Consider the following 576716-nt stretch of genomic DNA (forward strand, 5'->3'; position numbering starts at 1 on the left):
ATGTTCCAATTATTACATGGGACCTACTTACACTACAAAAAATATTTCATTGTTTATTTGAAATTCAATTTAACTGGCTTCCTGTATTTCTATTTGGTAAATCTAGCAACCTGAAAGGCATTATTAGAATTGAGTCCTTCTTGAGCTAAAAGAGAGTATGTAAGTGGTGAGTGAACATAGCTCTCTCTTATGAGGACCACAATTAAGGTAATGGGAGGGGGACATGTCTTCAGGTGGCCAGTAGAGGTAGGAAAGGCTAAGATGTGTTCTACCTTGGCCCAGCATAGACAGGAAGGTACTGGCAATCCCACAAAAGAAAGAAGGAGGAAATGGAGGCAAAGAAAGAAAATATGTCCAGTACTTGGGTCAGCAGAAGATGATGGTACACAAGGAAGTCAGAGGCAGGCCTGCTGGGAGAGTCCTTGTGTTCAGGGTGAGAAGCACACTTATCAAGGATGAGTAATGAGGGCACCTGCTAGGAATGTACACAGGCTGAGCAGCAGGTGGTGCTGACTCTCTGGAGCCTACTCCTCTCTACCCTGCTTTCTTCTCTTTCCATGAATTTTACAAAATATCTGTATATCCCATAAGAATATACATTTTGCAAGATGTTGATCTTAATGTGGCATCTGCTGCTTTCCAATTTGCTATGGATTTTCTTTAATTAAAAAAAGTCTTTTATTTTCATTTTATGTGCTAAGCGCTCTAAAAATAGGTGAGGAGAGAAACACTGAGTTTGTTCAATTTATTCCTTTGTATGCTACAAGTGAGAAGGGTGAAATATGCCCCCCCAAATTCCTAAAAATTCTAAAAGGGTAACCTGGTTAAAGCTAAGGGGCATAGGGATTACAAAACTTTGGGGGTGATGTGTTTTCGGTTGCTAGGTGTTGAGCACTTATAAGGCTCAGAGTTAAGATCCAGAGTGTCTGATACAGTAGATTGGGGCTGGGTCTCGAGAATTTGCACTGCTAACCATTTCCCGGGTGATGCTAACACTGCTGGTCCAGGGACCACACTTTAAGAACCATTGCCTTAGACAATGAGAGAGTCTCCACAGGGATCTAAATAATACCTGTTGAGACTTTTTGTTTTTTCATTATATTCATTTGGTTAGAAACCAAAAGAATATAAACTGCATCAGCAGTGGTCCTGCAGAGCGGTGGTCTCTGTTGCTGCTGTTGATGGTGCAGCTGAATTATATGGGTTTTCACATCATGAGTCAGATGGTTTATTTGAAGCTCTGGAGGTTGGAGGAGGAAGTGTCTAAAAGGTGATCCTTTGAGATCCAAACCAGATGCTTACCACTCCTGGTCACTTCTGCTCTTTCTGCCTTATGTCATTCATTGTGCTTCCTTCTAATCAGCCCTAAATTTCCCTAGTCTATCCCACTGCCTCAGCCTCCAGCCAGTCCTACACTGGGTCACAGGAAGGTTATCTTCCTTAGCCAATATTCAAGATGATTGGCACCCAAAAATTTGCTTCTGGGTGTACGAATCCTTCCACGCTCTTTTCCTGAGCATGGTGGTTAGAGGACGCACTTGGTAGTGACATCTTCCATTCCCTTGTTACATTTTTGTCTAGAAGGAGAGAGCCCATCAGTCCCAGACAAATGAGGAAGATGGAACTCTACATAAGGCCATTAACAATGAGAGTCAGTGAGATTTTCAGCACTTACAAAAAGCATTTCCATCTTCTAACCTCTCCTGAGCCTATCCACTTCCTTCCCAGTAGGCTTCTGGGAGGCAAGCCTATTCTGTATTTCTCTTTAGGAATTTCATCCTCTTAGAAATGTCTCCAAGACTTCCTGTCAAGCCAGGTCCCCCTTGCCCAGCCACTTTTAATTTAAGAACTTAATAACTAAGTTAAATGGAGTTATAAAGGATGTCCAAGATCAAACATAAAGAAACCACAGAGAAACAAGGTGACACGGCCTACACGAGGCCCCGCCAGCTTGGAAAAGGAAGTCACACTTGTCCACCAAGATTGGACTCAATGTAAGTTTCCTGATTCCTTGGACTGGAGACCCCAAGAAGAAAGAGAAGTCTTCAAAAAGAGACAAGACTGGTTTCCCCCCTTCCTGTTAGGGAAGGCTCTGTGACCCGTCCTGGCCACTGAGGTGTCTTCTGCTGAGACTTCTGATTTGTTTGCTGAGGCTTTCCATTTTTCATCTGTTTCAAGTGTGTTCATGGGCAGTTGCTAGTTGGAGCATTTTTTTCTTGCTTTAAAATCTTTGTCAGGGGAGACCTTCAAGATGGCTGAAGAGTAAGACGTGGAGATCACCTTCCTCCCCACAAATACATCTGAAATACATCTACATATGGAACAACTCCTACAGAAAACCTACTGAATGCTGGCAGAACACCTCAGACTTCCCAAAAGGCAAGAAACACCCCACAGACCTCGGTAGGCCAAAAGAAAAAGGAAAAATCAGAGACAAAAGAGTAGGGCTGGGACCTGCACCAGGGGGAGGGAGCTGTGAAGGAGGAAAAGTTTCCACACACTAGGAAGCCCCTTCACTGGTGAAGATGAGGAGTGGCAGGGGGAAAGCTTTGGAGCCATGGAGGAGAGCACAGCGACAGGGGTGCAGAGGGCAAAGCAGAGAGATTCCCTCACAGAGGATTGGTGCTGACCAGGACTCACCGGCCCAAGAGGCTTGTCTGCTCACCCACCAGGGTGGATGGGGGCTGGGAGCTGAGGCTCAAGCTTCGGAGGTCAGATCCCAGGGAGAGGACTGAGGTTGGCTGCATGAACACAGTCTGAAGTGGGTTAGTGGCCACAGTTAACTGGGAGGGAGATTGGGGAAAACTCTGGACCTGCCTAAGAAGCAAGAGATCATTGTTTCAGGGTGCATGAGGAAAGGGGATTCAGAGCACCACCTAAATGACCTCCAGAGATTGGCATGAGCCATGGCTATCAGAGCAGACACCAGAGACAGGTATGAAATGCTAAGGCTGCTGCTGCAGCCACCAAGAAACCTGTGTGCAAGCACAGGTCACTATCCACACCTCCCCTCCTGGGAGCCTGTGCAGCCCACCACTACCAGGGTCAGGCGATCTATGGACAATTTCTTCAGGAGACCACACGGTGTGCCTCAGGCTGTTGCAATGTCACACTAGCCTCTGCTACCACAGGCTCACTCTGCATTCTGTACCACTCCCTCCCCCTGGCCTGAGTGAGCCAGAGCCCCGTAATCAGCTGCCACTTTAACCCCGTCCTGTCTGAACAAAGAACAGAGGCCCTTAGGTGACCTACAAACAGAGGCGAGGCCAAATCAAAAGTTGAACTTCAGGAGCTCTGGGAACAAAGGAGAGAAAGGGAAATCTCTCCCAGCAGACTCAGGAGCAGGGGATTAAATTTCCAAAATCAACTTGATGTACCCTGAATCAGTGGAATACTTGAATAGACAACGAATCATCTCAAAATTGAGGCAGTGGACTTTGGGAGCAACAATATATATATATTTTTCGTTTTTCTCTTTCTGTGAGTGTATATGTGTATGCTTCTTTGGGTGATTTTGTCTGTATAGCTTTGCTTTTACCATTTGTCCTAGGGTGCTGTCTGTACTTTTTTTTTTTTTTTTTTTTTTAGTATAGTTACTAGCACTTCTTATCATCGGTGGATTTGTTTTTTGGTTTGGTTGCTCTCTTCTTTCTTTCCTTTTTTAAAAATTTTTTAAATTACTTTTTAATAATTATTTTTATTTTCGATTTTAATAACTTTATTATATATATATATATATATATATATTTAATTTCCCCCCTTTTATTCTGAGCCGTGTGGCTGACAGGGCCTTTGTGCTCTGGCCAGGTGTCAGGCCTGTGCCTCTGAGGTGGGATAGCCAAGTTCAGGACATCGGTCCACCAGAGACCTCCCAGCTCCATGTAATTATCAAATGACATAAATCTCCCAGAGATCTCCATCTGAAAACAAAGCCAGCTGCACTCAACGACCAGCAGGCTACAGTGCTGGACACCCTATGCCAAACAACTAGCAAGACAGGAACAGAACCCCACCCATTAGCAGAGAGGCTGCCTACAATCATGATAAGGTCACAGAAACCCTAAAAAACACCACCAGATGCAGACCTGCCCACCAGAAAGACAATATCCAGCCTCATCCATCAGAACACAGGCAGTAGTCCCCTCAACCAGGAAGCCTACACAATCCACTGAACCAACCTTAGCCATTGGAGGCAGACACCAAAACCAATGGGAAATATGAACCGGCAGCCTGCGAAAAGGAGACCCCAAACACAGTAAGTTAAGCAAAATGAGAAGACAGAGAAACACACAGCACATGAAAGGAGCAAGATAAAAACCCACCAGACCAAACAAATGAAGAGGAAATAGGCAGTCTACCTGAAAAAGAATTCAGAATAATGATAGTAAAGATGATCCAAAATCTTGGAAATAGAATGGAGGAAATACAAGAAACGTTAAACAAGGACCTAGAAGAACTAAAGAGCAAACAAACAATGATGAAAAACACAGCAAATGAAATTTAAAATTCTCTGGAAGGAAAAAAAAAAACAGCAAGAATAAAAATGGAAAAAAAAATTGTCTAGAAGGAATCAATAGCAGAATAACTGAGGCCGAAGAATGGATATGTGACCTGGAAGATAAAATAGTGGAAATAACTACCACAGAGCAGAATAAAGAAAAAAGATGAAAAGAATTGAGGACAGTCTCAGAGACCTCTGGGACAATATTAAATGCACCAACATTCAAATTATAGGGGTCCCAGAAGAAGAAGAGAAAAAGAAAGGGACTGAGAAAATATTTGAAGAGATTATAGTTGAAAACTTCCCTAATATGGGAAAGGAAGTAATTAATCAACTCCAGGAAAGGCAGAGAGTCCCATACAGGATAAATCTAAGGAGAAACATGCCACAACACATATTAATCAAACTATCAAAACATTAAAAACAGCAAGGGAAAAACAACAAATAATTTACAAGGGAATGCCTATAAGGTTAACAACTGATCTTTCAGCAGAAACTCTGAAAGCCAGAGGGGGTGGCAGGACATATGTAAAGTGATGAAAGGGAAAAGCGTACAACCAAGATTACCCTACCCAGCAAGGATCTCATTCAGATTCGATGGATAAATGAAAACCTTTACAGACAAGCAAAAGCTAAGAGAATTCAGCTCCACCAAAACTGCTTTACAACAAACGCTCAAGGAACTTCTCTAGGGAGGAAACACAAGAGAAGAAAAAGACTTACAATAATACATCGAAAACAATTAAGAAAATCATAATAGGAACATACATATTGATAATTACCTTAAAATTAAATGCTCCAACCAAAAGACATAGACTGGCTGAATGGATAAAAAAAACAAGGCCCGTATATATGCTGTGTACAAGAGACCCACTTCAGACCTAAGGACACATACAGACTGAAAGTGAGGGGATGGGAAAAGATATTCCATGCAAATGGAAATCAAAAGAAAGCTGGAGTAGCAATTCTCATATCAAACAAAATAAACTTTAAACAAAGACTATTACAAGAGACAAGGAAAGACAGTACATAACGACCAAGGGATCAACCCAAGAAGAAGATACAAGAGTTGTAAATATTTATGCAGTGAACATAGGAGCACCTCAATACATAAGGCAAATGCTAACAGCCACAAAAGGGAAAAACGACAATAACACAATCATAGTAGGGGACTTTAACACCCCACTTTCACCAATGGACAGATCATCCAAAATTAAAATAAATAAGGAAACACAAGCTTTAAATGATACATTAAACAAGATGGACTTAATTGATATTTATAGGACGTTCCACCCAAAAGCAGCAGAGTACACTTTTTTCTCAAGTGCCCATGGAACATGCTCCAGGATAGATCATATCATGGGTCACAAATCAAGCCTTGGTAAATTTAAGAAAATTGAAATCGTATCAACAATCTTTTCCAACCACAATGCTATGACACTAGATATCAATTACAGGAAAAATTTGTAACAAATACAAACACATGGAGGCTAAACAATACACAACTTAATAAACAAGAGATCACTGAAGAAATCAAAGACGAAATCAAAAACTACTTAAAAACAAATGACAATGAAAACACGATGACCCAAAACCCATGGGATGCAGCAAAAGCCATTCAAAGAGGAAGTTTATAGGAATACAATACTACCTCAAGAAAAAAGAAACAACTCAAATAAACAACCCAACCTAACAACTAAAGCAATTAGAGAAAGAAGAACAAACCCCCCCCCAAAATTAACAGAAGGAAAGAAATCGTAAAGATCAGATCAGAAATAAATGAAAAAGGAATAAAGGAAACAATAGCAAAGATCAATAAAACTAAAAGTGGGTTCTTTGAGAAGATAAAAAAATTGATAAACCATTAGCCAGACTCATCAAGAGAAAAAGGTAGAAGACTCAAATCTATAGAATTAAAAATTAAAAAAGAGATAGAGGACGGAGGAAGATGGCAGAAGAGTAAGACGAGGAGATCACCTTCCTCCCCACAGATACATCAGAAATTCATCTACACGTGGAACAACTCCTACAGAACACCTACTGAACGCTGACAGAAGACCTCAGACCCCCCAAAAGGCAAGAAACTCCCCACATACCTGGGTAGGGCAAAAGAAAAAAGAATAAACAGAGACAAAAGGATAGGGACGGGACCTGCACCAGTGGGAGGGAGCCGTGAATGAGGAAAGGTTTCCACACACTAGAAGCCCCTTTGCGGGCAGAGACTGCGGGTAGCGGAGGGGGAAAGCTTCGGAGTAGTGGAGGAGAGCGCAGCGACAGGAGTGCGGAGGGCAGAGTGGAGAGATTCCCGCACAGAGGATCGGTGTCCTCAGGCACACACCAGCCCGAGAGGCTTGTCTGCTCGGCCACCAGGGCGGGCGGGGCTGGGAGGTGAGGCTCGGGTATCGGATTTCGGTTGGAGCACAGGGAGAGGACTGGCGGCAGGAAGAGAGCCTGAAGGGGTTAGTGCACCACGGCTAGCCCGGAGGGAGTCTGGGGAAAAAGTCTGGAGCAGTAGAAGAGGCAAGAGACTTTTTCTTCCCTTTTGTTTCCTGGTGCGCGAGGAGAGGGCATTAGGAGCACTGCTTAAAGAAGCTCCAGAGACAGGCGTGAGCCGCGGCTAAAGGCGCGGACCCCGGAGACAGGCGTGGGATGCTGGGGCTGCTGCTACCACCGCCACAAGGCCTGTGTGTGAGCGCAGGTCACTGCCCACCCACCCTTCCGGGGAGCCTGTGCAGCCCGCCACTGTCGGGGTCCCGGGACCCAGGGACGGCTTCCCCGGGAAAGCGCACGGAGCGCCTCGGGCTGGAGCAATGACACACCGGCCTCTGCCGCCGCAGGCCCACCCTGTAGAGTGTGCCCCTCCCTCCCCTCGGCCTGAGTGAGCCAGAGCCCCCGAATCAGTGGCTCCTTTAAACCCGTCCTGTCTGAGCGAAGAACGGGCGCCCTCCGGCGACCTACGCACAGAGGCGGGGCCAGGTCCAAGGCTGAGACCCGGGAGCTGTGAGAGCAGAGAAGAGACAGGGAAATCTCTCTGTGCAGCCTCAGAGGCAGCGAATTAAAGCTCCACGGTCCGCTTGATGTGCCCTGCATCTGTGGAGTGCATGAATGGACAGCAAATCATCCCAAATTGAGGAGGTGGACTTTGAGGACAAGATTTAAGATTTTTTCCCCTTTTCCTCTTTTTACAACGAATTATCCCAAATTGAGGAGGTGGACTTGGAGAGCAAGATTTTCGATTTTCTCCCCCTGTTCTCTTTTAGTGAATGTGTATGTGTATGTTTCTGTGTGAGATTTTCTCTGTATAGCTTTGCTTCCACCATAGGTCCCAGGGTTCTATCAGTCCATTTTTTATTTCAATAACTAATTATTTATTTTTAATAACGCTACTATATTTTATACTTTATTCTATTTTACTTTATTTTCTCTCTTTCTTTTTTTCCTACCTTCCCTTCCTCCCTCCCTCCGCCCCATTCTTTCTTTCTTTCTTTCTTTCCTTCCTCCCTCCCTCCCTCCCTCCTGTCTTTCTTTCTTTCTTTTTTTCTTTCTTTCTTTCTTTCTTTCCTTGCTCCCTCCCTCCCTTCTTTCTTCCTTTCTCACTTTCTTTTTCTTACCTTCCTCCATCCCCCCTCCTTTCTTCTTTCTTTCTTTCTGTCCTTCCTCCCTCCCTCCCTCCTTTCTTTCTTTCTTTCTTTCTTTCTTTCTTTCTTTCTTTCTTCCTTTCTTCCTTCCTTCCTTTCTTTCCTTCTTCCTTTCTTTCTCTCTCTCTTTCTTTCTTCTACTAATTCTTTCTTTCTACTTTTTCTCCCTTTTATTCTGAGCCAAGTAGATGAAAGGCTCTTGGTGCTGCAACCAGGAGTCAGTGCTGTGCCTCTGAACGGGGAGAGCCAACTTCAGGACACGGGTCCAAAAGAGACCTCCCAGCACCACATAATATCAAACAGCGAAAATCTCCCAGAGATCTCCATCTCAACACCAGCCAGCACCCAGCTTCAGTCAATGACCAGCAAGCTACAGTGCTGGTCACCCTATGCCAAGCAACCAGCAAGACAGGAATACAACTCCACCCATTAGCAGAGAGGCTGCCTAAAAATATAATAAGGCCACAGGCACCCCAAAACACACCACCAGACGTGGACCTGTCCACCAGAAAGACAAGATTGAGCCTCAACCACCAGAACAAAGGCACTAGTCCCCCCCACCAGGAAGCCTACACAACCTACTGAAACAACCTTAGCCACTGGGGACAGACACCAAAAACAACGGGAACTACGAATCTGCAGCCTGCAAGAAGGAGACCCCAAACACAGTAAGATAAGCAAAATGAGAAGACAGAAAAACAAACAGCAGGTGAAGGAGCAAGATAAAAACCTACCAGACCTAACAAATAAAGAGGTAATAGGCAGTCTACCTGAAAAAGAATTCAGAATAATGATAATAAAGATGATCCAAGATTCTATTTCCAAGATCCAAAATCTTGGAAATAGAATAGACAAAATGCAAGAAACAGTTAACAAGGACCTAGAAGAAGTAAAGAAGAATCAAGCATCAATTAAAAACACAATAAATGAAATGAAAGATACTCTAGATGGGATCAATAGCAGAATAACTGAGGCAGAAGAACGGATAAGTGAGGTGGAAGATAAAATAGTGGAAAGAACTGATGCAGAGCAAAATAAAGAAAAAAGAATGAAAAGAACAAAACACAGTCTCAGAGACCTCTGGGACAACAGTAAATGCACCAACATTCGAATTATAGGGGTTCCAGAAGAAGAAGAGAAAAAGAAAGGGACTGAGAAAATATTTGAAGAGATTATAGTTGAAAACTTCCCTAATATAGGAAAGGAAATAGTTAATCAAGTCCAGGAGGCACAGAGAGTCCCATACAGAATAAATCCAAGGAGAAATACGGCAAGACACATATTAATCAAACTGTCAAAAATTAAACACAAAGAAATCATATTAAAAGCAGCAAGGGAAAAACAACAAATAACACACAAGGGAATCCCCATCAGGTTAATAGCTGATCTCTCAGCAGAAACTCTACAAGCCAGAAGGGAGTGGCAGGACATAATTAAAGTGATGAAGGAGAAAAACCTGCAACCAAGATTACTTTACCTAGCAAGGATCTCATTCACATTTGATGGAGAAATTAAAATGTTTACAGACAAGCAAAAGCTGAGAGAGTTCAGAACCACCAAACCAGCTTTACAACAAATGCTAAAGGAACTTCTCTAGGCAAGAAACACAACAGAAGGAAAAGACCTACAATAACGAACCCAAAACAATTAAGAAAATGGGAATAGGAACATACAAATCGATAATTACCTTAAATGTAAATGGACTAAATACTCCCACCAAAAGACACAGAGTGGCTGAATGGATACAAAAACAAAACCCATATATATGCTGTCTACAAGAGACCCACTTCAGACCTAGAGACACACAGAGATTGAAAGTAAGGGGACGGAAAAAGATATTCCATGCAAATGGAAATCAAAAGAAAGCTGGAGTAGCAATACTTATATCAGACAAAATAGACTTTAAAATAAAGACTATTAGAAGAGACAAAGAAGGACACTACATAATGATCAAGGGATCGATCCAAGAAGAAGATATAACAATTGTAAATATTTATGCACCCAACATAGGAGCACCTCAATACATAAGGCAAATACTAACAGCCATAAAACGGGAAATCGACAGTAACACACTCATAGTAGGGGACTTCAACACCCAACTTTCACCAATGGACAGATCATCCAAAATGAAAATAAATAAGGAAACACAAGCTTTAAATGATACATTAAATAAGATGGACTTAATTGATATTTATAGGGCATTCCATACAAAAACAACAGAATACACATCTTTCTGAAGTGCTCATGGAACATTCTCCAGGATAGATCATATCTTGGGTCACACATCAAGCCTTGGTAAATTTAAGAAAATTGAAATTGTATCAAGTATCTTTTCCGACCACACTGCTATGAGACTAGACATCAATTACAGGAAAAGATCTGTAAAAAACACAAACACATGGAGGCTAAACAATACACTACTCAATAACGAAGTGATCACTGAAGAAATCAAAGAGGAAGTTAAAAAATACCTAGAAACAAATGACAATGGAGACACGGTGACCCAAAACCTATGGGATGCAGCAAAAGCAGTTCTAAGGGGGAAGTTTATAGCAATACAATCCCACCTCAAGAAACAGGAAACATCTCGAGTGAACAACCTGACCATGCACCTAAAGCAATTAGAGAAAGAAGAACAAAAAAACCCCAAAGTTAGCAGAAGGAAAGAAATCATAAAGATCAGATCAGAAATAAATGAAAAAGAAATGAAGGAAATGATAGCAAAGATCAACCAAACTAAAAGCTGGTTCTTTGAGAAGATAAACAAAATTGACAAACCATTAGCCAGACTCATGAAGAAAAAAGGGGAGAAGACTCAAATCAATAGAATTAGAAATGAAAAAGGAGAGGTAACAACTGACACAGCAGAAATACAAAAGATCATGAGAGATTACTACAAGGAACACTATGCCAATAAAATGGACAACCTGGAAGAAATGGACAAAATCTTAGAAATGCACAACATTCCCTGACTGAACCAGGAAGAAATAGAAAATATGAACAGACCAATCACAAGCACTGAAATTGAAACTGTGATTAAAAATCTTCCAACAAACAAAAGCCCAGGACCAGATGGCTTCACAGGCGAATTCTATCAAACATTTAGAGAAGAACTAACACCTATCCTTCTCAAACTCTTCCAAAATATAGCAGAGGGAGGAGCACACCCAAACTCATTCTATGAGGCCACCATCACCTTGATACCAAAACCAGGCAAGGATGTCACAAAGAAAGAATACTACAGGCCAATATCACTGATGAACATAGATGCAAAAATCCTCAACAAAATACTAGCAAACAGAATCCAACAGCACATTAAAAGGATCACACAACATGATCAAGTGGGGTTTATTCCAGGAATGCAAGGATTCTTCAATATACACAAATCAATCAACGTGATACACCATATTAACAAATTGAAGGAGAAAAGCCATATGATCATCTCAATAGATGCAGAGAAAGCTTTCGACAAAATTCAACACCCATTTATGATAAAATCCCTGCAGAAAGTAGGCATAGAGGGAACTTTCCTCAACATAATAAAGGCCATATACGACAAAACCACAGCCAACATTGTCCTCAATGGTGAAAAACTGAAACCATTTCCACTAAGATCAGGAACAAGACAAGGTTGCCCACTCTCACCACTCTTATTCAACTTAGTTTTGGAAGTTTTAGCCACAGCAATCAGAGAAGAAAAGGAAATAAAAGGAATCCAAATTGGAAAAGAAGAAGTCAAGCTGTCACTGTTTGCAGATGACATGATAGTATACATAGAGAATCCTAAGGATGCTACCAGAAAACTACTAGAGCTAATCAATGAATTTGGTAAAGTAGCATGATACAAAATTAATGCACAGAAATCTCTGGCATTCCTGTACACTAATGATGAAAAATCTGAAAATGAAATCAAGAAAACACTCCCATTTACCATTGCAACAAAAAGAATAAAATATCTAGGAATAAACCTACCTAAGGAGACAAAAGACCTGTATGCAGAAAATTATAACACACTGATGAAAGAAATTAAAGATGATACAAATAGATGGAGAGATATACCATGCTCCTGGATTGGAAGAATCAATATTGTGAAAATGACTCTACTACCCAAAGCAATCTACAGATTCAATGCAATCCCTATCAAACTACCACTGGCATTCTTCACAGTACTAGAACAAAAAATTTCAAAATTTGTTTGGAAAAACAAAAGACCCCGAATAGCCAAAACAATCTTGAGAACGAAAAATGGAGCTGGAGGAATCAGGCTCCCTGAGTTCAGACTATACTACAAAGCTGCAGTAATCAAGACAGTATGGTACTGGCACAAAAACAGAAAGATAGATCAATGGAACAGGATAGAAAGCCCAGAGATAAACCCATGCACATATGGTCAACTTATCTTTGATAAAGGAGGCAGGAATGTACAGTGGAGAAAGGACAGCCTCTTCAATAAGTGGTGCTGGGAAAACTGGACAGGGACATGTAAAAGTATGAGATTAGATCATTCCCTAACACCATACACAAAAATAAGCTCAAAATGGAGTAAAGACCTAAATGTAAGGCCAGACACTATCAAACTCTTAGAGGAAAACATAGGCAGAACACTCTATGACATAAATCACAGCAAGATCCTTTTTGACCCACCTCCTAGAGAAATGGAAATAAAGACAAAAATAAACACATGGGACCTAATGAAACTTAAAAGCTTTTGCACAGCAAAGGAAATCATAAACAAGACCAAAAGACAACCCTCAGAATGGGAGAAAATATTTGCCAATGAAGCAACTGACAAAGGATTAATCTCCAAAATTTATAAGCAGCTCATGCACCTCAATAGCAAAAAAACAAACAACCCAATCCAAAAATGGGCAGAAGGCTTAAATAGACATTTCTCCAAAGAAGATATACAGACTGCCAACAAACACATGAAAGAATGCTCAACATCATTAATCATTAGAGAAATGCAAATCAAAACTACAATGAGATATCATCTCACACCTGTCAGAATGGCCATCATCAAGAAATCTAGAAACAATAAATGCTGGAGAGGGTGTGGAGAAAAGGGAACACTCTTGCACTGCTGGTGGGAATATGAATTGGTACAACCACTATGGAGAACAGTATGGAGGTTCCTTAAAAAACTACAAATAGAACTACCATATGACCCAGCAATCCCACTACTAGGCATATACCCTGAGAAAACCATAATTCAAAAAGAGACATGTACCAAAATGTTCATTGCAGCTCTATTCACAATAGCCTGGAGATGGAAACAACCTACGTGTCCATCATTGGATGAATGGATAAAGAAGATGTGGCACATATATACAATGGAATATTACTCAGCCATAAAAAGACACGAAACTGAGCTATTTGTAATGAGGTGGATAGACCTAGAGTCTGTCATACAGAGTGAAGTAAGTCAGAAAGAGAAAGACAAATACCGTATGCTTACACATATATATGGAATTTAAGGGAAAAAAAAGTCATGAAGAACCTAGGGGTAAAACAGGAATAAAGACACAGCCCTACTTGAGAATGGACTTGAGGATATGGGGAGGAGGAAGGGTAAGCTGTGACAAAGCGAAAGAGAGGCATGGACATATATATAGTACCAAACATAAGGTAGATAGATAGTGGGAAGCAGCCGCATAGCACAGGGAGATCAGCTCGGTGCTTTTTAACCGCCTGGAGGGGTGGGATATGGAGGGTGGGAGGGAGGGAGATGCAAGAAGGGAAGGGATGTGAGAACAGATGTATATGTATGACTGATTCACTTTGTTATAAAGCAGAAACTAATAAAAAAATTTAAAAAATGAAATTAAAAAGGAGAAGTATAAACAGACACTGCAGAAATACAAAAGATCATGAGAGGATCAACTATATGCCAATACAATTGACAACCTGGAAGAAATGGACAAATTCTTAGAAAAGAACAACCTTCCGAGACTGGACCAGGAAGAAATAGAAAATATAAACAGACCGATCACAGCACTGAAATTGAAATTGTGATTAAAAATCTTCCAAGAAAAAAATGCCTAGGACCAGATAGCTTCACAGGCAAATTCTATCATACATTTAAAGAAGATCTAACACCTATCCTTCTCAAACTCCTCCAAAATACAGCAGAAGGAGGAACACTCCCAAACTCATTCTACGAGGGCACCATCACTCTGAAACCAAAACCAAACAAGGATGTCACAAAAAAAGAAAACTACAGGTTAATATCACAGATGAACATAGATGCAAAAATCCTCAACGAAATACTAGCAAACAGAATCCAACATCACATTAAAAGGAACATACACCATGATCAAGTGGGGTTTATCCCAGGAATGAAAGGATTCTTCAATATATGCAAATCAATCAATGTGATACACCTTATTAACAAGTGGAAGGACAAAAACAATATGATCTTCTTAATAGATGTGGAAAAAGCTTTTGACAAAATTCAACACCCATTTATGTAAAAACCCTTCAGAAAGCAGGCAAGGAGGGAACTTACCTCAACATAATGAAGGTCATATATGACAAACCACAGCCAGCATACTGCTCAATGGTGAAAAATTGAAACCATTTCCACTAAGATCAGGAACAAGACAAGATTGCCCACTCTCACCACTGTTATTCAACATAGTTTAGGAAGTTTTAGTCACAGCTGTCAGAGAGGAAAAAAATAAAAGGAATCCGAATCAGAAAAAAAGTAGAACCATCAATGTTTGCTGATGACATGATACTATACATAGAAAATCCTAAAGATGCTACCAGAAAACTACTAGAGCTAATCAATAAGTTTGGTATAGTAGCAGGATACAAAATTAATGCACAGAAAGCTCTTGTATTTGTATTCACCAATGATGAAAAATCTGCAAGAGAAATTAAGGAAACACTCCCATTTACCACTGCAACAAAAAGAATAAAATACCTAGGAATAAACCTACCTAAGGAGTCAAAGACCTGTATGCAGAAAACTCTAAGACACTGATGAAAGAAATTAAAGATGATACAAATAGATAGAGAGATATACCATGTTCTTAGATTGGAAAAATCAACATTGTGAAAATGACCATACTACCCAAAGCAATCTACAGATTCAATGTAATCCCTATCAAACTACCAATGGCATTTTTCACAGAACTAGAACAAAAAATTTCACAAGTTTTATGGAAACACAAAAGACCCCGAATAGCCAAAGCAATCTTGAGAAAGAAAAATGGAGCTGGACGAATCAGGCTCCTAGATTGAGACTCCACTACAGAGCAATAGTAATCAACACAGTATGGTACTGGCACAAAAACTGAAACATAGATGAATGTAACAGGATAGAAAACCCAGAGAAAAACCCATGCACATATGGTCACCATATTTTTGATAAAGTAGGCAGAATATACAATGGAGAAAAGAGAGCCTCTTCAGTAAGTGGTGTTGGGAAAACTGGACATCTACATGTAAAAGAATGAAATTAGAACACTTCCTAACACCATACAGAAAAATAAACTCAAAATGGATTAAAGACCTAAATGTAAGGCCAGTCACTATAAAACTCTTAGAGGAAAACATAGGAAGAACACTCTTTGACATAAATCACAGCAAGATTCTTTTTGACCCACCACCAGAGAAATGGAAATAAAAATAAACACATGGGACCTAATGAAACTTAAAAGCTTTTGCACAGCAAAGGAAACCATAAACAAGACAACAAGACAACCCTCAGGATGGGAGAAAATATTTGAAAATGAAGCAATTGACAAAGGACTAATCTCCAAAATTTACAAGCAGCTCATGCAGCTCAATATAGAAAAACAAACGACCAAATCCAAAAATGGGCAGAAGATCTAAACACACATTTCTCCAAAGAAGATATACAGATTGCCAACAAACACATGAAAGCATGCTCAACATTAATAATCATTAGAGAAATGCAAATCAAAACTAGAAAGAGTTAGAATGGGCATCCTCAAAAAATCTACAAACAATAAATGCTGGAGTGGGTGTGGAGGAAAGGGAACTCTCTTGCACTGTTGGTGGGAATGTAAATTGATGCAGCCACTATAGAGAACCATATGGAGATTCCCTAAAAAAGTAAAAATAGAACTACCATGTGACCCAAGAATCCCACTACTGGGCATATACCTGAGAAACCATAATTCAAAAAGAGTCATGTACCACAACGTTCATTGCAGCTCTATTTACAATAGTCAGGACATGGAAGCAACCTAAGTGTCAACTGACAGATAAATGGATAAAGAAGATGTGGCACAGACAGAGCAGACAGCAGAAGGAAGAACCACAATCCTGTAGCCTGTGGAACAAAAACCACATTCACAGAAAGAATAACAAGATGAAAAGGCAGAGGGCTATGTACCAGATGAAGGAACAAGATAAAACCCCAGAAAAACAACTAAATGAAGTGAAGATACGCAACCTGCCAGGAAAAGAATTCAGAATATAGATAGTGAAGATGATCCAGGACCTTGGAAAAGAATAGAGGCAAAGATTGAGAAGATGCAAGAAATGTTTAACAAAGACCTAGAAGAAATAAACAACAAACAAACAGGGATGAACAATACAATAATTGAAATGAAAACTACACTAGAAGGAATCAATAGCAGAATAACTGAGGCAGAAGAACGGATAAGTGACCTGGAAGACAGAACGGTGGAATTCACTGCTGTGGAACAGAATAAAGAAAAAAGAATGAACAGAAATGAAGACAGCCTAAGAGACCTCTGGGACAACATTAAACACAACATTCACATTACAGGGGTCCCAGAAGGGGAAGAGAGAGAGAAAGGACCTGAGAAAATATTTGAAGAGATTACAGTCGAAAACTTCCTTAACGTGGGAAAGGAAATAGGCACCCAAGTCCAGGAAGCGCAGTGAGTCCCATACAGGATAAAACCAAGGAAAAACACACCAAGGCACACAGTAATCAAATTGGCAAAAATTAAAGACAAAGAAAAATTATTGAAAGCAGCAAGGGAAAAATGACAAATAACATACAATGGACCTCGCATAAGGTTAACAGCTGATTTCTCAGCAGAAACTCTAAAAGCCAGAAGGGAGTGGCATGATATATTTAAAGTGATGAAAGGGAAGAACCCACAACCAAGATTATTCTACCCGGCAAGGATCTCATTCAGATTCAGTGGAGAAATCAAAAGCTTTACAGACAAGCATAAGCTCAGAGAATTCAGCACCACCAAACCAGCTCTACAACAAATGCTAAAGGACCTTCTGTAAGTGGGAAACACAAGAGAAGAAAAGGACCTACAAACACAAATGAAAAACAATTAAGAATATGGTCATAGAAACATACATATCGATAATTATCTTAAACGTGAATGCATTAAATGCTCCAACCAAAAGCCACAGGCTTGCTGAATGGATACAAAAACAAGACCCATATATATGCTGTCTACAAGAGACCCACTTCAGACCTAGGGGCATATTCAAGCTGAAAGTGAGGGGATGGAAAAAGATATTCCATGAAAGTGGAAATCAAAAGAAAGTTGGAGTAGCAATACTCATATCAGATAAAATAGACTTTAAAATAATGAATGTTACAAGAGACAAGGAAGGACACTACACAATGATCAAGGGATCAATCCAAGAAGAAGATATAACAATTATAAATATATATGAGCCCAACTTAGGAGCATCTCAATACATAAGGCAACTGCTAACAGCTATAAAAGAGGATATAGACAGTAACACAATAATACTGGGGGACTTTAACACCTCACTTATACCAATGGACAGATCATCCAAAATGAAAATAAATAAGGAAACACAAGCTTAAATGACACAATAGACCAGATAGATTTAATTGGTATTTATAGGACATTCCATCCAAAAACAACAGATTACACTTTCTTCTCAAGTGCACATGGAATATTCTCCAGGATAGATCACATCTTGGGTCATAAATTAAGCCTCAGTAAATTTAGAAAAAATTGAAATCCTGTCAAGCATCTTTTCTGACCACAATGCTATGAGATTAGAAATGAATTACAGGGATATAAAGTAAAAAACACAAACATATGGAACTAAACAATACGTTACTAAATAACCAAGAGATCACTGAAGAAATAAGAGGAGATCAAAAAATACCTAGAGACAAATGACAATGAAAACACAATGATCCAAAACATATGGGATGCAGCAAAAGCAGTTGTAAGAGGGAAGTTTATAGCAATACAAGCCTACCTCAAGAAACAAGAAAAATCTCAAATAAACAATCTAACATTACACCTAAAGGAACTAGAGAAAGAAGAACAAACAAAACCCAAAGTTAGCTGAAGGAAAGAAATCAAAGATCAGAGGAGAAATAAATGAAATAGAAACAAAGAAAACAATAGCAAAGATCAATAAAACTAAAAGCTGGTTCCCTGAGAAGATAAACAAAATTGATAAACCATTAGCCAGACTCATCAAGAAAAAGAGGGAGAGGACTCAAATCAATAAAATTAGATATGAAAAAGGAGAAGTTACAAGAGACACTACAGGAGTACAAAGCATCATAAGAGACTACTACAAGCAACTCTATGCCAATAAAATGGACAACTTGGAAGAAATGGACAAATTCTTAGAAAGGTATAACCTTCCAAGACTCTACCAGGAAGAAATAGGAAATATGAACAGACCTTTCACAAGTAATGAAATTGAAACTGTGATTAATAATCTTCCAACACACAAAAGTCCAGGACCAGATGGCTTCACAGGTGAATTCTATCAAACATTTAGAGAAGAGCTAACACCCATCCTTCTCAAAGTCTTCCAAAAAATTGCAGAGGAAGGAACACTCCCAAACTCATTCTATGAGGCCACCATCATCCTGACACCAAAACCAAAGATACTACAAAAAAAGAAAATTACAGGCCAATATCACTGATGAATATAGATGCAAAAATCCTCAACAAAATACTAGCAAACAGAATCTGACAACACATTAAAAGGATCATACATCATGATCAAGTGGGATTTATCTCAGGGATGCAAGGATTCTTCAATATATGCCAATCAATCAATGTGATACACCATATTAACAAATTGAAGAATAAAAACCATATGATCATGTCAATCAATGCAGAAAAAGCTTTTGACAAAATTCAACACTCATTTATGATAAAAACTCTCCAGAAAGTGAGCATAGAGGGAACCTACCTCAATATAAAAAGGCCATATAAAACAAACCCACAACAAACATCATTCTCAGTGGTAAAAAACTGAAAGCATTTCCTCTAAGATCAGGAATAAGACAAGGATGTCCACTCTCCCCAGTATTTTTCAATATAGTTTTGGAAGTTCTAGCCACGGCAATTAGGGAAGAAAAAGAAATAACAGGAATACAAGCTGGAAAAGAAGTAAAAATATCACTGTTTGCAGATGACATAATACAATACATAGAGTATCCTAAAGATGCCACCAGAAAACTACTACAGCTAATCAATGAATTTGGTAAAGTTGCAGGATACAAAATTAATGCACAGAAATCGCTTGCATTCCTATACACTAATGATGAAAAATCTGAAAGAGAAATTAAGGAAACACTCCCATTTACCACTGCAACAAAAAGAATAAAATACCAAGCATAAACCTACCTAGGGAGACAAAAGATCTATACGCAGAAAACTGTAAGACACTGATGAAAGCAATTAAAGATGATACCAACAGATTGAGAGATATACCATGGTCCTGGATTGGAAGAATCAATATTGTGAAAATGACTCTACTACACAGAGAAAACCATAATTCAAAAAGACGCATGCACCCCAATGTTCATTGCAGCACTATTTACAATAGCCGGGTCATGGAAGCAACCTAAATGCCCATTGACATACGAATGGATAAAGAAGATGTGGTACATATATACAATGGAATATTACTCAGCCATAAAAAGGAACGAAATTGGGTCATTTGTAGAGACGTGGTTGGATCCAGAGACTGTCATACAGAGTGAAGTAGGTCAGAAATAGAAAAACAAATATCGTATATTAACGCATATATGTGGAACCTAGAAAAATGGTACAGATGAACCGGTTTGGAGGGCTGATATAGAGACACAGATGTAGAGAACAGACTTATGGACATCAAGGGTGGAAAGTGGCGTGGGGGGTGGTGGTGGTGGTTTGATGAATTGGGAGATTGAGATTGACATGTACACACCAACGTGTATGAAATGGATAACTAATAAGAATTTGCTGTATAATAAAATAAATAAGATAAAATTCAAAAATTCAAAATAAATAAATAAATAAAAATAAAAGTATGACAGAGCAAGGAAAAAAAATAATAGATGATCTGGAATCAAAGCATGAGTACTAATAGCATTGTTTTCCTACAGCCTCCATGCAGAGATGTCCTGTGAGGCCATGAACCCTTGGGGAAAGTGGCCGACTGTTCAAAGTGAGCAAACAGCCTATGACAGATGATTTTTACATTTCTCCAGGATTTATGTGGTTATTTTTTAGCCAGAGTCCTTTCCCTATGTCAGTGTTTTTTAAAGGGTGGTCCACAGATCATGTTCAGCAGCAGTGCTTGGAGTGCTTATTTGAAATTCCGATTTCTGCCCCCACCTGATCCTCCAAATCTAGAGATTCAGGATATCTGGGAGCAGAGTCCAGGATCCTGCATTTTTTACCAGCATCCCAGGTGATTCAGGAAAACTCTAGGGCCTAGCGGCTTTCTGTTCCCTAGCTCCCTGTGTTGTTCAAGCTGTAAGTTTGTATGTTTGATCGATTAGTTTCAAAAGGAATACATTATCCACATTCTACGTTATTATTTATGCTAAGAAAGGATCTAGAGACATTTGGAACTCTAAAAGTATAATTGAATCTATGGATCAAGATGTGGAAGTTATGAATTCATCTGTCTCTTTACTACGGGATGTAGGTTTTTTGGTGATAAACAGGCTCAAAATGGGAGGAAGTTTAGAATATATATTGTAATTTGAAGAAAAGGCCCAGCCATATAATAATTAGGGAAAGTTTGCCACTTTGGTAGAGAAAAAAAATACATAAAGATGGTTACTATATCAAAGCACATAATGGTACAGTCCACAGTGAAGTTCTAATTATCATAAGTTTTATATAGCAAATATCATAGCATATAATCCAAAGGGCAACAACTTCAAATAATGCAACAAGAAGTGGGCAGAAATACATTTACAGTAGAAGACTTTAGCTTGCCTTTGAAAATTAAAAACTAAAAACAAAGAATCCTGTCACCAAAAAATTTTGAAACCTTCTCTCTTTCTGCGGAGCAACTAAGCCTGTGTGCCACAACTACTGAGCCTGTGCTCTAGAGCCTGTGAGACACAACTACTCAGCCCTCATGCCACAGGTACTGAAGCTCACATGCCTGGAGCCTGTACTCTGCAACAGGAGAAGCCACAGCAATGAGAAGCCCGCTCACCTCAACGAAGAGTAACCCCCGCTCGCCGCAACTAGAGGAAGTCCACGCTCAGCAACGAAGACCCAACGCAGCCAAAAATAAATAATTTTTAAAAATTAAACACACTTTGTATTCCAGATATAAACCTAGCTTGGTCATAAAGTGTTATCATTTAGAATAAAATAAAATAAAAACAAGATCAACCTGTTTCTCAAGCTTTACCTCCTGCTCTTCCTCATGTTCACAAATCTGTATATGACATGTTTGTTTCTTACTCACAGCATCTATCCACATTTTTTTCTGGCTAAAAGAATGTAAATCTTGTTCAGGTACCAGACAATAATGTGCTTGCTGGGACTAGGCCCCTTCCCAGCTCCAAAGGATGACTCATGGTCAGTCTGTGTCAATCATAGTGGTCCTATCCCCTACCAGTGATTGGCTTAAGTGTGGTGTTGTGATGTTACACTAGTCAATAAAATGTGAAGGCAAGGTTTTCTTTACAGATTAAGTGAGCCATACAAGTGAAATACCCACCCTCTTTCTGCATCTGGCTGTTTCCACCTGCATGCCTTAATATTATAGCTATATTATAGGTAAAGCAGCTATACTTACAATAATGGCAGCCACATTGAGACCATGAATAGAGCTAATCTAAAGTAGAGAAAAGGTGAAAGACATAACCTAGGGTCTTGATGACATCCTTGAGCCCTAAATTAAACAACCCTGGAATGTTGTACCTCTGTACTACTTGTTATGAAAATTGAAATGGTTCTTCAGCAACTCATGGCCCAAATCATCCTGATATGTGGCCTCAATAATATCACAACCATTCACTCAGTTTCTCAAGCCCAATGCCTAGGAGTGTTCCTTGATTTTCCCTCCCCCTCACTTCTCATATCCAAGACTGATGAGCTCTTCCTTCTGAATATTGTTACCAAGTCTGAACTCATGTTGCTTGTTGCACAATAGGCCAATAAATTGAGGGATGAGTTGCTGGGGCAAGGAATGGTGACTTTATTTAGAAAACCAGCAAACTGAGAAGATGGAGGACTAGTGTCCCAAAGAACCATCTTACCCAAGTTAGAATTCCGGCTTCTTTTATACTAAAAGGAGAAAAGGTATAGTCCTGGTTCTGGCCAGGTTCTGAGGGGCTGTGTTAATTTCTCCCTTCCTACAGCCATTCACAGGTGGCTTAGTCAGGATGTTTCCTGTGAGCTAAGCAAAGGTATTTTAGCTTAACACTCATTACCTGGGAAGCAGTATTCCCAGATTTGGGCCTATGTATAGGCAACATCCCTTTAGTGATTACTAATTAGTAATAGAATACAAGTTACTTCCCTATTACAATACATATTTTCCATCTTTCTACCTCCCTATGTCTAACCTGATCCAGGCCATCTGTCTCCTGGGTCAGTGCCATACCTCCTGGCTCTTCTCTTTGCTCCTCTATTTCTTGACAAGTAGCCACGGTGATTTTTAATACATGTCAGTCCCATGATTAAAATTCCTAATTTATCTTCCCATTGAATTTAAAGTAAATCCAAACTCCACCACAGCAAACAAGACCCTATGGGATTTGGCCATTTCTCCCTTCTCTGACCTCATCTCTTCTCGCTCTTGCCCATGATTATTAATCTCCAGCCATGTTGGCCTTCTTTCCTTCTCTCTGATACAACAGCCTCATTCTGGTCTTAGGTTCACTCTGCCCAGTCAGCTGTGCTCCAGATGCTCACAGAAATCAGACTTTCACTTCAGTTGGTCTCACCTCAAATGTCACCTCAGAGATACCCTCCCTGATCACCCATCTAAAGTGGCCCCACCCACAGAGTCACTCCCTGTCTTATCAGTTTATTTTATTGTGCTTACAGTAGCTATTACTACATGAAATTATCCTGTTTGTTTATTCATTTACTTGTTTACCTGTTTCTCCCTGCAAAAATAAAGTTTCATGAAAGAAGAAACTTATCTGTTTTGTTCACTCCTGTATTCTAAGGAACTAGAACAGTGCCTAACACCAGCAGATAGTCAATTTGTTTGAATGAATGTGAGGTGATGGACTTATAACTAAAACCAGACCAACTAGATTTTCCCCCAGGATTTTTGAACTGGAGTTGGAGAAGAAGAGCTCTTTCTTCTTGGGTGAAACTATGAGCAGCCTTGGTTCTAGTTTCAATTGGGGTGGTGAGTGGAGGTGGAGGTGTGGAGAAATTAAAGCCACATGGAGCAAGAAGGAGAAAGAAAAATAAATTAGATGGATCCCAGTGGCATTTTTGTTCCAAGTCCCCACTGATCTTTACCCTTCCCTTTATTCAGTTACATGAGACCAAAAATTCTTTTCCTGCCTAAGATGAACTAAATTAGATTTCTGTCACTTGCCACCAAAAGAATCCTGAGTAATAAAGTGGATGAAGAATTCAGAAAGAGTACCAAGTGATTCAGTCCACACAAACTCAGTGTTCCAGGGCCTGTTCATAGTAGATCGTCAACACATTTTTAATCACAAACTTGCCTGTAGAAACAGTTCACAAGTATTTGGTCTCAGGACCCTTGTAGACTCTTAAAAATAATTAAAATCCTTAACAGCTTTTGTTTTTATGAGTTATATCTATTGATATTTACTGTATTCAAAATTAACACTGAGAATATTTTAAAACACAAGAATAGGGCTTCCCTGGTGGTGCAGTGGTTAAGAATCCACCTGCCAATGCAGAGGACATGTGTTCAAGCCTCAGCTTGGGAAGACCCCACATGCCACAGAGCGACTAAGCCCGTGCGCCACAACTACTGAGCCTGCGCTCTAGAGCTCACATGCGACAACTACTAAGCCTGCGTGCCACAACTACTGAAGCCCACGTGCCTAGAGCCCATACTCTGCAACAAGAGAAGCCACTGCACTGAGAAGCCCGCTCACAGAAACAAAGACCCAACTTAGCCAGAAATAGAAATAAAAAGCAAATTAGTTAATTTAAAAACAAAAAACAAAAAGCTAAGGCCTAGGCCATGAAACAAAGTTTAAAAAAAAAAAAACACAAGAATACACAGGCACACATTCAACTTGCCATAAGAGCAATGATGTCATCACATGTCATGTATCCTTTGGAAAACTCCAATGGATACTAACGAGAGAATGAGAGTGAAAAGGAAAATAATATCTTAGGATTGTTATAAAAATAGTTTTGACACCATGGACCCTCAGAATAGCTCTCAGAAATCTTCTGAAAGGATCTTAGGGACTCACTGAAAGAGTTCAGAGCCCCCATCCCGCACGTTGAGAACCACTGTTTTATAGTAATTCTTCATCTGAACAAAATGATACAGGCAAAAATACCCTGTCTTGGGTTGGGTTCAATAGATTTGACAAAAAGGCTTATGATTTAGGATTGAGCATAGAAACTATGTCCCAGCGGGATCTTTAAGAAGAGGTGGACTTGGCAATCATTTGTTGTGAATCGTTATTTTGTAATATGGTACCAAACACATTAATCAAATATATATTTTTTGATAGAACTTCTCTAAGTTAAGGTATTTTTTATTTTTGGTTTTAGAATACATCTTTTTTAAAAAACATTTTTTAATTGAAGTATAGTTGATGTAAAATATTATATGTTACAGATGTACAGTATAGTGATTCACAATTTTTAAATGTTATACTCCATGGATAGTTATTATAAAATATTGATATATTCTCTGCGTTGTACAATATATGCTTGCAACTTATTTTATACAGAATAGTTTGTGCTAAGGTATTTTTAATACAGATAAATGATATTTTTGAGCAAGTGACATTTTGGAATACACTTTATGACCCTTTACATTACTTTTCCATAATGCCAGTAGCAGCACTAAATTCATTTTTATTTATTTATTTATTTATTAACAACTTTATTGAAGTATAATTGCTTTACAATGATGTGTTAGTTTCTGCTGTATAACACAGTGAATCAGCTATACAAATACATGTCCCGGTATCCCCTCCCGCTTGTGCCTCCCTCCCACCCTCCCTATCCCACCCCTCTAGGCCATCACAAAGCATCGAGCTGATCTCCCTGGCTGCACTAAATTTAAAATCCTTCAGCTACAAGGACACTCGTCTTCTGTCAGCCTTTTTTATTTTTTTATTTTTTTTTGTGGTACGTGGGCCTCTCACTGGTGTGGCCTCTCCCATTGTGGAGCACAGGCTCCAGACGCACAGGCTCAGTGGCCATGGCTCACGGGCCCAGCCGCTCCGCGGCATGTGGGATCTTCCCAGACCAGGGCACAAACCCGTGTCCCCTGCATCGGCAGGCAGACTCTCAACCACTGCGCCACCAGGGAAGCCCCCTGTCAGCCTTTTTGACAATGAAAATACAAGGTCAATGAATGAGGATTTCTATAGTTTTTCTTTGAATCACAAGACTTTCCTGATTGAAACAACCTTATGCCTTTATAATCTGGTCCAATAGACTATTATCTGTACATTACTACAGTAATTTCCATGAAGAATTTACTTTGTCATCCAAAATTGAGACTATAAAAGTCTTTTTATTTCCTACATGTATATGATATCCAAAATTATGTCATGTTACCAAGGTGCTTGAATATTTTATGCAAAGAGTAATATTTCTGTGTTCAACATCATTTTTTATGAGCAATGTTAGGTAGAGTATGAACTTCACGTTACTCAAATTTATTTGAGTAAATTTAATACAATGATTGAGAAGTGAAGAAGGATGAAATAGGGCAAACTAGATATATTTAGAATGTTTTAGGAAGCCTACTCTCAACCTCACTATGATAGAACTCCCACCCTACTGCCTATGACAAAGCTTTCCCCATCAAGCATCAGAAAGTGTCCCATGTTTTCTTGTAGTACTACCCTTTGAGGATGATTAATGCCACACTTCCTGAGGAAGGGTATATTTATCCTGGGGCATGCATTCATGTGTGTGTGTGTGTGTGTGTGTGTGTGTGTGTGTGTGTGACAGGATGGAGGGGTGGTGGTAACATCATCATGGAGTGTGTGCCCCATAAGTAATTTAAAATATTATTTTTATTAAAATAAACACAGACAGGGGACAACAGTATGAACACTATTGAATGTACCTGATGACACAGTTACTTCGATTCTTTGAGGTTCCTTTGCCTTCCGTAGTTGTAAACATGAAATTTGTGTGTACATTTGTGAGTATATTACAAAGGGTAAGATGTTGATCTAAAATAAATAAATAAGTAAAATAAAACACAGACATTCTCACATAAAATGAAGAAGTTATATTAATTTTCAGATCAAGCATGGAATTCAAAAATGTCTCTCCTGGGTTTCCCTGGTGGCACAGTGGTTGAGAGTCCGCCTGCCAATGCAGGGGACATGGGTTCATGCCCTGGTCTGGGAAGATTCTACATGCTGCGGAGCGGCTGGTCCCATGAGCCATGACCGCTGAGCCTGTGTGTCCGGAGCCTGTGCTCCACAACGGGAGAGGCCACAACAGTGAGAGGCCCGTGTACCGCAGGAAAAGAAAAAAGTCTCTCTTTCAGCTGATTCCTCCCAAACACATTCCAATTGACAGAAATTAGCAGGGAGCCTAAGGTCAGTAGACAAATGCTGGAGAAGAGAACTTAGGAAATCACAAAGCTTTGAAAGCATCAGAATCATGATATAAAGAGTAACATAACTTTACTTATCCAAAGCAAGTCTTCCAAGATGTAAAAATGCCCATCCTTCTTGTAAAGGAATAAATGGAAAACAAGTTTATAGATATTATAAAAGAATTTCAAAATGTGTTAGGAATTTTTTTTTTTTTTAGGTAAAGGAGTTGACTAGTAAAGATTATTTCATTCACAACAAATACTTAATGACCCCAACCACATACCAGGTATTGTTCTGTCCAATGGGGCACAGCAGTAAACACCTCTGCTCTCATGGAAGTTAAAATTCTAATAGAAGAGATAGACAATAAACAAATAAATATACAACATAATGTCAGGTATAAAAAGTGATATAACAGAAATAAAACAGAGTGGTATGATACAGACTGTTAGGAAGCTGCTAGATTAATTGCAGCAGTCAAGGAAGGCCCATCTTAAAAAAGTAAAGTGAATATATGTCCATGCCTCTCTCTCACTTTGTCACAGCTTACCCTTCCCCCTCCCCATATGCTCAAGTCCACGCTCTAGTAGGTCTGTGTCTTTATTCCCATCTTACTTCTAGGTTCTTCATGACATTTTTTTTCTTAGATTCCATATATATGTATTAGAATATGGTATTTGTTTTTCTCCTTCTGACTTACTTCACTCTGTATGACAGACTCTAGCTAATGGGAAGCAGCCCCATAGCAAAGAGTGATCAGCTAGGTGGTTTGTGACCACCTAGAGCAGCGGGATAGAGAGGGTGGGAGGGAGGGAGATGCAAGAGGGAAGAGATATGGGAACATATGTATATGTATAACTGATTCACTTTATTATAAAGCAGAAACTAACACACCATTGTAAAGCAATTATACTCCAATAAGGATGTTTAAAAAAAAAAAGTGAGAGAATCAGCCCATCGGAGGGAAGATATTAGCACAGAGAGGGAGCTGTAAAATGCAAAGTGTGTGAAGTGGAAGCCTGTGTGGTTTTTCTGAGGAACAATGAGGTCAGTGTGACTAAAATGGAGTGAGCAAGGGGAGAGCAAGTGATAGGGATGAGTTGAAGAGGAAGCAGGAGCCAGATCAAGAGGAGCCTTTGTAGCCCGTGGAGGGATTTGGGATTTTATTATAAGTGTAGCAGGAAGCCAATAGAAGATTTTTCATAGGCCAGTGACCTGATTTGATTCAGAAAATTCTAAGGGCAAACTGAGGACTTTCTAAATGGGTATTGTGTTATTCTTGGATTTTCATGATACTACAAGAAGTTGTGGAATTTCTTTAATACAAGATATGAGAAGACAGACAAGGGAGACAGGGGCAGAAATTGAGGCAGGAAAAAGGAAATTTTCTGTCTTCAGTAGTTTGGGACTTGGGCATAGAATAGGAATAGGCGGGTGAACTATGCTATAAACTGAATTACTTTTCATGTCCACCTTTTATAAATCTGAGGGTACTCTCAAGTGAGAAATAGCACATAGTAAATATAAGACATTTAATATTTTCTTTTCTGATTTTAATAGAAATATCTGTTCATTGTAATAAATTTGGAAAGTAGGGAAGAGGAGAAAGAAGAAAACTAAACCACTTTAATCATATCACCCAGAAAAATAATCACCATCAAAATGTCATAGATGTTCATTCAGTTTTTCTTCAATATACATGCGTAAAAAATAGGATTTTATATATATATATATATATATATATATATATATATATATATATATATAATTTTTTTTTTTTTTTTTTTTTGCGGTACGCGGGCCTCTCACTGCTGTGGCCTCTCCCGTTATGGAGCACAGGCTCCGGACGTGCAGGCCCAGCAGCCATGGCTCACGGGCCCAGCCGCTCCGCGGCACGTGGGATCCCCCTGGACCGGGACACGAACCCACGTCCCCTGCATCAGCAGGTGAACTTCCAACCACTGTGCCACCAGGGAAGCCCAGGGTAATATTTTTGTAAGTTGTGAGTTATTTACCTTTGAAATATAATAGAACAAATATAGTGTTCAGTCTGTAAGGCTATATTAAAGGTGAGACAGCGATAGAACAATATTCGCCTGGTTATTCCAGTAATGAGAACTTTGAGGGGACAAGCTAACTAAAGTTCTTGACCCAGTTGCAACCTGTATGCATGTGGAGACTTCCCCACACCAACACGCAGTTTTTGGATGCCAGCAGGGTATCCTACAATTCAATTCAATTCTGATACTATCTACCCAGAGATAGAATCAGATTCTGCAGGTAAAGGGCTCAGTCCCACCAGACCACTCTGTACTTCAGATGCAGGTTCCAAGACCAGGTTGTTACCTGTACTTCTGACCAACCAGCTACAAATTGGAAGTTTTGAAAATTCCCTCCTCGAGTTTGATTAATTTGCTAGAATGGCTCACAGAACTCAGGAAAACCCTTTTACTCACTAGATTGCTGATTTATTATAAGCAGATATTAAAGGAATGCATATCTATTTCACTGCAGCATTATTTACAATATCCAAGATATGGAAGCAATCTAAATGTCCATCAATAGGTGAATGGATAAAGAAGATGTGGTATATATGTATATATACCTTTGGATAGGATCCAAAAGTCACCTTCCCTGAAACAGTTTCAGGAACTGAGAACAAGAGACCAAATATCCCACTGTTCTTATCCCTCAGGAAATTCCAAGGATTTGGGAAGCTGTAATCCAAGAACTGTGGATGAAGATCAAATATATACAGGAAATATAGATTTGGTCATTCAGATCACCAAATACATATTCTTCCTGTAAATTACAATATTGCACATGCAAGGTGAACTGTGACAAAACATGTGTGCCCTATCTTTCCTGCCGGAACCTGAACAATTGAGACTCCTTTCTGGGTGACAGTTTCAGAAAGACTGGACTCTATCCCTGTTCTTCTTTCTCTGGTGTGGGTCACTACCAGCCCTATTCTCTCAGGTTAGTTAGTCCTAAATGTGAGAAAAGACAGCTTTATTACAAGGGGGAAGGCTTATGAGGGAGGCTAGGTCATTACAGTCCAAAGAGCAGAAGCATTAGCTTTGTTCTGTCTAATGGTACTCGGTTCCTTTCAGTTCTCAGCACCTCAGTATAGTCCTCTAAACCTGGTCTCATCTCACCCAAAACTTCATTTCCTTGTAGAGAGAATAAGGGAAAGTCAGATCATTTAATTTTAAAAGAAAAAATTTTCTCTCATCTTCCAGTTCTTAAAGCCACATCAGGGAACCAGGGTGACAGTGAGGCACTCACGTTGGGCACATAATTTAAGGGGTGCAAAAATTTCTGTAATCAAGATAAGTAATATTTTAACACAATATTAAAAAAAATAAGTTAAAGTAAAACAATCTAAAGTGTAAAAAATATCAACTGTTTAAATAAAGACATGATCAGTATGACTGATTTTTTTCCTTTTGCCTAAGGCTCTAATAACATCTGGCAGGGTACAGTTGCTAACCTTGTCTGAACCTACTAAACCAGAATTTCTGGGAGTGAACCCCAGGAATTCATATTTTATTAAGGTGATTCATATGCAGGCTAGTTTGTGGAATACAGAAAATAAGTTCTGATGATCTTTAAAGTTACACCTCACTTTGATAACATTCCAATGACATAGTCATTGGTTATATGAGAGGACATTTTTCTAAATATTAAACAATAAAATAGTTATTTTATGACAAGGGCCAACAGACATATACACACACAAGACCACAAAATGATCAGTTGAGGGGTGGAGAACTTTTACTCTAAACAAATCTTATATAAAATTTTGCCTCAAATCAACTAACATTTTAACAAGGCTCGATTACAAAAATTTCCCTGTATATCAATATCATCAATCAATATTATTGCATGCCCAGCAGTCCATAAGGCACTGAGAGCCAACAATAGAACTGTAAGGATGTAGCAAGTCAGAGAGTTTAAACAGAGCAGTCCTACCTGGGAACAACTAATATACCTATTGATGGATCTCAACTCCAACCTAGACTCTTGCTATCAGAGGCTCACTTGGTGCTTTTATAGCCCTTTACCTACCAAGGATCGTGAATTTTTTTTCCTATAAATATTTGTTCATTGTCATGGATTCTATGCTACACCATCCAGATATCCCTTCATGACCTACAGAGTTAATTTCCCCCAGCTCTCGGGAATTTGTTGTCTGACAACACTCAGCTGTCAATTCCTTTGAGAACTGTCACTGGAGAAGAGAGGGGTTTTTTTTTGTTTTTTGTTTTTTGTTTTTTAGTCTCTGAAATTTGCACATTGATACCTTTTATTTCCTTAACATCTTTATTGGAGTATAATTGCTTTACAAGGGTGTGTTAGTTTGTGCTTTATAACAAAGTGAATCAGCTATACATATACATTATGTCCCCATATCTCTTCGCTCTTGCGCCTCCCTCTCACCATCCATATGCCACCCCTCTAGGTGGTCACAAAGCACAGAGCTGATCTCCCTGGGCTATGCGGCTGCTTCTCACTAGCTATCAGTTTTACATTTCATAGTGTATATATGTCCATGCCACTCTCTCACTTTGTCACAGCTTACCTTTCCCCCTACCCATGTCCTCAAGTCCATTCTTTAGTAGGTCTGCATCTTTATTCCTGTTCTGTCCCTAGGTTCTTCATGACTTTTTTTTCTTTTTTAGATTCCATATATATGTGTTAGCATGCAGTATTTGTTTTTGTCTTTCTGACTTACTTCACTCTGTATGACAGATTTTAAGTCCATCCACCTCAGTACCAATAACTCAATTTCGATTCTTTTTATGACTGAGTAATATTTCAGTGTATATAGGTTCCACATCTTCTTTATTCATTCATCTGTTGATGGACACTCAGGTTGTTTCCATGCCCTGGTTATTGTAAATAGAGCTGCAATGAACACTGTGGTACATGACTCTTTTTGGATTATGGTTTTCGCAGGGTATATGCCAAGTAGTGGGATTGTTGGGTCACATGGTAGTTCTGTTTGTAGTTTTCTAAGGAACCTCCATACTGTTCTCCATAGTGGCTGTATCAGTTTACATTCCCACCAACAGTACAAGAGGGTTCCCTTTTCTCCACACCCTCTCCAGCATTTATTGTTTTAGATTTTTTGATTCTGGCCATTCTGACTGGTGTGAGATGATATCTCATTGTAGTTTTGATTTGCATTTCTCTAATGATTAATGATGTTGAGCATTCTTTCATGGGTTAGTTGGCAATCTCTATATCTTTTTTGGAGAAATGTCTACTTAGGTCTTCTGTCCATTTTTGGATAGGCTTGTTTGTTTTTTTTGATATTGAGCTGCATGGGCTGCTTGTGAATTTTGGAGATTAATCTTTTGTCAGTTGCTTCATTTGCAAATATTTTCTCCCATTCTGAGGGTTGTCTTTCATCTTCTTTATGGTTTCCTTTGCTGCACAAAAGCTATTAAGTTTCATTAGGTCCCATTTGTTTATTTTTGTTAATATTTCCATTTCTTTAAGATGTGGGTCAAAAAGGATCTTGCTGTGATTTATGTCATAGAGTGTTCTGCTTATTTTTTCCTAAAAGAGTTTTATAGTTTCTGGCCTTACATTTAGGTCTTTAATCCATTTTGAGCTTATTTTTGTGTATGGTGTTAGGGAATGTTCTAATTTCATTCTTTTACATGTAGCCGTCCAATTGCCCAGAACCACTTAATGAAGAGGCTGTCTTTTCTCCATTGTATATCCTTGCCTCATTTATCAAAAATAATGTGACCATATGTGCGTGGGTTTATCTCTGGGCTGTCTATCCTGTTCCATTGATCTATATGTCTGTTTTTGTGCCTCTAGCATACTGTCTTGATTACTGTTGCTCTGTAGTATAGTCTGAAGTCACGGAGTCTGATTTCTCCAGTTCCATTTTTCTTTCTCAAGATTGCTTTGGCTATTCAGGGTCTTTTGTGTTTAAGTACAAATTTTGAAATTTTTTGTTCTAGTTCTGTGAAAAATGCCAGGGGTAGTTTGAAAGGGATTGAACTGAATCTGTAGATTGCTTTGGTTAGTAAAGTCATTTTCACAATGCTGATTCTTCCACTCGAAGAACATGGTTATCTCTCCATCTATTTGTATCATCTTTAATTACTTTCATCAGCATATTATAGCTTTCTGAATACAGATCTTTTGTCTCCTTAGGTAAGTTTATTCCTAGATATTTATTCTTTTTGTTGCAATGGTACATGTGAGTGTTTCCTTAATTTCACTTTCAGATTTTTCATCATTAGTGTACAGGAATGCAAGAGATTTCTGTGCATTAATTTTGTATCCTGCTACTTTACCAAGTTCATTGATTAGCTCTACTAATTTTCTGGTAACATCTTTAAGATTCTCTATGTATAGTATCATGTCATCTGCAAACAGTGGCAGCTTTACATCTTCTTTTCTGATTTGGATTCCTTTTATTTCCTTTTCTTCTCTGATTGCTGTGGCTAAAACTTCCAAAACAATGCTGAATAATAGTGGTGAGAGTAGACAACCTTACCTTGTTCCTGATCTTAGTGGAAATGGTTTCAGTGTTTCACCATTGAGGACGATGTTGGCTGTGGGTTTGTCATATATGGCCTTTATTATGTTGAGGAAAGTTCCCTCTGTGCCTACTTTCTGCAGGGTTTTTATCATAAATGGGTGTTGAATTTTGTCAAAAGCTTTCTCTGCATTTATTGAAATGATCGTATGGTTTTTCTCCTTCAATTTGTTAATATGGTGTATCACATTGATTGATTTGCATATATTGAAGAATCCTTGCATCCCTGGGATAAACCCCACTTCATCATAATGTATGATCCTTTTAATGTGCTGTTGGATTCTGTTTGCTAGTATTTTGTTGAGGATTTTTGCATCTATGTTCATCAGTGATATCGGCCTGTAGATTCCTTTCTTTGTGACATCTTTTTCTGGTTTTGGTATCAGGGTAATGGTGGCCTCACAGAATGAGATTAGGAGTGTTCCTCCCTCTGCTATATTTTGGAAGAATTTGAGAAGGATAGGTGTTAGCTCTTCTCTAAATGTTTGATGGAATTCGCCTGTGAAGCCATCTGGTCCTGGGCTTTTGTTTGTTGGAAGATTTTTAATCACAGTTTCAATTTCAGTGCTTGTGATTGGTCTGCTCATATTTTCTATTTCTTCCTGGTTCAGTCAGGGAACATTGTGCATTTCTAAGAATTTGTCCATTTCTTCCAGGTTGTCCATTTTATTGGCATAGAGTTGCTTGTAGTAATCTCTCATGATTCTTTGTGTTTCTGCAGGGTCAGTTGTTACTTCTCCTTTTTCATTTCTAATTCTATTGATTTGAGTCTTCTCCCTTTTTTTCTTGATGAGTCTGGCTAATGGTTTATCAATTTTGTTTATCTTCTCAAAGAACCAGCTTTTAGTTTTATTGATCTTTGCTATTGTTTCCTTCATTTCTTTTTCATTTATTTCTAATCTGATTTTTATGATTTCTTTCCTTCTAACTTTGGGGGTTTTTTTGTTCTTCTTTCTCTAATTGCTTTAGTTTAGTTTAGTTTGTTTATTTGAGATGTTTCTTTTTTCTTGAGGTAGGATAGTATTGCTATAAAGTTCCCTCTTAGAACTGCTTTTGCTACATCCCATAGGTTTTGGGTCATTGTGTTTCACTGTTATTTGATTCCAGGTATTGTTTGAGTTCCTCTTTGGTTTCTTCTGTGACCTCTTGGTTATTAAGTAGTGTGTTGTTTAGCCTCCATGTGTTTGTATTTTGTACATAATATTTCCTGTAATTGATATCTAGTGTCATAGCATTGTGGTTGGAAAAGATAATTGATATGATTTCAATTTTCATAAATTTACCGAGGATTGATTTGTGACCCACGATATGATCTATCCTGGAGAATGTTCCATGAGCAATTGAGAAGAATGTATATTCTTTTATTTTTGGATGGAATGTCCTATAAATATCTTAAATTAAGTCCATCTTGTTTAATGTATCATTTACAGCTTCTGTTTCCTTATTTATTTTCTTTTTGGATGATCTCTCCATTGGTGAAAGTGGGGTGTTAAAGTCCCCTACTATGATGATGTTACTGTCAATTTCCCCTTTTCTGGCTGTTAGTATTTGTCTTATATATTGAGGTGCTCCTCTGCTGGGTGCATAAATATTTACAATTGTTATATCTTCTTGTTGGATCGATCCCTTGATCATTATGTAGTGTCCTTCTTTGTCTCTTGTAATAGTCTTTGTTTTAAAGTTGATTTTTTCTGATATGAGAATTGCTACTCTGCCTTTCTTTTGATTTCCATTTGCATGTATTATCTTTTTTCATCCCCTCACTTTCAGTCTGTATGTGTCCCTAGGTCTGAAATGGGTATCTTGTAGACAGCATATATACAGGTCTTGTTTTTCTTATGCATTCAGCCAGTCTATGTCTTTTGGTTGGAGCATCTAATCCATTTATATTTAAGGTAATCAGCAATATGTATGTTCCTATTACCATTTTTTAAATTGTTTTGGGTTTATTATTGTAGGTCTTTTCCTTCTCTTGTGTTTCCTGCCTAGAGAAGTTCTTTTAGCATTTGTTGTAGAGCTCGTTTGGTGGTGCTGAATTCTCTTAGCTTTTGTTTGTCTGTAAAGTTTTTAATTTTTCCACCAAATCTGAATGAGATCCTTGCTGGGTAGAGTAATCTCACTTGTAGGTTTTTCCCTTTCATCACTTTAAATATGTCCTGCGACTCTCTTCTGGCTTATAGAGTCTCTGCTGAAAGATCAGCTGTTAACCTTATGGGCATCCCCTTATGTGTTACTTGTTGTTTTTCCCTTGCTGTTTTTAATATTTGTTCTTTATATTTACTTTTTTTTGGATTTATTTTTTTATTAGTTTCTGCTTTATAAGAAAGTGCATCAGTCATACATATACATCTGTTCCCATATCCCCTCCCTCTTACATCTCCCTCCCTCCCACCCTCCCTATCCCACTCCTCCAGGCGGTCACAAAGCACCGAGCTGATCTCCCTGTGCTACGGGGCTGCTTCCCACTATCTATCTACCTTACGTTTGGTAGTGCATATATGTCCATGCCTCTCTCTCGCTTTGTCACAGCTTACCCTTCCCCTCCCCATATCCGCAAGTCCATGCTCAAGTAGGTCTGTGTCTTTATTCCTGTTTTACCCCTACGTTCTTCATGACATTTTTGTTTTTTTCTTAAATTCCATATATATGTGTTAGCATACAGAATCTGTCTTTCTCTTTCTGACTTACTTCACTCTGTATGACAGACTCTAGGTCTATCCACCTCATTACAAATAGCTCAATTTCGTTTCTTTTTATGGCTGAAAAATATTCCATTGTATATATGTGTCATATCTTCTTTATCCATTCATCCAATGATGGACACTTAGGTTGTTTCCATCTCCAGGCTATTGTGAATAGAGCTGCAGTGAACATTTTGGTACATGTCTCTTTTTGAATTATGGTTTTCTCAGGGTATATGACTAGTAGTGGGATTGCTGGGTTATAAGGTAGTTCTATTTGTAGTTTTTTAAGGAACCTCCATACTGTTCTCCATAGTGGCTGTACCAATTCACATTCCCACCAGCACTGCAAGAGTGTTCCCTTTTCTCCACACCCTCTCCAGCATTTATTGTTTCTAGATTTCTTGATGATGGCCATTCTGACAGGTGTGAGATGATATCTCATTGTAGTTTTGATTTGCATTTCTCTAATGATTAATGATGTTGAGCATTCTTTCATGTGTTTGTTGGCAGTCTGTAAATCTTCTTTGGAGAAATGTCTATTTAGGTCTTCTGCCCACTTTTGGAATGGGTTGTTGTTTTGCTATTGAGCTGCATGAGCTGCTTATAAATTTTGGAGATTAATCCTTTGTCAGTGGCAAATATTTTCTCCCATTCTGAGGGTTGTCTTTTGCTCTTCTTTATGGTTTCCTTTGCTGTGCAAAAGCTTTGAAGTTTCATTAGGTCCCATTTGTTTATCTTTGTTTTTATTTCCATTTCTCTAGGAGGTGGGTCCAAAAGGATCTTGCTGTGATTTATGTCATAGAGTGTTCTGCCTATGTTTTCCTCTAAGAGTTTGATAGTTTCTGGCCTTACATTTAGGTCTTTGTTCCATTTTCAGCTTATTTTTGTGTATGGTGTTAGGGAGTGATCTAATCTCATACTTTTAAATGTCCCTGTCCAGTTTTCCCAGCACCACTTATTGAAGAGGCTGTCCTTTCTCCACTGTACATTCCTGCCTCCTTTATCAAAGATAAGGTGACCATATGTGCGTGGGTTTATCTCTGGGCTTTCTATCCTGTTCCATTGATCTATCTTTCTGTTTTTGGCCAGTACCACACTGCCTTGATTGCTGTAGCTTTGTAGTATAATCTGAAGTCAGGGAGCCTGATTCCTCCAGCTCCGTTTTTCGTTCTCAAGATTGCTTTGGCTATTTGGGGTCTTTTGTTATTCCAAACAAATTTTGAAATGTTTTGTTCTAGTTCTGTGAAAAATGCTGGGGGTAATTTGATAGGGATTGCATTGAATCTGTAGATTGCTTTGGGTAGTAGAGTCATTTTCACAATATTGATTCTTCCAATCCAGGATCATGGAATATCTCTCCATCTATTTGTATCATCTTTAATTTCTTTCATCAGTGTGTTATAATTTTCTGCATACAGGTCTTTTTTCTCCTTAGGTAGGTTTATTCCTAGATATTTTATTCTTTTTGTTGCAATGGTAAATGGGAGTGTTTTCTTGATTTCATTTTCAGATTTTTCATCATTAGTGTACAGGAATGCAAGAGATTTCTGTGCATTAATTTTGTATCCTGCTACTTTACCAAATTCATTGATTAGCTCTAGTAGCTTTCTGGTAGCATATTTAGGATTCTCTATGTATAGTATCATGTCATCTGCAAACAGTTACAGCTTTACTTCTTCTTTTCTGATTTGGATTCCTTTTATTTCCTTTTCTTCTCTGAGTGCTGTGGCTAAAACTTCCAAAACTAGGTTGAATAAGAGTGGTGAGAGTGGGCAACCTTGTCTTGTTCCTGATCTTAGTAGAAATGGTTTCAGTTTTTCACCATTGAGGATGATGTTGGCTGTGGGTTTGTCATATATGGCCTTTATTATGTTGAGGAAAGTTCCCTCTATGCCTACTTTCTGCAGGGTTTTTATCATAAATGGGTGTTGAATTTTGTCAAAAGCTTTCTCTGCATCTATTGAGATGATCATATGGTTTTTCTTCTTCAATTTGTTAATATGGTGTATCACATTGATTGATTTGCGTATATTGAAGAATCCTTGCATTCCTGGAATAAACCCCACTTGATCATGGTGTATGATCCTTTTAATGTGCTGTTGGATTCTGTTTGCTAGTATTTTGTTGAGGATTTTTGCATCTATGTTCATCAGTGATATTGGCCTGTAGTTTTCTTTCTTTGTGACATCCTTGCCTGGTTTTGGTGTCAAGGTGATGGTGGCTTCGTAGAATGAGGTTGGGAGTGTTCCTCCCTCTGCTATATTTTGGAGGAGTTTGAGAAGGATAGGTGTTAGCTCTTCTCTAAATGTTTGATAGAATTTGCCTGTGAAGCCATCTGGTCCTGGGCTTTTGTTTGTTGGAAGATTTTTAATCACAGTTTCACTTTCAGTGCTTGTGATTGGTCTATTCATATTTTCTATTTCTTCCTGATTCCATCTTTGCAGCTTGTGCATTTCTAAGAATTTGTCCATTTCTTCCAGGTTGTCTATTTTATTGGCATAGAGCTGCTTGTAGTAATCTCTCATGATCTTTTGTATTTCTGCTGTGTCAGTTGTTACTTCTCCTTTTTCATTTCTAATTCTATTGATTTCAGTCTTCTCCCTTTTTTTCTTGATGAGTCTGGCTAATGGTTTATCAATTTTGTTTATCTTCTCAAAGAACCAGCTTTTAATTTTATTGATTTTTGCTATTGTTTCCTTCATTTCTTTTTCATTTATTTCTGATTTGATCTTTATGATTTCTTTCCTTCTGCTAACTTTGGTGTTTTTTTGTTCTTCTTTCTCTAATTGCTTTAGGTTCAGGATCAGGTTGTTTACTCGAGATGTATCCTGTTTCTTAAGGTGGGATTGTATTGCTATAAACTTCCCCCTTAGAACTGCTTTTGCTGCGTCCCATAGGTTTTGGGTCATTGTGTCTCTATTGACATTTGTTTCTAGGTATATTTTTATTTCCTCCTTGATTTCTCCAGTGATCACTTTGTTATTAAGTATTGTATTGTTTAGCCTCCATGTGTTTATTTTTTCATATCTTTTTTTGTAATTGATGTCTAGTCTCATAGCACTGCGGTCAGAAAAGATACTTGATACAATTTCAATTTTCTTAAATTTACCAAGGCTTGATTTGTGACCCAAGATATGATCTATCCTGGAGAATGTTCCATGAGCACTTGAGAAAAATGTGTATTCTGTTGTTTTGGGATGGAATGTCCTATAAATATCAATTAAGTCCATCTTGTTTAATGTATCATTTAAAGCTTATGTTTCCTTATTTATTTTCATTTTGGATGATCTGTCCATTGGTGAAAGTGGGGTGTTGAAGTCCCCTACTATGAGTGTGTTACTGTCGATTTCCCCTTTTATGGCTGTTAGTATTTGCCTTATGTACTGAGGTGCTCCTATGTTGGGTGCATAAATATTTACAATTGTTATATCTTCTTCTTGGATCGATCCCTTGATCATTATGTAGTGTCCTTCTTTGTCTCTTCTAATAGTCTTTATTTTAAAGTCTATTTTGTCTGATATAAGAATTGCTACTCCAGCTTTCTTTTGATTTCCATTTGCATGGAATATCTTTTTCCATCCCCTTTATTTCAATCTGTATGTCTCTATGTCTGAAGTGGGTCTCTTGTAGACAGCATATATATGGGTCTTGTTTTTGTATCCATTCAGCCACTCTGTGTCTTTTGGTGGGAGTATTTAGTCCATTTACATTTAAGGTAATTATCGATTTGTATGTTCCTATTCCCATTTTCTTAATTGTTTTGTGTTTGTTATTGTAGGTCTTCTCCTTCTGTTGTGTTTCTTGCCTAGAGAAGTTCCTTTAGCATTTGTTGTAAAGCTGGTTTGGTGGTGCTGAACTCTCTCAGCTTTTGCTTGTCTGTAAACGTTTTAATTTCTCCATCAAATCTGAATGAGATCCTTGCTGGGTAGAGCAATCTTGGTTGCAGGTTTCTCTCCTTCATCACTTTAATTATGTCCTGCCACTCCCTTCTGGCTTGTAGAGTTTCTGCTGAGAGATCAGCTGTTAACCTGATGGGGATTCCCTTGTGTGTTATTTGTTGTTTTTCCCTCTCTGTTTTTAATATGTTTTCTTTGTATTTAATTTTTGACAGTTTGATTAATATGTGTCTTGGCGTATTTCTCCTTGGATTTATTCTTCATGGGACTCTCTGTGCCTCCAGTACTTGATTAACTATTTCCTTCTCATATTAGGGAAGTTTTCAACTATAATCTCTTCAAATATTTTCTCAGTCCCTTTCTTTTTCTCTTCTTCTTCTGGAACCCCTATAATTCGAATGTTGGTGCATTTACTGTTGTCCCAGAGGTCTCTGAGACTGTCCTCAGTTCTTTTCATTCTTTTTTCTTTATTCTGCTCTTCAGCAGTTATTTCCGCTATTTTATCTTCCACATCACTTATCCGTTCTTCTGCCTCAGTTATTCTGCTATTGATCCCATCTAGAGTATTTTTCATTTCGTTTATTGTGTTTTTAATCGTTGCTTGATTCATCTTCAGTTCTTCTAAGTCCTTGCTTCTTGCATTTTGTCTATTCTATTTCCAAGATTTTGGATCATCTTTACTATCATTATTCTGAATTCTTTTTCAGGTAGACTGCCTATTTCCTCTTCATTTGTTAGATCTGGTGGGTTTTTATCTTGCTCCTTCAGCTGCTGTGTGTTTTTCTGTCTTTTCATTTTGCTTATCTTACTGTGTTTGGGTTCTCCTTTTTGCAGGCTGCAGGTTCGTAGTTCCTGTTGTTTTTGGTGTCTGTCCCCAGTGGCTAAGGTTGTTTCAGTAGGTTGTGTAGGCTTCCTGGTGGAGGGGACTAGTGCCTGTGTTCTGGTGGATGAGGCTCGATCTTGTCTTTCTGGTGGACAGGTCCACATCTGGTGGTGTGCTTCGGGGTGTCTGTGGCCTTATTTTGTTTTTACGCAGCCTCTCTGCTAATGGGTGGGGTTGTGTACCTGTCTTGCTAGTTGCTTGGCATAGGGTGCCCAGCACTGTAGCCTGCTGGTCTTTGAGTGAAGCTGGGTGCTGGTGTTGAGATGGAGATCTCTGGGAGATTTTTGCCATTTGATATTATGTGGAGCTGGGAGGTCTCTTGTGGACCAGTGTCCTGAAGTTGGCTCTCCCACCTCAGAGGCACAGCACTGACTCCTGGTTGCAGCACCAAGAGCCTTTCATCCACCCGGCTCAAAATAAAAGGGAGAAAATGTAGAAAGAAAGAATTAGTAGAAGAAAGAAAGGAAGAGGGGCAGGAGGGAGGGAGGGAGGAAAGAAAGAAAGAAAGAAAGGATGGTGGAGGGAGGGAGGGAGTAAGGAGGGAAGGTAGGAAAAAGAGAAAGAGAGATGATAAAGTAAATCGAATAAAGTATGATAAAATATAATAGCATTATTAAAATAAAAAGTAATTATTTAAAAAAATTAAAAACAAAACAAAACAAAACAAAAAAATGGACAGATAGATCCCTGGGACAAATGGTGTAAGCAAAGCTATATAGACAAAATCTCACACAGAAGGATATACATACCCTTTCACAAAAAGAGATCAAGGGAAAAAAATCATACATCTTGCTCTCAAAGTCCACCTCCTGAATTTGGTATAATTCATTGTAAAAAGAGGAAAAGGGGGAAAAATCATAGACCTTGTTCTCAAAGTCCACCTCCTCCTTTTGTGATGATTCATTGTCTATTCATGTATTCCACAGATGCAGGGTACATCAAGATGATTGTGGAGCTTTAATCCCCTGCTTCAGAGGCTCCTGGGAGAGATTTCCCTTTCTCTTCTTTATTCTCACAGCTCCTGGGATTCAGCTTTGGATTTGGCCCCGCCTCTGCATGTAGATCGCTGGAGGGCGTCTGTTCTTTGCTCTGACAGGACGGGGTTAAAGGAGCAGCTGCTTCGGGGACTCTGGCTCACTCAGGCCGGGGGGTAGGGAGGGGCACATAGTGCGGGGCGAGCCTGCGGCGGCAGAGGCTGGCATCACATTGCACCAGCCTGAGGTGCGCCGTGCGCTCTCCCGGGGAAGCCATCTCTGGATCCCGGGACCCAGTCAGTGGTGGGCTGCACAGGCTCCCGGAAGCGGGGGCATGGACAGTGACCTGCGCTCACACACAGGCCTCTTGGCGGCGGCAGCAGCAGCCCCAGCGTCCCACGCCCATCTCTGGGTCCGCACTTTCAGCCACGGCTCGCGCCCATCTCTGGAGCTCCTTTAAGCAGCGCTCTTAATCCCCTCTCCTCATGCACCAGGAAACAAAGAGGGAAGAAAAAGTCTCTTGCCTCTTCGGCAGCTCCAGACTTTTTCCCAGACTCCCTCCCGGCCAGCCATCATGCACTAACCCCTTCAGGCTCTCTTCCTGCCACCAACCCCAGTCCTCTCCCCGTGCTCCGACTGAAACCTGAAACCCGAGCCTCAGCTCCCAGCCCCGCCCGCCCCGGTGGCCGAGCAGACAAGTCTCTCGGGCTGGTGAGTGCCGGTCGGCACCGAATCTCTGTTTGGGAATCTCTCCGCTTTGCCCTCCGCACCCCTGTTGCTGAGCTCTCCTCCACGGCCCGAAGCTTCTCCCCTCCGCCACCCGCAGTCTCCGCCCACGAAGGAGCTTCCTAGTGTGTGGAAACCTTTCCTCCTTCACGGCTCCCTCCCACTGGTGCAGGTCACCTCCCTATTCTTTTGTCTCTGTTTATTCTTGTTTCTTTTGCCCTACTCAGGTACGTGGGGAGTTTCTTGCCTTTTGGGAGGTCTGAGGTCTTCTGCCAGCATTCAGTAGGTGTCCTGTAGGGGTTGTTCCACATGTAGATGTATTTCTGATGTACTTGTGGGAGGAAATTGATCTCCATGTCTTACTCTTCCACCATCTTGAATCTCCTCCCGAAGAGAGCCATTTTAACCCACAGTCACACTCCCTGCCAGGAACAGCCTGCCTCCCATGACTGGCTAATGCAGGGATTAAAGGCTTGGTTGCTTTCCCCAATTCAGGATAACTCCAAAAGACCATCACAGCTTCAGAATTACTAGCAGCGTCAGCTGAGGCCTGCTCTCTCTTCCCAGCCCTGTTTATTTCTCCTCCACCTACTGTTTTTGATCCTGAGAGCAATCCCTAATAAATTTCCCCCATGCAAATCTCCACTTGGAAGTTTGCTTTCTGATGAGCCCAACCTGCTCCGCTTATGGAACTTCCTAACACTGGGCCAATTAGAGGTTGAACACTTTATATATGACAAAAGAAATACCACAAGGGACAAAAGTGATTTCACTAGTAAGTTCTGCTACGTATTGACACTAAAATGATTGCCATGTTCATTTGGATGTCAATAAAGACAACCCACTATTTTTTCAAGTGTCACTTTCAATAATATCATATTCATATATTCATTGCCAATGACATTTTAGGTCTTAACAAAGGCCTTATGAGTTCAAGGTTCAGGAGACCAAAGAAGACCTAAAATGAGATCCATCTGAATTTAGAGACTTTTCAGACTCAACATCATGGTATTCAGAACTACATTTATGATCTCTGTCTCCCTTTATAATTTGATGATCAAAGTAGAAGTTAGGATGATGACTGAAATAGAGTAGAAGTAAAAGCCATTCACTTATTCCAACTTGACTTAAGTTTGAGTTGAGATGTATTCAATTCAATTTTTCTGGCACTCTCTATAAAAAGCTGCTGCTGTTATTGTTGTTCTTACTTGGAAGGCTAAAAGAAGTCCAGAAGAGGTGACACAGAAAAAGTAGGGTCTGGGTCAGAAGTAAGGTTTATCCAACCTAGCACAAGATGGCACAGATAGGTTAGAGCCATTATCAGGAAGCACTAAAGCTATAGCCAGAATACTGCCAGGTATCAAACGAAGGGTGAGACAAGGAAGAAGATAGGAGAAAAAGGAGCTGGCTGATTCTTGAGAAAATAAGACATTGCACAGAATCAAGTATCTGACACAATTTAGAGCACATGGTTCAGAACTAAGCCTGTGTGGCTGATAAGTAGGTGTTGGAGCTTCCTTTCTCAGGTTGCCTGGTACATGTAACAGGAATCCAAGTTGTGACTTCATCTCTGCCCTGGACAACCTCTTAATTTTCATCCCCTTTTCCCTGCACTCATATCCTCAATATCTCACCCATTAAAAATGACAGTGGGGACTGGCAGGTGGAGAATGTGATGGTAAAGAGAGGGTCACAAGTCCCCTTAAATATCAAACCCCAACCATACATGCATTCCTTCTCCACACATATTTCCCTACACTGGAAAAAGCAACAGCTCTCCTATGTACCACATTCTAGGGCACCCTGTGATCACATAACAACAGAGGTCTCCCAAGTGCAATGTACCAGAGAATGGGTTGTTCCCTCCTCTGATGAGGTGGGAGCATCCCGACAGGCAGCTTTGCACAAAAAATCCTGTTTTAGCCTATATGGGGCTGACAGGTCGGGGAAAAAAATGGAAATCTAAATTCCCTCAGTCCGGATTATCCTCTTTTGTAACATCCTTGATTAGATCATGGCTGGAGAAGCAAGGGTGTGACTTTCCCAGATTGTAAGACTCCCGGCCAGAGTTGGTGACTAATAGTACAGAGCTGTAGGTTAGTGTGTGGTTGTTGTTTGTAAACTGTGTCAGGTTAGGTAAGGTAATTGTAATCCTAATTTTGAGATACCTCAGAGGAGCCCCAAATATCTTAAAGTGTGACTAAAAATTTTCAAAATAATGTTGCTCTTACTTTTCTTCTACTTAAAAAGAGGCTACATGAGAGTTTAGAAAAAGAAGCCATGTTTGGCCTGGAGAATACACCCAAAATATGTTGGTATCTGCAGTTCCTTTCATACTTCTCTCCCTATAATTCTGGATTGCCAAAAAAATTAGGAATCACTGGCCTGAGGTTTCCAAAGTTAGGGTCTATCCCTTTCCCAAGTGACAGCCACAAAACAAACATTGTATCACACCCCATCTAAACAAAGGATAAAGATAAACTAAGAAAGAAATATCTAGTAATGTGCTCTGTAACCTTGAGCAACAGCTCTCCCCTTTCTGGGCCTTAGTGTTCTAACTTAAATCCAGAAGACTATAAGCTCTAACACCCAGCCCAAAAATGATCTGACCAGACACAGGCCAAACCCCACCCCAAGCCACCTGGAGATTTTACTATTCACACGTCTTGGCTCCTCCCACTTCCCTTTCAATCCCTTGGTTAAATAGCTTCCCCTCTAATGGCTTTTGCCCTGGAAGCAGCATGTCCAAACTCCAGCAAGAAGCAGCTTACCCCAGCATGAGAGCTGCCACCCTCCTTGTGGCCAGGGCAGCAAGCCTTCACCTTAGCCTCCTGCTTTCCTTCTGGCTGGATCGAGGTGTGGGAGCCAAGGAGCTGAGGTTTGTGACATTGGTGAGTAGAATTTCCTCATTGCTTTTCCCTTAAAATTGTTACCAGCAGGGTCTGAAAATCAAGTGTCAGGTTTCATTTTACCCTAGTGTAGTCTCCTGAAGACCAAACTCAGATAGCTGAATATGCAAGTTTTGCAAGTTCCTCATAATGAAGAGCGAACATGTCCTGACAAAAGCCTGTTTGGTTTGGTTATTTTTTTACTTAGCCAGTGTTAGTTATCTATTCACTTACTTTACAATGCCTTGAATGTAGATTCCTTTTGATAGCTACTCGAGGCCAGGAGACACCTCCTCTAGGTCTGTTTAGCACCAGAAGCTAAACTGGCTTCATTCAATTTAATGATTATATGTTGGCAAGCCAAAAAAACGTCATTTTCTGAATTAAGTAGCCCCTTCCCGTTTTCCTGATGTATTTATAAGCAGCCTTTGAAGCATAAAAGTAAAACTAAACTCAAGTTGTAGGATGACTTCCTGAAACATAGATTTGGTTGACCATTAAAATCATGTTTTTCCCCACCCATGGTATGTGTGACAAGTTAGGAAAGGGGAGATGGGGCAGCTACTGTATGTTGTCAAGGAAAGAAAATATACTATTGGCATCGCCTTAAAAAATAGATAGGGAGAGAGTTTGCAAAGTAAAGGGGATTTACTACTTTACTGTCTTGGAATTAATTCCTTTGTATCTCTCACTTTCTGCATGGTCTTTGATTCTCTCTGTTTCTCTTTCTCTTTTTTCTGTTTTACTCACTGTCTGTCTCTGCCTCTGACCCTCTCCTTGCAATTTGCAGGCTTTCTTGATCTCTTTTTCTTCATCACATTTTTTCATTTGATAGAGTGAAAGTATGCTGATAAGTACATTTCCTTTCTGAAAGAATATCCAAAATTTATTTTTATAATTTCAAGGAAAGTCAACTTTTACTTAAAAATTAAACATGAAGTTCCTATTTTTCTCAGCTTGCTGTACTCAGGACTCCTTTCTTTACTTTCTAAAGAAAAATTTCATAACCATATGTTTATGAAAATCATGATTTTTAGTCCAATAAATCTTTACTAGGTCATGAGTCAATAATGAGAGAGAGAGAGACCAGAGAAATGTATCATCAATTTATTTATGAATGATTCACAAGCTGTCAGGCTTCTGTGTTAAAAAAAAAAAAGCTGCAGAACACTGTGTACTTTATATAGGGAAATCCATGTGAGTTAGACTTTTACTTATATCAGTGTGTTCCTTGCAAACATGTGCATTAAGCAAGTGTAGGGACTCTGCAGGAATTGTACTGTCAACACCATGACAAGCTGGTTGAGGGGTAATCCTCTTTGGGATATTACAGTGAACTCTCAGCTAATGGCATCTGGTCCATTCTCTCCTCCATGTTTTACAACAGCTCAGGCTGACTTCCCTTGGCTACCAAACTGTTGTGGGTTTCCTTTCTCCCTCTCTACTCTCAGTTAGCATGTGTTCAGGGACTACAAGTCAATACTAAGTTAATACCTAAGAAAAACCTTACAAAGGTAACTCTCTAGGAGCTAAAAAATTTAACAATTATCACACATGACTAATGTTAACAATTTTTCCTACCTCAACTTTCTTCCATTAGTGGTAGATTAAGGGCAACTTAATACATCTTTCTTTGCTGGAAGATACCACTGTCTTCTTTTTACTGATTACAGAGAATATCTGACTGTAAATGGTTCAATTATATACCCAGGAAATTCCCTAGAAAATTATTAGGAGAACAAGAATAAAAGAAATGTACCTCTGATTAAAGTGATAATATTAATGACAATAACCAATAGTTACTTAAATGCTTACTATGTGCCAGGCACTGTTCTGAAATTTCAATGGATTATGTTACATTATCCTCCCAACAGCCCTATAAAATAGGGTTACCAGATAACACAGGATGTCCTGTTAAATTTGAACTTCAGATAAACAGCAAATAATTTTTTAGTTATGTGTATGTTTCCATGCAATATTTGGGCATGCTGCATTTTTGTTTGCTAAATCTGGAAACTATTCTATAACATTTTTGTAAAAACCTTATTAACCCTATTAACCCTGTTTTATAGATGAAGGAATTGAGGCACAAAGAGATTAAGTAACTTGCTCATGATCACACAGCTAGGATTTGAACCCAGGCTGTATGATCCCAGAAGCCTGCCCTTAATCACTAGACACATTCTGTTCCTGCTGTGTGTCCCTAACCCAGCACATGAAGCTGAGGCTTCTCCATCCAGTGTATTGGCTTCACTCATAGTCAGCAAGTGGTTTCCTTGCTTTTCTACTGTGATACAAAAAAGAAAACAAATCTTCCCCGGTTCTGAAAAACTGTTCTTGGCAGAAAGAGCAGGAAACTGTCCGGTTCTTGTTCTCTCTCATGAACAGAGTCACCACATACTCTTTTGAAACAGGTTCACCAATGTGCATCCATTGGAATGCTAGTTTGACAAGTTGTTAACAGGTGTTGCAATAGTCAAATCAGATTGGAGAAGAAAACGTGGGTTAAAATGTTTTTAGAGGTCTCAAATGCAGAACTTTTCAGAGTCTTTAATATTCTAATATGTACTGTGGCTTTCAAGGAAAGGATCTAGTAAATCATATTTCCTAAATTTTGACTACAGAATACACCTGCTCTTTTTTTCCATAATGTCTCATAGAAAACCCTTAGAGAATTGCTGTTTTATAATTTATAGAGAGAATAATAAGTATGGTGAGTCTCAAGGTACCCATCAAACAGCTTCAGTAATTTTCACTCATGTCCATCCTTGTTTCATCTATATGCTGATGCACTCCTAATGGACTTTTTAAAAGTAATCCCATATATCATTATTCCATCCATAAATAGGGAAATGCCATTTTAAAACATTCTCTCTCCCCTAAGCCAGGAAAAACCACAAGTTCAGGTGATCTCAAAGAGACTAATTCCTTCTCATTCTACCTGGGTCTTACAAAGAAAGGGATGATAAGTCACAAAGTCTCATTCTTCGTGGTTAACCATGCAAAATTTCTGCTAAGTAATAGAATATCCTTGATGCAAATCGCCTCCAAATCTTCAGCACATCATCTCTATACCGGGATGGGTAACTTCCATACTGTGGTTAGGTAAACTCAAATGGTTCTGGCCACCACACACTTTCAGGGATGGCAGACCTTCTGGGTTTTTCCTCAATCCTCCTAGGAAAGCCACAGATTGACAATTTACTGGTCAGGCTGGCAGTCTAATACTGTTACCAGTTTTCTAATGCTATGTGCTAAAATAAAAGTTCAACGCCATACCTAGGAAAATATTGAACTTTCATTAATTCAAGTTCTAGCATCATTTACCAGGTATAGGACTGAGAACAGGTCACTTAATCCATCTGAGCCTCAAATTTCCTAAACTTATAGTTGGGGATAATGATCATAACTATAATTTCTATTTCACAAAGTTGTCTTTAGGTTCAAATGGCATGATATACATATGTAAGTGTGAACCATGATACAAATTTAAGGTGCTGCTGTTAGTCATCAGTCTAAAACAGAAACTTTCCAACTTTTTGGATAAAATCTAGGTGAGCCTTAATTATTCATTTTTTAAATTGTGGTAAAATACACAGGACATAAAATTTTCCATTTTAAGTGTATAGTTCAATTGCATTAGGTGTATTCACATTATTGTGCTACCATTAAAACTATCCATCTCCAGAATTCCCTTCATCTTGCAAAACTGAAACTTCGTATCTATTAAACAGCAATTCCCCAGACTCCTCCCCTTCAGCCCCTACAATCACCATTCTACTTCCTGACTCTATGAATTTGACTACTTCACGTATCTTGTGTAAGTGGAATCATACAGTACTTGTCTTTTTGTGACTGGCTTATTTTACTTAATGTCCTTAAGGTTCTAGATGATCCTTCATTATTTTTCAGCAAAGAAAACTTTAGGTATTAGATAGTTATCATGTCCTCTAGATCCACAGGCTAACAGCTTACCTTGTTTGTACTCAAGTCTCCCCCACCTGTGAATTCTAATGTATTTTGTCTTGGGGGAGACACACATCTGTACGTAAGTATGGCTTGAGGAGGGGAGAAGCTGGAGGGGAGAATAGAGAGGGGATACTATCACAGATCAGGAAAAACACAGTGAAGACCTGAGTTGGATCAGAAAGCAGTAGAACTGGAAAAGAAAAAAGTTTCTTTTAAAAATTGTGAGGATAGAAGAATCCCTGTGGGTTGACTGTGGATATTAAGGAAGAGAAAGAAGTCAAAATGACCTTGTTTTCTAATTTTGATTGTTGAAAAAATGATGAAGCCATGAAATAGGGTACATAAAAGGCATTAAATATTTGAACTTCTTAAAAAGAAATATGAGAGGGAATTCCCTGGCGGTCCAGTGGTTGGTACTCAGTACTTTCTCTGCTGGGGCCCTAGGGTTCAATCCCTGGTTGAGGAACTAAGATCCCGTAAGGCATGTGGCTCCACCAAAAGAAGAAGAAAAGAAGAAGAAGAAGAAGAAGAAGAAGAAGAAGAGGAAGAGGAAGAAGAAACGAAATAAGGGATATAAACACCAAAGAAATTTATAATATTATGTACTACACAATACCATACAGCACAGTGGTTAAAAGTACAGGCTCATGAATCAGACCACCAGGGTTTGAATGCCAGCTCAACCTCTTCCAAGCTATGTGACTTTGGATGAGTAACTTAACCTACCTGTGTCTCAGTTTCCTCATCGGTAAAATGGGGATAAGAGTGCTTCATGGAGTTATTGTGAGGCTTAACTGATTTAATACACAAAAGTACTTAGAAGCCTATCTGGTAAATGTCTAAAACATTGTAACCATTGTGTTGTGTTGACTATATACAGTCACACAATTATCTCATGTATCTTTTATAATGTTCACATAACCAGTTAATTAAAATGTCAATTTTTTTCTATTTATTCTTTTTATTCTCAAAGAGTGAAGTGTTTTCATGTCTTTTTTCATTTAAAATTGATCAGTTTTCTTCCCAGCTTTGGGCCCCTGGCACAATAAAAACTGGAAATATATATATATTTAAAATGTGACAAGAAGTTAAACAGATTTTACTCATTTCAACCATTGTTTGACTTACTAATCGGCTGATTTATAATGATTTATAAATGATTTATAAATCATTTTCCCAGGATCATCTGGCAAGGTGTTGAACTAAGGTCTAACCGACTCAAGCCCAGAGCTTTTCTGAGGCGTCATGAAGTTCCACTCAATATAACACATAGTTTCATCCCTCCCTTCTCCTGCAGGCCTCTGTATTCTCCTATGCCCTGGATACCTCTCATTAGCGTGCCAGGCCTTTCGGCCTTCCTCATGGTGAGTGCAGGGCATATTCCTAGCCTGAGTCCTTTCACAGCTAGTCGCCTTCCCTTCTTGCCTCTGAAGTGGCATTCATTTACTTGACTCATTCATTTCTACCCAAACTCTTTCACTTTTTAACTCTCTTTACTAACAGAGTTATTTCTCAGTTCCTCAAAGAAGAAAATAAAATAAACTTTAATTCATGGCAAGGTTTGTGCATCAAGAGATATTTCATGAGCATACCTAACAAAATAAGGAGTGGAGGTTAATGCCTAGAGCAAAGTTCCCTTTTAGAATTTCCAGAATCATCCCAAAGTTGTGTGATGTGTCTTGAATTCCAAACCTGGAAGGACGACATGATGGTTTATTGGACTCCCATCTAATCTAGAGGCAGACTCATTGTTCTAGAAGCAAAGTCACAAATGCAGGGCATAAGGAGAAAGATAAGAGAGTGAAATAAAGGAGGAAAAAAAGAGCACACACAGCACACCTTGATGATAAGTAGGGATGAAAACTCAAAGCCCTTGTGAGATGAGAAGATTGGAAAGAAAGTCATTGTGTACCTAGAGGTAGCTGGACCCAACCCAAGATTCATTCATTCATTAAAACAAAGCACATTGTGTGTTACTTACTGTGTGTCTGACACTGTTTTGGGGATAAAGTGGTGCCCATGACAGCAAAGATTCTGCTTTCAGGAAGTTTATGGGGAGATGAAGCCAGATACTTAAAAACACATGCACACACACAATTTTAAAAAAACAAGAAAATATTAAGGAAAAAAAATGAAACCATGTGATGAGAAAGAGATGGAGCAGGCATTACTTGATACTGGGTGGTCAAGAGAGACCTCTCTGTAGAGGTTGTCTTTTCAGGACAGACCTGAATTCAGTGACCAAGTGAAAGTGCCAGGAGATGCAGAAGCAGGACATCCCAGGCATATAGAACATGAAGGCCCTGAGGCTGGAGCACACTTAATGTATTGAATAGAAGAGCAGAGTGTCCTTTGGCTAAGCGTGCTTAGCAAGAATGTAAGGGGAGAACATGGTGGTGGGCAGGGCTATATTAGGTAGGGTCTAGTGAGCCATTGTAAAGACTTTGGATTTTATGCAAAGAGTAATGGGAAATGATATAATATCTGACAGTGAGAGGGAATAAATTAAACAAGACTGGCCACACATGAGTTGATCATTGTTGGAGCAAATGGTGAACTCATAGGGGCTCATTATAAAAATCTCTATTTTTTTATATCTTTCTAATTTTCTGCAAAAAAAAAATAAATGTAATAGAATGAGAGGACATTAGAGAGTTCTAAGCAATCAAGAGACTATTCTGATTAACATTTTAAAAAGAGCACTTGACTGCTGCCAGGGAAGGGGGACTGGACATCATGTCCTGCAGTCATCAGGGTCTCGACATCCTACACAGTGCACCAAAGCTGGTTAGCAGGCTCAAGGGAGCAGGATCAGTCACATGGGTACCAAACCGTGGTTCTTTCTAAAAAGTTACCTGTGATTTAAAAGGGTGAAGTGAAAGTGATGTGGTGGGGAAAACAATGGGCTAGCAATCATGGAAAGTAGGAGATCTGCACGGCTAACTCCATCTCTCTGAGCCTCCATTTCCTTACTTTTTCAGTGCAACAGTAGTGCTGACCTGTCCTCACAGAGTTGTAAGAACTAAAAGAGACGGCAGGTTGTACAAAATCATGGAGGGTAGCGCAATCATAATGGGTTGTTATTATCTTGGATGTCTTCCTTTTGCAATTACCACCAGTACTGCAAATAGTCCTACTGCTAATAATATAGTCTTAGATTTCTAAATGATTTGTTGGAGTGTGATTGCTGGACTGAGAGCAGAGGTTATAAATATGGCAGGAAAACAGTTAAGAAGATTGCCCTGCACAGACTTAAAAAAATGCCTGGGCATAGTCCAAAGGCTCCAGCTAAACTGGAGAAATTTCAGAAGCTCAAGAATACTACCTACGTGTGCTTGAAGGCACAGGTGTGTGAGCACACACACACATTTTGATTTCTAGCACTGGAGGTGGGAGATGGTTTATTAAGTGTTTCTGTGGAACACCCCTTCCATAGAGTTCATAGCATGTTTGAGCCACTACCTCAGAAACCCTGAAAACCTATGGAAATGTAAGCAAGTACAATTATTCCTGACCTGTAAAAACAGAGCAGGAAAGCTTGCCCATGTCCCATGGTTTTGTTCCAGTTCTGCTCTTTAAAACATTCCTCTAAGGGGACGGCACTTGTTTCTTCTCCCCAGGCCATGCTGTCATTTAGTTGCATAACCTCAGTTTTATCTTTTAAATAATATTTGGGGATGTTTCTTACATCAAGGTTTTGGTTTTCTCTGATGCAACATAACCCTCCCCCCGCCACACACACACACACACACACACACACACACAGCTTCCAATCTTAGTTAATAAAAATCCCCAGATTCCAGATCGTCCACTGGTGGGACACTGAGGGGTATGTTTGACCAGAGAGAAGCAAGCCTTTGCATGGGTTCAGAAGCTGGTGGTGGATTCACACAGCCTGTGTTTGCACCTCTTCTCTACCACTTACATACTGTGTGACCTTGGACAGGTCACTTAACTAAAGTCAGTGTCCTGGCTTGTGAAATGAAGATAATGATAGTAACTGCTTTGTATCATTGATAAGAGTATTAAATGTATGAGAAGCACTTAGCACAGCTTCTAGGACAAAGCAAGCCTTCAAAAAGTATTGAGGGGTTATTGTGGTTATAGGCTGGTAAGAAGTGTTGTAAATTATTTTACTACAATGTCTCTCATTCAACTTCTCTTTGGCTAAATCAGTGGCTCTCAACTAGGGGTGGTTTTGCCCCCTAGGGGACATTTGGCAATGTCTGGAGACTTTTCGACTGTCACAACTGGGGAATGCTACTGACATCTATGGGGCAAAGGCCTTGGACGCTGCTAAACATCCTACAATGCACAGGACGGCCCCCACAGCCAAAATGTCAACAGTGCTGAGGTTGAGAAGCCCTGGAAACTAAATGATGTGGGCTTTATAATTCAATGAAACCATATAATAACTTTAGTTACTCAGATCTGGGATCCAAAAAGTGTAAAAAGTGTTTTGATTGTAGAAACAGAAGCACTAATGATTAGCCTCGACAATTTCTGATCAAGTCACCCCTAGTGGCTAGTAACTGTAGGTGCTCATCAGAGAGTATGCAGCCTTTCTTCCAGCCATGAGGTGACCATTCATGACAATAATTCCTTACCTGACCAAAATAGTTTCTTAAGATTCACCACACCATTGTCCCTCTGTTTGCCATAGCCTGTTCTACTGAGATTTCAATTTCTCACCACTTCAGGGGGCCAAAAGATAAGTTTTATTCAGACACCAGAGACACCATCCAGGTTTTAGAAGCCTCCCTCATTTTCCTGGAATCCCATCTCGAAGATGACTAAAGTCTGAGATTGTTCTAAGGACACTTCTGTGTCTGATGAACTATTTTACAGGATTTTAAAAGAGCAGCCTCTTGGCTTTATTTCCAATGGAGCATCTTAGCCAGGTAATAAGAGTGAAAGGGCAGGAAATTTCAGAGAATTCAAGTTGTTATGCAGCTCTCCTCTGTATTAAACATATTTGCTGACACCAGTGCAGACTTCATCTTGTATTTATTGAGTTTTTCTTTCCTTATCTTTTGCTTATAAAATAGCTTTGTGTTTGGTTTGGTATTCTATTCAGAAAGCATAATAGAATCAAAGAACCAATGTTGCAGAAGTATAGACTACTCTCCCCAAAGATTAAATGTGCAATCAAAAAAGCACAATGTTTATTGTTGTGTATGGTGTTAAGGAGTGTTCTACTTTCATTCTTTTACATGTAGCTGTCCAGTTTTCCCAGCACCACTTATTGAAGAGATTGCCTTTCTCCATTGTACATCCTTGCCTCTTGTATCAAAAATAAGGTGACAATATGTATATGGGTTTATCTCTGGGCTTTCTATCCTGTTCCATTGATCTATATTTCTGTTTTTCTGCCAGTACCATACTGTCTTGATTACTGTAGCTTTGTAGTATAGTCTGAAGTCCAGGAGCCAGATTGCTCCAGCTCTGTTTTCCTTTCTCAAGATTGCTTTGGCTATTCGGGGTCTTTTGTGTTTCCATACAAATTGTGAAATATTTTGTTCCAGTTCTGTGAAAAATGCCATTCGTAGTTTGATAAGGATTGCACTGAATATGTAGATTGCTTTGGGTAGTATAGCCATTTTCACAATGTTGATTCTTCCAAAGCAAGAACATGGTATATCTCTCCATCTGTTTATAACATTTTTAATTTCTTTCATTACTGTCTTATAGTTTTCTGCATACAGGTCTTTTGTCTCCTTAGGTAGGTTTATTCCTAGGTATTTTATTCTTTTTGTTGCAGTGGTAAATGGGAGTGTCTCCTTAATTTCACTTTCAGATTTTTCATCATTAATGTATAGGAATGCAAGAGATTTCTGTGCATTAATTTTGTATCCTGCTACTTTACCAAATTCATTGATTAGCTCTAGTAGTTTTCTGGTAGCATCTTTAGGATTCTCTAGGTATAGTATCATGTCATCTGCAAACAGTGACAGCTTTACTTCTTCCTTTCTGATTTGGATTCCTTTTATTTCCTTTTCTTCTCTGATTGCTGTGGCTAAAACATCCAAAACTATGTTGAATAAGAGTGGTGAGAGTGGGCAACCTTGTCTTATTCCTGATCTTAGTGGAAATGCTTTCAATTTTTCACCATTGAGGACGATGTTGGCTGTGGGTTTGTCATATATGGCCTTTATTATGTTGAGGAAAGTTCCCTCTATGCCTACTTTCTGCAGGGTTTTTATCATAAATGAGTGTTGAAGTTTGTCAAAAGTTTTCTCTGCATCTATTGAGATGACCATATGGTTTTTCTCCATCAATTTGTTAATATGGAGTATCACGTTGATTGATTTGCATATATTGAAGAATCCTTGCATTCCTGGAATAAACCCCACTTGATCATGGTGTATGATCCTTTTAATGTGCTGTTGGATTCTGTTTGCTAGTATTTTGTTGAGGATTTTTGCATCTATATTCATCAGTGATATTGGCCTGTAGTATTCTTTCTTTGTGACATCCTTGTCTGGTTATGGTATCAGGGTGATGGTGACCTCGTAGAATGAGTTTGGGAGTGCTCCTCCCTCTGCTATATTTTGGAAGAGTTTGAGAAGGATAGGTATTAGCTCTTCTCTAAATGTTTGATAGAATTCGCCTGTGAAGCCATCTGGTCCTGGGCTTTTGTTTGTTGGAAGATTTTTAATCACAGTTTCCATTTCAGTGCTTGTGATTGGTCTGTTCATATTTTCTATTTCTTCCTGATTCAGTCTTGGCAGGTTGTGCATTTCTAAGAATTTGTCCATTTCTTCCAGGTTGTCCATTTTATTGGCATAGAGTTGCTTGTAGTAATCTCTCATGATCTTTTGTATTTCTGCTGTGTCAGTTGTTACTTCTCCTTTTTCATTTCTAATTCTATTGATTTGAGTCTTCTCCCTTTTTTTCTTGATGAGTCTGGCTAATGGTTTATCAATTTTGTTTATCTTCTCAAAGAAACAGCTTTTAGTGTGATTGATCTTTGCTATCATTTCCTTCATTTCTTTTTCATTTATTTCTGATCTGATATGTATGATTTCTTTCCTTCTGCTAACTTTCGGGGATTTTTGTTCTTCTTTCTCTAATGGCTTTAAGTGTAAGGTTAGGTTGTTTATTTGAGATGTTTCTTTTTTCTTGAGGTAGGATTGTATTGCTATAAAGTTCCCTCTTAGAACTGCTTTTGCTGCATCCCATAGGTTTTGGGTCGTTGTGTCTCCACTGTCATTTGTTTCTAGATATTTTTTAATTTCCTCTTTGATTTCTTCAGTGATCACTTCGTTATTAAGTAGTGTATTGTTTAGCCTCCATGTGTTTGTATTTTTTACAGCTCTTTTCCTGTAATTGATATCTAGTCTCATAGCATTGTGGTCAGAAAAGATACTTGATACACTTTCAATTTTCTTAAATTTACCAAGGCTTGATTTTTGACCCAAGATATGATCTATCCTAGAGAATGTTCCATGAGCACTTGAGAAAAATGTGTATTCATTGTTTTTGGATGGAATGTCCTATAAATATCAATTAAGTTTATCTTGTTTAATGTATCATTTAAAGCTTGTGTTTCCTTATTTATTTTCATTTTGGATGATCTGTCCATTGGTGAAAGTGGGGTGTTAAAGTCCCCTACTATGAATGTGTTACTGTCGATTTCTCCTTTTATGGCTGTTAGTATTTGCCTTATGTATTGGGGTGCTCCTATGTTGGGTGCATAAATATTTACAATTGTTATATCTTCTTCTTGGATCGATCCCTTGATCATTATGTAGTGTCCTTCTTTGTCTCTTCTAATAGTCTTTATTTTAAAGTCTATTTTGTCTGGTATGAGAATTGCTACTCCAGCTTTCTTTTGGTTTCCATTTGCATGGAATATCTTTTTCCATCCCCTAACTTTCAGTCTGTATGTGTCTCTAGGTCTGAAGTGGGTCTATTGTAGACACCATATATATGGGTCTTGTTTTGTGTCCATTCAGCCAGTCTGTGTCTTTTGGTGGGAGCATTTAATCCATTGATATTTAAGGTAATTGTTGATATGTATATTCCTATTCCCATTTTCTTAATTGTTTTGGGTTCGTTATTGTAGGTATTTTCCTTGTCTTGTGTTTCTTGCCTAGAGAAGTTCCTTTAGCATTTGTTGTAAAGCTGGTTTGGTGGTGCTGAACTGTCTCAGCTTGTGCTTGTCTGTAAAGGTTTTAATTTCTCCATCAAATCTGAATGAGATCCTTGCTGGTTAGAGTAATCTTGGTTGAAGGTTTTTCTCCTTCATTACTTTAAATATGTCCTGCCAGTCCCTTCTGGCTTGTAGAGTTTCTGCTGAAAGATCAACTGTTAACCTTATGGGGATTCCCTTGTGTGTTATTTGTTGTTTTTCCCTTGCTGCTTTTAATATGTTTTCTTTGTATTTAGTTTTTGACAGTTTGATTAATATGTGTCTTGACATGTTTCTCCTTGGATTTATCCTGTATGGGACTCTCTGTGCTTCCTGGACTTGATTAACTATTTCCTTTCCCATATTAGGGAAGTTTTCAACTATAATCTCTTCAAATATTTTCTCAGTCCCTTTCTTTTCCTCTTTTTCTTCTGGAACCCTTATAATTCAAATGTTGGTGCGTTTAATGTTGTCACAGAGGTCTCTGAGACTGTCCTCAATTCTTTTCATTCCTTTTTTCTTTATTGTGCTCTACAGTAGTTATTTACACTACTTTATCTTCCAGGTCACTTTTCTGTTCTTCTGCCTCAGTTTGTCTGCTATTGATGCCTTCTTGAGTATTTTTAATTTCATTTATTGTGGTGTTCATCATTGCTTGTTTCATGTTTAGTTCTTCTAGGTCCTTGTTAACTGTTTCTTGCATTTTCTCTATTCTATTTCCAAGATTTTGGATCATCTTTACTATCATTATTCTGAATTCTTTTTCAGGTAGACTGCCTATTTCCTGTTCATTTGTTAGGTCTGGTGGGTTTTTATCTTGCTTCTTCAACTGCTGTGTGTTTTTCTGTCTCTCATTTTGCTTATCTTACTGTGTTTGGGGTCTCCTTTTTGCAGGCTGCATGTTCGTCATTCCCGTTGTTTCTGGTGTCTGTCCCCAGTGGCTAAAGTTGGCTCAGTGGGCTGTGTAGGCTTCCTGGTAGGAGGGGACTAGTGCCTGTGTTCTGGTGGATGAGGCTGGATCTTGCCTTTCTGGTGGGCAGGTCCATGTCTGGTGGTGTGTTTTGGGGTGTCTGTGGACTTACTATGATTTTAGACAGCTTCTCTGCTAATGGGTGGGGTTGTGTTCCTGTCTTGCTAGTTGTTTGGCATAGGGTGTCCAGCACTGTAGCTTGCTGGTCATTGAGTGAAGCTGTGTGTTGATGTTGAGATGGAGATCTTTGGAAGATTTCTGCCTTTTGATATAACTTGGACCTGGGAGGTCTCTTGTGGACCAGTGTCCTGAGGTTGGCTTTCCCACCTCAGAGGCATAGCACTGACTCCTGGCTGCAGCACCAAGAGCCTTTCATCCACACAGCTCAGAATAAAAGGAAGGAAATGTAGAAACAAAGAAAGAGGATAAAAGAAAATAAAATATAGTGAGGTAAAATAAAATAATTAAAATAAAAAAAATAATTATTAAGAAAAAAAAATTTTAAGTAAAAAACAAAACAAAACAAATGGACTGATAGAACCCTCGGACAAATGGTGAAAGCAAAGGTATACAGACAAAATCTCACACAGAAGCATACACATACACACTCACAAAAAGTGGAAAAGGGGAAAAAATAATTAATCTTGCTCTCAAAGTCCACCTCCTCAATTTGGGATGATTCGTTGTCTATTCAGGTATTCCACAGATGCAGAGTACATCAAATTGATTGTGGGAGTTTAATCCGCTGCTTCTAAAGCTGCTGGGAGAAATTTCCCTTTCTCTTCTTTATTCTCACAGCTCCCGGGGTTCAGCTTTGGATTTGGTCCCGCCTCTGCGTGTAAGTCGCCAGAGGGCATCTGTTCGTAGCTCAGACAGGACAGGGTTAAAGGAGCCGCTGACTCGGGGGCTCTGGCTCACTCAGACCGGGGGTAGGGAGCGGCACTGAGTGCGGGGCGAGCCTGCGGCCGCAGAGACCAGCGTGACATTGCACCAGCCCTAAGCGTGACATGCGTTCTGCCAGGGAAGTTGTCTCTGGATCCCGGGACTCTGGCAGTGGCGGGCTGCACAGGCTTCCGGAAGGGAGGTGTGGAGAATGACCTCTGCTCACACACTGGCTTCTTGGTGGCGGCAGCCTTAGCATCTCATGCCCGTCTCTGGGGTCCGCGCTGTTAGCCACGGCTCGCACCCGCCTCTGGAGCTCCTTAAAGCAGCGCTCTTAATCCCCTCTCCTTGCGCACCAGGAAACAAAGAGGGAAGAAAAAGTCTCTTGCCTCTTCGGCAGGTCCAGACTTTTCCCCGGACTCCCTCCCGGCCAGCTGTGGCGCACTAACCCCCTGCAGGCTGTGCTCACGCCGCCAACCCCGGTCCTCTTCCAGCGCTCCGACCGAAGCCCGAGCCTCAGCTCCCAGCCCTGCCTGCCCCGGTGGGTGAGCAGACAAGCCTCTCGGGCTCTTGAGTGCCGGTCGGCACCGATCCTTTGTGCGGGAATCTCTCCGCTTTGCCCTCCGCACCCCTGTTGCTGAGCTCTCCTCCGTGGCTTCAAAGCTCCCCCCCACCCCGCCTTCCACAACCCGCAGTCTCCACCCGCAAAGGGGCTTCTAGTGTGTGGAAACCTTTCCTCCTTCACGGCTCCCTCCCACTGGTGCAGGTCCCGTCCCCATTCTTTTGTCTCTGTTTATTCTTTTTTCTTTGGCCCTACCCAGGTACGTGGGGAGTTTCTTGCCTTTTGGGAGGTCTGAGGTTTTCTGCCAGCGTTCAGTAGGTGTTCTGTAGGAGTTGTTCCACGTGTAGATGTATTTCTGATGTATATTGGTAGGCAATGGAGACTGAAGATGCTTGAGCAAGCTGTCATATGGTTTGAGCTGTAATTTGGGTGGTATTCATCTTTCCAACTTGTGTAAAGGAAACTGCTAGTGTTGGAGGGTCTCCTGCAGAGGTGGAGGGGCGGCTGAAGCTCACTGTGAGGACTAGCCAAAAGCTTTTTCTGCATCTACTGAGATGATCATATGGTTTTTCTCCTTCAGTTTGTCAATGTGGTCTATCATGTTGATTGATATGCGTATATTGAAGAATCCTTGCATTCCTGGGATCAACTCAAATTGATTAAAGACCTAAATGTAAGGCCAGACATGATAAAACTCTTAAGAGGAAAATATAGGCATAACACTCTATGACATAAATCACAGAAAGATCCTTTTGGACCCACCTCCTACAGAAATGGAAATAAAAACAAAAATAAACAAATGGGACCTAATGAAACTTAAAAGCTTTTGCACAACAAAGGAAACCATAAACAAGATGAAAAGACAACCCTCAGAATGGGAGAAAATTTTTGCAAATGAAGCAACTCACAAAAGATTAATTTCCAAAATTTACAAGCAGCTCATGCAGCTCCATATCCAAAGAACAAACGACCCAATCCAAAAATGGGCAGAAGACCTAAACAGACACTTCTCCAAAGAAGATATACAAATTACCAAAAAATCATGAAAGGATGCTCAACATCACTAATCATTAGAGCAATGTAAATCAAAACTACAATGAGGTATCACCTCACACCAGCCAGAAAAGACCATCATCAAAAAATCTACAAACAATAAATGCTGGAGAGGGTGTGGAGAAAAGGGAACCCTCCTGCACTGTTGGTGAGAATGTAACTTGATACAGCCACTATGGAGAAGAGTATGGAGGTTCCTTAAAAACTAAAAATAGAATTACCATGTGACCCGGCAATCCTACTACTGGGCATATACCCTGAGAAAACCATAATTCAAGAAGAGTCATGTACCACAATGTTCATTGCAGCTTTATTTACAATAGCCAGGACATGGAAGCAACCTAAGTGTCCATCGACAGATGAATGGATAAAGAAGATGTGGCACATATATACAATGGAATATTACTCAGTCATAAAAAGAAGTGAAGCTGAGTTATTTGTAGTGAGGTGGTTGGACCTAGAGTCTGTCATACAGAGTGAAGTAAGTCAGAAAGAGAAAAACAAATACCATATGCTAACACATATATATGGAATCTAAAGGGAAAAAAAGTTTCTGAAGAACCTATGGGCAAGACAGGAATAAAGATGCAGATGTAGAGAATGGACTTGAGGACATGGGGAGGGGGAAGGGTAAGCTGGGACCAAGTGAGAGAGTGGCATGGACATATATACAGTATGAAATGTAAAATAGATAGCTAGTGGGAAGCAGCTGCATAGCACAGGGAGATCAGCTCGGTTCTTTGTGACCACTTAGAGGGGTGGGATAAGGAGGGTGGGAGGGAGATGCAAGAGTGAGGAGATATGGGGATATATGTATATGTATAGCTGATACACTTTGTTATAAAGCAGAAACTAACACAGCATTGTAAAACAATTATACTCTAATAAAGGTGTTAAAAAGCACGATGACATGCATACAAATTCAGTAGGATGTTCTTAAATTGTTGAAAATTAGATTTTTTTAATCTTCCACTGGCAAGTTCTTTATCCCTAACCTCCTAAAAACTAATAAATCATTGACTCAAGATGGTCAAAAATTGTATGTAGCATTTAAAAGCCACTATTATTATATGTCAAAATGGTAACACTATTATTACTGTAATCATAATTAAGGAAGGAATACTTCTCATCAGAGTTTGTCTACAATAAAGTGATCTTGCTAAGCTTTGTGTTCCTTCTTGCCCTGTCTGATGTGTAAACCGGTCTCCATGTGTGGGTCGACTGACTCCTAATGGCTCATCATCTTATTATTCACATTACCTGAAACAATAACAGTTCACTAACAGTTTTCCTGTGTTTCACGTAATGTGAATAACAAGATGATGAGCCTTTAGAATGTGTTAGTGAACTTAGAACAGCAGTTCTTAACCTGAGATTTACTTGGGGAGGTCTTTAAAATCCTAATGCCCTGATGCATCCCAAACTAATTAAACTAGAATCACAAGGGGTGAGATCCAGTCCTCAGAATGTTTTTTAACTCTCCAGGTGATTCCAATGAATAGCCAAGGTGGAGAACCAGGGGTTTACAAGAAAAATCTATCATTATGAGCAGAGGCAAAGCACCTAAGTTAAGTTTGTAACATTACTACCTCAATCTATTTTCAGGTTTTTAGGCATGGAGACCGAAGTCCCATCAAAACCTTTCCTAACGACCCCATTAAGGAATCATCATGGCCACAAGGATTTGGCCAACTCACTCAGGTTGGTTGGATTTCACCAAGTTACTGATGAGTCTCAAGGGAAACTCTATGGGATTGTTACATATTGAAACCATATGACTACTTTACTCATATCTGGGAAAGTGTTTTGCACAGTTACCTGGGATCTAAAAAGTGTAAAGTGTGTTTTGATTGTGGAAAGAGAAGCACTAATGATTAGCCTCAACAATTTCTGATCATGATCATGTCACCCCTAGTGACTAGTAACTGTAGGAAAACTGTATGGAATTGCCTGTTTTGATCTTTTTTACCCTGTTGGCTTTATTAAAGCATAAGAGTCGTGCATGGACAACAGAATACATGAGCTTAAAGGTGCTGAAGAGAGCCAAGAATTGCTTACAAGCCAGTTTCTCAGGCTCCACCTGAGAAAGTAGAAAATAATCCTGAATCAGCAGAGTTGGGAAAACATGATTCCTTTGGAAGTGCTGTTCCTGAAATTGATTTTTGGTCAGATGGATGTATTGGGATTGAACCTTTCTGGGGAACAAAAGCATCTGTGGTCATGTTCCAGTGCCTGGCCCCCTTCACCTGTAAGAGTGGATTACCCTTCTGTTTGGAGTCACAGGGCCACGTGCGTTGCTTCTGTCCTGACCAAAATGTTGTTTAAATATATTAAGAAAATGTCATAGAATGTTTAGTGTTGGATACCTCCAAATTTAATGGGTCTTGATCTTTGCTAAACATTGGAACTACTCGGAGAGCTTTACAAAATATTGTTGTCTGCCTGGGAGGTTCTTATTTAATTGATCTAGGGTGCAGCCTGGACATTGGAATTTTTAAAAACTCCTTGGTTGATCAGTTGACTCTAATGTGTAGCCAAGGCTGAGAATTACTGCCCTAACTTAATAGTCTCAATGAGGAGAAAATTCAAAGAGGCTATTTGAGGCCAGTATCTTCCAGCTCCCAGGTCAGAGCTCTTCCCACCATAGACTACATTGCTTCTGGCTCCCTGAAAAAGAGAAGGGTTATAAAAACTCAGGGCTGCTTCATAATGCTTATGGCTCTGTCGAGACTCCTGTTCCCTTGCAAAGTTCCAGTAAAACCAAAAGATTCTTGCAGACTGTGGGATCTGGATTCTTCTTATGGTATTCTCTTGACTAGCCACCAGTTTCTCCTAAAGCAATATTGCTCAGCCTTCCAAGTGCAAATGAATCATTTGAGGATCTTGTCAAAATGCAGATTCTAATTCATTGGGTCTGACATGGTCTGAGATTCTGCATTTCTAACATGCTCTTAAATGATGCCCATGGTGCTGACACATGGCCATTTTGAAATAGCAAGGTTCTAGAGTTCAAATTCCTGCCCTTGATTAGGTACTTCCAATCTGTGTAGTGACAAAGCAATTGTTCTGAGTTCAATGATTCTCAAAGTGTGGTCCCTGGATGAGTAACATCACCATCACCTGGAGACTTCTCAGAAATATAAATTCTCTGGCCCTACCCACTGAACTAGAAATTGTGGGGTTGACTCCTGGGAATCTTTGTTTTTAATGAGCTCTCCAGGTGATTCTGTGCATGCTCTTGTTTGAAAACCACTGTTCTATAGAAGATGAGTACTTCCTTTAAAGTTAGCTTTAAGTTAGAACAACAAATTACACCCAAAGTACCTGCTTCTTCAGCTATCCAGGTCATTCAGGAAACTCACAAACCTCAAAGCACACATTATTCTTTTCCTACCTCTTTTCCCATCTAGAAGGGTAGCCAGGAGTGACAAGCAAATGAGGGAGTGCGACCAAGCAGAAGCCACAGTGATCACATCGTTTCTGACTCCTGAATCTCTGGTGAGGCTCTGGATTAGAGACAGAATAGAATGCAATGTTTCCCAAAGCATGGTGCTCTACTACATTGATCTGAATCACTCAGGGCAATTGTCAAAATGCAGGTTCCAGGGCTACACTCAGGATCCAATGAGCTGGAATCTCTGGGGGAAATGCTGAGGAATCTGCATTTCAACAAGCACCCTAGATAATTTTGCTTCTGATGCACAGTAATGCTTGAGGATCAATGAGCTAAGGCAATGCTTCTCAATGATTAATTGCCAGCAGAATCTTAATGAGCTTGTTAAAAACAGATCCCTGAGCTCCACCCCCAACAATTCTGATTTAGTAGGTCAAGGGTGGGGCCCAAGAATTTGGTTTCTAACATACTCCCAAGTGATGCTAATACTGCTGATCCACAGACCACACTTTGAGTAACAGGCTCTAGTTTTTCATGAACCAGACGTAAATGAACTGTGCAGATAATAAATCATTGCAGCCAGAGGTTGAAAGTGATCTTTAGATTCATCAAGTCCAACCTCTTATCAGATAGTTGAATTTCTTCCACATGGTAACCAGCCCTTGAAATTCTCTGGCACAAAAATGAACCATTGCATGCTCTACCACACCAGAGATGAACCACTTACTTAAATCAGATCAATCACCAGTTATTAACTGTACAAGGCTCTATGTTAAGTGCTAATGACAATGAATTGAGTTTTCTCAGGGAGTCATCGTGAAAGATTACATCTCTCTTTTCCTGTTTTCATTTAAAAATGTGTTGTTATTGTGGCGCTATTAAAGTACACTATTGTTCACTCTACATAATCAATGAGGAGAGATGAGACACATAGCTTCACAGAACTTACTTTCACTAATTTTTGCTTTTATTTGTTCCCATAGTTGGGCATGGAGCAGCATTATGAACTTGGACAATATATAAGGAAACGATATGAAAAATTCTTGAACAAGTCCTATAAACACGAACAGGTAAGTTGGGAAACTAATAGTGGGAAACTTGACCCTTGAAATAATTTAGCATAATGTATTTGTAAAAGTTCCCTGTTTCTCAAGGAACTTATTAAAGTCAGATGTCTTGTTTACAAATGTACTCCTTAAAAAAAAGTATGCATATAAGTAAGATCAACATGGACACCTACGGTGAATACTTAGGCTTGGCAAGTAGCCACCACTTGATTGGTCTCTTTTGTCAATTCAGCTGTTGCCATACCAGGTTGCTTTATGCCATGGCATGCTCATAATATTGTCTCTTCCATAATAGGTATTATGATCATGATGCTACCACAGTGTCTGCTAATATTTTGGTGTAGGTGTCCTGCCCTTTCTCAAATACACTATTAGCTCCATAGGAAAAAAAAAATACCCACAGTTCTTCTCTATTGGATTCTGCTTTGATTTTCCCACTCTAGGTTTATGTTCGAAGCACGGATATTGACCGGGCTTTGATGAGTGCTATGACAAACCTTGCAGCCCTATTTCCCCCAGAAGGTATCAGCGTCTGGAATCCCAGCCTACCCTGGCAGCCCATCCCGGTGCACACAGTCCCTGTTTCTGAAGATCGGGTCAGTATTATGGAAAAAAGGGGGATTTCATTGGTTCTGGAAGAAGGAAGGCAGGCTGCTCAGGACTTGTGGAGCTGGGAGTCTGGACACTTCATGGGCTGTGCAGTCTTAATTCTTTCCTAAATAAAGGTGCAAAGGACATAGAAAGTCCTAACAGGAGGGAGTAGGAACAGAATTTATCTTTAGAGCTTTATTATCCACTTTGTTTTGCTAGTCGTTCAACTTTTGGCAATCCCCATGCCTAGGCAGGGTGAAAAAGAAAGATCACATAATTAGTGCCCAACACGTTATATGTGTCATCATATTTACCTTTCATAACAACCTTGAATGAACAATATTATTGTCCTTCTTTTCAAGCCAGGGAAAAAAAGTGCTCCGAGAAGTCAAACAAAATAGGTCCAAAGTCACACAGCTGATAAACATCACTACTGAGACTAGAACCAGGCTGATCTCATTCCAGAGCATTTTCCTTTAGTGTAAACTAGTGGTTCTCAAAGTTAGCTAGCTGCCTGTTAGAATCATCTGGAAATTTTTAAAAATCCTGATGCCCAGGGCACATGCCATAATAAATCAGAATCTCTGAAGGTGGGACCCAGGCATTAGTACTTTTTAAAAATCTCCCTAGATGATTCTAGTGGACAGCCAAGTCTGAGAACAAGTACCATAAACCAAGTTGCCTAAATGAGGTTGTTTGAGAGAAACTCTCAAATTTATTTACACTAGGTGGGACTGACCAAGAACTCTTTTATCTTTCCAGAGGAATTGCTATTTTTTTAAATAGTAATAAATAAATCTAACTAATCTTCCAGATGTGGAATTTAGGACTGTGTGAAGGAAATAGTTTGGGACAAGGAACCCTTCCTAATTCCCCTGCAGTCACATTATAACATGACCATCTCCTCTCTTTATGACTGAGGCTTAGCATGACTACCAGATCTAGAATGTTGCTCACAGAGCTCTGGGGTGGGTTACCAAGAAATCTGACTTAATTGCTGAAACTGGTGACTTAAGAATTTTTCCCAAGTGCTTTGTAGAAAGAGCTTAACCCTGTCAACCTCACTCTAGTGAAGTTGAAAATAAAGGAAAATAAAGGATGATTTATTTATGCTTCTTTCCATCAACAATCAGAAGGGAATCATTATGATTATCAGTGTTCTTAGGAGCTTGTGAATATTTTCTTCGAAAAAGAAGAAACTTCACTTTTACCACAGCCTTTTCTACAAAGACTGGACGGAAGCACCAAATTTAGCCAATATAGACCAGGGTAGCTGTTTAACCTTTAATCTTGAAAGATAATGATTAAATTACATAGTAAAGAGAATGCAGGTGCTATTAGAAGAGGAAGAAAAACAGGGAGAGTGAGGAAGAGGGAGAAAGAAACAAGCAAGATTGTCTACCTGTGGCTTCCTGCTACCTACTCACTAAGATGAAAACAATTCTCTCTAACATCAACTAGGAAATTTAACAAAATCAATCAATCAATCAAAGTTATTCCTAGAACTTTGCTAACCACTATACAGAAATAGAAGGGAAATACGAGGCCAGTTTTCTTCCCTAATTTATAATCCATTTGATGAAAAAAGATTCACACTTCTGAAGTGTGTAGAATACAATGCAAGTGGAGGGCAATGATTTCAAGAACAAGCTGCACATGCTGGAGGAATTCAGAGAATAAGACATACTCAGAGCTACCAAAGGGCAGTCATTCAAGTCTTCATGGACAGAGTGAGAACTTGAAACAGATCTTGGAGGAGGGTAGGAAAGGAGAGCAACACAGCCCAAAAGCTTAGCTTTGAGTCAAGGTAGAGTGCTTGCCCTTCTGTGTTCAGAGTTCATATTTAGAAAGAATGAAAATAAGACTGAATAAGTGTGTCAGGCACAGATTAGAGAATCCAAATTTAATAGCCAGAAGGAATCTTGAGACAAAGGCAGTGTGATGTAGAAGGAGGGCTGAATTTAAAGCTGGGAAAACCTGAGTCTGAGAGCCACCTACCACTTCAGATACTTGACCTTGAATAACTTCCCTGCACCTCAGTTTCCTTTTCTGTAAAATGGGAACAACAGTATCCACCTAAATTCTTCCCAGGGATTTGTGAAAACCAACTCAGTTAAGAAAAGGAAATGACTTTGTAACTTTCCAAATTCTGGACAGACATTTAGTTGATTATTCCATTTTCAGCCTGATTCTTTCAATATGTGAGATGAGAAAACTAAAGTCTAGAAAGGTTAAGTAATTCATTAAAACCTAGACCTTTAGATGAACAGTCCTGTGCTTTTTCCCTCAACAGTGTCATTTCTCCTATGGAAAATTGTGAAAGCCAGGCAGGGAAATTTAGATGTAAAGCAGGGGGCATAGAAAAACTGTGTACCTCCCTCAGTACTGTGCACACACACAATAAGCAGTGCTTTGGGGCATTTGTCTGACAGTGGCTTGGAGGGAAGATACTGAGCCCTCTGAAAACAACTGTTGAAGTCATGCAGGAGTGAGGAAGTGAAGGCCTGAAATTAGATGTTAAAGACATTAGGAAGGAAGGTGAGGTAAGACAAGGTGACACAGAAGAACGTGACAAGGAAGCAACTTACAAAAATAAAATGGTTTTTGAGTAGGTACTAATATGCCAGGCCCTGTTCTAGGCTTTGACAACACAGCAGTGAACAAGAAAGACAAGACTCTGGATATCCTCGAGTTTATATTTTATAGGAATGATAAGATGATAAAGAAGAAAATAAATACAATAATTTCAAATGGCAGTGAGTTCTTTGAAGGCAATAAAACAAGGTAATGTGATAGTGGCTGGGCAGGATGTCTAGAAGAGCTGGAGTGGGGGAAGTGTCTCAGGCAGGGAACACAGAGACCCCCAGCCTGTGTGTTCAGGGGACAGCAAGAAGGCCCCCAGTGTTGCTGGAGAGGAGTGAGTGAGGGGGCAGCAGTAGGAAAGCAGGACAAAAAGGTCACTAGGGCTTGAGTTTGGATTTTATTCCAAGTAAAATGGAAAGCCAGTGAAAGTTATAAACTACAGAATGGCATGATCTGATTGATGTTTTAAAATATTGATATTAGCATTTACAAAAATAAAAGAAAAAGGATTAGTGTGGTTGCTGTGTGGAGGATGAATTGTGATGCAAACTGATCACATAGGAAGCTCTTACAGTAGTTGAAACACAGATTATGGTGGTCTGGACTGGGAGGGGACAATGAAAGTAAAGAAAAGGGGTCTCTTTTGGATATACAGTTGTCTCTTGATCAATGAGGGTTTCAACTACACGGGTCCACTTATATGCGAATTTTTTCAATGAATTCATACCACAGTACTACATGATCCCCAGTTGGTCTACTCCCCCAGATGCAGAACAGTGGATACAGACTGTGAAGCTACACTCAGATTTTCCACTGTGTGTGGGTTAACCACCCTAATCTCTGCATTGTTCAAGGCCAACTGTGTTTTAAAAGTAGACAGGCAAAAGTGATTAGTCTATGAAGCAGGATGATAAATTTCATCACTGGCAAAAGTAGAGAGATTACAAAAAGGAAATGGTTAAAAATGAAGTGGAGTTCAGGTTTGTACATGTCAAATTTGAAGATGAAGAGAACATCCAACTGGTGATATCCACCAAAGGCTGAAAATACAGAACTAGCTCAGATGGAAAGTAAGAGCAACAAAATGAACTTGGGAGTCACCAGCCTATAGATTATAATTAAAACTACAAAAGATTGTCAAATTTAAACTCATTTTTGGATGATCATTTTGTCCTCATAATAGGTTTTCAAATATATTTTTCTATGTGTTTATTATGTTCCCTTATTTTAACAGTCTGCAAATTTGCAAGAACGTATTTCAGTGAATGGTTAATCAATCTCTTAAGGTTATTTCTGGAACCTCTAGTTCATTTCTCTATACTTGTGTTTGTGTTTGTGTGTGTGTATGTGTGTGCACACATGCACATAGATGTGCATCTAGTGCTAGAAATGAAAGAGGTGTGGAAGGAAGCGAGATAATTGTTATCATTTCACAGGGAAAACCGGGAAGTGTGAATATTTACCAATAGCACAGTTCTATTTAGGCAAGTTCATGAAATGAAAAAGAAAGATTTTGAGTTTTGGGTATATATCCTACTATTTAAGACCTGCAGATCATTTATCTCTTTTTCCTCAATTTTAGAATTCCATTCAGCTCAAAACACATTTGAATCTTTTACTCAGGTCACTTTATACCTAATGGCTGCAGCTTCTTTAGTTCTTTCGACTAATACAAGATTTACGATTTCTCTTTTTCCTCAGTTGCTATACCTGCCTTTCAGGAACTGCTCTCGTTTTCAAGAACTTGAGAGGAAGACTTTGAAATCAGAGGAATTCCAAAAGAGTCTGCATCCTTATAAGGTTAAAAAAAAATGTGTTATTTAGTGGTATGTAGAAATAGTGGAAATTCTGGGATAATTTGAATATTATCAAATTACCCTTCAATGAGGTTATACCAATTTCTACTCCCATCAGAAATACATAAGAGTGCCTGTTTCTCCACAGCCTTCTGAACAGTGCGTAGACAACTATGAGGATATTTGCCAATCTGTAAGTGAAAGATGGTATCACTAGAAGCATTCCCTCCAAAATCAGGAATGAGACAAGAAAGACCAGTATCATCACTATTATAGAACACTGTGCTGTAGTACGTTTCTCTTACGATGAGTGAGCTTTGGGTATCTTCGTCTAGTTAAAAGCCATTTGTATTTTCTATTCTGTTCATATCCCTTCACCATTTTTCTTTTGGGTTATTGGTTTTCTTCTTTTTATAAAGTTTTAGGAGCTTTCTCTCTCTTAACTTTTTTTTTTCTGGGATACAAATAGCCCTCTTTTTATTGTTTTCCTATTGACTTGTTTACAGCGTTTTTGCCATATGGTTGTTAGTGTGCAGATATAGTCATCTATGGTTTGTATATTTGTAGTCGTATTTAGAAAAGCCTTCATGACTCCTGGGTTATAAAGGAAGTCTGCAATGCTTTCTTCTAATTCTACTATAGCTTCATTTTTACATTTACATATTGTACCCATTTACAGTTTATACTGGTGTTAGGTGTGAAGTATGTATCCTACTGAAGTTTTTTCCAGAATATTACCTAATTGCTCTGTCACTGTTTATTGAGTAGTTCTTCTTTTCCCCACTAATTTGAGCTGTTACATATTAAAATTCCCATATGTATAAGGTCTATTTCTAGAATTTTTATTCTTTTTAATTATTCTTTCATTTTATTAGCCAAAACCACACTGTTATAATTATTACGAATTTTATATGCTTTAATATTTAAAGCATATTACATATTCTCTCCCTCATTCTCTACTTTTTCTGAGTTTTCATGGGTATCTTTTCATTTAACTTTTCAGTGTTTCTGTTGGGGTTATATTAAATGTATAAATTAACTTAGGGAGAATTTGCAACTTTGTTGCAAATTTGTTGAGTCTTCCTTTCCAAGAACATGATACATTTTCCTATTTGTTCTTATCTTCAAGATTGTTTTAAGGTTTTCTTCATATAGGTCTTTATATTTTTTGTTAAGTTTGTTCCAGGCTTATAATATCTGCAAAAAAAATCATGGTTTACGTCTACTTTTCCAAAATTTATACCTCTGATTTATTTTGCCTATTTGTACTGGCCAGTACTTACAGTCCAGTATTACATAATAGTATTGGTAGTGGGTATCCTTGTCTTACTCCTGATTTTAGAAGTATTTCCCTATTAAGAATTCTGGCTTTTGGACCAAATAGATATATTTTTTATCAGTTTAAGAAATTAGCTATCTTTCCTATTTTCTTGAGTGTTTTTGTCAATATTGGTGTTCAATTCTTGAAAGGTCTTTTCAACCTTTTTAGTAAAATCAAGTTATTTTTTTCTTGGATCAATTACTAAGATTAATTATATTCATAGATTTACTATTATTGAACTATCTTTACATGTCTAGATTCAAGCCTCCCTTTTTTTTAGTATGATATTGAATTATCTGTTAATATTTTACCTAGACTTTTTGCACTGATATTCAAAGTAACTTTGGACAATAGTTTTCTTTTCTGGTCAGTCTTTGTCAGTATCAATGCTTATACAAATTTTTTGGAAGTTTTCTTTCTTTTTTTATGTTCCAGGTCAGTTAAAATAGCACAAAGCTTGGTAGAATTTCCCAATAAAGTTATCTGGCCCTGGAGCTTTTGTTTTGTTTTATTGGGGGAGGTTTTGGTCTCTTTAATAATTATTTCTGTTTATTTTATGGAAATCCATTTGGGTTAATATTAGCAAATTATATTTTCCTAGAAAATTTATTCATCAGACAAACAGTATCTTCCAAAGGCTTCCCAGAAATTGCTACCAATTCATCATGCAGACAGCTGACCAATGGGTCTCATTACCATGACAATCTAAAAATAATACAGAACTTATAGAAAGGTTTGCATCCCATCCAAATCCCACAGTTATAGCCAGATACCAGACCCAGTTTCTGTTGTGTTTTCCTGGGGTGCTTTGGTCTGAGACATGCTTTCCCTTCTCACCTTCCACTCATTTACATGTGAGTTATACTTCACCTACTTCCAAGATGAATTTGAGGCAGTGCACTTCAGTCTGATTCCAGGACAAACCAGGAACATGTGGCAGTAAGCCAGCAGGTGCCCACATTTTTAATGTAATAATAAGAAATGATCAATTAGCATTTGTAAAAATCTTTGGGTTGGCATTAACGTAACCACTATTACTGGTGCACTTTCATGTGAAGAACAGCAGTTCTCAACGGGGGCAAGTTTGCCTCACAGGGACCCTTTGTCAATGTCTGGAGACATTTTGGGTTGTTGCAACTGAGGGACTAGAGATGATGTGGCATCTAGTGGGTAGAGGCCAGGGATGCTGCTGAGCATCCTACAGTGCACACACAGGGCAGCCCCATAGCAAAGAATTATCCTGTCCAAATATCAATAATGCCCAAGTCGAGAAACCCTGGTGTAAAATTTTTTTCCCTCTGTGTGTGTTTCAGGATTTTATAGAAATCTTGCCAAAATTTACAGGATACCATGACCAGGACCTTTTTGGAATTTGGAGTAAAGTCTACGACCCTTTATTTTGTGAGGTAAAAGAAAAAATATCAAAGATTAACTTACCATCTGATTTTATGATTTATGCCTATTTTGAAACAGATGAATACATTTTCTTTTGCTTTTATATAGATGTATTATTTAGACTTCCTTTGACATTGAAACATAAGTCAAGACTTCTTTATATTAACTTGAAAATTCTGACTTCTTCTCTCTCTTATTTATGTATTCACCCTTTAGAAAGTTATAAGCAGTGACTTCCCTGGCGGTCCAGTGGTTAAGACTTTGCCTTCCAATACAGGAGGTGTGGGTTTGATCCCTGGTTGGAGAAGTAAGATCCCACATGACTCACGGCCAAAAAACCCAAACATAAAACAGAAGCAATATTGTAAGAAATTCAATAAAGACTTTAAAACTGGTTCACATCAAAAAAAATCTTTAAAAAAAAGAAAATTTAGGCAAAATTGCTTTTTCTGTGCCTTACCACTTACTTATTTTTCAGTCACTCAGGAACACTGGGCTCCATTCCATTAAATAGACTTTAATGAAAAAAGCAATACTGTTGTACAGAAAGAAGAAGAAAAAAATTACCTGATTTCTGGATATAGAAATAAGCAAGCCAACTTTAAGCCAGGCTATTAAAATTGGTTTATCAGGAAATAATTTCTCTTTTGCTATACAATGCATGTGAAATAACCTTTTTAGCTAGATAAATTACTATTGTTTCAGGGCTTCATGATGTTTTTCCCAATCACCATTCTCCACCTGCTGGCGAAAAGGAAAACTCTATAATCCTGTCTTCCCAGCCAGTTCACTGAATCTTGGGGCAAAATTCTGACCAGCCACATAACTCCTATACACCTCTGATTTTGAGGTCATTGTGAGTGTCTGGGGATGACAATTACTTTCATAGTTCCGTCTTGATAGCAAATGACACAGTTTGCACCCCTCTATGTTAGAGTTCATTGACCCAAGCACACACGACATTCGCAATATTTTCACTTTATCATCAGCATCTGTTTCAAGGAAGATTTGCTAGTCTTATAAAAGAGTCTTCAATAAAAACAAGAACCCACTTTTTGATTCAAGTCTTGAGGTTGTTTTTTCCTTACTACAGTTTGATCTGAGCTATTCCAAGTTGTGGCCACATTCCTTTTTTTTTTTTTTTTTTTTACTTCTCTCTCACTTAATTCTTCTGTAGGCTACTTCACTTTGGTCTCCTCTTTCATGAACTCTACCTCTCTCCCAAGAAAGGCTGGACCCAGTACTTTTTGTGGGGGAAAGGGGATTAAAAAGTCAATAAAGAGGACAGTCAGAAATAAAAATATACATTTTCTTCCTTTGTCTTTGCTACAGGGTGTTCACAATTTCACTTTACCCTCCTGGGCCACAGAGGACACCATGACTAAGTTGAAAGAAATATCAGAATTGTCCCTCCTGTCCCTCTATGGAATTCACAAGCAGAAAGAGAAATCTAGACTGCAGGGGGGTAAGTATTTTAAAAATGAGAGAAGCATTGTGGTTAAGTGATCTGGGTCTGAGTCCTGGTCCCACCGTTAATAAGTTATGTGACCTTGAATTAGACACGTAATCACCCCTGTACCAGTTTCCATTCGGCAAATTGGGGATAATAATAATACCCACTTCTTTCGTAGTAAGGATTAAAATGAATGTATGTATTCCAAAGGCTTACCACAAAGAGTACCTGATACATAATACACTATCAAACATTATGTGTTATTATGATCATTAATATTACCCACTCTGGGCCTTAGTTTTCCCATCTGGAAAACAGAAGCTTTGGGCTAAAGCTAAATGATACTTTTCATCCTTTCCAGATCAAAGAATCATGGATTTTATATCTGAGCCACATGAAAATCAATTGTGTCTGGTGGCCTATAGGGTGAATTTTTCAAGTGGGAGGTATAGCAAAAGTGGCCTGTTTTCCTAAAACCCTTGGCGGTAGCCACTGTTAAAGTTAATACAGTTTAATTTGCAGACTAATTATGCCCTGTAGATTAATACCTATTGCAATTGACAAGTTTATGACACAGGTTAAATTTTTCCATTGGTGTTGAAAGATGTTTGCTTCTCAGTGATGCCTCTTCTCAGATGGATTTGGCCCTTTGTAGGACAGGACATCTAATCATAATGAAGGAACCCAGCCCTTGTAATCAGGATAGATGGGTGGAAGAAAGAAGCCAAGATCAGGCAGGATGGGGATAAATGCGGAGGCTCTGAGGGCAGCTGAGTGGCAGGCCGAGACCCCTGAGGATATGACAGGTTCAGGTGTTGTTAATGTAGACATTAAAACTAAAGATGGAGAGAAAGAAGAAGTCTATTATGCCAGGCTGTCATAACAATGAAGAAATTTTAAGTCACAGGAGATGTTCTGAGTCATATACTCTAGAGACTTTGAAGAAAACAGTACAATCACATCAGGACTCCAACAATTGTAAGACGCTATTCACCATGAGGTTGGGCAAGTTCAGCAGACCCCCAGGAGAATACAGAGACAAAGCATCCTGGGGGTTGGACCAGACTGGGAGGATGTTCACTCAGGGCTGCAGAGCTAGAGAAAGAATTCAAGTCACCAACCAGGAGAGGAGTCAATTATAGCTACAAAAGCTCATATAAAGAGTGAAGTAAGCTGTAACAAGAACAGCTAATGAGGTATGAAGTCAGGATGGTGGGGAGTAATTTCATATGAGGTGAACAAAGTACCTTGGGACAAATAATTTAGGGCAGTGGTCATGAATGATGTGATAGTGTTGCAGAACTGCTGTTACAGAGCCCCGGCTGTGCAGTACAGAGAGAGACTTGATGAGAATGTACAAGTCCTCACTCCGTGCTGAGGGCATGAACCACAAGACCCAGACCCTGGGGATGGGAGAGCATCCAGAGGTGAGTCATAGATGGAATCTGGTGTCTTAGGAAAAATTAGCAGGCAGGACACAGACTGTGTGTAGGAACAGAGCCCAAGATGCAACTCAATCCTATGTACCAAACAACAAAGGATGCAGAGGGTGAAAGTTGGGCATCGTTGGCCACATAAGCACCAGATCTCATTCCTGAACCAGCAGGGACCAGCAGTATGGTGGCCAAATGCATCAGACGGTAGAGACAAGACTCTTCATTTCCCCAACATAGTCATGATGGGCTCGGGAATTCATCCCCTCACTACTAAGGATGCAGTCCATGGACCAGCAACGTCAGCATCGCCAAGCCCTTAGAAAGAAATGCAGTATCCCAGGCCCCACCCCAGACTAGCTGAATCTGAATCTGCATTTTAATGAAATCCCTAGATACCTCACATGTACAATAAAGTTTCAGAAGCACTTCTCTAGATGTAGGAGATGGTGAAGAAAAGGGCAGGGAAAGCCAGGTAGGGGTTGACTAGAATCTGTTAATAAATGCAGGGGTCTGTATCTGAATATAAGATGGAGGTTTTCCCAGCAGCTTGCTTCATATTTCCTTTACTTTTTTCCTTTGACTACTAGAGATTGCATTTTGAGGAAGTCACTTCCCCTCTCTGGGTCTCAGTTTCCCCATCTGATGAGTGCAATAAACTATATTTGTCTATCAGAGTCCTTCCCTAAGGTGGTCTATGGGTCTTGGACTCTATAAGGACTGGCACTCATATGCACACACCTGTCCTATTTTCTAGGGGAAGCCCAGTGCTATTGATAAACCAGGAAATTGTTTCCTTAGTGATTCCTGCCAAGACACAAGCTCAGCATATTGTTCAGATCTGGCAAGGCAAGAGAGATTTGTCAACTACACGCTTATTATGAAGCACCTGAACCCAACTCTGCAGAGAAAGCATGTACAGTCTGGGAGACAGAGTCACAAGGGAACATCAGGACTTTGACTGGCATCTTCTTTTTTTTTTTTTTTTTTTGCGGTGCGCAGGCCTCTCACTGTTGTGGTCTCTCCCGTTGCGGAGCACAGGCTCCGGAAGCGCAGGCTCAGCGGCCATTGCTCACGGGCCCAGCCGCTACGAAGCATGTGAGATCTTCCCGGACCAGGACACGAACCCGTGTCCCCTGCATCAGCAGGTGGACTCTCAACCACTACGCCACCAGGGAAGCCCTGGCATCTTCTTACCTTTGCCAAAACTTCTGTTCCGTCACTTGGTTTCAAGGGTGACACTGTTCAGTAATATCCTCCTCCCATTGTCTTCCCCCACAACACACCCCCATACACACAAGAAAATCTCTAGGCTAATTTAGGAATATATGGCTGGTCCTGTTTGTGTTAATGGAAACTGCTTCTTGCTGTAGATCAGATGTCAGCAGGCTACAGCCTGTAGGCCAAATCCAGCCTGCTGCCTATTTTTTGTAAATAAAATGCTATTGAAGCTCAGCCACACTCATGCATTTAGGTAGTATCTTTGGCTGCTCTTGTGCTTCCACTTGAGAATGAATGGTTGTGACAGACACCTGGCCCACGGAGCCTAAAGCATGTACTACTGGCCCTTTATAGAACAAGTTTGCCAACTCCTGATATAGCCCAATAGTGAGAGAAGTGAAGTTTATATCTTCAAATCAATAGTATTTTGTCTAGTATATACAGATTTAATAAATGATGCACCAGGGAACTTAGAAGCTAGCTACAGTGAGGCCTAATACTTAAGACCAAGGTTTTGAAGCTGAACATGCTGGGTGCAGTGAAACTCAGCCCCTCTACTTACAAGTTGTATGATCTTGGACAAGTTGCTGAACCTCTCTGAGCCTCAGTTTCCCCTCCTATAAAACATGACTATTGGCATGCCAGAGCCTGTGGATGATGATGATAGTTACCCCTATTTTCTCCTGGGACAAGTTGCACAAGCACTCCAGAACCAAGAGCTGATCTATTCCATCATCAACACTGAAAGCTGCTGCAAAGGCACCTGCTGACAAGGGACAAGCTGCTGATTGAAGGTGGCTGTCATGACTCCCAGAAACTTGGCCACAGAGTTTAGTTCCATCATGGCCCGAAGATCAAGCCTAAGCTTTGAAGGGCTCCTAGAGGGCAACCTTCCCTGAAGCAGAAAGGTGCAGACCTGTGGGAAGTGCAGCCTCTAGCTCCCTCTATTCCTAGTCAAGGAAACCCCAGCATCCGCGGAAAGAGCAGATCACCTCCCTCTTTTATTGTGCTTATTGGTACACAGACTAATAGACAGTCTCTCCTCACTGTTTTATGAGCTTTTTGAGGACAGGGGCCATGTCTGATTCACCCATCGTAGCTGCTCAGTGCATGTTTTGCTTAGTGGACCACAGAGTCTGGGATCATAATCTGTTAACATCAATGTCCTGCTCATTACAAAAGAAAACTGGTCATCCTTAAGTGAGGACACCACATGCACTGTAGAGAGATGACCAACAGAAACACAAGGAGTCCTCGGTGGATGGTGTGGAAGCCCCTGAGGCAGCACGTACTCAGGACAGCACCTGCACCATGAGGTACCCTCAGCCTCAGTGTCTGCTGATGGGATGGAGACTCTGTGCTGATTCTGTGTGCCTTTTACCACCTCAGGAGCAACAAATGCAAAGGGCAAAAGCTTTCCTCTACTGACGACAGATGGAGCCCTCAGATGAAAACTAAAAGTGCTGGCTGCCCCCCTAGTAGTGACACCCAGAGTAACCTGGAGCAATGTCCACAGAAGACAGTCTGCACCCTTGCAGACATCCAGAGAGCTGCTTTCTCCCCTGGCCTCTCACAGGTGTGGCTGCCAGAGTGATGAAGACAGAGAGGTGCATGCCACCCTGTCATTTCAGACCTTCCCTGGACAAGAGAAATGGCTAACAACTATCTGTAAAAAGCTGTCTGAAATTCCAAGTTCATCAACGTCCTAACTTGAGTTTTAACAAAATCTGGTATACTAGAGTCCTAACATGCCAATCCAGCTCTCCTTCTCCAGCTGAGCGAGTCTCACTTAATGGCTCTGAGCCTCAGCTTCCTCACTTATGAATGGGGATAGAAGTCAGGATTCAGTGAAATAATGTATACAAATCACACTATTAGCACACAGCAGATGCTCCACAAAAATGAGTTCTTGTCCTCTCTTCTTAAGTCTTAAGAATCCTGGCAGACAGAATCTCTGTATGACTGAGCAAAAATCTTATGAACTAAAATATAAGCCAATATTTGGTTCAGCTCAATTGTTGATCTATCTTCTTTAAGGTGTCCTGGTCAAAGAAATCCTCTATCACATGAAGAGTGCAACTCAGCCATTGAACCACAGAAAACTCATTATGTATTCTGCAGTAAGTATTTTGTTCCCATTCAGCATCTGTTTATTCAAGCGTGTGAGCTCTTTCAGGAGGAGTCTTCATCTTCTTCGTCATCATTTCCCTGGTCAAATTCTTTAAAATTAAATACATAATTCTGGCTCTCAAGGAATTTACAGTTCAATACTGACAAGAAGAAAAGTAAGCACATAAATACCATGCAAAGCAGAATCGCAGTGTCATACAGGCCAGTGCTTTGGTGCCTCAGAGAAGGGAAACATCACTTCTGTCCCAAACTAAAACCAGAACAGGAACAGGAGAGGGAAAATGATAGGAGAACTACAAGGAAAGCTGAGTGTACAGGACTTGGTGATGAGTTGGAATGTGGGCGGAGGACAATGATCTGGAAGGTAAGCCACAGATGAAGGTAATGTTTCAAGTCTCAATGACTGGAAGGAGAGTGGAACCATTAATAGAGGTGGTCATGGGTCAGGTGAATGTACCATTAGGCAGTTGGGTTTGAAATGCCAGCTGCATCCAAGAGGAAACTTCAGATAGTAAAGGGCATATAAGAAGGAAAGGGAAGGAAAGCTACAACTTGAAGTCAGAGCTACAGCTGGGTGCAGAAAGGAAAGAGAGAGAGATCTTGGAGAAAGCATCCATCTCGGAGCAGGAGCCAGGGAAAGAGACATTGTCAGGGGAGAATTCTAGAGATGCACTATGCAATGAAATGCATGTCCCTTGAGTCTGGGATGAGCAGGGAAACAGGACATGGAGGGTTAAGTCGGTCTCCCATCCACTTCTGCGGGACAGAGGATTTCTCAGATGTGGTCTGGCTGGAGAAAGCCATGGTTTCATTCTGCAAGAAGATGGAAGAGGTTATTAAAGATACAGGGAGTTTATCATCTGGGGTTCTAAATGGTATAGACTAGAGAACCAGCTCATGGGGGGAACAGAATGCAGTGCTTCTTTGATAAAAGTAGTCCTGAAATTAATTGATTCTTTCAGGTTTTCCAGTTTCTAATCTGGTTTCCAGTTCTAACTTGTGTGACTTTTGGCAAGTCATAAATCTGTCACTCCTTTTTTTTCTTTTTCTCTAGTAAATCAGTTCTAACCCTTTGAGTATGTATATGCTGCCATAGAGTTTAGGCAACCAAATGTTATGCCCATTTTGTAGATATGAAAATTGAGGATTTCTTTTTTTTTTTTTTTTTTTTTGCAGTATGTGGGCCTCTCACTGTTGTGGCCTGTCCCGTTGTGGAGCACAGGCTCCGGACGCGCAGGCTCAGCGGCCACGGCTCACGGGCCCAGCCGCTCCACGGCACGTGGGATCCTCCCAGACCGGGGCACGAACCCGTGTCCCCTGCATCGGCAGGCGGACTCCCAACCACTGCGCCACCAGGGAAGCCCGAGGATTTCTTAAGATTAGATAACTAATAGGTGGCAAAACTGGGGCTGAAAACCAGTCTCCTATGCCTTCCAGCTATTCTGAGATAAACCTTTAACAATTCTTTTTAAGCTACGCACTCTACTTCCTTACATTTTATTCTGTCTAAACATTTGTAACTTCATATATTCTTCCCCAGCTTTAAAATCACAGATGATGCTAATCTGTAAAAAAAATATAGAATCTAGCATTAATGTATGCCAAATTATTTTAAAATTTAATGAAAATCAATGAAACAGGCTAAAACAGAGAGATGTTCTACTGGGGAAGGCATAGGACAAAATCAGAAGACTTGGCTCAGATTTTACTTTCTTTCACTTTGGAGATATATGACATAAAGCAAGTTACTAAATTTCTTTTTTTTTTTTCTTTTTTTGTTTTTGGACACACCACAAGGCTTGTGGGATCTTAGTTCCCCTACCAGGGATTGAACCCGGGACCTCAGCAGTGAAAGTCCACAGTCCTAACCACTGGACAGCCAGGGAATTCCACCCAAGTAACTTAATTCCTTTGGGTTTCAGTTTCTTCATCTTTTGAAAGGAAATAATTATATGTATGTAAATCTCACTGCCTAGCACCCAAAAATTTGTCCTTTCCCTCTCTACTTCTTAAGTCATTGGAGGTATGGGAAATCTAATTGAATCAGAAACCATAATGGTGCTCTACAAATGCTTGATACACATCTGTTGACTGTAAATTTGAACCAGAGATAAAGATCAAAAATGTTTGTTTCAAATCTCTGTAGCATGACACTACTGTGAGTGCCCTGCAGATGGCGCTAGATGTTTACAACGGAATCCTTCCTCCCCATGCGTCCTGCCACTTGACGGAATTGTACTTTGAGAAGGGGTAAGTGTCTAAGAGGTGTTTTTCAAAATTAATATCACTGGACCCCAGGTTTTGTTATCATTATTGTTGTTATTGACTTAAGAGTTGTTTTGTCTATCTGGTTGGTTTTATATTCAGAGGGAAGAATGGTGGTGAGTAACACAATCTTTGCTTAGTCATGACTTCCTTTTTCTTTGTTTTCATGACGACTTTTATTGGGAAATAATGTACAGACACAGTAGACGAAAAATTTGAAAGAACCACCCTAAGTGTCAGAAATTACATTTTTAAAAAAAGATTAAGGTGTTCTAAGAAGGATGAGGACATTACACTGTTCTCTTGGAAAACACAGGCTGGTAGAAGATGCCAAGAGAAAAATTAAGTTTGTTGATGGTTATAAATAATGTTCTTTCAATTAAAGATGTCAATTGCCAACTTCTGGCAATTCATATCCATCAGGTAGGATTCTTAAAATACAACCTCTGCTCAGTGTTCACTACTTTGCAATCTGGTGTGGCCCTCCCCAGCTGACCAAGGCTTGGCTCAAGCCCACTAGAAAGGCCAAGTTTAGAGAGACCAAGTGTCCTAGTTTACCTGGAACTGGAGAGGTTCCCAGAACATGTAAGTTTCATTGTTAAAACCAGGAAAGCCCTGGGAAAACCAGTAAGAGTTGGTCACTATAGCCAAGGTCATACCAAAAATTGGTATCTGCTGTGACACTGGCATTCTCATTGGGAGGAAGATACCTCTTGAATATTATTGATGGAATAAGAAGAAGGCAGGGGCTAAGTTAGGGCAAAGACCCAAAATTTTTGTTTCAGGGTTAGCCGGGGAGGTGTATTTTGCTCTCCCCTTACAACATTCACAATAGCCGCAGTCAGGACGATCTTGACTGCAATTACACAGGGCCCTGTGCTCAGAAGAGCCCGTGCTTGGTTTAATGACCCAGTGTTGCCATTCTGAAATTCTTAATAATTTTTAAACAAGGCACCCTGCATTTCTTTTTGCAAATTGTAGTCCTGGCTATAGTTTTCTGGCCACCTGAAGTTGTAGAGTAGGAAAATAACAACACAGAGGCCTATTCTCTACCAACATCTTCACTGCTTACAAAGAAAGTGAGTTCTGCACAGTTAGGGAAAGGTAAGTTCATCCTTTGTTGAACCTCTAACTGGGTGCCAAGCACAATGAAATAGAACTGAAATGTGGTCTTAGCAAGTTTTGCTCTCAAATATCTAGAGTCAGATGGAGAGACAATACCCATAACATGGAGAAAATCCAAACAGAGCTGAAAATGGGAGTGAGAAGACTGTGGACAACAAGTGCTCTGTCAATACTGGCTTCAGGCACAGAGTTAATAAATCTAGTGAAAATTCCAGGATCAGCTCTAGGAGTAAGCTCTGTCTCTTCGGGATAAGACAAAAGAAACTACCCACTTTCCTCGAGCCTCCCTCCTCTCTGATTTCTGTACCCGTTAGTCCTGAGCCTGCTTTTATTTAGGTCACTGCAGCATTTTGTCTCACTGAATCGCTCTCTCACCACCTTGAATAAATCCATATTATGAATCAAGTGTGGGGTATTTTTCAACTAAGAGACACTGAACAACAGAAAAAAAAGTAACCAACTGTCACTCACAGGCAGAAGTCAAGTTTGTTGTTATATTAAGATTTTTTTAACACTCCAGAGGAGTATCAAAAGTTAAACTTGCTTGCTTATAGATTAAGAACAAGGAGAATCCAAGTTAACAAATATAGGCGTATGTATATACCAGCAAATTAGGGGATTCTCCATGTAAGGTGATCCCACTTTATCCCTATGAGAAAATAAAGAGAGAAAAAGAGAATTTTTAGATTTTTATCCACCTTAAACATATAAACTTTTAAGGTTGTAGATAAGATAGCTAAATATATTCTAAAACTATTCAATTTTTGGTTAGGTACATAAACTTAAAATCATATACTATATAAAATAATTCACTAAGTTAAATAGTGCTTCTTCTCACTTTCATATTTTATGAAACACTTTTATTCAAACTCTTTGTATGCACCTTTACTTGTGTCTTTACCACTGGAGCCAATTTTGAGTCCCCTAAAAATGTTTTCCAAATATATTAATTAATAAGGGTAATTTTGGCTGCTGTACAGATGAACCTCAAATCTCAGAAGCTTAACTCAATGGAGATTTCTTTCTCATTCATCTAACAGTCCAATGCAGATGTTCCTGGCCAATAGGAAGTGACTCATCCATGGTGTGATTCACACATGGTGATTTGGGGACCCAGGATTCCATCTTTTGGACCTACAGTCTTCAAGAGTGCTGTGCTCACCTGCAGAGAGCTTGTAGGAAAGAATGAGAGGGTCGAGAAGACAATCTGCTTAGCAAGCACCTCAGCCCCGAAGGGGCATATGTCACTTCTACTTACATTCTACTATACTAGCTAAAATTAGTCACTTGGTGCCTCCTGAGTGCAAGGGAGTCTGGGAAGTGTACTCACTTCTCAGCTGTAACTTTATTCTATGTAAAGAGAATCATGAATTTTGATGGACTGTTAGTCATCTTTGTCATATTAACATGAGATAAAAGATACTGTCACTCAAAAAGTTATTCCAAGATATAAGTGCTCATTCATATAATATTAGGGAAGTTTCTAGAAACATATAAATGAATATTTGTGGTTATTACTGTTTATATGGTTTCTTAAAGTGATTTATTTGAAAGGCTTGTTTATAACAACATCCAAAAGTTGCAGTTGTGAGGTTACTATACTTGAATTTCTCTCCTGTCTCTTTGGCAAATGACTTCCATAGGCAGCTTGTACTAGCTTTACAAGGTTGGTTTGGGCCAATGGTCCTTCCCTAAACAGTGTATTGTTTTTTTTTAATAAAGTGGTAAGAGAGCCCTCCTCAACATGAGCAAATGTAAGGACTTGAATACACGCCCACCCCCTCTTTCTGAGGTATCATTTTTATAAGTCTTGCTGTATGTTTAAGCACATATGTTATATATTATTCAGTTCCATGTTTCTGGCCTGGTTAAGGAGAGTGAAGATACATTCATTCAGAGGGAAGACTGAAAGAAATATTGAGAGAGGAAAAAGAAAAGGAAAGAGCAAATGTGAAGCATGAAAGAGAGAGAATAGGAGAAAGAAAACCCAACATCCCACCTACGCCCCACTTCTTACTTGAAGGTTCACCAAATCACCCCCAGCTCCCCCAACCATTGCCCCTCAGCTCCTTCTCTGACTAAGCATCCCAGTTCCTGCCTTACATGCCCCTGGTCATCTAACAAACCAGCCCTCCCATTTCCACCCTCCCAATCTGGCCCACCTGCCCCAGTCCCCCTCTTCCCACAGCTAAATTGGCTAATATCTACTCATTCCCATAAATTCTTCCACTAGTCCTTCAGCTGACATGGTACAGGCTAAGTAGAAAGAAATTCAATGGCAGTTCAACAACACAGAACTAACAGAGGTCTTTCCTCCTGTTCCTCTACCTTCCTCCACCAGGGAGTACTTCATAGAGATGTACTATAGGAATGAGACGCAGCATGAACCACATCCCCTCATGCTGCCTGGTTGCACCGTCAGCTGCCCTCTGACAAAGTTTGCTGAGCTGGTTGCCCCTGTGATCCCCCAAGACTGGTCCACAGAATGTGCCATGATCAACCATGAAGGTACTGAGGACGCTATGGATTAGGGTGCACACGGAGCTCTGCAGAGAGGACAGAACACCCTTTCTCCAGACGGATGGTTCTTTGAGAATATAAACTGGCTTCAACCCCATCTTTGGAAGAAATAGGTTTTGGGCAATAATTGTATGTTTCAGAAACCTAAACTTCAGGCAACTCCTACCTCTTCACCTGGCCCTGCCCCTACTTGCCATAAACCTTGTCAACCTACATAAACCCAGGAGGCAGTAATGAAGCAGAAAATATTTACTTGGGATCAAAGAATTGCAATTTGGGGAACACGTATCAAACTGGAACAAAATTAGAAATGTAAGAATGGGGGCTTCCCTGGTGGCACACTGGTTGGGAGTCCACCTGCCAATGCAAGGGACACGGGTTCAGGCCCTGGCCCGGGAAGATCCCACGTGCCGCTGAGCAACTAAGCCCGTGTTCCACAGCTACTGAGCCCACATGCCACAACTACTGAAGCCCACATGTTTAGAGCCCATGCTCCACAATAGGAGAAGCCACCGCAATGAGAAGCCTGCGCACCATAATGAAGAGTAGGCCCCGCTCTCCGCAACTAGAGGAAGCCCGCACACAGCAACAAAAACCCAAGGCAGACATAAATAAATAAATAAATAAATAAATAAATAAATAAATAAATAAACAAAATTAAAAAAAAAAAAAAGAAAGAAATGTAAGAATGTTCTGAATACCTCCCAGGAAAAAACTTATTGGATATTTAGGAATAAACCTACCTAAGGAGACAAAAGACCTGTATGCAGAAAAGTATAAGACACTGATGAAAGAAATTAAAGATGATACAAATAGATGGAGAGATATACCATGTTCTTGGATTGCAAGAATCAACATTGTGAAAATGACTCTACTACCCAAAGCAACCTACAGATTCAATGCAATCCCTATCAAACTACCACTGGCATTTTTCACAGAACTAGGACAAAAAATTTCACAATTTGTATGGAAACACAAAAGACCCCAAATAGCCAAAGCAATCTTGAAAACGAAAAATGGAGCTGGAGGAATCAGGCTCCCTGATTTCAGACTGTATTACAAAGGTACAGTAATCAAGACAGTATGGTACTGGCACAAAAACAGAAAGATAGATCAATGGAACAGGATAGAAAGCCCAGAGATAAACCCACGCACATATGGTCACCTTATCTTTGATAAAGGAGGCAAGAATATACAGTGGGAAAAGGACAGCCTCTTCAATAAGTGGTGCTGGGAAAACTGGACAGGTACATGTAAAAGTATGAAATTAGAACACTCCCTAACACCATACACAAAAATAAACTCAAAATGGATTAAAGACCTAAATGTAAGGCCAGACACTATCAAACTCTTAGAGGAAAACATAGGCAGAACACTCTGACATAAATCACAGCAAGATCCTTTTTGACTCACCTCCTAGAGAAATGGAAATAAAAACAAAAATAAACAAATTGGACCTAATGAAACTTAAAAGCCTTTGCACAGTGAAGGAAACCCTAAATAAGACCAAAAGACAACCCTCAGAATGAGAGAAAATATTTGCAAATGAAGAAACTGCCAAAGGATTAATCTCCAAAATTTATAAGCAGCTCATGCAGCTCAATAACAAAATAAACAAACAACCCAATCCAAAAATGGGCAGAAGACCTAAATAGACATTTCTCCAAAGAAGATATACAGACTGCCAACAAACACATGAAAGAATGCTCAACATCATTAATCATTAGAGAAATGCAAATCAAAACTACAATGAGATATCATCTCACACCTGTCAGAATGGCCATCATCAAGAAACCTAGAAACAATAAATGCTGGAGAGGGTGTGGAGAAAAGGGGAACACTCTTGCACTGTTGGTGGGAATGTAAATTGATACAGACACTATGGAGAACAGTATGGAGGTTCCTTAAAAAACTACAAATAGAACTACCATACGACCCAGCAATCCCACTACTGGGCATATACCCTGAGAAGACCATAATCAAAAAGAGACATGTACCAAAATGTTCATTGCAGCTCTATTTACAATAGCCAGGACATGGAAGCAACCTAAGTGTCCATCAACAGATGAATGGCTAAAGAAGATGTGGCACGTATATACAATGGAATATTACTCAGCCATAAAAAGAAACGAAATTGAGTTATTTGTGGTGAGGTGGATGGACCTATAGTCCGTCATACAGTGAGAAGTAAGTCAGAAAGAGAAAGACAAATACCGTATGCTAACACATACATATGGAATCTAAGAGAAAAAAGAAAAAAAGGTCATGAAGAACCTAGGGGTAAGACGGGAATGGAGACGCAGACCTACTAGAGAATGGACTTGAGGATGTGGGGAGGGGGAAGGGTAGGCTGTGAGAAAGTGAGAGAGAGGCATGGACATATATACACTACCAAACGTAGAATAGATAGCTAGTGGGAAGCAGCCGCATAGCACAGGGAGATCAGCTCGGTGCTTTGTGACCACCTAAAGGGGTGGGATAGGGAAGGTGGGAGGGAGGGAGATGCAAGAGGGAAGAGATATGGGAACATGTGTATATGTATAACTGACCCACTTTGTTATAAAGCAGAAACTAACACACCATTGTAAAGAATTATACTCCAATAAAGATGTTTAAAAAAAAAGAAATAAAATATTTTTTAAAAACTTATTGGAATGTTGAAAGTGTGAGTGTGATATCTGTTCTGAGGACAAAAGGAATGTATAAGGCTTCGATTCTGGTATCTTCAGAAAATCTAAGCAAACTCACAGGTCCTGCTGAAACCACTTATTATAAACAAAAAAATCATATTCAAATAACTCCCTTTAGAGTCCTGTAGATTTGCCAGGTGCAGATGCAACATGCCTAGAGAACACCATGCTACATTACCAGCAGGAATAAAGATGAAACAGTTTCTAGAGATGATTTCTACTGGATGCCAGAGTCTAGAGCAAAGCCATTCTCTCTCCTAGTTGGTCATGGGATGACTGACATACGATATCAATTGACATGTTTATTTGTGTTCTTTCTTTTCCAAGTAAATATTTGGCCTTGGGGCCATCATTTAATTATCATTTCTCCTCCATGCATGTAAGCCAAATGAAAAATAATGAACAAAGTCATTTTAGGAAGTTCAAAAGCACTACTTTTATAATGTTTTTAAAAAAAATGTGTGTGTGTGTTTACTTAGAATTAAATTCCTGAAGGACAGATTTTAAGGGCCCTATTTTTGTTTGGGGTTTTATTTTAATGTAACAAGAGGGAAAATATTAATGTAAAGTAAAGTGACTTTGGTTTAAATGAATATTCTAAACTAAAAATGTATTTAGTTTGGACTTTGCTACTTCAGATAAAGGCTAAGCTGATGGACGGCTCTGCTTCATCTATTTAAAATGGAACTGGCTAAGAAAACAACCTCTGGAAATTTACAATGTAGTGGGGAAGTAAAGAGATACATATTATAAGGTTATGTCTAATGACTCCAGGGGTTGCTATGGGAATAGAGTTACCTGGATTTGGAGGGAAGGAGGAAGTAAGAATCGTCAGGGAAGGCTTCCTACAAGGGTTGACAGCATATGGAATCAATTTGGATGGAGGTTTCTTCTAATGGTGTGGTACAAGGTGCTCAAAAGGCCTTTATCAAATGTACTAGTGGCTTGAAGCTGGCAAGGATGGGGGAGTTACTTGGCAGAAGATTCAGGGTCCAAAGAGATTTCCACAGGTTTTCTTCAAGGGGCCAATTTTAATGAGATAAAATGTCATCTCCACAGGAGCAAGGATTTTTATTTGTGGTATTCTCTCTTGTATTGGTTCTCAGCACCCAGAAGTGCCTGTGCCTGGCATGGATTAGTGCTCAATAAATATTTGCTCATGATGGTATAAATTAGTTACCTTTCCTCCCTGAACCTACTCTTTCTATCTTGATTAGCAGCAATACCCAGTAACCTGGGAGTTATCTGGTTATCACTCTCTCCTTCCTTCTCCACAGCCATCTGTCACCTCTTCTTATCAAATCTACCTGCAGTATGTTTGTAGAATTCTTTTCCTCAAAAGACCAACATCAACAATCCAATGTCCAAGTAGAGTGAAATATAATTAAGCAGCAGAATATGTTAATAAAAAGAAAACTTAGGGATTGGTGTGCTGGAGCTAGCTCATACAGATCTCGTGTAGAAAGTATGTATCACTTCCCAACTCTGAGATCAATGACTTCACTTTGGCAGTTTGAAATTGGTCATGGTGTTATATAGGAGTATTTTCACCACAGAAAACAGCATATGCCACAAATTAGAGTTTTGGTTTTTGTTTTGGGTTTTTTTTTTTAAATCCAGTTTACCAGCACACCGCTGGTTTTAGTTCATAGGAAGTTTGTAACACGAAGTGGTCGCCAACAAAGTGAATTCAATATTTGAACTTCTTTAGGGAAAAAAGGATTCGATTTTTTCTATATGGTCTCAAAGAGTGATGTGAGGGGCAGCAGGTAAACATTTCAGGAAGACAGATAATGTTCAATGTTGGGCAATCCCTGGGACCAGAAATGTCCATTGGGGTGGATGCCCACTTGCCTTGGCAGAGACTCTACAGAGCAGGCTGAGGAATGGAAGGTGGTAGGGGTTGAATGACTCTTTAGTAGGGCCACCAAATATAGCAAATAAAAGTACAGGATGCCCAGATAAATTTGATAAATAGCTCTAACTGCTGAATTTTTATAATTTATTGAAAAAAAGCTGAATTTGAGACCCTAACAGTGCCCTGAGAAAGCCAGTAGAGGAAGCAGTACAAAACCATTAACAGGACATATCCTGTATATACAGAATTCCTGACAACCCTACTCCTTAGGGTATTTCCATCCATGAAATTCTCCTTATACCTATGAGCAGTGTTTTCACCTAGTTCTGGTAGGCCCAATTAACTCCATTCTCATATCAATTAAATTAACCAGAGGCTTTGCTGGGAAAGTCTAAGTTTCATACTATGTTACTTGAAAATAATAAAATTCTTGTTTTAGAAAATGTTTCTTTAATTCCAAAATTTTACTAACATAGTCAGACTTTCTTCACTTGCATTCTCCCAACCCTACCTCAATCTCCAACTCCAGCTATTTGGTAGGAAAGAGATTTACTGTTAGGAAGTTCCAGTTTCCCCTCATAACCTTTGTAAAGCTGAGACTCTATAGCACATAAACACATGCCCAAGATTTAACCATGAGCTTCTTACAGGTAAGATCCATACTTTTTTCCTCCTTGAATCTTCAGCCAGTAGGCAATGCTGAGAACCTGGTGCCTTTAATCAATATTTGCTAATTGAACAAATGTTCCACCCTCCATACCTAGCCTGATTTCTTCATGGCTGGGCCCGGATGTCAGAAGGCTGGATGTCAGTTGTTCAATAAATGGGGGAGAGAAGCTATGAATGAGCCTTGACTGTAACTGCACTGTAAAGACCCACTCATTGACTATATATCTGTATATTTATACCACTGTGTCTGTGTATTTGGCCTCTGTTTCCAGCATAGTCACTTTGGCATTCTCCTGTTCCCCCATTTCTATTTAAAGCCCCTGTTCAATAATATCCCTTCCAGCACCCCTACTTCCACAGAGATGAGGCCATCTGATTACTATACCTTTTTCACATCCTTGTTATTATCATGAATTTCCCAGGAGATGTCTCATCATTCATTAGTGACATTGGTAACTTGCTTTGGTAAACCCCAACTCACTCATCACCCCCACTCCTGCCCTCAACCTAGGCAATTCTGACAGTCATAATAATGGCCTTCCCCATACCCTGACTGTTTCACCGATACCCACCCCTAGATCAAATCAACCACACAACTTCTGCATTCTGATCTGCTGAGTGGAGCTGAATGAAAACAACTATCACCATTTCAAGCTATGAATGTGGACATTTTAGTCCAACCTCAGCTGGATCTTTCAACACAGCATGACAAATATATTTACTCTTACTGGACTCTTTCCCTGTTTTCTACAGGAAGGTCTTGTTGATTTTCCCAAACTTCTAATTCCATCTTTTCTTTAATTCTCATGAGGTGTCCTGAGAAGATCAAAATTATCCACTGAAAACTCTTTCAGTTCTCCTGTCACTGCCTCAAAATATCTCAGTAGCTTTCACCTGCTGTCCCTCAGGAAAACATGCTCCTCCTTGAATAACTTAATTCCTCTCGTCAGGCATATGATCCCACCTCTACAGTCTCCTTGGACCTCAATGAATCTCCTAGTTAGCTTCATTTTCTTCCTCTGCTCTGGTTCTGTCCCCTCTGCTAAGAAAATATTCAAATCTCTTATCAAGAGCACCTTCAAGTGCCTGCTCCATCTCATTCTCGTCAATCCCAATTTTCTCAAACTAAAAATTTATATTCTCCAACACTATTTCCTCCTCTCCTTCTCACTCCTGAACTATTCTGTAAAATTATATTCGGCCTTCCTTCATCTCTTTTTTGAAACTTCCCTTTTGAAAGTCATCCATGCCTAATTCAGTGGCCTCTTTCCCTTTTCCTGTCAAAATCACACATCCCCATTTTATAGGGAAGAAAACTGAACCTCACAAAAGAACCATGAGTGGTAGGGTCGAGATTTAAGCCTATAACACTCTCCAACACCATATTTCCACTATCTCCTCTTCCCTTTCCATCCATGCTGTCTTGTGAACTATTCCCTTAGGACAAATACCCCAAAATAGGATTAGTGTGTCTAAGTATATGAACATTTAGTAAACAACAGATATTTATTCAGTACCTATTATGTACTTGATATGTGCCTAGGTAGCAGGCATTAAGTTTGATAAGAAAACAGCAGCAAGACCAGCAAATTCTCCCCATGTGACTTGTAGACTTTGTTATGGATGTGGGAGGCAGGCAAGGAGGACAGAGAGATAGAGAATTCGACAAGCTCAAACAATCCAGCATGGTGAAGAACACACAGGTAACTATAAAAACATATAGCAGAGGCAATTAGCCTAATTCTAAGGGGTCAGAAAAGTCTTTTCAAAGTGGGAGGTGTTTGGGGCTTCCCTGGTGGCACAGCAGTTGAGAGTCCGCCTGCTGATGCAGGGGACACGGGTTCATGCCCCGGTCCGGGAAGATCCCACATGCCACGGAGCGGCTGGGCCCGTGAGCCTTGGCCGCTGAGCCTGCGCGTCCGGAGCCTGTGCTCCGCAGCGGGAGAGGCCACAACAGTGAGAGGCCTGCATACCACAAAAGAAAAAAAAAAGAATGAAAAGAAATGAAGACAGCCTCAGAGAACTCTGGGACAACATTAAACACACCATTTGTATTATAGGGGTCCCAGGAGGAGAAGAGATAAAGAAAGGGCCTGATTAATAATAAAGGAAATTGTATAATTTCCTTATATTGGGAAAATATTTGAAGATATTATAGCCAAAAACTTCCCTAACATGAGAAAGGAAACGCTCACTCAAGCCCAGGAAATGTAGAGTCCCATACAGGCTGAATCCAATGAGGAACACACCAAAACACATATTAATCAAACTGACAAAAATTAAAGACAAAGAAAAAATATTAAAAGCCACAAGGGAAAAGCAACAAATAACATACAACAGAATCCCCATAACGTTATCAGATGATTTTTCAGCAGAAAGTCTGCAGGCCAAAAGGGAGTGATTGATATATTTCAAGTGATGAAAGGGAAAAGCCTACAACCAAGAATACTCTACCCAGTAAGGCTCTTATACAGATTTGACAGAGAACTCAAAAGTTTTAGACAAGCAAAAGCTAAAAGAATTCAGCAACACCAAATCAGCTTTACAACAAATGCTACATGGGAAACAGCTCAGCAACTTAAAATAACATTGTACATATATAGACTGCAATATCAAAACCTCATGGGAACAGCAAACCAAAAATCTACAATAGATACACACATACAAAAGAAAAAACAAGCCAAAAACAAAACTAAAGATGTTCATCAAAAAAAAAAAAAGAAAAAAAAGATGTTCATCAAACTGCAAGAGAAGAGAACAAAAGAGGAAGAGAAGAAGAAAGACCTACAAAAACAAACCCAAAGAAATTAATAAAATGGTAATAAGAACATACATATTGATATTACCTTCAATATGAATGGATTAAATGCTCCAACCAAAAGACTCAGAAAGGCAGAATGGATACAAAAACAAGACCCATATATACGCTGTCTACAAGAGACCCACTTTAGACGTAGGGACACATACAGACTGAAAGTGAGGGAATAGAAAAAGACATTTCATGCAAATGGAAATCAAAAGAAAACTGGAGTAGCAATACTCATATCAGAAAAAATAGATGTGAACATAAATACTGTTACAAGTGACAAGGAAAGGTTACTACATAATGATCAAGGGATCAATGCAGGAAGAAGATATAACAATTGTAAATATATATGCACCCAACATAGGAGCACCTGAATATAAAAGGCAAATGCTAACAGTCACAAAAGGGGAAATCGACAGTAACACAATAATAGTGGGGGGCTTTAACACCCAACTTACACCAATAGACAGATCATCCAGACAGAAAATTCATAAGGAAACAAAAGCCTTAAATGACACATTAGACCAGATAGACTTAATTGATATCTATAGGACATTCTAGCTGAAAGCAGCAGAATACACTTCCTTCTCAAGGGCACATGTAACATTCTGTAGGATAGATCACATCTTATGCCACAAATCAAGCCTTGGTAAAGTTAAGAAAATTGAAATCATATCAAGCATCTTTTCTGACCACAATGCTATGAGATTAGAAATCAATTAAAGGAAAAAACTGTAAAAAAAAAAATCATAAATACATGGAGGCTAAACAATATGTTACTAAACGACCAATGGATCACTGAATAAATCAAAGAAGAAATCAAAAAATACCTAAAGACAAATGACAATGAAAACAGAATGAGGTTTAAATCCCGAAGACTAAGACCCTTCGAAGAGTGAGAGCATTCCCAAAGAAAGAATGTGCTACTTCAAAAGATAGTGACCTCACCAATGCTGAAGGAAGTTTAGTCCAGTAAAAAATGAGTAAAGGAATAATAATAATTGCTAGGGGTCCTGAACCAAGATGGCAGAGTAGAAGGATGTGCTCTCATTCCCTCTTGTGAGAACACAAGAATCTCAGCAAGCTGCTGGACAATCATCAAGAGGAAGACACTGGAACTCACCAAAAAACATACTTCACATCCAAAGACAAAGAGAAGCCACAATGAGAAGGTAGGAGGGGCACAATAGCAGTAAAATCAAATCCCATAACTTCTGGGTGGGTGACTCACAGACTGGAGAACACTTATACCACAGAAGTCCACCCACTGGAGTGAAGGTTCTGAGCCCCACATCAGGCTTCCCAACCTGGGGGTCTGGCAACGGGAGGAGGAATTCTTAGAGAAGCAGACTTTGAAGGCTAGTGGGAATTGAGTGCAGGACTTAGACAGGATGGGGGGAAACAGAGACTCCACACTTGGAGGGCACACACAAAGTAGTGTGCGCATTGGGACCCAGGGGAAGGAGCAGTGACCCCAGGGGAGACTGAGCGAGACCTACTTGCTAGTGTTGGAGGGTCTCCTGCAGAGCCGGGGTTGGCTGTGGCTCACTGTGGGGACAAGGACACTGGCAGCAGAAGTTCTGGGAAGTACTCCTTGGCGTGAGCCCTCCCAGAGTCTGCCATTAGCCCCAACAAAGAGCCCAGGTAGTCTCAAGTGTTGGGTTGCCTCAGGCCAAACAACCAACGGGGAGGGAACCCAGCCCCACTCATCAGCAGTCAAGCAGATTAAAGTTTTACTGAGCTTTGCCCACCAGAGAAACAGTCAGCTCTACCCACTACCAGTCCCTCCCATCAGGAAACTTGCACAAGCCTCTTAGATAGCCTCATCCACCAGAGGGCAGACAGCAGAAGCGAGAAGACCTGCAATCCTGCAGCCTGTGGAACAAAAAGCACATTCACAGAAAGATAGACAAGATGAAAAGGCAGAAGGCTATGTACCAGATGAAGAAACAAGATAAAACCCCAGAAAAACAACTAAATGAAGTGGAGTTAGGCAACCTTCCAGAAAAAGAATTCAGAATAATGATAGTGAAGATGATCCAGGACCTCAGAAAAAGAATGGAGGCAAAGACCAAGAAGATGCAAGAAATGATTAACAAAGACCTAGAAGAATTAAAGAACAAACAAACAGAGATGAACAATACAATAATGGAAATGAAAACTACACTAGAAGGAATCAATAGCAGAATAACTGAGGCAGAAGAACGGATAAGTGACCTGGAAGACAGAATGGTGGAATTCACTGCTGCAGAACAGAATAAAGAAAAAAGAATGAAAAGAAATGGAGACAGCCTAAGAGACCTCTGGGACAACATTAAATGCAACAACACTCACATTATAGGGATCCCAAAAGGAGAAGAGAGAGAGAAAGGACCAGAGAAAATATTTGTAGAGATTATAGTCGAAAACTTCCCTAACATGGGAAAGGAAATAGCCACCCAAGACCAGGAAGCACAGAGAGTCCCATACAGGATAAACCCAAGGAGAAACACACTGAGACACATAGTAATCAAACTGGCAAAAATTAAAGACAAAGAAAAATTATTGAAAGCAGCAAGGGAAATACAACAAATAACATACAAGGGAACTTCCATAAGGTTAACAGCTGATTTTTCAGCAGAAACGCTACAAGCCAGAACGGAGTGACATGATATACTTAAAGTGATGAAAGGGAAGAACTTACAACCAAGATTACTCTACCCGGCAAAGATCTCATTCAGATTCTATGGAGAAATCAAAAGCTTTACAGACAAGCAAAAGCTAAGAGAATTCTGCACCACCAAACCAGCTCTACAACAAATGCTAAAAGAACTTCTCTAACTGGGAAACACAAGAAAAGAAAAGGACCTAGAGGCCTGGAGGAAGATGGCGGAAGAGTAAGACGCAGAGATCACCTTCCTCCCCACAGATACATCAGAAATTCATCTACACGTGGAACAACTCCTACAGAACACCTACTGAACGCTGACAGAAGACCTCAGACCCCCCAAAAGGCAAGAAACTCCCCACATACCTGGGTAGGGCAAAAGAAAAAAAGAATAAACAGAGACAATAGGATAGGGACGGGACCTGCACCCGTGGGAGGGAGCCGTGAAGGAGGGAAGGTTTCTACACACTACAAGCCCCTTCGCGGGCGGAGACTACAGGTGGCGGAGAGGGAAAGCTTCGGAGTAGTGGAGGAGAGCACAGCAACAGGGGTGCGGAGGGCAAAGCGGAGAGATTCTGGCACAGAGGACCGGTGCCCTCAGGCACACACCAGCCCGAGAGGCTTGTCTGCTCGGCCGCCGGGGCGGGCGGGGCTGGGAGCTGAGGCTCGGGTATCGGGTTTCAGTCGGAGCGCAGGGAGAGGACTGGGGCTGGCGGCAGGAAGAGAGCCTGAAGGGGTTAGTGCACCACGGCTAGCCCGGAGGGAGTCCGGGGAAAGGGTCTGGAGCTGCCGAAGAGGCAAGAGACTTTTTTCCCTTTTGTTTCCTGCTGCGCGAGGAGAGGGCATTAAGAGAGCTGCTTAAAGAAGCACCAGAGACGGGCGCGAGCCGCGGCTAAAGGCGCGGACCCCGGAGACGGGCGTGGGACGCTGGGGCTGCTGCTGCCGTCGCCGCCGCGGGGCCTGTGTGCGAGCGCGGATCACTGTCCTCCCCGCCTTCCGGGGGGTCTGTGCACCCTGCCACTGCCGGGGTCCCGAGACACGGGGACAGCTTTCTCGGGAAAGCGCACGGAGCGCCTCGGGCTGGTGCAACGTCACGCCGGCCTCTGCCGCCGCAGGCCCGCCCCACACTGCGCGCCCCTCCCTCCCCTCTGCCTGAGTGAGCCAGAGCCCCCGAATCAGCGGCTCCTTTAAACCCGTCCTGTCTGAGCAAAGAACGGACGCCCTCCGGCGACCTACGCGCAGAGGCGGGGCAGGTCCAAGGCTGAGACCCGGGAGCTGTGAGAGCAGAGACAGGGAAATCTCTCTGTGCAGCCTCGGAGGCAGCGGATTAAAGCTCCACGGTCCACTTGATGTGCCCTGCGTCTCTGGAGTGCATGAATGGACAGCGAATCATCCCAAATTGAGGAAGTGGACTTTGAAGACAAGATTTCAGACTTCTCGCCCTTTTCCTCTTTTTACAACGAATTATCCCAAATTGAGGAGGTGGACTTGGAGAGCAAGATTTTTGATTTTTCCCCCTGCTCTCTTTTTGTGAATGTGTATGTGTAATCTTCTGTGTAAGATTCTCTCTGTATAGCTTTGCTTCCACCATATGTCCCAGGGTTCTATCGGTCCGTTATTTTTTTCAATAATTACTTTTTAATTTTAATAACGCTACTATATTTCATACTTTATTCTATTTTACTTTACCTGCTCTTTCTTTTTTTCCTACCTTCCCTTCCTCCCTCCCTCCCTCCGCTCCTCCTTTCTTCTTTTTCTTTCCTCCCTCCCTCCCTCCCTTCTTCTTTCCACTTTCTTTTTCTTTCCTTCCTCCCTCCCTCCCTCCTGTCTTTCATCTTTCTTTCCTTCCTCCCTCCCTCCCTCCCTTCTTCCATTCACTCTTCCTTTTGCTTTCATTCCTCCCTCCCTCCCTCCTTTCTTTCCTTCTTTCTTTCCATCCTTCCTCCCTCCCTCCCTCCTTTCTTTCTTTCTTCTATCCTTCCTTCCATTCTTCCCTTCTTCCTTTCTTTCCCTCTCTCCTTCTTTCTTCTACTAATTCTTTCTTTCTACTTTTTCTCCCTGTTATTCTGAGCCGGGTGGATGAAAGGCTCTTGGTGCTGCAACCAGGAGTCACTGCTGTAACTCTGAAGTGGGAGAGCCAACTTCAGGACACGGGTCCACAAGAGACCTCCCAGCTCCACATAATATCAAGCAGCGAAAATCTCCCAGAGATCTCCATCTCAACACCAGCACCCAGCTTCACTCAACGACCAGCAAGCTACAGTGCTGGTCACCCTATGCCAAGCAACTAGCAAGGCAGGAACACAACCCCACCCATTAGCAGAGAGGCTGCCTAAAAACATAATAAGGCCACAGGCACCCCAAAACACACCACCAGATGTGGACCTGTCCACCAGAACGACAAGACTGAGCCTAAACCACCAGAACACAGGCACTAGTCCCCCCCACCAGGAAGCCTACAAAACCTACTGAAACAACATAGCCACTGGGGAAAGACACCAAAAACAACGGGAACTACGAATCTGCAGCCTGCAAAAAGGAGACCCCAAACACAGTAAGACAAGCAAAATGAGAAGACAGAAAAACACACAGCAGGTGAAGGAGCAAGATAAAAGCCTACCAGACCTAACAAATGAAGAGGTAATAGGCAGTCTACCTGAAAAACAATTCAGAATAATGATGGTAAAGATGATCCAAGATTCTATTTCCAAGATCCAAAATCTTGGAAATAGAATAGACAAAATGCAAGAAACACTTAACAAGGACCTAGGAGAACTAAAGATGAATCAAGCATCAATTAAAAACACAATAAATGAAATGAAAGATACTCTAGATGGGATCAATAGCAGAATAACTGAGGCAGAAGAACGGATAAGTGAGGTGGAAGATAAAATAGTGGAAAGAACTGATGCAGAGCAAAATAAAGAAAAAAGAATGAAAAGAACAGAGGACAGTCTCAGAGACCTCTGGGACAACATTAAACGCACCAACATTCGAATTATAGGGGTTCCAGAAGAAGAAGAGAAAAAGAAAGGGACTGAGAAAATATTTGAAGAGATTGTAGTTGAAAACTTCCCTAATATGGGAAAGGAAATAGTTAATCAAGTCCAGGAGGCACAGAGAGTCCCATACAGAATAAATCCAAGGAGAAATACACCAAGACACATATTAATCAAACTGTCAAAAATTAAACACAAAGAAATCATATTAAAAGCAGCAAGGGAAAAACAACAAATAACACACAAGGGAATCCCCATCAGGTTAACAGCTGATCTCTCAGCAGAAACTCTACAAGCCAGAAGGGAGTGGCAGGACATAATTAAAGTGATGAAGGAGAGAAACCTGCAACCAAGATTACTCTACCCAGCAAGGATCTCATTCAGATTTGATGGAGAAATTAAAACGTTTACAGACAAGCAAAAGCTGAGAGAGTTCAGCACCACCAAACCAGCTTTACAACAAATGCTAAAGGAACTTCTCTAGGCAAGAAACACAACAGAAGGAATATACCTACAATAACGAACCCAAAGCAATTAAGGAAATGGGAATAGGAACATACATATCAATAATTACCTTAAATGTAAATGGACTAAATGCTCCCACCAAAAGACACAGAGTGGCTGAATGGATACAAAAACAAGACCCATATGTATGCTGGCTACAAGAGACCCACTTCAGACCTAGAGACACATACAGACTGAAAGTAAGGGGATGGAAAAAGATATTCCATGCAAATGGAAATCAAAAGAAAGCTGGAGTAGCAATTCTTATATCAGACAAAATAGACTTTAAAATAAAGACTATTAGAAGAGACAAAGAAGGACACTACATAACGATAAAGGGATCGATCCAAGAAGAAGATATAACAATTGTAAATATATATGCACCCAACATAGGAGCACCTCAATACATAAGGCAAATACTAACAGCAATAAAAGGAGAAATCGACAGTAACACACTCATAGTAGGCGACTTTAACGCCCCACTTTCACCAATGGACAGATCATCCAAAATGAAAATAAATAAGGAAACACAAGCTTTAAATGATACATTAAACAAGATGAACTTAGTTGATATTTATAGGACATTCCATCCAAAAACAACAGAATACACATTTTTCTCAAGTGCTCATGGAACATTCTCCAGGATAGATCATATCTTGGGTCACAAATCAAGCCTTGGTAAAATTAAGAAAATTGAATTTGTATCAAGTATCTTTTCCGACCACAATGCTATGAGACTAGACATCAATTACAGGAAAAGATCTGTAAAAAATACAAACACATGGAGGCTAAACAATACACTACTCAATAACGAAGTGATCACTGAAGAAATCAAAGAGGAAATTAAAAAATACCTAGAAACAAATGACAATGGAGACACGACGACCCAAAACCTATGGGACGCAGCAAAAGCAGTTCTAAGGGGGAAGTTTATAGCAATACAATCCCACCTTAAGAAACAGGAAACATTTCGTGTAAACAACCTGACCCTGCACCTAAAGCAATTAGAGAAAGAAGAACAAAAAAACCCCAAAGTTAGCAGAAGGAAAGAAATCATAAAGATCAGATCAGAAATAAATGAAAAAGAAATGAAGGAAACGATAGCAAAGATCAACCAAACTAAAAGCTGGTTCTTTGAGAAGATAAACAAAATTGACAAACCATTAGCCAGACTCATCAAGAAAAGAAGGGAGAAAACTCAAATCAATAGAATTAGAAATGAAAAAGGAGAAGTAACAACTGACACTGCAGAAATACAAAAGATCATGAGAGATTACTATAAGCAACTCTATGCCAATAAAATGGACAACCTGGAAGAAATGGACAAATTCTTAGAAATGCACAACCTGCCAAGACTGAATCAGGAAGAAATAGAAAATATGAATAGACCAATCACAAGCACTGAAATTGAAACTGTGATTAAAAATCTTCCATCAAACAAAAGCCCAGGACCAGATGGCTTCACAGGCGAATTCTATCAAACATTTAGAGAAGAGCTAACACCCATCCTTCTCAAACTCTTCCAAACAATATCAGAGGAAGGAACACTCCCAAACTCATTCTACGAGGCCACCATCACCTTGATACCAAAACCAGGCAAGGATGTCACAAAGAAAGAAAACTACAGGCCCGTATCACTGATGAACATAGATGCAAAAATCCTCAACAAAATACTAGCAAACAGAATCCAACAGCACATTAAAAGGATCATACACCATGATCAAGTGGGGTTTATTCCAGGAATGCAAGGATTCTTCAATATACGCAAATCAATCAATGTGATACACCATATTAACAAGTTGAAGGAGAAAAACCATATGATCATCTCAATAGATGCAGAGAAAGCTTTCGACAAAATTCAACACCCATTTATGATAAAAACCCTGCAGAAAGTAGGCATAGAGGGAACTTTCCTCAACATAATAAAGGCCATATATGACAAACCCACAGCCAACATTGTCCTCAATGGTGAAAAACTGAAATCATTTCCACTAAGATCAGGAACAAGACAAGTCTGCCCACTCTCACCACTCTTATTCAACATAGTTTTGGAAGTTTTAGCCACAGCAATCAGAGAAGAAAAGGAAATAAAACAATCAAAATTGGAAAAGAAGAAGTAAAGCTGTAACTGTTTGCAGATGACATGATACTATACATAGAGAATCCTAAAGATGCAACGAAAAACTACTAGAGCTAATCAATGAATTTGGTAAAGTAGCAGGATACAAAATTAATGCACAGAAATCTCTGGCATTCCTGTACACTAATGATGAAAAATCTGAAAGTGAAATCAAGAAAACACTCCCATTTACCATTGCAACAAAAAGAATAAAATATCTAGGAATAAACCTACCTAAGGAGAAAAAAGACCTGTATGCAGAAAATTATAAGACACTGATGAAAGAAATTAAAGATGATACAAATAGATGGAGAGATATACCATGCTCCTGGATTGGAAGAATCAATATTGTGAAAATGACTCTACTACCCAAAGCAATCTACAGATTCAATGCAATCCCTATCAAACTACCACTGGCATTTTTCACAGAACTAGAACAAAAAATTTCAAAATTTGTTTGGAAAAACAAAAGACCCCGAATAGCCAAAGCAATCTTGAGAACGAAAAACAGAGCTGGAGGAATCAGGCTCCCTGACTTCAGACTATACTACAAAGCTACAGTAATTAAGACAGTGTGGTACTGGCATAAAAACAGAAAGATAGATCAGTGGATGAGGATAGAAAGCCCAGAGATAAACCCACGGACATATGGTCAACTTATCTTTGATAAAGGAGGCAGGAATGTACAGTGGAGAAAGGACAGCCTCCTCAATAAGTGGTGCTGGGAAAACTGGATAGGGACATGTAAAAGTTTGAGATTAGATCATTCCCTAACACCATACACAAAAATAAGCTCAAAATGGATTAAAGACTTAAATGTAAGGCCAGAAACTATCAAACTCTTAGAGGAAAACATAGGCAGAACACTCTATGACATAAATCACAGCAAGATCCTTTTGGACCCACCTCCTAGAGAAATGGAAATAAAAACAAAGATAAACAAATGGGATCTAATGAAACTTCAAAGCTTTTGCACAGCAAAGGAAACCATAAACAAGACCAAAAGACAACCCTCAGAATGGGAGAAAATATTTGCAAATGAAGCAACTGACAAAGGATTAATCTCTAAAATTTATAAACAGCACATGCAGCTCAATAGCAAAAAAACAAACAACCCAATCCAAAAATGGGCAGAAGACTTAAATAGGCATTTCTCCAAAGAAGATATACAGACTGCAAACAAACACATGAAAGAATGCTCAACATCATTAATCATTAGAGAAATGCAAATCAAAACTACAATGAGATATCATCTCACACCAGTCAGAATGGCCATCATCAAGAAATCTAGAAACAATAAATGCTGGCGTGGGTGTTGAGAAAAGGGAACACTCTTGCACTGCTGGTGGGAATGTGACTTGGTACAGCCACTATGGAGAACAGTATGGAGGTTCCTTAAAAAACTAAAAATAGAACTACCATATGACCCAGCAATCCCACTACTAGGCATATACCCTGAGAAAACCATAATTCAAAAAGAGACATGTACCAAAATGTTCATTGCAGCTCTATTCACAATAGCCCGGAGCTGGAAACAACCTAAGTGTCCATCATTGGATGAATGGATAAAGAAGATGTGGCACATATATACAATGGAATATTACTCAGCCATAAAAAGAAACGAAACTGAGCTATTTGTAATGAGGTGGATAGACCTAGAGTCTGTCATACAGAGTGAAGTAAGTCAGAAAGAGAAAGACAAATACCGTATGCTAACACATATATACGGAATTTAAAAAAAAAATGTCATGAAGAACCTAGGGGTAAAACGGGAATAAAGACACAGACCTACTTGAGAATGGACTTGAGGATATGGGGAGGGGGAAGGGTAAGCTGTGACAAAGCGAAAGAGAGGCGTGGACATATATACACTACGAAACGTGAGGTAGATAGATAGTGGGAAGCAGCCACAGAGCACAGGGAGATCAGCTCGGTGCTTTGTGACCGCCTGGAGGGGTGGGATGGGGAGGGTGGGAGGGAGGGAGATGCATGAGGGAAGGGATGTGGGAACAGATGTATATGTATGAGTGATTCACTTTGTTATAAAGCAGAAACTAATATAAATAAATAAATAAATAAAGTTAAGTCAAACTAAAAAAAAAAAAAAAAGAAATAAGACGTTTACAGAGGTAATTAAGGTTAAATGAGGTCATAAGAGTAGGACCCTAATGCTAGGGCTGGTGTCCTTTACAAGAAGAGGAGAAGACACCAGAGTTCACTCTCTCTCTGCGCATCTGTGCCAAGGAAAAGCCTTGTGAGGACACAGCAAGAAATCTGGAAGCCAGGAAGAGAGCATTCACCAGGAACTGAATCATCTGACACCATGATCTGGGACTTCGTAGCCTTTCAGAACTGTGAGAAAATATATTTCCATGGTTTAAAAAAAAAAAAAAGAAAAGGACCTACAAAAACAAACCAAAAACATTTAAGAAAATGGTCATAGGAACATACATATTGATAATAACCTTAAACGTGAATGCACTAAATGCTCCAACCAAAAGACACAGGCTCGCTGAATGGACACAAAAACAAGACCCATATATATGCTGTCTACAAGAGACCCACTTCAGACCTAGGGACACATACAGACTGAAAGTGAGGGGATGGAAAGAGATATTCCATGCAAATGGAAATCAAAAGAAATCTGGAGTAGCAATACTCATATCAGATACAATAGACTTTAAAATAAAGAATGTTACAAGAGAAAAGGAAGGACACTTCATAATGATCAAGGGATCAATTCAGGAAGAAGATATGGGCTTCCCTGTTGGTGCAGTGGTTGAGAGTCCTCCTGCCTATGCAGGGGACACGGGTTCCTGCCCCTGTCCAGGAAGATCCCACATGCCGCGGCGCGGCTGGGCCCATGAGCCATGGGCACTGAGCCTGCGCATCCAGAGCCTGTGCTCCACAACGGGAGAGGCCACAACAGTGAGAGGTCCACGTACCGCAAAAAAAAATAAATAAATAAGAAGATATAACAATTATAAATATATATGCACCCAATATAGGAGCACCTCAGTACATAAGGCAACTGCTGACAGCTATAAAAGAGGAAATCGACAGTAACACAGTAATATTGGGGGATGTTAACACTTCACTTACACCAATGGACAGATCATCCAAACCAAAAATTAATAAGGTAACACAATCTTTAAATGACACAATAGACCAGATAGATTTAATTGATATTTGTAGGACATTCCATCCAAAAACAGCAGATTACACTTTCTTCTCAAGTGTGAACGGAACATTCTCCAGGATAGATCATATCTTGGGTCACAAATCAAGCCTCAGTAATTTAAGAAAATTGAAATCCTATGAATCATCATTTCTGATGACAACACTATGAGATTAGAAATGAATTACAGGGGAAAAAACGTAAAAAACACAAACACTTGGAGGCTAAACAATATGTTACTAAATAACCAACAGATCACTGAAGATATTCAAAGATGAAATCAAAAAATACCTAGAGACAAATGACAATGAAAACACAATGATCCAAAGCCTATGGGATGCAGCAAAAGCAGTTCAAAGAGGGAAGTTTATAGCTATACAAGCCTACCTCAAGAAACAAGAAAAATCTCAAATAAACAATCTAACATTACACCTAAAGGAACTAGAGAAAGACGAACAAACAAAACCCAAAGTTAGCTGAAGGAAAGAAATCATAAAGATCAGAGCAGAAATAAATGAAATAGAAACAAAGAAAACAATAGCAAAGATCAATAAAACTAAAAGCTGGTTCTTTGAGAAGATAAACAAAACTGATAAACTGTTAGCCAGACTCATCAAGAAAAATAGGAAGAGGACTCAAATCAATAAAATTAGAAATGAAAAAGGGGAAGTTACAACAGACAAAGCATCCTAAGAGACTACTACTACAACTCTATGCCAATAAAATGGAAAACTTGGAAGAAATGGACAAACTTTTCAAAAGGTATAACCTTCCAAGACTGAACCAGGAAGAAATAGAAAAGATGAACAGACCAATCACAAGTAATGAAATTGAAACTGTGATTTAAAATCTTCCAACAAAAAAAAGTCCAGGACCAGATGGCTTCACAGGTGAATTCTATCAAATATTTAGAGAAGAGCTAACACCCATCCTTCTCAAACTCTTCCAAAAAATTGCGGAGGAAGGAACACTCCCAAACTCATTCTATGAGGTCACCATCACCCTAATATCAAAAAGAGACAAAGATACTACAAAAAAAGAAAACACAGACTAATATCACTGATGAATATAGATGCAAAAATCCTCAAAAAAGTACTAGCAAACAGAATCCAACAACACGTTAAAAGGACCATACACTATGATCAAGTTGGATTTATCCTAGGGATGCATGGATTCTTCAATATATGCAAATCAATCAATGTGATGCACCATATTAACAAATTGAAGAATAAAAACCATATGATCTCAATAGATGCAGAAAAAGATTTTGAGAGAATTCAACACCCATTTATGATAAAAACTCTCCAGAAAGTGAGCATAGAGGGAACGTACCTCAACATAATAAAGACCATATACCACAAACCCAGAGCAAACATCATTCTCAATGGTGAAAAACTGAAAGCATTTCCTCTAAGATCAGGAACAAGGCACAGATGTCCACCCTCACCACTATTATTCAACATAGTTTTGGAAGGCCTACCATGGCAATCAGAGAAGAAAAAGCAACAAAAGGAATACAAATTGGAAAAGAAGATAAACTGTCACTGTTTGCAGATGACATGACACTATACATAGAGAATCCTAAAGATGCCACCAGAAAACTACTAGAGCTAGTCAATGAATTTGGTAAAGTTGCAGAATACAAAATTAATGCACAGAAATCTCTTGCATTCCTATACACTAATGATGAAAAATCCGAAAGAGAAATTAAGGAAACACTCCCGTTTACCATTGCAACAAAAAGAATAAAATCCCTAGGAATAAACCTACCTAGGGAGACAAAAGTTTCTGTATGCAGAAAATTATAAGACACTGATGAAAGAAATTAAAGATGATACCAACAAATGGAGAGATATATCATGTTCTTGGATTAGAAGAATCAACATTGTGAAAATGACTATACTACCCAAAGCAATCTACAGATTCAGTGCAATCACTATCAAATTACCAATGCCATTTTTTACAGAACTAGAACAAAAAAATCTTAAAATTTGTATGGAGACACAAAAGACCCCGAATAGCCAAAGCAGACTCCAGGGGAAAAAACGGAGCTGGAGGAATCAGACTCCCTGACTTCAGACTATACTACAAAGCTATAGTAATCAAGACAATATGGTACTGGCACAAAAACAGAAACATAGATCAATGGAACAAAATAGAAAGTCCAGAGATAAACCCATGCACCTATGGTCAACAAATCTATGACCAAGGATATACAATGGAGAAAAACAGCCTCTTCAATAAGTGGTGCTGGGAAAACTGGACAGCTACATGTAAGAGAATGAAATTAGAACACTCCCTAACACCATACAGGAAAATAAACTAAAAATGGATTAGAGACCTCAATGTAAGACCAGACACTATAAAACTCTTAGAGGAAAACATAGACTCTTTGACATAAATCACAGCAAGATCTTTTTTGATCCACCTCCTAGAGTAATGGAAATAAAAAATAAATAAACAAATGTGACCTAATGAAACTTCAAAGATTTTGCACAGCAAAGGAAACCATAAAAAAGATGAAAAGACAACCTTCAGAATGGGAGAAAATATTTGCAAACAAGTCAATGGACAAAGGATTAATCTCCAAAATATATAAACAGCTCATGCAGCTCAATATTAAAAAAACAAACAACCCTATCCAAAAATGTGCAGAAGACCTAGACATTTCTCCAAAGAAGACACACAGATGGTCAAGAAGCACATGAAAAGCTGCTCAACATCACTAATTATTAGAGAAATACAAATCAAAACTACAATGAGGTATCACCTCACACCAGTTAGAATGGGCATCATCAGAAAATCTACAAACAACAAATGCTGGAGAGGGTGTGGTGAAAAGGGAACCCTCTGGTCCTGTTTGTGGGAATGCAAATTAATGCAGCCACTATGGAGAACAGTATGGAGGTTCCTTAAAAAACTAAAAATAGAATTACCATATGATCCAGCAATCCCACTACTGGGCATATACCCAGAGAAAACCATAATTCAAAACGACACATGCACCCTAATGTTCATTGCACCAGTATTTACAATAGCCGGGTCATGGAAGCAACCTAAAAGCCCATCGACAGAGCAATGGATAACGAAGATGTGGTACATATACACAATGGAATATTACTCAGCCATGAAAAATAACGAAATTGGGTCATTTGTTGAGACGTGGATGGATCTAGAGACTGTCATACAGAGTGAAGTAAGTCAGAAAGAGAAAAACAAATAATGTATATTAACACATACATGAGGGACCTAGAAAAATGGTACAGATGAACTGGTGTGCAGGGCAGAAATTGAGACACAGAGGTAGAGAACTTACGTATGGACACCAAAGGGGGAAAGCCATGGAGGGTGGGGGTGTGATGAATTGGGCAATTGGGATTGACATGTATACACTGATGTGTATAAAACTGATGACTAATAAGAACCTGCTGTATAAAAAAATAAATAAAATTAAATTTAAAAATTAAAAAAAAGAAAACACAATGATCCAAAACTTATGGGATGTAGCAAAAGTAGTTCTAAGAGGGAAGTTTATAGCTATACAATCTTACCTCAAGAAAGAAGAAAACTCTCAAATAAAAAAACCTGGCCTTACACCTAAAGCAACTAGAGAAAGAAGAACAAACAGAACCTAAAGTTAGTAGAAGGAAAGAAATCATAAAGAGGAGCAATAGATGAAATAGAGATGAAAAAAACAATAGCAAAGATCAATGAAACTAAAAACTTGTTGTTTGAGAAGGTAAACAAAATTGATAAACCTTTAGCCAGACTCATCAAGAAAAAAAGGGAGTGGACTCGAGTCAATAAAATTAGAAATGAAAAAAAGGAGAAATTACAATGGACACCACAGAAATACAAAGGATCATAAGAGACTACTACAAGCCATACTACTATATGCCAATAAAATGGACAACCTAGAAGATAAGGAAAAATTCTTAGAAAGCTACAACCTTCCAAGACTGAACCAGGAAGAAACAGAAAATATGAACAAGAAATCACAAGTAATGAAACTGAAACTGTGATTTAAAAACTTCCAACAAACGAAAGTCCAGGACCAGATGGCTTCACAGGCAAACTGTATCAAACATTTAGAGAAGAGTTAATGCCTATCCTTCTGAAACTCTTCCAAAAAGTTGCAGAGGAAGGAACACTCACAAGCTCATTCTATAAGGCCGCCATCACCCTGATACCAAAACCAGACAAAGATATCACAAAAAAAGGAAACTACAGGCCAATATCACTGATGAACATAGATGCAAGAATCCTCAACAAAATACTAGCAATTTGAATCCAACAATACATTAAAAGGATCATACACCATGATCAAGTGGGATTTATCACAGGGATGCAAGGATTTTTCAATATCTGTAAACAAATCAGTGTGATACACCACATCAAAAAATTGAAGAATAAAAACCATATGATCATCACAATAGATACAGAAAAAGCTTGTGACAAAATTCAACACCCATTTATGATAAAAACTCTCCAGAAAGTGGGCATAGAAGTAACATACCTGAACCTGATAAAGGGCATATATGACAAACCCACAGCAAACATCATTGTCAATGGTGAAAAACTGAAAGCATTTCCTCTAAGATCAGGAAAAAGACAAGGATGTCCACTCTCACCACTTTTATTCAACATAGTTTTGGAAATCCTAGCCATGGCAATCAGAGAAGAAAAAGAAATAAAAGGAATCCAAATTGGAAAATACTAAAACTGTCACTGTTTGCAGATGATATGATACTATACATGGAAAATCCTAAAGATGCTACCAGAAAACTATTAGAGCTCATCAATGAATTTGGTAAAGTTGAGGATACAAAATTAATGCACAGAAATCTCTTGCATTCCTATACACTAACAACGAAAGATCACAAAGAGGAGTTAAGGAAACAATCCCACTTATCATCACATCAAAAAGAATAAAACACCTAGGAATAAACCTACCTAAGGAGGCAAAAGACCTGTACTCAGAAAACTGTAAGATACTGATGAAAGAAATCAAAGATGGCACAAACAGATGGAGAGATATACCATGTTCTTGGATTGGAAGAATCAACATTGTAAAAGTGACTATACTACACAAGTAATCTACACATTCAATGCAATCTCTACCAAATTACCAATAGCATTTTTCACAGAATAAGAACAAAAAATTTTACAATTTGTATGGAAACACAAAAGACCCCAAATAGCCAAAGCAATCTTGAGAAAGAAACCCGGAGCTGGAGGAATCAGGCTCTCTGACCTCAGACTATACTACAAAGCCTACACTAATCAAAACTGTATGGTACTGGCACAAAAACAGAAATATAAATCAATGGAACAGGATAGAAAGTCCAGAGATAAACCCACACACCTATGGTCACCTAATCTATCACAAAGGAGGTCAGAATATAAAATGGAGCAAAGACAGTCTCTTCAATAATTGGTGCTGGGAAAAAACAAACAGACTTCCGGGTAAGATGGCAGAAGAGTAAGACGCGGAGATCACCTTCCTCCCCACGGATACACCAGAAATACAGCTACACGTGGAACAACTCCTACAGAACACCTACTGAACGCTGGCAGAAGACCCCAGACCTCCCAAAATGCAAGAAACTCCCCACATACCTGGGTAGGGCAAAGCAGAGAGATCCCCACACAGAGGATCGGTGCTGAGCGGCACTCACCAGCCTGAGAGGCTTGTCTGCTCTCCCGCCAGGGCGCGCAGCGCTGGAAGCTGAGGCTCGGGCTTCGGTCAGAGCGCAGGGAGAGGACTGGGGCTGGCGGCGAGAACTCAGCCTGAAGGGGGCTAATGTGCCACAGCTAGCCGGGAGGGAGTCCGGGAAAACTCTGGAGCTGCCGAAGAGGCAAGAGACTTTTTCTTCCCTCTTGGTTTCCTGGTGCGCGAGGAGAGGGGATTAAGAGCGCTGCTTAAAGGGGCTCCACAGACGGGCGCGAGTCGCGACTGAAAGCGCGGAGCCCAGTGACGGGCGTGGGACGCTGGGGCTGCTGCCGCCGCCGCCAAGAAGCCTGTGTGCGAGCGCAGGTCACTGCCCACACTGCCCTTCCGGGAGCCTGTGCAGCCCGCCACTGCCGGGGTCCCGGGATCCAGGGGCGGCTTCCCCGGGAGAACGCACAGCGCGCCTCGGGCTGGTGCAACGTCACGCCGACCTCTGCCGCTGCAGGCTCGCCCCGCACTCCGTGCCCCTCCCTCCCGCCCGACCTGAGTGAGCCAGAGTCCCCGAAGAGGCTGCTCCTTTAACCCTGTCCTGTCTGAGCGAAGAACAGACGCCCTCCGGCGACCTACACACAGAGGCGGGGCCAAATCCAAAGCTGAGACCCAGGAGCTGTGAGAACAAAGAAGAGAAAGGGAAACCTCTCCCAGCAGCCTCAGAAGCAGCGGATTAAAGCTCCACAATCAACTTGATGTACCCTGCATCTGTGGAATACATGAATAGACAACACATCATCCCAAATTGAGGAGCCCGGAGTCAGTGCTGTGCCTCTGAGGTGGGAGAGCCAACTTCAGGACACTGGTCCACAAGAGACCTCCCAGCTCCACATAATATCAAATGGCAAAAATCTTCCAGAGATCTCCATCTCAAAACCAGCACCCAGCTTCACTCAAAGACCAGCAAGCTACAGTGCTGGACACCCTAAGACAAACAACTAGCAAGACAGGAACACAATGCCACCCATTAGCAGAGAGGTGGCCTAAAATCATAAAAAGTCCGCAGACACCCCAAAACACGCCACCAGACGTTGACCTGCCCACCAGAAAGATAAGATCCAGCCTCATCCACCAGAACACAGGCACTAGTCCCCTCCACCAGGAAGCCTACACAACCCACTAAACCAACCTTAGCCACTGGGGACAGACACCAAAAACAATGGGAACTACGAACCAGCAGCCTGCAAAAAGGAGACCCCAAACACAGTAACATAAGCAAAATGAGAAGACAGAAAAACACACAGCAGGTGAAGGAGCAAGATAAAAACCCACCAGATCTAACAAATGAAGAGGTAATAGGCATTCTACCTGAAAAACAATTCAGAATAATGATGGTAAAGATGATCCAAGATTCTATTTCCAAGATCCAAAATCTTGGAAATAGAATAGACAAAATGCAAGAAACAGTTAACAAGGACCTAGAAGAACTAAAGATGAATCAAGCAATGATTAAAAACACAATACATGAAAAAAAAAATACTCTACTCAATAGCAGAATAACTGAGGCAGAAGAACGGATAAGTGAGGTGGAAGATAAAATAGTGGAAATAACTGCTGCAGAGCAAAATAAAGAAAAAAGAATGAAAAGAACAGAGGACAGTCTCAGAGACCTCTGGGACAACATTAAATGCACCAACATTCGAATTATAGGGGTTCCAGAAGAAGAAGAGAAAAAGAAAGGGACTGAGACAATATTTGAAGAGATTATAGTTGAAAACTTCCCTAATATGGGAAAGGAAATAGTTAATCAAGTCCAGGAGGCACAGAGAGTCCCATACAGAATAAATCCAAGGAGAAATACACCAAGACACATATTAATCAAACTGTCAAAAATTGAACACAAAGAAATCATATTAAAAGCAGCAAGGGAAAAAAAACAAATAACACACAAGAGAATCCCCATCAGGTTAACAGCTGATCTCTCAGCAGAAACTCTACAAGCCAGAAGGGAGTGGCAGGACATAATTAAAGTGATGAAGGAGAGAAACCTGCAACCAAGATTACTCTACCCAGCAAGGATCTCATTCAGATTTGATGGAGAAATTAAAACGTTTACAGACAAGCAAAAGCTGAGAGAGTTCAGCACCACCAAACCAGCTTTACAACAAATGCTAAAGGAACTTCTCTAGGCAAGAAACACAACAGAAGGAGAAGACCTACAATAACGAACCCAAAACAATTAAGAAAATGGGAACAGGAACATACATATCGATAATTACCTTAAATGTAAATGGACTAAATGCTCCCACCAAAAGATACAGATTGGCTGAATGGATACAAAAACAAGACCCATATATATGCTGTCTACAAGAGACCCACTTCAGACCTAGAGACACATACAGATTGAAAGTAAGGGGATGGAAAAAGATATTCCATGCAAATGGAAACCAAAAGAAAGCTGGAGTAGCAATTCTCATATCAGACAAAATAGACTTTAAAATAAAGACTACTAGAAGAGACAAAGAAGGACACTACATAATGATCAAGGGATCGATCCAACAAGAAGATATAACAATTGTAAATATTTATGCACCAAACATAGGAGCACCTCAATACATAAGGCAAATACTAACAGCAATAAAAGGAGAAATCGACAGTAACACACTCATAGTAGGCGACTTTAACACCCCACTTTCACCAATGGACAGATCATCCAAAATGAAAATAAATAAGGAAACACAAGCTTTAAAGGATACATTAAACAAGATGGACTTAATTGATATTTATAGGACATTCCATCCAAAAACAACAGAATACACATTTTTCTCAAGTGCTCATGAAACATTCTCCAGGATAGATCATATCTTGGGTCACAAATCAAGCCTTGGTAAAATTAAGAAAATTGAAATTGTATCAAGTATCTTTTCCGACCACAATGCTATGAGACTAGATATCAATTACAGGAAAAGAGCTCTAAAAAATACAAAGACATGGAGGCTAAACAATACACTACTCAATAACGAAGTGATCACTGAAGAAATCAAAGAGGAAATTAAAAAATACCTAGAAACAAATGACAATGGAGACACGACGACCCAAAACCTATGGGATGCAGCAAAAGCAGTTCTAAGAGGGAAGTTTATAGCAATACAATCCCACCTTAAGAAACAGGAAACATCTCGAATAAACAACCTAACCTTGCACCTAAAGCAATTAGAGAAAGAAGAACAAAAACATCCCAAAGTTAGCAGAAGGAAAGAAATCATAAAAATCAGATCAGAAATAAATGAAAAAGAAATGAAGGAAAAGATAGCAAAGATCAATAAAACTAAAAGCTGGTTCTTTGAGAAGATAAACAAAATTGATAAACCATTAGCCAGACTCATCAAGAAAAAAAGGGAGAAGACTCAAATCAATAGAATTAGAAATGAAAAAGGAAAAGTAACAACTGACACTGCAGAAATACAAAAGATCATGAGAGATTACTACAAGCAACTCTATGCCAATAAAATGGACAGCCTGGAAGAAATGGACAAATTCTTAGAAATGCACAACCTGCCAAGACTGAATCAGGAAGAAATAGAAAATATGAACAGACCAATCACAAGCACTGAAATTGAAACTGTGATAAAAAATCTTCCAACAAACAAAAGCCCAGTACCAGATGGCTTCACAGGCGAATTCTATCAAGCATTTAGAGAAGAGCTAACACCTATCCTTCTCAAACTCTTCCAAACAATATCAGAGGAAGGAACACTCCCAAACTCATTCTACGAGGCCACCATCACCTTGATATCAAAACCAGGCAAGGATGTCACAAAGAAAGAAAACTACAGGCCAATATCACTGATGAACATAGATGCAAAAATCCTCAACAAAATACTAGCAAACAGAATCCAACAGCACATTAAAAGGATCATACACCATGATCAAGTGGGGTTTATTCCAGGAATGCAAGGATTCTTCAATGTACACAAATCAATCAATGTGATACACCATATTAAGAAATTGAAGGAGAAAAACCATATGATCATCTCAATAGATGCAGAGAAAGCTTTCGACAAAATTCAACACCCATTTATGATAAAAACCCTGCAGAAAGTAGGCATAGAGGGAACTTTCCTCAACATAATAAAGGCCATATATGACAAACCCACAGCCAGCATCGTCCTCAATGGTGAAAATCTGAAACCATTTCCACTAATATCAGGAACAAGACAAGGTTGCCCACTCTCACCACTCTTATTCAACCTAGTTTTGGAAGTTTTAGCCACAGCAATCAGAGAAGAAAAGGAAATAAAAGGAATCCAAATTGGAAAAGAAGAAGTAAAGCTGTCACTGTTTGCAGATGACATGATACTATACATAGAGAATCCTAAAGATTCTACCAGAAAACTACGAGAGTTAATCAATGAATTTGGTAAAGTTGCAGGATACAAAATTAATGCACAGAAATCTCTGGCATTCCTATATACTAATGATGAGAAATCTGAAAGTGAAATCAAGGAAACACTCCCATTTACCATTGCAACAAAAAGAATAAAATATCTAGGAATAAACCTACCTAAGGAGACAAAAGACCTGTATGCAGAAAATTATAAGACATTGATGAAAGAAATTAAAGATGATACAAATAGATGGAGAGTTGTACCATGTTCTTGGATTGGAAGAATCAACATTGTGAAAATGACTCTACTACCCAAAGCAATCTACAGATTCAATGCAATCCCTATCAAACTACCACTGGCATTTTTCACAGAACTAGAACAAAAAATTTCACAATTTGTATGGAAACACAAAAGACCCCGAATAGCCAAAGCAATCTTGAGAACGAAAAATGGAGCTGGAGGAATCAGGCTCCCTGACTTCAGACTATACTACAAAGCTACAGTAATCAAGACAGTATGGTACTGGCACAAAAACAGAAAGATAGATCAATGGAACAGGATAGAAAGCCCAGAGATAAACCCACGGACATATGGTCACCTTATCTTTGATAAAGGAGGCAGGAATGTACAGTGGAGAAAGGACAGTCTCTTCAATACGTGGTGCTGGGAAAACTGGATAGGGACATGTAAAAGTATGAGATTAGATCACTCCCTAACACCATACACAAAAATAAGCTCAAAATGGATTAAAGACCTAAATGTAAGGCCAGACACTATCAAACTCTTAGAGGAAAACATAGGCAGAACACTCTATGACATAAATCACAGCAAGATCCTTTTTGACCCTCCTCCTAGAGAAATGGAAATAAAGACAAAAATAAACACATGGGACCTAATGAAACTTAAAAGCTTTTGCACAGCAAAGGAAACCATAAACAAGACCAAAAGACAACCCTCAGAATGGGAGAAAATATTTGCAAATGAAGCAACTGACAAAGGATTAATCACCAAAATTTATAAGCAGCTCATGCAGCTCAATAACAAAAAAACAAACAACCCAATCCAAAAATGGGCAGAAGACCTAAATAGACATTTCTCCAAAGAAGATATACAGACTGCCAACAAACACATGAAAGGATGCTCAACATCTTTACTCATTAGAGAAATGCAAATCAAAACTACAATGAGATATCATCTCACACCAGTCAGAATGGCCATCATCAAAAAATCTAGAAACAATAAATGCTGGAGAGGGCGTGGAAAAAAGGGAACACTCTTGCACTGTTGGTGGGAATGTGAATTGGTACAGCCGCTATGGAGAACGGTATGGAGGTTCCTTAAAAAACTACAAATAGAACTACCATATGACCCAGCAATCCCACTACTGGGCATATACCCCGAGAAAACCATAATTCAAAAAGAGACATTGGGCTTCCCTGGTGGCGCAGTGGTTGAGAGTCCGCCTGCCGATGCAGGGGACACGGGTTCGTGCCCCGATCCCGGAAGATCCCACATGCCGCGGAGCGGCTGGGCCCGCGAGCCATGGCCGCGGAGCCTGTGTGTCCGGAGCCTGTGCTCCGCAACGGGAGAGGCCACAGCAGTGAGAGGCCCGCGTACAGCAAAAAAAAAAAAAAGAGACATGTACCAAAATGTTCATAGCAGCCCTATTTACAATAGCCCGGAGATGGAAACAACCTAAGTGTCCATCATCGGATGAATGGATAAAGAAGATGTGGCACATATATACAATGGAATATTACTCAGCCATAAAAAGAAATGAAATTGAGCTATTTGTAATGAGGTGGATAGACCTAGAGTCTGTCATACAGAGTGAAGTAAGTCAGAAACAGAAAGACAAATACTGTATGCTGACACATATATATGGAATTTAAGAAAAAAAAATGTCATGAAGAACATAGGGGTAAGACAGGAATAAAGACACAGACCTACTAGAGAATGGACTTGAGGATATGGGGAGGGGGATGGGTAAGCTGTGAGAAAGTGAAAGAGCGGCATGGACATATATACACTACCAAACGTAAGGTAGATAGCTAGTGGGAAGCAGCCGCATAGCACAGGGAGATCAGCTCGGTGATTTGTGACCGCCTGGAGGGGTGGGATAGGGAGGGTGGGAGGGAGACGCAAAAGGGAGGGGATATGGAAACATATGTATATGTATAACTGATTAAATTTGTTATTAAAAAAAAACACTGACAATTTAATTAGATCTTGGAAGAGGACACTAGTTGAAAACTGGAAAATCCAAATCAAGCCTACAATTTCGCTAATAGTATTGTAACTAGGATAATTTCTTAGCTTTGATCATTGTACCATGGTTATTTATGTAAGATGTGAGCATATGCAGAAGCTGGGAGAAGGGTATATGGGAATTCTCTGTACTGTCTTTACAACGCATCTCTACGTCAAAAACAACTTCAAAATCATAAGTTAAAAATATAACCAAATAAACTGGACTTTTTAAAGCCATTCTTTCTGTCCTATGCTACAGCTTTCTTCATTAGTTTTCTTTGGTTAGAAATAAACTTGGAATACATCAGGATATATTTAGCAAGCTGGACATGCCATTTAGGTATTGGTTCACCAGTTCTACTTTAAAAGATCACCTCTTCGCCTAGAAAGGTTACTTCACCCCCACTTTAGCCTAACTTTGGGAACTCCCATCAACAACATTCGTCTCTCCATTGCAGGAAGCAACACTGCCAGAAGCTATGGCAAGCAAAGCCTCTTCTAAAATGCCTTTGATGATTGCAGCAACATGGATGCAACCAGAGATTATCATACTAAGTGAAGTAAGTCAGAAAGAGAAAGACAAATACCATGTGATACCACTTACATGTGGAATCTAAAGTATGGCACAAATGAACCTATCTATGAAACAGAAACAGACTCACAGACATAGAGTACAGACTTGTGGTTGCCAAGGAGGAGGGGGGGTGGGAGAGGGAAGGGCTGGGAGTGTGGCATTAGCAGACGTAAACCATTATATATAGGAGGGATAAACAACAAGGTCCTACTCTATAGCAGAGGGAACTAAAGGCACTATCCTGAGATAAACTGTAATGGAAAAGAATATTAAAAAAGAATGTCTGTATGTGTATAACTGACTCACTTTGCCATACAGCAGATTGGCACAAGATTGTAAATCAACTATACGTCAATAAAAATAATTTTTAAAATGTCAAAAAAAAAAATAAGTGGTGCTGGGAATACTGGACAGCTACATGTAGAGGAATGAAATTAGAACATTCTCTAACACCATACACAAAAGTAAACTTAAAATGGATTAGAGACCTAAATGTAAGACTGCATACTATAAAACTCTTAGAGGAAAACATAGGCAGAACACTCTCTGACATAAATCACAGCAAGATCTTTTTTGACCCACCTCCTAGAGTAATGAAAATGAAAACAAAAATAAAGAAATGGGACCTAATGAAACTTAAAAGCTTTTTCACAGCAAAGGAAACCATAAACAAAACAAAAAGACAACCCACAGATTAAGAGAAAATATTTGCAAATGAAGCAACCCACAAGGGATTAATCTCCAAAATATACAAACATTTTGTTAAGCATTTTTACCTCTATGTTCATCAGTGATATTACCTATAATTTTCTTTTTTTCCTGATACCTTTGTCTGGTTTTGGTATCAGGGTGATGGTGGCCTCATAGAATGAGCTTGGGAGTGTTCCTCCCTCTACAATTTTTTGGAAGAGTTTGAGATAACTAATGAGAACCTACTGTACAGCACAGGGAGCTCTACCTAATGCTCTATGGTGACCTAAATGGGAAGGAAATCCAAAAAAGAAGAGGCAAAATACATATAGCTGATTCACTTTGTTGTATGGCAGAAACTAACCCCACATTGTAAAGCAACTATACTCCAATAAAAATTAATTTAAAAAAACCAAAAGCAAAATATACAAACAGCTCACACAGTTCAATATCAAAAAAACAAACAACCCAATCAAAAAATGGAAAGAAGATATAAAATAGACATTTCTCCAAAGAAGACATTCAGATGGCCAAAAAGCACATGAAAAGATGATCAGCATCACTAATTATTAGAAAAATGCACATCAAAATTACAATGAGATATCACCTCACACCAGTCAGAATGGCCATCATAAAAAAATCTATAAACTATAAATGCTGAAGAGGGTCTGAAGAAAAGGTAGAATGTAAATTACTACAGCCACTATGGAAAACAGTATGGAGGTTCCTTAAAAAACTAGAAATAGAATTACCATATGACCCAGCAATCCCACTACTGGGCATATACCCAGAGAAAATCATATTTCCAAAAGATACATGCACCCCAATATTCATTGCAGCACTATTTACAATAGCCAGGTCATGGAAGCAGCCTAAGTGCCCATCGACAGACGAATGGATAAAGAAGATGTGGTACATATATACAATGGAATATTACTCAGTCATAAAAAAAGAACAAAATAATGCCATTTGCAGTGACATGGATGGACCTAGAGATTGTCATACTGCAGCCACATGGATGGACCTAGAGATTGTCATACTAAGTGAAGTAAGTCAAAGAAAGACATATTATGATATCACTTATATGTGGAATCTAAAGGAATGGTACAAATGAACTTATTTGCACAACAGAAATAGAGTCATAGATGTAGAGAACAAACTTGTGGTTACCAAGGGGAAAGGGGGAGGGGAGATAAATTGGGAGACTGGAATTGACATATACACACTACTATACATAAAAGAGATACCTAATAGGAACATAGTGTATAGCACAGGGAACTCTACTGATTACTCTGTAATGACCTATATGGGTAAATAATCTAAAAAGGAGTGGACATATGTATATGTATAACTGATTCACTTTTCTGTACAGCAGAAACTAACACAACATTGTAAATCAACTATACTTCAATAAAAAATAATTTAAAAAGAAAAAAGAAAAAAAGGAGGAAGAAAAAAAAGTAGATGGCTAGCTATTTACCACAAACTTTTCCTTTTGTTTTTTTTAAGGGCAATGAATTTTTGAATTTTTATTATTATTATTATTTTATTATTTTTGGCTGGATTGGGTCTTTGTTGCTGCACACAGGCTTTCTCTAGTTGCAGCGAGTGTGGGCTACTCTTCATGTGGTGCACAGGCTTCTCATTGTGGTGGCTTCTCTTGTTGTGGAGCACAGGCTCTAGGCGTGTGGGCTTCAGTAGTTGTGGCACACGGGCTCAGTAGTTGTGGTGCATGGGCTTAGTTTTTCCCTGGCATGTGGGATCTTCTTGGACCAGGGATTGAACCCATGTCCCCTGCATTGGCAGGTGGATTCTTAACCACTGTGCCACCAGGGCAGCCCAAACATTTCCTTTTACTGAAGTAGAGTTGATTTACAATGTTTTGTTAATTTCCAGTGCACACCAAAGTGATAGGTTTATATATATATATTGTTTTTCTTTTTTAGATTCCACATGTAAGTGATATCATGTGATATTTGCTTTTCTCTGTCAGACTTACTTCATTTAGTGTGATAATCTCTAGGTCCATCCATGTTGCTGCAAATGACATTATTTCATTCTTTTTTATGGTTTAGTAGTATTCCAGTGTGTGTGTGTGTGTGTGTGTGTGTGTGTGTGTGTGTATCTCACATCTTCTTTATCCATTCATCTTTCCATGGACATTTAGGTTGCTTCCGTGTCTTGGCTATTATAAACTGTCCTGTTATGAACATTGGGGTGCATTATTATTTTGAATTAGAGTCTTCTCCAGATGTATGCCCAGGAGTGTGGTTGCTGGATCATATGGTAATTCTATTTTTAGTTTTTTAAGGAACCTCCATACTGTTCTCCATGGTCTCTGCACCAACTTATATTCCCACCAACAGTGTAGAAGGGTTCCCTCTTCTACACACCCTCTCCAGCATTTATTGTTTGTGGACTTTTTAATGACGGCCATTTTGACTGGTGTGACGGTATACCTCATTGTATTGATTTGTATTTCTTTAATAATTAGTGATGTGGAGCATCTTTTCACATGCTTGTTGTCCATCTGCATGTCTTCTTTGGAAAGATGTCTATTTAGGTTTTCTGCCCATTTTTTGATTAGGTTTTTTGTTTTTTTTGTTATTGAGTTGTATGAGCTGTTTCTATATTTTAGAAATTAATCCCTTATCGGTCCCATAGTTGGTAAATACTTTCTCCCAGTTTGCATGTTGCCATTTTATTTTGTTTATGGTTTCCATTGCTGTGCAAAAGCTTATAAATTTGATTAGATTCCATTAGTTTATTTTTCCTTTTATTTCTTTTGCCTTGGGAGACTGACCTAAGAAAACATTGCTACAATTTATGTCAGAGATGTTTTGCCTAGGAGTTTTATGGTGTCCTGTCTTATATTTAGCTCTTTAAGCCATTTTGAAATTATTTTTGTGTATGGCATGACGGAGTATTCCAAACTCATTGATTTATATGCAGTTGTCCAGCTTTCCCAATATCACTTGCTGAAGAGACATTTTCTCCATTGTATATTCTTGCATCTTTTGTTGAAGATTAATTGACTGTAGGTATGTGGGTTTATTTCTGGGTTCTCTACTCTGTTCCATTGACCCTTATGTCTGTTTTTGTGCCAATACCAGGCTGTTTTGATTACTGTAGCTTTGTAGTATTGTCTGAAGTCTGGGAGAGTTATGCCTCCCTGTTTGTCTAGCTATTTAGAAAGAATATACCTGAATTTCAACCGAAAATAATTTTCAGATAAATAACATTTTATATTTCTAAATGAAATCATATAGAGTATACCAAGAAAACATGTAAGATTATACAGATAAATGTATGTATGTGTACATATGTATGTATAATTTTGGAATAGGAAAAGCTGAATTTCAAGCTTTTTAAAAGCTTTTTAAAATTAAAAATGATAATTTATGAGATTAATAAATAAAACTACATATGTATTAAAAATTAGAGCACAGAAAAAAATGGCATAAATGAAGTTAACAAATGACAAATCTGAAGGGAAAATGACAACATTTATGAGAGCGGGCTTTTTACCTTCCATTTACAGTTAAGTAGCTCTTAGAAATTAGAAGAAGGTGGCCAAGAATCCAATAGAAAAACTAGCAAAGCACAATGCACAAAAAAGAAAATACAAATCTCTTCTGAATGGAAACCTTTTGAATGATCTACAGTTTGAAATGCAGCAGAACTATTCAGGAAATTAAGAAATTTTGTGTGCATTAAATTTTGGACTTGAACCAACCTTAACAACCCCCCTGAAAACAATTTATTGACTTGGCAGGATAAAAAGAATCAGTGAGGGATGAATTAATGGGGCATAATGAAGTAAAAATGAAGAATGTAAAAAGGAAAAGGGAGGGGGACTGGACAGAACTGAAGGTCACTGGTCAAGGGAAGAAGAAGCCCACCCAAGAAACATTTTAAAATATGAAAGAAGAAAAAAGAGGGGCTGGTGTTTAAAAAAGTGAAATGATTAATCATGAACTTTAAGCTGGACAAGCAAAGAAGAGAAGTGGGAAGAGTACAGAGCCAACTCAAAAGGAAAATGGAGAGATCAAGGGTACCAGAGGTTTTTATGAGGCTAAATGGAGTTTGGGCAGGAAAGAGCTAGAAGTATCGATCTAGTCAGTAACTGAGATTTTACACTTTGATTTTTAAGCCAGATCAAATGCCCAAATACAAAATATGACCCAATAAATGGGTAATTAAATTGATGTGAAAGTACTCATCAGAGCTGAATTCAAGCAAGACCTCATTGTAGTTTCGAGGTCCCTTACTCTAATAATTAGCAATGTTTAGCATCTTTTCAGGTGCCTAGTGGCCACCTGTATGTCTTCTTTGGAGAGACGTCTATTTAGGTCTTCTGCACATTTTTTGATTGGGCCAACTTCCTCCTTTTATTTAAGGACTTTTTGAAGGGAAGGGACATTATTATTGAGAATAATATTATAATAACATAATATTATTTATGTTATTTTTAAAAAATGTTATTGCCCTTTTCCTTTTGGTATATAGTCATATAGGTTTTAACACATGTATAAATCCATGTATCCACCACCATAATCAGGATACAAAATTGTTCCAGACCCCCAAAAAAATCACTTCAGCTATCTCTTTTTTATTTTTAAACATCTTTATTGGAGTACAATTGCTTGACAATGTTGTGATAGTTTCTGCTGTATAACAAAGTGAATCAGCTATATGTATACATATATCCCCATACACCCTCCCCCTCTTGTATCTCCTTCCAACCCTCCCTATCCCACCCCTCTAGGTGGACACAAAGCACGGAGCTGATCTCCCTGTGCTATGCGGCTGCTTCCCACTATCTATTTTATATTTGGTAGTGTATATATGTCAATACCAATCTCTCACTTCGTCCCAGCTTACCCTTCCTCCTCCCTGTGTCCTCAAGTCTATTCTCTACATCTGTGTCTTTATTCCTGTCCTGCCCATAGGTTCTTCAGACCTTTTTTTTTTTTTTTAGATTCCATATATTTGCATTAGCATATGGTATTTGTTTTTCTCTTTCTGACTTACTTCACTCCGTATGACAGACCCTAGGTCCATCCGCCTCACCACAAATAACTCAATTTCATTTCTTTTTATGGCTGAGTAATATTCCATTGTATATATGTGCCACATCTTCTGTATCCATTCATCCGATGATGGACACTTAGGTTGCTTCCATCTCCTAGCTATTGCAAATAGAGCTGCAATGAACATTTTGGTACATGACTCTTTTTGAATTATGGTTTTCTCAGGGTGTATGCTCAGTAGTGAGATTGCTGGGTCATATGGCAGTTCTATTTGTAGTTTTTTAAGGAACTTCCATACTGTTCTCCATAGTGTCTGTATCAATTTACATTCCCACCAACAGTGCAAGAGGGTTCCCTTTTCTCCACACCCTCTCCAGCATTTATTGTTTGTACATTTTTTGATGATGGCCATTCTGACCGGTGGGAGGTGATACCTCATTGTAGTTTTGAATTGCATTTCTCTAATGATTAGTGATGTTGAGCATCCTTTCATGTGTTTGTTGGCCATCTGTGTATCTTCTTTGGAGAAATGTCTATTTAGGTCTTCTGTTCATTTTTGGACTGGGTTGTTTGTTTTTTTTTGATATAGAGCTGCATGAGCTGCTTGTATATTTTGGTGATTAATCCTTTGTCAGTTGCTTCATTTGAAAATATTTTGTCCCATTCTGAGGGTTGTCTTTTCATCTAGTTTATGGTTTCTTTTGCTGTACAAAAGCTTTTAAGTTTCATTAGGTCCCATTTGTTTATTTTTGTTTTCATTTTCATTACTCTAGGAGGTGGATCATAAAAGATCTTGCTGTGATTCATGTCAGAGAGTGTTCTGCCTATGTTTTCCTCTAAGAGTTTTATAGTATCCAGTCTTACATTTAGGTCTTTAATCCATTTTAAGTTTACTTTTGTGTATGGTGTTAGAGAATGTTCTAATTTCATTCTTTTACATGTAGCTGTTCAGTTTTCCAACACCATTTATTGAAGAGACTGTCTTTGCTCCATTGTACATTCTGGCCTCCTTTGTGATAGATTAGGTGACCATAGGTGTGTGGGTTTATCTCTGACTTCCTATCCTTTTCCATTAATCTATATTTCTGTTTTTGTGTCAGTACTATACTGTCTTGATTACTGTAGCCTTGTAGTATAGTCTGACATCAGTGAGTTTGATTGCTCCAGATCCGGTTTTCTTTCTCAAGATTGCTTTGGCTATTTGGGGTCTTTTGCGTTTCCATACAAATTGTGAAATTTTTTGTTCTAGTTCTGTGAAAAATCCCACTGGTAGTTTGATAAGGATTGCACTGAATCAGTAGATTGCTTTGGGTAGTATAGTCATTTTCACAATGTTGATTCTTCCAGTCCAAGAACATGGTATATCTCTCCATCTGCTTGTATCATCTTTAATTTCTTTCATCAGTGTCTTATAGTTTTCTGCATACAGGTCTTTTGTCTCCTTGGGTAGGTTTATTCCTAGGTATTTTATTCTTTTTGTTGCAATGATAAATGGGAGAGTTTCCTCAATTCCTATCTCAGATTTTTCATCATTAGCATGTAGGAATGCAAGAGATTTCTTTGCATTAATTTTGTATCCTTCTACTTTACCAAATTCATTGATTAGCTCTAGTAGTTTTCTGGTAGCATCTTTAGGATTCTCTATGTATAGTACCATATCATCAGCAAATGTGACAGTTTTACTTCTTTTCCGATTTGGATTCCTTTTATTTCCTTTTCCTCTCTGATTGCTCTGGCTAAAACTTTCAAAACTATGTGGAATAATAGTGGTGAGAGTGGGCAACCTTAGTGGAAATGCTTTCAGTTTTTCACCATTGAGATCAATGTTGATAGTGGGTTTGTCATATATGGACTTTATTATGTTGAGGTAAGTTCCCTCTGTGCCTACTTTCTGGAGGGTTTTTATCAGAAACGGGTGTTGAATTTTGTCAAAAGCTTTCTCTGCATCTATTGAGATGATCATATAGTTTTTTTGTTGTTTTGGTTTTTTTTTTTTTTTTTGCGATACGCGGGCCTCTCACTGCTGTGGCCTCTCCCGTTGTGGAGCACAGGCTCCGGAAGCGCAGGCTCAGCAGCCGTGGCTCCTGGGCCCAGCCGCTCCACGGCATGTGGGATCTTCCCGGACCAGGGCACGAACCCGTGTCCCCTGCATCGGCAGGCGGACTCTCAACCACTGCACCACCAGGGAAGCCCAATCATATGGCTTTTATCCTTCAATTTGTTAATATGGTGTATCACACTGACTAATTTGTGTATATTGAAGAATCCTTGCATTCCTGGGATAAACCCCACTTCATCATGGTGTATGATCCTTTTAAATGTGCTGTTGGATTCTCTTTGCTATTATTTTGTTGAGGATTTTTGCATCTATGTTCATCAGTGATATTGGCCTGTGGTTTTCTTTTTTGTGTGACATCTTTGTCTGGTTTGGGTATCAGGGTGATGGTGGCCTTTTAGAATGAGTATGTGAGTGTTCCTCCCTCTGCTATGTTTTGGAAGAGTTTGAGAAGGATAGGTGTTAACTCTTCTCTAAATGTTTGATAGAATTTGCCTGTGAAGCCATCTGGTCCTGGGCTTTTGTTTGTTGGAAGATTTTAAATCACAGCTTCAATTTCAGTGCTTGTGATTGGTCTGTTTATATCTCCTGTTCCTTCCTGGTTCAGTCTTGAAGGTTGTGCTTTTCTAAGAATTTGTCCATTTCCTCCAGGTTGTACATTTTATTGGCATATAGTTGCTTGTACTAATCTCTCTGGATCCTTTGTGTTTCTGCAGTGTCAGTTGTTACTTCTCCTTTTTAATTTCTAGTTCTATAGATTTGAGTCTTCTCCCTTTTTTCCTTGATGAGTCTGGCTAATGGTTTATCAATACTGTTTATCTTCTCAAAGAACAAGCTTTTTGTTTTATTGATGTTTACTATTGCATCCTTCATTCCATTTTCATTTATTTCTGATCTGATCTTTATGATTTCTTTCTTTCTGCTAACTTTGAGGATTTTTTCTACTTTCTCTAATTGCTTTAGGTGTAAGGTTTGGTTGTTTATTTGAGATGTTTCATGTTTCTTGAAGTAGGATTTTATTGCTATAAACTTCCCTCTTAGAACTGCTTTTGCTGCATCCCATAGGTTTTGCATCATCGTGTTTTCATTATCATTTGTTTCTAGGTATTTTTTGATTTCTTCAGTGATCTCTTGGTTATCAAGTAGTGTATTGTTTAGCCTCCATGTGTCTGTATTCTTTACAGTTTTTTCCCTGTAATTGGTATATAGTTTCATAGCATTGTGGTCAGAAAAAATACTTGATACGATTTCAATTTTCTTAAATTTACCATGGCTTGATTTGTGACTCAGATTATGATCTATTCTGGAGAATGTTCCATGAGCACTTAAGAAGAAAGTCTATTCTGTTGTTTTTGGATGGAATGTCCTATAAATATCAGTGAAGGCCATCTTGTTTATGTATCATTTAAAGATTCTGTTTCCTTCTTTTTTCATTTTGGATGATCTGTCCATTGGTGAAAGTGGGGTGTTAAAGCCCCTACTATTATTGTGTTACTGTTGATTTCCCCTTTTATGACTGTTAGCATCTGCCTTATGTATGGACCTGCTCTTATGTTGGGTTCATAAATATTTACAATTGTTATATCTTCTTCTTGGATTGATCCCTTGATCATTATGTAGTTTCCTTCTTTGTCTCTTGTAATAGTCTTTATTTTAAAGTCTATTTTTTCTGATATGAGAATTGCTACTCCAGCTTTCTTTTGGTTTCCATTTGCATGGAATAGCTTTTTTCCATCCCCTCATTTTCAGTTTGTATGTATCCCTAAGTCTGAAGTGGGTCTCTTGTAGACAGTATATATATGGGTCTTGTTTTTGTATCCATTCAGCCAATCTATGTCTTTTGGTTGGAGCATTTAATACATTTACATTTAAGGTAATTATTGATGTGTATGTTTCTGTTACCATTTTCTTAATTGTTTTGGTTTGTTATTGTAGGTCTTTGCCTTCTCTTGTGTTTCTTGCCTAGAGAAGTTCCTTTAGTATTTATTGTAAAGCTGTTTTGGTAGTGCTGAATTCTCTTAGCTTTTGCTTATCTGTAAAGGTTTTAATTTCTCCATCAAATCTGAATGAGATCTTTGCTGGGCAGAGTAATCTTGGTTTTGGGTTTTTCTCCTTCATCACTTTAAATATATCTTGCCAGTCCCTTCTGGCTTGCAGAGTTTCTGCTGAAATTTCAGCTGTTAACCTTATGGGGATTCCCTTGTATGTTATTTCTTGCTTTTCCCTTGCTGCTTTTAATATTTTTTCTCTGTATTTAATTTTTGATAGTTTGATTAATATGTGTCTTGGCGTGTTTCTCCTTGTATTTATCCTGTATGGGACTCTCTGCACTCCTTGGGCTTGATTAACTATTTCCTTTCCCACATTAAGGATATTTTCAACTATAATCTCTTCAAATATTTTCTCGGTCCCTTTCTTTTTCTCTTCATCTTCTGTGACCCCTATAATTCAAATGTTGATGCATTTAATATTTTCCCAGAGGTCTCTGAGAGTGTCCTCTATTCTTTTCATCCTTTTTTCTTTATTCTGCTCTGTGGTAGTTATTTCCACTATTTTATCTTCCAGGTCATTCTTCTGTTCCTCTGCCTCAGTTATTTTGCTATTGATTCCTTCTAGAGAATTTTTAATTTCATGTATTGTGTTGTTCACCATTGTCTGTTTGCTCTTTAGTTCTTCTAGGTCGTTGTTAAATGTTTCTTGTATTTTCTCCATTCTATTTCCAAGATTTGGATCATCTTTACTATCATTACTCTGAATTCTTTTTCAGGTAGACTGCCTATTCCCTCTTCATTTGTTTGGTCTGGTGGGTTTTTACTTTGCTCCTTTATCTGCTTCATATTTCTCTGTCTTCTCATTTTGCTTAACTTACTGTGTTTGGGATCTCCTTTTCACAGGCTGCAGGTTTGTAGTTCCCGTTGTTTTTGGTGTCTGCCCCCTGTGGGTAATTTTGGTTTAGCAGGTTGTGTAGGCTTCCTGGTGGAGGGAACTGGTGCCTTTGTTCTGGTGGATGAGGCTGGATCTTGTCTTTCTGGTGGGCAGGACCATGTTCGGTGGTGAGTTTTGGGGTGTCTGTGACCTTATTTTGATATTAGGCAGTCTCTCTGCTAATGGGTCTTGTTGTGTTTCTGCTTTGTTAGTTGTTTGGCATGGGGTATCCAACACTGGAGCTTGCTGGTTGTTGAGTGGAGCTGGGTCTTAGCATTTGATGGAGGTCTCTGGGAAAGCTCTCACCTATTGATAGTACGTGGGGCCAGGAAGTCTCTGTGGTCCAATGTCCTGAATTCAGCTCTCCCACCTCAGAGGCTCAGGCCTGACACCCGGCTGGAGCAGCAAGACCCTGTCAGCTGAATTTGCATTCCTTTGGTTGGTGAGTTTTTCGTCTCCTTCCCCTGGTCCTCTGTTTCTTGTCACCCCGAACTTCTGGGTTTCTCTTAGCACCGTTTGGACTATATATAGGATAAAGTCAGAGGTGCTTTCCCCCTGGGGTGCAAATATAGTTGTGGTAGGAGTTGGGGGTGAGGTTTCAGAACCGTTTCCCTTAACACAAAGACTTTTCTTTCACAGTTTTTGCTAGTCTCTTCCCAGCCACCCTGACTTAAAGGGGAAATGGATCATGGTCAAATTAGCCCTAATGCCTTCTAATGCATTTTCTAAGCTTCTGAGCTATCTTTTAATAGTCACTACCTCCCCCTAACCATAACCCCTGACATCTAAGCTGGTCTTCATCTTTGTAGCCTTGTCTTTTCAAGACAGTCATATAAATGAAACCACACAGTATGTAACCTTCTGAGACCAACTTCTTGCATTCAGCATGCTTCTGAGATTCATCCATGTTGTTATGTGTAACAAGAGTTTGTTATGTGTTACTATTAGGTAGTATACGTTAATATAGATTACCACACTTAGCTTACTCACCCACTGAAGGAAATTGTGTCATTTCCAATTGTGGACAATTATGAATAGAGCTATGATAAACATTTGTTTACAGGATTTTGTGTGGATATATGTTTTCAATTGTTAAAGCAGTTACCATGAGTGAAGTTTATGTTTAATTTTATAAGAAACAATCAAACAGTTTTCCAGAATGGCAGTACCATTTTGCATTACCACGGAGGTTTTCATTTTTTAAAAATATTTATTTATTTATTTGGCTGCACTGGGTTTTGTTGCGGCTCATGGGATCATTAGTTTTGGCATGTGGGATCATTAGTTGCGGCATGTGGGATCATCAGTTGCGACATGCAGAATCTAGCTCCCTGAGCAGGGATCGAACTTGGACCCCTTGCATTGGGTGCATGGATTCTTAACCACTGGACCAGCAGGGAAGTCCCAACCATGGAGTTCTGATTGCTTCACATCCTCACCAGCACTTGGTGGCCTTAGCAATTCTTAAAAAACTACTCAGAAATGCAGTGCTATCTCATTGATTATTTTCATTTCCCTAATAGCTAATGATGTTGAATGTTTTTTCATGTGCCTATTTGCAACCCATTTTATCTCTTTGGTGAAGTGTCCATTCATGTCTTTGGTGGATTTTTAATTAGGTGTTTGTTTTCTTATTGTTGAGTTTTGAGAGTTCTTCATATAATGTGAATAGAAGTCCTTTGTCAATATGTAATTTGTAAACATTTTCATTCTCCTAGCAGTGTATTTACAAAGAAAAAGATTTTTATTGTGATGAGGCGCAATTTATCATTTTTATTTCATTAAGAATCATACTTTTGATTCCATGTGTAAGAATTCATCACTAAATCCAAGATCTCTTATTTTTTTCCTAAAAATTTTATAGTTTAACATTTTACATTTAGTTCTATGATCTATTTTGAATTAATTTTTGTGTACTGCGTGAGGTTTAGGTCAAAAATTTTTTTTAATCTATGGATTAATAATTGAACTATGTGTCTATCCCTTCAACAATACCACACTGTCTTAATTACTGTAGCTTTATAGTGAGTATTTAAATCAGGTAGTATATGTTAAAACATTAAAAAATGTAAAAGTATGACTCTCATACAGATATAAAAATGAACACATGTGAAATTCACTTGCTAATAAGGGAACCAAACAGATGTTAAAATCAATCAAAGGGAAGGTCAAAAGAGCACACTGGAGTAAAGGAATATTGAAATGAGTCTCAAATGGAAACAAAACTGGTTTTTCCATAGGGTGTGAGAGAAGACATTTGAACCTCTACCAGATGAAAGAGAATGTGTATCTATCTTACAGAGTGAAATAGTTCCCCTAGGATCAAAATCTGATAAAGTGGTAAGATATATTATAGACAATGCATGGTTTTCCATTGGAGTACATGTTTTTTTCTATGGTTTGCTCCAAATTTATTCTTCCCTTTAAAAACTTGCTTTACTTCCTTTTTTTTTTTTTTTTGCTTTTTCATATAAATGTTAGAATCTGCTTTTCTAATATCTACAAAAAAATTTTCTTGTGTTTGTATTGGCATTGCATTAAATCTATAGTTCAATTTAGGAGGAATTTATATCTTTCCTTTGTTGAGTCTTGCAATTCAAGAATACAGTATATTTTTCCATTACTTAGTCCTTCTGTCATTTGTTTTATCAGCATTTTGTAGTTTTCAGCAGGCAGATCCTGTACATCTTTTGTTAGATTGAAACCAAAGCATTAGATCTTTTGAGCTACTGTAAGTTGTATTTTAAAAATATTTTGCCTTCTAGTTTACATTGTTAGTATATAGAAATATGATTGGTTTTTGAGTGGTTGTGACCTTGTCCCACACATTTATTAGTTCTGGGAGTTCTGTAGATTGCTTGATATTTTCTACATAGAAAATTATGTTATCTGAGAATAGGATAACTAACAGGATAATTGTTTCTTCCTTTCAACCTGTATGTGTTCTTCTATTCCTTGCCTCATCGCACTGGCTAAAATTTCCAATACAATGCTGAATAAGAGTGGTGAGAAGACAACTGTGACTTATTCTTGAGCTTAGGGAGAAAGCATTTTACCATTAAGTATGATACTAGCTGTAGATTTTTTTTTTAAATAGATACGCTTTAGCAAGTTGGGGAAATTCCCTCTATTCCTAGTTTGCTGGGAGTTTTTACACAGAATAGTTGCTGGATTCTGTCAAATAATTTTCTGCATTAATTGATATGCTCATAAAGTTTTTCTTCTTTAGATTAATTAGTAATTAATTAATTAGTTAATATGGTAGATTACATTGATTGATTTCTGAATAATGAGTTAGCCTTTCATCCTGGGATAAATTCCACCTAGTGTCTTGTATTATTCTTTTTATATATTCCTCAATTCAATTAGGTAATTTTTGTTGAACATTTTTCCATCCATGTTCATGAGAAATATTCATCTGTAGTTAACTTTTCTTATAGTGCCTTTGCCTGCTTTTGGCATCAAAGTAACTCTGGCCTCATAAAATGACTTGAAGGTGTTCCCTCTCCTATTTGACAGAAGTGTAGAATTGTGCTCTATTGCTCCTTTAAATATTCCTAGAATTCACCTGTGGAAGCATCTGGACTAGGAAATTTCCTTTTGGAAGATTTTAAACTACAAATTTAATTTCTTTAATATTTATAGAACAATTCAAGTTCCATATTTCATCATGGTTGAGTTTGCATAGTTTATGATTTTTAAGAAAATGGTCCATTTCATCTAAGGTATTGAATTTCTGTGTGTGGAATTGTCCATAGTATTTCCTTATATTATCCTTTTAACATCTACAGAGTCTATAGGGATCTCTCCTCTTTCAATCTAATATTGGTAACTTACGTCTTCTATCTGTTTTTCTGTCAGTCTTGCTAGAAGTTAATCAATTTTATTGACCTCAAAACCAGCTTTAAGTTTGGTTTTCTTTATTAATTTTCTGTTTTTCAATTTTAATTATTTCTATTCTTATTTTTCCTTCCTACCTTGCTTTTGGTTTAGTTTGCTCTTCTTTTTCTATTTTCTAAGGTAAAAGCAACCAATTGATTTGATTACATTCTTCTTTTCTAACATAGCATTTTAATGCTATAAAATTTCCTCTAAGCATTATGTTAGTTGCACCCCACAAAGTTTGATGTTATATTCATTCTCATTTTATTCAAAATATTTTATATAATTTATCCTGAGACTTCCTTTTTGACACATGGATTAATTAAAAGTATGTTGATTAACTTCAAGTGCTTGGATATTTTTCTGCTATATTTCTTTTACTGATTTCTAGTTTAATTCCATTATGTTCTGAAATACACACTTTGTATATTTTGAATTCTTTTAAATTTGTTAAGGTTTGCTTTATGACTTTGGGTATGGTCTATCTTGGTAGATGTTCCATATGAACTGAAAAGAATGTATTTCTGCTATTGTTAGGTGAAGTGTTTTTCAAATGTCAGGTTCAGTTGGTTGATAGTATTGTTCAGTTATTCTATATTCTTGATTTGTTATCTATTATCTCTACTACTGAGAAAGGAGTATTGATGTCTCCAATTCTAATTATGGATTTCCCCTACTTTCAGCTCCATCAGTTTTTGTTTACTGTATTTTGAAGCTCTGTTGTTGTATACACAGTTAGAATTGTTATGACTTCTTGGTGAATTAACAGTATTTATCCTCAATAATTTTATTTTCTCTCAAGTCATCTAGATCTGATATCAATATAGCCACTCAGCTCTCTTTTGACTAGTGTCTGCATGGTATATTGTTTCCATCCATTTACTTTTAATGTATGCATATCACTATATTTGAACTGAGTTTCTTATAGAGGGCATAAATTTAATCATGGTTTGTTTTTGTTTTTGTTTTTGTTTTTGATTGCAGTATGTGGGCCTCTCACTGCTGTGGCCTCTCCCGCCGTGGAGCACCGGATCCGGACATGCAGGCCCAGCGGCCATGGCTCACAGGCCCAGCCGCTCCGTGGCATGTGGGATCCTCCCGGACCGGGACACGAACCCGCGTCCCCTGCATCGGCAGGCGGACTCCCAACCACTGCACCACCAGGGAGGCCCTAGATCATGGTTTTTTTAATCCATTTTCACAATTCCTGTTTTTAAATTAGTATGTTCAGATCATTCACATTAATGTTATTGTTGATATGTTTAGATTTAGATTGATGGTCCTCCAAATCCTGGTGTTCTTCCCCAATCTGCCTGTTGCTATTTACTTTCCAGAGTCTTCAAGTAGTTGTTCCATGCATTTTGTCCAGGTTTAGTAGTTATATTCAGTGAGAGAGAAGATATGAAATGTGCTTATTCCATCCTACGTATGAGTGGAATTGTGGGAATAATTATTTTTAGAGCTTCTCTGAATCTGAGGATCAGATTCCAAGTTTCTGACTGTCATGCTAAAGTTCCTATCAATGCTCAACATCACTAATTATTAGAGAAATGAAAATCAAAACTACAATGAGGTATCACCTCACGCTAGTCAGACTGGCCATCGTCAAAATATCTACAAACAGTAAATGCTGGAGAGGTTATAGAGAAAAAGGAACCCTCTTGCACTGTTGGTGGGAATGTAAATTGGTACAGCCACTATGGAGAACAGTATGGAAGTTCCTTAAAAAACTAAAAGCCGAGCTACCATATGACCCAGCAATCCCACTTCTGGGCATATACCCAGAGAAAACCATAATTTGAAAAGATACATGCACCCCAATGTTCATTGCAGCACTATTTACAATAGCCAGGACGTGGAATCAACCTAAATGTCCATCGACAGATGAATGAATAAAGATGTGGTACATACATACATACAATGGAATATTACTCAGTCATAAGAAAGAACAAAATAATGCCATTTGCAGCAACATGGATGGACCTAGAGATTGTCATACTGAGTGAAGTAAGTCAGACAGAGAAAGACAAGTATCATATGATATCACTTACATGTGGAATCTAAAGGAATGGTAAAAAAATAAACATTTGCAAAACAGAAATAGAGTCACAGTAGAGAACAAACTTGTGGTTACCAAGGGGGAAAGGGGGAGGGAGGGATAAATTGGGAGATTGAGATTGACATATACACACTACTATATATAAAATAGATAGCACAGGGAACTCTATTCAATACTCTGTAATGACCTATGTGGGAAAAGAATCTAAAAAAGAGTGGATATATGTATATGTAGAACTGATTCACTTTGCTGTACACAGCAAAGTAACACAACATGGTAAATCAGCTATACTCCAATAAAATTTTGTTTAAAAATTTCCTATCAGATCACAAAATCTCAAAGTTGCTATTAAATCAACATATTTAAATAAATATTTTCCTTTAACAATTAAAAAAAAATTTTTCGAGTGCTTCCGGAATGGGCAGCTCATAAAGCTCTTCCCAGTTTGCTGCTGCAGCCTCAGAATATCCCCATAGTTCAGAGATGCTTAAGGTGAGCATCCACAGTGATGCAGACATTTCTAAGACAAAACCAAACAAAATCTCTAGATTAGCAGATGACTGATGTCACAAAATCATGCCATTTATGAAAGTACCATTTTTGACGGTTTTACTGCCTTTTCCCACTGTAGTGCTTGAGTATACTACCTATTGTCTTTCAACCTAGAGAGTGAAAACTATTATTTCTCAGGACCCAGAACCTCTATTTACTGTGAGGAAGTAATTTCAGTGGTATCAGACTACAGAAACTTCCAAATTCTTTCAAATTTTGTATATATCCTTGATATATACCATTTGAACAGTCTAATCATTGGATGCAAGAAGCTGGGGCCCATCTCCTTTTCCAAATATTTGTGAGGTTGCACAGAATCACCCACTAGTTTGTAGACACAGTCTGCCATCTACTGTCTATAAGTGGTCTTTGCACACTTACTTTCATAGTTTAAAAATATGACTCAAAATGCAAATTATATGTTTTGGTGTTTCTTATGAATGGATGAGACTGCAAATCTGGATTTTTTATCCACAATCCAATGGTCTGCCTCGTTCATCCTAAATATCATACCTAGCTAAAATTTACCATTCCTAATTCCTTAATATTGGGCCAGAACTTGGGCTTTCAAAAAATATTATTGAGGGAATGGGTTGTATCAATCAAATTCCAGGGTAGCTTTTACTACCTATGCATAGTTTGAGGTTCAATAAGGTCTCCAGCTGCTGCAGGAAAAAATAACACAACTTTTCCTCATCTATATTTAAATTCTGGGGTCAGAAATGAAGAAGAGAATGTAGAAAAGGGTAGACCAAGCCTAGGCAATTCATTTCTCTTTTCTTGGAAACTTCTGCCCCCCAGATCTACTCAGGTTCCCTCCTTATCAACATTCAGATCCCAAATGATCTCAAATGTCATTTCCTAGAGAGCCTTTCCCAACCACCTGGGTAAAGTAGTCACTCTGCCCCTCTCCCCAGCCCCATTACTATCTAGACCATTATCCTGTTTTTATTTCTTCAGAGAACTACCATTAACTGAAACCATTTGTCAATGTGTTTATTGACTTTCTTCCTCTCCCCCCCCCCACCTCCCACTAGAGGTAAAGGCCATTTTCTTGTTCACTACTACATCCCCAACACTTAGAACAGGACCTGACCCATAATATTTGTTGAAAAAATTAATAGATATAATTATTTTGTGACATTAGCCATCTCCTAGCTTAGAGATTGTTTGGTTTGGTCTTAGAAAAGTCTGCATCATTGTGGACGCTCACCCCAATGATCTCTGAACTGTGGGGAACTTCTGAGGCTACAGCAGCAAACTGGAAAGCGCTTTATGAGCAGCACATTCTGGGAGTGCTTAGGACTTTTTTTTTTAATTGCTAAAGGAAAATACTTATTTCAGTATATTGGATTAATGGCAACTTCAAGATTCTGTGATCTGATAGGAACTTTAACATGACAGTCAGAGACTTGGGATCTGATCCTCAGATTCAGAGAAGCTCAAAAAATAATTATTCCCAGAGTTCCACTTATAGGTAAGATGGAGTAAGCACATTTCATATCTTCTCTCTCACTGAATATAACTATTAAACCTGGACAGACAGACATTGAAGACTCTGGAAAGTAAATAGCAACAGGCAGATTGGGGAAGAACACCAGGATTTGGAGGACCATCAATCTAAATCCAAACGTATCAACAGTAACATTAATGTGAATGATCTGAACATACTAATTTAAAGACAGGAATTGTCAGAATGGATTAAAAAAACCAAACATGACCTAAATTTATGCCATCTATAAGAAACTCACTTCAAATATAATGATATACGTACATTAAAAGTAAAAGGACAGGGCTTCCCTGGTGGCGCAGTGGTTGAGAGTCCGCCTGCCGATGCAGGGGACACGGGTTCGTGCCCCGGTCCGGGAAGATCCCACATGCCGCGGAGCAGCTGGGCCCGTGAGCCATGGCCGCTGAGCCTGCACGTCCGGAGCCTGTGCTCTGCAAGGGGAGAGGCCACAACAGTGAGAGGCCCACGTACTGCAAAAAAAAAAAAAAAAAAAAAAGTAAAAGGACAGAAACAATGTACATAATCCCAATAGGAGAGTATCATATCATATCAAGCACATATATCATTCATTTGTACCTTCAGTCAGTCATCAAATATTTATTGGAAATGCACTAGACTTAAGACATTATGCTGCATACTTCTAGGTACTAACTCATCACCTTAGGAGCCTTGTTTAAGAATTAATTATGTTGAAGAGTAGCTCCCGCTCACCACAACTAGAGAAAGCCCGCACACTGCAACAAAGACCCAACACAGCCATAAATAAATAAATAAATTTGAAAGAAAAGACACATCCTTAAAAGAAAAGAAAAATATACCATATTCCTACCACGTGACATTTTATGTATATCTTTCCAGATATTTTCTGATGTGCATGTATGTGGGTTTGTGTGTGTCTGTGTGTGTGTGTTGTGTATATACCAGTGCCTATCTAAACTATTTTACTTGAAAATAGATGTATGACTACCTTATGTGAAATACTACACTCTGGTACTGTGTTTCTGGAGCTCTAACAAAGAATATTACATTAGATCAAATCAATTTTTTGCAATAGAGAAACGTATATAATAAATTGAGAAGCTAAAAAATAAAGAATTAATTATGTTGGTCAGGAAACTAGATGATGGTAGCTGGATCAGAGTGGGATAGGTAGAAATGGCAAAAAAATAAACAAAAAACCTACAACCCAATACTTGAGATAGCTTTTGATTCATAAAGGCAAAGTTTCCACCCATTAACCAAGATTACTAGGCAAAGTAAAGTGGAAATAAAATGGAAAGGGCAAAATCAGTTGAATAAAGGATACAAATATATCTTTATTGGCTTGTACACTTCCTTTTAAATAAGCATGGTAAACAAAACTGAACTAGAATACACATTAGTTAGTCCACCATTGTCGCCTAGAAAATAGTATTACAATTAGGAAGGAAGTTAAGACAAAGCTGGGAATCCTCACTGATGGGGGATATTATGTATATTTTCTATTTTGTTTAAACCAATACTCTTTCCTTTAATGTAGGATTTTTTTTAACCATTTCTATCCTTCCCATCCTGATCCAGTATCATTATCTGGTCTACTGACTAATATAATGTCTTAAGTGTGTCTTTTAAGATTATGAGTTAGTACCTTAAAAGTGCAGAACATGAAATCATATCTTAAACTTAGTAAATTTTCAATAATGTTTGATAAATGAATGCATAAATAAATATGATACTTGTTTGATGTGGGATAAATGTTTGCTCCCCTACTGGGATTTGTAGATTCCAGTAACATTAAGTAGGATATTCTGACAATCCTAGAAGAAGAGCAATAGGAAATACTTTCAGAGTATTTATTATGTGCCATACACTGTTTCAAGGGCTTTATAAATATTAACTGTTTTGTAGTCTCAACAAACATGAAAAGAATATCATTACCCCCATTTTTCAGATGAGAAAACTGAGGTACAGAGAGGTTTAATAACTTGCCTAAATTCAGCTTTCTTAATGAGCTAGTAGTAAATGATAGAAATGAGATTCACATCTATGTAGTCTGACTCCAAAGTTCATGCTCTAACTGCTACCATGTGGTGGGCCAGTAGTTCTCAAAGTTGAGTGTATATCAGAATCACCTGAAAGGCTTGTTACAATATATTGTTGGGCCCAACCTACAGAGACTCTAATTTAGTAGGTCTAGGGTAAGAGCCTAGAATGTGCTGCTGTAACACATACCCAGGTGATACTTGATTTTGTTGAGAAGGAAAAAAATTGCACCTGTGGACATTTCATCTCTTTAATCCACTCTGGCTGAGGAAGTTTCTGATTCTGACTGAACATCACTGAAACTCTTGATACCAACTGTGAAAGCCTAGTGGATTCGGGTAAACTAAAGTATAATTCAGTATTCCTTCTCCCTACTACTTGACCTTAAAAAATATTTTCTTCTTTGTGGTGATAACAATGTCAATCCTAGATTCTAGCAATTACCCAAATGAAATGATACCATTGGCTGATGACCGCTGGGACTTTGGGTTGATTTCTCCCTCATTACCCACCCCCTCCAATTTTACCTAAGGAATATAGCAACTAGAAAATGACAGTATTCTGAAAAAATATTTCTTGCTGTTTTTCTTTGTTCAAGATTAAAATGTTTGAAAATATAGAAAAACACAATGAAATTAAGAAACATTTCTTGTAGTACCACCAGCAAATGTTAACTGATTTTGATGTAGTTACTTTGTCATTTTCCCATTCATATCTGTTTTTTAAAAAATCAAGAATTGGGATCATCTTATTAAAGAATCTCAGCAAATAGTGTTTGAAAAGACTCCCTGATACAGATGAGCTAACCTGGAGCAGTCCCATGCTGGTCTATGATCTCCTTACAGATTGCTTCATTCAGGGTATACCTGAGAAAAGAGGTACATTACCAGAGACACTGATATAACCCTCATCAACAAAAGCCCAAGCTGCCTTAATGTGACTTTAGGTATTTGCTCATTGTTAAGAGGACAAGAATTAGGTGATTATATCTAGTTATGCTTTCGACCACAAAGAATTTCTCCCATTTTCATTGCTCATATTATGTCACTAAACTCTGATCAAAAAATGAAACAAGGAACATTTAATGGAGACATGAGTGTTCCTATTAATATGTGTCTAATACCTGGGTATTTTATTACTTAAGCATCCAAACTGTAGTCCTGTATTACCTAATTAAGCTACTTATAGTGCTTAACTTATTGGGCAAATTTCCATTTCATTTCATAGTGACAAGTAGAAAATATGAATTCTTCTGACATGCTGGTCAAGAGTCATGCTCTTCAAAGCTTTTTCACTGTTCTTGGTGTAGTTAATGAAAATTACTTGCTAGCTGGAGCTTCCCTGGTGGTGCAGCAGTTAAGAATCCACTTGCTAACGCAGGGGACACGGGTTCGATCCTTGGCCCAGGAAGATCCCACATGCCGTGGAGCAACTAAGCCCATATGCCACAACTACTGAGCCTGTGCTCTAGAGCCCACGAGCCACAACTATTGAAGCCCACGTGCCAGAGTAGCCCCTGCTTACTGCAACTAGAGTAAAGCCCCCGCACAGCAGCAAAGACCCAACACAGCCAAAATAAAAACAAATTAATTAATTAATTTTTAAAAATTACTTGCTAGCTAACGAAACTTGGACAATCTCTCTAATCTGTTTCCTCATCTGTAAAATGGGGATGATAGCATTATTTATTTCACAGAATTGGTTAAAGATTATTATGAGTTGACTCATGCAAAGCACCTAACAAAGTACCTGGCACTTGGTAAACACTCAGTAAATAGTAACTAATAGCTATTATTAACAATAAGGATTATATAATTCCTAACTTGTTTTCAGACAATCTCTGAGAAACAATGTTAGAGTTCATAATCATGTGATGGGTTCGGTAATGTGTAAAAATGGCTGTAACAGCTACTTCAGTGGGTAAGTGTAATAGGATACTTAAGCAGAAGTCCGTAATGAGCTGTGAGTTAAATGTACATGAAGAAATGTGCTTTGCTAAGAACGTGAGGACATGCAGAATCATAGGTCACTTCCTTTTTTAGAGTATTGTCTCTAAGCCTGGGTTCCACACCTTTAAAATGCCCAGAATAACAGAGAAGTTACAAAAATGAAATACAAAATAATTTATGTGTAGTATGTATAAATTATATCTGTTATATGTAATAATACATGAAATTATATGCAAATAACAAAGTTGACTTTAAAAATAATCTTTAGCACTTTACCATACAACTGAGCAATTCCACATTTAGGTATCTACCCCCCAAAAATGAAAAGATACCCAACCCAAATTTTGTACGTCAATGTTCATAGCAACATTATTCAAAATCACCAAAAACTGGAAACAAGAGACTTCACTGGTGGCGCAGTGGTTAAGAATCTGCCTGCCAATGCAAGGGATATGGATTTGATCCCTGGCCTGGGAAGATCCCACATGCCATGGAGCAACTAGGTCCGTGCACCACAACTACTGAGCCTGCACTCTAGAGCCTGTGAACCACAACTACTGAAGCCCATGTGCCTAGAGCCTGTGCTCTGCAACAAGAGAAGCCACTGCAAATAGAAGCCCTCTCACCACAATGAAGAGTAGCCACCGCTGGCCGCAACTAGAGAGAAATCCTGCGTGCAGAAACAAAGACTCAACACACACACAAAAAAAAACTGGAAACAATCCAAATGTCCATCAACTAGTAAAAGGACAAACAAATCGTAGTACATTCATACAACGGAATACTACTAGGAGATGATCAAGGGATATAGCCAATGAGTCCAACTCCAATATAGCCTGCAGATCTAGGACAAAACATGAGTGGAAGCTATAGTAATTAAAGGGATAAAACACCTGGATTACAGGGTTGACACTTAAAAGAATCAACATCAGAATTGGAAATCTTTTCATAGGAAATCTTTATAGACATCACCCATGTGTTTATGTACTTTATTTTTGCTACATGTTTGGCATATGTAATATATAATAAAATATTACATATATTTAACATACTGCATATACATATTACAAAATAAAATAACTGTAGGAATACTCTAAACAATGAGGAAGGCTACAATTTACTGCAAAATGAGGAAGAACTGTACCAAATTGAATAATAAAAAAGTCAAGAGATATTCTTGCACATTTATTTGAAATGACCTATGTCCAAGGATGTTTATTCCAGCCTTGTTTGCAAAAAAAGCAAAAAAATGGAAAGAACCTACATTTCCATCAATAGGAGAGAAAAATTATGATTCATCTATATAATGGAATAACTTTCAGCCTTTACAATGAATGAGACAAATTATATAGACCAACCTTGAAGATATATTGTTAATAAAAAACATAAGATATTGAACTGTAAGTGTGGTTTGCCCATTTGTGTAAAAATCAACTATACATATATACATGTGTATATGTGTATATGTGTATATATATATATATGTGTGTGTGTGTATATGTACATATGTGTATATACATATATATCCATTTTTCATGTATATATATTTATGTATGCATATAAGATACTGAGAATCATGGAATGGTTGATGATTTCTAGTTCTGATTCTTATAACATCCTAGAATGGCTGGGATTTAAAAAAAATAAAGAAAAATTTAAAGGCTATTAGTTTAAAAAAATTTTACTTATTTATTTGGCTGCACCGGGTCTTAGTTGTGGCACATGGGATCTTCATTGCCACGTGCAGGATCTTTTAGTTGCAGCATGCTGGCCCTTAGTTGAGGCATGCAGGATGTAGTTCCCTGACCAGGGATCGAACCCAGGCCCCCTGCATTGGGAGTGGGGAGTCTTAACCACTGGACCATCACGAAAGTCCCTATCAGTTTTTTAAGTGTCATATTTTTTAGGGATCTGAGTTTAGACTCAGACTCACTGGTGCCTCAATGAAACAAATTATAATTTCATTAGTAGTACTCGTAGTTGCAGCAGCATTCACTGAACTCCTGCTATGTTCTAGGTACTTTTCCATGCACTTTAGATGTGCATGGAAACCTTCACAATAACTCTATGAAATATGTATTCCTTTCTTTAAATTCATTTTAAGATGAGGAAACTGAGGCACAGAGAGATTGGGTAACTTGCCTAACCCTCTCTCTCTCTTCCCTCTCTTAAGTGTACACTATGCCTGTGTTCCTCACTCATCAAGGACAAGGGACAGCCAGTATCATTTTTATCATCAAAGTTCTGATCTGATTTCAGCAGGACCCCTGCCAGGATGAATTCCTTGATCACTCTGTGAACATAGTACTTGAAATGCTTGGCTCACCCTACCTCAGACAGATTTAATGAGCACTGGGAGGTGAACATATGTGAAATATGTTAACATTTTAAAGATATGTACAAAGAAAAAATACATTCTATGACTGTATGATTCTAAAATGCTTGAGACAGACAAGGTTTTACAACCTCAATACAGGTGATATTACTATTTACCTAGCTGGTAATTTCTTTAACAAGAAAAATCCTTTTTCTCTTTGGATCTCATGCATTTTAGGAAAACTATTATATTTCCCTTTTAAAATAAGTCTAAAGAAACTTGCAATTGAAGGGAAATCGCAGCAGAAATTCCTAAGAGAGGGCATGGGGACAACAGATGATAAGGAGACACTAAAGAAAAAGAAAAACACGGTAAAGGAAACAAAAAATAATAGCTCCCACCGACAAGCAATAAGGAAAAAAATCTGTCCAAACCAAACTGTTTAATAGCCCTCTACTCTTCGTAAGGGCAGAACTGGCTCAGAACAGGCATAATTCAGAAATTATAAAATATTATAATCTGATAGTGTCTTTCTTTTATGGGAATTATCGAAATATTTTACCCAAAGAGCAAATTGACAACCTCCTTATTATCTAGAGGAAATCTCTTGCCCAGAGTATTGGAGGTTTACCAGAGGCTGAGAGAGATTTCTGTCCTTTGATTTTACACTCAAACTCCCTCTCCTGTAGAAAACTGGGCTTGTGAAATATGCAGCATTGATACTTTAGCAAAACATAAGCAAGAAAACGGTAGACTGTATTGTGAGAGGGCATTGTGACTTATTCACGGAAAGCCTTTTCTCAGCACTGACAGCTCTGAACTGTAAGCCAGAACACTGCTTATGGCAGCAGGAAGGTTACAAAGCAGTAAACATCTTTCCTCCCTAAGTAGTCTGGCTTATAAAGAGAGTAATTGTATTGAGCAGATAACAACGTGGAACAGTGGGAAGAGAAGAGAGTCTGGAGCAGAACAGAGTTGGAACTGAAGAGCTGGAAGTAAGATGACTATTTATTTTATTTACTTACATTTTTTTACATCTTTATTGGAGTATAATTGCTTTACAATGGTGTGTTAGTTTCTGCTTTATAACAAAGTGAATCAGTTATACATATACATATGTTCCCATATCTCTTCCCTCCTGTGTATCCCTCCCTCCCACCCTCCCTATCCCACCCCTCTAGGTGGTCACAAAGCACGGAGCTGATCTCCCTGTGCTATGCGGCTGCTTCCCACTAGCTATCTATTTTACATTTGGTAGTGGATATATGTCCATGCCACTCTCTCACTTTGTCACAGCTTACCCTTCCCCCTCCCCATATCCTCAAGTCCATTCTCTAGTAGGTCGGTGTCTTTATTCCCGTCTTGACCCTAGGTTCTTCATGACATTTTTTTCCTTAGATTCCATATATATGTGTTAGCATATGGTATTTGTCTTCTCTTTCTGACTTACTTCACCCTGTATGACAGACTCTAGGTCCATCCACCTCACTGCAAATAACTCAATTTCGTTTCATTTTATGGCTGAGTAATATTCCATTGTATATATGTGCCACATCTTCTTTATCCATTCATCTGATGAGGAAATTTAGGTTGTTTCCATCTCTGGGCTATTGTAAATAGAGTTGCAATGAACATTTTGGTACATGACTCTTTCCATCTCTGGGCTATTGTAAATAGAGTTGCAATGAACATTTTGGTACATGTCTCTTTTTGAATTATGGTTTTCTCAGGGTGTATGCCCAGTGGTGGGATTGCTGGGTCATATGGTAGTTATATTTGAAGTTTTTAAGGAACCTCCATACTGTTCCCTATAGTGGCTGTACCAATTCACATTCCCACCAGCAGTGCAAGAGTGTTCCCTTTTCTCCACACCCTCTCCAGCATTTATAGTTTCTAGATTTTTTGATGATGGCCATTCTGACCAGAGTGAGATGATATTTCATTGTAGTTTTGATTTGCATTTCTCTAATGATTAATGATGTTGAGCATCCTTTCATGTGTTTGTTGGCAGTCTGTATATCTTCTTTGGAGAAATGTCTATTTAGGTCTTCTGCCCATTTTTGGGTTGGGTTGTTTGTTTTTTGTTATTGAGTTGCATGAGCTGCTTGTAAATTTTGGAGATTAATCCTCTGTCAGTTGCTTCATTTGCAAATATTTTATCCCATTCTGAGGGTTGTCTTTTGGTCTTGTTTATGGTTTCCTTTGCTGTGCAAAAGCTTTGAAGTTTCATTAGGTCCAATTTGTTTATTTTTGTTTTTATTTCCATTTCTCTAAGAGGTGGGTCAAAAAGGATCTTGCTGTGATTTATGTCATAGAGTGTTCTGCCTATGTTTTCCTCTAAGAGTTTGATAGTTTCTGGCCTTACATTTAGGTCTTTAATCCATTTTGGGCTTATTTTTGTGTATGGTGATAGGGAGTGTTCTAATCTCATACTTTTACATGTACCTGTCCAGTTTTCCCAGCACCACTTATTGAAGAGGCTGTCCTTTCTCCACTGTACATTCCTGCCTCCTTTATCAAAGATAAGTTGACCATATGTGCGTGGGTTTATCTCTGGGCTTTCTATCCTGTTCCATTGATCTTTCTCTTTTTGTGCCAGTACCATATTGTCTTGATTACTGTAGCTTTGTAGTATAGTCTGAAGTCAGGGAGCCTGATTCCTCCAGCTCCGTTTTTCATTCTCAAGATTGCTTTGGCTATTTGGGGTCTTTTGTTTTTCCAAACAAATTGTGAATTTTTTTTGTTCTAGTTCTTTGAAAAATGCCAGTGGTAGTTCGATAGGGATTGCACTGAATCTGTAGATTGCTTTAGGTAGTAGAGACATTTTCACACTGTTGATTCTTCCAATCCAAGAACATGGTATATCTCTCCATCTATTTGTATCATCTTTAATTTCCTGCATCAGTGTCTTATAATTTTCTGCATACAAGTCTTTTTCTCCTTACATAGGTTTATTCCTAGATATTTTATTCTTTCTGTTGCAGTGGTAAATGGGAGTGTTTTCTTGATTTCACTTTCAGATTTTTCATCATTAGTGTATAGGAATGCCAGAGATTTCTGTGGATTAATTTTGTATGCTGCTATGTTACCAAATTCATTCACTAGCTCTAGTAGTTTTCTCATAGCATCTTTAGGATTCTCTACATATAGTGTCATGTCCTCTGCAAACAGTGACATCTTTACTTCTTCTTTTCCAATTTGGATTGTTTTATTTCCTTTTCTTCTCTGATTGCTGTAGCTAAAACTTCTAAAACTAGGTTGAATAAGAGTGGTGAGAGTGGGCAACCTTGTCTTTCTCCTGATCTTAGTGGAAATGGTTTCAGTTTTTCACCATTGAGGACGATGTTGGCTGTGGGTTTGTCATATATGGCCTTTATTATGTTGAGGAAAAATCCCTCTATGCCTACTTTCTGGAGGGTTTTTATCATAAATGGGTTTTGAATTTTGTCGAAAGCTGTCTCCATCTATTGAGATGATCATATGGTTTTTCTCCTTCAATTTGTTAACATGGTGTATCACGTTGATTGATTTGTGTACACTGCAGAATCCTTGCATTCCTGGAATAAACCCCACTTGATCATGGTGTATGATCCTTTTAATGTGCTGTTGGATTCTGTCTGCTAGTAATTTGCTGAGGATTTTTCTTTCTTTGTGACATCCTTGTCTGGTTATGGTATCAGGGTGATGGTGGCCTCGTAGAATGAGTTTGGGAGTGTTCCTCCCTCAGCTATATTTTGGAAGAGTTTAAGAAGGATAGGTGTTAGCTCTTCTCTAAATGTTTGATAGAATTTGCCTGTGAAGCCACCTGGTCCTGGGCTTTTGTTTGTTGGAAGATTTTTAATCACAGTTTCAATTTCAGTGCTTGTGATTGGTCTATTCATATTTTCTATTTCTTCCTGATTCAGTCTTGGCAGGTTGTGCATTTCTAAGAATTTGTCCATTTCTTCCAGGTTGTCCATTTTATTGGCATAGAGTTGCTTGTAGTAATTCTCATGATCTTTTGTATTTCTGCAGTGTCAGTTGTTACTTCTCCCTTTTCATTTCTAATTCTATTGATTTGAGTCTCCTCCCTTTTTCTCTTGATGAGTCTGGCTAATGGCTTATCAATTTTGTTTATCTTCTCAAAGAGCCAGCTTTTAGTTTCATTGACCTTTGCTATCCTTTCCTTCATTTCTTTTTCATTTATTTCTCATCTGATCTTTATGATGTCTTTCATTCTGCTAACTCTGGGTTTTTTTCTTCTTCTTTCTCTAATTGCTTTAGGTGCAAGATGAGGTTGTTTACTAGAGATGTTTTCTGTTTCTTAAGGTAGGATTGTATTGCTATAAACTTCCCTCTTAGAACTGCTTTTGCTGCATCCCATAGGATTTGGGTTGTCGTGTCTCCATTGTCATTTGTTTCTAGGTATTTTTTGATTTCCTCTTTGATTTCTTCAGTGATCACTTCGTTATTAAGTAGTGTATTGTTTAGCCTCCATGTGTTTGTATTTTTTACAGCTCTTTTCCTGTAATTGTAATCTAGTCTCATAGCATTGTGGTTAGAAAAGGTACTTGATACAATTTCAATTTTCTTAAATTTACCAAGGCTTGATTTGTGACCGAAGATATAATCTATCCTGGAGAATGTTCCATGAGCACTTGAGAAAAATGTTTATTCTGCTGTTTTTGGAGGGAATGTCCTATAAATATCAATTAAGTCCATCTTGTTTAATGTATCATTTAAAGCTTGTGTTTCCTTATTTATTTTCATTTTGGATGATATGTCCATTGGTGAAAGTGGGGTGCTAAAGTCCCCTACTATGAATGTGTTACTGTTGATTTCCCCTTTTATGGCTGTTAGTATTTGCCTTATGTATTGAGGTGCCCCTATATTGGGTGCGTAAAGATATGCAATTGTTGTATCTTCTTCTTGGATAGATCCCTTGGTCATTATGTTGTGTCCTTCTTTGTCTCTTCTAATAGTCTTTATTTTATTTTATTTTATTTTATTCATTTGATTTATTTATTTATTTTTGTGGCCTTTCCCATTGTGGAGCACAGGCTCCGGATGTGCAGGCTCAGCGGCCATGGTTCATGGCCCCAGCCTCTCTGCGGCATGTAGGATCTTCCCGGACCGGGGCACGAACCCGCGTCCCCTGCATCAGCAGTCAGACTCTCAAACACTGTGCCAGTAGGGAAGCCCAAATAGTCTTTATTTTAAAGTCTATTTTGTCTGATATGAGACTTGCTACTCGAGCTTTCTTTTGGTTTCCATTTGCATGGAATATCTTTTTCCATCCCCTCACTTTCAGTCTGTATGTTTCCTTAGGTCTGAAATGGGTCTCTTGTAGACAGCATATATATGGGTCTTGTTTTTGTATCCATTCAGCCAGTCTGTGTCTTTTGGTGGGAGCATTTAATCCATTTACTTTTAAAGTAATTATCAATATGTATGTTCCTATTCCCATTTCCTTAATTGTTTTGGGTTCGTTATTGTAGGTATTTTCCTTCTCTTGTGTTTCTTGCCTAGAGAAGTTCCTTTAGCATTTGTTGTAAAGCTGGTTTGGTGGTGCTGAACTCTCTCAGCTTTTGCTTGTCTGTAAAGGTTTTAATTTCTCCATCAAATCCGAATGAGATCCTTGTTGGGTAGAGTAATCTTGGTTGTAGGTTTTTCTCCTTCATCACTTTAAATATGTCCTGCTGGTCCCTTCTGGCTTGTAGAGTTTCTGCTGAAAGATCAGCTGTTAATCTTATGGGGATTCCCTTGTGTGTTATTTGTTTTTTTTCCCTTGCTGCTTTAATATGTTTTCTTTGTATTTAATTTTTGACAGTTTGATTTACATGTGTCTTGGCATGTTTCTCCTTGGATTTTTCCTGTATGGGACTCTCTGTGCCTCCTTTACTTGATTAACTATTTCCTTTCCCATATTAGGGAAGTTTTCATCTTCAAATATTTTCTCCTTTCACCTTCAAATATTTTCTCAGTCTCTTTCTTTTTCTCTTCTTCTTCTGGGGCCCCTAAAATTCGAATGTTGGTGCATTTAATGTTGTCCCAGAGGTCTCTGAGACTGTCCACAGTTGTTTTCATTCTTTTCTCTTTATTCTGCTCTGCAGTAGTTATTTCCACTATTTTGTCTTCCAGGTCAGTTATCTTTTCTTCTGCCTCAGTTATTCTGCTATTGATCCCTTCTAGAGCATTTTTAATTTCATTTATTGTGTTGTTCATTGTTGCTTGTTTCATCTTTAGTTCTTTTAGGTCCTTGTTAAATGTTTCTTGCATTTTCTGTATTCTATTTCCAAGATTTTGGATCATCTTTACTATCATTATTCTGAATTTTTTTCAGGTACTGCCTATTTCCTCTTCATTTGTTAGGTCTGCTGGATTTTTACCTTGCTCCTTCATCTGCTGTGTGTTTTTGTGTCTTCTCATTTTGCTTATCTTACTGTGTTTGGGGTCTCCTCTTTGCAGGCTGCAGGTTCGTCTTTCCCGTTGTTTTTGGTGTCTGTCTCCAGTGGTTAAAGTTGGTTCAGTGGGTTGTGTAGGCTTCCTGTTGGAGGGGGCTAGTGCCTGTGTTCTGGTGGATGAGGCTGGATCTTGTCTTTCTGGTGGGCACATCCATGTCTGGTGGTGTGTTTTGGGGTGTCTGTGGCCTTATAATGATTTTAGGCAGCGTCTCTGCTAATGGGTCTGGTTGTGTTCCTGTCTTGCTAGTTGTTTGGCATAGGGTGTCCAGCACTGTAGCTTGCTGGTCTTTGAGTGAAGCTGGGTGTTGGTGTAGAGAAGGAGATCTTTGGGAGATTTTCGCCATTTGATATTACATGGAGCTGGGAGTTCTCTTGTGGACCAGTGTCCTGAAGTTGGCTCTTCCACCTCAGAGGCACAGCACTGACTCCTGGCTGCAGCACCAAGAGCCTTTCATCCATCCACATGGCTCAGAATAATAGGGAGAAAAAGTAGAAAGAAAGAAAGAAAGAAAGAAAGAAAGAAAGAAAGAAAGAAAGAAAGAAAGAAGGAAAGAAAGAAAGGAAGAAAGAAAGAGGATAAAAGAAAAATACAGGTAAAATAAAATAAAGTTATTAAAATAAAAAATAGTTATTAAGAAAAAAAATTTTTTAAGTAAGAAAAAGAAAAACAGACTGATAGAACCCTAGGACAAGTGGTGAAAGCAAAGCCATACAGACAGAATCTCACACAGAAGCATACACATACACACTCACAAAAAGAGGAAAGGGGGAAAAAATCATAAATCTTGCTCTCAAAGTCCACCTCCTCAATTTGGGATGATTCGTTGTCTATTCAGGTATTCCACAGATGCAAGGTACATCAAGTTGATTGTGGAGATACAATCCGCTGCTCCTGAGGCTGCTGGGAGAGATTTCCCTTTCTCTTCTTTGTTTGCACAGCTCCTCGGGTTCAGCTTTGGATTTGGCCCCGCCTCTGCGTGTAGGTCGCCGGAGGGTGTCTGTTCTTTGTTCAGACAGGATGGGGTTAAAGGAGCAGCCACTTCGGGGACTCTGGGTCACTCAGGCCGGGTGGAGGGAGGGGCAAGGAGTGCGGGGCGAGCCTGCGGCGGCAGAGGCCGGCAGGATGCTGCACCAGCCTGAGGCACGCAATGCGTTCTCCCAGGGAAGTTTTCCCTGGATCCCGGGACCCTGGCAGTGGCGGGCTGCACAGGCTCCCAGGTGGGCAGTGTGGAGAGTGACTTGTGCTTGCACACAGCCTTCTTGGTGGCGGCAGCAGCAGCCTTAGCGTCTCATGCCCGTCTCTGGGTTCCACGCTGTTATCCGCGGCTCGCACCTGTCTCTGGAGCTCCTTTAAGCAGTGCTCTTAATCCCCTCTCCTCGCGCACCAGGAAACAAAGAGGGAAGAAAAAGTCTCTTGCCTCTTCGGCAGCTCCAGACTTTTCCCGGGACTCCCTCCCAGCTATAGCCGTGGTGCACTAACCCCCTGCAGGGTGTGTTCACGCCGCCAACCCCAGTCCTCTCCCTGGGATCTGACTGAAACCCAATCCTCAGCTCCCAGCCCTGCCCACCCCAGCGGGTGAGCAGACAAGCCTCTCGGGCTGGTAAGTGCTGGTCGGCACCGATCCTCTGTGCGGGAATCTCTCCGCTTTGCCCTCCGCACCCCTGCTGTTGTGCTCTCCTCCGCGGCTCCGAAGCTTCCCCACTCCGCCACCTGCAGTCTCCGCCCGCGAAGGGGCTTCCTAGTGTGTGGAAACCTTTCCTCCTTCATGGTTCCCTCCCACTGGTGCAGGTCCTGTCCCTATTCTTTTGTCTCTGTTTTTTCTTTCACCCTACCCTGGTACGTGGGGGAGTTTCTTGCCTTTTGGGAGGTCTGAGGTCTTCTGCCAGCGTTCAGTGGGTGTTCTGTAGGAGTTGTTCCACATGTAGATGTATTTCTTATGTATCTGTGGGGAGGAAGGTGATCTCCGCGTCTTACTCTTCCGCCATCTTCCCCCTCTCTCCTCAATTTCATATTTACTTTTTAGGATTTTGTTTTTAAGCCTTTACTCGGAGATGAACCAAGTTCTTGGTCTTAAAACTTCCTGATGCCAGAAAAGGATGGGAAAGAGAGAATATACCTCCCCTTTTTGCAATAGAATTGGAAATGTCAGCAAAAGGTGTTGGTTTGTTTTCTTTGTTCTTTTTATCAGCAAAGCCAGTGTGTTGCTATTGTTTGCTGGCCTGACAGAAAAGGAATCAAAGCTTTCACTGTACAGCCTTCTATTCTTCAGCCAAATGCTGAATCAACAGCCCAGCTTCTGCAACAGCTTGGTTTAATGATCCTAGACAGCTTCTGTTCGTGTCATGTACTGGATCACAAAAAGGAAAAAGGGAGAACAGAAAGGAGCATGAGAGAGAAGTGAAAGGAGCACTTTGAAGGTTATTTGGGCTGGTATCAAATTAGCTCCTCAGGAAGGCAGGACTGGAATTATTAGCTTCCTACTACATATGTTTTTAGTTATTTCATGTGTTGTGGTAAAAATTAATGTTTTCTAAAATCTCTAACCTCATTCAACAGAATGCATTCAACTATTCTCAACAAATCCTTTTATGATCTCCATAACTCTTTTGGGAATTTTGATTTATTGATTTTTAAAACTGTTAGTGAAGGACTTCCCTGGTGGTGCAGTGGTTACAAATCCTCCTGCCAATGCAGGGGACACGGGTTCGATCTGGGAAGATCCCACATGCCATGGAGCAACTAAGCCCATGCTCCACAACTACTGAGCCCACGTGCTGCAACTACTGGAGCCTATGTGCCTAGAGCCTGTGCTCCACAACAAGAGAAGCCCCCGCTCACTGCAACTAGAGAGAGAGCCTGTGAGCAGCAACAAAGACCCAATGCAGCCAAAAAAACAAACAAACAAACAAACAAAACTGTAACTGACTGTACCTAACAAGCACAGTCAAGGTTTTGATGCAAAATCAGATAAGCAGCCTCCAATCCAGAGGTTTGTTAGGGTCTCGGGGTGCCCTCACAGCAGCTCTCACAGTACAAGTTGCTAGAGGGGTTGAGTGACCCCAGGGCTATGAGTTAAAAATGATGACTTTTAATAATGATGGTTGCATTCTGAGCTAGAGGGAGTCAGGCTTTTTTTGGGACATTCAAGTCACCAGACCCTCCCATCTGGTTTGTGGCACTGAATTCCCCATCTTCCAGGAAACTTGCAGTAGAAGAAATGTTCAAGACCACAGTCATGAAAAAAGAAGCAGCAAGGAATGGTTGGCTGCCCTTTTCTACAAAAACAACTCTAATAATCTGAAATTGCATAATTGAAATGCCTCAAGTCAATGAGGACTCTTTTGAGCAACATTAATTAGGGTGTTTTTGTGATCAGTGTTGACTAAGTAGTGAGCTATGTAGGAGTCCTCTTTAACTCCCTTGATGACAGAATGCCTTCTGGTCATTTTTTATGTAAAAGTCCCCTTGACTGAAGTTGGGGGACTGATAAAAAGTGAAGAAAAATGAAAAAATTAAAGCTGGAGAGAGTAAGAAAAGAGAGAGAGAGATCACTTAAACATGTTTGGAGATAAAACCACCTATCCTTGCTCATCCTTTGTATGGGTCACCACCGTTAACTGCTCATGTATATTCACCTGCTCACTTCTTAAAATATTGGGTGAGTGTTCCCAAAGTTGAACTAGGTTTTCCCCTTTTCCCCTTTTACCAAATGGAAGAATAGGTGAATGAGTTAAGGAATGAAATTGAGGGAGGCAAAGGAAAGAGCCAACAGCTTCTAGGACCTGATTTCTTAATCTACCTGATATACCATGTATACCATGTATACTTGGACTCCAGGCACAAGTCAACTGATAATGTGATAAATTAACTCAGACACTAAAATACTGCCATTTTACTGTTAAAAAAGAAAAATATGAAAATTCTCTTTACTCCAACCATATGCAGCTTAATTTAAGTTGATTTTGGTTTATTTTGCAGTTTCACTTCCCTCTTGCCATTTATTTGATTTCATTAGAAACAGACTATTTACTTTCCATTTCTTTTATTCTTAATTTAGGCTACAAATGGGCTGTAACTGAGGGAAACTGCAGATGAGGGTAAATCACATTTGCTGTTAATTTGAAATGACAGACCCTTGATCTTTTTGAGGAGGTAATTTAGCTATAGGTCAAATTTTAATTTAAAAAAATACAGTTTTATAAAATTGATGTTGATAAGAATAAAAAACATAGTCATAGTCATTCTATATTATCCTGAGAAAATGTTCTATAACCAAAGTGTGAAAGAGTTGTACTATTTGTCTTTCCTTCATTTAAAAATCGCTAATATAAATTTTCAGTAGAATTATAACCAGAAGTAACTTCTGAATGAGCAAGGAAGGTGATCATGGCTAGTAGAGCTTGTGTGTTAAATGATGTGTAAGCAGTTTAGAGCATGGACTTTAAAATCCAAGAGACCTTTAAAGGCTTTGTGGCTTTCTGGTGAAAAGACACTGGGAAAGCTAAATAACTTCTCTAAAGTCTTGGGCTCCTTGTCTATAAAATAAGGATAATAATAGCATCTTACTTTACATGGTTGTGATGAAAATTAAATGAGATGATGCATTAAAGTCCTTAGCACAGTACACAAAGTAACTACTCAACAATAGAGGACCCCGGAGGAAGATGGCGGAAGAGTAGACGCGGAGATCACCTTCCTCCACACAAATACATCAGAAATTCATCTACACGTGGAACAACTCCTACAGAACACCTACTGAACGCTGACAGAAGACCTCAGACCCCCCAAAAGGCAAGAAACTCCCCACATACCTGGGTAGGACAAAAGAAAAAAGAATAAACAGAGACAAAAGGATAGAGACGGGACCTGCACCAGTGGGAGGGAGCCGTGAAGGAGGAAAGGTTTCCACACACTAGAAGCCCCTTCGCAGGCGGAGACTGCAGGTGGCGGAGGGGGAAAGCTTCGGGGAGTAGCGGAGGAGAGCACAGCAACAGGGGTGTGGAGGGCAAAGCGGAGAGATTCTGGCACAGAGGACCGGTGCCCTCAGGCACACACCAGCCCGAGAGGCTTGTCTGCTCGGCCGCCGGGGAGGGCGGGGCTGGGAGCTGAGGCTCGGGTATCGGGTTTCAGTCGGAGCGCAGGGAGAGGACTGGAGCTGGCGGCAGGAAGAGAGCCTGAAGGTGTTAGTGCACCACGGCTAGCCCGGAGGGAGTCCGGGGGAAAAAGTCTGGAGCTGCCGAAGGGGCAAGAGACTTTTTCTTCCCTTTTGTTTCCTGGTGCGCGAGGAGAGGGCATTAAGAGAGCTGCTTAAAGAAGCACCAGAGACGGGCGCGAGCCGCGGCTAAAGGCGCGGACCCCGGAGACGGGCGTGGGACGCTGGGGCTGCTGCTGCCGCCGCCACAAGGCCTGTGTGCGAGCGCAGGTCACTGTCCACCCCGCTTTCCGGGGAGCCTGTGCACCACGCCACTGCTGGGGTCCCGAGACACGGGGACGGCTTTCTCGGGAAAGCGCACGGAGCGCCTCGGGCTGGTGCAACGTCACGCCGGCCTCTGCCGCCGCAGGCCCGCCCCACACTGCGCGCCCCTCCCTCCCCTCTGCCTGAGTGAGCCAGAGCCCCCGAATCAGCGGCTCCTTTAAACCCGTCCTGTCTGAGCAAAGAACGGACGCCCTCCGGCGACCTACGCGCAGAGGCGGGGCAGGTCCAAGGCTGAGACCCGGGAGCTGTGAGAACAGAGACAGGGAAATCTCTCTGTGCAGCCTCGGAGGCAGCGGATTAAAGCTCCACGGTCCACTTGATGTGCCCTGCGTCTCTGGAGTGCATGAATGGACAGCGAATCATCCCAAATTGAGGAAGTGGACTTTGAAGACAAGATTTCAGACTTCTCGCCCTTTTCCTCTTTTTACAACGAATTATCCCAAATTGAGGAGGTGGACTTGGAGAGCAAGATTTTTGATTTTTCCCCCTGCTCTCTTTTTGTGAATGTGTATGTGTAATCTTCTGTGTAAGATTCTCTCTGTATAGCTTTGCTTCCACCATATGTCCCAGGGTTCTATCTGTCCGTTATTTTTTTCAATAATTACTTTTTAATTTTAATAACGCTACTATATTTCATACTTTATTCTATTTTACTTTACCTGCTCTTTCTTTTTTTCCTACCTTCCCTTCCTCCCTCCCTCCCTCCGCTCCTCCTTTCCTTCTTTCTTTTTCTTTCCTCCCTCCCTCCTGTCTTTCTTTCTTTCTTTCTTTCTTTCCTCCCTCCCTCCCTCCCTCCCTCCCTCCCTTCTTCCATTCACTCTTCCTTTTTCTTTCATTCCTTCCTCCCTCCCTCCTTTCTTTCTTTCTTTCTTTCCATCCTTCCTCCCTCCCTCCCTTTCTTTCTTTCTTCCTTCCTTCCTTGCTTCCTTTCTTTCCTTCTTCCTTTCTTTCTCTCTCTCTTTCTTTCTTCTACTAATTCTTTCTTTCTACTTTTTCTCCCTTTTATTCTGAGCCGGGTAGATGAAAGGCTCTTGGTGCTGCAGTCAGGAGTCAGTGCTGTGCCTCTGAGGTAGGAGAGCCAACTTCAGGACACGGGTCCACAAGAGACCTCCCAGCTCCACATAATATCAAGCAGCGAAAATCTCCCAGAGATCTCCATCTCAACACCAGCACCCAGCTTCACTCAACGACCAGCAAGCTACAGTGCTGGTCACCCTATGCCAAGCAACTAGCAAGGCAGGAACACAACCCCACCCATTAGCAGAGAGGCTGCCTAAAAACATAATAAGGCCACAGGCACCCCAAAACACACCACCAGATGTGGACCTGTCCACCAGAACGACAAGACTGAGCCTAAACCACCAGAACACAGGCACTAGTCCCCCCCACCAGGAAGCCTACACAACCTACTGAAACAACATAGCCACTGGGGAAAGACACCAAAAACAACGGGAACTACGAATCTGCAGCCTGCAAAAAGGAGACCCCAAACACAGTAAGACAAGCAAAATGAGAAGACAGAAAAACACACAGCAGGTGAAGGAGCAAGATAAAAACCCACCAGACCTAACAAATGAAGAGGTAATAGGCAGTCTACCTGAAAAACAATTCAGAATAATGATGGTAAAGATGATCCAAGATTCTATTTCCAAGATCCAAAATCTTGGAAATAGAATAGACAAAATTCAAGAAACACTTAACAAGGACCTAGGAGAACTAAAGATGAATCAAGCATCAATTAAAAACACAATAAATGAAATGAAAAATACTCTAGATGGGATCAATAGCAGAATAACTGAGGCAGAAGAACGGATAAGTGAGGTGGAAGATAAAATAGTGGAAAGAACTGATGCAGAGCAAAATAAAGAAAAAAGAATGAAAAGAACAGAGGACAGTCTCAGAGACCTCTGGGACAACATTAAACGCACCAACAATCGAAGTATAGGGGTTCCAGAAGAAGAAGAGAAAAAGGGACTGAGACAATATTTGAAGAGATTATAGTTGAAAACTTCCCTAATATGGGAAAGGAAATAGTTAATCAAGTCCAGGAGGCACAGAGAGTCCCATACAGAATAAATCCAAGGAGAAATATGCCAAGACACATATTAATCAAACTGTCAAAAATTAAACACAAAGAAATCATATTAAAAGCAGCAAGGGAAAAAAAACAAATAACACACAAGGGAATCCCCATCAGGTTAACAGCTGATCTCTCAGCAGAAACTCTACAAGCCAGAAGGGAGTGGCAGGACATAATTAAAGTGATGAAGGAGAGAAACCTGCAACCAAGATTACTCTACCCAGCAAGGATCTCATTCAGATTTGATGGAGAAATTAAAACGTTTACAGACAAGCAAAAGCTGAGAGAGTTCAGCACCACCAAACCAGCTTTACAACAAATGCTAAAGGAACTTCTCTAGGCAAGAAACACAACAGAAGGAATATACCTACAATAACGAACCCAAAGCAATTAAGGAAATGGGAATAGGAACATACATATCAATAATTACCTTAAATGTAAATGGACTAAATGCTCCCACCAAAAGACACAGAGTGGCTGAATGGATACAAAAACAAGACCCATATGTATGCTGGCTACAAGAGACCCACTTCAGACCTAGAGACACATACAGACTGAAAGTAAGGGGATGGAAAAAGATATTCCATGCAAATGGAAATCAAAAGAAAGCTGGAGTAGCAATTCTTATATCAGACAAAATAGACTTTAAAATAAAGACTATTAGAAGAGACAAAGAAGGACACTACATAACGATAAAGGGATCGATCCAAGAAGAAGATATAACAATTGTAAATATTTATGCACCCAACATAGGAGCACCTCAATACATAAGGCAAATACTAACAGCCATAAAAGGGGAAATCGACAGTAACACACTCATAGTAGGGGACTATAACACCCCACTTTCACCAATGGACAGATCATCCAAAATGAAAATAAGGAAACACAAGCTTTAAATGATACATTAAACAAGATGGACTTAATTGATATTTATAGGACATTCCATCCAAAAACAACAGAATACACATTTTTCTCAAGTGCTCATGGAACATTCTCCAGGATAGATCATATCTTGGGTCACAAATCAAGCCTCGGTAAATTTAAGAAAATTGAAATTGTATCAAGCATCTTTTCCGACCACAATGCTATGAGACTAGATATCAATTACAGAAAAAGATCTGTAAAAAATACAAACACATGGAGGCTAAACAATACACTACTCAATAACGAAGTGATCACTGAAGAAATCAAAGAGGAAATTAAAAAATACCTAGAAACAAATGACAATGGAGACACGACGACCCAAAACCTATGGGATGCAGCAAAAGCAGTTCTAAGGGGGAAGTTTATAGCAATACAATCCCACCTTAAGAAACAGGAAACATCTCAAGTAAACAACCTGACCCTGCACCTAAAGCAATTAGAGAAAGAAGAACAAAAAACCCCCAAAGTTAGCAGAAGGAAAGAAATCATAAAGATCAGATGAGAAATAAATGAAAAAAATGAAGGAAACGATAGCAAAGATCAATAAAAGTAAAAGCTGGTTCTTTGAGAAGATAAACAAAATTGACAAACCATTAGCCAGACTCATCAAGAAAAAAAGGGAGAAGACTCAAATCAATAGAATTAGAAATGAAAAAGGAGAAGTAACAACTGACACTGCAGAAATACAAAAGATCATGAGAGATTACTACAAGCAACTCTATGCCAATAAAATGGACAACCTGGAAGAAATGGACAAATTCTTAGAAATGCACAACCTGCCAAGACTGAATCAGGAAGAAATAGAAAATATGAATAGACCAATCACAAGCACTGAAATTGAAACTGTGATTAAAAATCTTCCAACAAACAAAAGCCCAGGACCAGATAGCTTCACAGGCGAATTCTATCAAACATTTAGAGAAGAGCTAACACCCATCCTTCTCAAACTCTTCCAAACGATATCAGAGGAAGGAACACTCCCAAACTCATTCTACGAGGCCACCATCACCTTGATACCAAAACCAGACAAGGATGTCACAAAGAAAGAAAACTACAGGCCAGTATCACTGATGAACATAGATGCAAAAATCCTCAACAAAATACTAGCAAACAGAATCCAACAGCACATTAAAAGGATCATACACCATGATCAAGTGGGGTTTATTCCAGGAATGCAAGGATTCTTCAATATACACAAATCAATCAACGTGATACACCATATTAACAAGTTGAAGGAGAAAAACCATATGATCATCTCAATAGATGCAGAGAAAGCTTACGACAAAATTCAACACCCATTTATGATAAAAACCCTGCAGAAAGTAGGCATAGAGGGAACTTTCCTCAACATAATAAAGGCCATATATGACAAACCCACAGCCAACATTGTCCTCAATGGTGAAAAACTGAAACCATTTCCACTAAGGTCAGGAACAAGACAAGGCTGCCCACTCTCACCACTCTTATTCAACCTAGTTTTGGAAGTTTTAGCCACAGCACTCAGAAAAGAAAAGGAAATAAAAGGAATCCAAATTGGAAAAGAAGAAGTAAAGCTTTCACTGTTTGCAGATGACATGATACTATACATAGAAAATCCTAAAGATGCTACCGAAAAACTACTAGAGCTAATCAATGAATTTGGTAAAGTAGCAGGATACAAAATTAATGCACAGAAATCTCTGGCATTCCTGTACACTAATGATGAAAAATCTGAAAATGAAATCAAGAAAACATTCCCATTTACCACTGCAACAAAAAGAATAAAATATCTAGGAATAAACCTACCTAAGGAGACAAAAGACCTGTATGCAGAAAATTATAAGACACTGATGAAAGAAATTAAAGATGATACAAATATATGGAGAGATATACCATGCTCCTGGATTGGAAGAATCAACATTGTGAAAATGACTCTACTACCCAAAGCAATCTACAGATTCAATGCAATCCCTATCAAACTACCACTGGCATTTTTCACAGAACTAGAACAAAAAATTTCAAAATTTGTTTGGAAAAACAAAAGACCCCGAATAGCCAAAGCAATCTTGAGAACGAAAAACGGAGCTGGAGGAATCAGGCTCCCTGACTTCAGACTATACTACAAAGCACAGTAATCAAGACAGTGTGGTACTGGCACAAAAACAGAAAGATAGATCAATGGAACAGGATAGAAAGCCCACAGATAAACCCACGCACGTATGGTCAACTTATCTTTGATAAAGGAGGCAGGAATGTACAGTGGAGAAAGGACGGCCTCTTCAATAAGTGGTGCTGGGAAAACTGGACAGGGACATGTAAAAGTATGAGATTAGATCATTCCCTAACACCATACACAAAAATAAGCTCAAAATGGAGTAAAGACCTAAATGTAAGGCCAGAAACTATCAAACTCTTAGAGGAAAACATAGGCAGAACACTCTATGACATAAATCACAGCAAGATCCTTTTTGACCCACCTCCTAGAGAAATGGAAATAAAAACAAAGCTAAACAAATGGGACCTAATGAAACTTCAAAGCTTTTGCACAGCAAAGGAAACCATAAACAAGACCAAAAGACAACCCTCAGAATGGGAGAAAATATTTGCAAATGAAGCAACTGACACAGGATTAATCTCCAAAATTTATAAACAGCTCATGCAGCTCAACAGCAAAAAAACAAACAACCCAATCCAAAAATGGGCAGAAGACTTAAATAGGCATTTCTCCAAAGAAGATATACAGACTGCAAACAAACACATGAAAGAATGCTCAACATCATTAATCATTAGAGAAATGCAAATCAAAACTAGAATGAGATATCATCTCACACCAGTCAGAATGGCCATCATCAAGAAATCTAGAAACAATAAATGCTGGCGTGGTGTTGAGAAAAGGGTACACTCTTGCACTGCTGGTGGGAATGTGACTTGGTACAGCCACTATGGAGAACAGTATGGAGGTTCCTTAAAAAACTAAAAATAGAACTACCATATGACCCAGCAATCCCACTACTAGGCATATACCCTGAGAAAACCATAATTCAAAAAGAGACATGTACCAAAATGTTCATTGCAGCTCTATTCACAATAGCCCGGAGCTGGAAACAACCTAAGTGTCCATCATTGGATGAATGGATAAAGAAGATGTGGCACATATATACAACGGAATATTACTCAGCCATAAAAAGAAACGAAACTGAGCTATTTGTAATGAGGTGGATAGACCTAGAGTCTGTCATACAGAGTGAAGTAAGTCAGAAACAGAAAGACAAATATCGTATGCTAACACATATATACGGAATTAAAAAAAAAATGTCATGAAGAACCTAGGGGTAAAACGAGAATAAAGACACAGACCTACTTGAGAATGGACTTGAGGATATGGGGAGGGGGAAGGGTAAGCTGTGACAAAGCGAAAGAGAGGCATGGACATATATACACTACCAAACGTGAGGTAGATAGATAGTGGGAAGCAGCCGCAGAGCACAGGGAGATCAGCTTGGTGCTTTGTGACCGCCTGGAGGGGTGGGATAGGGAGGGTGGGAGGGAGGGAGATGCATGAGGGAAGGGATGTGGGAACAGATGTATATGTATGAGTGATTCACTTTGTTATAAAGCAGAAACTAATAAAAAAAAATAAATAGACATAAGATAGGATGATACATGATATGAGATTTCTCTGAAACTGGTGCAAAATTAATCAGAATTTTGAATTAACTAGAATATCTTTTCCTTGGTCATTTGAGAGAGTATAGAAAACCCTAAAACAAATTAATAACTTTTTTGGGAATGTGCTAAAAATCATGATTTACTACATTTTGTTTGTTCTATTTGTTCTATTTGAGTGTTTCACTATTATTATTATTCATCAGGGGCACTTTTGCAAAACCTGGTTGCTTTAGAACCAGTTTGGTTGGTGATAGAGATTTAAATTCAGGAATAAAAACTATTTCATTTAATATTTGTAAAAAAATCTCAAATTGTTTAACATATGGAAATATAGAAAAAAAGTTTTCTAATAGTTACATACTTTTCCAGTAATCAATATTGACATGCAGTCACATAGGTTAAAGAAATCCACATTAGTGAAAATATATGTCTCTAAGATTATATAGAAAAAAAAGGGGGGGTAAGAAGGACATTAAACGTAATGATCTGGTGAATTTTTAAAGACTTCTTTTTTTTTTTTTTTTTTTTTTTTTTTTTTTTTTTTTTTTTTTTTCCGTACGCGGGCCTCTCACTGTTGTGGCCTCTCCCGTTGCGGAGCACAGGCTCCGGATGCGCAGGCTCAGCGGCCATGGCTCACGGGCCCAGCCGCTCCGCGGCATATGGGATCCTCCCAGACCGGGGCACGAACCCGTATCCCCTGCATCGGCAGGCGGACTCTCAACCACTGCGCCACCAGGGAGGCCCCTAAAGACTTCTTTAATCCAAGCTATCCATATGACTTTTGAAAGATTCTGTTATCAGACCATAAGCCTACAGATGAGACTATATGTTGGAAATTCCTCAGTGTGGAAATGTTAATAACTCTCAGGAAAAGCTTAACTCTCATACTTCTAAATAACTATTACTATATATATTTTCTCTCTGGTGGAAATCAGTGTTTATCATATAGTAATTCTCCTAAAACCACCTGTGACCCCCTTTAGGCATCTTTTCCTCCACCTGCTGATAGTAATAGTAATCACTACACAGTTTGTGTTCTGGTTATGGCAAAACATCTTAAATTTCCTAAGGAATACAGAGGAAGGACCAAAAGAAAATCTAATTTGTCTATTCCATTTGCTCAAAGTGTACCATTTCACCTATAAGTAAAAACAGTCATTGATTACTCTTAGAAAATCCTGGGCTTTGGAACCAGGCAGATGTGGGTTCCAATTCAAATTCTAAGAAGCACTTACTTAATTGGGAGGTTTTGGGCAGGTCCTATAAGCTCTCTGAAACTTGAGGAGTTTCCTCATCTGTAGAAAACAGGTAACAGTATGTTGTAGCACAGGGCAGGGCTTATGGTAAACCCCTGATGCACAGGAATGCCCTCCATTTTTAACTCTCCTCTGACCTTGCATGCTTATCTTCAACTCCTCTATTTTCGACATAGTTATATAAATAAATATGTATCCACAGATTAAAAAAAAATCTCCCCAATTCAGAGCTGGATTTAGCTCATTAGCGATTAGAGGTCCTCAATTTTACACCCATGAAAAAAATCAAGAAAACTCAACAAAATTCTGATTTTCCCCATGATTATTATTTTGATGTTTTTTTATAAAACATTGACTAACAAATCCAAGGTTTATTTTTTTTTCTTTTTAAATTTGGCGGGGGTGGGTGTGGGGGCGTGCATCTTTCCTTTGCTCGTGCCCTAAATACTTGTTTAAACTGCCTACTGTGCAATCCAGCACTGCCCCAAATGTTGCATTATTTGTTTTTAGAATTAAGGAGAAAGAAAATAAAAACTACATAAGGAAGAGTGGAAGTTAACACTTTTGGAACATCAGTGGTGCTTACTAAATGACCTATAAAAGTTTCATTTTGCTCTTCTTTCAGGGTTTTTAAATAGTATTAATTTACTCCTATTATGAAAGTTGAAGATTTGGCTCATTTAGACCATCTCCCTCTCCCTTACCCCATTTTTGAGAGTTTATGAGCTTTACTCTTCTATTATATATGTTTATAATATTAAATAATATTTAATAATATTTCTATCATTAGATAGAATATTTTGATTCTTCTCAAAATAACTGTAGTTGATATGTATATTACCTTTATCTCATTGATAAGGAATTAAGATTCAAAGGTTAAGTAGCTACCAAGTGGTAGAATTCAGATTTGAACATTTACAAGATAGAGCAAAGATAAAAGAAAAAATATATGCTCCCAAGTGAGTGAATACACTGTCAGAAGTGAATACAAATAGGAAAAACTGGTACCTTACTTGCTGTAACTAAACTATTGTTACTTCCTAGCACAGCGTATTCTTTCAACTCTCAAAGGCTGTCTGACAGGCAGATCTATAATAGACCCAAAGTAACTATAACATTTTTTGAAATTGGGTGGCTGCAATGACTAGTATATGTGAGTTACTTTTGTATCAGTAAGCTTTTTTCCAAATTGTATTTATTAGTTGCCTTTTATTTTGCTTTACATTGATTTACTATTTATCTTTTGCCAAATCCACAGTATGGATTTAAGAACCAGTAACTTAATAAGCTAACTAGTTGAGCTTGAAATACTACTTCCAATATTAGTTTTATTTTCCTTCATGCTAAGTAGGTGGCTGCCACCTCATTTACAGCTGCTTACAAGGAAAATAAAGTTTCACATGAAATAGCAGTCATATCATCTCTATATGGTCAAAGTCAGCAAGAATTTGAGTAATTAAGTTTTATGTTCTTAGGTGAATATAATATGAATAAGTTATTATCCAATATTAACGAATAGACATCCTTTCCTTCACGTTTCAATGAACTTTGACAAAATTAATAGGAAGTAAAAGCTTCTGTTGCACCTAGTTAACTTTAGAGGATGTTTTCTCACCTTGATTTAGGTATGAGTGAGCCATTGGCATTCTAAGAACTTCTTCGTGGTCAAATCTTGGCTCCTTATTTCTCAAATATTATGTCGTACAGACAAAAAAACTGTATGCATCTAGGTATTTTTTGCATTGTTAACATTCATGTATATGACTTCAGCAAGTAGACTCTCTCTGTGTTCTCTTGTAAGAAGCAAAGAAATAATGACACCTTTTTTGCATGAACTTTTTTTTTTTTTTTTTTTTGCGGTATGCGGGCCTCTCACTGTTGTGGCCTCTCCCGCTGCGGAGCAAAGGCTCCGGACGCACAGGCTCAGCGGCATGGCTCATGGGCCCAGCCGCTCCGCGGCATGTGGGATCCTCCCGGACCGGGGCACGAACCCGCGTCCCCTGCATCGGCAGGCGGACTCTCAACCACTGCGCCACCAGGGAAGCCGTGCATGAACTATTTTCATGATATATATATTCAAATATGGTTGTCAAGAATGAACACAAACTTCCCCCCTTTTCTGAATAATAGGATAGTCTAAATGTCTCTTTACATTGTCATGGTGAGTCCAAAGAAACTCAAGCACAAGGATAATACATACCTGAGATTAGCTACATATGGTGAGGAAACAGTTATTGAGTGGTGAGTAAGCAGATGTTCCGCATATGTTACTTAACTCTCACTACTGTCTCTCAAGGAGGGTATCAATATCCCTAGTTTCCAGATAAGGGAACTGAGGCTCAGAGGTGTAAACCTGAAATAAATGGACTGCCAGGTATTTCTCCAGCAAAGACGGGCTTATTTGGGATCAGTAGAGAATTGCAATTCTGGGTCTGCAACCATGCTGAGCCATGTGCAAGGCCTCCACACAGCAAGGGAAGGAGAATGCTTTTATACAGGGAAAAGAGAAGTTAGGAGGGCTATAGTAAACAATGTGTCTGTTAGGGAAACTGCTGTCTGAAACCACCCACTCTGGCCAGGCCCAATAGTAACCATTTGCATGAGTTATCTCCAACAGGAGGTTCTGGCAAAGAACGTGGAACTAACAAGCTACCACCAACCAGAAGAATTCAGGAAAGGTCAAAAGGAGAGAGGAGACTCCAGTCCATACATCCTACCAAACTCCCAGAATCCTTCTCGCTGAAATCCATCTTGGCTGAGTGATGCATGTGCCACCAGGAGGGACCCTGAGTCAGAATGATTGGCCAGAGACAACCTGGAAACTAATCCCATCACCATAAAACCCAAGACTGCAAGTCACGTGGCAAAGCAGTCCTCCTGGGTTCCTTTACCATCCTGCTCTCCACCCTGGTGCCCCTTCCCAATAGAGTCTCTTGCTTTGTCAGCACGTGTATCTCTTCAGACAATTCACTTCGGAGTGTTGGACAAGAGCCCATCTCAGGCCCTGAAAGGGGTCCCCCTTCCTGCAACATGTCCATGGCTTTTCATTGGCCGAGTCCTTGCCAGGAAAAAAAAGGACTCTTTCTTCCTCTTGAGCTTGGCTATCATCACAGGGTGAGAGAGCTCCCCCTTCTGGTCTCCCAACTCTATTTAACTGAGGTTTCTGTTTATTATCTTTTACAGAGGATAAGGGGCTTGCCTCAGTTCTTTTCACCACTTTTTATTTCCTTCAAGTGCTGATGGCTAAAAACGTCTGAATGTAATAATTTCACAATGGATTGGAAAACTTGTTCACTTCAAAGCCCTCTATAGAAAAAAATATGTAAGGCTCTAGATTTTTCTCAAATCTGGTAATACTGGAAGTGTTTGGATTAACTAGTAAGAATACTGAACTGGGAAATCCTCATATTGAAATTGAGCAGAAACCTGAGGGGGACTCCTGGGTACAAAAGCCTGTCCATGTCCTCCCTTTCTTGTTTGTAGAAAAAGGCTTTTGTCTCCGAGCCCTTCCCTGAGTTCCAAAGAACAGACCCAAGCAGTTACTAATTAGAGAAGTGAAGGAATGCAAAAACAAAGGAAAATCAGCCAAGCAAGAAAAGTAATGATAGCTTAAACAATAGTTCAGCAATAAAACAGAGTCCTAGTTCCTCCCCAAGGAATATGCATAACAATCAGATGCATATCTTTGAGTTTTTCTGCAGAAACTAAGACCACCACACAGGTGGAGGATGGTGACTACATGCTGACCACAAGCACATAGACCCCAGACTGGTTGGAACCAGCAGGTCAATGATTAAGACTTCTGAAATGTCACACTGTTAACTCACCACCAACCAACCAGAAGAAAGTCATGCACCCTGCAGCTCTACAACAAATGTTTCCTTTAAAAGCATTTCCCTGAAAACCATTAGGAAGTTTGGGTCTTTTGAGCATTAGCTGCCCATGCTCCTTGCTTGGCACCCTGCAATAAAGGCTGTACTTTCCTTCACCACAACCCAGAGTCAGTAGATTGGCTTTATTGCACAGCAGTGAGTGAACCCAAGTTAAGTTCAGTAACCAGTTTTTGCAAAAATAGCAGTTGAGGTTAATTTTATTAAGAGAGATGGACACAGAAAGGCCTTTTCCTTAATCAGTTAATATTTCAATAATGGTTTCAAATTGTTAAACCACAGAAAAGGTATTTCATTTTTCCTCTTTGTCCAACTCTGATAATATGGTCAGAACTAGATAATTTCCTGTAATTGACTGAAAGTATTGGGGAGGAAGAAATTTTCCTCTACCCTTCTAGATTCTTCTGGATGATCTAAGAATTAAATGGACATGAGACAAATTAACAGGAGATCAGAGTTTAATAACATGTATACATGGGAGAGACCTAGGAAAACTGAGTAACCTGTCAAAATGGCTGAAGCCCTTACCTTAAATACCATCCTCAGCTAAAGTAAGTCGAGGATAAGGAGAGTCAGTTAAGAGAGGTTGCAGGAAAAGCACAGTAAACAAGGATGATTTTGTTACAGATTTAAGTCATCGCCTATTCCATTGATAAGAGTTTCTAGAGATTTGGTCACCTTCCTCTTCCAGAGTCAGAGAGGGAGATGCCCTTACAAATGGAGATTTCCCTTACAAATGTAATGTTTCTTACAAAAGTGCAAGTCCTACTTGGTTTTTAGAGCACTTCTAATGTGTGCTGTTTCTCAGAAGATAACCAGCTTAAAATAATTAATATGCCAAGGGACATATTTTAGGGTGGCAAATTCTGCTCTGGAAACTATATACATATATACAGATACATATGTATATATGTCAAGGAATTCTCATGTCAATTTGCCAAATGTTGTCAATAGTTTCAAGTCTATATATTAGTAAGGTATAGAGAAACACAAAAACTAAATATATGTGGTGAGATAAACCTTGAGACAAACTACAGGAGACAAACAAATAACAACCACATAAGAAATTAAAATGAAGTCCACTAGAGATCATACTAAGTGAAGTAAGTCAGAAAGAAAAAGACATATACCATATGATATCACTTATATGTGGAATCTAAAATATGACACAAATGAACTTATCTACGAAACAGAAACAAATTCACAGATATAGAGAACAAACTTGTGGTTGTCAAGGGTGGGGGTGAGGAAGGGATGGATTGGGAGTTTGGGATTAGCAGATGCAAACTATTATATGTAGAATGGATAAACAACAAGGTCCTAGTGTATAGCACAGGGAATTATTTCAATATCCTGTAATAAACCATAATGGAAAAGAATATGAAAAAGAAAATATATACACACACACATATAACTAAATCACTTTGAGTACAGCAGAAATTAACACAGCATAGTAAATCAACTATACTTCAATAAAATAAAATTTTCTAAAACAGAACAATAACAAAAAAATGAAGTCCAGTAGAAAATGATTCTGTGGGAACTTCAAGCTTGCCAGCTCAACTGGAAAGTATTTTCTAACAGTAAGTGTCGGCACAAGACCTTCTAAGCAGCACCATCCAAGAGAAGTTTAACAGGAACCACATATACAATTTTACATTTTCTAGTAGCTACATTTTAAAAAAAGAAACAAGTGGGGGCTTCCCTGGTGGCACAGTGGTTGAGAGTCTGCCTGCCGATGCAGGGGACACGGGTTCGAGCCCTAGTCCGGGAAGATCGCACATGCCGCGGAGAGGCTGGGCCCATGAGCCATGGCCGCTGAGCGTGCGCGTCCGGAGCCTGTGCTCCGCAACGGGAGAGGCCACAACAGTGAGAGGCCCGCGTACCGCAAAAAAAAAAAAAAAAAAAAGAAAAGAAAAGAAACAAGTGAAGTTAATTTTAATAATGTCTTTTATTTAACTGAATATATATCTAAAATGTTTTTTCAACATGTAATCAATATAAAAATTTTAATGCAATATTTTAGATTTTTTCATATTAAATCTGGTATTTTAACTTTATTTCAAGTATTCAGTAGTATGGGGTTAATGGTTACTATACTTGAAACAGTTCGAATCCTGCTGAATTATGCAGAGTTCTTAGGGATTCATTTAGAATCTGGGCTTTGATATAATTAGGCAGGTCCATTTGACAACAATAGGGAGCTTGACACGCAGGTGTTTGTCTTACGTCTAAAATCTTAAACCTCTCCTGTCTTGTATACTAACGTATGCCACTGATAAAAGCTATTGATATCTAAAAAGCTGTGAAATGTTGTAAATATATATCACATAATTTGTAAATTTGATATGTGTGCACTATGAAAGTATCAGAAAAGCTAATGCAAACTTGGATTCTGAATAAAAAGATAAATCCAGAAAGAGAAATTTGAGGGTCATGCCTTGTATTTGTCACTCTTTTTAAAAAGGTGGGCAAAGATTAGGGAAAGAAGAGACAAGTCCTCCTACCCTTCCGGACTCTCATGCTTAGTGCTAGTGTTTTTTGTTTTTTTTTTTAACATCTTTATTGGAATATAATTGTTTTACAATGGTGTGTTAGTATCTGCTGTATAAAGTGAATCAGCTATACATATACATAGTGCTAGTGTTTTGAGAAGGATACTAACACGTGCAAATCAATTAACAGCAACCAGGGGAATTGTGAAAAGGCTTGAAACCACATCCTGTAAGCAACAGTGGAAAGCACTAGGAATATGGCTTCTGAAGATAGAGGCTGTGGCCAGGGTGGTTAAGCAGAGAGATAATAAGCAGAGGAGAGTGGGGTAGATACCAGGATTTGCTGTACTGACAAATACTTAAAAGGGATGTCACAGAAGAGAAATAGGAAAAAAAAAAAAAAAAAAAACTACTCGTGAAATAGAGGGCAAGTTGGCTGAATACAAAGAAAGTGGTTTCTAAAACTGCAATGAAAAAAATGCCTTGGAAGGCAGGGAATATCCCTCTTTAGTGGAATTTAGGAGGGGTGGGTCAAGGCAGGGGAGGAGGGGAAATTCATGACGCCTAAGGCTCTTCCTAACTCCAAGTATGGATTTTATTTTTCCCAAATATTGAACAGAGAGGTAGTGTGGAGGTTTAATAGTTCACTGGCCTTGATGTTACAAGTCCTGTAGCTAAATCTCGGCTCAACCTTTAGGAGTTAGGTTACCCTGGGTAAGTTTCTTAGACTCTCTCGGTTTGTTTCCTCTATAAAATAAAAATAATACATCCCATATCTACTTCTGGGATAACTGGAAGACTTTGTAGGCTATACATTGCTACATAAACACAAATTTCTGTTTCCCTGGGATAAACCAAAGAAGGCCCCTTAACTCAGACCTCCTATTTCTTTTTCCTTCTCCTCCCTTTACACTGTATTTCAGGTCCTGTTGTAACCAAGCAGTACCCTATGGGGCCTTCCTGGGACAGATTCCCTGCCCCCTCAATTCCTCTGCCTCCCTCTTGTTTGTGAAAAAAAAACTTTAGCCTCCTAGGCCTTCCCACAGTTTCAAATAATAAATTTAATCAAAGAAGTGAGAAGCTGCAGAAACAAAGGAAAATGGTCAACCAAGACAAAATAATAATAGTTTAGCCATTAAACACAGTCAGGGACCTTTAATTCCTTCTCAAGGGCTATAGATAATATTCTGAGCCATATCCTTTAAGCTGTTTTGCAGATACTGAAACCCCCACCAGGTGGAAGAGGTTAACTTACACTGCCTACAAGCATGCAGACCCCAGATGGATTGGAACCAGGAGGTTGATGATGTTGACTCCTGATTACCTCACCACCAAACAATCAGAAGAATGTCCCTGAGCTGATCACACACTCCGAAACCCTCTCCCTCACCCTGCCTTTAAAAACCTTTCCCTGAAAGCCACAGGGGAGTTCAGGTCTTTTGAGCATTAGGGGCCTGCACTCCTTATTTGACACCTACAATAAACACTGCACTTTCCTTCCCCACAACCTGGTGTCAGTACATTGGCTTTACTGTGCACGGAAGCCAGCGGGTCCAACTTTGGTTCCGAAACAGTATTCCCACACCCAGCTATTCCTGGTGCCACCCCTTAGATGTACCTTATCTTACTGATGGAATACAGGAAAGTCTACTGTAAGGATAAATGCAGTCTTTTTCTACCTCAAGGTAGGGCAAAGGGTCAAAACAGTCAGGAAACAAAATCTGTAACAGCCATTGTCTACATTTTTCATCCTGCAATTGCCATCTCTAAAAACGAGCCAACCAGTGAAAGGACCGCCAAAGAAAATATTATACTATTTCAGGATTGCTCTACTGAGGATTAAACCTCTTACCAGAGACCTTTAACCCTCATTAAAAAAATGAATTCATGCCAGCCACCTACACCACCCATGTTTTGAAGTTTGCAGCAGAATTTTAATGTTTGCACTGTTAAAACAAAAAAAGAACTGGACTAACTTCAAATTATTTTTGAACTGTGGTCTTTAGATTTCAGGTCTGAGAGTGGAGACTGAACTTAACTAAACCCTTACCCACAGGTAACACATACTATCACCTCTTTTCTCTAACCTGATTCCCCTCCCCCAGCTTCCATATACGTTCAGGGAGATAGCATCGAAGGTACAGGTCCTAGAGTGAGATTGCTTGGGTCCGCTGCTGTGGAGAGGGGCCTCAATTTATCTGCAAAACAAAGATAGTTCCTACTTCACAGAGTTGAGGATTAACTAAGTAAACCCTTGACACGTGATCAGCAATAAAAGGGAGTTATCAGTACTACTATTCTGGCACTCCCACCAGCAAAAGGCTGTCGGTATTTCCGAAGCTTTGGTCTCCGTGACTTCCCAAACCAACCGATATTTAAACCCTTTTCAGCTGTCTTCTGGGAGTGTAAACAGCAAGTGAAACTGCCTGCTCGCGATCCACCAAACCGGGTATAGACTGCCGCGAGGATACTCCATGGCACTTGAAGTCAAGACTAGGTAAATGCTTTAAAACAAGACCTCAGGGGATTAGGAGTGCAAAACCCGTGCCGCGTGACGACCACTGGCGGGACTCAGCCACACGCTGAGAGGCAGGTTCCCTTCCCGCGACGCATGGACTCCAAATGCCACTGCCGGCCTCGACATCCTGCACATGTCTAACTGCACTGAGGGAGGAGGGCGGGCGGACCAGCCAGCGGAGTACCGGGCGGAACGCGGAATTTCACTGAAAGTGGGCGAATAAGACGCGGAAGGCTGGATGCGAGAGGGCGGAGCAGAAAGCGGAAGAATTGAAATCAGCTGACCGGGTCTTGTGACAGCCTGGGCGGGGGCGACGCAGGCGTATTGGAATGCGGTCGTTCAAAGCCTGTGCGAAGATGGCGGCCTCCAGAGCGAGCTTCTGAGAGGCAGAGGGAGGAGGCGGAGTGGGTGGGGAGGCAGCGCCGCCGCGGCATCAGGACCCCGCGGGAGCGGAGCTACAGGGCCCCCGCGGGGGAAAGGGGAAGTGGCGAGGGGGAGGAGGCCGGAGGGCGCCTCATCCCACTCTGGACGTTGAGCCGGCGGCGGGAGGAGCTCGGGCTGGAGCCTCTTCAGCCTCCCGCGAAGGTAAATCACTACGGGCACCGGACTCTGGAGCTCTGCTTTACCCCCTCGCCACGCCGCGGGGACTTGGGGGACCAACAGCGTGGAGAAGGAGGGGTGGTGTCTGGGCCGCAACTTCCTTCAGTTAAGGAAAGCAGATTACCCTCCCCCCAGACTGCTGGTCTGGTTCTTGTCCTCCTACCCCGCCCGCCCCCCGCGGTTCTGAGTGACAGTCGCCCAGGGCCCTGCCTTGTTCAGCCCCACCCCTCTTTTCGCCTCGTTTTCTCGTTTTCTACCCACCACGGCCCCCCACTCCACTCTGCACATCCTTACCCCACACAACCCTTATTCCTCTCTGGGCTCCGCCCTCGGGATTCCCTTCCAGCTTCCTAGTCTGAGCACTCTTCCCGCTGGAGGCCGGGAACTCTTGTTTCCTTGGGAGGGCGACCCTCCTTCCTCCCACGCCCTGCATAGACTTTATTTGCTTAGCTTTGTTTCGTTTTGTTAGGAACTGGGGAGCACCCGCGTGGTTTCTTCTCCAGTCCCTCGTTTATCCAAAATGAAGTTTTCGTCCACAGCTTCTCCTTTTTGCAAGGTAGCTTATTCACAGGGACCTGCTGTGATTTTGCCTCTGAATGCGGCCTTTGGAGTGGATGAAATAGGACTTAGACGCTCAGTGAAGAGGCTGTGAAACGCGGATTTGACTTAGTGCACTTACGAAGAGTGTATTCCCTTAAATTGTCTCCTTACTGTAGGATGTTAAGTTAACCACTCTTGTCTTGAGATTGTTACCTTTATCATTTGCTTAGGGGAGAAAATGAGATATCTTCCCCAGATGTGGCGATGGTTTCCTGAAGTAATGATTTCTCAGTTCCCCTCTCTGCTTTTCCCTTTGACCCGACCTTGATTTCTGTCAGGGCCTCTACCTGATGCTGTTGCCTCACTGTGAAGGACTTTCTACTGTAGGGTTATTTTGAGCGTCTTGGAATATAGTGTCTTGGGTAAAAAGTTAAATTTCAGAATATTTCTTCAGGACCTGTCCCGAGGATTGTCTTACTGTGTTTTCTTTCTTGCTTGATGGACTTGGTAGATTTCTAGGTTTGGAAGTACTGTCTGCAGAGTTTAAGGAAATTACTCACGGTCGTCAGGTTTTGTAGTTATGTTACCAGTACTCTGTGAGTTTATGGGAATATGAAACAGAACTTGCCTTTAAAAAAAAAAAAAAAAAGGAAACCTAGAAAATTATTTGTCAGTAATTGGGTATCCCCAAAAGACTTGATTTCACTATTCTTTAGAAAGTGCTTTATTGTTTGACTTAATTTAGCATATAACATAAGATCGTGTTAACATTTTAAATGTAATATGAAACAGTTTAAGCAGCTATATCTCAAACTTGGCTTTTGCGATTAATATCACAGTGGAACATAAGTCCATCCTTGTTTAGAAATATTACATTATACTCCTTGTTTGAAAACAGGAAGTAGAACATATTAAGGGAGGAAAAGAGGAGTCAGAAGGTTAAGAGATAGGAATGTAAAGCTGTAGTCCAGTTCATGGAAAATACCACAATTTGTATTCCTCTGGGAGGTAATGGATATTCCTGTTTTTCTAAAGTGGCAGTAGTAAATAGTCTAAAATATATGAATGGTATGAGAGGGAAAGTTATGGAATTATGGAAAGCATAAATTCTTATTTGTAAGAATTAACTTTATCCACAAATAAATGGAAGCTGGTTGCTTAGGTGGACCGAAACAATACTGGCTATATTACTGAATTTGTAAAAAGGTTGGTAGTGGAGTCAGGTTCTTGGTAGCTGTTAAATTCCGGGTAAAATAAAATGTTTTAACTAATTTGGCTCCATTCCTCAACCAGTTCTATTTACACAGGTGAATTTGAGGTTTGCTTCGCACATACCTTTCCCCTTTTTCTCCGATTGAAATACTTAAAATTGGTAAAATAGAAGCAAGGCTAAGCAGATAAACTAGCAAAAATTTTGTTGCTACTAATACTGTAGTTTTACGCCTAAATGTTAACTGTAATACTTATTAGTGGTTAAAGGGGAGTTGTTTTGAAAGAGATCCTTTAAGTCAGTGTATCTCAACTTTATCAAACCCAGTAAAGGCCAACTTTTTATTTCAAATAATTAGTAACAGCCCCTTTACTATCCTGAAATAGTAGTTTATAAATAATATAACCACTTTCTGGCTTTGGCCCTGGGACAAAAAGCAGCTTTGCTTCCACTGTTAGAACAAAAAAGAATTGGACTAACTTCAAATTCATGACTTTTTTTTTTTTTTGAAACCTATTAAAAAGCTGAGGCCACAGAGCAAACCACTGGCCCAGAGTTTAAGGAAAGAGTATGTATGAACTCACATTCACCTTCAGTAGACACAGCTGGACACTGTTAAGAAGCGTTCAGCTAGCATAGCTGACAAGAAGAGGAAGCCTGGGTGCACCTTCTTCCAATCTCTTTACCTACAAACCTCACTGGGTACTCCTAGAAAAGACTGGGTTGAGATCTGGGGAGTGTCTGCTGTGGTGCTGACCTAAAGGAGGAGAAGAGCAGCAGAACTTTCTGGAGGGGCAAGAAAACTGTGCTCTTTGAGTCTTCCCCTCTGTCTCTTCTATGGAACAAAAGCCTTAATCTGCGAAGGGAAGGGCATCTCTGCTAGCAGGCCCTGTTGGTGAGCATTCATTGAGCTGGGGGAAGACAAAAGTAGGGGAAAAGAATCTTCTCTTGGGGGAGGGGCACTGAGCCCAAAACTGCAGCCTGGGGAAACAGGAAGATCACACCCCTGTGATCCAGAGACACAGTGTATGTCTAAGAGTAAACCTTAATCAGAACAACAGAGACTGTACCCCCAACTCATTGCCATCAAGCTAAGAAGCTGTGAATAATAAGCAACTGCAAAATACTGCAAGGTAAAGAACAAGATTATGCAAAGAGGCTCAGGGCAAAGAATCAAATAGACATTGCTTTAGTAAACCACCCCCCACCATAAGCACAAGCTATTCTTTAGATATTCGAAGGCTGTGGTACACTGAGGATAACTGTAGCAACAGCAAAATCATAAACCCAGCCCAACTCCTAACACCCAGCACTAAAGACCTAGCAAAGAAAAGGTGTGCCCATTTCCTGTCACAAAAATTATTTACCTCTATCTCTACTGTCTTATATATGTCCAGCTTTCAACAAAAAATTACAAGTCATACAAAAGGCAAAAAAAATTCCCAAGAGAAAGAGTAATCATCAGAAATACTCTTTGATTAATACAAATGCTACTATCTGGTAAGGAATTTAAAATGACTATAATTAATATGTTAAAGGTATGAACGAAAAGTGGACAACGTACAAGATCAGGTGCGTAATTTCAGCTGAGAGACAGAAACTATAAGAAAGAATCAAAAGGAAATGTTAGAAGTTTCATTACATAGTAAAGAGCTGCAGAATGCCTTTGGGCTCATCACATAGATTTGACACAACCAGGGAAAGAATCAGTGAACTTGTAGATGTCAGAAATTATCCAACTGAAACACAAAAAAGAGTTCAAAAAAAGAGCAAGATCTTGGGGATAATATCAAACATTTATTATAAATATATGCGTAGTTGGAATCTCAGAAGAGAACAGAGCAGAAGAAATATTGAAATATTTGAGGAAATAATAGAAAATTTCCCCAAATTAATATCAGACATTAAACCACAGGTGCAAGAAGCTTAGAGAACACCAAGCAGGATAAATACCTGCCCCTTAAAAAACCCACACAAAACACACCTAGACATAGCAAATTCAAGCTGATGTAAACAAAGGACAAAGAAACTCTTGAGAGTAGCCAAAGAGAAGCATTACAGAGGAACAAAGGTAAGAGTTAACAGCGGAGAAACCATGCAAGCAAGAAGACAGCTGAGTGACAACTTTAAAGTACTGAAAGAAAAAATAGTATCTATATTTTGTCTTCTTTTTTTTATATTTCTTATATAAAAAATGAAGACAAAATATAGATACTCTGAAAAGCCATGAGAATTCAAAGTATAATTTCTCAGTTTATATGATATATTCATTCCTGGAAAATTATGTGCATATTAAACTGCAAAACATACTTTGTGATTTGTATTTTAACATAAAACTAAATTCTGGGGTTAATTATAAATAGGCTTTTATCTATGTGAATGACCACTTGGATATTTGAAAGTCACTTGAGGACAATTCTTCAATCTATGGGACTGTCTTATACATTAAGGGTAATCTAGCCCCATCCACTAAATCCTAGTAGTGTTTCTAATCATAGTGTCTCAAGGATCAGCGTTTCCACCCCACCTCCACCCCCACAACCATTACTTTAATTCAGAGTTTTAATCAGTGTTTTCAGCACGTTTTTCTGCTTCAGCAGTGTTCACACATGCTTAGCACATGACAGTCGGTAGCGTCTCTTGTCATATGGTGTGATTCTTAGTTCTGGGAACTCCTTTGAGAATCACTGATTTAGGGGATATCTTTGTAGCAAGTAACTTAAACCAACATGGTTGTGATCATTTTTGCAAACTTAAGACACAGTTACCTGTGCAAAGTTACATTTAAGTATGGTTCAGTCGATAAAACCGAGCATAATTTGCTGGTAGTTCTTTTAAGATGCTCTTAAGTTTATTCAGCAGCCTACATATTTGAGTTTTACTTGTACTTTTATGGACTACTTAAGAGGAAGAGTGATCTCTAAAATAAAGTCTGAAATCAGTAGGGTGTTTATAGTTTCAGAACTTAAGTTGCCCTTAGAAGTAGGCCACACTGCTTAAGCAGTGTTCACATATTTAGCACATGCCCATTGGTAATATCTTTTTTGCAGCTGATCAATAAGAATTTGACCTTTTGATGAACAAATTGAAAACAAAATCCCTAAAGCAATCTAAATTATTTTAATGTTCTGATTTTGCCAAGTATAGTTGCAAAACATAATGGAAGGATTGATAAGGTTATGATTGTAGGAGACTTTCTCTAATGTGAAATAAATTCTATACTAATTATATTAAAATTTAAATTCTTTTACTAATGCTGTGGGGTTTCTCTCTCCCTCAGACTTGTACAGAATGTATTTTGGATGTTTATCAAATCTTAGAGTAGATATGCCATTTCTCTCCCCAAACTAATAGGACTGGGTTTAATTTTAAAAGTAGAATTTTCCTTTTTTTTTTTTTTTTAAGATAACTGGTAGATTTGGGAGTGTTCTGTAAACTGTGAAGCACTATGGCAGAGTTAGGAATAATAGGGATTTTTCGGAAAGAGCCAAACTAGAAGCCTACGTGTTGCTATTTTGTATTGGGTGAAAGAAAGGGAAACTGCAGCCACTTAAACTCTTTGTCTTTTTTTTTTTTTTTTGCGGTACGCGGGCCTCCCACTGTTGTGGCCTCTCCCGTTGTGGAGCACAGGCTCCAGACGCACAGGCTCAGCGGCCATGGCTCACGGGCCCAGCTGCTCTGCGGCATGTGGGATCCTCCTGGACCGGGGCACGAACCCATGTCCCCTGCATCGGCAGGCGGACTCCCAACCACCACGCCACCAGGGAAGCCCCACTCTTTGTCTTTTACTAGTATAAAGAGCACAGGGTTTGGGTATTAAGATGCTTACTGTAAAACTTTCTTCAAGTTATATTTGTTATATGCTTAGGAAATTTAGTCCCCCATTATGCGTTTACTATATTGTTAAGAAAAACAAGTTAAAACGTGGCATTTTTTACCATTAGGGTCTATTTAGCATATTAGAGCAAGATTATTAAGTGCCTGTTGGTGAGCTGAAGAACAGTTTATTGAACTAGTACATTTTGTTCTTGCATAAACCAAGTTAGCTTCAAAGATAAAATGAAATAGAAAGTGTGTCTAGAAAGTTTTAAGAATGTGTGCAAACTAAAAATGTGTAAGTGATCAGTACCACTGAGTTCACAGAATTGCTTAAGTGAACACATTTCTTAGTTGGTTTTTTGTTTTTCTCCAGGTGAATATTTTAAGGCATTTTTAAGTTTTGGAAAGGGAAGATTCATAACCATGCATCTTTCCTGGCAAAAACATTAATTTTTTTTTTTTTACAACAGATAGAGGTCTATTTTGTGAGAAATAAGAATTATTTCCTCAGATTGAATCTAAAATATGAAGAGATAGGTATCTTTTTCAATATCTGATTTACATTGAAGAGAAAAGGCCAGCAAAATTAACTGCTATGATATGTATGCTTGCTTCTCCCCACATTGAGATCATACTAAGTGTTTCATCAGATTTAGGGGTTGCTTTTGAATTTCTCTTGCCCTTTTTTTTTTTTTGCGGTACGCAGGCCTCTCACTGTTGTGGCCTGACGCGTTGCAGGGCACAGGCTCCGGACGCGCAGGCTCAGCAGCCATGGCTCACGGGCCCAGCCACTCCGCGGCATGTGGGATCTTCCCAGACCGGGGCACGAACCTGTGTCCCCTGCATCGGCAGGCGGACTCTCAACCACTGCGCCACCAGGGAAACCCCTCTGTTGCCCTTTTATTTCATGAATATATATTCAGTTTCTAATTGGAGAGGAATGGATTTTTTTTAAAGAGAATGAGGGGATCTTAGATTATTTTGCCCTATGGTGGCAGAAGTATTTGAAAGTTTATTTTAATGTGGCAGACAATTCAGAGGTTTCAATATTGTAACTTCTGGGCAATTATTTGGAGATGTGATTGTCAGCTGAAATTTGGTGTTACCACTGGCTTTCTTACCACATTTATTTCTGGAGTTATCGGGTTCTTCAGCAAGTTAAGAAAGCTAAGATAGGGTGTACTAAAACCTTACTTTGTGATCTATTTTGTAGTTGTTTAAAGATCCCTGTCTGGTGGGTGTCATACACATTACACATTACTGATTTGTTGTTTATTTAGAAGGAAATACTTTTGCCTATACTTGAGTTATATATTAAAACATGAAAATTAAAAATTAAAAAAGAGGGTTACGGTTCATATCAGTTTTCTTTCATACACAGCACATTCTAAGACAGTCTAGTTGTAGTTTTTTAATGTGGGTAAAAATTAATGTTCTGTTAACCATTTATATTTTTTACCTTTTATTTGAAACTGAACTAACCTAGTGATATAATTCACTTAGGTTTTGAATCCAGTTACAAATAAAACTAGGTCTTTAAGAAGCCAGTAATAAGGGATTCTCTCTTCCGTCATTACTAAGGATTAGCCTTTGCCTTAGCAATCGTTCTCCTTCCCCCTGCATTTTCAGTAGGATATAGATGTATGAGGAAGTATTAAGTTCATAAATTAGTTTCTATCATGTGAATGTCTACCATATTTTCAGGTGTAGTTTTACAATGTAGCAGAAAAACAGTGTTTCTTTTGTAGGAGAGTTTGGTCAGAAAATAAAGGCAAATGTAGTTTTCCCCCAATTTAAAAGTTTTCACCTATAGCCAAGTTGAAAGAAATTTACATTAGGCACCCATATATTCACCTCTAAGATTTTCACATTAATATCTTGCTATACTTGATTTATCACATCTTATCTATCTTTCTATTCACCTTATTTTTTTATGTATTTCAAGACAACCTCATGTTTTTAATTCATTATTTGAGAGCAGAGTTAATGATGAAAGAGTTCATTCTTTCATTTTATAGACTCAAGCCGGAAAGTTAGTATCTTATCTGCTCTCTGGAAGTTGTCATATTTGTGGAAAAATCATTTCCAGTTGGTCATGCAAAATGTATGCTTTGAAGGCAAGTAGCCTTGATTAAAGCCAATTCCTTCATTCATTCACTGTTGTATTATTTTTCTGAGCATACTCATTCATCCCTGGCTAAATAAGTGCTCTGTTTGAGTTTTTACTTAACACAAGCCATGCACATCATAGACTTAATTTTGCTATGTGTGCAAATTCTTTTGCTTATAGCCTGGCCGTAATCTGCTTGGGTGCTTGTGGAGTTGAGTCCCTTCATTCTGCTTTTTGTTCTTAGTGTCATTTTGATGTAGTCTTCTCTCATTGGACTCTCAAATCCTGCAATTTTTGGTCAAAATCATACCGTCCAAAAGATTGTTCTCATTTTATCCATAAATGATCCTAAATGGATTGTCAGTTTTGCTGCCAGTAATAAAGAATGTGAGAACGTTAAGTGTTGTTTGAAAGCATGAAGGAAGGGAGCTCATTGAAAAAGGTGAATCTAGCCAAAATGCCTGTTAACTTGAATTTGACTTTTTAACCCTTAGTACAGTTCTCTCAAAAGAACAAACTGAGAAGTTGCAGAAAAACTCTGTTGGTGGTGTAATATTAGGATATAGAATAAGAATAAGTAAAGCCAGCTTTAGAGTTTAAGTGAAGCAGAGTTACAGGGACTTCCCTGGTGGCGCAGTGGTTAAGAATCTGCCTGCCAATGCAGGGGACATGGGTTCGATCCCTGGTCTGGGTAGATCCCACATGCCGCGGAGCAGCTAAGCCCGTGTGCCACAACTACTGAGCCTGCACTCTAGAGGCCGCGAGTCACAACTACTGAAGCCTGCATGCCCTAGAGCCCGCGTGCTGCAACTACTGAGCCTGCACGCCTAGAGCCCGTGCTCTGCAACAAGAGAAGCCACCGCAGTGAGGAGCCTGCACACCACAAGGAAGAGTAGCCTCCGCTTGCCGCAACTAGAGAAAAGCCCCTGTGCAGCAATGAAGACCTAACGCAGCCTAAAATAAATAAAACTAAAAAAAAGTTAGAGATACTTTCAATGTGATTTAGTTACAAAGGGCACGTAAACTTGAGTTTTTCTCATCAAAAAGGTCTTTGAGAATTTGAAGTGGGACAGTCCTGCAGGGAAGGAGATGAAATTTAAGCGGTAATTAGTTTGAACAGATAAATTCTTGCTAATTTGACTAGCACCTTAGCGACTGGCAGGGTGGCAAATGCTGATGATACAGCTGCTACCAAGATCTCATCCAACAATTTTTGCACTTTTTTAGCTGGACAATTTGTCATTTTTTATCGAATATGCCTACAAATGGCTTATGCTATTATGCTTGATGCTAGAAATTCTGCAGATTTTTCATCACTATTAATGGGAATATGGTTGCTTATGAGTTTTTGCCTATAAGCAACAGTTCTAGAACCACTTTTAGAGCTTATTTAAGAACTATACAGAGGAGGTAATTGAATGGGGATTAAATTATTTTTATGGAGTTTTATGGAAACTTTTTTTCCAACAGTTTCATAAGCTGTAACTTATAGGCATCAAACATAAATTTTAAAACATGAGGTTGGTTTCAGGTAAAGAAGCATTTCTAAGAGCTGAAATTCCAAATGCCTAAGTGCGATATATTTTAAATGTAGTAAATAAGATTGACCTGCAAAATAATAGTATTTTGTAGGAATAAAGTTGAAATAAAGAGAAGCTTATAGTTAAGATGATTTTTTTAAATGTCATCTATCATGGTTATCTTGGCTTTTATATTTTTTCTTTTTAAAAACTTTAGGAAAGAAATTGTAAAGAATAAAATAATAATAATGATAATACCCTGATGTACTCCATCCAGTTTAAGAAATATGATATATTGGTATAGTTATTTTTGACTGAGCACATTAAAAACTATGAATACTGATTAAATCAATAGAACACTGTTTTTGAAGGTAGAAATTCTATGTGACACATGTTGGTGATATACATTGAATAGTACAAGGGCTGAAGTTAATAGATAAAAGACTTAGGATCAAGTAATTTAATAACGACTTTCCCTCCATAATGCCTTAAAAAGTACAGGGGCCTGTAGGTAATCTTGAAAATGAAATAATAATGCTCCAAAGAACTATTGCATATCTGGGGTAGTATATTTAATACTAATAATACTAATAATTATTATGATGGCTAACAAAAATATTAAGTATATTTTTGAGTGCTTATTCTGATCCAGACATCACACTAACTCCTTTATTCAAGTCATCTCACTTAGTCCTCACCATGGCCCTTTGATACAGGTACTGTCATCCCTATTTTATAGATAAACTATGATTCTGAGAAGATAGGAAACTTTTGTTCAAGGTCATGCAGCCAGTAAATGGAAGTTATCACTAGTCTGTCTTTGACCATAAGTAATATTTTTAAAACTCACCATTTTTATCTTGGTGATAGCTTATTAAAAGTACTTCAGCTGTATCTTACTAACACTAGCTTCTTGTGCTCATCATTAGTTAATGTTTAGTGTGTGCTTTAGCACCTCTAGTTATCTGTGCTACAGGGAGGTATTCCAAGTGGGTCTTCCCAGATTGAATTATCACTTGACCACAGCACTTGGGGGACCCCTAGACTTGCTTTTACTCATTTTCCAATGGTTCTCTTCAAGTTGTTCCAACTCTCACTTTAAATGATATATAGTCAAGCACAGAATATTCTTATTTTTTCTGCATTTTTCTGATATCTGTGCATTACCATTATCCACTAGTGAGTTATCTGTGTGTCTAGAAATATCCTCATGGTCTGAAAGAGTTAATGCAGTTTCCACGCCAATTACCTTCATTAGATGAAATGACTTTATCGCAAAGTGGTTGAGGTTTAATTGAGCATATAAAATAGATTTACCTGAAAATGGAGAGGTTAATATTACACCATTGGGAAGTAGGTCCCAACCTATCTCATTAATCTGGTTGTTTTAAAAGCTCATTGTTTGTTAGAATAGTATTTTTCTGTTGAATTCTCTTTAAAAATTATCCTGAAGCCACATATTGGTAGCAGATTTCTGTTGTCATGTATTTGTTTTGAACACTTTGTTTTTTTAAAAAACATGTAAGCTTATCTATAGATGGAAACATTTAAAATATTTATTTTTACATGGTAGAGTATTTCAGCATTGGCAACATCTTTATTGTTTTATTTCTTTTGCCCTGTGTTAAGTATGGTAATTTGTTTCACTGCTTGAAATTGTGAGTTTCAAAGTTTCCAGCAAGTACCTAATCATATTTCCAGGTGAAGATAATAATTGGAACTAGTTCTGAATTAATCTAGGAATGTGCTGTCAATGATAAGTCTGTAATTACATGGTCAGAATGAATTTATTTTGATTTTCTAAATTTGAAGGAAGGTATTATAGTTAAGCTTAAGTACATAGAATGTGGAGTTAAGCAGGTTGAGTTCAAAAGCCTGGCCCAATCACTTACCCGTTGTTGTGACCTTAGAGAAGTGGTTTAACTTCTCTAATTCTGTTTTCTTGTCAATAAAATGGGGATCATCATTCTTGTATCTTAGTGTTGTTATGGGGACAGTGAGATACATAAATGGGTGGTAAATGCCCGGTGTCTTCATTAACACATGATGAGTACTTAATAAAAGTTGCATAATTTCAGGACATATCATAATTTTTTGGTTAGGGTCACCTACCCTCCCCAATTTTAGGATAATCTTTACTGAGGATTCAGAATAGAAAAGCGTTATCCTAATTTCCATTTTGAGGCAGCGCAGGCACTAATATTAGCTTTGAATTATCCCATCATTTCTGGGGTTGACTTGGCTACTAGGTAAGTATTTCCTGCCTTCATTATCTCTTCAGTATATCCTTACCTAAATATAACATGGCTGAAGGTGAGCTTTTCAGGTAGAGGAGTGATTTTCTTCCATAAAGAGCACTTCCATTTTACTAGCCTTAGCCTTTTTTGGATTGTTGTCATTCAGGATTGGATGCAGAATAGCAATATCACTTGTTGCTTCCTAAAACATGAGAGTGTGTTCTGATTTTAGCCATAGGAACTTGTATTGATGTCCAGAGAATCCTTTAATCCTACATTATATTTTTCTGTTAGCATTGTAATCTGCATCAGGATTACAGTATTTTTTTTTTTCTGACAGGCCAGCTAGTGGTATACTTTTTAATTTTTTTAATTTTAATTTTTTGGGACTTCCTGGTGGCACAGTGGTTAAGAATCTGCCTGCCAGTGCAGGGGACATGGGTTCGATCCCTGGTTCAGGAAGATCCCACATGCCACGGAGCAACCAAGCCCATGTGCCACAACTACTGAACCTGAGCTGTAGAGCCTGCGAGCCACAACTACTGAAGCCCATGTGGCCTAGAGCCCGTGCGCTGCAGCTACTCAGCCCGCGTGCCTAGAGCCTGTGCTCCACAACAAGAGAAGCCACCACAATGAGAAGCCTGCGCACCAGAATGAAGAGTAGCTCCTGCTCTCCACAACTAGAGAAAGCCCATGTGCAGCAGCAAAGACCCAAGGCAGCCAAAAAAAAAAAAAATTTTAATTTTTTGAGGGTAGGAACACTTAACATGAGATCTACCCTCTTAACAGATTTTTAAGTGTACAATACATTATTGTTAACTATAGGCACAGTACTGTGCAGCAGACTCTAGAACTTACTCATCTTGCATAACTGAAACTTTATACCCGTTAATTAGCAACTCCCCATTTCCCCCTCACCCAGGTCCCTGGCAACCACCATTCTACCTTCTGCTTCTGTGAGTCGGACGGTTACAGATAGCTCGTGTCAGTGGAATGATGCAGTATTTGTCCTTCTGTGACTGGCTTATTTCAGTTAGCATAATGTCCTCAAGTTTCACTGGTGGTGTTGAATATTGCAGGGTGTCCTTTTTTAAGACTGAATAATATTTCATTGTGTGTGTATACCATATTTTCTTTATCCATTCATCTGTTGATGGACATTTAGGTTGTTTACACATCTTGGCTTTTATAAATAATGTTGCAATGAATATGGCCATGCTGTCTCTTAGTGGTCCTAATTTTAGTTCTTTTGGATAAATACTCAGAAGTTTGATTGCTGGATCATACGATAATTCTCTTTTTTTGGCCATGCATGCGGTTTGCGGAATCCTAGTTCCCTGACCGGGGATCAAACCCAGGCCCACGGCACTGAAAGCACTGAGTCCTAACCACTGGACCGCCAGGGAAGTCCCTAATCTGTTTTTTAAATTTCTGAGCAACTTCCATACTGTTTTCCATAGTGCACCATTTTACATTCCCATCAACAGTGTACAAGGGTTCTAGTTTCTGTACATCCTCACCAAAACTTGTTGTCTTTTATTTTTTTGATAATAGCCATCGAACAGGTGTGAGGCAGTATCTTGTAGTTTTGAGTTGCATCTCCGTGATAGTGACATTGAATATCTTTTCATATACCTGTTGGCCATATGTATGTCTTCTAGTAGTGTAATTTTATATTAATGTGTTTTATCTTCTCTCCCTTTATCCTAACCTTGGAACTCTCTGGAGTCTAGTGTTTTCATCACCCCCGAGTTCATAGGTCTCCAAAAAGTTGTAGATAAGCCTTCTTGATGTAAACTTTAATTCATTCCCCTCCTAAAAAATCCATTTGAGTTACATATTCCCCCAAACCAGTGATACTTATGAGATCATTCTTTAGGGTTTTTTTTTTTTAATTCTTAAATTTGCTTTGTTATTGTGAGATTCCCCCCGCCTTTGATTTATTAGGGATATTTACTCCTGGGTCATGCCATAAGTTTTCTGTGGCTGTCATTTTAAACTCTTACATCATTTTTTCTCTCACTTTCCTTTTAAAGTCCCTTGATAAGGTCAGCCAGTCTTCACTCAAACACATTTTCTTTCTTGTCAGTTTTCTCTAGATAGGCCTTTGGTTTAGTCAGTCATTCTCATGTAAGAAATTGTGGACTCGGAATCCAAACTCCACTCTTCAATGTCAGCCATTTACCTTTTCTGTCCTCCTTTTTCTTACATTTTTCCAATCTTAAGTTACAGTATGTAAGGGGAAAATATCATCTCTAGACTTATAGTTTTTCACTTTTTTGGCACCTTTTCAGACATCCAACCTAAGTTTCTTTTCAGCAATGTCGTTTACTACAAGTAATTCAGGAGGCAGGGATGATGTGTGCTGGGGTAGTAATTCTTGGTTGGCTGCCTGTGTCATTTCAGATACACAATCCAGAAAAACAAAACAGCACACCAAATGACAGGACTATATTTAGCTGTCTCCGTGCACACTAGTAGGAAGATGTCATTGACTGTTAAGAGATATTTCCTCTCTGGTAACAATAATGGTTTCTCTAAGCTTGCTGTTACTTGTGGTTCTCTTATTATTCCTCAGAGCATGAATTGATGTTTTTCCGGAAGGTTAGCCAAAACCTTATTTGGGAGTACCTGTTAGAATATCAAGTTTGAAGTGGCCATCAAAATTGCTCATAGGGTTGCTGAATTTCATTCATTCACTCAAATACTCATTGAGCACCTGTTTTGTGTCAGGTACTCTTGCAGGCTCTGGAGAGCCTAGAGAAAATGAGCATAACAGACAAAAATACCTCTCTGGATATTCTAGTAGGATTAGATAAATAATAAATAGACTAAATTGCACGTTAGACTCTGAAAGGTACCCTAGAGAAAATATGAGCAGGAGTTAAGATAGAGAGTGTAGAATGAGGAGGGTAATTACAATTTAAAACAAGATAGTTAGGCTAGGCCTCATTGTAAAGGTGACATTTGGACAGAGTTGAAGGAGCTGAAGGTGTTAGCCATGTAGATATCTAGGGGAAGAGCATTCTACAATACATAGTTTGCTGATAGAAGAACAAGAAGAATGAAGAAAGCAATGTCAAAATAGAGGTATCTTTAAAAATGCGTTTGCCTCTCAGATACATATCCAAGAGAAATGAAAACATTCACACAAAATGATTGTTCATAGCAGCATGATTGATAATAGCCAAAAAGTAGAAACAACACAAATGTCCATCAACTGATGATAAACAAACTGTGTTACATCTATACAATAGAAGGAAACTGATCCATGCCACAACATGGATAAACTTTGAAAATGTTACGCTAAGTGAAAGAAGCCAATCACAAAGACCACATATTGTATGATTCTATTTGTACGGGATTCCAAGATAGGCAAGTGTGTAGTGACAGGAAGTAGATTAGTGGATGCCAGGTGGTGGGAGTGAGGGGGATTGGGGAGTGGCTCCTAGCAGGGTTTCTTTTTGGGGTGATAAAAATACTGTGTTGGTTGTAGAACTCTGTGGACATGCTAAAAACCCATGAATTGTACACTTTTAAAAGGGTGAATTTTATAGTGTGTGAATTGTGCCTCAAAAAGCTGTTATAAAAATGTTTTTGGATGAAAATGGTTTTATTCTAATTATGAAAAGAATACTTGTTGACTAAAAAAAGTTTAGACATATAAAGATGTAAAGAAAGCTAAGTGAACCATACTTCTAACCATTCAGTTTGCATTATTGACCCTTTGGTATGTACCTTACAGTATTTTTTAGAGAGCATTTCCAATTATTAAGGGTAGGAAGCAATAGCCAAGTGACACAAGAAATAAATGACCATATTCATTTTTAACTTTTATTCAGTGTGAAGCAAATGATGCAGAATTTTCAAAATTTATCATCAGTCTTTCATTAGTAGCCAGTTTATGCAATTATTGTGTAAAATTAGCTAAATTGAAATTTTTTCATGAGATAAATGGATTCTGGATTTTTAACACCTCAAGGTTATAGTCAACAGACTAATCTTGAAATATTGCACATAACATGGTCCCTCTGCCTGTGGCTGTTAGGAAGTTCAACAATCTTCAGCTGTCCTATTTAACTAGAGAGTTCACTAACCAAACTGTAACAAACATTTCTGAACACTTAATTTCTGCACTCATCTTGATGTTTGCAACTACACTTTGAGTAGCATTGTTCTAGTATGGAATACCATGTGATTTAAAAATTATTTTCTCAAAGTATAATTCTGTGGAAAAAGGTTAATATTCTGTAAAAACAAGTTAAGTGGTATGAATGACAATCTCAATTTTGTTTAAAAAGTTATTTTTTCTAGATAGAAGAAGGGAAGCTAGAATGATTATCTTTGGATGCTAGGATGAAAGATGCGTTACTTTATGAACATTAAAAATTTTTTATTATGTACTTGAATTACTTTTATAATGAGACTATTAAATTAAACCTTACTTATTTACAATAGGTTCCCTTTAAAGTGACAGTGACGGCAAGATGGCTGACACTTAGCAGCTAAGTGTTTAGCTAAGTGTTTTGTCTAATGGACAAAAACCTATTAGAATTGGTTTGACCCTTGGCAAACATTTGTAGGTGCCCATGATATGTTAAGACATTGTTTGGCAATGTGGGATTTAAAGATTCATTTACTTTAACATTTTTTCTATTAGGTTCTCTGCAATCGAGATGTTGATAGAGGGCGATTCTTGTCCTCAAGAAACCCAGTGTAGTGGAAGAGAGCTGTGACAATATGCTGTGCTAAAGGCTGTGATAGAGAGATGAACAGACCATGCCTATCCTTTAAAACCTTATGGTCTTGTAGAAAAATTGATGTCTTAAAATCAGTGCCATATGGCAGACTATGAAATTATGGTATGGGAGATTCAGGGAAAACTCTTAAGGATAGCACTATTATGAAATTTACCCCTATTTTTATCTTTCAGGTTTCAGCACAAAATGAACATAATTAGGGAAAATAAGGATTTAGCATGTTTCTACACAACAAAACATTCATGGAGGGGAAAGTAAGTATTTCTGTTGGTTTTACTTTTCTCTGCCTCTGTAAAGTATTTTAAACATTACTTTTTCAGTGTCTTGAATAGTACTGCACAACTCAATAATGTCATTCAGCCCTTCTCTTCTGAAAAGCATATGTACATATTTTAAATGCAAATGCTACATTTAGAATAAATTATTATTCTTTTTTCTTTTGATATGTCTGGTTTTCTCTGTCTGTCTTGGGAAGGAATTTGGTAGGAATTAAAAGGAATATAAACCAGTTATCCACTGTCTTGAATGCTGTCAATTAATGATGAAGTTATGTAGTAGTGGAGTGTTAACTTCACAGCTCTATCGCTTAAAGATAAGCCTGTGTTATCAATACATATTCATTTCCATTCGACTCTCAGGGAAAATATGGCAATATTGCAGTTTGTAATCTTTTTTTAAACCTGTAGTGAAATTTAAAAATTGGGTTTGGTCCCTTCCTTGGGAGGGGATGATGACATTTTTCAGTAACTTGCATGGTCAAAGCAAGGTGTACATGCTTATGTATTCTTTTGTAAAATGGATAGTAATTCCTACCCCTCAGACTGATATAAGGATTAAATGAATTGATATGGAGTATGTGAAGGTTTTAAAATTATACCTTAAATACATTGAGTATTCAGTGAATGGCACCTTTTGACCATTACAAAAACGTTTAGTCTGTGGTCATTTTGAGTAGTAAGTAAAATGAGTGTGCCACACTTTGACAAATAGGTAACCACATTATTCCAGATCAGGCCTCAGACAGATAAAACATGACATGGGTACAAAGCCAATAACTTTAGTTCTTATTCTTTTTTTTTTTTCCTCTGGAGGATGAGGAGAGAGGGTGGGGTAGTTCTTATTCTTAACTTTCCATTTTTTAGGTAATAGTGTTGTAACTTCTTAGAATGGTGCAATATCTGAATTCTGTAGTGTTTCTGGTTTGCATTAAGAAACTGACTATAATTTTGAAAGATTTGAGTGTTTAATTTTGTTTCCTTTTAGTAGCTCAGTTGTATGAGCTACTTAATTGTTATCCTGTGGAATACTTGTCTTGAAATTTTTTTCTTCAGTTAATTTCATTGACCAAAGTTAGAATATTGGCAAATCCAGAATAGTATGAGTCTCTTTAGTTCTTTTAGCCTTAAAAAAAGTTGTATATTTAAATGATTTTATTTTTTCCTCAAGAGTTAAATTGCTCTTATCATCATAATGTAGCTTTTGTTTTTTAATACAATTATAGCATACTGTTGAATTAATTCTAAAGAACAAACTTCCAGTAATACTTTTTGCTTCGTGAGCTTATCAGTAACTGTGATCACCTGGAAAAACTTTTAATGTTCTTAGTAATGACTGTGACTTAAAACAATCCTTTTTTTCCTTTCCTTTTTTGTAATTATTTGGAGCAGAACTATTTCTGTGCTCCGAGCACAATTCCTTACCTCCATCATTCACACCTTGAAACTTTTTTGTTTTGTTTTTATAAGAGCTTTATTGATATAATTTACTTAACATAAAACTCACTCTTTTTAAGTGTACAATTCCGTGGTTTTTTTAGTATATTTGTAGAATTGTGAACCATCACCACTATTTATAGAACACTTTCGTCAGCCCCAAAAATACTCCTCTAAATATATTAGCAATTCCTCCCCTTTCCCCTCTTCCCTGCATCTGGCACCCACTAATCTGTTTTTTGTCTCTGTATTGCTTATTTAGGACATCACATATAAATGGACTCATCCAATATATGATCTTTTGTGACTATCTTCTTTCACTTAGCATGTTTTCAAGGTTTATCCACGTTGTAGCATGTGTTAGTACTTCATTTCTTTTTATTGCCAAATCTATTGTATGGATATTGCCACATTTTGTTTATCCATTCATCTGTTGATGGACACTTACAGTGTTTCTACTTTTTTTACTATTATGAATAGAATAGTGCTACTATAACACATACACGTTTATGGGTGAATCTATATTTCCAGTTCTCTTGGGTATATACCTAGGAGTGGAATTGATGGTATTGGGTTGGCCAGAGTTCATTGGGGTTTTTCCATAACATCTTACCAAACACCCAAACGAACTTTTTGGGCAACCCAGTATATGGAGTTACATAGAATTATATGGTAACTCTATGTTTAACTTTTTGAGGAACAGCCAAACTGTTTTCCAAAGTGGCTGCAGCATTTTATAATCCTCCCATCAATGTATGAGGATTCCAATTTCTCCACATCCTTACCAACACTTGTTATTGTCTTTCTTTTCATTTTAGCCATCCTAGTGCATATGAAGTGGTATCTCATTGTGGTTTTGATTTGCATTTCCCTAATGACTAAGATGTTGAGTATCTTTTCATGTGCTTATTGGCCATTTTTTGTATATTTCATGAACTGTCTATTCAGATCATTTACCCAATTTTTAATTGAGTTGTTCATTCTTCTGTTGTTGAGTTGCATAAGTTCTTTATGTATTATGAATACAACTTCCTTATAGAGGTATGATTTGCAACCCTCCTGTTCAGTGGGTTATCTTTTCACTTTCTTGATGGTATGCTTTGAAGCACAAAGGTTTTAATTTTGATGAAATTTTCATGAATCCATTTTTCTATTTTCTATCTATTTTTTTCTATTGCCATTTGTGCTTTTGGTGTCACATCTAAGAAGCCATTACCTAATCCAAGGTCTCAAAGATTTATTCCTGTGTTTTCTTCTAAGAGTTTTATAATTTTGATTTTGGGTTAATTTTTGTGTGCAATGGGAAGTAGGGATCCAGCTTTATTCTTTTGCATGTGGATATCTAGTTATCCCGCACCATTTGTTGAAAAAACTATTCTTTCCCCATTGAACTGTTTTGACAACCTCATCAAAAATCAATTGACTGTAGAAGTTTATTCCTGAATTCTCAGTTCTATTCCATTGATCTATATGCCTTGCCTACTGTTATGACAGAACCATATTGTCCTTTTTTTTTTTTTTTTGGCTGTGCCACACGACTTGCAGGGTTTTAGTTCCCCTGACCAGGGATCAGACCTGGGCCCACGGCAGTGAAAGCGCTGAGTCCTAACCACTGGACTGCCAGGGAATTCCCAGAACCATATTGTCTTAATTACTGTAGCTTTGTACTAGGTTTCAAAACTAGAAAGTTTCAGGTTCCAACTTTGTTTATTTTCAAATTATGTTGGCTTTTCTGGGTCTCTTGCATTTCCAAATGAATCTTAGAGTCAGTAGTCAATTTTACAATAAAGGCAACTGGGATTTTGATATGGATTTCATTGAATCTATAGATCAATTAGGGGAGTATCACCACCTTAAGAACGTTAGGTCTTCTGATCCACGAACATGGGATGTCTTAACATTGAAATCTTTTAAAATTTCTTTCAACAGTATTTTGTTGCTTTCAGTGTACACACCTTGAAACTTTTAACTTCTTCTTGAAAGGTACTACATTTTCCAGATAATGAATCATTTCATTAGGTTATATACATTATTATGTGGCACTGAATCTTTTATTATATTACCTATTTTATGTAGCCAATTCTAATCTAAGTTTAAAGTATTTCTCATTGGTCTTATGAAAAAAGTAAATGGTCAATATTAAAAAGTTTCTGTTGTTTCAGAGTTGCTATTTGAACCCTCTCTCTAGCAACATATCTATATGCAACAAATTTTGCGTGTGATTTTGGGGTTTTAGGGCCTCAGTTTTAAGAGATTCCAACTCAACCCCAACATTTTAGAAAATGTTATTGATAGTGACAGTAAAGATGGACAGATATTTTTCTTTATCTTAATATACCTAAATTAAAGATAACCTCTCCAGATATTTCCCTTGGGGATATTCATGTGACCTATTTCATTTTACCTTTGTAATAGTTTTCATATGTTTACATTTCAGCCCCTACTCATGTTTTTAATGATTAAGGTCTCTTCACCCCTTGGCTGGCAAAGTAGGCTTTCTGCTGTGTTTGTCATTTTCCCACTTGTAAAGTACACAGTTAAATTATATCTTTGTCTGGAAGGAGCAGGAAGGGGGAGGAGATTTCAGTGGTAAAAAGCACTTTTCTTTCATGAAAGAACAAAGTTTCCTTTTTGACCTGGCAAGTCATTTCTGATAGGAAGGAAGATGCATACATTTCAGTTACAGCAGAAATGCAGATTCACTATGGAAAACTTCACAGTAATGTTGAAAATTAGGTACTTATTTTTTTTCTGGATGGAAATTACATGGAAAATCTACCTGTGGACCACTTTAATATTTGCATACATTAATTGTATCAAATGCTCTGAATTTAAAAGTAGCATTTTAGTATCTTAACAGGATTTTAACTGCAGTACATTGGGATATATCATAATCAGTCTACGAAATTCATTGGCAGATGCCCACTACATTCATAGACAGCCTGTGTAATGACTAGATACAGGAAATTGAGAGAAGAGTTGAGGGAAAGGGAAGCTAGTGAATTTCTCATACCTTTCTTATAATGTAGGAATAGAATCCTACAAGAGAAGAGAGACTCTTCTCTTTAGCTTCCTGGCATTTACACATCTCACCAACTCTGATAACTCTAGGAAACCCGGGGGTTTTTTCCCCTGCTTTGTTGATTTTAGCCCTTGACCCTGCCAGCCTCTAAACCTCACATGCGTCCATCCTGAATTCTCTTTGTGTTTCCTTTGTACATCTCTTTGTGCTTATTATCAAGCAGTCTGGTATTTGAATATCTATCAAGTGCAAATAGGATCACATCTGCTAGGAATTTTATATTTTACACACAGTGCTCTATTAAAAGCTAGTTTTAGGAGCAAAGAGTCTTTCCAACAAATGATACTTGTCTTTTCAACAAATGATACTTGAACACCTGGACATCCACATGCAACAAAATGAATCTAGGCATAGATTCTACATCCTTCACAAAATTAACTCAAAATGGATCACAGACCTAAGTGTGAAATGTAAAATTATAAAACTCCAAGAAGACAACATGGGAGAAAATCTAGATGACCTTGTGTTTGGTGATGACTTTTTAGATACAACACCAAATACATTAGCCATGAAAAAAATGAATTGATAAGTTGGACTGCATTAAAGTTGAAAACTTCTGCTTTGTGAAAGACACTATCAAGAGAATGTAAAGACAAGCTGGGAGAAAATATTTGCAAAAGACATATTTTATAAAGCACTGTTATACAAAGAATCCTTAAAACTCAACGATAAGAAGACAAACAACTCGATTAAAAAATGAGCCAAAGATCTTAACAGAGACCTCACCAAAGAAAATATTCAGGGAATTCCCTGGCGGTCCAGTGGTTAGGACTTCACACTTCCACTGCAGGGAGCACGGGTTTGATCCCTGGTCGGGGAACTAAGATCCCACATGCTGTGCGGCACAGCCAATAAAAAAAAGGAAAGAAAATATACAGATGGCAAACAATTCAGAGAAATGCATGCAGATGTAGAGATACCACTACACATCTACTGGAATGGCCAAAATCCAGAACACTGACAACTTCAAATGCTCGTGAGGATGTGAAGCAACAGGAACTCTCATTTATTGCTGGTGGAAATACAAAATGGTATAGCCGCTTTGGAAAATAGTTTGGTGGTTTCTTACAACACTCAACGTTCTCTTACCATATGATCCAGCAGTTACACTCAGTTTACCCAAAGGAGTTGAAAACCTATGTCCACACAGAAACCTGCACACAGATGTTGATAGCAGCTTTATTCATAATTACCGAAACTTGAAAACAACCAAGATGTCTTTCAGTAGGTGAATGAGTAAACTGTAGTACATGCAGACAATGAATATTATTCAGCACTAAAAAAAAGAGCCATCAAGTCATGAAAAGACATGGAGGAAACTTAAATGCATAATAATATTAAGTGAAAGAAGCCAGTCTGAAAACGCTACATGCTATATGATTCCAACTGCAGTATATGACATTGTGGAAAAGGCAAAACTTTGGAGACAGTAAAAAGATCGTGGCTTTCAGGGTTTAGCAAGGAGGAAAGGATGAATAGGCAGAGCTCAGGATTTTGGGGACAGCAAAACTACTCTATGATACTGTAATGGTGGATACATGTCATTATACTTTGGTCCAAACCATAGAATGTAAGGCACCAAGAGTGAACTCTAATGTAAACTGTGGATTTTGTTGGATAATGATGTGTCAGTGTGGGTTCACCAGTTGTAACAAATGTATCACTCTGGTGGGGCTTGTTGATAACGGGGGAGGCTGTGCATGGGTGTGGACAGGGAGTATACTGGGAATCTTTGTACTTTCTGCTTAATATTATTGTGAACCTAAAACTGCTCTAAAAAACTCTCTTTAAAAGAAAGCTCCATCTGAGCTGGAAAAAATATGGACCCTGCATCACAGAAAATAAGTCCTTAAAATACTACATTTTGGGCTTCCCTGGTGGCACAGTGGTTGAGAGTCCGCCTGCCGATGCAGGGGACACAGGTTTGTGCCCTGGTCTGGGAAGATCCCCCATGCCGCGGAGCGGCTGGGCCCGTGAGCCATGGCCGCTGGGCCTGCACGTCCGGAGCCTGTGCTCCGCAATGGGAGAGGCCACAACAGTGAGAGGCCAGCATACCTCCAAAAAAAAAAAAATACTACATTTCATGAAATGCCCTTTAATTAGAAGTGGGACATTTTCTCACTGAGTTATTACCACAGAATGTTTCCTATATATTCCTTTTTTTCTCTTTTCTGAGGAATACAACTTCTAATGTAAATGAGCCCTCTCAGGTGAAACTCCTCTTTCAAGTGGCGTTTGACCAGAATGGAGTATCCCGGTAATATAATGAGATGAATGATCAATTAATTTTGTTCTGTATTTTAAATATGAATTCAGCAGTCATGGATACTTGAAACATAACGATACTAATAATAATTAGTTCAGTGACTAGTGGAGTGTTGAACCCTCCCTCCCATTATTCAATCAACAGAATAAGAGCAATAAGAGTAACATTTATTGATTATAAACACTAAGTGACAAGCACTTTACATGGATTATTTAATTCTCACATTATGAGCTAAGTATGCATATTATCCACATCTTTTAGATGTGGAAACTGAAGCTTAGAGAGGTTAAGCAAGTTATCAGAGGATACACAGTAAGTGAACAGTTTAGACAGTATTTGAACCCAGGCAGTGTGACTCCAGAGCTGATGGGCTTAACTGTCAGAGTGCTTACCATTGATCTCTTAACTCTTTGAGAAACCTTGCACTTCAGTTATCCCTAGTTACGTTATCTGATGGACTAAAATTTAGTTCAAGTAAGTAGATTCTCAAGCTTTTAATAATAAAAGGGAAAACTCTAGATTCTGTGAGAATCCTAAAGGCTTCTAGAAATTGTTGTCCACATCTTTTTGTTTATTTATTTTATTTTTGGCTGTGTTGGGTCTTTGTTGCTGCACGCAAGCTTTCTCTAGCTGTGGCCAGCAGGGGCTACTCTTTATTGCGGTGCGTGGGCTTCTCATTGTGGTCGCTTTTCTTGTTGCGGAGCACAGGCTCTAGGCACGCGGGCTTCAGTAGTTGTGGCACACGGGCTTCAGTATTTGTGGCACACGGGCTCAGGAGTGGCTCGTGGGCTTTAGAGCACAGGCTCAGTAGTTGTGGCACACGGGCTGAGTTGCTCCGCAGCATGTGGGATCTTCCCTGACCAGGGCTCAAACCCATGTCCGCTGCATTGGCAGGCAGATTCTTAGCCACTGCTCCACCAGGGAAGCCCCCAGATCTTACTTTTAAATGGTTGAAGCACCTAGGTGTTCAACCTAGGAAAGAATTCGCACTGAAAGTCTGATTGGCAGAAAAATTAGGTATGCTTCATATGAAGCTGAAAGACAGAACTTGGACCAGAGGGTGAAATTTGTGGAGAAGTATATATTGACTTAGAACTAAGGAACAATAGTCAATATCTGCAGTAGTGGAAAACAAATAGAATTACTTTTAGGGAAGGTTAGTTGGTTCTCTCATACTAGTAGTCATCAACTACTAAAAGTAGCCAGCTTTACTCAGGGTACTATAAGGGTTCGAGCTGTATGTTATGAGGACTAGACGAGGTAACATAAAAGCTGTCTTCCAACTCTGATTAGATGTGTTTGGCTTATTTGAGACCAACTGTTGCATAGACTGTCCACTGAAAGGATTGAGGATCTTAACTTTAAAAGTAACACACAAAGATTTTATTATCCCAAGAAATTTGAGAACCATTATTTTATAATAAGCACAAGCTTTTTCTATACCTTACAAAAAAATAATGTTTAATTTTCTCTATTTTGAGAGAACTGAATAATACGAATTTCTGTGCAGAAGGGTATGACATTGTGATGGTGGCCAATATTTTTGTAATATCTCTTTCTCTTGATACTATTGTACATGCCTAACTGATATAAGCTAGTTAAGAAATTCAAATCCGAAATAAACTTTCATACAATGACTGACAGGTATCTTAGCTCTTACTACTTTGAAGTTTATTTCAGATATCTGAATTAGTTAACTAAATAACAAAAAAAATGTCTGCCCAGAGGAAACTAGGTCTTTAAGGGACTCTTATTCACTGCCATACCGTTCAACCCAGAACACGATGCTCATTTAATATTGGGCCAATCCATGATAATACTTAATATGCAGTATCTGATCTAACGTATTAGTTTTTTCTCTCCCCCCCCAAAAAAATTTGCCATATGGAAAAAAATCATGATATAAAAAGTTGTTTCAAAGAAGAAAGCAAGGGCTTCCCTGGAGGCGCAGTGGTTGAGAGTCCGCCTGCTGATGCAGGGGACGTGGGTTCGTGCCCCGGTCCAGGAAGATCCCACATGCCGCGGAGCGGCTGGACCCGTGAGCCATGGCTGCTGAGCGTGAGCATCCGGAGCCTGTGCTCTGCAACGGGAGAGACCACAACAGTGAGAGGCCCGCGTACCACAAAAAAAAAAAAAAGAAGAAAGCAATATTCATAAGGACTAGAAAGTTTAAGAATGGCATAACATTTTTATTTGCAAGAATTAATACAGGAGTGTGTTTGTTTTCATGTAAGTTAACACACATTTAATCTATTAAAAAATCTGACCATCACTTATCAAGATCCAAAACTGGAGTACGTCCCCAGCTTTTGCTTCAGCGGTCTTGCTTTGCTGTCAGATGATCTTTCTTATCTTATCAGCACTATTGTTAGCATATCTTTTGTTCTTATCACCCAGTTCTTTATCACCAATTGCTATGGGAGCAAAATGCCCCAATACAGAAAGCAGTTGTCTCAAATACTTTTTAATTTATTTGAGTATCATTAGTTTCCTGATTCTAGATAACCTTATAGTTAATGGGTAATGTAAATCATTTTTTAATAGGCTATCACATTGGAATAAATCTGTGAGTTAAGAAAATTTAAGGAGTGGAAGAAATGCCTACCCCCTACAGGCATTTAATGATGTGTGTAGCTTTAGTTCCTGAAGAAAAGGAAACAAGTTCAGTAAATATGTTGAATATTATATATTTACTAATGAATATTAATTTCATTAATATTAATAATATTAATTTCATTGGGGCAAAGGTGTTTGCTTTCACATTTCATCATTTCATCATGTGTATGGCATCATCTGTCATATATTTCTCATTTTGTCTACTTTAGTCTTTATTCCTTTTGTAGTTGATTTTATGTAGCTGTATATTTTGTAATAAGAACTTGTTTTTAGTATGATAATTTTTAAGAATGAGCCAACAGATTCATCTCAGACCCATAGAACTTCAGATTAAATTATTATGATTTAAAAATGGCAATTTCATGGACTTCCCTGGTGGTGCAGTGGTTAAGAATCCGCCTGCCAATTCAGGGGACATGGGTTCGAGCCCTGGTTCAGGAAGGTCCCACATGCCACAGGGCAACTAAGCCCATATGCCACAACTACTGAGCCTGTGCTCTAGAGCCCGCGAGCCACAACTACTGAGCCGGCACACCACAACTACTGAGCCCGCGCACCACAACAACTGAAGCCCGCGCGCCTAGAGCCCATGCTCCACAGCAAGAGAAGCCACTGCAATGAGAAGCCCGCACACCACAACGAAGAGGAGTCGCTGCTCGCCACCACTAGAGAAAGGCCTTGCGCAGCAATGAACACCCAATGCAGCCAAAAGAACAAACAAAAAACCCACAACATTGCAAATCAGCTATATTTCAATAAAAATTATTTTTAAAAAATAAAAAAATTAAAATGGCAATTTCTCATTGCAGTTAGTGAATAAAATGTATTTTCTTCCTAAAGATACGAACTTAGCCTTTTCCTGATGTCACAATGGTTATGAAGAAAAAAATTGGTGTGCTGTTAATTGCTATCTGATTTATATTGTGTTTTAAAAGCAAGAGTAAACTCATGGGTCGTATAGATCTGAATGCATGAATTGGTCTATTTAGCTATTGGATAAACATTTATTGAGCACCTGGCTTTATGCAGTGCTGGGTACTGTGCTCGGAGTTAGAGCTTCAAAGATAAGGAAGACATGTACCTCCTTGAATTTATGGAGTATTTGTCTATTCTTTATGACTTAAGACACCAGTGACTTAGTGAAAGTAAAATTTAAGAGAAAAACCTTAAATTGCAGGTGTAACTAACATACCATACATGTGAGCTCATTCAGATTTTAATCTCTAAATCTGATCTCCAAGGGGCTTTTTAGATACTCTTTGAAGGTTTAGGGCTGCTTATAAAGGTTTTAAATGACCTAGAAGTATTTGCCCTAACGTTAAAGAGTAGTCCAGCAGTGATTCTAGAGGAGTCATGGGGAGCTCTTAGAAGAAAGGAAGGAGAAGAAAGGGGAATGGAAGGGAATTCTCCTGAGAATTTTCTTACAGCTCTCTTCTTAGGAAGGCTTTAGAGCTCTGTGTTTATCTGAAAGATAGCTCTGAGTTTACCAGTCATGAGAGTACTTTGGGCCTAATGGGCACCTCACTCCAGCATCATTTTGCTGCAGGATCTAGATTGTGGTCTCTCCAATAATTGTAGCCACTAAACATGCATGGCTATTTAAGTTTAAATAAAATTTAAAATTCAGTTGCTCATTAGCCACATTTCAGGTGCTCAATAGAGCTACCTAATTGGACAGTGTAGATACAGAATGTTTCCATCATTTTGGAAAGTTCTTTTGCATGGCACTAATCAGGATGAAAAAGTTACATGAGAAAAATGTTAGAAATTAGAAGGGGCTTCGTTGTGTGGAGGAGATTAGTATAGAATTGAAAAGGATATTTTCTTAACTAAGATCCTCTAAGATTTTGAATATGACAAAATCAGTTGACATTTGGAACATTTCAGGCATTTAATTCTTATGCTTTTGCTTCCAGAGTAAAATAAATAAGTTCTGTAGTTTTATTTCAGGATTATAAAAATTGGCATGTTTGAAATGAACTCACGTACAAAACAGAAATAGAGTCGAAGATGTAGAAAACAAACATGTTTACCAGGGGTTAAGGGGGGGAGGGTTAAATTGGAAGATTGGGATTGACATATACACGCTACTATATATAAAATAGATAACTAATAAGGGCCTACTATATAACACAGGGAATTCTACTCAGTACTCTGTAATGGCCTATATGAGAAAAGAATCCTAAAAAAACGTGGATATATGTATAACTGATTCACTTTGCTGTATACCTGCAACTAACAACATTGTAAATCAACTATACTCCAATAAAAATTTAAAAAAACAAAAATTGGCATGTTTGACTCTCAAGATGATTCTGAAAGTTAGAATTTGTGAATTCATATTTCTGTCATACATTTGATTTCATTGTGCAATCTTCTGAGGCAAATATTGCTTTAATAAGATTTTTCTTTGTTTTTCTTTGTTCCCATTAATTGATTAAGCCTCTGAAGTTTTGAGACTTTTTATCTGTTTAGATAAATCCTCACCCACTTCACCAGTCCTTCAACTTCTCCCCACTTCAGAAAGCAGCAAATGAATGTTTTTATGTTAAAAGGAAGAGCTCTCATTCTTTAGTTTCCCATTCCACTTTAGACATGAAATTAGGGAGAAAAATTTGTAATATAGCAATATGGTAAAGATTAATACAATCTATCATTTTTCCCCAAAATGGAAATTTCATCATTTTTATTATATAATATAACGATTAGAAGAAATAATAGGGAAATTAAAATGTGAAAGAGAGCTCTCTTGATCTTAATGGGAATACTCCTAGCGTGTGACCCTTGAGTCAGCTAGTGGCTGCTGGATTAAGGTAATGTATGCCTTTTTACCATATTAGTAGTGTAAAACAGAAAAACAGTCTTTTCCATACATATAAAAAAGGCATCTGATTGTGTTTAACATCCTTTTTTTTTTTTTTCTTGCGGTACGCGGGCCTCTCACTGTTGTGGCCTCTCCCGTTGCGGAGCACAGGCTCCGGACGCACAGGCTCAGCGGCCATGGCTCACGGGCCCAGCCGCTTCGTGGCATGTGGGATCTTCCCGGACCAGGGCACGAACCCGTGTCCCCTGCATCAGCAGACGGTCTCTCAACTACTGCGCCACCAGGGAAGCCCTAACATCCATTTTTGATCATTTAAAAATCTCTTATTAAAATACAAATAGATATTTCAATAAATATTATCAATTAATACATTTTTCTAATATTCAACTGTTTTCCTAAAATGACTGTCTTTGGTCATGGTGTATTACTGTTTTAATATGCCATTTGATTCATATTGATAGTATTTATTTAAAAATAGATTGGTGTATTTTTTTTCTTTTTTGTAGTGTCTTACCAGATTTTATTATCACTGAAAGAATTGAGAAGCTGTCCTTAGTCTGTTTCCTGGAACAATTTAAGAAACATAGGATTTACATGTTCCTTTAAGATTTCATCTCCTTGTTTGAGCCTTGGTACTTTTGTGGGGTGTAATTGTTTGCAGCTTTCTTAAATTCTTCTATATAGGGGTTGATTTATTCTTAATTTTGAAATTTATCAGCATAGACTTACACACATCATTTTTTTTCTTCTGTGTCTATGGTTATAAATTCTTTTATTGCTAACTTTGTTTTTGTATTTTCTTAGACCTATTTTATTATTTTATTTCCAAAGAGCTAATTCTTCAGTTTTAAATAAATGTTTCTAATTCAGTTTCCACTTTTATCATTATGAATTGCTCTCTCTTCTAAAGGATTACTGATACCCAATGGATTTTCTCCTTCAGATATGTTGCTTTAAGCGAAGGAAGTGAAGTGAAAAGTGAAAATTGCTTGTCTGTGATGTAGCCTTCCTACTTCTATAAAATTTCAATACTTAAATGTAATATGTAGTTGCTTAAATAGAAATTATTTAGATTCCAGAATAGGAGTGTGACAGACCAGTTGTAGGCCATAGCTGTTCCTTCACTTGCACCATGTTCCTGTCGAAAGGATATTTTGAAACAATTAGTGTACAGTGTCTTTTTTTTTTAAATAAAATTTTCCCATTTAGAATCTTTTGACATCCTCTGGCAGTGATTTGCTAACTTCATGTATACTAACAGCACAAGATTGCTTGCATAGGTTTTACTTTTCTACTTAAGGATTTTATTGTTTCACAGTAAAATGAGTGATGGGTGGGTCTTAGTACCAGTAGCATTTCTGAACATTAAAAATGTGAGAATATAAAACGAAGATATATTTAGTCACATTAATCAGTTAACACATTTCTATTTATTTATTGAAATGTTCCTTTTGTGTTATATGTATTTTGTTATAAAATGCTTCTTTTATTTAAGACTAAACTTAAGTACTTCCTTTTTAGGTATAAGCGTGTCTTTTCAGTTGGAACCCATGCGATTACTACATATAATCCCAATACCTTAGAAGTAACAAATCAGGTAATTATGTTAGAAGCTATTAGGTGTTTGAACTCCATTTGAATTTTAAAAGCCAGGTTAAAACCTGACCCATGACTCCCTGTCTGAAATCAGTACTTTAGGGTAGAAGTGTCAAATCTGAAAAAGATTAATATGCTTATATAATGCTCAGTGCTCAGGACCAAACATAAATAAAGGGGGCATGTGTGTGCTTATTTCTAGGCTCTAAGGGGTATAACATTTTAATATGTTACTATTGATTACAGCAGTCTTTTTAATGTAAAATTTGTAAATTCTTTATAATTTTAAAGGCAGCCTTGTTACTGTAATACAGGCATACATAAGTCACAAGTGCGGTGGTTGGAAAATACTTGTAATGAAAGTAAGGTTACTGTCTATAAAGGCAAGACTAATGTGAATATGGATAAGTAAACATAAATATATTCTAGCTTATTTTAATTCTAAATTAGGTATGTTTTACGGATTCTTCTTTTTATTGCTGTTTTTAACACATTTGTAGGTAATCATAAAATGCTATTCCCCAGTTCTTCTCACATCTATGTATTTTAATTGCTTTGGATTAATGTCATCAATCACTGATGTTGGAAAACGGATAGGACTTCTTTACTGTCCCTGATGACTGAAAACTTTTAAAAGTTTGTTTTATAGAATTACTGTAAGACAAAACCGTTTCTAGACCTCAGTACTGTTTTGTAAAATTTTCTCATTTAATCAGTGATTGTGAAATCAAAGTAGTAAAAATAAGTGTTGCATTTCCCCATAGTATAGCACAAGTTGAAAGAATTCCTTTCTTTTTGTTAGTGGCCTTATGGAGACATTTGCAGCATCAGCCCTGTTGGAAAAGGACAAGGAACAGAGTTCAACCTCACATTTCGTAAAGGCAGTGGGAAAAAGTCAGAAACATTAAAATTTTCTACAGAGCACAGAACAGAACTTCTTACAGAAGCATTGGTAAGAACCATTTCATGTTAATACACTAAATTTCTCTCTTCTTTTTCTTAATGAAACAGTTAGATTAAACTACAGATATTAATGTTCTGAGTCCCTGTTCCCACTATGCTTATTTTTTTCTTATTGACCCTTAACTCGACACTGTGAAACTTTCACTTTTTTCTTACTGACAGGCTGGTTAATCCTTTATATTTGATAGTTTTTGTCTTTTTAAATACGTTATACAGAACAAAGCAGTTTTACATTTAATTAATCTATCCTGTTTTTCAGTAAAATTTCACACTTTATTGAATATCCTTAAACTAAAACTTTAATAACATTTTTTGTAATAGATTTATTTATTTATTTTGGCTGCATTCGGTCTTTGTTGCTGCGCACAGGTTTTCTCTAGTTGCGGCGAGTGGGGGCTACTCTTCGCTGCGGTGCGGTGGCTTCTCTTGTTGCGGAACACGGGCTCTAGGCGCACAGGCTTCAGTAGTTGTGGCGCGTGGGCTCAGTAGTTGTGGCACACGGGCTTAGTTGCTCCATGGCATGTGGGATCATCCTGGACCAGGGCTCGAACCCGTGTCCCCTGCATTGGCAGGCAGATTCTTAACCACTGCGCCACCAGGGAAGTCCCTAATAACATTTTTTAATATCAGGGTTACCAAGTTGGGATTTTAACTTTGGATAGAAAGTACTGAACTGAAATGTGAGTCTTTCTTACCAATCTGTGGTTATAAACTATGCTTATATCTTCTCTTTCAGAGATTTAGAACTGATTTTTCAGAAGGAAAAATCACAGGAAGGGCAAGTATTTAACATTTATTAATATCTATCTTTATTTTTTCAAATGATGTGCTTTAGAAGTCCTTCCATGAACTGTGTGTTCCCTTTATGGCAAAGTTAAAGGGGAAAAAAATGAAACAACTTTAATGTCTCCTGATATCATGTGATAGATGAGTGTAATTTAACAGGAAACTCAAATATGAATAATTAGACTTAATGACTGTTAAATGCTGTTAGTTGGGAAAAAATCTTCAGGTAGAACTCAGCATTAAAAACGATGTTTCATTCACGAAGTCTTTATTCAGTATTCTAAACAGCAAGAGAAGCTTCACACTGCTGATAATACTTGTTAGGCCATGCAGTAGTTGTTTGGTGTAGGAGATTCCTATCTCAGAAGTATTAAAGTTTTAAGAATGTGTATGTTTTGAAACTGTCTTATTACATGTTCTTGCACTGGATCTGGCCAGTAATGAAGCTTTGCATGGTGCACTGACAGCTTTCAGGAAATCATGGTTACTCATTAGAATTTAACTTTTCCAGGCCTTCTCTAGTCATGTTACGGCAGCATTTAAACTAAATCAGAGTCTTCTGGGGACGGTAAATGGGCGTTGATACTTTTTTCACTCTCTTGAAATAGGGGGCACGTGGAGTAATGTGTAAACTCATAGCACTGTCCAGAGCGCTAGCTTCTGGCAGAAGGCAGGATCTGAACTCTCATATGCTGGCAGCACTGTTCCCCTGTTTTTTGTTTTTTGGTTTTTGTTTTTGTTTTGCGGTACGCAGGCCTCTCACTGTTGTGGCCTCTCCCGTTGCGGAGCACAGGCTCCGGACGTGCAGGCTCAGCGGCCATGGCTCACGGGCCCAGCCGCTCCGCGGCATGTGGGATCTTCCCGGACCGGGGCACGAACCCATGTCCCCTGCATCGGCAGGCGGACTCTCAACCACTGCGCCACCAGGGAAGCCCCCCTGTTTTTTTTTTAAAAGCCCTCGTCCTGTATATAGATGCTCTATTCTTGTTTTAGTATCCCAAAAGCCTCAATGATCTCAACTCAAGCAATTAACTGGTTGCCCAGGAGCCATTTAAAATAGCTTAATGGCATTTGGTGAGCTGCTTTGTTTCTTATACATGATGAGCCACAATCAGATTTATATAAATCATAATTTGGTGTGCTTATTTTAGTTATTTTATGTTAGTGAGTTTTCTGTATATCTCATCTGTTTGGAAAACAACTGCTTCCAGAAGCATACTTAGAGATTTTGTTTATAAGCTTCCCTTTATATCCGTTAACTTCAGCAACTTAATACTTTTCAAAATTTTGTGGTGAAAACAGTATCCCTAGAAGATTGCCTGAAGGACGGCAATTTTATATAAGTTGAATTTGGCCTCAGGCCTCTCATTGCCCCTGGATATACTCTAAATCAAGGTCTCTCAAGACTTTCTTGGCCTCCACAGTTCTGAAGGACAATGATTTGTTTCCCTTGGCAAATCTCTTTACTTGACAGTTGATTATCAGCTGGAGGAATGGAGAATATCCTATGCGAGTGGACTGTGGGACATGTAAGCCAGCATAGTTGGGAAAAGCACCACTTTTTGTGGCCTCCCTTCTACCCCCACTTCTGCTGGAAAGGTGTGGCACTGCTCCATCCTGTAGTTCAGAATCAAGGCTCTAAATATATTCTTGGGTTCATGCAGGCCTTATTGTCTTTCTCCAGAATTCCTTTTATGAAACCATAATGTGCATGATGCCATAGATCAGTAATGCTGAGGGGATTGATGTGGTATGATCCTATGAACCTCATTGCTGGGTTTAATGTTGGGGTGTTAGCGGAGGTGTTTATTATCTAATGCCTTACTCTCTTCTGAACACCTGCAAGAGAATTTCTCTCTTATTTTAGTATTAGAAATAGTTGTACTCTTGAGCAGCAACTGGTTTATTTTTACCTTAAGAATCATGTAACTGACCATGAGTTCCTCTTCATATTGATGTGTAGAAAACTTTGTGGTCTTTTTGGGTAGACAAGGGAATGTTCATTACACATCTGACATTTTGTTATCCTTATTTTCTCTTTGCCTCATTTTGCCTTTATTTTAAATTATTCTATACACATTTTAGCTAGCAGCCTCAACTAAACATTTTTTTCTTTTTAAGAGTAAAACTGGATAGTAAATGGATGTTAACCATTGTAATTATTTCTGATACTAGGTACTTTAATTTACAAAGGAATGTTCTCTAAATGGAATTTTACTTGCTAATGAGATCAAACTTATAAAGTTTCCAATGGTGTGATTAGAAAAGCCTACGGTGTTTAAATTGAATACTGTAACAGCCCTGAAAAGTGACTTAGCTCTTTTCTATATCTAACTTGGTTAAAAGAAGCATAGGGACCTCAGCTCAGTGCTCTGTGATGACCTAGATGGGTGGGATGGGGTGGGGGGGAGATCCAAGTGGGAGAGGATATATGTATAAATATAGCTGACTCACGTCGTTGTACAGCAGAAACTAACACAACATTGTAAAGCAACTCTAATCTAATTTTTAAAAATCCATCAACAAAAGTTGAAATCTTTTCTCCAATAGACCTCTTGAAGAATAACATTTCTAGTTAGGATTTCCCTAAAAAAATTTTTTTATAGATTTGCATAAAGGTGACTTAAAATTGTTTCACAAAATATTGTAACCCAAACCTTTGTTAATTGTAAAAGGACATACTGTCTTCAGTTAGCATGAACGTTCTTAATTGAATAAACATAAACCTCCAAATGGCTAAAGTAAAAATGATTTTAACAGTTTGGATAGTAGCTGTACATATTTATAATTTTTGATTGTTTCAGCAGTGACTGATAAGTTAAATGTAACTGTGTTTTATGGTAAACTTAAATATGAATCTAAAAGTATTATTATCTTTCTCTCTAGAGATATAACTGCTATAAGCATCACTGGAGTGATATAAGAAAACCTGTCATTTTGGAAGTAACACCAGGAGGCTTTGACCAAATTAATCCTGCAACCAACAGAGTCCTCTGTTCCTATGACTATAGAAATATTGAAGGCTTTGTAGATCTCTCTGATTATCAAGGAGGGTTTTGTATACTTTATGGAGGATTTAGTAGATTGGTAAGTAGTGTTTTTAAAAAGCCATTTTAAAAGGGACATGACCATTTGAAGGACAGCAGAGTTAATTTTGAAATTTCCTGAGTCCTCGGGGAGGAAGTATGATATGTATTATGAATGCAGGCTTTGGTATCAAAGAGACCTGAGCTTGAATCCCAATTTGCAGCTCTATAAAATGAGGAGAGTAATAGGTATGTTAATAGGTTTTTTTGTTTTGTTTTTTGGATCGAATCAGATAATTTATGTAAAATGCTTAGCACAGTGTGTGGCTTAATATTCAATAAATGGTAGTTACAGTTTTACTTTCATTACTATTAATGTCTTACCTGAAGGTTTCTAAGCTTTCTTTGAAAAGGTATTTTAAAATCTTTTTTTTTTATAGTCTTCTTTCCATCGCCCAGCTATTTGTAATCTGAAATCTGAATATTCATTGGAACTTCAAATTCGGAATTCATTGCATGTTTTTGTCTTGAAATTCTGAATTATATGTAAATTTCGGGGTATGGCAGAATGCCGTGTATGTTGGCAGTAGAAGCTGAGCTATAGAAGATGACCATCTTTTTTTATAAGAAACGTCCTGCCTTAATTAAACCCCACATCTCAAAGATGAGCATTAAGAGGGTCCACATGGAGAGGCTCAGCTGAACTTACTCTCAAGAATCCTTTCTCTTGAGAATTTTAATTCCCGTAGCTACCTTAATGTCCTGGGAACACTACTCCAAGATTTAGTGTTCTGTATCTAAATTATCCATCCCTGGGCAACAGCCAGGGCAATTCTTTTGGATATACAAGAGGCTAGAGGGTAGCAAAAGGTAAGTAAAAAGAACGGTGGGACTTCCCTGGTGGCGTAGTGGTTGAGTCCGCCTGCCGTTGCAGGGGACACGGGTTCGTGCCCTGGTCCGGGAAGACCCCACATGCCGCGAAGCAGCTGGCCCGTGAGCCATGGCCGCTGAGCCTGCACGTCTGGAGCCTGTGCTCCTCAACGGGAGAGGCCCCAACAGTGAGAGGCCCGCATACCGCAAAAAAACCAAAAAAAACAAAAAATGGTGGATGGGGTGAACAATCTGATTTACAAAATATGTTAACTCTTCAGAGTTACAGGCCTTTAGTCATCCTAGATTTCACTGTTTACCCAGTTGATGGGTACCATCCTAGTGTCCCTCATCTAGGAATGTACATGTAGACATTTTGTTACCTCTGAGTCTAGACCCGAAAGGTGAAGGCCCAAAGAGAAAATTAGTTCCTTCTCCCACGCTAAAGCAGCCTAAAGCCTGCTGTCATAGTGCTGTCCAAAGGTTTTTCTCTTCCCTGGGTGGTGGAAATTTATAATGATTAACGCCTTGGTGGAAAACATACCTAATTACAGGAATATGGCCTCACAGACCTTAACAGAATCACAGTAATTCACCAAGCCTTACAATGCATAAGGTAAACATTAAGGATAAGAATTGCCAACATTTTTTATTGCTTGATGGCATCAAGCACTTTTAAATTTTAATCATCCACTTTCTAAGCATACTGTCTGCCTTTTAAAAGACACTAGCTAAAATGAGACATTCACTACAAATATGAGACCATGACAGATCCATTCAGCAAACCTTCATCTGGTACCTTCTGCATCCATAGTGACTAGATACGCTGCTGGGAATAAAGTCAGGTTTTAAAACATGATCTGATCCAGTGTTTCTCAGCAGGGTAGTTAGTGGCATTCTGGGCAGGACAGGTCTTTCTTGTGTGGGATTCTTCTGCCCTGCCCTTCACGGGATATTAAGCATTTCTGGCCTCCAGGTACCAAATGCAAGTAGCAATATATCCTTAACCTTTGTAATACACTCTGGAGGTTGGTTTATAATATTCATAGGCCAATGACTTGTAAACATTTAAACATTCTTCAAGGTAATCTTGCAAGAAAGTCCACTATATAAAAACAGATGAAGTCAGAGCTACCTTAGTTGAAACTGGGAATCCTGTCCACATAGTATCAATGCCCTGACTGGACTTAGCTGGGGTCCCTGGGGCCTCTTTTGGAAGCCCCAGAGCGCTGTTTTCCACGCGGTGATGAGAACCAGACTCTGAGAAGTTAGGAGATAATTTCCATTCAGTGATTATTTAGCCAGGCTCTCTATCTCAGACTTTGTGATTTTAATTTAATAATAGTATTTCAGCCACAACACACTGCTTATTTACTTCTGATAAGATCTACCTTTTTTTGCTAGAAGTGCTCCTTCAGTCACTTTCCTATGAATTGATTTCACTATGGTCACATTTTAGTTATTTCAACCCTGACTTTTTAAATTTCAAAATTTGTGCAGCATTTATTTGCATCAGAACAAAGAGAAGAAATTATCAAAAGTGCAATAGATCATGCTGGGAACTATATAGGTATTTCATTGCGGATCAGAAAAGAACCTTTAGAATTTGAGCAATATTTGAATCTTCGCTTTGGGAAATACAGCACTGATGAATCCATCACATCTTTAGCAGAGTTTGTAGTCCAAAAAATATCACCTAGACATTCGGTAAGCCCATATGTTAAAAGTAAAAATTTGTTCATCTGATTTTGACATTTTTTTTCAATAATTTTTTAATATGTATCAATTTTGTTTGAAGGAACCTATAAAAAGAATTCTAGCACTTACAGAAACATGTTTAGTGGAACGAGATCCAGCAACCTATAATATTGCAACATTGAAGCCCTTAGGAGAAGTAAGTTTCAGCAATAGTAGCTTAAATGAGATTTCTCCCTGTTGATAAATTAGAATAATTTTCTTTCTATTTTAATATTTTAAATGCCTAAAGAATAGGAAACGGGAATAATCTGTATTTAATTCTTCATTGTATTTACTGATCTTAGAACAATGAATATTGCAAATTTTATTTTCCGAGTATACAATGAAAACTTTTTATTTGGTATTGTGTAAAAATTTGAGACTTTTAAGTGGCTCTTAAAGTCTGATATTATAAAAAAGTTACATCTTTAAATATTGACTTCTGTCAACTAAATGATGTGTAGTTTTTCTAATGAAATACTGTAAAACTAAACATCTTGCATGGAACTTGTGTTTTATTTTCCTTAGGTATTTGCTTTGGTTTGCGACTCAGAAAACCCACAACTTTTTACCATTGAATTTATAAAAGGCCAAATACGGAAATACTCTTCAACAGAGAGGTATTTTTTTAAATTCATCTAGCTTTCAAGATCCTAGTATGTGCAAGGTGAAGTGCTTCATTAAAGTGCTTCATTACATAGGTTACATTAAAATTACGTAACTTAGGAAAAGACAACTCTATTTTGTTGCATATGTAAAATGTTCTTCATTTAGTTTTCAGGTTTCTAAAGAGTATAAAAATGGTGACTTGATTTTAAATGAAGGGATGAAAAAGTGTATTTCTGAAACTTACACTTTTAAAGTATTTAAAAATAGCACCTTTCACTTTCATTCTTAAATTGGTTGGATAATGGCAGCAAGTTACTTTAATATAAATATACTCAATGAAATTAACACAGCATTGTAAATCAGCTATAATTGTGTGCAGGTTTTGTGTGGATGTAAGTTTTAAACTCCTTTAGGTGAATACAAAGGAATGTAATCACTGGATCATATGTTAAGAGGATGTTGAGTTTTGTAAGAACTACCAAACTGTCTTGCAAAAGTGGCTGTACAGAAACATGTTTAGTGTGCATTCCAACCATTTTGCATTCCAACCAGTAGTGAATGAGAGTTCCTGTTGTTCCACATCCTCATCAGCATTTGGTGGTGTCAGTGTTCCAGATTTTGGCCATTCTAATACTGGTGTTGTGGTATCTTGTTGTTTTAATTAGCATTTTCCTGATGTCATATGATGTAGAGCACCTTTTCACGTGTTTATTTGCTGTCTGTATATCTTCTTTGGTGAGGTCTCTGTTAAGGACTTTGGATCATTTTTTAATTGGATTGTTTTTCTTATTGTTGAATTTTAAGAGTTCTTTGTATATTTTGGATAATAGTCCTTTATCAGATATGTCTTTTGTAAATATTGTCTCCCAAACGTGGCTTGTCTTTTCATTCTCTTGATGAAGTTTCTTGAAAAAGTAAAACTGTAGAGACAGAAGGAGATAAATGGTTGCCTTGGGGTGATGGAAGTGTACAAAAACTAGTTTGTGATAATGATTGCACGACTGTACAAATATACTAAAAATTACCAGACTGTACGTTTTAATTGAATGAATTTTGTGATTTATAAGTTATACCTCAGCAAAACTGTTAAAAATAATCTTAAAATTAAAAAACAAGAGGAAAACGTTAACGATCCATTCCTTTTGTAACTCGTACATGGTATATAACAGCAAAGTGAAGAGCTAGTATTGGAATGTCAGGCCCTCTCCTAATGCCACTGTTCTTTTTAGCTTCCTTTGTACCCAGAGTGCCCCCCTGAGCAGGTAACCTGCTAAAGGGCCTATGCTGCCTTCTAAATCAAAATTTTCCTAAATTATCAATCCTAAAACCGTTTTATTTTTAAACTTGCTTAGAGATTCCTTATTAGCAAGTTTGCTGGATGGAGTAAGAGCCTCTGGTAACAGAGATGTTTGTGTAAAAATGACATCAACTCATAAAGGTCAACGATGGGGGTTACTCAGCATGCCCGTCGATGAAGAGGTAGAGAGCCTTCATCTCAGATTCTTGGCTACACCTCCAAGTAAGTATTGATTTAAATGTAATTGCATTTCCATCCATCTACTTAACAATAATTTAAGAAATATAATGCAGATCTCTAAATCTTTTTGAACTTTTCATCTCCTTACAGATGGCAACTTTGCAGATGCTGTATTCAGGTTCAACGCTAATATTTCATATAGTGGAGTTCTCCATGCAGTAACGCAGGATGTAAGATAAATTGTATCATAATATGTTCATTGTCATTAACTTTTAGTATGGAAACTTTTTTGAACTATTCTTCCTTACCTAGGGTCTCTTCTCAGAAAACAAAGAAAAACTAATCAATAATGCCATAACAGCATTATTGTCCCAAGAGGGGGATGTTGTGGCTTCCAATGCAGAACTTGAGAGTCAGTTCCAGGCTGTGAGGAGGCTTGTGGCTTCCAAAGCTGGTTTTCTAGCCTTTACTCAGCTTCCAAAGTAAGTTGCCTTAATTTTTTTCTTCAGAGAATTTGAACAACTCAAAATAGCAAATAATCAACAATTTACCTCTTTATATCTGAGTAAAACCTGATACCTTTTAATATGGTGATATAGTAGTTTCTGTTTATGAGAAATAAAAAAGGAAGGTGAATGGAAATGATATTTCTGACTTATTTATCCATTCACCCATGATATTACTGACTCTGTTTTAGTGAATTTGAATGGGAAATTATATGCCTTTTAGTTTTAATTAACCTTAAAAAAAATCTTCCCCTTGAAAGAAAAAAAATTATTATGATAACTGATATGTTCCAGAGATGGGATTCAGAATATGTAATTGCTATAGTAATGCAATAGAAACTTAAGATGATTTATGTTATATTTTAATAATAAAATAATAGAATAATGCTCAGGCATTGCTACTATATGCTGTTGTTTTGTTCCACAAGGTTTCGGGAGCGTCTAGGAGTGAAGGTAGTAAAAGCACTCAAGAGGAGCAACAATGGAGTAATCCACGCAGCCGTTGATATGCTCTGTGCCCTCATGTGTGTAAGTACTAGTGTTTTTCTTAAGTAAACTGATTTTGTTTAAGTTGACTGATGGTTTAAACTTCCACAAATCCAGATTTTCATTGTATCAATTAAATTCAGTGTTTCTATATTTCCTAACTTGCTCTCATAGCCATCTACTTATTCAAATAAACATTTGTTTAGCATAAACTAGGCACCATGCTATGTACTAGAAATACAGAGATGTTAAGGCAAAGTTACTTCCTTGAAATTGCTAACAGTCTAGTAAGGTAGGCATATGTATACAATATAAAGTAGTAGGGGCCATGGGATCCGTAAAAAGCAACACTTAATTTTGGTTTTGTGATGAGAAGATAAGATTCTAAGCCAGTCTTTCTGGAAGACATTACCTTGATCTGAATTTTGAAAGGCAGGCAGGTATTTTCTAACTGTGAGAAGACTTTCCTAGGAAGAAGGAATAGCATGTGCAAAAGCATATTTGGGAAGCAGCAAATAATTGAATATGACTGGATCATAATGTATGCATGGGGGCACATGGGATTAGGAGTTATAGCTAGAGATGTATGCAGAGACAGCCATAAAAAGCCTTTTGTATCAGACAGAGAAGCAAGATTTGTATGCTTTAGTAAGGAACAACTGAAGGATTTTTCAACAGGAGTGATAACATACCGTGTTTGAATTTTAGAAAGCTCATGGATGGTATGTGGAGTGTAGATTAGAGGTCAAGTTAAGAGGCGGGTAGAGCAAATTATCATGTAAGACATGAGATGCTGAGGTAGGATGGGCTAAAGAAGGCACATTTGAAAGCTGTTTGAGAGGTAAAAATCTAACTTGCTGACAGCTTGTTTGGGGGGGAAAAGCAGCTGTTCAATATAACTATCAAGTTTCTGATTTATCTCAATTTTGTGTAGAGTATATGAGACTTTATTCCTTATATTAAGAGTTTTTAGGCAGACTTAGTGGTATACAGTAAACATAAGTAATCACTTGTTTAAAACCTTGCATTTATTCCCCAAAGTGGATTTTATTATCTTTACTACAAATAATTCCATTAAAGAATTAGTGAGGGACTTCCCTGGTGATCCAGTGGTTAAGACTCCGTGCTCCCAATTCAGGGGGTCTGGGGTCGATCCCTGGTCAGGGAACTAGATCCCACACGCCGCAACTAAGAGTTAGCATGCCACAGCCAAAGATCCCGCATGCTGCAACTAAGACCTGATGCAGCCAAATAAATAAATTAATTAATATTTAAAAAAATAATAATAAAAGATTAGTGGAATAACTAGAACATAAAATAACAGTAGTGTGAAGTAAACACATTGAGACCTCATTAAAAATTAGGTGTTTGCTGTGTATTTTACATGAATTATCTCATTTGAACTTCATAATAGTCCAGTGAGGTAAGTACTGTTATTCCCACTTTATATCTGAGGAAAATGAAACTAAGAGAGTTAAAGTAATTTAACTGTATCTAAGCTTGGTTATAGTCAGTAGCAGAATTAGGATTTGATCTTTACTCTTAACTGTCATGCTGGAATCCTTTTTATGCTCTTAGTTTATTCCAGCAGTCAAAAGAGAATCATCTTGAGACAGGAAGTATTTACTGCTAATTTTAGTACTTACTTTTAAATGCTAAGTTTTATCATTTCAAATTTATATTACAAAATTGGGGGAGGAAGAATGGATGTCATTTGCTTTTTAAGAAGGAGATCTGTGACTTTTTCTCTCAAAATTACCTTGTGCAGTACTATCTACAGCTACTTGTTAGGCAGATCATCCACGAAGTCTCATCAGACCCAGGAGAAATGATCACTTCTGCCCTCTTATCACGAGATTCCTTTCTGCCTTAAATTTTAAAGGCTGTGGTTTTTAGTTCTTTCAGTGTTCAGTGAGTACTCTTTATAAATGACTTTTGTATGATGCCACTGCTTATGAATTATCACTGTTTTTAATCAATAGCCCATGCATGATGACTATGACTTGAGACAAGAACAGCTAAACAAAGCTTCTCTTCTCTCTTCAAAGAAGTTTCTGGAAAACTTACTGGAGAAATTTAATTCCCATGTGGTAAGTTATAATTAAATTTGTCTTAATGAGAGATACCATACATATTGAAAGGTATGGTGAAAGTACAGCATGGACAGTTTTTTGTTTTGTTTTTAAATTGTGGCCCTCAACTTTTGGTCAGTATTGGTTTAGCTTGGACATTAATAATAAAATAATCTGTTTTAGGACTATATCCATTTATCTGGAAAGGATAAGTTGAAAAGCCTTTAAATTTTTACAGTTATATCACAGATTTTTGCTTTTTTTCTCTCTTTAAAAATGTCATTATGAAATAAGTTGCTTAAAAAAAAAACTAGGCCAAATCTTTGTTCCTCAGTCATTAGTAACAGTTTTGGAGATGGGCAGTATATAACATCTAGAAGGAATATGAACAAATTGTCAGAGTTTTGCAAGTGTTGTCAGAGATTGCTTATCATACAAATACACATTAACCTTAGTTATATATGTTTGAGGAGTCTTGGTTGTTCTCTTGAAATTTGACAGAATTTTAATTATTTTCCCTTTGAGATACAGTAAGCACTGTGGATTTGATACATTAGTAAAACAAGTACTGCTTCCAGTAGTACTCATGTTAAAGAGTACTTTGAAACTCATGTAGGGAAATTAAATGTTTACTTCTAACATATAGAATAACAGAAAGAAACCCATTACTGCTATGTTTTAAGTGAAGCTCTCTGTGCTAAGCCAAGGCAATATGTTACTTTGTTTCAGGATCATGGGACTGGTGCCCTAGTTATTAGTTCACTCTTGGACTTCCTTACTTTTGCCCTCTGTGCTCCATATAGTGAGACAACAGAAGGGCAGCAGTTTGATATGCTCTTGGAGATGGTAGCATCCAATGGAAGAACACTTTTTAAACTCTTTCAGGTGAGAGCTAATACTTCTATCAGATAACAACTAATCTGAGAGAACCACTTTTTAGGTCAGTTTGTTTTTAAAATAGTACATGTATGCTTCTGTGGTAATATAAATAAATATAGCCTAAGTACATTATCATTTTAGGACATTTAATTCCATGAATTTCTTTGTGTTTCACATAGAGCTCTGTTGATAGCCTTTGACCACTATTTGACTCTGTTGCCTATCTTTTCCATCTTAGAAGTAGTGAAAAACTCATTTTTTTCTGTGGTAGACCCAAAGTTCCCTTTTGTAGTTTTTTGTAGTTCCCTACAAAATTTCCAAATAATAAGATGAGCTTTAGCAGAGCTGTTTGTAAGCAATTGAAAATATTTATTTCATGTAATACCATAATATTGATTATGTACGTGTATATATGATATTTATATTTTATATTTATATTATAAATGTTGATTTCTATTATTTTAATACCATAATTATTTGACATCATTCCAGTAAGTAGAATATATATTCAAATAAGTGCCAGCTGTTTTCTACTACTATAAACTCTTTGTTTTAAGTATGTGTGAAGCCATATTATAAGAATACCTAACATTTTTAAACCAAACTGTGAACTGACTTTGAGATGTAGCCTTTACTAATTTTATGGCTTATACCTTGCATAAAATTGTGTATCCCTCTTAAGAGCAACAGCTAAATATGTTGGGATAAGATTCTTTTATTCTATGATACTTTTTTCTTCCTATTTTGAAGCATCCTTCCATGGCAATTATAAAGGGAGCTGGATTGGTTATGAAGGCAATAATAGAGGTGAGAGAACAATTTTGAAATGTTAAACTTACTTGAATGTTGATTGGCTATTTTAACTTGGGCTGACAAAATTACCTTTCAGTCGTTTTTGGAAAATATGCAGTTTTTCTGGGTAAGAAAAATAATTTTAAATCCTTAGATTAGTTTTAAACTAGTTGCAGAAACAGTCCTCAATAATAAACTAAGAATTTAAAGTTCTTAAGTAAGTGGATTTAGAGCAAATGAATCTTTCTGGTCCTCCATTATTTGTTTGTTTTACTTTAAAAGAAAAGTTAGCATTTTTTCTCTCTTCCTCTTTTTTTTGGGGGATGGTGGTGGTGATGGTATTGAAACTTTAGGTACTGAGTTTATATGGAAATCTGTTAATGGAGTTAGTTTGTAGCCAAGTAGTATCAAATAAGTATGGTAACAAAAAGTTCCTCATGTTAACCTGCATATGTAATTAAGCTCTAGAGATCAGGACATAATATTGGTGGACGTGAACTATTGCTTCTCCAGGATAGTTGCTTTAGCCTTATATGTTTTTTGGAAGATGAGATGGGGCTATGAATGTGAACTTACATACTGGATGTTTACAACATCAGTCTAATGGCTTTTGAATTCTTGTATTCTTCTGTTGTCATAGTAATAATTTGGATAAATATAAGAGTGTTTGCTCCTTTTATCAAAAAATTCTGCCATTATAGCTCATAAATATAACAGGTAGCTAAATAATAAGCACAGAATTAGTATACTCATAAGCAGCTATTAAAAAAAATATATATAGACATTAGATTGATTGGAACATCAAAGTTCATTTGCATTTTTAGTGTATACATGCAGCTAAAGGCTAATCTTCCCCCTCCATCTAATGGGTTCTATGCTCAATATTAGTTTCCAAAGCAAGTACCACATCTCTCACTTACAGAGCTTGAAGTAACCAAGGACAGTTAGGACCGTGAGACCATACAAAAGCATCTTCCTGACCTTGATCCACTAATATATTGCCATTCATTCAGAAATATTTAATGAGTGGTAGGTATAACCAGAAAGCCAACTTTGACTTCAGTGCAAGCCACATGTATCAGATTCGTAGCCAGTGACTACAGCCAGTGTCTGTGTAAGGAAGGCTTTATTTACTTACACTGAAATCCTGGCAAGTATCTTAAATTATTGTTTTCTGATTGCAAAAGCAGTATATGATCTTTTAAGAAACATTGGGTTGTTCAGAAAACAAACAAGAAAGAAATAAATCAACTATATTTTTACCATCCAGAGACAACTGCTATTAGTATTTTGGTAAATTTCCTCTTAGACCATGTTCAAAATTATATACGTACATATACATACTATGTATATTTTATATACATACTACATGTTCATTTGTGTCAAAATGATATATGTATGTATTCATACTGTGTGTATATTTGTATACTTACTGCATATTCAGTTATTCTATTGTACTTTTTTTCAATAACGTGAGCATTTTTACTTTTTGACAGGTTGTCTTAAATATCACACTGCTTGCTTAATTCATAATTCTATGATTACCTTTGATTAATAGTTCTATCTGTCCTACCCTTTTGTCAAAGTGAGTCTAAGTAAGCAGAGTGACATCAGAATAGAAAGAACTACCTCAACATCACATCATTCTTTAAAAAAGATAAAGAATTGTATTCACCATGAAAATGAATATATCTTTAATAACAAAAGCAAACCAGGTTTGCAGATGTCTTTGGTAGGAATTGCTGATTTCTGTGAGTCACCTCTCTCCTTCTTTGGCTGATATTATGTATACTAAGGGAATGAACCTAATTTTAATATTAAGCAAAGTATAATTCATAAGATAAATTTATCTGGGAACATCATTCCAAAGGCAAATAACATTTTTTAAGTGACTTATACTACTATTCGCTTATGTTATTTTTGCATAATTGAAGTGGCATTTTTAATTTTTATTATATTGTATACTGAATAATTTTATCTAGAGATGTAAAATTAGTTTTACAAAATCAGGATAGCTTGCTTTAGATTGTTGCTTTAGGGATCATCTTACCCTTTTTCCAAAGGAAGGTGACAAAGAAATTGCTACAAAAATGCAGGAGCTTGCCCTAAGTGAAGGTGCCTTACCTCGACATTTGCATACTGCGATGTTCACAATAAGCTCAGATCAAAGGATGCTTACAAATAGGTAGGTTACATTTAATTTGCTATAAGTTAACTTGCTGTTTAGAGAAGGGGTTCAGATATTATGTAAAACAAACAGAATAAGTCTTTGGATTACACAAATGTTTCATTTTCTTTTGATTCACCTAGTTCTTCTTCTTTCCTTATGGAAGGATTTTACCCAAATGATCATTGTCCCTATCCCTGCATAACTTGGGAGGAAAAAAATAAAACTGCTTTTTTTCTCCCCACTCTCTGCTCATCAGGCTCTATACGCATAGTCATGGGACTGGAACATGGAAAAGAGTGCCTAGTAGCTTATGGAACTAGAGCCACATGTCCCCAGGGTTTTTCTCCTTGTATTTCCTCCTGACCGTCTTGCATGTAGATGAACCACCTAGTCAATTTTCAAATAACTTTGGTCAGTTAGGTACTCTAAGAATAAAGAAAACTTTAATATCTAACCAGCCTAACCTAAGCCTATCCTAAATCTCTTGTAGTTAAACAATTTTCCCTTTGGCAAGTCTTTTTTTTAATAATAATCCTTCAAATATGAGGAAACACATAAATCTGTTTACTCCAGGCTATATGAATTCCAGCCCTTTTAATTTTCTTTATAATTCCTGACATGTGATCCTTTCCTATATCCTTAGCATATCATAATATTACTCATGACTCATATTAGTTAAAAATATATATATAATAAATGTTTTAATCGTGTTCTTTTTGGCTTTTTGAAATAACATGAATTGCTGACTTAGGCTTACTTTGTTATGGAAATATAAATTTCATTTTTTTATCAGCTATGTTCGGTTATTGGATATTGTAGTATGCTGCCCTGCCAGTAGTTTTCTGCTGTTTATACTACTATAAGAAGCTATCTGCATCCCTTACTTGTAAATGTTAGTCACAAAAGTAGTCTTCTGTGTTGCTTGTGAGGATAAAAAGATATAAAAGGAAGGTTATTTCCTTGGTCTACTGCCTCATTAGCAATGCTAAGCACCATCTTTCATTACACTAGAAACTATTTGATGTCTAATTCTATTAAAACCCTTCATGTTAGCCCTTTGCTTCTTGTGTTCCTTTTTATAATAATCAATTGCATTCCCTACTATGATCAATCACAATATTGAAAAGCTGTCAAATTATAATAGAAATACTACTTTTCATTTGCATTGCTTTATCTTTTACAAATTGCTGCTATAAAATGTTATCTCTCTTATCCCTAATTAAAACCTTTTTAGGAATCATTGATATGATACCTACCAAATGCCAGTGAAGGAAATTACAAGTGTCATGACTTCAATATGTTAGCTTCCAAATAGGCATAAGAGTGAACAGTTTTAGTAGTGGTTTTGTGTTTGTGTGTGTGTGTGTGTGTGTGTCAGAACAAAGCACAGTTTGGGTTTTCCTATTGAACTTTTTTCTTCTGGGAATATAACATATATAAATATATAAGCCTGTAGATGGTTATTTGGTTATTCCCCTCACAGGTTTCATGCTCATTCTTATTGCAAATGGCAGTTGAATCCTTATCAAAGCACAGAATGGTCTGTGGTGAATAAAATATATACCCTGTTTGTCAGGAACTTCCAGTCTGGGTAGCAGATATCATCGTTGGGATTAAGATTAATAAATGACTAAGTCATAGCTTCAACGTGGATCTTAGATTTTCACTTTGAAATATGCTTTTAGCTCAAAAGTGCTTTAAGTCTTCGTTCAGACTCCAAAACTGAAAATATTTTCTATCTCTGACCTTGTCAAAAAGTATATATTAGAACATAGTTGAGTTTTGCTCATGTTCAGAATTCCAAAGAATTCCAGAATGCTGTGGTCACTATAGCAGGATTTGTTATACAAACTTAATTATATTATCAAGTCTAATTGTTTCCCTATCTTTAAAAGTGGTAAGAACCTACTTCTTCATGTTCAGGTCCATTGAAAATCAGTGAGTTCATCAAGGAAGCATTTCAGTTTGGAGAAAATACTAAAATGTTAGTAGTATTTGAATTAGCTATCTCATACATCTCTCCAAATTAAAATATTAATTTTTAGTATTTAACATCAGAATGATTTTTAAAACTTTTTATTGGAGTATAGTTGATTTACAGTGTTGTGTTAGATTCAGGTGTACAACAAAGTGAATCAGTTATACATATACATATATCCACTCTTTTAGATTCTTTTCCCATATAGGTTATTACAGAGTGTTGAGTAGATAGAATGTTTTTTTTTTTTTTTACTGTAGTCTTATTTCTTATATTTTGTTCTTAAAAATTCCTTTTTGTTCTACCTGAGATAAAGAAGCAAACCTTTCTCATCGTCTGCTTTTTTCAGACAGCTGAGTAGACATTTAGTGGGACTCTGGACAGCTGATAATGTAACTGCGACAAACTTGTTGAAACGCATTTTGGTAAGTCAGTTGAATAACTGGAGAAATGTATATATTCTTGCCCAATAAAATTTCATTGATAAGTTGTTTATACTGTTAAGGGGTTTTTTAGTTTATCTGTTTGTTTTTTATATAAAAGATACTTATCAAAGGAGTTGTCATATAATAAATGCTATGCTTAATAGCTAAATCATAGTATTTATTTGGGTTTCGAAGGCTAGGTTTTGTGTGTGTGTGTGTGCAGTTGTTTTGAAAATGGCCTTTATATCTTGTTTTTGATTGTTGTTTTTAGCCACCAGGCTTGCTGGCTTACTTGGACAGCTCAGATCCAGTTCCTGAGAAGGATGCTGATCGGATGCATGTTAGAGATAATGTGAAAATAGCAATGGTAAATATGCTTGTCCTGAGTATCTTTTCAGGATGAAAGAGTACTTTTTTCTGAAACACATGTTAAATAGTAGTATTCTTTTTAAATTATTATTATTAACAGCTTTATTGAGGTAAAATTTACATCCCCCAAATTTTAACCTGTTTTTAGTGTCCAATTCTATAATCATTACAGTTATGCAGTTATCACCACAATCTAATTTTATGAATAATAATAATCTTGTATTTTTTTTCTCTAACTCAGCATATTGGTACATTCACGAATGGATTTTTTTTTAATTTCAAATGTATAAGGTGATATTTTGCACATAATATGTAATTGATAAATATTGGTGAATGTGATAATGTTGGTGATAAATGTTACTGAAAAAAATAATTTATGTAGGGCTTTTTTTCTTTACAGACCTATCTTAATTATTAATGTTGTGCTATCTTTGAGAAAATTACTTAACATCTTTCAAGATATGCTATTATCATAATGTCTTATATGTGTTCTTTTCCTGTCTTCACCCCACTTCTGTCTGCACCCATCTCCCACTTACATCTTTCCATCCCTCTAAAAGGATTCATCTTGAAAACTAGGTAGAAAAGTTTAAGATTTCTTGGACAAAACGTATAATTTGTTGTAGAAATTTTCACCTTGTTCTTTCACTATTTTTTTTCAGTATTCATTTAATCATGTAAAATAGTGCAACTTGGCTTTAATTAGATTTTTAAAATTAATTGGAAATTATAAGACTGTAATGGAATTCAACGTTATTTTATAGGATCAGTATGGAAAATTTAATAAAGTTCCAGAGTGGCAAAGACTAGCTGGTAAAGCTGCTAAAGAAGTTGAAAAATTTGCCAAAGAAAAAGTGGATCTTGTGTTAATGCATTGGAGGGATAGAATGGGCATTGCACAAAAAGAGGTAAAAATAAAGTCTTCCGAATTTCTAGCACTTCCATATATCCTAGATTACTTCAGTTGTTGCTGTTCACAGAAATGGTACAGATACTTTTGACCGAACACCTGAAGAAATGTCACTTAATTCTGATAATATTTTTATATAAATTTTTCTTAATTCATAGTTTTATGAGTCAGTGGTTAGGATTTTAGTTAGTTAATATAAAATTCCACTCTTTCTTACATAAGTTTCTTCCATAACTTCCAGTTTCCAGACTTTTAAATTCATATGTATCTTTTTCCTTCCTTCTCTGAACTTTGTTTTGTAGCAATACAAATAAAGTTGCCTTTCTTGTTTAGCTTTTTTATTGAGAGCTAGCTAGACAAGTATTTTGAAAATAAGATTCACATTGTTAAAATTAAATTTACTATATGTATTTAAATTTCAGTATTATTAGCTCCTCAAATCAAGATCAGATCTGAAACAGTTTTAGTCTCATTTTTCTGCATGTAGTATGTGCTACAGAACCTAATCCAGTAATGTTCATCCTTCTATCTAGGATGGAATGTGCAGTGGTTAAGAATGATTTAAGGTTTCATGTAAAAGTTGACTTGATCTCAGTTTTTGTTGACCACACTTATATTCTTTCCCTTTAACCATCTCTTTATTTATGGTAGCTATTTTCTTATTCAAGGAAAGTAATATAAGTAACTTTCTGAAACAAACATGTTTCGTATGAATTTCCAGAAAATCTAAACATAAGGCATCAGGTGCAACAGAACAGAAATATTCTTGTCTTGTGTATCTATCTGAAATTGATACCAAAATTGAGTTCTTTAGAAGTTGAGCATAATGAATTAATGCTAATTTGTATGAGTGACATATGCACTATAAAGAGTAATTAAACAGGCTTTCAGAGGTCTAGGATAGTAAAGAGAATACTGAACTTTGAATTGGTTAACCTACGTCTGAGCCTGGTTCTGTCACTTACTACTAACCCATATGGCAAGTTACAGGTTTTCAGAATTTCACTTTCCTCTTTCATAAAATCAGAATTAACAGTACCTCCCTCCTCTGTCCTTTGGGGTTGCTTTGATGTACAAGGAAGTCAGTAATAAAAGCACCTATAATAAAAGACGGTGCATGTCTTGTCATGATAATATTGCTATAGCATTTGAAAATTGAAAGTCTGTAGATATGAAATGAATGATTTTCACAGTTGTTAAAAATTACAAGCTTTTGGCTTCAGGTAGTTAAACCCATTTCTGAAATAACAGTTGTTTCAAGCTGTTGGGTATAATTATACTGAAAATAAGTTTTTGGCGTCAGATTTCATATATAACATTTATCCAGCATACACTTGAACACAAAGCTATTTTAGCTAGAAATGTGGATAGCATCTGTTATTTAAAGATAAAAAATTCAGAGGGAAAACAATGTATTTTTAATATCAATAATGTTTTATTGGTCTGTTGGTTTCATTTACATGAGGTGTTATCTAAAATGCTGAGCAATTATTTCTGCCAGGATACTGTTTTCAACATTAATTTCTTTATGAAACAGTGAATAATCTTTGTGACTATTTTATTCCTAGAAATATTAACACCAAAATATCTAATTAATGAACCTGTGCTTTAGCTAAAATCTGAAAATTAACCATTGTGTAGATTAACTGTTTAGTCTTAAAATGAACCGCATTTCTTATATAATCAGAATGTTTAGGGAGTCAGTTCCATTTGTAGCTAATGTTCTTTGTTAGATTAATAATAACCTTTGGCTAATGTATAAAATTGCTTTTTTCTTATTTATGTTATTTTCAGTTTATGGATTTGTTTAGCCAGTTAGAGCTTTTAACCTAAGTCTCTAAATCAGTCAGCTTAGTTTATGGAGAGCTGGTTGTCCTTTTTCTGTATAGTGTTTACATTTTCATAACTCTAGACTCCCAGCTTTTTGTCCTGAAGGCAGAGGAAATTGAAGAAAGTAGTACTTGATTAGAGGTTTTAAGGAAGGGTTTGTCATTAAAACTAAAAATATGAACTATTCCCTTCTTCAAGTCACCTAACATTAGTTTTCATGATAGTGCACAGAATTAAAATTCGTAGGGAATATTTCCTTAATTAATCAATATGTTTTACATTTCAAACAGCATTTACTTTTTAAAACTTACTACTTTACCTTTTTTCTTTCTGTGATATCTAGTCTGTTTTCTTGCTTTATTTTATATGATTTGCCACTTCCTTAATGAAGTTACAGACTTTCATGTTTTAATCTATAACTACTTTCTACTTTTTGCTTCTGTCACATTGAGGATTAGAATTTTCATGACTGAAATATCTACACGTTTTACTTGGAGCAAAGATTCTTAACCTCCAGTCCATATATAGACTTCCAAGAAATCTTTGAAATCTTCCCCTCCATTTGTAAACCTTATGTATGTGTCTTTCTCTGGAATAGGACCATAGCTTTCTTTGAATTCTCAAATGGGTTTATGACTGCCTAAAATTTGAGTCATAGAATTCAGAGAAGCAGGTGGGCCTTTTTCTGTCTTAAAGATGATTTATACTGGTGACATCCTTGTGGAATTTGTATAATAGAGATAGCATAGCAGATGTAGGCTCACTCTCTTATTTTTATTTCATTTAAATTTTTTTTTCCTTTTTTACAATTAAATTCAGGACAGAAACAATATGGTGAGTTTAAGTCCCTGCTACATGTGTGAAATGCATTAAACTGCCTGCATGTGGAGTTGTCTTTGATATTCTTTGTCTAGTAAATTAAAGTCTCACTTCACATGTGTCTGAATGTAGATACTTATTTCTTGTCCATTAGCTATTTCAATTTACACTTGCTCCTCTTGGCTTTGGTAGCAATTTAATAACCTATAATCTTTTGTGTTTATTGTTTTGCCATGATTTTTGTATTAACTGCATGTAAATGTTTAAAATAAGTCACCTGTTTTTGACTGTTACAAATCTTATTAGTCATCACTGTAAACTTTAACAAAATTTGGATTTGAAACAATAACTTTAGGCTACATGGAAAATATTTCAGCTACACTGTAGAAACATATGCTGGCAAAGTATTATATTGTGATATAATCTAATATTCTGTATTCATATTTTATAGATTTTGTTTCATTAATTTTGTCTCTGCCAAAATTTGATGAAGGAAATGTTTCTCATCACTTACAAAGTGATGATATTCTGACTGAGCTTATTTGGTAGCTCCAGATTGAGCACTATGAAGTTTTTTTCTTTTCCAGAATATAAATCAAAAGCCAGTAGTTCTTCGAAAGAGAAGACAGAGAATAAAAATAGAAGCAAACTGGGATCTCTTCTATTACAGGTAAACTTTAGGCCTCTTTTCCAACTAATTAAATTTGGTATTGCCAAATTTAATTTTTGGACGGTTGTTTTTTTGTTTTTGCCTGAATCTAGTGCTTTATGCCACAGGTATTTTTATGCTCTCAGGGTCAAGAATTATAACTGTTAAGGCTGGTATGATTAGTGATGCTTTCATAAAATTAAGACCTTTTATAGAGTGTTGGTAGTCTGACGAGCCAAAGGTACATTTAGCATTTTATTAAGGCTTAGAGATGGTTACTTTAAAACACTTTATCATGATTAGAAATAACTGTATTATAATGTCTTTCAGCCTTGTTGGAAATAGAGTCTTTAAAGAGTTGGATGATGAAACCATAAGGAGACTTGTGGGAAATGGGTATCCAAGTTAGCTGACCTCATATACTTTTCCAGCCTAATATGGTAACCCCTCCTCCCCATCTACTGCTCTCACCACCTCCCCAGCACCCTCCACCTCAACACCCTCCCCACACACACAGTCATACACACACAGAAGGACTTTGGAACATGTTGGAGAGTTTGCAAAAACTTTTTTGAGATAACTCACAATACTCAGTCTGGAAGCTGACCTATTGATTATACCTTGGTTAATAAGGGAAAATATGTGCTTTGGGAACTTCCCACAGTACTTTAAAAGTGTAGTATGTATATAATACAGCCTTAAGAATATGCCTTGGTTTTCTTCCTCTTGTGTTGTCCTCCCTAGAATTCCCTTGGAATTCTGGCATCAGACTTTTTAGGAGGATTGCAGTTTGAAAGTGAATGGGTATAAAGCCCACCCACCCCAGTTCAGACTTGAATTCAAATTTATTATGATAGTTAAATAATTTCATGAATAAAAGGAAGGTATTTTGAAAATATCAATCAGAGCTTGACAGTTTAGCAGTATTTTTTCTTGGGTAGTTTGTAAGGTTCTAACCTAGAATGTTGCTCATCCCACACATTTCATACTCAATTATCCAGAAATTCTTACCCCCAACCTGTAATTTGATATCTGTTTATAATTCTTTTCTGACTGGAATTTATATTAGCAATAAGTATTAAAATTGAAATATCAGTTCCTTGTTTTAAAATCCACACGGATTTGTCTTATAGTTTGGCTTCATTTTCTCCCCCAGCATTTTATAATGAAAACTTTTAAACATACAGAAAAGGTGAAAGAATTTTACAGTGAGCACCTGTATACCTGTGACTAAAATTCTACCATTAACCTTTTACTATACTTACTTTACACAGTAGATTTTATTTTCTTTCTTTACGCTTGCTAAAGTTTATTAATTCCACTGTTTTGTTGCTTATTATAAGTTGTAGTAGGGGAGATTTATAGATTTTTAAAGCTGTTTATTGCTTCCCACTATTTTCTGATTACACGTATATCTAGGTTTGGTCAGGACCATGCCAGGTCAAACTTAATTTGGAATTTCAAAACACGAGAAGAATTGAGAGATTGTCTTGAATCTGAAATGAGAGCATTTAATATTGATAGAGAGCTTGGTAGTGCTAATGTGATCTCCTGGAACCACCATGAATTTGAGGTAAATTTTAATTTTCGTAGTATAGTAGGTTTTTTTGAAGCATGTATTAGTTTTGGAGTTTTTCTTTTTTTTTTAATTTGTAGGTGTTTGACATATATCTTTACCTTTCACTCATAATTTTATGAAGGAAATATTGGAAAACTTTCACTTTGCCTGAGACAAATGAAAAATTAATTTTGTCTAGTACCTCAGCTTTGTATGTGAAAATCATGTAGGAGTCAATAAATTTGATCCTATGCATTCTAGATCTGTTCCTTGCTTTTTTTCCCCTTTAAATTCTTTATTGAAACATAGCCTGTTCTTATTTCTTGTAGCTTGTTTAATAGACTTTTTGTGGTAATTTGATTCTGAATGTGGCCATTTTTTTGCTGCTTAATTAAAATACTGATGTGAAGAATGACAAAGTAAGAACAAGAAACATGTTGGTGGTAGATAATCTTGTGTGTGTGTGTAAATTTTTATTATAGGTATAGGTGTAAATTTGAGCATGTTTGTGACCCTGCCGGCTTTGCTGTTGAACCCAACTGCATTTCTTAAACGTGTTAATGATTTGTTTTTGCTCATTCCCACCTCTTTGTGAAAACTTTCTTTACTTTGGTTTTGGGAGTCTGTATTCTCTGGGATTTTCTCCTTCACTGTCCGTTCCTCCTCCTTTGCTCATTTTTCCTTATTGCCCCAACTGCTAAATGCTGGTTGGCCCCGAAGGACCAGTTCTTGGGCTTCTTTTCATTTATATTTATTGCCTCAGTGATCTCATCCATTCTCATGGCTTAAATGTTTTTTATTTGCTGATGGCTTCAAGATTTTTATCTCCTGCTTAGACTTTCTTTCCTAGACTTCATACTTTTATCCTATAAATTGGATATCTAATAAGCTTCTAGAACTTAGCTGTGAAACTCTGCTCTGGTTCGTCCCTCAAACCTACTTCACTTGCAGTCTTTCTGACCTTAGATAATGGCTACTCCTTATTTTCTAGTCAAAACCTTTGACATCATCTTTTTTTCTTATGCCCCAAATTCAGTTTGTCAGCAAGTCCTATTCAGTGAACCTTCAAAATTTACCCAGAACCCAGCCCTCTTCTCTCTATGGGATTGTAGCAGTTTCCCTGCTTCCACCATTGCCTTTCTGTAATCTGTTATCAACATAGTAGCAGTGTGATCTTGTTATAATGTAAGTAGATCTTGTCACTTCTCTGCTCCAAGCCCTCTCTGGTGCTCTTATTGCTTCCCAACCCACTTAGTAAAAAGCCTGGGTCTTTTTTTTTTTTTTTTTTTTTTTTAAAGAAGATGTTGGGGGTAGGAGTTTATTTATTTATTTATTTATTTTTGCTGTGTTGGGTCTTCGTTTCTGTGCGAGGGCTTTCTCTAGTTGTGGCAAGTGGGGGCCACTCTTCATCGCAGTGCGCGGGCCTCTCACTATCGCAGCCTCTGTTGTTGCGGAGCACAGGCTCCAGACGCGCAGGCTCAGTAGTTGTGGCTCACGGGCCTAGTTGCTCCGCGGCATGTTGGATCCTCCCAGCCCACGGCTCGAACCCGTGTCCCCTGCATTAGCAGGCAGATTCTCAACCACTGCGCCACCAGGGAAGCCCAAGCCTGGGTCTTTAAAATAACTTACAAGACAAGATCTGTACCCCCTAAATCCAACCATTGTTTCTTTGATCTCATCTCCTGATATTCTCACCATTGCCTGTGGCCACACTGGCTTCCCTGAAAACACCAAATTCACGTTCTTAATTCAAGGTCTTTCTACTTGACGTTCCCTCTGCCTAAAATACTCTTTTCTACAGAGAGCCTCATTTTCTTCAGGTCTTTTCCCGAAGGTTGTCATCTGAGTGGGCCTTCCCTGGCCACCCTGTTTAAAAATATAGCCCTCTTCTCTCTCTCTCTCTCTCTCTCACACACACACACACACACACACACACACACACAAACACACACACACACACACACCTGGCCACTCTGCTTAAAAATATAGCCCTCTACACACACAAACACACAACCTGGCCAGCCTGTTTAAAAATACAGCCCTCTACACACACACACTCACACACACACCCCGGCCACCCTGTTTAAAAAATAGCCCTCCACACACACACACACACACACACCTGGCCACCCTGTTTAAAAAATAGCCCTCCACATACACACACACACACACCTGGCCACCCTGTTTAAAAAATAGCCCTCTTCATACACACACACTTACACTCTCTCTCTTTCTCTCTCTCTCTTTCCCCCCTCCTCGCTTTATTTTACTCCATAGCACTTACTGTCATCCAACTATCATATATATTTTACTTTTTTATCTGCTACGTCTGTAAGGACAGAACCTTTTATGTTTGCTTAATGCTATATCCCTGATGATTAGAACAGTGCATGGCACATACCTTATATTCTTAATAAATGGAGTTGAACAAATTAAAACTCAGAATTTATAGGAAAAAAATGAAATGGATATACATATATATTTGATTTTGTATAGTTTATATTTTTAGAAAACAGCTGTTTTAGGCTTTGGAAAAAGAGTTTTGATAATCTAGTCAAGAAATTCCTTTTTACAGCTGCTTGCAAAATCTTTGCTTGAGACAAACCCCAGTTCCCAATCAGGGGCTACTCCCTCACATATCACTTCCAGTGTGTAACCTGGAGTAATTGTGCATACAGAGAATGAATACTGTATAAAAATGTACCACAAAATGTAGTTGATGTGTTGGGAGATCAGGGAAGACCTGAAGTGCCTTGTGTGAGTTTGGCAAACTGTGTGTAGTGTGGGATCATCTACTTCTTGCTTGATTGTAGCCAGCCGAGAAGGGAAGGAAGCACGTTATCCTTTAATGGTGTTTTTAGTGTTTTCTTCCCTTAAGTCTTCATGGACACCATATAGTCTTGTGGCAGTTTTTATCAGCAAGTTTTACATTCATAAAATTAGTGTGTAATTCTGACTCTTGACATTTAACTAATGAATTACCAGATATTTTAAGAAATGACAAATTTTTTTGTTAAAGGCTGTCTCATCAAGAAAAGAAAAAAACTGAACAGAAAGAATTTAAGAAGTGATTATGTGAAAATTGCCCAAAAAAGTATTGTAAACTAAAATAATGTAATTTGCTTTTATTAATAAAGGTTAAATATGAGTGCTTGGCAGAGGAAATCAAAATAGGCGATTATTACCTGAGATTACTGTTGGAGGAAGATGAGAATGAAGACAGTGGATCAATTAAGAGATCGTAAGCTACTCTTCATATCTTGTTATGTTTGTTTTTACTGGTAGTTTCATGGCTAATTCTATTGTGAACTTTTTTTTTTAATCTAGGTATGAATTTTTCAATGAGCTTTATCATCGTTTCCTGCTCACCCCAAAAGTAAATATGAAGTGTTTATGTTTACAAGCCCTTGCTATTGTTTATGGCAGATGTCATGAAGAAATAGGACCTTTTACAGATACAAGATATATCATTGGAATGTTAGAGAGGGTAAGGATATCATTAAAAAATAACTGCTACTTGATAGTGTCATTGGAGTATATGTTAAATTTTCAAAGCTAAATTTAAGTTCTATTTGATCACATTGCTGCCACAACTTTCTACATGAGTTTTTCTGTAATTTACTTTATACTTCTTTAAATAAAAGTTAGATGAACAGGAAAATGACTAATGGGTTAGCGTTTGTCCATGTTGGTTTATTTTTTTCAGTTGCTGCTTTTGAACATCTTTAGCAACCTATTTGCCAATCTTTAATTTAAGTATGGATGAGCTGGACAGCTGTGTAAAAGAAATAGTGACTTTTAGAGTTGAATGTTCTTTTGCAATGGACTTTTGGAAAAATCTTAAATGATGCTAGCACACTAAACTTCAAAGTGTGAAAATAAAACCTTTTAGGACTACAATGATAAAGAAAGGGAACCTTGAGTTAGCACAGTTTTGGGGAGGGGGTTGGTTTTTTTTTAATTTAATAAAGTTTGTCATTTAACATTTCAGCAAGGTGGGAGAAGAACAAACAGATCATTTCATCCATTATGCAGCTCAAATTTGAGTGTTCCTTACCTGTATACACTTTATTCTTTCATTTGTGTTTACATTCCTCTTACGTTTAACAATTTAAATTTCAGTGAACTGACAGAATCATTTCACCAATTTTTAAAATGGTCATCAGTGCTTGCTATAATTGCCTTAACTGTCAGTCATGCTTTGTGGATTAGAAAACTGGTTCTGAATAAGTTTACAAAACACACCCAGGAAATAACCAGATGAAAACCCTTATTTTTTGCTGTTACAACAGATTTCACTATTGAATTCTAATGCACTCTTACTTCAGTGAACTGAGTACTTGTGGCATAGCATTTGTATTTTAGGCAGTTACATTTTTTCCTTCTTGTGTTCATGATGATGTGATTTATGTGAAACATCACTTATCAATTCTTCAGAATTTTTACTTGGGAGTATCATTTGGGCCATTTCTTTCATTTACTTCAATTTTTATGTACATTCTTAAAGCTATGTATTAATCTGTTTGTGACTTAAAATATCTGCCTTTCTAGGGAAATTAAATAAGGTTTATAAAATTGCAGAGAATGTAAGACATGGAGGAATTGCAATAATTGACAGTTTTCTCTGATTTTCTTTGTTTACAAGATGACTTTTATTTCTTTTTGGCTGTTGGTTGATTTTGTCCAGTGATGGTAATGTCTTAATTTCTGTTTCTATTTACTTCTGACTAAATTCTCATTTATTTCAATAGTGCACAGATAAACTTGAACGAGATAGGTTGATCCTCTTCCTTAACAAGTTGATCCTTAATAAGGTACAGTATTTTGCATAAATATGCTATTATTTCCAAGTTAAGTCACATGTATGTAACAAAGATAAATGATTACAGTTTGACTTAATTATCAAGACATGGTTCTTGTCTTCTCCTTTTGCTCTCAACTCTTGAAGGGAAAAGTTTTTGCCAAATATTCATTTTGGAAACCAACACTGATTGGTTAATTTTATTCTCACTTTTAGTGAATAATGCAGATGTTTTTAAATGAAATAAAATGAGTAAGCCCTAGGAAAATTTAATTTAAATTATAATCTCTTACAAACTTCTAAGAAATTACCAGTTTTTATCTTGCTTACAAAAACAAACTGGAACTTTAAAAAGTTTTTTAATGTACTGGATTCTATTTCTGAGTACAGAATATTTATTAACAAAAAGACATTGGAAAAATGCAGGATAATTGTAGAACCAGAGAGTTTATCCTGGGTGTTATTCCCGCCAGGCTTTAATTTGTTTATTTTTATTTTATTTTGTTTTGCTCAGAATATATTTAAGTAAAAATTCTTTTTATTCTTTTTTAAATTAATTAATTAATTTTCGGCTGCATTGGGTCTTCATTGCTGCGCATGGGCTTTCTCTATTTGTGGCGAGCAGGGGCTACTCTTCGTTGCAGTGTGCGGGCTTCTCATTGTGGTGGCTTCCCTTGTTGGGGAGCATGGGCTATAGGCGTGCGGGCTTCAGTAGTTGTGGCACGTGGGCTCAGTAGCTGTGGCTCACGGGCTCTAGAGCGCAGGCTCAGTAGTTATGGCGCATGGGCTTAGTTGCTCCGCAGCATGTGGGATCTTCCCGGACAGGGCTTGAACCCGTATCCCCTGCATTGGCAGGCAGATTCTTAACCACTGCACCACCAGGGAAGCCCAAGTAAAAATTATTTATATGATCTCTCTGTAATATAGTTTTGCCTTTTTAATTTTTATCTAAATTTATGCTTCCTTGAACACAAAATCCTGAAAATACTGAGTAATACCAGTTATGTGCCAGTTTTTCCAGAGGTTCCAAATATTCTCTTCTTTGAGAGCCTTTTAGGTAGTAATATCTGTTGGAGAGAAAGATTTTAAATTATGTAAACATGTTTCTGTCTTCCAGAAAAATGTTAAGGACCTCATGGATTCAAATGGAATTAGAATCCTTGTGGACTTGCTTACCCTTGCACACCTCCATGTAAACCGAGCTACAGTACCACTGCAAGTATGTATGCTTATCTAGATTTTATAAGTTTAACATTCTTTGAGTACAAATTTAGGATCAAAAGAATCATGCAAATCTGAAAATATGTCAGGGTGTCTGGCCATGAATCTACTTCTCTAATAACTATGATAGTACTAATGCCTGGGAGATTAAGTCACACACACAAAAAGTGAAATAACCAAAATGAACAATGATAATCCAGTTTTATTTTTCTGATGTCTCTTTTGTCTTTTAAAGTAACTGCATCTCTAATGTGACTTATTTTGAGGCAATATGTCCTTTAGGATTTAAACTGAATCCATCAGTTATGTAACTAGAACATTCAGCATTGACATCCACTGAGAGTATACTTTGCCTTGAGGAATCTGGAGGCTTTATTGAAACCAGCCAGTAAGAGGACAGAGCTGCAGGTCTCTACCTAAAGGCCTCTTCTGATACCTAACTTATAGAATGGATCTATACTTGGCTCATTGGTGTTATTTTTGGTGTTAATGTTAAATTTTTGTTTAATCTCCTTGTTTGAGGAGATGTGTCATGTTTGGGCAGAATTGTGTACAAAAGTGCTATTTGACAATTAGGACATGGCGTATTCTATTATCAGGTACAAATAATAGTAATCATAATGCTTGTATCGTATTAGTGTACCAGGTACTGTTCTGGTACACATAATATATTAACTCTTTAAACCCAACAACAGCCCTCCCATTTTACAGATGAGGAAAGTGAGGAACAGAGAGACTAAATATGTTGTCCAGGGTCACCTAATAAAGGACAGAGCCAGAGTTAGAACTCAGAAGTCTATGCTTTTAACCACATTCCTATAGCTCTCTATATGAATCTAACTGAAAGCTGATGGTAATGAGGGTATTTAAAATCATGTTTTAATAAAATATACTAAGTACATAAAAATTCTATCCTAGATTCTTATAAACATTGATATATGAAATTATAAGAATTACCTGTCATGAGGGTAGTAAATTGAAAGTAAGTGTTTAAAAGCACTAAAAACTTTCCTGTTAGCATTTTGACTCTTTGATCTCAGGTATTTATTGAAACTTTTAATTGAAGTGAATTTTTTTCTTTCAAAAGAACTTTAGTATTTTTGAGCATTGTGGTTTTGGTTAATGGTATATGTTTGATTATGTAGCTATTTGCAGTATTCTTTGCTACTAAAATTTTAGTGTCCTGAGAATTTATTAATGACCATCTGGAATATAGATGTCTTTGAGTTTAGCTTAGATTGCCAAGTGAATTTAGGAAACTGTTTACTTCAAATGCATAATAAGGAAGTAGCATTTTTGGACTATTAGTTTAGGCATCTAATCCTTAACTCTTAAAATCAGGTCACTTAAAATTTTAGATGGATTTCTAAAGAAATATAAACTCAAGAAATTAGTACTGTGTAACTTTTATGACATATGCCCCCTTAGATTTCCGCCTTGAAAAATAACTAAATCTTTTTAAAACTTAGAGCAATGTAATCGAAGCTGCTCCAGATATGAAAAGAGAGAGTGAAAAGGAATGGTACTTTGGCAATGCAGACAAAGAAAGGAGTGGCCCATATGGATTTCATGAGGTATGTGTTTGAGAGAAACTTTTCATGGAAGTCTTAGCCATTTTTTATGTTCTCCTGATAGCACATATAGAGACGTGGAATATTTTAAATCTATGATTTGATTTACTGTCATCAGCTCCAAGGACTCTGCCATTCTATTTCCACATAAAGGACGAGATGACTTATATTTCTAGACACACATACACACAAAATCATGTCTTCAAATCTTACTGTTTAAAAGCTGTTGTTATGACACTGTTAATTATTAGAGAAATACAAATCAAAACTGCAATGAGGTACCACCTCATACCAGTCAGAATGGCCATCATTAAAAAGTCTACAAATAACATTTACTAGAGAGGGTGTGGAGAAAAGGGAACACTCCTGCACTGTTGGTGGGAATGTAAGCTGGTACAGCCACTGTGGAAAACAGTGTGGAGGTTCCTCAAAAAAGTAAAAACAGAGTTGCCATATGATCCAGCAATCCCACTCCTGGCATATATCCAGACAAAACTATAATTCAAATAGATATGTGCACCCCTATGTTTATAGCAGCACTATTCACAATAGCCAAGACATGGAAGCAACCTAAATGTCCACCGACAGTTGAATGGATAAAGTAGATGTGGTACATATATACAATGGAATATAACTCAGCCATAAAAAAGAACAAAATAATGCCATTTGCAGCAACATGGATGCAACTAGAGATTATCATACTAAGTGAAGTAAGTCAGAAAGAGAAAGATACCATATGATATCACTTATATGTGGAATCTAAAATATGATATAAATGAACTTATTTATGAAACAGAAACAGATTCACAGACATAGAGAACAGACTTGTAATTGCCACGGGGGAGGGGGAGTGAGGGGAGGGATGGAGTGGGAGTTTCGGGTTATCAGATGCAAACTAGTATATGTAGAATGGATAAACAAGGTCCTACTGTATAGCACAGGGAACTATATTCAATATTCTGGGATAAACCATAATGGAAAAGAATATAAAAAGAATGTATACATGTATAACTGAATCACTTTGCTGTATAGCAGAAATTAACGCATTATAAACAACTATACTTCAATTAAAAATAATTACTTTAAAAAATTAAAAATAAAAAGTTATGGAAGTAGCGCTCAGGTTTTTAATGACTTTTGTATAATAATTATGTTAAGCTATAATGCTTCTTTATGGTATGAACAAGTAAGTTTTAATATACAGTCTTAAATTCATTGAAAATTGCCTATACACTCCAAGGGCAATTTCCATCTTAATTAACATCTGTTGATGTTTGGTCCTGCCAACTTGGCTTCCCAGGCTCAGTCGGAAGTTAGTCAAAGATAGTTTTATAGAAGACCAGCCTTCCACTTATATATAATTTGGTTGCTTTATACTTTACCTATGGTGTTTATTCTTTTCAGTGTTCCTTATGCTCTGCAGTTTGGCCAACTAAATGGTTATTTTCTAATATTAGCAGCCAAATTTGAGTTCCTGAAGGCCTGTCAGCAGAAGTCTTTTGTTTTCTAATAGTGAATTTGCATGTGTAGTTTGTACCTTTTCATTTCAAGTAGTGTACCTTTTCATTTTGTTTGGTCTGCTTGTAATAATGATGCCTTCCATTCATTTAGATGCAAGAATTGTGGACCAAAGGAATGTTAAATGCAAAAACCAGATGCTGGGCTCAAGGCATGGATGGATGGCGACCACTTCAGGCAATACCCCAGCTTAAGTGGTGTCTGTTAGCCAGTGGGCAGGCTGTACTAAATGAAACTGACCTTGCTACCCTTATATTGAACATGTTGATCACAATGTGTGGATATTTTCCAAGCAGGTAAAATGTAATTGAACATTTCCGTGGTTAACAAGGACTCTAAAACATCTTGTTCTCCCCATTTGTATGGGTGCTTGCTAAGGCATGGGATTGTTCTAGTGACTTAGAGCAAAGGTTTTCTATTTGTGGCTTTGGGGGAATGCTGCTTTGGATTTTGGAGCTTTTTGAAACAAGATATAAAGAAATAATTTGCAAATTTTATTGATAAAGTAAACTAAAAAGCAACTTTCTCTGGGAAACTTCAAATAATGTTACAAAATTGAGGCTTACTAGCAGCTCTCTAGCAACAGTAACAACTGTCATATTCATTGAATCAGGTATGAAAGTTTTGAAGTGAACACTCTGTAGTTCATAGACCAGTGGTGAGTGCCTAGTGCCTGCTCCTGATCTGTCAGGTTAGCCTCTCCTGGTTTAAGAACATGAGTCTAGGCCCACATTGTGCCCTGCTTGACTAGTGAAGGTGAGACTTTGTAATCCAGTGATAGTCATAATTATAACCCTTGCGTGGAACTTTTCAATCTTTCAGACTTTTCAATCAAAATTTGCATATATATCATCTTGTTTTACTATAGTAAAGATACTTTGTGATGGAATTTAATGAGTAATTGTTAATTTTATAGCATTTGAGGCTTTTATAGTTCCAGTTCTCTTTAAAATTCAGATCAGGCTTAAAAACATACAGTTAGTATTTAGAAGTAATGTAGCACTAAAATTGAGGCTACACTTGGAAAATACTGAGAGTAGTTAAATTAAGGTTTACATTTATTGAAAAAGTTTGATATGCCCTTTGGGGGGAATATCCACTGACAGTGTGTTGGAAAACACCAAGTTTAAATAATAAATAAGAGTCTCTGGCTGTTCTAGGGTACTGTTTTTCAAGGAAATCTTATGGAAGGAAATGAAGTCATATTAAGCAGCCAAATAGATTTAAACCAAAATACCTAATCATGTTTCCAGCTGTATGAGAGCTTAGTCTTCATTAACAAAAATGTAAGGTAACATGCTTCATGCCTAGTAGAATGTCATATGCTCTGAACATAAAAATTTTAATAGATATATTAAATGTTGACCATAAAAAAATGTTTTTCTAGGGATCAAGATAATGCCATCATTCGACCTTTACCTAGAGTGAAAAGGCTGCTGTCAGACAATGCTTGCCTTCCCCATATTATTCAGGTAAGTTACTTTTATGTTATAAACTAGGAACAATATTTTAAGAATCATTTTCCCTTATTTAACTTTATTGTGAACCCCAGTCTTTGTCTTATTGTAGTCTGTTCCATTTTCAAAAAGCCTGAATTATACTCACCTCACTTACTCCTAATTGAGTTGATATTCTGAATATACTGTGGAGGTTGTGTATCCAAGAGCCTAGACATGGGAAGCTTCCAGGCTCCAGAATTATTCTCAAAAGGTTTTATTTATTATCTGTTCTTAAAAATCACAACATTGCAATAACTGAAAGGTGACAGTTTGTGGTGCATGTTGATGGTGTTAGGGGTACTGGGAAGCACACCAGCATCCCACAGATGTGGACATGGTGGGTTATATCTTAAGAAATAGTTACAGCAGTCTTGTCAGCTTGCCTCAGAGTATTTGAGTCTTCTCAGTTATATGTTTTCATGGATAATAACTAATCCAAAGCATTGAGTTGAAATTATGTAGGATATACTAAGTATCTTTTCTTTCTTTCTTATTGTTATTCTGCTCTTTGGGAATTAAGCTACGTAAACTCCAGATGAGCCCTAAGTCAGGTCGCAGAGATGTCAGGTCACTGTTTCTCTCCTGTCTATAGATTATTCTGTCAAATCTAATTTTTTTATATTAACCACACATGGTGTGGCCTTAAAATATGTCAGTAACTTGTGCCATTTGTATCTCTCAGTTGTACATTGGTGTGAAAAGGGAGAGGAGAGTTACTCAGTATATTTTTACATTCATCAATAGTGAAAGTCACTGGTAATGAAAAAGGCTTCTGAATATGACAGTGCCTTATCAACTTTTAAAAGAATTTTCCCCTACTTCTGTTATTGAAGCATACCAGCATTTCAACATTTGTGTGCTTTTCTGTTGTGGGCATTTCTTTTCAGAGGCTTAAATGAAGGCCACTACCACCCTGGCCTATGTGTGTCTGCAGCTGCATATGTGAGGTGGTACAAGGAGAGGAATTTGTTTTCTATCCCGGCCTCTCTCCTGTAGAGAAAGGACCATGCCTAGAAAATCTGTCTCTCCCAAACATTTTCCCAAGACTTATGAAACTGAAAGGAAAGAAGTAAATGCAAGCAGGGTTGAATTTCAGGCCAGGGAGGATTGACTGAAAAACAGATTTTAAGAGATGTGGTCAGTGTAACATGAAACTTTGGGGGGAAGATCTATTTTAATTAACAAAAATTTTTAATAGTAACTGAACAAGTAGGATGATTGAAGAAATTTATTGATAAACCTAACTGCTTTTAACAGTATATGCCTCCCATATTTTTTTGTACTGAGTTCAAAAAAACATTTCTTAGAAGCTGTTTTTGTTTTCACTTAATTTTCTATATTCTGGGAGGCCTTATTCTTGCTAAGCACAGTTAGGCAGTTGTAGCGGTTTTTAGGAACATTATCTATCTACATTGCTTGGTACAGATTTCTGTACATCATTTGACTGTAAGAGCAATCACCAGTTTTACCATCTGATACAGCTCCAGAATTTTTGGAGTCATCTAAGATACAGTGAATGAATGTCCTAGGTTTTCTGATATAGTCACAATTTCAAATATTCTGGGTTGTTGCCTGTTAATTCCCGTATTTTTGTTAGAGTGATGTTGAATCTTAAACACAAACACCATTAACACTAGGGAAAATCCTGTGTTATTATATCTCAGGTTTTTTTTGTAAAGTATATCATAGTACTGTTTTACTATGTATAATCTAAATACCTTGTTGAATAGGTAAGACACCAAAAACAGAGAAATTTAAATTACTTACTTAAAAGACATATGGCTCTTCAGTCTCATACACTGAATCTAGAACTTTGACCCCTAATCTGAGCTAGTACTTATTCTTGTTATTGTAATTTTTTACTGGTAGCATTTGACTCCAAATTGGGAATTCTTCAGAAGTAAGTGTTTATAGGAAATGGAAATGCTACTTTTATTAAAGAAATTTAGTAAGTTTTATCTTATCAGGTGTTTGATCATAGCAATACTGTGTGCTTTGTTTTCTATTAGCCCAGATTCATTCCAGTGATCCCAGATAGTCCCTTCAGTATTGCTAGCTCAGATTTCTGTAAACCACATCTCTCGGTTCTTTCTGGTAGTGGCACTACTGGTATTTGGTTACCCTCTTGCCTTGTACCTGCACTTGTAGATCTCATTTTTAGTGGTGTTTCACTGGAAGCTGTTCTCTGTTCAGCTCCTTTGAGTTCTCAGATAGTCTTCAGAGGATGCTTCATTTTAAATCAACTGATCTGAAACTAACCCAAAGGGTAGCTACTTTTTTTTTTCTTCTTTTGTCATTAACAGAGAAGTCCATTCAGGAAGATTCCTGCACAGGAAATAATTTTATCTATAATCATGACAAAGCAGCTTCAGGCATGTTTGCACTTTTTATGAATAAGTTTTGATCAATTCTTTATTAATATTTTACTATCTCTGCATTAAATGCTATAAAATATTTTTCAAATCTGTTTAGAACCTGTTAGACAAGCATACTGAGTCTGATTTTTATTTTGTTACACTACTTACGAGAAACTGTAACCCCAGCACATGAAATGCATAAACCTAAGATGAATGGTGATGTTGCAAGTTTTTTACAGCCCAATAACCAGACATTTTATTTCTTTTTTTTTTTAGCTACTGCTGACCTTTGACCCTATCCTTGTTGAGAAGGTTGCAGTTTTGTTATACCGTATTATGCAAGATAACCCACAGTTACCTCGACTTTATCTTAGTGGAGTATTTTTCTTTATCATGATGTATACAGGTTCCAATGTGCTTCCTGTTGCTCGGTAAGAGCTCTAGTGATAATCCATTTGAAATTACTTGAATTGTACATGGACAGATTTATTAAATTAATTTTTTGTGAGCATATCATTGCATTTATTAAATTTTTCATTATAAGAGCTGTTTATATGTCTAAAAATTTGAAAGTTAGAAGACTAGGGGAGGACTTCCCTGGTGGCGCAGTGGTTAAGAATCCGCCTGCCAATGCAGAGGACACGGGTTTGAGCCCTGGTCCGGGAAGATCCCATATGCCACAGCGCAACTAATCCCATGCACCACAACTACTGAGCTTGCGCTCTAGAGCCCACGAGCCACAACTAGTGAGCTCACGTGCCACAGTTATTGAAGCCATGTGCCTAGAGCCCGTGCTCCGCAACAAAGAGTAGCCCCTGCTCACCACAGCTAGAGAAAGCCTGCGCACAGCAATGAAGACCCAACGCAGCCAAAAATAAATAAATTTAAAAAAAAAGAAGAATAGGGGAAAAATTATTCAGAATTACACTATTTTACCACATCTAACATAAGAATTGTATCATCATCTAGTATTTTAATCATACAGATTTAATATAACTATATTCATATTATATACAGTTACGTTTTGCTTTTTTCTTAAAATTGAGTAATTTTTTTATATTATTACATAACTGTAATATGACCATAATTTAAATTTTTTTCTAATTCATTTAAGTTCTTGCCTTAATTAGAAATTAAACTGTTTGGGAATATGGATTTACAAGTTGCCTTTTGTGGCTCTTATTTACATATAAAAGATCTGGTCTTAAACAACAAGGTCCTACTGTAGAGCACAGGGCACTATATTCAATATCCTTTGATAAAACGTAATGGAAAAGAATATTAAAAAAAGAATGTCTGTATGTGTATGAGTCACTTTGCTGTACAGCAGAGACTGGCACAACATTATAAATCAACTATACTTAAAAAAAAATCTGGTCTTAGAAAACTAAGGTTACTAAATCTAAATCAGTTCCTATACCTGATAAGTAATTTTTTTTTCCTAGATTTTTGAAGTACACACATACCAAACAGGCTTTCAAGTCAGAGGAGGTAAGGCAAATTAATCCTCTGAATACGTGACTTAATACTGGGGAAGCTGTCTTGGCACTAAGGTTTCCTTAGCTGTGAATTTTCCTTCCTTCCTTTCCTTATAAGCACTTGAGGGCAGGTATTGTTTGATTTTTTGCATTCCTTGTGGTACCTTGCACATAGAAAGTCTAAGCTAATATTTTTTAAATGAAAATAAATGTTGCCTATTAGAATTAATAATTAAATTGTAGATACGAATTATAACCCGACATTGCTGTGAATATAGTTTGTTCCCTTAGTGTAAAATTTACATTAGTAATGTTCATAAATAATTCAGTATATACCTGAGTCTCATATAGTCAGCTCAGATTCAGTAAGACTTCCACCTTCTTTTTGTTCATATCCCAACATGTTAGAAGTGCTAAGTTTCTTTTTTTGAAACTACTTAATTTTTCAGGTGCTCTCAAGTATTCTTGCCATTTTACTGGGGAGGAAAAATAGGAATCCAAAAAAAAGATAAGACTTATCCAGGTAGCTCTGACAAAATGTAGCTTTATAACTGCATTTTACAGAGATATTTTATTGTAAACACATAACTGAATTGTGTTTGAAATTTTGTTAGGCTTTTCATGGAACATTGATTTTCAAATTTTTATTGAGAGCAGAATAAACCAAAACTAGACCACTGTTTAAGAGACTAACCAAGGAATGTTACACCAGTCTGACAACAGGCACAAGGCCAAAACTGCATGTTTTATAGAGCAGCCAGTAAAGCCCTAGAAAGTAATCTGTCTACAGTCTAATAATACTAAAGTGATGCCCATGGAAGTATGATTTCCATAGCTTTATGCAAATAGAAAATGAGAATATAAAGTTTTTTAAAAATTTGCCCCGTTGTTACCACCTTAATGTAACATAAGGCACTTTTAATCATTCTTTTTTTTTCCTTTTTTTTGTGAAGTTATGCATATGTAATCTTTTTTTTCAAATTTTATAATATGAGAAACTATATACATCATTTTCCCTAACAATATTTTGAATTACAGCAAAACAATATTTGTTTATAGCAGAACTCTAGATGTAGGAATTATGAAATAATAGTATTCTAAAGAAGAAGCAATTCTTCACCCCAAAGTTTAACAGATAGTCAGTTTATGGCTTTTATTAGTAAAATGCCTGAAAATATTCATCATCTAATTTGTCTTTGCACTAAGTGGTAAAACCATGTCTGGGTTTTTTCCCCCCTGTCTCTCTGTCAGATCCTAGAAGAATAAAACATCCTCAGTTTGCCTAGAAGGAAATAAGAAAAGTATTTATAATCTTTAGGAATTTTTTCCATCAGGTAAAGAAATGAGTTTAAAATTTTAGCATGATAAGTATGAACATTACCCTGACTTCATTTGGCCAGAATATGGAGTTCTTAGTACAGTTAATTATAATTACTCTGTATAGAAATACTCCATCTAAATTCTAGCCACATTTCATGAGGATAGGCTCTTTAAGATCTCAATTTTTCTGGACTTATTTTTGAAAACAGAAGCAGGTGCAGGTGGGAACTACAGCCAACAATGTAACACAATAATTGATGTAAATCTTTGCAGAGTCTTCCTTGTGTTGTTCATTACTGTTATACATGGTCAAAGGCTAATTGTGCTAAATAATATTGGCAACACCTGACCCATGAGGAGGTTAAGGCTACTGCAGGGCTAGAGGGGGTAATTCCACCTTGGAGTTCATGCCAAGCCAGTTTATACCAGACACCTTGCACTTCTTATTTTGCCATTTTTCCATCTAAATTTCAAAAGCATAAAAGCAGTATGTTCCAGTTATTCTCCTTTCTTAAAATGTTCTCTAACCCCATTTCATTTATTAGAAAACTGAAAGATAACTTTAGTGTTTCTGATTATGTTTTGTTTTTTTTTAAAGACGAAAGGACAAGATATTTTTCAGAGAAGTATACTTGGGCACATTCTACCAGAAGCAATGGTTTGTTACTTAGAAAATTACGAGCCTGAAAAGTTTTCTGAGATTTTTCTAGGAGAATTTGATACTCCAGAAGCAATCTGGAGCAGTGAAATGAGGTAAATAGCCAGCTGATTGTATTTTATACACAGAATCTTTGCCTCTTCCCATCTGGTTTGATTTCTGTGAAAAGATTTCCTTTCACTAGTTACATAATCTAAAGCTACAGTAGTCATTGGTGCCAAATCAAGTGACTGCTGTTGACAAGGCCCTGAGCTTTTTCCTGTTCTAAGATGATTTGACAAAATTACTGTTACCTTAATAGAGCTTTATGTAAGGGTGGAGCCTATTACCACTGGTGCTTTTAGACAATGAATTAATATGTATGTAAGAGATATATAGGAATAAAATCAAGACACTCCTTCTGGGTATTTGGAAATAGAACTGTACCCCACTAATTAAAAACTATGCCCACATGGAATGGATCAGTCTAGAGATACCCACAATCATTTTAGAATGAGGGCTCCCTAGCCAGCACATATTGACCATAATCTGGAGGTTAGCAGGAGAATGCCATAGGAGAAGCCTGTTTCCACCAAGAAAAAGGAGAGGCCCAGAAGCAGATGTCAGTGTCCAGGCAGGCACTGTCCAGGAAAGACTCGGCAGTTAGTGGTTCCAGTGTCAAGTCTGGCTCTCTGGAGAACCCCTTGGTCTTCTTAGCTGGATGGCAGTTGGTCTTCTGAGTCAGTTACTCATTCTTCTTTGGCTGACTCATACTCACAATGCCACCTGCTCGTCATCATTTGGCTTCTCTGATAGGTTGACCTACAGGCTTGGCATATGCTAGCCATCAATTTGAATATATTCTGTATGAATATTCATATAGAAAATTGAAAATTTTCAGTTTGAACATTGAAATTTCAAATTTCATATTGAAAATATTCATATTTTTCATTGGGAACAAATGTATAGGAATATGAATACATTTATTACAGTTATTCTGTGTAATATTCTTCTCCGGAGATTGCTTAGTATGAGTCTCTCATCTAAAAGATGTAACTCTGTATACTGAGCAAATCAATTTTCTGCTTAGCTGAGGGCCAGATCCCAGGTTGTGCTATGTTAACTAAAATAAAGACCAGCTTCTTTGGGGTGATAGCTAACTTGATTCTGTGGCTGTGCCCTCATGCATGCAGATTCCATACTATTTGACTTTCTAATGACTGAATTTTCAATAAGAAGGGCTGATATTGTCAGCCTTTTTCTCTATGGTCTTCTTTATGGATTGTATTACAAATAAGTTTATATCCATGGAGTGTTTTTACATAGTAAGTTTAGAATACTCTGAGTAACATTCTTACAAGCTCTCATTTTAGGCCAGTAACTAAGTTATTCTGAAGAAGATCCATGTAATTACCTTGAATGATTACCTATCTTAACCTTTTCTTTAAAATAGAATAAAATAATGCCTTCATAATGCTTGGAGACTTTTCTAATTGTAGGCGCCTTATGATAGAGAAGATTGCTGCCCATCTTGCTGATTTCACACCTCGTCTTCAAAGTAACACAAGAGCACTTTATCAATATTGTCCCATCCCAGTTATCAACTACCCACAGCTAGAAAATGAACTATTTTGTAATATTTATTACCTCAAACAACTTTGTGATACACTCCGGTTTCCAGATTGGCCAATTAAAGACCCGGTAAGTCAGCAGATTAATTTTTGCCTTCTTAAACCATAAAAAAAACCCTCTAATCACTTCTGGGTATTTCTTCTTTCTGTGATAAGAAGAATAATAGCTTTCTTAAATATTCCTCCTTACTTAAGCATTGTGTAATTCTGAGTGTAGTTCAGTACATTTGGGTAAATCCCAAACTGAAAGGCAGTTTTTTCAGGGAGCGTAAAAGGACTTTACAATCTTGGTCTTTTGTGACAAAAACAAAACAAACTCAATTTCATGTATATAATACAATTACATACTATAATAGCTTGGCGGGAGCTCATCTTTATAGCAGATTCATTAAGATGCTGGATGCTGGAGTTAGGCAGTCTGGGGTTGAGTTTCAGTTTGGCCACTAATGGCTCTGTATGTACATTCAGTGTACCGCTTGACTCCTCTAAGCCTCAGTTATGGTAATAGTACGACTAATAGCAGCTGTTTCATGTGGTGGTTGGTAAGATTAAGTGAGAATTCACATAAAAAAACACAGCACATTCCTGGCACACACTGGAGGCAGTAAGTGTGACTTGCACATTTGTATAGTAGTATCCACTGTCACAGTGCCCTTGGGACCCATCCAACTTGAGCCCCTGGATACCTAGTGAAAGCCTGGAATAAAGTAGGCCTGGGTGCCCCTGTTGGTCTGTTACTATAGCAGAGGTTTTACCATTAGCCTTACCATCAGAAGACTTAAAAACAATTGCCATTTGTACCATCACGCACTGCCTCTTTACAGTGCAATGACCAAATGAAGGCAGGTAGACACTGCTGCTTGTTCCAGATTCAACATGAGGTAGTAGAAAAAGTGTGGGCTTTTTAGTCAGACCTAGGTTTGAATCCAGCTCCATCACTTATTAACTGGGAAATATGCAGCCGTCTCTCAGAACCTCAGTGTTTTCATGTATTACTGAAATTTTATACAAGAATTAAATCTGCAGTCTGTAAAGCACATACCTTCTTGGCACATAGGCATGCAGCAAATATTAGGTCTCTTCTTCTCACCCCTACCCAGACTCCCTTGTGTTCACTATCCCTTATGTTTGTTTGAATACCAGTATACCAGTAATTATGTTTGATCACCTTGAGAAGCATGCCATCATATACTGCTTCCTCTCTTACTACAGTGAATGCTAATTCCAAAGTTTTCCGTACTTTCTGAACGTTTCTTTGACAATTAAAAGTAGAGACAGGGCTTCCCTGGTGGCACAGTGGTTGAGAGTCCACCTGCCGATGCAGGGGACACGGGTTCATGCCCCGGTCCGGGAAGATCCCACATGCCGCAAAGCGGCTGGGCCTGTGAGCCATGACCGCTGAGCCTGCACGTCCAGAGCCTGTGCTCCGCAACGGGAGAGGCCACAAAAGTGAGAGGCCCGCGTACCGCAAAAAAAAAAAAAAAAAAAAAAATAGAGACAAAAATTGGCAGAGAATTAAAGTATCACTGTAGGGACTTCCCTGGTGGTCCAGCGGTAAAAGAATCTGCCTTACAATGCAGGGGACGTGAGTTCAGTCTCCGGTCAGGGAACTAAGATCCCACATGCCACGGGTCAACTAAGCCCAGGCGCCACAACTACTGAGCTCTCGCGCCTCAAGTAGAGCTCACGTGCTCTGGAACCCACGCACCACAACTACAGAGCCCATGTGCTCTGGAGCCGCCTGTCACAACTAGAGAAGAGAAAAACCCGCACACCACAACTAGAGAGAAGCCTGCATGCTGCAGCAAAGGATCCCGCATGCCTCAACGAAGATCCTGTGTGCAGCAACTAAGACCCAACACGGCCAAAAATAAATTTAAAAAAAAGAAATTAAAATAAATAAATAAATAATAAAATATTACTTAAAAAAATATATAGCCCCATAACAAATACCTTGCTATCTGACCATTCAACAGTGCTAGAAGGTGATTTTGGTTATTTGTATTTTAGAAAGCTGTTAATTGGTTAGCCTAGAAATGTCAGTTGAAATAAATACAGCACAACAATTCTGTAATTTAAAAATTATATTCTGAAATAGTTTTACTTTAATAGATACAAATTTTAACTCTCTGTCTTTAAGGTTAAGCTTCTAAAAGATACCCTTGATGCCTGGAAGAAGGAAGTAGAAAAGAAGCCACCTACAATGTCAATAGATGATGCTTATGAAGTGCTTAATCTCCCTCTAGGACAGGGCCCGTGAGTCATTTTCAGTATCATCTTCCCCCTTCTTGCAGTTTGTGTTACACATGAGGAAGAAATTTGACAACAGTGTGTTTAGGATAGTAAATGACAAACGTATAGGAAAGAATGCAGATTTAATTTATCATCAGTGAAGTTTTATAGTAGAATAGATATGTTAAAGAAAAAGTTTAAAAGACATTTTCTTAAGTATAGACTGAATCTGTTCATTTTTGACAAGGCTGATAGTTAAAATAACTTAGAATTATAGTTTGAAGTGACATTTTGAAAAGTTTAAAATTCTTAGTTCTTCAAAACCCAAATATGGTTTTGTAATTTGAAGTGAATATGGTAACCTTGCATAGGGAATGTTTAGGTTTTATCTTTTATGTGTAAAGATAACACATAGGAATCATCTTACTTAAATCTTACTGGGTTTAATTTGATATCTACTATATGATCATACACAGTAAAAATAAGATTCTTAAAATATCATTTTAGATGATTGTGTAAGTATTTTCTTGCACCTTACTTAATTCATGAAACAGTTTTCCTATTTTGTAGGCACGATGAGAGCAAGATTAGAAAAGCTTACTTCAGACTTGCACAGAAGTACCACCCTGATAAGAATCCAGAAGGGAGGGTATGTACTGCCTTTGGAATTAGGGCTTTGGGGTTGACTTGCTTTTGCTTTATTACTATTTCAGCCAGAGAAAAGATACGCTCATCTTATGTGCCGGTGTCTGCCTCATAATATATGTCCAGTATATGTTTAATTAACCTCTGACCCACCTGCACAAGTTTTCAGCATAAATGGCCTTCTCTCATTTTATCAAAAGGACTACCCTGTGACTAGTAACTTTTGGGTTTTATTCTCTTTCCTTACCCATGTCTGTTTGAGAATTAACTCTAATGGGCAGTCACATGAATAACTGAAAATTAGGATGTGGGTGAACTTAATTCATTTGTAGGTGATGCCATTGCCACCCAGATTGCTTTGGGTAGTTAATTTTTTTCTAATGACATCCAACTTCATATCACTCTTAATGAAAAAGTAGAAAATTTGCTTCAGACTTAAAGTCATTTGCTGCCAGCATTCCCTGATCTTGTCTTTTCCAGTTTCCTACTACAGTGCCAATGGAGATTCATAAAAGATAAAATCAGACAAGGACCAATAAAAACAGTACTCATAGTTTGTTGCTAGAAACTTGGAGTAATTTCCACTGATTCAGGGCTAGTGTTTTTTATTAGAGACAGGCAGTATTCCTGAATAGGAAGACAGCATTGAAAAAATGTCACTTTTATATGTTTAAGGCATTTTTAATCAAAAGCCTGGGACATTTTTTGAGAAATCTAAAGCAATTCAGATTCATCTGGGAAAGAAAACAATGAATATAGGAAGAAATTTTGAAATTAGAATTAATTTGCTAGACTTAAACTACCAGATACTAAAATACTCTATAAAACTGCAATAGTAAAATAGTATTATACTGTCACAAGGATCAGTATATAGATAAGGAACGTTATTGTATAGTAATTTAAGAGCACAGATAGAGTCAGACCTGGGTGTGCGTCTTAACTCTGTCAGCAATGGACTTTGTGACTTTAGGCAAGCTATTTAACATCTTAAAGATGAGGTTAATAAGGGTACACACCTCACAAGGCTGTTTTGAGGATTAAGTGAGATAATGTATGTAAAGCATTTAGCACAGTGCCTGCCATAGTGCTCAAAAAACAGTAGTTCTTATCATAACTATTTTTATAACAACTCAGAAACTATCTCTGGAGTGTATGAGTTTAATATGACATATATGGTATAAGCTACTGAAGAAAAATTTTCAGTAAATGGTGCTGAGATCATTGAATAACTATTTGGAAAAATAAATTGTTTCACCTTAAAAGTATACCACCTATATTACAGTTGGAATGAATTCCTTTATGTAAAAAAACAAAACAAAATAGTAACCAAAGAATTTACTGGCAAAATACAAATCACCTGTGTTCTAAGTTGTAATTAGAGATGTTAACAAAAGTTAATTGTCTTTGGTTACATACAGGATATGTTTGAAAAGGTAAATAAAGCCTATGAATTTTTATGTACCAAATCAGCAAAAATAACAGATGGACCAGATCCAGAGAATATAATTTTAATTCTGAAAACGCAGAGCATCCTCTTCAACCGTCATAAAGAAGGTAAGGCATGTGTTATTCTCAAATTCTGATTTACCCTCCAGCTAATTCTACCATGCTCCTTGTTTCTGCAGCCTATTTCTAATTATTATTGCAAAAGACTCTTAGAATTGCATTTTAGATATAGTAAAAGAGTAGTTTTCTGTAGTTAGACCCAAAATGTTGTTTGTTTTATACCTTCCACTTCTTACCTATGTTTTTCAATAGTTTACATTTCCAACCAGATTTCATTGTTCCGTCCTAAAGTACATTTCTGTTCTCTGGAGGTACTTGGTTAGTTTTTGTCTTTAGCCATTTAGCAGTAAACATATTAAATAAGATCTAAAATGGACCTGGCATTTAAGTATCATTAAATGTCTTTTATAAGACTGTACCTATCCATAAATCTCTGAAGGCTGAAAACACCAAGAGTGCTCTGGTTTTTAAAAAGCAACAGAAACTTTTCAAATGATCATATATATCCCTTCACACCTCATTTCCTGTGGTAGCTTTCAAAACCCTCTGATCCTGTGGGACAGTTTGAAAAATTTATAGATAAAATAGGTGTGATTTTGTAACCGAAAGTGGGATCCAGCTGCTCGCCATTCAAAAGCCAATAAAGAGGCAATGTTGGTGGAGAGGAAAGTTTGCTTTATCTTGGATGCTGGCAACCAAGGGGGTGGGGTGGAGGGAGGGCAGCTGCCTGTTCAAAGGCCGATTCCCCCCACCTCAAACCAGTGGGCAAGAGCTTTTATAGGCTGAGGGAAGGGGCTACATGCAGAAACAGTCCAGTCGGCTCTGACAGTCATCTTAAAGTTGGGCATGTGGTGGTCTGACCAGTGTCATCTTGATTGCTTTAAGTACAGTTAGTCTTCAGTTCCAGGGTTAGTTTGTTCCCATTTCCTTGAGGCCAGTTCTCAGAATTGTGGCAGCTTATGTCATGGCTATAGTCTGGTCATCATGTAGTTAACTTCTTCCACCTGGTAGGAGTTTCAGTATCCATAAGACAGCTCACAGGATATGGCTCAGAATATTATCTGTAGCCTTTGAGGAGGAACTAAAGGTCCTTGACTTTGCTTAATGACTAAACTATTATTTGGTCTCCTTTGACTGTTTGCCTTTGTTTCTGTATTTCCTCACTTCTCTGATTAAACTTATTCGTTGGCTAAAGTTTTTGCACAGGTGGAGGACATGGGAGGCAAGGACCACAGGGTCCTGCTCTGTTTCAGTTTCAGGATACAGGTTATTGGAAATCTCCAGCATGTTTTCAGGGCTATTTGTGGTAGCCCTAACAGTAGCAGCCAGAAAGCTAGGAGCACACTGAGAAGTTTTAAGACTGTTGAGGGTGGGATTTGGGTTCAATATGGCAGGTGTCCATTGGCTTGGGAACTAAACTTGGCTTACACACAAAGTGGGAGACCCATTTGCTCTATAGGATGATGGGAGAAAAGAGAGGACAGTGGGGATCTGAGATAAGCAGGAATGTTGGGTAATTGAAGACAAGTAGGGTTCCAGTTTAAGTACTGGAGGGGACAGCGTAGGGATTGAGCAGCTTGGTCATTAGAGAACAGTGATTAATTGATTCACTTTTGCATATGAACTCAACAGAAAACATTTGTAAAGCATTTAGTTATATCGCATTTATCACTAATGAGAATGAGTTTAAAGAAGTCTTTTTCAAACCATTGGTTGTTTTTTGATGGCTGGTAAATCTATATTAGCCACAAGGTGCAGTTGTAGCTCATCATTGGTATATCATCAAGGTCAGAATGTTTTTTCAGGCTGTCTTCCACTTTTCCCAAAGGGGGTTTATACTCAGTAAGTTGGGATGGGGGTCCTGATCTGATAGAACTTAACATTAATTCACTCTCCTTCTTATGTATGTGTGTGTTAGGACCACTGGGACCAGTTCCAAGAGGCTTTTTTTTTTTTTTTTTTAAGCCATCTTAGAAGTGAGTTAATTTAAAGCAGATTATTTGTCATCCTCAAAAGGCAAAAAGCTTTATGCTGATTTCAAGTGGGATGACAGAGATACTTATAAAGTCAAAGCCAATTAATTTACATATTTTTGCCTCGTAGGTTAGTTTTTTTTAAAAAAATGAAAAAAAAAGAAAACAGGAATTGAGCACCAGTGTATTTCAGATTTCACTTTTAAATTTGCTTATCAAAATACGGAATTAGCCAAATACAGTTAATACATTAACTTTCTATTTTGTATTCATAGTAACAAATTATATTCAGTATTTTCAAACGTTTATTTTATGATAACTGGTAAAATAGAAAAGTACTCTTGTTATTCAGAAAGCAGAATATAAAATATTCACTCTCATTTAAATCAAATGTTTCTATCTCTTTATAAAGAGGTATGGGTCTCTGATGCATTGGCTATGTCTTGCTGTCTGATCAGGTGAAAAGTTATAAAGATCACATGGACAACATAGAAAAACAGATATTCTGCAAAGGATCAAAACCACTGTACACAAAGTTCAGTTTTAATCTACCAGAAAATACTCTTTTTCTAGTGGAAACATTTTAGAAAAGTCAACCAAACAAGTTTGCTAGTTGAAAAGATCCAAGGGATTTGTACTTGGTTTAATTTATTTTTATAAACTAGAATTAGGAAACATTTAAGATGTTGCATATTATAGTCTTTTTTTTTGGCAACATAATTGAACATAGTGTCAAAATTAACTTAGAACCATGATTATTTCAGATTTACAGCCTTATAAATATGCAGGCTACCCCATGCTAATTAGGACAATAACAATGGAAACTTCAGATGACCTCCTTTTCTCAAAAGAATCACCATTGTTGCCTGCTGCTGCAGAGCTGGCTTTCCATACTGTTAACTGCTCAGCCCTCAATGCTGAAGAGCTCAGAAGGGAGAATGGAATTGAGGTAATATGGAATGACCTTTGTCCTTGTCTTCAAGCTAGTTTAGGCAAACTGTATGTCTCTTAGCAATAAATAATTCACCAAGTACAAATACAGTTGATACAGTTTAATTTATTGCAACAGATAACAATATTCTCTATATTATAATACCAAAATTAAAATAAATGGAGCTTTATTTCATAACGTGAATTGGAGAATATTGGATTCAAAATTGGTGAGCTTAATATTACTTGCAAAATAGCATAGTGGGATGCTTAAAAAAACTTCAGGGTCCTTTGTTTACTTGTTTATTTAACAAATGTTAATTGAGCAAACATTTCTTTGACAAGTTTCTGATATTAAAAGGTTATTAATGTTTTATCCCTACCAGAAAAGGCTTTTCAGACTCCAAGTCAAAATGGAGAGTTATTGGCTGACTTCTTTTTCTGCAGGTGTTACAAGAGGCATTTAGTCGCTGTGTGGCTGTCTTGAATCATTCTAGTAAACCAAGTGACATGTCTGTACAGGTAAGACTAAAGCATATGGTTCCAAGAAAGTTATGTTATACTAGTAGTTCAGACTTAAACATCTGTAAGAATCACTTGGAGGGCTCATTAAAACCTGGGTTGCTGAGCTCTGCCTCCCAGGTCCCCTGCCCACAGAGTTTCTGATTCAGTATGTCTGGGGTGGGGCATGAGAACATGCTTTTCTAACAAAATTCCCAAGTGATACTGATGCTGTTGGTCTGTGTGTCACACTTTAAGAACCACTGTGCTAAATCATACGTAATCTGTTGGCTTAATTTTTTTTTTACCCAGTTTCAAACATTTGTCATTTTGCCATTTTTGTTTCACTTATCTTCTTTCCCCTTCCTTAATTTCCTTCTCTACCTCCCTCTCCCATCCCTAGTGTTTTCATTGTCTTCTTTTCTGTTGAATTATTTAATAGAAAATCCATCAGGAGTTCATTAAGATCACTGTAGATGCATCTTTTTATGTGGCCTTTTGTTTATGCCAGCAAAATTTAGAATATAAAACAATCGAGTACAGGCTTTTGAGTTTCATCCTTATTTTTAAGTATAGTACATTATTAGAATTCCGGACAAAAGTACTTTATTCCAGAGGTTGGCAAACTTCTTTTTATAAAGGGCCAGAGAGTAAATATTTGAGGCTTTCATGTTATGTACAGTCTGTTGCATATTTTTATTTGTGATTTTTGCAACTCTTTCAAAATGTAAAAACCATTCTTAGCTTTCTGGGCATACAAGAACAGGGTTGACTTGGCCTGTTAGCCTTAGCGGCCATGGTTTGCCAACCCTAAATCTATAGGGAATCTTAACCAGAAATACTAATAATTCAATAGAAATATTCTGTTTAATTTTGGAGTGTCATATATACCATTAAGCATTATTCACGAATCTCCGCTGATGTGATTTCCACTGTCTTAAATAAGGAATGCACATGTGACTTTTTTTTTTCTCTCTCTTGTGTTGTCTGCAGGTGTGTGGACACATAAGCAAATGCTATAGTGTGGCCGCTCAGTTTGAAGAATGCCGAGAGAAGATCACAGAAATGCCTGGCATCATCAGGGATCTCTGTCGGGTGCTCTATTTTGGCAAGGTAGAGGTCATCTTTACCACTTTCTGGATTCAGTCAGCAGTGGGTTTTTCTTGTCAAGTAGCCAGTCCCCAATTTATTAACTAGTTGTTTTCCTAAAATTATTTGCAAGTAAATTACATTTTTCACTGAAGCCTTGCTGTAAATGGTGGCTTTTGTTCCTGGGCTGGCCCACAGAGAGTAAGACTAGAGTGACATATCTAGAGGGAAGTTGGTCTCATGTGAACATTTGAACAGAGGCAGGGAAGCAAGAGAGAAGACTAGACTAAATCAATCTAATGAAAGTAAAGGACCACGTAAAACCTGAAACTTAAGAGTCGAGTCATTTCCTGGTGGAAAAGCTATAGGGATCTGAGAGCTTGCTGTTTCCTCCCAGTCTAGTACTGCCAAGGGAAGTTGTCTGTGGGTGATGTGATAGGTGGCTGGGAAAGAGAGTGATTTCTTAGGTAACTGGGCAGAGTGACAGTTGTGTTGGAATAGAACAGGACTGGGGTGCTGATCCCAGGCTAAGGTATCTAGAAATAAGGAATCTGATGAAAATAATGTCCTCAACTATATTTACTTGATGTCCTTAGAAGTGTTTAATAAGAAGGCAAACTCTAGTATAAAGAAGTAAATCTGTATACCTGCACTAAAGATATAATTGATACACTTAAGATCACTAGCACGTGCATTGCTATTAATGCCTTATCAGTATTTTTAAAATTTAAAAATACAAGAAGTGAAACAAAGAAAACTGTATTCCCAAGTCTTTGACACTAACTAGCCTCAAAGATAGTAATTCTGATACAAATCAAAACCACAATGAGCTATCACCTCACATTAGTGAGACTGGCTATCACCAAAAAGTCTACAAATAATAAATGCTGGAGAGGATGTGGAAAAAAGAGAACCCTCATACACTGTTCATGGGAATGTAAATTGGTACAGTACAGCCACTATGGAAAACAGCATGGAGTTTCCTTAAAAAAACTGAAAATAGAGCTACCATATGATCCAGCAGTTCCACTCCCGGGTACGTATCTGAAAAAACGAAAACACTAATTTGAAAAGATACATGCACCCAACGTTCATAGCACTATTTACAATAGCCAAGACATGGAAACAGCCCAAGTGCCCATCAACAGACAATTGGCTTAAGATGTGTACACACACACACACACACACACACACACGCATGTGCAACAGAATGTTATTCAGCCATAAAAAAGAATGAAATACTGCCATTTGCAGCAACACGAATGGACCTTGAGAATATTATGCTTAATATAATAAGTCAGAGAAAGACAAACACTGTATATCACTTATATTTGGAATCTAAAAAATAATACAAATGAATGTATATACAAAACAGAAACAGACTCAGACATAGAAAACAAACTTATGGTTACCAAAGAGAAAAGGGAGAGGGAGGTGAGAAGGGACAAATTAGGAGTATGGGATTAACAAATAAAACTACTATACATAAAATAGGTAATAAGGATCTACTCTATAGCACAAGGATTTATACCCAGTATTTTGTAGTAACCTTTAATGGAATATAATCTGCAAAAAAATCAAATCTCTATGCTCTACACCTGAAACTAACACAATATTGTAAATCAACTATACTTCAATTTAAAAACTAATTTTCTAAAAATAGTAATACTGTGTCTTTTCACAGGGTTACTTTTAATTTTAGGCTTTAAAAGATATAGGATTCAGATATAAACGAATTGAAAATATACGAGGAGGTAGACACACAATAAGTTAGCTAGCTTGGCATACATTCACAGCCTGTTTCTCTTGGGAGCTTTTTTTTTTAATCCTGTAATTAATTCCATTATTCTTATTCTCAGAGTATTCCACGGGTGGCAGCTCTTGGGGTAGAATGTGTCAGCTCTTTTGCTGTGGATTTCTGGCTACAGACACACCTATTGCAAGCTGGAATTTTGTGGCATCTGCTTGGTTATCTGTTTAATTATGACTACACACTAGAAGAGAGTGGTATTCAGAAAAGTGAAGAAACAAACCAGCAGGTAACCTTAACACTACTTTAACATTGAATTTGAACCCATACCATAGGTGAATGCAAAGCAAAGCCCTAGCTCAAAGCCTCAAAGGCATAAACTGTTTTTCAAGATTATTAAGTTTATTGCTCTTTAGGCCCCAAAACTTTTTTTTTTTTTTTTTTTTTTTTTTTTTTTGTGGTACGTGGGCCTCTCACTGTTGTGGCCTCTCCCGTTGCGGAGCACAGGCTCCGGACGCGCAGGCCCAGCGGCCATGGCTCATGGGCCCAGCCGCTCCGCGGCATGTGGGATCTTCCCGGACCGGGGCACAGACCCGTGTCCCCTGCATCGGCAGGCGGACTCTCAACCACTGCGCCACCAGGGAAGCCCTAAGCCCCAAAACTTTTTGTCTTAACCACTTATCCCGGAAGGATTCAAGGCAAGGGAATTTGCAGTAGCATATTCTGGACATAATCTTTTCTTGATTACTCAGAGTCACCTTTATTTTTGCAAAATTATGGTTGTGTACCACATGGAGATCATAACAGTGCTGTTGGGGCTAGTTCCCCTAAACACTTGAGAACTTACCTGATTTTTACAGATATTGTTTTCTGTCTGTCCCTTCCTGTTCACTGTCATTCATTACTCATATTGTGATATGTGCCTCTAGCGATCAGATCTACCTACCCATCCCTATTCCCCACCCTTCCCCCAATGTGCTTCTTCCAGTTATCTACAAGATACCGTATTAGGTATAAATGAGTACATAGATTCTGATGGTCTTTCATATAAATAAAAGAATAAGCTCTGACGTCAGTGTTGGGGACTTTTTTGTTTCTTTTTTTTGTGTGTGTTTTCTGTTCCTTAATATGTTCCATACTGTTTTGATTCCATAAAGGTACTGTTGCCTGTGTAAGATAACAGATCTATTTTAATGTCTTAATTTTTTTGTAACAGGAAGTAGCCAACAATCTTGCCAAACTGAGTGTCCGTGCTCTAAGTCGCCTTGGAGGGTATCTGCCTGAAGAACAAGCAACACCAGAAAATCCAACCATAAGGAAAAGTGTAGCTGGCATGCTGACCCCCTATGTTGCTAGAAAACTTGCTGTAGTTAGTGCTACTGAGGTATGTGCTTCAGAAGTAGCCTGAGTTTTTGATAAATACTGCAAGATTCTTTAGATAGTAGAGGAATATAACAGTGTTGATTGCTCTTGGAAACCTAAAAATTGAAAATGCTCACATGCTTGTTCTCTCAACTGAGAAATTTGGTTTGTTGTTGTGGCTTGATGCTGATGTTATCATATCAGCTCTGCAAGTCCAGTCTCTCTGTAAGGTAGATTAACTTCATGTTTCTCAGCTGTAGAGCTCCCCATAATTCTTGATAATATTGAATCAGAAAGGAACAGGACAAGAGAGTGAACTTGGAATGGACAGAGGACTGGGAGTCAAGAGACCCAGAGTCTATTTTTAGCTGTTTGTTATAAGCTATAACTTACTTACACTCAGCATTGAAATCCTAAAAGTCAATATATACACACATATACATTCATGACAAAAATAAGTATGCTCGTGGCAGATCACCCAACCTCTTCTGTGAGAATCGTTGAGAAACAATCTAAGCATTAGAGAATTAACCTATAGAAATCCATTAAATAGAATATCTTGAAGCCTCAAATTGTAAAGGTAATATGGGAAGACATTAAAAGATGTTTAGGGCTTCTCTGGTGGCTCAGTGGTTGAGAGTCCGCCTGCCGATGCGGGGGACACGGGTTCGTGCCCCGGTCCGGGAGGATCCCACATGCCGCGGAGTGGCTGGGCCCGTGGGCCATGACCACTGACCCTGCGCGTCCGGAGCCTGTGCTCCGCAACGGGAGAGGCCACAACAGTGAGAGGCCCGCGCACCACACACACACAAAAAAAGTTTAAAGTATTTTAAGTGAAAAGGTTAAATCCCATTTTTGGTATTAAAAAATTGAATGAATGGATGGATCTGTATCAATATGTTAACTGTAGTTATCCCTGAATTGTAGAATTGTAGGCTATTTTATTTCATTTTCTCTGATGATCATCTAATAGTTTTAGAAGAAAAAAGGCCTCAGTGTTCCAAATGTAAAATAGTTTTTAGAATTTATAAGCAGCTTATTTATCTTTTTCATCTAATCTGACTGAGTCTGTTTTTTAGTGCAAGACACTGCCTTTCAGATCCCCTGAGTAAGAGGGAAGAGCTTTAGATGCCAATCTTGATCTTGGTTCTTTTTCTGGACTTTGTGTTCACCAGTGTGAAGTATTTTGCTGACTGAAAACATTCTTTCCAGAAATACTAACAAGTTGTTGATTAACTACTACAGGAAAGAAAAAAAAATAAGTAACACTTCAAAAGTTTGGCCTAGACTCCATCTGGATTTAATAAAATGCTTATTTTAAACTGCCACTTCTCAGAGTTTTAAAATTTTCTTCATGATAAATTTTTTCAGTCATTTTACTTAATTAGTAGTTCATGTTTTGAAAACAAGGGTTGGATGTCTTTTTGTAAGATGGAGGTAATAACCCACTGCTTTCCTCCTAGCACAGAGCTCTGTAAATGTAAAGTGTAAAAAGTTCTTATTAAAACATTTAGGGAATTCCTGGTAGCCCAATGGCTAGGACTCTCCTCTTTCACTGCCGAGGACCTGGGTTCAATCCCTAGTCAGGGAACTGATATCCCACAAGCCACAAGGCACAGCCAAAAAACAAAAAACATTCAAAGGAGAGTTAAATGTCTATGTGTACACTTAAAATTGAGGAGAGCTAAACAAAGGGAAGGCACCCTGGATGGCTAAGCAGGCATAAGCTATGTCTGCAGAACTACAAGGTTTAGCCAAGAAAATCGGAACTGAGTCTCTGCCCATAAATTTTACTTCCCTTCCTAGGAGTATGCTTCATAAAGACTTAGATTTTGTTTTCAAATATATGTATGTAAAGGCAGTATGGTATGATTTTTTTTAAGCTTACATTTACTGAGTTTATAAAATGCTTTAACACAGAATATCATATGTAATTTTCACAAAGCAGAGCAAATGTTAAGAACGTGAAGTCAATACAGACTCAAATTTGAATCCCAGTTTCACCACTTAAGGGTTGTGAGACCTGGGGCAAATAATTTGATCTTTCTCAGTCTTGATTTTTCTCAGCTGCAAAATGGAAAATATTAACATACTTGCTAGAATTACTGAGATCTGTTATACTTAAGGCACCTATTACACTGCTTGGCTTATCATAGACAATTTTAATGAATGGTAATTTCAATATATTTCCTAAATATTATAAAACAGTAATGTTCTTTCTCCTAGATTTTGAAGATGCTTAACAGTAACACAGAGAGCCCATATTTGATATGGAACAATTCTACAAGAGCAGAACTACTTGAATTTCTTGAATCCCAACAAGAAAACATGATTAAAAAAGTATGTTATTGTTTTATAAATTTCTTACTCTAATGGAATCTCTGGAAATACAACTTAGTACTGACGAAACAGAAACCCATTATTTCTCCACTGGGTGTTGATTAAGCCTATAGGTTTTGCTACCTAAAATTTGGCCCATTTAATAATAGCATTCTTACTGTATTTAATATACATTACAATTTTTTGTTGTGTTTTTAGTTACCACTTACATATAGCTGTCTTCTATTTTAACCAGTTTTTGTGCCCAGAAGCTCTGTTTTAATTGTTCTCTTCAGCCTCTTTTCCTCAGTAAATTAAAATTGCTTTCTAGTATCAAAATTGAATAATTTCTTCTATCCTGCCACCTTCTAGAGGAGAACCTATTAAGCCATGAAAAAAACAAAAGACAGTAAGTAGAATGGGAGATGAGAAGGCCTGGATAAAACATACATTAGATGGTTGAGTCTTGATGGTTTAGAAGAAGTTGTGTTTTGGGGTTTGGACTTCATTAAAGAGTAACCATCACTGGGTGTCCTGAATTATTCAAAATTTAGTTTTGAATTCATTTCGTGATAGTCACTCAGAGCTCTTCATTGATAGAAGTTTTGAGAATTACAGAGCTAGGGAGAAGAAGTCTCAGATTTCTATATATCATCTATTACTATTTTTTTTAACATCATTATTGGAGTATAATTGCTTTACAATGGTGTGTTAGTTTCTGCTTTATAACAAAGTGAGTCAGTTATACATATACATATGTTCCCATATCTCTTCCCTCTTGCGTCTCCCTCCCTCCCACTCTCCCTATCCCACCCCTCTAGGTGGTCACAAAGCACCGAGCTGATCTCCCTGTGCAATGCGGCTGCTTCCCACTAGCTATTTATTTTAGGTTTCGTAGTGTATATATGTCCATGCCACTCTCTCACTTTGTCCCTCCCCGTATCCTCAAGTCCATTCTCTAGTAGGTCTCTGTATTTATTCCCATCTTACCCCTAGGTTCTTCATGACACTTTTTTTTTCATAGATTCCGTATATATGTGTTAGCATACGGTATTTGTCTTTCTTTTTCTGACTTACTTCACTCTGTATGACAGACTCTAGGTCCGTCCACCTCACTACAAATAACTCAATTTCATTTCTTTTTATGGCTGAGAAATATTCCATTGTATATATGTGCTGCATCTTCTTTATCCATTCATCCGATGATGGACACTTAGGTTGTTTCCGTCTCCGGGCTATTGTAAATAGAGCTGCAGTGAACATTTTGGTACATGACTCTTTTTGAATTATGGTTTTCTCAGGGTGTATGCCCAGTAGTGGGATTGCTGGGTCATATGGTAGTTCTATTTGTAGTTTTTTAAGGAACCTCCATACTGATCTCCATAATGGCTGTACCAATTCACATTCCCACCAGCAGTGCAAGAGTGTTCCCTTTTCTCCACACCCTCTCCAGCATTTATTGTTTCTAGATTTTTTGATGGTGGCCATTCTGACCGGTGTGAGATGATATCTCATTGTAGTTTCGATTTGCATTTCTCTAATGATTAATGATGTTGAGCATTCTTTCATGTGTTTGTTGGCAGTCTGTATATCTTCTTTGGAGAAATGTCTATTTAAGTCTTCTGCCTATTTTGGGATTGGGTTGTTTGTTTTTTTGTTATTGAGCTGCATGAGCTGCTTGTAAATTTTGGAGATTAATCCTCTGTCAGTTGCTTCATTTGCAAATATTTTCTCCCATTCTGAGGGTTGTCTTTTGGTCTTGTTTATGGTTTCCTTTGCTGTGCAAAAGCTTTTAAGTTTCATTAGGTCCCATTGTTTATTTTTATTTCCATTTCTCTAGGAGGTGGGTCAAAAAGAATCTTGCTGTAATTTATGTCATAGAGTGTTCTGCCTCTGTTTTCCTCTAAGAGTTTGATAGTTTCTGGCCTTACATTTGGGTCTTTAATCCATTTTGAGTTTATTTTTGTGTATGGTGTTAGGGAGTGATCTAATCTCATACTTTTACATGTACCTGTCCAGTTTTCCCAGCACCACTTATTGGAGAGGCCATCCTTTCTCCACTGTACGTTCCTGCCTCCTTTATCAAAGATAAGTTGACCATATGTGTGTGGATTTACCTCTGGGCTTTCTATCCTGTTCCATTGATCTATCTTTCTGTTTTTGTGCCAGTACCATACTGTCTTGATTACTGTAGCTTTGTAGTATAGTCTGAAGTCAGGGAGCCTGATTCCTCCAGCTCCATTTTTGGTTCCCAAGATTGCTTTGGCTATTCAGGGTCTTTTGTGTTTCCATACAAATTGTGAAGTTTTTTGTTCTAGTTCTGTGAAAAATGCCAGTGGTAGTTTGATAGGGATTTCATTGAATCTGTAGATTGCTTTGGGTAGTAGAGTCATTTTCACAATGTTGATTCTTGCAATCCAAGAACATGGTATATCTCTCCATCTATTTGTATCATCTTTAATTTCCTGCATCAGTGTCTTATACTTTTCTGCATACAGGTGTTTTGTCTCCTTAGGTAGGTTTATTCCTAGATATTTTATTCTTTTTGTTGCAGTGGTAAATGGGAGTGTTTTCTTGATTTCACTTTCAGATTTTTCATCATTAGTGTATAGGAATGCCAGAGATTTCTGTGCATTAATTTTGTATCCTGCTACTTTACCAAATTTATTGATCAGCTCTAGTAGTTTTCTGGTAGCATCTTTAGGATTCTCTATGTATAGTATCATGTCATCTGCAAACAGTGACAGCTTTACTTCTTTTCTGATTTGGATTCCTTTTATTTCCTTTTCTTCTCTGATTGCTGTGGCTAAAACTTCCAAAACTATGTTGAGTAAGAGTGGTGAGAGTGGACAACCTTGTCTTGTTCCTGATCTTAGTGGAAATGCTTTCTGTTTTTCACCATTGAGGACGATGTTGGCTGTGGTTTTGTTGTATATGACCTTTATTATGTTGAGGAAAGTTCCCTCTATGCCTACTTTCTGCAGGGTTTTTATCATAAATGGGTGTTGAATTTTTTCAAAAGCTTTCTCTGCATCTACTGAGTTTGTTAATACGGTGTATCACGTTGACTGATTTGCATATATTAAAGAACCGTTGCATGCCTGGAATAAACCCCACTTGATCATGGTGTATGATCCTTTTAATGTGCTGTTGGATTCTGTTTGCTAGTATTTTGTTGAGGATTTTTGCATCTATGTTCATCAGTGATATTGGCCTTTAGTTTTCTTTCTTTGTGACATCCTTGCCTGGTTTTGGTATCAGGGTGATGGTGGCCTCGTAGAATGAGTTTGGGAGTCTTCTCCCTCTGCTATATTCTGGAAGAGTTTGAGAAGGATAGGTGTTAGCTCTTCTCTAAATGTTTGATAGGATTTGCCTGTGAAGCCATCTGGTCCTGGGCTTAGCTCTTCTCTAAATATTTGATAGAATTCGCCTGTGAAGCCATCTGGTCCTGGGCTTTTGTTTGTTGGAAGATTTTTAATCACAGTTTCAATTTCAGTGCTTGTGATTGGTCTGTTTATATTTTCTATTTTTTCCTGAATCAGTCTTGGCAGGTTGTGCATTTCTAAGAATTTGTCCATTTCTTCCAGGTTGTACATTTTATTGGCATAGAGTTGCTTATAGTAATCTCTCATGATCTTTTGTATTTCTGCAGTGTCAGTTGTTACTTCTCCTTTTTCATTTCTAATTCTGTTGATTTGAGTCTTCTCCCTTTTTTTCTTGATGAGTCTGGCTAATGGTTTATCAATTTTGTTTATCTTCTCAAAGAACCAGGTTTTGGTTTTATTGATCTTTGCTATCATTTCCTTCATTTCTTTTTCATTTATTTCTGATCAGATCTTTATGATTTCTTTCCTTCTGCTAACTTTGGGGGTTTTTTGTTCTTCTTTCTCTAATTGCTTTAGGTGCAAGGTTAGGTTGTTTATTCGAGATGTTTCCTGTATCTTAAGGTAGGATTGTATTGCTATAAACTTCCCTCTTAGAACTGCTTTTGCTGCATCCTATAGGTTTTGGGTCGTTGTGTCTCCATTGTCATTTGTTTCTAGGTATTTTTTGATTTCCTCTTTGATTTCTTCAGTGATCACTTCGTTATTAAGTAGTGTATTGTTTAGCCTCCATGTGTTTGTATTTTTTACAGCTCTTTTCCTGTAATTGATATCTAGTCTCATAGCATTGTGGTCAGAAAAGGTACTTGATACAATTTCAATTTTCTTAAATTTACCAAGGCTTGATTTGTGACCGATTATATGATCTATCCTGAAAAATGTTCCATGAGCGCTTGAGAAAAATGTTTATTCTGTTGTTTTTGGATGGAATGTCCTATAAATATCAATTAAGTCCCTCTTGTTTACTGTATCATTTAAAACTTGTGTTTCCTTATTTATTTTCATTTTGGATGATCTGTCCATTGGTGAAAGTGGGGTGTTAAAGTCCCCTGCTATGAATGTGTTACTGTTGATTTCCCCTTTTATGGCTGTTAGTATTTGCCTTATGTATTGAGGTGTTCCTATGTTGGGTGCATAAATATTTACAATTGTTATACCTTCTTCTTGGATCGATCCCTTGATCATTATGTAGTGTCCATCTTTGTCTCTTGTAATAGTCTTTTTTTTCAAGTCTATTTTGTCTGATATGAGAATTGCTACTCCAGCTTTCCTTTGATTTCCATTTGCATGGAATACCTTTTTCCATCCCCTCACTTTCAGTCTGTATGTGTCCCTAGGTCTGAAATGGGTCTCTTGTAGACAGCATATATATGGGTCTTGTTTTTGTATCCATTCAGCCAGTCTGTGTCTTTTGGTGGGAGCATTTAATCCATTTACATTTAAGGTAATTATCGATATGTATGTTCCTATTCCCATTTTCTTAATTGTTTTTGGTTCGTTATTGTAGGTATTTTCCTTGTCTTGTGTTTCTTGCCTAGAGAAGTTCCTTTAGCATTTGTTGTAAAGCTGGTTTGGTGGTGCTGAACTCTCTCAGCTTTTGCTTGTCTGTAAAGGTTTTAATTTCTCCATGAAATCTGAATGAGATCCTTGCTGGGTAGAGTAATCTTGGTTGTAGGTTTTTCTCCTTCATCACTTTAAATATGTCCTGCTGGTCCCTTCTGGCTTGCAGAGTTTCTGCTGAAAGATCAGCTGTTAACCTTATGGGGATTCCCTTGTGTGTTATTTGTTGTTTTTCCCTTGCTGCTTTTAATATGTTTTCTTTGTATTTAATTTTTGACAGTTTGATTAATATGTGTGTTGGCGTGTTTCTCCTTGGATTTATCCTGTATGGGACTCTCTGTGCTTTCTGGACTTGAGTATCTATTTCCTTTCCCACATTAGGGAAGTTTTCAACTCTAATCTCTTCAAATATTTTCTCAGTCCCTTTCTTTTTCACTTCTTCTTCTGGGACCCCTATAATTCGAATGTTGGTGCATTTAATGTTGTCCCAGAGGTCTCTGAGACTGTCCTCAGATTTTTTCATTCTTTTTTCTTTATTCTGGTCTGCTGTAGTTATTTCCACTCTTTTATCTTCCAGGTCACTTATCCGTTCTTCTGCCTCAGTTATTCTGCTATTGATCCCTTCTAGAGAATTTTTAGTTTCATTTATTGTGTTGTTCATTGTTGATTGTTTCCTCTTTAGTTCTTCTAGGTCCTTGTTAAATGTTTCTTGCATTTTCTCTATTCTATTTCCAAGATTTTGGATCATCTTTACTATCATTATTCTGAATTCTTTTTCAGGTAGCCTGCCTATTTCCTCTTCATTTGTTAGGTCTGGTGGGTTTTTATCTTGCTCCTTCATCTCCTGTGTAATTTTCTGTCTTCTCATTTTGCTTATCTTACTGTGTTTGGGGTCTTCTTTTTGCAGGCTGCAGGTTTGTCGTTCCCGTTGTTTTTGGTGTCTGTCCCCAGTGGCTAAAGTTGGTTCAGTGTGTTGTATAGGCTTCCTGGTGGAGGAGACTAGTGCCTGTTTTCTGGTGGTTGAGGCTGGATCTTGTCTTTCTGGTGGGCACGTCCACATCTGGTGGTGTGTTTTGGGGTGTCTGTGGCCTTATTATGATTTTAGGCAGCCTCTCTGCTAATGGGTGGGGTTGTGTTCCTGTCTTGCTAGTTGTTTGGCATAGGGTGCATAGCACTGTAGCTAGCTGGTCATTGAGTGAAGCTGGGTGTTGGTGTTGAGATGAGGTCTCTGGGAGATTTTTGCCATTTGATATTACATGGAGTTTGGAGTTCTCTTGTGGACCAGTGTCCTGAAGTTGGCTCTCCCGGCTCAGAGGCACAGCAATGACTCCTGGCTGCAGCAACAAGAGCCTTTCATCCACACGGCTCAGAATAAAAGGGAGAAAAAGTAGAAAGAAAGAGAGAGAGATAGGGAGGGAGGGAGGGAGAGAGAAAGAGAGAAAAAAGGAAGGAAAGAGAGAAGGAAAAGAAAGAAAGAAAAAGAATAAAATAAAGTAAAATAAAGTTATTAAAATAATAATTATTAAGAAAAAAAATTTTTTTATTTAGAAAAAAACAGGTGGACAGAACCCTAGGACAAATCGTAAAAGCAAAGCTGTACAGACAAAATCTCACACAGAAGCATACAGATACACACTCACAGAAAGAGGAAAAGGGGAAAAAATAATCTTGCTCTCAAAGTCTACCTCCTCAATTTGGGATGATTCGTTGTGTATTCTGGTATTCCACAGATGCAGGGTACATCAAGTTGATTGTGGAGATTTAATCCGCTGCTCCTGAGGCTGCTGGGAGAGAGTTCCCTTTCTCTTCTTTGTTCGCACAGCTCCCGGGGTTCAGCTTTGGATTTGGCCCCGCCTCTGCGTGTAGGTCACTGGAGGGCGTCTGTTCTTCGCTGAAACAGGATGGGGTTAAAGGAATAGCTGATTCGCGGGCTCTGGCTCACTCAGGTGGGGGGCGAGCCTGTGGCGGCAGAGGCCAGCGGGACGTTGCACCAGCCTAAGGTGCCGTGCGTTCTCCCGGGGATGTTGTCCCTGGATCCCGGGACCCTGGCAGTGGCGGGCTGCACAGGCTCCTGGGAGGGGAGGTGTGGATAGTGACCTGTGCTCGCACACCGGCTTCTTGTTGGCGGCAGCAGCAGCCTTAGTGTCTCATGCCCGGCTCTGGGGTCCGCGCTGATAGCCACGGCTCGCTCCCATCTTTGGAGCTCCTTTAAGCAGCGCTCTTAATCCCCTCACCTCACGCACCAGGAAATACAGAGGGAAGAAAAATTCTCTTGCCTCTTCGGCAGGTCCAGAATTTTTCCCGGACTCCCTCCCGGCCAGCCGTGGTGCACTAACCCCCTGCAGGCTGTGTTCACGCCGCCAACCCCAGTCCTCTCCCTGCGCTCCGACCGAAGCCCGAGCCTCAGCTCCCAGCCCCCGCCCGCCCCGGCGGGTGAGCAGACAAGCCTCTCGGGCTGGTGAGTGCCGGTCGGCACCAATCCTCTGTGCGGGAATCTCTCTGCTTTGCCCTCTGCACCCCTGTTGCTGTGCACTCTTCCGTGGCTCCGAAGCTTACCCGCACCCGCCACCTGCAGTCTCCGCCCGCGAAGGGGCTTGCTAGTGTGTGGAAAACTTTCCTCCTTCACAGCTCCCTCCCACGGGTGCAGGTCCTGTCCCTATTCTTTTGTCTCTGTTTTTTCTTTTTTCTTTTGCCCTACCCAGGTACGTGGGGAGTTTCTTGCCTTTTGGGATGTCTGAGGTCTTCTGCCAGTGTTCAGTAGCTGTTCTATAGGAGCAGTTCCACATGTAGATGTATTTCTGATGTGTCTAGTTTCAAGGTTTCTTAATCATTTCAAGGATACAAATAATCATGAGGCACAAGCAAAGCAGGGAGAGGTCCTGGGTCACCAGTGCAGCTCCTGTAGTGCTTTCTTGCAATCTTCTCTTCACAAAGACAAATCCACGCAAAATGGAATGATAACCCTTGAGCTCACAGATGCAGACAAGGGGTCTTTGAAGGCGATTCTAAGGCAGCTTCGCATGGAGCAGCATAAGTTGGGATCCTGTAAAGTGTTGTCTCCCTGAGTCACCAGGGAAACCACAGACTTAATCCTGTCACCCTCAAAGACCTGCATTGGGATGACCTCCACATCTTTGGCATGTTTGACAGCCTGCTAGTGTTGGAGGGTCTCCTGCAGAGGTGGGGGTGGCTGTGGCTCACCGTGGTGACCTCATCTATTCTTTTACCAGGAGAGAACATCATTCTCTCTTTGTTTAGCCCTTTACAACTTACTATACACTTTTATGTATTATTTTAGTCCAACCTAAATTTTGAGTGATTTCCACCTAAGTCTTCTGGTGGCTATTTTTTCTCCATTCCTCTTTCCTATCTTTTTCCTTGTCCTTAAATGGAAATTGTTCTTGATTTGTCAACCCCTCTACTATTACCTTGCTTTTTTATTCAGAGACCCTGTTTTCCAGCACTTTTTACTTAATGTATTACTTTTTAAAACCAGTCCAAATGTGTTCATTTCTTAGCTCTATCACCCTATATCTGACTGGGCCAAATGTTTGCTGAGCGGAGAGAGAAGAGCCACTTGTCATACTTGCTTATGAACACTTCATTGGCTGACCTCAGTGATCTTTTGAGATTTTAAAATGAGTTACAATATTGATCTTTGGATTAAGAAATAACATAATTCTATGCCTTTTCCAGAGTCCATATTACTGATTACAAACATTAAAATTGCATTGAGTGCTGTGATGTGTATCCCACCACATTTTTCCCTCTGGAAAATGAATGGATCTTTCAAGTTATTTATCTGCTAATTTATTAAACTGAATATGGATAGATTAATAAACCAGACACTAATGATTCCAATTTACCTCTAACAATCTGTTTTCTTTTTTAAAAAGGGTGACTGTGACAAAACCTATGGATCAGAATTTGTCTACAGTGATCATGCCAAAGAACTTATTGTAGGGGAGATTTTTGTTAGGGTCTATAATGAAGTCCCTACTTTCCCACTCGAGGTAAGCTCTCTACTTTTAATTTTGTCTGACACCTTTGATCATTTGTTGTTGAAAGCTACTAGTTTATTCACACTGTATACATTGAAATAATACCTGTTTTTTTGCCAAATGCTTTATACTAACTTGAGTATGTGATGGGGTGACCATTGATAACTTATGATCCTCTTTATTTTGAATGTTAAAGAATTTAATTTTGTGGATTCATGAATAAGAATTTATTCCTTTCCCAGCTGTTCCTGATATTTTATGCATAATGCTACCCCACTGTATCATGTATATATGCCTTCAGCTTTAATGTTCTCTCATGGAAGTGTAAGGCCATTTACATACTCATTCCATCATGTTGAATATCAGACCACCAGACTCTGTGGTCTGTCCGTCTCTGGCCCATTTTTAGAAGAAAATAAGAAAATAGAGGTGGAAAGCAAAGCGAAGTTTTAGAAGATGACTGGGGTCACACCAGGTCATCTCTTGTGATGATCCCAAATCACTTCTGGAAGCAAATGATCTTCTTTTCTTTCCGTAGTGCTTGGAAATCATGTAGGAAATTTTTGTTGTAGTTTTTTTTGGAGGGGTGGCAAAGAGAATTTGTTGGTTGATTGCTTTGTAAGGAAGAAAGAAGTGAGGCTATTTCTCTAAAACAAAGAGTCTGCTCTTGGAAAAAAAAGAATTTACTAAACTGTAACATTTACTATTTATCACAGAATAATATCTATAAATAGCTGCTAAGCAGAATGAGTTCAGTGATTTGTGAAATGTCTTTGAAAACTGTCCTTTGAATTTATAATCTAAATATATATAATTTTAAATATAAAACTATAACCAAATTGTAGAAGTTACATATCATACTATCAATACCTTGGTAAAGGGAAGACATACTCGTCTCAGAATTATTATACTGAGGTACTGATGGGAGTATATCAAATCTCTAATGGATTTAGACAAAAATGTTAAACACTTCCTAATGCAATTGGGTTTTGTCCCCTTTCTCCCCCTCTCCCCACTTAATCCATAGGTATATTCATGTGTATGTATAATTTAATCACTTTCATGGCTTGAAGTATTTTGTTGTTGTTTTTTTCTGCTGTGGAGTCTTTGTTATAGGTTATTTCTAAGGGCACACTCGTTTTTAAATATTTTTCCACTCAACTTAGGTTCCAAAAGCATTTGCTGCAAGTCTCTTGGATTATATAGGCTCCCAGGCCCAGTACCTCCACACATTCATGGCTATCACTCATTCTGCAAAAGTGGAGTCAGAGCAACATGGAGACCGCTTGCCAAGAGTGGAAATGGCTTTGGAGGCTCTGAGAAATGTTATAAAATATAATCCAGGTGTGTGACTATACCCTTGATGAATAAGATCCATACAATGGAAGAGCCCAAAAATTCCAGTTCTCAGTTTTACCAGGGAAATGCAGGAAAAATTGTACTTGGTTATAATGTTATACTGTGTATAACATTAAGAGGAATTGACCCTATAATATTTTTACCTCTAAATAATAGGGTGGAAAGAGAGGTCAGGTCACCATGCTTAGAATAATTCGTATCTCTAAGAGCATATGACTTTCAATGAGTTGAAAAGGCAGAGTAGCTTGCTAGTGTAAAATATCACATTGATGACATAAATTGACATACCAAGTATCAATATAAGGGCTTAAATTAGATTTATTTATTAGGTGATCTCATTTTTGTGTCTTCTGGTCCCTAACACAATGCCATGTTTTTGAAAAACTGCCTGAAGTTTTTGGTGTATAAAAACTGAAATAGGGCTTCCCTGGTGGCGCAGTGGTTGAGAGTCCGCCTGCCGATGCAGGGGACACGGGTTCGTGCCCCGGTCCGGGAAGATCCCACATGCCACAGAGCAGCTGGGCCCGTGAGCCATGGCCGCTGAGCCTGCGCGTCCGGAGCCTGTGCTCCGCAACGGGAGAGGCCACAACAGTGAGAGGCCCGCATACTGCAAAAAAAAAAAAAAAACAAATAATAAAGTGAGAATTGTCATTCTTAAAACATCTTTAAGAAGGACATTTCCAAGAACATTATCACTCTTGCTTGACTTCAGGGAGATGGATGGGTGAAAATCCGAAAGCTTCTTCCAATTCTAACTTTGATAACAAGTATAGAATATAAAACCTAAAACGATATATATTCAGTTTAAGTTACATGAAGACCTCAAATCTTTTTTATTAACACTTAATATTATTTTTCATGTACTTCTTTGCTCTTTTCACTATGTATTACAGTAATACATTATTCAAATAAAATAACCAACAATAATTAAATGTTTAAGAAAATAAATCATTCCCATGGTATATATACATGGGGATGTTTTTAAAGGCAGTATTATAAAATCGGAAGAAAACTTCGTTCCTTATTGTTTGGAGTTGACATATTAGGTACAAAGGAATTGCAGTAAAGCTGGCTATTGATTTCGCACTTACTTGTTTATAATGTAGTTCTCAAGTGGCAGGGTTCTAACTCAGTCTTAATTAAAAGCCAGATGATGTCACACTCTCCCCGGATGTAATTAGGCTGACAAGGGTAGCTCTACAGTCTTAAGGTAAAGAGTAAAAAAACCACCTTACACTTAATTTTTGAGTTGTATTTGGGTTGTGTGTTTGATAAATTTCTTGTTTTTAGCCTGTGGGTTAACTAAGGGTGGGGATGGAAATGAAGGCAAAACAAACCTAAGATAGTCTAATATCATTTAACTTCTTAAGATTTACTGCTGCTTAGTGATACTTCACTCACTTTGTGTCACAAACGTTAAGAAAAGTTTACCAGAGACTTATAATTGACAGTAAACAAAAATGTTTATCAGTTTCCTAAAGGTGGATAATTTAGAACATCTCTTGGAAATAAAAATTAAACATTTTATTTTTACTTCCTAGGCTCTGAAAGTGAATGCATTGGGCACTTTAAGTTAATATTTTCTCTTCTTCGAGTCCATGGAGCTGGTCAAGTGCAGCAGTTGGCTTTAGAGGTAAAAGAATTTTGTACTAAAGCATGTTGTCTTTCCTACAACTTACTATACATGGTTTGATCCTTGATTAATCATCATCTAAAGTTGAATGGAAGTTTGCATGTGGTTTTTTTCATTTTGCCTATTAAGCCAAGTGAATATGTTTTTAAAATTGAATTAATATGCTCATTTTGAAGAGCAAGTATTGTACAGTGTTCAAGGTACTTTCCCTCTGTGGTCATCGTCTGTCATGCATTAGAACTTGGGATGCATTTTTACAGTGTCATGTGGCATGAGTTAAAGAATGGGCTTTACTTGGGAAGCTTGGAAGCCACAGATCAACAAGAAAAGGAGGCAGGATTTCCCATATCTCTCAGTGTCCCCACAGAGAGACATGTTGAGACCAGGGCACTGTGCTGGCTGCACACTGTGGGTTTGTGTTCCCTCCCCCTAAGTTGCTCTCCCTTCTTATGGTCTGGTACAAAAGCAACCTTACCAGTGAGGGTGACAGACAGACACCTGGTATGTTATGCTGTTCACAGGAGCTGTCTAGGAGAGGCAGCTGCCCAGAACCTGTGGGCCTTGAGGGTCCAGAAGTGGTTGGAGGCCCCTCCTTCAGGAGAATGAAATCATTGGTCCCATAGGAAGCTGTTTGGGTGGAGCCTTTTCCTCTGGGAGAAGCAGGAAGACCCTGGTCACAGGGGGCTCCTTGTCCAGGCAACCCAGAGTGAGCTCCCAGGGTCTTTTTTCAGATGATCCTGCCTATTATAACACACACGATTTATTATAAAGAACACCAAATTCAACACTGCGGTAACAGGATAATGAGTACTTTATGAATGATTAAGTGTTCTTAGATTGCATTTTGGTTTAAAAAAGATGTTTAATAAAATAATAAATGTTAAATTGTTCAAAAATCTTAACAAGCATGTTCTTTAAATTGAAAAACATGCTTCTCCACTTAATTCCTTCAAGTATCTTGTAACTCTTTAAATAAGCATTATTAAATCTGGGATATTTTGCTTTGAGATGCTGACCACATAGTTCAAGTTAAGTGACATTGATCTTTAGATCAATGTATATAATAAGTTAGACTTAAATGGTCATCCTCTTTGAAAGAAAAACATGCCTGTTTCTTTATAATGGAAAGATAGACCTAATCTGTTGTGCTGGGCACTAAGACATTTACTTTCTCCCTCTAAAAGGAAAAGTCCCAGTAGTAAAGAAGATTATCTTCCTAATCACTTGCCACCCCAAATCTACAATTGGAAAGCACTACAGTGTACACCATAGTTCTAGAGCATGAACTGGTGTAGAACTGAAGGCTTCTTATAAGCCTCAAGATTGTGAATGGGTACTAAAATATTTGTTTAGATCATTATATTTAATTCTTACCTCTAAATTAATAGAAAGCTAATGTATATAATATGCATTAGTATTAACATTTTTTATTCTCAAAAGAACAGAATAATAAGGCCAATCTTTTAAAATTAAACCCTTGCCTAAAAATTAAATATTTTGTCCTCCAAACATTTTTCTCACTTCGGTAAAGCCTCTAAGTTTATTTAGGTCTGACTAATTTGACTTAATTTGTTTAGGTCCAAAATTATTTCCAGAACTCTTAACATCCTATTGATTAATTTTCAGGTTGTGAATATAGTGACGTCTAACCAAGACTGTGTCAACAATATTGCTGAATCAATGGTTTTGTCCAATTTATTGGCTCTTCTACATTCTTTGCCATCAAGTACGTATATTCACTGGAATTTTCGAAACAACAGTACAGTCAACCCATTGAGGGGAGCAGTTACACAGATGATACAAAACCTCTGACACAGTGTTATCCGTGTTTTGTTTTGGAATATTTTAAGTGGTATTCTTTATATTAGATACGTCTTTCTAATTATATTTTTACATAAGTTAATTATTTTGCATTTCTCATATCAAAAGTTGAAAGAGGTAAGAGAGATCCAAAAGCAAAAGGAAAATAATCTAGGATTTTCAATTTGTTGAGTATAAGCTACACATGAGTAATTGAGAATTGACTAATATTCCATGGTTTATTAAAAAAAAAAACACACACACACAGTTGATCTTGGACGATAGGAAAAAATGCTTAAGATAAAAATCACCTTGTGTTAGCTTAAAGTTCAATTCTGCATTATTTGTCCTTTACTGATTTGATGCTGATAGCGACTGTTACCACCAAATGATATCAATTTTTTAAAATACACCAACCTGATTTCTTGAATACAGCCTGAAATAATATAGACTCCTTACAAACTGTACAGTCACCTAGCATAAGTGCTAGGATCAACCTTGAGATTGCTTTTCAAAGGCAGTTGGCGATACTAAGTCCAACTTTGCCACTTAACCGTCAGCAGACATTGCTCAGTTGGCTTTGCTAGCCGCTTGGAAGTCATGTTAATCTTGACTTCACACCTGTTCACCTCCTTGAGAGCAGCAACCTGTCGCATTCGTTTTATGCCCCAGTGCTTTGCACGTGTTAGGTTCAGTGAATTGAGTGGAGTTCAGTTTCCATTGGATATTTTTGTTTCCTTTAACAAACGACGTTTGAAATAGCTCTTTAAAATGACAACTTTTAAAAGTCATTCGCAGATTATTTTTATCATCCCTACAACCTTAGTTGGTTTTTCTTTTTTATTAGTTTTTAACAGCTTTACGAGGCTTCAAACAATGCAAAATTAAACTGATTGATGAAGTGAAGAATGTTACAGAAGTCATAACTTGAAAGTTATTTTACATTCATATCGGATTTATATAGTCCAGTCATTATTTTAATCTTACCGGTAAAATAGCTGACATCTAGATATCTCAGCCTACTCTGCTATCATTTATATATATATATATATATATATATATATTTTTTTTTTTTTTTTTTTTTTTTTTTTTTGCGGTATGCGGGCCTCTCACTGTTGTGGCCTCTCCCATTGCGGAGCACAGGCTTCGGACGCACAGGCTCAGCGGCCATGGCTCACAGGCCCAGCCGCTCCGCGGCATGTGGGATCCTCCCAGACTGGGGCACGAACCCATGTCCCCTGCATCGGCAGGCGGACTCTCAACCACTGCACCACCAGGGAAGCCCTCATTTATATTTTAGACTAAATTATCTTTAACTGTTTGCTAAGGGCCATTAAAAACATAAAATGTTAACTTCCTCTATCCCCTCCAAAGACTTGTTTTCCTTGGAAACTATGGTTAGAACAGTGGTAGGTTTTCAATGAAATACTGTTGCTTCTCTTAAAAATCTCCTTTTGAGTGTTTTTTCTCCTGCCTGTTAACTTAGCTCAGTCTGGCTACCATCCTTTGTTGTTTTAGTCTCAGCCTAATACTTGGCAGCCTTCACCCTCTTTGCCAACTCTTTACTCCTTTGGTCACCTGTCTGTTGTTGCCATTTTGACTTTAGAAAAGTCCAGTAGCCGAGTCTACTTCAATGACAAGGGTGAGAAGCGCACAGACTATGTGCAGAAGGATGCTATTGTGTCTTAGATTGGAACAGTGTGTTGCAACTGATACTTCCTACTCATTTCTCTAAGATACTAGCACCACATAAAAATTGTAGATCCCTGAATAGAGTGTTCTCAGGGTGTCAGGAGGTGAGAAGATTTTGTTTGCACAGTGAACGGTGAGGTAGCAAGACAGTATGGCATAGTGGTTATGAGTGTGGATTTTGGAAGTCAGACTTCTATAAACCTCTATATACCTCAGTGGTATAGTGAGCTATACCTCTCACTAGCTATGAATCCATGGGTTGGTCAAACTGGGTCTCAGCTTCCTCACTCATGGATGCCACAATTCCTGTCTTACTGGTTATTGTGAAGATGTAAGTATAATACCCTGTGTAGAACACCTAGTTCAGTGCCTGGCACTGGTGCCCAGTAAATGTAAGCTAATGTGATGATACATTCCTTGAAATGTCTTTTACTTTGCAGGTCGTCAGCTTGTTCTGGAAACTCTTTATGCTTTGACATCAAGTACAAAACTAATCAAAGAAGCAATGGCAAAAGGTAATGTATGGAGTGCTTTCTCATCCAGTCATGTTCAGTAATGGTGAAGCTTATTTTGAGCTGCTTTGTATAGTCTGATAAACTAGAAGAATGCTTTGGAAGGCTTACAGTTTAAAAAAAAAGTTGCATTGAGTTGAAACAAGGTTGAAAATGAATTCTACTATGATTCTATGATTAGAAAAGTCTTTTTTTTTTTATTTAGAATATAAACACTAATTCTTTCTTTCCTTCACAGGAGCTTTGATTTATTTACTAGACATGTTCTGCAATTCAACACATCCACAGGTTCGAGCCCAGACAGCAGAACTTTTTGCTAAAATGACAGCAGATAAACTAATAGGTCCAAAGGTGAGCACAAAATGGGTTCTTAGAAAGAAATTATTAAAGCTCTGTAAGTTTGATAACAGATTTCATGAGGGTTACCAAAGTCTGAGATGGTGAGGAAATAACTTAATGTGAAAGTTGGAAGATTGAAATACCTGAAATTATTCCTATATATTACTAGTTAGAGAAAAATTATAGTCGGCGAAGCCTGCACTATAATTGAGAAGTCTTAAGAGAGTATTTGAATTATGGTGATAAAACTGTTCATCTCCCTTGAAGAAAGAACAAAAGTATATTTAAGTTATGACAGACGATATGTTAGGTTAGACTTTCACACTTCGAGGATTGGCCTATGGAGGTAGCTTGTGAAGGAGATACACCCCACGCCCTTATTAGTTAAAGCCATATAGCACGTGAGTGTAACGGCACCTTTGCTTCCCCTCTCTGCAAGGAGATCTCTCATTAAGAATCTGGAGCTAACAAGATGATCTCTGGAACCATGGTCCAATTTGCAGAGCAGGAACCTTTTAGAACAGCACTGCTAAATAGAATTGCATCCAGACACAGGTGTAATCAAAGTCCCCTTCTTCTGTTATTAAATCCGTTTCACATGAAGTAATGCTCACTGAAGCCAGCCCAGATATGAAATGAAGCCTCCTGAGCCCCCACTTCCAGAGTGTTAGGTTTTACTTTACATTAGTAAAACACACTAGATTCAGTTGTTTTTTTTCCTTGTCTGATCTGAGAATCTGTCACAGGACCTGGAACAGTTTTACTTTGGGAATATGGTTGATAGTCTGTCATCAACAGGGTTGATGGGATAAGGGCGATTGCATTTGGATACCTATAGCAAGGGTCCATAAAATCATGAACATTGATTTTTTTAAAAAAATTTTTGGCCACACCATGCACAGCATTTGGGATCTTAGTTCCCCGACCAGGGCTCTAACCCTCCCCCTCTGCATTGGAAGGCAGAATCTTAACCACTGGACCACCGGGGAAGTCCATGAATATTGATATTTAATATTGAGTCTTCTTAAAGCTAGAGTTGGGTAGCACATAATTATAATGTCTAATATTACATGTTTTAAATCATGTTTTAGAGATTTAAAATAAATATGTACTAGAATTGATTTTTGAGCTCTTCAGTAATTTTTTGACCTTTGAAATACATGAGGGACAAATTTTACCAAGGTGAATATATTTACACTTAAATTTTCTGTATAGGAAAAATACAAGTGTCAGCTCCTTAATTGAATGATTTGCAGCAAGAGATTCTAGAACTGGGGTCAGTAAACTTATTTTCCTTTTTGGTAACAGCTTTATTGAGATATAATTGACATGTCATACAAGTCACACATATGAAGTATACAATTCATTGGTTTGGGCAACAACAATCAATTTTAGAAACATTTTCATCAACCCAGGAAAAAAACCCATTCCCTTTAGCAGTCACTTCCCATTCACCTTCCCCTTAGCACCTGGCAACCACTAACCTACTTTCTGTCTCTATAGATTTGCCTATTCTGAGCATTTCATGTAAATGGAATCATAATATGTGTCTTCTGTTTCTGGCTTCTGTCACTTAGCATAATGTTTTCAAGATTCCTCCATGTTGTAGCATGTGTCAGTACTTCCTTCCTTTTTATTGCCAAATAATATTCTGTTGTATACATATACCACGTTTTGTTTTTCCATTTATCATTTGAAAATGGACATGTGGATGATTGCTACTTTTTGGCTATTCTGAGTGATGCTACTGTGAACACGTGTACAAGTTTTTGTATGGATATGTGTTTTATTTCTCTGAGAGTAGAATTTGTGGATCATATGGTAACACTATTTTTAACTTTTCAAGGAATTATCAGACTGTTTTCCACAGTGGCTGCACCATTTTACATTCCCACCAGTGATGCGTGAGGATTCTGATTTCTCCACCTCTTCTCTGACACTTGTTATATTGGGTGGGCCAAAAGGTTTGTTCAGTTTTTTCCATAAGATGGCTGTAGTAGCACTTAGCTGTCTTTAACTTCATTCAAAACAATTTTGTTAGATTGAATGTGACAGCTGTCATATCAGCATGCATTTAAAAAAAGACTTAATCAATATTCTTTAATTTTTGTGTAGCCATTTTAATATTGAAGATGGAAGAAAAGCAACATTTTTGGCATATTATGCTTTACTATTTCTAGAAAGGTAAAAATGCAACTGAAACGCACAAAAAGATTTTTACAGTGTATGGAGAAGGTGCTGTGACTGCTGGAACATGTCAAAAATGGCTTGCGAAGTTTTATGCTGGAGATTTCTTGCTGGACGATGATCCACGGTCAGGTAGACCAATTGAAGTTGATAGCGATCAAATTGAAACAATAATTGAGAACAATCAATGTTATACCACGCAGGAGATAGCCGACATACTCAAAATATCCAAATCAAACACTGAAAATCATTTACACCAGCTTGGTTATGTGAATTGCTTTGATGCTTGGATTCCACATTAAGTTAAGCAAAAAAAGCCTTCTTGACCGTATTTTCGCATGCAGTTCTCTATTGAAACGTAATGAAAATGTTTCGCTTTTAAAACAAATTGTGACGGGCAACAAAAAGTGGATACTGTACAACAGTGTGGAATGGAAGAGATTGTGGGGCAAGCGAAATGAACCACCACCAACCACACCAAAGGCTGGTCTTCATCCAAAGAAGGTGATGTTGTGTATATGGTGGGAGTGGAAGGGAGTTCTCTATTATGAGCTCCTTCCAGAAAACCAAACAATTAAATCCAACAAGTACTGCTCCCAATTAGACCAGCTGAAAGCAGCACTCCATGAAAAGCATCCAGAGTTAGTCAACAGAAAACACATAATCTTCCATCAGGATAACGTAAGACCGCATGTGTCTTTGACGACCAGGCAAAACTGTTACAGCTTGGCTGGGAAGTTCTGATTTATCTGCCGTATGCACCAGACATCGCACCTTAGATTTCCATTTATTTCAGTCTTTACAAAGTTCTCTTAATGGAAAAAAATTCATTTCCCTGGAAGACTGAAAAAGGTACCTCGAACAGTTTTTTGCTCAAAAAGATAAGTTTTGGGAAGATGGAATTAAGAAGTTGCCTGAAAAATGGCAGAAGATAGTGGAATAAAAGGGTGAATACGTTGTTTGATAAAGTTCTTGGTGAAAATGAAAAATATGTCTTTTATTTTTACTTAAAAAACCGAAGACACTATTTGGCCCACCCAATATATCTTTGTTGAGTATAGTCATCCTATTGGGTGTGAAGTGTTATCTCAGGGTTTTGGTTTGCATTTTCCTGGTGCCTAATGATGTTGAATGTCTTTTCATGTGCTTAAGTGGCCATTTGTACATCTCTTTTAGAGAAATGTCTGTTCACATCCTTTGCTCATTTTTTAATTGGGTTGTCTTTTTACTATTGAGTTGTAATTGTTCTTTATATATTTTGGATACCAGTCCCTTATCAGATATATGATTTGCAAATATTTTCTCCCATTTTGTGGGTGTCTTTCCACTTCACTGATGGTGTCTTTTTTAAATTTTGATGAAGTCCATACTATCTTTGTTGTTGTAGTTTGTGCTTTTAATGTCATATATAAGAAGCCATTATCTAATCCAAGGTTACAAAGATCTATGCCTGTATTTTTTCCCAAGAGTTTTATAGTTTTAACTCTTGTATTTATGTCTTAGATCCATTTGACCAAGGAAAGTGACACACATCCTGTTTTGTGGATGCTTTCTATCATGTAACTAACACTGTTTCCTTTAGTTCATTGGCTGCTAGGAATTCAGCGCTAAATTTGTAATATATTGCTTGCAATTTTACAGAGCTTTTGATGTTTCGTTTGTGTACTGACATCCTATTAGTCTCATTCATTCAAGTAAGTATCTGAATGAGTATACACTGAATGAGATATTCATTCAAGTATCTGCTTGTGCCAGGGGCTGAAAATACAGCAACAGCAAGACAGACTTGGCCAGGGAAGTTTTCTATAAGATGAGATTTGAACACAGACTTGAATGACACAAAGGAGGGAAAACTATGTGAGGACCTGAGGGAAAAACTTATCTTTCCAACTTTCATTTTCCCTTTGTCCTTATGCCTCAGACTAATTTTCAGTTTGTGTGTATGTGTGTGCTGGATATATTTTTTTAAGCTGTTTTTTGAATCCTTTCTGGGAAAAGGCACAGTATAATGTAAAAAATAGTATAGCAAAACAAATGCACTAAAAAATACTTGTACGACACAAAGGTAGCATGAGAAAAAATTGTGAGGGTGTGGGGTGTGGGAAGGGGGTGCAGGGATAGGGCAGCTAAAGGCCTTCTGGGAAGAGGGAACAGCATGTTCAGGGCAGGATCTGGCAGGGTGGTGTGCTCTGGGAACTTCACACACCACTGGTGCTGAACTTCTTAATGTTTCTTAAATTTGAGGAGGAGAGAGGGAATGAACCTGGATTGGTAAGTAGTAGCAGGTCCTAGTGAGTCTTGTTACCTTTGCATAAACCAAGGTTTATCTGTTCTCTCAGTCCAGAATTTTTGGATGATAGTTGTGGCCCATATCAGCCATAACACAAATTACAGCAACATTCTATCTTAGAGAAATGTAAAGCAGACCAAATATTGAGATGTTTCCAATAGGTCTTTTTTCTTTCTCAAACCTGCTCATCTAGGTTCGAATTACATTGATGAAATTTCTCCCGAGCGTTTTTATGGATGCCATGAGAGACAACCCTGAAGCTGCCGTCCATATTTTTGAAGGAACTCATGAAAATCCTGAGTTAATTTGGAATGACAGCTCCAGAGATAAAGTGTCCATGACAGTTAGAGAAATGGTGCTCGAGTAAGTCAAGAGACACACAGTAACTTAGGGCCTTCAGGTGGGGTCACCGGGCAGGCAGGCGTGCCTCACATTGTCTGTCACCTCTCTAAGGCTTACTCTACATGCATGAAAGTGTGTCTTGTGACTGAAGTTTGATGTCCTTTCCCCTTTTTTTTTCCCAAGGCACTTTAAAAATCAGCAAGACAACCCCGATGTAAACTGGAAGGTAAAGTAAACTTTTATTCAGAGGAAGGAATTTTACATTTTACTGTAAATTTTTGTTGTTTTTTTAAATTCCTGATGAGTGAGTTCAATGCCAACCTTTTAGATACTTTGTCATTAAGAAACTTAGGTCTTCCCCTGGAAAATAAGGTTTTAAACATAAAAGTAGGAATACTCACTTTCAGAGTAAGTAACGTAATCAAAGGACTTTTTCTGAATTTTGTTAAGAGAAAATAAAACTTACAATAATTTTTTTTTTTTTTTTTTTTTTTGGTGGTACGCGGGCCTCTCACTGTTGTGGCCTCTCCCGTTGCGGAGCACAGGCTCCGGACGCGCAGGCTCAGCGGCCGTGGCTCACGGGCCCAGCCGCTCCGCGGCATGTGGGATCCTCCCGGACCGGGACATGAACCCGCGTCCCCTGCATCGGCAGGCAGACTCTCAACCACTGCACCACCAGGGAAGCCCAAAACTTACAATATTAATGACTATTTAAGGACTAGTTAATTTCGTAACAATTTCTTTAATAGGGTTTTTATTTCTTGTTTAATGTACAACTAATGATTAGTAAGTGACTTGACTATTCTTTCTCTATTTAAAGTTGCCTGAAGATTTTGCTGTGGTGTTTGCAGAAGCAGAAGGTGAACTTGCTGTTGGAGGAGTTTTCTTGAGAATCTTTATTGCACAGCCAACTTGGGTTCTAAGAAAGCCTAGAGAATTTCTTATTGCACTACTAGAAAAGTTAACTGAGCTCCTGGAGAAGAACAATCCTCATGTAAGCTTTAGCTGTCAGCCAGTCATTTCATATAGTGTGCTAAACAGGTTGATAGTGTTTCTGTTAAAACACCATCCTCATTGACCATACATTAAGAATTGGCTACCTCTTTCAATGTAGCAGCCACCCTTAAATTCACATATGCCTTGTCAAAAGTGAAACTTCTTGGTAAAAGTTGGAAGTGTGTATATTGAGAGGATTCTACTTCTAACAATTATAATGGCTCTGAAAGGTTTCTGCCATCCCATTTCCAGTGATTGTATGGTTTTAAGGAGAAACCTAAATGTGCGGTGTAGAAACCTAAATGGAAGTGTGTCCTGCTAGGGCATGTTCTTCACTTAGCTTGCCATAGATGGCAGGAATGACCCTACTTAAAAAAATTGACAGGGGAGTCTTAACTACATGGGTGAACCCTGTACCTATGCTCAAAGCCAAAGGCTAGCAGGAAAGCAGGAGTGAGTAGGAAAGTAGGCTTGGTGTGGCTTGGCAAGTCATAAACCCTGATGTAATATAAGGTTTTGTTATTTGAACTCGTATATTGAAAATAATTGAGGTACATAATTAATTAAACAAGCTGGCTATAGAGGTGATTAAGAGCCCGATCTGTGTTGTTAGATGGTCCTGGACCCCAGTACCAGCCCCACCACTGACGAGCTCTGTGGCCTGGAGTAATGCCTCCTGATTCTGCCTCAGTTACCTCATAGAAAGGTAACAGCATCTGCCCCTAAGGCTGAAGTTTTCATGAGTTTTGATAAATGTGGAGTACTTAATATAATGCTGAGTACTTAGAAATCATTAGTTACTATCATTAGCTTTGCAAGACTTTAAAAAATATTAACATTATGTCAGATATTTACATATATCTCTTTCTATAGTCACATTTTCTCTTTACTAGGATTTTTACTACATACATAGTTTGCTTAAAAAATGAAATCCTCAGAAAGGAGAAACTTGGAAACAGAAAAACGTATAACATTTTCCTTCTATATTGCTTTCTTTTTCGGTGCATCCCAGCTTCCATGTTTATTTAAGACATGTTATGTAATGGATATATATGTTTGCATATAATGGTGTAAGCTACAGGTCTTTGCAATCCATTTTCCACAATAGAAAGTGCATTATGGCAGCCAGACATGTTAATTAGTAGGATTTTTAATAGAACTGGGGAAAACATTTTCGCTAGTTCTTCATTCTCCTGAATTATTGATGTTCTCTGATATTGGCATTTCTATAACATTATCTGAAAATTTCTAGTAATATCTTTTGAGAGGTGATCTCTTAATTGACATCTCTTTTATCTGCAGTAGAAATGAGATGTGGAATAGAAATGCCCAGAGAAAGGCTGCTTAGATTAATGTATCACATTCTTAAAGTCCTTTAAATTCATGCCTTTGTCAAGATGGGGAAGTTTGTTGTTCTTTTAGGATTGAGGGATCACTCTTCAAGTATCAGCACTTAGAACTTGTGGAGCCTTAGTAACACCAAATAATTACCAAGGATGTTTACGACTTCATCAGTATTTTACAGTTTGCTTGTTTGTTTGTTTTATACCCTCCAGGGAGAAACTCTGGAAACTTTGACAATGGCAACAGTATGCCTCTTCAATGCACAGCCTCAGCTGGCTGATCAGGTCCCACCATTGGGCCATCTTCCCAAAGTTATCCAGGCGATGAATCATAGGAACAATGCCATTCCTAAGTGTGCCATTCGAGTTATTCATGCCCTGTCTGAAAACGAGGTATTGATGAATCCATTTAGTAGCTTAGAGCTCTAGAATTTATCTGTGCTCCCTCTTCCTGACTAATGTCCATTGACATACAAATCCCCTTCCTACCATGTGCTTTAATCCATACGAGCCTCATGGTATTGTAACAATTCTGAAACTGGTTTAAATGATCTGATTAATAGGAGACTGAATTTGACTTAGTTCATTATTAAACTTGAGCTGATGGGACTTCCCTGGTGGTCCAGTGGTTAAGACTTGGCGCTTCCACTGCAGGGAACATGGGTTCAATCCCTGGTCGGGGAACTAAGGGATTTTTGGCGTGGTGCGGCCCAAAAAAAAAAAAAAAACTTGAACTGAATTTAGGTTTTTCATATATTATTGTGGTATTTACCTTGTTACATAAAATATTGCTAGTCTACAAGTAACCTTCTCTTTTTGGGCACTTAGCTGTGTGTTCGAGCCATGGCATCTTTGGAGACCATTGGCCCACTGATAAATGGAATGAAAAAGAGACCAGATACTGTTGGTCTAGCCTGTGAAGCAATTAACCGAATGTTTCAGAAGGAGCAGAGTGAATTAGTAGCACAAGTAAGTGACTTTCTAGATTTCTATTTTAGGGAAGGCAACATAACAGACAAACAGATTTTCACTTACTTAGCACTGATTTTGGTTTCCCTGGCTTGGCAGAGAGGTAACTTGTGAATTTTTGCATGCACAGTTTTATATTTTATATACACACACACACACACACACACACACACACACACAGAGCCACATGTATATATACACACAGAAAAGGTGGGCCAGCTATCCAAAATCCTACCAGTGTCAAAGTACTTTTGTGATGTCTGAATTTTAAATTTTGGTTATTTACTAAGCATTTATCCTTAACTTGCTTTGTAAAATTTATTTTATCCTTTTTGGAAAGATTCATTCTGTTTATTCATTCCTTTATTTCTTTTAAGTCATGTTCAGAAAACATGCCAACGTTTTTGTAGTCCTTTTCAAAGAGACTACCCATCTAATGAAAAGAAGACTTAGTGGGTACCAATGTAGCAGACATCAAGGGAACAAAAAAACATATAATAAATTTAGAAGCCATTGAGAAAGTGATCTTTCTAAAATACAACTCTTAAAAGTGTAACTCATTCTTCACTTAAAAATCCTTCAATGGGGGGCTTCCCTGGTGGCGCAGTGGTTGAGAGTCCGCCTGCCAATGCAGGGGACACGGGTTCGTGCCCCAGGCTAGGAGAATCCCACATGCCGCGGAGCGGCTGGGCCCGTGAAGCCATGGCCGCTGGGCCTGCGCATCCAGAGCCTGTGCTCCGCAACGGGAGAGACCACAACAGTGAGAGGCCCACGTACCACAAAAAAAAAAAAAAAAAAAAAAAAATCCGTCATTGATTTCCCATTACTTGCCAGATGACAAAGTGACATTTGACATCCTTAGCCTGAATACAAGGCCCTGCATCCTTATTATCTGGCCCTCCTATTTCCCAGCCCCTTTTCCTCTCACATCTCTCCCCATCCACCCCCACTTCTATCCCTGTTCCTTGTTCAGGCAGGTTAGAAGTACTGAGTACATTTCAAGGAGATAATTGGATGCTCTGAGGTTCAAACTTATAATTGGCTAGGAGAGTTGTTGTATTGGAAAGAACATGAGTTCTACCACTTGATGGCTCTGTGACCTCAGGCATGATATTTACCCTTACAGTACTCAGAATCCTCATCTGTAAAATAAAGTTATGACTTCTCACAGGGTTGTTCCAAGAATAATATCTGTAAAAAAGAGGCAGACTTACTTAGTTACTTCCACCTATTTCCTTTGAATTTCAGAGTGGGCAGTGAAAATTGTGTGGTAGCAGAGTATTACTTAGCTTTTGTTAGGCTGATAGAAAATGTATGGTGAATGCAAAGGTTGATGTTTTAAGAAAATGTGAAAAAAAACTAATATACTGCCAATATTGTTGCCCATCAGTATATGTCCTTAGAGGAAGCAGACCAGTATACTTGCTGAAGCTCAGGTTCTGTACTTTATAGGTCCAGACACAGATTCCATTACTGTCTAGCTCTGTGACTGTCAACATGTTTCACCCTCCATGCGTTGATTTTTCCATCGGCAATATTATAGTTGTGCCTACATCATTAGGTGTTGGGAGGATTAAGTAAAATAATCAGCGTATAGCATTTAGAATAGTTGATGGAACAGAATAAAATCTCATTAAGTAAAAATGTCATTATTATTAGATATCCTCACCCCCAAAATTCTGCATCTGGCATTAAAATAAAATAAAGCAGAGTGTCCTCTTCCAGATATGGTTCTGGGGGTGAAATTATTTCCTCAGTGGATGGCTTACATTATTTAAAGTGTATATATTTGTGTGTGTCTATATACATATATATATATATACATATACACACACAGACACATACATATATACACACACGTACACACATATGTATACTTAATATTCTCTTCTAGGCCCTGAAAGCAGATTTGGTCCCATACCTCTTAAAATTACTTGAAGGCATTGGCCTTGAAAATCTGGACAGCCCAGCAGCCACAAAGGCTCAGATTGTTAAAGCTCTCAAGGCAATGACTCGAAGCCTGCAGCATGGAGAACAGGTGAGTCTACACAGAGGTAACTTTGATCTGCCGATTACAAGGCATTTTCAAAGCCAGGTGTCTTGGCCATTGGAGATCTGTGCACCTCAGCTCAGGTTCCACCTACAGGTGTGGTTCTTGACCGTAACTGGAGCAGATCCCAAGACCAGGAATGGACTAGCACAGCTGCCTCATAAAACACAAACTATATACTCAAATAGTCACTGGGAGGATTCTTTCTCTGGATAGTGGTAGCATGTTGCATATTCTTCAGCATAGAAGAATACTCAGCATTTAGTTGCCAGTTAAGATTAACTTTCAGTTCTAGGAGTTACTGTGGAATAGTGATAACCGCATTCATTAACCATCCCATAATACCATTTTAAAAGACACAGAACATCATTTTAGTTTCATCTCCTTCCGTTATTAGCACTTACAAAGTGTTGGCTTCCTTTTTGTTGTAACTTAGATTCTATTAATGTGTTTCAGCCGCATGCATATGCTGAGTTCAAAACAGTTCAGTAATTTAATTTTCCTCATCGGTTTTATTCTTAATGTTGCTTCTGAGAAGTTCCTCATTCAGTATTATTATATAGCCCTATCTAGTAACGCTCTCTTTTTTTAAGTTGAGGTGAAATTTACATAACATAAAATTAACCATTTTAAATTGAACAATTTACTGGTATTTAGTGCATTAACAATGTTATGTAACCACCACTTTATCTAGTTCCCAAAACTCTGTGCCAATTAAGTAGTTATTTCCCATTTCTTCTTTCCCTCAGCTTCTGGCAGTCACCACTCTGTTTTCTAGGAATTCACCAATTCTGGACATTTCACATAAATGGAATCATACAATATATGACCTTCTGTGTCTGGCTTCTGTCACTTAGCATGTTTTCAAGGTTAATCTGCATTATAGTGTGTTTCAACACTTCATTCCTTTTTAAGGCTGAATAATGTTCCATTGTGTGTATATGCCACGATTTGTTTACCCATTCATCTGTTCATAGATGTTTGGACTATTTCTACCTACTAATGTTCTTCTGTAGGTTTAAATTGACTTAAAAGCTCTCCTTTAGTGAATCCACTGCGTTTGTATGTTCCAACTAAAGAAACAATTTTTATGCTGTTGTCCCTCCTAGCAGTATTATCATTTGAACTATTTAGGGTGATAATAAAGAAGAGAGACAGCACGTGCTGCTGCAGTCGTTAACTATATGTTGAATAAAGTTACCTGTGGGTGTTCTGAATGCCAAGCAAAGGCACTCCTGTGTACCACGCACTGGCAATTGTCCTCCCCTCCGGATTCCTGTTGATGAGAATTAGCAGAGCAACTTTGACACCCACCTTCCACTCCCAGGGGGAGGAAAGAATTATGATAGTCTCCAAAATAGGAACTTTAGCACCTTCACAACTAATCACTTCCACCATTGCTTCTCTCCAAGGTTGGGACAAAGAGTCTTTTGGACTCACACAGTCGCCATGTATATCTCTACTTTAATGCTTACCACTAAGTTATCTGGCATTGTCTGTCTCCCCTGCTAAACTGTAGGCACTTCAGGGACAGAGAAAGTCTTTCTCATCTTTGTGTCCACTGTGCATCCCACATATGAGCTGCTCAATAAATATTTGATCTGAACTTTGATATGCGAAAGATATCCTCTACATTGGAATTTACTAAACTTTTTTTTATCCATGTCACAGAAAGAAACATGTCTTCCATCTTAGTCCAATACACATTTACACACATGTTATTTATACTCCTGTGTATATATATCACTCGTGTGTATATATATCATCAGATACTCTGATGCTTTCTATATTAGTCTATTTTATTTTCTCAAGCATGTTGATCACAACTGTCTTAATAGATTTCTTAAACTTCTAACAGGTCACATCCATAGTTTGAAAAAGTGCTTTAAACTGTAGCTTGAGGGACTTCCCTGGAGGTCCAGCAGTTAAGACTCCGCACTCCCAATGCAGGGGGCCCGGATTTGATCCCTGGTCAGAGAACCCGAATGCCGCAACTAAGAGCCTGAATGCCACAATGAAGATCCCACATGTCGCAACTAAGACCCGGTGCAGCCAAATAAATAAATAGATGTTAAAAAAAAAAAAAGAAAAGTTGTAGCTTGAGTTTTGCAGTAGCTCCTCCCCAAACCCCTTCCTCAGGAATACTTCATGAACCCACACCACACTGTCAGCCAGTTGTTACTGTCACAAGAACACCTTCGTGCCCAAATTACATACAGGTCAGTAAGTTCAAACAGTAGAGTCCAAGTTTAGAGGGAAGACTGATTTAGGGACTTCTTTGCATCTGGCTTAATGAGATGTGCCTGGTGTAGAGTGTCTGATGAATGTGAGGTCTTGGTTCATCTTTGATTCTTTCCTCAGCTGGCCTCTTCCTTTCGTTTTGGAAGTTTGCCTTTTCTCTTTAATTTCATCTACCAACATCTAACACTTAGTTTGTTTAAGTTCAAAGAGTTTGTTTTACTTCCCTAGGTGAATGAAATCCTGTCTCGTTCTTCAGTCTGGAGTGCCTTCAAAGATCAGAAACATGACTTGTTTATTTCTGAGTCACAACCAGCAGGATACCTCACAGGTAAACCACACCCAATTCTCTTCCCTAAGACACATGGCAGAAGCCGCTTGGACCTTTCTTTTGCCCTGTCTAGACTAAAAATGGCATTTAGAGGGTTTTCCTAGGTTCCTAGCTACCTGTCTTGGAGATGCTGTGGGCATGCAGTGGATCTCTGGTTCTAGCCCAGACAGCATGCGAACTGCTGTGGTGTTGAATGTGTGCTGACTGCAACGCGGACTCTGCTTAGTTTTGATCCAGTAAATCCATGGTGTCATATGTTGTATTTGGAGTATGGCTGTATTAAAATGTTTATCCTGAACATGTAAAAAAAGAGTAGAGAAATATCTACTCAGAAATATCAGTATCAGAAACATGATAGCATCGTTTCATTCTGTCAGAATACTAGGTTGAAGTTCCAAATGTGCATACTCACATGTGAAATATTTTTTCTTCGAAGTTACCAGTGATTAATCTGAAGTTTTACTAAATATTTAGGGTTTATCTTTTCATGGGAGGAAATACGTGGGTATCATAAAGGAAAGGATGTTTTATTGCCTAGAGATCAGAAGCTAATACACTTCAGAAGCTTGGGACATTTGTCCATTTGACAGACTTATTTTAGCATAGTAATTTTGGAATACTTGTTTTCATATTGGCTTCTGTTTAAAAAGAAAGTCACAGAATTCTATTGCTAAATGCTGAAAATGAAATATAGTCTTTGGTATAAAAGTTTTTAGTTTGAAATTAACCTTAGGAATATTAAGTGGTTCTTGCAGTCTGCCTGAAATTATAGTATTTTTAAAATGTCAGCCTGCGTCCTCCTCTAACCAGAGATGATGTAGGTAAATTGAGAGAAAAAATTAATTACCCAGCGTTTCTCACACCAGTGTAACTGTTTTAATAATCCTGATCGCTAGTATAGCAATTTATAAGTCCTGAAGACCAAATCTTGAATATTCAGAAGTGAGGACTTTGAAGAAAGTTTTACATGGTTTTAATTTTAGACGTGGTTGTGACATTACTGTTTTTTCCTCCACTGTGACCTCTTTAATATTAATCCACTAAAATTTATAATCAGACTTCTAGAATTTATGAACATGTGGTGCATGTGCGTACATTAAGAGTAGAGTGCCGTGGGTTTCCCTTCTACCTTTCCCATCCCCTGCCCTATGATTTCTATGGAGAGAAATACCTAGAATATGGTCTTAGTCTCTTCCATATCTCTTTCAAATTCGGGGTAAAGCTGTAGCTTCTAAGTAGGAGTATGTTCCTATAGACACACTAAAAACTTTACCTCTTTAGACTCTTTTCCCAAAAAGTTTACACAATACCACCTTTTCATGGTATTATATTCGTTACTTTGTATGTAAGAATGGTATGATTGGAAAATTTGCCATATTTTTTCTAGCTGAGAGTAAACTTATTTAAAATTTGACCTTGAAGAATAGGAAGATGTAGATTACAAGCAGAGACAGGAAGGCCTCTTCTAATTCTTTTTGTTCTTGAGTGTACTTCACATTCATTACATTCACTGACTTGACTGGATGGAATAAAAGACTGCAGGTGATCCTTGACTGTACTAACAGCTGTGGATCAAAAGGTCTGTCGTTAGAATACAGAAGAGAGAAGGATTTATCTTCAGAGACCTAGAGTTTTTTAGAAATCACTTGGTCCTCACCCCCACCCAGATTCCCTAATAACTATAGGAAAAGTTCAGGGAGCCAAAAGGTTTCTGTCTGTGCCTTTCCTTTTACTTGGATCCCTGGAGTGGCTTCTGAATGAGTTATGAGAAGCAGCTTTGGGCTGCTGAAGGTTAGGGAAATAAAAAGGCTGGGGTTTATAAATTTCTTCACATCCTTGGTCTGGCTCAAGGGGCAACAAGTTCCATATAAAGCCATCGAGGGGTAGGTGTTATAAATCCTAGCCTGGAAAGGGCCTGGAGTTTTACTGTGGCCATTCTGAAGGTCATTGTTGAAGCCCAAGGGCACATCAGTTGATGTAGGACAATCTGGACTAGCTCTGAGCTGTGTTGGCCCCCACATTGTCCAGTTCTTAGCACATCATCAGTCTGGGATGTTCTTTTGTTGTGAAAGTACTACCGGTTGAACCGATGTATATTTATCGCTTGGATTGCCAAATGTTTTCTATTTTGTGTTTGAGCTTTTCAGTTGAATTGTGTGTCATTCTTTGATAAAAGGGGCTAGTACTTCTAATACTGATAAAATCCCATTATGTGGAACTCCATGGAATGTATACAGTGTTGTGTTGAATTGGAATTTTAAATTTACCCCACCCTGCGTTCAGGCTTGAGAAGATTCAGTTGTACCAGCCTCTGTCTAATCAATTTGCAAAGGAAATAAGGTGCTGTGAGAAAATAAGTCGTCACCAGCCTTTTCTTCCGATAAGTCGATTTTGTTTAAGAGATGGGGACAGATAAAGGAAAGTTAATTACTACTTCAAAATAAGATGAGAATGACTAATCACATTTATAATTTTCTTCTTCTTGGCTGCTGAGCAAATGTCACTCAGTCACATGTTCAGGATTTGGGGTAAAAATTAAAATGTCCTAGGCAGGATTACTCAGTGTTGATAAATTGAGATGAGACTGACCCTCTAGCCTGGCATATTGTTTTGTTTTATGATAAATGTTCATCTAAAAGTGCCTCAATGGGACTTTACCCATGGTGCAGTCAAGCTGTAACTGCTCATTGTGCAGGGCCTTGGGTTACTTAGCCATTTATTTTGTTTTAGAAGAGCTTGGTGCTAACAAGCTCAAAGCCCTATAAAAATAATTTCAGCAGTGAAAATCCTCAGATTTCCTCACCTAGAAAATCAATAGAGAAAGAAGGAACAATAGGGAAAGAAAGAGAAGTGGGCCAAGGCAAAGATGCTTTTAGGAGCTAGAATTGGAGAGGAAGAACTTTGTACTATATACTTATTTACTTCTATTTAATTAGAGGCATGTGAAATAGTTAACTTGTTTTCCTAAGGTCATCAAAGGGAGCAAGGATGCATTTCTTGGGCCTCTCATCAAACTGGTCCATTAGTTCTTTGCAGAGTTGGATTTTATTACCTTTTGGTTTTCTTTTTACACGTGTCCAAGACTATACAATGGGAGCCATGTTAGGAAAGATTCCCTAAGGTAAGTGTCAGTTTATTGTAGGACATTGCTGCTAAGACAGGGCTTCTTTTTTTTCCCCCCACTGAGAATCCATGTTCATTTTCACCAAAGGCCATGCTCCTTCCACTACTCCATCATGGCAGCCAATTCCATTCTGTGGGATTCTTGGTTTTCACATCCCTCTTAAGTCCAGCTGCCTTACACAGTGTGCCATGTGCCCCGTTTCTGGCAGCCCCTACTCTTTCCTGCCATGTTTCTCTGGAGAATACAGTGTCGTATCCTAGCAGACTGTAGCTTCCAGCCCCTAGAAACCAGACATGTCTGGAAGAGGCCAGGGGTGTGAGGGAGAGAGCATCTCAGACTTCATTTAGAGAAATACCAGGAATTGACTTGTCTTTCCTAAAGAGGCAAATGGTGGGGATAGAATTTGGTCTCTTCTGGATAATCCTTCTAGGCCCATCACTCACAATTTAGATTTTAGCCCAGAGGTTCCCAAACTTTCTCAGTTCACAGTGCCTTACTATCCTAGTCATTTTTTTTTCTTTATCTACCCCTAGGCCAAAAGAAATGCTAAATGATTAAGTTTATTAAGTAGTTATATCTAAACAACTTGCGAGTAGTTGTTTGTATGGTATCCAACAGATGTCACTTGTCTCTCAAATTTAAAATAGCCCGTGGTGTCCCATGTGAATTTTCCCCGGGGTGCCTCAGCATGTAGTCTGAAAACCACATCCTTAGTCCTTTCTCTATATGTAGCATTCATGATTTGGTCTCATAATCTATTCAGTTGATGTGAACTAAGTTGAGCCCACATCAGAAGTGCTCAGGAACTGTACTAATCTGGAGTGGTTAGGGGTTTATTCTTAAGGGTTGCATCCTTGGCGTGTTCCGTAGCAATCTTGCTGCTGCCTGAAGTTCAGAGTGGCAGGTTGGTGGGAAGTGATGTAACCGTGTGGCGCTATTGCTCTGAACCGCTGTCGGGGGGTATGGTCTCTTTCCTGAGCAGTCTGTGGAAGGCCTGGTGTCCTGATTGGTGGAAAGCAGGGGTTGATAGATGCAGGCCCACCTTGCCTTAAAAAAGGGAAAATCCTTTTTCTAGGTTTTCTAAGTTCCCGGGCACTCCAGGTGGCAAGCGGCACCTCACGTGAGCTGAGTTGTCTCTGGCCGCCGTGTAACCACGTGCTGCATACACAGTGTCTGCTTTCTTCACGTCCTCAGTACAAATGCTCATGAGGTTAAAAAGATGAATCTGAATTGTCCCCCTTTTGTCCTGCTTCAGTCCCTGTTATACCTTAGCCTTCATCAAACTGCTCTGCTGTTTGCACTTCCTTATGACTTCCCTTGCTGCTTATGTTTCTTTTTTCCCCTCAGGTGTCTCTCCTTCCCTTCTAACTGGCAGCAGTCCCCTTCACCTCAGGAGCGGGCTTTAGATCCGCTCTGCCAGGCAGCTTGCTAACTTCTGTGTAGCTCTCTGAAGCAGGTAGAGAACCATTTTGCTAAATGCATGCCGCTTCCACTGCCTTTCTAGTCCTAACCCTTCAATGTTCCTTAGCTGTTTGCCTTGTTTCCTATGATCTCAGCTAAAAGTATTGTTCAATATGCAGTATCATGCTACAGTATGGTGTCTCTTGCAAGTACTCTGTACAGTTGTGCAGTGATTCTGAGCTGTAATTAAATGTCTCTTCAGTTCATGATAAACTAGAGGGCTAAAGCCATTATATGCTCATAGGCCACATCTTCATAAATGCTGGCATAGATAATGGCACTTTTGTGCACTAGAGATTGTTAGAATCAAGACATAAAACTAAAATATTGATACCTTTTCCATAGCACTCTTATTTTTACCTATGAGCGATGTCCAGAGCTTGCGTTTTCTTTCTCAGAGACCTTGGTGTAGCAACCCTTGTTCATTTGGTGTTACTTGTTATAGTAGCATTTCTTTGCACCAAATGAAAATAGGTTATCTCGAATGTGGATAGAAGTGTTTTTTGTTGGGAATTCATCACGTATGACTTTCGAATGGACTGACCCAAGTACAGAGTTTCTTTCCTCTGTTCCCATTTTTTCTCATTTGACATTAGCTATATCCTTCAGTGTCCAGGATTTTTTGAAAGATTGAACTTCCCAGATGTGAGAAGGGAAATTTTTTCCATATTTCCACACCAGTGTTACTGTCCAGCATAAGTTTTGAAATGATTTTTAACTTTGTCATATAGTAAAGGCAAACCATGAAAATGGTGCTGTGTAGCTGTTTTAAAGGTTTCGTTGTACGCTTAGGTAATCCTAATAGATTGTATCAGTTCCTTGTGATGGGGCGCTTGACCTGGTTCTGACACTTTTATAAAGGTCAGTGTTCTCACATGACTCTGCTCTTTAGAAGGTGTGTATTTTCCTTTCTCTCTTGCAGGACCTGGAGTTGCTGGCTACCTTACTGCAGGGACATCGTCATCAGTCATGTCTAACCTGCCGCCTCCCGTAGACCATGAGGCAGGTGACCTTGGCTATCAGACTTGAAACTTTCTTGAGAGACAATAAACACTGAAAGGCCAGTGCCCCATCCACATTCCTCCAGCTGATACGTTGAAGAAAACTCTTAACTGCCTTTCTCCTGGTTTCATGACAGTGTTATTCCTTTTTCTATAAGTATATTTTTATTTAGGAAAAAAGTCAGTGATTCTAATTGTATCACGTTATAATAAAGCACTCTGTGGATCAACCTAAGCAGGTACACAAGAATTTTTTTTCTTGATGTATGTAAGCACATTTTGTTCCTTTATATCTGTTTACAAGACTGTGAATCAAAAAGACAAAAGTTTCTTCCTAGTTTTTATAATGTTTTTTTGAACTAGTGTGACCGTGGGGTTGAACTGCAGTCTACAGAAATTGGGAAATCTAAGTCACCCCTAAGAAGGGCATTTCCCTCTCCTGCATCGAGTCTGTGTGGCTGTTCTCCTACCGTCGAACACTATTAGGTTTTGTCCTTGCACCTGTTCGCTGGTATCCTCTCCTCAATTATTAACCTTCTGAGAGCTCACAGCATACGTCGGTATGTATAACTGGCTTTACCAAATTGAATGAAAAAGGAGTTGTGCAAAAAAATTTAAAAATGGATGTCAAGATGTTATGTAAGAGATTAGTGTAATTGTGAAATGTTCTATACATTATCAAATATATAAAGCTTTCTATATTGAATGTACATTATACAGATCATTCTTATGTGTACATAAAATTTTAAAAATAAAGGGAATTGACTGCTTTGTTAATGAGATATATTTGTTCTCGTTTCATTTTTCCCTTTGAAGACCTTGTATATCTTTATTTCTAAGACAGATTTAGTAGTAGTAGCAGTAAACAGAGTTTGCCTCACATTTCTAGTATCTCATACAGCTACATTGACATATATGTTCATTCCTAAATCCCTTCATTAGTATTTCAACCACATCTAAATTTCAAGACACAGATAGCATCTCATTTATTTTCCATACAATATTCAGGAATGGGTCAGGCTGTTAATAAATAGTTTAATGCATGTGACACATCAATTCCAATATTTTTTTTTTTTTTTTTTTTTTTTTTTTTTTTTTTTGCTGTACGCGGGCCTCTCACTGCTGTGGCCTCTCCCGTTGCGGAGCACAGGCTCCGGACACACAGGCTCCGCGGCCATGGCTCGCGGGCCCAGCCGCTCCGCGGCATGTGGGATCTTCCGGGATCGGGGCACGAACCCGTGTCCCCTGCATCGGCAGGCGGACTCTCAACCACTGCGCCACCAGGGAAGCCCCAATATTTTTAAGAGGAAAGAAATTTAAAGAGTGAGAGGAGATTTCACATAACACAGATTTCAGCACCGAGGTCTTCTAGTGTGATCACAGACTACAGGAAAATATAAACATGTAAAATATATACAAACACTTCTTAAAGAATAAGGAAATATCCAACCCTCCAAGTTGCCTTTGAAAGCAAGAACCAAGTTTATTCCACAGTTGATGTGTAAGAAGAGCTGGAATGGACACTTATTCATATCATAAATTGTTAATTCAGACTTTTCCATCAGATTTTTCCATCTCTCAACTTAAAGATTATGGAGTAATGCACCCATGTAAGTATTTTAACATATACCTAGGTTTTTACTTTCTAAGAGGCAATACTTAGTCATAAAAATATGTTCACTAAAAGAGATCCTAACAGCTAATTTAGGAGTAGGTGTTTTAGAAGAGCATAAATCAATACAACAATATATTTTCTTTAAACACTAAAAGAATGTAAATATTGTGAATATTTACAGTAAGGCCCATTTAAATAAATCTGCAAGTCACTGATGTTTGAATACCAATAACAGTTCATCTTTTTTTTTATATTTGAATTTTATTTATTTTTTATACAGCAGGTTCTTCTTATCCCTTTTATACATATTGGTGTATATATGTCAGTCCCAATCTCCCATTTCATTACACCACCGCCAGCTCATCTTTATTGAACATTATGCCAACCATTTTATAAAGTGTCATATGTGCATAACTTCCATTAATCCTCAGCAAACCTATGGGCTTGTTGCTGATATAATTCCCATCTTCCAGGTGAAGAACATGAGGTTCAGAGAGGCAAAGCAACTTACCGAAAGTCACACAACTAGTAAGTAACAGAGTAAGAAATTAAAACTACTTTTACTTGCCACCATAGTCTGTTTTCTGAGCCACTATCCTGAGATAGTGATAATCTCAAATAGGTGTATGTGACTAGGAAGACTGAGTTTCTTTGTTTTTCTTTTTTTTTTTTAATATTTGAGTTATTATTATTTTTTTTTCTTTTGGCCACACCTCATGGCATGTGGAACTTCCCCGACCAGGGATCAAACCCATGCCCCATGCAGTGGAAGCACAGAGTCTTAACCACTGGACCACCAGGGAAGCCCCTGTTTTTCATTTTTTAACATTTTTTATTGTAAACTAAAACAGGTATAGAAAATCTCACTGAACAAATTAGTTTAATGAATCACCCTTGACCTCCCAGGCAGGTCAAGAACTTTGCCGGCCTCTCCAGAAGCCCCAACATGTGCCCCCATCAGAATCATAGCCCCTCCCTTCAAAAGTGACCACTTGTCCAACACGTCCTTGTGTGACTTCGTAGTTCATCACCCACATGTACATCGCTAGACACCAGAGTTTGGTCTTGCTTTTTTTCTTTTTTAAATGTGTCTTTGAGTCTCTTTCAATCTGGCTGCCCCTCCATCCCTTTCTTTTCCCCACCACTTGTCTGTCAAAGTCCCTGCGGCCATTTGACCTGTTGGTTTTCCTACAGTTGGAAGTTGCTGATCACACAGTCCTGGTGCAATTCAGCTTGGTCCTCTGTCCTCTTTTGGAGTGGAGATTTTATCTGAGATTTATGCGTGGGGAAATTTGCCTTGAGAGAGAAAAGAGCATGAGCAGGGTAACAGGAAAGTAAGTATAGGATATCTGGAGGGGTGGGGTGGTATGGTGTGGGTGGCATATAGGGGTCCAGAGAGAACCGAACCTGAGGCCTAGGGAGGGGCCAGTTGGGCAGTGTCCTGAGTGCCAAGCTGAGGCATCGGCATGCAGGCCCAGATGTGGTTCAGGAATGAGCGCTGTGTTTTAAAATAGCAGTGGGCTGTGATCAATTTGGTGTGTTTGTTGGTGGGGGAGGGTGGTGAGAGGTGGCAAAACTGAAAGACACTAGTAACACACAGCCCATCTAAGGAGCAATGCAGGGGATGAACGCGGGAAACGGGCAAGGGACCACTCTTGGAACTCATATGTAAGCCCGAGGATTGTCACTAGATAATCAGCTCCAGAACCCTTTTCAGTCCAGAAATTCTGTGATCCCTTTCCTAATGCATATTGTCCATTATGTGATGAAATGTCTCTAAATGACTAAACTTTACTAGGATTTGGGGAAGAGCAATTTGCAAAAAGTATTGCAGATAAACTCAGTCTGTTTCTGGCAAACTAACTGTTGACTAGAAATTTAACTACCTGCTTGGAATGTTCAGCCCCCTATATGGTATAAGCACTTCCCTTTTAGTGGCCAGAGGGGCTGTGAGCAAGGAATGCAAAGGCTCCCTTGCATTTGTTCCCTTATCTATAAAATAATGATCATTCTTAACTGGTCCTTCCCAGGGCTGTTGTGAGGATTAAATACGGCTGTGAGAGGGCGTTGGGAACTGTGAGGCCTAAGAAGAGTGACAATAATGGTGAGCTGTTGTATCAATAGCAATTTTTCTCATTGTCTTCATACTTGGGATCAGGAATAGGGTAAAACAAATTCCAAGGACACTTTAGGTCAACATAAAGTGATTTGTAATTTTTTGTTAGTTTTTAAAATAGTCATGTTGTTACATAATTGCTAACTAAAAAGTCATTATCTTGGCTCCAAAATCAGAGATGCCATAATCTTTGGTCAGCAAAACCATCTGTTTCCTACACACTAAAACATCTTTTCCCTTAAGCTGCTGCCTGTTTACCATCAGATAAGGTCCAAGAGGCAAGGCCCAGAGAATGACTTAAATTTACTTCCAAATTGAGGACGCTTAACTACTGAGTTGAGTGAAGAGTTCTGTACTAAAACTAAAACACAGACTGTTTACACAGTCAAATGAGTCTCACTATAAAATGAAATGTAGAATTCAGAGTTTGGAGTTGGTGGATTAGAAAAAGCTAGAGAATACAGAATTCCTTGGAAAGCTGATTTCTAGCAGGCAGGGATGCCTGGACAACAGCAACCAGCCTCCAGTTTCCATTCCCCTATGAAAAGACCAGGGCTAAAACCTTGACCTGCAAAGGTCTGGTGGGTGGGTGCAGAGGGATGGCAGCTGTGCCCAATGGAGAGCAGCCTCTGCTTGGCTCCACTGGGACCTTCTGGGGGAAGAGCAGTCGCAGTGTGCTAAATGCTCCCGTGCTCAGGACGATAGGATCAAGTCTGGATTTCCATGTGAAGTTGGCTTTTAAAATACGGGCAACCCATTCAAAGGTTTTAAAACCAAGTGGGCCATACAAAAAGTACCTGCAGATTAGATTTGACCCAAGGGTGTTCAGTCCTCTTGAAATGAGATCGAAAATAGGAGTTACACGGAGTTGGATGAATGTGCTTTCTGTCTAAAGAGTTAATTAAGTCAGTTGTATTTTTAAGTGACTGAACTGCTATTGCAGTATGGGGTAGTTTCACCATCAGGTGCACTCCTGCTGCTTTCATGAAGAGAGGGAAGAGGACAAGACTTCAGCAAAGCTGTCATTATGGACTGAATATTTGTGCCCCGCCCCCACAAACTCATATGTTGAATCCCTAACCCACAATGTCTTTGGAAGTGAGGGCTTTGGCAGGTGATTAGGGTTAGATGAGGTCATGAGGGTGCAGCCCTCATGATGGGGTTAGTGCCCTTATAAGAAGAGACACCAGAGAGCTTGCTCACTCTCTCCTTGTGTGCACAGAAAAAAGTCATGAGGGCATACAGTGAGATGGCAGCTGCTTATAAGCCAACAAGAGAGGCCTCAGATGAAGCCTACCTTGCCAGAACCTTGATCTCAGACTCCCCAGCCTCCAGAACTGTGAGAAATAAATGTCTGTTGTTTAAGCCACCCAGTCTGGTATTTTTTTATGGCAGCCTGAGCTGACTGATACACTGGTGCTGGCTGGAGGACCAGTAGCAGAAGGGAGAGGAGAGTTTGCTCATAGATTAGCAGGACAAGGGCTGATCAGAACCAGAGCCAACTGAGCATTGGTTGCACTTGGTATAAATTCAGCTTCAGTACCTTTGTAAAGAACTGATAGCCTGTCCGGAAGTTGGGAAGGCAAACCTCCAAGGCTGGTCTACAGCACACACTGAAGTTTGGAATGGGCGCTGGGTTAGAAGTAGGTAACTGGTTGGCTCCTGGGACCAAGTGTGTGTTTCCTGTTTTGTTGATTTTTTAATGTGTTAAATTTTGAGATCCAGATTATATCAGAATCACTACTGGATGCCCAAGGACCTAGGTGTTCATCCTAAGTAGTCCATCCTCATTCACATCAACCCCAAGTGGTTGTGTGGACTTTGGGTTGAATTCTGTGTCTCCCTGTGGTCTTGTGTCACCCAGTCTGTTTAATTGAGAGCAAGAGAGAGGCAGCAATTTTTCCTGGAACCAGCATAGGCCCTGGAGTTGGGGCCATCCAGGCTGCGGTTCTGGCCCTCACTGTGTGACCTCTCATCTTCAAATGGGGCTCATTAACACCTCCCTCTGTTCTGTAGATCAGAGATAATCAACATAAACACCTAACACATCCTAGACAGTGCCAGCCTCCTAGACGGTGAGGTGGTGAAGGGGGAGAAAACACTGCCTTAACAGGTAGAATCTGCCCTGCTTGGGATTCTGATCTTGGGCATAGATTTCTTCTCTAAAATGCCTAGGTTGGTCTGGTCAGGTAATATTTCACTGTTAAGTATCTCATAAAAGATAATATAAGCCGGGACTTCCCTGGTGGCCCAGTGGTTAAGACTCTGCGCTCCCAATGCAGGGGGCCCGGTTTCGATCCCTGGTCAGGGAACTATATCCCACATGCATGCTGCAACTAAGTGTTCTCATGCCACAACTAAGCAACTGGCGAGCCACAACTAAGACCTGGTGCAACCAAATAAATAAAGATAAATATTAAATAAAATTTTAAAAAGAACAAAAAAGATAAGCAGTCTATGCAAAAAATGTATAAAGGCACATATTTTATGTAAGAGAACTCAGTCCCTCTCTAACCCCAGTGCTAGATGACTTCTAAGTATTTTGATACTGTTGTCTCTCAAGTAACTGGACTTATCATGAAACAGACTCTTTCTATCCTCCACCATAGTGGGAACATCCAGGACTCTATCCTGCTCATCAGCACTTTCCTAATGCTAGTGTTTACTGCATATGTTGTTTAATATATCATCTAGCATTTAGAGCAAAGAACTTCACATCTGGACCATCCATAACTTCCAAATTCAGGGAGTAAAAGGTGAGGCTGGGTTACTGTGGGCTCCAGAGCCCCACGAATACAGGATGTAGGGTGGCCAGTTTAAAAAGTTTGTTTTTCCATATGGCTTACAAAAGAAATATAAGTACATTTCTATCATTTTACAAAGCCTCAGCTTAGGGAAATGAATTTGTAAGAGCAGATAAAGGCCACAGAACTGTTAATGGAAAGTCTCAGTTATACATACAATGAATTAATGTTTACGCCTATATATTTTTAAAGATTTATTATTTATTTTATTTATTTTTGGCTGCACCGGGTCAGTTGCAGCATGCAGAATCTTTCATTGTGGCGCATGGGCTTCTTTCTAGTTGTGGCACATGGGTTTTCTCTCTCTAGTTGCGGTGTGTGGGTTCCAGGGCGCGAGGGCTCTGTAGTTTGCATCACGCAGGCTCTCTAGTTGAGGCGTGAGAGCTCAGTAGTTGTGGCGCCTGGCCTTAGTTGCCCCATGGCATGTTCCCTGACCAGGGATCGAACCTGTGTCCCCTGCATTGGAAGGTGGATTCTTTATCACTGGACCACCAGGGAAGTCCCATATGCCTATATTTTTCAACACTGAAAAGGTATATGGCTTTCATAACAAGGTTATGTGATTACTGTGTATAAATTTTTGACAATTTTCAGTTACTCTCCAATGACATATAATAAAATTCAATATCTGTGAGGGAATATTTGCCTCATTCCCTGGCCCCTGTCAAGTGTGGCAATGTCTGTGAACAGGAGAAGAGGAACCCCATGTCCTCAATCTCTTTATTTCAGGGAAAGGCTTATGAAGTTGTGTGGCTTGAGTCCTTGAAGAAATGAGTCATTTATCTTCAGAAAAAAAGGTCATATTGAAGTAATTCTACAAATATTTGGTTGTGCATAAATTTAGATACTTAAGCTCAAACCCCACCCTTACACGCTAATATTGTACAGGACTGCAAACAGCCCCTTGTATACATCTGTTTGGTGTCCCAGCATTCCAAGACAGGAAATGGAGCATATCCTCTGGCTTTAAATGCAAGAATTGGCCAGAGACAATCTTGTTAGCTCTAAAACAAGCAAGATGAGTTCAGGGTATTTATGCACCTCTTGAGTTTAGAGCAGAAAATTTATCATTTGCTCCAGGCAGGAGTGTAGAAGCATGGAAGAGGCCAAAACGGGGAAAAGAAGGCAATTTGGAGAAAACAGAGAAGGAAGAAGAAAACATTGGAAAAGAAAGCTGTTATTAGTTAATACCCTCAGAGATAAACATTGCATCCACAATACAGCAGGATGCCACTTTAAAAAATACTTTTATTCAGAGAATTAAAACCAGGTCTTGTATATTTTTAAAAATTAAAATAGCAGAAATGAAAAACCATGAGAGACAAAGTTGACATTGAGAGATAAAGTTGAGGAAATTTCCTTAAGAAGCAGAGTAAAAAGATGGAGATAGAAAAACAGGAATAAAAGTTAAGCAAGGGGCCCAGCCCAGGAGGCCCATTATCCAAAAAACCTAGATCCAGAAAGAGATACTAGTTTTTTAAAGTAGATGTTATGGACTGAATTTTTGTCCCCCCCCCAACCAAATTCTTATGTTGAAATCCTTATCTTCAAGATGATGGAATTAGGGTGGAGCCCGCATGAATAGGATTAGTGCTGTTATAAAAGGGACCCCAGAGAGCTCTTTCAAGCTTTTTCTGCCAAGTGAAAACATAGTGAGAATGCAGCATTTGGAAACCAGAAACAGCCCTCAACAGATGCTGAATCTGTCCGTGCCTTGATCTTCGACTTCCAGCTTACATAACTGTGAGAAATAAGGTATGTTTAAGCTACTCAGTATATGGTATTTTGTTATAGCAGCCCGAGCTAACTAAAATGAGCAGAGAACAAAATCAAAAAGTCAAACTTTCCCAGTGCCCAGCCAAATAGATGAAAATAAACTCTGACACATTCATGTCATTGTGAAATTTTACAATATGGAAACAAGAAGTTCCTATAAGCTTCCAGGGTGTGGCAGGAGAAGGGGAGAACATTTCTCAGAAAGGAACAAGAATCAGAATAGCCTGGATTTCTCAATAACACTGAATGTTAGAAGACAAGGAGGTGATGCCTTCAAAAGCCTAAAGGAAAATGATTTCCCAGCCTAGGATTCTAGATCCAGCCACACTACCAATTAAATGAAGAGGGGGAAATTAAGACATTTCCAATTACACAGTGTCTCAGATTTACCTCCCATGCATGTTTTGTAAGAAGCTCCTGAAGAATGTTTTCCACCAAAGTTGGGTAACCAAGAAAGCAAGGTGGGATTTTCCAAATGGTGGTGAAAAGAGATCCTAAAGTAAGGCAACAGCTTGCAGCTGACTTAGAGCATGACCAGACTGGAAAAGGCCAGAGCAGACCAGAGGCTCAGGGAACAAATTCTTCAAGAAGATGAAACTGATAGACAACCTACGTGTTTGAACATTGTAAGAGGAAGGAGGTTGATGTACCTGAGGAAAAGTTCAGAAGAGTCGGACAGCAAAATAACATTGTACATATGACCTGTAAGATTCTGACTGGTACTTACATAATTATAATGCCACCATGATTATATTGGGAGAATGGAAATGCAGGAAGGATGTGTGAGGGAGTGTAAGTTTGGTAGGGGAGAAGATGAAAGACAACTAAATAATGGCTAAACTAGAAAAAAATCAAGGATTAGCAATATACCAAACTATATATGAATAATAGTATTTTATCCAGATCAAATTCCCCAAGTGTGGTCATTATTTATGGATAAATGACATGATGTCTGCAACTAACTTGTCAAATAGCACCGAGAGAGGGAGAGAGAGAGGGAGAGAAAGAAAGGAATGTGGATCTAGATAAGGATATTTAGCTGTTCATTTTACTCTTCCTGCAACTTTTCTGAAGGTTTGAAATTTTTCAAAATAAAAACTGGGAGATGAGTAGTAGCATACTTGCATTATTTAGAAGTAGATAGCCATGTTTATCAATTAGCTTAAAAGTTTTAAAGTGTTTGCCTACGGGAATGGGAGGTTAGCATGTTGGAAGGGTGGGAAGGAGGAACCACTGATGTTTTCATGACTAGCTTTGAACAGTGATTTGACTGTTGAACTCAGACATGTACACCTTTGATTAAAAATAAAAACTAAATTAACAAATCAATACATATTAAAGGGAAATTAAAAATCAGTAAAACCAAAACTTTTAAAAAGCAGCTTTTTAGGCTTCCCTGGTGGCGCAGTGGTTGAGAGTCCACCTGCCGATGCAGGGGACACGGGTTAGTGCCCTGGTCCGGGAAGATCCCACATGCTGTGGAGCGACTGGGCCCGTGAGCCATGGCCGCTGAGCCTGCGCTTCCGGAGCCTGTGCTCCACAACGAGAGAGGCCCGTGTACCGCAAAAAAAAAAAAAAAGCAGCTTTTTATGGAAAGCATGGAAAGATATCCCATGCTCTTAGACTGGAAGAATTAATATTGTTAAAATGGCCATACTACCCAAAGCAATCTACAGATTTAATGCAATCTCTATCAAATTACCCAGGACATTTTTCACAGAACTAGAACAAATAATCCTAAAATTATATGGAACCATGAAAGACCCAGAATTGCCAAGGCAATCCTGAGGAAAATGAACAAAGCTGAAGGCAAAACACTCTCAGACTTCAGACAGTTACAAAGCTACAGTAATCAAAACAATGTGGTATTGGCATAAAAACAGACATATGGATCAATGGAACAGACTAGACAGCCCCAGAAATAAACCCACACACCTACTGTCAATCAATCTTAGACAAAGGAGACAAGACCGTACAATAGAGAAAAGACAGTCTCTTCAGCAAGTTGTATTGGGAAAGCTGGACAGCCTCATGTAAATCAATGAAGCTAGAACACTCCCTCACATCATACAAAAAAATAAACTCAAATGGCTTATGACATGTCACCATAAAACTCCTAGAAAGACTTAAATATATGACATGTCACCATAAAACTCATAGGCAAAACATTCTCTGACATAAATTGTACAAATGTTTTCTTAGGTCAGTCTCCTAAGGCAATAGAAATAAAAGCAAAAATAAACAAATGGAACTTAATCAAAGTTATAAGCTTTTGAACAGCAAAGGAAACCATAAACAAAATGAAAAGACAACCTACGGACTGGGAGAAAATATTTGCAAATGATGCAACCGACAAGGGATTAATTTCCAAAATATAAAAACAGCTCATACAACTCAATATCAGAGAAACAAATGACCCAATCAAGAAATAGACAGAAGACCTAAATAGACATTTCTCCAAAGAAGACATACAGGTGGCCAACAGACACTTGAAAATATGCTCCACATAGATAATTATTAGAGAATTGCAAATCAAAACTACAATGAGATACCACCTCACACTGGTCAGAATGGCCATCATCAAAAAGTCTATAAACAATACATGCTGGAGAGGGTGTGGAGAAAATGGAACCCTCTTGCACTGTTGGTGGGAATGTAAATTGGTGCAGCCACTGTGGAGAATTGTATGGAGATTCCTTAAAAAACTAAAAAATGGAGCTACCATACAATATGGCAGTCCCACTCCTAGGCATATATCTGGAGAAAACTCTAATTCGAAATGATACATGCACCCCAATGTTCATAGCAGCACTATTTACAATAGCCAAGACATAGAAGCAACCTAAATGTCCATCTACAGATGAATGGATAAAGCAGATGTGGTACATATCTACACCTACAATGGCATACTACTCAGCCATAGAAAAGAATGAAATAATGCCATTTGCAGCAACACAGCTGGACCTAGAGATTATCACACTAAGTGAAGTAAGTCAGAGAAAGACAAATATCATATGATATCACTTATATATGGAATCTAAAATATGATAGGGACTTCCCTAGTGGTCCAGTGGTTATGACTTTGCCTTCCAATGCAGGGGATGCGGGTTCAATCCCTGGTCAGGGAGCTAAGATCCCACATGCCTCACAGCCAAAAAAAAAAATCCCAAAAACATAAAACAGAAGCAGTATTGTAAGAAATTCAATAAAGACTTTAAAAATGGTTCACATCAAAAAAAATCTTAAAATAAATAAATATGATACAAATGAACTTATTTACAAATAAAAATATCACATATATGGAATCTAAAATATGATACAAATGAACTTATTTGCAAAACAGAAATAGACTCACAGACATAGAAAACAAACTTAGGGTTACTGAGGGGGAAAGGGGCAGGGGAGGAATAAATTAGAAATTTGGGATTAACTTATACACACTACTATCTATAAAATAGATAATCAACAAGGACCTACTGTAAAGCACAGGGGACTATATTCAATATCTTATAATAAACTTTAATGGAAAATAATATGAAAATAGTATATATATATGTATAACTAACTGAGTCACTTTGCTGTACAGCAGAAACTAACACAACATTGTAAATCAACTAAACTTCAATTTTTAAAAAACGTAAAAAAGCAGATTTTGTACATTCAAACAGTGTGGGAAATACAATAGAAAAAATATTATCCACAACAACTAAAGGAACAAAATATTTAGGAATAACTTTAACATGAAATGTGCAAGATTTCTATGAAGACTAGCCCTCTACTGAGGGACATAGAGGAATTATGGAACAGGTAAACATGTCTTATTCCTGGGGAGGATGATTCAATATTATAGAGGTGTCAGTTGTCACTAAAGTAAACTCAATGCAATCTCAGTCAAAATCTCAACAAAATTATTTTATGGCTCACTTGTGAGAATACTATAGAACTACAAGAAAGAAATTGGATAACGAATTGCTCAACCAGATTTTAAAATATATTAAAAAGCTACAGAAAATTAAAACTGTGTAACTGTGTGGCATAGGCACTGTAAACAAAAGGTCAACAGAAGCAAACAAACTATCAGTCCAAGTACATGATAGAGAGCGTGTGGTAAAGATGGCCTTTCCACTAGACATGTGGGGGGGGGGGTGAGAGAGGAGAAATGGATTAATCAAGCAACTGGCTAGCCCTCGTATAGATACCCCCCCCCATATAATAAAGGATCCACAGAGTGGCCCTACCTCATTTACTTACATGCACGTATATCCCAGCTACATCAAACGTTTAAAGTGAAAAATAAAACATAAAACCCATTAAATAAAAGAGTGAACCTTCAATCCTAGCCAGTTGCCACAACAAGCCATGAGCATCTTCCTTGATTTCATCCTCTTTCTCACCACGTCGCTTTCAATTAACTGAGTTTTGTTTTTTCTACACCTTAAATATCTCTAGGGTCTATCTCCAGTCTGTCTCCCCATTGTGAAGCCCTCCAACAAGTTGCCTTGGTTCAGGGCAACAGGATCCTACCTGGTGTCTGACTTCTAACATGGTCTGAGTCCAGTACATTTTTCATGGAGCAACAGTTCTAAAACCAAGTATGACCTTTTTGATCCCATGTTCAATGCCCTTCCGTGACTCCTCACTGTCAGGATCAAGTCCAGTGGCTCGTCTTTGGCCCTGCAGCCCTTCATACTCCAGCCCCTTCTCTCTCTGGCATCATCTCTCCTACTATCATTCCAAAAATAGTGAACTTCTCAGTTTCTAGAGCTTGCCAGACTTTTCCCTTCAAACCTTCCCATATACTGTTCCACCCAGAACATTTCTCCCACACCTCTTGTTCTTAAGGTCTGAGAACCTCCAGTGACCCCCTGATATCATGGACTCCACTAATGAAATCATTGTATTTACTTGACCATCTCCCCATAAGAAGTAAGTTTTGTGTGTGCCAGGATCATGTCTGTCTTGTCCATCTAAGATCTCCCAGAATTTAGTATTATATCTAGAACATAACAGGCATTCAATAAGTAGTTGGTGAATGAATTGAACTGTGCTTGTATAAATCCATTTTTCACAATTAAAAAAAAAAAATTCACATGGTGTAAAATTGATGGTAACAGCAAACAGCAACTTTTACCAATTGACATTAACAGAGCCCCGGGCTGGGTCTGAGCCAGTGCTGCATGGGCTGTTTACAAAATTACAAATTCCTGTTCCAGGGCAGTCTCTTCTGACATGTAGGTATTGGGTTGGCCAAAAAAGTTTCTTTGGTTTTTTCCATAAGATGTTACAGAAAAAAACCAAACGAACGTTTTGGCCGACCCAATATTTTCAACAATGCCAGCTGTTCAGAATCTGATCCCCTGAGGTTTGGGGCTGGGACTAGAGGTCCCAAATGAGGAGAAATCTCACCTGTGATCCTCTTTTGCTTCCTGCTTCTAGGTCCTTCAGCTGAAGTTGCTTCAAACTCATCTTGTGCACTGTCCTCAACTTTCTACAGTGGAAATGGGATCTTAGAAATTCTAAAAATATTTTCCATCGTTTTCCACGTTAAGTACCAGTTTATTTTCTCAAGATTGTGTGATTGATGAAAACCTGGCATTTTCTTTTAGAAATGGGTGGGAGTTTTAGGTTAAGGGAGTTGTCAGCTTGCTGAAAGACCTCCTGAGGGCAAGGACAACATAGGTCTGCGGGCAAGTGCATCCCCACGGGCACTCAGGAAGGACTGGGGGAATTGCCCGGGACCAGGGTGTTCTCCGCCTCGGCTCTAAAGTTAACCTGGTGTTCTCTCAGTTCCAGTTGGTCTAATGTCGTGTTGCTTCATCTAGATATAAATACAAAGTCCTTTTGATTTAATACTTTAAAGAATCATGAGGCAGCAACACTGAATAGGAAGGAACTAAGTCCCTCAGCACTCATGCTCCACTTGGAGCAAATGACAAAGCTTCTGTGACTGGTGGCTTCTGCCTCTCTTTTCTTCTGGATGGATTTTCAAACTTTGTCAGCAAAAGAGAGGTTAAACAGAACAAATAAAATCATTAACTAAGTACGTGAGGGTCACAACATATTATGCGCTTGCCTGTCAAATTATTTACTCCTTTGGGATTTGGTCCAGCTGTCTTGATGGGTTGGCAGGAGACTTCTTGCAAAGAGGTTTCAAATGGATTTGGAATTTAAATCTAACTTCAAGCAAAGCGGTCAGAGAGACTGCCAGGGTCCATAGGTCTGGGTGGGTCTGGCCTGAGGTCACCTGTGAGAGCTGGCTGTGAATGGAGGCTTGTGGGCTCTCAGTGCTCGGAGAAGGGAGCCTGCCCTTCCTTGTAGGCACTGAACATCCACACCTGATGAGTGGGCCGTCCCTCCAGCTGCATTCATGGCTTAGTCCCTGAGTAGTAGAAAGTTTGTTTGGAATCTTGGAGACAGATAATAGGAGTTTGTGATGGACTAAATGGAATGAAATGCAGCAAGTAATCCATTTTGGGGCGATCTCCCCTCAAGCCAAAAACCTCATCATAAACAATTTGCAGAGGATGCGTTGGGAGAGAATAATGGATGATCACAGCTTGAATTTTATAAAAAGTATTGTCTCCATTTCCCATGACAAGATCATCATTAATTTCCACCAAGCGGGGAGGACTCTGCTCACAAATCAACTGTGTGACCTCAAGAGACTGAGTTTACACCCTTCTATTTCCGTGTATTAGAGCCAAGCGTTTTTCCTACTTGGAAACCCTAACTGCCCTGAACAAACAGCAATTTTCCCTCACATGATCTTCAAGAATGGTTTACCACAGGACCCTTGGTAAACTAGAGATGCTTAGCAGTTCCTGTCATGATGAGTTTTGTTTTGTTTTTTTGTTTTTTTCGAAATACAGGAAATGCACTGGAGTTAACTTTTTCCTGCACCAGACAAAAGCATAGAAGATATAAAAACACTACCTTCCCTTAGCTACAGTAGTAAACAGTGGTTTGGGCTGCTCAGCATCTGTTCTCCGTATCTAATACCTCAAGGCCTTTCCTGTACTGAGTGTGATTGGTGGGTCTCAGGAACCTCCTGGCCAGGACAGTAGCCACTGGCCACGTGTGACTACTGAGCACTTGAAATATATCTGAGAAACTAAATTTTTAATTTAATTTTAATTAATTTCTTCAAGTTTAAAAACTGATGCTCAATTCAGTTTTTGAAAACTTATAAATGTGTTTGGAACAATTCAAGATCTTCTTTTTCAACTATAAATTTTATGAAACCCACAGACAGTTAACTTTTTACAGTTCAAATATTTCCATTGAAAAGGTAGCTTCCAAATTGAGATGTGTTGTAAATGTAAAATATACTCTGGATTTTGGGAGGGAACGTGCAAAATATCTTACTGGTAATTTTTTATATTGATTACGTGTTGAAATGATAATATTTGGATATATTAGGTTAAATAAAATATATTGTTAAAATTAGTTTCTCACGTTTCTTTGTACTTCTTTAAAAGTGGCACTAGACAATTTAAAATCACACATGTGGCAGGCACTATATTTCTCTTTTCTCTCCCTGTTCCAGGACAGGCCCCAGTGGCCTGTGAGCTGAGCTTGGCCAACCAGCTGCTCCTCAGAGCTTGATCGGGTGAGGCAGCGGGCGAGGCGCAGACTGAGGGGTGGGGGAGGTCAAGGGAGGTCAGCCCTGCTCATCGGTCACTCTCCTTCCCTGTGTCCTTTCCTGGTGAGACCCTCCAGGCTTTCTTGGTCTTCTGCTTCCATGCCCACCTAGCAGATTCCCTTTAGCACACATTAGCCAGTCTCTTCCCAGGGTTTTCAGCCAGACACCCTAAAACAGATCTGACCAGGATTTGCAGGGAGTGAGTCTCTAGGCCCTCATTTCTCCAGAATCCCTGGTGCATCAGTTACCACTGAAGTCACCATCACCAGCACTGGATTGGGGCTGGGCTGGGGCAGCTCAAACTCCTCAGGCGATTCTGATGCTCAGCCAGGATTGAGAAGCATGGCTTTAGAACATCTTCTTTTAAGCATCTGCATGGCCAGTGAGTAAACAGGAGCTTGTGCTACCATACTTCCGATGGAAAGGAAAGCAAAGTTCCTGGGATCCCTGCACTCTGGCAGTCAACAGATGTTTAGTGAGGACTTGTTAAGCACTCCCTGGGCATTGTTCTAGACACTGTGTAGCAATGAGACAAAAACACAAGTATACTTCTTATTGGGAAATGGGAGGATAATAAGCCAAATAAAAAGGAAAGATACATAGTATGTTACAAGATGGACATTCTCAGGAGAAAGCCAAACCAGGGAAGGGGGTAAGGAGTGTGTGCATGTGTGTGTGTATGTGTGTGTGTGTGTGTGTTAGAAGGGCAGAGACATTTAGATAGGGTGATCACAGAGGGGACACCTAGAATGTTACATTTACAGGAAGGGAGCAAGCCTTGAGAAGGTGGAGTTGGGCCACCCCCAACTTGTGAGGCTGAAGGCTGCTCAAGGCTTCTGGACTTTGGAAGCTGTTGCCCGCAAGGAGCAGTGGTCCTGAGGGGGAGGGAAGGGGGTGTCAGAGTCTGTGTGAGGACATGATGAGACCCTTGCCTTAATGATATTCTCTACTTCGTATAACTTGATGTGCCATTTTGAACCTTGAATTCACTTTTGTCGTTTTAAGGGATCACAAGAGAATTTACATAGCTTCTAGACCAGATACTGTTTGTGGCCAGATGGGTGCCCTACTTCACCCAAGATATTCCTTGCTAAGAAGGGACTTCAGGGCTTCCCTGGTGGTGCAGTGGTTAAGAATCCACCTGCCCATGCAGGGGACACGGGTTCAAGCCCTGGTCCAGGAAGATCCCACATGCTGCGGAGCAACTAAACCCGTGAACCACAACTACTGAGCCTGCACTCTAGAGCCTGTGAGCTACAACTCCTGAGCCTGCATGCCACAACTACTGAAGCCTGCATGCCTAGAGCCCATGCTCCACAACAAGAGAAGCCACCAAAAGGAGAAGCCCATGCACCGCAACGAAGAGTAGCCCCCACTCGCTGCAACTAGAGAGAGCCCGTGCACAGCAACAAAGACCCAACTCAGCCAAAAATAAATAAATACATAAGATTTATAAAAAAAAAAAAAAAAGGAGGGATCTCAACCTCTCACTGGAGGCTGCATGTTTTCAGCCAGCTGACCAGGAGCTGGGGTCTTCTTTGTTCCCTAGCCAGCAGCACCCACTTGACTACCAGAGTACCTCTAATCCTGGCCTGCACATGGGGGATGTGGACTTGAGGCTCACGTCTGTCTGTCTATCCAGGTGGAATGGGCCTGTGTGCCTAGGGACAGGTAGCCTGTTAACAGTTGGGTTTTGATCTGTTTTTCATGCATGCGAGTAATCAAAGTTAAAACTAGAGTAGCCTAATTTCCTGGGAGTAGGTGGAGAGCCTTCCCCTGTACAGAGTGAGGAAGGTTTGGAATCAATAGTCCAGGTCTGTTGGGATAAGTGAGAAAACACAGGAGTGTTCTTTTTGCACATTTGTTTTTCATGAGTGCCCTATTTTAACAGGAAACAATATATATCGTTTCTAATTTTTAAAAAAATCTGGGGTATCCGAGGAACAGCAGAAGGCTGGTGTGGCTGGTATGCAGTAAGGAAAAACCAGTAGAAACGGAAGTCACAGAGGCCAGGGCAGGGGGGCGAGGAGGCATCTCCACCCTCCACTTTCACTTGTTTAAAAGAGTGAAACAAGACTTTCCACCGGCTGGTAACAACCATCGAGGCAGCGGGAAAAGGAGCTTCTGGCCACATGCCATTCTCCACCTATCAGGTGGGCCCCAGTGAGGCACTGCTCAGGACAATCACCCTTTGTTTCCTCACATATTTGGGGGTGAAGATAAAGCAGATAAATGCCCTTGTACAGAGCTTATCGCAACCACACTCTTACACTAGAATGTTAGTGGCTTTTCTTCATGATAATCACATAATCACAATGAGAAAGAGATAACAAAAAAAGAAATAAAATTATTGTGTCAGGATCATAAACCCTGAATGCTCTTTGCCCTGGATTAAGTGAGGACAGTTCCCAGAATATTGTTTATTTGGAAAATTCTAACAATCACTGAATGTGGTTTTGTTTTTCTTAGTTACTCTGACTTCCCTCTGTACCTCGAGCTGATCACAGCACTCTGGCTGCTTTCCACATCAAGAAAATTTTAGAAAGTAAACATGCATTCTCTGAATTGTTAAAATACTCATTAAACGCCTATTTCATCAACTGATCTGTCCAAACTGCTGTGTGCCCCCCCTTGCTGGGGCACTAATATCCCTGTTCAGCCCCAGCGTTTCTCCAGTTACCCGTAACCCACTCTGAGTCTGTTGTCCAACCACTGTGCTCATGGGCTGGTGCTCAGGCTTCTGCTCTGTTCTGTTTGCAGACCTATAAGTAAATGATTTGCCCTCTCGCCAACTGCAAATCAGGGACAAGGAGAGCATCCATGCACATGAATTCATTCATTCATACTTTTTTTTGAGTGCATACCAGCCAGACATAGTTCCAGTACACAAAATAAGTGGACTCTAGCAAGAAGACAGACCATATTTATGGTAGATATGTCAAGTAGATATGTCAAGTGATAAGTGCTGTGAAAAGAATGGCAGGTAAAGAGGCTGGAGAGTGACAGCAGGTGGTGCTAGTCCAGAACAAGTGCTCAGGAAAGGACCTTTCGACAAGGTGACTGGAGCAGCCATCTGGTGATCTCAGGGTAGGTCTTCCCAGGCAGAGAAAAGAGTGAGAGCCAAGACTCCGAGGCCCGGCTGTGGTGGTCTGGTCTGCTGGAAGCACAGTCCAGAGCCTGTTTGGAGGGAGGCAGGTGGATGAGTGCAGAGAGGTACTGGGGACAAGCTCAGGTGGATCCTTGTCGGCCAAGGTGAGGGTTAGGGTTTTATTCCTAGTGAGATGGAAAGCCACTGCAGCATTTTGAGAGGTTCAGGCTGGCTGCTATGAGAACAGATTTGAAGCCCAGTTAGAAGACTACCACGTAATCCAGGCAAAGAGAGAGTGGGGAAATAGGTGCAACAGACAAACATTGGTTCCAAGTGCTAACAGGAGGCCCACTGCTTGGCCTGCACCCCTTCCACTCTGCTTCTTGGGGAGGGATCATCAGGCGCCTGGGAAAAAGAGAGGTCTGGCTGAGGCTACCTGGCTTGACTGAAATCAAGCGCTTGTTCATAGCAGTCATTTTCTTAAATACATTTCATTTTATAATATCCTTTATTTAAGAACTTTACTAATTTAAATCCTTCAGAAGCCTGGGTGAGAAAGTGCCTTCTTCTGAATTTCCCAGCAACTGTTGTAGCTTAATTCAAGAAAAACAGGAGACGTATTTGTCTGCAAGCTTTATGCAGCCGATCTATTGAATCACCCACGTGCTACTATGGGTCTTTGCTGCTGTCACCCACTTTAAGTTTCTTCGACAAAATGCACGCACGCCTATGACATGTAAGTAGAGCAGAGTTGTGGGAAGAGCTGGAGTGATGTGGACCTGGGGGAAGGCTTGTAAACAGGTTGATGAGGAAATCAGCTCCTCCGTGATCAGCTGAAATTTCTCTTGTGTGTTCTTAAAAGGTGAGAACGTCAACTCCCAGAGATCCTTAACTGGCTGCTTCCTTGGATAAGCACTGCCACACCTTCTGTGACTGCTTATGTGTAGAGCTTTATGGTGACTTCCTGTCGGGCAGCCACAGCCCCGCCTCTCCTGCTGCTGCCCACACTGCAAATCTTGGGTAAAGCCCTGACTGGTGAGCTCTCCCCTTCTTCTTGCCTTCCCACGTGGGGTCACCCTGAAGGGCTACTTCTCATTTTACAGCTGTGTGGGTTCAAATTCCTGGCAAGCCTGGCTGACTGTCCTGGGTGGACTGCTCAGAGTGACCCACAGTGACAGCCTGAGGAGACCCCAGAAATGGCCCTGCCACTCCCATGTTTACAGTCCTTCGCTCACTGTGACTGAGGCATAGTTCCCTTGATCTTACTTTATCCTTTGGAGACTGGAATTTTCCGTTTCAACAACTTTTACTACTCTTTTTTAACATGACTTTATCTGAATAACTTAAAGGTAGGTGAGAGAAGTGAATATGGATCACATGGGGGGATGGGTGAGGATGTGACAGACATAGATAAAAACAGATCAACTGAAATGAATCAACCACCAACATAGCCAGTTTTTCTCAAAGAGGAAAAAATTATCACAAAATTACAACTACCAGATATAACTTTTAATTCTAATTGTTCAGAAACAATCCTGATTTCTCCTAAATCACAGCTTTTAAAACTAGTAATAAGGTTGACCAGCTTGGGTTATAAGATTTTATCCACTTTAAATAAGGATGCCTTATAAAGTACTTTATTGCGGTTCACAAGTATCAAAGTGCTTCTATATGGCTTCAGTGATTCCCACACAAGCCCTCAGTAGATAAGGGTCCTCTAGGTTTAAAAGTTAATCCCAACGTACAAAAAGAAATACGAGGTGCAGCGAGGTTAAGGCTCAAAGGCAAATGTTTACAAAGCCCACATGACATGGGTTTCGTAAATGTCTGGCCCTAACCCCACTCCAAGATGACATTTAAATAATGATTGAAATAATCTCTATGCATCAATAAATTCATGTGATGTGTATGCTTTCTAATAAAACAGTTTTAAAGCTTTCCAAACTCAAAATACTTTCATTTGAAAATTTAAAAAAATTGCCAGTAACTATTCCAATTCCACAAACTAAAAATGCAACAAGAAACAGGTAAAATTCATTTAAATAATATATTTTATTTAACTCAATATATCCAAAATATTACCGTTTCAGCATGTAATCAATATTAAAAAAGTATTAATGAGACATTTAATTTTTTTTTCATACTGAGTCTTCAAAATCTGGTATATATTGTATACTTTCTTAATTTGGATGTTAAATTTTCATTCAAAATACTTGCTCTGTATTTAGATTTCATAAAATTTACATTTGCAAAAGACAATTCACATACCCAAGTTATTCCAAGCGTACTTAAAAGTTTTCCAGTAACTGAGTTGAGAATTTATATTTGGATTAATTAAAATATAAAAAAATCAAAAATTCAGTTCTTCAGTTATGCTGACCACAGTTCAGGTGCTCAAGACTTACAACATGGCCCGGGCTGCAGTCCTCAGCAGCGCTGACCTAAAGTCTCCAAGGATGTTGGCTTAGGGTGTTGATATTAACAGAATGATGTTCAGAGAACACTGTCTTTAATCTCCTCTCAAAACTGCATAACTTTCTTGTAGGTTAAACTATCCACTGTTAGCATCAACATTTTATACATAATTAAAATTTTTCTTAATTATATTTTCTCATAAGATGCCATGTCTTCTAGTAACAATCAGATTTTATGTATAAATGCTTCCTGTTGAATTATGAAGAGGCTTATAGCAATACAAACTCTAAAATGACCCAATCAGTCATCCATCTTTCTCCAGTGCAAACATTACCACAAAGTGTTAAACCAGCCCCTAAAACCAATGTTAAAAAGGGGATTCCCACAATATTTTTTACAAAGTAGTGATTAAATATTCCTTGAATATTTATTTAAGTGGAACAATTCCTGAAAGTAAAGAAGTGAAAATATTTTTACGCTATGCTTTAGTTCTCCAATTTATTTCATAATTTCTTTACAAGAGGAGCGTTTAAAAAATAAATGCTATACACTTAGGTGTTACACTGAATGACAACAGCTATGAAATTTCCTTTTTCACTGAAACCCTTGAAATTATAAGATTTTTAGTGTGACCCTTGAAATGACAAAACCCATTGATTAAAACAGATGCTCAAATCTTTACCAAAGTGAGTGATTAATCCTGTGCTTAAACTGCTGCAAAAGCTGAATGAGATACAAATGCTGCAGCCGATGAATTCTACACCTTGGCTCTCAGCCTTCTGGCTTGGTCCCACAGCTCCATTTTTGCGACTGCCGAGAGGTGAACTTCATCGGGCCCATCTGCTAAGCGCAATGTTCGCGTTAGGGCATACCTGCAAAAACACAAAGAGCAGGGATGGCAGGACTTATCAAAGAGGAACCTGATGCTTTAGCATCAGTCACTCTGATTCTAAGCCAAGATTATTAGTGTTTGAAATCTCGCCAAGGCAGTGATAAGAAAAATTGCACAGGGAAAATCAAGGAAAGTCAGCCCAAGGGCTTGTGAAATGCCATTTTCAAGTCCTCACCTTGGGAGTAGAATCTTAAATGGCACAGTGCAGTGGGCTTAATCTCAGTCTTGGTTTGCTGTACGTACTAGTATTTGCTAGAACTAGGAGATGTCTTAGGTAATCCACAGGCCATGAAGAATATATAACATTTATATACTATAAATATATAGTACTATATATTGAGTTCTTTCTTATTAAAAATTGATGGGGGATAAACTGATGGGGCACTAGACTCTTATCTCCAGTGTGAGAGAGAAGGTGGCACCATGCCCGGTGATGATGGGCAGTGGAGAGTATTCTTTCTTGATCCCAGCAAGCACATGTGGACATGAGATGGTGGCTGGCATGCACTGCCGCAGTCTGGCCACGGCCTCCGGGTGTGGGTGGTAAAGTGTCCTCAGTGCACACCTAAGCCTTGCTCTGCTCCCCTCCTCTCCTTCCTGTTCCAGGGTGAACCCCCATGAGTTATCTACAGCCCAGGAACCCTCAGTGCATCTTCTCAGTGTAAAAGTGAACATGATTGAGTGAAATGACAATTGTAATCATAAACTATCTATTGGTACTGAGCTCTATAGTAAAATACCTATATTGCCTCAGTTAGCCTTCAATTTTGCTTTAAAGTAAGTTAGTTATCTTTATTTTCTTCATAAACAGTTAGTATCAAGCCATCTGTAGATTTTTAACTCCAAGCCCATCAAATGTAGACGGTGATTAAATGACATCTACTCACATGTTAGCCAGAGGGTATTCATGGGAAACGCCGGCACCTCCACACACTTGGATGGCCTGGTCAATAATTTTGCAGACGGCCCGAGGGGCAGCCACTTTAATCATTGCAATCTACATAAACAAGATATAAAAAGAATGTTCCTTTCTTAGACAATACACAATGTGATAGAATTTGATATAGTCTGTATTTTCTTTGTGAAAATAAACAAGGGAACTTTCCTCCATACACACACCACTGAAACACGATCTTTGATGAAAGCCAACAAAGATCCACTAATGCAGCTAACGGACATATTTCAGTCAACACAGACCTTCAAAGGAAAGAGATATCTCTTCCAAATCACATTTTATTAACTTATTTATTACTTGCATTGTCTTGTTTCTGAAAGGATTTCAGGCAACTGATAAGTGACATTCATCACCTTAGAGATCATGAAGAGTTAAAAAGTCTTTGATAATCAGTTTTCCCTTGGCAATTTCGTTGCTTTTATAATTAAATGATCATGTTCTTATTCCAAATAAGGCCAGAAACATAAGAAGGTGGGGAAAAGAGGTGTCTTCTATGAAACATTTCTATGTGGCAGCACAGTGCTCTGCATTCTGTATCAACTTGGTCAGTCTTCGCTAGAACCCTAGGCCATAGGCAGACAGGTCAGATACTTTGCCCAAGGTCAAGAGGTTAGCAGAAATTAACATACCAGGTACAATTCCAAGTCAGTATAAAGTTTGGTATTTCTCTACTTTCTCTGCCTTCTGTTACTGCATCTCCAGAAAGCTGAAGATATTCTGCATCCTGAAAATCATTCCCTAAAGCAGCTCAGTGAAAGGAAAACTAGCAAGGGTGATTGTATAAATGTATAAATTATACATTTATAATTTTTAAACTGAAATCACATGGAAGCTTCCGATATTCTGAGTGCCCTCAAGCCACCATGAAACCTGGAATGCCCAAAGAGTGGGACAAAATTCTTGGAGAAGGCTTGGCAGATGGTGGTCCAAGGGGCCTCACCTCCTTCTTAGCACCAGAGCTGCCCAGAGTATCAATGCTGTGGGCAGCTTTCAAGGTCAACAAGCGGATCTCCTCAATGGCAATGCGGCTTTCAGCGATCCAGTGAGCCACCACCTCCTGCAGGGGAGCAAAGGGCAGCAGAAAAAGGAGATAAGCTGGTGTGTGAGTTCCACGTGTAACACAGACTGGTAGTTTGGTGAAAACATCATCTACGCCAAGGACTGTTCTCAAGCCTTACTCTATATGTTTTTATTTTTATTATATATTTTAAATTTATTTATTTATTTATTTATTTTATCTTTGGCTGCGTTGGGTCTTAGTTGCTGCATGTGGGCTTTCTCTAGTTGCGGTGAGTGGGGGCTACTCTTCGTTGTGGTGCATGGGCTTCTCATTGTGGTGGCCTCTCTTGTTGCAGAGCACAGGCTCTAGGCATGCGGGCTTCAGTAGTTGTGGCATGCGGGCTCAGTATTTGTGGCGCACGGGATTAGTTGCTCCATGACATGTGAGGTCTTCCCAGACCAGGGCTTGAACCCGTGTTCCCTGCGTTGGCAGGCAGGTTCTTAACCACTGCGCCACTGGGGAAGTCCTCTATATATTTTTAAATGGAAGAGTTAATTTGTTTGAAATAACCAGCCAGCCACTTACCCATGGAATGCTGCAGGTAACATTGGTGGATTTTAGAAAAAAACTTTATTTGCTCAGAAAAATAATTTATTTTGGATATCCTGGTGTCTAAAGTTAAGATGGTCTAACTGAGCAATTGTCTTATTGCCAAGACACTCCTTACTGGCCTTTCTGAATGCTAACTGCACAGTACCATTGAAACTTGGTTAAATGTAAGGTGGTGGACCTGCTTATAGACCATCTAGATAATTCCTAAGATAATTTCAGTGTGAGAATGGTCCAGCATCCTTTGTTGTGTTATTACTATTATTTATTTAGTAAACATGAACTTTTTCTTTGGTGAAGAGTTCTATGAATTTTAACACATGTATACACTGGTATAACCACAATCAAGATACAGAACAGTTTCATCTCCCCCCAAAAACTCCCTCATGCTGCCCCTTTTTAGCCCTACTTCTGCCCTCTAGCAACCACTGAATGGTTCTCAGTTATTATACTGTTGCCTTTTCCAGAATGTCATATAAATGGAATCATTTAGCATGTATTCTTTAGAGGCCGGCTTCCTTCACTCAGCATAATTCCTTTGAATTTCATCCGAATTGTTCTGTGTATCAACTGTCCATTCCTCTTTATCACTGAGTAGTATTCCATTGTAGGGATGTACCACAATTTGTTTTTCCATTCACCTGCTGAAGGACAGTTGGGTTGTTTCCAGTTTTTGGTGAATTATTAACAGAGCTTCTGTAAATATCTGTATATGGGTTTCTGTGTGAACATACCTTTTTTTTTTTTTTTTTTTTTTTTTTTGCGGTATGCGGGCCTCTCACTGTTGTGGCCTCTCCCGTTGCGGAGCACAGGCTCCGGATGCGCAGGCCCAGCGGCCATGGCTCACGGGCCCAGCCGCTCCGCGGCATATGGGATCCTCCCAGACCGGGGCACGAACCCATGTCCCCTGCATTGGCAGGCGGACTCTCAACCACTGCGCCACCAGGGAGGCCCGTACCTTTTTATTTTTTAAAGCAAATACCAGGAGTGGAATTGTTAGGTCATGTGATAAATACTTATAAGAAGCCATCAAAGTTTTCCAGAGTGACTGTACTATTTTGCCTCCCCACCAGCAGTATATGAGTTCCAGTTACTCTCCAAACCATCAGCACTTGCTATTGTCAATATTTTAAAATTTTAGCCATGTTAACAATGTGCAGAGATATCTTATGGTGGTTTTAATTTGCATTTCCCTAATTGCTGATGATATTGGTCACCTCTTGATATGTTTATTTGCCATTTATATATTCTGTTTGGTGACAAGTCTGTTCAAGTCATTTGCCCATTTTTTAATTGGGCTTAGAGAGCTGGGCTTAGAGTTCATTATTCAGTCATTTGTTAGATAGGCAATTTGCAAACACTTTCTCCCAGTCCATAGCTTTTTTCATTCTCTTAATAGTGACTTTCATAGTGCCAAAATGTTCAATTTTAATGAAGTACAATTTGTCAAATTTTTTCCCTTATGTGTCATGTTTTTGGTGCATGTCTAAGAACATTTTGCCTAATACCAGGTCAGGAGACTTTTATCTTCGTGATATTTTCACCTATATAAAAAAGTCAATTGACCCATGGTTTTATGAGTCTATTTCTAGACCTGCTATTCTGTTCCAAAGACCTATGTGTCTCTCCTTATACCACACTGTCTTGACTGTCGTAGCTTATGGTAAGTCTTCAATCAGATACTGTGATTCCTCCAATTTTACTCTTCTTTTTCAAACTGTTTTATTATTTTAGTTTCTCTGCATTTCCATATAAATTCTAGGATCAACTTGCTTGTGTCTACAAAAATGTTCTGCTGGGATTCTGATTGGAATTACATTAAACCTATAGATCAATTTGAGAATAGCTGACATCTTTACTATGTTAGCCTTCCAATCCATGAACACAGTATTTCTTTGTATTCATTTAGGCTTCTTTTGGTTTATTTTACACTTTTATAATTTTTAGCATGTAGATTCTATACATGTTTTGTTAGATTTGTACTTATTTCCTTTCTTAGTCTATTGTAAATGGTATTTTAAAAATTTCAGCTTCCAATTGTTCACTGCTAGTATACAGAAATAAAATTAATTTTATGTGTTGATTCAATCCTATGACTTTGCTAAACTCACTTATTATTAGTTCTAGGAGGATTGTTTTGTTTAGTTTGGTAGATTTCTAAGGATTTTCTACACAATCATGTTGTCTGCAAAGAGGGGCAGTTTTATTTATTTTTTTCCCCAACTATGCACTTTATTTCTTTTTCTTGTCTCACCACAATGGCTAAGACTTCCTCTATGATGATAAAGAGCAGTGGTGATGGGACTTCCCTGGTGGCACAGTGTTTAAGAATCTGCCTGCCAATGCAGGGGACATGGGTTCGAGCCCTAGTCTGGGAAGATCCCACATGATGCCGAGCAACCAAGTCCGTGTGCCAAAACTACTGAGCTTATGCTCTAGAGCCTGTGAGCCACAACTACTGAGCCCATGTGCTGCCACTACTGAAGCTTGTGCATCTAGAGCCCATGCTCTGCAACAAGAGAAGCCACCGCAATGAGAAGTCCGTGCACTGCAATGAAGAGTAGCCCCCGCTCGCCCCAACTAGAGAAAGCCTGCGTGCAGCAATGAAGACCCAACACAGCTAAAAATAAATAAATAAAAATTTTAAAAGTGTTAAAAAAAAAAAAACAGCAGTGGTGAGAGTAAACATCCTTGCTTTTTTCCCAATCTTGGGAATGAAAACATTCAGTTTTTCATTATTAAGTAAGATGTTGGCTGTAGAATTTTTAGATGCTCCATATCAGGTTAAATAAATTCCTTTCTATCTCTAGTATGCTGAGAGTTTTATCATGAATAGATGCTGAATTTTGTCAAGTGCCTTTTTCTATCAATCGATATGATCATGTGGCTTTTCTTTTCTAGGCTGTTAATATGGCACATTACAGTGAGTAATTTTCTTAATGATTGATATTTGAATATGAATCAGCCTTGCATTCCTGGGATAAACCTCACTTGTTTGTTCTTTTTACATATTGCTGGATTACATTTGCTAGGTTTTTGCATCTATACTGGTCTGTAGTTTGTTCTTGTCTGGTTTTGGATTAGTGTAATTCTGGTCTCATAAATGAGTTGGCAAGTGCTTGCTCCTCTTCATTTTTCTGGAAGAGATTGTGTGGAATTTGTGTTATTTCTTCTTTAACTGTTTAGCAGAATTTACCAGTGATACCATTTGGGCCTGAAGATTTCTTTTCTCAGGATATTTTAAACTGTGTATTCAGCTTCTTTAATAGTTGTAGAACCATTCAGGTTATCTATTTCACATTCAGTGAGTTTTGGTATTTTGTGGCTTTTGAGGAATTGATCCATTTCATCTAAGTTGCTAAATTTATGTGCTCTGCATACATGCCTGAGTGTGTGTTTCCTAAGCCCCAGATCTAGAGTGGAGCAGACTCTACCTCAGATTCAGTACCAGTCCCTATTCTCCAGTTCAGGTTTTCCCAGAGAGCTCCACATTGTGGTTTATAGAATACTTGCACAAATTATGAAATTGGTATTTCCGAAGACTTCTATATCCAGGAAGGTGGAAAAGATGTACTTTTCCCTATTCCTCCTGCAAAGTACAACTAAAATCTTGGGCATCATCCATAGGACAAAAACAAGAAGACTCTGAAAGGTAGAGAGAAGAAGCCAGACTGGCCAGGGACTTTGGAAACAGAAGAACAACATGGTAGTAAGTTCCCTCCGTTTCCTCTTTGTCTCATATATCCCAGACTTGGAGCTGAAGAAGCCAGCAACCTGGAAATACCAATGAGCACAGACAAAAATCAAACGAAAAACAGCCTCAACAAATACTGTCTTTAGCTGAAGGATTGGGAAGGGGCAGCTAGAAGGACAGAAAACTTAGAGAATAACCATTCTACCCAAGCCAATACTAAAGAAAAAAGCACTGGCCCCACTCCTATTCATGCCAGCACAGACTTCCACCTTTGTGAGTGCTGAGATGAGGTACCTCAACACCCTTGCCAGGGTGGTATCAGACAGAGAGTGTCAAGTAAGGAGCGACAACAGGAACAAGTTCCCTCCCCTCTATGATGTCATTGGGAACCACCCAGTGATGAGAATGCACCCCTTTTCTCAGCTATCAGTGGAGACTGAGCAGGAAGCTGGACTTCTACCTACCTCTGCCTGGCAGTAATGAGGTGCAACCCCTTCCTCTAACAGAGCAGTGTCAGAGAAACCCAGCTAAAATAGAAAGTTTAAATAAGATCCAGAATCTCATAACATAATATGAAAATGTCTAGGTTTTAACAAAAAATTATTTGTCATGCCAAAACCCAGGAAGTCTCAAAATTTATGATGATGACAACACTGAGATAACAGAAATGTTATAATTTCTGACAAAGATTTTAAAGCAACTATGATAAAAATGCTTCAATCAGTAAATAGAAAAACAACTGAAACAAATGAGAAAACAGAAAGTCTCAGCAAAGGAACTTAAGTCTTAGTAATGAAATTACTAAGAAGAAATAAAGAAGAAAAAAATGGATATTTTGTAACTGAAAAATATAACCATTTAAATAAAAAGCTCAGTGGATGGGCTCAACAGCAGAATGGAGGGGACAAAGGAACAAATCAGTGAACTGGAAGACAGGACAATAGCAATTGCCCAATCTGAACTACAGAGAGAAAATAGACCAAAAATTTTTTTTAAAGAATAGCATTAAAATAAACAAATTAATTAATTAAAAAATTTAAAAAAAGAGGATCTCAAGGAAAATTGAAAAATACACTGATGGGATTAATATGAAAATACAATACATAAAAATTTGTGGAATACAGGTAAAGCAGTGTTGAGAGGAAAATTTACAGCACTAAACACATAGATTAGAAAAGAGGAAATGTCTCACATCAATACTCCTTGCTACCGCACCAAGAACCTAGAAAAAAAGAGCAAAATAAGTCTGAAGAAAGCAAAAGAAAGGATATGATAAATAGCAGAAATCAATAAAATTGAAAACAAAACAAAAAAATAGAGAAAATCAATGAAACAAAGATCTTGTTAATGTTAAGTCATATCAATTATTATATTGTATAATTTTATATATTAATAATTAATATATATTCTTTGAAAAGACCAGTAAAATTGAAGACCTCTAACAAGACAGACAAAGGAAAAGGAAGGCACAAATAACTAATTTCAGTAATGAAACAGGGTATCACTGAAGACCCTGCAGACATCAATAGGATAACAGGAGAATATTATGAACAACTCTAAACACATAAAATTGACAGCTTAGACAAAATGGATCACTTCCTCAAAAAATACAAACCACCACAATTCATTCAATATAAAATAGATAATGTGAATAACCCTATAACTATTAAGGAAACTGAACTGTAAATTAAAAACAACCCCCAGGGCTTCCCTGGTGGCGCAGTGGTTGACAGTCCACCTGCTGATGCAGGGGACACGGGTTCGTGCCCTGGTCCGGGAAGATCCCACATGCCGCGGAGCAGCTGGGCCCGTGAGCCATGGCCGCTAAGCCTGCACGTCCGGAGCCTGTGCTCCGCAACGGGAGAGGCCACAACAGTGAGAGGCCCGCGTACCGCAAAAAAAAAAAAAAAAAACAACCCCCAGACCAAATCTCCAGGCCCAAATAGTTTCATTGGAGAACTCTACCAAATGTCTAAAGAAGAATTAACATAAATCTAGACAATCTGGTTTTCTTTAATTAACAATAATCTTTTGATGTTCAGACTACCTGCCCTTTGTTGCAAAACTCCTATATATCCTGGCTCCCTCCTAGGAACAGTTCTCTCAGGGTTACTTGAGATGCTGCCTCTCAGGCTTGAAGTCCTAAAAATTTCTACCAAGTAAAACATAACTCTTGGGACTTCCCTGGTGGGCCAGTGGGTTAGACTCTGTGCTCCCTATGCAGGGGGCCCATGATCAATCCCTGGTTGGGGAACTAGATCCCGCATGCTTGCAGCAACTAAGAGTGCACATGCCACAACTAAGAAGTCTGCGTGCTTTAACTAAGAACCCATGTGCCACAACTAAGAGAGTCCACATGTTGCAACTAAAGATCACGCATGCCGCAAATAAGACCTGGCGCAGCCAAAATAAAAAATAAATAGTAAATTTAAAAAGCAATAAAACTTTCAAAAAATAAAAATAATTATACATAATGACAAAGTAGGGTTTATTCTAAGGATGAAAAGCTAGTTTAGTATTGAAAATCCATCAATGTACTCCATCGTATTAACAAGCTGAAAAAAAATCACATGGTCATACAAATTAATGTAGAAGAATCATTTGACAAAATTCAACGTTCATTCATGATAAAAACTCTCAGAAAACTAGTTATAGAGGGGAATTCAACTTAACAAAGAACATCTACAAAAAAACTACAGCCAACATTATGCATAATGTTCTCCTAAGAAACTGGATCACTCATACACAGCTGGTGAGAATGAAAAATGGCATAGTCATTCTGGAAGACAGTTTGGTGGTTTCTTAAAAAAGTAAACATGCAACTACTGTATGACCCAGCAACTGCGTTTTTAGGCACTTATACCAGAGAAATAAAGACTTAAGTTGATGCTAAAACCTATACTTGAATGTTTATAGCAGCTTTATTTGTAACAGCTCAAAACTGAAAAGAACCCAAATATCCCTCAACAGGTGAATAGTTAAACTGTGATAATCCACACCAAGGAATACTACTCAGCAATAAAAAGAAGCCAGCTACTGATACATATAACCTGGATGGATCTCCAAAAACTTATGCTGAATGAAAAAAACCAACCCCCAAAGTTTAAATACTGTATAATTTCTTTTCTGAAATGACAAAATTACAAAGATAAAGAACAGATTAGTGGTTGCCAGGAGTTAAGGAGGAAGGAGTGGTGAGAGTGAAGTGGGTGCAGCTATAAAAGGACAACATGGGGGCTCTTTGTGGTAATGGAAATGTTCTGTATCTTGACTGTATTGATGACAATATCTTGGTTCTGATAATGTATTATAGTTTGATAAGATGTTGCAATTGTGGGAAACTGGGTCAAAGGTACAAGGTTTCTCTGTATTATTTTTTTTCTTTTTTTTGAATTTTATTTTATTTATTTTTTTATACAGCACGTTCTTATTAGTCATCCATTTTATACATATCAGTGTATACATGTCAATCACAATCACCCAATACATCAACCCCCACACCCACCCCCCCACCGCTTTCCCCCCTTGGTGTCCATACGTTTGTGCTCTACGTCTGTGTCTCAATTTCTGCCCTGAAAACTGGTTCATCTGTACCATTTTTCTAGGTTCCATATATATGTGTTAATATACGATATTTGTTTTTCTCTTTCTGATTTACTTCACGCTGTATGACAGTCTCTAGATCCATTCACATCTCAACAAATGACCCAATTTCATTCCTTTTTATGGCTGAGTAATACTCTATTGTATATATGTACAACATCTTCTTTATCCATTCATCTGTCGATGGGCATTTAGGTTGTTTCCATGACCTGGCTATTGTAAATAGTGCTGCAATGAACATTGGGGTGCATGTGTCTTTTTGAATTATGGTTTTCTCTGGGTATATGCCCAGCAGTGGGATTGCTGAATCATACGGTAATTCTATTTTTAGTTTTTTAAGGAACCTCCATACTGTTCTCCATAGTGGCTGTATCAATTTACATTCCCACCAACAGGGCCAGAGGGTTCCCTTTTCTCCACACCCTCTCCAACATTTGCTGCTTGTAGATTTTCTGATGATGCCCATTCTAACTGGTGTGAGGTGATACCACATTGTAGTTTTGATTTGCATTTCTCTAATAATTAGTGATGTTGAGCAGCTTTTCATGTGCTTCTTCGTCATCTGTATGTCTTCTTTGGAGAAAAGTCTATTTAGGTCTTCTGCCCATTTTTGGATGGGGTTGTTTGGTTTTTTGAAACTGAGTTGCACGAGCTGCTTCTAAAATTGCAGGTTAATCCTTTGTGAGTTGCTTCATTTCCAAATATTTTCTCCCATTCTGAGGGTTGTCTTTTCATCTTGTTTATGATTTCCTTTGCTGTGCAAAAGTTTGTAAGTTTCATTAAGTGCCATTTGTATATTTTTGTTTTTATTTCCAGTTCTCTAGAAGGTGGGTCGAAAAGGATCTTGCTGTGATTTATATCATAGAGTGTTCTGCCTATGTTTTTCTCTAAGAGTTTGATAGTGTCTGGCCTTATATTTAGGTCTTTAATCCATTTTGAGTTTATTTTTGTGTATGGTATTAGGGAGTGTCCTAATTTCATTCTTTTACATGTAGCTGTCCAGTTTTCCCAGCACCACTTATTGAAGAGGCTGTCTTTTCTCCATTGCATATTCTTGTATCCTTTATCAAAAATAAGGTGACCATATGTGCATGGGTTTAGCTCTGGGCGTTGGATCCTGTTCCATTGATCTATATTTCTGTTTTTGTGCCTGTACCATACTGTCTTGATTGCTGTAGCTTTGTAGTATAATCTGAAGTCAGGGAGCCTGATTCCTCCAGCTCTGTTTTTCTTTCTCAAGATTGCTTTGGCTATTCAGGAGTCTTTTGTGTTTCCATACAAATTGTGAAATTTTTTGTTCTAGTTCTCTGAAAAATGCCAGTGGTAGTTTGATAGGGATTGCACTGAATCTGTAAATTGCTTTGGGTAGTAGAGTCATTTTCACAATGCTGATTCTTCCAATCCAAGAACATGGTATATCTCTCCATCTATTTGTATCATCTTTAATTTCTTTCATTAGTGTCATAATTTTCTGCATACAGGTCTTTTGTCTACTTAGGTAGGTTTATTCCTAGGTATTTTATTCTTTATGTTGCAGTGGTAAATGGGAGGGTTTCCTTAATTCACTTTCAGATTTTTCATCATTAGTGTATAGGAATGCAAGAGATTTCTGTGCATTAATTTTGTATCCTGCTACTTTACCACATTCATTGATTAGATCTACTGGTTTTCTGGTAACACCTTTAGGATTCTCTATGTATAGCATCATGTCATCTGCAAACAGTGACAGTTTTACTTCTTCTTTTCCGATTTGGATTCCTTTTATTTCTTTTTCTTCTCTGATTGCTGAGGCTAAAACTTCCAAAACAATGTTGAATAATAGTGGTGAGAGTGGGCAACCTTGTCCTGTTCCTGATCTTAGTGGAAATGGTTTCAGTTTTTCACCATTGAGGATGATGTTGGCTGTGGGTTTGTCATATATGGACTTTATTATGTTGAGGTAAGTTGTCTCTATGCCTACTTCCTGGAGTGTTTTTATCATAAATTGGTGTTGAATTTTTTCAAAAGCTTTTTCTGCATCTATTGAGATGATCATATGGCTTTTCTTCTTCAATTTGTTAATATGGTATATCACATTGATTGATTTGCATATATTGAAGAATCCTTGCATTCCTGGGATAAACCCCGCTTGAGCATGGTGTATAATCCTTTTAATGTGCTGTTGGATTCTGTTTGCTATTATTTTGTTGAGGATTATTGCATCTATGTTCATCAGTGATATTGGTTTTCTTTTTTTGTGACATCTTTGTCTGGTTTTGGTATCAGGGTGATGGTGGCCTCGTAGAAAGAGTTTGGGAGTGTTTCTCACTCTACTATAGTTTGGAAGAGTTTGAGAAGGAAAGGTGTTAGCTCTTCCCTAAATGTTTGATAGAATTCGCCTCTGAATCCATCTGGTCCTGAGCTTTTGTTTGTTGGAATATTTTTAATCACAGTTTCAATTTCAGTGCTTGTGATTGGTCCGTTTATATTTTCTGTTTCTTCCTGGTTCAGTCTCAGAATGTTTTGCTTTTCTAAGAATTTTTCCATTTCTTCCAGGTTGTCCATTTTTTGGCATAGAGCTGCTTGTAGTAATCGCTTATGATCCTTTGTATCTCTGCAGTGTCAGTAGTTACTTCTCTTTTTTCATTTCTAATTCTATTGATTTGAGTCCTCTCCCTCTTTTTCTTGATGAGGCTGGCTGACGGTTTATCAATTTTGTTTATCTTCTCAAAGAACCAGCTTTGAGTTTTATTGATCTTTGTTATTGTTTCCTTCATTTCTTTTTCATTTATTTCTGATCTGATATTTATGATTTCTTTCCTCCTCCTAACTTTGGGTTTTTTTTGTTCTTCTTTCTCTAATTGCTTTAGGTGTAAGGTTAGGTTGTTTGAGATGTTTCTAATTTTTTAAGGTAGGATTGTATTTCTATAAACTTCCCTCTTAGAACTGCTTTTGCTCCATCACATAGGTTTTGGGTCATATGTTTTCATTTTCATTTGTTTCTAGGTATTTTTTGATTTCCTGTCTGATTTTTTCAGTGATCTCCTGGTTATTAAGTAGTGTATTGTTTAGCCTCCAAGTGTTTGTGTTTTTCACAGCTTTTTTTCCTGTAATTGATATGTAGTCTCATAGCGTTGTAGTAGGAAAAGATACTTGATACAATTTCAATTTTCTTAAATTTACTGAGGTTTGATTTGTGACCCAAGATATGATCCATCCTGCAGAAAATTCCATGAGAACCTGAGAAGAAAGTGTATTCTGTTATTTTTGGATGGAATGTCCTATAAATATCAATTAAGTCCATCTTGTTGAATGTGTTACTGTCAATTTCCCCTTTTATGGCTGTTAGTATTTGCCTTATGTATTGCGGTGCTCCTATGCCGGGTGCATAAATATTTACAATTGTTATATCTTCTTCTTGGATTGATCCCTTGACTATTATGTAGTGTCCTTCTTTGTCTCTTGTAATAGTCTTTATTTTAAAGTCTATTTTGTCTGATATGAGAACTGCTACTCCAGCTTTCTGTTGATTTTCATTTGCATGGAATACCTTTTCCATCCCCTCACTTTCAGTCTGTATGTGTCCCTAGGTCTGAAGTGGGTCTCTTGTATATGGGTTTTGTTTTTGTATCCTTTGTATCCTTTCAGCCAGTGTAGGTCTTTTGGTTGGAGCATTTACTCCATTTACATTTAAAGTAATTATCAATATGTATGTTCCTATTACCATTTTCTTAATTGTTTTGGGTTTATTATTGTAGGTCTTTTCCTTCTCTTGTGTTTCCTGCCTAGAGAAGTTCCTTTAGCATTTGTTGTAAAGCTGGTTTGGTGGTGCTGAATTCTGTTAGCTTTTGCTCGTCAGTAAAGGTTTTAGTTTCTCCGGCGAATCTGAATGAGATCCTTGCTGGGTAATCTTGGTTGTAGGTTTTTCCCTTTCATCACTTTAAATATGTATTGCCACTCCTTCCTGGTTTGCAGAGTTTCTGCTGAAAGATCAGCTGTTAACCTTATGGGGATTCCCTTGTATGTTATTTGTTGTTTTTCCCTTGCTGCTTTTAATATTTTTTCTTTTTATTTAATTTTTGATAATTTGGTTAATACGTATCTTGCCATGTTTCTCCTTGGATTTATCCTGTATGGGACTTTTTGCCTTTCCTGGACTTGATTAACTATTTCCTTTCCCATATTAGTGAAGTTTTCAACTATAATCTCTTCAAATATTTTCTCAGTCCCTTTCTTTTTCTCTTCTCCTTCTGGAACCCCTGTAATTCTAATTTTGGTGCATTTAATGTTGTCCCAGAGGTCTCTGAGACTGTCCTCAATTCTTTTCATTCTTCTTTCTTTGTTCTGCTCTGCAGTAGTTATTTCCACTATATTATCTTCCAGGTCACTCTTCCGTTCTTCTGCCTCAGTTTTTCTGCCATTGATTCCTTCTAGAGAATTTTAAATTTCATTTATTGTGTTGTTCATCATTGTCTGTTTGCTCTTTAGTTCTTGTAGTTCCTTGTTAAATGTTTCCTGTATTTTCTCCATTCCATTTCCAAGATTTTGGATCATCTTTACTATCATTATTCTGAATTCTTTTTCAGGTAGACTGCCTATTTCCTCTTCATTTGTTTGGTCTGGTGGGTTTTTGCCTTGCTCCTTCATCTGCTGTGTATTTCTCTGTCTTCTCATTTTGCTTCACTTACTGTGTTTGGGGTCTCCTTTTCACAGGCTGCAGGTTCGTAGTTCCTGTTGTTTTTGCTGTCTGCCCCCAGTGGCGAAGGTTGGTTCAGTGGGTTGTGTCAGCCTCCTGGTGGAGGGGACTACAGCCTGTGTTCTGGTGGATGAGGGTGGATCTTGTCTTTCTGGTGGGCAGGTCTGCCTCTGGTGGTGTGTTTTGGGGTGTCTGTGTCCTTATCATGATTTTAGGCAGCCTCTCTGCTAATTGGTAGGGTTGTGTTCCTGTCTTGCTAGTTGTTTGGCATAGAGTGTCCAACACTGTAGCTTGCTGAGTGGAGCTGCGTCTTGGTGTCGAGATGGAGATCTCTGGGAGATTTTCGCCATATGATATGACATGGAGCTGGGAGTTCTCTGGTGGACCAATGTCCTGAACTCGACTCTCCTACCTCATAGGCACAGGCCTGTCTCCCGGCTGGAGCACCAAGATCCTGTCATCCACATGGCTCAGAATAAAAGGGAGAAAAAAGGAAAGGAAGAAAGAAAAATAAATTAAAAAATAAAATTAATAAAATAAAAAATAATTATTGAAAATAAAAAAATTTTTAAGTTATTAAAAAAAAAAGAAGAGAGCAACCTAACCAAAAAACAAATCCACCAATGATAACAAACACTAAAAACTATACAGAAAAAAACAAACAAACAAAAAAAACCAACCCGGACAGATAGAACCCTAGGACAAATGGTAAAAGCAAAGCTATACAGACAAAATCACACACAGAAACATATATATACACACTCCCAAAAACAGAAAAAGGAAAAAAAGTATATATCATTGCTCCCAAAGTCCACCACCTCAATTTTGGGATGATTTGTTGTCTATTCAGGTATTCCAGAGATATAGGGTACATCAAGTTGATTGTGGAGATTTAATCCACTGCTCTTGAGGCTGCTGGGAGAGATTTCCCTTTCTCTTCTTTGTTTGCACAGCTCCTCGGGTTCAGCTTTGTATTTGGCCCCGCCTCTGCATGTAGGTCACCTGAGGGCTTCTGTTCTTCGCTCAGCCAGGATGGGGTTAAAGGCACAGCTGATTAGGGAGCTCTGGCTCACTCAGGCCGGGGGAGGGAGGGGTACAGAATGCAGGCTGAGCCTGTGGCAGCAGAGACTGGTGTGACGCTGCAACAGCCTGAGATGCACCATGTGTTCTCCTGGGATGTTGTCCCTGGATCACGGGACCCTGGCAGTGGCAGGCTGCACAGGCTCCCGGGAGGGGAGGTGTGGATAGTGACCTGTGCTTGCTCACAAGCTTCTTGGTGGCTGCAGCAGCAGCCTTAGCGTCTCATGCCCATCCCTGGTGTCTGCGCTGATGCACACCTTTCTGGAGCTCATTTAGTCGGCGCTCTTAATCTCCTCTCCTCGTGCACTGCCAAACAAAGAGGCAAGAAAAAGTCTCTTGCCTCTTCGGCAGCTCGAGACTTTTTACTGGACTCCCTCCTGGCTAGCTGTGGCACACTAGCCCCTTCAGGCTGTGTTCACGCAGTCAACCCCAGTCCTCTCCCCAGGACCTGACCTCCGAAGCCCGAGCCTCAGCTCCCAGCCCCCACCCGCCCTGGCGGGTGGGCAGACAAGCCTCTAGGGCTGGTGAGTGCTGGTCGGCACTGATCCTCCGTGTGGTAATCTCTCCGCTTTGCCCTCCACACCCCTGTTGCTGCGCTCTCCTCTGCAGCTCCGAAGCTTTCCCCCCCGCGCCACCTGCAGTCTCCGCCCATGAAGGGCCTTCCTAGTGTGTGGAAACCTTTCCTCCTTCACAGCTCCCTCCCACTGGTGCAGGTCTCGTCCCTATTCTTTTGTCTCTGTTTTTTCTTTTTTCTTTTGCCTTACCCAGGTACGTGGGGAGTTTTTGGCCTTTTGGGAGGTCTGAGGTCTTCTGCCAGCATTTAGTAGGTATTCTCTAGGGGTTGTTCCACATGTAGATGTATTTCTGATGTATCTGTGGGGAGGAAGGTGATCTCCATGTCTTACTCTTCTGCCATTTTGAAGCTCCTCCTAGGCAATCTTGAAAAGAGAAAAGTGTAAGAAGTGACAGTTGATGCCATGAGCAATTCTTTAGCTCCTACTCCAGCAACATTGTGGAGTTGTATCCATGGCCTCAAACATTCACATCTTCTTACTTCTTCCAACAGTGCCCATCTAACAGCTGAACCCTTGCTCTCAAAGTTAACTAAAGGGGTTCTTCCACAAATTATTCCTAGGTATGTGCCATAAAGCAGGCTGTCATTTTTCCATAAGAACAATGTTACAACTAAATCATAGATATGCTGAATAATGTTTCAAAAAAAAGCAAACATGGCCTATAGGAATTCAAGGTAAAAAATATACTGCAAAATTTTTATGACTGTCACAAATGTACTTTACAAGGGGTTGTAAAGTACATTTGTGACAATCTTATAAAATGTACTAAAATATACATGTCCAGCAAACATGTCTAGCGAGGTTCTCTAGAATACAATTTTATTACTACAAGTTTGACCTAACACTACATGTTAGCAATCATAAGTATTAAATATTTAATAATAATTTTTCTTGCCTCCTTAAAATTTAGAAAGGCTTTTGGGGAGATGATTTGGATATCTCATTTCTCTTAAAAAGTTTTCTATTTCAGCTTAAAAGCTCTCTTCAACATTTCTTGTAAGCAAGGAAGTCTGAAATGATAGCGTCTTTTCCTCTTTTTTTTTTTTTAATAAATTTATTTATTTATTTATTTTTGGCTGCTTTGGGTCTTCATTGCTGTGTGTGGGTTTTTCTCTAGTTGTGGCGAGCGGGGGCTACTCTTCATTGTAGCGCACAGGCTTCTCATTGCAGTGGCTTTTCTTGTTTTAGAGCACAGGCTCTAGGTATGCAGGCTTCAGTAGTTGTGGCTCACAGGCTCAGTAGCTGTGGCTCGTGGGCTCTAGAATGCAGGTTCAGTAGTTGTGGCGCACAGGCTTAGTTGCTCCATGGCATGTGGGATCTTCCCGGACCAGGGTTCGAACCTGTGTCCCCTGCATTGGCATGCAGATTCTTAACCACTGCTCTACCAGGGAGGTACTGTCTCTTTTTCTCTTGATCAATATTGTCTAATTTGGATTATAGTGCCCGGATGTAAGGATGTAACTATATTGTTTACCGTACTTTGTAAACAACAGACTCAGTAGTACATAATTAAGAGATGAGAATTCAAAATATCTCGAACATCCCACCAAATGCTGATCCCATTTCTACTCGCATTTCTCCATTGTCAGGAAGCTCACTTCTTTTTAAAGCAGTCCATTCCATTTTTATATCTCTCTTATTTCACTGAGTTTTAGGCTATTTTCCTATATCTCTCCACTTATCTGTTCTAATTCCTTCCAGAAAGTCAAAGGACAAGGCTTCCTTCCTCCTTACAACAGCCCTCTCATGTCCACAGAGAGGGCTACTGTACGAGGTTCTCTAGAGAACGAGAGTCTGGGAAAGTTGAAGGAATTGTCCACACTCTGTGTGCTGAGGTGTTGAAGCACTTAAAGAGTTATTTAATCTTTCACAAAGATAACTACCTCTGGTCAGACTATATTTAAATTCAGACATAAATATGTTTTGTGGAAAACATATTTTCTCCTTGTTTATTCAGAGGAAATCTCTTGCTGACCAAGTAATGCTGTTTTGGTTCAAGGTTAGTGTAATGCATTGGGCTACAATAAATTCAAATAAGTAATTATCCTTACATGTGAATACAGTTTCTTCTTAAACGCCACCCTTTGTTTTGCCCGTTCACACATGATCTGCAAAGCACGTTCAGCCAAACCTATTGTTCTCATACAGTGGTGGATTCTGCCAGGTCCAAGGCGGCCTTGGGCAATTTCAAATCCCCTACCTTCACCTGTGAGAAAGAAAGGATAACATGACCACAGCCTATTTCTTTTGTTATTTACACAAATCCTGAGAAACGTATGAGCTGCCCTCAATAAAAATGGCATTCCAGTAGGAAAAAAGTCAGCTCTGTAATAAGGTTCACTATACCTTTATGGAACTTTGATTTCTATGTATTTTAAACCACCATCATCAAAAACTTGGATCAAATTTAAGAATGTCTTCTGAGTACCTACTCTGAATAAGTTGTTTTGTTAGAGCTGCAATGGTTACAAAGGTAGATAAGACACAGACCTGAGTTTAGAACCTAGAAGACGGGCAAGGATGCTAGGGATAAGGGATATGGAGAGGGACAAGAAAGGCAAAGGAGGGAGACGCTGTCTTTTCATCATGGTAACCTTAGGGCCTGGCAGGATCAGGGGCTTTTTGAGTGGATGAGATGAGGAACACAAGAACCTTCCTGAAAGAGGTGGCATCAGAGGTGTTCCCTGAAGGTTGAGTAGGATTCCAACAGGCAAGAGGATGGAGTCATTCCAGGTATACAGTGTTCACAAAGTTATTTATGCTTCTAATGTGACTTGAATTCATAAAGTCCTGAGGTTTCAGTAAAACAAGTAGAGGCTTGAAGATCACGTTTTAGGAAAAAGTCTGTTGCTCTGAATTGTATAATTTTTATATTTAGCTGTGTTTTCAACTGATGTGCTACCACATCAAATACTTAAATAAAACCTTATTATTCCATGTAAGAAAATCCATGAAAGGAAAAAAATTTCCTTTACAAATGGAGTAAATAAGAGGGGAAAGTATCTAAATTATGGTATACTTCGTATCTTTTCCAGATTTAGACCTGAAAATATTTTAAAACAAAATAATAGAGAATCATTTTTCCAAACTTATCTCACCTAGTATTAAATTGGTGGCAGGAACTCGCACTTGATTAAAATGGATCTCAAAATGTCCTCCATGGAAATTATCTATAAAATAGAGAATAAAATTTTAAAAAGCAAAATGAATTGACCAAAAAACAGTCACAGATAATTAATCTACTGAAATATAGTTATTCAAAGATAGTGGAATTTAAAGGCCTTATATGTCATACATTCCTAGGTAGACCAGAGCCCTGAACCCCCAGCACTGTGTAGCTCAGAAAACTTATCAACTGTTTTAGAAATTTTAAGAGATTTTAGATATCATTTCATCAAGAGGTTTCTGAACTCATTCTCTGAAGTTGTAGAGCTATGAAAAAGGAAGACGGCTCCACAGCTCCGATCAAACTATTTTATTATTGTTTTGTTATTGCTTCTTCTTTGAAAATTTTTATATATGGGCTTCCAAAGAAAATTTTACTTGGAAAAAAAAAAGTTCCACTGGTTCAAAAATTGAAAGTGAATAATGTAATTTAAATTTCTGATTTGACCATTGTGGAAACCACTGCCTGATGATGTGAAGAACCTGCTTGAAGGGACAGAGCAGATTCAGCATTTAGAGACAAAGCTGAGGCTGGGCCTTCAGGTATGTTTGCTCCCAGTCTAGGCTTGTTCACTGTGTGTTTGCCTCTTGAAAATGCTGGCATGTGACTGAGATTGGGAACACATTCACATTTTGTCTTTACATCATCCCTCCTCCCTGCCAAATTCTGCAGATAATCTCATGCTAACTCCACACCCTTTCCCAGTCAGAAGAGACATTAATAATCAATTATGTCCACACTGTTTCTTTTGGCCTTGGCACAGCGAGTTGGAGAGATGCTGGTGAAATTATCATACTGAAATTTCAAACATAGGCTCTACAGTGGAGGGTATTTGTAGCCAACAAACATTATAAACTCATTTTGGTGGTCTTTCAGGCTTTTGCTCTGCAACCCAACAACTTCCCACGCACAGTTTGCTCCAGTGAGCTTGTTCATCCCCATGCTGCCAACACACGTTTCTTTTCTTTATAATTCAATCCTTTTTTTTAAAGTTAATTTTTATTGGAGTATAGTTGCTTTACAATGTTGTATTCATTTCTAGTGTACAGCAAAATTAATCAGCTACACATATCCCCTTTTTTGGATTTCCTTGCCACTTAGGTTACCACGTGCATTAAGCAGAGTTCCCTGGGCTATACAATATGTTCTCATTAGTTGTCTATTTTATACATAGTATCAATAGTATATATGTGTCAATCCCAATCTCCCAATTCCTCCCCCCTCCCCCCTCCCTTGGTATCCATACATTTGTTCTCTATGTCTGTGTCTCCATTTCTGCTTTGCAAATAAGATCATCTATACCATTTTTCTAGATTCCACATATACGCATTAATATACAATATTTGTTTTTCTGACTTACTTCACTCTGTATGACACTCTCTAGGTCCATCCACATCTCTACAAATGACCTAATTTCATTCCTTTTAATGGCTGAGTAATATTCCATTGTATATATGTACCACATCTTTTTTATCCATTCATCTGTTGATGGACATTTAGGCTGCTTCCATGTCCTGGCTATTGTAAATAGTGCTGCAATGAACACTGGGGTGCATGTGTCTTTTTGAATTATGATTTTCTCAGAGTATATGACCAGGAGTGGGATTGCTGTGTCACATGGTAGTTGTAGTTTTAGATTTTTAAGCAACCTCCATACTGTTCTCCATAGTGGCTGTACCAATTTACATTCCCACCAACAGTGCAGGAGGGGCTCCCTTTGCTCCACACCCTCTCCAGCATTTACCGTTTGTAGATATTTTGATGGTGGCCAATCTGACCAGTGTGAGGTGATACCTCATTGTAGTTTTGATTTGCATTTCTCTAATAATCAGTGTTGTTGAGCATCTTTTCATGTTTGCCAACACACTTAACCTGTGGGTGCATTCTCCAGCTGCAGCCTATAGAAAGTGATGATGCCAAATGTTCCATAAAACTGCAAGTCTTATATCTACTACTTGAATATTTTCATTAGCCACTTTCAACAATAAACAGAAAGCCAGGGTCACCACAAACCTGAAGTTCAGTAAACTTTTTCATAACATTTATCACCGGCTGACAGCTATATAACTTCTTATTTACATGTTTGTATTTATTCTCTGTCTCCTTCCCCCAGCATGTAAGCTCCACAAGGGCAGAGATCTTGGTCTACTGTGTTCACTAATGTATTCTAAGTACCTGGAACCGTGCTCAGCACTCAACAAATACTTGCTGGGTGAGCAACCTGATTGGCAAGGAAACAGTGAACATGAGCCTGAGCAAAAGTATCCTTGCTTCTTAGAAATTCCACCCAAGGACAGAAGGAAGGAAAAGTTTTGCATTCAAATCAGTCAAAACCCATTGCTTATTAATAGCTCTTGAGGTTGATTGACTAAGAAAGCTAAACTTGAAAACAAAAATGAATGTTACTATGGGTTACCTAGATTTAATTTTCCAGGTGTATTTCATTAATCTATTCTCCTGGATGATGAAGAGAAGACTGGCAGACAGAGTCGTTATTCCTTGAATACCAGTCTGCCCTTTCCCCAAAGCAGACAAAACGTGGTAGAATGCTGCACCACCTCTCTTTTTATTTGTTCTATTCTGAACTCCACTCGTATTTTTATTAAGTGTCAAAAAATTTCTAAGAACCCATCTTGTGCATTAAAATACTATCTGGGGACTTCCCTGGTGGTCCAGTGGTTAAGAATCCACCTTCCAATGCAAGGGACGTGGGTTTGATCCCTGGTCAGGGAACTAAGATCCCACATGCTGCGGGGCAACTAAGTCCACGTGCCGCAACTACTAAGCCCGTGCTCTCTAGAGCCTGTGCACCATGACTAGAGAGACTGCCCGCTACAACGAAAGATCCCACATGCCGCAATGAAGATCCTGTGTGCCACAACTAAGACCTGATGCAGCCAAATAAATAAATAAATATTTTTTAAAAAAATGCTATCTAGTCCCTTCAGTGTTACTGCATATTCTAGTCTTCCTGCTTGCAAATACACGGACAGGTTGATTGAGTACTTACCCAGGTAGCCAAAAACAGACAAGGGCCTTATTACTTCTACTCCAGGTGTGTTGATGGGAACAAGAATCATGCTGTGTTGTTTGTGTCTGGTCAAAAGAAAAACAGATGTTAGGAAAAGTGTGCTAAGTGGAAAAATAAAACAGATGTTAGGCAGAGTCTCAACTGTCATCTTTTCATTGTTGTTATCATGTAATTATGTAAGCAATGATGTTTGGAATGGGAACTGTGTAAAAAACATACATTAAGTACATTCAGATGCAGGCTGTGATCTGGAACAATGATGATTTTGAAAGATGTGAAAGTTATTTAACTGAGGCTTCTCATTGCTCAAAGTGGTAACTGGCAACTGATATTCAATACATTAAACATTTCAAGACTATTGCCTTGGATCTAAATGTCTAACTTACAAACAGTTTTGAAAAATTTTATATATCTTGTAATCTGATCCAAACAGCTTTGAGGATTCAGCAACACTTTTAATACAGGAAATTCCACAGTGAAGAATGTACAGTGACACTCCCTAAAATGTTTTCTAAATATATCTTTTAGCAAAATAATTGTGAAATACAAACATGTGACATTTAATGTCATAATATATTTTATATTATTATGATTTGTGAGCCCAAATGGTGCGTTTTAAGTAAATTAAGTGGATACAGAGAAAGACCTACTCTTATTCCTCATAGATTTCTCAATCACTATTGTTTTATTACCTGGTTACAGAGTTATTGTTACTTTTTCCCATAACAATTGCAATTTTGCACTTTGGATTCCCAGCTCCTAAAACCAGAGAGAAAATTAGAACAATACATCATAAAAAGAAATTTTTAGCCTGACATTCCACTGTAAAAGTTCTAATCTTTCTAAATTTACCTCTGGGAAGACAAACAAACAAACATACAGGAAGAAAACCCTTAATTCATTAAAAAAATAATGCTATGTACAAAACTGTATATCACCCAAGAAAAATCACTAGCCAAGGCCAAGAATGGACTTCTCAATGACAGCTGTGGCACGAAAATAGCCAGAAGTCAAAGAAGCCGTGAGGAGCTTCCCTGGTGGCACAGTGGTTGAGAGTCCGCCTGCCAATGCAGGGAGCCCGGGTTCGTGCTCCGGTCTGGGAGGATTCCACATGCCGCGGAGCGGCTGGGCCCGTGGGCCGTGGCCGCTGGGCCTGCGCGTCCGGAGCCTGTGCTCCGCAGCGGGAGAGGCCACAGCAGTGAGAGGCCCGGGTACTGCAAAAAAAAAAAAAAAAAAAAAAAAAAAGCCATGAAAGAACTGCAGCCCTTAAGACAAAATGACAGCTCTCCCATTCATACCATTTCAGACATCAGCATGCTAGAAAGGTTGTGAACTTCTTCTAGCATATTTCCTCCTGTTTAGATCCCATATTTTCTGACATATGGACAAGAAGTACTAAAACTCATGATATTTACTCCCCAACCAGTGACTGAGAAAGACCTAATTTCCCCAGCCATGGGGCTGGGTGAGGGTGAGTCTGTTGGAGGATTTCAGTACCTATCCCAGATTACATCATTTGCCCTAGTTATGCTATGGAGTAGCTGAAGATGGTTTACTTGGAGCTGTCCACATATATGAGGCTCTGATTCCACCTTCAGTAAGCCTGTTTTCATTCATTGATTTATTAAGGGTTAAAATTTGAAAATATAAAGCTATTCTCATTTTAATGTAAACTTTTATTTAACTACAATTTAAGGCCTATGGCAATTCCCCAAAGGGGCCTTCTTGCAAAAAGTAAGTTTCATTTTCACCAGCCTAAGCACCTAGTCCCTCAGGGAAACTACCATTTAACTGGTGTTCTAATTATAAGACTGCAAGCAACTGGATCAGATTAAGCTAAACACATAACTTCTTATAAAAAGTAGTTTTAGGAGATGTGAAATCATATGAAGATTAAGTGTGAAATGTTAGGAATTATGTCAAATAGTAGAATAACACCATAAAATCCCAGGATTTAAAGGACAAACTCTATGGGACATATTAAAGGCCACTGCAAGGATGTAATCAGTGAGATCCAGATGTGGGAAATCTACAAGACACATAATCCAGTTTCTTCAACAATTAAATTGCAGTAAAAAGGAAAAAAGAGGGATAGGGAAAAAAGGAAGGGAGCTTACAGATAAAAAGAGATGAAAAGAGACTTAAAAAGAGTCATCAACCAACAGGAATTTTTAGACCTTATTTGGATCCTAATTCAATTAAACAAACTAAAAAGCATTAATCACAATTATGAAACATTAGAAATTTGAATATGTAATGATAGGTAATGATATTAAGTAATTTTAGGTGTGCTAATGGTTTTGTGGTTACATTTTTAAAAGCACCCGTATTGAGATACACACTGAAATGTTTGTGAAAGAACTAATGTGATGTCTGGGATTTATTTCAAAATAATATGGGGAGAGGAGGGAATGAGAGTAGGATGAAGCAAGGTTGGCCATGAGTTGGAAACTGCTGAGTTGTAAAACTATTCAGAGTATTCCTGGGAGACCTAAATATGTAGCAAAGATATAAAGGAGAAACATGGGTGGTACACTGAAATGTCTGCAAATAGGTCATATAATAGTGAACATGAGGAGTAAAGGAGGGTAGGGCCCAGAGGAAAGAGATGCCTTAACTCTATAGATTGAGGGGATTGGGAAAAGGACATAGTGAAGAAGCAGTGCTAGAAGAAAGATGATTAGTTGGGAAACAGAGACCAAGGCAAGCAGAGGTAAAGAAAGAGAAGAGAGGGTAAAAATGAATAGAAAAACTAGAGAAAAGGGGTCTACTTTAAACATTGGCACTTACATCTGAAATTTTGAAACTCCTTACAATTGAATCTTTGGCTCTATAGAAGAAATGGATGAAACAGAATGCACAACTACAGCTCTTGCAGTGTTTTCAGTCTATATGAGGAGATACTAAATAAACAGAGAAAACTATAGAGTAGAAACAATCTAATATTTCCTAGAGTTTAGAGCGGAAACTGAATTGATAGCTTTTCTAAAACCAACTTGGAGAGATTCAAGATAGCAGAAATATGTGTTTATCTCCCATTGCTCCTGAGATCCCATTGAAATAAAAACATAAAAGTATAATGAAGGCATAACCATAACAGAAAAGGAAGTAAAGAATGTGAGGCAACAGGATTAGGGGTGTTGGTGGCCACCAACAAATGAGAGCTTTCAATAAATATCTGGGGAACAGATAGAGGCAAGTTGACCAATGAAATGTACAGAGAAGTCAGAGCCTAGCAAATGATGTAAGGAACTGCAAAGGGAGAGGGTTCTGACTCTGGAGTCAGAAGTTATGACTGAGAAGTGAGGCTACCAAAGGGGGATTAATCCAGTATTTATAGTTGGGCAAATGTAACAGGTGGCATAAAGTCACTCTGAGACCTGGGGGCCTGTAGCCTGAAAGCTAGCTTCCCATCAGCAGACTCTAAAGTGAGTCCCAGCCCAGCTCCACCAAAAGTTTCCTTGCAGAACTGCTACTCAGGAGAGAAAAATGGCTGGAAAAGAGCTGTTAAAAAAAGGAAACCTCAACCAGCTACTCTTCCTTTTTTCTTAAGTATGAATAGAAAAACAGGGATCTGTAGTATGTGAAGAGTCTGCAGCATTAAAGAGAATGACAGGCCCAAATAAAGAAACTGTAAAAACTGATTGGAATCGGAAGACTAAAGACTCCAGGAGAGAGGTCTCCAGAAAAGAAAGAACTCAATAGAATTAAAGTTACAATTTAAAGGTGTGTGTGTGTGTGTGTGTGTGTGTGCGCGCATGTGTGTGTATGGATAAGGGGAAGGAGATATAAAAGCAAATAATGAAATGAAAGAAAAATGGCAATTAGAAACTGCAGGAAAATAATTTGTAAATGTACAAGTGAACCATGGTCTAAATATAAAAGAAACTACAGTATGGCATGAATTTAAATAATACATAGATTGTAAAACTATTTTAACTGATGTTGATGCTTAGAAACACTCTCCTTACACTGGCCAAGGTGATATTATATTGAATCAGTTAGAGAAGGACATGAAACCTATCGAATACACTACTCAGACCAGCATTGAACAATATTAGCATAGTCCTATAAGGTAAGTGTTGGTTTTCAAAGTGTAGAGTCATTCTGTGTTCAACAATGATTATAGTTGCAAGACAGAAATAAATGTTAGTAATTCTGACAATGTAAAAGTAGAAGCTGTGGCTGACATAAGGTAAAATATGGAAGGGAAGAATAAAAGGTAGAGAAAGGGGTAGGTACACTCATGTATCTTTAGGTTATAAAGAGGAGCTTGAAGAGATTCTGTGGAATGGGGATGCAGAGGAGAAATTTAGAGATATCGTCTAAAGTGTAAAAAGTAATCAATCAAAAAATTGAAATAATAAATGTCTACATTACAAAAGGGCAGAGAGTTATAATACATATGAGTGAAACTGTTCTTAATCAAATTGGGGAATCGATAAGTAGTGTCTAGAATGAATAAACTGGGAGAGAGAAAAAAACATTTTACCTAAAATTATAGCAGAAACCAGAGAACTAAAATCAGAAAACTAGAGTCTTCTCTAGGGTATGGTATTGTTGTGTGAAGGGATGGGAAACAGTATGCTCTTAAATATTTTCAGATTTGTTACCATTTCTAATTGAATAACAATAACTACTACTACTTTTTAAAAAAATTTTTTAAAAACAGCCTATTATCTTGTGAATAAATCTGTAGATCCTAATTTGGAGAAGGAAACTGAGAGACCTGCTGAATAAACTGCAATATATTTTTTCTCTTTCTTAATTTCCCTTTAATCTGAACGTTTTATCTTTGGACTGTGGAGGCCATTTCCTGCATATAGTGTGGCACTTCCCCACTTCTAAGTGATAATACATAACTCCAGAAATCCTACATGTACACCTCTGCCTTATGAAATGCCTAAAATGATAAAAACACTAAAAATAGATTTCATCTGGGAAAAGGAGGGGAAGGGAGGGAGGCAGTGTGCCTAAAATGGATGATTCTGTTCATCCCCAGGCTGGTAGTGGAATAAGGAAACACCTTAAACTGATTTAGAGCTTGAATCACAAGACTGCTTTCTCCATGGCCAAAGCCAAAGGAATTGTCAGAACTTGCAATCATATATACATATACGATTTTATCTAATGACTAGAAAGGAAGGGAAGGAAGCCTTTTAACTAACTGGAGCAGAACATTTAAAAAAAACAGCATTAAATTGGCATTTGATGCAACACTGTAATCACATAATAAATATGTTAAGCAAAATTGTCTCCTATTTTTTCCCAAATACATGACTTATTGCCTTATCCTGGGGCTAAGACAAATATGACATATTATATATAAGATAAAGGGCAAGACTATTTTCTCCACCCTTCTGTGCTTTTGCATCATAATCTTATTACCAGTTGCTTCAAAGAAAATTCAATAGAAAGTTTTTATATTGAAAATAAATAAATCTGCTTTTTGTTAAAGGAAAAACGTAAGCATCTTCACAAATACAACAGAAATTTAATGTTGCCCAAGTAGAACACTTTACAATGCCTTGAAAAGTCTGCGGTATGTGTATTGATATTAGATAACAAAGACCTTTAATTCAGGTTAAACATACTTATTGTATACCAACCAATAATAAATGGCAGTTATAGGATTTCTAGAATTTTGTATATAATATATATATATATATATAATATATATATATATATATATATATATATATATATATATATATAATTTTAGAGCAGTTTTAGGTTCATAGCAAAATTGAGGGGAAGGTACAGAGATTTCCCATATCCCCCTTCCCACCTCCATACATAGCTTCCCCCATTATCAATACTGCTCACCAAAGTGGTACATTTTTTACAAGTGATGAACCTACATTGACCATCATGACCACCCAAAGTTCATAGTTTACATTATAGTTCATTCTTTTTTTTTAAAATGATAACATTTTATTATAGAAAAAACATCCCAAATATAGGATTTTGTATACACTGGTAGGTGAACAAGTGCAACTTTAAAAGTAAATACAAAGTAAAGAGGCAAAACTACAAGCATTTTGCCTTTAAGAGAAAACATAACGTTCTCCTGCAGCGGTGAACCCACGCAGAGCACTAATGTGGCTCCATCTCCCATAAAGGCATCAGGTTGCTTTCTGAACTATGCCCAGTTTATCAATTTCAAAATGATGTCAAGAAGGGAGTTCCCTGGTGACCTAGTGGTTAGGAATTTGGGCTTTCACTGCCAGTGGCCCGGGTTCAATCCCTGGTCGGGGAACTGAGATCCCTCAAATTGCACAGTGCAGCCAAAAAAAACAAAAACAAAACAAAACAGAAAAAACATGATGGCAAGAACTGGCATTGAATAAATCTCTAAGACTGATTCTTAACTTTCTATTGACTGTTACTTTATAAAGTTTCCCATCACACTTTGAGCATTTAAAGCCTGCACTCTGATTGTTTTTACTTACAGAAGGACCCATTGGAACACTATGCATCTTTCCTGGGCTTATTCCACAGTATTTTCATAGACCTGTATACACATTACTGATCATTCTTGATGTTGTACATTCTATGGGTTAGGGCAAAGGTATAATGACATGTACCCATCATTATACATCTCACTGTCCTAAAAATCCTCTGTGCTCCAGCTACTCATCCCTCCCCACCCCCAACCCTAGCAACGACTGATCTTCTTACTGTCTCCAGAGAGTTTTGTCTTTTCCAGAATGTCATATAGTTGGAATCATAGCCTTTTCACTTAATAATAGGCATTTAAAGTTTCTCCATGTCTTTTCATGGCTTGGTAGCTCCTTTCTTTTTGCACTGGATAATATTCCATTATACAGATGTTCTTCTTTTAAATGGCCATCTCTCCTTCTTGCCTCTTCTTCTGGAACTCCAAGTACACATAGTTTAGACCTTTTGATATCGTCCCGCAGTTTCCTGAGACTGTTCATTTCTTTCCATCTTTTCTTCAAATTGGATAATTCCTAATGGTCTGTCTTCAAGTTCATTAACTCTTTCCTCTGTCATCTCCATTATGTTTTTAAGCCCATTCAGTGAACTTTTTTCAGATATTTTACTTTTCAATTCTAATATTTCCAATTAGTTCTTTTTCATGTTTTCTATTTATCTTCTGATATTTTCTTTTCCTTTTTCTTAACCTCACTGAGCAAATTTATAGTAGCTGTCTTAAGTCCTTGCCTGATAATTCCAACATCTGAGCCACTTGGAGGGTTGGGCTTTCCCCTTGAAAGTGGATCATGTTTTCCTGGTTCTTCATTTGATGAGTAATTTTAGATTGTATTCTGGACATTGTGATTCCTTTGTTTCGAAGACTCTAGATTCTGTTCTATCTCTCTGAAAAGCATTAATGTTTTTGTTTTATAGGGCAGTTAACTTAAGTAGAGTCAAACTTCAGAGTCTGTCTCAATTAAGGTGAATGGGAGGTCACATTTCAGTTTAGCTCTTTTTATTTAGCTGCAAGGTGCTTTGTGTCTGCCCTGTGAATCACTTTGGTTCACGAGTAAGCCAGAGACTTGGGCAAAGTTTACACATGAAACAGATCTCACTTTTTCCAGGTTTCTGCTTTCCTGAAATCCCACCCTATTCTATCATTTTCTGGGAGTGATGGCTGCCCCAGACACTGTCCTCTGGTTCCTTAGGACACAAACCCGAGTTATCTAGAGAAGCTTCAGCATTCTTGCACCACATTGTGTACTTAGGCCAAAGCCCCCTTTTTTTTTTGGCCACATTGGGTCTTCGCGTGCTGTCCGTGGGCTTTCTCTAGTTGCGGCAAGTGGGGTCTACTCTTCATTGCAGTGTGTGGGCTTCTCTTTGCGGTGGCTTCTCTTGTTGCAGAGCATGGGCTCTAGGTGCATGGGATTCAGTAGTTGTGGCTCGTGGGCTCTAGAGCGGAGGCTCAGTAGTTGTGGTGCATGGGCTTAGTTGCTCCACGGCATGTGGGATCTTCCCAGACCAGGGCTTGAGCCCGTGTTCCCTGCACTGGCAGGCAGATTCTTAACCACTGCACCATCAGGGAAGTCCCTAGGCTAAAGCCTTAAAATGAGACCTAGCACCTGTCTCGTCTTCCAAATTCTGACTCCACTACAAAATCAGCCTGTCTTTGGTCACTCCCCAGACCCTTCAGGTAGTTATTTTTTGTAGCTTTTTATTTGTTACCTGTGAGAAGGTGAATTTTAAGCACTTTTTCCATCACACTAGACATGGCGCTCCCCTAGAGTTCTCTCCTTTAAACTTTGCCAAAACCAGGTCTTCACTTATCCAGTGTGATGGTTTCTTACATCATGTACCTATCATTAGTGTCAGTTGAAGTTTTAGAAATGCAATGATCTATATACACTACCAAACGTAAAACAGATAGCTAGTGGGAAGAAGCCACATAGCACAGGGAGATCAGCTCTGTGCTTTGTGACCATCTAGAGGGGTGGGATAGGGAGGGTGGAAGGGAAGGAGACACAAGAGGAAAGAGATATGGGGATATATGTGTATGTATAACTGATTCACTTTGTCATAAAGCAGAAACTAACACATCATTGTAAAGTAATTATACTCCAACAAAGATGTTAAAAAAAAAAGAAATGCAATGTTCACCTCAAAATATGATTTAGGAAGCAGAATTAGGAATCTTAGAAGCTCTAAAATTTTTAAACCAACAAAACCAAGACCTAACAATTCTATTCCCCTCAATTATTCTGTATTGTGAATTACACATGTAAAGTAAAATATAGTTAAGATTAAAATGCACAGATAACTAATGAGAACCTACTGTATAGCACAGGGAACTCTACTCAATGCTCTGTGTGACCTAAATGGGAAGGAAATCCAAAAAAGAGGCTATACATGTATACGTATGGCTGATTCACTTTGTTGTACAGTAGAAACTAACACAATATTGTAAGGCAACTATACTCCAATAAAAATTTAAAAAATATGTGTCAATTCCCACTTTAAAAAATTTATCCAATAGCGTTTCACTTGTGTGAAATGATATACGTATATAAGAGGTATTGGAAAACAAATTATTGGACTAATAAAGAAATTGATATTCAGGGCAAAAAGAAAAAAATATTAAAATGCAATTGTTTTAAAACCAATGCTCTAATTTGGGTTTCTCCAAATTTAATGGAATCTACTTTTCAATCAGTTCTGAAAGAACTTTTTATAAGAAGGATGTTTCAACTGCTACATCTTCCAGATTTTAATGAGAAAAGATTTCCCCATTCACATATTACAAAATTAAGTTTTAAAAATCTAAGGTGTTATGCTCTTGATGTTGAGCCCACTTGACTATCCTCCTTTATTGAACCATGTCTGACTTTCCAAATTGTGTTTATTTTTACAACAGTGAGTCCTTCTGATTTTTATAGGTGCTAATACATAGAAAATGAATTCCACAAATCTGAGGATCAACCTGAAGAACATCAGGATGATTCAAATGGTAAATGATAATACTTAAATTACACTGTGCATCTTAACTGAAATTTCTTATCTGAAAACACTGGGCTGGGGGAATTTTTTTACCCTTGATTCATCCTGGCTCTGCAAAAGTATGTAATCATGCTTTGATTCTTAGCTAGAAATTATTGAGAAAATAGTCTTTTCCAGAAAGGCTTACTTTTAATTTTTCAACTGGATATTTTTCTACTTGGGGTTTTTGAGCTTTTACTCGTAGGAAGACTTGAGGCCCTTAGGCTGAAGAGTCAGTCCACTTGCCCCATGTAACACATTATCTCCTTGGTGGGTGTACTTCTGAAGATCAGATTAGGACATAATGGTATGACTTGGGGTTCATTTTCATTACAGATCTTTTCTTTGTCTACTTTCTATCCTGGTAATCAAGAACATTTTGGGTAAATCTTTTAAGGTTTCATGGATTTTAATTCTAGATAAACAGAAGCTGAATACTTCAAAAGTAAAATCTTGTCTACAATTCCCTCAAACCCTAACCAAAAGCCATCCTTTTCCAATTCTATATTTCTCTCTAATATTTCCCAATAGTATTTCTTGTCTTGCTCTTTCTATCATAAAAAAATGTTGCCACAGCTTTATGTAAGTGTCCAACAGATTTCAGATATCAGGTAAATTTTGAAGAAACTCAAGAAACAAGGCAAATAATTCTTTAATTCTGCTTTGCTCAATCTAATATGAAAAACAATTCAGATTCTAAAAAGATAAAACTTCTAAATTGGCTCTCCTTTTGGGGGTCATTAAGTAGAGGAAGTAAGGGTGAATGTATAAGCTGTAAATTTTGAAATATTTTGATTTAACCTTGATGTTTCAGAAAATGGGAAAACTCTCTCACAAATATATCATCTCATCTTAGCTACAAGCATAATTTGGCAGGTGCAGCAACAGAAATGTCCTTCTTCTAAAGGGAGTTTTTGCTCTCATGTTATTTTAGTTAATGAACAGGATACCAAATGTCATAAATTAAATATATTAAAGGAAATCTGAATAGACCAGAAGACATCTAAATATATCTGCTGTGTCACAGGACTTCATGAATGAAAACAGATGGCATAGATAAGATAATTTTGTTTTTAATCCAGACTCTGTGGTATTTCAAAACTGTTCAAGTGCCAGGATTAAGTCAGGCTGAAAAGGACATTTTACTGATATTTGCTGATGAGTTTTAATTTCACAGGCTCTTACAACCACATGGTTATCAAACAAAATCATTCTCTAACACAAGGAAAGATGACAGGTGGAGAAAAACATGACTATTGGGTATGGATATGGCCTGTAACAATAAAAAAAAGTGATATAAACAATAATATAATATGAAGTGCAGTTAGCCATGTACAAAGTCTCAAGGTTATTTCTTCTACCAACATTGAACGTCTGAGGTGAAATACTTAAACTTCATTTGGTCTTAGCATTAATATTACTACTTAGCTTTAATTCAAATACAAATAAAAAACCAATATGAGTTAAGTAACATTTTACAATGAAATTTCCACTTGTTAAAAAAAGAAAAAGTTTATCATTCGGTTAAGAAAAAAAACAATCTCATGTGTGCCCTTGGAATATGTGCTATTATTAATAGGGGAAACAACCTTTGAAATTCACTTATTCTACTGCTAGGAAGGTTTATATTTAATAAGTATTCAATAAATGTTACATGCTGTCACTATTACAAAATACTGTTGGATCAAAATCAGGTCCAAATAGATCAGAATTGAAAATTTAAAAAAAATTTAAATAATCAAGACATTAAAGGGCTTCCCTGGTGGCGTAGTGGTTCAGAATCCGCCTGCCAATGCATGGGACACGGGTTCAAACCCTGGTCCTGGAAGATCCCACATGCTGCGGAGCAACAGATCTTGTGCTCCACAACTACTGAGCCTGTGCTCTAAGGCCCCCAAGCCACAACTACTGAAGCCCACAAGCCTAGAGCCCGTGTGCCATAAAAAGAGAAGCCACCACAGTGAGAAGCCCGCACACAGCAATGAAGACCCAATGCAACCAAAAATAAATAAATAAATTTATTTATTTATTTTAAAAAGACATTTAAAAATCTAGAAGAAAAAACAATTTAGTATCTATGAAATCTCTGGATGGGAAAGAAATTTTAAGCCTCAAAAATAAATGTGGGAATTCCCTGGCAGTCCAGTGGTTAGGACTCTGAGCTCTCACTGACAAGGCCCCAGCTTCAATCCCTGCACGCAGCCAAAAAAAAAAAAAAAAAAAAAGAAATCAAAGGGAAAAGATTGACTGGTTTATCTGTATAAAATTATTGTACAGTAAGAAACAAAATTAAAGCAAAAAACAATTTAGGGAAAATATCTCACACATAGCTGGCAAGGGCAGGGGAAGGGTACTGAATCTGTTACAAGTCATTTAAGACAGCAAGATGGTAGTGGAATAACACATTCAACTGGCAACGTTCTAGGGAAATAGACAGTTCCATATATTATTGGTGAAAGTGCAAAGTAATACCATCCCTCTGTAGTACAATTTGGCAATATCCATCAGAATTACAGATTCGTTTATCCTTTGATCCACCAATTCAACTTCTGGGATTTATCCTACAGATATAGCTGCTTCTGAATGAACTGACAGATGTAGATTATTACCTGTAGTAGTATTGTTTATACTTGCAAAGAATTGGGCATAAATCAATATCCATCAATAGGAGACTATTAAATGGTATGTCCACATAATGGAACGCTTCTAAAAAGAATAAGGAAGCTTTCTATGCACTTAATTGTAAGAACTCTAAGATTATTCTACAGAATGCTATATTTAGTGTAATAAGAAAAGGGATAGTTATACATGGTTAGTCCCATTCTTCAACATCCCTCAGTAAGATTAGATTAAGTGCAGTTTCCTACCATATCTACAAAGATGCTCTCTATAACATTATTTGTAATAGCAAAACACTGGAAACATTCAAAAAGTCCTATAGTAGTTGAATGGTAAGTCAAATTATGATAATCCACATAAAATATTATTTAGCTATGAAAAAATGTCATTTATAGTGAGTTTGAATAACATGATAGTGCTTAAGCAAAAATGCTAAATAAAAAACTCATATACAATATGAATTCAATATGTAGTATGGACACTAAAGAGTAATCATAAGATTATTAATTTATATCTCAATATCGAAGACATTTTCAGTGAAAATGTAAAATATAGTTTAGTCAGATTGCTTCCCAAGCACCTAATACTGAGAAAAATGGCACTACAAGAGGAAGATGAGAAATGGGTGTGGAGAGAAAGACTCTATAGGAACAAGGGACATTGCTATGTTAGGACCGGTGAGAAAGGGTGAGAGACAATTTATGGTGAGAAGCCAGTTGGAATCAACTTATGGTGGAAGGCAAGTGGAAGAGAGGTACAAAAAAAAAAAAGGCGCTAAAGAAGCATCAAGTAAATACTCTGAAAAGTTGCCTAAGGTAAGTGATGCCTTTCCCTATCCTCCAAGCTTTATGATTGACTTTCAAATGTTGTCAAGTATTCCCTATTAACACCTCTTCTAGTTCTGTTGAGGAGGAAAATACAGGAAAAGGTCAGTCAGTGAGCTAGTTTCACCATGTTTCATACACAGGTGTGACTCACTATATACTACCAGAGGAAGCTTGATCCTGAGATCCTTTATGCTCCAAGGGCTGGGTATGTGTTTGAGTTAGCAAAAATAATGACTGAATTGAAAAGATGTGAAGATTATAGCTTTATAACTGATTTACAAGAAGGGAATCCTATTTACAAGAAAGTATGTGGTTGAAAGTACATGGCGGAGGAAATGAAGGAAAAGGACGGATACTTTTAAATATCTATAAATATGTATCAAAATTCTATAATAGATGACATCATGGAATTATACATATGCATAAGGGATAGTATGAAAAAGTATAAATCATCTAAGACTAAAGATCTGGATCTAAAATTCCAGCTGCATTGCTAAATTTATAAGTCTGTGGAAGATAAGTTACTTAAGCACTGATTGATTGGTTGATTGATTGATTGATTGATTCATTCATAAATTTAATTAGCCATTAAAGAACTACAGCATCAAGGGCAAGTAAAATGGGACAATAATCAGAAGGGAAAGTAGAATTATTTATTAATTCAAAGTATTTATTGAGTATCTACTACATGCCAGGCACTATTCTATATATTTATATATGAACAAATTATACGAAAGTCCCTAATCTGATGAAGCTTATATTCTAATATAGGGTGAGATACATTAGACACCAAACAGAATATAAATGATATGGTAAATTAGCACATAAAAAGTGCTATGGTAAGGTTGATTGTGAGTATAGGCAGGTGAAGGGTATTTCGTTTATTTATTTAATTTTTGCCCTCTGTTTTATTGAGATATAATTGACATACAGCTCTGTATAAGTTTGACTTACATACATCATGAAATGATTATCACAATAAGTTTGGTGAACATCCATCATCTCACACAGATACAAAATGAAAAAAATAGAAAAATATTTTCTTCCTTGTGATGAGAACTCTTAGGGTTTACTCTCTTAACACCTTCCATATATAACACACAACAGTGTTAATTCTAGTTATTATGTTGTACATTACATCCCTACTACTTATGTATCTTACAACTGGAAGTTTGTACCTTTTTTGACCACCTTCATCCAATTCCCTTCCACTTCCACCTGCCTCTTGCAACCACATATCTGATCTCTTTTTTTATGTTTGTTTGTTTGTGAAGTACAATTGACCTACAACACTATGTTAGTTCCTGTTACATGACACAGTGACTGGATATTTCTAAACATTTTAAACTGACCACTATGATAAATCTAGTTATGATATGTCAACATACAAAGATATTACTTACTTATTGGTTATATTGCTCACACTATACATTTCATCCCCATGACTCATTTATTTTGCAACTGGAAGTTTGTAATCCTTTTTTTTTTTTTTGAAAATTTGATTCACGCTATGGAATAATGTATTAAATGTATACATATCAACGAAGATGTATTTTTTTATACATTTATTTATTTTTGGCTGCATTGGGTCTTCGGGCAAGCAGGGGCTTGTGGTGCCCACGGGCTTCTCATTGCTGTGGCTTCTCTCGTTGTGGAGCTCTGACTCTAGAGCACAGGCTCAGTAGTTATGGCATGTGGGCTTAGTTGCTTCGAGGCATGTGGGATCTTCCCTGACCAGGGCTTGAACCCGTGTCTCCTGCATTGGCAGGCAGATTCTTAACCACTGCACCACCAAGGAAGCCCTGTAATCTCTTTTTAAGAGTTTGTAATATCTTAATTTCCCTTACCTATTTCTTTCCTCCCCCATCCCCCTCCCACCTGGCAACCATCAGTTTGTTCTCTGTATCTATAACTCTGTTTCTGTTTTGTTATGTTTGTTCATTTGTTTTGTTTGTGAAGGGTATTTTAAATAGAATAATCAGGGGTTGCCTCAGTGAGGTGGTGGTGATTGGACAAAGACTGGAAAGACATGAGGGAGTGAGCCTTGCAAGTCTTGAAAGGAAGCACATTCCAGGCAGATAGAAGAGCCCCTACAAAAGGAATGTGAAGGAATGTGCCTAGCACATTTCAAAACTGCAAGGAGGTTGGTGTGGCAGAATAAGCAAGCAAAGGGGAAGAGAAGGAAATAAATCAGAGAGGCAATGAGGGATGGAGGGTAGGCCATTCTAAGAATTTAGTGGAAGGTTGTTTGTTTGCTTCCTCCTGCCCCCAAAATACATAAGATAAAGAAGAATAAGAGGTAAGAGAAGGCAAAAGACCAGAGAGTCTAGAGAGGGCAGGGATAAATTTAAGAGCAGTATCCCTCAGCAAGCAGCAAGAGATCAGAGTAATGATCAGCCATGGTAAGGAGAAAAGATGCCTCTTTTGGAAGAATTGTGCTAGAGTCTGCTAAGAAAGGCTGATATGCTCATCTCTTAGCAACTTTGCGCTCAGTGACTTCACATTGGTAGCTGAAATTGGCCATGGTGGGAGTGTTTACACCATGGAAAATGTCTAACACTACAAATCCAGGCACTTTTTTCTTTTTCTTTTTTCAATTTGGAACTGTTTTGTTTTATTTATTTAACATCTTTATTGGAGTATAATTGCTTTACAATGGTGTGTTAGTTTCTGCTGTATAACAAAGTGAATCACTTATACATATACATATATCCCCATATTCCTTCCCTCTTGCATCTCCTTCCCATCCTCCCTATCCCACCCCTCAAGGTGGTCACAAAACACCGAGCTGATCTTCCTGTGCTATGTGGCTGCTTCTCACTAGCTATCTATTTTACATTTGGTCAGGCACTTTTTTCTTGGTGAGATGGCTTAGCTGCATGCAAATAACTCTTCTCAAAGACTGGTGGATAACAAGTAGGAGAAGTTGGCTGTACCCCCAGACACATAATGTGGGAAGATGAAGGCCCCAGTGCTCTAGAGCACTGTGAACCAACAGGAAAGTAAGATCAATTGCTTGTAGAAAAAATGGCATTGGTCTGAAATAACTTCTGAAGGGGGAGGCTGAGCCTAGAGAAAGTAAATAAGGGAACTGTTATGCAAATGTGAGGAGAGTCAAGGCCAAGGGTTAAATCTGCATACATTTCTCTTCCTTCTCTAACTTTCATTTGTTTGGAAGTAGGGGGAGGGGGACATAGCCAGAGATAGCCTTTCCAGACAGAAGGATTTTGAAAGTTTGTAGCTGGTCATTGAAGAAGATTACAGGAAGGCACAAGAATTTAAAGTCGTGGGGAAAGGCATACTCTGGGGTCAAGGACAGATAAGGAGTACAGTGAGGCCAAGGGGAGTCTCATAGTTTAAGCAAAATACAAAATGATGTGGTATAAAAATTTTAGTTCTACTATAAATGCCTAATGATTACTTAGAATTTAGTTTTTGATAATTTAGTCTTCACAAAGATAACTTTCTAGATTACAATCATTTTTGTTTTCTTTCCTAGACAAAATAATTTTAGAGAGTATTTGTCTAGATGCTACCTACAAGTAAATCTTTGTTAGCTGCCTTGAGGCACTCTGGTGAATTCTTTTGGTTTGGCAGTCAGTACCTCAGCTGCAGGCACATTCCTGTTCCCTTTGGCTAAGTGGAAACTTTGAAAGGTCTGTAATTTTTGAAACAAGATTGAATTCCTTCAAGTTTGTAACCTAGGACACTTAAGAATTTGGATTTGAGTTCACAGGATGGTTATACATAAAATAAAAGATCAAGTGCTCACAAGGTTAAATTTCCTGAAAGCCTTACTGGATGTAAGACAAAGGCGGGGTATAAAACGAAAATAAAAGTATTCTGATTTAGAGAGGTCATTCTATCTTACTCTCTGCAATCAAGACTGCTCTTGTCTGCTGACAGAAACAGGTTGGTTTTTTCTTTCTTTTTTCATTCAGACTTGTATATGATTTTCTTTTAAGCCCAAAGGTTTGGTATATTTATGTATGTAGAGGGAGTCTTGATGCATAAATGTTTACATGTGCAAAAAAGAGCTATTTGATAACAGTTATACATGTTAACCTTAAAACAAAAATATGAATATAGCAAGAAGAAAATATTATTTTAATACCATTACTTGCCTATAAAACTTTGTTAATAATAGGTTTTGCTATATCATTTTTTCCTGCTTTGTTTTATTGTTAATTTTTTTATTCTTATGATAATTACAAAGGCATTTAAATGTGTTTCTATGTTTCTGCCAGAAGGATCACTTCTGCAAATAGTTTCCATTCCTACTCTTATTTATTCATATTTTTAGTATGATTAATTCTTTAAAAATATCTTTCCTTAATATCTTATACTGTTTGGCCATATTACACCTTATCACCAGGTTCAAGATTTGTGTGATAAAAGAGAAGGAAAGAACAAAGTTCCTACCATATTAATAATTAACATATAAGAAAACGAAGACTAGAGTAGTCTTCCAGATCGGAAATTTTCAAATAACTTTAAGGATAAAGGGAGACAGAAGGGCTAAGGAAAAAGCATAACAAAACTCAGCACTATAATAAAAACACTGAAAGTTATTATTATATATATTTTAAAACTTGTGAATTCTGTGCAAGCTTATCTTAATACTACAGAGTGTTAATAGCCAGTACAGTAGAATAACTTAATGAAGAGACATGAGATTCCTGGAGTATCATCTTTCCATTCTAGAGTAATAGCTTTATACCTATTGGTAAAACCTTTAGTTTGACAAATATCTGCTGGGCACCTAGAGTGTGCCAGGCACTCTCTTTGGGTATTAATTATAAACATAAATCCAACAGGTCATAGTCTTAGGGAACTTAGAGCACAGAGGGAAAAGGTAGTCTGAGAAACATGTCTTCCATAGGATGGGGTCAGTTCTCTGAGAGATATGCAGATACAGTTATTGGATTGGGAAAGTCTTCTGGAGAGGTGACATCTAAGTTAACTGGGTAGGAACTGGCCCTTCAAGGGAACGGCAGGAAATAGTCCATCAGATAAAAGAACAGAATGAGTAATGATGTAGACATGTGCTGTAACATGGTGTGTGCCAGAAAATCGCTGGCAAGTCAGTATTGTTACTGTCTACCATGCAGGGTGCACAGTAGAGGGATGTAGCAGGAACCATGGGTAGGACAACATTATGGAAGGAGCCTTGGGTATCATGGTAAGGAGCTTAGATTGTATCTTTCAGATGAAGGGATGTGTCTTTCAGGTGAGGAGCTAATAAGCAGCAGTGATGGATTGACATTTTAGAAAGAGAGCACTCTGATGGCAGTAAGAAAAATGTTTTGACAAGGAGGTGGTAAGGAGGAATAAGAACAGTAGGATGCCAGTTGGGAAGATATTGTAATAGGCCAGGTAATAATGATGGTCGAATTGTGTGGATGTGTCAAGGAGCACAGATTAAAAGGAAGAGACAGATTTGAGACCTATTTGGGAGGTAAAATCAGAATTTAGGGGCTGACTGGAAATCAGGGATGAAGATAAGAGATAAATCAAGGATGGTACAGGCTGAAGGCTTAGGTGACTAGTGGAACAACAGTGCTACCAAATAGTAGTTTACAATCAGCATATGGTGACAGGTTTTGGAGGGAAGCTAACCAGAGGAGACTTTGTTTTATAAAAGCCAACCAGTGGGGCTTCCCTGGTGGCGCAGTGGTTGAGGGTCCGCCTGCCGATGCAGGGGTCACGGGTTCGTGCCCGGTCTGGGAGGATCCCACATGACGCGGAGCAGCTGGGCCCGTGAGCCATGACCGCTGAGCCTGTGCGTCCGGAGCCTGTGCTCCACAGTGGGAGAGGCCACAGCAGTGAGAGGCCCACATACTGCAAAAAAAAAAAAAAAAAAAAAAAAAAAGCCAACCGGTAAAATTAAGTAAAATGCTGAGATAATATATTTAACTTATTTTAAAATAAATTCATAAATAAATAAAAATAATATTTATTTTAAATAAAATTATTTTAATTTTAAAATTTAATTTATTGTCAATATACTGTGTAAGAATCACAAAGTTGTATATGTAAAGTTACAGGGTTTAATGATTAATAAAATTCCCCAGGGTATTATTATCTTCCCTCTGTAAATCCCAGCTCCTGTACACAAACTTGTAAAAACAAGGGATGAAAAACTACTCTTGGGGATATATTCCAACGTGGCTTCCATTAAAGAGTTTCAAAGAGTGCCAGATTCAGGTTCACATATGCAATGGCAACAATCTATTCTCTAGTAAAAGAATAAAACATATGCTAGATCAAAAGCGTTTCCACTTAAGCAATATCAAAATAAATATCCTGTATTCTTTTTGCCATTTAGATTGGAGCCATGGCTTTGGAACACAACCAGTCAACAGATTACTATTATGAGGAAAATGAAATGAATGACACTCATGACTATAGTCAGTATGAAGTGATCTGTATAAAAGAAGAGGTCAGAAAATTTGCAGAAGTTTTCCTGCCTGCCTTCTTCACAATAGCTTTCATCATTGGACTTGCAGGCAATTCCATAATAGTGGTGATTTATGCCCATTACAAAAAGCGGCGAACCAAAACAGATGTGTACATCCTGAATTTGGCAGTGGCAGACTTACTCCTTCTATTCACTCTGCCATTTTGGGCAGTTAATGCAGTTCATGGGTGGGTTTTAGGGAAAATCATGTGCAAAGTCACTTCAGCCTTGTACACAGTCAACTTTGTCTCTGGAATGCAGTTTCTGGCTTGTATCAGCATAGACAGATATTGGGCAGTAACGAAAGCCCCCAGTCAATTGGGAGTGCAAAAACAATGCCGGCTCATCTGTTTCTGTGTCTGGATGGTTGCCATCTTGCTGAGTATACCTCAGCTGGTTTTTTATACAGTAAATCACAAGGCTAGGTGCATTCCCATCTTTCCATACCACCTAGGAACATCAATGAAAGCATCAATTCAAATGCTGGAAATCTGCGTTGGATTTGTAATACCCTTTCTTATTATGGCAGTGTGCTACTTCATAACGGCAAAGACAATCATCAAGACGCCAAACATTACAAAATCTCGGCCCCTCAAAGTTCTGCTCACAGTGGTCATAGTTTTCCTTGTCACTCAGCTGCCTTATAACATTGTCAAGTTCTGTCAAGCCATAGATATCATCTACTCCCTGATCACCAACTGCGACATGAGCAAACGTATGGATGTTGCCATCCAAATCACAGAGAGCATTGCACTCTTTCACAGCTGCCTCAACCCGGTCCTGTATGTTTTTATGGGAAACTCTTTTAAAAACTACATCATGAAAGTTGCCAAGAAATATGGGTCCTGGAGAAGACAAAGACAAAATGTGGAGGAGATTCCTTTCGATTCTGAAGATGCTACAGAGCCAACCAGTACTTTCAGCATTTAAATATAAAACTGCTGTGTCTCTTGCTTCGATACACATGAATGAGGCTTCTCCCTCAGACCAAACATCTGCATCTTTCTGAAATTCAAATTTCAAACACTGTGGTGGCAACTTATAACAAAGAAGAGGTTAGGGTGGGGAAGGGGAGTGGGGTAGAAGCCAAGAAAAAGAGGAAACAAAAAATAAATGCATAAAACATGGAAATTAAAATTAACAATATAGGAAAATAGTAGTAACAATCATACATAAGAAAAACACTATAAGTTAGGTAATCTAAAACAGATTATTAAAGAAATTTAAATTATGGGGCATTTATAATTATTTTAAATTATCTAAATTTTAATATAAGAACAATTTCCCTGCATAATTTTAGTACTTGAATAACTATGTAGCAAAATTCAATGTCTTTTTCTTGTTTCTTAATTTGTAAGAGATTTCATAAAACTCCAGAAAGAATAACAATTGGCAATAAAAAACAAAAACAAAAACATAAAAAGCTTTTCTGGCTATTGTAATATATTACTGGTAAGTTTCTAAACATGTAATTTGCTTTTATGATGTCAACTTTCTTTAGTAATAAGCTGGTTATCCTGTTAGATTTATCATTTATACTCTAGAAGCAATCCTCAGACAATCACATTTATCTAGGTTTCAATTTTTATAACTGCCTAAAGGGCTCATCCATTTACGTGAGTCCATTACTGAGGGTTGACTAAATAATATATTTTTCTATGTCTAAAGACTCTTATTTTTCACTTAAATACTTGTATTTTTAAACAATGAAAATATGTACCACAATATATTATTTTTAATAATATGGACTGCTTATCTCTTTAAAAACAATTATATATAAATTATTATAGTCCATGTAATATGCCCCTATTAAAATTTAAGTTTGATAGAAGTGACAATGGTCAAAAATAGTGTGCACTAATATAAATTTTTTCTCTCACAAACTGTAAAAAAAGACGTTTTCTGCTCTTAAATAAACATTGCCCAATCAAGACATTGTTTTAAAATTACTTTTCTTTTTATCAACTATTTCTAAATTGGAAAATGCTTTCAAAGGCAGAATTTAAAGAACGGTGGTCATGAAGTGAGTAACTATGTATTTTATTATTCTAGCACAGCATCTGGCACGAAGAATCAATAGAATACTCACCAGTGCACCACCATTTCTTGCCATTAATTACATAGCTATCTCCATCTTGCTGGATGTTACATTCAATATTTGTGGCATCACTTGAAGCTACATCGGGCTCTATAAATAAGCAAAGGCTGAATTTACAGGCAGGCAGCCACCATTAGTTTACAAAAGACACTTAGTTAAAGAAATGTGAACTCTTTGAGGACAGAGGCATCTTTGTCTTTTTCATCTTCCTACCCTTCCCCCATTCCCCCTGGTTCTCCTACAACCTACACATAGTAGGTATTCAATAAATGTGCATTGGAAGAATGAATGGATAAATGAAGTATTTAGAACAACTCAGATAGATCAACTATACGAACTGTGTTCTTGGCATCCTCAGTGATATATGACTTGGGATACAACTCAATCTTTTCTCCAATCATCAAACGTGCATTAAAAATGTCATTCTTTACTTCCCACAATGAAAATCTGTACTACATATTTGCAAGCCAGATTTCCCCAACATAGGTTTAGTATCTTAAGCAACTTTTTTCTCTTTTTTTTAAAATTAATTTTTATTGGAATATAGTTGATTTACAATGTCGTGTTAGTTTCTGCTGTACAGAAAAGTGAATCATATATCCACTCTTTTTTAGATTCTTTTCCCATATAGGTCATTACAGAGTATTGAGTAGAGTTCCCTGTGCTATACAGTAGGTTCTCAGCAGTTATCTGTTTTATATATAGTAGTGTGTATATGTTAATCCCAATCTCCCAATTTATCTCCCCACTCCCTCCCCTGCTTTCCCCCTTGGTAACCATAAATTTGTTTTTGACGTCTGTGACTCTATTTCTGTAGTATCTTAAACAACTTCTAACTGTGCCTTGCAAATTCCATCAGGAATGCTTTCACCAATCTATTTATTTTGCATTCTATAAAGCTTGCTCAACACTTAATGTCTTCAGAAAGTTTTCCATAGGACACTTTTACAAGACTGCTTTACTGAACTGCATTTTAGAACTTATAGGCTAGCTCTCAATCTGCACTTGTTAATGTGCTGCTCTTTTGAATGGATCCTTAAGATATTTTATGTGTTCTCTTTCTAAAACTAGAGACCCTCTTTCTTTAGAAAAGTAGGTGTGTACTCTACTTATTTTGTAATTAATTAGAGCTTTGTAGACACAGCATACAGCAGGTGTTCAATAACGGCCTCTTACTGGTTTAAATGGAGATCAGTTTTGCTATTATAAATGTATGCCATGTTATAGAAGGACAATAAAATCTGGCCAAAATCATGGCCAGATGAAATTGAGTTTAATTCTATACTCAAATATGAAACAATGATTTTGTCCTTTGAAGAGTTCTTAATTACTGTTTCTTATGTACAAATGTACCAAAACCCATTTTTATTAACATGCTCCTAGTTTAATTACCCTACCTGATTATAATTTGAGCTATATGACCAACACTGGTGAAAATTCTATTTTTCTGGGTTTATGGCAGAGTTGAGTAGTTTTTAAGTGTCAATATAAAATTATCACGAAGATCAATATTTCATACACTAGGGTAAAAAAGATCTTAAACACCCACAGATGGCAATTTTAGATGCAAGTCAAAAGGTTATAAAACTAGGTTTACTCTGCTGCTAATGCCTAAAGCAGGCTACCAGAAAACATCATCTGGTGTCCTCCCAAAGGGGAGGACAATTTTATTCTGCACATTTAAAAATGCCAAAAATTAAAATTGGGCTCACAACAAACATGTTCACTTTTCTGGTCACAGGCAAATTTGCCTGAAACACAGAGCCACATCCCACTTTTCTTCAGTTCCTCCATAATAACCGGAAAGAGTGGCTCCACAATGGGAGAATGTGACTGATTTGCTCTTACCTGTCATACAGAAGCAAGAGGCAATGCTCCCTTGAAGAAGAGGCTCAAGCCACTGCTGCTTCTGTTTCTCACTTCCATATAGGTGAAGCACCTCCATGTTCCCTGTGTCTACATGTAATAAGGAAAAGCACTTGTTTTGCATTTAAAAATTTATCAATGTGAAATCCAAACTTTATATAGATAACAGACATGAACATTTTTACAGCAAATATTTACTAACAAAAATATTTTCAAACATACAGATGAGATTGGGTGCATTCAGGGTGGCATGGCTGTAGACTAAACATAATAGTAAATACAATTTACAAGGAAGGTATGTCATAAGTAGTTACAAGTACATGGCATTTGGTGCATATTTATTCAACTTGTTCTGAATCACAGACACTTGTCTACTTCATCCCAATGAAGCATGGCTCTAATGAGTTTTAACTCAATTAGGACTGAGGAAAATAATTTACTGGCCTAACCTTTGCCTGCTATCTTGCAAATATACTCTGCTTGGAGTGACTGCAATGCTCTTAGAGAACAATTAACATTACTTATTACTGAGACTCCTGTTCCTCAAACACACCCTGTGCTTTTTAACTTCCACATGCTTGCTTGGGCCAGGCCTTCTCTCTGGTGAAATTCTACCTGTCACTCCTAAGTAAACTTCTGCCTCTGAGCCATCTCTGTTGTGAAGACTCTCCAGCTACCCAATCAGAAATATCTCCTTACTTTGACCTCACATAGTAGTTATTGTCTTTTTACCGCTAACACTGCTCTTACTTTGGTGATCCCATACCACCTAGAAAAGTACTAGGTAATATCTCAAGGATGCTAAACACGGAATCCCTGCCCTGGATAGAAAATGACAATAGATAATTTCAAAGACCCTCTCCAGCCCTCAGAGGGCACTGTGTAATACATGATACACTGCAGCATCACTCTCAGGTGAAAAAGAGTGCTTCACGTCTGCTGTGGAGCAAAATGCTCTAGATGTCTTTCTCCGATTTTCATTCCCATCAAATTTCTAAAAATACTCTCTAAAACCTTTCTCTTGAATGCTGATTACTTATAAGATTTTGAGGAAGAATTTTTCAATATCATCTCTTACAATGATATTAAGGACAGCTATTGAAATGCCTATGAAAATTGAGCTAAGTCTAAGTTAAGTCTCTCAAAACATGTTTGTACTCTGTTCAGGCACTCCTAACAGGGCCCAAGTTATATTAAAATGCACACAATTCCTAGTAGATTAACACAAGCTTAAAATTCTTTTCAACTGAGGGAGAAAATGAGTCTTGAATTATAATTAATGAAGTTCATTGTTTTCTTTGCTTGTTTTAAATCCAGTGTTTCTTGTAGTTTGAATGAGGTAAATATTGAATAAAAACTTTCCAAAAATTAGTTTATTCTGAGAATGTGACAAACCAAAGTTATCATTTATAGGTTCGTTAAAAAAAAAAGCTTAGATAAATTACTTGTACAAAAAGAAAAAATTTCCCCCAAATTAGCCTCAAGGCCCCCAAATTTTCTAGTAATGGCTTTAGAATTAAAATGACTATTTTCAACATTCCAATATACAATATTGTATGACTTATTGATGGGCAAAAAAACCAAAACAAAACAAAACAAAAGGCAAATCAGAAGACTACATATGTGTCCCATAATATTTTATAACTATTTGGGAAATAATTTGGATATCATGAGTAGAAATTCATCTCATACACACTTAAGAAAACTCTTAAGTATTTAATCTACATCAATTATATTCCCTTCTTTATCTGCTTTGTATAAAGCAAAACACAATGCTTTAAAACACAATAGCCCAAAGGCCTTCATGAAGATATCTCCACTACAAAGAGAAAATGCCTAGTTTTCTACCTATGGTTTTATACATCTTGTTTGCTGAGGACAGTTGTTTATCATACTTTGGTCAAAGAAAATGTATTTCCCTTGCCAAGTTTAAAATTTCAGCAGTTTGGTGTATCATATTATAACCGATAGACTAATGAAATTTTAATACTAGAAAAAGGTCTATGACCATCTAGTGAAAAGTTCATAGGTCAAATGGAAAAATAGCGGCAGAGCTGCATCTGCAATGGATGCCTTCTATAGCATTATTTTTCATATTATGACCCATTAGTTTGTCATAAAATTAATTCAATGAAATATGACTAGCATTCTCTGAGAAATGAAAATAGATCAAAATAGAATACATTAGACTAGACTCAGTGGAAAATATATGAATTCATGTAGTAAGGGAAACTTGTTTCATGAAGCCTTTTTTCAGTAACATATGTCTCTTCCCTCCTCATTTCCATAAATCAATCCATGAACACACATATACAGCTTCATACACTACATATTAGGTCCCAATATAAAATATATTTCTTACTATGAGTGGCAATAAAAAAAGTTTTAAGCAAAAGACTACCAGTTCTCTTTCCATAAAATTATGCTACCTATGTAGCATGATATAATAGCTACACATAATGAGATAAAATCTTCAGAAACTCTGTGAATAGATTTATTTACTTTTACAGTAGCCTCATTATTGGATTAAAATGTAGTCATCAGTAACTAGACAAATCAGTGTTTTGAAGAGAGAAAGCAATATCTGGGACAAGTTCAACCATTATCAGAGGTTTATGGACTATCTTAATAATTCCCAAGAAATGAGAGTCAAAGTCCAGTGTGGAAACACTTCGAGAAGCAACTAGACTGTGTTTTCTCTGACATCCAACATACCTCTTTTGGGCACTTCCCTGCTTCATTAACTCTTTTTGGGAGGCTTCAGTACCAGGGCCATACAATAAGCACAAAAGGCAAAACAGAGGCCTAACTTGTGCAGGGACACTATAGGATATTATACAAGTATCCTTCTACTACAAATCAAATGCCAGTCCTTGACTGGAAGCATCAAAAATAACCACAGTAACTTGGGGGAAAAAAGACTAAAGACATATCAAGGGTCTACCTTAGACCTACTGAGTCAGAATCTCCAGGGATGAAGCCTGTGAATCAGGATTTTTTAAAAGCTTCTTAGGGGGTTCCTTCTGCAAATTGGGTTTGAAAACACCTTCTAAAGACTACATTCCTGGTTTACTCCTTCCATACTAACTTTTTATTTTTATTTATTTTTTTTTTGCGGTACGCGGGCCTCTCACTGCTGTGGCCTCTCCCGCCGCGGAGCACAGGCTCCGGATGCGCAGGCTCAGCGGCCAAGGCCCACGGGCCCAGCCACTCCACGGCACGTGGGATCCTCCCGGACCGGGGCAGGAACCCGCATCCCCTGCATCGGCAGGCGGACTCCCAACAACTTGCGCCACCAGGGAAGCCCCCCATATTACCTTTTTAAAGGAAAGTTGGCCTCCTTCCCTCATCCTTCCAATTTTTCATGCCAAAGTCCTTGAAGGCATCCTTGACTCCCCCATTAATACCTCATAACCAATCAGGAGATCCTCTTGGCTCTGCCCTCAAAATATATTTAGAATCTTTCCACTTGGGCTTCCCTGGTGGAGCAGTGGTTGAGAGTCCGCCTGCCGATGCAGGGGTCACAGGTTCGTGCCCAGGTCCGGGAAGATCCCGCATGCTGCGGAGCGGCTGGGCCCGTGAGCCATGGCCGCTGAGCCTGCGTGTCCGGAGCCTGTGCTCCGCAACGGGAGAGGCCACAACAGTGACAGGCCCGCGTACCGCAAAAAAAAAAAAAAAAGTCAATATAGAATCTTTCCACTTCTCACTCTTTCTACTGCTACTCCCTTGAACAAATCCCCATCATCTCTCACCAAGACCATCACAAGACTCCCTGCTTACTTCCTTCCATAGCAGCCACAGGGATCCTTTTAAAACTGAAGTGACATCTTGTCACTCCTCTGCTCAAATCCCCATTTCACTGAAAGTATAAGCAATCACCTGCCCTATAAACCCCAACATACAAGGCCCTTTCCTCTCTGATATCTTTTGCTGTTCTTTCCCAGCCACACTGACCTCCTTGGCTATTCTTGAAATACACCAGTCACACTCTTGCTTTAGGGCCTTTGCATTTTATGTTCTCTATGCTATGAAAACTCTTCCCCTAGATATCAGCATGATTAACTCTCTCACCTTCTTTAAGTCTTTACTGAATGTCATTTTCAGGGCTATTCTGAGCCTTCCATCTTAAATTGTTATACACATTATCTGTCCCTCAGCATTCCAGAGCTCCCCTACCTTGCTGTTTTTTTTCCCCAAAGCACTTTTCATCCTCAAACTTACTATATAATTACTTATTTAATCTAGCTATTGTTTATTTTTGTCTCTCTCTATTAGAATGCCAGCTCCATGAGGCAGGAATCTTTGTGTATTTTATTTCATGATAGTTCCTAAAATAGTGCTTGGCATATAGTAGGCAATTGATAAATAATTGGTGAGTAAATGGAGAGATAGTGAGGCTAACCAAAAGATTTAAAACTCTATCCATTCTAACTAACCATAGATATGTTTAATACCCAGTTAGAAAGCTGGAAACCTTATATGCCCAATCCCTTTGGTGGTGACTTCTATTCACTAATACTCTTAATGTAATGATGTTTAATAAAAGAATAACCCAATGAGAACTTTAGGTCCATTTTTAAAAATATTTAAATAAAAGTAACTGAAAGTAAAATTATAGACAAATTTATAAATCAATGACTTTGTGTAGAAAAACTTCCTTGTCATAAAATAGAGAAATTTTAAACACTGCTCAAAATATCTGAGAAAAGTTCTGTTTTTAAATAATGTTGTAACCTGGTGCTTGGCAGTTAAAGACATCTGGAGCAAAAAAGCATTTTCCTGTTTCTTCAGCAATCAAGGCATAGTCTACTTGGCTGAGACCGCTTACAGCTGGCAAAAACAAGTTCCAGAGGCCTTCTGCTTTGGCCATTTCCTGTCAAGGTGATGAATATGCCACAGTTATCATAATTTATCATGACCTAAAATTATTTATTTTTAAAAGATACTGGTATTTATGCCTTTTGAACTTATGAAATTATTTATTTCATTGTATCCTACAATGCAAGTAGTTATTAATTCATTATAAATCAACAATTTCTTAACTGTTAAGCTTCCTTAGATTTGGCTGAAAAACTAAATTTGTTTACTTGAGTACTTCTTATTGAATCACAGCGATTCTAAAATCTCCTACATCTGAGCATAATTATGCCAAATATACTATTTTGTCCATTTCAATTCCTAACATGTGTTAAAATTTGAAAACATGAAATTTGGATTAAGCCCATGTGGGAAAAATACCCTGCCTCAACTTCAGTCTCAAGTGAGTAGTGCTGATTGTATTTTTAATTTGAACAGCTGTTAAGAGGCTATCTTCATCATATACCATACACAACACACTATGTAACCTAATTTGTATATTACAGATTCTATTTTTAACTTTATTTTTAAAAAGTTATAATTGATATAATTATCCTCTACATATATAACAACAGAAGCAACAGCAAACTAAGGTCTCAAAAAATGCCTGTATATAAATTCTCCACTTTTACGGTTCTCTTATTTTTCTTACCTTGAGTTTATCAATCACTAAAGGTTTTTTCCACTTGTCTACTGAATTTTCATTTTGAACATAGAACTCAATTACCTCCTTAAAGTATAAAAGGAAAAAAAGTTCATTAGTTAAAGTTAGAAAAGTAAATAATGCCATAAACTGCTAATATCCAAAGTAAACATGTTTGGGTGAAGAAGCTTTTTCAGCTGCTACTGAATCAGTAAAATTTCTTTCTAAAACCAGACACAGAAGTATAAAAAATTCTAGATGTTTGCTCCTCACAAAATTATGTTGCCTCTGTATTAGAGGATTAACTTTCAAAATCCTATACCAAGATTTGAGTGTTCCATTTTCAGCAATGTGGCATACTAGATGGTCATAGAATCCCCTCCCAGGATAAAACAACTAAAAATGCTGGGTAAAATATTAAAAATAATTTAAAAAATACATGTAGTAATGATACATAGCTGTGCTGGAAAGCAAATAAGGAAATTCCTCAGAGGCCAGGAGTACAAAAGCCTGACTCTTCAGGTGTGAGTGAGCACTGGAACCAACTTTGTCTGGGGGATGTAGGCTGATCTATGTTTGCCTGGGCCCTAGTTTGCAGTGGGCCACGTAGGCAGGGGTCAGGAGGCGAAACCAAATGCCCCAAACAAGGCAAGAGGGAGGATCAGAGCTCACTACTTCCCTCCACCAAAGCCAGGATGCCTGATCAGCAAAACCTAACTGGAAAAAAATAGAAAACAAAACCAAAAACCCACCGCTCAGTGGTAGACCAAGGGAATAAAGGTCATTCACAGGACGTAAGAGAAAAAAGAAACATTTCTAACCTGAGCCTGTCTTCACCCAAGTTTGAGATTTTAACTCACAGACCTATGGGGCCCTAAAATTTTGAGTCAAAAATTAAGTTTACAGTGTTCCTGGGGACAATGCTTGAAAGCACCTGGCAGAAGCAAAAGCAAATTCACTCTGGAGGAAGAGCTTTTATAAAAAGTCTTAACTAATCCCTGCAGATAAAATTCCATTCCAAAGAACATGAGTTCAGAATGAAAAAATACTAAACACTCAAGGTAACAAGCCACCATTAGCAAGAATTAACAAAAACAATAGTTCAACAAAACAGAATCACACCTGCAAAGGCCACAGATAGAATAGTGATCAAACACAGAATATAAAGTATTTGTGTCCAGTAGATTTCAAGAATAAAGGAAGGAATTAAAAGGATGACAAAGGACTATCAAACTTGGCCAGACAAATTTGAAAAAGAACTGAATGCAACTTGAAGCAAAGAAAAAACATAGTAATTAAGCTTAAAAATTCAATGGCAGTGGTTCTCAAACTTTGGTGGCATCAGAATCACTTGGTAGAACACAAGAGCCCAGGTCCTATCCTACTTCAGTGAGTCTACTTCTGTATTCCTACTTCTGTAATCTTAACTAGCTCTCTAGGCAATTCTGACACAATCCAAATAATGAGACCCACTGCTCTATGCAAGGTTGAAAAGTAGATTAGATACAGCCAAATAATAATAATAATAAATTGAAAGAAGGATCTGAAGAAATTATTCCTTTCTTGAATGAAGCACAGAAATTCAATAGAAGGAAAATATGAGTGGTTAAAAGATATGATGATACAGAGAAAATCATTACTTCCCTTTTCTCAGGCAAAAAAAGGAAAATAAAAGGTAAAAGTTTATTAGCAGATTCTCACTAAAGGAGCTTGATCCAAGAAGAAACATCTGAGTTGTAAGAAGGAATAGTAAATAAGGTGATAAATACATGGGTAAATGGACATTTAAAAACTAGCCACATAAAAAACAATAACAATAATCTCTCATTTGTGCAACTAAATCAAGATGAACTAAAATATTGGACTATAAGGGCCTTCTCCAATATTTTGCTATTAAAGCATCTCTGTACTTATTTTCTACACATAGGCTAGTAGAATTACTGAATTAAAGGCTATGAACATTGGCCAAAACTCCAAATTACAAAATTATTTTCTAAAATTGTTCCACTAATTTACAGTCATATGTTAAAATGTTCCTTTTATTGAAGCATGGCTAGTCTAGAATACAGTTATATTTAGTTAAAACTTCAAGAAGACAAAAGATGGCTCTTTCACAGGCACCAGGATGAATAGCACTTGTCATTCTGTCAGGAAGTCAGTTAAGTTGGAAGAATTCCTGTTTAGGGTTGTTTATTATTTCCATCCCTCACATTACTATGGAAAGAGTCAATGCAATTGTGTTTGATAAGATATATGTAATGTAATACATGTACAAATTCCCCATCTGTGACTACCTCTCTATGACACTAAAGTTCTGAGAAATTAAATTATGCCATTTATATAATTTTTTTAAAATTTGTATTATTTAATACTTCCTGTTCTAAAGTCTATAGATTTGGAGATTTTCAAAATCTATTTGTGGTATGGTAGGAGTCAGAATTAAAATAAAATATCTCATTACAAAGAAGCTTTCTTTAATTCTTTAAGTATGAAAAAGAGTTTACTGATGAAAAAAGAAAGCAGAAAATATGCTTGGTGCCTGATCAATTCTCCCCAAATATCTCCTTTAACATCTAATTTTCTCATTCACTGATTGAGATACTGCTTTGTATTATGTTGGTTCAGAATCTTAAATCTGAGCCTACAAATAATTTTGCAATATAATATGTTTTTTACTTTAAACTTAAGTCCGTTAGAAAAAAAGAAGCAACAGTTCCTCCCTAGTATATTATTAAACTCAGTAGGAAAATATGACTAATGTTATCATTATGTTAAAAGTGTGTTCTCAGATATGTCATGTTGCTAGTTCCTGTTTTACATGCTATTTTATTAGGACTCCTCATCCATTTTAAATAGCAAGAATTGCCCTTTTTTTAAAATTTCTTTTTTCTTCCTGTTTTCTTAAGACATAATTGACATACAGCACTGTATATGTTTAAGGTATATGGCATAATAATTTGACTTACATACATCATGAATGATTATCACAAGTTTAGTGAACATACATCATCTCATATAGATACAAAATTAAAGAAATAGAAAACATTTTTTCTTGTGATGAGAACTCATATTTCATATATAACATACAGCAGTGTTAATTATATTTATCATGTATATTACATCCCTAGTATAACTGAAAGTTTACACCTTTTGACTACTTTCAACCAATTTCCCCTCCTCCCCTGAGGAAGAATTGCCTTTTAACATTTAAATGGATGATGGGTTCTGATGTTCTTACTTTATGATATTCAAGGCGTTTCAAAAGGTCATTAGAATAGCATAAACGGACCTTATTTTTTCCCATTATAGAAAATTGGAAAAATACGTAAAGTATTAAGAAAAAGTCATCAAGAGTCTTACTAGCTAAAGATATGTACTATCAAGATGTTAGTGTATTATATGATACAATCTTATTTTCTAGATATGACTGTTTTAGTTTTTATAAATGTAGTTATAATCATATTGGCTTCCCTGGTGGCACAGTGGTTGAGAGTCCGCCTGCCGATGTAGGGAACACGGGTTCGTGCCCCCGTCCGGGAAGATTCTACATGCCGTGGAGCGGCCAGGCCCGTGAGCCATGGCCGCTGAGCCTGCGCGTCCGGAGCCTGTGCTCTGCAACGGGAGAGGCCACAACAGTGAGAGACCCGCGTAACGCAAAAACAAAAAAAAAAACTAGAGTGCTTTTTTTATTTATCATAAAGCATTTTCCTTTATTGCGAATTCTTTGTAAATATTTTAGTAGCTGCATGATATGAAGTTCAGCAGATGTATCACAGTCCAATTTGTAACACCTCTTCTGTGCTACATGCTTCCCTGGATCGCTCATTTACATTTATGAATGAAAGAACATGGCTACTTGGTTTCCTCTCCCAATTTGAGTCTCCTTTGAATAAATCAGTAAGGCTGATGGGAAAGCTGGGGTCTACACCAAACACACCATTGGAAAAAAAAAAAAAATGGAGGAGCACCAACAGTCATTGGAAACCCTGGCTTCTTTGAAACACATCATATGCTTTTTTAGAGTACTCTGGCAGCCTTTTGTCTGGGGCAAACACCATTGCTACCCAGGAGTGTTAGAAACCAACTCAAGCAGCCCACCTATTACAGGTTAATTCTTTTTTTTTTTTTTTTTTTTTTTTTTGCGGTACGCTGGCCTCTCACTGCTGTGGCCTCTCCCGCTGCGGAGCACAGGCTCCGGACGCGCAGGCCCAGTGGCCACGGCCCATGGGCCCAGGCGCTCTACGGCATGTGGGATCCTCCCGGACCGGGGCACGAACCCGCGTCCCCTGCATCAGCAAGCAGACTCCCAACCACTGCGCCACCAGGGAAGCCCCAAGCCCCCAGGTTAATTCTTAAATCAAACATCTTGATTTCTCTTCCTCTTCTCACTCTTGCTCTCCACAACCGGCAATCACAGGGGACTCCATTGTAAAAAAAAGTGGTTACCACCTGAGTTACAGTCCTCTCTTAGAAATTCTTCTGAGATGTGTTAAGGTTTTTTCTTTGGTATGACCCACTCTGCCTCCCAAATCCTTTTCCATTCTCTTTTCAAAACCTTTAGTCCTGTGATGTGTACTTCTCCTGTTTTTGTGCTTTTACCAATTCCATTTAAAAAAAATTACTTTATTGTTAATTCAAGAGGATTTTATTTGTGTGAGGGGAGGTAAATGCTGATTTCAGTCTGCCATCTTGAACTCAAAGTGTTGCATTTTCTTTTTAACACCAAAAGTTCAGAATTTTATTTTAAAAAATATTTTAATTTTATACTGGAGTATAGTTGATTTACAATGTTGTGTCAGTTTCAGGTGTACAGCAAAGTGATTCAGTTATACATATATATATATTCTTTTTCAGATTCCTTTCCCATATTGGTTATTAAAGAGTATTGAGTAGAGTTCCATGTGCTATAAATATGTCCTTGTCCTTGTTGATAATCTATTTTATATATAGTATATTTTATATATATAAATCTTTATAATAATTTTTATCTTTTCTTCACAGCATTTATCATCTCTTACTTAATGTCTTTCTTTCATGCTAAAGTATAAGCTCTGTAGAAGCATAAGCCCTGTCTTCTTGTTCTTCCTTTTACTTTCAATGGCTTAACCCATTATTAGGTACCTAATAATTATTTGTTAACTGAATGAATGAATGTGTCACATAGCTTGTCTACTCTCAGTGAATTTACTGAAACTTAACACCTTAAAATAGTAGCTTGTGGGGGGAGTGATGGTAGTATCTGTGAACAGCTTGAAATGATATACAAATTTTTCTGGGTACACCTCTCTTGTTTAGCCTACAGTTCTCAATTTTCAAAGGGGCCCATTAAAGAAAAAAAAAGCTGAAAGTCACTGCCTTAGGAAAAGACCCACAAAGTAGCATTTAACTCTAAAATATTTAAAGATCTCAACTTTGTAAACCGCTAATTCCCTCTGACTTAATTTTAATTCCACAGATTTATCTGTGGCATTCCCTTGGCATATCTTAGAAGCTTGGAATTTCTCAGGATCAGGTTCTGTAGCAGTTCAGTGCTAAGGTGAGGAGGGGCATCTAGGTAAGGATTGACTGCAAAGAAATGATACCATGGTACTCCTAGAAGCAGAGATAACAGAAGTAATTCTTCAATAGTCTTGGAGCACAAATACATTCTGTTTGTTTATAGAATACTTACCTTTTCAGCTGGGAGGATGTGTTGTTTCATGAACTGCTTCACCCTAGTAAGAATTTCTTGGCCTGTCCTAGTCTGTACAAATAATTGTCTGGTAGTATCAGTCTGTGGAAGTGCAGTACTGAAAGTTCTTTATTAAAAAAAAAAGTTACAAAGATGTGCAAAACCATTATTATAGATTTCTGAATAGAATGTAAAGTCTTCCCCCAGTTTCCCAAAAACATCTCTCAGAAGAAGTTTCCATATTTTGGAGTTTTTTGTCTTTCATGTTATGGAAGGAATGCAGAATCACTTTATTTTGAACATTAAACTTTAGTGCTTAAAGCACTTTTTGGAGAAAACAAGCCTGGCATGACCTCAATCAATGGGAGTTTAAAATCTTTATTGAAGCCACATATCAGAATCTCTAAACAAGAAGGCAAAGAAATAGAATACAAATTTAATAATTACTCTTAGTATATGCCTCACAAATACAACTGCTGGATATCATTATAAACAAGACTTTTAAAGATCATTATGAAGAGCAGCATCATCATTTGTTATGTTGTGGAGATTACAAATATTCGTGTATGAGATGAATTGTAAAACACAACCGTCCTAATGATATGCCATGGATATTTGTGGCTTGGGCAGAATTTCCAGGGACAGCATCATCCGTGCATTCAGTAAGTGCTATATATCACACTTTTTTTTGTTTGTTTGTTTGTTTTAAATTTTGCTTTATATTGGAGGATAGTTGATTTACAACATTTACAATGTTTCAGGTATACCACAAAGTGATTCAGTTATACATATACATATAGCTATTCTTTTTCAGATTCTTTTCCCATATAGGTTATTACAAAGTATTGAGTAGAGTTCCCTGTGTTATATGGTAGGTCCTTGTTGATTATCTATTTTATATATAGTAGTGTGTATATGTTAACCTCAACCCCCTAATTTATTTCTCCCCTCCATCACACCTGTTAGATGGGAGTGTGTTTGGAAGAAGTGTATTAGATGTCTCAAAAGTGCTCCACTAATGGAGATATGAATTTCAAAGACTCTTATGAAATGTCTAAATACAGTTTCATGCAATGTCATGGTGGAAGAGAGCAACATTTCTAAACTTAATAAATCATCTTATATAATACACAACTTTAAACAGGTATATGTAAGTAACTTAAACATTAGAAGGAAACATTTGAGAATTTTATCAATATCTTAAAGATTTATACGTTCAAATTGGCAAAAAAATACCTTTTAATCATTAAATGGGTACTTTCTTTAAATCTGAGGTCAATTTATTTTCAAGCATAAAAGAGATTTACTAAAAAAAATTGACCATGATTGGCAGCAGCAATTCTGGTGTTGTAAGCAATAAAAACAATCCCTATCCCCCTAAAGTTTATGACCTTCACATACCTAATAAAGGCTATAATTTGAGTTAGCCACAGAATCTATATTTTGCTTACCTTTTTGAGAGTTGTAATCCAGTTTCTGCCAGAGGTTGCACAATATTGGCAAACTGAAAGCTACTTTCAGATGCATTATTTCCCAGAAGATATCTACTATATACTCCCTATAAGTAAATTAATACAAAGTGATTAAAATTCATGGAAAACTATTCTTCAACTATCCAGTCTTTCCAGTTTCCCAGCTATGTGAATCACTAAACTTACAAGGTACTAAGATATAAATCAGACTATCAGTTCTATTAATTTACATGCAGGCATAATTATACCACTCCAAATTAAAGAATTACACTTGTATCATTTGGTTAACATACTCTCATCATAACAGAATTATAACTGGAAGTCAAACCAAACTTTAAAATGAGTTTAGCAGTTACTAAAGATACCAAATTGGTAAGTTATATCACCTCTAAAGATCATTGCTCTCCCTTCACAGTGGAGAAAAAAAAAATCTAAAGAAACCGAAATAAAATTCAAAACTATAAAACCAAAGAGAAGGCAATGAGAGACTTCTAAAAGTATTTTATCTCATTTTTTGGACCCCTAATTTAGGTGAAACTATTTTCCTTTGAACAGTGTTAGTTGAATGCTCATCTGTTTTTCTTTCTTAATTCTCCATGTTCTGTGTTTCCAACATAATATCCTCTCCTATTCCCTGTCCCAAACACAATCAACTGAATTTCATTAGTTTTTTTCTTTACATAATTCTTTGTACAATAAAACACTGTAGCAGTCTTTCCATCATTTCCAATTTCACATTTCTAGTTAGAATGGAATGTTTATGATCATCTCTAAGGCTACTAACTACCTAGTTTATGACATACATATTAATTTCAATCATAAACCACGTCAAGCTTTTATTTGAAATGAAAATACATTTTAAATTCAAAGCCTATCTGTTATCTCACTTTGGAAATTGACAGATATAGAAACATACCATAAACGCTATTTTGAGAAATGCATCCAATCAACATGATTAACTAATATGATTAGTATGATTCTAAACTACAGGATGAGATGTAAGACAACTATTTCCTAGACATTTCAGTTATTGGAGGACAGCATGAAATGTGAGGACAGGGAAAAATAACCATAATTTTTGTTAATCCTTCTTTTCCCATTCTTTTTTGTTTCTAAAATCTCTTATTTACTTGTTCTTCCTCCAAGCCCTAACCCCTTGCCAGAGATGAAGAATCTCAATTTCTTAAATAAACTAAGACTCAAAGTATAAGGGAGCTGAGTTAGTATAATGAAGAATGCATTTGTCTAAACTGTAAATTTACAAAACTGAATTTATGTTCAGTTTTCTCTCAAAATTTATCACATAACTATCACGTTATTAGAAAATGGACAATTAATTAATTATGTGTTTGAGTGAGCTTATCTACTCACTCAAACACATAATTAAGAGGCTTCTGTATGCTAGGTACTGTGCTAGCTTTGGGAAATACAATGATAATTCCTTCATCATCAGCCCTGACTAATAGGGTTTTATAATCTGAATCAGATATCATATAAGGAGTTTAACTCTTTCTTATATTGGATATTCAGGAAATAACCAATTATCACATGCTTTTTCTCTTTTTGTTATTATGTCTTTCTCTCTCCCTTCTTCCATCTTTTTGGTTTATTATACCAAAAAGTGATACCACATTTTGCTACTCAAATTTTTCCCTTGCCAAATTCCTATTCTGTAAACTCTGGATTTATGTTTTATCCACGTCTGGTATTTGTTATTATGGAAACTAAATTGATCTAAAGATAAGAACTTAAGGGAACACCCTGGTGGTCCAGTGGTTAGGACTCTGTGCTTTCAGTGCCGGGGCCCAGGTTCAATCCTTGGTAGGGGAACTAAGATCCCACAAGCAGAGCCATGATGTGGCCCAAAAGAAAAAAAAAAAACAAAAAACAAAAAAAGGAATATAAAACCCCCAAAGACCAAAAATATTGTCAACAGTCCATAAATAAGTAATAGTGAAGCACATGTTAAAAAATTAATTACCTGTGCTATTCCAGCAATTTTAAAATATGAAAGGGCAAGAAAAAAATTCCAGTTAGGAAGATTAGAATTAATTCCCCTGCAGCGGCAATATATTGAAATTAGTTCTTCCATTGATGGTACCCCTATAAAAACAGTACATACTATAAACGTTAATAAGAATGTCATGGTGAATATTTTAAAATGTCATATTGCATATAAATATAAAACTGAACATAAAATTAATCCATATAACAAAACATTAATCATTTAACATTATATCTATATAATTATAATATTATAATTAAAATAATAACTATAATATAATATTATCTTATAATAATATATTATTACTTATAGTATAAATTATATTATACAATATAAATAATATATTATATTATTATTTATATTAATTATATATAATAATAAAATATATTATAATTAAAACATTATGATCCATATAATTATAATCCATATAACAAAACATACTCTAAATGTTGATTTCCAAAAGAACATTATATACAAATGATTATAATTTGTAACAAATTACTAGAAGTGGAATGATACATTCAAAAAAATTGATAGAATAAAATGATTTAAAAACATTTCAAGAAACAAAAGCTATTCATCTAAGATTGCAATATAATCCTTTTATTAATTATGAAGAAAAATAAATATAATTTTATATTAATAGCAATTTAGGCAACATTATGTTTTCATACCTATGTTTTCTTGCAAATGAGGACTTTGACTTAACAATGGAATGGTCCTTGGCCAAAAGTAGAACACAGAGAGATGAGCCAAGTCTGACAGAGGATGACCAATGGTTGAAAGCTCCCAATCTAGTATAGCTACAACTCGAGACTGTAATTAAAAATAAAAAGGTTTTAATATATTAAATCCAAAACAACTAAAATAAGGAGATGAATGAAATAGAATATATTAAAAATCATATTTTCCATCAAAAGCAAATGTAAAGCTGTAGTTTGCAGTCTTTACACACAGTGGCACATTTCATTTATCAAATAGAGCCAAGTCCCCTGTTTCCATTGCTGGCCAACAGCTCTGCATTTTACTTTACACAGCCTAACGTGTCTACTAATGAACGGAGGCAAAAGCAGTTGAAAAGTTTCAACTGAGAGTAACTATAGTAAAGAAGAAACTCTAACAATTACTTATAATTTAAGAATCTATGCTCTGGTAATGAATCTTACAACATAACAAATATTACACTCTTATGACAATAGTAATTTTTTAAAGTAAGTTATTTCATGCAGTAGATATAAAACTGTAATTGTTATAAAAGATGCTGTTTGTTTTATGAATACAAAATCCACCATTATATAGCAACATGATAAAAGAGCTGTGTAATTTGGAATCAATAGCACGGAAAGCTTTCCTCATTCTATTTTGTAACAATATGTATCAAGGGACTATATAGCTTTATGTTAAGAACACAGGACATTCAACTGCAAATACAAGGGGAAAAGGCAATTTGTAAAACAATATGCATAGTATGATCCTATTTGTTTAAATAAAAAGGGTACAAATGAATACGCAAAGTTGAAAGAATATATACCAAACTGATAGCAATGGCTATGGTTACTTCAAGGGACTGAGGCAGGAGGGATGGGATATGGGAGGAGACACTTCATTGGAGGGTTCTGTACGGGAGGAGTGACATGATAGGATTTGTATTTTAAGGTCACTCTAGCTGCTATGTTTTGAATAGACTGTAGGGGAGGCAATGAGGAGGCTGCAGCAATAATCTAGACAAGGTTATCTAAGCCAGATAAAACAGCAAAGCTCACTTAAGCAATGCAAGTTACTGGGTTTCATGCCTTTATGTAACTTTGTGTGTGTGTGCTTGCACTCCCTTGCTTCTCTCACACACTTGAACACATTATTGTAGCTTTAAGGAAAAATGTGGTCTTTGGAATCACAGACCTGTATTCAAGTCCTAGCTCCACCATTTACTGGCTGTGTAATTCTGGACAAGCTAGTTAACCTTTCTGATTCTCAATTTTTGCAGCCATAACATACACCTTTTGCATAGATTTAGTGTGAAGATGAAATAAGAGCAGGTAACATGTCCATTTTGTTTACCAGTGTCTAGCTGCGAAGTACCTGACATACAGTAGGTGGCCAAAATGTATTTATTCAATGAATAAGTACAGAGCCTGGCACATAGAAGGCAATAAAAAAGTTATCATTATGACTATGGGAAGATCACTACTTCCTCTATGAGTTGACTTCATAAGACTTTTTATGGTTGTGGTTATATTGAATTATAAGTTACTATATTAGCTAGATTTGTTAAATTTGCTTAAAAAAGGGATTGGACACATTTTTCTCTATACCATTCTGTTTGTTTCTGTGCTCTTGACGTCCAAAGAAAAGAAGATGATATACTTAATTATGCTATAAATGTTTACCTTTTTTTAATTGAAAATTGGGAATTTTCCCTGGAGTTAAATTTCAAGAAATTTGAAACATTTTAAAAGTAATTACCCACAAAGCTATAAAACAATAGCCAGTGAGAAAAACTGATGGTTCATCAAGTTATCAATTAGTATAAATTAATTAGCAATGGTTTATTAGAATCCTGTCTATTCCTGTTTGTATACAGAGCTATAGAAAGTGTAGCATAACTTCTAGTAGATGAGGTGAACATTTACTAATTCATTTTGCTGCTAAAGAACTTAAAATGATTTCTGAGAGTTTTTCTGAAACCTCAGCACAACCGAAGCTTTTCATTTTGTTGATTATCTTCTACATTGAGTTTTATTTTCTAGTATGCTTTTTGCCGTATTGAATTTTTTTAAATTTTTTATTTATTTTTGGCTGTGTTGGGTCTTCACTCTGCACGCGGCCTTTCTCTAGTTGTGGTGAGCAGGGGCTACTCTTCATTGCAGTGCACGGGCTTCTCATCGCAGTGGCTTCTCTTGTTGTGGAGCACGGGCTCTAGGCACACAGGCTTCAGTAGTTGTGGCATGCGGGCTCAGTAGTTGTGGCACGCAGGCCCTAGAGCACCCAGGCTTTAGTAGTTGTGGTGCACAGGCTCAGTAGTTGTGGCTCACGGGCTCTAGAGTGCAGGCTCAGTAGTTGTGGTGCACGGGCTTAGTTGCTCCGTGGCACGTGGATCTTCCTGGACCAGGGATCGAACCCATGTCCCCTGCATTGGCAGGCAGAGACTTAACCACTGCTCCACCAGGGAAGTCCCTTGAATTTTATTAATATGTATGTATATTACCTTTTCAAAACAAAAGAAACACATGCAATACAGTAGGACTGACAATAGATGAAGGAGGTAGGAAAAAAGATAATAATTTTTAATAAAGTGATAAAGCTAAGAGTAGGTTATTACATAAAATTAAATGTCACAGGTCATATTGATATATAGTTTTTAGTGTTGACAGCAGAATTTGCTCTGAGTTTTCTATGGACAAAATAAAGTATGAAGCATAATCAGTCACAATGTTTATAGTGCATGTAGATTAAAAACAAACCAGCTGCACTTGGGTTGTTTCCAAGTGCCCATCAACAGATGATTGGGTTAGAGGACGTGGTATATACACAATGGAATATTACTCAGCCATAATAAAGAATGAAATATTGCCATTTGCAGCAACATGGATGGACCTAGAGAATATTATGCTTAGTGAAATAAGTCAGACAGAGAAAGACAAATACTATATGATATCATTTACATGTGGAATCTAAAATATAATACAAATGAATGCATAGGCAAAACAGAAACAGACTCACAGATATAGAAAACAAACTTGTGGTTACAAAGGTGAAAGGGGAGGGGAGAGGGACAAATTAGGGGTATGGGATTAACAGATACAAACTACTATATATAAAACAGATAAGCAACATGGATATATTGTATTGCACAGGGAATTATACCCATTATCTTATAATAACCTATAATGGAGTATAATCTGCAAAAACCCTGAATGATAATGCTTTACACCTGAAACTGAAACTAACATTATATTACAAATCAACTGTACTTCAAAACAAAGCAAAAAAACTCAGCTGCTCAAGAGTGACAATTTTCATGGAGAGATCAGTCAAGACAGCAGAGTAGAAAGACCATGAGTTCACCTCCTCTCATGAGCACACCAAAATAACAACTATAAGCAGAACAACCATCAATGAAAAAGACCAGAACCTACCAGAAAAGATCTTCTACAATTAAAAACATAAAGGAACCACAATGGGGTGGGTAGGACAGGTGGACTCACAATATAGTCAAGTCCCATAACCCCAGATGTATGACCCACAAACTGGAGAATAATTACACTGCAGAGGTTTTCCCACAGGAGTGAGAGGTCTGAGCCCCACATTGGGCTCCCCATTCTGGGGGTCCTGCAGCAGGAAGATGAGCCCCCAGTGCATTTGGTTTTGAAGGTTAGTGGTGCTTAATTTTGGGAGTCCCAGAGGATTGGGGGAAACAGAGACTTCACTCTTAAAGGGTGCACAAAAAATCTCACACACTCCAGGACCCAAAATAAAAGCCATGATTTGATAGGAGCCTGGGACACACCTACCTTTTGGTCTTAGAGAGTCTCCCAGAGAGGCAGGAGGCAACTGCAGCTCACTCTGGGGCCACAGACACTAGTGGAAGCCATTCTTGGGAGCTCCTTCTACCATGTGGACATTGGTCTTGGCAGACACCATTGTGGAATCCTCCCTCTGGCTTATTACCCCCAGGACCCAGCCCTGCCCTGGTCCAACAGCCTGTAGTCGCCAGTGCTGGGGTGCCTCAAGCCAAGTAACTAACTGGGCAAGGACACAGACCCACCCATCAGCAGACAGGCTGCCTTAAGACCCCCTAAGCCCACAGCTGCCTCTGGACATGGCCCTGCCTACCAGAGGGCCCAGGACCTAGCTCCAGCCACCAGTGGGCAGGGACCAGATGTAAGAAAACCACAATCTGGCAGCCTGCAGACATAGCCCACCTACCAACAGGCCAGAGACCCTGCCCTGGGACAAGCCAGGCCCCAGCCCTGCTCACTAGCAGGCTAATTCAAGCTTCTTGACACCCCAGACCCTGTGTCAGAAACCCACCCCCCACCAGCAGCAATCTGATACCACCTCTGGAATCCCTGGACCCTGCAACCAACTCCAGGACCTTCTCTGCCTGCCAGTAGTCCGGAAATAACCCCAGGACCTGGCTTCACCCACGAGGAAGGTGGGCAACAACCCTGGAGTCTTCTGGACCCTGACTCTGCCAACCAGTGAGCCAGCACTAGCCTGGGGCCCCCTGGGCTAGTTCTTCAGTCAGTGACCTTGTGACCCAGCCCCACCAACCAGCAGCCAGCAGCCTCCACATAAGGCAGAGCCTAGCAACCAACTGGACTGGGGGTTAACCAAACCTACCAGACTTCCCACATACTCAGCTGGCCACAAGAGAAGGTCCCAGATAGCCCTCATAGGGGGAACACCTAGAGCATATAGCTTGGGAGATGAGAAAGAAGTGCACTGCTGGGATGCATAGGGCATCTACTACAGGAGGTCACTTCTCCAAGTGTGACTAACTAACTTAGCAGATACATAAAAATACAAACAGCAACTTAGGCAAAATGAGGTGACAGAAGAACATGCTCCAGATGAAGAAATAAGACAAAACACCAGACAAAGAACTAAGTGAAGTGGAGACAGGAAATCTACTTAAGAAAGAGTTCAGGGTAGTGATGGTAAAGATGATGAAAAAACCCAGGAGAAGAATGGATGCACAGAGTGAGAAGTTAGAAGTTCTTAACAAAGAGTCAAAAAATATGCAGAACAACTGAACAGAGATGAAGAATACAATAAATGACATGAAAAAATATGCTAGAAGTAATCAATGGTAGACTAAATGATACAGAGGAATGGATCAGTGAGCTGGAAGACAGAGTAGTGGAAATCACTGATGTGGAACAGAAAAAAGAAAAAATAAGGAAAAGAAATGAGGACAGTTTAAGAGACCTCTGGGACAACATCAAGCACAATAACATTTGCATTATAGAGGTCCTACAAGGAGAAGAGAGAGAGAAAGGGGATGAGAACATATTTGAAGACATAACAGCTAAAAACTTCCCTAACCTGGGAATGGCAATAGACATCCAAGTCCCATAAGTGTAGAGTCCCATAAAGGATTAACCCAAAGAGGAACATGCCAAGACACATTTTAATTAAAATGGCAAAAAGCAAAGATAAAGAGAGACTATTAAAAGCAACAAGGGAAAAGCAAAAAATAACATATAAGGGAACTCCTATAAGGTTATCAGCTGACTTTTCAGCAGAAACTCTACAGGCCATAAGGGAGTGGTACAATACATTTAAAGTGGTGAAAGGAGGGCTTCCCTAGTGGTGCAGTGGTTAAGAATCCACCTGCCAATGCAGGGGACACAGGTTTGAGACCTGGTCTGGGAAGATCCAACATGCCATGAAGCATCTAAGCCTGTGCACCACAGCTACTGAGCCTGCACTCTAGAGCCTATGAGCCACAACTACTGAGCCCGCAGGCCACAACTACTGAAGTCCATGCGCCTAGAGCCTGTGCTCTGCAACAAGAGAAGCCACCAAAATGAGAAGCCCACACACCCCAACAAAGAGTAACTTCCACCCGCCACAACTAGAGAAAGCCAGTGCGCAGCAAAGAAGACCCAACACAGCCAAAAATAAATAAATTTAAAAAAAAAAGAATAAAGTGATGAAAGGGAAACCCTACAACCAGGAATACTCTACCCAGCAAGGCTCTTATTCAGATTTGATGAAGAGATCAAAAGTTTTACAGACAGACAAAAGCTAAAAGAGTTCAGCATCACCAAACTAGGTTTACAAGAAATGTTAAAGAAACTTCTCTAAGCAAAAAAGAAAAGGCCACAACTTGACACAAGAAAATTATGAAATGAAAAATTTCATTGGTAAAGGCAAACATAAGTAAAGGTAGGAAATTATCCATGCACAAAACTAGTAGGAAGATTAAAAGACAAAAGTAGTAAAATCATTAATATCCACAATAAGCAGGTAAGGAATACACAACCAATTAGATGTAAAATATGATACCAAAAAGAGTAATCATGAGAGGAAGAGAGTACAAATGCAGGGTTGTTAAAATGCATTTGAAATTAAGCAGTTAGCAACTTAAAACAATCATATATATATATATATATATATATATATATATATATATATATATATATGTATGTATGTATACCCACCTACCTCATCATAACCACAAACCAAAAATCTATAATAGATATACATACAAAAAAGAGAAAGGAATCCAAACATAACTCTAAAGATACTCATCACATCACATGACAAGAGAAAAAAAGAAGGGGATAAAAAAGACCCACAAAACAATTAACAAAATGGCAATAAGAACTTACATCTCAGTAATTACCTCAAATGTAAGTGAAATAAATGCTCCAATCAAAAGACACAGAGTGGCTGAATGGATACAAAAACAAGACCTGTATAGTTGCTGCCTACAAGAAACTCACTTGAGATCTAAAGACACAAAAAGACTAAAGTGAGGGGATGGAAAAAGGTATTCCATGCAAATGGAAATCAAAAGAAAGCTGGGGTAGCAAAAGTTATATCAGACAAAATAGACTTTAAAACAAAGACTGTTACAAGAGACAAAGACACTACACATAATGATCAAGGGATCAATCCAAGAAGAATATATAACAATTATAGATACATATGCACCCAACATAGGAGCACTTAAATACATAAAGTGACTATTAACAGACATAAATGGAGATATCGACAGTAACATAATACTAGTGGGGGACTTTAACACCACACTTACATTAATGGCCAGATCATCCAGACAGAAAATCAATAAGCCTTAAATGACACATTAGAACAGATGGACTTAGTTGATATATATAGAATATTCTATCTGAAAGCAGTGGAATACATATTCTTTTCAAGTGCACATGGACCATTCTCCAGGATAGAACACATGCTAGGCCACAAAACAATCCTCAGTAAATTTAAGAAAACTGAAATCATATGAAGCATCTTTTCTGACCACAACACTATGAGACTAGAAATTAACTACTAGAAAAAAACTGCAAAAAACACAAGAGGCTAAACAATATGCTACTAAACAACAAATGGAACACTGAGGAAGTCAAAAAGGAAATAACAACTTACCTAAAGACAAATGAAAATGAAAACATGATGATCCAAAATTTATGAGATGCAGCAAAAGCAGTTCTAAGAGGGAAGCTTATAGTGATACAAGCTTACCTCAGAAAAAAGAAAAATCTCAAATAAACAACTTAAACTTACACCTAAAGGAACTAGAAAAAGAAGAACAAACAAAACCCAAAGTCAGTAGGAGAAAATAAATTGTAAAGATCAGAGCAGAAATAAATGAAATAGAGACTAAAAAAATCAATAGAAAAGATAAATGAAACTAAAAGCTGGTTCTCTAAGAAGATAAGCAACACTGATAAAACCTTTAGTCAGACTTATCAAGAAAAAAAGGGAGAGGGATCAAATCAATAAAATCAGAAATGAAAAAGGAGAAGTTACAACTGACATCACAGAAATATAAAGAATCATGAGAGACTACAATGAACAACAATATGTCAATAAAATCAACAACCTCGAAGAAACAGACAAATTTTTAGAAAGATACAATCTTCCCAGACTGAACCAGGAAGAAATAGAAAATATGAACAGATCAATTACCAGTAATGAAATTGAATCAGTAATTTAAAAACTCCCAAGAAACAGAAGTCCAGGACCAGATGGCTTCATGGGTGAATTCTACCAAACATTTACAGAAGAGTTAATCCCTATCCTTTTTAAACCATTCCAAAAAATTGCAGAGGAAGTAACACTTCTGAACCCATTCTATGAGGCAAGCATCACCCTGATATCAAAACCAGACAAAGATATGACAAAAAAAGAAAATTACAGGCCAATAACACTAATGAACATAGATGCAAAAATCCTCAACCAAATACTAGCAAACCAAATACAACAACACATTAAAAGGATCATACACCATGATCAAGTGGGATTTACCTCAGGGATGGAAGGACTTTTCAATATCTGCAAATTAATCAATGTGATATACCACATTAATAAACTGAAGAATAAAAATCATATGATCATCTCAATAGATGCAGGAAAAGCTTTTGACAAAATTCAACATCCATTTATGATATTTTTCTTAAGAAAGTGGGCATAGATTAGGGAACATACCTCAACATAATGAAGGTCATTCATGACAAACCCACAGTTAACATCATACTCAACAGTGAAAAGCTGAAAGGATTTCCTCTAAGATCAGGTACAAGACAGGGATGCCGACTCTTGCCATTTTTATTCAATATAGGATTGGAAGTCCTAATCACAGCAGTCAGACAAGAAAAAGAAATAAAAGGAATCCAAATTTGAAAGGAAAAAGTAAAACTGTCAACTCTTTGTAGATCACATGGTACTATACATAGAAAATCCTAAAGACACCACCAGAAAACTACTAGAGCTCATCAATGAATTTGGTAAAGTTGTAGGATACAAAATTAATATACAGAAATCTGTTGCATTTCTATACACTAACAATGAACTATCAGAAAAAGAAGTTAAGGAAATAATCCCATTTACCGTTGCATCAAAAAGAACAAAATACCTAGGAATAAACCTACCTAAGGAGGTAAAAGGCCTGCAGTTGGAAAACTATAAGACTCTGACAAAAGAAAATGAAGATGACACAAACAGATGGAAAGATCTACCGTGTTCTTGGACTGGAAGAATTAATATTCTTAAAATGGCCATACTACCCAAGGCAATCTACAGGTTCAATGCAATCCCTATCAAAATACCAATGGCATTTTTCACAGAACTAGAACAAATAATTCTTAAATTTAGATGGAGGGAATTCCCTGGAGATCCAAGGGTTAGGACTCTGTGCTTTCACTGCCAAGGGCCTGAGTTCAATCCCTGGTAGGGGAACTAAGATCCCACGAGCTGTGCAGTGCAGCCAAAAAACAATTAAATTTTTATGGAAACACAAAAGATCCCGAATAGCCAAAACAATCTTGAGAAAGAACAGAAGTGGAAGAATCATGCTCCCTGACTTCAGACTATACTACAAAGCTACAGTCATTAGCACAGTATGGTATTGGCACAAAAACAGACAAAAAGATGAATGGAATATAACAGAGAATATAGAAATAAATCCACGCACTTATGGTCAATTAATCTATGACAAAGGAGGCAAGAATATATAATGGAGAAGACAGTCTGTTCAAAAACTGATGCTGAGAAAACTGGACAGCTACATGTAAAAGCATGAAATAAGAACATTTTCTCACCCTACATACAAAAATAAATGCAAAATGGATTAAAGACCTAAATGTAAGACTAGAAACAAAACTCCTAGAGGAAAACAGACCACACTCTTTGATATAAATTGTAGCCATATGTTTTTAGATTTATCTCCTAAAGCAAAGGAAATAAAAGCAAAAATAAACACACGGGGCCTAATTAAACTTAAAAGCTTTTGCACAGCAAAGGAAACCATCAACAAAATAAGAAGACAACCTACTGAATGGGAGAAAATATTTGCAAATGATATGACCAATAAGGGGTTAATATCCCAAATATATAAACACTCATACAACTCAATATTTTTTTAAAAAACTGATTTAAAAATGGGCATAAGACCTGAATAGACTTTTTTCCGAAGAGGAAATGCAGATGGCCAACAGGCACATGAAAAGATGTTCAACATCGCTAATCATTAGGGAAATGAAATCAAAACCACAATGAGATATCACCTCACACCTGTCACAATGGCCATCATCAAAAAGAACACAAATAGCAAATGCTAGTCAGGATGTGGAGAAAAGGGAACCCTCATACAATGTTGGTGGGAATGTGAATTCATGCAGCCACTATGCAAAACAGTATGGAGGTTTTGCAAAAAACTAAAACTAGAACTATAATATGACTCAGCAATTCCACTCCTGGGTATATATCTGAAGAAAACAAAAACACTAATTTGAAAAGTTACATGTATCCAGTGTTCATACCAGCATTATTTACAGTAGTCAAGATATGGAAGCAACCTAAGTGTCCATCAACAGATGAATGGATATAGAAGACATGATATATATATATATACACACACACACACAATGGAATGCTACTCAGGCATAAAAAAGAAGGAAATTTTGCCATTTGCAACAACGTGCATGGACTTGGATGGTATTATGTTAAGTGAAATAAGTTGGACAGAGAAAGACAAATGCTACATGATATCACTTATATGTGGAATGTAAAAAATAAACTAGTGAATATAACAAAAAAGAAACAGACTTATAGATTTAGAGAACAAACTAATGGTTACCAATGGGGAGAGGGAAGGAGGGAGGGGTAATTTAGAGGTAGGGGATTAAGAGGTACAAACTATTATGTATAAAATAAGCTATAAGGACACAGAGAATATAGCCAATATTTTATAATAACTATAAATGGAGTATAACCTTTAAAAATTGTGAATCACTATACTGTACACCTGTAACTTACATAATACTATATATCGACTATACTTTAATTTTTAAAAAGTAACAATTTTTCTTGGCAATGGCTTAAGAAAAATGTGCCCCATCAGTCTGCATGAAGGAAACATTGTGTAGTGGACTGAAATGTCTTCAACAACATCAAGAGAATTTCCAGGGGTATGTAATCCCTAGAAAGCAGCTTGTGCTGAAAAGTGATTAAAAGGACAAAAACGAATCAAATCTAAATGTGAGAGTGGGAGTCTAGATGTAAAAGGCAACTTGATAGTTCAAGAAGAATAGAGAAGATTTGAAAAAGCCATTTAAAAAAATGTCACAGATTTTACAAAGAGATGAAGTTACAACCTAGATGAAATTATGCAGCATAGATATGTCCCAGACCCCATTAACGTGACTTTACGACTTCATTCTGTAGCAAAAATACAATGAACCAAGATCAGGGTTGGAGATTATATATAAAGTCAAGAGGTGAGAAGATTCTGCAATAATAATATAAGGTCAGGAAACTTTATAACTCTTACATTACTTGCACACACATTCACAGTCAAAACATTATTAATTCATTGATAATAAAGAAGGTAGTTCTTGAAATGATTGATCATGCCCACCTGGGCCAGGCAAGGTGAGAAGTCAAATGAAGTCAAAAGTTGACCAGTTCCAACAGAGATGAGAAGCAGTACAGTGTGGAAGGAATCATATGGAATTGGAAGTCAGTAGGTCTGAGTTCAAAACCTGGCTTTATGACCAAAGAGCATATTAAGGGTATTTAAAAACATCTGAAAAGTAAAAAGATTGGAAAAAAAACCCAATCCCCATGGCTTTTCTAGCAATAAAATTAAGTTTTATAATTAAGCTTTTCTCTAAATACACTGACATCTTAGAAATAGTGGGGGAATTAAAAAGAAAAATCCATTAAAAAGACAAGTTTTGTTTTGCATAACAAATTTTTTTTCCATAAGACAACATATAAAAGGCTGCAAGGCAGATGACTTCAGAAGAAACAGTGCCCTTATATTTATCGTAAATACATCTGACTACTAATTAATGAACGCAGATAAAATATCTATGGGTTTATTAAATATATTTATTTTTCAAGTTGAAATGGTAATATGTACATTAAATTCCAAAATCTTAAACATTTCTCTGCCAGATGGGTAAGATTTATATTTGGAAAATTAACGATATTTTTCAGGAAAACTGGATTTCTTTTAAACATTGCAGTAAGCATTTTTTACTACTGAAACACTTGCTCAAACATGCTTCAAATACCTTACATATCAGTAACTAGAAAATAACTAGGGATTGTGAAATTGAGTGATATATTTTAGTTTGGTTATTCCCTTTAGTAATTCTTTACTGGTTTACCACACACATTTTTAGATGGTTTATCATTTAAAATTGTTTTTGTTTTCTTTCTTAATTGTTGTATTTTCTGACAACAAAAATAAAATATGCTGCTGTTTGGGGGAAAAAAAACAATAAAACCTCAAACCTTAAACATTACAGAAATGTACAACTTATAAATCTCCTATAATTTCATTCCCTATAAGTACTGTTTAGGTTTTAGTACATATCTACTAAAAGTAAAGATTTACTTTTACCCTAATTTTTTCTAAAGAATAGAGCTTGATAGGCAATCTTGGAAAAGCAGAATATAAGAACAGAGGGGAAAAGAATGGAAAAGAAGAGAACTGAAATAAGTTGAGCACCAGCTGTGCCAGGTACCAGCTAGTTGCTCCATATCAATTACCTCATTTTAGCTCTTTAGGAACCCTGAATTTTTTTTTTCCCAATCCAAAAGGCACACAAGTCACACAATGTCAATTTCCTGGCTTTGATAATATACTCTAGTTGTGTGAGATCTCTTTGGGGAATCTGGATGATGGATACACAGGCCCCTCTACAATTTTTACAACTTCTTGTGAGTCTTTAATGATTTCAAAATAAAACGTTACAATAAAAACTGAGGCACAGTAAGGGGTTAAGGTCATACTGGTAGAGAATAAAAATTAAGCATAAATAAATGAGATGGAAATAGTACCTTAGTGATTAAAGTCAATTATTTTAACATAGATTCATTCAGAAACGTGTAACCACCTGCAGAAATGAATAAGATGCATTTACTGCTTTATAGGAGCTCTTAGTCTAGAAGGTCCCCACTTACTGAGCATCTACCATACAGACTCTAGAAACAAAGGTAAGAAAAAAATTAATTAAAGGTATAATTCTTACCCTCAAAGGAAAAATAAAAAGCTTTCAATCATATCCCTAGGAATATATACAGTGGAGCACATACATATACACATCCAGGGACTGATTTTCCAATTTTTGAAGTGCCTTCATGAAAAAACAAACATAGTCTAATTTCCTAATTATTTATGAAATTTAAAAAATGAGATGGAACTATTGACAAGAATTAAATTCTAAAGTTTCATAGCTTTTAATGCCAGTCCACAGTGGGAATGTTTTCCTTCTTTGACTACTCTCTTAATTTTACCGTATGATATACTTTAGCATTTGGGTATATATTGTTCTCTGCTGTTACCCGAGTATCTTTTCTCTCCATCTGTATTTTGAGCTCGTCAAGAGCTGTTTTTCCTTCTAACCCCATGTTTCAGAGCTCATAGTTTGTAATAAATAAATGCCAGTTGACTTGTACTTTGTCAACTCTATGTTACTTCCATAAAAAATTAGCTACACATATTTATATGAGACAGAAATTGATTAACTTTGATTTAACTAATAATTAAGGGATTACTGGGTATAAAGTAGAAGACATTTTACTAGCTACTATATAACCCTAAAACATAAAAGATAATGATATATGTAACAAATTAGCATCGCCTCCACAGAACTTAAGTTAGATGATTCCTGTTTGGCAACTTTAATCCTATAAGAAACGGTTTTCTAACATGAGATTAAATATAAAAAGGGAATAACTATTTGGAACTTACATGCTGTTACTTTCAGCATATTTAATATTTAATTTCAGCATATTTAAACATCTTGGTAGACAACACATTACTAAGGAGATTTAGGTCTGAATTTTTCCTTCCTTGCTTACGTAATGAATGTAAAAGTACTGTAGTCATATTGATAGAACACATAAAGAACGTTGACTTATTCAAAGATAGGCTCCAAAAATATTAATGAACCAAATGAAATAGATAAAATATAGACCAGATCCTGCTGTTTTAAGGTATATGCTTTTCTAATTTTTCCAGGTTATAAATTAGCAATCTTTAATTTTCCTATTCTATATTTAACAGTCATAAATCAGAATTCATCCATGCCATTAACAAAAAGTTACATACACACACATATGTATAATTACATATACATAATTTAAATACCCAAACTGACTTTTCTATGAAAAATTTTCTGTCTTGATGGTGAATGTGCTCGTATGTCTTTATATTATATTTGAACTTTCAATTGATATAGCAGTACTTTGAATTATGACAGCAATGCAATTTATAATGTTATTTTCCTCCTGTCCTCTTCCTGTATGAAAAGAACATGAAACCCAGAAGCTTAACACATGAATTTAGAATAGCTCTTCCTGCCCTAAAACATCTTAGCATTCTGAGAAAACTAATGAACCCAGAAAATTTTCTCCTAAGAAGGAAGATTCAGGGAACTGTAAATCATTCACATCAATATCAGAATGCTAAGGGCCAAATAAATGTCTTGTCCAAAGGCATACAGGTAAAGAGAGGAGAACTGAAGTACTTTCTTCATTCCCACCACACTCCTCCAATCCTAGGCCTCACTATGCTCAGTGGAGGAGGGTTATAGCTCTGATTTGTTTGTGCTCTTTATAAAGATTACACTGTGTACATTTACACAGGGCATGGTTACATTAACCTCATACAAATTCTTTTGAAGCCTCAAAAGAGTCTTTTGGAATTCTGTCCTCTCTGAGATTATAATAATCAAATTAAAAATTCTTTATCAGATATGGAAAAAAATGAAAATGAACCAGAAGAAAGAGCAAGAACGTGGATAAGCTAAATATATTTAGTAGCTGAAAAATTTCTTTGAAGAAAACAGCAACATGCATGTAAATTCCCAAATACTTTTAAAGTAGTAAATTAGATGATTAGACCCAGCCTTTTAAGGTGGGCAGATACCTATGCCAGAATATCTGCAGGACTTATTTCTAAAAGTTGTGAGTGATAAAGTTAGTTTTGAATATAGGGGAAGAATGGGGATGGAGTGGGCTCCTTCAGTGCTCTGGGGGAACATCTACTTAGTACGTGTGTCCCAAATCAGACATACTCAATTTTTAATAAACAGGGCTTCCAATACCTCTTTAGGGTGGAAAACTATGTTATCTAGTTTGAAATCTCCATGAATCAAATTTTCTTCATTGTCATTATCTGGCAAGTTTTTCATTAGCCAGTCAGATAGTTGGTTCATGGCAGGGATGTCCTGATGAGCTGCAGCTTGATATTGCTTTGTCCAGGTTGATACCTAAAGATATATAAATTTTAAAAAAATGACAGAGCTGAAATTAGAATATAAGATTCAGCAATTCTAAAATTAAAACAAAATTCAATTATATCAAATTTTGTTTTAGTGTTAAATGCTCAGGACAAATGCCGTGATACTCATATTAGCCTAAAACACTCATATCAGCCTGAAAACTTCAACATTTAAGTTTCTCTTCCATCTAGTTCCATTTTACTTACCTAGACTTTTATCAGGAAAAAAAATACTGGCCTAGGAATCAAGAGACATGGGTTCTAGTCTTTATTCAGCAACTATTTTGTGGAAGGAGAAAAAAAAAAAGAACACACACAAACACACATACGTACATACCAAAAAAAATAGACATAGAAAATTTCTGGAAGGGTCACAAGAAACAAGTAATCCCTGAAAACTGTAATATGGGGACTAGAAGAAGAAGGGAGATTTTTATTTTTCATTTTAATCCCCTTTCTTATTACCCATAGAATTTTCTAAAGAATCTTCAAAAATATATTACAGATATGAAAAATGCAAAGATTTTTTTATTGTTCTTAGAATTGAATGCAAATAAGACAACCTATTCTCAAAGTTCTCCAACTGAAATAATATTATTATTCTACTTATATCTCTCTCCCCACTTTCTAAGGTATCTCTGTTCAATTTAGTACAGTAAAGATCTTCATCTTTGGAGTCACAGAAGGTTGGGTTTAAATTATGTCTAAGCCACTTATTTGTATATTACTTAATACCTGCAAGCCTCAGTTTCCTCATCTGCAAAATGGGGGTAGTAATAGCTATGTATTAGGGTTCTTACAAAGATTAAAAAACACTAGGTCTAACAACTCACCTAGCATGGGTGCTGGCACATAACGAGTATTCCCTAAACCTTAGTTCCCGTTTCTCTCCCTTCTGCCCCCTCAAAAAGACATATGTACAAAGGGAAACAGCCCCATACATATCTGGTCTTGCTGTTCCTTTCATTTGAAATGCTCACCATCTCTTCCCTATTGCTCTAGATTTTATCCTTCCTTAAATACACAGTACAAGACATATCTTTCCCGGGAAGCTTTCCCCAACCTAAGCAAGGGCATACTGATATCTCCTCTGAATGGAACAGTTTTCATGATGAGTACCAAACAATTAACTACAAGATTACATACTCTTTTACACCATTTTCAAGTCTCATGTAAATGAGATTCAGGTATAGATGTCTCAAAAATGACCATAAGTTCCTTTAGGGGAAGAACTTAATTCTATTTTCCTGATATTTAACACAGTATTCAGCACATATTAAACATACATTCATGCTTAATAAATATCTGTTAAACTAATTTAAAAAGGGAAAATTGTATAGAAAATATATTGGTAAATTAAATGAAGTGATAAAAACAGCTTTAAATCTGCATTTATGTACATGCTGTTACAGAAGCTTTTGCTGAACAAAATCTGATATAAAAATATAAAATTATTTTATGTTTAAAACAAGACAACCTGACAGCTGATATAAAAAGTTATAGCCAAGTTTTAGAAAAGTATAAAATAATAGGTTTTTATTTTAACTAATATTATTTCCAACAACTTGAGAAAAGGAGCTGTTTGTGTGGATGCATTACCTGTCTTTGGCAGTACCCAGCACCTCTACCATATCCTTCCAGCTGCAGTGACTGTATATTCAAGGAATGTAACTGAGCCAAGGTTTCTATCATGGCCACATATATGGCTGAGCGTTCTGCTGGGCTAACTCCAGGAATTGTGAAATCACGAAAGATTCGGCCCTATGGAAGCAATTACAACAGATAATATAAAACAAGATAAATCTTTTCATACCAATTATTTGCTGTGTCATCATCCCCTGTTGCCTACAAAAAAGATCAGGATACAGTTTTACAACGAAAACCAATTCTTTGTAGACTGCTCTAGAAAAACTGTCATTTGTGAAACATGTTTAACATAAGAGTGTACATGCCAAAGGGAAAATACAAGGATACACCAAGATGAACTTAAAGGACAAAAACTAATCTCAAGTAACATCTTACCAAAAAAAAAAACAAACTTAAAACAATTTGGATTTATTTTTAATGGATTGATGTCCTATTTGGAGTAGTTTTTTCCCCTATTTGGACGGTTTAGTTATTGCCACTACATATAGCTCTTTACTGACACCTAGAGGAAGACTAAGCCAATACACCCTAATTACTAAATTTTTTCCTAGTTTACTTCAATCCGCTCAAACGGTGTGTGCTCAAAATAAAATGAAAGTTTAATACAACACAGGGAATAGAGCCAGTATTTTATAATAACTGTAAGTGCAGTATAACCTTTAAAACTTGTGAATCACTATGTAATACACCTGTAACTTATATAATATTGTGCATCAACTATATCTCAATAAAAAAATTAAAAAAACAAAAACAAAAACAAAACAAAACTTCCATAGAGAACCAATCTTGCTGACACCTTGGTTTCAAACTTCTAGCCTCCAGAACAGAGAGAATAAATTTCTGTTGTTTTAAGAAAAAGAAAAAAGTTTAAGCCCTTGCAAAGCAAACTAATTACCTGCAATGTAGACTAATATACTATCATTTATTAACATCTAATTTCACAATTAAAAATAAAAGCAACAAAAAGTACAATTAAGTGTTAATTTACCTGCACATGTTCCATCACATAAAATTCTGTTCCAATGACACAAGCATCACTGCAGTACAATAAAGGTTTGGGAACGGGGAATCCAATTGAAAACAAAGTTTTCTGGACTTTAAATTCTCTATCAATCTAAATAGGATGATAGATAATTAAAAATCAGAAATACAGAAATTTAATAATTACTTGTGAGCTAACATTAAGGATAGAAATTAATTTTAAACCAGTATCAACAAATAAGCCAGAGGATAATAATTTCCTTAGTATTTTCCTTAAAAGTCTTAGTGTGAAAGATTGGTTCAAGATGGTGGAGTAGAAGGACGTGCTCTCACTCCCTCTTACAAGAACACCAGAATCACAACTAACTGCTGAACAATCATTGACAGGAAGACACTGGAACTCACCAAAAAAGATACCCCACATCCAAAGACAAAGGAGAAGCTACAGTGAGACGGTAGGAGGGGCGTAATCACGATAAATTCAAATCCCATAACTGCTGGGTGGGTGACTCACAAACTGGAGAACACTTATACCACAGAAGTCTACCCACTGGAGTGAAGGTTCTGAGCCCCACGTCAGGCTTCCCAATCTGGGGGTCTGGCAACGGGAGGAGGAATTCCTAGAGAATCAGACTTTGAAGGCTAGTGGGATTTGATTGCAGGACTTCAATAGGACTGGGGGAAACAGAGACTCCACTCTTGGAGGGCACACACAATGTAGAGTCCTCATTGGGACGCAGGGGAAGGAGCTGTGACCACATAGAAGACTGAATCAGACCAGCCTGCTAGTGCTGGAGAGTCTCCTGCAGAGGTGGGGGGTGCCTGTGTGTCACTGGAAACAGAAGTTCTGGGAGGTACCCTTTGGCGTGAGCACTCCCAGAGTCTGCAATTAGCCCCACCAAAGAGCCTGGGTAGGTTCCAGTGTTGGGTCACCTCAGGCCAAACAACCAATAGGGAGGGAACCCAGTCCCATCCATCATCAGACAAGTGGATTAAAGTTTTACTGAGCTTTGCCCACCAGAGCAACACCCAGCTCTACCCACCACCAGTCCCTCCAATCAGGAAACTTGCACAAGCCTCTTAGATAGCCTCATCCACCAGATGGCAGACAGCAGAAGCAAGAGGAATTACAATCCTGCAGCCTGTAGAACAAAAACCACATTCACAGAAAGATAGACAAGATGAAAAGGCAGAGGGCTATGTACCAGGTGAAGGAACAAGATAAAACCCCAGAAAAACAACTAAATGAAGTGGAGATAGGCAACCTGCCAGAAAAAGAATTCAGAATAACGATAGTGAAGATGATCCAGGACCTTGGAAAAAGAATGGAGGCAAAGATTGAGAAATTGCAAGAAATGTTTAACAAAGATCTAGAAGAATAAAAGAACAAACAAAGAGAGATGAACAACACAATTAACTGAAATGAAAAATACACTAGAAGGAATCAATAGCAGAATAACTCAGACAGAAGAACAGATAAGTGACCTGGAAGACAGAATGGAGGAATTCACTGCTGTGGAACAGAATAAAGAAAAAAGAATGAAAAGAAATGAAGACAGCCTAAGAGACATCTGAGACAACATTAAACGCAACAACATTTGCATTATAGGGGTCCCAGAAGGAGAAGAGAGAGAGAAAGCACTAGAGAAAATATTTGAAGAGATTATAGTCAAAAACCTCCCTAACATGGGAAGGAAATAGCCATCCAAGTCCAGGAAGTGCAGAGAGTCACATAGAGGATAAACCCAAGGAGAAACACGCCAAGACACATAGTAATCAAATTGGCAAAAATTAAAGACAAAGAAAAATTATTGAAAGCAGCAAGGGAGAAATGACAAACAACACATAAGGGAACTCCCATAAGGTTAACAGCTGATTTCTCAGCAGAAACTCTACAAGCCAGAAGGGAGTGGCATGATATACTTAAAGTGATGAAAGGGGAGAATGTACAACCAAGATTACTCTACCTGGCAAGGATCTCATCCAGATTCTATAGAGAAATCAAAAGCTTTACAGACAAGCAAAAGCTAAGAGAATTCTGCACCACCAAACCAGCTCTAAAACAAATGCTAAGGGAACTTCTCTAAGTGGGACACACAAGAGAAGAAAAGGACCTACAAAAACAAACCCAAAACAGCTAAGAAAATGGTAATATGAACATACATATTGATAATTACCTTAAACATGAATGGATTAAATGCTCCAACCAAAAGACACAGGCTTGATGAATGGATACAAAAATAAGACCCACATATATGCTGTGAACAAGAGACCCACTTCAGACCTAGGGACACATACAAACTGAAAGTGAGGGGATGGGAAAAGATATTCCATGCAAGTGGAAATCAAAAGAAAGCTGGAGTAACAATACTCATATCAGATAAAATAGACTTTAAAATAAAGAATGTTACAAGAGACAAGGAAGGACACTACATAATGATCAAGGGATCAATCCAAGAAGAAGATATAACAATTATAAATATATATGCACCCAACATAGGAGCACCTCAATACATAAGGCAACTGCTAACATCTCTAAAAGAGGAAATTGACAGTAACAAGATAATAGTGGGGAACTTTAGCACCTCACACCAATGGACAGATCATCCAAACAGAAAATTAATAAGGAAACACAAGCTTTAAATGACACAATAGATCAGATAGATTTAATTGATATTTATAGGACATTCCATCCAAAAATGCAGATTACAATTTCTTCTCAAGTGCACATGGAACATTCGCCAGGATAGATCACATCCTGGGTCACAAATCCAGCCTCAGTAAATTTTAAAAAATTGAAATCATATCAAGCATCTTTTCTGACCACAACGTTATGAGATTAGAAATAAATTACAGGGAGAAAAATGTAAAAAGCACAAACACATGGAGGCTAAACAATACGTTACTAAATAACCAAGAGACCACTGAGGAAATCAAAGAGGAAATCAAAAAATACCTAGAGACAAATGACAATGAAAACATGACGATCCAAACCTATGGGATGCAGCAAAAGCAGTTCTAAGAGGGAAGTTTATAGCAGTAGAAGCCTACCTCAAGAAACAAGAAAAATCTCAAATAAACAATCTAACCTTACACCTAAAGGAACTAGAGAAAGAAGAACAAACAAAACCCAAAGTTAGCTGAAGGAAAGAAATCATAAAGATCAGAGCAGAAATAAATGAAATAGAAACAAAGAAAACAATAGCAAAGATCAATAAAACTAAAAGCTCATTCTTTGAGAAGATAAACAAAATTGATAAACCATTAGCCAGACTCATCAAGAAAAAGAGGGAGAGGACTCAAATCAATAAAATTAGAAATGAAAAAGGAGAATTTACAACAGACACCACAGAAATACTAAGAGACTACTACATCCTAAGAGACTACTACAAGCAACTCTATGCCAATAAAATGGACCACCTGGAAGAAATGGACAAATTCTTAGAAAGGTATAACCATCCAAGACTGAACCAGGAAGGAATAGAAAATAAGAACAGACCAGTCACAAGTAATGACATTGAAACTGTGATTAAAAATCTTCCAACAGACTTCCGGGGAAGATGGCAGAAGAGTAAGACGCGGAGATCACCTTCCTCCCCACAGATACACCAGCAATACATCTACACGTGGAACAACTCCTACAGAACACCTACTGAACGCTGGCAGAAGACCTCAGACTTCCCAAAAGGCAAGAAACTCCCCACGTACCTGGGTAGGGCAAGAGAAAAAAGAATAAACAGAGACAAAAGGATAGGGACGGGACCTGCACCAGTGGGAGGGAGCTGTGAAGGAGGAAAGGTTTCCACACACTGGGAAGCCCCTTCGCGGGCAGAGACTGTGGGTGGCGGAGGCGGAAAGCTTCGGAGCCGCAGAGGAGAGCGCAGCGACAGGGGTGCGGAGGGCAGAGCGGAGAGATTCCCGCACAGAGGATCGGTGCCGACCAGCACCCACCAGCCTGAGAGGCTTCTCTGCTCACCCGCCAGGGCAGGCGGGGGCTGGGAGCTGAGGCTCGGGCTTCGGTGGGAGCGCAGGGAGAGGACTGGGGTTGGTGGCGTGAACACAGCCTGCAGGGGGTTAGTGCACCACGGCTAGCCGGGAGGGAGTACGGGGAAAAGTCTGGAGCTGCCGAAGAGGCAAGAGACTTTTTCTTCTCTCTTTGTTTCCTGCTGCTTGAGGAGAGGGGATTAAGAGCGCTGCTTAAAAGAGCTCCAGAGAGAGGCGCGAGCCGCGGCTAAAAGCGTGGACCCCAGAGACGGGCATGAGACGCTAAGGCTGCTGCTGCCGCCACCAGGAAGCCTGTGTGCGAGCACAGGTCACTATCCACACCCTCCTTCCGGGGAGCCTGTGCAGCCCACCACTGCCAGGTTCCCGGGATCCAGGGACAACTTCTCCGGGAGAATGCACGGCACGCCTCAGGCTGGTGCAACGTCACGCCAGCCTCTGCTGCCGCAGGCTCGCCCCGCACTCCATACCCCTCGGTCCCCCCGGCCTGAGTGGGCCAGAGTCCCCGAAGCAGCTATTCCTTTAACCCTGTCCTGTCTGAGCAAAGAGCTCCAGCGACCTACACGCAGAAGTGGAGCCAAATCCAAAGCTGAGCCCCAGGAGCTGTGAGAACAAAGAAGTGAAAGGGAAATCGCTTCCAGCAGCCTCAGAAGCAGCAGATTAAAGCTCCACAATCAACTTCATGTACCCTGCATCTGTGGAATACCTGAATAGACAAGGAATCATCCCAAATTGAGCAGGTGGACTTGGAGAGCAAGATTTATGATTTTTTCCCCTTTTCCTCTTTTTGTGAGTGTGTATGTGTATGCTTCTATGTGAGATTTTGTCTGTATAGGTTTGCTTCCACCATTTGTCTTAAGGTTCTATCCGTTTTTTTATTTAATTTTTTTCTTAATAATTATTTTTTATTTTAATAACTTTATTTTATCTTACTTTATTTTATTTTACTTTATCTTTCTTTCTTTCCTTCCTCCCTCCCTCCCTCCCTTCCTTCCTTCTTTCCTTCCTTCCTTCCCTCCTTTAGACAACGAATCATCCCAAATTGAGGAGGTGGACTTTGAGAGCAAGATTTAGGATTTTTTCCCCTTTTCCTCTTTTTCTGAGTGTGTACGTGTATACTCCTGTGTGAGATTTTGTCTGTATAGCTTTACATCCACCATTTGTCCTAGGGTTCTATCCATCCTTTTATTCTTTTCTTAATAATTATTATTTTTTTATAATGTTATTTTCTTTTCTTTTCTTTTACTTTTTCTTTCCTTCTTTCTTTTTTCCTTCCTTCCCTCCTTTCCTTCCTCCCTCCCTCCCTCTCTCTCTCTTTCTTTCTTTTTCTTTCTTTGTTTTCTTTCTTTCTTTCTTTCTTTCTCTTTCTTTCTTTCTACTTTTACTAATTCTTTCTTTCTACTTTTTCTCCCGTTTATTCTGAGCCGTGTGGATGAAAGGCTCTTGGTGCTGCAGCCAGGAGTCAGTGCTGTGCCTCTGAGGTGGGAGAGAAAATTTCAGGACACTAGTCCACAAGAGACCTCCCAGCTCCACATAATATAAAATAGCGAAAATCTCCCAGAGGTCTCCATCTCAACACCAGCACCCAGCTTCACTCAACGACCAGCAAGCTACAGTGCTGGACACCCTAGGCCAAACAACTAGCAAGACAGGAACACAACACCTTCCATTAGCCGAGAGGCTGCCTAAAATCATTATAAGTCCACAGACACCCCAAAACACACCACCAGATGTGGATCTGCCCACAAGAAAGACAAGATCCAGCCTCATCCACCAGAACACAGGCACTAGTCCCCTCCACCAGGAAGCCTACACAGCCCACTGAACCAACCTTAGCCACTGGGGACAGACAGCAAAAACAACGGGAAATACAAACCTGCAGCCTGCAAAAGGGAGAAAAAAAACACAGTAATACAAGCAAAATGAGAAGAAAAACACACAGCAGATGAGGAGCAAGAAAAAACCCATCAGACCTAACAAATGAAGAGGAAATAGGCAGTCTACCTGAAAAAGAATTCAGAATAATGATAGTAAAGATGATCCAAAATCTTGGAAATAGAATAGACAAAATGCAAGAAACATTTAACAAGGACATAGAAGAACTAAAGATGAAACAAGGAATGATGAACAACACAATAAATGAAATTAAAAATACTCTAGATGGGATCAATAGCAGAATAACTGAGGCAGAAGAACGGATAAGTGACCTGGAAGATAAACTAGTGGAAATAACTACTGCAGAGAAGAATAAAGAAGAAAGAATGAAAAGAACTGAGGACAGTCTCAGAGACCTCTGGGACAACATCAAATGCACCAACATTCAAATTATAGGGTCCCAGAAGAAGAGGAGAAAAAGAAAGGGACTGAGAACATATTTGAAGAGATTATAGTTGAAAACTTCCCTAATATGGGAAAGGAAATAGTTAATCAAGTCCAGGAAGCACAGAGAGTCCCATTCAGCATAAATCCAAGGAGAAATATGCCAAGACACATATTAATCAAACTGTCAAAAATTAAATACAAAGAAAAAATATTAAAAGCAGCAAGGGAAAAACAACAAATAACACACAAGGGAATCCCCATAAGGTTAACAGCTGATGTTTCAGCAGAAACTCTGCAAGCCAGAAAGGACTGGCAGGACATATTTAAAACGATGAAGGAGAAAAACCTGCAACCAAGATTACTCTACCCAGCAAGGATCTCATTCAGATTTGATGGAGAAATTAAAACGTTTACAGACAAGCAAAAGCTGAGAGAGTTCAGCACCACCAAACCAGCTTTACAACAAATGCTAAAGGAACTTCTCTAGGCAAGAAACACAACAGAAGGAAAAGACCTACAATAACGAACCAAAAACAATTAAGAAAATGGGAATAGGAACATACATATTGATAATTACCTTAAATGTAAATGGACTAAATGCTCCCACCAAAGGACACACATTGACTGAATGAATACAAAAACAAGACCCATGTATATGCTGTCTACAAGAGACCCACTTCAGACCTAGAGACACATACAAACTGAAAGTAAGGGAATGGAAAAAGATATTCCATGCAAATGGAAACCAAAAGAAAGCTGGAGTAGCAATTCTCATATCAGACAAAATAGACTTTAAAATAAAGACTATTAGAAGAGACAAAGAAGGATACTGCATAATGGTCAAGAGATCGATCCGAGAAGAAGATATAACAATTGTAAATATTTATGCACCCAACATAGGAGCACCTCAATACATAAGGCAAATACTAACAGCCATAAAGGGGAAATCGACAGTAACACATTCATAGTAGGGGACTTTAACACCCCACTTTCACCAATGGACAGATCATCCAAAATGAAAATAAATAAGGAAACACAAGCTTTAAATGATACATTAAACAAGATGGACTTAATTGATATTTATAAGACATACCATCCAAAAAAAAACAGAATAAATATTTTTCTCAAGTGCTCATGGAACATTCTCCAGGATAGATCATATCTTGGGTCACAAGTGAAGCCTTGGTAAATTTAAGAAAATTGAAATTGTATCAAGTATCTTTTCCGACCACAATGCTATGAGACTAGATATCAATTAAAGGAAAAGATCTGTAAAAAATACAAACACATGGAGGCTAAACAATACACTACTCAATAACGAAGTGATCGCTGAAGAAATCAAAGAGGAAATTAAAAAATACCTAGAAACAAATGACAATGGAGACACAACGACCCAAAACCTATGGGATGCAGCAAAAGCAGTTCTAAGAGGGAACTTTATAGCAATACAATCCTACCTTAAGAAAAGGAAACATCTCGAATAAACAACCTAACCTTGCACCTAAAGCAATTAGAGAAAGAAGAACAAAAAAACCCCAAAGTTAGCAGAAGGAAAAAAATCATAAAAATCAGATCAGAAATAAATGAAAAAGAAATGAAGGAAACGATAGCAAAGACCAATAAAACTAAAAGCTGGTTCTTTGAGAAGATAAACAAAATTGATAAACCATTAGCCAGACTCATGAAGAAAAAAGGGGAGAAGACTCAAATCAATAGAATTAGAAATGAAAAAGGAGAGGTAACAACTGACACCGCAGAAATACAAAGGATCATGAGAGATTACTACAAGCATCTCTATGCCAATAAAATGGACAATCTGGAAGAAATGGACAAAATCTTAGAAATGCACAACCTGCCAAGACTGAATCAGAAATAAATAGAAAATATGAACAGACCAATCACAAGCACTGAAATTGAAACTGTGATTAAAAATCTTCCAACAAATAAAAGCCCAGGATCAGATGGCTTCACAGGCAAATTCTGTCAAACATTTAGAGAAGACCTAATACCTATCCTTCTCAAACTCTTCAAAAATACAGCAGAGGGAGGAACACTCCCAAACTCATTCTACGAGGCCACCATCACCTTGATACCAAAACCAGACAAGGATGTCACAAAGAAAGAAAACTGCAGGCCAGTATCACTGATGAACACAGATGCAAAAATCCTCAACAAAATACTAGCAAACAGAATCCAACAGCACATTAAAAGGATCATACACCAAGTGGGGTTTATTCCAGGAATGCAAGGATTCTTCAGTATACGCAAGTCAATCAACGTGATATACCATATTAACAAATTGAAGGAGAAAAACCATATGATCATCTCAATAGATGCAGTAAAAGCTTTTGACAAAATTCAACACCCATTTATGAAAAAAACTCTCCAGAAAGTGGGCATAGAAGGAAACTACCTCAACATAATAAAGGCCATATATGACAAACCCACAGCAAACATCAATGGTGAGAAACTGAAAGCATTTCCTCTAAGATCAGGAAGAAGACAAGGATGTCCACTCTCACCACTATTATTCAACATAGTTTTGGAAGTCCTAGCCATGGCAACCAGAGAAGAAAAAGAACTAAAAGGAATACAAATTGGTAAAGAAGAAGTTAAACTGTCACTGTTTGCAGATGACGTGATACTATACATAGCGAATCCTAAAGATGCCACCAGAAAACTACTAGAGGTAATCAATGAATTTGGTAAAGTTGCAAGACACAAAATTAATGCACAGAAATCTCTTGCATTCCTATACACTAATGATGAAAAATCTGAAAGAGAAATTAAGGAAACACTCCCATTTACCACTGCAACAAAAAGAATAAAATACCTAGGAATAAACCTACCTAGGGAGACAAAAAACCCTTAGGCAGAAAACTATAAGACACTTGTGAAAGAAATTAAAGATGATATCAACAGATGGAGAGATATACCATGTTCTTGGATTGGAAGAATCAACATTGTGAAAATGACTATACTACCCAAAGCAATCTACAGATTCAGTGCAATCCCTATCAAATTACCAATGGCATTTTATGCAGGGCTAGAAGAAAAAAAACCTTAAAATTTGTATGGAGACACAAAAGACCCCAAATAGCCAAAGCAGTCTTGAGGGAAAGAAACAGAGCTGGAAGAATCAGGCTCCCTGACTTCAGACTATACTACAAAGCTACAGTAGTGAACACAATATGGTACTGGCACAAAAACAGAAATATAGATCAATGGACTAGGATAGAAATCCCAGACATAAACCCACGCACCTATGGTCAACTAATCTAAGACAAAGGAGGCAAGAACATACTATGGAGAAAAGACCATCTCTTCAATAAGTGGTGCTGGTAAAATTGGACAGCTACTTGTAAAAGAATGAAATTAGAACACTCCCTAACACCATACACAAAAATAAACTCAAAATGGATTAGAGACCTAAATGTAAGACCAGCCACTATAAAACTCTTAGAGGAAAACATAGGAAGAACACTCTTTGACATAAATAACAGCAAGATCTTTTTGGATCCACCTCCTAGAGTAATGGAAATAAAAACAAAAATAAACAAATGGGACCTAATGAAACTTAAAAACTTTTGCAAAGCAAAGGAAACTACAAACAAGATGAAAAGACAACCCTCAGAATGGGAGAAAACATTTGCAAGTGAATCAATGGACAAAGGACTAATCTCCAAAATATATAAACAGTACATGCAGCTCAATATTAAAAAAACAAACAACCCAATCAAAAAATGGGCAGAAGACCTAAATAGACATTTCTCCAAAGAGGACATACAGATGGCCAAGACGCACATGAAAAGCTGCTCAACATCACTAATTATTAGAGAAATGCAAATCAAAACTACAATGAGGTATCACCTCACACCAGTAAGAATGGGTATCATCAGAAAATCTACAAACAACAAATGCTGGAGAGGGTGTGAAGAAAAGGGAACCCTCTTGCACTGTTTGTGGGAATGTAAATTGATACAGCCACTATGAAGAACAGTATGGAGGTTCCTTAAAAAACTAAAAATAGAATTACCATATGACCCAGGAATCCTACTACTGGGCATATACCTGGAGAAAACTATAATTCAAAAAGACACATGCACCCTAATATTCATTGCTGTGGTATTTACAATAGCCAGGTCATGGAAGCAACCTAAATGCCCATTGACGGACGAATGGATAAAGAAGATGTGGTACATATATGCAATGGAATATTACTCAGCCATAGAAAGGAATGAAATTGGGTCATTTGTAGAGATGTGGATGAATCTGGAGACTGTCATACAGAGTGAAGTAAGTCAGAAAGAGAAAAACAAATATCGTATATTAACGCATATATGTGGAACTTAGAAAAATGGTACAGATGAACCGGTTTGCAGGGCAGAAATAGAGACACAGATGTAGAGAACAAATGTATGGACACCAAGGGGGGAAACAGCGGGGAGTGGGGGTGCTGGTGTGATGAATTGGGAGATTGGGATTGATATGTATACACTGATGTGTATAAAATGGATGACTAATAAAAACCTTCTGTATAAAAGAATAAAATAAAATTCAAAAAAAATAATTGCTTTAACAAAATAAAGTCATCTTAGTGGGATTATTACAATTATAAATTAGGCCAGCACTAAAAATTGGTCATTTAATTAGGCTAAAAGGATAGGCATGTGCATGGGGCTTATTCCTAACTCTGATAATATGAAGGTGACATTTCCTGACCACAATATTTCACATGTATCATCATAAAAACATCCCTTTTTTTTCTTACCAGTTCCCTGCTTGCTGGCTCACTCTTGCTTTCGCTCCCCACCCCCCCAACCCCCCAACTCCAGTTTCCCATGGGGGCTCTCTATTCCAACACTCTGGGCACAGTCAACTACAGAGTGCTGGGGAAGGCCAGTGGGTGCTGGTAGAAAGGAAATGCACCCACTCCTTCGGGAGATCAATGGAGGAACTTGTTGCCAAGGCAGGGGTGTGGGGATCCTTCCTGGTACCCAGGGCTGCCATGGAGCTCAAGATAACTACTGGGTAAGAAGGCAATGAGGAGCAAGCTGGTACTGAAGCAGGAGTCCAAATAAAAGAGGAGAAGAAAAGGGCTTCCTTAACCAGGACAGATATACAGGCTTATCACTCAGGACCCAGGGACACAGCTTACTGCAGAACTCTGATGCCAACTCATCTGCCTGCAAAGTCCATTTCCCCAGACTCAGGCAGTGGTGGCTGACCACTTCTAAGGAGAAGAAACCATGAAGCTCACTTTCACAACAGGGATAAAGCAGGTACTGCTGCAATAACTACAGCAGGGAAGTGACTAAACCCATAACCAAGGTGAGAGCAGCCAGTGGTGCCAATGGCTCTAGAAAGAAGTGTTTATAACCACCTGGTGCTGGGAAAGGGGGGTGGAGTAGAGTGGTGGAGGCTGGTCATAAAGTGGATGGCAGTGTGGGAACACTGCTTTTATCCAATGCAGATTTGGAAAAAATGAAGGAAGTTGAAACAAAAGTACTCCAGATCCTTGGGTGGAAAGCATTATGTTATGTTCTGATGTCTTCCAGACATCTAGGTCGTTATCAAGAGGAGACAAACCCAGCTATTTATTGGGGCATAAATCTCTCCCTACAAGTGGGGATTTTCCTTCAGCCATGCAGTGTTGAGGCTTAATAAAAGTTACTAAACTTTTTCTATCTTAAGCATCCAAGTCACTTCATTTTCTGGGAATATGATACAGGACCAAGAAGGTCAAAATCTGCATTTTCCATTACTGTGATATTAAACCCCCCTTCAATGGCCCATCTCTAGTCATCTGGGCCTGGGAAGCACCTGTTATACATGATTATAATAATATTCAAAATATGCATCATGCTTTTAATGTTCTCTTCTCTAAAAATCCATAGATAATATCTGTTTTTCTGAAAACAGAGTCAGTTTTCAACAAAAATCTTTTATAATTCTCACTGTCAATTTAGAGAATAATACAAAAATGATTATTTAAATATTTCTTTTTATCACCAAAAGATCAGGGAATTGTCATATCAAATATATTAAAGTATTCAGTGAGTATATATTGTTATAAGATATAATAATATGCTTTTTTTTCTTTTTTTTTTTTTTTTTGCGATATGCGGGCCTCTCACTGTTGTGGCCTCTCCCGTTGCAGAGCACAGGCTCCGGACGCGCAGGCTCAGCGGCCATGGCTCACGGGCCCAGCCGCTCCGCGGCATGTGGGATCTTCCCAGATTGAGGCATGAACCCGTGTCCCCTGAATCGGCAGGCGGACTCTCAACCACTACGCCACCAGGGAAGCCCTAATAATGTGCTTTTTAAAACATAATTTAACCAAAGTACAAAATATCTATAAATGAGTAGCACTGAAAATATCTACTGGGTGACTGTGTTTCTAGCTAATTGTATAGGAAGGAATCAAATCCATAAGAGGACTGGATATTGCTCAGGATTAACAGCCGAAACACAGCCTCAGATTTCAAACTCAAATCCTTAATAAAAACTAAAAGGGGGGATACAATTAAAGTGAAATTTTCATCTAAGAAATAAAATGCATTTTCTATATTTAATAATTGTGATTATTTTTAAAAGCAATTTAAATTGTTTTGTGTATATAAAATGCATTTATTAGTCAACAAGGAATTTATCATTGCGTTTGTATACCATACCTTATGTGCTTTAGGAAGAAGTGAGCCAGGTGGTTTTTTTCTGAGTACATATGCTTGAAAGCCCTTCTGGAGATAAAAGGTTGGATTGGACTGTCCTGATCTAGATAAGAGTAGAGAAAAGGTCAATAACAAAGATATATTTTTCCTTTTCCCCAAATCCTGCTGAAATTTCAAAAGAAAACACAAAATGAAAATGAACCCATTTCAATGGGGGAATGCCAAGAGGGGTGCTATCAGCAGCTAAGAACATGAGCTTTTGGATGATATACAGCAGATGGTAACACAGTGGCAGCTGGAGAATCTACAACCTACACAGGTAGAGGAGACCACACTTCCTACCTGCAAATCATGAGTTTTATCAGAAGTGCACCTAGAACAATGTCTAGATCTAAGCAAAGAAAGGCTGGGAGAAGAGATTGTAGGTGATCAGTCAGAAAATTAATTAAAGGATGCTGGAACGGCTGGATTGGTATTCCAACATCTGTCATTGGAGAGAGAACTCCAAGTACAGCTCTCTAAAGAGGGAATTCTGATAAGCAAGGTCCTAGAGTGGATATCTGGGCCAGGAAGTGCAACAGTGCCCCAGGTGACTCACAGACACCAGGGCACTGGCTTTCTCTGCCCTGTGAACAGAAATTCTCATGTGAACTAAGGAAATATACTCCAGCTACCAAAATTATTCAATCTATATCTTCATTTACACAGCTTTTAAATAATTCAACTGCATGAAAGAGAGGCCCTAAACTAAAAAAAAAAGATGAATTAATCCCTGAGGTAACAGGTAATAGGGGAAAGTTAAAAACATTTTTTTTCCTGAAGTTTCTCCCTAGGCCTCCACCTCCATCTGCAAAGAACAAGAGTAGTCCAGATTGAATGCAGCAGTCCGTCCAGTGTCTACTTCTAACTCTGATAAGCCAGACCCATCCTCCCCAGCAATCATCTTGGCACCATCTAATCCTGTGTGGGGGGTGCCTTTTAGCATAGGAAAGTGGAGATCATTGCCACAATGGTCAGGAAATGGGACCACTTCAAGCTGTGTTGTCTGTCTTGACATGGGACAATTTATTTGTGATGCTCCAAAGAGTCAAGGTGCAATGAACCTTACAAAGACATTTTTTAATGCCAAATGTCTGATTGGATGCATTTTTGATAATGCAGTCATATATGAAGCACTGGCGTTTTATGATGGTAAATGACCCAGGTGAAATATAAAAGGAAAACTAAAAGCTTCTTATTGAAGATACAGCTGCCATATGATCTAGCAATTTCACTTCTAGGTATATATCCAAGAGAACTGTCACTCATTCTATGGGACACACCCTATACCTTATCAATAACAACAACTCAAGTACTGCATTATCCTATTTTTTAAGCATTTCTATGTCTGATCATAATTTCCTTTCTTTCATTCCCACTAGTACCTCCATTCCAGTGCCATCTTAGGCACTACAACATTCAGGGCAAAAGAGGCTCCAGTAGGCAAGAACAGTCTGTAAAAGAGCCATAGGTTCTGGTTACTGGAAGCAGAAGCCACCAAACCAGGGTGTGCATGGAAACAGTAGAAAGGAATGCAAGAGAATCTGGGCAAAGTATCAATAATATCTACTAAAATAACTACTCTTGCTTCAAATTCATGACTATGAACCTCAAAGTGAACGCTGCCAGCAATCATAATATACTTCCTTGGCCTGTTCATTCTCCCATGCTCTTGGATGACTATTTCACAATTCCTACTCTTTCTTCAAACCTCCAACACTTTTCCCACCATCTTCACTCTCAGCTGATTACCTAGTTTCCTATTTCACAGAGAAAATAGGAGCAATCAGGTGAGAACTTCCACAAGCTTACACTACCATATCTACTGCACAGAAGCACCTGTACTCATATACTCTTCTTCCCTATAGAGTCTGTAGAAGAATGTCTACATTCCTATCTAAGGACAATCCCTTCTCTTGTGAATTAGATCCCATCCTACTCTTGTCTACTCAAGGACTTTGTTCTAGCCCTCTCTCCTACACAAATTTTTCTGTCTGTTCTGGATCACTGCCATCAGCATATAAACATTCTGCCTTTTTTTTTTAAAGACTTCTCTTGACCCCACTTCCCCCTCTATGTAAGACATTTATTTCCACCTTTGTAGAAAAATTCAAGAGTTGTTTATATTCCTTGCTCCAATTCCTCTCCTCCTATTTTCTCTTGAACCCATTTCAATCAAGCTTTCGTTCCTATCTTTCCACTGAAATTACTTTTTCAAGGTCAATAATACTGCTATGGTATCAGACCATGGTTCTCCCCATCTCTCTGGCCACTCCTTTTAAGACTCCTTTGTAGGTTCCCCCTTAATTCTTCAACTTCTTATGTTGGGATGCCTGGGAATAAGTTCATAGACCTTCTGTATCTTCACGTAGACTCATCATCTAGGTAAGATCTCATGGCTTTAAATACCCTCTCTATCTCAATGACTCCCAAATGTAAATGTCTAGTTTAGATCTCTGCCCTGACCTCTGGACCCATATATCTGCCTGCTTACTATACATATCCACTCCAAAAGACATCTTGAAAGTTAACATTGCAAAACTGAGTTCCTGATATTTCCCTTCCAGTCTGATTGTCTACAGTCATCTCTACTTCATTTCATGATAACTCCATCCTTCCAGTTGCCAAGACAAAAATGGAACACTATTTGTCTCCTTTTCTTTTGCTTTCATACCCCACACCTGATCAGTCAGTAAATTCTTCAAAATAAATCCAGAATATGAGCACTTTGCACCTGTCCTACACTACTACCCTGGTCCATACCACTAACTGCTCTGTGCCGGGTCATTGCAATACACTCCAAACTGGTCTCCTTGTATTTGCCTCCTTCAGTCAACACAATAGGCAAAGAGATTCTGTTTAAAAAGACAAATCACTTCCCTCCTCTGCCCCCAAATCCCTAATCTCTCACCATTTCGACTAACGTAAAGGCCAACGTCCTCATAACAGCCAACAGAATTCCTGTTGCCCTTGCTTACACAACTCCAGGCACATTGGCTTGTAGTCTCTCCACCCACTGGAGAGCTCTTGCTCTTGCTGTTCCCTCTGTCTGGAATACTCTTTCCCCAGATAGCTACATGGCTCACATCCCCATCTCTCTTTGCTGAATTCCATCTTCTCACTGAGGCCTTTCTTCTCCCTCCTCCTAAACATTTCCTATTCTCCTTTGTTTCTCTCCATGATACATATCACCTTTTTCTACACTGTAATATTTAGAAAGTGATTTTATTTATCATCTCTCTTCTCCAAATATAATGGAAGTTCCAAAAAGGCAAGATTTTTTTGTCTGTTATATCCCCAGTGGTTGGAGCAGTGCCAGGCATGTATTATGCACATAGCTGGAAATGATAAGTTTTGTTCTATCAAGTTATACAATGCCTTCATTATTGTTTAAATCTAAATATTTTTATTTCTAATATGATTTAATTTTTTCAAATTCTAAAAATAAATTTTGCATAGTTGAAAAATATATACAAAATTTGTAAAGCATAAAGAATAACACAACAAACACCAGTGTTCTCACTACCCAGTTTAAGAAAGAAAAAAGTTACTGTATCTCTGAAGCTCTCTTTGTGTTCCTCCCTTCATTTTTTAATTTTTTGGCTGTGCAGAGCTGCTTGAGGGATCTTAGTTCCCCCACCAGGGATTGACCCTGGGCCACTGCAGTGAAAGCGCTGAGTCCTAACCACTGGACCACCAGGGAATTCCCTGTCCCTTCAGAGTAACTACTGTCTTGATTTTTAAATATATCATTACCTTGAAGTTTATCTCTTTAAACAATATACTGCTTATTTGTCCAGTTTTTGATTGTGTTGTTGTGTATAGCTGCAGCTGAATCATGTTCACTGCTGTATGGTGTTCCATCACGTGAATATACTACAATTTATTCATCCATTCTACTATTGATGAACATCGTGTTTTATTCCTGTATTTTTGCTATTACAAACAGTGCAATGAACATTTTTGTAGATTATCTCCTGATACCATGGTACAAGAATTCCTCAGGAGTATAAAACTAGGAATAGAATTGCTTTTCATGGGGCTTTGTCTTCCTATCTTCATCTTTACAAGACTGTGCCAAATTGTTCTCCAAGGTAGTTATACTAATTCACACCCTCACCAATAGTGGATGAGTCCCTGTTATCTCATATCCTGCTTGATATTGTCAGATTAAAAAAAAAAAGTGAATGTGATGGTGTGAAATGGTATCTTGTCATTTTAATTTGCATTTCCCCAATTATCATAGTGTAATGAGGTTAAGTATCTTCAAGTCTTTTGCCCATTTTTCTGTTGGGCTATTGTAGTTCTTTATATGTTCTGGATATTAATCTTTTATCCATTATATACACTGAAAATATTTTCTTTTGTTCTTTCACTTTAAGGATTCTTTCACTAAAAAATTATCAATCATATCTTTCATGGTTTGTGCTTTTGTCTTTTTAAAGATTTTATTCTCTACTCCAAAGTCATAAAGATCTTCTCCTATATGTCTTCCAAATGTTTATAGTTTTGCCTTTACCATTCAAGTCTGTAGTCCACCTGGAACTGTGTGAGGCAGAGTAAGGGACAGGGCTACTTTCAATTTTTTCATACAGATAATAATTGTTGCTGTATAATTTACTGAAAAATCTTTTCTCCCTCCAACCCCACACACAGATTCTCTGTGCCAGCACTGTCATATGTCAAAGTTCTATAAACATGTGGGTCTTTTTGTGGACTCTATTTTATTGATCTGTTTGTCTATTCTGTGCTAATAATATGCCATCTTAATTCAAATTTCCCACTTTGTTCTTCTTCAGGAGTGTTTTTGCTTATTCTTAGCCCTTTGCTCTTGTACATAAAATTTAGGAGTAATTTTTCAAGTTAGGGAAAAAATTAAGATTTTGATCGTCATTGCACTGAATCTATAGATCAGTTGGGAAAAAAGAGAAATGTACAATTCTGAATTCTCCTATTCGTGAACATGGCATCTCTCAATTCATTTAGTTCTTTTTAAGGTCCTAATACAGTTTTATAATTTCATTTACAAAGGTCTTGCACATACTTTATTCGATTAATATTTGAGAAATTTATATTTCTGTTGCTCTTATTAATTTTATCTTTCTGAAAATTATAATTTTACATTTTTGTTGCTAAAGTCAAGAAATGCAATTGATTTTCGCATACTGAACTTTGATAAACTCCATTATTTTCTGTAGATTATTGGCTCTTTAATCTGTATTTCAATTAGTTTCTAAAATGTATTTATTAGCTATCTTCTCTTGATTTCTAAACTTTTGGCATTTATATTCTGATTTTTTTTTTTTTTAAGAATGACGCTTTAGAATTTCTGAAACTTCCTTTGTGGCCTAACATGTCTTCAATTTTCATAAACTTTTTCATGTGTCTTGGAAATAAATGTGTATTCTCTGTGGAGATAGTTTCACACATATATATTATTTACACCACAACTAATTCCATTTATCAAGCACAATTCTGGTTTATTTAACATTCAACTTAATTCAGAATTAACTCTCAGTTAGATAATTCTCCAACAACTCTAGGAGAGAAATATTACTATCCCCATTTTGCCAAAGGAGGATTCAATGCTCAAAAGAGTTAAATAAGTTGTTCAGATTCCCATAGCAAGTTTGAACTTTGAGCTGTTAGTTTGTTTATAACACAAGGCTTCTAGGCTAGAAACCTCAGCCATATTTTATTCCACCTTCTCCTTCATCCTACAATATCTATTATGACATGGTGCCTTTTATTTTTATTTTTTTTTGTTTTTAATTTGGCAGCGGCACAGCATGGCCCCAGGCAGTGAAAGCGCGAGTCCTAACCACTGGACCACCAGGGAATTCCCACAGGGTGCCTTTTAATTCCACACCCCCAAACCTTCTCTGATCCATCTCCTTTCCACTATTTTTAATTTCTCTAAAATCAGTAGTCAAGGAATATAAATGTCAGTGATAAATGCCACTGGTATACAGTTCTGTTACAGTGTTAAGCCATTTCACCTGTATTACTTCATTTAATTATCAGGATCAAGCAGAACAGGCAGATATTTATTACAGATTATGAAACTAGTTCTCAGAGAGTTCATGTACCATAGTATTTAAATTCCCAGTCAGTAAGTGGCACGTCTAGTTTTCTGGAAGCCAGGACTGCTTCTATAGCTCTGTTTATCAAAATACTATTTTTAGAATAAAGTCTATTTGAAAATTATTTTCTGTTATACAACATCAGACTAGAGCCAGATTCACTGTGGGGAACAGTGCTCTCAGAACGGTCATCCAGTTCTATACCCCTACTTCAGAAAGAACTAAAGCCCAAAGTGGTGCTGTGATTTGTTAAATGGAAGATCTAGGATAAGAATTCGGATCCCCCAACTGGTACCATTAACTCAGCCTCCAAGAATATGCCAATGTGAACGGAATTACATCCGCTTCTCAGAAAAAAAGGTTATAGGACAAACGTTGAACGAAGGCCTCTTTATATCCCACAGACCTTCCAACCTTAATTGCTTCAATGAATATAGTTAACAATGATTCCTTCTTGTAGTTGGAATCGTGAATGTTATCGTGCTTCCATCACTGCCCTTGAATTGGAAATACTCAGAATGTAATGCAAGGGACCGGTGACGGCAGCTCTCGCCTGCAGAGTGCGTCACTGCAGAAAAAGAAACAGGATGGGGGAAATTGGGAACACACCCAAGGCCAGAGGAAGAAAAACACAAGGCACAGATCTGTTTTTGCTAGCGGAGAAGGCTGGCGTCGGTACCTGTATTGGGCAACCGTCAGCTTGGCCTCGGGCTCGGCCCCAAAGCCGGGCAAGTGCTGGTGTAGGTAGCCCTCCAGAGACTTGCAGTCGAACTTGTGCTGGGGCAGCACTTCGGCCGTCTCGGGCTCGCGGGAGGCACCGGTCTCCATGATCAGTGCTGCCGCCTCAGACCACAGAGTCAGAGAAACCACAAGTCTCCACGGCTCGGATACCTCTGGTAGGGGAGCACCGCTCCACAGCCTGGGGCGAGTCCGAGACGCCCGCGCGGAGGCGGGCCCGCGGCTCCAGCCAATCACACCCCCACACACCCAGGTGCCGCTGCTGGGCAGCACTGGCCCAGGATTTGGGCTGTGTTAGGAAATGCCAGAAGGGCCTAGTGTGTTCGGATTTAAAATTTTCAGTCAGCCTCAGAGTTGGGGGTCTCAATTCTAAAGAAAGCAAAACCACTTTAGTCACTACGGGTAAATACGAACGCCGAAGCCTCCTCCGCCTCCAAATTTAATGCACCGGCAGGCGGAAGACCTATAGGGTCCGGTTCAGAAAAGGGCCCGTCAGGACCTCGAGCCCGGGAATAAAAGATCCTGGGGATTCTCCTTGCCGCCCGGTTGGAAAGGCAACATCGCAGGCCGCCGGCTCTGGACAATGATGACCCGGGTCCTGCTTCGGCCCGGGCGAAGAGGGAAACTGAAAGGGCTGGTTTTTCCTTGAGGGGGAACGATGACTGCAACGCACCGGAAGCGGCGCGCTGAGAGGCTCGCGGGAGCGGCGGAGACGGTCAGTCCGGGAGGCGCTGGGAGGGCTTCCTCAGGGTTGTGGGCTAGGAAGGCCGCCGCAAGGTGCCTCCTCACATACCCCTCGCGGGCCCAGCAGGCCAGCAGCGTGGGGCGGCGGCGACGTCGACGGCCGGGGCTGGGAGCGCTGGCGGCCGGGGTCCCAGCCATGGCCGAGTCTGTGGAGCGGCTGCAGCGGCGGGTCGAGGAGCTGGAGCGGGAACTGGCCCAGGAGAGAAGTCGCCGGGCCCTGGGGGGCGGCGATGGAAGAGGCGGTCGGGCCCGCATCGAAAAGATGAGCCCCGAGGTGGTGGATTCCAACCCCTACAGGTGACCTGCGTGGCGGGTCGGGGCGGGGAGAGGGGCGAGGTCACCGTCTCCAGGTGGTCAGGAGTGAGGCGCTCCCTGCTGCTGTCCAGCTCACAAGGGCTAGCACCTCCCTTTTCTTGTTCTGGGGTCCTGTTCCCAAACGGGCAAGACCAAGTCTTAGTACTGGTGAAACGTGTTCTTCCTCTTTTTAAAAAACCCAACTGAATCAGCCATATGGTGCTGCTCCAGTGCTTGCTGAGGACACGTATCCAGTTAACTACCGCCCCTGCCTCTATTAGTCTTCCTCGCTCTGCGTAAAACTGAGAGTAAAAACTTTCAGAAGACACCAGATGTAAAACCCGCTAAGCATAAACTTGGGAGCTTCATAAAGTCTTCTCAGTGTTTCTTAAATTGGGGGCATTGTGGAGACAGCTGGATTAGCTCTAAAACCATTGGACTTCCCCAGGCCTGTCTGCTCCTCTCCTTTCTTTTCCTAAGATTTGTTAATTCAGCGGGCGTGCACTGTCACTTTTCCTCTTCACCACAGCCCTAGGAGATTACTACTATTATTTTATCCCCATTTTATGAGAAAAATGAGGCTTAGAGAGCTGCTGTGACCTGCCGCAGGTCATAGAGCTATAACAGTAGCTAAAAAGGCCTGGACTGGCATTAGGTTTGTCTTACTCCAAAGTTCACATGGAACTGTCTCCCCAGTAAAAATAAGTAAGCCAGTAAGCCATTAAGTAGTGTGGCTAAAAACTGGATAGTTTTAGAGTAGGTGAAACAGGAAAGATATTATTGTTGCTCTTTCTCTTCAAAGAACAGGAGAGTTTGGGGCTTCCCTGGTGGCGCAGTGGTTGAGAGGCCGCCTGACGATGCAGGGGACACGGGTTTGTACCCCAGTCCGGGAAGATCCCACATGCCGTGGAGTGGCTAGGCCCGTGAGACATGGCCGCTGAGCCTGCGCGTCCAGAGCCTGTGCTCCGCAACAGGAGAGGCCACAACAGTGAGAGGCCCGCGTACCGCAAAAAAAAAAAAAAAAAAAAAAAAGAATGAAAAGAGCAGGAGAGTTTGGATTTTAAAGAAGGGTTTTATTTATGACATATAAAGCCTCAGTGGAAGTCTTAGGGTGCATGTTTTTTGTTTGTTTGTTTTACAACCTAAAATGCAGACCAGTATTTGGCACAAAGATGTTAATTACAATTTTATTTGTAATAGAAAAACCTGACCAAAATTATAATTGTTCCATAATTACAAAAGAGTTCATTTTAACCCAAATTAAGTGAAATCATGCCAGATTCTTGCTTTTCTCTTATTTATCTTACTATGTTTAAAAAATTTTTTTTTCTTTCAGTTTTGAGATATAATTGACAGGGTGCATATATTTTACTTGACACATATGAGGGGTCCAAAATTTTTAGAGGTTGAATAAGCATGAATTGACATCTCTAATTAGAATGAGTGGAAACTATTCCATTTGGCATTCTTAAACATTTTTCAACTTTACAAATGAAAATTTTGAAATATTCCCTCCAAGAAAAGCAAAGGAATGTGGATCATATATTTATTTTTTAAAATAAATTTATTTATTTATGGCTGTGTTGGGTCTTTGTTGCTGTGCGCGGGCTTTCTCTAGTTGAGTGGGGACTACTCTTCGTTGCAGTGCGCGGGCTTCTTATTGCTGTGATGGCTTCTCTTGTTGTGGAGCACAAGCTCTAGGTGTGTGGCCTTCAGTAGTTGTGCCACATGGGCCTCAGTAGTTGTGGCTCACGGGCTCTAGAGCGCAGGCTCAGTAGTTGTGGTGCACGGGCTTAGTTGCTCTGTGGCATGTGGGATCTTCCCAGACCAGGGCTCAAACCCATGTCCCCTGCATTGGCAGGCGGATTCTTAACCACTGCGTCACTAGAGAAGTCCGATCATATATTTATAACCATCTTTCAGACATCATTTTAATGTGAGATGATTCCTTGACATTGTAATGACCACAAACCTAACATTCAGAACTCAAATTTAAACATTTAGTATTTTCTATATTATTTGCACCATTTGTCTTTATTAAAACTGCTACTTAGGAGATGGCAGTTGTCACCCAAAGCTCTGCACTAGTACATGGAAATTTGATAAAGGTCAGCCTTAAGTTTTTGAATTGTTGTTCATTCAGCAAATATTTAGTGAGCACCTTTTCATCTCCAGCTGGATAATGTTATCTACCACTTATTATTATGCATAGACACTGGGAATACAAAGTAGACATGGTCATTTCCCTCCAGAGGTTACCGGATGAGTGTGAGATAGATAGAAAAGTAAACATGGGATTGCAATATGAGTGGTAAGAAATATGATAAAGTATTGATACATGGTTATCAGAAAAAATATAGGAGAGGGATTTGTAGGTCTCCTACATCATTTTAATTGCATCAAGTGATACAATAGAAATATAATATAAAGCCCCTGACCCTCAAAGACCTTTTGCTTTAGTTTGGGAGATTCAGTGGTTGTAGAATAATGATCAACACAAGTAACTGTAAAATTGTGTGGTATGTAATATAATTAGAAGCATGTTGACTAAATGAAGAGGTGAGCAGAAGCTTTGAAATTAGAAAACCTGGTTTTAAATACTGGCTCAAAAACTGAGCTCTGAATAATTGTTTGCCATTTAGCTAATCTTGGGCAAGTTAATTAACCTGAATCTTTTCCCCCATTCATAAAAGGAGGTTGCATTCTTCTCAGCATTATATATAAAGATTAAAGAGAGCATCAAGGTAAAGATGGCAGATTGATCACAGGCATATATTATCACTGTCTACCCAATCCCACTAAAATGAAAGTAAAGGAGTTTTTAAAAAGGAATAAACCTCCACTGAAAAAAGAGGGTTTCTATAAGTAATTGGGGGATGGGTGAGCCCCTGTACTTAAAAGATTATAGTTAGACAGTTTTAGAATCTAGAAAAGGGATGGATGACTGATAACTGATGTAAAGGATCCAAAGAAATTGGCTCTAAACGCTGCAACCCAGTTTATACCACAGAGTTCCCCAAAAGCTCAAGAATAGGCATAGTATTTCTAGAAGGGCTTAAGGTAGGGCTAAGAAAGATATGGCTGAAAATCTGTTGAAGAAACAACCCAGGTTCACTACTTCACTTTGGGTAGCTGGGCAAATGCCTCTTCTCTATCAGGAGAGAAGACTAGAGATTTACTCATTGGAGAGTAAAATAGAGGATTTACATTAATAATTGAAGCAAGTCTTCATACCTGAAGAAAGGGGATTAACTAAATGTTTACATACTGAATGCTAGGACTTCCAACCTTTTTCTTCCATTTAACACCCCCAAACTTACAGGCATAAAGACTTTTCAGGCCGGAAATTGAAAGATTCTTCTCTAGGGAATCTGAGAGCACCAAGAAAAGAGACTGAAAGACATTGACATTGTGGGTTTCTCAACTAAACAACCCAGCCAGATCACCCTACAGTGAAGCCCAAAGTCAAACAAGCAATGCCCACATCCCTGCCTTTATTAGTGTCTGGCTCTTAAATATGAGCAGAATAAAGGATGAGAGAAGCTCCTAATGTGAAAGAAGGAAAATAAAATTAGTTACTTGAATAGACTTTGTAAGGGGAACACAACCCAAATATTATTATTAGTATCTTCAGAAAGGAAAGATGTTGTGTAAATGAAACAGGACAAGTTACTACAAAAAGAAATCATTCACATAACTGAAAAGAATTCTTGCAAATGGAGAATGATAACAAAAGTGAAAATCTCAATAGAAGATTTGGAAAATAATGTTGAAAGAAATCCAGAGAACAGAGCAGAAAACTAAAATTGTGGACAATAGAAGAAAGAAATTAAGAGCAGAGGACTAGTCCAAGAGGTCCAACTTCCAAATAATAGAAGTTTCACAAAGTCCAGGAAAAACAAACCAACCAAACAAGGACATCATCACATTATTCAAGGAAATTTCCCAGAACTGAAAAAACATGTTTCCTATTTGAAAGAGTCCAACAAGTACTCAGCACAATTGATGAGAATAGATTCAACTCTAAGGGACATCATGAGATTTCAGAAGCTAGAAGACACCTTAGAAATTTTGAAGGAAAATGTTTCTAACATAGAATTCTATACCAAGTTAAACTATCGACTAAGTGTGTGTGTGTGTAGGTGTAGCTTTCAACGATTATATACCCTTTAATTTGTCAATTTTATAATACTTCTAAAAATAGAATTTTGATAAAACATTTTGATAAAACATTTTTAAGAAGTTTGGTAAATAACATTTTCAGACATACACGTTCTCAAAATTTACCTTCCTTGTACCCTTTACAAAGCTATGAGAAGATGTTCTTCCAACCATAGCAAGAGAATAAATTAAGAAATAATCCACAGCAGAGGCTCTCAAACTTTAGTGTGCATCACAATTACTTGGGGAGCTTGTTAAAACACAGATTGTTTAGGCCCCACATCCAAAGTTTGATTTACTTTGTGATTATAGGGTGGGGACTCAAGAAATGATATTTCTAGCAAATTCCATAGGCCACTGATCCATAGGCCACACTTTAGAACCATTGAGCTCTAAGGTACCAGAAGCAGGAGATTAATACAGGATGAAGAAATGAAGAGAATTTGTAATGTGATGAAGAGAGAATGCAGGATGGGAGCTGTATGTGCAGTAAATGTGCACATGGGGACATGTCAGAAGATTCTAGTATATCTTTAAGAAGAAATTGCTAGAACACCTAATGTATATGACTATCTAGAGCAATTTTAGACAACTGGGGTTGAATTTGTGAAAATACATAGAAAAGTAAACATAAGAACAAACACAATTATTAATTTCAAGGGTGGGGATCATACAGGAAAGGGTAAATTCTAATATACTACATTGTCCAGTTGTGAACAGTATTAACATCTAACCAAAATGACCATATAACAATATCAAGAGGCTGGTGAGATGGGAAATATTTGTGTTTAATGATAAAGAGTGAAATCTTCAGATAGTACCTAAACCTGAAAATCAAGAAATAAGTGTTAGCATGTTATTTAGAGGTATCCTGGTAACAGAGTTAAAAATGAGTGAGGAGAGGAAAATGGGGGTGCAGGCCAGAACACTGCTGAGTTTCCTAACAAGCCTAATAGAACTGTTTGACTCTTAATGTGTAAACTAATGGGGATTGTATATGGGGATGTGTATATAATGTGTATATATGGGGATGTGTATATAATGGGGATGTGTATAGTTTTAAAGTATATGTATTTAAAAAAACCTAAAATACTGAAGAAGATAACAGACTAGCAGTAACTAGGTAAATACCTCTTAGAGTCCTTGGTATAAGAGGTGCTTACTGAAAGTAGACATTATCCATTGTGGGCAGAGGCAACAAGTGAATAGAATTCCATCCATGAGATTATTCTGATGTTAAACATTAAGTCTGAGTTAAACATTAAATATTTACATATACTAATAAGCATGGGAAAATGTTGAAATTTCACTTTGACCCATTCTCTGGAAACAACATTTGAGTCAATAGGTCTCAATCTTGACTGCACATTAGAATGTATGAGGAACTTTTAAAAAATCTTGTTGCACAGGCTACATCTTGGAGGGAGGGTATTCAGGCATCAGTGCTGAAGTGATTTAGTTTCATCTGGTAAAAATTAGCTGAAAGATTTCTCTCTCTCTCACACTCACTGTTTCTTCTCTCACAGTTTATTTTCTGTGATGATGTATGTTTACCTATATCACTATTAATTAAAAGATTGTAAGCCTTAAAATATTTCTTTCCTTTGTTTTAAGCCGCCTGATGGCATTGAAACGAATGGGAATTGTAAGTGACTATGAGGTAAGATAAATCCTTCCAAGTTTTTGAAGATGATTTCCGTAAATGAAAATAACTTTCGATGACATTTCCGATGAAGAATTTTTATTTATTTGTTTGTTTGTTTGTTTACTTTTGGCTGCATTAGGTCTTTGTTGCTGCGCACAGGCTTGCTCTAGTTGCGGTGAGCTGGGGCTACTCTTTGTTGCAGTGTTCAGGCTTCTCACTGTGGTGGTTTCTCTTGTTACAGAGCACGGGCTCTAGGTGTGCCGGCTTCAGTAGTTGTGGCTCGCGGGCTCTAGAGCTCAGGCTCAGTAGTTGTGGCGCATGGGCTTAGTTGCTCCGTGGCATGTGGGATCTTCCCAGACCAGGACTTGAACCCATGCCCCCTGCGTTGGCAGGCAGATTCTTAACCACTGTGCCACCAGAGAAGCCCCGATGAAGAATTATTAACCAACACACATATAATTTTGCATTTTACAGAAAATCCGTACCTTTGCTGTAGCAATAGTAGGTGTTGGTGGAGTTGGCAGTGTGACTGCTGAAATGCTGACAAGATGTGGCATTGGTAAGGTAAAAACATCTCTCTTTGTCTATCATTTAGGGAACCCAGTCACTTCTGGAGTAAATCAGGTACAAATTAGAATTTCTTTTCTCCTTACTAATGGCTTATTGATTTGTGGTGTATTTATTTATTTATTAAAAAAAGTTTTTTCTATCCCAGGTTTTTTTTTTTTTTTTAATTGGGGTATAGTTGCTTTATAATGTTGTGTTAGTTTCTGGTGTCAATGAAGTGAATCAGTATATGTATACATATATCCCCTCCCTCTTGCACCTCCCTCCCACCCCCTTACCGCCCCCCCCACATCGCCCCGCATCCCACCCATCTAGGTCACCACAGAGCACCGAGCTGAGCTCCCAGTGCTATACGGCAGGTTCCTACTAGCAGTTTTCCACATGGTAGTGTATATAGGTCAATCCCAATCTGCCTATTCATCCCACCTCCCTAACCCCCCCACGGTGTCCGCATGTCTGTTCTCTATGTCTGTCTCTATTCCTGCCCTGTAAATAGGTTCATCTGTACCATTTTTCTAGATGCCACATATATGCATTAATATACAATATTTGTTTTTCTCTTTCTTCACTCTGTATGACAGACCCTAGGTCCATGATGTGTGGTGTATTTATTCAGGTTGTTTTTTCTACCCCAGTTTGTGGGGTTAAGACATAAACCCACCCAAAAGGAAGCTAATATTATTACTAATTAAACAAGGACTACCTGATTTTGTTCAGGAACTTTTTTGTTTGGATTTAAGTGTTTTAGACATACAAGTTTAGGAAAGAAGGCTGTTAAATTGATAAAGTGTGTAGTGAAACACTGAAACATCCAAAATATTTTTTTAAACACAGTTTTTATACAAGACAAACTAGAAGGCATATACCTTTCTTACTCTTGAATTTGAAATGGTGAATGCTCCAGATTTTTTTTAACCCATACATTTCTTTTTTTTTTTTCTAAAATTTTTTTTGGGGGCTGTACCGCGTGGCTTGCAGGATCTTAGTTCCCCGACCAGGGATTGAACACCCAGGGCCATGGCAGTGAAAGTGCTGAGTCCTAACCACTGGACTGCCAGGGAAGTCCCATACTTTTTTCTAAAATTGATTTGATTGGGTAGAAAGGAGAAGTTAACTTTGTACCAGAAATCAGCCTACCAATCTTAGATTTATAAAGCCAGAGTCCATGATGTTAGATAGATAGTGGTTGAATACATAAGTTTTCCACAATTGTATATCATTTTGCTAAACTTTGTGGGAAAATGTTTGCTTTATCAATGCTTTTTAATATGTTGGTCCCCTCCATGCCCCAAATTCTTAAAAGAAAGTGGTTTCAAAGTTGGCACTTATTTATCAATATAGAAAAGACAACACCAAAATACTAAAAATGTTTAACATTTTAAAGCCTTTCAAGAAGTTTATAAAAGCTAGCCAATAATTGCTTATACCTGACATACATGCCTTGGCTGATTGATCAAGGGTGGTAGAGATCATGGAGATTTGCTGGTCGCAGGTTTGAGTGTGCACTAGAATCACTTGGAAGGCTTATTAAAACATTGCCAGACTCTACCCCAGTGGTTTTGATTCTATAGGTTTCAGGTGGACCTAAGAATGTGCATTTCTAACAAGTTCCCAGGTGGTTCTGATGATGTTGTTCTGGGGACTATGCTTTAAGAACAGCATCACCTGGGAGCTTGTTATAATTGAAGATTCCCAGGCCCCACCCAAGACATGCTGAATCAGAATCTATATTTTAACAAGAACTCCAGGTGATTCGTAGGCATATTAATGTTGAGGAAGTACTCCAGTATTTCTAACAAGCTTCAGGTGATGCTGATGGGGTTATCCCAGGCCACATTTTGAGTAGCAAGGGTCTAGAACAGTTAGCAAATATTGCTGTAATTAAAATCACCTTGGATGTTTAAAAAAATTCTTATGTTCAGACTGCACCACATACTAGGTTAATCAGAACCTCTGGGGATGAGACCTACACATTTGTATTTTTTAAATACAGTGGTTCCAGTGTCAACTCAAGTTTGTAAGCTAAGGATCTACATAGGTAAGTTTCAGAACTCTTTCTTCAATATGTCAAACAGAGAAACAAGAAGCTGTTTCATGGGGTTAAGTAGGGAAGCGGAGGATTGGAGATCCAGAGCCCACTTCTTATCCCTGAAAGTTCTGGAATTCCTGGGGCACACTGAATCACCAGATATAGATCAACTGCCTTATTTTTACAGATGAGGATACAGTCCTAAACAGTGAAAGTGACTTACCCAGAAGCAGAGCTAATTAGTGACACGGTTACTACTCACACCTCCTGTCCCCAAATTTAGGATTTCCTACAACTTACTCATAAACCAGCTATGAGGCCGAAACTCAAATTTAAAACTTGGCCTGACCTAATAAATATTGTTGACTGAGCTTAAATAAACCAAATTTTGGAGACTCTAGGTAGGGTTAGAAAGTTTCATAGAGAGTATAAGTGATATCTTTTCTAGCAAGATACTGAGAGTTACCTACGTGTTGTTTTTATGGGCTGGGTAAACTTTTTTTAGTTTCTGTATTGAGAAGAAGAAAATCCCATTTTTGTTTTTATTGTTAGATTTAGGATGCTGAGAATTATATTACAAAGTCACAGATTTTAGATAAAGAAGGAGGGACTTCAGGAACTGTATGTCATTTTTACACTGCTTTGAATTATTCCATAGGTCTAGAGGCTCAGTTTTTTGTTTTTTGGGTTTTTTTTAGTTCTTTTTTCCTTCACTTTGGATAAATTGCATTGCTCTGCTTTCAAGTTCATTGATCCTCTTTTTCCCCTGCAACGTCTAATCTACTCTTAGTCTCATCCAATAAAAATTTAATTTTAGATAATTAAAAAAAAAAAAGGGACTGTGGATATACTTGGGTTCAACCTGTTCTTACTGATAAGAAATGGACCTTTCGGCCATTTTAAAGTTGTGTGAGTGTGTTTGACAAATGCTGTCATGCCTAAATATATAGCAGGAAGCAACAATTAACTGATTGGTTAATAATTCTGTTTGGAATAATGTTTTAGCTATGGCATGAGTATATATAGTGCCTTATTCATGAAAGGAATTGTGTTATACTATGGTTTTAAGTTACAGCATTTGTTTTTATCTTATTTAAAAATTTCATTTATCTAATGGGTTCTTGGTTTTTAGCCAAACATTGGAATGAAGTAGGATTTTGGCACAGTTTGTAAAACTTGCAATGAAATGGAATGAACATTAATTTTTGAGCTAATCATTTAGAGAGGCAGTACAGCGTTGTGTTTAGGGTACAGATGCTGGATTGAGAATGCCTGAATTTGAATCCCATTTTTACTACATATTAGCTGAGTGGCTTTTGGGCATGTACCCTAGTTGTCTTATTTCTAAAATGAGGATAAGAGAACCTATATATTGTATGGTCACTAAATGAGTTAATATTGGCACCTAGTATTTCAGAATTAGTTAATATTATTACTGTCAAACAGTTAAACCCATCAGGTAGAAAGCTGACTCGTTTGCTATTTTTAGTTTGTTTTTTTGGTATGTTTTTCATCAGAATACCACTATTTTCGTTTTAGTTGCTACTCTTTGACTATGACAAGGTGGAACTGGCCAATATGAATAGACTTTTCTTCCAACCTCATCAAGCAGGATTAAGTAAAGTTCAAGCAGCAGAACATACTTTGAGGTAAATGGAATATCAGTTGAAGGCAGTGAAATTGGTGAAATCTTCCTGTGTGTATTTGGTATGAGTTAAACTAACATATAAATGCACCTGAATTTTCCTTTATAAAAATACAGGTTTCACTTATACAAAAAGAATTTTCTTACCTCTTTGATCTGGGGTGGCAGCCTCCTTTTTGATAGTAAATATTTTATGCTTTGAGGGCCATATGGTTTCTGTCAAAACTGCTCAACTATGCAGTTGTAGTAGCTGTAGGCAATATATCAATAAAAGTGAATGAGCACGACTGCTCCAATAAAAACTTTATTTATGGACTCTGAAATTTAAATTTCATATAAAATTTCATGTCATAAAATATTGTTCTTCTTTTGACTTTTTTCTTTTCTTGCAGCCATTTAAAAATGTAGAAACTATTCTTAGCTTACAGAACTTACAAAAAAAAGGTGGCAGGGTGGTAGTCAGATTTGGCCCAAGAGCCAGAGTTTGCCAACCCTTACTCTAGGATGTTTCTTTGTGGTCCTAAACATATTTGTACTGAATTGAATAAGAAACAAAGAAGCTCTTCTGTCAGGCTGAACTGTAGCTAACAGAGGTAATAAAGGCTTAATTCCCAGCACGTAGATTGTGGGAATATTTTTGTAATCCTTCTGACAGTCTACATGTTTTGAACCTGGTCCTTGAAGTGGGACAAAAGAGGTAGAAGAGGACTTTGGATTTTCTTTGAATGGCTTGAATTCCATTTCTCTAATGTCTGTTAAATAATTTTTAGCTCTTTTAGTTCTTTATCTTGCTTTCTCTTACTGTTTTACTAGTAGTTTTTATAATCATTCCATTTTTCCCTCTTAGGAACATTAATCCTGATGTTCTTTTTGAAGTACACAACTACAATGTAACCACAGTAGAAAACTTTGAACATTTCATGAATAGAATAAGGTAAAATTTTATTTATGAATATTTTGCACAATGTCCAGCTCATTTTAAGTATTAGAAAATCTGTCAATGATTAATTAATTCACTGAGTTGGTAGGTTGATACATATTTTGTTTTTAAAATAGTTTTAAAATTTTTTGTGTAATTTTTATGTATTGGGAGCTCAGCAAAAAGCATATATTGTCCAAAAAACTATAGTAACAACAAAATAAAAAACAAATCTAAAAAAGCCTGTTATTATGATATAACAAGGGGCCTCAATTATAAGTTCTGTGTTATAGATTATACTTCTATCTGAAAGTGGTTTTCTGCAGACTAACACCATTGAAATATTCAATTGTATTCAGTTAACTTTATTACATTTACATTTGTAGTGAAACATGAGTAGAAGTCTGTGAAAGCTAATAGGGAAATGGTAACTTTTGTGAACAGATTTTATACTTCTCGCACCCTTGTACATCTTGTATAAGAAATACTGTAATATCATTGATATTATGTTCGTAATAGTGAATACTCAATGTATACTGGGTCTTTAATATTAAATGCTATGTTATAATTATACTCAAACATTTACTGAAAGACTAAATGTATTGACTAAACAAATAATGTCTAATTAGAGTGTATTTTGTGTTCTGATTTTTTTCAAATAAAATTTATTTTCTTTGCCTAGTAATGGTGGATTAGAAGAAGGAAAACCTGTTGACCTAGTTCTTAGCTGTGTGGACAATTTTGAAGCTCGAATGACAATAAATACAGTGAGTATTCCTATTGTATAGTGTGTTATATTCATGGATTTATCTATTTTCCTGTATATTCTGTCAGTATATATTCTGCATTCTGAAAATAGTTCTGCATTTAAACCCTTTGATAATGTGTTTTATTTGTTTTTAATGTTCTCTCATCCTGTTTTTGAAATTTATTCTAATGTGACCTGTCTAGCCTTGTTGGTGTGACATATATTTCAGTATCCTACTGTCTCTTATGCCAATAGAGCAAACTAAAACAGCAGATAATTCTGATGTACAATTTTTTAAATGAATGAATATCTTATAATACTGTCTTATTCTTGGTCGGCATTGGTTTTTACCTTTGTTGATTTATTTTAAGTAAACGTATAAATGTGTATAAATTGCCTACACACATGAGTTCTCAAAAATAAAACTGAATTCTTTTTCTTTTGAATTACTGTGTTTTCAACTTTGCAAATGACATTTTTCATTTTTTTGTTGCTGAAATTATTTTAGAAAAATGAAGTTTTACATTATTCTAATAAGAAATCCAATAAACTATGGTTCAGTTTAATTAGATATTTATATTGACTGCTTACCTGAATGCTATCAGTTTCTTTTTTAAGGAGAGTGGCGATTGCTAAGGAATTCCATTATTTACAACTTTCTTCTTTGTTTCTGAAAATTAATTTTAAAAAACCCTTTGTAATTCATTTAGTTAAACTCCAGTTTTTCATGAAAAGAACTTATGGTAAATTACTTCTTGCTTCTTTATGTTCTTCCTTGTGTTTTTACCTATTTCTATTAAGGCTTGTAATGAGCTTGGACAAACATGGATGGAGTCTGGGGTCAGTGAAAATGCAGTTTCAGGGCATATACAGCTCATAATTCCTGGAGAATCTGCTTGTTTTGCGGTATGCATGATTCATTTTGGGTTATTATTTTTCACTGTTAAGTACTGGAGTTCCGAGGGGCATTGAAAATGTTTACAATTCAAAGAAAAACCAAACTTTGAATGAATTTGATGGAATATTATTTGGAATCACTTATACTTTTTTCCCTTTCTTTTGAAGTATATTTTCTTTTATTCTTTTTCATGTAGTGTGCTCCACCGCTTGTAGTTGCTGCAAATATTGATGAGAAGACTCTGAAACGAGAAGGTGTTTGTGCAGCCAGTCTTCCTACCACTATGGGAGTGGTTGCTGGGATCTTGGTACAAAATGTGTTAAAGTGAGTGAAGGATAATTTTTCTGAATAGTCTTGTTTGCTTTTGACAAACATTTCAAATATTGGAATGACTAGCTAAGTATTTAATTTGTTTTTTTAGTTTAGTTTTAAATACACATATTTTAAATTTTTATATATGTATATTATGTGTAAACTTTAATATATAAATATATTTAATTTAAATATATATTAATTAATATTACATATATCAACACACACATATTTGTGTTACTCTCCATTTGGAATAGTTCTTGTTAAATGGTACAGTGGTACTGGTATATTTATTTATGAAGCATTAACCAAATGATTTAAATTTCTGCACATCTGGCCAAAGGGTGAAGACCCATAAACACGCTCACTTCCACTATCTTGGTTTAACATTTCTAAAAATAATATGAATGTGATTAAACATTAACTAGGGTAATATCTCTGCTATCCGTAAACAGATACCCAGCAACCACACCATCTAAACTATAACTAATAAAGACAAACGTTTCTTTGAAGCTAAAATTAATGTCATAGAGTTTTTGAACCAACTCATACTTTATGAAAAGAAGAACTGCTTTAGTTGTGCCCTAACTCAGGCCATTTTTTTCCCTCACTTTACAATGTTAATAAGCTTAGTTATGTTTCTTAAGCATCCAATATAATAAGAACAAATTGCAACATGGTACAGAGAGGCACTCTAATATCATTTATCAGCCATCAGCAAAGAAATACCAGCATACATAAGAACTCTCAAGGCAACTGTCTAGGGCTGTTTCAGATGAGACAAATAGCCTGTCAAATTTCAGTAGGTCTTAATCTAAACACAACATTTTACAGTATGTTATGAAGAAGGGAAAAAAAAAATCATGGCTACAAAGTATTCTCTTACCAATGTGTCATATCTAGCCAGCCCTCTATTGATGGACATTTAGGCTACTTACAGATTTTTTTGCTATTATTAACAGTGCTGCAAAAAGCATCTTGCATATATCTTTGTAGAGTAGATTTTTGTACATTGTGAATTTTTAGAAGTGGAATTTGAATTTCTAAGTTTATGCAATACTTATTTTGACAGATATTACTAAATTTCTCCTTCAAAAGGATGGTACATTTCCATGACAGTGTGGGAGTACCTGGTTTGTCCACACCTTTGGTAACATTGGGTATCATCAACCTTTTTTTTTTTTAAGTATAGTTAATTTACAATGTTGTGTTAGTTTCAAGTGTACAGCAAAGTGATATATATTCTTTTTCAGATTCTTTTCCATTATAGGCTATTACAAGATACTGAGTATAGTTACCTGTGCTATACATTAGGTCCTTGTTGTTAACCTATTTTATATACAGTAGTGTGTATATCCCAAACTCCTAACTTATCCTCCTCCCTCCTCGCCCCCCTCCCACTATCCCCTTTGTTTTCTATGTCTGAGTCTGTTTATGTTTTGTAAATAAGTTCATTTGTATCAATTTTTTAGATTCCACATATAAGTGATATCATATAATATTTGTCTTTCTCTGTCTGACTTACTTCACTTAGTCCGATAATCTCTAGGTCCATCCATGTTGCTGCAAATGGCACTATTTCATTCTTTTTTATGGCTGAGTAATATTCCACTGTATATATATACCACATCTTTATCCATTCATCTGCTGATGGACAAGGTTGCTTCCATGTCTTGGCTATTGTAAATAGTGCTGCTGTGAACATTGGGGTGCATGTATCTTTTTTTTTTTTTTTTTTTTTTTGAGGTATGTGGGCCTCTTACTGTTGTGGCCTCTCCCGTTGCGGAGCACAGGCTCCGGACGCGCAGGCTCAACGGCCATGGCTCACGGGCCCAGCCGCTCCACGGCATGTGGGATCTTCCCGGACCGGAGCACGAACCCGTGTCCCCTGCATTGGCAGGCGGACTGTCAACCACTGCGCCACCAGGGAAGCCCGCATGTATCTTTTTGAATTAGAGTTTTCTCTGGACAGATGCCCAGGAGTGGGATTGCTGCATCATATGATAACTCTATTTTTAGTTTTTTAAAGAACTTCTGTTATGCATAGTGGCTGCACCAATATACCTTCTCACCAACAATGTAGGAGGGGTCCTTTTTCTCCACACCCTTTCCAGCAACTATTATTTGTAGACCTTTTGATGAAGGCCATTCTGACCAGTGTGACGTGATACCTCATTGTAGTTTTGATATGCATTTCTCTAATGATTAATGATATTGAGCATTTTTTCATGTGCTTATTGGCCATCTGCATGTCTTCTCTGGAGAAATGTCTGTTTAGGTCTTCTGCCCATTTTTTGATTGGGTTGTTTGTTTTTTTTGATATTGAGCTATATGAGCTGTTTGTATATTTGGAAATTAATCCCTTGTTGGTAGCATTGTTTGCAAATATTTTCTCCCAGTCCGTAGGTTGTTTTTTAATGTTTTTCATGGTTTCCTTCACTGTGCAAAAGCTTTTAAGTTTAATTAGGTCCCATTTGTTTATTTTTGTTTTTATTTCCATCACTCTAGGAGACAGATCCAAAAAAATATTTCTGTGATTTATGTCAAAGAGTGTTCTGCTTATGTTTTCCTCTAGGAGTTTTATAGTACCCAGTTTTACATTTAGGTCTTTAATCCATTTTGAGTTTATTTTTGTATATGGTGTTAGAGTCATCAAACTCTTTTATCTTTGTCAATTTGTTAGGTGAAAAATGGGTATCTCATTTTAATTTCCAGTTGTGAAAAGGGTTGAGCACTTAACATTTTTCTGTGAATTGTCTTCTCACATCCTTTGCTTAGTTTTTTTGTCTTTCCTTGTTGTATATTAAGAACATGCATTTGCAGATTTTTTTCCTTTTGTTGTTTATCTTTTGTACATGATTTTTCAGCTTTTCTATAAGCTTCTAAAAGGAATCAGATTTGACTGGAAGGGAGCACAGGGAGCTTTATGGCATACTAGAAATGCACTGTACAGTCTGCCCACCATTTCCTTGGGTTCTGCATTTTTGGATTCAACCAACTGTGGATCAAAAATATTAAAAAAAAAAAAAATTCTGGAAAGTTCCAAAAGCAAAACTTGAATTTGCCATAAGCTTCCAACTATTTATATAACATCTGCATTGTATTTACAACTATTTACATAGCATTTACATTGTATTAGGTATTATAAGTAATCTAGAGATGATTTAAAATATATGGGAGGATGTGCACAGTTTATATGATACAGTTTATATACTATACTACTTTATATAAGGGGCTTAATTTTGGTACCCTGTGGGTGGGGGGTGTTCTGGAACCAGTCCCCCATAGATACTGAGTGCCAACTATATTTTGATCTGGTAGTGAATAATACATGGGTGAATACTTCTGTAACATTTTATTGAGATTTAATACAAATTTAAGATTGTAAACTTTGCAGCAAGTTATATATAAAAAACTTTTAAAAATTAGATTTAGTACCGTATCTCAGAGATTTTTAAGATACACTTCTGCCACATTTTAACTTCTGTAAAATTAATATGCTTCTTAGAGTTGTTGACATGTCATAGTTTAATTGGCAGCCTTTTATCTTTATTACACGTTCAAAAAATAATAGTGCATTCTATGGTTGATGAAATGGAGTAGCCTTTCTTCACTGCATTCATTCAACAAAATCTACTATAAGCCAGGCCCTGTAAACAAGATAAGAAATTTGTTTTCTGGGTTGCTTGTTACAAAAATCATTACCTTCTTCAAGGTGATTTTTTAAAAAGTCAGTTACTTTTTTCTAATACTTTTATGGTTTTATTTCTTTAGTTAAGTCTACTTTGATTTGTTTTTCTAGGTTTCTGTTAAATTTTGGTACTGTTAGTTTTTACCTCGGATACAATGCAATGCAGGATTTTTTCCCTACTATGTCCATGAAGCCAAATCCTCAGTGTGATGACAGAAATTGTAGGAAGCAACAGGAAGAATATAAGGTATATGTCAATGTGTCACAATGCATGAGAGGTCATATTGCATAGGACAATAACTTAAAAAAGAAGAAACAATTTTTAGATTTGGAATACAAGGTAAATGGATTCTGGATTTTTAAAGGTTTAATTTATTCACCGTGCTTTAACATGAAAATTCTGTTCAAAGTCCTTTCTTGCTTTTGGTAAGATAAAAAACCTGTCTTAATTCATTAAAAAAAATTTTTTTTAATTTTAATTTTTTTAAACTAAAATATACTTGATGTATTGATACAATATTATGTTAGTTTCAGGTGTACCACATAGTAATTTGACATTTGCATACATTATGAAATAAGCACCATGATAAGTCCAGTTATCATCAGTCCCCATACAAAGTTATTACAATATTATTGACCATATTCCTTATGCTGTAAATTTTATCTCCATGACTTATTTGTTATATAATTATAGGTTTATACCTCTTTATCCCCTTCACCTGTTTCACTCCCCACCTCCCCTATGGCAACATCATTTGTTTTCTGTATCTGTGAGTCTCTTTTTATTTTGTTTTTAGATCCCACATTTAAGTGAGATTATATGGTATTTGTCTTTGTCTGACTTATTTCATTTAGCATAATACCTTCTAGTTCCATCCATGTTGTCACAAATAGTAAAGATTCTTTTTTATGGCTGAATAATATTCCATTGTATATATGTACCACATTTTCTTTATCCATTTATCTGTTGATGGACATTTAGGTTGCTTCCATGTCTTGGCTGTTGTAAATAGTGCTGCAGCGAACATTGGAGTGCATATATCTTTTGAGTTAGTGCTTTTGTTTTCTTAAAAAAAATACCCAGGGCTTCCCTGGTGGCACAGTGGTTGAGAGTCTGCCTGCCGATGCAGTGGACGCGGGTTCGTTCCCCGGTCCGGGAAGATCCCACATGCAGCAGAGCAGCTAAGACCGTGAGCCATGGCTGCTGAGCCTGTGCGTCTGGAGCCTGTGCTCTGCAACGGGAGAGGCCACAACAGTGAGAGGCCCGTGTACTGCAAAAAAAAAAAAAAAAAAAAAACCTCAGAAGTGAAATTGCTGGATCATATGGTAGTTGCATTTTTAATTTTTTGAGGCACCTCCATACTGTTTTCTTTAGTGGCTGCAACAATTTACAATCCCAGCAACAGTGCACAAGGTTTCCCTTTTCTCCATATCCTCGCCAACACTTGTTATTTGTTGTCTTTTTGATAATAGTCATTCTGACAGGTGTTACCTCATTTTGGTTTTGATTTGCATTTCCCTGATGATTAGTGATATGTGTCTGTTGACTATCTGTATGGTCTTCCTTAGAAAAAAGCCTATCTGAATTCTTGGTTCTGATCAATTCTGACTGATGCTTCAGAGAACTGAAAATGAGTAAAAACACTGATACTGTTTGATTTCTACAGAAAAAGGTAGCAGCACTGCCCACACAGGAGGTTGTTCAAGAAGAGGAAGAAATAATACATGACGACAATGAGTGGGGTAAGAATTGTTTCATAAATTGAAATGGCAGCATAAAACAATCTTTTATGGGAGGGAAACTGATTATAATTAAGATATACAAGTTTTGAATGATTATTGCTCATTAAGTTCCTTAAAAACTGTTTTAAGATCAAGTTTAACCTTACAGGTATTGAGTTGGTATCTGAGGTTTCAGAAGAGGAACTGAAAAATTCTTCAGGTCCAATTCCTGACTTACCTGAAGGAATTACAGTGGCATATACAGTTCCCCAAAAGGTACATCTAAAATTTGTTTACCATAAGTAAATATAAGAGAAAATGTCTATTTATTTTCTTTAATCTTCAACCTATTTTATAATGCCAATGCAGTATTTCCTATTTTAGGTGTTTTACATTATAGGCATTAAGATTTGTGAGAGAGAGAGGTATTCAGTGTTAATATGGAAATACAGGCACAGCACAGTTTAAACTGTTTGAAAACATAGATGTAGAATAGTTTTGCTCGCTCATTGGTGGATCAAGTGAAATAGATTTTGATTAAGTGACAATACCATTTTTTTGTATATTGATAAGTTTTAGCCACAATATCATTTAAAAATACCACTTCTGTAGAGATCTCAAGAACATTGAAATTACTGCCTTGCAAATCAAAAGACTGGTGGGGAAAATAAAGGATTTTGTCTCTCCTAAAAATTAGAAGGCATACTTATTAAAGAAAGTTTACTTTGTAAACTTGTTGAACATGGTTAAGGCTTACTGATTATATGTTCCTAAGCATTAAGAACTTTAATTGGTTATTTTTTCACCATGTTTCCCTCATTTGTGGATAGCAAGAAGATTCTGTACCTGAAGTAACAGTGGAAGATTCTGGTGAAAGCTTGGAAGACCTCATGGCCAAGATGAAGAACATGTAAATAATGGACTGGCCTGTATTTTATTTCCTGTGTCTAAACCTGTTCCCTAGCAATTAAAAAGAAAATCATTTAAAACTGAGAAAACTTAGGGCAACATCAGTTGATGTATAATCTTCACTGAACTGTTATACTGTTTAAAAATACTGTGACTATTGCTTGTTACTCCCCGCCCCCCTTCAACTAAATCAGAAACTCTCCTAAAACTCATGTTTCATTCTAGTAAGAAAACTTCAAAGGATTATTGCAGGCAGTTATAAATCTTATTTAAAACTTAGCCATTGAACTGTTTTGGCCTTTTGGGAGGGGTGGGAAGAAAGGACCAATTTGATTTGCCTGAGGCCATGGACAACAGAATAGTGTGTGGTCAAATATAGGGAAAGGACAAGAGGTACAACCTATTGATTAGAGCCAGCAGGCATCTACTCATTGTGTTTGGAATTGCTCTCTTCAGGAAAACTGCCCACTACTACTAACTTGAACAACAGTGAATTTCAAATAGTAAACCTATGAAATAAAAACATCCTTTCAAATGTTTCCTGATGAAACACAAGCTGAAATACAGTCATTGGAAAAGTTTGTAAACCTCTGAATTATATATTCAAAACAAGACAGAGGCAAATAAGAGGAAGCTTTCTTCGTGGATAGACAGATAAAGATATTTTCAGGATGTACAAATTATATTTCTGCACTGTTTAAGAAAAAGCATATCATCTTTGGAACATATATCTGAGTCAGTGTGCTTTATTGAGGAGCAAAATATAAATTTAGGCTAAGATCATCTAAATTATACCCATATGGGCTACCTTCTAATACTTTATTTTATTTAAATTTGATTCCGTGGGTAATTAGATATTGGCAAAGGTTTGTCCTGGATAACGGACAATAAAAGAGGTCTAAATTGCCTCTGCAATGACTGACATGTATTTCTTCACAGGAAGAGTATCATTTTCCCTGATCGTGACCACTAAATCGTAATTTGATAAACTGGTTTTCTCTGGATTTTGCATACAAATAATGAAGGCTTAGAGCACCTTGTTTGAAATAAATTCCTAATGGCTTGGAGACTAATAAAGACACATGAATGTGTAACCATTATCTGTAGGCTGGTACTATGCTAGTCTCCTATTTTGATGACTTTTTTGCTCTGAAAAGATATAAATGTCTAAATTCTATCTCTAGGAGGAAAATGTCATTAAAAATTAAAAGTGCATTTCCCACTTGTAAAGTAAAATTCTAAAAATAATTTCAGAAAGCCCCAGATATCAAATATGTTTAATATATTAGCTTTGAGATTTTAGCATACTGTGATTCTTATGTTTAGAGTGATGTCAGGAAAGTATGGGGATAGTTTTTCTAGCCTTGAAACATATTTACGTTGCCTTAGTAGGTCATTTGTTGTTTAAAATTTTAGTGTAGTCATCTGTAAAATAACTTTTCTAGTTCCTAGAGATGCTTTGAATTTCAAAAAAGAAATGCAGTCTTTCTAAGTCCCATTCCTTTGGTATACTAATTTGGTACCTCTGGTACACTAATTTGGTAAGGCTTTTACTTATAAGTTTATATAGTTTGATAAATAGCTAGAACCTACTATCTTTTTTAAAAAAAATTTTTATTGGAGTATAGTTGATTTACAATATGTGTTAGTTTCAGGTGTACACAAATTGAAACAGTTATACATATTAGAACCTGCTATCTTCTAAAGACCTTTTTTCTGTTCTTAACTTGGCACTGTACCCTGCTGGTGTCTTATACTGTACCAAACCTTATCTAATTTTTTTGTCTTATATCTTCCATTAAAGTTATTATTTTAGCAGAAAAAATCTGGTAACAAGTATCTTTTGTAACCTAGAGAGCTCTCTTGACAATCTGTATGCTGTGAAAACTTGTATATGTAGGCAGCTATGAAAAATTAATCATCACTGGATTTTACATTACTAAATAAACCCATAGTGCTTGACCAGATTTATAACACTATTGTTTCTAGTGTGAAAGATGGAAACACTCCCAAAATTGCCTCAGCACAAAGGTTCTAAATTACAGTAAAACAAACAATATGTTCAACTTTAATCCCTTTTTAATTGTTACTGGGAAGTTAATTTGTGGTACTACTCAAATGTTTTATGTAAATAGTAAAAAAAAAAAAATAATGTAGTATGGGTTTCTTTATGTAAAATTACTCCCTGAATACCTATAAACACACTGACCAACCCAAAAAGGTAATAAATATTTAACCATCTATTAATGAAGCTTTGACCACCCCATCACATGTTTTTTTAATATTTTTCTTTCTGAAAGTATTAATGAATGAAAATTAATTATAACTACCATAGTTTGGAGCCTACCAATTCCAATTTATAAATGTCTGAAAGCTACATTTTTCATTGTGAAAGGTGTATATTAATGTGCACATAATTATCCTATTTGAGTACCTCAAAGAAATGAATGTCTCAGCTATTTTTATCTTTTTAAGTAGGCATTCTACATGAAAACATTTGAGTTGATAGTATAATTAGTAAGATCAAAATATAGTCCTTGTTTTTAAAATATAGTCTTAAAAATTATATTTAAACTTAAACCTTTTGAAGTAGTCATCATCCCCCAACAAACTTACCATAAAGTCACTTTGAATAATATAAGTTTTCACTTTTTGTATATTTTTCAAGTCCAAATTTTATAGGAACAAAGAAAAAAATGCATATTATTCTTTTGCTAGTTTTTCCTTTTTCCAGGGTTCTTCTAAAATATTAATCTCAGATTATTTCCTAAAGTTTAAGGCATTTATATTTAATATATTACTTACAGTGTGTTAAATTTCTTATACCACTAAATAATCAAATTTTAAACTCTAAAAGATTAATTCTAAAATCAATGTCTGGTATATTTGAATTCAGTTACTTTGTGCCTTTCACAGCTGGTGTATTTGTGAATTCAATTACTTTGTGCCTTTCACAGCTGGCCATAACCAGAAAGATGTGTTTTGGTTATATTTATCTTCTTTTTTCCCTCTTGAATTTCTCCCAGAAGGGGGAAGAATGATGCTCATTTTGTAAGGTCCTACCTCATTTCTTTTAAGTCACCACTCTAGTGCCTTAGAATTAGACCACTGTTTCTCAAACATATGTGCATAAGAATCTGGGGAGAGGCTGTCTGAATTAATTAGCTCCCATGTGGCGCTGATGATCCTGGTTCACAGACCACCTTGAGTAGCCAAGCCTTAGAGAACATTAACCAAAATCCTACGGAGTCACTGAAGCTCAAGTTCAGGAAACTACTCAGTGAATACTGACAACATTCTAGTCTTTTTTGTAATGTTCAACATTTTTCTTAATTATATAAATATAATCCTCTTGTATTATAAAAAAATACACATTTTTCATTTTCACCAAGAACTTTATTGAACGTATTCACCCTTTTGTTCCACTACCTTCTCCCGTTTTTCAGGCAACTTCATAATTCCATCTTCCCAAAACTTTTTATGTTTTTGAGTAAAGAACTGTTCCAGGTGCCTTCTACAGTCTTCCAGGGAATTGAAATTTTTTTCCATTATAAGAATTTTTTAAAGACTGAAATAAATGGAAATCCGAAGGTGCAATGTCTGGCGAATACGGTGGATGAATCAGAACTTCCAAGCCAAGCTATAACAGTTTTTGCCTGGTCATCAAAGAAACATGCAGTCTTGCGTTATTCTCATGGAAGATAATGTGTTTTCTGTTGACTAATTCTGGACGCTTTTGATGGAGTGCTGCTTTCAGCTGGTCTAACTGGGAGTAGTACTTGTTGGAATTAATTGTTTCGTTTTCTGGAAGGAGCTCATAATAGAGAACTCCCTTCCAATCCCACCATGTACACAACATCACCTTCTTTGGATGAAGATTGGCCTTTGGTTTGGTTGGTGGTGGTTCATTACACTTGCCCCACAATCTCTTCCATTCCACGTTATTGTACAGTATCCACTTTTCATCGCCTGTCACAATTTGTTTTAAAAATGGAACGTTTTCGGGCTTCCCTGGTGGCGCAGTGGTTGAGAGTCTGCCTGCCGATGCAGGGGACACGGGTTCGTGTCCCGGTCCGGGAAGATCCCACATGCTGCGGAGCGGCTGGGCCCTTGAGCCATGGCCACTCAGCCTGCGTGTCCGGAGCCTGTGCTCCGCAACGGGAGAGGCCACAGCAGTGAGAGGCCCGTGTACCGCAAAAAAAAAAAAAAAAAAGGAACGTTTTCATTACGTTTAAGTAGAGAATCACATGCGAAAATATGGTCAAGAAGGTTTTTTTCACTTAACTTATGTGGAACCTAAACATCAAAGCAATTAACATAACCAAGCTGGTGCAAATGATTTTCAGTGCTTGATTTGGATATTTTGAGTATATTGGCTATCTCCTGCGTGGTATAATGTGATTGATTGTTCTTAGTTAATGTCTCGATTTGATCCCTATCAACTTCAACTGGTCTACCCAACCGTGGAGCATAGTCCACTGAGAAATCTCCAGCATGAAACTTTGCAAATTACTTTGACACGTTCAAACAGTCACAGCACCTTCTCCATACACTGCACAAATCCTTTTTGCGTTTTGGTTGTGTTTTTACCTTTCTTGAAATAATAAAGCATAATATGCTGAAAATGTTGCTTTTTTTCTTCCATCTTCAATATTAAAATGGCTACACAAAAATTAACCAATTTTGATAAATCTTTTTTAAAATGCATACTGATATGATAGCTGTCACATACAATCTAACAACGTTGTTACAAATGAAGTTAAAGACAACTAAGTGCTATTAGATCCATCTTACGGAAAAAAACGAATGAAACTTTTGGCCAACCCAATATAAACTGGAGTGGGAAAAAACTTGAAATTCCACTTTTATTCTAAAACAGTGAAATATGGTTATTACATCTTTCACCTTTACAATTAATACATGTTGGAATCTTACAAGTATTAAAGTTGAAGATTTTATTTATATATAAATACATAAATGGTACAAAACATTATCCCAAATTGGCAATATTTATAAAACCTATAAAAATATTTAATTTTCAGTATAAAATGGCCAACTAATTTGAGTCCAAGATAAATGAAGACATAGATTTAGGCCATTTAAGAAAGAAGGTCATGTCCATATTTTGGGAAAGGTCAAAGAATGCCAAAGAGCTTGACCTGTTACTGCATTAATGACTTCAGATTGTGCAGGTACATTCTACACAGTAAAAACAATATACAGTGTAGACAGACAGACAGAAAGAAGAGGGCTTGGCCCAATCTGCTGAATGAAAAGGTAGAATAAAAAAGATGTAGCAGAGATTCCTATTACTAGTTCGTTTTACAGAAAACAATTCATACTTTCCGTCAACATTATCCCTTTACTCCTTGAAACTTTTCTTTGAGGTAGAGAACTGGGCCAGACTGCTGCTGAAAAGCAAGATGAGGAATGATGAGGCTAAAGTAACGAGAGAGGAGAAGAATCACGGAATTCTTGAACCGCTTGTCTTAGCTGCTTTGACAGCTCTCGTAGAACAGAGACCAGTCTACTCTCCATGATCAACTCTTCATGTCATCTTAGGATTCTAATGTTTCTACATCCTTGGTTCCCACACAATAGGAAAATTAATTCTTTTAAAGAACTAAAATAAAAACAATCATGACTCAAACTTCAATGTAGTCCAATACAATTTCATACAAATATCAGTTAAATCACACAAAATAAGTTTTCTTAAAAACTATTTTTATGTTTTAAATTCTAATGTTCCAAATGTTTCTTAATTATTTTATCCTAAGTTGCATTTGCAATGAATTGCAGTTGCTGCTATTACCTTTGTCCTTGATGAAGGAAAACATTAGGAGAATGGGTTGTTTTTAAGCTAACCGTATCTCCACTTGATGAATGTCGGGAAGGAGCTTTTCCACCCAAAAGAGACGTTTCTGCTTCTTTTATTTCCATTGCCCTTCTGTATAGTTCAGCAGCTTTTTCGAAATCCCCTTCTTCATAGCTTTGAGACAAAAAAAATTCTCAAAATGAGAATATAACCTTTTAACAATTCTAGATGATCTTATAGGATACAGAAAAACAAGTTGTTAATAATTGCTCTTTTTTTCCAGTGCATTCATTCAGGCAGACCAATAAAACAGAATACCCAAACTCTTCTCCTTTCTGTCTTGTGCTGTTAAGTGTCTCATAGGGGCACCATTAAGACTATGTTGTAATGGATGCAGTGAAACTGCTAAGGGAATTTAGTATCCTGAGATAAACATAACGCAAAAATCAACATGTACGTAATGGTAAATCAGCTGTGAGGACAGCAAATTGCCCAGATTACCCTAGAGCCAGTTAGCTGCAAATGTAAACTGTCCTTCTCTATTTGCTGTGATATACTCCTCTACAAAATAGATCATGTCACCTTCATTCCACTCTGGATATTACTTCAGTATCTCTTGAAGTATATAGATCAACCCAAAACAACCCCTCCCACTACAATAAAAAGCATATCAGCAATAAATATTTTGTGGTGCTCTATGATGAGTCAAAGATGTTTTAAAAGGGATTTTGGCTGCATGAGGAAAGTGAAAAATTCTTACCTAAGCACAGCTAAATTTTTTAATGTTTCTCCAACTCGAGGATGCATCCGACCCAGGCTGTCCTCATATATCTTTAATGCTCTTTCATATAACGGCAAGGCCTCAATGTGTTTTTTCTTATTAAAAAAGAAACAATGCTCACTTGAACACACTGCATTTCTGAAATTACTATTAAGGTATTCTAGACTAAGCTACTTGGGTAAGCACTTTTAAAAAGTTAGTATCCTCCTACAAGATGTGGATAAACAGATTAATTTAGGAATAATAATGGGAGAAGCAGTATACTAAAAAGTCAGGGGCTTCCCTGGTGGCGCAGTGGTTGAGAGTCCGCCTCCCGATGCAGGGGACACGGGTTCGTGCCCCCGTCCGGGAAGATCCCACATGCCGCGGAGCGGCTGGGCCCGTGAGCCATGGCCGCTGGGCCTGCGCGTCTGGAGCCTGTGCTCCGCAACGGGAGAGGCCACAACAGTGAGAGGCCCGCATATCGCAAAAAAAAAAAAAAAGTCAGAAACTTCAGTTTTAGACTCGGCTTGGTAACCAATGACATTAATCCAATTATATAAGCACAAACCTGTTTTTGCCCACAGGGTACCATACCTGTTTTTCACTCATCACAGGCAAATGATAGAGCTTAAGAACAATATTAGATATAGAGATGTAGGGAGTCTCCAGAATTTAAAAAAAACTAAGCCTATGCAATGAACTAAACACTCAGTGTTTTACACTAAGAGGAGGGGACTATCCTACAAATATAACTTCAATAATTTCTCAAGTATTAAAGGGAACATTAGTAGATAACCTTAAATGTCCTTTAATTATTTTTACTGTGCCATATCTAATACATGTTTACCTATATTTCATACGGTAAAGCCATTCACTTATAAAGAATTACAGTGTGGGAACTTACCATTTGGCTATAAAGAACAGCTAAGTTCACCAAGGCAGTAGCTACACTAGGGTGCTTTGGGCCAAAGGATTTCTGCCGGATTTCAACAGCCAGCTCATACAAAGGTACAGCTTTGTCAAGTTTCCCCTAAAAAACAAAAGTGAAATCTAACAAAAATATTAAAGCAATAAATACTTTCTGATCAGAGCTTGTTCCATAAATACAATTTTATATTAAAAAGTAATTTTGAGGAAAAAAGTTCAGAAGCATTTCCTCCCAGTTTAATGGTTAAGTTTATAGATAACTGACATCTAATAGAACATGTAAGTACAGCTACATTGAATATGAAAACATTTTCTTTGATACCTCAGAAAGTCCTTTAGGATCATCCATTATTACTATTTCTGATGAAGTAAAAAGTATGTTGCTACTATACATAATTTAGAGATAGCATCAAAAAAAAAACTTGTTTTCCACCAAATCCTTTCCAGATTACTCTTTCTTTTTTACTTGAAAGTTAGGCAGAAATAGCAACTATGGATCCTTCATACTAAAACATTAACTTCACTACCAGGAGGACCAGCAAGGGTCCCACAAACAAAGTCTAAATACAATCTAACTCTATAACTGTGCTAAAATGAAAGCAGACTTCTCTGCTTCTCTTTCTTCTCTTTTTTTTTTTTTTTTTTGAGAACAGCTATAAACACTCCAAATATCACTCAGGCTAGAACCCTATGGTAAAGAATGGTTACATTTAATTGCAAGCAAAGAAAAGAAAGAATGAAATTAAAATGGTCATTTAACCAGCTACAAGAGACTCCTCCTTCAGCCCTAACAATTGGGTGATTTGATATGTTTCTGGTAGCTTAACACAGCAAACCTAATCCTGGTTGAATTTTAGAACTTCTGAAATGTAATAGAAGAATAAGTTCTAATTAGAGTGCTGACAAATGCATTTATATTTAGAATGTATTTTTAAAAACTAAACCAGTTAAGTCTGAAATAATATTTTTATTTATTTTTTTAAATTAATTTTTATTGGAGTATAGTTGCTTTACAATGTTGTGTTAGTTTCTGCTGTACAGCAAAGTGAATCAGTTATACATATACATATATCCCCTCATTTTTAGACTTTCTTCCCATTTAGGCCACCACAGATCACTCAGTAGGGTTCCCTGTGCTAAACAGTAGGTTCTCATTAGTTACCTATTTTATACATAGTAGTGTATATATGTCAATCCCAATCTCCCAATTTGTCCCACCCTCCCCTTCCCCCCTTGGTAACCATAAGTTTATTCTCTACATCTGTGCCTCTATTTCTGCTTTGCCAGTAAGTTCATCTGTACCATTTTTCTAGATTCCCCATAAAAGCGGTATTATACGATATTTTTCTCTTTCCAACTTACTTCACTCTGTATGACAATCTCTAGGTCCATCCACATCTCTACAAATGGCACTATTTCATTCTTTTTTATGGCTGAGTAATATTCCATTGTATATATGTACCACATCTTTTTTACCCATTCCTCTGTTGATGGGCATTTAGGTTGCTTCTGTGTCCTGGCTATTGTAAATAGTGCTGCAATGAACATCGGGGTGCATGCCTCCTTTCGAATTATGGTTTGCTCTGGAGATATGCCCAGGAGTGGGATTGCTGGGTCATATGGTAGTTGTCTTTTTAGTTTTTTAAGGAACCTCCATACTGTTCTCCATAGAGGCTGTATCAATTTACATTCTCACCAACAGTGCAAGAGGGTTCCCTTTTCTCCACATCCTTTCCAGCATTTGTTGTTTGTAGATTCTTTGATGATGGCCATTCTGACCTGTGTGAGGTGATGCCTCACTGTAGTTTTGATATGCATTTCTCTAATAATTAGTGATGTTGAGCATCTTTTCATGTGCTTGTTGGCCACCTGTATGGCTTCTTTGGAGAAATGTCTATTTAGGTCTTCTGTCCATTTTTTGATTGGGTTGTTTGTTTTTTTGTTATTGAGCTGCATGAGCTATCTGTATATTTTGGAGATTAATCCCTTGTCACTTGCTTTGTTTGCAAATATTTTCTTCCATTCTGAGGGTTGTCTTTTTGTTTTTTTATGGTTTCCTTTGCTGTGCAAAAGCTTTTAAGTTTAACCAGGTCCAATTTGCTTATTTTTGTTTTTATTTTCATTAATCTAGGAGGTGGATCATAAAAGATCTTGCTGCGATTTACGTCAAAGAATGTTCTATGTTTTCCTCTAAGAGTTTGATAGTGTCTGGCCTTACATTTAGGTCTTTAATCCATTTTGAGTTTCTTTTTGTGTATGGTGTAAGGGAGTGTTCTAATTTCATTCTTTTACATGTAGCTGTCCAGTTTTCCCAGCACCACCTATTGAAGAGGCTGTCTTTTTTCCATTGTATATTCTTGCCTCCTTTGTCATAGATTAGGTGACCGTAGGTGTGTAGGTTTATCTCTGGGTTTTCTATTCTGTTCCGTTGATCTATATTTCTGTTTTTGTGGCAGTATCATACTGCCCTGATTACTGTAGCTTTGTAGTATAGTCTGAAGTCAGGGAGCCTGATTTCTCCAGCTCTGGTTTTCTTTCTCAAGATTGCTTTGGTTATTCAGGGTCCTTTGTGTCTCCATACAAATTGTAAAATTTTTTATTCTAATTCTGTGAAAAATGCCATTGGTAATTTGATAGGGATTGCATTGAATCTGTAGATTGCTTTGGGTAGTACAGTCATTTTCACAGTATTGATTCTTCCCATCCAAGTACATGGTATATCTCTCCATCTGTTTGTGTCGTCTTTGATGAAATAATATTTTTAAATGTTCTACTCAGCTACTTGTTAAAAAATTAAGTCACTATGATTTAAAAGCTCATAGAAATAATCTATCCATCAGAAGATAAATTATTTTGCTAATAACAATTATGGCTTAATTGGTATATTATAAAACACATGTAGGCATGCCAAGGATTACTTACCATTTTCTTATACAAGACTGCAAGATGCTTCACTGTATAAGCCAAAGAAGGGTGATCAGGAGCTAATGCTCGTCTCCGAATGTCTAAGGCTCTTTCATACAGTTCTTCTGCTTTATCATACTGTTTCTTTTCATTGCATAGAGCCGCCAGATTATTCAAAGACTGGGCACAGTCAGGGTGATCTGGTCCTAGAACTCGCTCCCTCATCTCCAAGGAACGCTTCAGAAACTGGTCAGCTGTTCTATGAACAAAAGCCACAAATGGTTTAAACAATTTATTCTCTAGAAGTGAGAATCCCTAGCCATAGTTAGGTGGAGAACTGAAGCACTTTTCTTCTTAAATCCAAGATAGTTAAAATAAAGGATTCAGCTCAAAATCCTCTCCCCCTCTTTCTCACCCCCTCATCTCTTCCTTCCCTTTTCCAAAAACTAAAAATGCTTTCCTGATAGTGTGAAAGCCTAAAGTATCTGGACAATTGTCTCAATTCTCCACTTCACTTCTAAAAGACAAACCCATAAATAGTTTCCAAAACAAATTTTTTATATCTTTAAAAATTACTAGGCCAAACTCAAAACATTTTGGTATTCTTTCTTTCTCCCTTTGTAGTACTAATTAATTTTTAATAAAAGAACCCTTTGTGAAGTGGGCTAAGTATTTGTTGTGTATTTCTGGTATCCAAAGTGTCAAATTTGTTATATTTTTCTGACATAAAAAGAAGTCCAAAAACACCTCTTTGTCATAAATATTAATGCCTTTGTGAGTCTTTATGCTCAAATAAACCGAAGAATAAAACTAGCAGCCATCTACATTCTTTAGTCCCAAATCTGTTCTTATGTGAGATCTTATGTACAATATCTACACAAACTCACTTTTCATAAACATATAAAACATACTAGGAAAGCTAGAGAATAACTTTTTAGTTACTAAAGAAACAATGTGAAAGGAAACAGTAGAGAAAATGTCATGGTCCTTGTTAAGTGTGGCCATGTTTATAACATATCATACATGAAATTTGGCATGGTTTCTATCAATTTTTTTCTAGCTTAGCTTGATAGAAATGTAAAACAGCTTTGTATCTAAGAGACAAAATTGATACCTGTTTTCATTATTAACACCATGGTACTCACTCCAGGTTGTTCTGAAGATAGTAGAGCACACCCAGTTCATTGAGGGTCCGAGCATTGTCAGGTGTATCCTTACCTAACGTGAGCTCTTCTAACTGTAGGGCCCGTCTACGTAAAAGGGCAAATCCATACTGCAGCAAACACAAGAAATTCACAACAATCACCAAGTAAGTGCTATCTTTGATTCTGAAGCAATATACTAAGGTTCTGAAAAAATCCTTTCTCCTTTTTTTCCCTTTAAAGTAGATTACAATTACTTTAAGTATCATACTGAATTAATCTAATGATTTATGAAAATATATATACTTCCATGTAGCATCACATTCTTAAATTCATTAAAAAACTATTTTGTGAAAATAATTATGAGATTATTTTAGCAAAATGAACTGAATCCGAAAGTGCCTCAAGAAGATTAGGAAACAGAATTAACATGTATATATTTATTAACCCTATTACTAAACATTTAAATATCAGGTACTTAAAATTGCACATAGCACTTGCAACTAGAAGACAAATAAGTCCTGGAGCTCAAATGTACAGCATAGCGAATATAAGCAAAAATACTGTATTAAAATCATCAGACTTGCTAAGAGACTAGATCTTAATTATTCCCACCACAAAAAAGAAATGATAATTATGTGATGTGATAGAGGTGTTAGCTAATGCTATGGTAATAATCATATTACAATATATAAATTCATCAGATATGCATGTTGTACATCTTAAATTTACACAATGTTAGATGTCAAATATATTTCAATTTAAAAATTTGCACATAGCATTTTAAGTTAAAACAAACAAATATGCTATATTTAGATTTTATTAGCAGCTTAGAAAAATGAAAAATTTTTTGCACTCAAGGGCAATAATTTCTTGGCATTTGAATCGAACATAAAATGTTTACTAAATTTCTTTTATTCTGTTTTCCAACCCTTTAAAGAATTGAAACAGCTTTTAAGTCCATCTTCTAAAATCTTAATTAACTTTAAATTAACTGAATAGTTCTACTTAAAAAAAAAATTCCCCAGATTTATTGAGATATAATTGACATATAACATTGTGTAAGTTTAAAGTGTAAAACATGATACGTATGTAGTGTCAAACGATTATCACAATACATAGTTCCACTTTTTAAAAGTCTACTAATTTGTACTTCTCAGTGATACTAATATTTAAACATGTATTATAAATAAGAAAATGTTAATCAGTACTTCCGTAGAAGTCACTTTAAAATCTAAAGTTCTTAAATATGTGAGGTTTATGCATCTACATTATGATATTCAGAGATGTTCTTTTCCTTTTTGTTCAAAACACAACACAAAAGAAATCTGCATTACCAAGTTGCCTTTTCTCCTTGTAGCTTTCTGACGAATTTTAAAAGATTTTTTTCTAAAATGTTCAGCTTGTTCATATCTTAAAAAAAAAAAAAAAGTCAAATGAAAGAAACATATGTCCAAAGTGTCATACTGCAGTGAAATGAAACCACCAGTGTAAAGTTTTTTTGGCTAATTAAATACAGCATTATTTCTAGAAGTGATAGTCATATGGAATTTAAAATCTTTAACAAAAACTTTCATAAAACAAAATCTAACAAAACAAATCTAGTCCCCCAAGTAGCTGACATTTAACTGTTTTTAACTGATTAAACTCATTTTGAATCTCTAAAGGGTGATCTAACTAAATGAAAATCCAAAACTTTAGTTTGCTATATCAGCTTCCACACAGGTTAATTTTTTGTCAAATAGAAATGTGAAAATCACACAAAATCTGTGTGAAACAGTACTTCTGGTTAAAAGAAAAAATTCCAATATGTATCACTTCTGATTGAGCAAAACAAATGATTTCAGATAGAGGAAGAGATATCATTTGGAGGGCTTATTATACTAGGGATCAGCAAACTTCTTCTGTAAAGGGCTAGATAGTAAACATTTTAGGCTTTGTGGGTCCCATGGTCTCTGTTGCAACTACAAAACTGCTGTTGAAGCATGGAAACAACCACAGACAATATGTAAATGAAAAAAATGTGGCTGTGTTACACTACAACTCTACGTCCCAAACAGGGGACCTTCTGGACTTGGCATGTGGGCAACAGTTTGCTGCCCCCTGTATTAGTAGTACACTCAATATTAGAGTTAGCGAAGAAGCCCGGTTTCAAACCTAACTATATGAATCCAAAGTCCATGCTCTATCCTTTGCACATCTTGAAATAGAGATGAATCTTGTAGTTCTAATTTTTTGTTCACCCCCCAGACCAAGAATAATATTTGAACATGGTGGATTCAAAAGAATATAGGATAAGGAAAATATGGGATACGGAAAAATACACAGCCACGAAACAAAGCCTCCCACATAAGTACATTAAGAACTGTAACTCCCTGTCATAAAACCAGAGAATTACCAATTGAAATCTTACTTATTTTGTTTCTGGTACAAAGTTGCAAGTGCTTCAAGTTCGCGAGCAATATGTGGATGGTCCGCACCATAGGCATTTTCTGAGATTTCCAATGCCTGTTTATATAGTTGTTCAGCATTGCCAAACTTCTTCCACTGCACATACACACTCGCTAGTTGGTGGAGGGACTGAGCTACTTGTGGGTGATCTGGATCTAAAGCTGTTTCTCGAATTTCTAGAGACCTCTGCAAAGGCACCACAGCCTGGGGGAAGAAAAAGGTTAAAGGCCAATTAAAGTGGGTGAAATGCTGTAAGATCTGATTAGCATAACAAATAAAAGCTGCATTAACTGCTAGGAAGGAGAGAAGAGTAAACATGAAAACCCACACAGTCTCTAACTCCCTGTTGAAGTTACCTGACTGAGAAGGCCTAGATCCTTGAGAAATCGCCCCAGGGTTTCATAAAGGTCAGCTAAGCAAATCATGCTCTCCTCGCCTTCACAGTTTTTCTCATACTGCTTCAATGAATCAAAGTATTCTGCTGCCATCGCGCTTTTGTCTTTGCCAACAAACTGCCAGTAACTCAGCAACTCAGCAAAGTGTCCTCTGTTGCAACAAACAACAGTAATTTAATGAAAAAGAAACTTTAAACCCCACTATTGAGTGAAGATGCCACAATTCATATCAAGCTATTGATAGTTTATTAGTAGGCTAGTCCAGTGTAGTGAAGTAAGGGTGTAGACTGGGACTGCCATCTGAGTCCACAGCAGCCTAGCTGTGTGCTCTCTTACACCTCATCATCCTCATCTGCAGAAGGGGCACACCGACACCACCTGCCTCAGGTGTTACTGTAAGGAGATTATGGCCTGTAGCAAGTACTCCATAGTGTTGGCTGCTACCATTAATATCATTATGGTTACTCACCAATGGAAACCTATCATAATCCTGTTTAGACATTTCATGATATGCAGTCAACTGCTGAGTTCACCCAAAAATTATTTTAAATGAAGAAATCAGAACAGAAGAAATTAATGAAACACAGGCAAACTGTCAGAATATCTGCTTTGTATTTTCATCAAGGAATTGAATGATAAAAGTAAGCTTATTCATCTATTGATGGTATTAAGTAGGATGGGAGAGCTGGTAAACTAAAAGGATGAATCTGATTTCAAATGAAATCATGAAAAACTGGGATGGAGATCAGAAATAATCTATAAGGTGCAACAAAGAAATTTGAGAGAGTTCTCTAAGAAGCAAAACAAATTATGCCTCTAAATTCTGAGACATGAGTAAATTTCCAGGTGAGACAGAAAAACCCCCTCGTAGGGCTTAGAGGTCAGAAGTTTGTCTCATAAAAATGTGGTTCTGCCGGAGGCAAATTCAAACACACCAGGAGAGACAATAAGACATTTATGAAGGACTTCCCTGGGGGTCCAGTGGTTAAGACTCAGTGCTTCCACCGCAGGGGGCAAGGGTTCAATCCCTAGTTGGGGAAACAAGATCCCACATGCCATAGGGCACAGCCAAAAAGACAAAATAAAAACTTTTTAAAAAAAGACATTTATGAAAAAGGGTAATCCTTTCTTTAAATTCTGACACCAGTCAGATTCTCTGTAGAGCCCAGAGTCTGTTTTGAAGGCTATACTTTGAAATATTTGAATACCCTGAGAGGCAGACATCATTAACTGCCTCTCTGGGTGGTCTGGATTTAAACCTGCTTCAGTGAAAGATTAAGATACAAAGCTATCTCAAGAGTATTCCAGGTCTGATTTTATGAAAAACTGCAATACTCTATCTTTCTTGTTTACGTCTTGGAAAAAGTAGATGTTTTGGCAATTTGCAAACTGTATTAAAATTTCTCCCACACTGTTTTATACTTCAGTTACCACTGAAACTGGACTAATTTTTAAATGAAGAATGCCATTTTTCTTTGTTACACTGAAGAACTGTTTAAATCTGTTTTTCCTGGGAAAAGGTGTCCTACAAATAAGTTTCTTACCTTTTATACAGGTTTTGAGACACAAAGAGGTTAAGAAGGCAATCGTGCAGCTTCTGTTTACTTCCCTGCTGCTGGAATAGCCAAGGCAGTTCATCTGCACTCCTCCAAGTCACTCGGTCCTGACTATTAGAAGAGACGGGACAACATTCAATAATACATTGCTACAATGAGATCACTTCAAAAGGCTACAGACAAATGCTAAAGGAGGAGAGAGACATTTGAGATATATCCCTGACTCTGAGTATAAACTAATGCTGAGAAAACTAGGTCAAAATCAGAAACTTGACCAATCTAACTATGAAAATAAAGTGATATTCAGGACCACTGACCAAACTAAAGTTTATTTTCCTAAAATTGAACTATTAAAAAAAAATCAATAGACCCAAATATACACACACAGATATAAACAGACACACACATATTTTTAAACTACTTAAACTATTTAACTATAATAAAATGATCCTTCATTGATATCACTTAAGTTTAAATCTTCAGCATAATATTAAAAGACTGACTTACATAAACATCTTTTGTTCTTTTGGCATTAACAGAATAGGAGAGGACTTAACCTTTTAAAATAATAAGGAAATTTTTATACATTAAGTTACGCAAGAAAGAGAAATAAGGACACAGAGGTAGAGCGTGTTGCAGAAGCTACAGAAAAACAACATGGACATTTACAATACCTTAGCTGCATGGTGAAATGGTTGGTTAGCTTTTGCCTATATGAAGAAATAATGGTGGGACCTTCCATGTACTCTAGTCTCACTGTTTCCCAAGCCTATGGAGAAAAAGAAAAAACATTAGTCTATTTTCTGTAAGTCGCTGTACAATCTAACAATGAATTTGTAAAAAGAAATTTACAATTATTTCAATTTTATAGTTGTATAATAGAAAGAGCATTAGAATACTTTAAAATTTGGTATATATTTATGTGATAAACTGACATGAGAACTCCTGTAAGAACTCAAAATATAATTCAATTCAAACTTCTGGTGAATACATTAAAAATCTGAAATGTGTTTTGCAAAAGTACTAAAAAGAGCAAATTATATTTAAGTGATATACAATAAAGGAGAAAGATAAGCCTGTGAAATTACAAACATTCCACACCTGCATATATAACACAGCATACTCAAATGAAAGACTTCATTTATATTTGTTTACATGTATAAATCAACCATGGCATTGCAGATGATAAGAATTATATTGGTATTTCTGTGGTACTTGTTGTGATTTCTCCTCTTTCATTTCTTATTTTGTTTATTTGGGTCTTCTCTCTTTTCTTCTTGGTGACTCTGGCCAGAGGTTTGCCAATGTTTTAAATTTACTTACTTACTTACTTACTTATATTTTTGGCTGCATGGGTGTTCATTGCTGCACGCGGGCTTTCTCTAGTTGTGGTGAGTGGGGGCTACTCTTCGTGGCGGTGTGTGGGCTTCTCACTGCGGTGGCTTCTCTTGTTGTGGAGCACGGGTTCTAGGTACATAGGCTTCAGTAGTTGTGGCATGTGGGCTCAGTAGTTGTGGCTCACGAGCTCTAGAGTGCAGGCTCAGTCACTGTGGCACAGGGGCTTAGTTGCTCTGCGGCACGTGGGATCTCCCTGGACCAGGGCTTGAACCTGTGTCCCCTGCATTGGCAGGTGGATTCTTAACCACTGTGCCACCAGGGAAGTCCCGAGGTTTGTCAATTTTGTTTACCTTTTCAAAGAACCAGTTCTTGGTATTATTGATTTTTTCTATTGTTTTTTAAATCTCTATTTTATTTATTTCCTCTCTGATCTTTATTATCTCCTTCCTTCTGCTGACTTTAGGTTTTGTTGTTCTATTTCTAATTCTTTTAGGTGGTGGGTTAGGTTGTTTATTTGAGATTTTTCTTATCTCTATGAACTTCCCTCTAAGAACTGCTTTTGCTGCATCCCATAGATTTGGTATGGTTGTGTTTTCATTGTCATTTGCCTCAAGGTATTTTTAAATTTCTTCATTGATTTCATCATTGACCCACTGGTTTTTCAGTAATATGTTGCTTAGTCTCCATGTAATTGTTTTTTTTTTCTCATTTCTTTTTCTGTGGTTGATTTCTAGTATAATGACATTGTGGTCAGAAAAGATGCTTGAAATAATTTCTATACTTTTAAATTTGTTGAGACTTGTTTTGTGCCCTAGTATGTGGCCAATCCTAGAGAATGTTCCATGTGCACTTGAAAAGAATGTGTATTCTGCTTTATTTGGGATGTAATGTCTTGAAAATATCAATTAAGTCTAACTGTTCTATTGAATCATTTAGGATCTCTGTTGCCTTATTGATTTTCTGTCTCAAAGATCTGTCCATTGATGTGAGTAGGGTGTTAAAATCTCCTACCATTATTGTATTCTCATCAATTTCTCCTGTTATGTCTGTTAGTATTTATTTTATGTATTTGGGTGCTCCTATATTGGGTGCATATATGTTGATGAGTGTAATATCCTCTCCTTGTATTGATCCTTATATCATTATATAGTGTCCTTCTTTATCTTTCTTTATAGCCTTTGTTTTAAAGTCTATTTTGTCTGATATGAGTATTGCAACCCCACTTTCTTGTTATTTCCATTTGCATGAAATATCTTTTTCCATCCCCTCACTTTCAATCTATGTGTGTCCTTTGCCCTAAAATGGGTCTCATGTAGGCAGCATATTGTCAGCTCTTGTTTTTTTCTCCAATCTGCCACTGTGTCTTTTGACTGGAGCATCTAGTCCATTGACAGCTGAGGTAATTATTGATAGGTATGTATTTATTGCCATTTTAAACCTTGTTTTCCCATTGATTTTATATTTCTTCTTTGTCTCTTTCTTTTTCTTTTTGTTTTTCCTTTCATGGTTTGATGGTTTTCTTTTGTATTATGCTTACGTTCTCTTCTTTTTGGTTTTTGTGAATCTATTGTATGTTTTTGATTTATGGTTACCCTGTTTTTCAAGTACATTAACCCCTTCCTATATCTACTTGCCTTAGACTGGTAGTTACATAGGCTCAAACACATTCTAGAAAAAAATCTACATTTTCTTATGCTCTTCTCCCACATTTTATGATTCTGATGTCCTCTTTTACATCTTCATGTTTGTCCTTTTGCTGTTCGTTGTGGTTCATGTGTGATTCTGTGAATCATCACTCTCACAGAAATTGTTTTTTTTAATCTGTGTACTGGCTTATTTAAGTGATTTACTTTCCAATTGTGGTTTTCTCTTCTCTAGATTCTTACTTCTTTTCTATTTAGATAAGATCTTTCAATATTTCCTTTAGTATAGGTTAAGTTTTTGCTTGTCTGAAAAATTCTTTATCTCTCCTTCTATTGTAAATGATTATCTTGGTGGGTGGAATTTCCTAGGTTGCAGGTTTTTCCCTTTCAGAACTTTGAATATATCTTGTCACTCCCTTCTGGCTTGCAACACTCCTATAGAGAAATCAGCTGATAGCCTTATGGGGGTTCCCTTGTAATCAACTCTTTGTTTTTCTCTTGCTGCCTTTAGAATCCTCTCTTTATGTTTAACTTTTGCCATTTTTATTATAATATGTCTTGGTGTAGGTCTGTTTGGGTTTATCTTGTTTGGGACCCTCTGTGCTTCCTGAACCTGGATATCTCTTTCCTTCTTTAGGTTTGGGAAGTTTTCAGCCATAATTTCTTCAATCCCCTTTTCTCTTTCTTCCACTTCTGGGATCCCTATTATGCATAGATTGGCACACTTTATATTATCCCATAGGTCTCTTATATTGCTTTCATTTTTTTTTTCATTTGGCTTTCTGTCTGCTGTTCTGATAGGGTGATTTCCATTATTCTATCTTCCAGATCACTTATTCATTCTTCTGCATTATTCATTCTGCTATTCATTGTCTTTAGCTCAGTTTTCATTTCAGCAAGTGAATTTTCTAATTTTTCTTGGCTCTTCCCTATAGTTTCTAGTTCCTTTTTACAGTAGTCTGTATTTCTATCAATAGTCCTTCTTAATTCCTTCAGTATTTTCATTATCTCCTTTTTGAACTCAGTGTCTATTAGACTGAAGAGGTCTGTTACATTGTTTGTTCTTTCAGAGGAATTCTCTTGATCTTTTAATTAGGAGTGGTTCCTCTGATTCATTTTACTTATATTTCTCTTGCTCTATGAGTTTAGGAGCAACAATTATCTACTGTGGTCTTGGAGGGCTATTTTTACATGGCAGCATCCCTGGGTAGGCTGTGTGGGTTTAATATTTTTTGTTGCAAGGCCATAAGAGAATACTATGAACACTTCATGCCAACAAATTCAACAACCTAGAAGAAATGGACAACTTTCTAGAAACATACAGCCCATTAAAACTGAATCAAGAAGAAATAGGTAACTTGAACAGACTGATAACTAGAAGTGAAATAGAATCTGTAATTTAAAAACTCCCTACAAACAAAAGTCCAGGGTCAGATGGCTTCACAGGGGAATTCTACTGAATGTACAAGGAAGAACTTATACCTATCCTTCTCAAACTCTTCTAAAAGACTGAAGAGGAAGGAACACTCCCAAAGACACTCTGTGAAGCCACCATCACCCTGATATGAAAACCAGACAAAGACACTACTAAAAAAGAAAATTACAGGTCAATATAGATGCAAAAATTCTCAACAAAATATTAACAAACTGAATCCAACAACACATAAAAAAGATCATATACCACAATCAAGTTGGATTCATCCCAGGGTCACAAGGATGGTTCAACATACGCAAATCAATCAATATGATACACCACATCAACAAAAGAAAAGACAAACATCACATGATCATCTCAGTAGATGCAGAAAAAGCATTTGAGAAAATTCAATATCCAATCATGATAAAAACTCTTACCAAAGTGGGTATAGAGGGAACATATTTCAACATAATAAAAGCTATTTATGACAAACCAACAGCCAATATAATACTCAATGGTGAAAAGATAAAAGCTTTCCCGCTAAAATCTGAAAGACAAGGATGACCACTCTCACCACTTCTCTTCAACATACTATTGGAAGTCCTAGCCACAGAAGTCAGACAAGAAAAAAAGTAAAAGGTATTTAAATTGGTAGGGTAGAGTTGAAATTGTCATTATATGCAGATGACATGATACTACATATAGAAAACCTTAAAGACTCCACACAAAAACTACTAGAACTGATGAACAAATTCAGTAAGGTAGCAGGATACAAGATTAACATACAGAAATCCATTGCATTTCTTTACACTAATAATGAAACATCAGAAAGGGAATGTAAAAAAAACCCCAAAACAATCCCTTTTAAAATCACATCCAAAAAATAAAATATGGAGGAATAAACCTGACCCAAGAGGTGAAAGACTTTTATGCTGAGAACTACAAAACATTAATAAAGGAAACTGAAGATGATTCAAAGAAATGGAAAGATATCCCATGCTCTTGGATTGGAAGAATTAATATTGTTAAAATGGCCATACTACCAAAAGCAATCTACAGATTTAATGTGATCCTAATCAAATTACCCATGACATTTTTCAAAGAACTAGAACAAGTAATCCTAAAATGTATATGGAACCATAAAAGACCCAGAATTGCCAAAGCAATCCTTAGGAAAAAGAACAAACCCTCCCAGACATCAGACAATACTACAAAGCTATAGCAATCAAAAGCATGGTATTGGCACAAAAACAGACATATGAATCATTGGAACAGAATAGAGAGCCCAGAAATAAACCCAGACACCCACTGTCAATTAATCTTCAACAAAGGAGGCAAGAACATACAATGGGGAAAAGACAGTCTCTTCAGCAAGTGGTGTTGTAGAAGTTGGACAGCCACAGTGTAAGTCAGTGAAGTTAGAACACACCCTCACACCACACACAAAAATAAACTCAAAATGGCTTAAAGATTTAAATATAAAAGACATGAGACCATAAAACTCCTGGAAGAGAACATAGGCAAGACATTCTCTGACATAAATCGTACCAATGTTTTCTTAGGTCAGTCTCCCAAGGCAATAGAAATAAAAGCAAAAATAAACAAACAAGACCTAATCAAACTTACAAGCTTCTGTACAGCAAAGAAAACCATTAAAAAACCAAAAAGACAACCTATAGACTGGGAGAAAATATTTGCCAATGATGTGACCAACAAGGGCTTAATTTCCAAAATATACAAACAGCTCATACAACTCAATAACAAAAAAACAGAATCAAAAAAATGGGTGGAAGACCTAAATAGACATTTCTCCAAAGAAGACATACAGATAGCCAATAGGCACATGAAATTATCTCATCATCGTTAATTATGAGAGAAATGCAAATCAAACTACAATGAGGTACCACCTCACACGAGTCAGATGGCCATCATTAAGAAGTCTACAAATAACAAATGCTGGAGAGGGTGTGGAGAAAAGGGAACCCTCCTACACTGTTGGTGAGAATGTAAGTTGGTGCAGCTACTATAGAAAACACTATGGAGATTCCTTAAAAAACTAAAAATAGAATTATCATATGATCCAGCAATCTCACTCCTAGGAATATTTCTAGACAAAACTATAATTCAAAAAGATATATGCACCCCTATGTTCACAATAGCACTATTTACAATAGCCAAGACATGGAAAAAATCTAAATGTCCATTGACAGATGGACATTCATGAAAAAGAATGAAATAATGCCATTTGCAGCATGGATGGACCTAGTGATTATCATACTAAGTGAAGTAAGTCAGAGAGAGAAAGACAAATACTGTATGTGGAATCTAAAATATGACAAAAATGAACATATCTGTGAAACAGAAACAGATTCACAGACACAGAAAACAGATTTGTGGTTTCCAAGGGGAAGGGGGGTGGGGGAGGGAAGGATCGGGAGTTTGGTATTAGCAGATGCAAACTAGTATATGGGAAAAAAAAAGTTATATTAGTCATTTTTTACTATGTGCTAGACATCATGTCTAGGACCTCACCAGGATCAATTAATTATTCACCACCTCAATTAATTATCTTTACAACCCCTGAGGTAAGCTGCAAACATCTGCCCAAGGCTCAGAGAACTTGCCCAAGGTTACATTAAGCTGTGAAGAGCTGGGCTGTGAACTGAGGCAGAGTGACTTACAGAGCCAAGTTCTTAAAACATATATAATATACCAGCAATTCAATGAAATATAAAATTGAAAAAACTACCTTTTAAAGTAATAGCCATTTCACAAAGGTACTTACTTCATAAGAATAATATTAGCCAAATTTTGTATCTAACCTAAAATCACTGGAAAAAATTTTTGTAATGCCAAATTTGAGATTTCAATTTTGTCTTATAATTGAAATATTTCAAATGATGTGGTATTATATAGCATAATACATATGCGATGATATGTGGACATTTCAATAAATGAAAAAACCTTATTAAGATAACATTTACCTGTAGATGTTGAAACTTGAGCAAACCACAACCATAAGTCAACAAACACATTTTGTGTAAACTGTGAATAAGGGAGGTCAAGACAGCCCAGGATAGCTCAGGATAGAGTTCCATCAATTCTGATTCACTCACACCATTGTGACTAACATTTACAAGGCAGAGAATCTAGGGAGAAAAAAGAATTAACAATGATTATAAAGCACTTCTATTAGTAACTAACAGCCATTAAAATTTCCACAATTCTTTTAAACTTATTAACTTATTTGAATTTATCATTCAAGTGATTTAATAAACCAAGAAACAGATTTCTTAAAATAAAACACACTTTCCGGAAGGCACTAAGATAGTGTACATATAAAGTCTAGCACACCAAAGATAACACACATACAGAAAAAGTTTAGTGAAAATTAAAACTGCAGGAAATGTATTATTAAAACTAATGACAGAGTCCTGATTCTGGGAAGATGGTGGAAGAAAACAGTCCTCCCACTACAAATGCCTGTTAATGTCAGATAACATGTAACAAAACATTTCCAAAAGCACAACTGAACCTGCAAGAAAAAAAAGGGAAATCCCCCAAGTATCCCAAATAAATAGGAAACTGAAAGTTAGAGGGCTAAGTGCTGGAGCTGCTGTCCCTGGGTGAAGTGGGGAGAGAGGATAAGCAGCACTCCCGTAACTTAGCTTGGGTTTTCACACCCACAGTCGGGATGGAAGGGGAGCCTTTAAGCTCTGTGAAGCAAGGAGCTGGAACTATGATAGAATGCTTGCCAACACAGGGACCTTTCAAAGGCTGTCCCCTTAGTGACGGAGTGCCTGAGGGAAACAGCCAACAGACAGAAGACTGTGGGCTTAGAGGCAGAATGAAAAGTCAAACCCAGGGGAACCCCCAACCTGAGAAATTGACATAAAAATGGATCCAGGTTAAAACTATAAGAGTTCCGCAAGGTTGCTAGTAAATTTCCAAAAATTAAATTGAATAACCAGAAACAAACAATTTTAAAATGTTATTTTAACTATAGAGTCCTTAGAAACAAATTTTAACAAAAGATGTTTAAGATTTTTATGGGGAAGAAGATAAAATGTTATTGATAATCATCATTCAAGAAGATGACTAAATAAATGGAGAGCTATTTAGCTTTCCATGAAGAAGAAGACTTATATGATAATTTCCCCCAACTTAGCCTCTAAATCCAATGCAACTACAATTAAAATTGCATATTGAGTTTCCATAGCACTTGCTGAGCCAATTCTAAAAATACATGTGGGAAATGAGCCAAGACAACTGTGGAAAATATTAAGAGGGGGTTTGCCTAACCAAATATCAAAGCTTACTTTAAAGTTCTAATAGTTAAGACAGTGGTATTGACAAGGAATAGTAAATTGGAACAGAACAGCCTAGAAAAAGACTCTTGTTTATATGTGAGCTTGATACTTGACAGATGGCATTCCAAATCAGTAGAAAAGATGTATTAAGTAAAATGAACAATTAACTAGCTGTATTTTAAAAGATTGAGAAGTAGGTTCCTGGGAATTCCCTGCCATGGCCCAGGTTCAATCCCTGGTCGGGGAATTAAGATCCCGCAAGTCGCGTAGCCAAAAAAAAAAAAAAAAAGAAGTAGATTCCTTCCTCACACAATAAATAAAAATATACCATATGAGTTAAGGACTCACACATGAAGAACAAAATTATAAAATATTTTGAAGGGAAAAAAATATAAGAATACTTCTATGATAGCAAAGGATTAAAAAAAATAAGATACAACACGCATAAGCCATGAAAGAAACTGTTGATAAATCTGACTTCATTAAAATAAAACTTTGTATAATGACACCATAAAGTTAAAAGACAAGAACAGGAAAAAGACACTGATTTGCAAACTCTATAACAAAGGATTTGTATTCAATATGTAGAACATTTAAAAACTCCTAACAGATCAACAAGAAAAAGTCAACTCCATTGAAAAATGGGTAAAGGAACTGAACAAGCAATTCACCTAAGAGGAAACAAGAATAACCAAGAAGCATGAAAAGATGAAAAATCTCCATGATAATCAGGAAAATGCAAATTCCCTGAGGTATCACTTCTGGCCACAGCACACTATGGTAGTGGGTATAGTATATTCTCAAAACATATTTAGCATTACAAGGATTTATTGTTTACTTCAATTCACACACAAATACAAACAAGGCAAAATAATCTTCCCTTTATAAGTTTATTACATTTTACCTGTTTCATTAGTTCTTTATCCATATCATTTGTCATGGACTCCTGGATAGATCGAAGAACAAGTCTATATAATGAAACAGTATCTTGACACTGGAAACACTGAAGAAGGATTTTATCTAAATTGCTTGCTCTCCCAGCACTGTTGGAATTGAGAACAGATTTAATTTCTTACAGTCTGCCAACATCTGTGAAAAATTTGGGGTAAATAAAAACAGTGCTCTATTTTACCTCTATGTTTTGTACTGTTTAACTGATAACAACAGGAATTAAATAAAACATGACACAGGAAAACATTAGTTTTATGGGGCTGCTAGAGTCATCACAGTTATTTTAGTGTATTACCATTTAATTCAATTCAATAAATATATGCTGGGACTTAACTATGTGTCAAGTAACTACTATACATTATGAAACATAAAAATGAGTAAGACATGGTTCTTATCACCTAGAGGCATGCCGCCTACATACAGGAAGCAGGAAAATAATTATAAATAAGTATTATTAGTTAGCCATGCAAATTAAATTTTAAAAAATAGAACCAGAATTTGGAAAACATCAGGCTAAAGAAAATCAGTAAATGGGGTTTGTTTTAAAATATTACACAATATTTACCGGTAGTTTCTTTTTTAAATACATAGATATGCAAAGAATAGGGAAAAAACAAAAAAAATGGTTCCATAGTCCCTCTTAAAAGAGATAATTTCAATAACTATTATGAAATGCATGACTCTTGAACTGTACTTATGCAAGCCACTGATGTTCACAGATGTACCGCCACAACTCTGGGGACAGCGAAAATATCAAATATCATGGACAATTCAAAGTTTCAGAAGATTTTTTTCGTTTCAAATTTGGTGCTTCAGGTGGGAATGTGGAATTAGGAGACAAGAGTACTTAATTTAGTGTCTAGAATATGAGTTGTGCTAGGATTACAACCTACTGTGATGAATACCAAAACAAGTGTTGATCTTTTTTACCTCTGGTTGCGAACAGACAAAGCAGGTGAGGCTGTACTGAAGAAGTAAAAGTAGTAAAACTCTCTACTGCTTATCTAAAGGCAAATTATGAATGGATTTCTAAAATAGAAGACCAATTGTAAGATGAAAGGTTTATCAGGACGTGGGAACAGAGACAATTAAAACGTCCTACCTACATACCTACCTACTGATAGTGAAAGACACCTGAAATAACATTTTTATGCCTTAGTTGTCTCCTCACTTTCTCAAAGCTAGAGGCCTCAAGGAGGCAACAATGAGCACTCCTGGGTGGGCCCCAAATTGAGGTCAAAGATGGCCTTCTTTTGCAACCTCCAGTCAGGAGAAGGTTATTGTGATGAAAAGCAGACAGATATACCCAACAAGTTCTGATATTCAAGGACTAGCAGCAATCTTCAGTCATAGGTCACATTCTCACGGTAGTTAGTATCACTGTTAGAATAAACAGAATCTTAGTGGCCCAAGATTGTCATAATGATCAGTTTTCAGTTTCACACAGTGAAGAAGCGTTCTGCAGCAAACACAAACATGCTGAAGATGACATAAAATAACCACCACTTACCATGCAATCATTTTGCCGAAAAGAGTGACATAAAGGGCATTGCAGGTTGTAGCAGAACGACAGTGTCGTTCTAGCTTCTTCTCCTGCACCAGTTTACCAAAAAACAAAACAGAAACACAAAACCACCCTGGAATTAAGTGGTCTTTACAACCAAGCCATCAACAAATATCCCTGCAGAAATAACACGGTTCCTGCCACCTCATCAGCGGCATCACTGCCGTGTGGTACTGGACCACAGATGCTGTCAACATGCAAATGCTTTTTTGCTTTTAAAATACTGCTTAATATAATATAGTAAACCTTAAGACCAAAGTCTTTTTTATTGCTTCTTCTATATCTGTTATTAGTTTAAGAGTAAATGCATTTAAGAAAGTAATTATTACTAAGTTCCAATTTTCCTTAGAACCATATAGAGTACTATATTGAATTTTAAGTCTCATATAAGGTGTTTTTATAAGGAAAGCTATAGAGAGTAATAGAAAGCAGCAAAATTAAAAATACTTACCTGCTCTTTACTCAGTTTAATGTCTACAGAGTGGCATTCTGCGATTATAATAGATTTTGCATCTTTCGGATTTAAAGGGTCAAGATGAAGTGTAGGCCACAACCTTGTATTTAAAGAAAAGAAAAATGAAATTCTCTTTTAATAATACAACAAAGCTGTAATCTACCCACAAGACAAGTCAAAGTCCATTACAAGAATTAAATTTTTATACTGCCTTCATAAAATAAAATTAATCTGTTAATCATATTAATAGTATTTCATTTTTTAGCAATTAATCACAACAAACACTGTTATAAACAGCTTATACACGAAGTGTATAACATTTCCAGTTCTATGTTCTATACCATCAGTAAAACAACACAGGTATTAGTGCCTGTGAGGAATAGTGTCAGACAGTCTTCGTCCACAGGTTACTTGTAATCCAATTAGAATTTACACCCTACAACATCCATTCTCAATGGGGTGGTGAAAATTGTTTGTTGGGGAGGGGAAATCTTACTCTCTTTATGCATAAAGCACAAATATACACACATATCTGTTTATATTCATGAATCGATATATGATGTATGTACGGTATTAACACTTCTTGGCAGGTGATTAGGAAGAAAATCACTAAAGGGCTCCTAGGGTGGGGAGGCAAAAATAGGTCAAGAAACACTGCCTTACAGAACTCAACCACTGCATCCCTTTTTGAGGACTGTTAAGGTGAGCTTGCATTTCAGGACCGCAGGTCTCTGGTCTATTTTTCCTAGCCCAGCCTTCCCCATTTTCCTCACCCATAAATTTAACTGCCTACTAGACATCACCAATTGGAGCTACAATTGGCAACTCAAACAAACCATGTCCAAAGGCAAAAGTCATGACCTTTGCTCCACAAACCTGCCCATCCTTTGTGTTTCCCATCTCAGTTCATGGAACCACAGTTTACTTAATTTCTCAAGCCAGAAACCTGGGAGCTATCCTAGCTTTCTTTCTCACATCTCTGATCTAACCTCCCACCAAATCCTATAGATTGCATCCTTTTCTTGAATTAGTCCACTTCTCCCCATCCTCACTGACATCATGAAAAATATGACATATCAAAAACCTTTCTTTGTTTATACTTTAAAAGTTTCATGTAATCTGAAAGAATTAAATTTAGCACTTACCTCCATGCTGGAGGGCATGTTTCCACATTCACAGAAACAATTACTCTTACATTCACTGGCAGTGGATCTATCAGCCATTTCATGTGCTTTTCAACTTGCTTAAAAATATAAAAACAAAATTCCATCTATTAATTCAAAATATTTCAAAAGCAACCCAATAACAGCTCCCCAAGTAAAATGAAATTCTCATTAAATTTCTCATTATTATTAAGGATAAAATCTTATTTTTTGGATGATTTATCTCAGAATATTAGAAGAACAAGTGGCAAAACACTACTATCACTGATCTGAATTCTGGGCATGTAAGGAAATGTCAAGGCCCTAAAACCATGTCAAAATGAACAATATTTGCTAGTTGTGAAAATACAGTTGGTCCTTCCCAATAAGATACTAGCATCTACTGGCATATATATATATATATTTATCCACATGCTTCCTCTCTAGAAATTAAGCAGAAATAAAAGAAACAACATCAACATTTTCTTCTCACAAACATATGATTTAAATGTTTGCTATAGTCACTACTACTATTTTTGTCTCTTTCTGAGTATATCAATAGGTTAAAAAGTGAAAACATACCTGAATTTGATCTATAGAATCAATAATGATGATGATGCTGCCTTGATGACGGGCAGAGAGTTTTTCCAGCCAATGTGGAAATTCTTCCAGAAGCTTAGCAGGATCCAATGTCAGAGCAGATACTGACCAAGAATGCTGCATCAACTACAAGGTGAGAACACACGCAAATTAAAGTAGCTACACTGTATCACAACTGGTAAGAAATATTTCTGTCTGAATTTTAAACCAAAATTGTCACCAAAAGGACCCAACTTCATTGAGTATAATTTTTAACCTTATGCAAAACCAAAACAAATGTGTAATACTGAAAATTGGTTTATCATCAGGTACTCAGGCCTGACAACTTCTGAATCTAAATAAAAATTCTGATAACTCCAAAAGACAGTGTATTTTTCTACCTTTAGAGTCAGTCGTTTAATAATCAAGGAAGACTCTGAGCTGGTTGACATAGGTCTCCCCACAAAATGAGAAAGAATTAGTGTGTTAGGGGAATTCTTCTGTTGTAACTGGATCCTGAAAGAAAAAGACCTTTTATAAGACTGATGAAGCTCCTTTACAGTCAACAAAAAAAGAATTCACAATGCATTAAGCATCAAATGCTACCTGTTAGTAATTACATGGTCAGTCAATTTTGAATTAATATGGGAAATTTCCATTTTTACACCACTTTTAGATTCTTTTAAATAAACCATTAAAAATTATAGCTTCATTTTAATTACAAATTGGTGTTACTAACGTAAACCAAAACACTATACATTTGAGGTTAAAGTATTAGTAAAATGAGCATTAACCTTTAATTACAAGTATGTTATTAAAGGAAAAAGGAAGTTTCTTTGTTAAGTACAAAAATAGTATTTCCAAACATAACTCTGAATAAAAGGGCAATAAAAAGGAAACAACATACACTAACTCCTCAATGTAGATAATAACTATGAGTGAAAGGAAATCGTCTTACCACTTGTTTTTCAATAATCTGATGAACTAAAATAAAACTAAGAGTTTATTAGCTTATATGAACCTTAGTCCATAATTTGAAGAACTAGTTTGCATTCATAGTAAAGATTATCCTTTATTTTGATATTCTTTATGATTTATTCTACTCTAGTCAGTCATTGTCTTGTTTCAAATATTTAAAATCCCAATGAAACTTTTAAGATGAAGCCAGTAATTGAAAATAAAGGTACATGCCTCTATAATTCACCTAACTCCATGCCACAGTGACCACTCCCTTAGCTCTGACCTACATAATTTATGTAAACAATGACAAATGCTCACATTTCCTATTCCTTTCTCATTCTGTATCTTCTCTCTAACTTTCAAATTGTATATATCTCAGGGCATGAGTCTGTTATATTACTCCTTTTGCTTTTTTAATGTTCAGTACAGGCCCTGAAGCAAGGTAGACATTCAATAATTCATATTGTTGAACAAATTCAGTAATTCAAATGATGACAACGATAACAATTTAATTGCACTGAATCATACCACTTTGATAAAAGAAGGGACTTTCCAGAGCCTGGTCCTCCAGATACAAGAAGGGGTGGAATTGGTGCTGGTGCTGCCACTAGATCATTAAGGCGTTGGTAATACTAGAAATAAAAATGAATTTGAATTGTGAAGAGCATGCCTCTTAGAATAATAAATAGAGTCAATTTCTGATTATCCTCTGAAATCAGTGGAGAAAAGCCACATGAAAGAATGAAATCTACTTTTAATCAATAGCACCCTCATAATTGCTTATTTTTATGGCTGGTCAAATATGTCCAAAGTAGTAAACTAAGAATGGGCCCCAATTTCTCCTACCATAGTATTAATGGATGAGGGGCAACCTTTCAGATCCCCATGGGGCTTTGCTCCATTCAGATGTCCTGTAGAACGCTGCAGGGAGACTACTGCATTACCCCAAGTTCCTGAACCATGGAAAGTACCACAGGTGGCCTTGAGGGCACCAGCAGGCATCGTACATCTCCTGGTCAGAAGAACACCTGTCCTGGAGACCATCTCAGTTTCCAGAGAAACAAGAGAGGGTCTTGTCTGGGGCCTTGGAGTCTCCCAACATGCTACTGAGAACCAAGCTAGGACACCTGAGATCTTTCTGAAACTGCATGTGTTCCATGCAAAGTCCGAGAACTCCTATTTCCTAGGCTCTCCCCAGATAGGAAAACCTCATTCAGAGCTGAAAAGGACATGCTCAGAAAACTGAAATATCTCAGTCGTTATAAAGGAGTTTCCAAAGTCATCTTGGGGGTTAGGATGTTTATTAAGTGTACCAGTGGTCTAAATGATAGCTGATGAGGAATCAAAAGAATGTGTAATAAATAAGTAGTTTATGCGAGCTTTAGGGTAAAAGAAATTTCCAGCAACTACAATAAATAATGACTTGGTATAGTTTTTCAATCAATTTTTCTGTTTGTCATATCATATTCTGCAGGAATTCAAATATTTCTCATAGAAATGATACTTCTCAAGAAGAAAAGGGCTTAATTGATTTATGACCTTGTAAATCCTAACAATTCAGTTCATGGTCCCAACTAAAGCCCATTTATAGACCCATGTTTCCCACATTAAGACCCCTTGCCATAGAAGAAAGCATAGGATTTGGAGCCAGAAGACCTAGGTTAAAATCTCACATCTGCAATCTACACCCTGTATGCTCTTAGGCAAACTATAATCTGGACCTTAGGTTCTTCATTTATATAATAAAATAGTGATAGCAATGCCTGTCTTATAAAATGACAACAATTTAACATTTACCATATGCCAGGTACCGTGCCAAGTGCTTTATGTGCATGACCTGATTTAGTCCCCCAAACAACCGTGTGAGATAGGTGTTATTAGTTATCCTCATTTTACAGACAAGAAAGTCAAAGTTTAGAGCTAAGTAACTTGATCAAAATCCATAGTGAGGAAATGGTGGAACCAGGGCATAAACACTGACAGTCTAAATTATGAAAGTCATTAAAAATCCTATAAAAATACAGCTGTTAGTGACAACTACTGTAATATTCTTTAAGATATTAGTTCTTATATTAATTTTTAAATATTATTAAGTATTTTTGAACTTGAATGCAGATTCTTTGTGCACTTCTAGTTTTGTTTATTTGCTTAGATATTTAAGCATGCTGAAGGACTGACCTGCCTACTGCATTAACTACTCTGCTTTGTTTTCTGAATGTTTGATATTTTGATTCCTCCAAGAATTGGAACAATAGAGAGCCTTACTATTTTTATCAAGTTTCCTAGTTATCCTAAACTTGGTCCTAAACAGATGGTAGCATAATAAACATGTAGTTGATAAATCCTAATCTGTAACTAAACATGGTTGATATTCATAAGTATATTTGAATCTCACACATCTTTCATATGATACAAACCTAAGCACATGTCTCAACATGGATAATTAAGCCATGAGGGCAGATACTAACACAATCCTTAACCTTGACTATAATTAGGTGAAACCACAATTATGATACAGCCTTTCAGCAGCAACTGATCTTTGTTGGAACAATACTCCAAATGCTTACTTTCTCGAATCCCAACTCATGGGCTGAATTTGAAGCCTGCTGAAAAGCTTCCATTTGCTCTTGTTCATCATGTATGTCCCACAGAACATCACCAAAATCATCTTCTTCTGGAATAGAATCTTCACTGCCCAAATCCTTAGCTTCCAGGTCTGTATTTTCAAAGCCCAGGATGTCCTGAACACCAAGAGCAAGCACACAAAAGCAAACAAAGGAAGTAAAGACCTTGTACAGTACTGTCAGCACACAGGCCTAAGGTGGCCCTCACCTACCTCGGAGGGCAAGCCCAAACCTATGGCCTTTGTATGGTACCTCCAGGGATCAATTTATAACTATAAAAATAAGCAATAGTTTAAAAATAAAGAAAAGAAGTAAAGAAATATTAAAATAATAAAAACAAACATCACTCTCATTCATTAAAAATAAAGTTAGAGGGAATCTGGTTTCTGAAAAATGTTACACAATATCTTTGGTTATATCTGGCTGGTGAACAATTTTAAAGACCGTGCTAATGCCTAAGAAATATGCTGCTTTACATTTTTACAAGCATTTAATTACTAAGATGGGGTTTCTTGATATCAAATATCTCTGCTATAATGTCTAGTCTTTATATTAATCACTGAAAATATGTTGTCCTACAAATGGTAAAGTTGGTCAACATGTCCATTTTCACTTACTGCCATTTACTCTGTTCAATTCATCTTATTTTGGGGCTCACTCTTTTTCTGTGATAACAAATCTGCATACTTGTAACACAAGTTAATTTTAAAAAGTAATTTAATCCCTTACTTCTCAAATAGGGTCCCTGGTACCCTGAGGGAGGGGCCAGCAGGTAAGGATAAACACAAGCTAAACATCTGGTGCCCGTTTTACTTGAAGATAGGGAATTCTTTTTCTTTTTCTTATCATTATTAGAATTTTTGCTGATACATAATTTTAAATGATTTTTAATATTAAAAAAGACAGGTAAACATCAAGCAGAATATATAATTCACATAAAGTTTCAAGATAATACTGAGACATCATAGAAACTTTCAGTTTGAGACACCTCTGTGATCCATGATCTCAGACACCTAGAGGTGTGTTTTCACCCCTCTCTATTGCTAGGGGGATAATGTGGTAGAAAAATTCAAGACAGATTTTCCTAATATACAAAAACTCAAGGTGCACACAGAACCTAAGGAGACTCTCTGTTGAATAGGATGAACATTATCCCTCATATACTTCCTTTTTACCTACCACTTTTGTAATCCATTTTATACTTAATGGATATTAAAACATCAAATCGTTTGTGAGGCAACTGAGAGATACAGATACATGGTACTGGGAATAACACAATAATACCACCAGATGGACTCTTGCCAGAAAAGAGGGCACTTTACCCCGGTATTGTTTTCAAAAAAAACAAACAAGTGCTTTTCTCTGGAAAACCCAATTATATAGAAATCACTCTTAAGATATTTGAGAAGAAATCTTACAGGGAATGCACATTTACCTGTTTAATAATCTTTTCTACATAAATATAGGTTTTACAGACTCCTTCTGCAGGATCTCCTGAGTGATCAATGATCTGGGGGGAAAAAAAGAAGTTTAACAACAAGAAAAAAACAAGACTAACAGGAGGAGGGGTCGGTAAGCACTTTTAGAGTGCTTATATGTTAGGAACTGTTCTAAGTACTTTGCGTATATTAGCTCATTTACCCTCACAACCCTAGGAGGGAGGCACTGTTATTCCCTCCATTTCATAGAAGAGAAAACTGAGGCAAGTTAAAAAACTTGTCTAAGGTCACACAAGGGATTTAGTGTGAACAATGTTGCAAATAAAACAAAAAGTATGCTTTCTTTTTTGCTTATGTGTCCATCTGAGAAAGTGACTGGAGTTGGTGATACCAAAACTCTGTCCAGGACCTGGTGTCACCACTGAAAGTCCACTTTGGTCTGGATGATGCACACAGCTGCTCATTTTGACATGTGACAGCAGGAACCTGTTAAGGAACCAGATAGGTGGGATGGTGTGTGCTGGGGCCCTGGTAGCAGCATCTGCGCTTCCATGGTGCGTAGTGAGGCCATGGAGCCTCTGTCCCTGCCAGCACTTGGATGCAAACAGAAGTAAATTTTATCATGTGGAGCAGACAGTGTGGAAAATATTCCTAAGTTTGGCTTGATTCCTTTCAGCTCACAGCCTTGGGGGAAATAGTTTTTGTTTTTTTCTTCTTGTCCTATAACCTGAACACATAGGTTCATATAAAAACCCTCCCTGAATAGTGCTTGCTTTCTGCCTGTTTGTTTCGGAAGGGTAACCAGGGTAACCTGAGGAAACATGGAAGGGTTGGGGTCCCAGGCTGTAGTGGTCAGAGGGAACCAACCTTTCATTCGTGGGAGACAATGGGGCCCCCTCTGCTTTCCCCTGTGGGCAGGGGCCTGGCACACAGTAGGTGCTCAGCAAATCTGTGGGTTACTTATGGAATGATCCAGAGGAGTGGTGGTGGGAGGAGCCATGTGCCAAGGCTGAGGGCAGCTCCACGACCTTTTCACTTGGGGGACAGGTCGGGGAGCCGGTACAGAGGACAAGGCAACCCCCCCGCCCCACTGTCACTCTCAGTTCCTCCCCTGCTTGGCTGGGGGGCTTGGCCCACGGTGAAAGGAATGGTCTTTTTTCAGGAAAATTCCAATGGCTGAACTCTCACACTTCTGCTTCAGGTAAGAACTTGTGGATACCTTGCTAATCAATTCACCTTTTTGGGTATGAACATTCCAAAGCTGGGAAAAGCCCAACACCAGCCTTTATTGTTTTAATCACTCTGTTGAGTGTCCCTTCTCTTGATGTCCTGAATAAAGGTCATGTTTTTTTTTTGTAGACACACAGACACACATATACACATATACACACGTACACATGTGTACACACATGTATGCATGCCTACACACTGACCCACACACGAGTTAAACAGCTACTTTAATTTCATCTTATGTATTTCTGTACCATTCAATACCCATAACCTTCAAAATCCATCTTTATGCCAATAAAGCAAAGAAGTTTATCCTACATTTAAATTTATAATCATAGTAGAGAGATCTTATTTGACTCATATATAAAAAAATTCATCCTCTAGTATACTAATTTTTAAAAGCAACATTTATAGAACAAATAGAAAAAAGATAAAGATTAATATCTTTCGTCGTGGCACCTAGTGAACTAGGCTGGTACTAAAATAATTCAAACGAATGAAATGGTTCTGGAGATTAACTGTAATAAAAATGTACTCTTGTCTTAGACTCTTCACTATGTTATGCTGGCGTCAAGAAAAATGCCTGTATTCATATTTGGTCTTATTTTCTGGCTAGGCATAGAGAAACAGAAACTTCATCAAAATCCTAGAGTTGTTTTTGATTGTATTCTTAACACTAACTATAAACATTTACCAAGTTATCTCAGCATGCAGTAATACAAAGCCTGTAATCTCTATTCTAAAATATATCCCACCATGCATCTAGGGATGATCAAATCCTTCTACTCATCAACAGTTTTTGGCTTTTCCCAATGCTTGCAGGAAAGGCTACCATGAAAAGGCTCCTCCTTACACTAATCCTTGGTCAATAATAGATAGAAGGACTCTGTGCTTGGGAAAAAAGCACAGTAGAGATTCTGATTTATCCACTTACAGATCATACACTTTTTAGGCACATATCGCTGTTGATGCCTCTCTTTCTCTCATAGTCCACAACTAATCTGTTAGGAAATCTATTGGCTCTGTCAAAATTTATCCAGAATCCTACTACTTTTTATCACATCCTCTACCACCACCCTGGTCTAAGCCACCAGCATCTCTCACTTGGATGACAGCAACAGCTCTCCACCTCTGCCCTATCCCACTACCTTCCCTCCAAACCACAGTCAATTCTCAACACAGCAGCCCAGGAGAGTCTTGTCAGAATAGCATTTCTTCCTCTTTGGTTAAATCCTTCAACGGCTCCCCACCTCACTCTAAGTAAAAAAAACAAGGTTCTTCAGCGTCGGCCCCCATGGCTGCTCCTACTCATGTCCCCTCACTTGCTCTGCTCCAGCCCCACTGGCTTCCTTCCTCTCCCCAAACACGCCAGCACCTCTCTCTGCCAAGCATGTTCTTAAAAACAACCTATGAATTTTACCTTGGCTTTGTTGGTCTTGTTCAGGTTAGAAACTTGATCAATCAGGTGCTGGACAGAGTCAGAACTGACTTTCCCATCCTCCAAACGATGATAAATTAATCGTGGTTTGCCTTCAGTGTTTTTCAGAAAAGCTTCTTCACAGTCTTCCAATAACAGGCTAGATTGGAAATCAGTATTTCTTGTGCTATACTGCACTGTGGCAGCACACAGTTAGTCAATTAACCTAAGTGCCAAGAAGGGGGATTTACTACAATGACAAGTGGCCAGAAAAGGCCCCGCTGCAGAATAAGTGAAACTTTCCAAAAATGGATGTTTTTTTTTTGCGGTACGCGGGCCTCTCACTGCCGCGGCCTCTCCCATTGCGGAGCACAGGCTCCGGACGCGCAGGCTCAGCGGCCATGGCTCTGTGGCCTAGCCGCCCCGCGGCGTGTGGGATCTTCCCGGACCGGGGCACGAACCCGCGTCCCCTGCATCGGCAGGCGGACTCCCAACCACTGCGCCACCAGGGAAGCCCCAAAAATGGATGTTTTTATAGCTCTGTTCTAGCTTAGTGTCAATATTAAAGTATAATATATTCACTAACAGACAATGAGAGTAGGTACAATAAATTAAATTTTAAAGCATACATAATTTTTTTTTTTTTTTTTTTTTTTTTTTTTGCGGTACGTGGGCCTCTCACTGTTGTGGCCTCTCCCGTTGTTGAGCACAGGCTCCGGACGCGCAGGCCCAGCGGTCATGGCTCACGGGCCCAGCGGCTGCGTGGCATGTGGGATCTTCCCGGACCGGGGCACGAACCCGCGTCCCCTGCATCGGCAGGCAGACTCTCAACCACTGCACCACCAGGGAAGCCCAGCATACATAATTTTAATTTTTTAAAATCTAATTAAAAAAAACACTTCTCAAAAATACTGTTAAACATTGCTCAAAATAATGGTCCATACTCATGAGACTTTGCAAATAAATGGAAAACCTAATTCTATTCACAATTATATAATTTCAAGTTAAAACACAAATATCATCAGCCTCAAGATTTCAAGATTTTTCTCTTCTCTAGTCCTTTAGCCTTTACTCATTCAGTAAATGATCTGAACCCTTATACCCCAGATACACTGTAAGAAAGATCCAGAGGCAGATGGGGAAGGTTAGATAGCTATTAAAATCTTGACTGTGGTAAAGGTTAAAAAAAAAATCCTAACTATGCTCAATGTACCGTAACTACAGTCTGTACTATTCCTATTTAAATTCCAGAAAAATCTTCAAATAACCTACTAGTGTTTTCTACACCACAAGGAAAACTAAACAATTCCCATTTCTAAAAAGCATTAAATGAAAGTTTGTCTAGAAAGGCAAATTAGTGTGTGTATACAGGGGAAAGCCATTATATGATTCAGAATTTGCATAAAAAACTAAAATACCGGCCCCAATACGAAACAGAAAAAAAAAAAGCAAAAAGAAGAAAACAGAAAAAACAACATGGTTTTAAGGATTAAAGAATTAACAAGAGAAAAACAACAAGTGACATATACTATCACCTAAGATAAAATACTACCTAGATATTAAAGAATAAAACAGGATATATTCTTAATATAAAAACAAAACAGGAAAATAAAAGAGGGAAGGGGAGGTAAAGGACTCCAACTAAAGGAAATCAAGTTGAAGGAATCCTTAAACTTATTTTGGGAAAAGGTTCCTTGACCACATAGCTCCCTGGCCACCTGGCCTCTGGGTAGAGTCTTAAGGATCAATGATAGGTTATATTGCAGGGACTCTCATAAAGCTTAGGGCTCCAAACACAGTTAAAGTCAGAGTTGGTCCTCAATAAAAAGAGAAAAAAGCTTTGGAAAGATTAAATCCAATCAGATAGAAAATATAGAAAGAAAAATTAATTTATTTAACCTATCTTATTTTGTCTTCTATCTATATATCTAACTGGTAACAAAAAAAAAAAAAAAGCTTCATTTGCAGACTAGATTCATTGGTGTGATTATATTTCACATTATAAGAAAACTGCTCACTTTACTGGATTTAAGTAGTTAGCTCCTCAGAGAATTAAAAATATGATTTAACACCTATGCAAGTGTTCAAGTGCCTCTCAATCTGTATCTGAAGAAAGAAAATAATGAAGGTTAATGCTGATTATTGAAATCGGGGTCACCACCTTCTTCTGTAAAGGGTCAGCTAGTAAACATTTTGGGCTTTGCGGGCCATACAGCCTCTGCTGAAATACTCAACTCTGCTGTTGTAGTGTGAAAGCAGCTGTAGACAATACATAAATGAATGAACATACCTGTGCTCCAATAAAACTTTATTTATAAAAACAGGTGGCTGACTGGATATGACCTGAGGGCCATAGGTTGCTGACCTCTGATTAAAATGATCTTTACATTAATGATGTTAAACTTATAACCTGTTAACAAGCCTAACAGTGTGAAACTTTAAATTTATTTTATTCACGTATTAAAAGTCATAGAATTTATTGAATTTCATGGATTGTTTTTGATTATAAGAATGCAATTAGAACTTATCTTTCAAGTTCATCTGGTAATCTCAATTCTATTTATGAGTTTAACTTCTATAATAAATTATAGAATTTTCAGCTTACCTTGGTAAGGTTAAATGAATGAATAAGATAACTAATGAACTCTTCTCAATTTCCCATTTTCTTACAGTGAGGTACTGATTTTCAATATCAATTGGAAAATACACAGCATGGAAAAAATATCCCATTGTCTCACACATTCTTTTAAGTTTAGGTGAACAGTCCTAAAAACAAATTAAAACATAAGAAAGCACAGCTTATTTAACTAAAGATCTAGTCAGCTTCATATTACTTAAAATCAAAAAGGTTATGTTGGATATTCTCTGATTTAAAACTTTAAAAAATATATGATCACACCTTAAAGAAAATCTTTAAGAGAAAAGGCAAGTTTCTCTATAAAATAAAAATAGTAATAGCTTAGCAACTTTCCTGTTTCCTAGCCCAGAAAATGATTTATCTCATAATAAACCTAAAACAACAGGAGTAAAGTATTAGGCTATTTTGCTTTGGTAGTTATTTATTTTTATTATTATTATTACAAATGACTTCTGTTTATTGTTATAGGGTGAAAAATGTAAATCCATAGATTTATATAGTAAAAAGTGTCCGCCATGGTATATTAGAACACTAAAGCAAACAGATATAAAAATACGTTGGTCTATAACAAATCAAGGTACTTAGTATGATGATGATTATTATGCAATAAATTAGTAATTCCCTCAACATGTGTTTGGGAACAGCCTATACTCAGTGAGTAGAAGCTTTGGTTTTCAAAATACTTTGTCTTTTTACCAAAATTGAGTATTATCAAAAAGGAAAGCTAAATGAACTTATTAATCAGCAATCTGGATGATGTTAATATAGCAGGTATAGCATGTGACATGCATATTTATTTAAAATTCAGTTAGAACAGTAGTTGGTAAACTTTTCTGTAAAGGGCCAGATGGCAAATTAATAACAGCTTAAGAACTTGGCTGTTTTGGCAAAGGTTTTTGTGGTCCATTTAGTCTCCATCATAATTTATTCTGCCACTAGTGAGAAGCAACCTGAGACAATACATTGCGCGTGGCTGTGTTCCAATATAACTTTATTTATAGACACCAAAATTTGAATTTCATATAATTTTCATGTCAAAATATTATTCTTCTTTTGATTTTTTTCAACCGTTTAAAAAAACTAATCTTAGCTCTAGGTCATACACAGACAGACTGCAGGCCAGATTTGGCCCACAGGCTGTAGTTTGCTGACCCCTGCCTTAGATTAACCCCAATGGCTGCCTTGAAAAATTTAAAACCATGACAAGGATTAAATTTTGACATAATCTGAAACAGATTCAAGAATAGAGCTGGCAGGTATTAACTATAGCAGACACCATCAGTAAGGGCTGTAAACACTGTGGAGAACGTGTAATGAAGCATTCAAAAGCATAAAGTTCCAAGGCCTTAATTTGAATATACTGATAATACTGAGTAAGACGTTTTCTTAAGAAAAGCCCAAGATGCTTCCTACTCTTTAAGACATAATCTAGTGGGTAGTAAACTACTTGGTTCAGGCAATCAGTAGTATCATAAGCAGGACACAACATTAACTTTATTTTAAATCAGTGAATACAGAATTTATAAATGCCCTCACCTTAAGGAAAAGATCCATTTCGGGCTGGGTTTCGTCTGTATAAATGAGGTAACATCTGACAGTGTTACTCCACAGAGAATGTGAAAACAAGGGGGTAACTTGTAATAAACTAGCTACAGCAATATCCCAGTCATCTGAAAATAAAATTTCTCATAAGTTCCCGAAAAATAATTACTAGAAAATATTTGACAACATGATTCCCCAAAAGTCTGAAAGAAAACAACAGGCATCATTGGATCTCACTTGTAATACCGACAAAGCTTCTAGAATAAGATATTAGAAGGCACTCAGTTCTCTAACCTCAAATTCTATCCTGGGCCTTAAAGCAATCAATGTCACCAGTGGTCTTTGCTGGGGTACTCGTGGCTCCAGTCAAATGTCAGGGAACTAGGCAACATGGGCTGTTCAATTAGTTTGCTACTTGAGGAGAGCCTACATTCCCAGTTTTATCTACTAATTATTCTTGAAATACATTGAGTCAAAAAGAAAGTTCAAGAACAGTACAAAACAAAAAATAACCAAAAGATAGTTAGTGAGAATGAATATTTTAAGACATATTTGACTAATTCAAAATGCATAATTAAAAAAATAATTTTCATTTTGCTAATAGGTAAATAATTTCAGGGTTTAAAAAAAATTTATTTATTCATTTATTTATCTTTGGCTGCATTGGGTCTTGGCTGCTACGCAAGGCTCTCTCTAGTTGCAGCGAGCAGGGGCCACTCCTTGTTGTGGTGTACGGGCTTCTCATTGCAGTGGCCTGTCTCTGTCGTGGAGCACGGGCTCCAGGCGCGTGGGCCTCAGTAGTTGTAGCACGTGGGCTCAGTAGTTGTGGCTCGCGGGCTCTAGAGCACAGGCTCAGCAGCCATGGCTTTAGTTGCTCCACAGCAGGTGGGATCCTCCCGGACCAGGGCTTAAACCCTTGTCCCCTGCATTGGCAGGTGGACTCCCAACCACTGTGCCACGAGGGAAGTCCCCATATTTCAAAGTTTTAAGAAAAGAGTGGAGCTACTTATAACATTTCAGATCTGAGGGGGTATTGAAATTCGGAACAGATCTTAAGAGCTGTTTTGGATACCAAATTATATAAAAGATAATGAATAAGAATACTATATTATATAACTGAAGTTTTGTACTCTACTCCACAACTTCTCTAACCTTCAACACCATCAAAGATGCAGAGGGAAAGACTAAACACTACTGTTTTTCAGTTAATCTACATTAGGCTCTCACCGCTCAACTAAAATATCCGAGAACTCAGACCAGAAATTCAGTTATTAGAACCTATTGGCCAGTCTGGCTGGGAGGCACCATCTGATCCTGATGTGAATTATGTAACTTCATCATTCCTGGTCAGTGACAAGCACCAGTACATGATGGTTTGACAGTGGAAGACACCCAGAACACAAGTCTCATGCTCTGCTGATGGCAGTTTTCCCAGCATAAGATTATAGTACACGAACAGTCACTACCATTAACCAAGGTAATTGGCAAATGGCGTGTGTTACCTCTGTTGACGTTAGCAAAGGGTCCTTCTATATCTATAGAACTATGGGCAAACTCAGGGCCCCGGAAAGACTGCTGAAGCTGAATCATACTCCCTATGGAGGGCTCACTTCCCAAGGCTCCACCAGTCCAATACTCGCACTGGGGTCCAGCAGCTGTAAAAGCAAGAGATTTCATCTGATGAAAACCAAATTATATTGGAATTTCAAAACCTTATCATATATATTCAATGGATTTCTAATGCAAAAAATACTACAATATTATAAATACAACAGATATTCAAACTTTGATTTTGAAATCAAAACAATGATTTTGAAAGTACTTTGCCACCAACTTCTGGCAAGTTCTAAGGTGGTGGTTAACAGAATTCTGGTTATCACCTCAAACTTACACAGGGGATTAAAAAGAGAAAGATGAAAATAAATTAGGAATACAATAACCAAAAGAATTATAATAACAGAGAGGAGTTAAAAACACCCCCCAACAAAAAAATTCTAAAAACATTCCTAACTATATGATTTAGGTATCAGTGTAAAATGTGAAGGAAAGAATTTCAAAGGAAGACTATTACTGGCACACCAGTAATTCATATTGATTCATATTGGTAATTCACTAGGCTGTAAGCTAAGGATGTAAAGAGCACATTTTCTTTACTTCTCAGAGCAAAAAAATTAATGATTGAATCAACAGGTACTTATGAACACGTTGTGTTTTTTTTTAATAAATAATAATTCATGGCATCCTTGACTAAACATAAGTAAACTGGTATTTGGGCTAAATCTCTGGCAAAACTGAGATTATTATTTGTGGGTGACAAATAGTGAGTGACATTCCCTCAAGCATTCCTTCTTCATGTTTATATCGAAATAGGAAGAAAGACCTACGAGGAAATATTAACTCGTTTTTATTAACTTGCTAAGAGAATTAGAATATAATAGTTTTGAAACCCTGTACATTTTAACATATGTCAATACTGAAATAATCACTAGGACTAATGTCATTAAGAATCACTTCACTTTTTTTTCTCAAAAGTTAGTAATAAAAGTCCCAGGATGCTAGTCAAATTCCAATGGTACTAAAATGAAAATTAAAAGGGAATTATCAGTTGCCATATTTCACTCTAAAATACATCAGTTTGTAAGAATATAATTATATTTTTAATAAATGGGAGAGTGACTGCATTTTTCCACTGCATTTAAAATAGAATATTTCTCAAAATCAATCACACTTCGTTATTATTTCCTTGGAACACAGTGGAACCTTTCAGTCTATGATTCCAGGTTTTTCTTTATTTCTAGAAAAAACACTTTCTATGTTTAATTGTAAAACAAAAACTTTAAAAGTATTTCACAAAACTGCATTGGAAACCACTCAATGAAATATTATGCAGATATTCTTATAGTTGTAAAGAATATATCAATTATGTGGAAAAATAATGTGACAGAGACTACTAACTGTCCTCCAACATCCATTCTCCCCTTCTTCCTTCAGTGACACAACCCCAAGCTTTATGTGGATACATGGCTCTCCCGCTAATGATTACACTTTCCCATCTTCCTAGGTAGAGTTCTGGCCAATGGGGTTTGAGTAGGAGTAATCTGTATATCTTTCAGATTGTGCTTTCAAGGAAAGTAAGGTATTCCCTCCCTCCCCCTGGCTAAATTGTAGATGTGATGTTGGGACTTAGAGGGGCTTAGACCAGAGAGAGAAAAGCTATGGGTTAAGGTTGGTAGAACAATGAGACAGAAGGAACCTCAGCCTCTACATCATGGACTTCATAGAAAAGAGCTGTCATAACAACTGAGAAAGAGAAAGTGCAACTCTATTTGTAACAGCAATTACTTATAAGTAAAAGGATTCAAAGTTGGCTCTATAATCATTATACCTATATTGAAATCTCAAAATATTATAAATAGGAAATAAATTTACCAGTAACATCTGTACAGTTGTCATCTGAATCAGACTCTCCAGGATCAAATACATGGATCCCCTGAACCTGTAGCCTCTGAAGTTTACTCTCCAGCTCTCGCTTGGCCCTCAATAAATCCTGAATTTCATTTTCCTTGGTTTCCCTAAAAATCTTTAAAAGAAGGATTTTAATTTTGAAACCCTTTTCCATAATCAAAAATTGTATCATCAACTTTTAAGGGAAAATTTTTTCTTTCATAAAATCAATATTCATTTGGTCCTTGATCTCCCCTTTTGTAGGATGAATAATCTGAGTACCTCTACATCATTGTTTTGTAACTGGAACCCACTGGAATTCCAGCAGGATGTGTGGAGCTGCCTTGTGTGCTCCCTGATGTTTAGCAAATTTGTCCCCCTCCCATTTAATGCCAGTAATGCTTACCCAGAGAAAACATCCCCAAACATTCTAAATGCTTTCCCCTAATAGAAACACTTTCCTTTCCCACCCACCCCCCACAAATCCCTATTAAAATGTTCACTTTTATACCTTTTCTTTGAAACTACCTTAAGTTTACCTCGTCCAACTCAAAAATGTAAAAAGTGCTTTAGTTTAGTTCTTATAACTTTCATGGCTCCTACATCATTTACTTCTGGTTGTTCATCGCAGTATTATATGAACTTTTAAAATATACTGTTTTTATTCCATATCACTTTGGGGATAAAGATGTATGAAATTTACCTTAAATTGCCTCTTAACTTTATCTCTGTCATGTTCAAATGTAGCTGCTCTCTCCATTGCTTGATATTTTGCTTCTAAAGCACTTTCCTTTTCCCGAAGTATCTTCTGGTAAGTTTTCTGAAGTGCCTGGAATAATTTACCTTGTTATTTCTAACAAAAATAGCATGCCTCCCAAATTTTACATTATCTTATATACATATTAAATATCTTAGAATTTTAACAATCTACTTACTTTTTCACCAGTTATCAAGAAATGCATATTGCCATGCTAATCAAACACATAATGGAAAAAAAATGCAAATACGCCTGAATTATAAATGAAGATATTTGACATTAAGCTTTCAATAGAAATTAATGCTTTTTCTTTGAAATACTGCACTAGTTCTTTTTTTTTTTTTTTTTTTTTTTTTTTTTCTGTACGTGGGCCTCTCACTGTTGTGGCCTCTCCCGTCGCAGAGCACAGGCTCCGGACGCGCAGGCTCAGCGGCCATGGCTCACGGGCCCAGCCGCTCCGCGGCATATGGGATCCTCCCGGACCGGGGCACGAACCCGTGTCCCCTGCATCGGCAGGCGGACTCCCAACCACTGCGCCACCAGGGAAGCCCTGCACTAGTTCTTAATCTTCACTACACCTCAGCTCTCCCATCTTTAAGAGAACAAAAAGTACAGCTTGTACGGCTTAACCTGACGGATAATTCCTTCTGTGAGGCTGTGCACTCCTTGGCTCCATGTCTTGCTCCTCGTGCTAGCCCCAAGCACTAGCAGTGCCTGATATACGGCAGGCTTCCAGTAAATGTCTGACTGAATGGATTAAATAAATACAGAAGGTTTTTAAAAAATGTCTAGATATGTGAGAAAGGAATCAAAAGGGTTACATAAGGAATCAGGATTGGTAACAGGAATAACCTGGGACTGTGACATTTGTCAGCACTTAGTGCACTCTACCCTGGTTGGTCTGGCTTTCTTTTCTACCTCCACCTCAGTCTTTTGCAATATGCAGTGAATCCAAGACAATGGCTTGGGTGCATGAAATCAGATATCTGAAATGCATAAGTCCATTTCATATATGCAAGTGCATTAAGACTGCCCAATAGGAAAATCTGTAAGACAACAGATAAAGCTGCTTGTGTCTTCCCAGATAACACTGCTAATTATACAACAGCTAATGGGGGTGGGGTAGGGGTGGAGAGGGATTGACTAGAAGGACTAGTCTAGAAGGAAGAAGGCTTCTTCCTTCTAGAAAAACCAGGTCTGAGGTATTCATTCTATTCCTCCTGTAATGAGCTCAGGAACACTTGGGCTGTCCAGAAGTCTCTTCCATAGTAAAGAAAAATAGAGTAAACAAACTACAACCCTCAGAGGGGCCCCAAACTGATGACACAAAATCTCACGCCTTTGCTCACAAAAAAATAACTTTCCTAATAATCAGTTAAAATAGATCTATTACAGGAAGGGCATGTAATAATTGTTTTTCGAGTAATTTAATCAAGTGGATTAAGGAAATTTGACTATACCTAGGGAACGTTTTCAACCACAGTAGTTAAGGTGGTGAAAACCAGGGGCTGCCAGAAAAATTCACTTCAAGATCACTGAAATCCAACAGCTATGGAACTTCATAAAGTAACGAAAATAGGGGCTTCCTGGTGGCGCAGTGGTTAAGAATCCACCTGCCGGGCTTCCCTGGTGGCGCAGTGGTTGACAGTCCGCCTGCCGATGCAGGGGACACGGGTTCGTGCCCCGGTGCGGGAGGATCCCACACGCCGCGGAGCGGCTGGGCCCATGAGCCACGGCCGCTGGGCCTGCGCGTCCGGAGCCTGTGCTCCGCAACGGGAGAGGCCGCAACAGTGAGAGGCCTGCGTACTGCAAAAAAGAAAAAAAAAAAAGAATCAACCTGCCAATGCAGGGGACACGGGTTCAAGCCCTGGTCCAGGAAGATCCCACCTGCTGCGGAACAACTAAGCCCGTGTGCCATAACTACTGAAGCCCGCGTGCCTAGAGCCCGTGCTTCACAACAAGAGCAGCCACGGCAGTTAGAAGCCTGCCCACGGTGATGAACAGTAGCCCCCACCCTCGCCCCAACTAGAGAAAGCCCGCCCGCAGCAAGGAAGGCCCAACGTAGCCAAAAAAAACAAGAATAAATAAGTTAAAAAATATATTTTAAAAAAGAATAAATAAAAATACATTTTAAAAAAATTTAAAAAAAAAGAAACGGAGACAGAAGCCCCACCTCCGAGGTATGTAAATTTGTGTGGGGGGTGGAGGGGTGGGGGGGCGAGGCGTGGTTAAAAACTCCTAGGAAGGGTTTGATGAGTTGCCTCAACAGATGTCACCAAAGTCTTTTGTGTATATGTGTGCCCCGTGTGGACCTACTTCTCTGGAGATTAGCATTTGTTGCTTCAGGACACTTTCAGGCTAATTGCTTCAAGGCATCTGAATGAATGGACCAGAAATAGAAAAGGGGGGGGGGCGGTTAGTTAAGGAATCACTTTAGACCCAAGACAGTATGTCCCCTCAAATTAAAATGCAGAGCAGTCAGGCGTCCTGGGTCCAGCTGGTAGTGCGGCCAAGAGGCTGCGAGGCGGTGGGCAGGCGGCCCCGGGGCTCAGTTTCCCGGGTGTCGCGGCCGTCCCCGGTGAGCGCCTGGGCCCGGCGTTACCTGCAGCTCTGCCCGCAGCCGCTTGTTCTCCGTGTCCAGCTTGGCCTCGCGGCGGCCCATGGATAACAACTCCTGGTTCTTGCTGACCCGGAATATCTCGTACTCCTTCTTCAGCCGCTCGTACTCGGCCGCCGCGTACTCCAGCTCGGGCACCGACGAGCCAGTGGACTTGAAGCTGGCCCCCAGCAGCCCGCCGCCGCCCCCCCCGCGGGGCAGCGAACCCGGCCCGGCCCCCGCCGCCGCCCCCGCGCCCCGGCGGAACGAGCTGCGCAGCAGGCGGGCCTTGGGCTTCACCTCCACCGGGATCTCGCAGGCCTCGCCGCCGCCCGCCCCGTACGTGTCCTCGATCACCTCCCCGCCGGCGGGGCTCACGAGCGACGAGGCAGTCCCCATGGCGCCGGTGGCCGCCGCTCCTTGCCACCAGGTTACCAGGAGGGGGCGGGACCAGACGAGTGGGAGGGGCCAGACGAGTGGGATGAGGCGGGGCAGCAGGAAGGGGCGGGGCGAGCCCATCGAGAAGGGGAGGGCCAGTGGGCGGACGAGAGGGATGGGGCGGGGCAGCCGGGTAGTACGGCGCAGGGCAGGGTGGCTAGGCGGGGCCAGAGGAGCGGAACGGATGGGGCGGGGCAGCAGGGCTGGGCTGGGAGTGAGAGCGGAGCGCGCAGGGCGGAGTGAGCAGCGTGGCGGTCGCGCAATTCCACCCCTGCGCTATGTCAGAGCCTACGGACAAGGTGAAGTATTGACTTTTTGCAACAAGGGACATTGCAGAGAGCGCTTCACAGGAATATGGGGCATCTCACCAAGTAAAGGAAAGGATAGACTATGACAGTATTTGAGGGATATCATGAAAAATGGAGAGAGATGGGAAAACAGTTTTAAACTTTTAAGTCAAGAAAGTGTGGGGTTGGCGTCTTCTCTCTTATGCTATCTTGTGTTCTTGCCCCTCCGCCGGGTTTCTAACCTCTCCAGGTTTGGAGCCCTGGAAGGAGGACAGGAGAGGGGAGGGAAAGGCTTTATTTGATTGACACTGCTGTGAACTGGATGTTTGTGCTCTTTGGACTTGGCAAACTGTTAAAACTGGCCCTTCTCAGAGATAGTTTTGTAAGTTCTTCAAAGACTCTCTCCCCCTCATAACTGGAAATCTTTAATCTTCAGTTTTCTTGACCTGGGCTGGTGCAGCTATATTCCAGCTGGTGCTCACTGCTTCCCCAGCTGTAAGGAATTCAGTGATACTTTAAGGATCCTGTCCGCTGATGTTTATTCCTCCCTACAGGGTCCCACTTTGACAGACCCAACATAATTCATGCTAGTTCACTTGCTGGTGGGTTCCATATCTGATCTACAGGTGTTACAGGTCAGGTTTCCTGGGAAACAGATTCTGAAATAGAGATAACCATGCAAGATGTTTATTTGGGAGTGTCCTTGGGATCAACTCCTGTAGAAAGGAAGGGAAAGAAGCAAAATGGGTCAGCGGGAGAAGCGGAGCTTTGCTGCAGCCTCAACAGAGGCCTTAGCCAATCTACAGGGAGTTCTGATCCTGGCATAGCTCTGAAGAGTTGTTCTAAATTGGGGTGGGGGGCTGGGACTTTGTACCCCCATACCAGACAGTCATCAGCTTTCTTCAGCCAAAGCAATCCCCTAGGAGACTGACAGTTGAGGACTCTCTGCTGGCATCACTTCTAGTGGCTGGAGGAACAAGTCTTCCAGGCATCACAACATCTACCACAACAGGAAACACATTTTCACCTCAAAGAACCCTGGGAATGCAGGCCAGTTCTCACTCCCTCCATCAAAGTAGCTAGTCATCCTTTCTTTTACCCTTTAAGTTTTCTTCAGGAGGGAATCAGATAACAGGCCACTGTGTTCTTCAAACTCCAAGAGATACATATTAACTTCTTCAAATAGTCTCCTGAGATAAGGGGAAACATTCCCACCATCAAGTATCTCAAGAACTCCTCTCTTTTAAAGTCCTTTCTGATCGCCAGCTTCTAATACTTGTACCCTCAATGTGGATCAGTGGTTCAGGGAATCATTCACTAGGTTTCTGCCACCTCCTTTGAAAAATTCTGCATCTTAGTCTTATACGTCCTTTGGAATGTGCATCAGCTGGAGACTTCCACTATTATGTTTGCATACTAAAATAAAAAGCCGTCACTTATTCCCTCCAAACCAATAGCAAACTACAGTAACTTCCCATAATTTGTGGAGTAAATTCAGATTCTGCAGCCTAGGACCAGTGCCCTGGAACAATGACCCTCCTTTCCTCACCTCTAATTTATCCAGTAACATCCCTCTACCCACGTTCTTCCACTCTAGTTGGGCTGATTTTCTTCTTGTCCTCATACCAATGTAGTTTCTATTTCCTTTCAGTACTCTGCCAACCCTCATTTCTTTCAAAGTCTAGCTTCTTTCTCTAAGAAACTTTCCCTGGATAATCATACCTTTCAAGGGTTTATCATATCAATATTTTCAATTCAGTAATCTTTGCCTTTGTGCAAAATACTGTACTTAACTTTTCCTGACCTTGTTCTCCATTAATTGTGTCTCCATTCTATTCATCTTGGTTTTTGGTAGTTGTTATTGTTATGATGCCATTTGTTGCTTAGATTCATCACGAGCAATCATATTGAACTCCTGCTGAGAATATAATGTAGTGCAAATGACTGATGGCCCGAAGAGATGTCAGATGTGGCTGGGGTTCTCAAAAAGCATAGGAGTTGTCACTGCCTTCCCTAATAACCTTTACATAGTTTTGCAGATGCCCCCGCAAAACAAATCCAGGTTTGCTGAGACCATGGAGACTCCTTTCTATATAGTGATTACTGGCTGTCTTTCTCATCAAGGACAATATGTATAAATTCAGCACACATACTGACCTTGGATAACTGTTGGTTAATGCCTAATGACATAACTGAGTGAGTGAGCCCAGAGGTGACCAGTTATAGGGTGCTAGCAGATACTCAGTGTTGTTGGTTTCCAACATATTTCTTAATCCTAAACTTATCACAGAATTTGTTCCAGTTTCCAACCTCATAATTTGTTTCCCTTCTTTATGCTGAATTTAACCCACAAACATCATTCTTCATTTTGAAAGGATAATTTTGAATACAGAACTACGGTGAGGAATGAAGTCTCTGGCAGGCAGCTTATGGCCCATTAAAGATGGCTACAAAATTTTTAATACTCTATCCATTGAAAGGTGAGGTTTATGATGAGGACAGGCTACATAATTTGTGGGACCCAGTGCAAAATGAAAATGTAGTGCCCTTTGTTCAAAAATTATAAAGAATTTCAAGACAGCAATAAACCAAGCATGGACTCCTTTTGAGTTCAGGTTTCTATGCAGGTGCACTTGAGGTTTTTCAAAGGGTCACACACCCACGACTCCAGCCTGTTTATGACTCCTCCCCTTGAGTCTGGTTGAGCTCTGGAACTTTTTTGACCAGTAGACTATGGCAGAAATGACTCTGTTCCACTTTCTGTGTCTTGGAACACTCTCTCTGGGAGCCTTGAGCTGCCATGTAAGGAGACCTACTACTCCAGCCAAGGTTGCCAGACTGGAGGTGTGTAGGCATTCCAGGCAACAGTCCCAGTTGGCCCAGCCTTCCAGCCAAGGCATGTGAAGTGAAGCCATCTTGGACTCTTCAGGCCAAACTATTTGCTCGTCGGGTACCACTAAGTGACTTTAATCAGCACCACAGGAGAGCAGAAGAATCATCCAGCTGACCTCTGCCCAAATCTTGACCCACAAAAATCATGAAATGTAATAAAATTGTTAGTTTAAGCCAATGAATTTGATAGTAATTTCTTTTCACACCTGGAACAGAAAAATTTCCCCACATTTGGTCAGGTAACTTGTAAAATTAATTAATAAACAATGCTGCCGCCTTTAAAAAAATGTAATTTGTAGAATAAATATCATTTGTGTAGGTTAGTGTATGTTTGGTCTCCAGACTGTGACTCTCAAATCGCTTGGGACATTTGTTAAAAATTGAGATCCACTGAGTTTTAATTTGTGAGACTGGAGCTTGCAAATTTTCATGTTTAGTTAGCTTCCAAGTGATACTTACATACTTTAAGATCTCAGAACCACTGAGTTTGCATGAAAATTGTGGCTAGTGGCTAGGGATGATCTAATTCATTCCTATGCAAAGTGTGGTCCACCTTACAAATGTCCAGCATCACCTTAACAAATGTCCCAAGTAATTCTGACAGGGGGCAGGATTTGGCCATCACCATGTTTTAAAAGTGACTCAGAGGATTTTAATCATTAGTCAAGGAGAAAACCAGTGGTTTCATCCTCTGCTGACTCATTATTGCCAACATGGGTGCAATCCCCCTTGGTAACCATTTTGGCATTTATGTGTATGCATCCAGGTTCCTGTTTAAGCTTTCTTTCCTTTTATCACAGTTCATCATAGTGAGTGCACATGTGATTTTGACCATATTGATAGTATTGTGCTTCAATTTTGGAGATGGTCATGGCATCACAAATGGCTGAAATGTCCCCAAGAAATGTATCGCCTTGGGATAAATGACTATCTAATTGGATATGCAAAGAGTAATAGTCTTTGAAGAGAAAGGAATTTTACAGAGGGAAGGGATTCTAATTCTCATTAAAATTGCCAACCTTGTCTGAGCCCGTTTAGTCCTGCTCAGTTCTACCACCTGAACTGATCCCTAAAGTCCCTTGCTACAAAGTCTATAGTGACTGATTTCAGGAATTGATTAACAATGGGGAACATCTAATCTGATTAAGCATCTGTGATTTAACATTTCTACCATTAGGGGACAGTATAACTCAGGAAAAAATTTGGCTGGTAATTTGTATATAAAAAACAATCATTTTTCTCATATGAAATAAAGATTGTAAAGAATTCAGTCCAGGTATTATTGTTTTCAGTAGTGATCATCTTCATTGCCTTACTTAGTTCCCATCACAAGTAATCACATGACTCTGGAAATTAGTTATGAAATAGACAAGAGTAAGGGTTTGCAAACTTTTTCTATTTTGTGGGTCATATGGTCTCTATCTCAGTTGCTCAACTCTGCCATTATAGCACAAAACAGCCATACACAATATATAAATGAATGGGCATGTCTGCATTCCTATTAAACTTTATTTACAGAAACAGATGGCAGGGTTTGCTTTAGCTTAAGGGCTGTAGTTTGCTGACCCCTGTACTAGAGGGGTAGTTTTCAAACCTGTATAATTTTCAGAAGTATGTGGGGAGCTTGTTAAAAATTTAGAGTCCTGGACCGCACATCAAATCTACTGAATCAAAATATCTGTGGATGGGGCCCAGGCATCTGAATGTTTTAAAGTTCCCACATGATTCTGAAGTAAATTCTTATTTAGCAACCATTAGGCCAAAATAAAGTTCCCCTTTTAGGGAACTATAAGGTCCTTCTTGACGTATTGTAATATTTTCAGTATCCGAGTAGTAACTATCCATGCTACAAAAGATATAAACGTAGAGCTTAGGCTCAGATTATCTCTGTAGGTACTTTCAAAGCACATCAATGAAGGTCTCATTCCCATATAAATGTTTGTATTAAGTGACTGGTTTGGGGGTTGTTTTGTACCACAGCACATCCCAGCCTGTCCTGACTGATAGAGGGCCATACTGAATTACTTTGAACTGGGAAGGGGAAGAGATTGAAGACATGGAAAAAGGGGAAGGAAGAATGTAGAGAGATGGTGGAATGTTGTATAGTACTTCCCCCAAATGTCCCAAATCTTCAATAAACTTCCACTCTCACAAAAAACTTGCTGTGATTGGATTTTTGATTTTTTGATTTTTTTTTTTTTTGCAGAAATTGGTGAAGGCGAGGGGTTTAACGCCTAGGTGAGTACAAGGGTGAAACAAAGGCAACACACACAGATGCAGTGTAAGGGAAGTTGGATAAGAATATTTTAAATATGGAGTATCCATTCCTCATGAAGTATGTTCTCTAAAGATAGGGTTGCCCTGGGCCGTTTTGCCTTGGACTAAGGAAATGTATGGGTATATAGAAGGCCATGCATTGAAAAGAGCTCCAGTGGGTCTTGTTAAGAATATGCTATCAAAGATATTTACTTGCGGTTCTAAAGCATACTGCACATTTTGGACATTTGTTTAATAAATAAAATAGACCTATTTTTCTGGGGCAGAAGCAGCCTCTGAGATGCAAGAAGCCATTTATTTCTTGCTTGCTGAGGCATGTCCCTTTGTTTCTGAAGTTCAGGACTGTTCTCCCCACTCCTCCCATCCCTACTCACATTCAGCTGTAGAGTTGAATGTAACCTTAATTTCTTTTACGGAACCACCCATCCCAAATCTGGTACCCAATGTCCACTTCAGACTGTCGTTAGTAACATCACTTCTTACCCACACTTATGACCCACATGGCAGGAAGCAGTCAAGGAGCCAGATTTAACCAGCTCCTACAGAGAAGAAATATAGTCTTCTTCACTACTGTATAAAATTGAGAAAGGATATGCCTTTTCTGACTTAAATCAGACACTGGGGAGTCAGCTGAGATCTGTTGTTGCAAGAAAGAACTATATTTCTTCATAAGAAATATATGGATAGTATTTAGTATTTGAACCATACTTTCTCAAGAAACAATGTTAGACAAGGTGGTATTGTTTCAGCTCAGCACACAGAATACTATTTATGCTTAGTGCAGAATAAAAACAACTCAAATACCATTGTATTTTGTATTCTCTGGAACCATGCTGTCAGCATATTAACTCGGATTTTCTAGGAATACATCTATCCTCAGGTTAGGAAATCTTAGATATCACCCCTGTTCATGTTTGTGGCCTGTTAAACACTATGAAGAGGACACCTACAGAAGGAAATGATAAAGAGTAGCATAGAAATAAATGAAACGGAGAATAGGAAAACAGTAGAAAAGATCAACAAAACTGAGTTGTTTTTTTTGAAAACATAAACATAACTGATAAAACTTTAGTTGGGCTAAGAAAAAAAGGAAAGAAGACTCAAAGAAAACATAGAGGAAAAGCTCCTTGACATTGGTCTTGGCAGCACAAGCAAAAATAAATGAGTGGGTTACATCAAGTTAAAATGCTTCTGTAGAGCAACAACAAAAAACAATCAACAAAATGAAAGGTGAACTATAGAATGGGAGAAAATATTTTTAAACCATATATCTGATAAAGGGTTAATATCCAAAATGTATAAAGAACTCATACAACTCAATGGCAAAAATTAAATAATCCAATTTAAAAATGGGCAAAGGACCTGAACAGACATTTTTCTGAAGAAGACATACAAATGACCAACAGGTACATGGAAAGGTATTCAACATCACTAATCATTAGGGAAATACAAATCAAAACCTCAATGAGATACCACCTCACACCCATGAGAATTGCTATTATCAAAAAGGCAAAAGATGGTTGTTGGTGAAGGTATGAAGAAAAGGGAACAATTATGCCCCACTGTTGGTGGGACTATAAATCAATACAACCATTATAGAAAACACTATGGAACTTCCTCAAAAAATTAAAAATGGAACAATTATATGATCCAGCAATCCCACTTCTGGGTATATATCCAAAGGAAATTAAATCACTATCTCAAAGAGATACGTGCACCCTATATTCACTGCAGCATTATTCACAATAGCCACGACATGGGAACAACTTAAATGACCATTGATGGATGAATGTATAAAGAAACTGTGGTATACATACACAATGGAGTATTATTCAGCCCTAAGAAAGAAGGAAATTTTGCAATTTGCAATAATGTGTATGAACCTGGAGGGCATTATGCTAAGTGAAATAAGCCAGACACAGAAAGACACTTTTAGATTTCACTTGTATGTGGAATCTAAAAAAGTTGAATTCGTAGAAGCAGAGGGTAGAATAGTGATTACCAGAGGTGGGGGAGGTAGAGAAAATGGAGAGATATTGGTCAAAATATCAATTATAATATAAATAAGTTCTGGGGATCTAATGTATAGCATGATGACTGTAGTTAAAATATTGTATACTTGAAGTTTGCTAATAGAGTAGATCTTAAATGTTCTCACCACACACAAAAGGATGGTAACATATGAGCTGATGGATGTGTAAACTAACCATATTGTGGTAATCACTTCACTATATATATATATATAATTATCACCTTGTATACCTTAAATTTACGCAATGCTATTTTCAATCATATCTCAGTAAAGCTGGGGAAAAAATGTGACTCCACTACATACCCATCCAAATAACTAAAATAAAATGAAAAAGACAGACAATTTTAAGTGTCTGCAAGGACAAGGATTTGGAGCAACTGTAACTCTTCTACTCTGAGGGAGTGTAGATTGACACGAGCACTTTGGAAAATTGTTGCCTAGTATCTCTTAAAGCTGCATATCCCAGCTATTCTGGTCCTAGGCACAAACCTTGCAGAGATACATACATATGTTTGCCATAAGACATGTACCAGAATGTGAAAAGTAGTATCATAACTATCCAAGTTCTCATCAACAGTAAAGTGGATGAATATGTGGTGGTATAGTCACAGAGGAATACTACACAATAATGAAAATGAATAAATTACTTCAACAGGCAACAATATAATTACATTTCACAAATGTAGAGTGAAATAAGCAGACACAAAAGAGTTCATGTTTCATGATGTCATTCATAGCATGTTCCAAAGCAGACAAAAATAATTTATGATGATAGAGGTCAGAGTAGTAGTTTCTTTGTGTGTGAGAGAGAGCCTGGGCCTTCTAGGGTGCCATACGTTCTACTCTTTGATCTGGGAGGTAGTAACATGAGTTGTTCACTTTATAAAAATTAACTGAGATTTAAACTTATGATTTTTGCATTTTTCTGAATGTCTACTATATTTTAATAGAGGAAATTTATGCTTAAAAAATTAAAAAGTATTGTTCACTTTTTCTTTAGAGGATTTTAGATTTTGATGCCATCTTTTTCATCTCTGTGCAGTTTTTTTTTTTTTTTTTTTTTTTTTTTTGCGGTACGCGGGCTTCTCACTGTTGTGGCCTCTCCCATTGCGGAGCACAGGCTCCGGATGCGCAGGATCTGGATGCGCAGGCTCCGGGGCCATGGCTCACGGGCCCAGCCACTCCGCGGCATGTGGGATCTTCCCGGACCGGGGCACGAACCCATGTCCCCTGCATCGGCAGGCAGACTCTCAACCACTGTGCCACCAGGGAAGCCCTCTGTGCAGTTTTAGAGCCACAACAATATTGCTCAGAATGTTGGAGCTATGTTTTCACCATAGAACATTCTCCAGCATTCATCCTTCCCAGTTAATTCCTGAGATTTTCCAAAGCTCTGGTGTAGTGGAAGGGGAAAAAAGGAGGCACTGAAACACACCAGGGTTTTAATCTCAGCTCTGCTATTTTCTAGCAGTGTGATTTTTGGCAAGTCACTTTACCTTTGCCTTTTTTCTGCAAGTCTTTTTTTTTTCCTTAACAGTAAAATGGAGTTGTCAATAGGTGCGTCATAGACCAGCTGTAAGAATTATATTTGATATCACAGGGCGACTGAGCTTTATCTCACATGATCCCTTCTTAGTCGATGGTAGCTCCTTGTTCCCTCACCTCCCACCCCACCCTACCCACTTGCATCTGGGAACTAAGTAGAACCAATTTCCTGAATAAGTTAAAAGGTTGACGTTCAGATGGAAGTAGGTCTGACATTATACGCATCATTAATAAAAGTCAATGAACATATAGCTCTCACTTCCATGTAGTTCACTTATAGGGAAACCTCACCTATGGGAAATTCCACCCAAAAGCCACAAATGGAAAAGGAGAAAAGTGATGTCTGTAAAAGTCCTTGTACTTTCCATGGCCAACATTCACCTAATTCACAGGAGAGGATCTGAGGTTGCCATGAAGGTCCTATGCACTATTATGTTAGATATTGGCTCCCAAATTTACAGTGGATTACAGAGCAGGAGCACTGCAGTAGTGAAAACAGGAGCTGTGGTCTGAAGTCAAGGAGGAAGCAGGGAAACTGTAAAAATTAGGAGAATTTTTTTTAAAGGGGGTAGTGTAGAATTTTTAAAAAAGGAGTTTAACATTCCTGTTGTCCCTTTGAACATTGTAAGATAGTATAATAATCTATGTCAATAATAATTATTCCTTAATTGTCAATAAAAGTATATATTTTATTTTTAGTTGTTTTAAGTATATTGGAAAGTATGTAATACTTTTGTAATTTCCATTTTTTAAAAAGTAGGTAAGATGTAATATGTAAGTAGTTAATATATTTCCTTAAAAAAGATGTTGGTGGCCCTTCATCAAGAAATTTAAGTTATCTTGAAATTTCAGTGTATAGAATAACTGTGGATGTCAGTTACTTCCACATGCCTCTGTGTGTGTGTGTGTACATACACACATATAATTAATTCTTTTTAAAGATTTTGCTATAAAGATAATATATTCATGTAAAAATATCCTCTTTGAACTCTACATTGGGAGATTTACCCAGTTACTAAAAGAATAAAAATTCTTAATTCTAATATGGTTTCACAGAACATTGCTGCAGTGAGGTCTCAGAGGATAAAACCACATCTATCAAATACTATTTCCTTGGATTATGAACAAACATCCTTTGAGTAAATTATATCCTTCTTTACCTTAAGAAATAAAATATCAGGCATCTCATCATCTCCTAAAGAGTAATTTTTGTCACTCTTTTCTCCACATTAAATTATCTTGAATGTTTCAACTTCTTAGAGTAAATTGGCTTCCCCAGAACTATCTATGTTTTTGAAATTACTTTTCTTTCCTTAGAAGTAATTTCTATATATGATTGAACTCTGTGGCAAAGTTTCTGTCCTGGGTAATTTTTCATTAGTAACTTCGTGGACTTAAATGCAATACTTACAGAAGCCACATATAAATTGACAATATTTATTGTCAATACTCATGAATTAATTTTTTATTTTTTCCTCTTCTTTTAAAAACTTTTTTCCTCAAAATAAATCAAAGACTTAGATCCAACAGATTCTGGAGTTCTACTTCCATTTAAAAGGAAAAAAATTATATCTTACCTTCATTTAGATTCAAGTATTTAAAAATATTATTCCATCTCTCCATATTTGCTTGCTAGTTATACATTTATGTATTAATCTTTTCATGGTTGCTATAAACATTTCAACATGTATCCGTGGTTTATTAGAGTTTATTATGAATTAGAACTTTTAGCATTTCTCATATGATGCAAGAATTTAAAAACTTAAACTCTATATATTCTCCTTAACTGTTGTGCTTTTGTTGTCAGGCATTTTATTCATATATATATTTAAAATCCTATAAGATGCAATTCTTTTTATATAGTTGATGCTTATTCATATTTATGCCCTTTTTACCCTTTCTGTTGCTCTTCATTCCTTGCTGCATTCTCCTGCTTCCATCTAGGGTCACTTGAAAATTCCCTTAGTAATCTTCTTTTAGGAAAAGTCTGCTGGTGACAAACACTCTCCATTTCTGTTTGTGTTAAAACATCTTTATCTCACTTTCTTTTTAGAAGGATGTTTTTGCTGAATATAGAATTCTAGACTGGCAGGTTTGTTTAATTTTAAATGTGTCATTCCACTGATTCTAGCTTTCATTAGTATGTTTCACATTCAGCTATAAGTCTTATTACTGAGACCTTGAAGATAGCGTCCCCCCTTCCCCTGCCTTGCATGCCTGCTTTTTGATCCTCTCTTTATCTTTCATTTTCAGCAGTTTGACTATGATTTTTGCATCCTGGTTGGGATTTTAGTTTCTTGAGCTGAAGGCTTGATATCTTAGGTTGATAAGTTTTACAAATCCTAGCCAATCTCTTTGACTCAAATAATGTTTTTGCCCAAATCTCTCTCTTCCTATTCTGGTTCTTTCATTAAATGTGTGTTTGACATTTTCACTTTACCTTATATGTCTCTTATCTGTTTTCTACATTTTCTATTATTTTATTCTCATACTTCAGTCTGGATGTTTTATACTAACTATCTTCAATTTCACTAATCCTCACTTATACTGACTTTAATCTGCCTTTGGAATCATCTATTTAATTCTCATATTTATTCATTTAGCTGTATTTGTTTATTTATACTAGAATTTTAGTTTAATTCCTTGAAAAGAGTTCAGTCCTTTCATAAAATTCTCCATATTGTCATCTATTTTCTTTTTTTAGTTATTCTACTATTTTTTAATTTTTATTTTTTATATATTTTTAATTGAAGGATAGTTGATTTACAATGTTGTGTTAATTTCTGCTGTACAGCAGAGTGATTCAGTTATACACACGCACACACACATACACATACATTTTTTTCTGTATTCTTTTCCATTATGGTTTATCACAGGATATTGAATATAGTTCCCTGTGCTATATGGTAGGACCTTGTTGTTTATCCATTCTATATATAATAGTTTGCATCTGCTAACCCCTAACTCCCAATCCATCCCTTCCCTGCCTCCCCTCCCCCATATCAACACAAGTCTGTTCTCTAGGTCTGTGAGTCTGTTTCTGTTTCATAGATAAATTCTTTTGTGTCATATTTTAGATTCCACATATAAGTGATATCATATGGTATTTGTCTTTCTCTTTCTGACTTACTTCACTTAGTATGATAATCTCTAGGTCCATCCATGTTGTTGCAAATGGCATTATTTCACTCTTTTTCATAACTGAGTAACATTCCATTGTGTATATATACCACATCTTCTTTTTCCGTTCATCTGTCGGTGGACATTTAGGTTGTTTCCGTGTCTTCGCTATTGTAAACAGGGTGCAATGAACATAGAAATGCATGTATCTCTTTGAATTATAGTTTTGTCTGCATATATGCCCAAGAGTGGGATTGCTGGATCATATGGTAACTCTATTTTTAGTTGTTTTTTTTTAGGAACCTCCATACTGTTTTCCATAGTGGCTGCACCAGTTTACATCCCACCAACAGTGTAGGAGGGTTCCCTTTTCTCCACACCCAATCCAGCATTGGTTATTTATAGACTTTTTGATGATGGCCATTCTGACTGGTGTGAGGTGGCACCTCATTGTAGTTTTGATTTACATTTCTATAATAATTAGCAATTTTGAGCATCTTTTCAAGTGCCTCTTGGCCATCTGTATGTCTTCTTTTTTTTTATTGGAGTATAATTGCTCTACAATGTTGTGTTAGTTTCTGCTATACAATGAAGTGAATCAGCTATATGTATACCTATATCCCCTCCCTCTTGGACCTCCCTCCCACCCCCCCATCCCACCCATCTAGGTTGTCACAGAGCACCGAGTTGAACTCCCTGTGCTATACAGCAGGTTCCCACTAGCCATCCATTTTACACGTGGTAGTATATCTATGTCAAACCAAATCTCCCAATTCATCCCACCCTCCCCTTCCCCCTCTGTGTCCACATGTCCATTCTGTACGTCTACATCTCTATAGAGAAATGTCTATCTAAGTCTTCTGCCCATTTATTGATTGGGTTGGTTGTTTTTTGTTATTGAGTTGTATGAGCTGTTTGTATGTTTTGGAAATTAAACCCTTGTCAGTCTCATCATTTGCAAATGTTTTCTCCCAGTCTGTAATTTGTCTTTTCATTTTGTTTATGGTTTCCTTCAACTGTAGAAAAGCTTCTAAATTTGATTAGGTCCCATTTGTTTATTATTGCTTTTATTTCTATTGCCTTGGAAGACTGACCTAAGAAGGTATTGCTACAATTTATGTCAGAGAATATTTTGCCTATGTTCTCTTCTAGGAGTTTTATGGTGTCCTGTCTTATATTTAAGTCTTTAAGCCATTTCGAGTTTATTTTTGTGTATGGCATGAGGATGTGTTCTAGCTTCATTGATTTACATGCATTTTCCAACTTTCCCAATATCACTTGCTAAAGAGAATTTTTCTACATTGTATATTCTTGCCTCCTTTGTCAAAGATTAATTGACAGTAGGTGTGTGGGTTTATTTAAGCACTCTCTATTCTGTTCCATTGATCCACATGTCTGTTTTTGTGCCAATACCATGCTATTTTGATTACTGTAGCTTTGTAGTATTGTCTGAATCTGGGAAGGTTATGCCTCCTGCTTTGTTGTTTTTCCTCAGGATTGCTTTGACAATTCTGGGTCTTTATGGTTCCATATAAATTTTAGAATTATTTGTTCTAGTTCTGTGAAAAATGTCCTGGGTAAGTTGATAGGGATTGCATTAAATCTGTAGATTGCTTTGGGTAATATGGCCATTTTAACAATATTAATTCTTCCAATCCAAGAGCATGAGATAGCTTTCCATTTCTTTGGATCACCTTCAGTTTCCTTAATTAATATTTTATAGTTCTCAGCATATAAATCTTTCACCTCATTGGTCAGGTTTATTCCTACATATATTTTTTTCTGGATGTGATTTTTAAAGGGATTGTTTTACTGTATAGAACAGGGAATTCTACTCAATACTCTATATAGGAATAGATTCTTAAAAAGAGTGGCTATATGTATATATATAACTGATTCACTTTGCTGTACAGCAGAAACTCACACATTTTAAATCAACTCTACTCCAATAAAAATTAATTTAAAATATGATAAATGGTATAGGATTTTTAAAAAAGGATTTTTTTTACATTCCTTTTCTGATATTTCATTGTTAGTGTAAAGAAATGCAACCAATTTCTGTATGTTAATCTTGTGTCCTCCTACTTTGCTGAATTCTTTTATCAGTTCTAGTAGTTTTTGTGTGGAGTCTTTAGGGTTTTCTATATAGAGTATCAGGTCATCTGCACATAATGACACATTTACCTCTTCCCTTCCAATTTGGACACCTTTTATTTCTTTGTCTTGTCTGATTGCTGTGGCTAGGACTCCAATACTATGTTGAATAGAAGTGGTGAGAGTGGGCATCCTTGTCTTGTTCCAGATTTTAGGGGGAAGACTTTCAGCTTTTCACCATTGAGTATTATATTGGCTGTGGGTGTCATCTATTTTCTTGAATGTATCTTCCAGAAATCTCACTACACCAAAAGATTGCAGTAGAAAACAAATCTGCTGAAAGATGACTGCTGCACTGGCCTATTGAATCTTATCTCTACAGGAAGGAAAAATAAGCACAAGATATAAAGGTTAAAAGTCATGAGAATTATATGTAGCAAAGGAGAGGGTGATCTGCATTGATGACATAAAATGGTGATAGAATTTAAATGCTGAATAGGACTTTGGTGATAATGTCAGGTAAGTCCACCATAGTGCCTAGTGTCTTGCACCTAATGAACACTCAATAAGTCTATATTATGAGTGCATTCTCTAGATTGAATCAAGCCCAGAAGATGACCTGCCCAAGAAACACAATACAAACATACCTAACATGGAGCTCAACTCAGGAGAATGTCACACAGAGTTGTCATCTCTACAAAGTATCTTCCATTGACACGTCATTTTCCTTTGTTTATTAGACTTTTTATTATAAAAACTGTAAAACATATACAAAGTAAATAGAATGATTTACACAAAGTAGATAGAATACTGAATCCTTATGTACATATCAACAAAGTTCAAAATTGTTCAACATTCTAATTATTATTTCATGTAATTATTATTTCATCTATTCCTTTATCCACTCTCCAACCCTCAATTTATAATTTTTTTGAGGTAGAATTTATGACCATTGAAAAAACAAATCATAACTGTGCAATGTTGGCATGTGGATCTACTCATGTAACTGTTCTCTTATGGACTGAATTATGTCCCCTAAAGTTCATAATTTTAAGCCCTAACCCCCACTGTGCCTGTATTTGGAGATAGGGCATATAATGAGGTTAAGTGAGGTCATTAGGATGGGTCCTTAATCTGATAGGACTGCTGTCCTTATAAGAAGAGGAAGAGACACCAGAGATCTCCCTCTGCACCCAGAGAGGGCCACGTGAGCACACAGCGAGATAGTGGCCACCTACAAGCCAAGGGAAGAGGCTTCAGAATGAAACTAAACCTGCCAGCACCTTGATCTTGAATTTTCAGTCCCTAGAATTGTGAGAAATAAATTTCTGTTGTTTAAGCCTCCCAGTCTATGGTGTTTTCTTGAGACCAATACACATATCTTACCATGATAGAGAACATTTTAACCTACCCAGAAAATTCCCTCCTGTCTCTTTCCAGACTGTCCTTATTTGCTCTTCTTCTCATTCTTGAGACAACATTTTTTGCTTTACCTTATATTTGTTTTTTTAATTGAAGTATAGTTAATTTACAATGTTGTGTTAGTTTCAGGTGTACAGCAAAGTGATTATATATAAAATATTCTTTTTCAGATTCTTTTCTATTATATATCATTGTAAGATATTGAATATAGTTCCCTATGCTATATAGTAGGTCCTTGTAGTTTATCTATTTTATATATAGTAGTGTGTATATGTTAATCCCAAACTCCTAATTTATCATTCCCCCAGCTCCCGCTATCCCCTTTGGTAACCATAAGTTTGTTTTCTATGTCTGTGAGTCTATTTGTTTTGTAAGTAAGTTCATTTATATCAGTTTTTAAGATTCCACATATAAGTGATAGCATATGATATTTGTCTTTCTGTCTTCACTTAATATGATAATCTGTAGGTCCATCCATGTTGCTGCAAAGGGCATTATTTCACTCTTTTCTATGGCTGATTAATGTCCCATTGTGTATATATACCCTGCCTTCTTTATCGATTCATCTGTCAATGGAGGTTTACTTGCTTCCATGTCTTGGCTATTGTAAATAGTGCTGCAATGAACATTCGGGTGCATGTATCTTTTCGAATTAGAGTTTTCTCTGAATATGCACCCAAGATTGGAATTGCAGTATCACATGGTAACACCTTATATTTGTTTTACCTGTTTAAGAAATACCTATATGTGAAATGACTCAGTATGTTGTCTTTGTGTTTCTTTTGCTCAGTATTATATCAGTGAGGCTCATCGATGTTGTTGTATGAAACTAGTTAATTCCTTTTCATTGTTCAGTAGGATTCCGTTGCATGAACACATCACAATTTATCTGTTCCCATAGTGATGTACACTTGAGTTCACTTCAGTTTTTGGCTGTTGTGACTAGAGCTGCTATTTACATTCTTGTACAAGCCTTTTTGTGGACATAAGTTTTGATTTCTCTCAGATAAATGCTTAGGAGTAGAATTTCCGGGTCAAAGAATATGTGTATGTTTAATTTCATAAGAAACCACCATTAAAACCTTTACTGACAAACAAAAGCTAAGAGAAGTCAGCACCACCAAACCAGCTTTACAACAAATGCTAAAGGAACTTCTCTAGGCAGGAAACACAAGAGAAGGAAAAGACCTACAATAACAAACCAAAAACAAGATAATGGTAATAGGAACATACATATCGATAATTACCTTAAATGTAAATGGATTAAATGCTCCAACCAAAAGACACAGACTGGCTGAATGGATACAAAAACAGGACCCATATATATGCTGTCTACAAGAGACTCATTTCACACCTAGGGAAACATACAGACTGAAAGTGAGGGGATAGAAGAAGATATTCCATAAAAATGGAAATCGAAAGAAAGCTGGAGTAGCAAATCTCATATCGGACAAAATAGTCTTTAAAATAGACTATTACAAGATACAAAGAAGAACACTACATAATGATCAAGGGTTCAATCCAAAAAGATGATATAACAATTATAAATATTTATGCACCCAACATAGGAGCACCTCAATACATAAGGCAAATGGTAACAGCCATAAAAGGGGAAATCGACAGTAACACAGTTATAGTAGGGGACTTTAATACCCCACTTTCACCAATGGCCAGATCATCCAGAATGAAAATAAATAAGGAAACATGAGATATAAATGACATATTCAACAAGATGCACTTAATTGATATTTATAGGACATTCCATCCAAAAAAAAAAAACCAGAATACACCTTCTTCACAAGTGGTCATGGAATATTCACCAGGATAGCTCATATCTTGGGTCACAAATCAAGCCTTGGTAAATTTAAGAAAATTGAAATTGTATCACGCATCTTTTCCAACCACAATGCTATGAGACTAGATATCAATTAGAGGAAAAAAAACTGTAAAAAATACAAACAGATGGAGACTAAAAAATACACTACTTAATATCCAAGAGATCACTCAAGAAATCAAAGAGGAAATCAAAATATACCTAGAGACAAATGACAATGAAAACACAACAACATAAAACCTATGGGATGCAGCAAAAGCAGTTCTAAGAGGAAAATTTATAGCAATACAATCCTACCTTAAGAAACAAGAAAAATCTCAAATAAATAACCTAACCTTACACCTACAGGAATTAGAGAAAGAAGAACAAAAAAGCCCCCAAGGTTAGCAGAAGGAAAAAAAATCATAAAGATCAGATCAGAAATAAATGAAAAAATTGAAGGAAATGATAGCAAAGATCAATAAAACTAAAAGCTGGTTCTTTGAGAAGATAAACAATATTGATAAACCATTAGGCAGACTCATCACAAAAAAAAAGGGAGATGACTGAAATCAACAGAATTAGAAAGGAAAAAGGAGAAGTAACAACTGACACTGCAGAAATACAGAGCATCATGAGAGATTACTACAAGCAACTATATGCCAGTAAAATGGACAACCTGGAAGAAATGGACAAATTTTTAGAAAAGCACACCCTTCTGAGACTGAACCAGGAAGAAATAGAAAATATAAACAGACCAATCACAATCACTGAAACTGAAACTGTGATTAAAAATCCTCCAACAAACAAAAGTCAAGGACCAGATGGCTTCACAGGCAAATTGTTAAACATTTCGAGAAGAGCTAAAACCTATCCTTCTCAAACTCTTCCAAAATATAGCAGAGGAAGGAACACTCCCAAACTCATTCTATGAGGCCACCATTACCTTGATACTAAAACCAAACAAAAATGTCACAAGAAAAGAAAAATACAGACCAGTAACACTGATGAACATAGATGCAAAAATCCTCAACAAAATACTAGCAAACAGAATCCAACAGCACATTAAGAGGATCATGCACCCTGATCAAGTGGGGTTTGTCTCAGGAATGCAAGGATTCTTCAATATACGGAAATCAATGTGATAAACCATATTAACAGATTGAAGGACCAAAACCATATGATCATCTCAATAGATGCAGAAAAAGTTTTCAACATAATTCAACACCAATTTATGATAAAAACCCTCCAGAAAGTAGGCATAGAGGGAACTTACCTCAACATAATAAAATCCATATATGACAAACACACAGCAACATCGTTCTCAATGGTGAGAAACTGTAACCAGTTCCACTAAGATCAGGAACAAGACAAGGTTGCCCACTCTCACCACTATTATTCAACATAGTTTTGGAAGCTTTAGCCACAGCAATAGGAGAAGAAAAAGAAATAAAAGGAATCCGAATCATAAAAGAAGTAAAGCTGTCACTGTTTGCAGATGACATGATCCTATACACAGAGAATCCTAAAGATGCTACCAGAAAACTACTAGAGCTAATCAATGAGTTTGGTAAAGTAGCATGATACAAAATTAATGCCCAGAAATTGCTTGCATTCCTATACACTAATGATGAAAAATCTGAAAGAGAAATTAAGAAAACACTCCCATTTACCACTGCAACAAAAAGAATAAAATATCTAGGAATAAACCTACCTAGGGAGACAAAAGACCTGTATGCAGAAAATTATAAAACACTGATGAAAGAAATTAAAGATGATACAAATAGATGGAGAGATATACCATGTTCCTGGATTGGAAGAATCAACATTGTGAAAATGACTCTACTGCTCAAAGCAATCTACAGATTCAATGCAATCCCTATCAAACTACCACTGGCATTTTTCACAGAACTAGAACAAAAAATTTCACAATTTGTATGGAAACACAAAAGACCCCCAACAGCCAAAGCAATCTTGAGAAAGAAAAATGCAGCTGGAGGGATCAGGCTCCCTGACTTCAGGCTATATTATAAAGCTACAGTAATCAAGACAGTATGGTACTGGCACAAAAACAGAAATATAGATCAATGGAACAGCATAGAAAGCCCAGAGGTAAACCCACGCACATATGGTCCTTTGTTAAAGGAGGCAAGAATATACAATGGAGAAAAGACAGCCTCCTCAAAAAGTGGTGCTGGGAAAACTGGACAACTACATGTAAAAGTATGAAATTAGAACACTCCCTAACACCATACACACACAAAAAAACTCAAAGTGGTTTAAAGACTTAAATGTAAGGCTAGACACTATCATACTCTTAGAGGAAAACCTAGGCAAAACACTCTGACATAAATCACAGCAAGATCTTTTTTGAGCCACCTCCTAGAGAAATGGAAATAACAACAAAAATAAACAAATGGGACCTAATGAAACTTAAAAGCTTTTGCACAGCAAAGGAAACCATAAACAAGATGAAAAGACAGCCCTCAGAATGGGAGAAAATATTTGCAAGTGAAGCAAGTGGCAAAGGATTAATCTCCAAAATTTACAAGCAGCTCATGCAGGTCAATATCAAAAAAACAAACAACCCAATCCAAAAATGGGCAGAAGACCTAAAAAGACATTTCTCCAAAGAAGATATACACATTGCCAACAGACACATGAAAGAGTGCTCAACATCATTAATCATTAGAGAAATACAAATCATTACTACAATGAGATATCATCTCACTCCAGTCAGAATGGCCATCATCAAAAAATCTAGAAACAATAAATGCTGGAGGGGGTGTGGAGAAAAGGGAACCCTCTTGCACTGTTGACGGGAATGTAAATTGATACAGCCACTATGGATAACAGTATGGAGGTTCCTTAAAATACTAAAAATAGAACTACCATACCACCTAGCAACCCCACTGCTGGCCATATACCCTGAGAAAACCATAACTGAAAAAGAGTCATGTACCAAAATGTTCATTGCAGCTCTATTTACAATAGCCAGGACATGGAAGCAACCGAAGTGTCCATCAACAGATGAATGGATAAACAAGATGTGGCACATATATACAATGGAATATTACTCAGCCATAAAACGAAATGAAATTGAGTTATTTGTAATCACGTGGATGGATCGAGAGTCTGTCATACAGAGTGAAGTAAGTCAGAAAGAGAAAAACAATTACCATATGCTAACAAATATATATGGAATCTAAGAAAAAAAATGGTCATGAAGAGCGTAGGGACAAGATGGGAATAAAGACACAGACATACTAGAGGATGGACTTGATATGGGGAGGGGGAAGGGTAAGCTGTGACAAAGTGAGAGACTGGCATGGGCATATATACACTACCAAACATAAAATAGATAGCTAGTGGGAAGCAGCCGCATAGCACAGGGAGATCAGCTTGGTGGTTTGTGACCACCTTGTGGGGGGGATAGGGAGGGTGGGAGGGAAGGAGATGCAAGAGGGAAGAAATATGGGAACATATGTGTATATATATAACTGATTCACTTTGTTATAAAACAGAAACTAACATACCATTGTAAGGCAATTATACTCCAATAATTGTGTTAAAAAAAAGTGGACTCCAACATTTAATTTTTTTATTTATATAGCACTAGTCCCCCCATCACTCACTCCTCTAAATCTCTGCCAGCATCATGGCCTAGTTACCTGGTCCTTGGGATGGCTCTGCTCACATGTGCCTCACCAGCTCTGTGCCCTCCAGTCCGGTCATGAAAACCTCCTTATGATACGAGGTTCTGAGAAGTAAGTGGTGGCAACACTGGCCTGTGGTCTGTGGTGTATCACTTGGATTTCAGTCCTGGAGGAAGAAGTTAAGCAGCTAGCCTATCATCCTTTATCTCATGTAACCAGGAGGACACTCCTGGGAGATAAAGAAAACAAGTGACCCAATATAATCTCTTTATGAACATGCTGATAATCGGCCTCCTGGTAAATAAACTAGATGAGACTGACTAGCAAGAGACACCCCATTTATGGAACACTTTTAGCCAAAGCGACCCTGGATTAGGATTGCTTATGGAAGACTAATTTAGAGTCTTTGAGTTATGAATCATTGCTCCCTGGAGGATTCCATTTAAGTCATAATGATCTGGGTAAAAATAGAGATGATTCATAACCTACAGTCTCCCTGTTGTGTAAGGTAACCCACACATCTCTTTGCCATGGGCTAAAGAGTACAAGTCTGTTGTAGGAAGACAGGACCTGGGGAACCACACTCCAGATCCTGGACTCCTTCCTGCTTCACCTGTGCCTCTTAATTACATGTATCCTTAAAATGATTAGTGAAACTTGATAGTAACAGAGAAACTCACACTAACCAAGAGAGTTGTTGGCATGGTCCAGCCATGCTTTTTCAGTGAACAAAGTATTATTGAACCCTAAAAACAAGGGGCTAGAACCTCTTAACGATGTGTGTCAAATTCATTGGATTTTTAATTCACTAAGTAATAGCCATGTTCTAGAATCTAACTCAGATGTTTCTCTGGCTATCATAACTTTATTCTCTCTAAAAATGTAGAGGTAAAATGAACATTAAACCTCCTTTAGAAAACAGGGGTCTGGCCCTAGCTCTGCTGCAAATGGACTGTGTGACCTTGGACAGAACCCTCAACCTCTCGGAACCTCAATTTTATCATCTGCACAGTGGGGAGGGTGATCATACTACCTCCCACATGGAGTTGCCATGAGAATCAAATGAAAGATGTAGGAAAATGCTAAATAAACTGTACAAAATACAGTCATATTTCTACTAGAGCAATCAATTTAAAGAAGCAATACTCTCTCTCCAGTGCTTCTCCAGTACTATCTCTTCCAGTACTTTTACTAATACTGGCCTAAATATGTAGTAAAAAAGTCTGAATTCTCTTACTTATACTTACAGATACCTGATTCATCTCTGTTTCTAAAAAATATTTTATTAAAGTATACTTTCCATGAATTGAAACACATAGATCTTAAATATACAGTTCAGTCAAGTTTGACAAATGCATACACCTATGTAACCCATACTTCCATCAAGATATAGAACATTTCCAACACCCGTAAAGATCCCATGTACCCCTTTCTAGTCCATCACACCCTTAAGAAACACCATTGCTCTGATTTCTACTGCAGTGTATTAGTTTTGCCTGTTCTAGAACTTGATACTTTCTTGTGCTTGGCTTCTTTCACTCAGGATAATGTTTTTGAAAGTTAGCCACATTGTTGTGGATATAAGTAGCACATTCTTTTATATTTTTCTGTATAGGATTCCATTGTATGAATATAACATAATTTATTTATCCATGCTCCTGTCAATGGCCATTGGGTTGTTTCCAGTTTTTAGCTATCAAGATGGGCTAAGGACAGTTTCCTGCCTAGAGAAGTTCCTGTAGCATTTGTTGTAAAGCTGGTTTGGTGGTGCTGAATTCTCTTAGTTTTTGCTTGTCTGTAAAGGTTTTAAGTTCTCTGTTGAATCTGAATGAAATCCTTGCTGGGTAGAGTAATCTTGGTTGTAGGTCTTTCCCTTTCATCACTTTAAACATGTCCTGCCACTCTCTTCTGTTTTGCTGAGTTTCTACTGAAAGATCAGCTGTTAACCTTATGGTGATTCCCTTGTATGTTATTTGTTGCTTTTCCCTTGCTGCTTTTAATAATTTTTCTCTGCATTTAATTTTTGATAGTTTGATTAATATGTGTCTTGGCATGTTTCTCCTTGGATTTATCCTGTATGGGACTCTCTGTACTTCCCAGACTTGACTGACTATTTCCTTTCCCATATTAGGGAAGTTTTCAACTATAATCTCTTCAGATATTTTCTCAGTCCCTTTCTTTTCCTCTTCTTCTGGGAACCTTATAATTCGAATGTTGATGCGTTTAATGTTGTCCCAGAGGTCTCTGAGACTGTCCTCAATTCTTTCCATTCTTTTTTCTTTATTCTGCTCTGCAGTAGTTATTTCCACTATTTTATCTTCCGGGTCTCTTTATCTGTTCTTCTGCCTCAGTTATTCTGCTCTTGATTCCTTCTAGAGAATTTTAAATTTCATTTATTGTGTTGTTCATCATTGTTTGTTTGTTCTTTAGTTCTTCTAGGTCCTTTTTAAATGTTTCTTGTATTTTCTCTATTCTATTTCCAAGATTTTGGATCATCTTTACTATCATTATCCTGAATTCTTTTTCAGGTAGACTGTCTATTTCCTCTTCAGTTGTTTTGTCTGGTGTGTTTTTACTTTGCTCCTTCATCTGCTGTGTATTTCTCTGTCTTCTCTTTTTGCTTAACTTACTGTGTTTGGGGTCTCCTTTTCACAGGCTGCAGGTTCATTGTTCCTGTTGTTTTTGTTGTCTGCCTCCAGGGGGTTGGTTAGATCAGTGGGTTGTTTATGCTTCCTGGTGGAGGAGACTGGTGCCTGTGTTCTGGTGGGTGAGTCTTGATATTATCTTTCTGGTGGGCAGGACCATGTCTGGTGGTGTGTTTTGGGGTGTCTGTGACCTTATTATGATTTTAGGCAGCCTCTCTGCTAATGGGTGGGGTTGTGTTCCTGTCTTGCTAGTTTTTTGGCATGGGGTGTCCAACACTGTAGCTTGCTGGTCATTGAGTGGAGCTGGGTCTTAGCGTTGAGATGGAGATCTCCGCGAGAGCTCTTGCCAACTGATATTATGTGGGACCAGGAGGTCTCTGGTGGTCCAATGTCCTGATATGGGCTCTCCCATCTCAGAGGCTCAGGCCTGACACCTAGCCGGAGCAACAAGACCCTGTCAACCACACAGTTGCTTTTGGAAGCCGAGAAATACCTCTGCAAGTTGAAGGTCCAGGAAAGCTGGTGGTGTACTTCCAGTCCAAGACCCAAGCCTGAAGGCCTGGAGAAATATGCTGCAAGCACACTTCCAGGGCAAAGAGGCGGGTCTGTAGTACCTTTTGTTTTCCTTTGTGCTCTGTCTAGTTTTATTTGCTCATCGGTTGCTGTGGGCAGAGGCCTTGCACCGATGCTTCAGTCCAGAATTCCTAGTGAGAAATGGTTCTTCCCCAAAGCCTTTTAAAATTTATTTTTAAATTTACATTCAGTACAATTCTCTCTTTTTGGTGTACAGTTGTGTCAGTTTTTAAATTTTTTAATATATCCTCTGTTACAGATTTTTTTTTTTTTTTTTTTTGCATTACACGGGCCTCTCACTGTTGTGGCCTCTCCCGTTGTGGAGCACAGGCTCCGGACGCGCAGGCTCAGCGGTCATGGCTCATGGGCCCAGCCGCTCCGCGGCATGTGGGATCTTCCCAGACCGGGGCACGAACCCATGTCCCTTGCATCGGCAGGTGGACTCTCAACCACTGCGCCACCAGGGAAGCCCCAGATTTTTTTAATTGAAATATAGTTGATGTATAATGTCGTATAGGGTCAAGTGTACAGCAAAGTGATTCAGTTATATATATATTTTTTTCATGGTATTTTCCATTATTGGATACTAGAAGATATCAAATATTTTTCCCTGTGTTATACAGTAAATCCTTGTTGCTCATCCATTTTATGTATAGTAGTTTGTGTCTCTTAATCCCATACTCCTAATTTAGCCCTCCCTCTTCCTTTTCTTCTTCTTCTTCTTTTTTTTTTTTTTGCAGTACGCGGGCCTCTCATTGTTGTGGCCTCTTCCATTGTGGAGCACAGGCTCCGGACGTGCAGGCTCAGCGGCCATGGCTCACGGGCCCAGCCACTCCGTGGCACGTGGAATCTTCCCTGACCGGGGCACGAACCCGTGTCCCCTGCATCGGCAGGCGGACTCCCAACCACTGCGCCACCAGGGAAGCCCCCTTTTCTTCTTTTTTCTTCTTTTTTTTATACAGCAGGTTCTTATTAGTTATCCATTTTATACACATTAGTGTATATATGTCAATCCGAATCTCCCAATTCATCCCCCCACCACCCCCCACCACTTTCCCCCTTGGTGTCCATACATTTGTTCTCTACATCTATGTCTCTATTTCTGCCTTGCAACCCGTTTCATCTGTACCATTTTTCTAGATTCCACATATGTGCGTTATTATATGATATTTGTTTTTCTCTTTCTGACTTACTTCACTTTGTATGACTGTCTCTAGGTCCATCTACGTCTCTACAAATGACCCAGTTTTGTTCCTTTTTCTGGCTGAGTAATATTCCATTGTATGTATGCGCCACATCTTCTTTTTTTTTTTTTTTTTTTTTTTTTTGCTGTACGCGGGCCTCTCACTGCTGTGGCCTCTCCCGTTGCGGAGCACAGGCTCCGGACACACAGGCTCCGCGGCCATGGCTCGCGGGCCCAGCCGCTCCGCGGCATGTGGGATCTTCCGGGATCGGGGCACGAACCCATGTCCCCTGCATCGGCAGGCGGACTCTCAACCACTGCGCCACCAGGGAAGCCCACGCCACATCTTCTTTATCCATTCATCTGTCGATGGACATTTTGGTTGCTTGAATGTCCTGCCTATTGTAAATAGTGCTGCGTGAACATTGGGGTGCATGTGTCTTTTTGAATTATGGTTTTCTCTGGGTATATCCCCAGTAGTGGGATTGCTGGATCATATGGTAGTTCTATTTTTAGTTTTTTAAGGAACCTCCATACTGTTCTCCATAGTGGCTGTATAATTTACATTCCCACCAACAGTGCAGGAGGGTTCCCTTTTCTCCACACCCTTCCCAGCATTTGCTGTTTGTAGATTAAGAGTGAACTCTGCATTAGCCTTTTCTTGGCAAGGCTACACGTCTCCAATCTGAGGTTTCCTTGCTATCCCTTCTGATTTCCCTGGAGTTTTAGAAAAACTCCTTAGCCCCTCAGGTGAGCCAGTCCTGGCACTGTCCAGTCTCAACACCAGCTATACCACCTCTAATCTGGAGCAGGTGCCGGGATGGTTCTTTCTCTTGCTCCCACCCCCTTTTCCTGCCTTTACTAATTTTCTCCCCAGACACATCATCCATCCCCCTCCATCAGGTATCTTTGGCTCTGTTTCCTTCTTTCTCATTCCTTCCCTTAGACCGTGATACAGATCATGTCATCCCCTTGATTAACCCTCCAACAAATTCTGCTTTCATGGGGTGCATTCCTTCAACACATCAGAGGCCTTGGGCATCATTGGTCATTGGTCATCTATCAGGAGTGCTCTGCCCACATCTTGGCATGCCCAACCCTGTCTGGACATTAAGGTCTCCCACCACATGTTTTCTTCTCAAGCAGATCTTCCTGACCACTCTACCTCCCCATCCTGCATCACTTCACCCATTAAAATTTTTTTCTTCAAAGCTTTATTAATCTCTGATTATCTTGTTCATTATTTTGTTTTTTTATTATTTGCCATCTCCCCTCACCTAAGTCTCCATGAGAGCAAGGGCCTTATCTACTAAAAGATGACATTTGTCTTTGGTTTATAAGAAAATGAATTAATCTTCAGAGAAAGGTCCAGGTAGTGTGTCCCTGTTTCCTCAGAACAGTCCAGGTTATTTCCATGTCATTATTAATAGCACTCACTTTCATTCTCAAAGGTGTGCCAGTGGGATGGTGAGAATACCTTTCTCTGGGTCTCTTGTCATTGGTGCTAAGCACTAAGAATTATCTTATTGTGGTTTTATTTTTTTATTGAAGTATAGTTGATTTACAATGTTAGTTTCAGGTGGACAGCAAAGTGATTCAAATTCACATATTTATATATAAATATATATATATATATATATATATATATATATATTCTTTTCCCTTATAGGTTATTACATAATATTGAGTATAGTTCCCTGTGCTATACAGTAGGTTCTTGTTGGTTATCTATTTTATGTGTAGCAGTGTGCTTATGTTAATCCCAAACTCCTAATTTTTCCCTTCCACCTTTCCCCTTTAGTAACCATAAGTTTGTTATGTCTGTGAGTCTATTTCTGTTTTGTATATAAGTTCATTTGTATTTTATTTATTTATTTTTTAGATTCCACATGTAAGTGATACCATATGATATTTGTCTTTGTCTGGCTTACTTCACTTAGTATGATTATCTCTATGTCCATTCATATTGCTGAAAATGGCATTATTTCATTATTTTTTATGGCAGAGTAATATTCCATTGTATAAATATACTACATCTATTTATACATTGTATAAATATACTACATTTTTTATCTATTCATCTGTCGATGGACATTTAGGTTGTTTCCATGTCTTGGCTATTGTAAATAGTGCTGCAGTGAACTTTGGGGTGCATCTATCTTTTTGGATATATACCCAGGAATGGGATTGCTTGGTCATATGGTAGCTCTATTTTTAGTTTTTTAAAGAACCTCATACTGTTCTCCATAGTGGCTGCACCAATTTACATTCCCACCAACAGTGCAGGAGGGTTCCCTTTCTCCACACCCTCCCCAGCATTTACTGTTTGTAGAATTTTTAATGATGGCCATTCTGACCTGTGTGAGGAATTATCTTTTTGTGATCAGCACTCTTTGTAACCAAACTTCCCTGACACAAGGAAGGCTTCAGCCTCAACATAGATTTGATTTGAAGCAGGGAATGGATGTGGAGTAAACAAACAAACTGTAAATGTCAGCTCCCTCAGTTGATATAAAATTATTTCTCTGCTATAAAAGTACATTTGACTATCTTTAATAATTTCAGAGTATCCTGGCATATGGATGCCTGCTAATTTATCTAACTAATCCCTTATTAATAAATATTTCAATTCTTTTCAGTTTTTTTGTTAACAATGTTGTGACAATGAACATTCATATATATTTGTTTTTGTATACTGGTGGAAATTTTCATCAAGTTAAATTTCTACATATGAAATCGCTGGATCAAGAGATCTGCATGTTTACAAAGCTGATGGTTATTGTCTAAGGCCATTTGAAACAGGAAATTAATATAATGATCACCTTCCACTAAAGCAAGCATGTGTTTCAGTTTCCATTTGGGGGTAATACACTTATATTTTACACATACATACAAATCTGCCCTCTATGAGGAAAAATGTTTAGATATTCAAACTATATAATTATCTTTTGCATTCCCAGCTTTCACTTTAATGATCTCTAATGCATGCATATGGAGTGAATTCATGGATCATTAGCAGTGATACACATTTTGTGTTTATTTTAGGCTATGTAATGGTCACAGATGGATCCCTAATTTACCCATTTCTCCCTTTTTTTAGATAACAGTCCCAATGTCTACAAACTCAAGGAGATAGTTATATGCTAAACTCTGAAATAAAGTCAGTCTTTGTGATTTTAGTGTGGGTACACTAAAACCACATCATATTAGAGCTGTAAGGGATCTTATAGATCTGTAACTGGAGTGCCCCAATTCATAATTTGGGATGCAAATAAGGCGCCACTCAGGTGGGGGCGCAAAGTTGAATGTGGGAGCTCTCGCATGCCCAGTGAACAGGAAATACAGTGACCTTTGCTGGGAGCCCCTTCCTCTAATAGGCCAGGGCTCTCCTGGTCATTTCTGTTTCAAATTCTGGAGTCCCAACTGAGACTGGGGACTCTGCTGTTCCACAGAGGTTGGTGGCTCTAGGAGAAGCCGCTAGTGTAGCTTGCTTTGGCCACTGCTCTTCTTTAAGGGGCCAAAGAGAAGGTCCCAGCCCTCAGGAGTAAGTTCAGCCAGTGGTGGGCTTCAAGCAAACCTGGCTTGGATTCCCATCATTATAGCTCCTCACTCACATGGCGACTTCCCCAGGAATCAAGCCTGCTCCCTGATCCTGGGTTGTGTCTTGTCCCACTGTGCACTACACTTTGAACTCCTAAGTTGATGCAGAAGCTGGGCTGGTGGTCCTATCTTTTCTCCTTGGTGGTGAGTTTACCTAGGGTTCTCGTGGCCCTTCCCTGACTATGAATAGCTCAGGGCAATCCCCAGTTTGCCCTGACTAGTTTTAATTTTCGAGAAAAAGTGTAAGCGTCTTGATCCCCTCCTGCCCTCATCCCCTAGGAGTGTCTTGGGCTCCAAATACAAATTTGGTTACTGCCTGACAGTGGTCTTCATGCTCCACATATCAGTATTTTCTCTCTCTCTCTCTCTCTCAGATATTAAATTCCATTTTACCCATCTATTCTACTGGAGATCACTTAAGTCTAGTCCCCTCATTTTAAAAGTGAGGAAACTGAGGCACAGAGGGAAGAGAAGTTACTTACCCATGTCACACACCTGGTCACAATAGACCAGAGACAAGAATTCTTTTCTTCTAAATCATAATTCAGAGCTCTGTTGTTTCCACTAAGATGTTTCTGTTTTGTGGGTTTTCTCAGATGAATTTTGAAATGCTAGCCATTTTCTTTCTACATTCTTGACCACATTCCAAGCTGCCCAGCTGAAAAATGTTCAGACATGCTGGGTACGTTTTTATTTACCTAGTAGTGATTTCCAGAGTCAAAACCAAACCGCTCATTAAAATCAGCTGCTGTTTCAGAAAACTCACATCATTGTCCCCCTTCATTAGGACAGAATAATCAAGAGCTAGCCCTGAGCACATTCATTGTCCTAGAATGTGCTTTGATGCTTCTCTGTGACCCAATGAATCTAGAAAAATCTTTACGCTGCAGCCCAGCATTTGCTGCATGTTTCCCTTTCCATAGCTCCTCTTGACTCTCCTTTGGGTCAAATCTTTTCAAGGAGTTTCATCTAATTCATCTGATTCTGTTTCATCCTAAACATTTGTCACTTGATGGACGGCTGAAGGAAGCAACCAGAAAGTGGTTTGGAGAGGTAATAAATACGTGTGAAAAGCAATCTCAAGTTTTGGTTGTTGACCCCAAGGGCTGGATTCCTTACCTGTGGCATGGAGTCCTGAGCGTTCACCCATTCCTCAGGCTGACTGCTGGCTTTGGGTGGGACGTGCAGACAGGTCATGGGTGGGGGAAGAGAAGGGTAGGAGTGTTCACATTTACAGGTCCTTCTCCTCAGGAATTCTATTTCACAAAGCCCAGAGTTTTGCTGAGTATTGGCAGAATACGTGGAGTTGACTTGCCTAACATTGGGTCAGACTGCCAGGCAGCATTAGTCAGGACACCATTCTACAAAGACGGCCTCCAGAACTTTCTGAAAAATACCTTTGAAAGAATCATGTTTCCATCTTGATTTATCTTTATGCATTAAAATACAGTGAAGACTTAACTCTCTAGGTTTTCAACCATAAATTTTACTAAAATGTCACAGTTACACTCTGTCATCCACGTTGGCTCATATCTCTAGAAGAGAAGTTCTCAGCCCTGGTAGCACATTGAATCAGCTGGTGGACTTTTAGAAATTTCCAATGCCCTGGCCACTACTCAGAGGAATTAAATCAGACCCTCTTGGGGTGGGACCTAGGTATCAGTACTTTTAAAAACCCTCTGGTGATTCTGCTGTGTACTTTAGGTTGAGAACCACTGCCTAAAAATTGCTCGCTACAGGCAACAATTAGCCTAAAGTACAAACTCTAAGCTTTGTGAGGGCAGAAACTGGTCTGTTTACTCTCACTCATCCCCAACACCTCTAATATCTCCTGGCCCATAGTTGGTACTTAATAAATATTTACTAAGTGAATGAATACATGTTTATTTTGAACTTCATAAAGATGTATATAAAGAAATGCTCTTCCTTTTGCCTGGGGATAATGTTACGCATCTGTAATCATGGCACTAGATCAGGGTTAGAGGCTTCTAATTACCCTGAATTCTTAAATTACAGGATCCTGGAAGACTTATGGCCCTCAGGGAGAAGCCTGGCTGGCCAGAGCTGTGGGGACTTTTAGGGAGGATCAGCACAGTGGCTATTTACCAACTGGAATGAAAGCACTTTGATATTTTAACCATAGGTCCTTCTGTACTCATGTATAAGCAGGCCACAGTGGTTTGGGCTTTTCCTTCTACTGTTGCCAGAGATTTCTAGTCTAAAAGGCTGTGTATGATCTGGTGTTGTCCTCTCTCTGACTTCACTTTCTATCATTCCCCAGTCCCTCTCCCTGCACTCCAACCACACTGGCCTTCTCTGTGGTTCTTGAACACTGTCAAGCTCCTTCTTGCCTCAGTGTCCTTGCACTTGTTGTTTAGTCTGCTGGACCATTCACCTGATGGAGGCATGCAAAGTCATGGTGCAAAGGGCTTGGATACAAAGAGAGGCATGACAGCAATCAGTTTGGCAAGAAACCTACCACGTGGCCCCTTTAGGTCAATACTAAATCTCTCAGATAAAATGCTCAGCACCTCAGTTTTCCTCTCTCTCTCTCTCTCTCTCTCTCTCTCTCTCTCTCTCTCTCAGTGTGTGCTCAAAAACATTTTTGTTGCCTGCTAGAATCTGAATATTAACTATTTTCTTTATGTTTCTGCAATAAATCTCCAAATTGTCTCTTCCTTCCCTTTCTACTCCATACTCCCTGGCCATCCCCTTCCCCAGATTAATGCTTTATAATACTGGCTAAGGAGATGCTTCATATGGAAATACAAAGGAGAAATGCACATTTATATGGTTTAAGATACTATCCCAATTATACCTACAATAGTTACTCACACTAGGCTCAAGCAAAGGGCTGAGTACTTTCTACATATTGTCCCATTTAATCTTCACAAGAGATTTTCTCCTCTTACATGTGAGAAAACTGAGACCTTAAATGGTTGAAGAAACTGCTCTAGAAATCCTTCCTAGTTAAATGGTAGAGCAGGATTTTAACTCAGAGCTGCCAAACTCTATAGCCCATGCTCTTAAGCCTTGCACTCTCTCTGCCTCTCTGTAAGATCGTCATCTGTAAGGTCCCCTTTATAAAGCTCCAAAATTCCTTGATGCTACCTATTTGTCTGAAGCTTGTTTACTGCTCTAAGGGATATGCACTAGCTGCAAACTGCCTGGCTAAAACTTCAAAGAAAATAGTAAAAAGAAGCATGACATAGAGAGTGATTGTAATGGCAAATCACAGAAGAATATTAGGGAAGTCTCCATACAGAAGGCTTTTTTCTAATCCAGAGAAATGGCAATGACATTTCATCATGGAGCATGGCCTAGTGGAATGGGCTGCCAGGCCGAAATGTACTTGAATATTTTATCTTCATGTGGGCACATAAGCAAGGGTACATATTATATGCACAACTATTTTTCTTTGGGTTAAGGCAGTAAATTTCTCTTGGTATATGGTATCCAGTTAAGCTTCTGAAAAAAACTCTGATTTCCTAGTCCTAAATTCAACATGGCTGAAAAATATGTTTCTTCACAGCTTCTATCATTTCTACTTAATCCTAAATTATTAATAGTTTCAATTTATTCCTAAGAAGTTACTATTTTACTTTCTAATTATTCAAGGGGAAGAGTTGAGTGAAAAAAAAAATGTTAGCACTTGTATTTATTTTCTTGTTCCACACTGTTAAAAAACAATGCTAAAATGTGGTCCCTGGGACAGCAGCCTGCACATCATCGGGGAAACTTGTTTGAAATGCAAATTCTTGGGCCACCACCCAGACCATATGTGTGTCTCCTAGAGACTTTATGGTTTAAACTGTTGTATTTAGGTTTATAATTCATCTCATGTTAATATTTTTCCATGTACTTATCCAGTTGTACCAGCATCCTTTATTAAAAAGACTTTCCTTCTCCCAGTTGAATTGCCTTAGCTCTTTTGTTCCAATCAATTGACTGTAAATGTGCAGTCCATTTCTGGGCTTTCTAATCTGTTCTACTAATCTATTTATCCTTCACCAATCCCACACTGTCATGATTATGGTACCTTTATAATAAGTCTTGAAATCACGTAGGATGAGTCTCCAACATTTTTTTTTTTGGCTCCATTTACTTAGGCCTTCTATAATTTCTCTCAGCAATGTTTTGCATATAGGGTTTTGGTGTATATGACTTGCATTTCGTTTGTTAAAATATGTGTGTCTGTGTGTGTGTGTGTGTGCATGTGTGTGTGTGTTTATGCCCTTCTGTTAACAATATTTTTTAACATTTTTATTGGAGTATAATTGCTTTACAATGGTGTGTTAGTTTCTGCTTTACAACAAAGTGAATCAGTTATACATATACATATATCCCCATATCTCCTCCCTCTTGCATCTCCCTCCCTCCGACCCTTCCTATCCCACCCTTCTAGCTGGTCACAAAGTACCGAGCTGATCTCCCTGTGCTATGTGACTGCTTCCTACTAACTATCTATTTTAGATTTGATAGTGTATATATGTCCATATATACACTACCACTCTCTCAATTTGTCCCAGCTTACCCTTCCCCCTCCCCGTGTCCTCAAGTCCATTCTCTAGTAGGTCTGCGTCTTTATTCCCATCTTGCCCCTAGGTTCTTCATGAACTTTTTTTTTTTTTTTTAGATTCCATGTTAGCATACAGTATTTGTTTTTCTCTTTCTGACTTACTTCACTCTGTATGACAGAATCTAGGTCCATCCACCTCCCTACAAACAACTCAACTTCGTTTCTTTTTATGGCTGAGTAATATTGCATTGTATATATGTGCCACATCTTCTTTATCCATTCATCTGTTGATGGACACTCTGGTTGATTCCATCTTCTGGCTATTGTAAATAGAGCTGCAATGAACATTGTGGTACATGACTCTTTTTGAATTATGGTTTTTCTCAGGGTATATGCCCAGCAGTGGGATTGCTGGGTCCTATGGTAGTTCTACTATTAGTTTCTTAAGGAACCTCCATACTGTTCTCCATAGTGTCTGTATCAATTTACATTCCCACCAACAGTGCAACAGTGTTCCCTTTTCTCCACACCCTCTCCAGCATTTATTGTTTCTAGATTTCTTGATGATGGCCATTCTGACTGGTGTGAGATGATATCTCATTGTAGTTTTGATTGGCATTTTTCTACTGATTAATGATGTTGAACATTCTTTCATGTGTTTGTTGGCAGTCTGTATATCTTCTTTGGAGAAATGTCTATTTAGATCTTCTGCCCATTTTTGGATTGTGTTGTTTGTTTTTTTGTTATTGAGCTGCATGAGCTGCTTATAAATTTTGAAGATTAATCCTTTGTCAGTTGCTTCATTTGCAAATATTTTCTCCCATTCTGAGGGTTGTCTTTTGGTCTTGTTTATGGGTTCCGTTGCTGTACAAAAGCTTTGAAGTTTCATTAGGTCCCATTTCTTTATTTTTGTTTTTACTTCCATTTCTCTAGGACGTGGGTCAAAAAGGATCTTGCTGTGATTTATGTCATAGAGTGTCCTGTCTATGTTTTCCTCTAAGAGTTTAATAGTTTCTGGCCTTACATTGAGGTCTTTAATCCATTTTGAGCTTATTTTTGTGTATGGTGTTAGGGAGTGATCTAATCTCATACTTTTACATGTACCTGTCCAGTTTTCCCTGCACCACTTATTGAAGAGGCTGTCCTTTCTCCACCGTACATTCCTGCCTCCTTTATCAAAGATAAGGTGACCATATGTGCGTGGGTTTATCTCTGGGCTTTGTATCCTGTTCCGTTGATCTATATTTCTCTTTTTGTGCCAGTACCATAATGTCTTGATTACTGTAGCTTTGTAGTATAGTCTGAAGTCAGGGAGCCTGATTCCTCTCCAGCTCCGTTTTTTGTTCTCAAGATTGCTTTGGCTATTTGGGGTCTTTTGTGTTTCCATACAAATTGTGAAAAAAAATTTTCTAGTTTTGTGAAAAATGCCAGTGGTAGTTTGATAGAGATTGCATTGAATCTGTAGATTGCTTTGGGTAGTAGAGTCATTTTCACAATGTTGATTCTTCCAATCCAGGAACATGGTATATCTCTCCATCTATTTGTATCATCTTTAATTTCTTTCATCAGTGTCTTCTAATTTTCTGCATACAGGTCTTTTGTCTCCTTAGGTAGGTTTATTCCTAGATATTTTATTCTTTTTGTTACAGTGGTAAATGGGAGTGTTTTCTTCACTTCACTTTCAGATTTTTCACCATTAGTGTATAGGAATGCCAGAGATCTCTGTGCATTAATTTTGTATCCAGCTACTTTACCAAATTCATTGATTAGCTCTAGTAGTTTTCTGGTAGCATCTTTAAAACTCTCTATGTATAGTATCATGTCATCTGCAAACAGTGACAGTTTTACTTCTTCTTTTCCTATTTGGATTCCTTTTATTTCCTTTTCTTCTCTGATTGCTGTGGCTAAAACTTCCAAAACAATGTTGAATAAGAGTGGTGAGAGTGGGCAACCTTGTCTTGTTCCTGATCTTAGTGGAAATAGTTTCATTGTTTCACCATTGAGTATGATGTTGCCTGTGGTTTTGTCATATATGGCCTTTATTATGTTGAGGAAAGTTCCCTCTATGCCTACTTTCTGCAGGGTTTTTATCATAAATGGGTGTTGAATTTTGTTGACAGCTTTCGCTGCATTTATTGAGATGACCATATGGTTTTTCTCCTTCAATTTGTTAATATGGTGTATCACATTGATTGATTTGCATATATTAAAGTATCCTTGCATTCCTGGAATAAACCCCACTTGATCATGGTGTATGATCCTTTTAATGTGCTGTTGCATTCCGTTTGCTAGTATTTTGTTGAGGATTTTTGCATCTATGCTCATCAGTTATATTGGCCTGTAGGTTTTTTTCTTTGTGACATCCTTGTCTGGTTTTGGTATCAGGGTGATGGTGGTCTCATAGAATTAGTTTGGGAATGTTCCTCCCTCTGCTATATTTTGGAAGAGTTTGAGAAGGATAGGTGTTAGCTCTTCTCTAAATGTTTGATGGAATTCGCCTGTGAAGCCATCTGGTCCTGGGCTTTTGTTTGCTGCAAGATTTTTAATCACAGTTTCAATTTCAGTGCTTGTGATTGGTCTGTTCATATTTTCTATTTCTTCCTGATTCAGTCTTGGCAGGCTGTGCATTTCTAAGAATTTGTCCATTTCTTCCAGGTTGTCCATTTTATTGGCATAGAGTTGCTTGTAGTAATCTCTCATGATCTTTGGTATTTCTCTAGTGTCAATTTTTTTTTTTTTTTTTTTTGGTGGTACACGGGCCTCTCACTGTTGTGGCCTCTCCTGTTGCAGAGCACAGGCTCCGGACGCGCAGGCTCAGCGGCCATGGCTCACGGGCCCAGCCGCTCCATGGCATGTGGGCTCCTCCCGGACCAGGGCACAAACCCGTGTCCCCTGCATCGGCAGGCGGACTCTCAACCACTGAGCCACCAGGGAAGCCCTAGTGTCAGTTTTTACTTCTCCTTTTTCATTTCTAATTCTATTGACTTCAGTCTTCTCCCTTTTTTTCTTGATGAGTCTGGCTAATGGTTTATCAATTTTGTTTATCTTCTCAAAGAACCAGCTTTTAGTTTTAGTGATCTTTGCTCTCATTTCCTTCATCTCTTTGTTGTATTTCTGATCTGATAATTATGATTCCTTTCCTTCTGCTAACTTTGAGGTGCTTTTGTTCTTCTTTCTCTAATTGCTTTAGGTGCAAGGTTAGGTTGTTTATTCGAGATGTTTCCTATTTCTTAAGGTAGGGTTGTATTGCTATAAACTTCCCTCTTAGAACTGCTTTTGCTGCATCCCATAGGTTTTGGGTCGTCGCATCTCCATTGTCATTTGTTTCTAGATATTTTTTGATTTTCTCTTTGATTTCTACAGTGATCACTTCGTTATTAAGTAGTGTATTGTTTAGCCTGCATGTGTTTGTATTTTTTACAGCTCTTTTCCTGTAATTGATATCTAGTCTCATAGCGTTGTAGTCAGAAAAGATACTTGATACAATTTCAATTTTCTTAAATTTACCAAGGCCTGATTTGTGACCCAAGATATGATCTATCTTGGAGAATGTTCCATGAGCGCTTGAGAAAAATGTGTATTCTGTTGTTTTTGGATGGAATGTCCTATAAATATCAATTAAGTCCATCTTGTTTAATGTATCATTTAAAGCTTGTGTTTCCTTATTTATTTTCATTTTGGATGATCTGTCCATTGGTGAAAGTGGGGTGTTAAGTCCCCTACTATGAATGTGTTACTGTTGATTTCCCCTTTTATGGCTGTTAGTATTTGCCTTATGTATTGAGGTGCTCCTATGTTGGGTGCATACATATTTACAATTGTTATATCTTCGTCTTGGATCAATCCCTTGATCATCATGTAGTGTCCTTCTTTGTCTCTTCTAATAGTCTTTATTTTAAAGTCTAGTTTGTCTAATATGAGAATTGCTACTCCAGCTTACTTTTGGTTTCCACTTTCATGGCATATCTTTTTCCATCCTCTCACTTTCAGTCTGTATGTGTCTATAGGTCTGAAGTGGGTCTCTTCTAGTCAGCATATGTATGGGTCTTTTTTTTGTATCCATTCAGCCAGTCTGTGTCTTTTGGTGGGAGCATTAAATCCATTTACATTTAAGGTAATTATCGATATGTATATTCCTATTCCCATTTTTTCATTGTTCTGGGTTTGTTATTATAGGTATTTTCCTTCTGTTGTGTTTCTTGCCTAGATCAGTTCCTTTAGCATTTGTTGTAAAGCTGGTTTTGTGGTGCTGAACTCTCTCAGCTTTTGCTTCTCTGTAAAGATTTTAATTTCTCCATGAAATCTGAATGAGATCCTTGCTGGGTAGAGTAATCATGGTTGTAGGTATTTCTCCTTCGTCACTTTAAATATGTCCTGCCAGTCCCTTCTGGCTTGCAGTGTTTCTGCTGAAAGATCAGCTGTTAACCTTATGGGGATTCCTTTGTGTGTTATTTGTTGTTTTTCCCTTGCTGCTTTTTATACGTTTTCTATGTATTTAATTTTTGACAGTTTGATTAATATGTGACTTGGCGTATTTCTCCTTGGATTTATCCTGTATGGGACTCTCTGTCCTTCCTGGACTTGATTAACTATTTCCTTTCCCATATTAGGGAAGTCTTCAACTATAATCTCTTCAAATATTTTCTCAGTCCCTTTCTTTTTCTCTTCTTCTTCTGGAACCCTTATAATTCGAATGTTGGTGCGTTTAATGTTGTCCCAGAGGTCTCTGAGAGTGTACTCAGTTCTTTTCATTCTTTTTTCTTTATTCTGCTCTGCAGTAGTTATTTCTACTATTTTATCTTCCAGGTCACTTATCCATTCTTCTGCCTCAGTTATTCTGCTCTTGATCCCTTCTAGAGTATTTTTACTTTCATTTATTGTGCTGTTCATCATCGCTTATTTCATCTTTAGTTCTTCAAGGTCCTTGTTAGATGTTTCTTGCATTTTCTCTATTATATTTCCAAGATTTTGGATCATCTTTATTGTCATTATTCTGAATTATTTTTCTGGTAGACTGCCTATTTGCTCTTCATTTGTTAGGTCTGGTGGGTTTTTATCTTGCTCCTTCATCTGCTGTGTGTTTTTCTCTCTTCTCATTTAGCTTATCTTACTGTGTTTGGCGTCTCCTTTTTGCAGACTGCAGGTTTGTAGTTCCCGTTGTTTTGGTGTCTGTCCCCAGTGGCTAAATTTGGTTCAGTGGGTTCTGTAGGTTTCCTGGTGGAGGGGACTAGTGCCTGTGTTCTGGTGGATGAGGCTCGATCTTGTCTTTCTGGTGGACAGGTCCACGTCTGGTGGTGTGTTTTGGGGTGTCTGTGGACTTATTATGATTTTAGGCAGCCTCTCTGCTAATGGGTGGGGTTGTGTTCCTGTATTGCTAGTTGTTTGGCATAGGGTGTCCAGCACTGTAGCTTGCTGGTCATTGAGTGGAGCTGGGTGTTGATGTTGAGATGGAGATCTCTGGGAGATTTTCACCATTTGATATTATGTGGAGCTGGGAAGTTTCTTGTGAACCAGTGCCCCGAAGTTGCCCTCCCACCTCAGAGGCACAGCACTGATTCCTGGCTGCAGCACCAAGAGCCTTTCATCCACATGGCTCAGAATACAACAGAGAAAAAGTAGAAAGAAAAGTGATACATGAAAGTAAATTAAAGTAAGGTAAAATAAAATAAAGTTATTAAAATACAAAAAATAATTATTGAGAAAAAAATTTTTAAGTTAAAAAAAAAAAAGGACGGATAGAAACCTAGGACAAATGGTGAAAGCAAAGCTATGCAGACAAAATCTCACACAGAAGCATACACCTACACACTCACAAAAAGAGGAAAGGGGGAAAAATCATAAATCTTGCTCTCAAAGTCCACCTCCTCAATTTGGGATGATTCGTTGTCTATTCAGGTATTCCACAGATGCAGGGTACATCAAGTTGATTGTGGAGATTTATTCCACTGCTCCTGAGGCTGCTGGGAGGGATTTCCCTTTCTCCTCTTTGTTCGCACAGCTCCCGGGGTTCAGCTTTGGATTTGTCCCCGCCTCTGCGTGTAGGTCGCCGGAGGGCATCTGTTCTTCGCTCAGACAGGACAGCGTTAAGGGAGCCGCTGATTCGGGGGCTCTGGGTCACTCAGGCCCGGGGGTGGGATGGGTACGGATGCGGGGCGAGCCTGCGGCGGCAGAGGCCAGCATGACGTTTTACCAGCCTGAGGCGTGCCGTGCATTCTCCCCGGGAAACCGTCCCTGGATCCCGGGACCCTCGCAGTGGCGGGCTGCACAGGCTCCTCAGAAGGGAGGTGTGGAGAGTGACCTGTGCTCGCACACAGGCTTCTTGATGGCGGTAGCTGCAGCCTTAATGTCTCATGCCCGTCTCTGGGGTGCGCGCCATTAGCCGCGGCTTGCGCCTGTCTCTGGAGCTCCTTTAAGCAGCGCTCTTAATCCCCTCTCCTCGCGCACCAGGAAACAAAGAGGGAAGAAAAAGTCTCTTGCCTCTTCGGCAGGTCCAGACTCTTCCCCGGACTCCCTCCCGGTTAGCCATGGTGCACACACCCCTTCAGGCTGTGTTCACGCCGCCAACACCAGTCCTCTCTCTGCGCTCCGACCGAAGCCTGAGCCTCAACTCCCAGCCCCCGTCCACCCCGGTGGGTGAGCAAACAAGCCTCTCGGGCTGGTGAGTGCTGGTTGGCACCAATCCTCTGTGCGGGAATCTCTCCACTTTGCCCTGCCCCTGTTGCTGAGCTCTCCTCCGGGTCTCCGAAGCTCCCCGCCTCCGCCACCCGCAGTCTCCGCCTGCGAAGGGGCTTCTAGTGTGTGGAAACCTTTCCTCCTTCATGGTTTCCTCCCACAGGTGCAGGTCCCGTCCCTATTCTTTTGTCTCTGTTTATTCTTTTCTCTTTTGCCCTACCCAGGTACGTGGGGAGTTTCTTGACTTTTGGGAGGTCTGAGGTCTTCTGCCAGCGTTCAGCAGGTGTTCTGTAGGAGGTGTTCCACGTGTAGATGTATTTCTGATGTGTCTGTGGGGAGGAAGGTGATCTCCACGCCTTACTCTTCCACCATCTTCCCCCTCTCCCCAGCATATGTCCTATTTTATTTATCTATTCATTTATCATTGGAATGGATACTTGGGTTTCTTCCACTTTTTGGCTATTGTGAATAATGCTGCTATGAGCATGGATGTACAAATATCTGTTTGAATCCCTGCTTTCAATGCTTTTGGATATATACTTTATTTATTTATTTATTTATTTTATTTATTTTTTTTTTTTGCGGTACGCGGGCCTCTCACTGTTGTGGCCTCTCCTGTTGCGGAGCACAGGCTCCGGATGCACAGGCTCAGTGGCCATGGCTCATGGGCCCAGCCACTGCACAGCATGTGGGATCTTCCCAGACTGCGGCACAAACCCGTGTCCCCTGCCTCAGCAGGCAGACTCTCAACCACTGCGCCACCAGGGAAGCCCTGGGTATATACTTTAAATGGTATTTTTAAGACTATCTTCCAAATGTTTATTTCTAAAATATAGAAATACAATTGATTTTTGTATACTGATCTTGTTTTCTTTCTGTGACTTTATTAATTCATGTATTAGTTCTACCAGTTTTTTAGTGGATTATTTAAAACATTTCTTTCATATAGTCTGTTGACTGTGAATAAAGGCAGTTTTACTTCTTCCTTCTAAATTTCATGCTTTTTACTTATTTTCTTGCTTTAATGCATGACTAAGACCTTAAGGACAATGTTTAGTAAAAGTTGCAAGAGCAGACATCTTTACCTTGCTCCCAATCTTGGGGTGGAAGTGTTCAGTATTTCACTATTAGGGAAAATATTAGTTACACATTTTTGTTGACAGCTTTTATTGGATGGGGGAAACTCATTTCTATTCATGCTCTGACAAGAGTTTTTCTAAACAACTTTACTGAAATATAGTTGGTATACAAAAACCCACATGTTTAATGTATAAAATTTGATGAATTTGAACATATGCATACACCTGTGAAACCACAATCAAGGCAATAAACATATCCATCACCTCCAAAAGTTATTGTGTACATACCCTGAATTTTTTTGAATGCCTTTTCTGTACCTATTGAAAAAAATCTCTAGCAAAAGGCAATGAATTTTATGGACCAACAATGATTCAATTCCTGAAGTAAGGTGAAAGGCCCAACTTCTTTGTGCATTTTCCTGACTGAACAACAGTAAGATTTTATAAACTAATAAAGAAGAGAAAATGGTCGTTGGGGGTGGCAACCAGCAGTCATGGTTATAAGAAGCCGTCTGAACTCAATTTTTGAAGTGTATATTACCAGAAAATTAATAGAATGTCCTGCCAAATTTGACGTCTTGTTTCACCTACCCATCCTGCTCATAGCAGTCTAACTTGTCTTCTTAAATACAGATCTGACCATGCTACAGCTTTGCTCAAAATTTTTTGCTGGCTACCTATCACTACAAACAAGTTCTGGGGCTTCCCTGGTGGAACAGTGGATAAGAATGCACCTTCTAATGCAGTGATATGGGTTCGAGCCCTGAGCCGGGAAGATCCCACATGCTGCGGAGCAACTAAGCCTGTGCCCCACAACTACTGAGTCTGCACTCTAGAGCCTGTGAGCCACAACTACTGAGCCCATGTGCTGCAACTACTAAAGTCTGCATGCCTAGAGCCCGTGCTCCACAACAAGAGAAGCCACCATATTGAGAAGACTGCGCACTTCAATGAAGAGTAGTCCCCACTCACCGCAACTAGAGAAAGCCCGTGCACGGCAATGAAGACCCAACACAGCCAAAAATAAATAAATAAATAAATAAATAAATAAATAAATAAATAAATAAAATTTTTTTTTAAGTTCTGTAGCATGACATCCAAAGCCTTAATGGATTTGGCTCCATGTTGTCTTTTCAGCAGTATCTTTCAGTGCACCTCCTTCTACCTTTGTCACACATCTGTCCTTCCTCTGACATGCTGTGCATCCCTGTGTCTGTTATTGCCAGTAATGCCTCCACATTATCACTCCACAATCCACGCATCTTTCAAAATCCAGCTCAAATGCCACCTCTTCCACAATGCCAGCCACAATTGTTCCTGTTGCAATTGATCTATATTATCTCTGTGCTCTGTTATATCTATAATGCTCTCTTGTTGGATATTTAGTGGCAAATGTGTTTAGATTATGTTTTCCTCAACTGTGTATCACTACATTGGCTCACATAGGCGTGGCAGAAAGACAGCTCAGAAGACACAAGTTCCCATTTGTGATCCCATGGAAAATATTACTAAATGATTACAGCATGATTTTCCACTAAACCTAAGTGCACTTCAAGGCACCTCAGGACATTATTTTTTTTCAAGTATACAATATTGTTAACTCTAATCACCATGCTGTACATTAAGCCCCCAGAACTTATTTACCATGTAACTGAAAGTTTACACCCTTTGACCAATATACCCCCATTTTCCCCACCCCCCAGCTCCTGGCAACCATCAATCTACTTTTTCTATGAGTTCAGCTTTTTTAAATTCGACATATAAGTATTTATAAGGATACTGTATAAGGATCATCCAGTATTTGTTTTTCTCTGTTAGGCTTATTTTATTTAGCATAATGCTCTCAAGTGTTATTCACGTTACAGCAAACGTCAGGGTTTCCTTCTTTTATGACTGAATAATATTCCATTGCATATATATATACACACAGAACATTTTCTTTATGCATCTATCTATCCATTGACAGACACTTAGGTAGTTTCCATTTCTTGGCTATAATTAATGCTGCAATGAACATAGGATTGAAGATATCCCTTCAAGATAGTGATTTCTTTTCCTTCCAATATATACCCAGAAGTCAGATTTCTGGATCATACAGTAGTTATATTTTTAATTTTTTGAGGAAACTTCATACTTTTTTGTAGTAACTGTACTGTTTACATCCCTATGGCAGTGCACAGTGATTTCTCCTCATCCTCAACATCACTTGTTATCTCTTGGCTTTTTGATGATAACCAATCTAACAATTGTGAGGTGATATCTCTTTGTGGTTTTGATTTACATTTCCCTGTGATTAGTGATGTTGAGTACATTTTTATATACCTGCTAGCTCTTAGTGTGTCTTGTTTGGAAAAATGTCTATTCAAGTCTTTGTCCATTTTAAAATCAGATTATTTGTCTCATTGCTATTGAATTGTATGGGTTCCTCATGTAATTATGATATTAACCCCTTCTCAGATATGTGGCTTACAAATATTTTCTCCTATTCTGTAGGTTGCCCTACAATTTGTTAATTGTTTCCTTTGCTGTGCAGAAGCTTTTTATAGTTTGATGTAGTCCCACTTGTTGTTTATTGCTTTTGTTGCTTGTGGTTATTGTGTCATATCCAAAAAATCATTGCCAGGGCCAATGCCAAGGAGGCTTTTCTTATATTTTCTTCCAGGAGTTTTATAGTTTCAGGTCTTAATGTAAGGTTTTAATCCATTTTGAGTTAATTTTTCTGAGTTGTGTAAGATACAAATCCAAATTCATTCTTCTCCATATGAATATAATTTCGCCACTAAATATTCTTGGCTTGTCAAATATTAGTTGAAGGTATATGTGTGGGTTTACTTCTGGACTCTTGATTCTGTTCAATTGGTCTGGGTGTCTGTTTTTATGCCACTAAGTTACTGTTTTTATTACCATAATTTTGTAATATAGTTTGAAACAGAGAGTGTAATGCCTTCAGCTGTATTCTTCTTTCTCATGATTGTTTTGGCTACTGGGGGACTTTTGTGGTTCCACACAACTTTTAAGATTGATGTATCTATTTATGTGAAAAATGTCATTGAAATTTTGATAGGGATTGCATTGAATCTATAGATGTCTTTGGGTAGTGTGGACATTTTATTAATAATAATATTTAATAATATTATTATTCTGATGTATGGGCATAGGGTATTTTTCCATTTACTTGCCTCTTCATCAATTTCTTTCATCAGTGTGTTATAACTTTAGGAGTACAGAGTTTTCACCTCCTTGGTTAAATTTATTCTTAAGTATTTTATTGTTAGATGCTCTTGTAAATGTGATTTTCCTTATTTCTCTTTCAGATAGTTCTTTGTTAGTGTATAGAAATGGAACTGACTTCTGTATGTTGATTTTGTATCCTGTAACTTTACTCGATTCATTTATTAGTTCTAATAGTTTCTTGGTGAAGTCTTAAGGGTTTTCTATATGTAAGATTAGGGATATTATTAGTTTATTATTAATAACTGCCCAGGCACTTATTACCAGTCAATTAAATGAAATCTGCATTCCATCTTTAGCTAAATTTATGATCTTCTTCATAACAAAAGGTTAATGCTTTGGTTAGTTGAAGTGAATTTCACCACATAGACTCCATGGGTGGTTTCCACCAAAGACTAAATTTATTTGGTAGAGGATAGAAAGTTAGAGGATTATAGAGGATTATAATGCTATAGCATTATAGCATGTGGCAGAGCTGGCCACATGGAAAAAATCTGTTAACAACAGCAACCAGCTCTTGCTGAAGAGAGGCCAGGCTGTCAGACCAATTTTATTTTCTTCCCAAGAAACCCATCAGAGACCTTTTTATTTTCTTGGTTTAGAATCTAAAAATCAGATAAAGGACTACATCAGCTCTGTGTAAGGCCATACTCTGTGAATCTCATGGGCCAAGGTGAAGAGTGAGAGTGTTTCTGAATGTCACAATCCATTTCATTACTATGGGGTAAACCTTCATTATACATGGCTATAAGTTTCACCCCTGGGAACAGCAGGTGTCTACAACAAATTGAACTCTTCAAACCATACAGACTGATTAACGTTCAAAAGTCAGTTTGGGAAATGACAGAGTCATCAGGGGTTTCTTTGAAGATAAGGTCAGTCTCAAATGTTTGTCTATTTCTTTGAAACCATGCTATACTGTCCAATACAATGACCATTAGCCACGTTTGGTTATTTAAATTTAAATTAATTAAACTTAAATAAAATTAAAACTTCAGATCCTCAGTCACACTAGCCACATTTTAAGTGCTCAACTAGCCACATGTGGCTTGCAACTACCACATTGGACAGAACAGATAAAGAACATTTCTACCACCACAGAAAGTTCTAGTGGACAACACTGTTTTAAGGCCTCCTGTAACAGACCTGAACTCCTCTGCACTGTAGTTTAGAGTTTTTGCAAAATTTTTGCTTGCATGCACCAGTTATATTCTTTAGTATTACCATTATTTATATCATGTAACTATTTTATTTATGTTTCTTTCACCCAAATAAATGCTTTTCTCTTCCGAGGCCTTTCTGTTTAATGTCTCATTTGAGAAAAATATCAAGGAAGTTTTATTCCCTATAGTTAGAGACCTGTGTGGTAAGCGAGATTCTATTATTTATCTTCCGTTGTTTCATTATGGTGGTTAATATCTTCCCTGCTTCCTCTGAATTCTTTTTTGTGACCTGCTAAGTTGGCTATGTCCTGCATGGTTGTCTGAATTTAAATTACCTACCATTTTGCCTTTCTAAGGAAAATATAGTGAATTCAGTCATTAAAGGAAGGGACTTTAGGAAAATAATGTTCCATAAGGCTCCTATCTATTCTGAGACATTTTTATTCTTGCCTCTTCTCCCACGTTAAATCAAAGCTATTGTACAAAGGGAGGTGTATTGAAAATAGGCCACATGATACAATGTGGCTAAAGCTTCCACATTAGTTTTAAATGAGGTTCATTTGAAATGACTTTAAACTTGGTTATGGTGGCTATTCAATATAATGCTCATTCTTTGTTACAACTCAAAGCCATATCCTTACTTTATTTATTCCTATGAAGATAAGATTAAATGTTTTTTAAAATTTTAAGCAAGGTGAAATATGAAGAAACAGAAATAAGATGTATTGTAGTATAAGAGACAAAATCTAATCATTTCTATCCCTATGGGTCACAGATGATAATTTTTCCTTGTAATTTCCTACTAAGGCACCTCTTTGAATAAGGTCTGGACTGGCTACTAAGTATTCATGTATTCTGTTTATCCACATGATGCTGAGGCTAAAGACTTGGTATATATTTGGAAAAAATGAACCCAAACTTCCCTTTTCCAGCTTCATTGTTGTCACGACAAGCCATCTTTAGAGACAGCTGTAGTGGGGGGTTAATTACATCCCACTAGGGTTTGAATTCTAGCTCCACCCCTCCTGACTGTGTGGACCATAAAAATTACTCTATATTGTTTCAACTTCTTCATCTTGGAGATGAGTTTGATTTCCAAACTACATCATTGGATTTTCCTGAGGTTTAATAAAAGTCCTTAAAACAGTGCCTTTACCTTTCACTCGGGTTCCAAGCCTAAAAAAATCAATTTTCTATGACTTTAAGCCTTAAAAATGCAATTGCTATGGTCTGAATGATTTTGTATCCCCCCTCAAATTCATAGAGCCCTTATGAATGAGATTAATACCCTTATAAAAGAGACCCCAGAGAGAGCTCCCTTGCCCCTTCTGGTTATGAGGACATAACCAGAAGTCTGCCGCCCATAAGCAGACCTTCATCAGAACTCGACTATGCTAGCACTGTGGACTTCCAGCCTTCAGAACTGTGAGAAATAAATTTCAGTAGTTTATAAGCTACCAGTCTTAAAGCAGCCAGAACACACTAAGACAACAATTTATGTCCAGTGAAATGCACAGGTCTTAAGTATACAGTTTGATTAGTTTTGACAAATATATACACCATATAACCCATTATCAAGGTGTAAGAGATTTCTATCTCCCTATTAAGTTCCCATAGCCCCTTCCCAATCAATCCCTGCCCCCACACCCAACACACATGAGGTAATCACTATTTTGATTTTATCACCACAGCTTTTGTCTGTTCTAGAATTTCATCTCAATGGAATCAAAGAGTATGTATCCTTTTGTATCAGGCTTTTCTCATTTTCTATGAATTTTGATGAAATATTTCATATTCTTCTGTAATATCCCTTTCATCTACATTTTATATGGACAACCTGTCTTTAACACATTTAAAAATCACTGGTAGGGAGTTTTAATTTTTAAAGTCCAAGAGCATGACTTGGTGATTTGGAAATGGCCTTGTAATTCCTAGCTCCCTGACCAAGGGAGTTTTGGCAAGTTACTTAAACTCTCTGAACCTCACTTATCACTTTAATGTGACTTCTGTAATACTTACCTCCCATGAATTTTTATTAGGATAAAATGAAATAATGAATGTAGAGTACCCACCACTTGTGGGTACTAAAAAATTTCCCAGTTCCCTCCCCTTTTAGGCCAGTTAAGTCTCACAGCAATACCAGCCAGTCATTTTGGCCATTTATATGACTAATCAGGTACCCATCAATTACACTGGATATGTGACTCTGCTTTAATTACTAAGTAGGCTCAAATCAAGGTTGTTTTCTTATATAATTACAACCTTTATTTTTATTTGCCCCTTTATAATTTACAGATCATTGTTTCCATATGTTAGCTCATTTAATCTTTATTGCATCTGTTATGAAAAATAATTGATATTGTTTTTATTTTACAGATAAGGAAACCAAGACTCAATGTGATTAAGTAACTTGACCAGAGTCATCCAGACAGTTCATGGGCTTTAACACCAGGCTCTGGGTACTAAAGCTTATGCTTTTCATGGAGCAATGCTGTGTCCCCTGGGGTGAAGACAAGAATGACCCAAGACCCTCAAGTCTAACTGCCATCACGTTGCACTCAAGAGAATTTCCAGAGCAACTTGTGCACCCAGGAGCTGGCCAGGCAGACGTGGGCATTCTCTGAAGCTCTCCATGTGTCTTCTGCCTTCAGCACAGGTGGTGCTTGGCTGTGAATCAACTATGGTCCAATTGTTCCTTTGTTTGTTTATTCATTCATCAACAGGTGTATGTTATTCTGACCATTTATGTGACTATTATATGCCAGAAACTATTCTGGGCACTGGAAGTTCAGCCATATGCAAAATAGCCTAAAAAAAAAAAACCTTGCTCTAATGGAACTTACATTCTAAATGGGGAACATGGGCAGTAAGTGAATGAACAAACATGTCTATTTATTTACTTATTTAATGTTGAGGAGTAATAAGGTCTTTGAAGAAAAATAAAATAGGGAAGAGGAACCTGGAGGGCATGGTATTTGTTGTTCTAAATAGGGTGGTGAGGGAACTCCTTGTTGATAAGGTGAAGGATGTGGGAAATGAGCCACAGAGATATGGGGTGGGGTTGGAGTTTGGGGTGTTCTTGGAAAAGGGAAGAGCAAGTCCAAAAGCACCATGGCAGGAGGGTACTTGGTATCTTCTAGGAATAGTCAGGAAGCCAGTGAGCCTGAAGCAGAGTGAGCCAGGGGCAGAGGGGTAAGAGAGGAGTAATAGGGTACCAATCATGATGGGCCTTATTTGACATTTTAAGGATTGGAGCATTTATTCTGAATGAGATGCAAAGCCAGTAGATGATTCCAATCTGAGGAAGCACATGATTTGACTTATATTCTTAAAGGATTATTCTGGTTCCTGTGGTGAGAACGTACCACAGGAAGGAAAGGATGGAAGCAGGGAGACCTGTTAGGAGGCTGTGGCAGCAATCCAGATGAGAGATGATGTTGGCTTGGATGGAATTAGCAGTGGTGGAGGTCATGAGAATGGTTAGATTCTGGATATGATTTGAGGCTAGAGCCATCAGGATTTGCTGATGGGTTGGCAGTAGTTTGTGAAAGTGAGGTCAAGGTGATGTCAAGGTTTTTGCCCTGAGCCATTGGAAAAGTAGAATTTCTATCACCTAAGGTGGAGAAGGCAGGGAGAGGAACAGGTTTGGGGAGGAATATCAGAAGTCTGTTTTTTGGAGAAGTTGAACTTGAGATGCCTGTTAGACATCAAGTGGAAATACTGGGTAGCAGATGGATATGAGTCTAGAGTGTAGGGACAAGATCTGGGCTGAAGATACAAATTTGCGACTTGTGAGAAAAGAGGAAAGATTCAAAGCCAGAGGCTAGATGAGTAACTGGATGGTGTGGGAGTGTAGACAGAAAAAAGTTCAGTTTGAATCTCCTCGTAACTTTGATGAAAATGTGAGTTAAAATGAAAACTGTCTCTCAATTACAGAAAGGTTATTGGAAAGGTTTTATCCCTTATTACTATTTAATATGTTCATGACATTTCTCACTTATTCCTCACCCACCCTTTTCCTTACTAAAGAGGTTCTTACTAATTTTATCTTTATGAAAACCAGCCCTGCAGGCCACTTGTTCTGGCTCCCTCTCAGATTAATGGGCCCTGAAGTTACTATTGGTCTCTTTTTGAAACTGCTCTCCACTCTTTTCAACTCTTTGGAAATTAAAGGAAACCAAGGAGGCACAAAAATAACTGCTATATTTTCTGTGGGGTCAAGGGCCTTATCAATGTGAGGAACAGAGTTTTAGTTTAAAAAACATTGTCTTCCTATAAGAAATAAAGATAGGAAACATTCCAGCTGTTTTGTTTTCATCCATGACCTTGAGAATTGACTTCGTTTTCCAAATGGAGGAACAAAATCTATTTCATTGAAATGTGGATGGGCAGAAATAATTATTTCACTACTCTGGATGTTATATAATTTTTAGATTGTTTGCAAAAGTCACTCTGAGTAATCTAAAGATGAAATGAAAGATAAAGTATCAGGAAAGATTTTGTTACAGTTACTATGGCTGCGAAACAAATTACCCTAAAACTGAGTGGAATAAAGCAGACATTTATTATGCTCTCAAATTCTGTGGGTAACAAATTTGGATAGGGCACAGCAGGGCTGGCTTCCTCCTCCCTGATGCCTGGGGCATCAGGTAGAAGATGTGAAGCTGGGAGCAGGAATCATCTGAAGGCTCGTGCACTCAACTAGCAGCTGGTACTAGGTGCCACTTGGGGCCACAGTTTCTCTCCATTCTCCATGTGGTCTCTCTGCATGGACTAGTTTGGACTTATTTGCAGCATGGTGGCTGGGTTTCAAGGGTGAGTGTCCTGAAATAGAGAGCCAGGTGGACTCTGTCTCCTTTCTTTGGCTTAACCTCAGAAGTCACATGCTTCACTTCTGCCATAGTCTCTTTGTAGGGGCAGTCTCAAGCTCACCCAGGTTCAGATCAAGGAATACAGGTCCTGCCTCTCAGTGGGGAGAGTGTCAATCACATTGCAAGAGGAGCATATGGAAAGGGATATATAAATTGGTGCATCCAACTTTGAGAAAATACAATCTGCTAAAGATTTAGTGACTATCAGGAACATAAGCTGTTAAATTCAAAGAGTTTTTGAGGAGGGAAGTAGAGAAGAGATAAACACCTCTGAGAAGAGAATGAAGGTTGAGGTAAGAACTTCTGTCACTAATTTTAGGAATGCTTTTTTTTTCCTTCCTACTTTGCAGACCATGAAAATGTTGCTTCAGGAAAAGGTCTGTATCTGTATCTCAGGTTCACAGTCTCATTAAGGCAGTATTTGTACAGTTTGCTGGATGACTTCTCAGAAGGGCACAAGGAAGTGACATATGGTGAAGATGCAAACAATTACTGAAGGCCCTTGGGAGTTTGCAGACATCACCCATATAAGAGAGAAGCTTTCCTATGAAGCTGTTCCCCTCCCTGACAAGAGGCCAGTGAATTCCCTGATCCACTCTGTTCTTAACTTCCACCAATTTCCCTCCAGACATATGCAAAAAGAATCAGGCTAAATCATACCCTTTACCTCTGAAGATTTAGATCTGGGGGAAAGCTCTTCTTTCCCCACATGCTAAGTCAGCACCATGGACCAATTTTTAGCAGAAATTATTGTCTTTATCCAGGTTAGAGGGTAGATTAGAAAGATTCACAACCTCTAAAGACTAGGAGGGAAGTGAAAGAAATCCTTGGTGTTATGGAAGCTCATGGTAAAGCGAATGCAAATATGTGGGCAAATTTGGTGAGTTATTTGGGATGATTTCAAATTTCCAAGCAGTGCGTATGCTATGGGGACAAATATCAGGGTGATGTTTTCTGGCTTTGCCCATATATGGTCCAATCATTGGAAGTTCTAGGCTCCCCATCAGCACTCATGAGCAAGGTGACACAAAGCAGGAAGAAAGCTTTTTAAAAAATAACTTAGGTCATAAAATATTAGAAATGATTTCAAATCTTAATGCAGTTTAAATGGACCAGATTTTTGCAGTTTTCAAAGTATCAGACAGCTGAGACTGAACTTTATTGATTAGTTCTATTTTAATCAGCCTTTGACTATTGGGACCTCAGGATGTTGGGCTATGAAAGTCCTACAAATGTTGGGGTCTGGCTGCATGGGTGCTGCAGAAGCAGAGGCATACAGGGGAATAGTGGGTGCTTTGAGAGCATTGCAGGGTCCAGGTGGACTTGGTAAAGGCCAGGAAGTGTTTGGAAGTCACGGGAAAGTGAGGGAACCAAGAATAGAGAAGTTAGTTTCCCAAGAATGGGTAATTTCATACAGGCACTGTGGAAAGGATTTGGAAGGAAGGTAGCAGTGGGAGATTGGGTTAGGGATGAAGAAGTCCAGACCAGTTCTGAGATAAATTTGAGAAAGAAAAGGTGACCTGGGTGCGTGGGGTACTTCCATTTTGCCTTCTGGGAGATAACATGAAATTTGGGTAACTTAATCTTTCAAAAAATAATTTATGTAGTAGGATAAGTCTCTGCCTTATGTGGTAGAGACTTCTAATGCTCACCCTATCCTGTTCGCCTCTCTTCTTGGCCCACGGAAGTTACTCTTGTGCATCTGTCTTCTATTTCGATGGGGCCATGTACCTAGTCTGACCTGTGGGCTGTGGGCACAGGTCATGTGAACCAAAGTATCTAATTACTGCTGTAAGACTCTCCACTTCTCTCTTACCTCTGCCTGCAGAACCTGAAATATTCCAGATGACGGAGCCTTCACTATTCTGGTTCTGGAATGATGGCGATGTGAACAAGAGACTCCCCACCCATAGCCCCACTGATGTAAAATGGACATGTTGCATGAGCAAAGAAATAATTGTGTTAAACTACTGAGATGTGGGGTTATTACTTCAGCATAATCTAATCGGTCATGAATGACACAAGTCAGATGTATAAATGCTATAGCATTATTTTCTATAATTTATTTCATTTTGCTGTCAAGTCTACATCTTGCTGGAGGCTGACAAGGGAAGTTAAGCATGCCAATTAATGGTAATAGTCTCATTTTTGGAATTTATACATATCTATGTGTGTGTATATATATATATATTGTTTTTGTTTTGTTTTGTTTTTCCCCCAAACTCAAGTTCATAGTTTTGTTTTGTTTTTTTCTCAGCCAACATGGTATCTAGATGTGAGGGTAGCTCATTTGTCTTCATGGCAGAGGGGAGGAGAGAGATTTATGCTCTTCCTGGACCCTGGATACCATGCTGACTTTGCTGCAGAACTTTATGGCTAGGACTGCAGCTGACTTCATTTTTCCCAGGTTTTCCTAGGCTCGGCAGGTCCTCAGGTCTTGGCTAAGTCCCATCTAGTAGCCCTGCCCAGGATATCCAACCCCTGGCCCAGCCTCTACTATAGAATTACCTTTTCATGGAAGTACAATGCAGACTTGAGAGTCCTTACCCTCAGCTACATTTTTGGGTCCCCACATTGGCCTACAGGCCTGTCTGAATCACTTTTTTACTGCCTCCTCTTTATTTACCTTAGATTTCTATCCTTTCACTGTCTGTCCCCACTGCCTGAGCTAAGGATCAGAGAGACAGGAGTGCTTGGGCCCTTAGGGGCCAGACAAATTCTTCCTCCTACACTCTCCCCTGCGCCCAGTCTGGTTTTCCCCTCCAGATAGGGTATGACCTGCCCTTTCTTTCTGGTGGGGATTTCCTCTAAGTCACTTCCTTCTTCTCTACTGTAGACATCTTTGTTCTACATGGCCCTGCCTCCTTCATTAAGGCATTAAGCCTCGTGGCTTGGCCTTAATGGCAAACATGATTTATGGGGAGAATAAAAAAAAAAACACAGGTTCACATTTTCAAGATAATTACATTAGCATTTATAAAGCACTTCCTCCTTGGAAATTCTGCCTACTGTCCTGACATTTTTGGCATTTGCTGACTCACTTGGAGGAGAGTCCAACAGCCTCCAGTGTGTGGTAAGGGATGTGAACAGCCCTGGTGTCAACCTTCTTGGTTCAGGTTGGTTGACTGACCCAGGGAGCTCCTTCCACTCTGTGGAACACTATATATAAAATATTTGCCTGCTGCAAAATAAACTGAGTTTAACCTCCAATTCCCATAGAAACCCTAAGGGAAAGACAATCTTTTCAGTCTGCCAGCTACCTTGTTTTCCTAAACTCCATACTTTAATTTCCTTTAGGGTCTTACTCAGATAGTCATGGCTTATTTCAAGACTAGCAAGGATCAAATGAATAAATGCAAACTTTATTTTTTTTTACCTGGCTTTTTGTCATATCTTTAGTTGGTACATGGACGTCTTAAGTGAATTTTGCCTTATTAAGAGAAATTCCCATTTTTGTACAGAGTATCTTGTCTAATTTTGCACCTCTCTTATGGGATGGCCACCATAAATATGATACCAACAGATGATTTTAAGCCGAACCTCAGGGAGTCTTGCTGCTTTTGAGCCTTGAGAATGGTTTATCCTGGAGACTCTTAGTTATTCTTCATGAAAAATAATGATTACTCAAGAGCTTTCTCATTTTTTTTTTTAGTTTGTTGCTGAATATTTTTAGCCATGCATGATCTTGTATTTGTTGAATTCATGACACTCTGTCTTTTATCTCCCCATCAAACAACCAAATCATGCTTCAGGAATACGCCACCTGTCTTCCTTGCTGAAAGTTTGTGCTAGATAAAATAGCTACATTTTTCTCTGGTGACAGGGACCATACAGAGGAACCTCTCCTTTCCTCTTTAGTTGACACAAGATGTTGGGAGCATGTTCATGAGCAGGTGTATAGCATTTTGACAAAAGATGCATTCCTGAAAGTTGCCTCTTGGTTTCAAATCTTATGACCTTATTTGTGTTGGACAGCTTTGTTCATTACTTAAAAAATTCATCAGGTCTACTTCTTACTTGAGCTATTTCTATGGCAGCTAGTTCCTGTAGACTTTAATCTGTTTCATGCAGGGGTTCTGAGCTCATGCCATGGTCATGCACCTCTACTTTCTTGCCCTATGACTTCTCTGATACCACATCATGGAATACTGCTCTGTACATACAAATATACAACCCCAAAATTCAGAGGAATAAACTCTTACTTGAGCCACCCTTGACCAATGGGAGAGAAGAGCAGATATATCCATCTGCTTCATCTTTTATCCCCAGGACACTTCTGAAATAAGGCTCCTTGGAAGGTCATGATGGATCAAGTACTGGCTGCTCATAGTAAAGGCCAAGTCAATAACAGAAGGCTTTGCCTTCTTTCTGTTTTGGTTTTCCTGTCCTGCAGTCTTGTTCCCTAGGAACCATTACAAAATAACCTACCTGCAAGGAAGCTTTTGCCTCAGGTTCTGCTTTGGGGGGGGGGGGGGCGGAAACAAGGCTAAGATAATATCTTCTTTATAAAATAGGATCTAGTATTTTCTCATTAAAACCTACTAATAGAGAGTCAAACATATAGAGAAGAAGCATTTGAGAGTTTGGTGAATGTGTGAGTATGTGTGCATGCATATGCCAGAGTATGAAACTGCATTCCATAGCCAGCTGTATTAGTTATTTGGTTTTCCACACAAAGAGATAGACAAGTGGGTTATCCAAAAATCTTTTATATTTAAAATTAAGATGTACCCATCCCCCCCATTTACTAATAGTCAAAACTCATCTTTCCTTTTCTATTCCTGGCTTCAAGTTCCTTCCAGCTTGATACTTCTTTTATAACCTAGGATCCTGTAGTATAATCATAGGGAAGAGGTCTTAGAGAATCTACAAAGCAGATAACACACTTAACTGTAAAAGTTAAATTGGAATTATCTGCTACTTGGGATAATACACATTTTACTCCTATTAATATGAATAATAAGGCTTGACTGAATTGGAACTGGTGATAGAGAATATGATTTTCTTTTATTTAAAATTGGAAACCTGTTTAATTGGAAGTTCCTAATGGATTAATTGTCAAAATAGCTAATAGAAGGATGTTTAGGGGGTTAAAAGGAAAGGGGGTTAGAAGAACACCTTCTTAAGTAAAGCTAGGCCCGTTCCAAATTCTAGAGCCTCATGACTGTGGAGGGGGAATCCTGATAACCATTTACATAATCAATGTCTTGAGAAGGAAATTGTTCCTCTGCTGTGATATTGTGATTTATAATAAATATATATTTGGCCTTCATCCCATTCCTAGCATGGAGCTCCTAAAATCCTTGGAATTTACTAAGTGAAGAGAGAGAAAGTTATGTTAATAATGTGACATTTGGAAAACCCCTAGGTGACCTAAGGATGGGGGCCGGTTGCCAGGGGAAACAATCTTGTGATTAGAGGGCTGGAACTTTCAGTCCCACTACCCACCCCCATATCCTCACCTCTGGGGAGGGGAGGGAGACTGGATATTGAATTCAATCACCAATGGCCAGTGATTTAACCAACCATGCCTATGTAATGAAGTCCCCATAAAAACCCTAAAGGATGGGGTTCAGAGAGCTTCCTGATTGGTAAACACATGAAAGTGCTTGAATAGTAGTGTCCCCAAGAGAGAGCATGGAAGCCCTGAACCCCTTCCCATGTACTTTGCCCTATGTTCTTCATCTGGCTGTTCATCTGTATCCTTTACAATATCCTTTATAATAAACTGGTAAAATAAGTAAATCTCTGAGTCCTATGAGCTGATCAATCAAATTACTTGAACCCAAAGAGAGGGTGATGGAAACCTCTGATCTAGTGGGCCAGAGGCCCAGGTGACAGCCTGGACTTGCTATTAGCATCTGAGGTTAGGGGAGGGAGGTGCAGTCTCATAGGACTAAGGCCTTAACCTGTGGGATCTGACACTATGTCCAGGTAGATAGTGTCAGAATTGAGTTAAATTGTAGGACACCCAGTCAGTGTCTGCTGAGAATTGCTCGGTGGTGTTGGAAAGAACACACATTGGACCGGCCCAATAGAATAGGAAAATAGAGTCCCATCAACTCAAAGGAACAGGTATGTTATAAGAGAGTTTTGGAGGAGGGGATCCCTAAAAATTTGCTGTCTACTAGGGTTGCTGAGGTTGGGGTTCTAGTCACTTGATAGCATGCTTCAAGTGATTTTTGTCCTATTATTGCTCATTTCTGAGTAACTGGTAGATATCATGTGGTTCTGGTTTCTTTTTCCTTTGCCAGGACAGGCAAAAGTAAGAGAAAATCTGGACTCACCCCCTTTCTTGTGGTTGCATTATGTGGGTAACTAGTCATTGTGGAATCTCTTTAATCTTTTTTTGTGGCAAGCAGGGGCTACCCTTCGTTGCAGTGTACGGGTTTCTCATTACAGTGGCTTCTCTTTGTTGTGGAGCATGGGCTCTAGGCACACGGGCTTCAGTAGTTGCAGCACACAGTCTCAGTAGTTGTGGTTCGTGGGCTCTAGAGCGCAGGCTCAGTAGCTGTGGCGTGTGGGCTTGGTTGTTCCTTGGCATGTGGGATCTTCCCAGACCAGGGCTCGAACCCGTGTCCCCTGCATTGGCAGGAGGATTCTTAACCACTGCACCACCAGGGAAGTCCCTCTTTAATCTTCTGTTCAATTTTGATAATTTTATTTGCTTTGGTGAATCATAAGCAACCATGATTGCACACGTTCCCTTTTGAGATCTTTCAACAATATACCAGCTGAACGAAGAATTTCAGAAGTTGATTGTAGTAATTAAAACTATTTTGGTTGCAAATGACAGAAAGCCAAGTGATAGTTGTTTAAGCAAGTATGTTGCGGTGTCTCACAGATCTCAAGGGCAGACCTCTCTCTTCACGTTTTTCATGTTGATGTCTTTATTTTTCTACCTCATTTCCCTCTTCCTCACTCCTTCAGCTGGCTTGCTGTGCTTGCATGGGAAGAAAACATGGCGGTCAACAGGACCTACCTGACCTTTTCATTTAAAGTTTCAGTCACCTGGGAAGAGATGGACTCTCCTCATTTCAGTTATAAAATCCCTGGCAAAGGACTTGGAATGGCCCAGCTAGGATCAAATGCTCACTCTGGAACCAATCTGCTTGCTAGGACAGGTTCTGGAATGTGATTAGCCCAGATATCTTCTCCTAGACCAGCTAACTATGGCCATGGTACACTGTGTACAAGATGATTGGCCCAGAGGTTACTATGTTGATAAAACAGGGAAGAAGAGGGAGAAGAGGCTATTTTCAGAAGAAAGCAGGGGAGCGGTAGAGGTGGCTCCAGGTAGTTGAAGAAATAATTGTTCATTACACTGACACTTTAGCATCAATTTAAGGCAAATTTCACATAAAATACCAAATCATTTTTGGTGCTGGCAATATTAAATGGTTCCTTGAGAAAAACATGGATGTTTTAAAAATATATAGTTCCTACTTATGACATGGATAAAGGTAATGTAACAATTTAGTCATAATATCTAGTTTATTAAAAATATGTAAATATTGGAATGTTGATGGGGTATTGGAATGCAATGAAAATGAAATATCAAATCATTATATGGCCTAATTCCCCCAGCTACTGAAATATTCCTTCAATTGCATGTGTATTTAGTTTTATTTGTTGTTATTTGTTAATTGTGTAAATAATAATGAATTAAGCAGTCTAGCTCTGGGGGTACTTTGCTTGGTTTGGTATTTTTCTTTGCCACTTACTAGCTGTATGGCCTTGGAAAAATTACATAATCTCCCTATGCCTCAGATTATTCACCTGTAAAGTGGGAGCAATAATTGTGACCTTTTCATAGGTTGTTATGACTATAAAATTAGTTATATGTGCAGAGTGCTTAGAACATGTGCCTGACATGTAGTCAGCATTCAGTTAATGTTCACTATTAATATTAGAATACTCTGCGAATTACTACTTTCTTCAAGACTATAAGAGATGGATACAAATGGACTTTCTTGCATACTTTTTTGAATTTCATTGAAATGATAAACTGGGCTCTTTGCAGAAAGTTCGTGAGCTCTATCTTCCAGAAAAATACAAAGTAGGGGTCAGTGGTCATGCTTTGAAGACTTGAGACATATTCTGCACTACATATCCATTAAGACTTTTCACAAATGTTTTATTTCATAGATGTTCCAGCACCCTCTCCTCTAAGCACAAGGTAAGATTTTATTTTCCACTTACTGGAAGTTAAGTGACCTGCTCTGGCAATGATTTCTTGGCGTACAAACTTTGAGTCAGGGTGCATGTTGCCTCATTTCCTTTTCCTTCTAGCATGACAACTGGCATCTTCTAAGATGAGGGCTTCTCCATTAGCCTGAATCCCTGATTGACAACTCACAATGGACATGTAGTATGAACAACAAAGAAATTTTTGTTATTTTAAACAACTAAAATTTTGCTATTTAGATTCCAATACAACTCAAGACCTCCAAATAAGGCCTCTGAAAAGGAGGGTATATTCAGGTATTAGGTCTGTCTGGGCTGGTTCTCCTTTGACTATATTTCATTCAGGAATGAATATCTGCATAATTAGGATATCAATTACAAATAACATCACATTACTAAGAACAAATGTTTTACTGCAGGACAAAAACACCCACATTTTGTGCAATGATGCTGTTATTATTTAAAACTCTGGCATCAATTGAAAATTTATATTAAAGTAATAAATTTCTAACCCAGCCTCACAAAAGCAGAGCTCATTTTTAAGGCTGCCATCTCTGTTTGCTTGGTAAAGCCCATACATCCATCATTCCAACACTTACAAATACTGGTATTGATAAAGTGTCTTTCATTGTTCTGTGTAGTTTTAACTATGCATTTCATCTATTTCTTTTACTGCTGTAATTTATAAGAGACCTGATTTTTTCTATCCAAAAATTCTTTCAAATTAAGTAACTTGGTTTTGTCTTATCTATCTTGAATCTTAAGAAGCACAGTTTATTTGGCCCTTTAAAATAGTGTTTCCTGTTATTCCTGGGCTAGAAATGAGCATACAGTTGGGTAAAGAACCAGATTGAACTTGTGGAGATTCTGTTTTGCTGAGGCTTGAGTTTTACTGTACATTTCCTCCACATTCAACTGGCCAACAAAATCCTTTTCATGTTTTCCCTCAGAAATGTCTCTCTTTTTTTTTTAAATGAAAAGACACTTCATTTATTAAGACTCTATTATCTAATAATCTTAACTGTATTTTTCTTTAACATAGAATAGGCTGTTCTTATCACTTGCCTTTTTTTAATTAAAAAATATTTTAACATCTTTATTGGAGTACAGTTTTTTACAATGGTGTGTTAGTTTCTGCTGTATAACAAAGTGAAACAGCTATACATATACATACTTCCCAATCTCTTCCCTCTTGCGTCTCCCTCCCACCGTCCCTATCCCACCCCTTTAGGTGGTCACAAAGCACCGAGCTGATCTCCCTGTGCTATGCGGCTGCTAGCCACTAGATATCTATTTTATATTTGGTAGTATATATATGTCCATGCAACTCTCTCACTTGGTCCCAGCTTACCCTTCCCCCTCCCTGTGTCCTCACCTCCATTCTCTATGTCTGCGCCTTTATTCCTCTCCTACCCCTAGGTTCTTTTTTTTTTTTTAACATCTTTATTGGAGTTTAATTGCTTTACAATGGTGTGTTAGTTTCTGCATTATAACAAAGTGAATCAGTTATACATATACATATGTCCCCATATCTTTTCCCTCTTGCATCTCCCTCCCTCCCATCCTCCCTATCCGACCCTGCTAGTTGGTGACAAAGCACCGAGCTGATCTCCCTGTGCTAAGCAGCTGCTTCTCACTAGCTATCTATTTTAAGTTTGGTACTGTATATATGTCCATGCCACTCTCTCACTTTGTCCCAGCTTACCCTTCCCCCTCCCCATATCCTCAAGTCCATTCTCTAGTAGGTCTGCATCTTTATTCCCATCTGGCCCCTAGGTTCTTCGTGACCAATTTTTTTTTGTAGATTGCATACATATGTGTTAGCATACCGTATTTGTTTTTTCCTTTCTGACTTACTTCAGTCTGTATGACGATCTCTAGGTCCATCCACCTCGCTACAAATAACTCAGTTGCATTCCTTTTTATGGTTAAGTAATATTCCATTGTACATATGTGCCACATCTTCTTTATCCATTCATCAGTTGATGGACACTTAGGTTGCTTCCATGTCCAGGCTATTGCAAATAGAACTGCAATGAAGATTTTGGTACATGACTCTTTTTCAATTATGGTTTTCTCAGGGTATATACCCAGTAGTGGGATTGCTGGGTCGTATGGTAGTTCTATTTTTAGTTTCTTAAGAAACGTCCATACTGTTCTCCATAGTGGCTGTATCAATTTACATTCCCACCAACAGTTCAAGAGTGTTCCCTTTTCTCCACACCCTGTCCAGTATTTATTGTTTGCAGATTTTTTGCTGATGGCCATTCTGACCAGTGTGAGATATCTCGTTGTAGTTTTGATTTGCATTTCTCTAATGATTAATGATGTTGAGCATTCTTTCATGTGTCTGTTGGCAATCTGTACATCTTCTTTGGAGAAATGTCTATTTAGGTCCTCTGCCCATTTTTGGATTGCATTGTTTGCTTTTTTAATGTTGAGCTGCATGAGCTGCTTGTAAATATGGAGATTAATCCTTTGTCAGTTGATTCATTTGCAAATGTTTTCTCCCATTCTGAGGGTTGTCTTTTCATCTTGTTTATGGTTTCCATTGCTGTACAAAAGCTTTTAAGTTTCATTAGGTCCCATTTGTTTATTTTTGTTTTTATTTCCATTTCTTTAGGAGGTGGGTCAAAAAGCATCTGGCTGTGATTTATGTCATAGAGTATTCTGCCTAGGTTTTCCTCTAAGAGTTTGATAGTGTCTGGCCTTACATTTAGGTCTTTAATCCATTTTAAGTTTATTTTTGTGTATGGAGTTAGGGAGTGTTCTAATTTCATTCTTTTACATGTAGCTGTCCTGTTTTCCCAGCACCACTTATTGAAGAGACTGTCTTTTCTCCATTGTATATCCTTGCCTCTTTTGTCATAGATTAGTTGACCATAGGTGTGTAGTTGATCACACAACATGTAGTAAGTCAGAAAACGAAGGACACATATCCTATGATATAACTTATAGCTGTTACCTAAAAATTGATACCAGTGAAGATATTTCCACAGAGAAAGGCAATCAAAGATTCATTAAACAAACTTATGTTTCACCAATGGAAAGGTGTGAGGATTGGATACATTAGGTTACTGGGGTTAACAGAGATATACAAACACAGGTGAAGTGTATAATCACCAAAGACCTACGGAATACCAAGAGAAGACTACTCAACATTCTGTCATAACCTACATGGGAAAAGGATCCAAAGAAGAATAGATATATGTATATGTGTAAAAGAATGACATCTTGCACACGTAGAACAAGCAACACAATGTAACCAAACTTGCTGTGATAAAATATAAAAATTCAGTTAAAAAACGAACAAGAAGTAGTGAGACATAAACTTAAGGGGCTCTTTCTTGGCACATTCCATTCTAATTTACAACCTAGATCATGACTTCCATTGAGGCTCTGTTACCCTAGTAACCAGATTCGGTAAAGGAGAACTGCTGCCGCCTTGTGGCCGTTTCACACAGCAGCAGCTCTAAACCCAGCGCTAATGGTTACATGCTATTCAAAATAATTGCAGGCCTGTAAATGACACGTGCCCTCAAAACAAATCCTTGGGTCGTAAATCGAGCAAAAAACTCAAAAAACGTGCACATTTCAAAACGACACTTTCAAGAGGCATATTTTACGCACATTTTGTCTTCTCTTTCTGTTTGTTCCTTTATTTGTTGTTAAAAAAAAAGGGCATGGAAAAAGGCTCAACATCAGGAATTAATAAACCATGAAAATCCAGTCTACACAAAGGTTCACTTCACAGCCGTCAGAATGATCATCACCAAAAAAGTCTACAAAGAATAAATGCTGAAGGGGTTTTAGAGAACTGTGTACACACTAGCTGCTGGTGGGACATAACCTGGTAACAGCCAGTAGTGAGAACAGAACGAAGATGAGTTTAAAGGTAAAAATTGAGCTACCATGTTATCTGGTAGGCCCTTTCATACACCTATCACATGAGTAAACCAGAATCAAAAAGACACACGCTGGCAATCCTGCACTGCAGCATCATTTAACATAGCCAAGACGTGGAAGAAACCAAAATGTTCATCAACAGAAAAATGCACAACGAAAAAGTGGTCCATGTACAGAAGGAATATTAGCCATGGAAAAGAATGAAACAGTGCCGTTTGCACCACCATAGAAGGACCTACAGATAAACACCCAATTTGAAGTAAGGAAGAAACCGAAAAACACATAATCTATGATATAAATTATAGGTGTTACCTAAAACTTGATGCCCATGAAATTATTTCCAAGAGGAGGACACGCATGGGTTAAGAAAACAAAATTACGTTTAACCAAATGGAAAAGTGTAAGGAATGGATGAATTAGGATATGGGGGTTAACAGACATGTACTAACACATATGAAATACATGTCACAAAATAACTATGGAATACCAAGAGAGGTGTACTCAACACTCTCTATTAACCTACATGGGAAAGGATCCAAAGATGAATAGTTAGATACATAGGTATAATGAATCAGATTTTGTACACCTAAAACAAACATTTTTATCCAGTTTGCTCTGATAATTAATAAAAATTAAATTTAAATAACAAACAAGAAGTAAGGAGATATAAGCTCTTGGGGGTTTGCCCTGGCACATTCCACTCTAACTTGCAGCCTACTAACAGGATTTCCAGGAAGGCTCTGTTGCCCAAAAAACTCGAGTTGGAAATGTAGAAATGCTGCCGCCTTGTGGCCTTTTCCCGCAAGAGCGGCCTTAAACCCACAGCTAACGGTCACTTAACATTCACAAGGACACAGGGCTGTAGAGGACACCTGCCCTCAAAAATTGTGCTGAGGTAGGAAATGGACAAAACAATTCAAAACTGGCAAAATTTTCAAGGACATAGTATGAAGAGGTAAGTTTTACTCACTCTTTCTCAAAAAAAGGAAAATGGATAAAAGCTCAACATCAGGAATTATGAGACTCATGCAAATCGAACCTACAAAAAGGTTTCAGCTCACGCAAGTCAACTACCATCAGCAAAAGGTCTACAAACAATAAATGCTGAAGGGGTTTTAGAGAACTGTGTACCCTCTAGCTGCTGGTGAGATGTACAGTGGTAACAGCCAGTAATGAGAACAGAAAGGAGCTGCATTTAAAAGTAAACATTGAGCCACCATTCCATCTAGCAGGACCACCACTGAGCCTCTCACCTGAGAAGACCAGAGTCGAGAAGGCACAGGCTGCAACAGCTGCACTGCAGGAATTTTCCCAGTAGCCAAGACACGGAAGCAAGCAAAATGTCCATTAACAGATGAATGGATCAAGAAGAAGTGGTCCATGTACACAATGGAACGTTAGCCATGGAAAGCAATGAAACACTGCTCTTTGAGGCACCATAGATGAGCCTAGAGATGATCACAGGGCATGCGGTAAGTCGGAAAGCAAAAGACACATACTATGATATCACTTACAGGCGTTATCTAACAACTGACACAAATGAACATACTTCCACAGAGAAAGATACTCACAGACTTAGAAAACATACTTTGCTTATCTAAAAGGAAAGGTGGGGGTAATGGATAAATTAAGATTAGGGTTGCCTTTCGTGTACAAATACCTATTAAATACATATATCAAAAAGACCGACTATAGAGCTAGGGAGTTCTACGGAACACTGCAATAATTTACATAGGAAGAGGATCTGTACATTAATATATATACATATATATGTACACATTACTCAGATGGTGTATACGTACGACAACCAATATTCTAATCATTACCCCGATTAAAAAACTTAAAACAATGAACAAGAAATAATGTGACATAAACTTATGGGGTTTTTTTCCTGTCACATTCCATTCTAATGTACAACCTGGGAACATGACTTCTAAAAAGGCTCTGCTGCCTTTGTAACCAGATTTGGGGATGGAGAAATGGTGCCGCGTTGTGGCCGTTTCCCACAACAGCAGCTTTAAACCCAGTGCTAATGGTCACTAAATATTCACACTCATTGAAGGCCTGTAAATGATCCCTGCACTCCAAAAACATCCTGGGCTCGAAAATTGACCAAAAATTTCAAAAGAGGGCAACCTTCCAAGAAGACAATTTCAAGAGGTTTATTGTACTCACTGTTTTTTTCTGTTTTCTGTTTAAGAGAAATAAAACAAGGTGTGGCGAAATGCTGAACATTAGGAATTACTAAAGACATGCAAATCCAAATTACAAAAACCTATCAGCTCACACGAGTCACAATGGCCATCAGCAAAAATTCTGCAAACAATAAATGCTGAAGGGGTTGTGGAGAAATGCGTACCCTCGGTTCAAAGTGGGACATGGTAAGAGCCAGTAATGAGACCACAAAGGATATTCCTTGAAAAGGTAAATATTGAGCTACCATTCAATCAAGACTACCCAGTGCCGGGCCTATCGCCTGGGAGGATGTGAATCAAAAAGACACGGGTTGGCAATCCTGCACTCCGGCAATATTTACCATAGCCAACACTTGGAAGCAACGAAAATGTCCATCAACAGAGGAATGCACAAAGAAGAAGTGGTCCATGTACACAATGGAATATGACTCCAATAAAAAATATAAATTCATTTTAAAAAACAAACATAAGTAAGGAGACATCAGCATTTGGGGGTTTATCCGGGCACATTCCTCTCTAATTTATAACGGAGGAAAACCACTGGCAGGAAGATTTGTTTCCCTAGTTACCAGAGTGGGAAAAGCAGAAATGCTGCCGCCCTCTGCCCATTACCTGCAAGAGCAGCTTTAAAACCTGTGCTAAGGGTCACCTCACATGCACAAGTACTGTTGGGCTGTAAATGAAACCTGCCCTCAAAATGTCTTGAGGGAGGTAATGGCCAAAATATATCAAAATGTGGCACATACTTCAAGAAACAATTTGAAGAAGTAAGCTGTACTCTCAATTTTAAGGGAAAAAAGGACATGCCTGAAAGCTCAATTTCAAGGGATTATAAGACGCATGCAAATAAACCCACAAACAGGTACCAGCTCACACCAGTCAGAATAAACTTCAGCAAAAAACTACAAGCAATAAATGCTGAAGGGTTTGTGGACAAGTGCATAGCCTCAACTTTAAGTGGGACGTGACCTGGTAACAGCCACTAAAGAGAGCAGAATGGAAGTGCCCTTACATTGTAAACATTTTGCTACCATATGATCCAGCAGGCCCACTCTTGGGCCTATAACCTAAGAAGACAGAATTGGAAAGACACAGGCAGGCAAATCTGCATTGCAGCCGTATTACAATAGCCAAGACATGGAAGCAACCAAAAAGTCCATCAACAGATGAGTGGACAAAGAAGAACTGGTACATGTACACATGGAATATTAGCCAAGGAAAGAAAGGACACAATGCCATTTGGAGCACCGTAGATGAGTCTAGAGTTGATCACACAACTTGTAGTAAGTCAGAAAGCGAAAGACACATATCCTATGATATCACTTATAGGTGTTACCTAAAAATTGATACCAGTGAAGATATTTCCACAGAGAAAGGCAATTACAGATTCATTAAACAAACTTATATTTCACCAATGGAAAGGTGTGAGGATTGGATACATTAGGTTACTGGGGTTAACAGAGATATACAAACACAGGTGAAGTATATAATCAAGACCTACGGAATACCAAGAGAAGACTACTCAACATTCTGTCATAACCTACATGGGAAAAGGATCCAAAGAAGAATAGATATATGTATATGTGTAAAAGAATGACATCTTGCACACCTAGAACAAGCAAAACATTGCAATCAAACTTGCTATTATAAAAAAAGAAATTCAGTTAAAAAAACGAACAAGTAGTGAGACATAAACTTAAGGGGCTCTTTCCTGGCACATTCCATTCTAATTTACAACCTAGAACACAACTTCCATTGAGGCTCTGTTACCCTAGTAACCAGATTCGGTAAAGGAGAACTGCTGCCACCTTGTGGCCGTTTCACACAACAGCAGCTCTAAACCCAGCGCTAACGTTTACTTGCTATTCAAAATAATTGCAGGCCTGTAAATGACACGTGCCCTCAAAACAAATCCTTGGGTCGTACATGAAGCAAAAAACTCAAAAGACGTGCATATTTCAAAACGACACTTTCAAGAGGCATATTTTATGCACATTTTGTCTTCTCTTGTTGTTTGTTTCTTTTTTTTCTTAAAAATGGGCATGGAAAAAGGCTCAACATCAGGAATTAATAAACCATGAAAATGCAGTCTACACAAAGGTTCACCTCACAGCCGTCAGAATGATCATCACCAAAAAAGTCTACAAAGAATAAATGCTGAAGGGGTTTTAGAGAACTCCATACCCATTAGCTGCTGGTGGGATGTAACCTGGTAACAGCCAGTAGTGAGAACAGAACGGAGGTGAGTTTAAAGGTAAAAATTGAGCTACCATATTATCTGATAGGCCCTTTCATACACCTATCACCTGAGTAAACCAGAATCACAAAGACACAGGCTGGCAATCCTGCACTGCAGCATCATTTAACATAGCCAAGACGTGGAAGAAACCAAAATGTTCATCAACAGAAAAATGCACAACGAATAAATGGTCCATGTACAGAAGGAATATTAGCCATGGAAAAGAATGAAACAGTGTCGTTTACACCACCATAGAAGGACCTACAGATAAACACCCAATTTGAAATAAGGAAGAAATGAAAGAATAGATAATCTATGATATAAATTATAGGCGTTACCTAAAACTTGATACCCATGAAATTATTTCCAAGAGGAGGACACACATGGATTAAGAAAACAAAATTATGTTTAACCAAATGGAAAAGTGTAAGGAATGGATGAATTAGGATATGGGGGTTAACAGACATGTACTTACACATATGAAATATATGTCACAAAATAACTATGGAATACCAAGAGAGGTGTACTCAACACTCTCTAATAATCTACACAGGAAAGGATCCAAAGATGAATAGTTAGATACATAGGTATAATGAATCAGATTTTGTACACCTAAAACAAACAACATTTTTATCCAGTTTGCTCTGATAATTAATAAAAATTAAATTTAAATAACAAACAAGAAGTAAGGAGATATAAGCTCTTGGGGGTTTGCCCTGGCACATTCCACTCTAACTTGCAGCGTACTAACAGGATTTCCAGGAAGGCTCTGTTGTCCAAAAACCTCGAGTTGGAAATATAGAAATGCTGCTGCCTTGTGGCCGTTTCCCGCAAGAGCGGCTTTAATCCCACAGTTAATGGTCACTTAACATTCACAAGGACACAGGGCTGTAAAAGACACCTGCACTCAAAAATTGTGCTGAGGTAGGGAATGGACAAAAAAATTCAAAACTGGCAAAATTTTCAAGGAGACAGTATAAAGAGGTAAGTTTTACTCACTCTTTTTCAAAAAAAAAGGAAAATGGATAAAAGCTCAACATTAGCAATTATGAGAGTCATGCAAATAGAACCTACAAAAAGGTTTCAATTCACATCAGTCGAATTACCATCAGCAAAATGTCTACAAACAATAAATGCTGAAGGGGTTTTAGAGAACTGTGTACCTCTAGCTGCTGGTGACATGTAAAGCAGTAAGATCCTGTAATGAAAACAGAAAGGAGCTGCGTTTAAAAGTAAAATTTGAGACGCCATTTGATCCAGCACGCCCACCACTGGGCCTATCACCTAAGAACCGAATCGAGAAGACACATGCTGACAAAGCTGTACTGAAGCAATATTCAAATTAGCCAAGACATGGAAGCAGTGAAAATGTCAATCAACAGATGAATGGATAAAGAACATATGGTACATGTACCTAATGGAAGATTAGCTTTTGAAAAAAATTAACAATGCCGTTTTCATGACTACAGGTGACCCTAGAAATAATCATATTATGTTAAGTCAGAAGTGTATGATATATATCCTATGATATAATTTTTATATATTATCTTAAGATTCCTACCAATGAACGTATTTCCAAAGGAAAAGACACTCAGAGATGTATAAAGCAAACTAATGGTTAACCAAAATGAAAGGTGGGAGGATGGATAAATTAGGATTATGGTGTTAACATACATACACTAATGTATGTTATATGTATATAATCTTATAATATATAAAATATATAAGTTATATAATCGCTAATACATACAAATTATATAATCTCCAAACACCTACCAAACACCAAGGGAGGTCTACTTAACACTGTAATAATGTACATGGTAACAGGATCCAAAGATGAACAGATATATGTATGAAAAACTGATCAGAATCTGTACATCCAGAGAATCACAACACTCTAATAAAATTTACTCAGATAGGGGCTTCCCTGGTGGCGCAGTGGTTGAGAATCTGCCTGCCAATGTAGGGGACACTGGTCTGAGCCCTGGTCTGGGAGGATCCCACATGCCACGGAGCAACTAGGCCCGTGAGCCACAACTACTGAGCCTGCGTGTCTGGAGCATGTGCTGCGCAACAAGAGAGGCTGCGATAGTGAGAAGCCCACGCACCACGATGAAGAGTGGCCCCTGCTTGCCGCAACTAGAGAAAGACCTCGCACAGAAATGAAGACCCAACACAGCCAAAAATAAATAAATAAATATTAAAGGCAAAGAAGATAGGGGAAATTGTAGATAGAGTAAGGATCTAGTTTTAAAAAAATTTTTACTCTGATAAAAAACATAAAATAAATTCAAAAAACAAACATAAGTAGGAGACATAAGCTTTTCGGAGTTTGTCCTGGAACATTCCACTACAATTTGCAACCTAGGAACACAACTTCAAGGAAGGCTCTCCTGCCCTTGTAACCAAAGCTAGGAATGTAGAAATCTGCCGCTTTGTGGCCAATTCCTGCAACAATAGCTTTAATCCCAGTGCTATTGGTCACTTAATATTCACAAGGACTGCAGGGCTTTAAATGACACCTGCCCTCAAAAATTATCCTGCGGTCAGGAATGGACATTAATATGCAAAACAGTAGAAAATCTGGAGGAGACAATTTCAAGAGGTATATTTCCTCACAGTGTTTTTTTTTAAAGGACATGAAAAAATGTTCAACATCAAGAATTATTAGGGACATGCAAATTTAAACTATAAAAAGGTATTACCTCACAATAGTCTGAATGGCCATCAGAGAAAAATGTCTGCAAACAATAAATGCTGAATGGGTTTCCGAGAATGGATACACTCCTATGCTGTTGCTGGGATGTAAACTGGTAACAGCCGCTAATCAGAACAGAATGAAGGTGCCTTTAAAAGGTAACAGTTGAGCTACTATGTGATCCTGCCAAACCACTAATGGGCCTGTAACCCGAGAACACCAGAATTCAGAAAGACACAGGTACCCAAAAGTGCTCTTCAGCGATATTTAAAATAGCCAGACATGGATGCAAGCAAAATGTCCAAGTACACATGAATGGACAAAGAAGTGGTACATGTACACAATTGAATATTAGCCATGGAAAAGATGAAACAATGCCTTTTGCAGCACCACTGATGAACCTAGGGGTAATCCTACTATGTAAAGTAAGTCACAAAAAGAAAGACAAATATCCAATGATATCATTTACTAGTGTTATCTAAAAATTGATATCCATGAACATATTTCCACTGAGAAAGACCCATACAGACTTTGAAAAAGGTGAAAGGAATGGAAAAATTAGGATGTTGGGGTTAACATGCATTTAATAATTCATATAAAATATATAATCAAGAAGGACCTACTGGATGCCAAGAGAGGTCTACTCAACTCTCTCTAATGACCTACATGGGAAAGAATCTAAACCTGATTAGATATATGTATATATGTATATGTATGAATGAACCAGGTTCTGTACACCTAGAACAAACATAACATTGTAATCAAATTTACTCTGATAAGAAATAAAAATTAAATTAAACAAGAAGTAATGTGACACAAGATTTTGGGTATTTGTCCTGGCACTTTACACTCCAATTTACAACCTAGGAAGAGGAATTCCACTAAGACTCTGTTTTCCCTAGCAATCAAGTTGAGTATGAATAAATTCCGCTGCCTTGTTGCCCTTTCCTGCAACTTCAACTTTAAAAACAATGCTCAAAAAAAAAAAAAACCAATGCTTATGGGTACTTAATATTCACAAGGACCGTTGGGCTGTAAATGACACCCACAATCAGGAAATGTCCAGTGGTAGGTAATCAAAATAAATTCCAAAGGAACAGCCTCAAGATCCTATTTCAATAGGTAAATTTTACACTGTTTAAAAGAAAAGCACTTGAAAAGATGCTCTACTTCCTGTATTATTAGCGTCATGGAAATCAAAACTACAATGAGGGATCACTTCACATGAGTAAGAATAGCGATCATCGAAAAGTCTACAAACAGTAAATGCTTAAGAGGTTGTAGAAAAAAGGGAACCCTCCTATGCTGCTGTTGGGATCTAACGTGGTAACAGCCACTATAAATAACAGTATGGAGGTGGCTTTACAAGGTAAAATTAGAGGTACCATATGATCCAGCAGTCCCACTCCCAGGCGTATAACAGGAGAAAACCAGAATTGGAAAACACACATGCACCCATATGTGTACTGCAGCACAATTTACAATGTCTAAGACATGGAAGCAACCAAAATATCCATCAGCAGACGAATGGATAAAGAAGTGGTACATGTTCACAGTGAAATATTACTCAGAAATGAAAAAGAATGAAGGAATGCCATTTTGCAGCATCATGGATAGAATTAGATAATCATACTAAGTGAAGTAAGTCAGAAAGAGAAAGTCAAATATCAGATGATACTACTTATAGCTGAAATTTAAAAATTGATACCAATGAACTAATTTACAAGAGAGAAACAGGAACTATCCAGGTGGTCCAATGGTTAAGAATCCGAGATTCCACTTCAGAGGGCATGGGTTCGATCCCTGGTGTTGGGAGAACTAATATCACGTGTGCCTCGCAGTACAGCCAAACAAATAAAATAAAAGAGAGAGAAACAGACTCACAGACTTAGAAAACAAACTTATGGTTACCCAGTGAGAAAGGTGGGAAGAAAGAATAAATCAGGAGGCTGGGAAAAATATTTACACACTAATACATATAAAATAGATTATCAACAAGGACCTACTGTATAACAAAGGGAAGTCTACTCAACACTCTCTAATAACCTATATGGGAAAATAATCTGAAGATGAACAGACATATGAATATACATAACTGAACAAGATTCTCTATGTCTACCACAAACAGAATATTTTAAATCAACTTTATTCCAATAAAAAAGAAAAATTAAATTAAAACAAAAATAAGAAGTAACAAAACAGAAGATTTTGGGTGTTTGTTCTGCCACAGCCCATGCTAATTTACAATCCAGGAGCCCGTCTTCCACAGTGGGTCTGGTTACCCAAGTAACCAGAGAGGGGCATGAAGGAAATCCTACCACCTGTGCCCATTTTCACAACAGCAACTTTAAAACATGTGCTTATGGGCACTTCATAGTCACAAGGACTGCCAGGGTGTAAATGACACCTGCCCTTAACAAATGTCCTGTGGTAGTTACCGAACAAAAATTCAAAATTGTCAGACTTTCAAAAAGCCTATGTCAACTGTAACTTTTTCTCACCGTGTTTAAAAAAAACACATGCAAAGATGCTCAAAATCTCAAATTATTAGATACATGCAAATCAAAACTACAACAAGGTATCACCTCGCACCGTCAGAATGGTCATCATCAAAAAGTTTACAAATCATAAATGCTGGAGAGGACATGGAGAAAAGGGAACCCTCCTATGCTGTTGGTGAGATGTAAGCTGGTAAGAGCTACTATAAAGCAGACTATGGAGATGTAAAAATAGAGCTACCATATCATCCAGCAGTCCTACTTCTGGGCGTACATCTTCAGAAAGCCAGAATTCAAAAAGACAAATGCACCCAAACCCAAACATGCGTTGCAGCACTATTTACAATAGCCAAGACATGGAGACAACCAAAATGTCCATCAACAGATGAATGGATAATGAAGAAGTGGTACATGTACACAATCAAATATTACTGAGAAATGAAAAAGGATGATCATCTCTAGGTCCATTCCTGTTGCTGCAAATGGCATTATTTCATTCTAAGTGAAGTAATTCAGATAGAAAAAGAAAAATATCATATGATATCACTTATAGTGGAGTCTAAAAAATGATAGAAATGAACAAATTTATAAAACAGAAACAAACCAACAGACTTCAGATATCCTTCAGTGAGAAAAAATTTTTAATCTGTTACCAATCATTAAATGTCAACCTGAAAAATGTAAGCAATAAATAACATTGTAAAGGTATTAATTCTCCCCAAATTAACCTATACCAGGCATTAGCAAACTAAACCTGGAGATCACATCCAGCCTATCACCTTCTTTTGTAAATTAAATTTAATGAATGACCCACAAGAAAACCCATAATGAGACATCAGGTCACACCTCTCAACGTGGCTATTATTCCAAAGTCTACAAATATGAAATGTTGTTCATGACATGGAGAAGGGAATCCTAGTACACTGTTGGTGGGATTGTAAATTGGTACACCCACTATGAAAAGAATATGGAGGTCCTGAGAAAAGCTACAAGTAGAACTATCATATTAGCCAACAATTCCACTGCTTGGTATATGTCCAAAGAAAATGAAGACACCAATTTGACAAGATACATGCATCCCAGTGTTCATAGTAGCATTATTTATAATTGCCAACATATGGAAGCAAACTAAATGTCCATCAACAGATAAGTGGATAAAGAAGATGTGGTATGTATACACAATAGACTATTACTCAGCCATTAAAAAGGATCAAATTCTGCCATTTGTAACAACATGGATAGGCCTAGAATATTTATACCTACTTAAATAAGTTAGAGAAAGACAAATACTCTATGTTCTCACTTCTCTGTAGAATCTAAAAATGCAAAAAAGGAATGTATATAACAAAACAGAAATAGACTCACAGAGAACAAATTAGTGGTTACTGGTGGGGTGAGTGAAGGGGGGAGGGAAAGAAAGTAGTTTGTTTCTCTAAATCCAATACCCCTCTGTATGAAATAAACAAACAAGTATATATAGTACAACACAGGGAAATATAGCCATTATTTGTAATCACTTTAGTGGAGCATGATCTATAAAAATATTCAATCCATATGTTGTACCCCTGAGACTAATGTAATATTGTAAATCACCTATACTTCAATTTAAATAATCCATAGGGTGGCTGAATGGATTAAAGAACGTTCAATTATACTGTGTACAAGAGATTCATATTAACTTCTAATCCATATATAGCATAAAATTGAATGATTGGAAAAAAAATACTCCATGAAAATGGTACTTGCCTAACTAGTCTATTATGAGGTAGAAAAGACTTGAAGTCAAACCTCTCAAAGGAAAGTAGGTTATCATACAATGATAAATGGATTAATTCATCAAGAAATCATGACAATTATAAATATGTATGTATCCAGCTTTGGAGCCTCTCAACATATAAAGAATATATTAACCCACGTAAAGGGGAACATGTGCAGAAATAAAATAATGGTAAGAAACATTGATATTCAACTTTCAACACTGTATAGATCATCCAGACAGAATATCAATCAGGAAACACTGAACTTGAACACACACTTGATATCAAATGAACCTAAAATACATCTACAGTATATTCCACTCAACAGCAGCAAACTTTCCATTGTTCTTAAGTACACATAGAACATTGCCTAGGGTAGATCCTATGTTAAGCCACAAAACAACTCTTCAAAAATCCAAGAATAGGGCTTCCCTGGTGGCGCAGTGGTTGAGAGTCCGCCTGCTGATGCAGGGGACGTGGGTTCGTGCCCCAGTCCGGGAAGATCCCACATGCTGTAGAGCGGCTGGGCCCGTGAGCCATGGCCGCTGGGCCTGCGCGTCCAGAGCCTATGCTCTGCAACGGGAGAGGCCACAACAGTGAGAGGCCCACGTACCGCAAAAAAAAAAAAAAAAAAAAATCCAAGAATATTGAAATCATATCAAGGATCATTTCCAACCACAATGGTATGAAACTGACATTCAATATTAAAAAGAATAATTGAAAATTCAAGAACACTTAGAAATTGAACAATAAGCTCCTGAATAGCCAATGCATACATGAATAAATCAAAAGGGAAATTTAAAAGAAATCTTAAAGCAAACAAAATTGGAAACACAAAGTACCTAAATTTATGGAATACAGGAACAAGACTGCAATTCAAAGAGTTATGTTTACAGTAATAAATGCATATATTTTCAAAGAATTCTTGAGAGGGGATCAAGATGATAGAGTAGGAAGATACTGAGCTCCCCTCCTGCCATGGACACACCCAAATTACAACAACTTACACGGAAATTATCTCTGAAGACCAGCAGGGAACATTTTCCACAACTAAAGATATAAGGAAGGAGAAACCACAAGGCAGGTAGGAGGACTGGAAACACAATCTAATTGGAACCCATATGTGGAGCACAGTGACCCACAGCTGGAAGATATCACAATTGCATAGGTCCTCCACATGGAGGGAAGGGTCTGAGCCTGGCATCAGGCTTCTCAGCCCAGGGTTCCTGCACTGGAAGAAAAGAACACAGCAGGTCTGGCTTTGAAAACCTGAAGGGCTTATTTTCAGGAAAGCTAGAGGCTAAAGAAAACTGAGACTTTGCTCTCATAGGGCACACACAAATCTCACATGTTCTTAGTCCCTGTGCAGAGCCAATAGTGTGAAAGACACAGGTGTCGGACCCACTTGCTAATCTTGGAGAGCTTCTTGGAAAGACAAGAGGCAGCTGGGACTCCCACTAGGAACTGAGACATTGGCAAGCAACATTTTAGAGTCTTCCATGGAACTGATTAGAATCAGGGGCCTGCCCCATTTACCACCATACCCATAGCACTCCTGCACCAGAAGGCCTTGCAACCAGACACACTGGGGGCCTACCCTGTCTGCCTGTGCACTTGGAGCACCACACAGCCACCCATAATGGAGGGCTGCCTTGGTTATCAGCACATCCACAGCAATCACATACTGCAGGGGCTCACAGCCATTTAGGCCAGGGTCCAACACAGCCTACCAGCTTGTCTACAGCAGTTGGCCCTGCCGTAAGAGAAAGGTGTGTGCAGCCCACACGGGGGACACCCCTGGAGCATGTGGCTCTGCTGGCCAGAGGGCAGTGTGCTGCTGAGCCCTATCGGTCATCTCCTATATAAGGCCACTTCTCTGAGACCCAGGAATGTAACAACCTGAACCTAATGAATAGAAATTCACAGAGAATTAGGAAACATAAGGAAATAGAGGAATATGTTACAAATGAAGTAACAAGACATGGCATCAGAAAAAGAACTGAATAAAACGGATAAACATTCTACCTGATAAAAAAAGTGTTCACAGTAGTGATTATAAAGATGCTCACCCAAGTCAGGAGAAGAATAGATGGACACAGTGAGAATTTCAACAAAGAGTAATAACATGTCAAAAAGAACCAAACAGTGAACAACACAATAAAAGAGCTTAAAACACACACACACACACACACACGAGAGAGAGAGAAGCCACATTATATTATATGATACAGAAGAACAGATCAGTGAAATGGAAAACAGAGTAGTGAAAATCACCCAAACTGAATAGCACAAAGAAAAAACAATTAGGACTATAGGTAAAGGGACCTCTGAGACAACATCAAGAATATTAACATGAGCATTACAGGGGTCCCAGAACAAGGAGAAGAGAGAAATGGGCAGAGAACTTACTAGAGGATATAGTAACTGATAACTTTCCTAACCTGGAGAAGGAAACACACATCCAGGTCCAGGAAACACAGAGTCTCAAAGAAGATGAAGACAAACAGGTCCACAACAAGACATATTATAAAGCCCCCCAAATTTAAAAATTTAAAGAGGGATCACAGAAGTAGTGAAATAAAAGGGTCTAGTTATGTTCAAGGTACTCCCATAAGACTGTGAGATGACTTCTCAGCAGAATTTGCAGACTACGAAGGAATGATAAGATATATTCAATGGGCTAAAAAGAAAAAGTCTACAACAAGGAATACTCTACCAGCAAGATTATGATTCAGAATTGAAGGAGAGGGCTTACCTGATGGCACAGTGGTTGATAATCTTCTTGCCAATGCAGGAGACACGGGTTTGAGCCCTGACCAGGAAGATCCCACATGCCACAGAGCAACTAAGACTGTGTGCCACAACTACTGAGCCTGTTCTCTAGAGCCCATGAGCCACAACTACTGAAGCCTGAGCACCTAGAACCCATGTTCCACAACAAGAAGAGCCACTGCAATGAGAAGTCCGTGAACCACAACGAAGAGTAGCCTCCACTTGACACAACTAGAGAAAAGACCACGCACGGCAATGAAGACCTAACACAGCCAAAAATAAATAAATAAATAAATTTATGGGAAAAAAAGAATTGAAGGAGAGATCAAGAGTTTCCCAGACTAGCAAAAGCTAAAAGAGTTCATCACTAATAACCAGCCTTATACGCAATGTTGAAGGATTTTACTTAAGCTTAAAAAACTCTCACTAATTATTGATAGAAACAAGAAAACAAACAAAAGTAAAAATCTCACTGCAAAAATTATACATAGAGTAAGGGTAGTAGATCAAACATTTTTTAAGCTTCTGTAAAGAATAAAAGACAATAGTAGTATGTTTTTTTAAAAAAAGAGGGCCCAAATAAATCAGAAATGAAAGCGATGATGTTACAATAGACACCACAGAAATACAAAGTATCCTAAGATACACACAGGGTAACTCAAGGCTCAGACTGGACAGAGCCCACTCTCCATTCCACTGTACATGAGTTACAGGAGCCTCAGAAACTGAGGAGGGGGTCCCTGAGGGGAGGCACAAGATAGATGTTAGGCATTAACCTGACTGTATTTATGTTAAACGTGCCTGAACTACATACACATGAGATGGTTTTGCCCTGTATGTACATCGGCACCTTTAGTCTGAACTGCAGATCTTTGGCTTCACCACCTCCACTGACAGCATTAGCTTCACCTGCTGTGGACCGTCTCCTATAGGATTTCCAGAACCACAAATCATCGAAGCTTCACAGGACCCAGAGTCTGTGAGACTCCACTCAGAGTCTCAGAGTCTCAACTCCACTCAGAGACATAGAGTCACAAAAGAGACTCCACTCTTGGAGGGCACACAACAGTAGTGTGCACATCAGGACCCAAGGGAAGGAGCAGTGACCCCACAGGAGACCGAGCAGACCTACCTGCTAGTTTTCAAGGGTGTCCTGCAGAGGCGGGGGGAGACTGTGGCTCACTGTGGGGACAAGGACACTGGCAGCAGAAGTTCTGGGAAGTCCTCCTTGGCATGAGCCCTCCCAGAGTCCGCCATTAGCCCCACCAAAGAGCCAGGGAGGCTCCAGTGCTGGGTTGCCTCAGGCCAAACAACTAACAGAGAGGGAACTCAGCCCCATGCATCAGCAGACAAGTGGATTAAAGTTTTATTGAGCTCTGCCTACCAGAGTAACACCCAGCTCTACCCACCACCAGTCCCTCCCATCAGGAAGGTTGCACAAGCCTCTAAGATAGACTTATCCACCAGAAGGCAGACAGCAGAAGCAAGAAGAACTACAATTCTGCAGCCTATGGAAGGAAAACCACATTCACAGAAAGACGGACAAAATGAAAAGGCAGAGGAATTTGTACCAGATGAAGGAACAAGATAAAACCCCAGAAAAATAACTAAATGAGGTAGAGATAGGCAACCTTCCAGAAAAAGAATTCAGAATAATGATAGTGAAGATGATCCAAGACCTTGGAAAAAGAACAGAGGCAAAGATCAAGAAGATGCAAGAAATGCTTAACAAACACCTAGAAGAATTAAAGAACAAACAAACAGAGATGAACAATACAATAACTGAAATGAAAAATATACTAGAAGGAATCAATACCAGAATAACTGAGGCAGAAGAACGGATAAGTGACCTGGAAGACAGAAAGGTGGAATTCACTGCTGCAGAACAGAATAAACAAAAAAGAATGAAAAGAAATGGAGACAGCCTAAGAGACCTCTGGGTTAACATTAAACGCAAAAACATTCGCATTATATGGGTCCCAGAAGGAGAAGAGAGAGAGAAAGGACCTGAGAAAATATTTGAAGAGATTATAGTCGAAAACTTCCTTAGCATGGGAAAGGAAATAGCCACCCAAGTCCAGGAAGCACAGAGAGTCCCAGGCAGGATAAACCCAAGCAGAAAAATGCCAACACACATAGTAATCAAATTGACAAAAATTACAGGCAAAGAAAAATTATTGAAAGCAACAAGGGAAAAATGACAAATAATATAAAAGGGAACTCCCATAAGGTTAACAGCTGATTTCTCAGCAGAAACACTACAAACAAGAAGGGAGTGGTATGATATATTGAAAGTGATGAAACGGAAGAACCTACAACCAAGAGAACTCTACCCAGCAAGGATCTCATTCAGATTTGATGGAGAAATCAAAAGCTTTATAGACAAGCAAAAGGTAAAAGAACTCAGCACCACCAAAACAGCTCTACAACAAATGCTAAAGGAAGCTCTCTAAGTAGGAAACAAAAGAGAAGAAAAAGTTCTACAAAAACAAACCCATAACAATTAAGAAAATAGTAATAGGAACATACATATCAATATTTACATTAAATGTGAATGGATTAAATGCTCCAACCAAAAGACACAGGCTTGTTGCATGGATACAAAAACAAGATCCATATATATGCTGTCTATAAGAGACCCATTTCAGACCTAGGGACAGATACAGACTGAAAGTGAGAGGATGGAAAAGGATATTCCATGCAAATGAAAATCAAAGGAAAGCTGGAGTAGCAATACTCATATCAGATAAAATAGACTTTAAAATAAAGAATGTTACAAGAGACAAGAAAGGACACTACATAATGATCAATGGATCAATCCAAGAAGAAGATATAACAATTATAAATATATATGTACACAACATAGGAGCACCTCAATACATAAGGCAACTGCTAACAGCTGCAAAAGAGGAAATTGACAGTAACACAATAATAGCAGGGGACTTTAACACTTTACTTACACCAATGGAGATCATCCAGACAGAAAATTAATAAGGAAACACAAGCTTTAAATGACACAATAGAACAAATAGATTTAATTAATATTTATAAGACATTCCATCCAAAAACAGCAGCTTACACATTCTTATCAACTGCACACAGAACATTCTCCAGGATACATCACATCTTGGGTCACAAATAAAGCATCAGTAAATTTAAGGAAACTGAAATCATATCAAACGTCTGTTCCGACCACAAGGCTATGAGATTAGAAATCAATTACAGGGAAAAAAACATAAAAAACACAAACACATGGAGGCTTAACAATACGTTACTAAATAACCAAGAGATCACTGAAGAAATAAAAGAGGAAATCAAAAACTACCTACAGACAAATGGCAACAAAAACATGATGATCCAACACCTATGGGATGCAGCAAAAGCAGTTCTAAAAGGGAAGTTTACAGCAATACAGGCCTACCTCAATGAACAAGAAAAATCTCAAATAAACAATCTAACCTTACACCTAAAGGAACCAGAGAAAGAAGAACAAAACCCAAAGTTAGTAGAAGGAAAGAAATCATAAAGATCAGAGCAAAAATAAATGAAATAGAAACAAAGAAAACAATAGCAAAGATCAATAAAACTAAAAGCTGGTTCTTTGAGAAGATAAACAAAAATGATAAACATTTAGCCAGACTCAAGAAAAAGAGGGAGAGGACTCAAATCAATAAAATTAGAAATGAAAAAGGAGAAGTTGCAACAGACACCACAGAAATACAAAGCATCCTAAGAGACTACTAAAAGCAACTCTATGCCAATAATATGGACAAACTGGAGGAAATGGACAAATTCTTAGGTATAACCTTCCAAGAGTGAACCAGGAAGAAACAGAAAATATGAACAGACAAATCACAAGTAATGAAATTGAAACTGTGATTTAAAATCTTCCAACAAACAAAAATCCAGAACCAGATGGCATCAGAGGTGAATTCTATCAAACATTTAGACAAGAACTAACACCAAAACTTCTGAAACTCTTCAGAAATTTTCAGGGGAAGGAACAATCCCAAACTCATTCTATGAGGCCACCATTACCCTGATACCAAAACCAGACAAAGATACTACAAAAAAAGAAAATTATAGACCAATATCACTGATGAATATAGATGTAAAAATCCTCAACAAAATACTAGCAAACAGAATTGAACAACACATTAAAAGGATCATACACCATGATCAGGTGGGGTTTATCCCAGGGATGCAAGGATTCTCCAATATACACAAACCAATCAATGTGATACACCATATTAACAAATTGTAGAATAAAAATATGATCATCTCAATAGATGCAGGAAAAGCTGTTGACAAAATTCAACACCCATTTATGATAAAAAAAGTCTCCAGAAATTGGGCATAGAGGGAATCTACCTCAACATAATAAAGGCCATTTATGACAAACCCACAGCACACATCATTCTCAATGGTGAAAAAATAAAAGCATTTCCTCTAAGATCAGGAACAAGGATGTCCACTCTCACCACTATTATTCAGCAAAGTTTTGGAAGTCCTAGACACAGCAATCAGAGAAGAAAAAGAAATAAAAGGAATACAAATCGGAAAAGAAGAAGTAAAACTGTCACTGTTTGCAAATGACACGATACTATACAGAGTGAATCCTAAAGATGACACCAGAAAACTACTAGAGCTAATCAATGAATTTGATAAAGTTGCAGGATACAAAATCAATGCACAGAAATCTCTTGCATTCCTATACACTAACAATGAAAAATCAGAAAGAGAAATTAAGGAAACAATCCCATTCACTATTGCAACAAAAAGAATAAAATACGTAGGAATGAACCTACCTAAGGGGTAAAAGACCTGTACTCAGAAAACTATAAGACACTGCTGAAAGAAATCAAAGATGATATAAACAGATGGAGGTATAAACCATGTTCTTGGGTTAGAAGAATCAATATTGTGAAAATGACTATATTACACAAAGCAATCTACAGATTCAATGCAATCCCTATCAAATTACCAGTAGCATTTTCTACAGAACTAGAAAAAAAAATCTTAAAATTTGTATGGAGACAAAAAAGACCCCGAATAGCCAAAGCAGTCTTGAGGGAAATTAAAAGACCTGGAGGAATTAGACTTCCTGACTTCAGGCTATACTACAAAGCTACAGTAACCAAGGCTATATGGTACTGGCACAAAAACAGAAATATAGATCAATGGAACAGGATAGAAAGCACAGAGATAAACCTACGTACCTATGGCTAACTCATCTATGACAAAGGAGGCAAGGATATACAATGAAGAAAAGACAGTCTCTTCAATAAGTGGTGCTGGGAAAACTGGACAGCTACATGTAAAAGAATGAAATTAGAACACTCCATAACATCATACACAAAAATAAACTCAAAATGGATTAGAGACCTAAATGTAAGACCAGACACTATAAAACTCTTAGAGGAAAACAGAGGCAGAACACTCTATTACATAAATCACAGCAAGATCCTTTTTGACCCACCTCCTAGAGAAATGGAAATAAAAACAAAAATAAACAAATGGGACCTAATGAAACTTAAAAGCTTTTGCACAGCAAAGGAAAACATAAACAAGATGAAAAGACAACCCTCAGAATGGGAGAAAATATTTTCAAATGAAGCAACTGACAAAGGATTAATCTCCAAAATTTACAAGCAGCTCATGTAGCTCAATTTCACAAAAACAAGCAACCCAATCCAAAAATGGGAAGAAGACCTAAATAGACATTTCTCCAAAGAAGATATACAGGTTGCCAACAAACACATGAAGGGATGCTGAACATCACTAATCATTAGAGAAATACAAATCAAAACTACAGTGAGGTATCACCTCACAGCAGTCAGAATGGCAATCATCAAACAATCTACAAACAATAAATGCTGGAGAGGCATTTATTGGAGAAAAGGGAACCCTCTTTCACTGTTGGTGGGAATGTAATTTGATATAGCCACTATGGAGAACAGTATGGAGGTTCCTTAAAAAACTAAAAATAGAAGTACCATACCACCCAGCAATCCAACTCCTGGGCATTTACCCTGAAAAAACCATAATTCAAAAAGAGTTATGTACAACAACGTTCATTGCAGCTCTATTTACAATAGCCAGGACATGGAAGCAACCTAAGTGTCCATCGACAGATGAATGGATAAAGAAGATGTGGCACATATATACAATGGAATATTAGCCATAAAAAGAAACAAAACTGAGTTATTTATAGTGAGGTGGATGGACTTAGAGTCTTTCCTACACAGTGAAGTATGTCAGAAAGAGAAAAACAAATACCATATGCTAAGAGAGATATATGGAATCTAAAGAAAAAAAAGTTTATGAAGAACCTAGGGGCAGGACAGGATTAAGGACACAGACGTAGAGAAAGGACTTGAGGACACGGGGAGGGGGAAGGGTAAGCTGGGACAAAGTGAAAGAGTGGCATGGACATATATACATTACCAAACGTAACATCAATAGCTACTGGGAAGCAGCCACATAGCACAGGGAAATCAGCTCAGTGCTTTGTGACCACCTAAAGGGGTGGGATACAGAGGGTGGGAGGGATATTCAAGAGGGAGGGGATATGGTGATATTTGTATATGTATAGCTGATTCACTTTGTTATACAGCAGAAACTAACACACCATTGTAAAGCAATTATACACCAATAAAGGTGTAAAAGAAAAAAAAAAAAGAAAGCCCAGAGATAAACCTACACACCTATGGTCAACTAATCTATGACAAAGGAGGCAAGACTATACAATGGAGAAAAGACAGTCTCTTCAATCAGTGGTACTGGGAAAACTAGACAGCTACATGTAAAAGAATGAAATTAGAACACTCCCTAACACCACACACAAAAATAAATTCAAAATGGATTAGAGACCTTAATATAAGACCGGACAGTATAAAACTTAGAGGAAAACATAGGAAGAATTCTCGGACATAAACCACAGCAAGATCTTTTTTGATGCACCTTCTAGAGTAAAGGAATAAAAAACAAAATAAACAAATGGGTCCTAATGAAACGTAAAAGCTTTTGCAAAGCAAAGGAAACTACACACAAGATGAAAAGACAACCCTCAGAATAGGAGAAAATATTTGCAAACGAATCAACAGACAAAGGATTAATCTCCAATATATATAAACAGCTCATGCAGCTCAATATTAAAAAAACAAACAACCCAATACAAAAATGGGCAGATCTAAATAGACATTTCTTCCAAGAAGACATAGAGATGGTCAAGAAGCACATGAAAAGCTGCTCAACATCACTAATTATTAGAGAAATGCAAATCAAAACTACAATGAGGGGCCTCCCTGGTGGCGCAGTGGTTGAGAGTCCGCCTGCCGATGCAGGGGATACGGGTTCATGCCCCAGTCTGGGAGGATCCCATATGCCGCGGAGCAGCTGGGCCTGTGAGCCATGGCCGCTGAGCCTGTGCGTCCGGAGCCTGTGCTCCGCAACGGGAGAAGCCACAACAGTGAGAGGCCCGCGTACCGCAAAAAAAAAAAAAAAAAACTACAATGAGGTATCACCTCACACCTGTTAGAATGGGCATCTTCAGAAAATCTACAAACAACAAATGCTGGAGAGGGCTGGAGAAAAGGAACCCTCTTCCACTATTGGTGGGAATGTAAATTGATGCAATCACTATGGAGAACAGTATGGAGGTTCCTTAAAAATCTAAAAATAGAATTACCATATGATCCAGCAATCCCACTACTGGGTATATACCCAGAGAAAACTATAAATCAAACAGAAACATTAACCACAATGTTCATTGCAGCACTATTTACAATAGCCAGGTAATGGAAGCAACCTAAATGCCCACAGACAGATGAATGGATAAAGATGTGGAACATATATAAAATGGAATATTTCTCAGCCATAAAAAGGAATGAAATTGGATCATTTGTAGAGACATCGATGGATCTAGAGACTGTCATACAGAGTGAAGTAAGTCAGAAAGAGAAAAACAAATATTGTGTATTACTGCATATATGTGGAACCAAGAAAAATGGTACAGATGAACCGGTTTGCAGGGCAGAAATAGAGACACAGAGGTAGAGAACAAATGTATGGACACCAAGGGGGGAAAGCTGTGGAGGGGTGGTGGTGGGATGAATTGGGAGATTGGGATTGACATGTATAAATTTATATGTATAAAATAAACAACCAATAAGAACCTGCTGTATAAAAAAATAAATAAAATTAAATTAAAAATTAAAAAAAAATAAAACAGAAAAAGAAGTTCTTCCCCTCCCAAAGGTGTATTTATATGAATGAATTATTTCCATGCTTATATCTATAAATACAAAAATTAGGAATAAAACCTACCTTGAACCAAAAAAGAAAAAAGGAAAAAAATCAGAACCCACCAGTTATACAGAGGAAAACCCTATCAGGGCACTTGCTCCAGTGGTAAACAATTCTGAAGTTGGTCAGAGTGGGGAATCATCTCCCATGCAGCCAGCAGCCCCCCCGCAAGGAGCGTCCTCATTGCAAAGCTGGGGGACCGTGCCAAGGCGTCTGTGAGTAAACGTGAGCTGAGCCCCAGGCCAGCTGCTGCTGAACTGTTCCCACCCTTCCCAGGTAAAACACCTGAATATGTGCAATATACATCCAGTAGTTTCTAATTCCTACACCTGCAAGGAGTTGAAAGCCTAGAGGAAGGGCCATGGAGCCACACCAGCGACAGCACGCAGGCTGACTTGGTGCCTGCAGGCCAGCCAGGATGGTCCTGGCCCCAGACGCTCTTCTGGAAGCTTTCCATTTCCCTGCCTGAGATACCCTTCCTGTCCCAGCCCCCACTGCTTTTTTTGTTCCTCACCTCTGCCCGGGGAGAAATTCCAGCGGCATGTATGGGTGACACATCCTCTTCTTTAGCAGGTGGCAGCCCGGCAATTCCTGCAGAAAGTCCAGCAGAACCCCACTCACACCGGGCCACCCACAAAGCCACAGACCCTCACTCCCTCCCACCAGCCCAGCCCCGAGACTGCTGATGGGACAGAGAATATGGCATCAGGCACAGCTGCAGGGACTCTTGCTGCCTGGAACGGTGTTTATATTGACCTCAACCCAGGCACACCTGCGGAGGGCTGGCAGACAGGGTCAGGCTGCTCAGGTCAGCCAATCCTCACCCCTCGGCGGCTCACATTTGCAGAAAATGGACCTTGCTGCACCGGCCACGTACAAGGAACAGGTGTGGGCTCCTGAGAGTCGGGAGAGACAAGGGGCTGCAGCTCTGGCTTGTTTTCTAATCATTGTATATGACCCATGTGTGGGAGACAACTTCAAGAAGACCCTCTCCTAATGAGAGGAACCCAGGAGTCAGGGAGAGGAGGGGTGCTGGGTGGAGACAGAGGCCTGGTGCCCCAGCTGCAGTGGAAGTCTCTGGAAGACCAGGCAGAGGGAGGGCGCACAGAGTGATGCCCAGGGTCACAGACCTGTCGGAGCTGCTGTTTGTTAGTTCAAGTCCTGCTCTGAGGTGCGCTGTGTCAGCTCTAACCAACAGGTGGGCTGGGGGTGCTCTGCAATGAGGGCTATGTGCACGGTTCCTGTGTGCCCAGACTTGCTGGGTGCCTGCCCAGGTGAGCTCCATACCCATGTAGGGGCCTGACCATGAGAGCCCCATGGGCTGCTGGGTACCTGCCCAGGTGAGCTCCATATCCTGGGAGGGGCCTGACCACGAGAACCTCGAGGGCTACTGGGTACCTGGTAAAGAATTTCAGGACAGTCAGCGAAGCCACCAAGAATATACATCCAGTAGTTTCTAATTCCTACACCCTGCTGGTCATTCTACCATCCACCAGGACATGGTATTCTGTATTAGACTTAGATGATGCCTTCTTCTGTATTCCATTAGTCCCAGAGTCACAAGAAATTTTGACTTGTGATTGGCAGGGCTCAACATACAATGAAGACAATACTGCTGGGGCCATCCTGCCCCAAGGGTTCAAAAATTCCCACACCATCTTTGGGGAAACTTAACTAAAACCTAAAAGATCTACCTCTGTAGAAGGGAACCTTCCTTCAAAAGGCAGACAATATTCTGCTCGCCAGCCCTACTAAGGAGGCCTCTGAACTACCTAGCCAATAAAGGATAGAAGGTGTCCAAGAAAAAGGCTCAAATATCACAGACTAAGGTGATCTGCCTGGGCTTCATTCTCATGGAAGGTCGGAGAAGCCCATCCCAGGAAAGGGAAGAAGCCATTTGCAGCCTTACCCCTTCTAAAACTAGAAGACAGCTTAGGGTTCCTGGGGAGGCCGGGGTTTGCTGCATCTGGATCCCTAACTACAGTCTAATAGCTGGGCCTCTATATGAAACACTGATAGGAAAAGATGATGATCCTTTTGAATAGAATCCAGAAGCGGCCTTTCAAGAATGGAAAGAGCAGTTAATTCAGACCCTTGCCCTGGACCCCCCTAATTTAGCTAAACCCTTTGACCTTTACATTCCCGGTCAAAGGTGAATCGCCCTTGGAGTATTAGTGCAAAAACTGGGACCACTTGAACTGTAACAACTCAAGTATGCCGTCCAGGTAGGAGAAGCTATGGTCACCAAGGGCTTGGCCCGCCGCCACATCCGGCCAGGATACTGGGGGTATCTAAAAACCTGGAAATCAGCAGCCCACAAGGCCAGCTCCCTCCCAAGGCAAAAGGACCCCACGTGGTGATCCTAACCACCCACCATGCCCTGAAGTCGCAGGAGTCGCTCCGTGGACACACTGACCTCAAGAGAGGAGGCCCTCCAACTCCAACCTCCAGAGAGACAAACGGGGGCAATGGGACCCCATGACGACTCATGTGACCATCACTTGACCTGGAGTTTCTCTCAGGAAACAACAAGAGTGTGCCCCAAAAGAACAGACTACTGCTTGCAGGACTTACTGCACCCAGAGGGGAGCTAATAAGCTTGGCAGGGGAACTGTATATCACTCTGTCACCATAGAAAAGCCTACAGACACCACGGTGACGGCGGCCAATAAGACCGGCTGGACTCCTGGCTACTTCAAAAGGCCATTGACTCAGTGGCCGTCATGGTCCTGGATCACCACCGACCCTGGACTGTCTGGGAGTTGAGCAGGCAGGGCTCTGACACCTGGTGATGTTTGTACATTAATTCAGGGGCCTAATTGAAGGAAGCGCAGATTACTGGTCAGAGCATCTAGGCTGGCAGAAACCGTCAGCCTAAGGTGGCCGAACAAATGTGGGGTGGGGTAAAACCTGCCCCCCCAGCGTCTCTACGCATCTCTTTCCTGGACCCTTAAAGGTCATTAGAATCTATAACACTTCCAATGCTGGTGCTCAGGCGGATGAGCAGTGAGGCAGGAGGCCTGGGGACAATCAACCTCACCTGGAGGCTGCTGGGGAGAAGTTCTGCCCCTCCCCCCCGGGCATGAGGACTCCCAACTCAGCACAAAGCAGTTACAGAAGAGGGGTCTGCACCCTCAGCGCCCTAAGAATGAGGAACGGGACAAAAGGCAAAGGAGGGGTTTGTCACCGGCAAAGCCCATTAAAAATTCCTGGGAGATAAAAATAGAATCTGGGCAATAAAATAAAGTCTAACCTTTTTTTCCTTTGTGCTTTGTCTAATTTCACTTCCTCCTAGGTTTCCACATGCAGAGGTCCCACACCCGGCACTTCAGACCCAATTTCTTAGTGCAAAATGGCTGGGCCAACACCTCAGCTCGCGGGGCCCCGTGCAGACTCCGCGACATAGAGCCTGAGCTCCAGTCAACCAGGCCCTCGAGAGCTCCACCCCCCCCCTCGCTGACGCTGCCGGGATCCCTATACAGCAGCCCCGCCCACAGCCCATGGGGGAGCGCCCGCTCTCACCTCTCCATTGTCTGATCAAAATATAAAGTTATCCTTTGCTTCTGAAGCAAACTCAGTCTCGATCTGTTGACTCCAATGACAATGGGCAGGGGGACCCTTGTTGGGGTCCATTCTGGAGGATCAGTAACAGAATTTGAGAACATTGTAACTTCAGTGAACAGACGTGTGAACCAAACTGTAAGGAACGCAGAGCAGTGTATAAGGCTTGTGTAAAATAAGATGTTTCTAACACTTCCATTTGATATTTCCATCACTTTATTATAAGCAAGGTCAGTGGAGGGTTATTGTATTATTTTTCAGGTCAAGTTTAGAGAAATTAAGTGTTTGTTTTCCAAGGATGTACATCTAATGATCCTGGCTGAAGCTTCAATCTTCTTTTGAATGCTTTTCCATTGAAAATTATACCATTCTTTCAGCTCCCCCATTTCTGTGGAATATAAAATCTTGTAACTTATTGTTACCAAAGGGGAAAGGGGCGGGGAGGGATAATTTAAGATTTTAGAATTAACACATACACAATGCTATGTATGAAATGGATAATCAACAAGGGCCTACTGTATAGGACAGGGAGCTACACTCAATATTTTGTAATAACCTATAAGGGGAAAGAATCTGAAAAAATAGATATGTATATCTACATCATCTATCAAGGTCAGATAAAATGTAACTTAAGGGAGGCTGATGGTGAGCGCTTCTGACCCTTAATCATCTAAAGCTTGGACTCTGCGTACTGCCCAAGGCCCTTCATGAACATACATGCATGTACCATAGCTTAAAACTTCCCCAGTTTTGGGGTTCTGGGAGACACTGATTTGGAAAGATCCCTGGTGTTCCCCTTACTTGCAGGGGACCCTTCCTACTGCTGAAACACGCCTGTCACACCCAGAGGATGGTACACCATCTGATCGGGAAGAGTTTGGAAAAGGCACCTCATCTCCTCATCTCCAGGTGCTCGGGTTCCCCCCACCAGCCTCTTTCCGAACAATCTCCCCACTTAACGAAGTCAGCACCTTCAACATCCAGTTTTGCACAGTTTGGAATTTGTCTGGAGGATGAAGGGGAAGTGGGAGAACAATGAGAGACAAGCCCTAGGTGTTTGGACAGGAAAATGCCACTTTAATTTCCATTTAGTAAAAGGAATTAACCAAAGGTTCACCTTGCCCCCAGAACCAGAATAGGGCTTGAAGCAATGCTGCTGTTTTTTTGCTAGATCTCAAAGAAACAAGTTGAAAAATGGAGGTCAGGAGCACTGCAATTCAGAAACCTGCAGGGTTTTAAATGATACCTATCACTGAAAAATGTCTTGAGGTAAGTCATGGAAAAGGATTTTAACGAAAGGCAGAATTGCAGAAAAGGAATTTCAAGAGGTAGATTGAACTAGCCATTAAAGCACATGAAAAAGCGGCTGAACTTCACCAATCACACAGTTGTCCAAAAAGGGCGTATGCTTTTTTCCTGAATATATTCAGGAAAAAAGCATACGCCCTTTTTGGCCAAAAAAACAGGCTGGCAATGCAAATCAACACTACAAAGAGGTATCAATTCGAATCAGTCAGAAGGGCTATCCTCACAAAATGTAAAAACCAGAAATGCAGGACAGGGCTTGGAGAAAATGGAACCCTGTTATGCTGATGGTGGGAATGTAAATTGCCAACGGCCAGGCTGCAGAATTGTATTGTGTTTCCTAAAAAATTTAAAAAACAGAGACACAGAGCATACCACACTTGCACTCATGGGCGTATATCCTGTGAAAACCAAAAGTCCACAGGACACAAGCACCCCAAAGTTTAGTGCTTCTCTGTTTACAAGAGCCTCGAATTGGATACAATATAAATGTCCTTGGGGGGGGGGAATGGATAAAGAAGATGTGGTACTTACAGACAATGGAATATACCTCAGCCAGGAAATCAATGAAATAAGGCCAGTTGGAGCAACTCGTGTGGACTTAGGTACTATCATTCTAAGTGACATAAGTCAGACAGAAAAAGAGACTTATCATGAGATATCACTTATAGGTGGAATCTAAAAATGGCTACACATGAACTAAATTACAAAACAGAAACAGAGTCACACATTTAGAAACCACACTTATGGCTGCTAAAGGTGAAAGGTGGGGTGGGGTGAGGCATAAACCATGAGGTTGAAATTAGCACAGATATGGTTCCAAACCAAATAGCTAATTGACAAGACCTACTCTATAGCTCAAAGAACTGGACTCACAATACTCTAGTCACCAGAAAAGAATATATACGACTGGTAAGGATCTAAAAAAGAACTTATTGAGGTCTATCTGTAAGTGAATCAAGAAGACGTACAGCAGCAAGAAACACAACACTGAAAACCAGCTGTACCCCATTATAAAAATAAATTACAGGTGGGAGGGAGGGAGATGCATGAAGGAAGGGATGTGGGAACGGATGTATATGTATGACTGATTCACTTTGTTATAAAGCAGAAACTAATAAAAAAAATTTTAAAAATAAAAATAAATAAAATAAATTACAAAAAAAAAGACAGTGAGAGAGAGAGAGAGAAATTCCTACAGAATTCCTTCAGGGTCTCTGATGCAACCTGGATTGACCACATTTAGACCCACAGATAGATGGGACTTAAGGATGGACACTCGTGGAGTGAGAAAATTGGTGAGGATGGGCCAGCAAATGCAGCACCTTTAGAATAATACTGCCTGGCCCCATTCCAAGTGTCCCAAATCTCCAGGTGCAGGGGAACCTTCCTAGAGCTAAAATATGCATGGGACACACAGAGGATGGTACACCATCTGAGTGGGAAGAATTTGGAGAAGGCAACTCCTCTCCTAATCTCCTGGTGCTCGGGTCCCAACTCCAGCCTGTTTTCTAACTATCTACTCACCAGGGGAAGTCAGCACCTTGAACATCCTGTTTCGCACAGTTTGGAATTTGTCTGAAGGATGAAGGGGAAGAGGGAGAACAATGAGAGATGAGCCCGAGGTGTATGACAGGGACATGCCACTCTAATTTCCAATCAGGAAGAGGAATTAACCAAAGGCTCAGCTTGCCACTGAAACCAGAATACGGTTGGAAGCAATCCTGGAAAAATGCCTCGAGGTAAGTCACAAAAAAGGACAAGAAAACAAGGCAGGATTGCAGGAAGGGGTTTTCAAGAGGTAGATTGGACTCTCCATGAAAACAAATGGAAAGGGATAGGACTTCTTCAACAATGCCATTGGCCAAAAAGGGCGTATGCGTTTATCCTGAACATATTCAGGAAAATCGCATATGTGCCTTTTCGCCAACCAAAGAGGTGCACAGTACAAATCAACACTACAAAGAGATATCACTTCACATCACTCCAAAGGCCATCCTCACAAAGTGTAAAAAACCAGAAATGCAGCATAGGGCATGGAGAAAAGGGAGCCTTTTTACGGTGATTGTGTGAAGGTAAATTGCCAACAGCACTCTGGAGAAGTGTATTGTGTTTCGCAAAAAAATCTCAGAAACAAAGCTACAGAGCATAGGGCACTTCCACTCATGGGCATATATCTTGGGAAAAGCAGCACTCGACAGGACACAGGCACCACAACGTTTAGTGCTGGTCTGTTTACAAGAGCCTTGACTTGGATACACCCGAAATCTCCTTGGAAGGAAAACATGGAT

The 576716-nt window shown here is 38.1% G+C and overlaps 6 protein-coding genes and 1 long non-coding RNA gene across 20 annotated transcripts; 5 read left to right on the plus strand and 2 right to left on the minus strand.

Annotated features, from left to right (window-relative positions):
* Window positions 1–45608: 45608 nt before the first annotated feature.
* ACP3 (acid phosphatase 3) lies at window positions 45609–85594 on the plus strand (the record flags this gene model as incomplete). Its single annotated transcript, XM_082625249.1, has 10 exons — window positions 45609–45722; window positions 62895–62990; window positions 65667–65753; window positions 66194–66346; window positions 70626–70724; window positions 73355–73447; window positions 74769–74901; window positions 79581–79663; window positions 81820–81923; window positions 85405–85594. 10 exons carry the CDS (start codon window positions 45609–45611, stop codon window positions 85592–85594), a joined length of 1152 nt encoding a protein of 383 aa, XP_082481375.1.
* Window positions 85595–172029: 86435 nt separating this feature from the next.
* On the plus strand, window positions 172030–295189 carry DNAJC13 (DnaJ heat shock protein family (Hsp40) member C13). Its single transcript, XM_082624232.1, has 56 exons — window positions 172030–172238; window positions 188623–188703; window positions 202471–202546; window positions 203348–203497; window positions 204245–204286; window positions 207181–207381; window positions 209691–209897; window positions 209989–210084; window positions 210456–210547; window positions 211889–212055; window positions 212164–212243; window positions 212326–212495; window positions 212948–213047; window positions 214988–215095; window positions 215807–215962; window positions 216707–216763; window positions 218812–218933; window positions 221246–221321; window positions 221593–221688; window positions 222455–222598; window positions 225837–225919; window positions 227318–227471; window positions 230594–230697; window positions 230784–230943; window positions 232208–232270; window positions 233375–233476; window positions 234948–235052; window positions 236661–236863; window positions 237955–238039; window positions 240700–240854; window positions 241869–241914; window positions 243820–243974; window positions 245358–245559; window positions 247630–247745; window positions 248292–248370; window positions 249785–249920; window positions 252610–252794; window positions 253223–253297; window positions 254270–254389; window positions 256225–256404; window positions 257332–257499; window positions 259704–259817; window positions 268636–268752; window positions 269907–270084; window positions 271641–271732; window positions 273359–273458; window positions 275665–275739; window positions 275975–276087; window positions 280746–280915; window positions 281078–281120; window positions 281715–281888; window positions 283447–283626; window positions 284062–284202; window positions 286097–286240; window positions 288722–288821; window positions 294329–295189. The coding sequence occupies exons 2-56, from the start codon at window positions 188636–188638 to the stop codon at window positions 294433–294435; spliced, it is 6732 nt and encodes a 2243-aa protein (XP_082480358.1). The 5' UTR covers window positions 172030–172238; window positions 188623–188635; the 3' UTR covers window positions 294436–295189.
* Window positions 295190–302560: 7371 nt separating this feature from the next.
* LOC309806347 lies at window positions 302561–310195 on the plus strand. Of its 2 annotated transcripts, XR_014294377.1 has the most exons (4): window positions 302561–302697; window positions 307168–307310; window positions 307561–307644; window positions 308155–310195. It is a non-coding gene; the product is annotated as an uncharacterized lncRNA (long non-coding RNA). The 2 variants fall into 2 exon arrangements; XR_014294378.1 differs by lacking the exon at window positions 307561–307644 and having other exon boundaries at window positions 308155–310194.
* A 5360-nt stretch (window positions 310196–315555) lies between these two features.
* On the minus strand, window positions 315556–415970 carry ACAD11 (acyl-CoA dehydrogenase family member 11). Of its 7 annotated transcripts, XM_082626065.1 has the most exons (21): window positions 415548–415970; window positions 408750–408849; window positions 395759–395884; window positions 394723–394884; window positions 392948–393112; window positions 377810–377951; window positions 377112–377233; window positions 375110–375216; window positions 373659–373785; window positions 367997–368074; window positions 367222–367360; window positions 362470–362577; window positions 360613–360711; window positions 339836–339902; window positions 339123–339208; window positions 336045–336116; window positions 334998–335152; window positions 331704–331745; window positions 318651–318767; window positions 317643–317752; window positions 315557–316735 (listed from the first exon to the last, which is right to left on the minus strand). In XM_082626065.1, exons 1-21 carry the CDS (start codon window positions 415694–415696, stop codon window positions 316621–316623), a joined length of 2388 nt encoding a protein of 795 aa, XP_082482191.1. In that variant the 5' UTR covers window positions 415697–415970; the 3' UTR covers window positions 315557–316620. The 7 variants fall into 7 exon arrangements, with proteins under 7 accessions (XP_082482193.1, XP_082482191.1, XP_082482194.1 ...); XM_082626067.1 differs by lacking the exon at window positions 395759–395884 and having other exon boundaries at window positions 315556–316735; XM_082626068.1 differs by lacking the exon at window positions 317643–317752.
* Window positions 355141–360581, plus strand: ACKR4 (atypical chemokine receptor 4). The gene is made up of 2 exons (XM_082626077.1): window positions 355141–355975; window positions 358392–360581. The coding sequence occupies exon 2, from the start codon at window positions 358401–358403 to the stop codon at window positions 359451–359453; it is 1053 nt and encodes a 350-aa protein (XP_082482203.1). The 5' UTR covers window positions 355141–355975; window positions 358392–358400; the 3' UTR covers window positions 359454–360581.
* Window positions 415971–416121: 151 nt separating the features above from the next.
* UBA5 (ubiquitin like modifier activating enzyme 5) lies at window positions 416122–437715 on the plus strand. 4 transcript variants are annotated; one of them, XM_082626073.1, is made up of 13 exons: window positions 416122–416321; window positions 416418–416647; window positions 422420–422465; window positions 422925–423014; window positions 426586–426695; window positions 427539–427625; window positions 428293–428377; window positions 429160–429264; window positions 429453–429580; window positions 433371–433506; window positions 434927–435002; window positions 435151–435257; window positions 435812–437715. In XM_082626073.1, exons 1-13 carry the CDS (start codon window positions 416265–416267, stop codon window positions 435893–435895), a joined length of 1341 nt encoding a protein of 446 aa, XP_082482199.1. In that variant the 5' UTR covers window positions 416122–416264; the 3' UTR covers window positions 435896–437715. The 4 variants fall into 4 exon arrangements, with proteins under 4 accessions (XP_082482199.1, XP_082482198.1, XP_082482200.1 ...); XM_082626072.1 differs by having other exon boundaries at window positions 416122–416647; XM_082626074.1 differs by lacking the exon at window positions 416418–416647 and having other exon boundaries at window positions 416143–416321.
* A 1042-nt stretch (window positions 437716–438757) lies between these two features.
* NPHP3 (nephrocystin 3) lies at window positions 438758–484321 on the minus strand. Of its 4 annotated transcripts, none has more exons than XM_082625301.1 (28): window positions 483895–484321; window positions 481239–481364; window positions 480521–480671; window positions 478594–478746; window positions 477086–477219; window positions 475517–475677; window positions 472915–473071; window positions 470261–470335; window positions 468769–468942; window positions 466730–466833; window positions 465643–465757; window positions 465245–465388; window positions 464666–464763; window positions 463518–463620; window positions 463013–463095; window positions 461456–461594; window positions 459226–459390; window positions 452518–452612; window positions 451832–451954; window positions 450249–450438; window positions 449855–450096; window positions 448779–448854; window positions 447445–447572; window positions 446318–446558; window positions 443373–443498; window positions 442466–442581; window positions 441703–441879; window positions 438758–441301 (listed from the first exon to the last, which is right to left on the minus strand). In XM_082625301.1, the coding sequence occupies exons 1-28, from the start codon at window positions 484285–484287 to the stop codon at window positions 441253–441255; spliced, it is 4038 nt and encodes a 1345-aa protein (XP_082481427.1). In that variant the 5' UTR covers window positions 484288–484321; the 3' UTR covers window positions 438758–441252. The 4 variants fall into 4 exon arrangements, with proteins under 4 accessions (XP_082481427.1, XP_082481426.1, XP_082481428.1 ...); XM_082625300.1 differs by having other exon boundaries at window positions 438758–441513; XM_082625302.1 differs by lacking the exons at window positions 438758–441301; window positions 441703–441879; window positions 442466–442581 and having other exon boundaries at window positions 443373–443518.
* Window positions 484322–576716: the final 92395 nt, after the last annotated feature.

This window comes from Mesoplodon mirus (assembly GCF_964341445.2).
Source record: "Mesoplodon mirus genome assembly, chromosome: 6".
NCBI classification, from domain to species: domain Eukaryota; kingdom Metazoa; phylum Chordata; class Mammalia; order Artiodactyla; family Ziphiidae; genus Mesoplodon; species Mesoplodon mirus.

Bases quoted from the DNA above. Each gene is read 5' to 3' on its own strand.
- ACAD11 (XM_082626065.1), bottom strand. From the start codon at position 415,696: ATGGAGACCGGTGCCTCCCGCGAGCCCGAGACGGCCGAAGTGCTGCCC. The intron at 377,952-392,947 runs GTATTGGAAGCC...TTTTAATTACAG, and splicing joins TAGTTTTCCACCCTAAAGAG to TCTCGAGTTGTAGCTATACT. The intron at 316,736-317,642 runs GTGAGTAGATGT...GTGTTTTTGCAG, and splicing joins GAATACCCTCTGGCTAACAT to GTATGCCCTAACGCGAACAT.
- NPHP3 (XM_082625300.1), bottom strand. From the start codon at position 484,287: ATGGGGACTGCCTCGTCGCTCGTGAGCCCCGCCGGCGGGGAGGTGATC. The intron at 446,559-447,444 runs GTGAGTACCATG...TTTTGTTCATAG, and splicing joins TATCTTCAGAACAACCTGGA to AACAGCTGACCAGTTTCTGA. The intron at 442,582-443,372 runs GTAAGTTCCCAC...TTTTTTAATAAG, and splicing joins CTGTTCTTTATAGCCAAATG to AAAAAACACATTGAGGCCTT.
- UBA5 (XM_082626072.1), top strand. From the start codon at position 416,265: ATGACTGCAACGCACCGGAAGCGGCGCGCTGAGAGGCTCGCGGGAGCG. The intron at 427,626-428,292 runs GTAAAATTTTAT...TTCTTTGCCTAG, and splicing joins CATTTCATGAATAGAATAAG to TAATGGTGGATTAGAAGAAG. The intron at 435,258-435,811 runs GTACATCTAAAA...ATTTGTGGATAG, and splicing joins CATATACAGTTCCCCAAAAG to CAAGAAGATTCTGTACCTGA.
- DNAJC13 (XM_082624232.1), top strand. From the start codon at position 188,636: ATGAACATAATTAGGGAAAATAAGGATTTAGCATGTTTCTACACAACA. The intron at 232,271-233,374 runs GTACAGTATTTT...TCTGTCTTCCAG, and splicing joins ACAAGTTGATCCTTAATAAG to AAAAATGTTAAGGACCTCAT. The intron at 275,740-275,974 runs GTAATGTATGGA...TTTCCTTCACAG, and splicing joins CAAAGAAGCAATGGCAAAAG to GAGCTTTGATTTATTTACTA.
- ACKR4 (XM_082626077.1), top strand. From the start codon at position 358,401: ATGGCTTTGGAACACAACCAGTCAACAGATTACTATTATGAGGAAAAT.